This window comes from Vitis riparia, chromosome 15 (genome assembly GCF_004353265.1).
Source record: "Vitis riparia cultivar Riparia Gloire de Montpellier isolate 1030 chromosome 15, EGFV_Vit.rip_1.0, whole genome shotgun sequence".
In the NCBI taxonomy this organism is placed as follows: domain Eukaryota; kingdom Viridiplantae; phylum Streptophyta; class Magnoliopsida; order Vitales; family Vitaceae; genus Vitis; species Vitis riparia.
This window is the reverse complement of record NC_048445.1, coordinates 14,104,233-14,680,948: the sequence shown is the minus strand read 5'-3', so window position 1 is coordinate 14,680,948 and position 576,716 is coordinate 14,104,233. Positions and strand designations below refer to the sequence as shown.

The 576,716-nt window shown below is 35.9% G+C and overlaps 13 protein-coding genes, 3 long non-coding RNA genes and 1 pseudogene across 24 annotated transcripts; 12 read left to right on the top strand and 5 right to left on the bottom strand.

The window, feature by feature from the left end:
• Nucleotides 1–69,284: 69,284 nt before the first annotated feature.
• LOC117931994 (heat shock protein 90-5, chloroplastic-like) lies at nt 69,285–70,300 on the bottom strand. Its single transcript, XM_034853052.1, has 2 exons — nt 69,930–70,300; nt 69,285–69,423 (listed from the first exon to the last, which is right to left on the bottom strand). Exons 1-2 carry the CDS (start codon nt 70,298–70,300, stop codon nt 69,285–69,287), a joined length of 510 nt encoding a protein of 169 aa, XP_034708943.1.
• A 13,072-nt stretch (nt 70,301–83,372) lies between these two features.
• LOC117932450 (cell division control protein 2 homolog) lies at nt 83,373–88,969 on the bottom strand. 4 transcript variants are annotated; one of them, XM_034853704.1, is made up of 10 exons: nt 88,852–88,969; nt 88,525–88,738; nt 87,426–87,475; nt 87,155–87,339; nt 86,788–86,908; nt 86,194–86,367; nt 85,332–85,495; nt 84,542–84,629; nt 84,406–84,459; nt 83,373–83,813 (listed from the first exon to the last, which is right to left on the bottom strand). In XM_034853704.1, exons 3-10 carry the CDS (start codon nt 87,432–87,434, stop codon nt 83,724–83,726), a joined length of 885 nt encoding a protein of 294 aa, XP_034709595.1. In that variant the 5' UTR covers nt 87,435–87,475; nt 88,525–88,738; nt 88,852–88,969; the 3' UTR covers nt 83,373–83,723. The 4 variants fall into 4 exon arrangements, with proteins under 4 accessions (XP_034709595.1, XP_034709596.1, XP_034709594.1 ...); XM_034853705.1 differs by lacking the exon at nt 88,525–88,738 and adding an exon at nt 88,315–88,503; XM_034853703.1 differs by lacking the exon at nt 88,525–88,738.
• Nucleotides 88,970–153,425: 64,456 nt separating this feature from the next.
• Nucleotides 153,426–154,813, top strand: LOC117931753 (RING-H2 finger protein ATL51). The gene has a single exon (XM_034852805.1). It carries the CDS (start codon nt 153,613–153,615, stop codon nt 154,630–154,632), a length of 1,020 nt encoding a protein of 339 aa, XP_034708696.1. The 5' UTR covers nt 153,426–153,612; the 3' UTR covers nt 154,633–154,813.
• A 10,752-nt stretch (nt 154,814–165,565) lies between these two features.
• Nucleotides 165,566–165,874, top strand: LOC117931840. The gene is made up of 3 exons (XR_004654105.1): nt 165,566–165,654; nt 165,746–165,770; nt 165,863–165,874. It is a non-coding gene; the product is annotated as an uncharacterized LOC117931840 (long non-coding RNA).
• Nucleotides 165,875–181,808: 15,934 nt separating this feature from the next.
• LOC117931993 (copper transporter 3-like) lies at nt 181,809–182,168 on the bottom strand. The gene has a single exon (XM_034853051.1). It carries the CDS (start codon nt 182,166–182,168, stop codon nt 181,809–181,811), a length of 360 nt encoding a protein of 119 aa, XP_034708942.1.
• Nucleotides 182,169–231,965: 49,797 nt separating this feature from the next.
• On the top strand, nt 231,966–238,938 carry LOC117932337 (non-specific phospholipase C4-like). Of its 2 annotated transcripts, none has more exons than XM_034853552.1 (4): nt 231,966–232,653; nt 237,636–238,045; nt 238,137–238,307; nt 238,394–238,938. In XM_034853552.1, exons 1-4 carry the CDS (start codon nt 232,046–232,048, stop codon nt 238,732–238,734), a joined length of 1,530 nt encoding a protein of 509 aa, XP_034709443.1. In that variant the 5' UTR covers nt 231,966–232,045; the 3' UTR covers nt 238,735–238,938. The 2 variants fall into 2 exon arrangements, with proteins under 2 accessions (XP_034709443.1, XP_034709442.1); XM_034853551.1 differs by lacking the exon at nt 231,966–232,653 and adding an exon at nt 234,696–236,000.
• Nucleotides 238,939–256,468: 17,530 nt separating this feature from the next.
• Nucleotides 256,469–259,962, top strand: LOC117932681. Its single transcript, XM_034853956.1, has 11 exons — nt 256,469–257,310; nt 257,425–257,535; nt 257,689–257,721; nt 258,027–258,216; nt 258,323–258,501; nt 258,587–258,723; nt 258,797–258,892; nt 259,058–259,127; nt 259,220–259,300; nt 259,398–259,539; nt 259,647–259,962. The coding sequence occupies exons 1-11, from the start codon at nt 256,534–256,536 to the stop codon at nt 259,706–259,708; spliced, it is 1,878 nt and encodes a 625-aa protein (XP_034709847.1). The 5' UTR covers nt 256,469–256,533; the 3' UTR covers nt 259,709–259,962.
• Nucleotides 259,963–261,261: 1,299 nt separating this feature from the next.
• LOC117932799 (protein transport protein SEC23) lies at nt 261,262–308,857 on the bottom strand. Its single transcript, XM_034854131.1, has 12 exons — nt 308,046–308,857; nt 307,256–307,429; nt 296,026–296,187; nt 289,896–290,038; nt 276,587–276,662; nt 276,331–276,506; nt 276,151–276,232; nt 272,816–272,893; nt 264,529–264,690; nt 264,137–264,400; nt 262,667–262,771; nt 261,262–261,603 (listed from the first exon to the last, which is right to left on the bottom strand). The coding sequence occupies exons 1-12, from the start codon at nt 308,766–308,768 to the stop codon at nt 261,463–261,465; spliced, it is 2,286 nt and encodes a 761-aa protein (XP_034710022.1). The 5' UTR covers nt 308,769–308,857; the 3' UTR covers nt 261,262–261,462.
• LOC117932800 lies at nt 308,809–309,377 on the top strand. The gene is made up of 2 exons (XR_004654229.1): nt 308,809–308,891; nt 309,078–309,377. It is a non-coding gene; the product is annotated as an uncharacterized LOC117932800 (long non-coding RNA).
• Nucleotides 309,378–326,232: 16,855 nt separating this feature from the next.
• On the top strand, nt 326,233–459,739 carry LOC117931640. Of its 4 annotated transcripts, none has more exons than XM_034852636.1 (21): nt 326,239–326,449; nt 337,709–337,964; nt 338,066–338,147; nt 338,240–338,317; nt 338,401–338,460; nt 338,577–338,681; nt 351,217–351,327; nt 362,904–362,945; nt 377,795–377,868; nt 396,187–396,319; nt 396,447–396,520; nt 421,757–421,890; nt 421,968–422,077; nt 422,173–422,215; nt 422,342–422,433; nt 438,840–438,888; nt 440,535–440,605; nt 455,711–455,830; nt 456,675–456,763; nt 458,702–458,747; nt 459,369–459,739. In XM_034852636.1, the coding sequence occupies exons 2-21, from the start codon at nt 337,855–337,857 to the stop codon at nt 459,399–459,401; spliced, it is 1,656 nt and encodes a 551-aa protein (XP_034708527.1). In that variant the 5' UTR covers nt 326,239–326,449; nt 337,709–337,854; the 3' UTR covers nt 459,402–459,739. The 4 variants fall into 4 exon arrangements, with proteins under 4 accessions (XP_034708528.1, XP_034708527.1, XP_034708526.1 ...); XM_034852635.1 differs by having other exon boundaries at nt 338,063–338,147; nt 421,971–422,077; XM_034852634.1 differs by having other exon boundaries at nt 338,063–338,147.
• Nucleotides 411,594–414,360, top strand: LOC117931642. The gene is made up of 2 exons (XR_004654075.1): nt 411,594–413,303; nt 413,402–414,360. It is a non-coding gene; the product is annotated as an uncharacterized LOC117931642 (long non-coding RNA).
• Nucleotides 459,740–464,722: 4,983 nt separating the features above from the next.
• On the top strand, nt 464,723–474,637 carry LOC117932102 (uncharacterized protein DDB_G0271670-like). Its single transcript, XM_034853144.1, has 5 exons — nt 464,723–465,731; nt 466,458–466,540; nt 467,535–467,646; nt 469,033–469,085; nt 474,325–474,637. The coding sequence occupies exons 1-5, from the start codon at nt 464,783–464,785 to the stop codon at nt 474,466–474,468; spliced, it is 1,341 nt and encodes a 446-aa protein (XP_034709035.1). The 5' UTR covers nt 464,723–464,782; the 3' UTR covers nt 474,469–474,637.
• A 6,194-nt stretch (nt 474,638–480,831) lies between these two features.
• On the top strand, nt 480,832–483,836 carry LOC117932101 (disease resistance protein RPP8-like). 2 transcript variants are annotated; one of them, XM_034853142.1, is made up of 2 exons: nt 480,832–482,505; nt 482,609–482,735. In XM_034853142.1, exons 1-2 carry the CDS (start codon nt 480,942–480,944, stop codon nt 482,638–482,640), a joined length of 1,596 nt encoding a protein of 531 aa, XP_034709033.1. In that variant the 5' UTR covers nt 480,832–480,941; the 3' UTR covers nt 482,641–482,735. The 2 variants fall into 2 exon arrangements, with proteins under 2 accessions (XP_034709033.1, XP_034709032.1); XM_034853141.1 differs by lacking the exon at nt 482,609–482,735 and adding an exon at nt 483,100–483,836 and having other exon boundaries at nt 480,834–482,505.
• Nucleotides 483,837–511,258: 27,422 nt separating this feature from the next.
• Nucleotides 511,259–513,053, bottom strand: LOC117931992. The gene is made up of 2 exons (XM_034853050.1): nt 512,199–513,053; nt 511,259–511,903 (listed from the first exon to the last, which is right to left on the bottom strand). The coding sequence occupies exons 1-2, from the start codon at nt 513,051–513,053 to the stop codon at nt 511,259–511,261; spliced, it is 1,500 nt and encodes a 499-aa protein (XP_034708941.1).
• Nucleotides 513,054–534,530: 21,477 nt separating this feature from the next.
• Nucleotides 534,531–537,157, top strand: LOC117932747 (annotated as a pseudogene).
• A 20,347-nt stretch (nt 537,158–557,504) lies between these two features.
• LOC117932191 (phenylalanine ammonia-lyase-like) lies at nt 557,505–560,170 on the top strand. Its single transcript, XM_034853302.1, has 2 exons — nt 557,505–557,903; nt 558,270–560,170. Exons 1-2 carry the CDS (start codon nt 557,521–557,523, stop codon nt 560,017–560,019), a joined length of 2,133 nt encoding a protein of 710 aa, XP_034709193.1. The 5' UTR covers nt 557,505–557,520; the 3' UTR covers nt 560,020–560,170.
• An 8,212-nt stretch (nt 560,171–568,382) lies between these two features.
• Nucleotides 568,383–570,912, top strand: LOC117932192 (phenylalanine ammonia-lyase-like). Its single transcript, XM_034853303.1, has 2 exons — nt 568,383–568,835; nt 568,997–570,912. Exons 1-2 carry the CDS (start codon nt 568,453–568,455, stop codon nt 570,744–570,746), a joined length of 2,133 nt encoding a protein of 710 aa, XP_034709194.1. The 5' UTR covers nt 568,383–568,452; the 3' UTR covers nt 570,747–570,912.
• Nucleotides 570,913–576,716: the final 5,804 nt, after the last annotated feature.

Here is a 576,716-nt window from a genome sequence, read left to right as displayed (position 1 = left end):
CAAACATGCAAGAGAAAATCGAAGAACAGCGAGAAATTTCAAAGAATAGGCAATACGAAGGAAACTTACCAAAGACCAATTTCCAAATAAACTTCTCTTGTCCCCGGGAAACCTGAAAAATTCCACCCTTACGCTTATTAACAGTAGGGAAAGGAGTAGAGATCAAATGTAAAAAGGAGAAGAAGAAAATTACCTCTTAAGCCACAATGTCGTTGATTGGAAATCAACTTATTTTCACAGGAAACGAAATAAATGTGTAATACACAACGGAATATCAACATCAGAAGAAAACAAAGAAATCAATAGATTGAAAATTAATTTTGCTTGTACACACATACATTCGACATATAACACCTAAATATGCAAGAGAAAATTGAAGAACAGTGAGAAATTTCAAAGAATAGGGAATACGAAGGAAACTTACCCAAGACCACCTACAAAATAAACTTCTCTTGTCCCCGGGAAACCTGAAAAATTCAACCCTTAAGCTTATCAACAGTAGGGAAAGGAGTAAATCAAAGCATTGAAAATTATGTCTCTAATACATAAGTGCATTCTACAAACAACACCCAGAGATAAAATAGAAGAATGAACAAAAGTGCGAAATGGAGGATAATAGGGAATATGAAATAAACATACTACAGAAGTATCTCCGACGAATCTTCTCTTGTCCCCGGGAAACCTGAAAAATTCCACCTTTACGCTTATCAACAGTAGGGAAAGGAGAAGAAGAAAATTACCTCTTAAAGACACAATGTCGTTGATTGGAAATCAACTTATTTTCACACGAAACCAAAGAAATGTGTAATAGACAACGGAATATCAACATCAGAAGAAAACAAAGAAATAACCAGATTGAAAATTAATTTTGGCAGTACACACATACATTCGACATATAACACCCAAACATGCAAGAGAAAATTGAAGAACAGCGAGAAATTTCAAAGAATAGGCAGTACGAAGGAAACTTACCCAAGACTAATTTCCAAATAAACTTCTCTTGTCCCTGGGAAACCTGAAAAATTCCACCCTAGGCTTATCAACAGTAGGGAAAGGAGTAGAGATCAAATGTAAAAAGGAGAAGAAGAAAATGACCTCTTAAGACACAATGTCGTTGATTGGAAATCAACTTATTTTCACAGGAAACTAAAGAAATGTGTAATAGACAACGGAATATCAACATCAGAAGAAAACAAAGAAATCAATAGATTGAAAATTAATTTTGGTAGTACATACATACATTCGACATATAACACCCAAACATGCAAGAGAAAATTGAAGAACAGCGAGAAATTTCAAAGAATAGGCAATACGAAGGAAACTTACTCAAGACAAATTTCCAAATAAACTTCCCTTGTCCCCGAGAAACCTAAAAAAATCCACCATTACGCTTATCAACAGTAGGGAAAGGAGTACAGATCAAATGTAAAAAGGAGAAGAAGAAAATTACCTCTTAAGCCACAATGTCGTTGATTGGAAATCAACTTATATTCACAGGAAATTAAAGAAATGTGTAATAGAGAACGGAATATCAACATCAAAAGAAAACAAAGAAATCAACAGATTGAAAATTAATTTTGCTCGTACACACATACATTCGACATATAACACCGAAATATGCAAGAGAAAATTGAAGAACAGCGAGAAATTTCAAAGAATAGGGATTACGAAGGAAACTTACCCAAGACCAATTACCAAATAAACTTCTCTTGTCCCCGAGAAACCTGAAAAATTCAACCCTTAAGCTTATCAACAATAGAGAAAGGAGTAGAGATCAAATATAAAAACGAGAAGAAGAAAATTACCTCTTAAGCCACAATGTCGTTGATTGGAAATCAACTTATCTTCACACGAAACTAAAGAAATGTGTAACAGACAACGGAATATCAACATCAGAACAAAACAAAAAAATCAACAGATTGAAAATTAATTTTGCTCGTACACACATACATTCGACATATAACACCCAAAAATGTAAAAGAAAATTGAAGAACAGCTAGAAATTCGAAAGAATAGGGAATACGAAGGAAACTTACCCAAGACCAATTTCAAATCAAACTTCTCTTGTCCCCGGTAAACCTAAAAATTCCACTCTTACGCTCATAGATGGTAGGGAAAAACGCAGAGATCAAATGTAACAACGAGAATAAGAAAATTACCACTAAAGGCACAATGTCATTAAAACCAAATCAAATTATTCTTGTACGAAATGAAAGAAACGAGCATTAGAAAACGCAACATGAAGCTTCGAAACAAAAAAATAAATCAAAGGATTGAAAATTATGTCTCTAATACATATGCATTCTACAAACAACACCCAGAGATAAAATAGAAGAATGAACAACAGTGCGAAATGGAGGATAATAGGGAATACGAAATAAACATACTACAGAAGTATCTCCGACGAATCTTCTCTTGTCCTTGGGAAACCTTAAAAATTCCACCCTTACACTTATCAACAGTAGGGAAAGGAGTAGAGATCAAATGTAAAAAGGAGAAGAAGAAAATTACCTCTTAAGCCACAATGTCGTTGATTGGAAATCAACTTATTTTGTAAGGAAACTAAAGAAATGTGTAATAGACAACGGAATATCAACATCAGAAGAAAACAAAGAAATCAACGCATTGAAAAATAATTTTGCTCCTACACATATACATTCGACATATAATACCCAAACATGCAAGCGAAAATCAAAGAACAGAGAGAAATTTGAAAGAATACGAAATACGAAGGAAACTTACACAAGACCAATTTCCAAATAAGCTTTTCTAGTCCCCGGTAAACCTGAAAATTCCACTCTTACGCTCATAGAAGGTAGGGAAAAGCGCAGAGATCAAATGTAAAAAGGAAAATAAGAAAATTAACACTAAAGGCACAATGTCATTAAAACAAAATGAAATTATTCTTGTGAGAAACGAAAGAAACGAGCATTAGAAAACACAACATGAAGCTCCGAAACAAAAAAAAAAAAAAATCAAAGGATTGAAAATTATGTCTCCAATACATAAGTGCATTCTACAAACAACACCCAGAGATAAAATAGAAGAATTAAAAAAATGCGAAATGGATGATAATACAGAATACAAAAATAAACATAGTACAAAAGTATCTCCGACGAATCTTCTCTTGTCCCCGGGAAACCTGAAAAGTTCCACCCTTACGCTTATCAACAGTAGGGAAAGGAGTAGATATCAAATGTAAAAAGGAGAAGAAGAAAATTACCTCTCAAGCCAGAATGTCGTTGATTGGAAATAAACTTATTTTGTAAGGAAACTAAAGAAATGTGTAAGAGACAACGGAATATCAACATCAGAAGAAAACAAAGAAATCAACACATTGAAAATTAATTTTGCTCGTACACACATACATTCGACATATAATACCCAAACATGCAAGAAAAAATCGAAGAACAGAGAGAAATCTGAAAGAATAGGGAATACGAAGGTAACTTACCCAAGACCAATTTCCAAATAAGCTTCTCTAGTCCCCGGTAAACCTGAAAATTCCACTCTTACGCTCATAGAAGGTAGGGAAAAGCGCAGAGATCAAATGTAAAAGGAGAATAAGAAAATTACCACTAAAGGCACAATGTCATTAAAACAAAATCAAATTATTCTTGTAAGAAACGAAAGAAACGAGCATTAAAAAACGCAACATGAAGCTCCGAAACAAAAAAAAAAAATCAAAGGATTGAAAATTATGTCTCTAATACATAAGTGCATTCTACAAACAACACCCAGAGATAAAATAGAAGAATTAAAAAAATGCGAAATGGATGATAATACAAAATACGAAATAAACATACTACAGAAGTATCTCCGATGAATCTTCTCTTGTCCCCGGGAAACCTGAAAAGTTCCACCCTTACGCTTATCAACAGTAGGGAAAGGAGTAGAGATCAAATGTAAAAAGGAGAAGAAGAAAATTACCTCTTAAGCCACAATGTCGTTGATTGGAAATCAACTTATTTTGTAAGGAAACTAAAGAAATGTGTAATAGACAACGGAATATCAACATCAGAAGAAAACAAAGAAATCAACGCATTGAAAAATAATTTTGCTCCTACACATATACATTCGACATATAATACCCAAACATGCAAGCGAAAATCAAAGAACAGAGAGAAATTTGAAAGAATACGGAATACGAAGGAAACTTACACAAGACCAATTTCCAAATAAGCTTTTCTAGTCCCCGGTAAACCTGAAAATTCCACTCTTACGCTCATAGAAGGTAGGGAAAAGCGCAGAGATCAAATGTAAAAAGGAAAATAAGAAAATTAACACTAAAGACACAATGTCATTAAAACAAAATGAAATTATTCTTGTAAGAAACGAAAGAAACGAGCATTAGAAAACGCAACATGAAGCTCCGAAACAAAAAAAAAAAAATCAAAGGATTGAAAATTATGTCTCCAATACATAAGTGCATTCTACAAACAACACCCAGAGATAAAATAGAAGAATTAAAAAAATGCGAAATGGATGATAATACAGAATACAAAAATAAACATAGTACAAAAGTATCTCCGACGAATCTTCTCTTGTCCCCGGGAAACCTGAAAAGTTCCACCCTTACGCTTATCAACAGTAGGGAAAGGAGTAGATATCAAATGTAAAAAGGAGAAGAAGAAAATTACCTCTCAAGCCAGAATGTTGTTGATTGGAAATAAACTTATTTTGTCAGGAAACTAAAGAAATGTGTAAGAGACAACGGAATATCAACATCAGAAGAAAACAAAGAAAGCAACACATTGAAAATTAATTTTGCTCGTACACACATACATTCGACATATAATACCCAAACATGCAAGCGAAAATCAAAGAACAGAGAGAAATCTGAAAGAATACGGAATACGAAGGAAACTTACACAAGACCAATTTCCAAATAAGCTTTTCTAGTCCCTGTAAACCTGAAAATTCCACTCTTACGCTCATAGAAGGTAGGGAAAAGCGCAGAGATCAAATGTAAAAAGGAAAATAAGAAAATTAACACTAAAGACACAATGTCATTAAAACAAAATGAAATTATTCTTGTAAGAAACGAAAGAAACGAGCATTAAAAAACGCAACATGAAGCTCCGAAACAAAAAAAAAAAATCAAAGGATTGAAAATTATGTCTCTAATACATAAGTGCATTCTACAAACAACACCCAGAGATAAAATAGAAGAATTAAAAAAATGCGAAATGGATGATAATACAGAATACGAAATAAACATACTACAGAAGTATCTCCGATGAATCTTCTCTTGTCCCCGGGAAACCTGAAAAGTTCCACCCTTACGCTTATCAACAGTAGGGAAAGGATTAGATATCAAATGTAAAAAGGAGAAGAAGAAAATTACCTCTCAAGCCAGAATGTTGTTGATTGGAAATAAACTTATTTTGTCAGGAAACTAAAGAAATGTGTAAGAGACAACGGAATATCAACATCAGAAGAAAACAAAGAAATCAACACATTGAAAATTAATTTTGCTCGTACACACATACATTCGACATATAATACCCAAACATGCAAGAGAAAATCGAAGAACAGAGAGAAATCTGAAAGAATAGAGAATACGAAGGAAACTTACCCAAGACCAATTTCCAAATAAGCTTCTCTAGTCCCCGGTAAACCTGAAAATTCCAGTCTTACGCTCATAGAAGGTAGGGAAAAGGGCAAAGATCAAATGTAAAAAGGAGAATAAGAAAATTACCACTAAAGGCACAATGTCATTAAAACAAAATCAAATTATTCTTGTAAGAAACGAAAGAAACTAGCATTAAAAAACGCAACATGAAGCTCCGAAACAAAAAAAAAAATCAAAGGATTGAAAATTATGTCTCTAATACATAAGTGCATTCTACAAACAACACCCAGAGATAAAATAGAAGAATTAAAAAAATGCGAAATGGATGATAATACAGAATACGAAATAAACATACTACAGAAGTATCTCCGATGAATCTTCTCTTGTCCCCGGGAAACCTGAAAAGTTCCACCCTTACGCTTATCAACAGTAGGGAAAGGATTAGATATCAAATGTAAAAAGGAGAAGAAGAAAATTACCTCTCAAGCCAGAATGTTGTTGATTGGAAATAAACTTATTTTGTCAGGAAACTAAAGAAATGTGTAAGAGACAACGGAATATCAACATCAGAAGAAAACAAAGAAAGCAACACATTGAAAATTAATTTTGCTCGTACACACATACATTTGACATATAATACCCAAACATGCAAGAGAAAATCGAAGAACAGAGAGAAATCTGAAAGAATAGGGAATACGAAGGAAACTTACCCAAGACCAATTTCCAAATAAGCTTCTCTAGTCCCCGGTAAACCTGAAAATTCCAGTCTTACGCTCATAGAAGGTAGGGAAAAGGGCAAAGATCAAATGTAAAAAGGAGAATAAGAAAATTACCACTAAAGGCACAATGTCATTAAAACAAAATCAAATTATTCTTGTAAGAAACGAAAGAAACGAGCATTAAAAAACGCAACATGAAGCTCCGAAACAAAAAAAAAAAATCAAAGGATTGAAAATTATGTCTCTAATACATAAGTGCATTCTACAAACAACACTCAGAGATAAAATAGAAGAATTAAAAAAATGCGAAATGGATGATAATACAGAATACGAAATAAACATACTACAGAAGTATCTCCGATGAATCTTCTCTTGTCCCCGGAAAACCTGAAAAGTTCCACCCTTACGCTTATCAACAGTAGGGAAAGGATTAGATATCAAATGTAAAAAGGAGAAGAAGAAAATTACCTCTCAAGCCAGAATGTTGTTGATTGGAAATAAACTTATTTTGTCAGGAAACTAAAGAAATGTGTAAGAGACAACGGAATATCAACATCAGAAGAAAACAAAGAAAGCAACACATTGAAAATTAATTTTGCTCGTACACACATACATTCGACATATAATACCCAAACATGCAAGAGAAAATCGAAGAACAGAGAGAAATCTGAAAGAATAGGGAATACGAAGGAAACTTACCCAAGACCAATTTCCAAATAAGCTTCTCTAGTCCCCGGTAAACCTGAAAATTCCAGTCTTACGCTCATAGAAGGTAGGGAAAAGGGCAAAGATCAAATGTAAAAAGGAGAATAAGAAAATTACCACTAAAGGCACAATGCCATTAAAACTGTGGAAATATGGGATTATGATTTGTAATTAAGTGCCAAGATTAGAAGGATTGTGTTAGGATACTTTCTATTTTATGGATGAGAGAATCTCTCCTAATTAGTTATTGTTTCCTTAGAGATAGTGATTGTGCATATTATATGGCTTAGATTAGGAATCCCACTTGTATATATATAGGTCGTTTGTATTCAGTTTTGACACAGAAAAAAAGAAGAATATTTTCTTCATGGTATCAGAGCATTCAGATCTGAACCACGTATAAAAAAAAAAAAAATCATCTTTTTCCATGGAGAGCAGAACGGAAGGATCAAACTCGGAGGTGACGTCCAGACCTGAAGCAGTTCACTCCGGCAGTGCCAGCACCACAGACGGCATCATTCTTCCCATAACAGTCATAAACTCAATGGGCAGAATTTTATTCAATGGGCTCAATCTGTTCGAATCTTCATCTGCGGGAAAGGTAAGGAAGAATACCTTACGGAAGCCATTGTTCAGCCGAAGGAAGATGATCCAGGATACCGAACCTGGAAGTTGGAAAATAGTATGGTGATGTCTTGGTTAATTAACTCTATGACCAATGACATAGGAGAAAACTTCATGTATTATGGCACAGCAAAGGAGATATGGGATGCAGCTAGAGAGACCTACTCCAACATCGATAATACCTCGGCGATTTTCGAAATCAAGAGTATTCTCCAGGATCTTCGACAAGGAGATTCAACTGTTACCGAATATTTTAATATCCTTACACGGTATTGGCAACAACTCGATATTTATGAAGAATTGGTTTGGAAGTGTCCCGAAGATGGACTCCTATACAAGAAGGTCATTGAAAAGGAACGCATCTACAAATTTTTACTTGGCCTTAATAAGAATTTAGATGAGGTACGTGGAAGAGTTCTAAGTATTAAGCCATTACCTAGTGTTAGGGAAGTTTTTTCTGAAATTCGCAGAGAGGAAAGCAGACAAAAAGTGATGTTGGGAACCCAAAATTCCTCCAAAAATCTTGAGAACTCAGCCCTAGTTGCACGAGGAACCCAATCCAACAACAACAACCACCAAACGAAGAAGAATCGTCCATGGTGCGACCATTGTAGAAAACCTGGACACACGAAAGAGACTTGCTGGCATCTACACGGTAAACCTGCTGATTGGAAACCTTCTCGGCCACAGCAAAACAGAGAAGGCCGGGGTTACACCGCTACAGCCGAAGAAGACACATCTGGCACTAGCTCAAATCCTGGACCGTTTAGCAAAGAGCAATTGGAGGCACTACAGAAAATGTTCCAACAGACTCTTCAATCAACTGGAACAACTATTGGTACCGCATCTGTAGCCCAGAAAGGTATTTTTTCCCATGCCCTAAATGTTAGACAGGAAAATCACACTACATGGATAGTGGACTCAGGAGCTTCAGATCACATGACTGGGAATCTCATGGTTTTTCATGAATATACTCCTTGCCATATCAATTCCTCTGTTCGAATTGCCGATGGAACCCTTTCTAGGGTATTCGGCACAGGTTCAGTTATTATTTCCAAGGATATTACTCTTCACTCCGTGCTCTATGTTCCGAAATTGGATTGCAACCTATTGTCTATAAGTAGACTAACACAGGATCTTAATTGTGTTACTAAATTCCTTCCTCACATGTGTGAATTTCAGGCCTTGAACTCTGGGAAGAGGATTGGCAATGCTGAGGTGCGTGCTGGACTTTACCTTCTGAGAGCTGAGGAAATTCGAAGGCTACCAATGAAGACTGCTTGTGTAGTTTCCAACCCTAGTACCAAGACGGATAGTATTGTTATGTTATGGCACTACCGATTAGGTCACCCAAATTTTTCCTATCTTGAAAAACTATATCCATCATTATTCAATAAAAATTCCAAAAATTTTCAATGCGAAATATGTCAATTGTCCAAACATACTCGCAACTCCTATTCCATTCAACCATACAAACCATCTCATCCTTTTTCCTTGATTCACAGTGATGTTTGGGGGGCCTCTAGAATCAACAACATTACAGGTTCTAGATGGTTTGTCACCTTTGTTGATGACCACACTCGAGTGACTTGGGTATTCCTTATGAAGAAGAAATCAGAAGTGAGGGAAATATTTGAAAACTTCAACAACATGGTTCAAACGCAGTTTCAGGCAAAAATTCAAGTCCTTCGGACAGATAATGCTCGAGAATACTATCACAACACTCTTGGGTCATATCTTCTGGAGAATGGCATCGTACATCAAAGCTCGTGCATTGATACTCCACAGCAAAATGGAGTTGCAGAAAGGAAAAATAGACATTTGATGGAGGTTGCACGATCCCTCATGATAGCTTCAAACGTGCCTAAACAATTATGGGGTGAAGCTGTACTCACAGCAACCTACTTGATCAACCGAATGCCTTCTAGGATTCTTCAATTTAAAACCCCGTGTCAAATCCTCCTCGCTGCATATCCATCCGCTCGAATAATCTCGTCTATCCCAATCAAAGTCTTTGGTTGTACTGCTTTCGTTCACATCCATAAGTCCCTACGTAGTAAACTTGATCCGACAGCCACTAAATGCATCTTTCTCGGGTACTCACCAAACCAAAAAGGATACAAGTGCTACTCTCCAACAACCAAGAAATTCTACATTTCCATGGATGTCACTTTCTTCGAAAATCAACCCTTCTACCCCAAAATTGCAATTCAGGGGGAGAACTGGTCCACAGATGAATTCCAATTCTGGGAAACCGAAATCAGCACTACTTCTCCTTTGAGTTCATCACTGCCTCCTCAAACAGATACTACTCTTTCTGTCCCCGAAAACAATTCCTTGGATGTCCCTTCTGTCATACCTGAGTCAACTACACAAGGCAGTAAAGAGGTAATAGTTTATTCTAGAAAAAATTTAAAGGAAAAGCCTGAGAAACCTCCTCAAAAGGAGCCCGAGGACAGCACTTCACCTGAGCAGAACCAAGAATTGGACCAGGATCCAAGCAACCCAAACTCACAACCAGGTAACACAATTTATGATCTAAATTCCAATAATGACCTTGATGATCTTGATCAACCCATTGCTTTAAGGAAAGGTGTAAGATCCTGCACTCAGCATCCAATCAGTAATCATGTGTCCTATGGAAAGCTTTCACAGAATTTCCAAGCGTTCATCACTTCTCTTGAAGATGATCGTATCCCATCCAACATCCAAGAAGCACTTCAACAACCTGAATGGAAGACTGCTGTTCAGGAAGAAATACAAGCATTAGAGAAAAATGGGACATGGGAAATCTCAGAATTACCAGAGGGTAAGAGGCCTGTTGGATGCAAGTGGATATTTACCGTGAAGCACAATCCAGATGGAAGTATAAACAGGTTCAAGGCTCGACTAGTAGCTAAAGGATTTACTCAATCCTATGACATTGATTATGAAGAGACATTTGCACCAGTAGCAAAGCTCAACTCCATCAGAGTGTTATTGTCAGTTGCAGTAAATTTGGACTGGAATCTGCACCAACTTGATGTCAAAAATGCATTTCTCAACGGAGAACTAGAAGAGGAAGTCTACATGAAGATTCCACCTAGTATGGAAACTCCAAAAAATTCAGGAAAAGTGTGTAAACTGAGAAAGTCCCTATACGGTCTAAAACAGTCACCTAGGGCCTGGTTTGATCGACTGACTAGAGTTGTGGAAAAACATGGGTTCATCCAATGTCAAGCAGATCACACACTGTTTATGAAGCACTCTAAGGAAGGTGAAATGACTTTGTTCATTGTCTATGTTGATGATATTATAATTACCGGAGACGATGAAGAAGGGATAGGGAATCTCAAGAAGCTGCTAGCAAGAGAATTTGAAATCAAAGATCTTGGACAACTCAGATACTTTCTTGGCATGGAAATTGGCAGAACTAAGGAGGGAATTGTGGTCACGCAAAGGAAGTATGTCCTTGATCTACTTCAGGAGACTGGAATGCTAGGTTGTAAGCCAGTGGACACGCCTATGGATCCTATTGGTAAGATTGATAAAGATAATGACAGTCATCCAACTGACAAAGACAGGTACCAGAGGTTAGTAGGAAAGTTGATCTACTTAACTCACACAAGGCCTGATATTGGTTTCGCTGTGAGCATGGTAAGCCGCTACATGAACAATCCCACTGAAAGACACATGAAAGCCGTATACAGAATTTTACAGTACCTTAAAAGGAGCCTGGGTAGAGGACTCTACTTCAAGAAAACCTCAAGTAGGGAAGTTGAGGTATTCACAGATGCTGATTGGGCAGGATCCTTGACAGATCGGAGGTCAACTACTGGGTATTGTTCCTATGTGTGGGGAAACTTGGTGACTTGGAGAAGCAAGAAGCAGTCCGTAGTGGCGAGAAGCAGTGCAGAGGCAGAATTCAGGGCAATGGCTCATGGGATATGTGAAGGAATGTGGCTCCAAAGAATACTCAAGGAACTTGGAATTATATCAAACTCCACTATGACAGTTTGTGTGATAACAAGGCTACCATAAGTATTGCAAAGAATCCAGTTCAACACGACAGAACCAAGCACGTGGAGATAGACCGTCACTTCATCAAGGAGAAACTTGAAGGGGGAACAATCAGACTTATGTATATTCCTTCAAGTCGTCAAACAGCAGACATTCTGACAAAAGCACTTCCAAAGGCCACCTACGAAAACATGAAAAGCAAGTTGGGAATGCTAGACATCTACCACCCAACTTGAGGGGGAGTGTGGAAATATGGGATTATGATTTGTAATTAAGTGCCAAGATTAGAAGGATTGTGTTAGGATACTTTCTATTTTATGGATGAGAGAATCTCTCCTAATTAGTTATTGTTTCCTTAGAGATAGTGATTGTGCATATTATATGGCTTAGATTAGGAATCCCACTTGTATATATATAGGTCCTTTGTATTCAGTTTTGACACAGAAAAAAAGAAGAATATTTTCTTTAAAAACAAAATCAAATTATTCTTGTAAGACACGAAAGAAACGAGCATTAAAAAACGCAACAAGAAGCTCCGAAAAAAAAAAAAAATCAAAGGATTGAAAATTATGTCTCTAATACATAAGTGCATTCTACAAATAACACCCAGAGATAAAATAGAAGAATTAAAAAAATGCGAAATGGATGATAATACAGAATACGAAATAAACATACTACAGAAGTATCTCCGACGAATCTTCTCTTGTCCCCGGGAAACCTGAAAAGTTCCACCCTTACGCTTATCAATAGTAGGGAAACCAGTAGATATCAAATGTAAAAAGGAGAAGAAGAAAATTACCTTTCAAGCCAGAATGTTGTTGATTGGAAATAAACTTATTTTGTCAGGAAACTAAAGAAATGTGTAAGAGACAACTGAATATCAACATCAGAAGAAAACAAAGAAATCAACACATTGAAAATTAATTTTGCTCGTACACACATACATTCGACATATATTACCCAAACATGCAAGAGAAAATCGAAGAACAGAGAGAAATCTGAAAGAATAGGGAATAGGAAGGAAACTTACCCAAAACCAATTTCCAAATAAGCTTCTCTAGAACCCGGTAAACCTGAAAATTCTACTCTTACGCTCATAGAAGGTAGGGAAAAGCGCATAGATCAAATGTAAAAAGGAGAATAAGAAAATTACCACTAAAGGCACAATGTCATTAAAACAAAATCAAATTATTCTAGTAAGAAACGAAAGAAACGAGCATTAGAAAACGCAACATGAAGCTCCGAAACAAAAAATAAATCAAAGGATTCAAAATTATGCCTCTAATACATAAGTGCATTCTACAAAAAACACCCAGAGATAAAATAGAAGAATGAAAAAAATGCAAAATGGAGGAAAATAGGGAATACGAAATAAACATACTACAGAAGTATCTCCGACGAATCTTCTCTTGTCCCCGGGAAACCTGAAAATTCCACCCTTACACTAATCAACAGTAGGGAAAGGAGTAGAGATCAAACGTAAAAAGGAGAAGAAGAAAATTACCTCTCAAGCCACAGTGTCGTTGATTGGAAATAAACTTATTTTGTCAGGAAACTAAAGAAATGTGTAATAGACAACGGAATACCCACATCAGAAGAAAACAAAGAAATCAACACATTGAAAATTAATATTGCTTGTACACACATACATTCGACATATCATACCTAAACATGCAAGAGAAAATCGAAGGACAGAGAGAAATTTGAAAGAATACAGAATACGAAGGAAACTTACCCAAGACCAATTTCCAAATAAGCTTCTCTAGTCCCCGGTAAACCTGAAAATTCCACTCTTACGCTAATAGAAGGTAGGGAAAAGCGCAGAGATCAAATGTAAAAAGGAGAATAAGAAAATTACTATTAAAGGCACAATGTCATTAAAACAAAATGAAATTATTCTTGTAAGAAACGAAAGAAACGAGCATTAGAAAACGCAACATGAAGCTCCGAAAAAAAAAAATAAGTCAAAGGATTGAAAATTATGTCTCTAATACAAAAGTGCATTCTACAAACAACACCCAGAGATAAAATAGAAGAATTAAAAAAATGCGAAATGGATGATAATACAGAATACAAAAATAAACATACTACAGAAGTATCTCCGACGAATCTTCTCTTGTCCCCGGGAAACCTGAAAAGTTCCACCCTTACGCTTATCAACAGTAGGGAAAGGAGTAGATATCAAACGTAAAAAGGAGAAGAAGAAAATTACCTCTCAAGCCATAGTGTCGTTGATTGGAAATAAACTTATTTTGTAAGGAAACTAAAGAAATCTGTAATACACAACGGAATATCAACATCAGAAGAAAACATAGAAATAAACACATTGAAAATTAATTTTGCTCGTACACACATACATTCGACATATAATACCCAAACATGCAAGCGAAAATCAAAGAACAGAGATAAAATTGAAAGAATACAGAATACGAAGGAAACTTACCCAAGACCAATTTCCAAAGAAGCTTCTCTTGTCCCCGGTAAACCTGAAAATTCCACTCTTACGCTAATAGAAGGTAGGGAAAAGCGCAGAGATCAAATGTAAAAAGGAGAATAAGAAAATTACCACTAAAGGCACAATGTCATTAAAACAAAATGAAATTATTCTTGTAAGAAACGAAAGAAACGAGCATTAGAAAACGCAACATGAAACTCCAAACCAAAAAAATAAATCAAAGGATTGAAAATTATGCCTCTAATACATAAGTGCATTCTACTAAAAACACCCAGAGATAAAATAGAAGAATGAAAAAAAAGCAAAATGGAGGAAAATAGGGAATACGAAATAAACATACTACAGAAGTATCTCCGACGAATCTTCTCTTGTCCCCGGGAAACCTGAAAATTACACCCTTATGCTTATCCACAGTAGGGAAAGGAGTAGAGATCAAATGTAAAAAGGAGAAGAAGAAAATTACCTCTCAAGCCATAGTGTCGTTGATTGGAAATAAACTTATTTTGTCAGGAAACTAAAGAAATGTGTAATAGACAACGGAATATCAACATCAGAAGAAAACAAAGAAATCAACACATTGAAAATTAATTTTGCTCGTACACACATACATTCGACATATAATACCCAAACATGCAAGAGAAAATCGAAGAACAGAGAGATATTTGAAAGAATACGGAATACGAAGGAAACTTACCCAAGTGCAATTTCCAAATAAGCTTCTCTAGTCCTCGGTAAACCTGAAAATTCCACTCTTATGCTCATAGAAGGTAAGGAAAAGCGCAGAGATCAAATGTAAAAAGGAGAATAAGAAAATTACCACTAAAGGCACAATGTCATTAAAACAAAATCAAATTATTCTTGTAAGAAACGAAAGAAACGAGCATTAGAAAACGCAACATGAAGCTCCGAAACAAAAATATAAATCAAAGGATTGAAAATTATGCCTCTAATACATAAGTGCATTCTACAAAATACACCCAGAGATAAAATAGAAGAATGAAATAAATGCAAAATGGAGGAAAATAGGGAATACGAAATAAACATACTACAGAAGTATCCCCGACAATCTTCTCTTGTCCCCGGGAAACCTGAAAATTCCACCCTTACACTTATCAACAGTAGGGAAAGGAGTAGAGATCAAATGTAAAAAGGAGAAGAAGAAAATTACCTCTCAAGCCACAGTGTCGTTGATTGGAAATAAACTTATTTTGTCAGGAAACTAAAGAAATGTGTAATAGACAACAGAATACCCACATCAGAAGAAAACAAAGAAATCAACACATTGAAAATTAATATTGCTTGTACACACATACATTCGACATATCATACCTAAACATGCAAGAGAAAATCGACGGACAGAGAGAAATTTGAAAGAATACAGAATACGAAGGAAACTTACCCAAGACCAATTTCCAAATAAGCTTCTCTAGTCCCCGGTAAACCTGAAAATTCCACTCTTACGCTAATAGAAGGTAGGGAAAAGCGCAGAGATCAAATGTAAAAAGGAGAATAAGAAAATTACTATTAAAGGCACAATGTCATTAAAACAAAATGAAATTATTCTTGTAAGAAACGAAAGAAACGAGCATTAGAAAACGCAACATGAAGCTCCGAAAAAAAAAATAAATCAAAGGATTGAAAATTATGTCTCTAATACATAAGTGCATTCTACAAACAACACCCAGAGATAAAATAGAAGAATAAAAAAATGCGAAATGGATGATAATACAGAATACAAAAATAAACATACTACAGAAGTATCTCCGACGAATCTTCTCTTGTCCCCGGGAAACCTGAAAAGTTCCACCCTTACGCTTATCAACAGTAGGGAAAGGAGTAGATATCAAACGTAAAAAGGAGAAGAAGAAAATTACCTCTCAAGCCATAGTGTCGTTGATTGGAAATAAACTTATTTTGTAAGGAAACTAAAGAAATGTGTAATACACAACGGAATATCAACATCAGAAGAAAACAAAGAAATAAACACATTGAAAATTAATTTTGCTCGTACACACATACATTCGACATATAATACCCAAACATGTAAGCGAAAATCAAAGAACAGAGATAAATTTGAAAGAATACGGAATACGAAGGAAACTTACCCAAGACCAATTTCCAAAGAAGCTTCTCTTGTCCCCGGTAAACCTGAAAATTCCACTCTTACGCTAATAGAAGGTAGGGAAAAGCGCAGAGATCAAATGTAAAAAGGAGAATAAGAAAATTACCACTAAAGGCACAATGTCATTAAAACAAAATGAAATTATTCTTGTAAGAAACGAAAGAAACGAGCATTAGAAAACGCAACATGAAGCTCCGAAACAAAAAAATAAATCAAAGGATTGAAAATTATGCCTCTAATACATAAGTGCATTCTACAAAAACACCCAGAGATAAAATAGAAAATGAAAAAAAAGCAAAATGGAGGAAAATAGGAATACGAAATAAACATACTACAGAAGTATCTCCGACGAATCTTCTCTTGTCCCCGGGAAACCTGAAAATTACACCCTTATGCTTATCCACAGTAGGGAAAGGAGTAGAGATCAAATGTAAAAAGGAGAAGAAGAAAATTACCTCTCAAGCCATAGTGTCGTTGATTGGAAATAAACTTATTTTGTCAGGAAACTAAAGAAATGTGTAATAGACAACGGAATATCAACATCAGAAGAAAACAAAGAAATCAACACATTGAAAATTAATTTTGCTCGTACACAGATACATTCGACATATAATACCCAAACATGCAAGAGAAAATCGAAGAACAGAGAGATATTTGAAAGAATACGGAATACGAAGGAAACTTACCCAAGTCCAATTTCCAAATAAGCTTCTCTAGTCCCGGTAAACCTGAAAATTCCACTCTTATGCTCATAGAAGGTAGGGAAAAGCGCAGAGATCAAATGTAAAAAGGAGAATAAGAAAATTACCACTAAAGGCACAATGTCATTAAAACAAAATCAAATTATTCTTGTAAGAAACGAAAGAAATGAGCATTAGAAAACGCAACATGAAGCTCCGAAACAAAAATATAGATCAAAGGATTGAAAATTATGCCTCTAATACATATGTGCATTCTACAAAATACACCCAGAGATAAAATAGAAGAATGAAAAAAATGCAAAATGGAGGAAAGTAGGAATACGAAATAAACATACTACAGAAGTATCCCGACAATGTCTCTTGTCCCCGAGAAACCTGAAAATTACACCCTTGCGCTTATCAACAGTAGGGAAAGGCGAAGAGATCAAATGTAAAAAGGAAAAGAAGAAAATTACCTCTCAAGCCATAGTGTCGTTGATTGGAAATAAACTTATTTTGTCAGCAAACTAAGAAATGTGTAATAGACAACGGAATATCAAAATATTCTTGTAAGAATCGAAAGAAACGAGCATTAAAAAACACAACATGAAGCTCCGAAACAAAAAAAAAAAAAAATCAAAGGATTGAAAATTATGTCTCTAATACATAAGTGCATTCTACAAACAACACCCAGAGATAAAATAGAAGAATTAAAAAAATGCGAAATGGATGATAATACAGAATACGAAATAAACATACTACAGAAGTATCTCCGACGAATATTCTCTTGTCCCCGGGAACCTGAAAAGTTCCACCCTTACGCTTATCAACAGTAGCGAAAGGAGTAGATATCAAATGTAAAAAGGAGAAGAAGAAAATTACATCTCAAGCCACAGTGTCGTTGATTGGAAATAAACTTATTTTGTCAAGAAACTAAAAAATGTGTCAAGACAACGAATACCACATCAGAAGAAACAAAGAAATCAACACATTGAAAATTAATATTGCTCGTACACACATACATTCGCATATAATACCCAAACAGCAAGAAAAATCGAAGAACAGAGAGAAATTTGAAAGAATAGGGAATACGAAGGAAACTTACCCAAGACCAATTTCCAAATAAGCTCTCTAGTCCCCGGTAAACCTGAAAATTCCACTCTTACGCTAATAGAAGGTAGGGAAAAGCGCAGAGATCAAATGTAAAAAGGAGAATAAGAAAATTACCACTAAAGGCACAATGTCATTAAAACAAAATGAAATTATTCTTGTAAGAAACGAAAGAAACGAGCATTAGAAAACGCAACATAAGCTCCAAACAAAAAAATAAATCAAAGGATTGAAAATTATGTCTCTAATACATAAGTGCATTCTACAAAAAACACCCAGAGATAAAATACAAGAATGAAAAAAATGCAAAATGGAGGAAAATAAGGAATACGAAATAAACATACTACAGAAGTATCTCCGACGAATCTTCTCTTGTCCCCGGGAAACCTGAAAATTCCACCCTTACGCTTATCAACAGTAGGGAAAGGAGTAGAGATCAAATGTAAAAAGGAGAAGAAGAAAATTACCTCTCAAGCCACAGTGTCGTTGATTGGAAATAAACTTATTTTGTCAGGAAACTAAAGAAATGTGTAATAGACAACAGAATATCAACATCAGAAGAATACAAAGAAATCAACACATTGAAAATTAATATTGCTCGTACACACATACGTTCGACATATAATACCCAAACATGCAAGAAAAATCGAAGAACAGAGAGAAATTTGAAAGAATAGGGAATACGAAGGAAACTTACCCAAGACCAATTTCCAAATAAGCTTCTCTAGTCCCCGGTAAACCTGAAAATTCCACTCTTACGCTAATAGAAGGTAGGGAAAAGCGCCGAGATCAAATGTAAAAAGGAGAATAAGAAAATTACCACTAAAGGCACAATGTCATTAAAACAAAATGAAATTATTCTTGTAAGAAACGAAAGAAACGAGCATTAGAAAACGCAACATGAAGCTCCGAAAAAAAAAATAGATCAAAGGATTGAAAATTATGTCTCTAATACATAAGTGCATTCTACAAAAAACACCCAGAGATAAAATAGAAGAATGAAAAAAATGCAAAATGGAGGAAAATAAGGAATACGAAATAAACATACTACAGAAGTATCTCCGACGAATCTTCTCTTGTCCCCGGGAAACCTGAAAATTCCACCCTTACGCTTATCAACAGTAGGGAAAGGAGTAGAGATCAAATGTAAAAAGGAGAAGAAGAAAATTACCTCTCAAGCCACAGTGTCGTTGATTGGTAATAAACTTATTTTGTCAGGAAACTAAACAAATGTGGAATAGACAACAGAATATCAACATCAGAAGAATACAAAGAAATCAACACATTGAAAATTAATATTGGTCGTACACACATACGTTCGACATATAATACCCAAACATGCAAGAAAAAATCGAAGAACAGAGAGAAATTTGAAAGAATAGGGAATACGAAGGAAACTTACCCAAGACCAATTTCCAAATAAGCTACTCTAGTCCCCGGTAAACCTGAAAATTCCACTCTTACGCTAATAGAAGGTAGGGAAAAGCGCCGAGATCAACTGTAAAAAGGAGAATAAGAAAATTACCACTAAAGGCACAATGTCATTAAAACAAAATGAAATTATTCTTGTAAGAAACGAAAGAAACGAGCATTAGAAAACGCAACATGAAGCTCTCAAACAAAAAAATAAATCAAAGGATTGAAAATTATGTCTCTAATACATAAGTGCATTCTACAAAAAACACCCAGAGATAAAATACAAGAATGAAAAAAATGCAAAATGGATGAAAATAAGGAATACGAAATAAACATACTACAGAAGTATCTCCGACGAATCTTCTCTTGTCCCCGGGAAACCTGAAAATTCCACCCTTACGCTTATCAACAGTAGGGAAAGGAGTAGAGATCAAATGTAAAAAGGAGAAGAAGAAAATTACCTCTCAAGCCACAGTGTCGTTGATTGGAAATAAACTTATTTTGTCAGGAAACTAAAGAAATGTGTAATAGACAACAGAATATCAACATCAGAAGAATACAAAGAAATCAACACATTGAAAATTAATATTGCTCGTACACACATACGTTCGACATATAATACCCAAACATGCAAGAAAAAATCGAAGAACAGAGAGAAATTTGAAAGAATAGGGAATACGAAGGAAACTTACCCAAGACCAATTTCCAAATAAGCTTCTCTAGTCCCCGGTAAACCTGAAAATTCCACTCTTACGCTAATAGAAGGTAGGGAAAAGCGCCGAGATCAAATGTAAAAAGGAGAATAAGAAAATTACCACTAAAGGCACAATGTCATTAAAACAAAATGAAATTATTCTTGTAAGAAACGAAAGAAACGAGCATTAGAAAACGCAACATGAAGCTCCGAAAAAAAAAAATAGATCAAAGGATTGAAAATTATGTCTCTAATACATAAGTGCATTCTACAAAAACACCCAGAGATAAAATAGAAGAATGAAAAAAATGCAAAATGGAGGAAAATAAGGAATACGAAATAAACATACTACAGAAGTATCTCCGACGAATCTTCTCTTGTCCCCGGGAAACCTGAAAATTCCACCCTTACGCTTATCAACAGTAGGGAAAGGAGTAGAGATCAAATGTAAAAAGGAGAAGAAGAAAATTACCTCTCAAGCCACAGTGTCGTTGATTGGTAATAAACTTATTTTGTCAGGAAACTAAACAAATGTGAATAGACAACAGAATATCAACATCAGAAGAATACAAAAAATCAACACATTGAAAATTAATATTGTCGTACACACATACGTTCGACATATAATACCCAAACATGCAAGAAAAAATCGAAGAACAGAGAGAAATTTGAAAGAATAGGGAATACGAAGGAAACTTACCCAAGACCAATTTCCAAATAAGCTCTCTAGTCCCCGGTAAACCTGAAAATTCCACTCTTACGCTAATAGAAGGTAGGGAAAAGCGCCGAGATCAACTGTAAAAAGGAGAATAAGAAAATTACCACTAAAGGCACAATGTCATTAAAACAAAATGAAATTATTCTTGTAAGAAACGAAAGAAACGAGCATTAGAAAACGCAACATGAAGCTCTCAAACAAAAAAATAAATCAAAGGATTGAAAATTATGTCTCTAATACATAAGTGCATTCTACAAAAAACACCCAGAGATAAAATACAAGAATGAAAAAAATGCAAAATGGAGAAAATAAGGAATACGAAATAAACATACTACAGAAGTATCTCCGACGAATCTTCTCTTGTCCCCGGGAAACCTGAAAATTCCACCCTTACGCTTATCAACAGTAGGGAAAGGAGTAGAGATCAAATGTAAAAAGGAGAAGAAGAAAATTACCTCTCAAGCCACAGTGTCGTTGATTGGAAATAAACTTATTTTGTCAGGAAACTAAAGAAATGTGTAATAGACAACAGAATATCAACATCAGAAGAATACAAAGAAATCAACACATTGAAAATTAATATTGCTCGTACACACATACGTTCGACATATAATACCCAAACATGCAAGAAAAAATCGAAGAACAGAGAGAAATTTGAAAGAATAGGGAATACGAAGGAAACTTACCCAAGACCAATTTCCAAATAAGCTTCTCTAGTCCCCGGTAAACCTGAAAATTCCACTCTTACGCTAATAGAAGGTAGGGAAAAGCGCCGAGATCAAATGTAAAAAGGAGAATAAGAAAATTACCACTAAAGGCACAATGTCATTAAAACAAAATGAAATTATTCTTGTAAGAAACGAAAGAAACGAGCATTAGAAAACGCAACATGAAGCTCCGAAAAAAAAAATAGATCAAAGGATTGAAAATTATGTCTCTAATACATAAGTGCATTCTACAAAAAACACCCAGAGATAAAATAGAAGAATGAAAAAAATGCAAAATGGAGGAAAATAAGGAATACGAAATAAACATACTACAGAAGTATCTCCGACGAATCTTCTCTTGTCCCCGGGAAACCTGAAAATTCCACCCTTACGCTTATCAACAGTAGGGAAAGGAGTAGAGATCAAATGTAAAAAGGAGAAGAAGAAAATTACCTCTCAAGCCACAGTGTCGTTGATTGGAAATAAACTTATTTTGTCAGGAAACTAAAGAAATGTGTAATAGACAACGGAATATAAACATCAAAAGAAAACAAACAAATCAACACATTGAAAATTAATATTGCTCGTACACACATACGTTCGACATATAATACCCAAACATGCAAGAGAAAATCGAAGAACAGAGAGAAATTTGAAAGAATAGGGAATACGAAGGAAACTTACCCAAGACCAATTTCCAAATAAGCTTCTCTAGTCCCCGGTAAACCTGAAAATTCCACTCTTACGCTAATAGAAGGTAGGGAAAAGCGCCGAGATCAAATGTAAAAAGGAGAATAAGAAAATTACCACTAAAGGCACAATGTCATTAAAACAAAATGAAATTATTCTTGTAAGAAACGAAAGAAACGAGCATTAGAAAACGCAACATGAAGCTCCGAAAAAAAAAAATAGATCAAAGGATTGAAAATTATGTCTCTAATACATAAGTGCATTCTACAAAAAACACCCAGAGATAAAATAGAAGAATGAAAAAAATGCAAAATGGAGGAAAATAAGGAATACGAAATAAACATACTACAGAAGTATCTCCGACGAATCTTCTCTTGTCCCCGGGAAACCTGAAAATTCCACCCTTACGCTTATCAACAGTAGGGAAAGGAGTAGAGATCAAATGTAAAAAGGAGAAGAAGAAAATTACCTCTCAAGCCACAGTGTCGTTGATTGTAAATAAACTTATTATGTCAGGAAACTAAAGAAATGTGTAATAGACAACAGAATATCAACATCAGAAGAAAACAAAGAAATCAACACATTGAAAATTAATATTGCTCGTACACACATACGTTCGACATATAATACCCAAACATGCAAGAGAAAATCGAAGAACATAGAGAAATTTGAATGAATAGGGAATACGAAGGAAACTTACCCAAGACCAATTTCCAAATAAGCTTCTCTAGTCCCCGGTAAACCTGAAAATTCCGCTCTTACGCTAATAGAAGGTAGGGAAAAGCGCAGAGATCAAATGTAAAAAGTAGAATAAGAAAATTACCACTAAAGGCACAATGTCATTAAAACCAAATCAAATTATTCTTGTGCGAAACGAAAGAAACGAGCATTAGAAAACGCAACATGAAACTTTGAAACAAACAAATAAATCAAAGGATTGAAAATTATGTCTCTAATACATAAGTGCATTCTAGAAACAACACCCAGAGATAAAATAGAAGAATTAAAAAAAATGCGAAATGGAGGATAATGGGGAATACGAAATAAACATACTACGGAAGTATCTCCGACGAATCTTCTCTTGTCCCCGGGAAACCTGAAAATTCCACCCTTACGCTTATCAATAGTAGGGAAAGGAGTAGAGATCAAATGTAAAAAGAAGAAGAAGAAAATTACCTCTCAAGCCACAGTGTCGTTGATTGGAAATAAACTTATTTTGTCAGGAAACTAATGAAATGTTTAATAGACAACGGAATATCAACATCAGAAGAAAACAAAGAAATCAACACATTGAAAATTAATATTGCTCGTACACACATACGTTCGACATATAATACCCAAACATGCTAGAGAAAATCGAAGAACAGAGAGAAATTTGAAAGAATAGGGAATACGAAGGAAACTTACCCAAGACCAATTTCCAAATAAGCTTCTCTAGTCCCCGGTAAACCTGAAAATTCCACTCTTACGCTAATAGAAGGTAGGGAAAAACGCAAAGATCAAATGTAAAAAGGAGAATAAGAAAATTACTATTAAAGGCACAATGTCATTAAAACAAAATGAAATTATTCTTGTAAGAAACGAAAGAAACGAGCATTAGAAAACGCAACATGAAGCTCGAAACAAAAAAATAAATCAAAGGATTGAAAATTATGTCTCTAATACATAAGTGCATTCTACAAAAAACACCCAGAGATAAAATACAAGAAAGAAAAAAATGCAAAATGGAGGAAAATAAGGAATACGAAATAAACATACTACCGAAGTATCTCCGACGAATCTTCTCTTGTCCCCGGGTAACCTGAAAATTCCACCCTTACGCTTATCAACAGTAGGGAAAGGAGTAGAGATCAAATGTAAAAAGGAGAAGAAGAAAATTACCTCTCAAGCCACAGTGTCGTTGATTGGAAATAAACTTATTTTGTCAGGAAACTAAAGAAATGTGTAATAGACAACGGAATATCAACATCAGAAGAAAACAAAGAAATCAACACATTGAAAATTAATATTGCTCGTACACACATATGTTCGACATATAATACCAAACATGCAAGAGAAAATCGAAGAACAGAGAGAAATTTGAATGAATAGGGAATACGAAGGAAACTTACCCAAGACCAATTTCCAAATAAGCTTCTCTAGTCCCCGGTAAACCTGAAAATTCCACTCTTACGCTAATAGAAGGTAGGGAAAAGCGCAGAGATCAAATGTAAAAAGAGAATAAGAAAATTACCACTAAAGGCCAATGTCATTAAAACCAAATCAAATTATTCTTGTACGAAACGAAAGAAACGAGCATTAGAAAACGCAACATGAAACTCTGAAACAAACAAATAAATCAAAGGATTGAAAATTATGTCTCTAATACATAAGTGCATTCTACAAACAACACCCAGAGATAAAATAGAAGAAAGAAAAAAGTGCGAAATGGAGAAAATAGGGAATACGAAATAAACATACTACAGAAGTATCTCCGACGAATCTTCTCTATCCCCGGGAAACCTGAAAATTCCACCTTAAGCTTATAGACATAGAGAAAGGAGTAGAGATCAAATGTAAGAAGGAGAAGAAAAAAATTACCTCTTAAGCACAATGTCGTTGATTGGAAATCAACTTATTTTCACAAGAAACTAAAGAAATGTGTAATAGACAACGAAAGATCAACATCAGAAGAAAACAAAGAAATCAACAGATTGAAAATTAAGTTTACTCCTACACACATACATTCGACATATAACACCCAAACATGCATGAGATAATTGAAGAACAACAAGAAATCTAAAAGAATGCGGAATACGAAGGAAACTTACCCAAGACCAATTTCCAAATAAACTTCTCTTGTCCCCAGTAAACCTGAAAATTCCACTCTTACGCTAATAGAAGGTAGGGAAAAGCGCCGAGATCAAATGTAAAAAGGAGAATAAGAAAATTACCACTAAAGGCACAATGTCATTAAAACAAAATCAAATTATTCTTGTAAGAAACGAAAGAAACGAGCATTAGAAAACGCAACATGAAGCTCCGAAACAAAAAAATAAATCAAAGGATTGAAAATTATGTCTCTAATACATAAGTGCATTCTACAAAAAACACCCAGAGATAAAATAGAAGAATGAAAAAAATGCAAAATGGAGGAAAATAAGGAATACGAAATAAACATACTACAGAAGTATCTCCGACGAATCTTCTCTTGTCCCCGGGAAACCTGAAAATTCCACCCTTACGCTTATCAACAGTAGGGAAAGGAGTAGAGATCAAATGTAAAAAGGAGAAGAAGGAAATTACCGCTCAAGCCACAGTGTCGTTGATTGGAAAAAAACTTATTTTGTCAGGAAACTAAAGAAATGTTTAATAGACAACGGAATATCAACATCAGAAGAAAACAAAGAAATCAACACATTGAAAATTAATATTGCTCGTACACACATATGTTCGACATATAATACCAAACATGCAAGAGAAAATCGAAGAACAGAGAGAAATTTGAATGAATAGGGAATACGAAGGAAACTTACCCAAGACCAATTTCCAAATAAGCTTCTCTAGTCCCCGGTAAACCTGAAAATTCCACTCTTACGCTAATAGAAGGTAGGGAAAAGCGCAGAGATCAAATGTAAAAAGTAGAATAAGAAAATTACCACTAAAGGCGCAATGTCATTAAAACCAAATCAAATTATTCTTGTACGAAACGAAAGAAACGAGCATTAGAAAACGCAACATGAAACTCTGAAACAAACAAATAAATCAAAGGATTGAAAATTATGTCTCTAATACATAAGTGCATTCTACAAACAACACCCAGAGATAAAATAGAAGAAAGAACAAAAGTGCGAAATGGAGAAAAATAGGGAATACGAAATAAACATACTACAGAAGTATCTCCGACGAATCTTCTCCTATCCCCGGGAAACCTGAAAAATTCCACCTTTAAGCTTATAGACAATAGAGAAAGGAGTAGAGATCAAATGTAAGAAGGAGAAGAAAAAAATTACCTCTTAAGGCACAATGTCGTTGATTGGAAATCAACTTATTTTCACATGAAACTAAAGAAATGTGTAATAGACAACGAAAGATCAACATCAGAAGAAAACAAAGAAATCAACAGATTGAAAATTAAGTTTACTCCTACACACATACATTCGACATATAACACCCAAACATGCATGAGATAATTGAAGAACAACAAGAAATCTAAAAGAATGCGGAATACGAAGGAAACTTACCCAAGACCAATTTCCAAATAAACTTCTCTTGTCCCCAGTAAACCTGAAAATTCCACTCTTACGCTTATAGAAGGTAGGGAAAAGCGCAGAGATCAAATGTAAGAACGAAAATAAGAAAATTACCACTAAAGGCACAATGTCATTAAACCCAAATCAAATTATTCTTATACGAAACGAAAGAAATGAGCATTAGAAAACGTAACATGAAGCTCTGAAACAAACAAATAAATCAAAGGATTGAAAATTATGTCTCTAATACATAAATGCATTCAACAAACAACACCCAAAGATAAAAGAGAAGAATGAAGAACAGTGCGAAATGGAGGATAATAGGGAATACGAAATAAACATAGTACAGAAGTATCTCCGACAAATCTTCTCTTGTCCCCGGGAAACCTAAAAAATTCCACCCTTACGCTTATCAACAGTAAGGAAAGCAGGAAAGATCAAATGTAAAAAGGAGAAGAAGAATTACCTCTTAAGGCACAATGTCGTTGATTGGAAATCAACTTATTTTCACATGAAACTAAAGGAATGTGTAATAGACAACGGCAGATCAACATCAGAAGAAAACAAAAAAATCAACAGATTGAAAATTAATATTGCTCGTACACACATACATTCGACATATAATACCCAAACATGCAAGAGAAAATCGAAGAACGGAGAGAAATTTGAAAGAATAGGGAATACGAAGGAAACTTACCCAAGACCAATTTCCAAATAAGCTTCTCTAGTCCCCGGTAAACCTGAAAATTCCACTCTTACGCTAATAGAAGGTAGGGAAAAGCGCAGAGATCAAATGTAAAAAGTAGAATAAGAAAATTACCACTAAAGGCACAATGTCATTAAAACCAAATCAAATTATTCTTGTACGAAACGAAAGAAACGAGCATTAGAAAACGCAACATGAAACTCTGAAACAAACAAATAAATCAAAGGATTGAAAATTATGTCTCTAATACATAAGTGCATTCTACAAACAACACCCAGGGATAAAATAGAAGAAAGAACAAAAGTGCGAAATGGAGAAAAATAGGGAATACGAAATAAACATACTACAGAAGTATCTCCGACGAATCTTCTCCTATCCCCGGGAAACCTGAAAAATTCCACCCTTAAGCTTATAGACAATAGAGAAAGGAGTAGAGATCAAATGTAAAAAGGAGAAGAAAAAAATTACCTCTTAAGGCACAATGTCGTTGATTGGAAATCAACTTATTTTCACATGAAACTAAAGAAATTTGTAATAGACAACGAAAGATCAACATCAGAAGAAAACAAAGAAATCAACAGAGTGAAAATTAATTTTGCTCGTACACACATACATTCGACATATAACACCCAAACATACAAGAGAAAATTGAAGAACAACGAGAAATTTGAAAGAATAGGGAATACGAAGGAAACTTACCCAATACCAATTTCCAAATAAACTTCTCTTATCCCCAGTAAACCTGAAAATTCCATTCTTACGCTTATAGAAGGTAGGGAAAAGCACAGAGATCAAATGTAAAAACGAGAATAAGAAAATTACCACTAAAGGCACAATGTCATTAAAACCAAATCAAATTATTCTTGTACGAAACGAAAGAAATGAGCATTAGAAAATTCAACATGAAGCTCTGAAACAAACAAATAAATCAAAGGATTGAAAATTATGTCTCTAATACATAAATGTTTTTAACTAACAACACCCAAAGATAAAAGAGAAGAATGAAGAACAGTGTGAAATGGAGGATAATAGGGAATACGAAATAAACATACTACAGAAGTGTCTCCGACGAATCTTCTCTTGTCCCCGGGAAACCTGAAAAATTTCACCCTTACGTTTATAGACAGTAGGGAAAGGAGTAGAGATCAAATGTAAAAACGAGAAGAAGAAAATTACCTGTTAAGGCACAATGTCGTTGAATGGAATTCAAATTATTTTGACACGAAACTAAAGAAATGATGTACAACATGCATTCTTACCAAAGATGATCAAACAATCAAACAAATATCAAGATTTTGAAGTATGGCACCGAACAAGGGCATTGACATGCATGTTCATGAGATTTTGAAAGTAGGATGGTGGAAAGCGTACCTGGTTAGCAAGCATCGACGCTTCTATGGAAAATGAGGTTAGCTCGATAAAAAATATAAGACAAACTTATATATATCGTAGAGAAGAATCAAAATCAATCAATTATCAAACAATCATCTTATTAGAATCAATTTCGAAGGAGATATAAAAAATGTTGGACCCCCCACCAAGGTCCAGATTACTTTTGCATGAATTGGTTCAATGAGCTCCATTATTTGGAATCGTGAAGTTTGTTCATGCTTGTTGAAAATTGAGAAAATTAAGAAAATAGTTGAAAATTGAAGAAGATAGTGAAAATGCATGCCAAGAGGAAGATGGCAGCAAAAGGTTATTGAAATCTGGATTTTATTGCTTAAAGAAGGTCTGAAGATGATTCTCTAAAATCAAGGTTATTTGGATGAAAATGATTTTGAAAACACAATTCAAAACACGTAAAATCACGAGGAAAACAAGAGGGGTGCAAAAGGAAGAGAGTAGTGTGCACCAGATTGGCCATGTCAGAGTGGGGCTTGGGGGTTTGGCTGTGACTGCGTTGCTGGTGGTTATGTGAAGAGACCTTTGTATATTGCTGGCATGACTGGAAAAGAACTAACCGTATTCATTTAAGAGCCCATGCTCACTGGGTTTGAGTGTATAATTTTATCAGCAAAGGCATTCCAACCCAACTCTGGCTTCTCAAAATCACAACTTGCATTTCTATTAGGAACTTGTGGTGAAGCAATTAAAGTCCAGTTCCAGATCTGATTCCCTTGCTGCCACTCATTCTAGAGTTTCAAGTCTTTGCTCAGAAGTTCATCTCATTCATCCATTTTCTCACAGTTCACTTCTAGATTTTTCTGTAACTTAGATTTTGTGTCTTCTTACTCATCTTGGGCTTCATCTCTTACCCCTTTGGTTATCTTCATCACTCATCTGTAGCCTGCATGAGAGAGCTTACTGATCGATCACATGGCCTACTTCCATCATTTGCAGATACAACTATGGCAATGGCGTCAGTTCTGATCCAGGATACTGCTCTGCTCAAAGAAGGCTCTCAGCTATGTCTAGTGTTGTTGGTGTCACCATTAAAACTGACTTGATAATAACAAAACTCTATTAAAGGTTACTCTCTTGACATCGCTAGCTCTACAAGATGTCTCAAGTTGTAGCTCAAGAGACCCATGTTCGAGGATCTTATTGCCAGTGACCGTTACTTGGCTTGCTTCATTTAACCGTTTGCATGGGCAAAACCAAAACCTAGTACAATTTTCCAGTCCACAGGTGGCTGTTTCATCTTCAATTTTTCACTTGCTGATGCCAATACAATAGCAGTATCGTGACTTCAACCATTTCAAGTTTTAGCAAGACTTTATTTTGAAACCTCCAATCTGAGATTCTGAAGTACTCACGCTCCAGAACCCATGGCGGACAAATACAGCTTCAACTTGCGTTGCCTCTCACCTGCTCTTTTTCCTCTGTTTTCTCAATACCTCCGTCTTTCTATTTTCTTCTCCACCTTATGAAACTGAAGGTGATACTTTTGCCTGTATCGTCTCGAAAGGAACATCAATCCTAATAAATGCGATCTTAAGAATCAACTCCTGTTTGGAGCTTTGCAATCTGCTGGTTGTCAAGAAAGTGTCCAGTGGACTGCTCTGCTTCATTCTCTAAATCCAGCTTAGACACCACCACCCGTTTCAATCTTTGAGGTCCAATTTCAGATCCGAAGGTAGAACTTACTATTCTTACAGCAATTGAGAATGTAAATTCTGCAAGTTCTTGGGAGTCATCTCAGTTTGAACAAATTGCAAGTGTTCATTCTGTGCTTGAGTCTGAAATTGCTCCAATCCCTCCTGCTTTTTGGCGAGCTTGATAGTGTTGAAGGAATTTTTGGACCCGCAATTTTCACGTGTGCCCCCACTCGATCGGCGAGACTCACTTTTTATTGGTGAAAAATTAATTTTGGAAAAAAAAAGTCGGAGTCGCCACTTATTTTATTTTTATTTTAAAGGGAAAATAAAACAGGAAAGAAAAACCCTAAAATGTGACTCCATAATTTTTTGGAAAAAGCATATCTTTGAAAAACCCGAGTCTAGGTCCGGGGATCAGGTTACCTATTGGGAAGGTACCTCTAAAAGGTAGCACCCCTCTAAGCCCTAAAGAGGTCTTTATCGACTAAATTGAGGGAAAATGTGGCAATTAATTGATTAATTGTAGATACCTAAGTAAGCTAGGTGATTTCAGAAAATAGCATGCTAAATAAGGAGATCAATCACAATAAAAGAGAGTTAGGGTGCATACCTGAACCACTTTTTAAGCGCTATCATAAAACATCAATGGTTAATTCAGAAATATGACACACGACATGCATTTTATCAAGGATGATCAAACAAGCATCAAGACAATCAAGTATGACATCAAACAAAGGCAATGACATGCATATTCATGAAATTTTGGAAAGTGTGGTGGCAGAGAGCATACCTAGACAGCAAGCTAAAGCGCCTCTACGGGAAACAAGGTTAGCCCAATAACAAATTCAAAATAATCTCATGCACCTCAAAGAGGAAGCACAATCAATCAGATATCGAACAAACAATATACAAGAGAATATCATGGATGTCGGGCCCCCACCAAAGCCCTGATTGATTTTGCATGAGCTGATTCTATGAATTCCATTGTTCGGAATCATGAAGTTTGTTCATGCTTGCTGAAAAAAGAAAATCAAGAAAATCATTTGAAAACAGTGAAAATGCATACCAGAGGGAAAATTGGTAGCAACGGGTTTGTTAAAATCTGGATCTTACTGCTTATGGAAGGACTGAGGACGATTCTTTAAAATAAGAATCATTTGGATGAAAACGATTTTGAGAATACAATTTAAAATACGTAAAAATACGAGGATAACAAGAGGGTGCAAGAGGAAGAGGGTAATGTGCACCAGAATGGCCGTGCCAGAGTGGGGCTTAGGGGTCCAGCTGTGACTCTGTTGCTGGTGGTTGTAGGTGTTGCCGTTATTCTCTCTAAATTTTCCCTTTCTACTCTCTTGCACGCATTCAAGTCTTACATTGCTGCATTCCCAAGCCTTTTCTGATTCCTTGAAATCCCCACATTCGGATTTACTTCCAAGAGCTTTGGCATTAATTCCCTGTATGAATCTCTAAAATTTTCTAAGAAATTTAGTCTTTCTGAACTACCATTTCTGATAACTGGAGTACTGAAGGTTGAAGAATCATACCCAATTGGTTTCAGCTTTGGAGGGTGACCATAAGTCGTGGTCGAAAATGAAGGCAATTTCCTTTTCCTCACACCTTTCTGTATGCCCATATTCATCTGTTGGCAGCCTGACTTCCTCCTCAAGTTTAAGGTGCAGGGAGTTGCCTAAGTCCTTTTCACGTCAATACGTTGATCTGCTTGAAGTTGCTCAATTTCTTTGACAAATCTCCATTTTCGGTGTCTCAAACTATAGTTCAGCTTCTTTACTTCTTCTACCTCAGAACAAAACTTGCAAATCAGAATTCTCCAACTGTAATTTTATATTAGAATTCTTTAATTTCCCCGCTTTATTTTCTGAATCGTGTTTGGACATCACCACCTGTTTCAATTTTGTAGACCAATTCCAGATCTAAAGGTAGAGCTTTCTATTCCTCTTGCAATTGAGAGTGCAAATTCTGTAGATTCTAGGGAGTCATTTCAACTTGGACAGATGGCAGGTGTTTATTCCCAACATGGATTTAAAATTGCACTCTCCTTACTTCTATCTCCAAGTATGAAAGCAACATTCTTGTAATCCCCTTCTGAGCACAAATTCTAGTTATTTTTTAGTTGAACTCTTTTAAGTCTTGAACTCAAACCTTTTTATTAAGAAAATAGCTCTTTTAAATGGGCATCTCGAATGAAGTCAAAATAACTTTTTTTCTTTCAAAAAAATGAATATTCTCCATCAATGATGTGGCTTCTAGATCCCAAATGAAAGGGTAGCCAATAAAGAGATCCAAGTTGATATTCTTTTGTTTTCAAAACCCTTTTAAATTAGGAATGAAAAGAAAAAACTTCATTTTGTGTCCTGTGTTATGGCTTTATCAAATCACATGGTTCCTTTTACTTTCCTAAAATCATTCTCAAAGGAATTTAAATCTTTTAACAAATTTTTTTAAATAATAATAAAAATCCATTCTAGGAATTTAGTTAAAAGATATATATATATATATGCAACTTAGTTTTATCCCAATTGTACTCATTTTTCTCAGTTTCCAAAACTTTATTTTCTTAACATAGGTTTGAGCTTGTGTTCCCAAGCTAATGGGTACACAGGTTAAACTTGTGAATATTAACTGGGGACTTGATGAGACCCCAACATAAAATAATTTTTCTAAAACTCATCTTTCTTGCCACTTTAGCTACTTTCTATAATCAAAATCATCAATTTTTTTAGGAATTGTATATAAGATGTGTGTGATAATTGATGTTTTTGTATACTTTGATCATTCTTTCTATGCTAATTAGATAACAAGCATGCTAGGATTTCTTTATTTTATTATTATCTATCCCCTCATGTCTTATGGAAGTGCATTATAAGTTATCTATGCTATCCAGGTACGCCCCCTAACGCCCACCTTCTAAATTTAGTGAATATACTTGTCATTGTGAACTATGTCTATGATCGATGGTGCTTCGATATCTTGATATATGTTTTATTGTTCAATTATTTCTGATAAAGTGCATGTTGGATGATATATTATTTGAACTAACTTTGGTGTCTTGTGATAGCGCATAAGAAGCAGTCCAGTTACACATTCTAAATTTTCTTTCTGATTTGTAATTGGTTTTCTTATTTAGCATGTTATTTTTTGGAAATCACCTTAGTCTACCTAGATACCCTCAATCAACCGATTAATTGTCATATTCCTCTCATCTTAGTTAGTATAGACCTTTATAGGTCTTAGAGGGGTGCTACCTCTTATAAGTACCTTCCTAATAGGTAACCTGATTCTCATACCCAAACTCGGGTTTTTTAAAGACATACTTTTCCAAAACTGTGGAGTCATTTTTTTAGGGTTTTCTTTCTTATTTTATTTTCCATTTAAAATAAAAATAAAATAAGTGGTGACTCCAATTTTTCCAAAATTAAAATTTTCACCAATAAAAAGTGAGTCTCGCCGGTCAAGTGGGGGTGCATGTGAGAAATGCGGGTCCACAGGAGACTTGCTGAAGGGTGAGCAATGGATCTGGTAGAAGCTTAGAGAGGAAGAAAAATAGAGCAAGGAGGTTTTTGAGTGAGGGGGAATGGAGAAAGAAAGAGGGGGAGTTTTCATTTTTTGTTGGAGACCACGCATGATTTTCTCAGGAAAACTTTATCTGGATGAGAGAAGGATCATCACCAATAGCATTTGTAGGATTCATTGAAAAACACCACCATCAAGCCCTCAAGGATCATCAGCGCACCGTTAGTTCCTCATCCAGAAGTAGCGCATGATCAAATTCTCCTTGATCATCGATAGCTTCTCCACTCCATCGATTTCCTCATCGTACGAGCTTCAACATCAGCATGAGGAGAGGGAAAACTAGGATTCTTTGTTGGTTTTTGGAAGGAGACACAACTCACTTGAAGCTAAGATAGCACGGATTGGGAGGAGGCTCTCCAGTTGAGGTTTCTTTAATCTCTGTATTTCATTTTTTACACTGTTTTACTCTCATTTTTAGCCAATTCTCTAAGCATTATTTGTTGTTTGGATGTGATTACAAGATATTATATGTTACCTCTGCTTCATACCTTTTCTTTTGCCCATCTCCTTATGTCATGAATTTGAAGTCACAACTTGGGTTGTCGGACCCATTTGTGTCACACTGCTTTTCGAAAACTTTTACTCCCATACAAGGGCTCCTATTACTGTTATGCTATGGAATAGTGCTCCTATTACTGTTATGTTATGGAATAGTTGTGGCTGACCTCCCCATTTTTCTCTCTCCTAGTGTTTCTCTCTCTCTCTTCCCAAAACCCTCGCTTGATTTTCGTCATGGCTATTGTTGCTCCTTCTGCGGATCAAGCTGTAGAGTTGCTTCAAAAATTGTCACTGGATTCTCAAACCAAAACTTTGGAAATCCCTGAGCCAACTAAAAAGCCTTCTGGTAATCAATTTGGGGCTGTTGATGGGGGTGATGCTACAAATGGTCAAAACCAATCATGTGAGAGGTCTGTGACCCCATTACTTCAGGAATTTATGGATCCATCTGTGTGCTATGTCCCTAATGGCTATTCACCATATTATTATGGAGGTTATGATGGAACCACAAATGAGTGGGAAGACTATTCCAGATATATGAATCCAGAGGGAGTTGAGATGCCTACCTGAGTTTATGGGGATAATGGCTCATTCATGTACCACCATGGATATCGATATGCACCTTATAGCCCATATCCACTAGTTGGTTCACCAGTTCCAACTGTTTGACGTGATGGTCATCTATATGGGCCTCAACACTACCAGTGTCCAGCCCCATGCTCTCTACCACCTACACCTGCCACCCCGGGCCCCCACTCATGCATGCCGCCTTTGGCATACAATTCTAACCACTATACCTCATCTTTATTATTTCTTTCTTCATATTTTGATATCAAAGTTTAATTTTCAAAATTCTAATTTTCAAAACTTCAACTTCTAGATTTAATTTTCAAAACTTCAATTTTCAAATAATTTTCAAAATTCCAATTTTTAAATTTAATTTTCAAAACCTCCATTTTTAAATAATTTTCCAAATTTCCAATTTTCAAATTTAATTTTTAAAAATTTCGTTCTCAAATAATTTTTCAAAATTTAATTTTCAAAACGTCAATTTTCAAATAATTTTCAAATAATTTTTAAAATACCAATTTTCAAATTTAATTTTTAAAAATTTCATTCTCAAATAATTCTTCAAAATTTCAGTTTTCAAAACTTCCATTTTCAAATAATTTTCCAAAATTCTAATTTTCAAATAATTTTTCAAAATTCTAATTTTCAAAACTTCCATTTTCAAATACTTTTCCAAAATTCCAATTTTCAAAACTCTCATTTTCAAATAATTTTCCAAAATTCCAATTTTGAGATTTAATTTTTAAAAATTCCATTCTCAAATAATTTTCCAAAATTCCAATTTTCAAAACTTTAATCTTCAAATAATTTCCCAAAATTCTAATTTCCAAATTTAATTTTTACAACTTTCATTTTTCAAATATTTTTTCAAAATTCCAATTCTCAAATTTAATTTTCAAAACTTCCATTTTCAAATAATTCTTCAAAATTCCAATTTTCAAATTTAATTTTCAAAACTTCCATTTTCAAATAATTTTTCAAATTCCAATTTTCAAATTTAATTTTTAAAACTTCCATTTTCAAATAATTTTTCAAAATTCCAATTTTTAAATTTAATTTTCAAAACTTCCATTTTCAAATAATTTTTCAAAATTCTAATTCTCAAATTTAATTTTGAAAACTCCTATTTTCAAATACTTTTCAAAACTTTAATTTTCAAATAATTTTCCAAAATTCCCACTTTCAAAGTTTAATTTTTCAAAATTCTAATTTTCAAATTTAATTTTTAAAAATTCCATTCTCAAATAATTTTTCAAAATTCTAGTTTTCAAATTTAATTTTTAAGAAATCCCATTCTCAAATAATTCTCCAAAATTCTAATTTTCAAAATTTCCATTTTCAAATAATTTTCCAAAATTCAAATTTCAAATTTAATTTTCTAAACTTCCATTTTCAAATAATTTTTCAAAATTCTAATTCTCCAAGATTCTAATTTTCAAAACTTTCATCTTCAAATAATTTTTCAAAATTCCAATTCTCTAAGATTCCAATTTTCAAAATTTCTATTTTCAAATAATTTTCCAAAATTTCAATTTTCAAATAATTTTCAAAACTCTAGTTTTCTTTCAAATAATTTTATTTCCACTCCAATTTTCAAATATTTTTTAATTCTACCACTTTTCATCATTCATTAGGGTTTTAAGTTACTAAAAATCCCGTTTTAAAATAAACTTACTACCTTTCCTTTTAGGTAAGCACTTTCACAATATATTTTTTCATTTTTCTCGATTTTTAGTAAGCATGAATATGATTTTCATAATTTCAAAACATTGGAATTTGTGGGATTAATTTATGCAAAATCAATTGGGCTTTGGTGGGGGCCCTACATATAAGTGATCCCTTCTAATTGTCAACTGCTATACTTAATGAATATTGTCTGATCTTTGTCTTACTCTTTGATATGTATGTAATATATTTTGTATTCATTATTGTGCACTAACTATGTTTTATGATAGCGCTTTATTACCTGCTACCAAGGTACGCTCTCACTCTCACTTTGTTTATTATTTTGTTATCATGACCTGCTTTTGATCTATGATCATTTTGGTATCCATTGATCTCTTAGTTAATTTTCATGCTTGCTTCACCTTATTTAGTATAGACTCATTTTTAGGGGCTTAGAGAGGTGCTACGATTTTTACTGTACCTTCCCAATAAGTAACCTGACCCCCAAACCCAGGTTCGATTTTCCATAGACTGTATTTTCCAAATAAGGAGTCACACTTATGATTTTTTTTCTTATTTTGTTTTCCCTTAAAAATAAAACAAAAATAAGTGGCGACTCCAAGTCTTTTCTAAAAATCATATTTTCACTAAATAAATAAAAAAGCGAGTTCGCCATCGAGTGGGAACGCATCGAGCGAAAATGTGAGGTCCACACATACGAGATGGATACACATGCCATCAGGGCACAAACCCAATATCTTTTAAGTACTCATGCTCAAGAGCACTCCTGGTAGTTATTCTTCTGTTGGGATCTAGGCACAACATTTTCTGGAAAATAACATAGAAATTTGTACAAGCGGATGGTATAAACAAAATACTTGTGCACATATCTAAGGATACAAATGTAGATTTTGAACAATTATACAAAACGATTGCACTAACAAAATAAAGTTGATTAACTAATTATACAAGGGATGTATAAGATAGTCCATTATAAAAGAATTTGAGTATTTCTGTACAACTTACTTCTTTTCCTCACAAAAATACTTGAAACATTTTAATAAATGACAATAAAAAGGGCAAGTGTTAAATTTTGTTTTCAAATTTCAAAAGATCCGATAAATATAAAAATAAATTGTTACTTTTTTAAGATAAAATTTAAAATGGAAGAACAAAATGATTCTTTGAATTAATTTTTTTTATATATTTGAATTGATTTGAAAATATGTTAGAAGTATATAGGAAAATTAAAATATTTTAATTGAATTTTAAGATAAATTTTGAAAATGGAAAATAACAATAACTTTCAAATAAGGCAATGGTTTTTAAAAATATTTTTAAAAATTTGAGATATTAAAATTTTTTAAAGTATGTTTTAAGGATATAAAACATGACTATATTTTTACATAAGTTTTTTTTTTAGGTTATAAAAATTATTTTTATTTTTTAGGTTGTAAAAATTCTTTTTACTTTCTATTTTTAAAAACAAAAAACAAGAAATGTATTTAAAAGAAACCTCAATATTCAAAAATTTTAAAATATATAATAATAAAAAAATATCATTTTAAAGTAATAATGGATATTTAGAGATTTTAGGGATTTTGAGTTTTAAAATCATAAACAGTATTTGGGAGTGTGACATATTTTGATCTTCTCATGCTTAATGTTTTCACCTCAACTATTCACTCATGGCACAAAATCTCCACATGTTAGTTTTTAAAAAACCATATTAAGGATATTTCGGGCATATTAAGGTAATAACTCAACCATAAATCCTTTTGAGCATTTTTGAAACTTGCTCTACCCTCCAAAGCAATTATGCAAAGCATGCTTGCAAAAGAATGAGGCATTTAGAATCATTATTACATTCATCTCCCCTTTTAACATAATCGTACCAAGAAAATAAAGTGAAAAAAAAATGAAACAAAATAAAATAAAATATAATTTATAATAAATAAATTACATTTAAATACTTGTTCAAACTTATTTCATTTATTTTTCTCTAATATAAATATTAAAAAATTTAAAAATGTATAAAATTTTAATTATATTTAATTTTTTATTTTTCATGATAAATTAAATATAATAAAATTATTTTCAATATCTTATACTATATTTGATTTTTTTTTTAAATAAATCAAATATAAAAAAATTATTTTCCCTTAATATTTTTTTCTCCTTATCCTAAGTTTAATTTTTGAAAAGTATTAAAGCAAAAAAATAAAAATAAAAAAGAGTAGTGTAGACCCCATTTTGGGGTGTCTTATCCTGCAAATCTTTCGGGCAAGTGTCACCATTTTGGGTAGCCACGTGTCAATTCCTTATTTGTCTTCAAAGAATCATGTTAGTGGTTCTAGGGATGCAATGGGGAAGAGACGGGTGGAGGGAATATTCAGCAGATGAGCGTTCTTTTGGTAGCGTGTCTGTTACGGAGAGAGGAGGTCGTTAAGAAGATGGGAGGTGATTTTGTGGCTGGGGGGAGAGCAAGCTGAAAAAAAAAAAAACCAAGAGAGAGATAACTAGAGACAAGGAGAGGGAGTTGAAAGAGGTTTTTTGGGCAAGAAGTCAAGGAAATCAGAGCAGCTGAAGAAGGAAAAGCAAGGGAAAGTTGTGTTGTGGATTACCAAGTAAGACCACTTCGAGCTTGATGTGTTTTCGTTTCTTAATGTTCTGCTTCATCCTTTGTTGATCTTTGAGCATTATTTGATGTTTGCTATGGACATCAAGGGCCACAGGTTTGTTTTGGTTGAACATGATTATTTTGCATAATATGCTATGTTTTGGTTCTCCTTGATACTCTAGATTCTCCTCTGTAAATAACTGTATTTTTTTTTTTTTTGGGTTTGGATTGGATGTTTGATAATTATATTGTGGACTCCTAGCTCGTCCCACTAGTCGGCAGCCTGTTCATCACTCATGAAACAAGGCATTGCCTAATGACCCCTCGGGGTTCCTCATTTTTGCTCTGTTTTTTTAGCAATATTATTCTCCGTATTCCTCTACTCATGTGGATTGCCAGTTGTGGAAATGCCTTGGTCTGTATATCGCCATTTGAGAGTTCCAGTTTAGAGAGATCCAAGTCTCATCATCACCCATCCTGACTCTGACTGTTCTCTCCACCGAGTTTGGGAGCTTGTTTGGCTTATAATAGCGAGAAGAGAGGTGGACTTCTGAGTGATGTTTTGTACATCCACCCAAGCGACCCTTGGACCAAAAGTGGTATTCAGATTCGACGTATGGACTCTTGACTAGAGTTGGTCAATGAAAGGGTGAACGATGGAGGAGATTTCTGGATCATTGAATTGGGTGGTGGGAGACCGACTCAAGGACGTTTAAATATCATACTACAAGTGGTGGAGTAATGGGGCAAATGTTTTGAGGAAAGCACCTTGCAATGGCAGATACTCATGAAACTGATAAAGCATTGAGATCTGGAAGATCAAGAAGTTGATTAAGGACATTAGGAAGCTTAAGGAGGGTTTCCAATTCCATTTTGAGGTGGTCCGACGTTCATAAGGGTACGGAGAGTTGAATCTGGGAAATGGGTCATTGATAATTTCAAGGATGCCTAGATTTTGAGACCAGAGCATGTGCTACAGACATCTCTCGAAAGGATTGACCCGGTAAAGGAAGACGTAGAGGTTATCATGGAGGGAATTTCTTCTTTGGAAATCATTCCTGATAGAATCTCCATACCTGATCCAGTTAGTGATTTAAAGCTAACCAGTACCTCTTTGTTAAATGCAGTTTATAGAGTTACAGGTCTTTGCAAGGTTCCGAGCAGTGTCGGTGTTTTTAAACCATTGGGTTAACCTCCAAGTAGTGCTACAACATATTGTTGATGATACTTCTCTGGAGTATTGCTCCCTTATCCAGGAACGCTGATGATGCTTGGTGAGATAAAAAAATATTTTGATGGACTCCGGAGCAGATGTTTCATTCTTCGATGGTGAAGGCCTTACCCCACTCATGCACGCTGCCAAGCTCGGACACGCTGATGCTATCAAGATTCTGCTCGAAGCTAGTGTTCCCTAGAACGCACTCTCTCCTTCCAATCTCTCTACCGACGATTTCGCCATGGATTCCGGCCACTAAGAAGCATTCGAAGTCCTCTTCAACGTCGGGATTCAAGTTGAATTGATCCAAGGAACAATCACAAGGAAAGCAAATAAAAATGGTGATTCTTACGAGGATTACTTAGGAGATAGAATTACTTTTGGTGAGGATAAACTGATGGATTCCAATAGCAAAGCTATCATGATGGCTTAGGAGAAACCATTGATGGAGGCTCATGCAAAAGTTGTTTGTTTAGGTGGTGGTCACATATTGAACATTGGATTTGAAATGGGTCATGAGAAATGGGGTAGCTGCAAAGGTGTGAAGTCGTCTGATCCAAGCAAAAACACTAATGACGGTGCTCGCACCAAGCAAGTGACCTTGAAGATTGTTCTTGGAGCGGCACTGGGTTATGGGCTTACACTTTCTGAGCATATTATTTTGGATGCTAGTTTGATTCCAAACACAAAAAGTTACTAAGGATAGTAAATTGGACATTGATGCAATTCATCAATTAGCCCAATATGTCGCTAAGTTTGAGAACTGGCTAAAAGATGTTATCTCGGGTGATCACATTCCTGAAGATCTATGATGAATTCTGCCCAGTTTTACTGAACTAGTTCAAATCAAAGGAGTTTGTAAAATTTGAGACTTTTGATGCTGCAGTGGGTGAGTTCTACAGTAAAATTGAGAGTCATCGATCAGAACAACAATAAAAGGCAAAAGAGGACTTCAAGCGAAGATAACTTGTAAAGCTACAAGTTCAGAAGTTGAATCAACTTTTCAAATTGGGCTCACTGCATTGAAAAGAGAGGCGACAGAAGGAATGCTCCTCCAGAATGGGTCCATCCCTGCTGCATGGTTTGCATGGCCACCTTTGGCATGCAGCTTTAGGCCACGTGTCTTTCTTCTTTTTCTTTTTCTTTATTATTATTTCTTCCTCTGAATTTTGAAATAATTCTCCACACTCCCATTTTCCATATAATTTCCCGGACTTTAGTTTTTTTTTTTTTAATTTTCCAAACTCCATTTTTATCAAATAATTTTATTTTATTTTTTTCAAATTTTCATCTTTAGAATTTTTATGATCACTCAAAATCTCATTTTCAATAAAATTTTGCCGCCACTTTTTCTTCTGGCAAGCAATTTTCATAACTTCCATGACTTTAAAAATGTTTTAAAATAAGTATGAATTCATTCCCGTAATTCCGAATAATGGAAATTCATGGGATTAATTCATACAAAAAATAAATCGGGTTTTGGTGGGGCCCAACTGTAGACCCCCCTCAGCAGCAGGGTTTTTTTTTTTTTTTAGTTTATCATTTTATGCCATTTTTTCTTTTGCTTTTGGGCTTTCTCTCTCTTGGCTTTAGAACCCGAGAATGAGCTGGGGGTGGCAGCCAAAAGAGGGCGGCCATAGGACGAGAGGGGCAGGTCTTTTTTACGGCTAGATTAGACAGAAAGACGGGGCAGAGAGAAGAGAGAAGAGAGAAGAGAGAAGAGAGAAGGAAAGGAGAGTTTTGGCTCCTCTTTTTTCGCTCTGAAAATCAAAAAGCGGGGGCAACACCAGCTGGGAGAGCCAGAGGAAAAGGAGAGAAGATTCTTTGAGCTTGAGGGAGAAAACAAGTGAGGTATGACTGCCATGGATCTTTCATTTTTTTTTTTATCAGTATATATTCCTTTTTCTTGCTATTTTCTATGACTTGTTTGGCTATACATTCTGTCTTATGATTCTTGTTTGGTTCCCGGATTTCTTGGCGGCTATCTTGCCTATTTTCCTTGTGATGATTCGAGAGCAAAACGGCTCTGTTTTAGCTTCATTATCATCATGTTTGTTTTTGCTTTCATTTCCATGGGATGCGCTTAGTTCATATCTACTTCTAAGCTAGGGAACCAAAAACACAAAATGTGGCATTCACTGGTTCATCTTGGTTTCATCCTCCATACTCTGTTTTTCTTGGTTGCTGTCCTCTGTTCTTTGTCGGTACTTTGGATGTGTGGCATTATATGCATCATTCGTTGATAATGTTGGAGATTGGTTCTTGGATGTTGACGGAACTTGGTACCTGAGCTTGTGAAAAGGGGAGAAGACTTGGTGGCTTCATGGGAATACCGACTCATGAGAATGGTGGCTCCATACAGAGAAGTTTTAAACGAGCAATGATAAATTTAGGGCAGCTGAGTTAGAAGCTTTTATTAGATCCATTAAGGATGCGAATATTGATCTTAAAAAAGGAATGGCAGCCTTGTCAAAGGAATTCTCGTCGGAAAAGATAGCATGTGACGACACGCCTGACTCCCCGCGTGCATGGCGTGCCGACTCCATCATCTCCGGGGTCGGTCTCCTCACCGCCGTCGGCAGCGGCGGCAGCAGCTGTGAGGACGATCCTCTCGCTGTGGAAGGTTGCGGCGTCCAGTCACAGTCCACACCAGCCACCCTTCAAGGCACATGCAGTGGCCATCATTGCCCCATTTCCTAATCCCCAGCACGGAGTTTTATCTTTCTTTGTTTATTTTATTTTAGTCTTTCACCTTTTCTCTGTTTCACGTTCTCAAATGACCCCTATAAAATCCCTTAAAATTTCAAAGTCCTAGATTTACTAATCCATCTATTTGTTCTAAAATAATAATAATATATATTTGTATTTATGTAGCATTTCCGAAATAACCTTCTCAAATTTAAATCTAAATTCAATTCGTATAACTCCAATTCTTGATATTCAATTTTCCCGAACTCTAATATTGTTTATTTATTTGCTTATTTATTTATCTATTCATTCGCTTATTATTATTTTTCGAGTTTTAGTCCTTTAAAATTCAATTTTCGTGATAATTTTCTAAGGTTTTTAATTTTAAATGTAATTTTCCAATATGCAAATTCTTAAATTCAATGTTTCAAAATTTCTAACTTCCAAAATTTCTATCTTCGTAATTATTCATCAAATCATTATTATTTTTATTATTTCATTTGTTTATTTATTTATTCACTCTTTCATTTATTTAAAATCCCACCTCTAAACAACTCTTCAAATTTTCAGTCTCAAAAATTCCATTATCCACTTTTATCTGTTTAAACATTATCTTATTATTATTATTAATTATTATTATTATTATTAGTATTATTATTATTATTATTAAATCAACTCCCAAAATCTATAGTTTAATATCCCTATTTTTATTATTATTATTATTATTATTATTATTATTATCATTAGTTTTATTATTATTATTAGCGGATATTATTAATTTTAATTATTATCATTACTATTATTATTATTAACGAATATTATTATTATTATTGTTAACAGATATTATTATTATTATTATTATTATTATTATTAACGGATGTCATCATTATTAATTATTATTATTGCTATTATTATTATTAATTATTATTATCCTTACTATTATTATTATTATAACTATTATTATTATTATTATTATCTTTGTCATTATTATTATTTGTTCAATTTTTCAAATCTTATCATTATTAATTATTATTATTGCTATTATTATTATTAATTATTATTATCCTTACTATTATTATTATTATAACTATTATTATTATTATTATTATCTTTGTCATTATTATTATTTGTTCAATTTTTCAAATCTTATCATTGTTATTATTATTATTATTACTATTATTATTATTATTATCATTGTCAATGTTATCATTTGTTCAACTTTTAAAATCTTATTATTATTATTATTATTATTTCAAAATCTTATTATTATTATGATTATTATTAATTCAACTTTTAAAATCCTAATATTATTATTATAATTATTATTATTGTTATTATTAAAAATTCACACTCTAGTTCAATTTCCTGAAGTTCATTTATTATTACTATTATTATTATTATTTCAATTTTCCAGTGTTTAACTTTCAAAATTCATATTCTCATAGTTGCAATTTTCCAGTTTAACTTTCAAAATCCATATTCTCATAGTTTAATTGTCCAAAGTTATCTTCTTAAATCTAATTTTTGAAGTTTCCATTTTAGAATAATTTTTTTTTTTTTTTATAAATTTCCACAGTTAATTGTCAAGATTCAAAATTTTAATCTAGTTGCCAAAGCTCCAATCTTTAAAACCTAGTTTTCAAAAACTTCAACTATCATTACTATCAATATTATCCCATTTAGTTATTTCAAAATATCCTTCCTTATACAATTCCAATTTTCCAACCTTTAAATTCAATTTCCGATTTGAAGAAATTCCAAAATTCTCGTTCATTCATTTAACCATTATATTCGTTATTATTATTGTATTTATTTATTTCAAGTTTTCCTTCTTTAAACAATCTTAATTTACTGACTTCCGAATCCGATCCCAACTTCCGAAATTTTAATTCTCACATCCATTTATTTAATCATCATTATTTATTCACTTGCTTATCTTTAAAATTCAATCTTTAAACTACTCCTCGAAATTCCGATTTCTAAATTTAAACTCCAATTTCCAAAATTTTAATTCTCAATATCAAAATTTAATTCTCCATTATTATTTTATTTATTTATTCATTTTTAAAGTTCAACCTTTTAAGAACCTTCAAATTATCCGATTCCTAAATTTAAATTCCAATTTCCGAAATTTTAATTCTCATATTAGTTTATTTAATTATCATTATTTTATTTATTTATTTAAAATTCAACCTTTTAATAATCTTCAAAATTCCGATTTCTTAATTTAAATTCTAATTTCTGAAATTTTAATTCTCACACCAATTGGTTTAATGATCATTATTTTATTTATTTATTTTAAAATTCAATCTCTGAATAAGCCATCAAAATTCTAGTGTTTAAATTTAATTACAATTTCTGAAATTTTGTTTTTCATATCAACTTATTTTATCAAAATTCCAATTCCCGAAAATTCCCATGCTCACTTCAATTTATTTAATCACTAATATTTCATTCGTTTATTTTAAAACTCCATTTTTTAATCAATTCTCTAAAAATTCCAATTTCAAAAAATTTCAAAATTCATGTTTTATTTATTTAATCATTATTTTCATCATTATTATTATTTTATTTATTTATTCTAAAATTCCATTTTAAACAATTCATTAAAATTTCCGACTTCCGAATTAAATTTCTATTTCTGAAAATTCCAATATTCACATTAATTTATTTAATTATTATTATTATTATTTTATTTATTTATTCTAAAATTCCATTTTAAACAATTTACTAAAATTTCCGACTTTCTGATTTTAATTTCTAATTCCAAAAGTTCCAATATTCACATTGATCTATTTAATTATTTTATTTATTTATTCTAAAATTTCATTTTAAACAATTTATTAAAATTTTCGACTTCCGAATTAGATTTCTATTTCTGAAAATTCCAATATTCTCATTAATCTATTTAATCATTATTATTTTAGTTATTTATTTTGAAATTCCATTTTAAACAATTCTTCAAAATTCCAATTTCTGAACCTAATTTCCGATTTCCAAAATTCTAATTTCTTTCAAATTTAATATCTGAAATTCCAATTCTTAAATTTAATTTTCAAGACTCCAATCTTCAAATAATTTTCGAGACTCTAATTTCCAAATAAATTTCAAAAATCTAATTTTCTCCCGAATAGTTTTAATTCCGCTCTAGCTTTCAAACAATCTTCTGCTCCTCTTGACTTTAACAAGCATGAATGAACTTTTCATAATTCTGGAATAATAGAATCGGTGATATTAATTCATGCAAAATAAACGGGTTTTGGTGGGGGCCCCACATATGTGATTGATCAATTGATTGACAGATAGATCGATTTGATTATGATACATGATTGATTTATTCTGCTCTATGACATGCTCGAAGTTATTCCTTAATTGTGCGCTAACCTCACTTCTTGATAGCGCTTTATGGATCACAGCCCAGGTACGCATCCACACCCGCTCGGGTCATTTTCTGTACGCATGTTTAGATTCTCACACGTGCATGATCATTCTGAGTATTCATTGATTCCCTCATCAATTGCCATGACTGTTTCGTTTTACTAGTAGAGACCCGACTTTAGGGACTTAGAAGGGTGCTACGGTCCTTATCGTACCTTCCCGATAAGTAACCTGACCCCCGAACCCGATCTGGTTTTTCGTAGATCGCCTTTTCCAAAACCAGGAGTCACACTTAGGGTTTTTCTTTCTTATTTTGTTTACCCTTTTAAAAATAAAACAAAAATAAGTGGCGACTCCAAGTCATTTTCTTAATCAATAAAAATCATTTTTCAAATTAAAATCGAGCTCACCATCGAGTGGGAAACGCATGAGCCGAAATACGGGGTCCACACCAACATATATGATTTTCCCATTGATTGATTGATTGGTTGATTGCTATCTTTGTTTGAATTATTCCACTCCGTGACATGCATGCGATTATTCTATGCTTGTTCATTAACCTTTGTTTCCCATGAAGTGAACCAACTCATCACTCAGGTACACTCTTTGCCTCCTTTGTTCATTCGGATGTTTTATTTCGATTTTCATTCGGTATCTGTTGATTTACTTATCAATCGCCATGCTTACTTTATCTCATTAGTAGAGACCCATTTTTAAGGATTTAGAGGGGTGCTACGGTCTTTACCGTACCTTCCCAATAAGTAACCTGACCCCCGAGCCCATATCCGGTTTTTCACAGACCACATTTTCCAAAATAAGGAGTCATACTTAGAGTTTTCTTTCTTATTTTGTTTACCTTTTAAAAATAAAACAAAAATGAGTGTGTGGACCCTGCATTTTGGCTCATGCGTTTCCCACTCGATGACGAGCTCGATTTTTATTTTGAAAAAATGATTTTATTGATTAAGAAAAATTGACTTGGAGTCGCCACTTATTTTTGTTTTATTTTTAAAGGGGTAAACAAAATGAGAAAGAAAAACCCTAAGTGTGACTCCTTGTTTTGGAAAAGGTGGTCTGTGAAAAACCAAATCGGGTTCGGGGGTCAGATTACTTATCGGGAAGGTACGGTAAAGACCGTAACACCCCTCTAAGTCCCTAAAGTCGGGTCTCTACTAATAAAATGAAGCTGACATGGCAACCAATGAGAAAGTCAATGAATACTCAAATCGATCATGCATGTATGAGAATTAAAACATGCATATAGCGGGACTAGAATAAGAACGAGTGCGTACCTGGGCAACGAGCCATCATGCGCTATCAAGAAAGGGGGTTAGTGCACAATTAAAGAATAATCTCAGGCATATCATAAAGCAGAACAAATCAATCATGTATGATAATCAAATCAAACAATCAGTGGAATTTTTTTTTTTTAAAAAATAAATAAATAAAATGATAATAATAATGATAATAATAAGTGAGTAACAGAATAAATGCGAGAATTAGAATATTAGGAATTGAGGATTAAGTTTGGAAATAGGAAAATTGGGATTTTAGATGACTAAATTTGAAAATCGAAAATTTGAAGAATTATTTAAAGACGGAATTTTAAATAAATGAATAAATGAATAAATGAACGGAGTAATAATAATGATGAAATAATAATGATCGGATAAATAATTGCGGAAGTTAGAATATCGGAAATTGGAAATTGAACTTAAGGCTTGGAGATTTAAATAATTATTAGAGATGGAATTTTAAGTGAAATGAAGAAGTGAGTAAATAAATGAATGGAACAATAATACTGACGAAATAATAACGATTAGGTAAATAAATGCGGAAAATAGAATTTTAGAGATTGGAGATTGAGTTTAGAAGATTGAAAATTTGAGAAATTATTTAGAGATGAGATTTTAAATATATGAGTAAGTGAATGAGTAAATAAATGGGATGATAATAATAATAACAAAAATAATCACTAAGCAACTGAATGTGAATAGTGGAATTTTTCTTGATATTGGAAATTAGATTTGGAAGTCAGATTTTTGAAGAATTGTTTAAAGACGGAATTTTAAAAAGAAATAAATACATAAATATGGAATAATAATAATAATAACAAAAATAATATTTAAATGAATGAACGTGTGTGGACCCCGCATTTCGGCTCAATGCGTTTCCCACTCGATAGCGAGCTCGATTTTGTATTTGAAAAAGGTTGATTTTATTGGTTAAGAAAAATGACTTGGAGTCGCCACTTATTTTTGTTTTATTTTTAAAGGGTAAACAAAATAAGAAAGAAAAACCCTAAGTGCGACTCTTTGTTTTGGAAAAAGGTTGGTCTACGAAAAACCGGAACGGGTTCGGGGGTCAGGTTACTTATCGGGAAGGTACGGTAAAGACCGTAGCACCCCTCTAAGTCCCTAAAGTCGGGTCTCTACTAATGAGATGAAGCTAACATGGCAATCAATGAGAAAATCAATGAATATTCGAATCAATCATGCACACATGAGTATCAGAATATGCAATAGAGGATAACCGAAGTGGAAGTGGATGCGTACCTGATCAGCGAACGACAACGCACTATCACAAAATGGGATTAGTGCATAGTAATGAACACAAGGTATATCACTCATATCACCCAATCAGATAAAGAAGCACCAATATCATGCATGGTTTTATTTCAAATTCACTTTTATTTTGATGAAAATTTATTGATGTTGGGCCCCCACCAAAGCCCGTTTATTTTTGCATGAATTAATTTCGGAAATTCTATCACCAAGAATTACGAAAAATAAATTCACGCTTATTTTAAAGCATTTTGAAAATCAAAGAAAATTCGAAAGTGGCTCGCCAAAAGGAAAATGGCGACCAAATTTTATTAAAAATGAGGTGTTGGTATTTGAAAACCCTAAGGATGGAAAATTTTGATGATTTGAAATCATTTAAAAAAAAAACCGAAACTTGGAAAACCATTTGAAAATTGGGTTAGGAAAACTTTATTTTGAAATCACAGGGAAGGGTTTGAGGAATGGCACGTGGCCTAGAAAGTGGCCATGCTAAAGGTGGCCATGCAGTGAGTGTCCTCTCCTATAGCTCCTCTTTGCATCTTTCTCCTATTTGGCTTGCATACCACTTAAGAATTTCTTGGATTTCAAGCATCGTTTCTTCAAACCTCTAGCGACTCAAACAGATGCAAAACCTCAGTCTGGTCCACTTCTAGAAGCGTGCCTGTCAACTCATCATGTGGGCATTAGTGGGACCAAATACAAGCCACTGTGCTGCAGGGTTCATGTAACAGAGGCTTTCCAGATTAAATAAATCAGCATTGCGACCCATAGCTGCCACTTGCTCTCCCAACTGTCGCCGTTTTCCACAGCCAAACCACCGTCGGGAATGTCGATCTTGGCGTCACCTTCAGGCTTGGATCTTCAGTGCGGTTGGAGTAGTGCACAATAGTCTAGTTCCACTGCTTAAAATCATGGAGAGTACACAGAGCAGTATGAATGTAAGCAGCCGTTGACAGAGATAGAGGGAACTTCAGCATTTCATCTCTTTCATGAGTGCAAGGACTTCTGAGGGCATTACACATGGAATAGTCAGACTTTGCGCCACAGGGACGATCACGAATCTGTAACTATGCATGCGGCTCAGATGGATCGCGGCTGATGGAAGTATTCGTCCAGTGTAGCTGTCGAGTTCAATTGGTCATGTAGATAGCCATACTGCACTCAAATTTAAAGCATTCCTTTCTCAACCTCTGACCCTTGCCGGAGTCATTAACTTTATAGGATTACAGTGTAGCGGACTTGGCCAGTTCCTGTAGCATCTCAAACGCACCCTTAGCGCAGCATCATATGCACATCGAGGGTAGAGATAGTAGCATTTGCCTGGTCGAACACGGCCAGCTATTCCTCTTCTCATTTAATGCCTACCTCTTGGGATTTTGGAGTAGCCTTGTCAAACAGGCTTTGGGGCTCTTCGTTGACACTATCACCTTCTCAGCAACCAGAAATGCAGAATAGAACCCAACACCAAATTGACCAATCAACCCGTTATCAGCCCCGAGATCCTGATTTTCCTTAAGAGCCTTCAAGAATTTTGAAGTACTACTCTGGGCTATAGTTCCAAGACAGTCAACGAACTCTTCCTTGGTCATTCCAATACCAATATCTGTTATAGTAATGGTTCCATTATCGGGATCAGGTTTTATGCTTGTTTCTAGCTCACCAGCATCTCCGAGTAGAGAGGGCTCTGTCACACTTAGGAATTTCAACTTATCAAGAGCATCACTTGCATTACTCACGAGCTCTCTTAGAAATACTTCCTTGTGGCTGTATAAACTATGGACTATCAAATCAAGTAGGCGACTGACCTCGGTCTGGTATTCGAACTTCTCTCTGGTCGTATCAGGAGCTTCTTTCTTATCACGGTCGACTGCAGCTTCAAAGCCCTGAAACTCAAAGCCAGACCGCCTCTTGGCCTAGTGGCCGCCAGAGGTGAGAAGGCCTTTAGAGGATTCAAGATGACGCTATCTGTAAATCTGTACTCCTCGGCTTCTCTTGAGGGATTGAGCAGTCAGCAAATGCTTTATCCATATTGCCCTTTTTGTCCATTGCTACAACTGAGAATATCACTGGAAGATGACAGGGCAACACCATTTGTTCTCTGCAAGTCATCCTTTTTCTGAATGAGTTAAATTTGTTCAAGCTCCATCCTCAATCTAAGTATTGAATCATTTCTTTCAGATGGAGAGATATTTGATAAGAGGAAGAACTGAAATGGGAACACTGAAACTGTCAGAGTCATTAGAATTCCAGTTAATGCGTTTTCTCATATGTGCAAAGGAATACGCTGAAGTGCTAATCTCCAGGTCAACTCGTCTCAAACTACCAGATCCCTTTGACTCCAGACCTTGGCCTTTTTGAAAGCCGATTTGGAGACTATCATCCCAACACTTCTATATCACTTTCAACGGGCCTTATAGTGCAACCGACTTCAGGGCTAGCGAGAACTAATTGTAGTCTTTCAGGTGACATATCGGCTGTAAGTTGATGCTCGATTTAGTTTATTCTAATCACAATACACGCCTGTGTCCTCTCCTCCCATGACATTTCAGGTGCCTTATAAATTAATGTCCTAACCAGGTTCTTGTCACGAGAGACACCAATTAGCTATTTAAATGGTTTCCAATGCCATGTGGAAAATTATTCAAGATCTGCTTTACAGTCAAAGCTCCATTCTTCTTACTCAAGCTATCATGTAATAAACTGCACAATCAATTGTTTTTGAGAGTTCTGATGGGCACCGAATTCATGCTCTAAGCTTGATGCTCATATGACATAGACCACTATTCTTTCACCGGTGTATATCCCACGATACGCATAGATGTGAGTAGTCCTTCATGAATGTATCTGATTCCCAGATTGCTCTATACTGATCTTGTCTGAAGACCCTCTCATCTCCATTTCCAACAGTGAGCATCAGACCTATGCATGCATGAGGATTAAGGTGCGAGAATGGATGATTGGCTTATGAGGGCCTGGTGAGTGGAGGTGTGAGTGATGGGTGAAGGAAATGGGTTCATAGGGTGATGGAAGAAATGGGTTTGGGGACTGAATAGAAAATAGAGATGTGGAGTGGGGTGACGAGCACGACGATGGGTTAAATAAAGGCAGGTTTGGTGAATGAAGATCAATCGGGAAGTATGAAGAGTGAGTATTGGGATAGGTTCAGCAGGTATGAATATAGTGGAGAGAGAAAATATGGTCAGATAATGAGCATGAGGATATAATGGGTATAAGGTTATGGGTATGATGAGGACCATTGAGGGTGATGGAAGATGGTGAGAGGAAGTGGATGATGGAAGCATAAAATGGAAATGAGAATGGGTTTGACGAAGCATGAATATGGGATTGGAAGGTGGTAAGGTGATGGGGAGAATGGGTTTGATGGTGGAAGCCAATAAGTGCATGCATGATAGAGACAAGTAATCTGGGAGGATATTTGAGCTCTGTACATATGGGTATCCTGCATTTCATCTCCTCAAAGTGGCGCAAAAATTCCGTACTCATCAACTCACTGATATAAGCGAAACAGAGTCCAATGAAAACACTGCTTCCTTAAGAAAAATGGTGCCTAGCGCCAGAACCTGAAAATAGAACTCTCAAAATGCGAGCAGCTTCATCCGCAGCATCTCAGAATATCGAACAGGGCCCAGATGGTTTGTATAACCTCTCACAAATCTCAAACCATATAAAACACAAATGAAATAGGCACCGTGGAACTCAAAAATCTCCTTAAACCCTCCCAAAAAGAACAAAGAGTGAGAGAAGAAAACAGAGAATGAAGAAAAATTATGAAAGAGTAGAAAACCCAATGAAGATACATCTCAAAAATCAATGCATGGGCTCCAAACAGGCGGGATGATATGGAGATACTCAATATAATTATCAAAACCAAAACCAAAGGAGGATTCAACAATTTACAGGAGATGAGATTAAAAATGTTAGAGTGAATAAATAAAAAAAAAACAGAGCAAAATATCTGCAGGTAATGATGCTCAACTCAAACCACCCTGTGGCCCCAATACGTCCACAACAAGACATAAAATGATATCCATGGACCAACCAGGAATGATGCAGGGCATTTAAGAGAGGAAATATACCAAACTTAAAATAGCCATACCTGGAAGTTCACCCAGCGACCTTCCTCATCTCCCTCTTCTACCAGACTTGCCCTCTCTTACTCAGAGAACCTCTCTTCTATTTTCCTCTCCCTTGCTGCCGCTGACCTCCAATCCTCCTCCTGGTGGAAAAGCTCCCTCAGACTCCAGGATCCCTCGCTCAAAAAATAATCACTATAAACCACCAAGCAAGAGGAATCTCTTCAGAGACTCAATCTCCTCCGCTCTTCCACAAAACTCCAGGAAGAAGACCATCCTCAATGAAAGCAGCCTCTCCTCTCTGTCAAACGGCAATGGATACCCCCCTCTAAACCTGTTGCCCAAGCTCTCCAAAAACCACCAAACAACAAGCACACCTTTCTCTAAATCTCAGCTCCCTTCCTTCCTCTCTCTCCCGTTTCCTTCTCCGGTTGCTTTCTCACCCAAAAATAACCAAACCAAAGCCTCTCTCCAGAAAATTTCTGCCACCTTTCTAAAACAACCTACCTGCCCATATCCTTTTCCTCTCCCGGATTTGCCCCTCTAACCATCTCTGCAGCCACAAAACACCACCTCCACTAACTCATCAGCTAGCTTTTTCTCCACCCACTCCCACATGCAGCTGGCAACCTCAACGACTTTCAGCTTTTTTTCTGCTGAAAGAAAACTCCATGTGCCCAGCTTTCATTGGCTAACAAAGCCACTAGCTTGATACCTCATCAACCAGTCCGGGAGTGACACGTGACCATCCCAGATGGTGACACTTGTCATAATCAGGCTGTAGAGATGTCTCCCCAAAATGGGAGTCTACAAATATGCCCCTCTTCGGTAGAGTTCACGAGTGTAAAGAACATGAACAATGGAGTGAAAAGAAAGTGTGAATAGTGAGTGGAATGAAGTGAACTCTACCGAAGAATTAAAGAGACCCCCATAGGGACACTGGTGAAACGCAAAGTCACCCAAGCTAGTAGACGAACACAAAGGCTCTAATCTTAAAAGAAAACATATCTCAAAGCGCCTCTGAAGCTACACTAAGGATCTAGGCTCCCTCTAAAACGTCTCCAAAAGCGACTCGAGGAAACAATGCTAAAGCTGAGTAACAGTCGAACCACCCTGGAGTACGAACAAGAATGCGTCTAAAGGAGACTGCCCTATGTGGACTATGAGATGAATAGGTGATAAGCACAAGGTAACGAGGTGAGGAGAGTGAGAATAAGTGCAAATCCATGAAGGTGAGACGTGCAATGCCAGAGAATATGAATGCTAGGAGCTGTGACTCTGGATGATGAGACTGACTCTAAACACCAAACTGAGAAAATAATAGCTATGGAAGCCAAACCGAAAAGCTAACTCTAAACGCTAAACTGAGAAAAACAACGGCTCTGGAAGCCAAACCAAAAAAGCTAACTCTAAAACTAGACTAGAAGATAACAACTCTGGAAGCCTAACCAAAAAGCAGACGACAATAGGGGGATGCCCTAAACAAAATGGCAATAATGGCTCTAGAAGCCGAATAAAAAAAAAGGCTAACTCTAAACACTGAGCTGGAAGAATAATGACTCTGGAAGCCAAACCAAAAAAACTAACTCTAAATGCTAAACTAGAAAACAACAACTCTGGAAGCCAAACCAAAAAGCTAACTCTAAACGTTAAATTGAGAAAATAATAGCTCTGGAAGCCTAAACAAGACGACAGAAATTGCTCTGGAAGCCTAAACAAAACGACAGAGGTGGCTCTGGAAGCCTAAACAAGACGACGGAAATGACTCTAGAAGCCTAAACAAGACGACGGTAATGACTCTGGAAACCTAAACAAAACGACAGAGATAGCTCAGGAAGCCTAAACAAGATGACGGTAACGGCTCTGGAAGCCTAAACAAGGTGATGGTAATGGCTCTGAAAGCCTAAACGAGACGACGGTAATGGCTTTAGAAGCCTAAACAAGGTGACAGTAATGGCTCTGGAAGCCTAAACAAGACGACGGTAATGGCTCTGGAAGCCTCAACAAGATGACAGAAATGGCTCTGAAAGCCTAAACAAGATGACGGAAATGGCTCTGTAGCCTAAACGAGATCGGTAAATGAGTATGACAATCATGAAATCAACACGAGACACGGTAAACCCAAAGAAAGGGGTGCATGACCCAGTAGAAAAGCGCTAAAGGGGGTATGCCCTAGTGTGACGACTCGCAAAGATCAAGAAATAGACTGAGCAGTGAGAAAGGCCGCAAAAGATCTAGTGGACTCAAGGATGGGGGTATGCCCCATGTGACGACTCATAAAGATCAAGAAATAGATCAAACGGTGAGAGAATCTGCAAAAGATCCGATGAACTCAAGGAATGGGGTATGCCCCAGTGCGGCATGCTGCTGCAAATCTCAATCTGTTGGGAATGGCTGAAAGGGACTCTACGAGTCTCGAACGACACTCCACTGAGAGCTCATATCGCTGAAGAGCCCAGGAATAATGGTCAGTGAGGCGAATACAATATATCTCGGCCAAGTGATGGAAGTTGTGATGGACATGTGAAAGAACGATCAACTCCATGGCTAAATGAGGGAAATATGCCCCAGTATGGCATCAGATGTATCTGATCTGCCCTGATGACCCGAGAATAACACCATGGGGGATGCGTAAAAGACCTGATGTGTACCGCACTGAAATGATGACATGGGAATCCAGGCACTCGACATAACCTCGTCCCAGAACCACGACTATATCGGAGGGTAAGAATCTGGCTGAACAACTCAAGAGAAACTCCTCAGAGTATCAGGACAAAATAAAATCAATCATCAACCTGGAGTGTATCCCATAACCGCGGATGATCATGTAAACCAGTAAGAATCTATAAACCTCGATCAAGACGGGGATATGCCTCAGTGTGGCATCTGACAGGCCAGAAAACCAGATGTGCTCGAATCATCTGTCATCAAATGCATGATCCAAATCAACCATGTCTACAACTAAATCAAACCCACAAATCAAAGGGGCGTCCCTCGGAAGGAAACATGACGGCATCCAAGCGTCTAAAAGTGCGGGCCTGGCAAAGACGGCTCTCGATAGGCCCCACTAAGGAATCATCGCGAGGATAGCGAATATATCTGGTCTCTACATACATCTCGCAAATAAGGATAAACACGTAACTCCCTCATGATCTGTAAATCTCATCCGAACGGAAATATGCCCCTGTATGGCATCGAAATGTATGATATGTCCGAGGTCGGGTGACATGGAATCATCTGATCATCGAACATGTGACCTCCGTGAATATCCATAAACATCATCCGAAACAGAATATGCCCTAGTATGGCATCTGACGTGCGACAAATCAGGAAATATAGGTGACATCGAATCATCCCTCATCAAACATGTGATCCTGGAAACCCAAACACGGTCGAAACAGATCTAAACATTCGAGAAGTGTCTCTCAACAGAAGATGCATGGCAAATATCTAAATGTCAATCGAATCTCAAACACCTGTCCACATAGAAGCTGTAGAAGACGATATCTGATCCCATGGCCTCAGGGTGGTCTTAAGACACGGGACGTAATGTAGGCTGGGGTGATAGGGTGATAGAAGCGAAAGGAAACTAAGCTCAAATACCCGATGATCAAAACCCATGCCCTCATGTATGAAATGCAACGAGTATAGTGAATCCCATGAGCCATGGACCCAATGGTGCCTAATGTGAACATCGTGTCGATGAGGAGACAAATGAAACAGAAAAAACTGATAATGAGATATATAATGGTGATGTGAAGAGAATATCAAACCCGAAAATGGGGCATTGTAAGAAAAAAACTAAAATGTGGAATGAAGATGATGAATCAGAAGTGAAAACGAGGATGATGATGAAGCACCGAACACGAGAATGAGTGTTAATCCGCTCAAATCAAATATGCAGGGAAGTCATGTCAATAATGAATGCAATGATGGAATGGACGATGACCCAGAGCTCCTAAGAGAAAGTCACTCATCTCACTCTCAAAACATATGACAAAAATGAATACAAAGAATGAAGGGTCCCGGGAAGCTCACATACGAACTCCCACCAACAAACATGATCAATCAGATGACCCTCGAACATCAACATACACAATGATAGAAAATAAATACACATAAGCGTTTTTTCTTTCTTTTTTCATTTTTTTTTAACATAAGTATACATGCTCTGAACGCAAACCAAGAAATCCCAAAGATGACATCAAAAAAGGATAACATACTCTCAAATGTCAATGTAACATAAACTCTCTCTGATGATGTGACTTTCTCAAACTAAGGATCCCTGGACCAACGTCCGTAGGATAGATAGTGGAAATGACATGACTACCCTCCATGTAGTGAACTGAGGAGGATCACCACTCGGGGAGGAAAAAAATGATGCAAGTGAGCAGTAGATAGGATAAACAAAATGAGATGAATAACACAACCAATGAGGTGGGATGAAAATGAAGTGATGAAATCATATAGAGAATATAATGAGGAGAATGCACCCCTAGGTCCAAGGCTCATGAAACTCCTAAACAATGTATGCATACACTAGAGGGCCCTAACCCAGTGAGAAAGTGTGAGCAAGGCAACAAGAAAGAAAGGCTATAACGCGTGTGCGAGGCTCAATGGGCTAGCAATGGTCTATATATATCAAAAAGGGGATAAAGGGATATAGCTAACCGAAATGATGGCCACCCATCCTGCGACCATGGACTCAAACATAATACCTCTTTAGCTGATCCACATTGGTCGGCTCTGAGAACTGGTTTCCATCTAAATCCATCAGCCATGCAGCGCCCTCTGGAGTCAATTCTCTGATGAAATAAGGCCCGCTCCAACTGGGTCTGAACTTCCCTCTCGGATCTCTGATCAATCCTCTGATGACTCTCAAGACTAAGTCACCTACATGTAGTGGTCTGGGCTTGACCCGCTTTTTGAAAGCGCGAGCCATCTTCCTCTGATATGCACGAGCATGGTCTGCTGCTCTCAATCTCCTCTCATCCAGGAGATTGAGCTGATCAAATCGAGCCTGAGCCCAATCCGTCTCGGGAATCTGCTGCTCTAGTGCTACTCTCAATGATCCCATCTCGATCTCAACGGGTAGCACTGCCTCCATGCCGTATACCAATGAGTAAGGTGTGGCTCCTGTAGAGGTGCGAAAAGAAGTTCGATATGCCCACAATGCGAAATGGAGCTTCTCTGACCAATCCCGAGAAGTCTCGACCATCTTCCGCAATATCCTCTTGATATTCTTATTCGCGGCCTCTACTGCCCCATTCGTCTGTGGCCTGTACGCAGACGATCTATGATGCCGAATGCCGTATCTCTGTACTAAGGTGTCAACCTCTCCTCTGAAATGTACCCCTCTATCTGAAATCAACTCATGAGGGACTCCATAGCGACAGATAATGTGTGATCTGATGAAACTAGCGACTCCAGCTGATGTCAATCTCGCATATGAGGCGGCCTCCACCCACTTGGTGAAGTAATCGATGGCGACCAGGATGAACTCATGACCACTGGAAGATTTCAGCGAAATCTTCCCGATGATGTCAATACCCCATACGGAAAATGGCCATGGCGAAGTAAGTGCATGCAACTCGGAGGGTGGCACATGAATGAGATCTCCATGTATCTGACACTCAGGACATCTCTGGACGAACTGGCAACAATCCGTCTCCATAGTCAACTAGAAATAGCCGGTCCTCATGATCTTACGAGCCAACATATGTCCTCCCATATGTGGTCCGCAGACTCCCGCATGAACCTCTCGCATCACTCTATCGGTAGAGGCCCGGTCCAAACATAATAGCAGCATCCCATCAGGTGATCATCTATATAGTGTCTCGCCACAAATCACAAATCGGGTGGCCAACTATCTCAATGCTCTTCTATCCTTGGCCGTGGCGGCTTCAGGATATACTCCGAGTCTCAAAAAATGATATATGTCATGGTACCAAGGCAAACCATCATCTATATCTGTATCATCAATCAAACAACAGTATGCAGGAGTAGATCTCGACTCGATCAACAATGGGCGAACAGTGGCATCAGTAGGTATGGCAATCATGGAAGCTAGAGTAGCTAAGGCGTCAGCGAACTGGTTCTGTGCTCTAGGCAGATGGGTATATCTCAAATCGTTGAATCTCCCGACCAGTAGCTCTAAATATGCGTGGTAAGGCCTAAGCTTCACATCTCTAGTCTTCCACTCGCCCTGAATCTGCCTCAATACCAGATTGGAGTCACCAAACACCTCCATCTGTCTAATCCCAAGCTCTAGAGCTGTCTCTAATCCCAAGATGCAAGTCTCATACTTAACAATGTTGTTCGTGGCCGGATGATGATCCGAGAATGCCAAACGAACAGATCTAGGAATGTGATCACCATGAGGGGATATCAACAAGACGCCTATCCCATATCCAGAATGGTTGGCCACGCCATCAAAGTACATGCGCCAACCTGATAGACTAGTCACAACAGCGACATCCTCATCTGGGAAGTCGTCATCAATGGCTTTGCCATCAGAAACTGGTAAAGAAGCTAGATGATCCGCGACAATGCTCCCTCTAATGGACTTCTGAGTGACATAATGGATGTCAAACTCAATCAGAAGTACCAACCATCTCATAAGGCGACCAACTAGGGCGGGTCTGTCAAACAAATATCTCAGAGGATCTAGACGGGATATCAAATGCACCGAATACTCGGTCATGTAATGTCTCAATCAGCGAGTGGCCCAAACCAATGCCAAGCAATAACGCTCAATCATGACATATCTCATCTCGTAGTCTAGCATCTTCTTACTCAGATAATAGATGGCTCGATCCTTGCCCGAATCATCGAGCTGAGCTAACATGCATCCCAAAGCCACGTCTGAGACGGATAAGTATAGGAGCAGAGGACGGCCTGGTGTAGGAGGTGCTAAGACTGGAGGTGACAACAAGTACTCTCTGATCCTCTCAAATGCACGCTGACACTGATCATCCCAAACAGTAGGTTGACTCTTCCTCAAGAGTCGGAAAATGGGCTCACAAATGTCTGTCAATCTGGCAATGAATCTGCTGATGTACTGAAGTCTACCTAGGAAGCCTCTGACCTCTCTCTCTGTCCTCGGTGCAGGCATGTCAAGGATGGCTCTAATCTTGTCTGGATCTACCTCTATGCTTCGCTCACTGACCATGTATCCCAAGAGTTTCCCAGAAGTCACTCCGAAAGTGCACTTCTTGGGATTCAGTCTCAATCTGAACTGTCTGATCCTCTCAAAGAACCTCTCCAAAGCTGCTAAGCGATCTGATCTACCTCGGGATTTCACTATCATGTCGTCTACATAAACCTCGACATCCCGATGCATCATGTCATGGAAGAGGGTGGTCGCTGCTCTCTGATAGGTGGCTCCTGCGTTCTTCAATCCGAATGGCATGACTCTATAGCAATAAGTGCCCCACTCGGTAATGAAGGACGTCTTCTCCATATCCTCTGGAGCCATCAAGATTTGACTGTACCCGGAAAATCCGTCCATAAAGGACAACATCGAATGACCTGCCGTACTGTCAACTAGCATGTCGATGTGTGGAAGAGGAAAATCATCCTTAGGACTAGCCTTGTTGAGATCTCAAAAATCAACACAGACTCTCACCTTGCCGTCCTTTTTGGGAACAGGGACGACATTGGCCAGCCACTCCGGGTACTCGACCACTGACAAAAATCCTACATTGAGCTGCTTCTGGATCTCCTCCTTCACCTGCAAGCTCCAACGAGGGTGCAATCGTCTCAACTTCTGCTTAACCGGTCTGGCATGGGGCAGAAGTGGCAAACGATGCTGGACGATAGATGGGTCAAGGCCCGGCATGTCCTCATAGGACCATGCAAAGACGTCCAAGTATGCTCTGAGTAGTTGGATGAGGCTGTCCCTCTCATCAACAGATAAATCAGATTCGATCCTCAACTCCCTAGGCTGATCTGCTGTGCCAAAGTCAACAATCTCTGTGTCCCCTACAGCAGGTGAAACTCTCTGATCAACGGGATCCGAATCGGAATCGGGAGATGAGTCATCATCTGAATCATGCTGTGCAATCTCATCATCAATATCAAAAATCTGTGATGTGGGTGAAGATGGTGCAGATAAAGCAATATCACGAGACGCAGGCAAATACTCAAAAATACTCAAATCCATAGATGAATCATGGAAAACAATGTCAGAACGGGAGACGAACCCCGACAGAACGTCAAATGAAAGAGGTGAGTCCACAAAGTCGGAAACTCCCTCAACAATGCCAACATGGCAATCAATCAAATCATCAAAAGCTACAACATCCGTAGCAATCTCTGGAGCAGGGAAAGTCAGGCTCTCCTCGGCAAGCTCGATGGCGAATAGCCCGAAGAGATTAAATGATGAAGCCATCTCAGGCTGAATAGTCTCCTCAATCTGGCTCAGGCTCAGGGCGAGCATCTCGTCGATATACTCGTCATGTGGCACGACTCCGTCCACTCTGTGGCTGATCTTGGCAAATGCCCCATGATCCTCGATCTCATCAGGGAAACAAAGTGTCATGAGGCTTGTGCGATCTGGAGAGGAAGGAGCAATCAACACAGAAGTCGAAGGACCAGGGGCTCCATCTCTCAATCGTAACTGCTGGACAAGGCGCTGAAGCTTGGCCTCCTGAGTGGTGCTAAGTCCTTCGATGATCCCATCAGACGGTGCATGCGGCTCCGATGCCCTCACAAAATAATCTGCTAGGCTCCTGGTGTACGGGCGCACAGGATAATAGAAAGTCGTATGAGTCAGTCGAGCCCTCACCCTCTCCTTACGCAATCGCGCCATATAGAGATAATCGGCCTCAGTGGGGATGAACCCGAGTCCGAACGGTACATTGTGATCAGGGATGGCTATGAACTCACGAGGCCCGTGCTGACGTCGACCCAATCCCATGCCAGGAAGATAGGACATGCCTCTCATCATATCAAACACTATAGTGCTGCCATGCTGGTCAAAGGACATAGCAACGAAGTCCCGGCAAAAGTCCTCTAGCTCAAGAGTCTGTACCTCATCAAAGGTGAATCCAGTCAGAAAAAGATCGTCATCGCTATGGCTGATCTGGAGCACGGGCTCAGCGGAAATGAACATGTCCCCTGCCGACTGTACGACGACTACCTGGCCCTCATGGATGAACTTCACTTTCTGATGAAGTGAAGAAGGAATGGCTCCAGCTCGGTGAATCCACTGTCGGCCCAAAAGCAGGTTAAAGGATGTAGGAATCCTCAGAACCTGAAAGACAGTGATAAATGTGGTCGGACCTATCAGGAGCTCAATCTCCAGTGTACCCATGACCTCTCTGCGGGTGCTGTCATAAGCTCGGACGGTCTGAGTGGATGGGCCGAAATCGGATGGTGCGTATCCAAGAGCGATGGTGGTGGCCAGAGGACATAGGTTCAGGGCCGAGCCATTGTCCAGAAGGACAAATGGAACTCGGCGACCTGAACAACCAACAGATAAATAGAGAGGACGCGTGTGGTCTGAACCCTCTGGTGGCAAGTCGTCATCAGAAAAGACGATACAAGTGGCTCTGCCAGCCGTCATCATATGAATGAGTCCCTTGGGAGTGGTCGTGGTATCAACTCTGATCTGGCTCAGAGCTCGGGTCAGTGCATCCCGATGAGTGCTCGAAGATGCCAACAAACTCCAGATGGAGATACGAGCCTGAGTGCTCTATAGCTGCCTCAAGATCTCATCGTCCTCGGCTCTGACCTCCTCGGGAGTGGACGTACCCTCAACTGGCCTAGCTGCCGCGGGAGGTGACTGTCGCATCACTCTACCTCCTCGGAGAACATACTGAATGTCCAGAGTCTGAGAATCATCAACGTACGAAGCCGGGAACCTCCTCAACATCCAGGATCAAGATGAAAGGCGTCCGGACACTGTAATGCGGCAAAATCAATGGCTCAACGGTGGCAGCCTGCACCGACGCCGCCTTGGGAACTAATCGGAATGGAGCAGGCATCTGAGAACCCAGAGTCATCCCACTCATCTCATAAATCACATCTGGCATGATGGGCTCTGGGTCTGAATCGTCATCACTCAGCATGTGGATGTGGTCATCGATTTCATCAAACCCTAAGAAATGAATGCCATCGGCTGGTGGAGGGACTGCATGTGTGGTGTGAGCAGGCAGCGGGTTCGTGGTCACACTCGGCTGACCCAAGTGTACCAAACCCTGGTCGATCAAATCCTGAATGGCATGCCTCGAAGCGGTGCATCGATCGGTCTCGTGTCCAGGCCCCTGATGGTATGCACAGTGTAGATCCATCCTGAACTGAGGCGGAATCGGCTGAGGCAGTGGTCTCGGAGTGAGAGCGGACAATACTCCGGCCTCTGTGAGCTTCCGAAGAGCCTGGCTCAACGGCATGCCTATCTGGGAGAACTGTCTCTGCGTCCTCAAAGCAAAGGGAGCAAAAGTCTGCTGAGCTCTGGGTCGGGGATAAGGAGCTGCAAGTCTCGCAGTGAACTGAGTAGCATAGCATGGCTGTCCTGTAGCCGTATAAGAAATAGGAGGCCTCTCGATGCTCTGAGTAGCATAATAAGGCAAAGCCAAAGGCTGAGGCTGATATATCTGATCATAAGTCGGGTAAGGTGCCCGTGGCCTGTACTACTGAGGCGTGTAGGATGGACGAGCCTCCAGAAGCTGTGGAATAGGCTGATTGATTCATGCCTAATTGGTGTCTCAGCTGGTTCATGTCCAGCTGGTGCTCCTTGATGGCGAGAGTAATCAACAATATTTATAACCTATAACACCATGAACTAGGGTAGCAAATACAAAGCTACTATAGCATAGTGGCTCTAGGATCGTTCCACTGGGAAGGGTACTCAAGTTGAAAATGATACCAATTCAAAGTGAATTGGTGCTGTTTCATTTCAAGATTAGCTTAAGAAATAAAACATAAACTTTGGTTGAGAAAGATTTGGGCTTAGATTAACAACACAACAAGTGATGAAAATTACTTAAGAAGAAAAGCATTCCTTAGAGATTCAGGTATACAGGGGAGGTTCCTCATGCAAAAGCATAGCTCCGGTCACTTGGTTCAATTCCTCATATTAGAGAATTAACTTAAAGTCAATTCTCTAACAGGTGCTGCCCAAATGCATCCCTTAATTGGATTTCAGCTTTAATTCTCTCACTGATGCAACTTGCAATGGTTTGAGCCTCTCACTAGCCTTTACCATTCAAGGTGATCTTTAACCTTGGATTACCCGTCAAAAGCTCGCAAGAGGTAACTAATGGATGTCTCCTAAGAGTCCAAAAGCTTACCAAGTGTTGGCTATTCTAGAAAATCCTACCTTCAAGTCACCTACCAGAGGCTCGCAAGGGGTAAACTAGTGCATCTCCACAGTTAGAGATCACTTGCCTTACCAAGTGTTGGCCCAGGTGACTCCAAGGTGTTTTAAGTTAACTAAAAACATTAGAAACCATTCACGGGACACACTTACTCTTCATTCATAGTTGAAACCACAAAGCTTCTGATTCTTGCACTTGGAACCTTTCCCGGCAACCTTAACTCCAAGGAACTAAAAAGCTTAGCTACTCATTCTCTGGAGAAAGCTCCTCAGAGAGTGCATAACTTGGTAAAAATATTAAAATACAAAGTGAGAAGGTAAGGTAGAAAAGAGCTAAAGCTCTCTGTATTTCTTTCTTTTGAAACTTACAAAAGGTTCAACAACCAGAACACCCTCAGAACAGGCTCCTCGGGCTCTCTTTAAACCAAAAATACAATTACAGCTATTACATGATATTTTGCCAAATTCCTAACTTAAAAGCTAAGGAAATCTATCATTGGTGACCTACAAGGAGAATTTAGGCATTTAGGCAACAAAATCTAATGAAAAATATCTCCAAGTGTCGGTTACAAATATCGGGAAGCACTTAGGACCACTTCGCAGGAGAAAAGTGAGGTCTGCGAAATTTCGCAGGTGCACAAGAAGGGTTGCGAAATTTCTTCATAGCAACCAGCTGCTTCAACACCTTCACAAAGTTGACTTCCATCTTGTGGTGCTTGGCTTCCATCGCGGCGTGAAGCTTCAGGGGAACTCCATAGCACTGTTCAAAAAGGCTGCGAAATCACTTTGCAACAAAAATGGTGATTTCGCAGCACTTTTCTGAAGCCTTCCTTCCTTCAGCTTGGAGCAGTTATCTTCCAAAGGCTGTAACTTTCTCATTTCAGCTCCAAATTGCACACGGTTTGAAGCATTGGATTATTGACTTCCTAAGCTTTCAAATGACATATTGTATGCATAATTTGGACTCCAGGAAGTGCTCCAAAAGTGGCTGCAGTGACTGTCATCAAGAGTGCTCCACGGCTGATTTCTCTTTGCTTCCCCTTTGCATTTCCACTTTGCTTATGGCAAAAGAGCTTCAAGGCTTTGATTCTTCATGCCTCTAAGCTTCCCATTGCTTGCCAAGGATTCCATATAACTCTCCTCAATCTCATAATGCTTTGGTGATCAAAATACTAACAAAAACACCAAAACTTATACAATTTGATTAGAATTGATTGAAAGGGGCCTTAACATGCTAATTGGGTTAAAAGGCACTAACTACTACTCAAAAGTGTTTAAAAGGATTAATTAGAAGCTAGCAAATAACACTTTTTGAGTAGTAATCACTGATGACGCCTGAGAGGCCTCTGACTAGAGGAACTGATGGCACTCACATCTGTCGATCTCTGTCCTCCGAAGGGTTTCTTCCCCTTTACATCCCTAGGGGAAGAATCTGCCCACAAACCTCTCGAGATGCCATCCTCGACATCGTACAAAGCCAGAGCCAGAGATTCAAAATCTGTAAAAGGTACCTCGACCACATGCCTGGCAATCCTCGGCTGTAGGCTCCTCAAAACCATCTGAATCTGATATCTCTCTGACGGTCTATCCACTATCTCGGCAATCTTCCCACGCCAGCGGGAGATGAATGAAGAAACTGACTCGTCTGATCTCTGCCTAAGAGCCTCGAGCTCCCTCCTCGATACGTCAACGACAGTATTAAATGCATACTGTCTCAAGAACTCTTGGGCCAGATCATCCCAAGTCCGACGACGTGATACATCCAAAGAAGCAAACCAACGCTGTGCAGCGCCACCTAAAGACATGGGGAAAAGCATGATCATCTGAGCCCCGTCCAATCCATGAGCCCTCATGATCGTACTGTAAAGCCTCAAATGGATGCGGGGGCACCCAATCCCCGTGTATCGCTCGATCTCTGGCATCCTGAACTTGGCCGGTAAACTGACCACTGGCATCCCATCGAAATCCTCCCAAGTAATGGCTCTGTCGGAAGTCTTCAACTGCCTCAACCCCTGCTCAAGCCTATCCATGCGAGCATGTGGGTCCTCTGAGGTCAGGGTAGGCACGGTGACGGGAGGCGGAGCAACCTCGGTCTGACTATGTAGGGTGAACGGCATGGCCTATGGTGCTGACTGACTGGGTGGAGGGGGTGGTGGCACTGTATGGTCAGACTGGGCACCATCCGGGGGTGGGACCTGCTGGGCTTGCTGCCCATCTATCCTCCGGCCAAGGCTAGCTATAGCCTCCTGAATCGAAGCCATGGCCTCAGCAAACTGATCGACGGTAACTATCTGTGAATCCATATCCCTCTGATCTGATCTCTGGTCTAACTGGTCCGATACTCTGATCAATCTACCCTCAACTCTGATCCATGAAGTCGAACCCAGACTAAACGTATCGGTACTCCTACAACAGTGGAAACACTAGATAAGGTGCGGGGTAAGGGAAACTTCACAAATAATGTCTATCAAACGTGTCAAAAGGTAGCCTGGAAGCAATCAAACTGATATCCAATCCTAAGCAGATATAAAAGAGACTATTACGAAGGTAACTAAACCTGTCACTACTGAACCGACTCTGAAGGCCCATAGATGCACCCACGTGTTCGGGAAGGAGAAACCTAATTGAAATGTCTAAGGCTCAACCTACAAGGTCAAGGCGGCTCTAAAAGGAGATAGGTGGACTTTAAAAGATCCCTAGCAGAAGCGATCGTACCCTCCGATGGTACGCAACCCTCTGCACGCCTCCAAAGAGACAGGGCGCTTCCATGCAAGGTGGTTATCACCTCCACACATGCACTACCTCGACATCCCAGGGGGTTTCCTATGGTGAAACCTCTCAAACTCTCAACGCTCAATGGTCAACTCAAGTGCATAGTGAATGGTGTGGGTGCATCCGAAAACCCTAAGAATCTAAAGCAGAAGAGAAAACACACTGGTTGCACAACTATCCATGAAACCTAGCTCGGGGCTATACAGGTCTTCAATGATCGGACTCCAATTACCGCCAAAGTGTCGCTCTCCTCCAGAATGCTCCCGTGCATCGATATAGCCCGTCACTAGACCCTACTCATAATCTCTGGCTCGGTCAGAGAGCAAGCACACAGAAGGTCTCACACTTGCAATAGTGAGAACCGAGATGAAAGGAATGACCGAAACCAAGAGAGTTGGAAGTAGGGGGATAGAAGTGAGACCCACATAGACAAACGGCATGCAATCATGCAGAGGGAGGGCAGTCATGCATCATACAGTCAGGCAGAGCAGGATACATCACTTATGTACACACAAGATAAGTGAGAATACGACAACGAATAGTGATATGAACATCATGCTCACGGACAATCAAGATAATATACAGGCAAATGAATCAGCATGTCCAACCAAAATGATATACAGTGGTGAGTGTATGCATGTGAGGTGACCAGAACAATCATGGCAAAATCAGAGTCAATGTGCTAAGCAATACAAGACGATCAATCAACAACAATCCAACACGTCTATGTCTCAAACGAATATATCAATGAAGCACATAAAATCATGGTATTGGAAATCTTAATCAAGACAAATCAGCCAACGTAGTCAACGTGTCAAAATCCCAAATAGATATAACATCTAAGCATGCACCAAAAAACTCTCAATGTGCAATCAAGAGACGGGCATCCACTAATCAACTAATCAAATGCCATATTTGCTTCACTTTAGGTTCAAGCTTGACCCTCTAAAAATCCCCAGTGGAGTCGCCATTTTGTGGACCTCGTATTTCGGCTCAATGCGTTTCCCACTCGATAGCGAGCTCGATTTTGTATTTGAAAAATGTTGATTTTATTGGTTAAGAAAAATGACTTGGAGTCGCCACTTATTTTTGTTTTATTTTTAAAGGGTAAACAAAATAAGAAAGAAAAACCCTAAGTGCGACTCCTTGTTTTGGAAAAAGGTTGGTCTACGAAAAACCGGAATGGGTTCGGGGGTCAGGTTACTTATTGGGAAGGTACGGTAAAGACCGTAGCACCCCTCTAAGTCCCTAAAGTCGGGTCTCTACTAATGAGATGAAACTAACATGGCAATCAATGAGAAAATCAATGAATATTCGAATCAATCATGCACACATGAGTATCAGAATATGCAATAGAGGATAACCGAAGTGGAAGTGGATGCGTACCTGATCAGCGAACGACAACGCACTATCACAAAATGGGATTAGTGCATAGTAATGAACACAAGGTATATCACTCATATCACCCAATCAGATAAAGAAGCACCAATATCATGCATGGTTTTATTTCAAATTCACTTTTATTTTGATGAAAATTTATTTGATGTTGGGCCCCCACCAAAGCCCGTTTATTTTTGCATGAATTAATTTCGTAAATTCTATCACCAAGAATTACGAAAAATAAATTCACGCTTATTTTAAAACATTTTGAAAATCAAAGAAAATTCGAAAGTGGCTCGCCAAAAGGAAAATGGCGACCAAATTTTATTAAAAATGAGGTGTTGGTATTTGAAAACCCTAAGGATGGAAAATTTTGATGATTTGAAATCATTTAAAAAAAAACCGAAACTTGGAAAACCATTTGAAAATTGGGTTAGGAAAACTTTATTTTGAAATCACAGGGAAGGGTTTGAGGGATGCCACGTGGCCTAGAAAGTGGCCATGCTAAAGGTGGCCATGCAGTGAGTGTCCTCTCCTATAGCTTCTCTTTGCATCTTTCTCCTATTTGGCTTGCATACCACTTAAGAATTTCTTGGATTTCAAGCATCGTTTCTTCAAACCTCTAGCGACTCAAACAGATGCAAAACCTCAGTCTGGTCCACCTCCAGAAGCGTGCCTGTCAACTCATCATGTGGGCATTAGTGGGACCAAATACAAGCCATTGTGCTGCAGGGTTCACGTAACAGAGGCTTTCCAGATTAAATAAATCAGCATTGCGACCCACAGCTGCCACTTGCTCTCCCAACTGTCGCCGTTTTCCACAGCCAAACCACCGTCGGGAATGTCGATCTTGGCGTCACCTTCAGGCTTGGATCTTCAGTGCGGTTGGAGTAGTGCACAATAGTCTAGTTCCACTGCTCAAAATCATGGAGAGTACACAGAGCAGTATGAATGTAAGCAGCCGTTGACAGAGACAGAGGGAACTTCAGCATTTCATCTCTTTCATGAGTGCAAGGACTTCTGAGGGCATTACACATGGAATAGTCAGACTTTGCGCCACAGGGACGATCACGAATCTGTAACTATGCATGCGGCTAAGATGGATCGCGGCTTATGGAAGTATTCGCCCAGTGTAGCTGTCGAGTTCAATTGGTCATGTAGATAGCCATACTACACTCAAATTTAAAGCATTCCTTTCTCAACCTCTAACCCTTGCCGGAGTCATTAACATTATAGGATTACAGTGTAGCGAACTTGGCCAGTTCCTGTAGCATCTCAAACGCACCCTTAGCGCAGCATCATATGCACATCGAGGGTAGAGATAGTAGCATTTGCCTGGTCGAACACGGCCAGCTATTCCTCTTCTCATTTAATGCCTACCTCTTGGGATTTTGGAGTAGCCTTGTCAAACAGGCTTTGGGGCTCTTCGTTGACACTATCACCTTCTCAGCAACCAGAAATGCAGAATAGAACCCAACACCAAATTGACCAATCAACCCGTTATCAGCCCCGAGATCCTGATTTTCCTTAAGAGCCTTCAAGAATTTTGAAGTACTACTCTGGGCTATAGTTCCAAGACAGTCAACGAACTCTTCCTTGGTCATTCCAATACCAGTATCTGTTATAGTAATGGTTCCATTATCGGGATCAGGTTTTATGCTTGTTTCTAGCTCACCAGCATCTCCGAGTAGAGAGGGCTCTGTCACACTTAGGAATTTCAACTTATCAAGAGCATCACTTGCATTACTCATGAGCTCTCTTAGAAATACTTCCTTGTGGCTGTATAAACTATGGACTATCAAATCAAGTAGGCAACTGACCTCGGTCTAGTATTCGAACTTCTCTTCGATCGTATCAGGAGCTTTTTTCTCATCACGGTCGACTGCAGCTTCAAAGCCCAGAAACTCAGAGCCAGACTGCCTCTTGGCCTGGTGGCCGCCAGAGGTGAGAAGGCCTTTAGAGGATTCAAGATGACGCTATCTGTAAATCTGTACTCCTCGGCTTCTCTTGAGGGATTGAGCAGTCAGCAAATGCTTTATCCATATTGCCCTTTTTGTCCATTGCTACAACTGAGAATATCACTGGAAGATGATAGGGCAACACCATTTGTTCTCTGCAAGTCATCCTTTTTCTGAATGAGTTAAATTTGTTCAAGTTCCATCCTCAATCTAAGTACTGAATCCTTTCTTTCAGATGGAGAGATATTTGATAAGAGGAAGAACTGAAATGGGAACACTGAAACTGTCAGAGTCATTAGAATTCTAGTTAATGCATTTTCTCATATGTGCAAAGGAATACGCTGAAGTGCTAATCTCCAGGTCAACTCGTCTCAAACTACCAGATCCCTTCGACTCCAGACCTTGGCCTTTTTGAAAGCTGATTTGGAGACTATCACCCCAACACTTCTATATCACTTTCAACGGGCCTTATAGTGCAACTAACTTCAGGGCTAGCGAGAACTAATTGCAGTCTTTCAGGTGACATATCGGCTGTAAGTTGATGCTCGATTTAGTTTATTCTGATCACAATGCACGCCTGTGTCCTCTCCTCCCATGACATTTCAGGTGCCTTATAAATTAATGTCCTAACCAGGTTCTTGTCACGAGAGACACCAATTAGCTATTTAAATGGTTTCCAATGCCATGTGGAAAATTATTCAAGATCTGCTTTACAGTCAAAGCTCCATTCTTCTTACTCAAGCTATCATGTAATAAACTGCACAATCAATTGTTTTTGAGAGTTCTGATGGGCATCGAATTCATGCTCTAAGCTTGATGCTCATATGACATAGACCACTATTCTTTCACCGGTGTATATCCCACGATACGCATAGATGTGAGTAGTCCTTCATGAATGTATGCGATTCCCAGATTGCTCTATACTGATCTTGTCTGAAGACCCTCTCATCTCCATTTCCAGCAGTGAGCATCAGACCCATGCATGCATGAGGATTAATGTGCAAGAATGGATGATTGGCTTATGAGGGCCTGGTGAGTGGAGGTGTGAGTGATGGGTGAAGGAAATGGGTTCATAGGGTGATGGAAGAAATGGGTTTGGGGACTGAATAGAAAATAGAGATGTGGAGTGGGGTGACGAGCACAACGATGGGTTAAATAAAGGCAGGTTTGGTGAATGAAGATCAATCGGAAAGTATGAAGAGTGAGTATTGGGATAGGTTCAGCAGGTATGAATATAGTGGAGAGAGAAAATATGGTCAGATAATGAGCATGTGCATGAGGATATAATGGGTATAAGGTTATGGGTATGATGAGGACCATTGAGGGTGATGGAAGATGGTGAGAGGAAGTGGATGATGCAAGCATAAAATGGAAATGAGAATGGGTTTGATGAAGCATGAATATGGGATTGGAAGGTGGTAAGGTGATGGGGAGAATGGGTTTGATGGTGGAAGCCAATAAGTGCATGCATGATAGAGACAAGTAATCTGGGAGGATATTTGAGCTCTGTACATATGGGTATCCTGCATTTCATCTCCTCAAAGTGGCGCAGAAATTCCCTACTCATCAACTCACTGATATAAGCGAAACAGAGTCCAATGAAAACACTGCTTCCTTAAGAAAAATGGTGCCTAGCGCCAGAACCTGAAAATAGAACTCTCAAAATGCGAGCAGCTTCATCCGCAGCATCTCAGAATATCGAACAGGGCCCAGATGGTTTGTATAACCTCTCACAAATCTCAAACCATATAAAACACAAATGAAATAGGCACCGTGGAACTCAAAAATCTCCTTAAACCCTCCCAAAAAGAACAAAGAGTGAGAGAAGAAAACAGAGAATGAAGAAAAATTATGAAAGAGTAGAAAACCCAATGAAGATACATCTCAAAAATCAATGCATGGGCTCCAAACAGGCGGGATGATCTGGAGATACTCAATATAATTATCAAAACCAAACCCAAAGGAGGATTCAACAATTTACAGGAGATGAGATTAAAAATGCTGGAGTGAATAAATAAAAAAAAACAGAGCAAAATATCTGCAGGTAATGATGCTCAACTCAAACCACCCTGTGGCCCCAATACGTCCACAACAAGACATAAAATGATATCCATGTGATTCATGCCTAATTGGTGTCTCAGCTGGTTCATGTCCAGCTGGTGCTCCTTGATGGCGAGAGTAATCAACAATATTTATAACCTATAACACCATGAACTAGGGTAGCAAATACAAAGCTACTATAGCATAGTGGCTCTAGGATCGTTCCACTGGGAAGGGTACTCAAGTTGAAAATGATACCAATGCAAAGTGAATTGGTGTTGTTTCATTTCAAGGTTAGCTTAAGAAATAAAACACAAGCTTTGGTTGAAAAAGGTTTGGACTTAGATTAACAACACAACAAGTGATGAAAATAACTTAAGAAGAAAAGCATTCCTTGGAGATTCAGGTATACAGGGGAGGTTTCTCATGCAAAATCATAGCTCCGGTCAGTTGGTTCACTTCCTCACATTAGAGAATTGACATTAAGTCAATTCTCTAACATGTGCTGCATAAATGCATCCCTCAATTGGATTTCAGCTCTAATTCTCTCACTGATGCAACTTGCAATGGTTTGAGCCTCTCACTTAGCTTTTACCATTCAAGGTGATCTTTAACCTTGGATTACCCGTCAAAAGCTCGCAAGAGGTAACTAATGGATGTCTCCTAAGAGTCCAAAAGCTTACCAAGTGTTGGCTATTCTAGAAAATCCTACCTTCAAGTCACCTACCAAAGGCTCGCAAGGGGTAAACTAGTGCATCTCTACGGTTAGAGATCACTTGCCTTACCAAGTGTTGGCCCAGGTGACTCCAAGGTGTTTTAAGTTAACTAAAAACATTAGAAACCATTCACGGGACACACTTACTCTTCATTCATAGCTGAAACCACAAAGCTTCTGATTGATGCACTTGGAACCTTTCCCGGCAACCTTAACTCCAAGGAACTAAAAAGCTTAGCTACTCATTCTCTGGGGAAAGCTCCTCAGAGAGTGCATAACTTGGTAAAAATATTAAAATACGAAGTGAGAAGGTAAGGTAGTGAAGAGCTAAAGCTCTCTGTATTTCTTTCTTGTTAACTTACAAAAGGTTCAATAATCAGCACCACCAGAACAGGCTCCTCGGGCTCTCTTTTAAACCAAAATTACAATGATAGCTATTCCATGATATTTTGCCAAATTCCTAGCTTAAAAACTAAGGAAACTTATCATTGGTGACTTACAAGGAGAATTTGGGCATTTGGGCAACAAAAATCTAATGAAAAATATCTCCAAGTGTCGGTTACAAATATCGGGAAGCACTCAGGACCACTTCGCAGGTGAAAGGTGAGGTCTGCGAAATTTCGCAGGTGCACAAGAAGAGCTGCGAAATTTCTTCATAGCAGCCAGCTGCTTCATCACCTTCACAAAGTTGACTTCCATCTTGTGGTGCTTGGCTTCCATCGCGGCGTGAAGCTTCAGGGGAGTTCCATAGCACTGTGCAAAAGTGCTGCGAGATATCTTGCAACATAAGGCTGATTCCGCAGCACTACTCTGAAGCCTTCCTTCCTTCAGCTTGGAGCAGTTATCATGCAAAGGCTGTAACTTCCTCATTTCAGCTCCAAATTGCACACGGCTTGAGGCATTGGATTGTTGACTTCCCAAGCTTTCAAATGACATATTGTATGCATAATTTGGACTCCAGAAAGTGTTCCAAAAATGGCTGCAGTGACTGTCATCAAGAGAGCTCCACGGCTGGATCCTCTTTGCTTCCCCTTTTGCATTCCCACTTTGCTTATGGCAAAAGAGCTTCAAAGCTTTGATTCTTCATGCCTCTGAGCTTCCTATTGCTTGCCAAGGATTCCAAATAACTCTCCTCAATCTCATAATGCTTTGGTGATCAAAATACTAACAAAAACACCAAAACTTACACAATTTGATTAGTATTGATTGAAAGGGGCCTTAACATGCTAATTGGGTTAAAAGGCACTAACTACTACTCAAAAGTGTTTAAAAGGATTAATTAGAAGCTAGCAAATAACACTTTTTGAGTAGTAATCACCATGGACCAACCAGGAATGATGCAGGGCATTTAAGAGAGGAAATATACCAAACTTAAAATAGCCATACCTGGAAGTTCACCCAGCGACCTTCCTCATCTCCCTCTTCTACCAGACTTGCCCTCTCTTACTCAGAGAACCTCTCTTCTATTTTCCTCTCCCTTGCTGCCGCTGACCTCCAATCCTCCTCCTGGTGGAAAAGCTCCCTCAGACTCCAGGATCCCTCGCTCAAAAAAATAATCACTATAAACCACCAAGCAAGAGGAATCTCTTCAGAGACTCAATCTCCTCCGCTCTTCCACAAAACTCCAGGAAGAAGACCATCCTCAATGAAAGCAGCCTCTCCTCTCTGTCAAACGGCAATGGATACCCCCCTCTAAACCTGCTGCCCAAGCTCTCCAAAAACCACCAAACAACAAGCACACCTTTCTCTAAATCTCAGCTCCCTTCCTTCCTCTCTCTCCCGTTTCCTTCTCCGGTTGCTTTCTCACCCAAAAATAACCAAACCAAAGCCTCTCTCCAGAAAATTTCTGCCACCTTTCTAAAACAACCTACCTGCCCATATCCTTTTCCTCTCCCGGATTTGCCCCTCTAACCATCTCTGCAGCCACAAAACACCACCTCCACTAACTCATCAGCTAGCTTTTTCTCCACCCACTCCCACATGCAGTTGGCAACCTCAACGACTTTCAGCTTTTTTTCTGCTGAAAGAAAACTCCATGTGCCCAGCTTTCATTGGCTAACAAAGCCACTAGCTTGATACCTCATCAACCAGTCCGGGAGTGACACGTGACCATCCCAGATGGTGACACTTGTCATAATCAGGCTGTAGAGATGTCTCCCCAAAATGGGGGTCTACAACGTGAATAACGGAATTTTTTTAGATTAAAAATTAAATTTGAAAGTCAGATTTTAGAAGAATTGAATTTTAATGATTAGAATTTTTAAAGGAAATAAACAAATAAATAAATGAAATAATGATAATAGCAACGAAAATGATATTTAAACGAATGAACGTGAACAGTGGAATTTTTGAGGTTGAAAGTTAAATTTGGAAATCAGATTTTTGAAGAATTGAATTTTAATGATTGAAAAAATTTTATTTTATTTTTTAAAAAGAAATAAATAAATAGATTTGAAATAATAATAATGACGAAAACAATAAAGATTAAATAAGTGGATGTAAAACTTGGAATTTTTTTTAATTAAAAATTAAATTTGGAAGTTCAATTTTTGAAAAAAACTATTTAAAGATTGAATTTTTAAAAAAATTATGTCCAAAGTCAGAGTTTTGAAGAACTAAAAAAACGGAATGAAAAAAAAAATTGAAAACTAAAACTTTAAGAGTCTTGATTATGACATGTAGGATAATAAAATAAAATAAAAGGAATGGGGCATGCAAAAAGTGGTCGTGTATGGGCTGCCTGACAACTTTCCTTGGAAAATCCCACTTAGAAAACCAATATATAAAAAAATAATGCATGATAGGTTGACCTAGAAATATAACCTATTGTATATAGATCAACGTGTGGCTGGTGGCATTCTTCTCACCCTTCTTATCAAAGCCATAGGCAATGGCAGTTGCAACGAGCCCATTGAAAATACACATTCCATCAATGCCCACGATGATGTCTTTCCGAAATGTGGAATTTTAGCAAACGAACACCATGGTGCTCCGTTTTGGGTGTAGCGCATGCAAAGGTTCTCAAGCTGGTGTAGGGATGTGCCTCCATTATCAGTAAGAAAATGAGTTTAGTGGGTGTTGGGAGAAGAAGACTTAGAGAGAGAAAGGGAATTGGTGGTGCAGTTAGGGAAGGTGGTGAGGTGAAGGTGCTGCAATGGGTATGATCATTGAAGGAAACGGGCATGATGAATGGAATGGGCAGCCAGCAATGGGTACCGTGGGCATGAAAGAGGGTAAGATGGGTATGGAGGTTGAAAATGGAGCTGGGTGGAGGTGACCTTGTGCATGGGGCTTCATGCATGCAAGTATGAAATGGATGTGGTGGTTAGGGAGAGAGAAAAGGTGGTGACAAGTTCATGGGGCTTGCTTCACAGGTGGGTTTTCTGGATGGACTTTCATCCAAGGATGCAACCAGCCAGTCAAAACAGCATTATTGAGGTGCTTTGATGCATTGGACTCTGCCCCTGGAACCTTCAGTCATGGCGCTTTCAAGCAAGAAACCCACAATTCTCTCCAAGCTCATTTGCCCTCCGGATGATTTGGGAGAGCTCCCCTCTAGCAGAAATGAACAAGAAGGCTTCTGAGTTTCTCCTCTCCTCTGTTTCTCTCCCTCCTCATGCTAACGAACAACTCCCTCTCTCACAGTCCGTATAATGAACAAGATCCAGGAACAGAGGTGGCCTCAACAATGAAAAATGCATAAAAACAGAGCATAGAAGAAAGCAAATAGAGAGGTTCTCAAAGGAGGCTTCACATCATGAATCATCAGTGAACCTTCTTATTAGGTGAGAAAAACAGCATCAAATGCAAATATTGGAGGGGTTCTCGGGCATTTCACAATCACAATAGAAACAGAGCATATTAAGATTGACGATGGCAAGCATGAATTCAAGGTTGTATCTCAACAAGCAACAATCCACCCCAAGAAAACAACAAATATCCAAAATATCAACAAGAAAATGCAGAGGGATAGCTAGGATCCGAAACAAACCATAACATGTTGCATTCATGGGATAGCAAGAATCCGAATCAAACCATAGCCTGTTGCATTCATACTTGAGGAAGTCTTTTTCAGCAAGACCAGCAGGACTCCAAGCTTTTCTCCCGAAAATCCCTCCGCTACCTTGCTTTTCTTTTTCTCCTTTTTTTCTCCTCCAACCAGTCTCTATCCCCCTTCCTCCTTACCCTGTTCCTATCTTCTTTGGCAAGCCACTACTTGCCCTATTGTTCCTCACATCAGCAGCATGGCCCTCTGACCACTAGCACGGTCGGCCTTGCTGCAGCGGGTGTCTCTTTTCTTTAAAAAGGGGGTCCCCCCTTTTACTAAAAAAAACTTCCTCTCCCCCGGGTCTTGAGGTGCCCTCCCTTTTTAAGTTTTGAAAACCAATGTTAATAGGATAGTATTAGCATGACTTGAAGAGAGGGGTCTAGAGAGTGGCGACTCCAAGTCATTTTCCAAAAAATAAATCATTTTCAAATAAAAAGCGAGTTTGCCATTGAGTAGAAGTACATGAGCCAAAATATGGGGTCCACAAATAGGTTTTGACTCACTAATTTGAAAAAAATATAGAAAAAAGAACTTTAATTTTTATAAATCAATTTTATCTTTATCCATTTAAAAAATACGTGCAATTTTTCATAAATCAAATAATTATTTCTTAAAATACCATTTTACTTGATAATATTAAATGAAATTATTCAAAATTAATTTATTGATAAAAGTGTTTTAAAAATAAATATATTATAATTTTTTATTATATAATATAAGATACAAGTCATTATGAAAAAAATTCTTTAGGATCCGATAAATAAAATCTTTTAAATCCCCTAATTAATAATGATTCTATATTTTATATTATTTAAATCCCTTTATCTTCTCTTTATATATATATATATATATATATATAATTAAAACTAAAATACATAGAAAAAAATACAATTAAAACCAAAAAAAAAAAACTTATAAATGAAAAAATAGAATGTTTACTCTTAGATGTATTTCTAACTCTTTCTCGATATCCATATTTTTTACTAGTGTTTTAACCAAGTGAAAGCTAATAATTTAGTTTTATATTTTTAGTTTTAAAGGTTTTTTTAAGCTTTAATTATATTTTGAATTTTTAAAATTTCTTATTTTATTAATCTCAAATCAGTTACCATGATTAAATAAATAAATAAAAAACTTATTGATTGATGTTATTAATTAACATTACAAGTAAAAAGGTCCTTTCAAGGAAATAATTATTTAAATTATAAAAAAATTAAAAAATATGAAAACATTTTTAATGGATGAAAATAATACTAATTTATAAAAATTAATTTATTTTTTTTAAGTTTTTTAAATTAATGAGTCAAAACCCACTTTTCCAAAAGAAAAAGAAAAAAAAAACTTTTTTTTACCTTATAAAATTTTTAAAAAATCAAACATAACTAAAACCTGTTAAAAACTTTATTATTTTCAATTATTTAATTTTTAAGCAAGAGTTAAACATATAAAAATAATTGATGGACTTTAATTTTTTTTAAATAGAAGAGTTACGCAAACCTTTTATATTTTTCTTTCTTTACTTCCTCAAAAAGAGTTATGTATCATATTCTTCACTTCCTCCCAGTTTTCCTTTTACTTAAATTTACGGATTTTTTATAAATGTACGGCTATTGGGGAAAGTAATTTTTAAAACGCTGTAGATTGGAAAATAATTCCAATTCTACAACACTTTTTAACACGTAGGATGAGAGTGGAAAAAAATAGTATTTTATATTTGAAAAGAAGTGCAAACCCATTTCTCCCTACAGCTCGTTTTCTTCTCTGCCTCAAAACTCATTTTGTCCTTTCTTCGAAAACCCATTTTCCCGCACACTGATCATGGAGTGGAGATCCTTGCATCAACACCAATAGGAAGGAAGTGAAGTGCAAATCCGAGACACCATTGCCCCCGGGTGTTTTCTATAAGTTTGGTGGTTATATTTGGTGGTGTGGTTGTGTTTGGTCACCGAAAAAAGTGTGGGAAAGTTGAAAAAAAAATAAATAAAGTTTTCGTTTTTTTTTTTTTTTTACAATGAAACTGAGTAGACTAAAAATTATGGATAAAGTTTTTATTTTTTTGTGGTTCGGCTTGTTGTGATTCTATTTGGTTGCCAAGAAAGTGTGGGAAAGTTAAAAATTTTGTTTCCATTTTTTTATCGGCTGGCTCCGACACAATATTCGTCACCAATTATCGGTCAAAGGAAATTTCGGTAATTTTCGGGAAATTTCCCGATATTTACTACTAGTGTAGCCCACGCACAGGATACAAAACCTGTCCAATTTTTTTATATATATAAAAAAACATAAGATGCTATTTGGTAATTTGATCATGATTTGCTGGGAAAGGTTGTGTTTTTCAGCTTGGCTCAAAAATCATGGATTTAGGGTTTGTGAAATTTAAATCCAATGGCACAAAAGCAAAGAGACCCCTAGAATAGATCCAGAAAGCACAGGGAGCAAAAAAAATAAAAAATAAAAAAAATAAAAATATATATATAACATTTTTTTTTTCCTTAAGGGTTTTGCATGGATTTTCTCGAAAATCAAATGAGGATAAATTTTCTTGGGAATCAAACGGAGGTTGCAAAAAAAATAAAAAATAATAACATGATTAGATTAGTACCTACGAGGATTGGGAGTGGTAGAGGAAAATAGGGCATTTTTCATGACGGTAAAATGGGATTCTTCACTAGGTGAAGCTTGTTGTCAATCAAGGATGAAAATATCGGTAATCACGGATATATCGGTACTTCGATTTTACGGATATATCGGAGATATATCGGCGGATATTCTGAAAAAAAATATCAGTAAGCTTAAAATTGTTAAAAACTCATGGAAATGTAAGGAAAACCTCATAATAATATAATTAGAAGTATAATGAACATTTTAAAGTTGTTTTATTGAAAATTTTGATATATATATATGATATAATTTGCGATATTAGATGTAATTATATCATGTCGATCTATAAGAAATGTTAATTTAGTAATTGTTCTCATTATAAAGTCACAAAATATTTCATTTCATTAAATATCAATAATTTGTACACATTAAATTCATTAAATAAACATATTTCATATTCAAAATATACTAGTTCATGTTAATTAAATTAATTAAATAATTTAGCTAAGTTAACTACTTTAATTTAATTCTAAATGTGAAAATAAATCACAAATAATCATCTAAAATAAACATATCAATTTATAATTAAATAATCAAATTAACCTAAGTTAATTCAATAAAAATATAAAAATTAATTACAATTGAATGTAAAAATAGCATTAAATCATCCATATTGCAAACATACTAATTAATTGAAAATACATGAATTCATTACAATTGCAAACAAAATTAATTACAATTTAAAACAAATATACCTTAAAATGATTAAATAATTGAGCAACCTTAATAAAAATTGGAGTAATGAGAGAGCAAATGAAGAATGAAAGAAAACATGGATGAAATAGATGAAATTTGGGCTATTTATAGAAGAAATTTGGGTCAAAATAGCTGTTGGAACATTAATTTACCGTTGAAAATCAATTTTGGTCGTTGGATAAAAAATTGGGAGCAATCTGGCCGTTGGATTGCCATATTACCATTGGAATCACATCTAGGCCGTCTGATCAACACGGGTGTGATCTGGGCCGTCAGATCACGTTACATGAAGGAGGGGAAATCTCGCCAAAAAATCAGCGATATATCTCCGATATATTGCCGATATATCACCGATATTTTACCACCAGAGGCGATTTTTTTCAAAAAATCTCCGATATATCTCCCCGAACAGATATATCGTCTATATTTTGGCGATATTTACGTAAATATCTCCTCTCCAATTTTTCTCCACGAAATATCGTGTCGACCCCTCCCGATACACGATATATCTCGACGTTTTCCTCCTTGTTGCCAATGTAGTAAAGGAAATGCTACCAGCAGTGGCAAATTCAATTTCATGGGGCAAAATGGGATTCTTCACTGGGTTGCAACTTGGAACCAAATCCAACGAGATTTTGGAGATTATGGATGGGGTAATTTGGGTTGGGCTTAGGAAAACAATGAAACTAACCCAATCAAATATGGGTTAGATTTGGCTTGGGACATAATGAAGTATTGGATCATTTTAATTAAACAATTATTATTATTATATTTAATTAGCGATATTTAAATTTAATTAATTTTTAATTTTTAATTAATATTCAAATCATTTATCATATATAAAAATGGATATACTATCTTTTTTTTTGTTAAAATTAAATAGTTTATCTTGTATTAATTTAATACATTAAATTGAATTTGATAAATTAAAATAAATTTAATTTGATTCAATCATATATATCTTTTATTTGTTCTTAGAGATGCATCATTTAGCTCGCCACTCCTATTACACCTATGGAGGTGCCATCCACCCCACCTGTAGTACCATTTGTTGCATCATCACCACAATCGATAGATGCTACATTGGTTGATGAGGAGTTAGCAAATGATGATCAATAAGGACAAAAGAATTATCGTGGTCGAGGACGTGGTAGGAGACGTGGTCTCGAGCTCATAGAGGGGTACATGTTAGCCCCATAGAGCCAATAGTGGAGCATGCATATCATGGACATCCACAACGAAAGAGGAAGGCTCTTTCATGCAATACACATTGAGGATGTTATTACATATGACTTGTATTTTGGATATTGTTAATATTTTGCATATCATTATTTTGGACAAATACTCAAGATGTGTATTTATACTTCTTATATTTTGGATTAACTAACTTTTTATTAACGTAAGTTCTATAGTATTCTATCTATTTTGGACTTATTTTACACAAAATAGTATTATTACTATTTTGGAAAGGTGTTGACTTAATTGATATTTGGTTTACTTGTTTTAATTGGTTTTGGATTGAATGTCAAAATATTGATTATAATTGATATTAGTATTGTTTTACTTGTTTAGAGGTGATGAACTTTAAACATTTGGTTGTATAAAAGGTACTAATTAAGAGAGAGATTTTTTCTTTCTTTCTTTTGTGGAAAGTCTCTTTAAGAGACACCTTCAGCATAAATTCAAAATTTTTCACTGTTGGTATAGAAAATTGTGGAAAATGTCTCTTGAAGAGACACTTTCAATATAAACCTAATTTTTTAAAAATTGTGGAACGAATTTTAAAGAGACACCTTCCACAATTCCCAAAAAATGGAATTATACTGAAGAGACACCTTCCATAATTTTTTTTTAAAAATGGGTTGATATTAAAAGTGTCTTTTCAAGAGACATTTTCCACAATTTCCATACACAATAGAAATTTCCAAATTTATGCTAAAGATATCTCTTCTAGAGACATCTTTGGCTTTAAAATCATTTCCACAATTTTTAATACAAATCGGATTTTGTGTAATTATGAAAAGTGTCTTTTCAAGAGACACCTTTAGTATAAATCCAAATGGCTGAAAATGTAGAAGGTGCCTCTTGAAGAGACACCTTTAGTCTATATTGAAATTTGTAGAATTGCAGAAAATGTCTCTTCAAGTAACACCTTTTGTATAAATTAAAATTTTTTGGATCTGTAGAAGTTGTCTCTTCAAGAGACATCTTTAATGCATATTAGGTTTTATGGAATTGTGGAAGGTGTCTTTTCAAGAGACACCTTTAGTATAAATCCAATTTTTTGGAATGGTAGAAGATGTCTCTTGAAGATACACCTTTAGCTTAAATTCTTTTTAATATGTATCATGATTTTGAAAATTGTGAAAGGTCTTTCTTCAAAAGACACCTTCCACATGGCCAAAACTGTCGTAGATTTATCAATATTTTTCTAATTACCATTTTTTAATAATTATTTTTTAAAATTGCTGCAAAAGTTATAAAAATAAACCCCCAAATTTACAGTGAGCCAAACAGTCTCAATGTTCAGCTAATGTATAACTTTCTTTTTCAGCTACACGTACAAAACATCAAACACACCACAACCTCTACATCACTACACAACCCTACCTCCAAGTAAAGAGTTTGATCCACTGCTCCCACCATTCATGACTCAACCCTCCATCCTTAAAAACCAGCAGAGAGGCAGAAGAAAGACAATAAAATTCATTACAACTTATCTCTCTACATATATAAAAGGCAAACCCAAGTTTCTTCATTTGGTATGTTTTTCAGGGAGCAGAATAGTTCAGTTACAAGCAAATTTAGAAGGGAAAAAAATGCCACTTATGTATAGCTCTTGAGACATGGAAAAGGATAATGAAACAATAACAACACCCTAGACAAATTCCCAGGCAGACTATGCCAAGAAACGGTTCAATGTAAATTTCAATTTAGTTCATGGGGAATAATAGAAAGAAAAAGAACGATTGTAGTGCAACACTTTTCTCACACAATCAAAACATAGAATGCTACACATCGATATAGACAGCCATACAAGATGGATACACATGCAATCAGGGCACAAACCCAATATCTTTGAAGTACTCATGCTCAAGAGCACTCCTGGCAGTTATTCTTCTGCTGGGATCCAGGCACAGCATTTTCTGGAAAATAACATACAAATTTGTATAAGCGGATGGTATAAACAAAACTGCTGCACTAGTTCTTAAAATTATATGCCTATTAAGATTCACATATTTGTGATATAAAGTGCTGAAAGGCTAATGACTGTAAGCTTGCTAGATGTTCAAAAGCCTAACTGGTTTTAACTTCATTTTTTAAAGAAAAGCTTTATGATGTTAGACCATCCACTTCAGAAATGTATTCAAGAGGCCTGGATTCATCTGATCACCATTGTAGTCAACTGGAAATGGAGCTAATTTTCTGTGGAGATGATTCTATGAACAAGCAGGGTGAAGTCATAATCGGGGTACTTTCTCAAAGGTTAGCAGAGAACCACAAGGATGCTCTTTACAGTAACACCCAATACTGTTTTCCATCAGACAAGGAAATTCAACATTTTTCCATCAATGTCACAAAAGGTAAGTTCAAAGGCACTTCAGGTCCAAAATAGGCATCTTAGATGTTTTGGACACACCATATTTTTTTTTTCTCCTACAGTGCATGAATCATTGCAGTTAGCAACTTCCAACCAACAGAGTTCAGGAGTCACAGATAATTTCTAACTGAACTTACAGAAAGGAGATCAATGCCAGCTGATTCGAGATTTGGGACAACAGTTGCAAGATCCTGCAAAGTAGAGGAAGCACAATATGAATCTTTCAACAATATGAAAAATCATGAGATAGATGCACATGCAAAACCCATTTACCTTAGGAGGCCACTTAGGAAAGGCAGACTTAAAATCAGGCAAAGAAGTCACTCCTGGCCATGTATCCTCATTTGGTGTGCCCAATACCCTTCATAGAAAAAACATAGGTGAATAGGAAATCATAGATCTTCATGCGAGTCTGAAACCAAATATGTGCAATAATTCCAAATTCTCAAACTTCCAAAATTACAACTGATACATTTTTCCACCAGAATATAAAATTTAAGCATACATATTTGACATCCCCAAGAACACAAGCAACATTTTGAACCATAATAACTAATCATCAAAATTAAATGGGTTCTACATCTAAGCTCTAGAACATGTCAAACATGGCAGAATAAGGTTGCAAAGGATATCTTCACGCTCAAAACTTCTTGCTTTTAAGCAATCAACTTTCTGGACATCATTGGACATGATACCCTCTTATTACTGATAAATGCATTAACCAAAACTTCTACATACAAAACAAAGTATTATTAAATCGTAACAAAATGAATTTTATATGCATAACAGAGCGCTAGATCAGAGAAAAACTGGAAGCATATTTACATGACATGGCACAGTTGGAATAATCATTCACATGCATGATTGAACCATTTTTACCACATTAATTATTTACTTCATCTTTTTCATATCATAGACAATGAGAGCGAGTTCAGTTAACTTTTAAAAGAATTGCTAGTATTCAAACTTCAAAGTCTACTGAAAATTTATAAAGAGCATGGCTTTTCAACTTCTAATCAAGAGGCTATAGAAAGAAAAAAAAAAAGTACAACATGGTTAACACCTGAAGATCTTGAACAATTCATCAATCTCTGAGTCCCCAGGAAACAATGGTCGCTGGTTCACCATCTCAGCAAATATACAGCCCACAGACCACACATCAACAGGAGTAGAATAGTGGCGTGATCCAAGCAGTATTTCGGGTGCTCTGTACCACAGGGTCACCACCTGGGGAGAACCACCAATGTTTATGAACCCAGACATAATAATGAGAGATGGTATCAAAAGGTTCACCAAACAAATTCCTCATATGTGATCTGTGGAGGTATAAGAAAGTACAACATATTGGTTATTGTTCTTGTCATTTTTAAACGTAAAAATAAAATAAAATCCTAAAAAAACTGTGAATTCCATCCTCATAAGAATTAACAAAAGCTTTTGCAAAGATTTTTATGTTCCTTTAGAACTATCCAATTACAATTTGACATAACCTGAAAGAGCAAGTTCCATCTTTTTACTTCTCAAATAACTGCATCTCCCACCTCAATGTCATTGCTTACAAAAATCAGTCTATGACAATTAACCCTTTTCCTATAAGAAAACCCAGCATGTTTTCATCCAGTTTGAGCTCTTTGTAGTTGGTTGTGAGAAAAGAAACAACCTGAATCTGTTCAATTACAGAAAAGTCACATAATAGCATCCTTTTCTTCATCAACTGTCTGGTTATTTGTAACTTTTTATTGCTTTTATTTTTTGTATGAGAGATATAGAAATGATAGTAATTTCAAAACTTCAACTTTAAACAAAGAAACCCTGGAACAAGATTGCAAAAAATTGATATGATAATCAAATATTATTAAAGATGCAAATACCAAGTAAAGAGGAAAAATCATGTGGAAGAGGTCACACGGATTGCACATTGATACCTCATGTGTAAATGTCCTAACAGGAATACCAAATGCTCTTGCCAATCCAAAGTCTGCCAGCTTTAATGCATTGGTACGACGATCTATGAGTAAGTTCTGGGGCTTCAAATCTCGATGAAGAACCCTATGAGAATGACAATAAGCAATACCACGGAGAATCTGATGCAGGAACATCTGCAAAGGACTCAAGTGTCAGAAGCCCCATCGCACCATTATCTCCAAGCATATGCCCAGAAATAAATATGAAAATAATTTAAAATATAGACATCAAAGATTGCACATCTTCTCAAAAAAGGAAAAGAAAAAAAAAATCACTAAAATAAATGATAGACATGCCTAGTGGTGCCAATTCTAGCCCAACTAGATACAAAACAACAATTATTTGTTGATAGAATAGCTCGAATTACTTAGAATTTGAGGATTACTATGAAATGCCCTACAAGATTCTGCCAGCAACAAAATCATGTACGAACACTAAATCAAGTCTACAAATAGAGGATAATTAAAGTCTTAATCATTCATATTAAAACAAGAAAAATAGTCCCAAAATATATAATGCAGGAACCTTCAAAAGTCAGAAGATTGCAGAGTCACCTTTATCCGACGTAAATCTTTGGCAAAATCCGGAGATGAATCCATGTGCTTCTTCAGATCCAAGTCCAGATACTCAAAAACTAGATATAACCGCTTCTCACTGTGCACTACATCCTGTAGCCTGTCAGACAACAGAAATCAAATATTTTATCATAAACAGATGATAAACTGAACAAGAAAACTTAAGGAGAAATAAAAAAAAAACATGGACACAAATTATTTAGATAAGTAAAATAAGCATCATAAATAAGCCCCAGAGAAAGAGATATCTAAGTACACCAGGAGATGAAGGGATCACCAAAAGGACAAAAAAGGAAACAAAAAAAAAAGGCATACATACACACACAATACTCCCACTGTGACCTACCTGACAATGTTACCATGTTGCATCTCTTTCAAGAGGGAAATCTCTCTGATAGCAGTGCTTGGTACTCCTTCATCTTCCTGCTCCAAGCGGATCTTCTTCAAGGCTATAGTCTCATTAGTCACACGATCACGAGCCTTATAAACCACACCATAGGTTCCTTCACCAATCTTCTCAACTTTTTCATACTGGTACATTCACAAGCATAAGTAACTTAAGGAGAACGTCAATGATATACCACAGGATTGTAAGTAATGTTGAGAAATCAATTTACCTGGTCCATTCGGGTCAAACAGCTCACTGCTCAATGAGCAGTTCTAAACCCTGGAAGAGAGATAATAAGGCAACAACCCATTTAGAATTGGTGCAAAAGATGCAGAAATCAAATCAGAAAATAATCAAACATAAAAAAAGCATTAAATGAGAAATGCCAAAATATCATACAACAATAACCAAACAAAATCCAAAAAACCAAGCACCCAATTAAACCTTAAAAGAAGAATGACCACAACAAAACAAGAACAAATTATGCATAAGAAATGATAAGTTCTATTTAATTCACGAAATTGACCAAGCTACTTCACAAAATCAGTCATAAAAAGGCATCCATGCAACTCATCATATATATAGAAAAAAAAAAAAAAGAGGAGAAAAAAATGCAGTCACTTTTCATTACACCATGATTTTTCAATTATCTGAATACACACTCTGAATGAAGAAAAAAAAATGGTAACAAGATTAGATTTATCATTTATCCACCCTACTATTCTAATTGACCCAAGAAACAGCCTGAATTATTAACCACACAACTACAATTTTTTCCCACTAAATCGCTCAGATTTGCTAATAAATCACTGAAACTACCCACTTCATCACTTGGGTTTACCCCCCATATCAATCCAATTTATGAAAAATCACTTAAATCTACCCAATAAATTCGGATAACCCACTACACCACACAAATTTAATAATATTCCACCCAAAATTATGTACTAAAACACTCAAATTTACCCAATACACCAATTCGAATCACCCAATGCAGAACTCAAATTTACCCAATAAAGCACTCTAATTACCCGCTAGAATACTCAGACTCTACTCACTAAACCACTGAAATTATCCAGTGATTCACACAAATTTACCCAATAAACCAATATAATCACCTACTAACTGCTCCAATTTTCAACAGTCAGTGGCACTCAATGTAATTTTTAGAAAAATGATGATCATTTTCAAATCAGATAGATAGAAATGATTCATTCGCCCAAGCCGATTCTCCTGTTCGATTTGCTCTCCGGCACATTGAATGGCATGCAGTGTACTTCTACAGAAAACTAAGGGCAATTTATTCCCTGAAAAGCAATTGAGCAAACCTAGCATCAGAGGCAATGTAAAACGGCGCCGTTTTGAATCCACGGAATCAGAAAGAGAGTCGGAAAACCGAGAACCAGTCAAAAGCTAATATAAGTCTGGCGAAAACGGCGCCGTTTTAGTAAAGGTACAGGATTCACCACCAGACCATTTTCGCCGATCGGCATTGCTGCATCTCGCAATGCACAGTGAAACTAAAATGACGATGTTTTGATTCTGAGAAATCATTTAATTAGGTTGCCAGGATAAAAGATTTTAGCCTAGAAAAAAAAAAAACACAGAACTGGAAATGTAGAAAAGAAGATAAGTAGAGAGAAGCGGAGGAGTACCTTTGTCCGTTGGATCTGACCTCCGGAGCTGCTGTGGCCGTCCGACGAAGTGGCGGAGTTCGAACGTGAACGAGAGAGAGAGAGAGAGGGGGGATTAGGGTTTCTAGTTGGCTATGAGAAATTGAGGATGACGAAAAGACTTTTGTTCAGTTCCCTTTCTACTAAATGACCAAAATGCCCCTGCATCTTTTCCCACCTATATTCTTGCCTTATTTCTTTCTCCTACAGCAAGGCTTTGTTTGCTGGTCACCCTCTTTTTCTTTTATTTTTTTCTTTTTTTTTTCCTTTATATCCCCCACTTCTTTTTTTTTTTTCCTCTTTTTAACTTTTTCTTTTTTGGACTGGATTGGTAAAATGTTTTTTTTTAAAAATTATTTAGCTTTTGTTTGAAAATTGATCCTGAATTTATAGAGAATGCTGATTTTATGAAATTTTCATCAAGTCTTAACCAATTTTTTTTGCATTAGTTTCCAATACCTAGAGAGTTGTTCTTACTTCTATGTCTGAATTGACTTCTTGATTTTTTTTATATAAATAAGAAAGACTTAGAAGGAAGTAATGATAACATTGTTTTTATGATTTTTTTTTTTAATTTCATATTTAAATAAATTATCACGATGTTATACCTAAGAATCTTGCTAAAACAATATTACTTTCAATTGAAATGGATTCAAATAGGGCTATGTTTGATTCCCGAAAATTTAAAAGAAAATATAAGGTAAAAAAATAGAAAAAAAGAAAAAGAATTAAAGTTAATAAATTCTTTTTATTCTTTACTTTAAACTCAATTTATTTATTTTAATTCATTAATATAAAAATTAAATAATTAAAAATAAATAAAATTTTAACTAATTTTAATTATATTTGATTTTTTTATATTTTTTTATAAAAAAATATTTTTTTATTTCTTTTTAATATTTTTCTAAACCAAACATAGCCATAGGGGTGGGTATAAAAAAAAAATCAATAAACCATTGAATGTGGAAAAACTCTAGAGTTAAATGGGATTGGCTTGGATGAATAAATAATGGTTTTATATACTTTTTGTATTCAAATAAAGGCACTTTATGTTTTCTACTTTAATTGAAATCAATTTATAATCTTTTAAAGAATAATATTCTAATATAAAAATTAAATAAAACAAGAAATAACAATCCAAGGTTAAAGTCATTCCACATCAAAAGAAGACAAAAAGAAAAGTTTTCTTATAGTATAAATGGAGGTCTCCATACCATATACCATTCATCTCAAAAAATGTTTTCATTTTCTTGTAAATTTTTATGTTCGTTTCTCTCAATCGAGAGAAATGTTATAATTTTGTTTTCATATAATGAGAAATTTTTTTGGATCTTTTCCTATGAAGATTTCTTTTTGCTCAAATATCGTTGTCAGTATGATTTCATAACAAGAACATCTATTACCAAAATAGAGTTTTCTATGACTACAATGAGAGTGTAGACCCCCATTTAGGCATGGGTCACTTTTTCTCTATTTGTTTTTGCAGATCACATTTTTAGCCAGGTGTCACTATCCCAACGGGCCACATGTCACATCCTTAGTGGCCATAAGGAATCAACCTCGCTTTTTGAAGCTGCAGTAGGACTTTGACACGTGGAGGAACTTTCTGGAAGGGGGTCCCACAGCCCGTCAGGAGGCGCGAATGAGAGAGAAGGAAAGGTGGCTGCATAAGGGGTGGTGTAGAAAAGGTGGCTGCGGCAGAGATCATTGGGAAGGCAAATCCGAAAAAGGGAGAGTGGTTGGGCAAGCCATGCTTACTGACCGGTGAATAGGAGGGCAGAAGAGTGGCTTGCAAGAAAAAGGAGGACACAAGGGAAAGACAGAAAGAAAAAAGAAAAAAACGAGAGGAGAGAGGAGTTTTTAGAAGGAGGAAAAAGCTAAGAATAGAGGAGCGGGAGTTGCTGAGGGGGAGGGGGGGGAGGGTCCAGGACTCAGAGCTGAGAAGGGAGATTTCCAGGTTTGACCATTTGTTTTTTTTTTTTGTATATTTTTCATTTTTTTTAGACTGTCCAGAGCTGATTCTCAGTGATTTTTCATTTCTGCTTGTCGGGTTGTTCTGTTTTGGTGATTACTGATTAAATGTTGGAAGAGTTTGCTGTGTTTTATGCCCTATTCTGACGAGTATTTTTTCCATCTTAACTCACTGGATGTTGGACCCATGGATGAAATGATGAAATGGGTCCGATATGTTGGTTAAAGTCTTCATGTTCTTCTTCTTGTTGCTATCCTGTTATCCCCTTGTTTTCTTTTCCTCCCTGAGTGCATACTCAAGGCTCCAAAGTCTCAGCTGCTTTCCGTGAAGCTTCAAGGCTCTTAACCTTGTGGCTAGAATCTGGGTTTTCAGTGATGATGAGAACAGGCCTTTTCAGTTTTCTCCAAGCTTTCACAGTCAGTAAACACCCGAGGTTGCATGCTACCAAGCATATTCGTCGGCTAAACGTGGAGGCACGTCTGCTGGTGGCCTGCCCATTGTGCTTATGTCCATGCACATGTCTTCACTCTGCATGACCCCTATCTCTATTCTCATGCAAGCGCGTCCCACCTTCTCCGGATGTCTCACATCCGGAAATCTTGTCCGGCCGAAGTCTCGCATTCTCTGGATGTATCACATTCGGAATCCTGTCCAGCCAAAGTCACACCTTCTCCGGATGCCTCACATCCGGGATTTTGTCCACTGACGTTCCACCTTCTCAGGATGTCTCACATCTGGAATCTTGTCCGGTCGAAGTCCCACCTTCTCCAGATGTCTCACATTCGGAATCCTGTCTGGCCTAAGTCCCACCTTCTCCAGATGTCTCGCATCCAGAATCCTATCCGGCCGAAGTCCCACTTTCTCTAGGAGGCCTCTCATCCGGAATTCTGTCCGCCGACATCCCGCCTTCTCCGGATGTCTCACATCCGGAATCCTGTCCGGCCGAAGTCCCACCTTCTCTGGATGCCTCGCATTTGGAATTCTGTCCGTCGACATCCCACCTTCCTTGGATGTCTCACATCCGATGCCTGACACCGGATGAGAGAGGGGGGTGATTCAACTTCCCCCGTCAGACATGTCCAGATCCTCGTTTTATAACTTCTTTTTTTAAACCATTTCAAAGCATCCTATCTTTCATCCTTAGAGTTTTTAAGATCACCCAAGAGTCTCATTTCCAATAAAATTTTGCTGTCATCTTTCTTTATGGCAAGCAATTTTCACAACTCTTCTGTTTTTTAAAATGTTTTGAAATAATCATAGATTCAATCCCGTAATTCCGAATAATGGAGTTTATGGAATTAATTCATGCAAAAATAAACGGGCTTTGGTGGGGGGCCCCACATAAGTGACTTTATAATTGATAGATTGATTAATTTAACTGCCATGCATGATTGATCTTATTCTGCTCTATGACACGCATGCTATTATTCCTTAATTGTGCACTAACCCTCTCTTTTGATAGCGCACGGTGGCTCGTTGCCCAGGTACGCACCTACTTTCACTCTGGTAATTGTCTAAGCATATTTTGATTCTCACGTGTGCATGATTTATTCTGGGTACTCATTGATTTACTCGTCCATTGCCATGATTGCTTCATTTTATTAGTAGAGACCCGACTTTAGGGACTTAAAGGGGTGCTATGGTCTTTACCGTACCTTCCCGATAAGTAACCTGACCCCCGAACCCGATCCAGTTTTTCACAGACAACCTCTTTCAAAACAAGGAGTCACACTTAGGGTTTTTTCTTTCTTATTTTGTTTACCCTTTAAAAATAAAACAAAAATAAGTGGCGACTCCAAGTCATTTTCAAATAATCAATAAAAATCAAAATTTTCAAATAAAAATCGAGCTCCCCATCGAGTGGGAAATGCATTGAACCGAAATGCAGGGTCCATAGAGAGCTATTTTTTCAACTTTCATATTTTAATTTTCTTTTTAGTCATAATTATTTATTTTTAAAAAAAAACTTTTAAATTCTAAAAAAAACTAATTAAAAAAATTCAAAATACTTTACAAAAACTACACTCAAGGCTTGTTTGGAACGATTTTATGCTTTTAGTTTTAGTTGGAAGTTGAATATGAGGTCAAAGTTATAATTTTCAATAAGCAACATTGATATTTTAAATATTATATTGAACAAAAAATAAATTTTAAATAAGTTAAAAATTAAACTTTCACAAGATACAATATTTTCGTATCTTCCTATTAAGCTCTTTTTTAATATATAAGTTACTTAAACAAAATAATCGAAGCTTTTATTGAATTTAAAATGAACTTTTAACTAGTACGAAGTTAATATGATGAAACAAATGCTACTCAACCCTTCAAAGTTTATTAAAAACTAAAATGTCAAGAAAAACAAAATATGGTGAAATATAGGTTATGTTTGGTTCCCATAAAAATTAAAGAAAAATGTGAGGAAAAGAAAATAGAAAGGAACGTATAAAAAAATTATTGACTTTGAATTTATGTTTATTTTTTTTCTTCTTGAATTAACAACTTAAGAACAATTTAACGTAAAGTCAACTCAAATATTTAAACAATAAGTATTAAATTTTACCAAACATCATCTAAGTCTAATTAGATTATAGCATGCCTACGCATCATTTGTATCGGCATCCACATGACAAAAGGCCATTAGAACCTTCCATTTAGGTATTTCCAAAAGGAAACATATGTTATGTTTGATTTCAAGAAAATTCTAAAAAAAGAAAAAAAAAGTGAAAAAAAAATATTTTCTTATGATTGATTTATTATAAAAAATTATGAAAGGAAATCAAATATACTTAAAATTATTAGGAACTTATATATTTTAAAATTATTTAATTTTATATAAAGAAAGAAAAATAAATAAAATGAATGTGAACATCATAAAAGACTAATTTATTAATTTTAAATATAATTTTTTATTTTCTTTTCTTCTCTTTTTTCCATTCTATTTTCTTTATTTAATATTTTCCCTCAAAATTTATAAGAACCAAAACCAAATACAACGTCAAAGAAAAAATGGAAAGGAAAATTATATATATATATATATATATATATATATATATATATATATATATATATATATATATATATATATATATATATATATATATTTACCTTTTTCCTTATTATCGAAAAATAACAAAATCACTTTCTTTAATTTAAAGTGATGGTCAATTGGTGTGAAGTGATTAGAAAAAGGTCTCAACCGTTAAGAAAAATAATTTTAAGGTTACAAATCATTTAGTGTAAAGTGATAAAAAATGTTAAGAATATAAAAGAAGCTAAATTTTCATTTATATTTTTCTTAAAAACAATTAATATGTGGAAAACCTAGACTCCTTAGGTGTTTTTTTTTTCTCTCACAACATTTTCACTAATAACTAATAAAGGAAAATTTTATTAGAATTTCTTCTTTTATCTCTTTCTTTGTTCTTTTTTCTTTCAATAACCAACCAAAAAAAAAAAAAAAATCATTCACTTTCCTAGAACCAATATAGGAATAAATGTTAATGCTATATTTGGTTCCCAAAAAGTAATAAGGAAAGAAAAAAAATATTAAGAAAAATATTTTTCTCATTCTTGGTTTTAATATAAAAAAATTATAAAAGAAAATCAAATATAATTAAAATTGGTTAAAAATTTATAAATTTTAAAATTATTTAATCTTTATATAGAAAATGAAAAATAAGTTAAATGAGTATGAAGTGACATATGAAATAATTTATTAATTTAAATCTATTTTTTCTTTCCTTTTGCTTTTTCTCCTTGTCTTCTTTTCCTCCCATCCTCCCATTTTCCGAGAACCAAATGTAGTTTAAATAAAAATTTATTTTTCAAAAGTTATAACATGATGCTTGATATTGTGGATGACAACTATTTTTTTTTTAATTTAAAAAAAGAAGAGTAAATCACAAAAATACTCCTCTCTAATAAACCCAACTTATGCTCAACTATCAAGTAACCATTTTTGTTAAAAATTTTGGTAAAAAGAAAAAAGAAAAAAGAAATGGAAAACCTCATGATTTAGGGAGAGTAAGATTATAGTATTAAATAAACTCGTGTCCATATTAGGTGTAATGGCCATGTGCTTTGCACATGAGTTTTTTTTCATCTACTTAATGAGAATTACCCAAATAAGAATGATGATTTCAAAAGGCATTTCCTCAAATAAACAATATTAGAACTTTTTAGTTAAAAGATATGGATTATATTCATTTTGGCTACCAAAAGTTATTATGTTTGTATATGCATAAATAGAAATAATGAGTTGATACAATAAATGTACAAAAAGAACATTAAATAATGTTTCAATTATTTCTAGGAAATTATAGCAGTACCACTTATGAGTAGATCCATTAAGAGAATTAATCATAGCTAATTAATAAACATTATCCATCCTGCCTCACTCATTTTTTAATCATCATGTCACCTCCACAAACTCTATTATTTGGAAATTAACAAAAAGTTCTATTCAATTTATACTACTTTTAAAAGTACAACATGTTTATCTACATTTTTCTTCCATTGAGTAAAGAAAGGGTTTGCTATAGTGATTCGGGCCGTTGGTGGCCCGTTTGAGAGTTGCGGGTCCTTATTGTTGCATGAGTGGTAGCTCACGCTCAAAACTCCTCTAACACGATTCCTAGTCATTGCACTGCTGTCCATTTCCAGGCTTCACTTGCGTGATTTGTACTTTTGATTGGTTCTATCCATCCTCGACTCTAATGAATTGAGTATGAAGGGGTCAGTCAATCAAGTGTTCGAGTTTTCAATCGGTTCTCGTTCGCCTACCCCCTTCATAGTCCATTAATAAGTAGGGTGGTAAAATACCCATTCTTGAATTAAACAATTCCTTTAATGTCCTTGCCCAATTGTCCAAAATATATCCAACCCATAAATTAAAGATTCCTGTACCAGCATATCCAAGAAACTTTATTAGGCTTTTGTAACATACACAACACATGTGGGTTGTGAACTACAAATTAAAAATAAAAAATCAAAATTAAAAACAAAATAATAAATAATAAACAAAAGAATAGAAACAAAAACAAGATAAATAAATAAAATAAAATAAGTGAAAAATGAAAAAATAAAATAAAATTTCTCTCCCCAAAATTAAAAAAGAAAATGAAATTGCTTCACCATAACAAAATCAGTCTCTTTACTAATCAATGTAGGAACCACCCCTAAGCGTACACGTGGCGGCCTCACAAATCACTCATCCTTTGGACACGTGGCACATCCAACCCTCCATCCGGACGACCATGGGACTAGCATGCGATACACACCTCCCCTGTCCAGATGTCTTGTTTAGACTTAGTGGCTAGCGTCTTAAACAAGAGTCTTGACCGCGTTTTGCGGGCAATCATTATTCATTTTACCAAAAGCATGCTCGACAGGACATTCCTGGGTCACTTCAGGCGACCTGCCATGACCTGCCCTGCACCGCTTGCAGAGCGAAAAGACAAGGATGATGACAAATCATCCCTTCAGTAATCTCTGACAACCGCCTGCAGGATAATGATGACTCTGCCACCCTCTAAGCACCATCATGATAGCCAAAAAGTCTTCCCATCATTCCAAGGGACAATGCTCCTGACACTATAAAAGGCCCCCACACAGTCAAAGAAGGTAAGCATTCCTAAGGAGAAGGGCCCTATAAAAAATGTCAAGATGTTAGAGAGGAAAACTAACATAGGCATCGGAGGGTGTGTCCAGACCCCCTATCCGGACATCATTTGCAAGTCAAAGGAAGGAAGTATCATCTTCAGTTGAGGAGTCGAGTACATCAGGCAACAGTAGTGGATCTGGTAACGTCATCCCTCAACATTGGCGCCGTCTGTGGGAACTAGCATTGGCAAAGGTGTCCACACCTTCCAGAATCCATTCGTCAACCATGGGAGATGATGGCTATTTTGCCTGGCGCGAAACCATGGAAAGACGACAGTTGGAAAGCGAACGACAAATGCAAGCCCTGATCTAAGAAACAAGGAGGCTTAGAGAAGAAAACAATGTGTTACGGATCTAGGTTTTGTCCTCGGGTCCTCCTCACGACTAGCGATTGAGAGGTCAAAGGGCAGACTCTAGGCATAACAAGGGGTAGCGTATCCTGGAGCCACTGGGGTTGCCCTTGATATGCGTAATGAGTGACTTAATGAACGACTCTTACCTACATATCATGCTCCACAGGATGAAAGCTCAAATTCCACTCGTGTCTCATCAAAGAGACAACGTGACAAAAGACCCTAATTGTCGGACGCAATACGTGTGAGGCTGGGACCACAGGCACCTGGTAAGGAGAGGCCACCTACGGCCGCGACCTGGGAGACGTATCCCAACCCCCCAGTCGCACCCACCACTTGGGGCAATCCCCCACATCAAGTAGTACGACAAACTGGAGGGAATTCGTCAAGTGAACCCCCCAGGCTCCATTAGTAGGCGATTGGACGACATGCTCTCCACGCCTTTTAGCTCGTGTATTATCAATTACGAGCCCCCAAGAGGGTTCCTCGTTCCAAAATTTTCTGCATATGACGGGTCTAGCAATCCGTTTGATCATATCATGCACTACCGACAACTCATGACTCTCGATATAGGGAATGATGCGCTGTTGTGCAAGGTATTCCCCACTAGCCTACAAGGCCAAGCTCTTTTGTGGTTTCATCGACTCCCTATGAATTTTGTTGATAACTTCCGGGATCTATCAGAAGCTTTTGTGGGACAATACCTGTGTTCTGCACGACATAAACAGAATATCAGCACCCTGCAAAACATAAAAATGCAGGAAAATGAGTCATTGAGGGAATTTGTGAAACGGTTTGGTCAGGCTGTATTGCAAGTAGAAGCCTATAACATGGATGCTATCCTCCAAATTTTCAAGTGAAGCATATGCCTAGGCACGCCGTTCTTCGAATCACTTGCTAAAAAGCCTCCCACGACTATGGACGACCTGTTCCGGCGCACGAACAAATACTCAATACTGGAAGATGATGTATGCGCAACCACCCAACAAATCCTGGTTATCGGATAGTCAACCAGAAATGACGCGGAAAGGAGTTCCAAACCTCTGAACCAGCAGAGGCCGCCCGGCCGCAAACAAGGCGAGCAAAGCCACCCGGAGCTGCCACCATTTACACCCCTTACCGTGTCATATGAGAAGCTTCTTCCAATGATCCGTGAGCTATCCGACTTCAGGTGGCCCGGACCCATCAAAGTGGACCCAACCAAGTAATATCACAACAAGAAGTGTGCTTATCATAAAGAGCATGGGCATACTACGGAGTCTCCATTACTTGGTAGAAAGGCTCATAAAAGCGGGGCACCTGAAGTAGTACATCCGCTCAGAAGCTAGGGGAGGAGAGACTTCCCAGAGTCAAACCTCCGGGACCTCTAGGGCTCCAATCGCCCCTAGGGCTGTAATCAACTACATCCATGAAGGACCCCTAGACGAGGAGTACAACTCTAAATGAAAGAGGCAAAGGCTATTGTGGGCAGTATCGGTATGTGAATGTATCAATTCCATTCGACCTGGATTAACAGGCGGGAGCACCCACCCAATAGACGAGACAATCATTTTTCCTTCAATAGACCCCACACGAATATTGCAACCACACCGCGACGCCCTTATCCTATCTCTTGGAATTGGAGACTTCGATGTGAGATGGATCCTAGTCGACCCAGGTAGCTTGATCGACCTCTTGTAGGCATCAGTAATAAAAAAAAAATGGGACTTGAGCCCTCCAGCCTAGAGAACTCGAGGCGGATTCTATCAGGATTCAATAGAGCGACAACCACCTCCCTTGGAGACATTGTGCTACCGGTTCAAGCAGGCCCAATCATCCTTAACGTACAATTTTCAGTAGTAGAAGATCTATCCCCCTTCAACGCCATTTTGGGACGCATTTGGTTGCATTACATGAAAGCCATCCCTTCCACATACCATGAGATGGTGAGCTTCCTCACCGAAGACGGATAGATCGATCTATATGGCAGTCGGTTAGTAGCCCGTCAGTGCTATCAGATAGCACAAGAGGCCGGGCCCAACAAGGATCGTGAGCCACTCCCCGAGCCTGTAAATGGGTCTGACCAATAACAATTATAGAACCCGACGGAAAAAGATCCCCTGGTGGCAGATCCCTTATGAACCGTCCAAATCCCGGAGAAGAACAATCATCTCACCTATATTAGTTCACTCTTGGCACCCGGGGAAGCTCAGAGCATCGAGGAAGTGCTCCGACAAAACCAAGACGTTTCGACCGACTTAACATCTTGCCCTCATCAAGACCTGTCCGGCAAAGTGTTAGGCTATTTCATCCGGATAGGTAAAAGATTATTCGGGACGAGGTGGACAAGTTATTGGAAGTTGGATTCATCAGGGAAGTTGAGTACCCGAATTGGTTGGCAAATGTGGTGGTGGTCCCCAAAAAGGAAGGGAAGTGGCGAGTGTGCATTGATTACACCAATCTCAACAATGCATGCCTAAAAGACAGCTTCCCTTCATCGCGGATAGATCAAATTATGGACTCTACTGTCGGCCAAGGGATGCTCTCCTTTCTAGATGCCTTCTCTAGATACCATCAGATCCCTATGCCCCCTACGAACGAGGAAAAAACTATTTTTATAACGCCATATGGACTTTATTGTTACAAAGTCATGCCATTTGGACTCAAAAACTCCGACACCACCTATCAAAGACTAATGACAAAGATCTTCAAACCCTTGGTTGGTTGCACAATGGAAGTATACATTGACGACATAGTGGTCAAAAGAAAATTTAGAGAAGATCATACGCACCACCTGCAAGAAGTTTTCCACCTACTAAGGAGATACGACATGAAACTGAACCCATCCAAATGCGCCTTTGGCGTAAGCGCAGGGAAATTCCTGGGATTCATGGTCACCCAAAGAGGAATAAAAGTCAGCCTAGATCAAATTAAGGTAGTCATGGAGGCACCCGCCCCTAGGAACAAAAAAGAGTTGCAGCACCTCATTGGCAAACTCGTCGCACTGGAATGGTTCATAGCCCGATTCATTGACAAATTACAACCCTTCTTCCTGGTGTTAAGGAAAGCCGACGCGACTGGGTGGATGGATGACTATCAAAGCACCTTCAAGAAAATCAAAACATTACCTCACACAACCACCCATCCTAAGCAGTCCCCAACCTAGAGAACGGTTGTACGTGTATTTAGCAGTATCGGATTGGGCGGTTAGCACTATTTTGTTTCGTTGCCCGACACACAAGGAACAAAAGTCTGTTTATTATGTCAGCAGAGCAATGGCTGATGCAGAGACGAGGTATTCAAAGATAGAGCAAACTGCCTTAGCCTTACGAAGTGCCGCCCAGAAGCTTCGCCCATACTTCCAAGCTCACCCAGTAGTCATACTTATCGACCAGCCCTTCCGTAGAATCCTGCACAAGCTAGATCTGTCCGGAAGAATGCTCCAATGGGCCATACAGTTGAGTGAGTATGGAATCGAATATCGACCAAAGCTGTCCATGAAATGGCAGGTAATGACTTACTTTGTGGTAGAATATTCCCAATAGTCTACTTGAGACGAGGAACCGACAAGGCGGAGTGGTAGACCTTACGAGTCGACGGAGCCTCTCGGTCGTCAGGATTCGAAGTAGGACGGCTGCTACAATCTCCAATTGGCGAACAACTGGAGCAAGCCATTCGACTGGGATTCCCTGCGTCGAACAATGAAGCCAAGTACGAAGCCATTATGTTTGGATTGGACCTCGTACTTGCACTATCTATCTCTAAGCTCATAATCTACAATGATTCTCAACTCATTGTGAGACACATATAGGAGGAATACGAAGTTAGGGACGAGCGCATGATGAGATACCTAACAAAAGTAAAAGACACCCTGTAGCGGTTGGGCGAGTAGACTATCGAAAAAGTCCTCTGGGTTGACAACGTACATGCTAATGCCTTGGCAGGAATAACTACCTCGCTTCCCATCAAAGAAGCCATATTATTGCCCATATATGTGCAGGCTAATCCCTCCATCACAGAAGTGCCTGCTTGCAATGCTATTGAAGAAAGCCAAGAGTGGACAGATGTTATAAAGGAATACCTCCGGACATGAGCTCTACTTGAAGAACCCAAGCAGACGCATAAGATCCGAGTTCAGGTTGCCCGTTTCGCCTTGATCAGAGAGTGTCTTTACAAACGATCTTTCACAGGTTCCTACCTCAGGTGTTTAGACCACTCAGAAGCCCAGTACGTGTTGGCGGAGCTACACGAGGGTGTATGCAGCAACCACCCTGGGGGACGATCTTTAGCGCATTGCGCCCACTCACAAGGGTACTATTGGCCCACTATGAAGAAAGACGCGGCAGCTTATGTAAAAAAATGTGACAAATGCCAAAGGCATGCGCCCATCCCGCATGTGCCATTTGAGACGCTAAACCCAATAACGAACCCGTCACCATTCGCTCAATGGGGAATGGACATAGTGGGGCCTCTGCCAGTTGCAGCTGCCTAGAAGAAATTCCTGCTCGTCGCCACGAATTACTTCAGTAAATGGGTAAAAGCAGAGGCATATGCTAACATCAAGGACAAAGATGTCACGAAATTCATTTGGAAAAACATCATTTGTCGGTTTGAAATCCCTCAAGCAATCATAGCTAACAACGGTCCGCAGTTTGACAACATCGCCTTTCGGAATTTCTGCTCAGAACTTAGAATCCAAAATTTGTACTCCACACCACGCTATCCCAAAAGCAATGGATAGGTAGAGGCAACGAACAAAACCCTATTTTCAGCCTTAAAAATGAGGTTGGACCAAGCCAAAAGAAAGTGGGTGGAGGAACTGCCCAGCGTCTTATGGGCCTACCGGACCACGCCCGGGCGACCAATGGGTAACACTCATTTCGCTCTTGCACATGGCATGGATGCAGTCATCCCCACATAAATAGGTTTGCCCACGACCCGGACTGCCATACGAGGTCAAAAGAATGAAAACCTAGTGCTTGAAAGGAACCTAGACTGGGCGGATGAAGTGAGAGAAAATGCATCCATCCTGATGGCCGTCTACCAGCAAAGAGTGGCTACTCATTACAACCGCAAAGCGCGGCCCCGAGTCTTCAAGGTCGGAACATTTGTCATCAGGAAAGTTTTCGAAAACATTGTTGAAAAGGGAGCCGGGAAGTTCCAAGCAATTTGGGAAAGCCCTTACATTGTCTTTAAAACAGCGAAAACGGGGCTTATCATTTACTAAAGCTAGACGGAACCCCGTTACTCCATCCATGGAATGTATCTAACCTGAAGTAGTATTATCAGTAAAGAGAAGCAAGAGGTGAGAAAAAAGCGAAGGAATGCAACATTTATAAATGGGTGTAAAAATTGTCTTTACAAAGTTGGTCGGACCATGTACGACAAAAGAGAAAACTATAAAGGAAAACTACACATAAAGGAAAAACATCTCATCGCGGAGGGCCTCCGGGTATCGCATTTTCATCATTAGAAGGAAGGGAAGGAATATCGTGTATAATACCATTCTTCTTCATACAACAACGGTAGCCGAAGAAGTACATCTTATCCACCTACCTCTGATATTCCGTCTCCAGCTTCTTCTTCTAAGTGGCAAATCCGGCCTCCATATCTTTTCTTTGGGCAAGCAAGCCCGCTTGTAGCTCCTCCGTCTCTTTCTTTTGGGCCGTGAGACTAGCTCGGAGTTCATCCATCTCCTTCTTCGGCTGAGAGTTCTCCTGCTCCGCTCCCTTATACTTAGCCTCTAGGGCTTCCCTTTCCTCCTTCAACTGATCCGCTTCAGCCCGGATAGCTCTCTTCTCCCCCTCAGCTAGCTTTAGCATCTTCGCCTCATCCGTAATAGCCTTCTAAGTGGCGGCCAAGTCAACTTCCACCATCTCTAACTTCGAGCACATTTCATTAATGTCGCCCGAGTGGTGGGAGATGAAGGCCCGCATAGCCTCTACCACCTCCAGTTGCTTGAAAAGTTGCGCACGAGTACCCATCATGTAGCGGATGCCAACTACAACCTAGAAAAGGCAACAACAACCAAAGATAGCACCAGACAATGAAGTATGCGTTGCTAAAAAGAAGAAGAAGAAGTCAAGATAAAATGGATTACCATTTTTGCAGTCTTTGGCACCGTCCATTCCTGCAAATGCTGGATACAAGACATGACAGACTCGAAGGTGCCAAAAGGGAGCCGGGCTGAAACAAAGGCAGGAGGAGCGCCACCCATATTTACGGATACTCGCTTGGTGAGGGGGAAGAAGTCGGACATCTTCGTGGAAGGAGCTTCGGCGTTTATGAAGCACGACACTCCCTTCAACATCTCCATCAATTTCTCCCAACTTGGAGGAGCTGCAGGGGCTGGACTACTCTTTTCCTCTGGGCCTCCCTCATCGACCACGACGTCTGGACCTGCCTCCGTCCCGCAAACCTCCTCTACATCCGGGGCATTGTTGGGTGCAGCTGCGTTTGGCTGGACCGCATCCGCTGCGCTAGGCCCCGTCACTCTGGTTGAGTCACTGCCGTTGCGCTAAGACCAGCTTCGTCTGATTAGGGCATGGTAGATGGAGTAGCCTTTCTCGCCGGATCCTCCTGGGCTTTCTCCGGACAAGCCCTCTTGGCTGGGGGAGGGACGATGTCAATAGTTTCGTGCAACCGTTTGCGATGCCTTTCCAGAAACCCGGTTCTTAAATCGTTTATGTCTTTTTCTTCCTTTGGCTCGTTTACAACTCTCAAGCTAATGAATTCCGCCTGGGGTTGGGAAGGAAGGGCCAATCCCCGGATTGACAGTATCAAGCTGCGGTGAGCTAGAATTATCCTCGGGCGCCTAGGCAGGGCGGCCTGATCAGTTGGACACTGAATACGAGGAAGAAGACGAAAGATCAGAAGCCGGGGACATGATCTTGAGTGCTTATACAATGGTCGTCTTTTTCTTTTTCGCAGCCTAGAGACGAATCGCTGGCAATGAACTGCGACCTTTCTCACCAGGAGCTTTCCTCAGCGTCCCTTCCTGCCTCTTCTTCTCCTGCTGATCAAGGCACTCTTGGCGTCCCTTTGCATACACCTCGCAAGCCTTTTCGTAAAAAGGGAAGTCCTTTAACACGAAGTGTTCCCCAGAAACCACAACCCTTGGTAGCCGTCTAGGGAGGATGTTGAGGATGTATGATTGAGGTTCCCGGAAAATTGCTAATAGATTTCGGGTAGAAAGGAGCATCTAGTGGTGTCTCTCGATGGCAATAATCTCGAACAGCTTGTTTAGGCGGTCAAATGAGGCCTTCTCCACCCACTCGACCAAGCGACCCCTCTTATATGAACCTGCATTAGCCAGAACAAAGGAGGTTAGTCATCTAATGAAATTAACTCAAGTCTCAAAATCCAACACGAAATGGACACTAAAAGCTACCCCTACTCGAAAGCTTTAGCGAATAATTGAGGCAAAAATCCCTTTCTGGGTGTTCCGACAAACCAGCCCATGGTCCCCTGACCAGTACATGCCCTTTGGTCCCTTTTGTTCGAATCAAGAAGGTTGGTCACCAGTTGAAAAGACGGAATATGGCCAAACATGCTGAAGATGTCATTTTTTCCCTTTTTGATGGTGTAAACAAAGAGAACCTCCAGCAGGGAGAGGTCTAAGTTGAACAACATATTCAGGATGCTGTACCCCATTAGAACCCGCATGATATTGGGATGGATATAGGCTGGAGGAATTTGAGTGTAATGGAGGAATTCTTTGAAAAGGGACGGAAGAGGAAAACGGAGCCCCGCATTGAATTGCTCCTTGGTGAAATAAATGGCGTTGTGCGCGGCTTTCTCTGTGGACATGGGGTTCCCATTCACTAACTGAATGGAGATGCCGTTTGGAAGGCAGAAGCGATCGCGAAACTCTCACTCATTCAGCACTTCAGTGGGCTTCCCCGAATAGGGGCAGCGGGATCCACCCTTCCCGCTTGGTCCAATCGTGCTAGACGAAGCTACATCTTTTTTCGCAGGCATGGTGGAGCGTGGGGCCAAGACATAACCTGCAGGGCGCAATGCCGACAATTAGAAGATAGTTAGCCGGCCCCACCGCCTTATGGACAACACCCTAAAAGGCCTAAGATAACTAACCTCCCCAAGTTCAACTCCTAATCCTACCCAAGAGGCGATTCAACCATTTACAGGGACGACAGGGGGGCAACAAAAGTTGCAGTAGGCTCAACAAAGCCTCAAAACAACAAAATAATCCAGACACCCCTACACAAACCTACGCATTCCCCTTCCGCGAAAACTAGTAAAGCAATTTCCCAATCCACCGAAAACCCCCAAACATCACCCCTACCCCTCAATCGCAAACAAACACCAAAGAAGCCAAGGAAAATTGAAGAAACGGGAAACAACAGATGAAGGGATAGAAACAAAGAGCATACCTGGCAAAAGCTTGCAACTAGAAGGAAAGCTGAGCCGCAATCGCCCAGATGCACCGGTTGTGAAATCGTGAGAGGAACACCGCTGACGAAAACCCTAGGAAGCAATGCTCAGTCATTGCCAGATGAGGGAGAAATAGAGACAAAATGCAATTGCGGGGGGTGGATTTCCTATTTATGAGGAGGAACCCCTTGGGACCCCAAATGACCAGGCACCTAATCGCACTGCGATTGAAATAACACGCCGCCTGGTAACCATCCCAAGGACGGTGGCTCGCCATAAATACCTCACTTCCTTGGGCGCCATGTGTCATGCGACCCCCAAAAAAGAAAAGACGGGGCTAAAAGCATCATTTTAACCCATTTTTTTCTACATGGGCAAAATAGCCGGGTCAAAAGGGGGGTATTGTAGGGACCACCCCTAAGCGTACACATGGCGGCCTCACAAAGCACTCCTCATTTGGACACATGGCACGTCCAACCCTCCATTAGGACGACCATGGGATTGGCATGCGATACACACCTCTCCTATCCGGATGTCTTGTTCGGACTCAGTGGCTAGTGTCTTAAACAACAGTCTTGATCGCATTTCGCGGGCAATCATTATTCATTTTACCAAAAGCATGCTTGACAGGACCTTCCTGGGTCACTTTAGGTGACTTGCCAAGACTTGCCCTACGTCGCCTGTAGAGCAAAAAGACAAGGATGACGACAAATCATCCCTCCAACAATCTCTGACAGCCACCTGCAAGATAATGATGGCTTTGTCACCCTCTAAGCACCATCATGACAGCCAAAAAGTCTTCCCACCATTCCAAGGGACAATGCTCCTGACACTATAAAAGGCCCCCACATAGTCAGAGAAGGTAATCATTCCTAAGGAGAAGGGCCCCATAAAAAATGTCAAGATGTTAGAGAGCAAAACTAACAAAGGCATCAGAGGGTGTGTTCGGACCCCCTGTCTGGACTTCTTTTGCAAGTCAAAGGAAGGAAGGAAGTATCATTTTCAGTTGAGGAGGCAAGTACATCAGGCAACAACAACGGATCTGGTAATGTCAGTCTTCAACAATCAATTCTAAGAGTTGGAGATTGCATCAAAGGATTTTTTTTCCAAATGGTCTTCCAATCCAATGGTTATGATTACAGATCATTCATACACCATTGACGGCTGCAACCCTCTATCCTCCACCGACATGGCTATAGTTTTGGAAAACAAGGCATTGATAATCAGAATGTTAATTTTAACCATTAATGTAAAGGGCCAAGATGGACTATTTTGTTGTTATTGTTGTTGGATGATAAGGAGTTTGGACATTGGAAACTAGAAACTAATATTAAGTAATTTATTTATATGTTCTCTCTTAAAAATCTCTTCTAATAAATTTATATTATCAATTTTGTGTGTTGAAATCACAATCTTTAATTTCAAATTCATAATCTCAGGTTTAATGGAATATATGAATTAACTACAAACCAATAATTATGGGTGTATGTGTGTCTGAGGAGGGGGAGAGAGAGCTAGTTTCAGTTTTAGCTAGTTTCTAGCATTGGGTAGAAGTTGCATGTAGATTGAAAATTTACACTGTAAAAATCATCTGGAGTCCACTAAGAGTTCATTTGATTGTAACTTTAGGAAGTGTTTCTAGTCTTTTTTATACTTGAAAGATAAATTTTTTAAAGTGTTAAAAAGACTAAAAATACTTCCTAAAATCACTACCAAATATACTCTAAGTTGTTCTAAAACACTGAATGTCTATAATCAGGTTTTTTTTTTACATTGACCTGATTCTTATGTCTTTGAACTACCCTTGAGTGTCTAATCTTTGGGTAGGAGACTTTTTTATCCATGTTCTTTCGGGACCTGCTAGGTTTAAAAACTAAAATCTGTATATGTGGGCACATATTGTTCATGTAATTTTGTTTATTTATAATCATGTTCATCATGGACAACATGTATCTGATTTATTTCTTTTGGTAAATTAGATGTTTTTATTATTCCTTTCAGTAAGTAGGAAAACTCTTCTTAAGTGTATATGCCTTTGTTATTAGAAGGATGGAAGTAGACAAGTATAAATTTAGTAGCTTAATTTATCTTCTTATATACATGGATGCATTCCAGCCCTATTATTTATGTTGCCCACAGTACTTTCTTCACAAAGATCCTAAATATCTTAGCTTTTATGCTTCCATTTTTTGGTGGAATCTTCGCTTTCATTTTCTTCTAGGGACTCTTATCTCTAGTTTCCATTGCTTTGAATTATGTAGAAAACTGGAAATTAAATTAGAATGATTTATGTTAAAGTTGTAGGGTGAGAAACAAAGGAGAGAAAGTGTTTGTTTCTCAACAAAGGAGAAGATAAAAAGAAGGAAAATTAGATAAAGTGAGAAAGAGACTCATGAAAGTAGAGGTCGCAAGAGATATGTCCTTGTTGTTGTGGATGATTTTTCGAGATACTCCTTTGTGAGTTTTCTTAGAGAGAAATGAGAGACCATAGAGCACTTGAAGTCTTTTTTCAATAGAATACAAGTGGAAATAGGTCATCAAATTGTAAGGATTAGGAGTGATAGGGGAGAGAGTTTGACAATATGGATGTTGACTTCTTTTATGAGTCTAATGGAATTAAACATGGGTTTTCAACCCCTAGAATGCTTTAACAGAATGGAGTGGCTGAAAGAAAAAACAATGTTACTAGAAATGGCTAGAGTGATGATTCATATGCATAATACCCCTATGCAATTTTAGGTAGAAGCTATTACTACAACATGTTATACTGCTAATAGGGTTTTTCTTAGGCTTGGAATAAAGAAAACATGTTATGAATTATGGATTAGGAGAAAACCTAACCTTAAGTATTTTAGACCTTTTTGGTAGTGAAGGCTATATACTTAGGGATGGGGAGAACCTGGGGAAGTTTGATGCTAAATTTGATGTAGGTATCTTCCTAGGCTATTCTACTACTAGTAAAGCCTATAGGGTTTATAATTAAATTTCACAAATTATTTAGGAGTCCTCTAATGTGGTTATAAATGATACTAGGTATGATCAGGATATAATTGAGAATCAAATTTTAACTCAAGAATCTATTGGGGATAACCTTAAAAATGTGGAGATTACAAAAGATAACCCTAATGATATCCTTGAAAGAGACATTGATCCTAATAAGGATGAAATTGTACCTTTAGATGACACTTACGAAGAAATGAGGAATGAATATAGATCCAAAGTACTCAAGAGCCACCCAATCTCCAATGTTATAGGCAATGTAAATGAAAGTGTGGTTACTAGGAGACAATCAACATTAAATGAGATGGGTCTTGTATGCTATACCTCCCAATTGGAGCCAAAGAATGTGGAGGAAGCTTTAGGTGATGAGTCTTGGACTACCACACTCCAAGAAGAGTTAAATCAATTCATTAGGAATGATGTGTGCTACTTAGTCCCTAGTAATGATAAACATGCCATAAGTACTAAATGAATTTTCAAGAATAAAAAGATGAAAATGGGCTCATTGTAAGGAACAAAGCAAAACTAGTTGCCCAAGGATACTTACAAATAAAGGGGATTGATTGTGAAGAGACATTCACACTTGTAGCTAAATTATAATCAATTAGGATACTTTTGGCAAGAGCATGGTCCCTGAGGATAAAGCTTTACCAAATGGATGTCAAGAGTGCTTTTTTGAATGGAATTTTGAGTGAAGAGGTTTATGTTGAGCAACCTAAGGGTTTTGAGGATCCAAAATTCCTCAATCATGTCTACAGGTTAAAGAAACCCTTTATGGATTAAAGCAAGCTCCTAGAGCTTGGTATAAAAGGTCACGACCTATATTTTGGAGAAAACGTTTGAGAGAGAGGAAGTTTGATAGAACCTTGTTTATTAATAGGTCTAAAGATGAGCTGTTAGTAGTAGAGATTTATGTAGATGATATTATTTTTAGAGCCACCTCTAGTGGTCTTGCCCTTAGTTTTGCCATGGAAATGAAGATTGAATTCAAAATGAGCAGGGTAGGTGAACTAACCTTCTTCCTAGGATTGCAGATTAGACAATTAAAAGATGAAATCTTTCTTTCTCAATCCAAGTATGCTAAGGAGTTAGTTAATAAATTCGGTCTTGAATCATCTAAACACTCTAGGACACTTATGAATGCTACCACTAAGCTTAGCAAGGATGCATTTAAAAAAGATATTGAGCAAAAGTTTTATAAAAGTATGATAAGAAGCTTACTATACCTCACAACGAGTCATCCTAACATATCTTTTAGTGTTGGAGCTTCTGTTAGGTACCAAGAAAATCCCAAACAGTCATATTAACAACCGTTAAAAGAATTATTCGTTATATAAAAGAGACTCTTGATTATGATTTGTGGTATCCCTTATTGGGATTGAGCCCCTAAAAACAAGACATGATGCAACAAAGATAGATTAAACTATTCATTTGCTATCTCTTTGGTGTATTGACATTGATTTGAGCATTTAACCCATGTCTCTTACATTGTACATGACTTGGGTGCATTATGACTTGCACAGAAGATACGAGTCATGGGTTCCTTATAAGTAGATAAGTTGTTTAAAGTCGGCTCATGGATTTGGGCAATCTAGTAGAGATTGTAGTGCACTACCTCCTTATTGGAGGGATGACTTATCTTGGCCGTCAAGATAGGTTTCCCATGGTGAGTGCACTAGTGTATGTGATGCACATTGGATAGGACCTATGGTGAATCATGATGCAAGGCTATCAATTGTCATGATTCACCAAGTTACTATACTGCATGGACTCTCAATCTTGAGAGGATATTAAGCCTATGTCAAAATCAATAGGAAGCTTTGACCTATGGGTGGGACCCTAAAGTGGTCATATATCCCTATGGATTGGGTCATTGTTGATGAAGATTGGTGGCAACAGGTATTCTTAATAGAGGCACTATGATATCTCATGGGATTGAGACAATTTGTCTCCTTGGGTGATCCAAAGAATATATGATCATGAAATCTATGGTCATAGTAATTCCTTTAGTGGAATTTGACATATGCTCTTAGGAGCTAGAGTATGTTAGTTGATCACATAATAAGTGAGATTTGTAACTCAAGGATTTGAGAGGTAATCTTGATAGGTGATAGCACCGCCTTGTAAGATTATGGACACCGGTTCATGGGAAGTCTACATGTAGTGGATAGTAGGTCATGTCCTTGAGCACTTAGTGTCTTGTTGTAATATACATAAGGTACTGGAGTGTAGTTGACTCTTTGTAGTGGGATGTTGAGTCAATTTCAAAATTTGATTTTAAGGGAGTTAGTACTCCTATGTGTTCCAATGGTCCCCGCTCTGAGCTCATATTCCTTGTTGACACAGTTTATAAGGGTTGGATGAGTTTTTAGTTCATTTTTGTGCATAAGGGTGTCTTGGGAATTATGCAAGGTTGCATAGGGATAAGTGAGTGGTATTTTTGGACTGGGCTAATTGATTAATTAGACCTTGTATAGTTAATTAATCAATTAACAATCTTTTTGGGCTAGATTAAGTGACTTAAACCCATAGTGGGCTTAAGTGACTTAAGCCCAGTAGGAAGCTTATAACCCTTTAAAGGGTAAGGTTTCTGATACGATCCACACCATGAAATTGAGAAACTTTGGATAAAGAATGGCTCTAAGATCGTCTAGAAACAAATTTGTATGAAACCATGACCTGTTGCTTATATGGAAGCAAAAACCTTAGTATAATGAAGAGGCCACAATCAATTATGGAAAGATTAATTGATAAGTTGAAGGAGAACACCATGAAAATATTTTTGATTAGTTCAAAGAGTTCTAAAATAACCAAAGAGAATTTTCTCTCACAAAATTATGAATGAAATATGTATTGTTTTTCAATAAGTTAATGACTATTTAAATATAAAGAGGTTCATGAATTTGGCAGTTAGAAAATTCCCAAATATTCTACCCAGGATTCCCAAATTGCCAGAAAAGGGAAACTAAAATATCCTAAGTTGGATTTTGAAATTGAATCCATTATTTCCTAAAATCATGCCTACCCCAAAGTAAAAGGAAACAAGAGAATTTCTAATTTATTACCTCCTCATAAAATTCAAAAATTTAAATATAATAATAAATAAGAAAGGTAATTTATCAATCTTAAAAGATTGCTTTACATTGCATTAGCAAATCTTCTTGATGAGTCAAAAATTGGGTAATCACTAATTTAGGAAACTTCATTCAATCTATGCAATTTGTGAGCTGTTCTCTTTGAGGGATTCTCCTAGATTATTCTAAATCTTGAATCATGGAAATCCAACTTTGTGGAATATGTAGAGTATCTTCCTTGGGCCTCCACAAATTCACCTCAACCCAAATATTGAGAATTAGTCCATTGAGAGTTTCCTTAAACTTTTTAGCTCGAGCCCTTGTAATAAGACCAACTAGAACTTGAATAGGATTTGCATTCCATTTGTTAGTTGTGCCCTCATCATTTCCCTCATCTTGAAAAGGATTTGTCCTCAAATCATCACCTGCACCAAAAAGGCTTAAATCAGTAACATTGAAAGTGGCACTAACATTGTACTCATTCGGCAAATCCAACTTACATGCATTGTCATTGATGCGCTCAAGGACTTAAAAAGGTCCATCTTCTCTCGAAAGCAACTTAGATCGCCTTTGTGTTGGAAATATTTATTTCACATGTGTAACCAAACCTAATCTCCGAGTTTACAAATAAGCTATCGGTGCCCTTTATTAGCTTGTTTTGTGTAGTGCTCCATCCTCCTCTCAATGTTGAGTCTTGCTTTCTCATGTATCTGCTTAACAAATTCAATATTTTTCTTTCCATCTAAGCTAACACGTTCAAACAACTGTAATGGTGTTAGATCCAATGAAGTTAAAGGATTAAAACCATAAATAATTTCAACTGGTGAAAACTTAGTGGTAGAATGAATAGTACAATTATAAGCAAACTCAACGTGTGGTAAACACTCTTCCCAAGTTTTTATGTTCTTTTTAATAATAATCTTCAACAAAGTAGACAAAGTCCTATTCATTACTTTGGTTTGAACATCAGTTTTGTGGGTGACAAGTAGTAGAAAATAAAAACTTGGTTCCTAACTTACACCACAAAGTCTTCCAAAAATAACTCAAGAACTTAACATCTCTATCTGAAACTATTGTCTTAGGCATGCCATGTAATCTTACAATTTCTCTAAAGAACAAATCAACAATATGTGAAACATCATTGGTTTTGTGACATGAGATGAAATGTGCCATCTTAGAAAATCTATCCACAACCACAAAAATTGAATCCCTACCACATTTAAACCTAGGCAAACCTAACATAAGGTCCATCGAAATATCAATCCAAGGCTCACTAGGAATAGGCAGTGGCGTGTATAAACCATAGGGTTGCACTCGGGATTTTGCTTGCCTACATGTAACACATCTACCATAAATTCTCTTAACATCTCTTTTCATGTGTGGCCAATAGAAGTGTTCTTGAAAAATGACTAAGGTCTTAGAAACTCCAAAGTGTCCCATTAACCCTCCACCATGGGATTCTCTTACTAACAATTCATGCAAAGAGCAATTTGGCACACATAATTTATTTTCCTAAAACAAGAAACCCTCGTGCCTAAAGAACTTACCCACTGTGTTTTTCTCATAGGCTCGAAGCTCCTCATAAAAATCATAGTCTAAAGGATACAATTCTTTAATGTGCTCAAAACCAAGTAATTTTGCATCAAGAGTAGAAATTAATATGTACTTTTGACAAAGTGAATTGGCAATGATGTTTTCCTTACCTTGCTTGTATCAAATGACATATGGAAATGTCTTAATGAATTTCACCCATAGTGCATGTCTCTTATTCAATTTGTGTTAGCCTTTTAAATGCTTCAAGGACTCATGATCGGTGTAAATCGCGAACTCCTTAGGCCAAAGATAGTGTTGTCATGTTTCCAATGCTTGAACCAACACATACAATTCTTTATCATAAGTAGGGTAGTTTAAGGATACCCCACTTAACTTCTCATTGAAATATGCAATTGGTCTTCCTCATTGCATAAGAACTATGCCTATACCCATACCTGAAGCATCACATTCAATTTCAAACGTTTTAGTAAAATTAGGTAAAACAAGTAAAGGAGCATGAGTTAATTTTTACTTGATCAATTGGAATGCCTTCTCTTGTTCGTCTCCTCATTTAAATCCAACATTCTTCTTGATAACTTCAGTAAGTGGTGCAATGATGCTACTAAAGTCTTTCATGAACCTCCTGTAAAAACTAGCGAGTCCATGAAAACTAAAAACATGACCTACACTCGTGGGGCTTGCCTAGTTTTGAATTGTGCAGATCTTCTCTTGATCAACCTATATTCCTTGTGCACTCACAACAAAACCAAGAAACACAAGCTTATCGGTACAAAAGGTGCACTTCTTCATGTTAGCAAATAACTTCTATTTTCTAAGTATATCTAGAACTGAATTTAAGTGCACAACATGATCATCTAAGTTTTTGCTATAAATGAGAATATCATCAAAATAAACAACAACAAATCTGCCTATGAAAGCACGCAAGACATGGTTCATTAATCGCATGAAAGTACTCGATGCATTAGTTAATCCAAATGGAATAACTAACCACTCGTATAAACCATATTTCGTTTTTAAAAGCAGTTTTCCATTCATCGCCCTCTTTCATTCTTATTTGATGATACCCACTCTTTAGATCAATCTTAGAAAATACATAAGCACCATGTAATTCATCTAACATATCATCTAAGCGAGAAATAGTTTGACGATACTTTACTGTTATGTTGTTCACTACTCGCCAATCAACGCAGATTCTCCATGTCCCATCCTTATTAGGAACCAAAATCACTGGCATGATGCAAAAACTCATACTTTCCCTTACATACCCCTTTTCCATCAATTCACTAACCTGCCTTTGTAGTTCATTTGTCTCATTGAGATTGCTTCGATAGGTCGGTCGATTTGGAATGGAAACACCAACCACAAAATCGATTTGGTGTTCAATTCCTCGAATAAGAGTAAACCATGTGGAGCCTCCTCGAGAAATACATCATCAAACTCTTGCAAAAGAGAAACAACAGAACTAGGTAAAGATGCGTTAAGTTTGTTTGCTTTTAAATACGTCTGTTTGTACAAAAGTACAATCATTGGCTGATTTAAAAACATTTCTATTTTTATTTCTTTGCATAGATATTTTGTTTTCTCTATGTTTTTCTCTCAATGGACAAATCTATCATCTTGTTTTCTTTCTCATTTTTCTCGATTTTTTTTTCTTCCTGATTTTTACTTGTTTTATTTTTCCCACTCTTTTTTTTAGATCACTATCTTTTTGTAACCTCACTTGATATTCATAGACCTCCTTTGGTGACAAAGGGACTAGAGTGATTGTCCTTTGATTAAGCATAAACAAGTATTTGTTGGTGAAACCATCGTGCTTAACATGCCGATCAAATTGCCATGGTCGACTTAGTAACAAGTGTCCAACTTGCATTGGAATTACATCACACAAAACTTGGTCTTCATATTTCATGATACGGAAGGATACTAACACCTGTTTAGTAACCCTCACTTCACTACTATCATTGAGCCATTGCAACTTGTAAGGCCAGGATGTTTAATTGTTGGTAGTCCTAATTTCTCCACCATTGTAGTGCTAGCAACTTTAGTACTACCTCCATCAATAATCACACTACATACCTTGTTTTGCATGTGACATCTAGTATAAAAGATGTTTTCTTGCTGCACTTTATCATTTTCTTTGGCCTGCATATTTAGAGCTCTCCTTACAACCAACAATTCACCTTGGATAGCATTTTCCTTATCATCCACGCCCTCCAATGGTGGTATAGATTCGGTGTCATCTTCATCATTGGACTCAATCTCACCATTATCTCGCAATATCATAACTCTTGTTTTTGGACATTGGCTCACTATGTGACCCATGCCTTAGCATTTGAAACACTTAATATCACGATTCTAAGTGGTGGAAGAATCAAATTTACCTTGATTTCCATGGCTGGTTGCTTCTTGTTTTTGCTCAATTTTGGGCTTGGTAGTGGCTCGGTTCTCCTATTTCTTCATAAAATTCTACCTCCATGATTATCCTGAGTTAGGGTTTTGTTGTGTATTGTTGCCCTTCCTCTTGAGTTGGTTCTCAATTTTGATAGCCATGTGCACCATAACTTCCAACTCCAGATAATGTTGCAATTCCACCAAATAGCAATTTCTCGGTTCAAACCAACTAAGAACCTAGCCATAGTAGCCTCTTGGTCCTCCCCTACATTCTCTCGGATCATAGCGATTTCCATCTTTATAATAATCCTCCACACTCCGATTACCTTGTGCAAGACTTTGCAATTTTTGGTACAATTCATGGTAGTAATGGCTCTAAATAAACCATTTCCTCATCACGATTTTCATCTCCTCCCATATTTCTATTGGATGTTCTCTATTTCTCTTGTTTATTACTAGTTGATCCCACCAAATAATTGCATAATAAAAAAATTCAATGGTTGCAAGTTTTACCTTTTTAACCTTAGAATAATTATGACAATCAAATACTAATTTTATTTTTTTCTCCTACTCAAGGTAAGCTTTGAGATCTTTTTTCCTTGAAACGATGGAATCTTGATCTTAATACCACCCAAGTTATTATCTTCTTGATTCCTAAACTCTCCAAACCACCCACCATATCTCCTATTGCCAACAATTGAATCCTAGTCATCTTCTTCATCAAAATTGCCCCCATAATACTCTTTATCTTCAACTCTCACTTCCCTAGGTTGAACTCTCTGTCTCCTATGCACATTAGAAGTGTTTTGTGGCTACTCCATATGTGCATTCTCTACCCGATCTATCTGTTCATGAACTTGCTCCATCTCCGCTCTCAACACTTTCTTCATCTCATCCATTAAAGCTTCCATGACAAACTTCAAATCAACCTCTTCTGATGCATTCTCGAAAGTATTTTTTGTCCTTGTTGTTTGACAAAACAAAGTTAGAAAAAAAAAACCTTGCACACTCCCTCACGTGTTTCACTTAAAGAATGATTCACTCAACTTTTACTCATGTTTTCACACAAAATCAGATTGCCTTTTACCCTCTTATGTGCTCACCACTCTTGTATTTTTCTACTCGTAGTAATCCTTTATAGGTTCTTATCAAACTAATCAAATAAATATCAAGATTTCCAGCAACAATTCACCAATGACTCACTAAGAGAAATTTGGATTTAAGGGCATAGCAAAGCAAGTCTATGTCATGGGGTTGAGGATTTCAAAATTTGCACAAAAGAATAAGTTTTTTTAAGCCTACATTTTTATGGTTTGTTTGGAGTAAGAAATTCAGATTTGTGGAATAAAAAAGGAACACAAAGATGTAAAATTGAAACAAGAATTACAAGAGTTGCATCGCAATATCACTTTCTTTCAATTTTGTTTTTTTTTTCAATTTTGTTTTTTTTTTCAAATTTTAAAAAATAGGAAAACCTAAAACTAGTGTCAAGCTCTGATACCAACTGATATGATCCACACCACAAAATTGAGAAACTTTAGATCAAGAATGGCTCCAAGATTGTCTAGAAACAAATTTGTATGAAACTACGACCTGTTGCTTATATGGAAGCAAGAACCTTGGTATAATGAAGATGCCACAATCAATTATGGAAGGAATGATTGATAAGTCGAAGTAGAATGCCACATAAACCTTCATGAGAAGTTTAAAGAGTTCTAAAAGAACCAAAGAGAATTTTCTCTCACAAAATTATGAATGAAATCTATATTATTTTTCAATAAGTTGAAGACTATTTAAATACAAAGAGGTCCATGAATTTGGAAGTTAGAAAATTCCCAAATATTCTGCTTAGGATTTGCAAATAGCCAAAAAAGAGAAACTAAAATATCTTGAGTTGGATTCTGAAAATTGAATCCATTATTTCAAATCATGCATATCCCAAAGTAAAAGGAAACAAGGGAATTTCTAATTTATTACTTCCCCATAAAATTCAAAAATTAAAATATAATAATAAATAAGAAATGTAATTTAGCAATCTTAAAAGATTGCTTTAGATTGTGCCAACCAATCTCCTTGATGAGTCAAAAATTGGGTAATCACCAATTTAGGAAACTCCATTCAATCCACATAATTTATGAGTTGTTCTCCTTGAAATTTTTAGCTCGAGCCCTTATAATCGGATGAACTGGAACTTGAATAGGATTTGCATTCCATTTGTTAGTCAGACCCTCAATAGTTTCCAAGTCTTATTATTCTTCATTTTCAGTCCAAAAGAAAAACCCTAGTCTCCATCCTTGAGATTTCCACCATCTTTGTGCTTACACACAAGGAAGAGTCATTGGACGGAAGATCTTGGGTGTACGAGAAGCACATCGGAATCACATAGATCGTACATATAAGAACCGCATAGGATGCACACAAGCCACATGCACGGGAATCATACGCGATGTGCATAGGCCATGTGCATGGGAATCGCATGGCACATGCACGTGGGTAGCTTCATGAGGAGAGATTCTTCAGCTTTTCTAGGCATGTTCTTCACTACAAGGAATTGATTTAGGAACATTCAGATCCAAGTATGAGCATTTTTTTTCTTTAGATCTTTATTTTATATTGGTTTTTGAAGCCATTATTTTTCGTTGCGTTAGATCTAAAGAGCCTTAAGGATAGATGCATGCACCCTATGAGAACTAGGGTATGGGAAAGGAGTAATTTAGGGTTCCCAACAATTGGTATCAGAGCCCTAAGGTAGGTTCTAGGATGTTTGATTTGTTCTAGTGTGTGCTAACTCTATTTTTCAAGGTTGTTTTATTCATCCCATGGCCCAAAGGGATGAATGAATGCCATTATAGTGGTTATAATTTTCTTTTTGATTATTATAATTAATTTTAGCTTATTATTATGTTTGGATCTATTGATGATCTTTGATTATTGTTCTTTAGAATGGGTTGTACACCTCATAAGGGGTATAAGGTTTTTTTTTTTGGTTGTAATTTTTTTTTTCTTTTCAATAGATGGGTTGTAAGCTCCATTATAGGAACATAGGAATTTTTATTGTTGTTAAAATTTTTGTTTTTTTTTTTTTTTTGGATTCTATGGTGGTTAAAGAAAAAAAAAAGCATTCTTGGAAATTCTTAGTTTGAGATCCATGACAACACAGTGACATTGAATTGAACTCAAAATCGGGATACTTCCTAGTAGTTTCTTGAAGCAAGGCACATATGGATTTGAAGCTTAGGAAGTCACTAATCCAATACCTTAAACAGATTATAATTCGGAGTTGAAATGAGGGAGATATGGTTGATTGAAGCAAGGTTGTGCAAAGTGAATGGTAGCACAATAACATCAACTTGAGCCAAAATCGTGGCTACTTAAAGTAATTTTCTTGGGAAAAATGACTGATGGTTTTGAAGCTTAGGAAGTCAAGAATTCAATGCTTCAAATGGATCTCAATTCAAAGTTAAAATGAGGGAGATATCGCCAATTGAAGCAATTTTATGCAAAAAGCATGCTATTATGGGGTTGCATACAGGTCGAATTTTTTAGTTGTTTGGACTGAATTTTGGGCCTCTTCTTGGGCTTAATTTTTCGTGGCAATTGGGCCTTTTAGGTTTTCTATTTTCACTAACCCTATTTTTTGTTGTAGGACTATTTTTGGTAACTTGGATTTTATCCAAAATTTAATTACCAAATATGCAACAGGATCCCAAAAGGCCATGAGAAAAATTTTCTATTTAATTATTCCCTTGTTATTTAATTATGTGCTTTTGATTAATTGCATAAGTGCCTCAAGATATTTTGATATTCTTAATTGAAAATAAAATTTCATATTTTTTTCAAAATTAGAAAACTTATTTAAAGTGGAATGTGCATGGTTAATAAATTTTATTTTAAAGAAAAGATAAGTAGGAAAAAGGATTAAGAGTTTTCTTACTTTTTTAAAATTAATTCTTAGAGATTTTAATTTTATTCAAAATCTTCTTAAATCTTTGAGATCTTTAAGAATAAAATCTTTCTTTTAAGAAAAAGCTCTTATTTTTATAAAGCTTTATAAAATAGTATTTTTCCTATTTTGCACAAGATTTCCGATTTAAAGAAAATAAGTTAATTCTAAAAATTCATGATAGATAATTAGTAATTAATAATGATTACCAAAATAAGTATTAGAACCCAAAGAATTTTTTTTTTGGTACTCTTAGTAAATTTTCATGAGAAAATATTTTTCAAGATTATTTATTTAAACTGGTTGTTGCAAAGAAAATTGTTATCTCTTTAGAATTATCTATTTATTAAACTTTATGAGATTTTCCTATTCTTTTTCAGTTCAATGATAAGGAATAAGAAAACAATTCTTTTAGCATTGGAGTCCTAACTTAAAAGATAAATAATGAATTTGGAAAATCTCATGATAGAGAATTTATGATAAGAAGGGTTACCAAAATAACTTTGGAAAAATTTAGTAATTTAATGGAGATATAATATTTTGAAAATATTTTCCAAAATGGATTGTTTAATTGCTTTTTGGAAATAAACATTTTTGGAAGTTTTTCATAGAAAATATTTTATCTATTAAGGAATTACTAAAATGTTCTATTTTTGGTTGTATTTAATGGAATAAATTATTATGAAATTTTCATAGAAGTATTTATTAAGTTGGAAAAGTGTAAGAAATAAGGAAAGTAAATCTTATAAGAATTTTTTAATATGAGAAGCAAAAGTTCATTTCTTGGATAAGGTGTTCTCAAGATTATTTAAAATCTCATAAATTGGTAATTTCTTTATTACACAAGAGTTTTCAATTTGGAAAATAAATGTTTTAAAATTTTCATTAGAGATAATTTATCATTAAAATATTATTATCAAAAGACTTAGTAATTTGATGGAAATAAATTTCTTTAAAAGATTTCCTAGATAAAATATTTATTAATTGGAATTGTGTATAGAAGGAGAATTTTATGAAAATAGATTTAAAAATTTTGAGAGTGGATGTTTTATCAAAATTCTTTTTGAAAATTAGTCTCATGGAAAATTTAAAATTTTCATGTTGGTTTTCTCCTATTACACTAGGTATCCAATTAGGAAATAAATATTTTTGGAAATTTTCAAAGTAGATAATTTATTCATCAGGAAAATTACTAATGGTTTTAAAATGCTCTTATTTATCTCAAAATATTAAGTGGGAGAGGGCCTTAGGCAAGCTCACGACCTCCATTGTCGAGCCCATCATGATTTGGGTTCATTACCACCCCCATGGTGGGTTAGCCCTAAGAATAAGGAGATATGGACTCTCCACATGGATGAGATGAGATATGTTTGTAGTGGGAGTGACCACCTTCACGGTGGGGTTCTTTACTTGGTGACATTGAAAGTTCAAGGATAATGGTTATACACTTGACATTGGATATGAAGTGGTAGAATCGCCCCATGCGGTCCCATTTGCATAGTCCATGGGCTAAATAAAAGGTATGTTGATCTTGCCTTTAGATGCCTTTATGGTTAAGGTAGGGAGATCAATCTGAGAGGGTCTCTAACTAGTAATAAGGTCATGACCTGCCCTATGTAGGCTTGATTCTTATGATACCGGGATACATTACAAAAGGACATGTAGTTTGAGAGCGCTACATTTTTGCTAAATTAATTACCAAATGGCATGAATGCTCAATTATGTTGTATGCTTGGTTATATTCTTTGTTACAGATATCATGTTGGTTCTATTATCACTCTCTTTCTCACAATAGGCCAAGCTCAACTAATCAATTGGACTAATTTTATTCTGGATATAGTAACTAATTGCATAGAAGTTAGTTTAAGTAGAGCTATCTATTCCTTATGAACTAACCTAGCAAAAGGAAAGAGTGGTATATCAAGGTGGTATTAGATGGATCAAAAGACCAAATTGTCTAATACTTGGATCTTTGGATAATGTGTTGCAATAGCAACACATATCTATTACTAGAAACTTTGATATTCTCTTTCTAGTTTGCAATGGTTATTTGGACAATGCCAAATAAGGAAAGTTCGAGAGAAGGAATAAGAGAGCAAGCTCAAGGGCAAGTGATTCCTTTGTGAACTTTTAGGACACTAGAAAAAGAACACCTAGTTTAACTAAAGGAAAGAGGAAAGTATACATCATTTTCTTGTTGTTGAATATTTAGTGGTGGATTTCACCATTTATGGTGGATAGATTCCAAGCCCAATATTAGTAAGTCTTTATAGGATATTCAATAAGTGAGAAGGTTAAATGATAGGATTATACTTACCTTAACTTCAAATGCAAGGTTAGTTATGCAGGTTAGTGGGAGGTAATATCCTTTTGTTTTATATGTATTCCATTATCACTTTGCCAAGTGATGAGAATAGTCAAATCTCAAGATTAAACCTAGCACTAATTAAACATTTGGTTTCCATACCTAGGTCATATTAATCTAAATAGGATCTAAAGACTAGAAAACTTTAGACTCTTTGATTCCAGAAGATCTTTTAGTCTACAAGTCCTATATAGATGGTAAAATGACCAAGAGGACTAGAGCCAAGGAATGTTTGCAGTTAATGCATACTGACATGTATGGAACTTTTAGTGTCCATGCATGGGGAGGGTATGGGTATTTCATCACTTTTAGTGATGATTACTCTAGGTTTGGATATGTACATAGGAAATCTGATGCCTTGGATACATTCATTGAATTTAAGGCGGGATCAGATAATCTATTGGGTATACATACCAAGTCACTTCAATTAGATCAAGGTGATATGTCTAGTAAGTTTGATTCTTTCTGTTGGAGCACGTGATTATTTCCCAATTATGTGCACCAAGGTCTCTATTGCAAAATAGAGAAGTGAAAAAAAGATATCAAACTTGGATGGACATAGTGAGATTGTGGGTAGGTTTCTCATCTTTTCCCAAATTCTTTTAGGGATATATCTTATGGATTGTATTATACCTCTCTTTCTTAAAAAGTATATCAATTTATAGGATATATAAAAATATTTTTGGGTTATTACCTTTATAGTCAAGATTATCAGAAGATATTCGTTCACACAAATGTCAGATTTTGGGTAAAGACTATATGATAAGAAATAAGGCAAAAAGTGATATAGATTGAAGGATATATTAGAAGATAGTCTCACATTGCATAAGATACTATGGATCCAAAGGGTTAAAGGCACACCATTCCTATGATTTTTAGTACACCAGTGCCTCATTGTAGTGGGGGGTTTATATCCCATAGATTATGATGAAGCAGTGAGTAGTGTTTGTGCTCACTTAAGGCAAGGAGCTTTGAAGAGATGGTTAGAATCTTTGTACTCTAACATAGTTTGGGTTCCTGTAGAAGCACCTAAAGGGATAAAACCCATAGGTGTAAGTTGGTTTACAAGAGGAACATAAAAGTATATGGAAAGCTTGAGATTAAAACTTGTTTCAACTATGGAAAACCTTTTCAATAGTGGTCATACTTAAATCCATTATATTACTCCTATCTATTACAGTGTGTTTAATTTATGAGATATAACAACCAAACATTTTCATAGCAAAGGGCCTTGTGTGTCCAAGAAGGCACAAGGAAGCATGGTGATGCTTTAAGATCTTGTAAGTATATGACAATCTATTCAATGGATATGATGTAGGGATATTATCACCAATCAAAATCTGGTAGCTTACTTAGTTCTAGATGAAAATATAGAGGAAGATAATATATTATTAGGGTTAAGGTCCTTTAGAACTACAAGAATAGGAAAATTGCACCATGTTACCTACATAGATGAGCATTTGTTCAAGTACATGATGTAAAACTCTAAGAAGGGTTTGCTACTCTTTAGATTTGGAGTTGTCTTTCTTAGAATCAATGTCCTTCGAAATTTGTGACACATTAAGGCGGTATCCAATCCGTCTACAATGGATAGCCTTAAGTATGTGATTTTTTTGTTCTAGACTAGATATTTGTTTTACTATAAGAATAATGAGTGGATATTAGTTCATTTCCTCATTAGAGCTTTGGGCAGATGTCAAACATATATTCAAGTATCTGAGGAGAATGAGGGATTATATTTTTGTGAGTCTTTGCGATGAGTTGGTACTCCTTTTGTATCGGGAAATTGGATTTCAGTATGATAAAGATTCTTATAGGTCTACCTCTGGGTATATGTACACTCTAAGTGGTTTTTTGTTATTTCTATAGCAACAAAGGAAGCCTTTTGGCATGTGGGTAGTTCCCGTGGTTATATCATCTAAGATATTGTTATGTGATAACAATGGGATAGTGGCATAGTCTAAAGAAATGAAGTACCACTAGAAGAGAAAACACATAAAGAGGAAGTCTTGTGAGATGGTATAGAGAGGTGATTAGACTATGGAGCATAATTTTTTCCATGGTGCCTAGTATGCTTTTAGGTTTAGTGGGAGTTTGTTGGGATTGAACCCCTAAAAGAAAGACTTGATGTAACAAAGATAGATTTAACTATCCCCTTACTATCGTTTTGGTGTATTGACATTGATTTGAGCATTCAACCTATGTCTTACATTGTATATGACTTGGATGCATTGAGAGTTGTATAAAAGATACAAGCCATGTATTCCTTATAAGTAGATAAGTTGTCCATAGTCAGTTCATGGATTTGGGTAATCTAGTAAAGACTGTAGTGCGCTATTTCCTAATTAGAAGGATGACTAGTCTTAGATGTTCGGATAGGTTCCCCATGATGAGTGCACTAGTATATGTGATGTACATAGGACAAGACCTATGGTGAATCATGATGCAAGGCTATCAATTGTGATTATTCACCAAGCTATGATATTGCATGGACTCTCAACCTTGAGAGGATATTGAGCCTATGCCAAAATCAACAAGACACTTTGACCTATGGGTGAGACCTTAAAGTAGTCATATATCCATATGGATGAAATCTGTGACCATAGTAATTCATTTACTGGATTTTAACACATGCTCCTTGGAGCTAGAGTATGTAAGTTGATCACATAATAAGTAGGATCTGTAACTCAAGGATTTAAGTGGTAATCTTGATAGGTGATAACACTACCTTGTTAGATTACGGACACCAATTCATAGAGAGTTTGCATGCAATGGATAGTAGGTCATAGACTAGAACACTTGGTGTCTCGTTGTAATGTACATAGGGTACTAAAGTGCAGTTGACTCTTTGTAGTGAAATATCGAGTCAATTTCAGAATTTGATTCTTAGGGAGCCAATACTTCTATGGGTCCCAATGGTTCCTGCTCTGAGCTCATATTCCTTGATGACACAGTTTATAAGGGTTGGATAAGTTTTTAGTTGACTTTTGTGCATAAGGGCTTTTTGGTAATTACATAAGATTGCATAGGGATAAGTGAGTGATATTTCTGGACTAGCTAATTGATTAATTAAGCCTTGTATGATTAATTAATAAATTAGCAACCTTTTTGGGCTAGATTAAGTGACTCATGCCCATGGTGGGCTTAAGTCACTTAAGCCCAATAGAAAGCTTATAAATACCCTTTAGGGGTTTGGGTTTCCAAGTCTTGTCATTCTCCATTTTCAATCTAGAGAGAAAACCCTAGCCTCCACCCTTGAGATCTCCACCATCTCAGTGCTTAAACATAAGGAAGAGTTATCGGGTAGAAGATCTTGGGTGTACGAGAAGTGCACTGGAATCACACTAGCCGCACACACAAGAATTTCATGGGATGCACATAGGCCACGTTCACAAGAATCGCATGTGATGTGCGCAAGCCATGTGCACAGGATGTGCACATGGGTAGCAACATGAGGAAATATTCTTCGGTTTTTAAAATAAAATTATCAAGATCATATCAATTTAAATAATTTATCTAACCATGCACATTCCAATTTAAATAAGTTTTCTAACCATGTACATTCCATTTTTCCGACTTATCTTTTCTTAAAGTAAAATTTCCTAACCATGCACATTTCAATTTAAATAAGTTTTCTAATTTTGAAAAATACATGAAAAATTATTTTTAATTAAGAATACCAAAATATCTTAGGATCACATATGCAATTAATCAAGCGCATATAATAAAAACAAGGGAATAATTAAATATAAAATTTTCCCATGGCTTTTAAAGATCTTATTGCATATTTGGTAATCAAAATTTGGATAAAATCCAAATTACCAAAAATAGTCTTGCAACAAAAAATAAGGTTAGTGAAAATAGAAAATCCAAAAGATGTAATTGCCACCCAAAATTAAGCCCAAGAAGAGGTCCAAAATTCGGAATTGTACCCATATGCAATCCTGTAATAGCATGTTTTTTGTGCAACATTGCTTTGATTGGCCATATCTCCCTCATTTCAACTCCAAATTATGATTTGTTTGAAGTATTGGATTTCTGACTTCCTAAGCTTCAAAAAAAATATATCATTTGCCCCAAGAAAATAAATGGAAATAGCCACGATTTTGGCTCAAATTTGACATCACTGTACTGCCTTGAACTTTGTGTAGCCTTGCTTTTATCAGCCATATGCCCTTCGTTTCAACTCTAAATTGCAATTTGTTTGAAGTGTTGGATTCTTGAATTCCAAGACATGAATAAAACATAAAAAAAGAAGGAAATCCTCAAATTAGACACATAGTAAGAAAAAACTCTCTCACCAATGATATACCATAAAAAAGAAAGAACCCTTAAGAAAAATAAGAGAAGAACTAAAAAAGACAAAGTAACAGTACCTCTTCTCTCTCTAGCTATCCTCCACTTCTTTTATTTTATTTTCTTTTTCTTTTTTGTATGGCTTATGTCATTTTAAATACTATTTTCAAGACTTCCTCTTCAAGAAACCTCATGGGCCCATACAAAATAAACAAAGCCTAAAATGAGTAATGGCAACCCCGACCCAAATAAAATAAAATAACCCAAGCCCACAACTTAATATCCAATTAAAATAAAATAACCCAAACCCACAACTTAAAATTTAAATACCCATAACCCGATTAAAATAAAATAACCCAAGCCCATGATTAAAATCTAAATACCCATAACCCATATATCCATAACCAAATCTCATAAATCAAATACCTAAGAAAAAGCCCACAAACACTATTCAAGAACCTAAATAATCATAGCAAGAATAAGAAAATGGGGGTTTTACCTATTCTTCAACCTTGGATCGAAAAGTGTGACAATGGAGGCCATAAATGCACAATGAAGAGATGGGTATCAAAGGAAGAAGATGAGATGGTGAGAAAGAGAAAGAAAATGAGAATGATGAGAGTAACCTCCAAGAAAGGGTTAGGTAGCCAATGACGGTTGAGGTGAAAAATGTGATTTTTAGGGCTTCAAAATGGATCAAGGGTGGAGATTAAAGAAGCCAAAATAGAGGGCTCAAAAAGGTGCCTAAGTGACTTAGGGAGTATCTAAGTGTCCTAAAAAGGGTACATGAATATGCCTAAGTATGATATCCTAATGGTATACCTAAATGAACTATCTTAAAAAGAAAAGAAAAGAAAAATCCTAAATCTAATTTGAGGCCAGGTCACAATGAGGGGTTAGATAAATCCCTCAACTAGAGTCTCTAAGGTGACTAAAAAATGTAGGTTATATAAGTAGCAATATGCCACCAGGGAACTACTGTGGAGTACTGAAAGAGAACTTAATAATGCTTGTGCTAAAAGGACAAAATAGAGCGTCTACACCAACAAAAGTTAAAAATCAAAACTCATGAAATTAGAAATTAAAATGTCAATCACATGCATATCTAATATATATATATATATATATATATATATATATATATATATATAAATCACATGTATCAAAGTCCAAATGTCAATCACATACAATCAAGTATTGAAATATCAATCCCATGTAATCAAAATTGAAAATCAATCCAATACTCATCTAATCTTAAAATCATGTAATGGGAAAACAAACCTAAACCTAAATGCACTAAAAGTCAATCAAAATCAAACAAACTCCTAAACTAAAAAAAATAAGAGGTCATTGAGCAATCATGACAAGGATGCTTAAAAATCCTCTAAGATGTCTCTAAAGGAAATCCAAAAACAATGATAAAATAAGTCACAGTGGACCACCAATGGAGACTCAACAACAACTTGGAAAAAGACTCTAAGTGTACAATGAGGGAACCTAAGATGAAGGAGGGCAAACTTTGGATAAAATGTGCCAAGAGGATAAAATGGAGAGTTTATAATAATCTTGATAGGTGATAACACTACCTTATTAGATTATGAATACTAGTTCATAGGGAGTCTACATGCAATGAATAGTAGGTCATGAACCTGAGCTTTGCTTGATGTAATTTCAAAGGGTATTGGAATGCAGTTGACTATTTATAGAGGAGTATTGAGCCAACTTCAAAATTGGATTATAAGGGAGCCAACATTTTCATATGGATCTCAATGGTCCCTGCTCGATCTCCTATTTCATGGTGGCATGCTTTGAGGTATTTTAGGTGTGCAATTCTTAAGTGTATATAAGGATATTTTGGTAAAAATGCAAGGTTGTACTAGATCTTATTAATTTTTTTTTGAGATTGACCTAATTAATTAATTGTAGCTCATTAGGGCTATTAATTAATTAAGACCCAAGTGGGTTGGATTAGGTGACCCAAGCCCAATTTGGGCCCAAGTCACTTAAGCTCACAGGGAAGCCTATATAAACCCCTTAGGGATTAGAGCTTTGGTCTTCCACTTTAGTTTTGTGAAATTCTTGAGAGAAGGACCCTAGACACCTTTTAAAGAGAGAGAGAGAGAGAGAGAGAGAGAAGTCCACCATTCTCTTGTGCTTTGACCCATGGAGTGAGAGATCAGGTGGAAGAGCACCGGGTAGACAAGTCTACAATGACCATGACATTATTTGACATCTTCATCGAATGTATTTTGCAACATTAAGTAGATGAATAATATATCTCTAAATCTATAGTTAATAATGGTTTTTATTTTCATTTTATTTCGCTGAAATAGATTTAAAGATGCCTAGGGATAGATAGCATGCACCCTATGAGATCCAAGGTTTGAGAATAGATTAATATGGTTTTCCCAACAAAGGGAATACCCAAATTACTTTGTTCCATTGCTCTAGATCTTATAGGATTCATGTTAACTATTCTTAGGATTCTGTAGATCTAATTACAGTGGAAAAACATAGCTATAAAAATGATAACAACATAGATCTAGAGATGATAAAGATCATACTTGTGATCTGAATGTTCCTAGATTAATTCCAATATGATAAATTAAACTATAAGCATCATAGATCTTGTATACCCAAAGATATTCTTCTTGATCACTCCTTTCATGGATCTCTAGCACAAGAAAATGGTTGTTTTCTTTAAAGGAAGGCTAAGGTTTTCTTTTCTAGAGTCTAGAAAGCAATGGCAAAAAATGAAGCCCTAAAACCCTAAGGTGGTTTATATAGGCTTCCTTATAGGATTAAGTGAATTAAGCCTAACTAGGGCTTGGTTCACTTATTTCACCTCACTTGGATCCTAATTAATTAATTAGTCTAATCTAGAAAGACCATTCATAAGATCCAATGAAATCTTACATCATTACCAAAATGCCTTTATACACACTTATGAATTATACATCTCTAATCCCTCAAACAAACATATTACCATGAGTCAAAAGTTCGAATGGAGACCACTAGGACTTATAGGAAAATATTGACTCCCTTAGAATGCAATTTTAAGGTTAACTAAACATCCTATTACAGAAAGTCAACTACACTTTAGTATCCTATGATATATTATAATGAAGCTTTGATTTGTGACCTACTATCCACTACATGTCGACTCCCCATGAACTAGTATGTGTAACTAACGAGGTATGTGACATCATTCTCTAAAGATTGCCTTTCTAATCCTTGAGTTAAAAATCCTATTATTGTGTGATCAATTGACATACTTCAGCTCCTAAAGTGCATATGTCAAATTCTACTTAAGGGATTATTAAGACCATAATGTTTTTGATCACATGTCCTTAAGATCACCTAAGGGGACACATTGTCTCAATCCTATGAGATATCACAATGCCTTTATCAAGAATACTTACTGCCACCAATGTTCATCAATAATGACCCAATCAATAGGGAATATATGACCACCTTAAGGTCTCACACACAGGTTAAAGCTTCGTGTTGATTTTAGTACAAACTTAATATCCTCTCAATATTGAGAGTCCATGTAGTATAGTAGCTTGGTGAATCATGACTATTTAATAGCTAATGTCATGATTCACTATAGGTCTAGTTGAATGTGTAACCATACACATTAGTGCACTTACCATGGGAAAACCATCCTAATGACCAAGATAGGTCATCCGTTTAGCTAGGAAGTAGCGTATTATAACCTTTGATGGTTACCCGAATCCATGAACTGATTGTGAACTCCTTATCATCTTGTAAGGAACCTATGACTTGGATCTTCCATGTAACTCTTAATGCATCCAAGTCATGTACAAAGCAAGTGATAAGGGTATAAATGATTAGATAACATATTAATTCAAATTAAAAAGGAAAGGGAAATAATAAAATTATTAATGAAACTAAAATATGTGACATCATGCCATGCTTTCTACCACTTTATCCTAACACTTCATTTTGTCATTGAATTCATTTGACATGGAGTTCTTCATTTTGATATCGAATTCTAGACTTGGACAATTTGATTGAAATGGTTGTAACTATAGACCAAAAGGTCTACTTAACCTTTTACAAAGTATCCTAGTATCATAAGAATCAAGCCTACTTTAGGTAAGTTATGATTCTTATTACTAGGTTAGAGACTCTCTCCAATTAATCAATTCACCTTACACTTTAAAAGTTATCTTGAGGCATTGGTCAACATACCTTGATGTTTAGCCCTTAACTTTTGCAAGTGGGACCATTTTAGGTGATTCTACCACTTCATGTCTAAGTTAACTGTGTAACTAAGATCCTTGACATCAATGTTACCAAGTGAAAAGTTCCATCTTTAGGGTTAGCCTCTCCTACTATAACCATATATATTCTTGTCTAACTAAGATAGTTCATATCCCTTGATTCCTTGGGCCACCCATATTTAGGATGGTGATTCATGCCTAATTGGTGTCTCAGCTGATTCGTGTCCAGCTGGTGCTCCTTGATTGAGGGATTAATCAACAAAATTTATAACCTATTACACCATATACTAGGGTAGCAAAGACAAAGCTACTATAGCATAGTGGCTCTAGGATCGTTCACTGGGATGGGTTTTCACTTCACAAATGATATTAATTCAAAGATGAATTGGTGTCTTTTCATTTCAAGGTTAGCTTTAAAAGAAAACATAAAGACGTTTGAATGAAAAAGGATTGGTTTTAAGCTAACCAAAAGTAGTAACTGATTTTACTTATAAAGAAAAGTGTTTCTTGGAGTTTCAGATCACTAGGCTCAGATTCCTCATACACAAAGGAGAGTTCTGGTCACTTGTTTCTTTTCCTCGCATTAGAGAATTAACATATAGTTCCTTCTCCAACCGGTGTTGTACAGATGCTTCCCATTAATGGGTTCAAAAACTAAATCCCTCTCACTGATGCATCTTGCAATGGCTCATACCTCTCACCTAGCACTTGCCATTCAAGGTGATCTTTAACCTTGGATTACCCGTCAAAAGCTCGCAAGAGATAACTAATGGATGTCTCCTTGGAGTCCAAAAGCTTACCAAGTGTTGGCTGGTCTAGAAAATCCTACCTTCAAACCACCTCCCAAAGGCTCACAAGGGGTAAACTAGTGAATCTCCATGGATGGAGATCACTTGCCTTACCAAGTGTTGGCCTAGGTGATTTAAAGGAGTTTTAAGTTAACTAAAAAGATAAAAACCATTAACGGGTCACACTTTCTCTTCATTAACAACTAAAACAACAAAACTTCCAATTTATGCATGAGGAAACTTACCCGGTTGCCTTAGCTCCAAGAAACAAAGAGTCTAGCCTCTCATCCTCTGAGAAAAAATCCTCAGAGAATGTTTGGCTAGCAAGAAAATGAAAATGAAAGAGAAGACAAGAATATATAGGAAAAACAGAGCAAGTGCTCTGTATTTTACTTCCTTCCCAAAACTGTACAAAGGATCCAATACCTCCAACACCAAAACTCTAACACCCCCAGAACAGGCTCCTCGGGCTCACTTTATACCATAATTACAATGATAGCTATTCCCCTGATATTTTGCCAAATTCCTAGCTTAAAAACTAAGGAAACCTATCATTGGTGACTTACAAGGAGAATTTGGGCATTTGGGCAACAAAAAATCTAATGAAAAATATCTCCAAGTGTCGGTTACAAATATCGGGAAGCACTCAGGACCACTTCGCAGGTGACAAGTGAGGTCTGCGAAATTTCGCAGGTGCACAAGAGGAGCTGCGAAATTTCTTCATAGCAACCAGCTGCTTCAACACCTTTGCAAAGTGGACTTCCATCATGTGGTGTTTGGCTTCTATCGCGGCGTGAAGCTTCAGGGGAATTCCATAGCACTGTGCAAAAAGGCTGCGAAACCATTCCGCAACAAGAGTGCTGATTCCGCAGCACTTTTTCTGAAGCCTTCCTTCAGCTTGGAGCAGTTATCTTCCAAAGGCTGTAACTTCCTCATTTCAGCTCCAAATTGCACACGGTTTGAAGCGTTGGATTCTTGACTTCCTGAGCTTTGAAATGACATATTGTATGCATAATTTGGACATCAGGAAGTGCTCCAAAAGTGGCTGCAGTGACTGTCATCAAGAGAGCTTCATGGCTGGATCCTCTTTGCTTTTCCTTGCATTCCGGATTTTGCTTATGGTAAAAGTGCTTCAAGGCTTTGATTCTTCATTCCTCTAAGCTTCCCATTGCTTGCCAAGGATTCCATAAAACTCTCCTCAATCTCCTAATGCTTTGGTGATCAAAATACTAACAAAAACACCAAAACTTACACATTTTGATTAGAATTGATTACAAGGGGCCTTAACATGCTAATTGGGTTAAAAGGCACTAACTACTACTCAAAAGTGTTTAAAAGGATCAATTACAAGCTATCAAATAGCACTTTTTGAGTAGTAATCACTCCCCCCAACCGACATATTGCTAGTCCCTTAGCAATGAAGGAGAGAAAAATAAAAATAAAAGTACCATAATTTACAACATCATGCTAATCACTTCAAAAAATGTTTAAGTGGCATGACTAATCAAACTCTCACATGGAATATTAAAGAAATAAAACTCAAACTTCAACAAGAGTTATCAAATAATTTGTCTAATCACAATTCTTAAAGAGAAGGCATTATGCAAATTTAAGCTTTAAAATCATTTCCACTTCCAAAGGATCAAACCTTACTCTTCCACAAAAATCTAAGTGTTATTTATTAGTTTCCGAATATAGTATGTTGAACTAATCTCTCCCCCCAACCTAGTTCTTTTTCAAAGCTTAGCAAACTAATCAACCTCCAATAGGCTAAGAACGCACCTCTTTTTTCACAATTTTTTTCTTGTAGGAGTGCAAAGCTTAAAGGCATTCTTTTCTAAATTGTCCATGTAACGGGGGTCCATCGATGACTCCCAACCAATCAAGGTTTAGGGCATCAAGCTTTAAGGATTTTTCAACCACTAACTCCTCGGATTTCACCCCAGACTTTTGAGAATGAATTTTAATACCCAAGCACCTACAGTATGTTAAACTCCACCTATCCACCCTTGTAACGAGCATTGAGGTCGGTGACTCCCAACCAATTAAGGCTTAGGGCACCAGGTTTCAAAGATTTTCACCATATACCCCTCAGACCTTGCTCGGGTTTCAAGGTAAACAAACATTTTTCTTTCTTTCTTTTTTTTCAAAGACTCATTGGCCTTTTATAAGGTGTCCCAACACTATTAAATGAGGTCAAAGGTACCTAGTCTAAAATTTTCCTAAGTCAAGAGGGAAATAGTTTTTCATCTTATAATCGGAACCTAGTGTGCACAGTGTGTGGATAGCTTAAAGTAGAAGAACTAAGGTTGAATTCAATAGATGTTTCAACAATTCATCAACTTTAGTAAGCATAATACAAACACTAAGTCAAGTAAAAAGACAAAAATTCAATTTCTCCCTTTTCATTTTGAAAATTTTTCCTTAATAACCATGGAGAGTAGAATAAAAACTTAAAAAATTTAAAAATTTAGCAAAAAACAACTAAATTACCAAAATAACTTAGCATTAATAGCAATACTTACTTCCTCAACTCTCCCCCCAACCAAGCTGAACATTGTCCTCAATGTGACAAAAGCGATTACAAAATAGGGAGGAAGTGGTACCTCTTGAGTGACATGGAGTCTGAGTCATATAGGAGAAACCACATATTTCAAAGAAAATATAAGAGTTAGTGAGTAGAGAAAATAGAAAAATGCCAAGTTTAAACAAAAATTGATGTCTATGTATGATGTATCATCAGTAATACATCCAGTATCAGAATATAAGATATCAAAACATGGAATTATCTATACTAATATAATAAGTAAATACAAAAAAATAAAAAAATAAAAAGAGATGATCAAGTAATGGTAGAGTCATGTGGAGCTGATGCATCTGTGGTGGCCTCTTGAGTGGGTTGGATCAGGACTTTGGCCTCTGTTCTGATAGTCTCCTTAGGTGGCATAGTCTCCTCAACTGGAGCTCTCAGTTGGCAGCTATGGGATTTGATGGTTTAAGGAGGTAAGAAATGGAATGAGAGGCTTCATGTGTGTGATCCCAAGGTGCGCGGGGCTTTCCTCTAGTCTTGGCCAAGGCTGAAATGGAGAGGTGGCTGTTCATGAGTTCCAGAGGGTACTCAGCTGGTGTGTGGGGCTCTCCTCTTTATATGCATGGTCGTGGGGCTTTGTTGGCATTTTAGCAACTTCCCTTAGCTTTGCAAGTTGTTTTTGCAAACTTCCCTCCATTTTGCAAGTCAATTTCACAATTTGAAGGCCATTTCTAAGCTTGGAGGTGATTTGGCAGCCATTTCGAAGCTTGGAGATCATTTCATAACCATTTCGAAGCTTGGAGGTGATTTTGCAGCCCAAAAGTGCCCTGCAAAACGGAGCTTTGGCTGCGAAATTGGAAGTTTTTACGTTCGCAGCCATTTTGCAGCTTTTAAAAATACCCTGCGAAATTGGGCTTTGGCTGCGAAATTTGGAGTTTTTATGCTTCCCAGCCGTTTCGCAGCTGCGAAATAAGGGTCAATTTGCTGCAAAAATGGCACTCGTGTGCCAAAAGTTGGCTTCGCAGCTTCGAAATCCTCTGCGAAATGGAGCTTTCCCTGCGGAAATGGGATCTTTCATGCTTTGGTGGTTCGCAGCCCACTTCGCAGCTGCGAAATTGGGGTTACTGTACCGCGGAATGGCACTCGTGTGCCAAAAGGTGACTGCGCAACTGCGAAACACCCCGCGAAATGGAGAAATCGCTGAGAAATCGCTGCGGAATTGCATTTTTTTATGCCTTAGTGGTTCGCAGAGCACTTCGCAGCTGCAAAATGGGGGCTCCTGTGCTGCGAAGTGGCACTCGTGTGCCAAACACCGGTTTTGCAGCTGCGAAACCGTTCGCAGAGGAGTCAATTGAGTTGCGAAACGGTTTTACAGCAAAAGGCCGATTTCGCAGAGGCTGCGAAATTTCGCAGACCCCTGTTTTTCCCCTGTTTTTGCTCTGTTTTTGCTCTGTTTTCGCTCCGATTTCTTCCCGATTTCTTCCTTTGCAATTCCTCTTGATTTTGATCATCCAAAAACCTATATTACATCAAAACAAAGTAAAATTAAATCATAAAAATCAAAATTAAAGCATTGAAATCAAAATTAAAACATTGAAATCAAAATTAAAACAAGTAATAAGTAAAACAAAAAGCTATGGACTAGTTAGTCTATAGAAAGACTAAGTCCATCAAAAAATTTGATCCTGATTTAGCTTGCCCGGATCCCATATGAAGTTTGCATCTCTCACTAGAGATTTGCTGAGTATGATGGCAACAAAACCAATTCCCTTTTTGCCATACAAAGCTTGGAGAAAAAGCGGATGCACGTATTTCATCATTTTTTCCTTGATGACTATCCTCTGTGGTTCTTCATCCAATTTAAGATCATAGTCATCTTTCTCTATCCTTTTCCCCTTTCTCTTTCCTTTGATTTCCTCCCTCTTTTCTTTCTCTGTTTCACTCTCTACCTCATGCTCTAGCTTGCATGTGGGCAGATCAACCTCTTTACCACTCCTCAGAGTGATCACTTCTTTGACTTCCCTCTTTTGTGAAGATTCTCCCTCCTTAGCCTCCATTTCATGGATACTCATGGAATTTTGATAAGGTTGAGAAGGAGAGTTTTCTTTTTCTTGCATTGTGTTGAGGTTGGCAAATCTTGAGATTGAATCTTGGAGATTATCTATCTTTTGAGATAGATCATTTTGCACTTCATCCATCTTTTTCTCTACACAGTCATTTCTTTGACTGAGTTGAGCATTGATGGATTTGTTAGCTTCAACAAAGTCTTCCATGACCTTGTTAAGATTCATCATAGCTTGTTCAAGGTTTGAGGCTTGTTGAGGTGCTTGAGCAGGTTGCTGATACTGAGGTGGCTGTGGTTTCCAAAAGAATGTTGGATGGTCCCTCCAATTGGAATTGTAGGTGTTGCAATCACCAAACATTTCCCTCTCTGTTGGAATGATAGGACACTCTTCCCCCAAGTGCTCATAAGATAGACAAATGGCACAAGGCATAGCTTGCAATGGTGTCTGAGAGGTGGCTTGCACTGGTTGCATATTCTTCATTTCTAGCTCATCCAATCTCCTTTCCATAGCTGCAATCTCTGCCTTCATGTCCATGCCATCATTCAAAATATACATCTCACCCCTAGCATTAGGTTGAGACATCATTCTTCCCATATCTCTAGCATTTGGTTCACCCCATTCTCTTGAAAGTTCAGCCACATAACTCATGAAGTTCATGGCTTCCTCTGCTATCTCGTATTCAATATGGCATGCACAACTAGCAATTTATGAATTAAAAACAGAGAACACAAAAGAAAACAAAAGAAAAACAATTCAAAGAAAGAAAATTAAGGTAAACTAAAAACTAAATAAAAGGTATACTAAAATATGAACAATAAATGAAATAAAAAGAGTTAGTAAAAGGAAAAGAAAAGTCACCAAACTTGTGATGAAGATCACAAGCACTCTTAAAAGATCATATCACTGCAAAGTGGCACCATCCCCGGCAGCGGCGCCATTTGATTCATGCCTAATTGGTGTCTCAGCTGATTCGTGTCCAGCTGGTGCTCCTTGATTGAGGGATTAATCAACAAAATTTATAACCTATTACACCATATACTAGGGTAGCAAAGACAAAGCTACTATAGCATAGTGGCTCTAGGATCGTTCACTGGGATGGGTTTTCACTTCACAAATGATATTAATTCAAAGATGAATTGGTGTCTTTTCATTTCAAGGTTAGCTTTAAAAGAAAACATAAAGACGTTTGAATGAAAAAGGATTGGTTTTAAGCTAACCAAAAGTAGTAACTGATTTTACTTATAAAGAAAAGTGTTTCTTGGAGTTTCAGATCACTAGGCTCAGATTCCTCATACAAAAAGGAGAGTTCTGGTCACTTGTTTCTTTTCCTCGCATTAGAGAATTAACATATAGTTCCTTCTCCAACCGGTGTTGTACAGATGCTTCCCATTAATGGGTTCAAAAACTAAATCCCTCTCACTGATGCATCTTGCAATGGCTCATACCTCTCACCTAGCACTTGCCATTCAAGGTGATCTTTAACCTTGGATTACCCGTCAAAAGCTCGCAAGAGATAACTAATGGATGTCTCCTTGGAGTCCAAAAGCTTACCAAGTGTTGGCTGGTCTAGAAAATCCTACCTTCAAACCACCTCCCAAAGGCTCACAAGGGGTAAACTAGTGAATCTCCATGGATGGAGATCACTTGCCTTACCAAGTGTTGGCCTAGGTGATTTAAAGGAGTTTTAAGTTAACTAAAAAGATAAAAACCATTAACGGGTCACACTTTCTCTTCATTAACAACTAAAACAACAAAACTTCCAATTTATGCATGAGGAAACTTACCCGGTTGCCTTAGCTCCAAGAAACAAAGAGTCTAGCCTCTCATCCTCTGAGAAAAAATCCTCAGAGAATGTTTGGCTAGCAAGAAAATGAAAATGAAAGAGAAGACAAGAATATATAGGAAAAACAGAGCAAGTGCTCTGTATTTTACTTCCTTCCCAAAACTGTACAAAGGATCCAATACCTCCAACACCAAAACTCTAACACCCCCAGAACAGGCTCCTCGGGCTCACTTTATACCATAATTACAATGATAGCTATTCCCCTGATATTTTGCCAAATTCCTAGCTTAAAAACTAAGGAAACCTATCATTGGTGACTTACAAGGAGAATTTGGGCATTTGGGCAACAAAAAATCTAATGAAAAATATCTCCAAGTGTCGGTTACAAATATCGGGAAGCACTCAGGACCACTTCGCAGGTGACAAGTGAGGTCTGCGAAATTTCGCAGGTGCACAAGAGGAGCTGCGAAATTTCTTCATAGCAACCAGCTGCTTCAACACCTTTGCAAAGTGGACTTCCATCATGTGGTGTTTGGCTTCTATCGCGGCGTGAAGCTTCAGGGGAATTCCATAGCACTGTGCAAAAAGGCTGCGAAACCATTCCGCAACAAGAGTGCTGATTCCGCAGCACTTTTTCTGAAGCCTTCCTTCAGCTTGGAGCAGTTATCTTCCAAAGGCTGTAACTTCCTCATTTCAGCTCCAAATTGCACACGGTTTGAAGCGTTGGATTCTTGACTTCCTGAGCTTTGAAATGACATATTGTATGCATAATTTGGACATCAGGAAGTGCTCCAAAAGTGGCTGCAGTGACTGTCATCAAGAGAGCTTCATGGCTGGATCCTCTTTGCTTTTCCTTGCATTCCGGATTTTGCTTATGGTAAAAGTGCTTCAAGGCTTTGATTCTTCATTCCTCTAAGCTTCCCATTGCTTGCCAAGGATTCCATAAAACTCTCCTCAATCTCCTAATGCTTTGGTGATCAAAATACTAACAAAAACACCAAAACTTACACATTTTGATTAGAATTGATTACAAGGGGCCTTAACATGCTAATTGGGTTAAAAGGCACTAACTACTACTCAAAAGTGTTTAAAAGGATCAATTACAAGCTATCAAATAGCACTTTTTGAGTAGTAATCAGATGGTGATGTGCCCAAAATCAAGATGGGCTTGATCTTAGAAGCTATGGGTTTGCCTATGACCCTCTCTCACTAACTATTTTGTAAATGAGACTTCTTTGAAGATTAGTAATTACCTGATGAATAAATTATCTACTTTGAGAATTTCTAAACATATTTATTTCCAAATTGGAAACCTATGTAATAGGAGAATATCAACATAAATAATTTAAAATTTCCATGAGAATATGTTATCCAAAAATAAATTTTGATAAAATATCTACTCTTAAATTTTAAAATCTATTTTAATAAAAAAAATTCTCTCTCTTTCTCTTTATGTACTTCCAATTAATAAATATTTTATTTAGGAATTATTTTCAAATAAATTTATTTCCATCAAATCACTACATATCTTTTGGTAATACCCTTTAATGATAAATTATCTCTAATAAAAATTTCTAGAATATTTTCGAATTGGAAAATCTAGTGTAAGAAGGAAATTACCATTTTATGATATTTTAAAAACCTTGAAATCACCATATCAAAGAAGGGAGCTTTATCTCTTATATTCAAAATCCCTCATAACATTTACTTTCCTTATTTCTACACCTTTCCAATTTAATAAAAATTCTTATGAAATCTAATTTTCATTATAATTTATTCCATCAAAATTACCAAAATCACAATCTTTTGTAATTCCTTAATGGATAAAATACTCTTTATGAAAAACTTCCAAATATGTTTATTTCCTAAAAAGGAATCAAACACTCCTTTTTGAAAAGTACCTTCAAAATATTTTATTCCCATTAAATTACTAAAACTTCTTATAATATTTTGGTAACCCTTAAAAGAAATTCTCTTTCATAAGATTTTCCTAAACCTTTATTAATTACCTAAATTAGAACACTTGTGCTAAATGGAAATTGCTCTCAATTTTCTTATCCTTAAACATTCTTTATCCAAGTATAGTCATTCTTCTCTTAGAAGGGGAGAGCTTGAAGGACTGGGTGCTATCCTCCTTCTTTTGATGGGGAAAGCTTGGAGAATAACCATAGGGTAGAAAGCTTGAGGAACCAACACAACCCAATGAGAAGAAGGTTGGAGAGCTTGAAGAACCACTACAACCTAATCTAGAGAATAAAAAATATTACCACATTCATCCATATTAATAAATAAATAATTAATAATCATTCATTCATCCCTTAGGGCCATGGGATGAATAAAATAAACTTGTAAAATAGAGTTAGCATATCCTAAAAGGAATCTATAATGATAGAACTTAACCTAGGGCTTTGATACTAGTTGTTGGGAACCCTCAATAACTACATTCCTTGGCCCTGGATCTCATAGGGCATATGCATTATATCCTAGGTTTCTTTAGATCTAATGGAGATGAAAACAATGGCTATAAAATCCAAAACAAATACTAGATCTAGAGATAGAAACTCAAAGTTGTAATATGAATGTTTCTAGATCAAATACCATATGATGAAGATGCTGAAACCATGGTAGTAGTTGTAGAACTTGTCTACCTAAAGGTTTTCTACTCGATCAGTCTCTTTATGGATCCTAACATTAGAGAAGGGTGGGCTTCTCTTCCTCTCTTGAGAGTGGAGATCTTGAAGAACCACTACAACCCAATCTAGAGAATAAAAAATGTAACCACATTCATCCATATTAATATATAAATAATTAATAATCATTCATTCATCCCTTAGGGCCATGGGATGAATAAAATAAACTTGTGAAATAGAGTTAGCAAGCCCTAAAAGGAATCTATAATGATAGAACTTAACCTAGGGCTTTGATACTAGTTGTTGGGAACCCTTAATAACTACATTCCTTGGCCCTGGATCTCATAGGGCATATGCATTCTATCCTAGGCTTCTTTAGATCTAATGGAGATGAAAACAATGGCTACAAAATCCAAAACAAATACTAGATCTAGAGATAGAAACTCAAAGTTGTAATTTGAATGTTTCTAAATCAAATACCATATGATGAAGATGTTGAAACCATGGTAGTAGTTGTAGAACTTGTCTACCTAAAGGTGTTCTACTCGATCACTCTCTTTATGGATCCTAACATAAGAGAATGGTGATCTTCTCTTCCTCTCTTGAGGGTGGAGAGCTTGAAGAACCACTACAACCCAATCTAAAGAATAAAAAATGTAACCACATTCATCCATATTAATATATAAATAATTAATAATCATTCATTCATCCCTTAGTGCCATGGGATGAATAAAATAAACTTGTAAAATAGAGTTAGCATACCCTAAAAGGAATCTACAATGATAAAACTTAACCTAAGGCTTTGATACTAGTTGTTGGGAACCCTCAATAACTACATTCCTTGGCCCTAGATCTCATAGGGCATAAGCATTCTATCCTAGGCTTCTTCATATCTAATGGAGATGAAAAAAATGGCTATAAAATCCAAAATAAATTCTAGATCTAGAGATAGAAACTCAAAGCTATAATCTGAATGTTTCTAGATCAAATCCCATATGATGAAGATGTTGAAACCGCGGTAGTAGTTGTAGAACTCGTCTACGTAAAGGTATTCTACCTGATCATTCTCCTTATGGATCCCGACATAACAGAAGCGTGGGATTCTCTTCCTCTTTTGAGGGTGGCTAGGTTTCTCTCTCACTCTTTGGAAGATGATGGTGAAAGTGGCAAAAACTTGAATCCTAAAGCCTTAAAAGGGTTTATACAGGGCTCCTTATGAGCTTAAGTGACTTGAGCCTAAATTGGGCTGAGGTCACCTAATCTAGCTCACTTTGGTCTACATCAATTTAATTATCCCCAATGGACTCCAATTAATTAATTAACCCAAACCATCAATCTTAAAAGACCATTTATAAGATCTAGTGCAACCTTGCATTTTTACCAAAACACTCTTATACACACTTATGAACTACAAGCCTAGATCCCTCAAGTAGAATGTGTCACCATGAACTAAGAGCTTGAGTGAGGACCATTAGGACCTATAGAAATTACTGGCACCTTCAAAATCTAATTCTAAAGTTAACTCAACACTCCATTAAAGAGAGTCAACTTCACTTTAATATCCTATGAAATTATAATGAGGCAAAGCTTGGGTTTGTAACCTACTACTCATTATATGCAAACTCCCATGAACTAGTGTCTATAATATAATATGTATCGGGAAACCTCAGATTGCTCCATTCTTAGGCCCTAGATCATTAGGGTGCATGTAATCCTATCATAGGCTCTATAGATCTAAGCACAACAGAAATAATGACATTAAAAAAACCATAATAATACCATAGATCCAAAGAAACGTGTGATACATGCGATCCAGAAATGGAAGCAATACATTTTTTTTAAAGTGATCTTTAGGGTTAAAGTACTGACATTTAGTTTTGGATATTCCCAAACCTTAAATTTTAAGTGTTGAAGAATTAAATCAATGTCATCGGAAGTCTTGTAGACCCACGATCTTCTATCAGATGACTCTTCCTTCATCTTGGCACACTTCTAGAGGGGGAAGGGAGGAGAATAGAAAAAGGGTGAAGACTATAACTCTTTTTCTCTCTAGAGGTGGAAGAAAACTCTATGGAAAAGTTATAGAAACCTTAAACCCTAAGGAGGTATTTATAAGGTTCCCTAATGGGCTTAAGTGACTTGAGCCCACTAAGGGCTTGAGTTACTTAATCTAGCCCAAAATGGGTCTTAATTGATTAAGTAACCTAACAGGGTCTACTAATTAATCAGTTAGCCCAATTCGAGACCTTGTTCACTTACCCCTATGCAAACTTGCGTAATTGCCAAAACACCCTTATGCACAAAAGTGAACCTAGAGCCAATCTAGCCTTTATAAACTGTGCCAACAAGGTATATGAGCTCAAGTGGGAACTACTAGGCCCCATAGGACAGTATTAGCTCCCTCAATTTTGAGGTTGATTCAATATCCCACTACAGAGAATCAACTACACCCCAATACCTTATGTAAATAACAACAAGACACTAAGTGCTCTGGTCTATGACCTACTATCCACTATGTTCAGTCTCCTCATGAACTAGTGTCCATAGTCCAACAAGGTGAAAGTTGTCAACATTTCAAGACTACCTCTATTATCCTTGAGTTATAGATATTCATATTGTGTGTTTAATTGACATGTTTTAGCTCTTAAAGAGCATATGTCAAGTTCCACCTAAGGAACTACTATGACTATAGTTTACATGAACACACTTCCTTAGGATCATTCAAGGGGACACTCTATCTCAATCCTATGAAACATCATGGTCCTTTGTTGAGAATACCTATTACTACCTACTTCCATTAATAGTGACTCAATCCATAGGAAATATAAGATGAATTTATGATCTCACTCATAAGTCAAAGTCTCTACTGGCTTTTGCATAAACTCAATATTCTCTTAAGGTTGAGAGAAAACACAATAAAATAGCTTGATGAAATCATAACTACTTGATAGCCTTATGTTATGACTCATCGTAAGTCATGGTCAATGTGTAACCATACACATTAGTGCACTCATCATGGGAAACCCATCTTGATGGCTAAGACCAACCATCCTTCCAATTAAGATGTAGTGCACTATAACCTCAAATGGATTACCTAAGTCCACAGAGTGGTTGTGAACAAATCATCTACTTGGAAGGAACCCATGACTTAGATCTTTCGTGTAACTTTTAAGGCACCTAAGTCATGTACAATGCAAAAGATGCTAGGCGAGAATACTTATAAAGTACAATGCATGGAATAAGGATAGATAGAAGTGAAATTGGAATATCATTAAATAAATAATGAATTCCAAATATGTTACATCATGTCATACTTTTAAGGGCTCTATCCTAACATCTAGATTGATTCTTATTAGTGCAAAAAGCTCCAAAGGGGTAGAAGATCTCATAAACTTAGTCGTTTTCCACTTGATGACTTCTCCTTGAGCTAGGCACTAAGATGGTGTAGATCTTAAGGTTAGAGGTTAAGGTTCTTTCTTTGAACTAAAAAGAGAGAGTGACAGGACTTAAGCCTTAACCGCTTAAAGGGGTAATTATAAGCTTCCTACTAGGTTTAAGTGACTTGAGCCCACCATGGGCTTAGGTTACTTAATTCAACCCAAAAAGGTTTCTAATTGATTAATCAACCCAAGAAGGCTCAAATTAATCAATTATCATAGTCCAAAGATGTTGCTCACTTATCCTTATGCAACCCTACATGATTACCAAAATTCCCTTATGCACACAAGTAAACTAAAAACCCATCCAACCTTATAAACCATGTCATAAAGGAATATGAGCTTAAGTGGGAACCACTAGGACTCATAAGACAATACCGACCACCTCAAAACCAAATTCTAAAATTGGCTCAACATCCCACTACATAGAGTCAACTATACTCTAGTACCCTATGTATATTATAATAATACACCAAGTGCTTAGGTTCGTGACCTACTATCCACAATATATAGTCTTCCTATGAATTGGTCATTCATAGTCTAACAAAGTAAAAAACTATTAGCTTTTTACAACTACCTCTACAATCGTCGAGTTACAGATCCTCTTATTATGTGATCAAATGATATATTCTAGTTCACTAAGAACATATGCCAAATTCCATTAAATGAATTAATGTGAGTCCACTTATTCGATGATCGCAATCCTTAGGATCACCTAAAAGGATATACTATCTTAATCCTATGAAATATCATGGTGTCTCTATTGAGAGTACATGTTGCCTCCAACCTTTATCAATAGTGACCCATTTCATAGGAAATATATGACTACTTTAAGGTATTACTTGCAAGTCAAAGCCTCCTAGTATTTTCAACATATGCTCAGTATTCTCTCAAGGTTCAGAGTTCATGCAATATAACAACTTTTTGAATTATGAAAACTTGATAGCCTTATGTTATAATTCACCATAGATCTTGTCCAATGTGTAGTGATACAGACTAGTGAACTTATCATAGGAACCCCATCCTGATGCTCAAGAAAAACTATCCCTTCAATTAGGAAGTAATACATTATAGTCCCTTTTGGATTGACCAAATTCATGAACCAAATGTGAATAACTTATCATCTTGCAAGGAACTTACTATTTGTATATTTTGTGTGACTCTTTATCCACCTAAGTCATGTACAATGTAAGTAATATGAGTTTGAATACTCAACTCAATATCAATGCAAAAATCGATAATAAGTGGAAGGTCAAGTGTAAATATGTTATATTGGGTCTCGCTTTTAAGGGCTCTATCCTCATATCCTACTACAATATCATATTTGCACTTCAAAAAATGGAACATGTTAAACTAAAAATCCAAAACTTATTAGATGACTTATATAAGTAGGATCCTCATGAAAATAATTACTTCAAGCAAGTTAAGAGACTATTTACCTTATTAATTGATCATATGTACTCTTCTTAGATTTTTTTTCTTATTAATTTCATAAATCATTTTTGGATGAAACCCCTTTAACTCAAATATCTATGATCATACATTGCCAAGTAAGAGCATATTTATGCATGGATTTCTTACTTGAATCGATAAACCGACAAGTCCAATACACTATACACCAAATTTTATTCCTATTGTAAATCTTGGGATCATATACATGAGCAAATCAAAATGTATAATGTAGAAACTTTGAATATATTAATTAGTCCTTTTAAAATTAGGAATACTTATTATCTAATAGACAAGTCAAGCTTAATTATAATAGTCATTTAATGAAGCTATTTAAGTTGGGATTTTTTTATACTATAGTAAATGCTAATGCATAACTTGTGAATTTAACCACTCCTATGATTGTGTCAAATCATACTATATAATATAATAGTCATTGTGGGGGCCCTATCCCATGTGTCCATCCACGAGTACCTCCACGTGTCTATCCATGTGGCATTGGCCCAGCTAGGCCACGTGTCACCTCTTTCATCACTGCTTGGACAACCTTCAAGGCATCTGGAGACATCTTGTCCAGACCATTTGTGCCACTAAGCAGACCGCATCCCCCTGGTTACCTCAAATCCTCTCTGATATGCGAGGCCCTGGCTAACTAACACTAGATTGACTAATGGGATTCTTCCCATCCTCCTGTTTACTTCAATAGACAGGCATGTCAAGTCTCAATCCATTGGCAAGATTGAAAGGACAATAAGTTGTGTCATGATGCGCCGTCTGACACAGCCCCAATCGCTCTACAGATGTGATGATTGCCCTATCACTACTGCATAATCATCACTGCAAGGGCCAACTTAGCACTATTAAGCCCTTCTCCACCTTTGAACACTATAAAAACCCTACTGAAATATAATAGAGGGGGGACACTGTGAGTTCCCTGACTCTCTCTCTTTCTCTTAAGGTTTCTATTCATTCCTAAAGTCTAACTTGGGCTTTGGAGGGTGTGTCCAGACAACCTGTTTGGGCATCTTTGTGCAAGAAAGTAAAAAGCCCAGATTTCGGCACCGGAATGGGATCTTTCATTGCCACATCTAAGGGAGGAATCCATCCTCAGTTGACCTAGTATCAAATTTGGCACCGTCTGTGAGAACCTAATAAAAATGTTAACACCTTCCAAAAGTCGATTGTCGGCCATAGGTAGCGAAGACTATTTCAATTGGTGCGAGAGTATGGAAAGATGCCAACGTGAGAGTGAGAGACAGATGCAAGCCCTGCTCCACGAGACAAAGAGACTCAGAGAGGAGAATGAAGTGTTGCGTATTCAGGTGTCCTCATCGGGCCCTCCTCGTAGCCGACGACCTAAAAGTCAGAGTACGAACTCCAGGTAAAACGAGGAGGCTATGTATCCTAGGAATGCAGAGTTCCTCTATAATGAGCAAAGAATGCAACCTGAGCAAAGATTCTCGCCAGCCTGCCACGCGCCGTAGAATGAAAGCTCTAATTCCACTCGTGTCTTAATAAAAAGGAGGAGCAATAGAAAGTCCCAGCTATTAGATGCAATACGCGCAAGGCTAGGGCCTTAGATGCCTAGCATGGGGGAAAAACCACACATAGTGATAGCCTAGGAGGCATGTCCTAACCCCTCAACTACACCGGCCATAACTGGTTGGCTCCCTCATCCACCAGTACAACAACCAGTGAGGGATTTGGTCAGTAAGGGTACCCCCCGACTCTGTCAGTAAGCGACTGGACGACATGTTCTCCATGCCTTTCAACCCTCACATCATTAACTACGATCCCCCAAGAGGGTTCATGGTTCCAAAATTCTCTAAGTACGATGGAACCAGTGATCCGTTTGACCATATCATGCACTACAGGCAACTCATGACCCTTGACATAGGGAATGACGCACTGTTGTGCAAGTTCTTTCTAGCTAGCCTCCATGACTAGGCTCTTTCATTGTTCCACCGCCTCCCGATGAATTCCATGAGCAAATTTTGAGATCTATCGAAAGCCTTTGTGGGATAATATCTATGCTCAGCACGCCATAAGAAAAATATCAGTACCTTATAGAACATAAAAATGTAGGAAAATGAATCACTGAGGAAATTCGTGAAGCGGTTCGGGCAGGCCATACTCCAAGTGGAATCTTACAACATGGATGTCGTCCTGCAAATTTTTAAAAGGAGTATCTGCCCAAGTACACCCTTATTTGAATCCCTCACCAAGAAGCCTCCGACAACAATGGATGTTTTGTTCAAACGAGCAAAAAAATATTCCATACTTAAGGACGATGTCCACGCAGCTACTCATCTGGTCCTGGTTACCGGTCAACTTTCCAAAAATGACTCAGTCGAGAATTCTAAGACCGCGAGCCAACGAAGGTAGACAGACAAGGGGCAAGGCCGACAACGACAGTTGAACCAAACCAACCTCATCCCCCTTAGCATTTCATATGACAAGCTCCTCCCCATGAGCTGAGATCTATTTGATTTTAAATGGCGAGAGCTAACAGAGACAGATCCGGCTAAGAGGGACCGGAGCAGAAAGTGTGCCTATCACAAGGACCATGGCCATACCACGGAGTAATGTAGAAGCCTCCACTAGTTAGTGGAAAAGTTAATAAGAGCAGGGCATCTAAAATAGTACATCCGCTCAGAAGAAAAACGTGGGGATGAAGCCCGAAATCCGACCACCATAACCCCCACAACTTCAACGGCTCCTAGAGTCGTAATAAACTACATTCATGGAGGGCCCATTGATGAAAAATACAACTTTAAATGGAAGAGGCAAAGGTTACTTCGAGCCACCTCCGTACAAGAGCTGGTTAACTCCTTTCAACCCGGATTAGATGATGGGGGCATACGTCCAATAGATGGGGTAATCACATTTCCCCCAATAAACCTCAGCCGGGTGTTATAGCCACATTAAGACGCCCTCATCTTGACACTAAGGATCAGTGATTTTGATGTAAGGCGGATTTTAGTTGATCCAGGCAGTTCAGTTGACCTATTACAGATGTCCGCATTCAAACAGATGGGGTTGCCACCATCCACTCTACAAAATCCCAGATGAATACAGTTCGGATTCAATGGAGCTTCAACCACTTCTCTGGGAGATGTTGTGTTGCCCGTCCAAACCGGGCCAATTATCCTGAATGTACAATTTTTTGTGGTAGAGGACTTGTCCCCTGTCAATGCCATCATGGGGCGCACATGGCATAAAGGCCATCCCTTCTACGTATCACTAAATGGTAAGTTACCTAATTGAGGACGGACAAGTCGACCTCTATGGAAGCTAGCAGGCAGCACGCTAATGTTATCAGGTAGCGTGTGATTCCAGAGTTGCCAACAATAACGAGTCGCCCATGGAACCAGCGGGCGCAATGGAACAATAATAATTACAAAGCCCAGCGGAAAGAGATCCTCAGACGGTTGACCCCCTATAGACCGTGCACCTTTCATAAGAAAGCAAACACTTTACCTATGCCAGCTCTCTCCTAACACTAGAAGAGGTGCAAGCCCTTGAAGGAATACTTCAGCAAAACAAAGAGGTCTTCACATAGACACATTCTGACATGCACGGGATCCACCCATCCGTAGCTTCACATCGACTTAAGATCATACCCTCTTCATGGCCTGTTCAACAAAAAGTCTGACGCTTCCATCCGGATAGACAAAAGATCATTCAGGCTGAAGTAGACAAGTTGCTGGCAGCTAGGTTTATAAGAGAAGTTGAGTATCCCGATTGGTTGATAAACATGGTTGTGATCCCAAAAAATAGAGAAAAATGGTGAGTCTATGTCAATTACACTAATTTGAATGGTGTCTGCCCAAAAGCTAGTTTTCCCTTGCCCTAGATAAATCAGATAGTGGATTCCACTACCAGGCACGAAATGCTCTCCTTCCTAGATGCTTTTTCTAGGTACCACCAAATTCCTATGCGCCAACCAAATGAAGAAAATATCATCTTCATAACACCACACGGGCTATATAGCTATAGAGTTATGCCATTTGGGCTCAAAAACGCTGGAGCCACTTATCAAAGGCTGATGACAAAGATCTTCAAATCACTAATCAGATGCATAGTAGAAGTGTATATTGACGACTTTGTAGTGAAGAGCAGAACCAGGAGTGAGCATGCCCAACATTTAGATGAGATCTTTCATTTAATGAGAGGATACAACACGAAGCTTAACCCAACCAAATGCGTCTTTGGGGTCAATGCAAGCAAATTCTTGGGTTCATAGTTACACAAAGGGGGATCGAAGTCAATCCAAACCAAATCAAAGTTGTCATGGAGACATCCGTCCCAAGTTGTAACAAGGAGCTGCAATGCCTCATAAGTTGTCTGGTTGCGCTAGGGCACTTCATAGCCCGATTTACAAACAAATTAAGACCTTTGTTCCTCACATTGGAAAGAGCTAATGCAACAGGGTGGACAAGTGACTGTGAGCTAGTATTCGAAGATATTAAACGCTACCTCACACAACCACCCATTTTGAGCAGTCCTCAACCTGATGAACAATTGTACATGTACCTAGCAGTATTTGATTATGTTGTCAGCGCCGTTCTGTTTCGCTGCATGAAAGACAAGGAGCAAAGATCCATCTACTACGTAAGCAAACTGATGGTTGACACGGAAACCCGGTACTCGAAGATGGAGCAAACAACCTTGGCCCTAAGAAATGCGACGCAAAAGCTCTGCCCCTATTTTCAAGCCCATCAGGTGACTGTACTCACAAATCAACCACTCAGAATCATTCTGCACAAACCTGACTTGTCAGGGAGAATGATGAGATAGGCCATTGAACTCAACGAGTATGGAATTAAATATCAGCCTAGATTGGCAATGAAGGGGCAGGTCATGGCTGATTTCATAGTTGAAACCCCTCCGAAATTTCAATAGTCTATAGGCTCTCTCAAGAAGGGGTGGTGGATACTACACATCGACGGGGCCTCCCAGGTCTTGGGATTTGGAATGGGTTTACTTTTACAATCACCAATCAAAGAGCAATTGGAACAGGCTATTCGGTTCGGGTTCCCAACCTCTAATAACAAAGCCGAGTATGAGGCAATCCTAGCTTGACTAAACCTTGCTCTCACTTTTTCAACTTCCAAGCTCGAAATATGTAGTGATTGCCAACTGGTTGTTGGGCAGATTCAAGGAGAATACGAAGCTAAGGACGAGCGCATGGCTCGACACCTTTCAAAAGTATAAGCTACCTTGGACAGATTAAGCAAGTGGGCAATCAAGAGAATCTCCTACACAAAAAATGTACAAGTTGACGCTTTAGTTGGAATAGCTACTACCCTTCCTCTAAATGAAGCAATATTGTTGCTTGTCTACTTGCAAGCCGCATCATCAATAGCCACAGCACCTATATCCAATACTAGTGAAACAGGTGTTGGGTGGATGCACGAGATCGAGATGTACCTCTGGACAGGAGACTTGCTTGAAGAAAACAAACAAGCCTACAAGGGACGACCTCTACAGGCGGTCGTTTGGGGGTCCATACCTCAGGTGCTTAAACGATACAGAAGCGTAGTACGTATTGGCCGAGCTCCATGAAGGTGTATGTGACAACCACATAGGCGGGTGCACTTTGGCACATCGTGCTCACTCACAGGGGTATTATTGGCCTACCATGAGACAAGATGCCGAGAATTATGTCAAAAGATGTGATTGGTGCCAAAGGTATGCTCCCATTCCTCGCATTCCCTCTAAAGCCCTCAATCTAGTCACAAGCATCTTGGATATTCATGCAATGGTAAATGGACATAGTTGGCCCCCTACTCGTCACTGTTGCTCAGAAAAAGTTCCTGCTTGTAGCCACCTTCTACTTCAGCAAATGGGTAGAGGCAGAAGCTTATGCTAACATCAAAGACAAAGACGTTTCCAAGTTTGTTTGGAAGAACATCATCTGTCGATTCAGAATCCCTCAAGCGATCGTAGCTGATAACGGACCACAATTTGACAACATTGCCTTTAAAACCTTTTGTTTGGAGATAAAGATAAAAAATTTGTACTCAACCTCCTGTTACCCTCAAAGCAATGGATAAGCAGAGGCAACTAACAAAACCCTGCTCTCTACGCTAAAGAAAAGACTCGAAAAAGCCAAAGAAAAGTGGGTGGATGAACTACCAGGAGTCCTATGGGCCTATCGAACGACACCCGTACAACCAACAGGGACTACTCCCTTTGCCCTCGCCTATGGGATGGATGTAGTTATCCCAACCTAGATAAGCATGCCCACAGCCTAGGCGGCCGTCCAGGGCTAGAGAGACAAAAAAAAAAAAAAAAAAAAAAAGAACTTAAAAGACATTTGGACTAAGTGGACGAGGTAAGAGGAAATATGGCCATCTGGATGGCATCCTACCAACAGAGAACGATTTCCCATTACAACAAAAAGGCTCAGCCACGCACGTTTAGAGTTGGGACCCTAGTCCTCCGAAGGGTCTTTGAAAACACAACGGAAAGAGGAGCTAGGAAACTCCAAGAAAACTGGGATGTCGTATCTAAGACTTGAGATTTAGGGGCTTACCACTTGCAAATGCTAAACAGAACACCCTTGCTTCGCCCATGGAATGCATCTAACTTGAAGCAATACTATCAATAAGTTGAACGAAAAGAAAGAAGCTTCAGTAAGAAGACACAAGTAAAATAAAAAGGAGTATATATTAATAAATGAAAGTTAGATGCTTAAAAATAGGAACTATGTGCTTGTACTAGATATTGTCTTACTTAACAATCTTATATGGATTCAAAGATTTATAACATACTTAACAATCTTATATGGATTAAAAGATTTTTAACAATCTTAACAATCTTAACAATATCTAAGTACAAATATAAGGAATAAGTCTATTATGTTTTATTATATTTTACAATATTCTCTATATTTATCTATATTCTCTCCCTATAAGTATGGATGTGTATGAATATATATATATATGAATATATATTTTGATAATCATTTTTATTTGTATACAATTTTTTATTATAAGATGGTGTTTATTTTTTGATTGAATAAAAAAAAAATCAAAATATTTAACTAAAAATAAGTTGTTGATATCAATTAATGTAATTAAAGTGAACTTGTTATCAATAAGTTTAGTTTAATGATGTTGGTTGATATCAACATGTTACTTTTAACTGAATAAAAAAAGTTAAATATTTTAACTTTTTTGATTTACCCATAAAACATACACCACTAATACTCCTTATTTTTGAACGACCTCAGTATTTATATCATTATTTGAGGTTTTAATACATGATTGTATTGTTGTTTGAGAGCTACTCTCTCTACCTCATCCTTCCATAGCATGAGTGAAATTTTACCATTTGCCAATTGAGGGATTGCATGTCATTCATGCAACGCTTCTATTTTGAAAAAAAAAATAGTGACAATCAGTTTTAGATTCAAAATGCTTTATAAAATTATCACAATACAGTAAAAACATTGCCTAATCATTTCATTAAATTGAATTTTCGATTTATAAAAGGTAAAACTTATTCAAGTTTCAGCCGCATAGTGACCCTCATTGGTATACTCACCTTTTTTTTTTCCCCTTGATTTTTCTTTTCAATGGCGGATGAGGGCATTTTCTTAAGAGAGATTTTAGAATATTAGTTCATATATATATATATATATATTGAAATTTAAATTTTAAGAGATTTATACCTAACTTTTTTATTATTAATTTAAATTGCTGAATTAACATAGGTAATGATGCAAAGATCAGAATATTACCATCGGTCCACATCTCTTTCAGCTTCTTGATGCTTCCAATTTGTATTTTATTAATTAATGATCAATATTTAAAGTTTGAAGCAACAGTAAGGTTCCCCCTAGACTGACCCAAATCATGAATTTTATAAATCAAATTAATACTTTTTTTCTTCTTGTGTTCCAACTCTTGGAGGATTTTTTATTTATTTAAATAGCATTGTTTCTAAACAAAATATTTTTTACAAAACAATATTTTATAAAGTATGATATTTCTAAAAAAATATTTTACATGCACAAATTTATTTTAACAAATATTTTGAAAAAAAAAACAATATATAATAAAATATGGTATTTCTAAAAAAAGAGTCATAACCATCTTTTTCGCATATATATTTTTAAAGACCCACATGGTTTTTGCGAAAAACCCAAGCCTTAGAAGGTGTACCAATTGAAGAGAAAGTTGTAATTTGGTTATGACTATTTGTCTACTATTTTATGATTCTTTTCTAAGCTATCTCAATTTTTTTATTTTTTATTTTTTATTTTTTAAAAACAATGATAATAATAATAAGAGATAGCTAGACAAACATTTCTTAATAGACACTCATGACTAAGGTACCGATGTGCAAGCTACCAAACCTCATTTCAGTCGACCAATAAGGTTTTTGTCCCGGCCTATTGATTTGTTAACATATTATTGATACACTTGGCATACAAAATGTGGTTGTGTTTCACAACCAACTTAGAATTAATTCACCTACACGCACCTACTCATTTCTTTGAGGGTTTTTGATTTATCACTTGGATTATAATGCAACCGACATTTATATATATAATTACTTAGTCAACACACCATTATTTAAAGGAAAGGGGGAGAATATGTGATAAGAGAGACACATCAACCTCCCCCACTTCCCTTGCTTTCCTTCGCTTTTCATCCAAGACCACCCTCTCCGCCCCCCTCCTTTTTTAAAAAAGCAAGTTACTTTCTCTCTTATTCCAAACATCACCGCCTTTCTTTCAAAGAAAAACTGAGCGTAGATTACAAGGAGATTTGAGCAGTCGTCGCTAAGTTTTGGTGATCACTGGAATTGGGCATATGGGGTCTGTGGGCAACTCAGATCCTTGGGCTCCATATGATGGATATAGGGACTGTTCGCAAGGAATTTGTAATGAATATTGCCCACAGTGGTGCTACGTCATCTTCTCTCCTCCTCCTCCTCCATCTGACGATGACTCTGGTACCGACTTCTCGCCTCTCATACTTGCTGTCATCGGGATCTTGGCCAGCGCTTTCCTTTTAGTAATCTACTTCACGGTCATCTCAAAGTATTGTAGAAGAAGAAGAGGTCGGCGCACAAGTGCAGAGGAGAATGGGAATCAGGATGAAATGGTTAATGATCAGCCATTGCAGGTTGCATCGACTGGGCTAGAGGAGGCTTTTATCAAGTCCATCAGAGTCTACAAGTACAAGAAAAGTGGTGGAGTGGTTGAAGGCACGGATTGCTCAGTTTGTCTCAGTGAGTTCGAAGATGGGGAGAACCTTAGACTTCTGCCCAAGTGCAACCATGCTTTTCACCTCCCCTGTATCGATCCTTGGTTGAAGTCTCACTCCAGCTGTCCGCTATGCCGCTTTGATATTAGATCAGCCAAAATTTTGCCGCCTGAATTATCAGAGGCAACACAGGGAGTACCCCCTAACATCAGGGTATCTGCGCTTGAAGTTCAGCCTGGAAACAGATCCCTTCTTATAATCCATGATTTAGAGAGTGGTACTATTAGACGAGAGGCGGTTGTCAGGGTTGAAGTCCTTGATGATACTCCCAAGGCGGCTTCTGAAGTTCATAGAGGTATGGAGAATTCAGCAGGAAGAGAAAGCATACTTGAAATTAGACAAGAAGGATTACTTCGAAGGTCTATCTCATTTGATTCTTCATGTGAAGCTCATGTTGCAATTCCAGACATACTGCATAGTAGTGAAGGTCACAGCCTATGCTTCCCAATGGAGAATATGAACGAAAGAGAAGCCATGCCTGTGACCATGAGGAGATCAATTTCGACAGGGAGATTCATGCCCCTAAGACATGGAAAGAGAAGCCCTTCTGTCTTCCCCAATTGAAACTGATAATTCCAACAGTATATAACAATTTTTTCTTTCTTACCTTTTTCTTCTTTTTTGTAACTGAGTGCAGGAAAAGTAAAACATGTATTGTATAAGTATTTATATGCCAAAGGAGATAGTGAACCAAAAAACATTGAGGTTCTCTAATTAATTGGATTGGTGTTGTTGATTATGGTCACTTCGGTGCAGTCTTTGTTGAACAATTGCAACCAAAAAACTAAATAAAATAAATTAAAGCATCATGAAAATGTCCATAATTTAAAATCAAATTAACCATTGTCACTAACATTCACTACAGGAAGTAACATGTTTAGTCACGTCGTCATAACGGCTAAAAGGGGTAAAATTGTACTTAAAACTAATAATCATGATTCTTTAAAACCGTGACTAAGCATCGCTAAATGTGGCGTGACTATAGCTTCTAGTCATAATTATTTGGAAGTTGTAACGCCAAATTTCTAGATATATTAATGTGACAAAATATTGGACTTTTGATCACAGTCATTGTATAAACATAAGTTACATTTTTGGTCAAGATTAAAGTAAAAACGATGACCATAGATAAATTTTGTCACGGTTATTTTCCCAATTGGTCATAGTCAATGTTCAAACTGTGACTAAAGCAACCAATTGGTCATAGTCAATATTGAAACCATGACTAAAAACAAAATTCATTTTCCCAATTTTTTGAAAAATATAAAATAAACAAAAAAACTTCTCAAAAACCTGTGCATTATTCCATCGACTTAAGTATCGTTCTCAAAAGAAAACAAATAGTTTCATTGTCGTTTAAAAAATATAACAATACCAAAGATGATAATCAAAGATCATATGGTAAAAAAAATGTTGCAATATCAAAGATGATATCTAAACATAATATAGTCCCCCAAAATATAAAGACATAACAATCTTAATGAGGATATCAAAACATTATAGAGTACCAAAAAATCTCATGGAAATGTAACAACCTCAAAGAGAAGATTGCATTATTTGGAAATGTTGCATCATTTACATCATTTGACTTTGCATTTCCTTCACTTGCTCTTATACTTGGATTTGAGCACCTTCCGTCGTTTCAATTCTTTCTTTTGTAATTGAAAGTTGTTATCTACTTATAACCTCGTTTTGTGTTTATAAGTTGTTCTTCAAGTACACTCACTTTTTGGCCTTATTTACGGATGGAACCAAAGAAGGAGGTAAGAGTGACACCAAATCCATAGCATCACACACGACCATGCTTTTCTAGGCTCATCAGTTTGGTGTAGGTCTCATTTATAGAGGTGAATGACAAAAATTCCTCATTAGATTGTGATGAAAATTATTGGAATTGGGCCTGTAATTATAGATAAATAGTTAATAGAGATTTATATCTTCTTTTAAAGAAAAAATAACCCAAATCTAATAAAGTATACAAGACTCAAATATTATCATACCATTATATCTTTTGATGCTTCATCAATAGACATCCCATCCTTTTTTTCTGAGTAAGAGAATATATTCTATTAGACTCATTTTTATCTTCCTTTATTTGTGTCTATCATTGTAAGAGAAATAAATTTTTTACTTCAAAAACATTAATAATGAATCAACAAAACCATTTGGTATTCTAAATTTTCAACCTGCTCATATGGTATTAGAGCATAACTCTTAAAACTAGATGTATGTCTAATAACCTATTTCGCCCTACTTACTTCATTTTTCCTAGACATCTAAATATGAAATACAAATAATATATCAGCTAAATAAATGCTAGCAAATGAAATACTAAAACATAATGATTTCGTAATGATCTTATCTCTACTTTTTCTGAGCTCTAGAAGTGAACAAGCCATCTCCAATCATCATTTGATATTCCTCAAGATTAATGTTGCAATCTCTTCTCAATAGTATCATATGACTTGTAGTGCATAGTTTTTAACTTGCTTTTATAACTTTTATACTTATCTATCTTCAAAGCACTGCCATATATATGACTTTTTTTCTCTTCTAGACAATATTTTTCCACTAATTCATTGAAATATTAGATATAAATTAATTTATATCTTTAAGATAAGAATATTAGAATATAAATTAATTGTAAACATACTATATTTTTTTATTATTATTAAAATAACTAATGAAAAAAATAAAAATGGATAATCAATGAATGAAATTTAATTATTTTTATTATTTTCATATAAAAAATAGTACTAAACAAGGTTTTCGATTTTTATTTTTAAAAATAGTTTTCATTTTTTAATAAAATGTTTTTTTTTTAAAAAAGAATATAAATCATATTACCATTTTTTTAGAAATTATTTTTTAAAATAGTTTTTGAACATAGTTTTTCTTTATTTATAATTTAAAATAGAAAATAATGTCGATTTTCAATTATTTATAATTTTTTTTTAAAACAATGAAAAATCCAAATTGTTAAAATAGAATTATTATGGTTGCATGAATAGTGGTACAATAAAGACAAAAAAAGCTTATGTGAAAGGTCATTGGGTATTTTAGTCCATCACTATTTTATATCCTTAAAAGGTAATAATAGAAATTTGAAGGATATATTGGTCTTTTAACATCTTATATCTTTTCCATCAATTATGGAAGTTATATGGACCAAATGTTAATTTTTGGGTATAACTGGACCCAAAACACAATTCTCCTTAGGAAATATTAAAGGATTATCTTCCTAAATTGGTTGAGAGCTAAAATTTCGTGCATGGAATTTTATTCAATTAGTGAAATATTGAAGGATCTCCTAAAATTTATTTATTTATTTATTTGAAATACTTATTCAGTTAGTTTCTTTGTGTTATATTTACTATTTCAAGAGCACTTAACTTTATTATTTTGGCTTTTGGTCTCTTTGTGCTATACTTACTATTTCGACAAGACTTTAACTTTATTTTTTTGGCACTTTATTTTCTTCTGGTTCGAAAAGGCGACGTAGGGGAGAAAAAAGTGAAAGCAGGGGTTTTTGAGGAAGAGAAGAGAAGAAGAGAAACTCAGAGAAGGGAGAGAAATTACTTTAAAGTGAGGGAAAATTAGCAAGGGTTTGTGCGTTCTGTGATGTTGTGGGGTATTAATCACAAGTCTTTTGGCTAGGGTTTCTGTGTATTGAACAAAGGAAAGTAAGTTCATGAAAATAATTATCTCAATTTTCGCATTTAATTTTTTCATTAGTTTGTTGCCATTTTAGGATTAGTGGCTTTAATATCTTTGCTGGCACATTTATTATTGTAATATTGATTGAATTCTTAAATCTATATATAGTGAGAGCACACCTTAGAAGGCTAAAGCTATTCTCGGGTTTATGACGTGTTTTTTTCATGTTTGGTCTTTAGGGTTTTTAATTCTAGGTTTGGTTTTCTTCATATATGGTATTCACCATTTCTTTGCCTTGTCTCATATTGTCATTATCTTTTATGAAAGCATAGCAACTTTAGATTGATTTTGATTGTTTCAAGGTGAAATTTTAGAAACTTTATCTGTTTTTGGGTTTTTTTTTTTTCCAGTTTTAGTCATGTTGTTCAATTACAATTTCCATTTAGGGTTTTGATTTTTGTTGTTTTGTTTTTGAAATATTTTCCTCCTGTTGTTTCAAGGCGGAGGTTCTTTTCATTTGGCATTGAGGATTGGAAAAATCTGGTCTTTTGCTATTATAACTTGATTAACAGTGCAGTGAAGTATCTGGTAATTTTTTATACTTTCTAATGGATTAAGGTTTTGGGGTCCTTTTTACTTGTTTTGATGCATTGTTATTAGTCAACTGCATCCATTGAAATATTTGATACAGTTGAGTGATCAGCATGGTTGAATGGTTGAATAATAATATACTATGATATTGATTTTCTGAATTGGAAATATAGATCATTTTCTAAATCCATGTATTGCAGCTGGTTAGAGAATTTTTAGTTATATTATATCATGGATAATTTTTTCTTGTCTTTTTTGGAGGAGGGGGTTCGGATTGGATACAGTTGAGAATTGAATATAGAATGTGGTTATTAATTATTATTATTATTATTATTATTATTCAAAAGAAGAAAAATAATTTCTCGTGTTTTGTTTTACTATGTAAAAAAAAAATCATATATAATTTAAATTAGCAAAAAGCAAATGCATTTTTAAATTATTTAATATTTAAAATAAGTAAAATAAGGTTTAAGTAATATATAAAAATAATTCAATCAGGCCTCTAGTTATAGCCCAGCCCATATACTGTAGCTATTCTAAACTCCCAACGAAAGCCATGGTAACCTAGAAACGTGGGCTAGACCGGACTTATGATATTGTTGAGAAACAATAGCTATGTTTGGTTCTTCAAAAGTATTTTTTAATAGGAAAGAGGGAAAAAAATAAAAAAATAATTAAAATTAATAATAAATTTATATATTTTAAAATGATTTAATCTTTACATATATATATATATATATGAAATAAATTTTAAATATGATATAAAATTATTTATTAATTTTAAATCTAATTTTTATTTTTATGAGATTATATTTATTTTTATGAATTTAAACTTATTTAATAGATAAGGAGATTATATCTCAATTTACACCTCCAAGAACACGTAAAGATATGGTACATTTGTTTGTTAGTAATTATTATTTTGATGAACTAATGAACCAAAAAATTTCATATATATAGGAACACTTTTTTTCTAGAAAAATATATATTGTATGTACATATATATATATGATGTACATATATATATATATATATATATATATAGTACCTTCATGAAAAATAAGTGGAGAAAATAATTTTTTTTATCTTTGAATTCTCAAATGTAATTTAAGAACTATTAATTAAACCATAGGTGATATAAGAACCCTTTTATCCTACCATGCTCAGACCCAAAGTAAAATCAACCATTAGGAAAGGCATGCAAAAGTAGTAGTTTCACCCATGGGCATGTATCTTAACTCAGAAGCAACCAAATATTATATACGTTTCAGTAAAAATGATTTGCTACCTTAATTTTTTAAAATTGTTTTTAAAAAATTATTAATTTTTTAAGATAAGCCTTTCAAAGTTTATATTTATGTTAAAATTATAATTTTTTTAAAAAAGAAGAAGCTTATTTAAATAATACCTTCAAGATTATTATTATTAATTAGCATATAATGGTTGACTTTAGTGAAATATTTACATTTTTAATTATTGTCAAAAGTAAAAAATAAAAAATAAAAAATTTAAAAGTGATACAAGTAAAATCTATTCTCAAATTTATATCTTTCTTTTTATGATTTAATTTATAAGTTGTGTCTTCTTTTTTTATTTAAATAATTAGTTTTTAAAGTTTAAAGATAGTAAAATTATATAATAATTTTAATTAAATATGCTCTCAAATAATATCCTACTTCCAAAACAACTTCTCAACAAAAACCATTTTTTATTAAAAATAATAATAATAATAATAATAAATAAAAATAAAAATAAAAACAATATCAAACCTATTCTAGAAAAAGAATAGGAATATTTAGAAAATTTTTGTTTTGTACCCAAATTAGAAAATTCTGAAATTTCCAAAAACTTACAAGTTGGTGTGCATATTGAAAATTTGAAAATACTTATAACTTTGTACACTTTCACAATTCGATTTTAAATCAAAATTATTGAAAAAAAAAAAGAATAATACCAAAATATAATCTTGATTCCTGAAACTACTTGGGGTGTAATAAAGAGTTAGGATTTTAAGTCCAAATTTTAATTTTGTTCACACTTAGGATTAGAATTTCTCATTTGGTATTTTATTTAGACTAATTTTTTAGAATGCATACTTGTTAGCCAATTCTAAATTTTTAAGCATGTTTATTGTATTTTGTTTCATCTTATTCATACCTTACCCTTTTGTTACTTCATGATCTAAGATATACATATGTTGCATCTATTGTGAGGCCTTATCTATGATTTTATATTTTATTATTGTTATCTGTGAACTAACCCTCGTTGATTTTATGCAATAGAAATATTAGTAATTCATTTTTATACATTATAGAATGTGTTAGTCTCATTGTGTGTTTTTATCTATTTCTTTTCTAATATTATTTGTCATTAATTTTATCATTTACTCATTTTCATGTTAGAAAACCCTAAAAATCCCGTTCAAGTATCCTTGCTTGACAATTCTCTCTTTTATCATATACTAAAAACATATAAGTTGTAGAATTGTGGATATGATTATTTATTGTGATCATATTCAAGTTTTCCACCTATATGTTTCGTATATGATTGGTAGAATTGTCTGCAAATGATGCCTGAATTATCCGTTTTGACAGTTTGGAAATACATAATATCTATGAAATCACACGCCTATGCTTTAGCATATTGATAAGTTTTGATAGTGATTACCCTTGTTCTCTGGGTGCATATTTGGAGAAGGTAACATATTGTTAACAGCTTAGTTAAGCTAACTAATAGTATGTTTATACTTTAGCCAATTGGTGTACTTGGAGAACTATGGCGAAATGTTGCCGAAATTTTATCAAAATGAAACTAAGCATGTTAGTGATTGATTTGTATGGATTATGTATTTCCAAATGGGATAGGAACCACTACCAAATATAGGAATTTGAGATGATAAAAAGCATATCACATTCATTATAAGTTGATATGAAGATTCATTGTTATGTGACTGAAGGGTTTAATTTGCGGAAGTACGAGAAAAATGGCAATAGATAAGAGTTGGATGCAGAAGTCAAGAGTAAGTAGTGAATATCATAAAGGAGTTTTGGAGTTCTTAGACTTTGCCTTTAGCAATGCACCTGGAAAAGAAATGCTCCCATGTCCTTGCATTCGTTGCAATAATTGTCTTATGTAGAATTGAGAAATCATGTATGACCATTTGTTGGACAATGGGATAGCTAGAAATTATGTGCGATGGTTGATGCATGGGGAATATGAGTTTTGCGAACCTACAAATACTAGCACTAATGAGTCTGATATGCATGATGAGATGCAAGAAGTGTTAAATGATGTATTTGGAATGCCAATGCCAAATGAAGAATCTGAAAGAAGTCCACATGTGCATTGAAAAACCAAATGAGGATGCAAACAAATTTTATAATTTGTTAAGAGAAGCAGAGTAGGAACTATATCCAAGGTGTAAAAAATTCACAAAGTTGTCTTTTATCATAAGATTATTTCATATGAAGTGTCTTAATGGATGGAGCAATAAGTCCTTTTACAATGTTGCTTGAATTGTTGAAAAAGGCATTTCCTAAGGGTGAGACATTGCCAAGCAACAATTATGAAGCAAAAAAAAAAATACTTTGTGACCTTGACCTTCATTATATCAAGATTGATGCATGCCCCTTAGATTGCATGTTGTATTCAAAAGAGCATGCAAATGCAAATGAGTGTGTTGTTTATGGTGTGTCTAGATGGAAATCAAGTGATGATCATTCTACAGATGAGTTCACTAATTTAGAAAAGAAAAAGAAAATTCCTACTAAGGTCTTGCGTTATTTTCCCTTAAAACCAAGGCTTCGAAAGTTATATATGTCATTTAAGACATCTTCTCACATGAAATGACATGTTGATGGTCGCATGGAAGGTGAGATGATGAGGCATCTAGTGGACTCTTTGGCTTGGAAAAACTTCAATAACGTATACCCTTCATTTGCACTAGAACCTCGAAATGTTATGCTCGGTTTAGCAAGTGATGGGTTCAATCTTTTTAAGAATATGTCAATTTCATATAGCATGTGGCCTTTGGTTCTTATTCCATATAACTTACCACCTTGGATGTGTATGAAACAAACATTCTTCATGTTGTCACTACTTATTCTTGGTCCAACTACACCTGGGAATGACATTGACATATACTTACAACCATTGATAGATGAGTTGAATGACTTATGGGACGTTGGAGTTGAAACATATGATGCTTCAACAAAACAAAATTTTTGTATGCGTGCAACTATATTATGGACCATCAATGATTTTCCTGTATATGCAAATCTTTTAGGTTGGAGTACTAAAGGGAAATTTGCTTGTCCTATTTGTAATAAGGATTGTTCTTCATTTCGATTACAAAACGAACGAAAATGATGTTCCATGGGTCATCGTCGATTTTTGCCGATTGATCATAGATTTCAACGTGATAAAAAGTCCTTTGATGGAAATGAAGACCATAGAGCAGCACCTAAACAATTGTCTGAGGAAGATGTTCTACATCAATTAGATGGAATGGAACATATTACTTTAGGGAAGACATAAAAAATATGATGTCAAAAAAAAAAAAAAAAAAAAAAGAACATGTTGAACTTGAGCACAATTGGAAAAAAAAAAAAAAAAAAAAAAAACATTTTTTTTCCAATTGCCATATTGGAAAACCCTCATTTTGCGTCACAATTTGGATGTAATGCATATTGAAAAGAATATATGTGACGGTATAGTTGGCACCTTGTTGAGTATCAATGGTAAATCGAAGGATAACTTCAATAGTCATCTTGACTTGCAAGCTATGGGCATCAGAGATCAACTTCACCCCATACAAAGAGGGAATTGGGTTATATTGCCTGCTGCATGCTATTCACTAACTTCAAATGAAAAAAAGGAATTCTGTAAATTTTTTAAAGAAGTAAAGGTTCTAGATGGTTATACTTCTAACATCTCTCGGTGTGTACAAGTGAATGAAAGAAAGATATTTAGGTTGAAGTCTCATGATTGTCATGTTCTCATGCAACAACTCTTTCCACTTGCAATTCGAGGAGTTCTACATAAGAATGTTTGTGATGTTATAGTTGAACTATGTAGTTTCTTCAAACAATTGTGTTCTAAAGTGTTAAAGACTAATCAATTAGAGCACCTTGAGAATGACATAATAGTCACACTTTGCAAATTAGAAAGAATATTTTCTCCATCATTCTTTGATGTTATGGTGCACTTACCTATTCATCTTGCAAGTGAGGCAAAGGTCGTTGGACCAGTGCAATATCGATGGATGTATCCTATCAAGCAGTATGTTCTCATTCAATTAATCTTATGTATATTAGGTTTCGTATAGTTTATGAAACAAATCTATCATGTTGTGGAATGACAGGTATTTACGTACATTAAGGTCTTATGTCCGTAATAAGAGTCGTTCAGAAGGTTCTATTGTAGAGGGGTACATAGCAGAAGATTGTACAACATTTTGTTTAAGATATTTGCATGATGTTGAAACGAAGCATGACCGTGAAGAAATAAATTATGTCATTGAAAATAACATAATAAATGGTGGAGGGTTAACCATTTTCAAATGCATGGAACGTACAATAGGAAAGTCAACATCTCGTGTTCTTAGCATAGAAGAATGGTCCCAAGCATATTTATATGTGTTGACTAATTGTGAGGAAGTGATATCATTTATTGAGTAAGACACTTATTTGAATAAAACTTTATACTAATTCTCATACAAATATTTAATTTTGGTCTTTGTGAGCATTATAATTAAATTTTTTCTTTTTTATCAGAGAGCATAAGCAATCTATTAGGATTAAGCCTCGTATTCGTGCACGAGATGTAGATTTGATTCACACAAGAGAATTCATTAGTTGGTTTGAAGATCATGTAAGTTCATTCACTACATAAATTGTTCTATTATCTAATACACATGTATGTATTAACATCTTATATTTGAATCTAAAGATTATACAAATGCGACATGAAGGTCCAATTTCTGAACATATACTATCATTGTCTCGTGGACCAAGTACATCAGTTACATGTTATAGAGGATACATCATTAATGGGTTCAGATTTCACACAAGAGAACGAGAAAATGACAAAAAACTCAAAATAGTGGAGTTGTTGTGACCGTAGAGGTATCAAGCTTTGCAAATGCAAGAGATAAGAACCCAATTCCTGGTCATTTTTCTTACTATGATGTGCTAACTGATGTAATTGAGTTACATTACCTTGGTGGAAATAGAGTTATTTTATTCAAGTGTGACTTGTGGGATGTAATCAATAGTGGAAAGGGAATAAAGAAGGATGAATATGGGTTCAGGTGTTTGAATTTTGAACGTACCATATGCACAGATGAACCATTTGTGCTTGCATCTCTAGCAAAACAAGTCTTCTATGTTCAAAATTCAAATGAGGAAAATTGGCACACCGTTGTAGAGACACAAACTCAAGGGGTTTATGATATGAATCAGAAAGTATCTACTAATGATCCAGAGCCATATTAACAGCTTATGACACTTCATAGTCAACATGATGTGCATGAGTTGGTCAAGAATGATTTAATTAAATGGGATAGAAATAATATTGCAGGAGAAACTATCCAAATGGATGTTACACTATCACGACAAGAAAACATTGTTGAAAGAGATAATGAATTCATTCATGATGATGATATAGATGATGTGTAGCTAATAATATTGGTAAGTACATAAATATATACTTACCAGATATACAAATTGTAATTTATTTCATATTATTTATGTAACTTATTTTGTATTACTTTTTCTAATTTACTTTATTATGTAGGAAATGTCACATCGAAGAAGAAGAGTACAAATAGTGTCTCCAAAAGATGAGTTGGACAATCTACAATAACTCTCAAACATACAACCTGCTGCAACTACTACTCCTAGTAGTTCTGATCCTTTTGATTCTTCAAATCCTTCTGTTGTTGGTATGATTAAAAAGATTATGTTTAACTTTACATAGGATAAATGTGTTTACATATGTTTAATTTCTCGAATGATAGGTTTTTAATGTTTAATTTTATATAAGATAAGTAAATTATGTTTCTTTTAATTTCATTATTACTCTTAATAGGTTCATCCTCTAGCAAAAAGAGGACACATGGCCCAACATGTAACTTAGATTTACTTAGTATGAAACCCAGGGAAAAAAAAAAACTACATGATTCAATACTAGAGGGCAAGTTATTTATGATAGAAAAAGGGAAAAATTGCCAAGCTATTGGGAACATTGGTGTGATCTCAACACAATGTACCCATCCAAGTTCAAGATTGGAATCATGTTAGTGAAGATGTGAAGGAAAATATTTGGGCCTTAGTATTGGTATATGCTAGTTACTATTCAATCTAAATTGTAATTTTACTGTTTAAAAATGATACCTCTTATTTATACATGACATTTTAATGCAATACAGGAAAAATATGAACTAGAAGAAACATGTAAGAGCTACATTGTCTTCAATGCTATGGAAATTTGTTTAGAAGCTATAGAAACAAAATGAAGGCCAAGTATTATAACCCTTCTAATAAAGATGAGGAGAGATTGTGCCATCGACCTCCACACTTATCAGATGATGATTGGAGGTGGCTCATCCACTTTTGGGTACACCTGAGGCCAAGGTAAAGAAAATGATCTTTTCTTGATAATGTGTCTTATGATACTCATATTCACATAAAATGATATTTATTAGTTATATCTAACCTAATACTTCATGTATCTAACTTTTATTATGTTACTATTACCTATATAGGTGACTTGCTATTTTTTAATTGATGTAGGATATCTCTGAAAAAAAAAAAAAAAAAAAAAAGGCAAATAGGGCAAAGCAAGTGATAAAGCATACATCATGATAAAAAAATTATGCTCAAATTCGATATGAACAGGTTGGAAATTTATTATTAATATGATTTGTTTGTACATAAATAATTCATCATAAATAACTCAATTGTTTTACTTGTAAGGATAGGCACAAAAGAAGGAGGATCAGAGTGAGTCCAATAGAATTGAGATGTTTGCCCTAACACACACAAGAAAAGATGGGACACTTGTTGATGATCATTCTAAGGAGATTATGGTAATGAAGTAAATAAATTTTATATACTTGTATTTCAATCATAACCACATACTAAATTATTTTAAAAGTCTAACAAATATTTTTTTTTTGTTTTTAAATAATTTCAGGATCAATTTCAGCAATTACTATCCTAACCTGAAGGGACATCTTCTTCTACTTCTGCATCATCTGGAGCATCTACATCTGTATCATCTACATTTGTAGCATCTACATATGTAGATGAGATATATACTCAAGTCATGGGTCCAGAGAGTCACGGTCGTGTTCGAGGGTATGGATTTGGTCCTACTCCTACCTCAGTCTTTGGTTCTACTAGTAGAAGGCAATCAGGAGCTATTCTTTCAATATAACTTGAAAACGCCCAAGAGATGCTAATAGCTACAGAACAAAAGTTTACAACTGCAACTGAAGAACTCTCAAATGTGAAAGAGAAACTCTCACATGTGGAAAGAAACATTTGAAGAGAGGTTGATAGAAGTTCAAAGGAAGACGTGAGAAGAAGTGAAAGAAGAGTTTGAAGATTTTGCTACATCTTTATATGATAGATTCTCTTAACTTTTTTTTAAGATTATGTTACTTATTTATATGATAGATTCTTCTAACTTTTTTTGCTTTCTATGACTATTATGTGATGTTTGGTTGGTTGATTTGTTATATTATGTTAGAATGTGAAACTAAATTTGAATCTCTTTGTTCTTTGTTTGTTTTTTTTTTTTTTGTTATATTATGTTTTTTTTATTTAATGACTTATATATATATATATATATATATATATATAAGTTTTTAACTAGCTTGGGATAATTGATTGTAATATATTGAAATTGTTTTAATTGCTTAATTGCATATATAGGTCTAAAATGGGTTTGTTTGGGTTTATAACAGGTTTGAGAAATTTGAATTTATAAAAAACCAATGTCCAAATATAACAAATTTTAGTCACGACCACTAAAAAATTGTGACCATAAGTGTACTTTTAGTCACGATTAGTAATGAACCATCACCAAAATTTAGGGATAGGGCAACCATCATATGATTAATTTCAATCATGGTCATTAATAGTCGTGACCATAAGTGTACATTTTGTCATAATAGAATTAATGATTAGTCATGGTCACTTAATTACTGTGACCATATACCTATATTTAGTCACGATAAATGAATTGACCGTGACCATACGATCCATTTAGTCACGGTTAGGGCATTAACCATGACCATAAGATTAAATTTAGTCACAATCATTTTATTAACCGTGACTATAGAGATACATTTAGTCACGATTAGGGCATTGACCGTAACCATAAGATTACATTTAGTCACGGTTTGGGCATTGACAGTGACCATAAGTTTACATATCCATAAGTTTACATTTAGTCATGGTAACTTACTTGACCATGACCATAAGCTTACATATAGTCACGGTCAATAACTTTACCCGTGACTATAAGTGTACATTTAGTCACGGTTTATTATTTGACCATGACATAGGTTAAACATATAGTCACGGTTTATTACCTGACCATGATTAAATCAACTTAATAAATAGCAAAGTATTCTTAACTTTTTTGTCACACTTTTTGTATGGCCCGTCACAAAAAAGAAATCATATAGTCATAATCACTTAGGAAACCGTGACCAATACCTTTAGCTACGCCTCATATTGTGACGCTCGATCACGGTTTCATAAAACCATGACAATAGGTTTTGGTCACGGATGTATAAGATTTGGTGACGGTTGGGGACCGTCATAAAAAATCCTATTTCTTGTAGTATGGATCTTCTAAGTGATTCAAACTTAAACACATCCAAAGGTTTAGTGAGAACATCAACAATTTGACCCTTTGTTGAAACATATTCCAAGGATACAACTTTATCTTCTACTAAGTCACGAATGAAGTGATATCTAATGTCAATGTGTTTTGTCCTAGAGTGAAGAATAGGGTTCTTGGAGATGTTGATTGTACTAGTGTTGTCATAAAACACATCCATGGTTCCTTGATCTATTTCATAGTCTCTCAACATTTACTTGATCCATAAAAGTTGATAACAACAACTATCGGCAACAATGTATTATGTTTCAACTATGGAGAGTGAAATGGAGTTTTGTTTCTTACTCATCCAAGCAACCAAGCAATTTCCAATATAAAAACAACCACCTGAAGTGTTTTGCCTATCATCCACATTTCTAGCCCAATCAGTATCAATGTAGCAAGCTACATCAAAATAAGTGCCAAAAGGATACCAAAAACATTAAAGTACCAGCAATGTACCTGATGATGCGCTTAAGAGTTATGAGATGGGATTCCTTAGGACATGCTTGACACCTGGCACAAGCTCCATCACTAAAAGTTATGTCCAATTTACTAGCTGTGAGGTACAAGAGGCTACCAAACTAAAAGCTATGTTCTTTACCCCTTTTTCGAATTCATCCTTACTTAGCTTTAAGTTGGTAGGCATTGGTATCCTAAAGTGTTTGGCTGACTCAAGCCTAAACTTCTTGACAAGTTCCCTTGCATACTTGGATTGGGATAAAAAAAAAAAAATCCCATTCTTGAGTTGTTTCACTTGGAAGCTAAGAAAGTAGGTCAATTCCCTTACCATGCTCATTTCAAACTCACTTTTCATCTTTTTAGCAAAATCCAAAGCACACTCACTAGAGGTAGATCCAAAAACTATGTCATCCACATAGATTTGTGCTACCAGGAACACATCATCATTTCTTCTAATGAACAATGATTGGTTTGCTCTCTCTCTCATGAATCCTTTCTTAAAAAGATAGGATGTGAGTCTTTCATGCCAAGCTCTTTGAGTTTTCTTTAAGCCATAAACAGTTTTTCTAAGTCTATAGACATTATTAGGGTACCTAGGATCTAGAAAACCTTTGGGTTGCTCCACATACACTTCTTCATTGAGGATCCCATTAAGAAAAGCACTCTTGACATCCATTTGAAACAATTTAAATTTCCATACATAAGTTATAACCAAAAGTATTCAAATGGATTCAAGTATTGCAACCGGAGCAAATATTTCATCAAAATCAATTCCCTCAATTTTCTTAAATCCTTGAGCAACCAACCTAGTTTTATTTCTCACAATCACTCCATTTTCATCCATCTTATCTTTGAAAATCCATTTTGTTCTAATGACATTCACATCTTTTTGTCTAGGTACTAAGACCCAAACTTCATTTCCAAAAAGTTGATTTAGCTCTTCATGAAGAGCCTCTACCCAAGCTTCATCATCAAGGCTTCTTCAATATTTTTAAGTTCAATTTGGGAGGTATAACAAACATAAGTTATCTCATTTAGCTTGGATTGTCTCCTTGTTACTATGGTATTCTCATAGTTCCCAATCACATTGCTCAATGGATGGTTCTTAAGTACCTTGGACTTATTTTTCTTTGATGGATCAATTCTTCTTGTTATAACAAACATATCTCATTTAGCTTGGATTGTCTCCTTGTTACTATGGTATTCTCATAGTTCCTGATTACTACCCAAAAAGTGTTATTTTGCGCCTTTAATTCATTATGTTTTAAGCACTTTTGTGTAGTAGTTCTCCATTCTTATTCCAATTGGCATGTTAAGGACCTAGCAATGACCTCTAATCATATTTGTGGCTAGTTTTAGTATTTTGACAGCTTTTTGGATCATTAAGACAACCCAAGCAAAGGAGAGAAGCAAAGAGAAGCAAAAAGAGAGTGAAGAAAATAGAGGACAGCAGCTTCAGTCTTCCTTCGCACTTTTGGAGCATTTCCCGAAGTTTATTTTCTATATGCTATATACCATTTCAAATCTCAGGAAGTCAGGAATCCAACGCTTCAAACCGTGTATGATTTGGAGCTGAAATGAGGAAGATATGGCATTCGAAAGACAACTACTCCAAGCATGTGCGAAATTTGCACAACAGCCCAAGCTTGTGTGAAATTCGCACAACACCTTCCCCTTGTGCGAAATTCGCACAACACCTTCTCCTTGTGCGATATTCGCACAGCAACCCATGCAAGTGCGAAATCTCCTCTGTTTTTTCCGACTCCACATGAGATCTTTTCTTATATATTTTTTTATGTAAATTCCTTTCTTATCCTTGTAACTAGCCAATCACAGGCTTTGCTTTTGTAAAGACTATAAGAGGGGTGGAAATCATCTCTCGACCATATGATATGTTATGTTTTACACTTAGTAAAATACAAGGCTCTTGTGTTTTCCTTTTCTCTCTACTATTTTCTTTTTCCTGGAAGCCAAACAACCTCTGAGGATGTTTTCCCAGAGGATGAGAGGCTCAACTTTTGGTTTCTTGGAGTGAAGGAAGCTAGGTGAAAAGTCCAGATGCTAAAGTGGAAAACTCTCGTGCATTAAATACAGGTAGTTGGAGTTCATAAATGGCTTTTAAATCTAAAGTTTTGCTTTAAACCCCTTAGAATCACTTTGAATGGCCAATACATGGTAAGCTTCAGGTCTCTGTGGATGCTTATTGCTAGATCCATATCAGTCCATTAATTATCATGTACGAGCCATTGGAAAGTGACTCAAGGTGAAGACCCACAGTGTCTAAAGCCATTAATGGAACTTGACTACCATTTCTATTGACTTTTTATGGATTAAATCTTCATTGTTAAACCTATACCGGGTCGGGAAACAACCATCCTTTATGTTGTTGTCCCCAATGCGAGAAGAAAAATCCAGAATTTCCACTTTGCATTCTGAACTTGATCCTAGCAACCCTTAGCTCCGGGAGACTTTCTTTCTTCCATTTTTATCTAGTTTTATATTAGTTTAGTTTCAAACACCACTTTCAAAGCAAATTTTATTTTCTTTTAAACTTTAAGTTTTTGACAAAGGAACTCATCAGACTCGGTTTCTAATCTTGAGTATATCATTGGTAGAATGAAAACCCATCCCAGAGTTCGACCCTAGAGCTGCTATACTATAGTAGTTTTGCTACGCTAGTATGAGGTCATAGGATTTATAAATGTTTTTTATTAAAATACCCGACTGAGTACGAATCAGTTCCCAATCATATTGCTTAATGGATGGTTCTTAAGTACATTGGACTTATTTTTCTTTGATGGCTCAATTCTCTCTCTATCACCTTTCTTTCCTTGCTCTTCTCTCTTTTCTTCCTCTTCACATGAATTTTCATATTTAGATTTTTCTTCAATCAATTGAATATCTTTAGACACATCAATTATATCCTCATCACACTCTCTTGACCTTGATCCCAGATCATCCACAATCACATTAATTGATTCCACCATACATTTTGAACTCAAAATGTACACTCTATATGCTCGACTTTTGAAGGAGTATCTTAGAAATATCCCTTCCTCACTCTTGGACTCAAACTTACCAATATTTTCATGATCTTTCAAGATACAAAATTCTATCAAATCAAAATTATCAAATTCTCCCCCCTATCACTCCTAATTCTTTCAATGGGATGCCTTTTTTCATTTTGAATTTTCAAATCAATGTCCTTGAAATTTATGAATGTCTTACTCTTATATCTTAGGAATGCAACCCATGCATACCTAGAATAATCATCAACCATCACCAAAATATATTTCTTGTCACCTAAACTCTCAATTCTCATTGGTCTCATGATGTCAATGTAAAAGAGTTTTAAAGGTTTAGAGGTTAAGATTTCATCAACTCTCCTATGGGTATTCCTATTTTGTTTTCCATTTTGACTAGTACTACAAATAAGATTGAAGGGTTTTCCCATCTTAGGAATCCCTTTGATGACTTCATTGTTAGCAACCTTCATCAAGTCACGGTAGTTTAAATGACCCAACCTACGATGCTTTAAATCAATTGATTCAATTTTTGAGTTTCCACTCACAAGGGAAGAAAAAAAAGGATTTTGACAAATAACATAGCAATTATCTGAAGTTCTCAATCCAATCATCACACAATTTCCATTCAAATCAAACACTTTACATAAATTTTGTGACAATTGAACATTGAACTTCTTGTCACATATTTGAATAATGTTAATCAAGTAAGCTTTCAATTTTTCCACATACAAGACCTATTCAAGGTTAGGGATGTCGAAAACACAAATTGTGCCTTTGTCTTTCATGCAAGCAACATTACCATCACTAAATGTCACATTTCCTCCATCAAATTCAGTGAAATTAGTGAAGAATAATCTATTACATTTCATATGACGAGAACAACTACTATCAAAGTACCATGAGTGTGACTCACTAACTCTAAGTGCAGTGTGAACAACAAGACAATCAATTTCATTCTTTTTCACCCATATTTGTTTGACACTTGTGACTTTAGTCATTCCATTGGAAGTGCTTCCTTGGAAACCACTATGATGAGGGACATTTGAATCCCTTTTCAGTACTCTCTTACCACCTTCTAGCAACCTATTTGTTAAGGTAAATGATTCATTCATTAGGTTGGTCAACTTTCTTTAGAAACTCTCAAACATCCTAGCATAACATCTATCAATCGTGTGTCCCATTTTAGTGAAATGAAATTTCAATTTAGAAAGAGTTTTATTAGGTAGACTCCTTCACAAGGGTTGACAAAGATTGTTTTACACTACTTGGAGTAGTAGTTTCATTAACAAAACCTAAGCCTCTTTTATTAAATGGTTTCCTCCCTATATTGATCAAATCACTAAGTCTTTTAGAGCTAGGATGTGACTCTTCTTTCCTAAGACTCAACTCATTCTTAAACACTTGATTTTCACTCTTCAATTCATCACTCATTTTCTTCATGTCAAAGTGTTCATTCTCAAGAAAGGCAATTTTATCAAGCAAAGACTTATTTTCTCCTTTTAAAGTCTTAACCTCATTTATTAAACTCTTTTTAGAAGTCTTCCAGTCAACTTGTTCCTGTTTGAGACTTAAGCACTCTTTGTACAAAGTCTCATATGTAGAGTCAAAACTCATCTCATCACCATTGGTGTTACTTGACTCATAAGACTCACTTAAAACCTCTTTCTTGAGTGGTTCCTCAATGATACTTGTCATAAAAATTGTAAATTTAGTGCATACCTCACTCGCGTTGAATTCTTTTTCACTAGATTGACATGATTCTATGTCACTCCAAGTGACTTGCATGGCCTTCTTTCCTTTTTCTCTTTGAGGGACATTCAGTGGCATAGCGCTCTCTTCCCCTACATTTAAAGCACTCAACTTCAAACTCTTTTTTAACATACTTGTCTTTCTTTTTGCCTTTTTCACTTGATTTTCCCATTGAATTGTTCCATTTTTTAGCATTTTCCTTGGACTTCTTATATTTCCTAAACTTCATATACTTCTTGAATTTTCTAGTAAATCTTGCAACTTCTCTATCCGACATTTTCTCATCACCCTCACCTTCATAACCTAAGGACTTCTCTTTAATGGCATTCAAGGCAATGTCCTTTGATTTCCTTGGTGATCTAAGAGTTATTTCAAAGGTTTGGAGCAAACCTAAAAGTTCATCTACTTTCAAGGAATCCACATCCTTGGACTTTTCAATGGTGGTGACCTTTGCTTTAAATCTTTCCGAAAGAGATCTTAGAATCTTTCTAACCACTTTTGAGTAGGGATGGGCTTACCTAGATTAAAGCTAGAATTCACAATGTCCATCAATTTTGCATGAAACTCTCCAAAGTTCTCATGATCTTCCATCATAATGGTCTCAAACCTAAAGGTTAATATTTGAAGTTTGGACACCTTCACAACATTTGTTCCTTCATGAGTCACTTGGAGGATATCCCAAGCCCTTCATAGCCAAAGTACATGTAGCAATCCTATGAAATTCATCTGTGCTAATGGCATTAAAGATGGAATACATGGCTCTCATATTGTTCTCACTTGCTTCATTTTCACCTCTGTCCCATTCCAACTTACACTTGACAACATTTGTTGGTCTACCTTCTCTATCTAACACCTTAGGTGGAGACCAACCAAATTCAATGGCATTCCAAACTTTGTCACTTTGCATTTTGAGAAACTATTGCATTCTCACTTTTCAATGAGAATAATTTTCACTAGTTAAGAATGGTGTTCTCCCAATGGAAGCTCCCTTTTGATAAGGTTCTGTGATTGAGATTCAAGGATCAAAAATGATTTTTGCTTTAAAAACCAGCTTTAATACCAATTGAAAGGTGGATCTCAAAGATAGAACACTCTTAGAGATGGGGTGAATAGGTGTTATTAACCAATTTAAAAGGTTTCCCAACACAAGTTATCTAACCTTAAGATTTTTACAAATTTTCATTTTCTTTACAAACACTTTAACACAAAGTAGCAATCACATGCAAATATGAATGCAACAACACTCCCCAGCAAGATTAAAATGCAAGTCTCATGCATATCTTCTAACACTCCCCAACATAATTCCTTAAATCAATTTCTGATTAAAAGCAAGAATGTAATATCTCAAATCTACCTATGAACAATATTCAGAAACAACATTCAAATTACCCAAAAACAACTCATGTCTATTTCACCTCAACATTCAACCAAGTATTACATGCCCAAATTATCAAAGAAAGCTATAAACTGAAAAAGAAATGAAGAGGAGAATGAGAGACAATGAGACAACACCAAAATTTACATGGAAAACCTCTTAGGAGATAAAAAAACCATGGGTCTATAACCAATAAAATTTTCCACTATGAAGAACAATCAAGGTGTACAAGGATTTACCTAGTTCAAGATCTCCAATCCCCCACAAACTACTTGATGAGCACCTTCACACCTTACCACCACTCCTTCATCTTCAAGAACATGCTTGGAGTCCTTCCCAAGCTTGATCTCATCCTTCTCCTTGAAACCTCATCAAGAAGAAAATAGGTTTTCATTGAAACCCAAATGATTGAGAGATGAATGTCAAAGAACTCAACCCTTTTTTTTTTTTTTCCAAAAAATCCATTAAAAGATTGACTTGAAGACTTGTATGAAATTTTCTTGGAAGGCAAACAACCTTAACAAGAACTGGTTGTTGCTCTCTATCATCTAAAAATGGAAAATTTTTGTATTAAAAGGAAATGAAACCCTTAATCCAATGGATAGAAAAAGATCAAGGAAAAGATAATTTGGATTGATTTAGAAACAAGGTAACATAAAACTTTTAACAAAAATATTTTTCCCATGCTTCCTTAACCCTTTTAAAATGATTCAAGATAATCAATGTCTTGAATCCAATGTCTTAATTCAAATTCATTCAACACAAACTCAACCACTTACCTTAGCCTCTTAGCAAATCCAATGTCTTGATCTTCATAAGTCAAGTAGTCCAACAACAAATTTAGAAAACCATAGCTAGTAGGCACTTAGGTATTTTGTTCAGAATTACCAACCTAACTAAAACACTCACAATAGTAATTTTTTTAAATAAGATTAATGAGATAAATATGAAGAAAAAAAAATAATATAAAATAAAAGGGCAATATAAATTTAAAATAAAAGATAAATTAGAAAAAAAATAATTATAAAAAAAAACACAAAAGACAATTTAAAAAAAACATGGATAAATATTAAAAAAAATGGATTAGCAATTTTTTTTTAAAAATGTCTATTTCTTGCCAATTTATTGAAAAATTAGCGATTTATCACCATTTTTTTTTTAAATAATCATGGATAAATCACCAATTTTTTCATGTTGTTTGCAACCCACTTTTCGTCACCAAAATATCGGCAATTTATCGGTTTTTAATCAACATTTCCTCGATATGTCAACAATATGCTCGATTTTTTGTCAATTTTTTGCCTAACAAACTTTTGGTAGCTAATATTGTGTCAATGCCTCTCAATATCCGATATTACGATGAAATTTTCAACCCTAGAAGTTAGCATATTCTAATTATAAGCAATTCATCGTGCAAATTTTGATTACACAACTTTATTGATAACTATGTGTAGACCCCAAAATTTGTCCCAATTTTATCTTTACATTAATTTTGAGCCCAGTTTTAAATTCCAATTACATATATTTTTTAACCCACTCACCATTTAATAGCTTTTATTATTTTGTATATCATTTTATTTTATTTTATTACTAATACTTTTATTTTATTATTATTATTATTACTATTATTATTATTATTATTATTATATCTATTTTATTTTTATTTTTTATTTTTTTCTTTTCTCTCTCGTCTCTCTTTCCTACTCCCCAATCATCTCTCCATAGTTTGGTATTTAGAGTCCATTGCTCACAGTTTGGCATTCGAAGCCGTCATTCACAGTTTGGCATTCAGAGTCGCCATGATTTATCCATAGTTCAAGTGTTCAAAGCCATCGTCCACATTCAGGCGTTCAGAGCCATCATTTCTCCATAGTTTGGTGTTCAGAGCCATTGTTCACAGTTTGGCATTCAGAGCCTTCATGATCTTTCTACAGTTTGGCGTTCAGAGCCATCGTTCATATTTAGGCTTTCAGAGCCATTATCTCTCTGCAGTTTGGTATTTAGAGTCATTGTTCATAGTTTGGCATTCAGATCCATTGTTCACAGTCAGGCATACACCATTTCCCAACAGTTTGGCTTTTAGAGCCATCGTATCCTTAGTTTGGCGTTCAGAGCCACCATTTCTCCATAGTTTAGCGTTCAAAGCCGTCGTTCATGGTCAAGCATTCAAAGTCATTGGTTAGCTTGGCATTTAGAGCCATCATATCTTTAGTTCGACATTTAGAGCAGTCAGCTTGGCATTTAGAGCCATCAGTCAGCTTAACATTCAAAGCCTTGAGCTCACGACTTCGAGTCATTCTTCTTATTCACGACCTAGAGTCATTCTTAGCATTCAGAGCCTTAAGCTCATGACCCAGAGCCATTTTTCACCCTTTAGGTGTTCAGAGCCACTACTTTTTTTCATGGGTGTTTAGAATTGTAGGCCTTCAGATCTTCCTTTGGCATTCAGAGCCACAATTTTCTTTCATAAGCGTTCAAAGCCATCTTTTCCAATTTTAGGCATTCAGAGCCATTGTCCAACTTGGCATTCAATGTCATATTCTTCATTTAGTTTTGGCGTTCAGAGCTGTTGTGCATACTCATTCAGGCACCTAGAGTCACCATCTTTCCTCCCTTTTGGTGTTCAAAGTCATTTTTCCCCAGCCTTATCATTCCAGAGAGCCCATGTCATACTAGGACAAATTTGGCGGTCTTTCTTGTTCTTCGGCAAAGTTCACTTCGTTTCGTTCGTGTATACACTCACTTTACTCGTGAACTCTACCGAAGAGGGGCATATTTGTAGACCCCAAAATTTGTCCCAATTTTATCTTTACATTAATTTTGAGCCCAATTTTAAATTCCAATTACATATATTTTTTGACCCACTCACCATTTAATAGCTTTTATTATTTTGTATATCATTTTATTTTATTTCATTACTAATACTTTTATTTTATTATTATTATTACTATTATTATTTTTATTATTATTACTATTATTATTATTATTATTATTATTATTATATCTATTTTTTTCTTTTCTCTTTCCTCTCTCCTCTCTCTTTCCTACTCCCCAACCACCTCACCCTCTTCTTCTCTCTCTTCCCATTCTTCCCACACAACCTACCCCCCTTCATTTTCCTTTCCCCGCATTTTTGTGTTTCTCCCCATTTTTTCCTCTTCTCTTCTCTCTCCTTTTTCCTCTTTTCCACCATTTCTCTGCCACCCCCCTCCATTCTTCTACTCTATTTTCTCCACCCGAAGACACACATGGCCTCATGGATTTTATTTATTTATTTTTTCTCTCCATTTTTTTCCTTCTCTCTCCCCACACTTCACTTCCCTTCTCGGCCAACCACACACCCACACTCTCATCTCTTCCCTCTTCTCTCTCTTCTCATTTCTCCCTTTGGATTTTGGTTTTTTCTTTTTTTTTTTTTCCATTTTTTTTTAGGTGGTCGAGCCTCCCATTTCCTCTTCTCCTTCCCTCATTTTTGTTTTCTCCATTTTTTCTCTCGCTCCACGATGGTGGTATGATGCCGGTCGGCAACCCCCTTCCCATTTCCATTATTATTATTATTATTGTCATTGTTATTGTTATTATTATTATTGTTATTGTTCTTGTTATTGTTATTGTTATTATTATTATTATTGTTATTGTTATTGTTGTTATTTTATTTTATTTCAATAGTAATTGTTGTTTGTGAAATTTGGATTGTTGAATTAATATGAAATTTGAGGTTAATTTGTTGTTGGTAGATCAATACGTAATTCGATTTAATTTATTGTTAGTGAATTAATTTGAAATTTGTTAATTTGGGTTTGTGGGCATATTGTATTTGGTGATTAATTTGAGGATATTTGGATTATATCAATTGCATATTGTTTATTTGGACTTGGGCCTATTGTTAAGTTGTTATTTGTTTGAGCCTATTGGATTGGGGTTGGAATATTATTTCTCTTGACTATGTATTTTTTTATGTGAGCTTGTTAATTGATATGAATTTTGGGGCCCATAATGTGGGTGCAATTTGTTGGATTATTTGAATATTTGATATGGGCTTGGCCAATTTGAATTGTTTAATTCGGACATGGGACAATTGTGGTGTATATTAAACTAGGCTTAGATTATGAAATATTAAATTTAGGTCTAGTAGAATTTATTTTAATTTATCCCATTTTAGGTTTGGTTGATTGTGTTTGTATTTTTGGTTATTAATTTGGATGTTCTAGGTTAAAAAACTATAGTAATTTGGGCTCATTTTAATTGACGAAATTTATGGGACTAATTTGAAATTGGAATTTGGGTTTGAATATTTGTTTGGAATTTTATACATCTCTGAATATTTACATCTGTGTTATTCTTGTTTTTGCATTGACCCATTCTGCAATCTTGTTGGCTGAGTACGAATTGGTGACACGTGGAACTTATTGTAAGTTTATTTGGGTACATATTTTATTTCTCACTTTTTATATGGTTTTATTTTTATTAGTTTGTAGAAATATTTGTTCACATGTATTTATTGAGTGTGTACAGAATTGAACATCGAATAAACTAGAAATTTTGTTTAAATGAGAGGAAGAAGTCAGTAAATGTGTTTTAATAAAATAACAATTTTAAAATATTATTTTTAATAAAAGAAAGTTTTTATCTTATTTTATTTTATTTTTTATTTATAAAAATTCAAAAAAATGCATTTAGAAAAATCCAAAAGAAATGTTTTTAATGGAATTTGAAATTTTGTTTTTAAATAATATTTGTCCAAAAATTTCTTTCTTTAACAAAAATTTTCTAAATATTGTTTTGTAAATAAAGTTGTCCCAAAAATTAATTTTTAAATGTTTTTTTTTAAAAAAAAATTCTTTTACTTAATTAAAATTGGATTAAAAGTCATTTTTAGAAATAGATGATTTATTTATTTATATTTTTATTTTTAATTTTATTTTTATTTTTTCCTTTTAATTAAAATTTCTTTTGCAAATAAAGTTATGTCATTTTAAATAATTTGTAAAAATCACTTTTTTAAATGAAAATGAACCAAAATACTTTTGTAAATAAAATTGCAAAAATTCATTATTTTCTAGTAAAAGCAAGTGAAAAATAATTTTTGTACCCAAATTGAAATTTTGTAATGAATTCTTTTGATACAATAAGTGTAAATAGTTTTTTTTTTTTTAAATTGAATACAATTAAAATTGAAAAAATAAATTGTTTCTTTTTATAAGTAAATAAATGGAAATCGTTAATTCAAAATCATTTTTAATAAAATCCTTTGAAATTTCTTTAAAACTTTTTTTAATATATTTTATTTATTTATTTCAATAAATCATTTTGCATAATTCTCTTATTATTTATTTTGTGCATTTTTGTAATTAGATTTCATTATTGTTTTTGTGCATATTAGTTCTCACCATGACTTGTATATTGATTATTTTTCTTGGTATCCATAATTAATTAATTAATTGCCACAATTTCCTCAATTCGTTTAGTAGAGGCCGTACGTATGTGGGCTTAGAGGGGTGCTACGGCTCACCACCGTACATTCCCAATAAGTAACCTGACCCCCAGACCTAAACTTGGTTTTTTACAGACCCGTTTTTTTCCTTCAAAAGTCACACTTAGGGTTTTCTTTCTTATTTGATTTTTCCCTTAAAAAAATAAAACAAAAATAAGTGGCAACTCCAAGTATTTTTTTCTAAAAATCAAATTTTCATTAAATAAAATAAAAAGCGAGTTTCGCCATCGAGTGGGAACGCATCGAGCAAAATGCGGGGTCCACACTATGTCAAGGTCCTTGTATCAACTATACACTTCCATTGTATAATTAATGACATTAGACATGGTGGTTATTTTTATGACATATTTTTCTACAATAAGCTCATGTAGTTACAATTGAGACATGTTTGAAATATCAATCCAGTTTTAATGGAATATGTGAATATTTTATTACTGAAAACTAGAAATAGTACTATCATCTCATAAAATTTCTCTATTTAATGAATTATTTTAAAAGTATTAAAAGAACTTGTGGTGATGGTCAAAATTTAACCACCACTAAATGTTCTCTATAGAATACTTTTTGTCTCAACAATTGACAGTGTGTAACTATAGGAATCTTATATCTGCCAGAAGAGGAAAAAATACAATTTTAGTGGGGAAGATACACAGCCATAGCTATATTTGATCATTTCAGTCACACTCTACTCATGGTCGTTGCCTTATCTTTGCAGCTATAGTGGGGGAAATTCGATTGGCCGTGACTAAAGCCTTTGGTTGCACCACCTATAGTCACTTTGTCACGGCCAGCTTTTACCGCAACAATAGGATATAGTTGTAGGCTTTTCATCTATAGCCCTTCTTTCCTTGTAGTGAATGCTATATTAGACTAGGAAAAAAAATGTTAAAACAATACTTGTTTGGTTTAGATATAAAAAATATTGAATGTTTTTTCCTTCACTTCCTCTTTTGTATTTAACTTCCTTAGGGGAAAATTAAAATTTTGAAATATAAGTTAAATTCAATTGAAAATCTTTAAATCATGATTTTATTGTTAAGACGTACGAAGTGCCGCTTGGGTTAGATATTGTAACGCATTGATTGATTTTGTTGCATGGTGTGGTGATCAAATTCAATGTAATTAGTGATGTAATAGCATAAATTAGAAACAATATATGATTAAGATAGACATGTGATGGAGCATGATTAAGATGGTATGAGCTAAAGCTGCACCATCTTATGTTAAATATGGTAATCCTAGTAATGACTAACTTGTAATAGACTCACAGAAGAAAGTGATCATCAACAAAGCTGCACTGAAATTAACCATATATGAAGTTCCTCATCCGGGCATTCACCTCTTCCGCCTCTATTAATTAGCTACAGCCTACATGTACGTACAAAATTTGTGATAAAAACCAGGAATATTGCTATATCACCCTTTACCCTTTACCCTTCACTATAAAACCAACAAATTTAAAAGTAAGATTTGTGGCAGTGAGGCTTCGGAATCAGCGGGGTTGATGATATTGGGCGTAGAATGTGAGAGCCAAGAAGCCGGTAAGCTGTCCAAGGAGTAGTGTGATTAAGACATCGAGGTTGAAGGTGATGACACAGAGGGGGACCAAGTAGATGATGAAAGTGCGGAAGGCATGAATGGCAGCATGTCGGAGCAGGCTCTTAGGATCCATCTTGGGGGTGCTCAAGGGAGTCATTGCATAAATATGAGCGAACAGAGATATGGTGAACACAAGAAATATAGCAAAGGAGAAAAGGAATTTGCTGTGACCTGCGGGCCAGTCATTGAACAGGATGTCCACATCCTCCCCAAACCACAACCCTGTGTGCTTCTGCTTCAGTTCTTCATTCATTATTTTTGAGTGATAAAGAGAGCAGAGGTGCTTCTCTCTTCCCGGAAATGATAGATTAATTAGACGATGCTCTTGTTGAAGCAGTGAGGCTTCATATCCAATCTACATATATAATACACCTTGGGAGACGAGGCCACCTTCGAGCAAGCTGACAGATCTTCAATGTCCGATTATTTCATAGTTGCGTTGGCGGGATACTAGCAGCTGGCCTGTTGGTTTAAGATTGTGGGCGTATTCTTGGAACTTGCCTAAAACCCTCGGGGCGTTTTCCTGGAAATTTCCTAAAATTGTAGAGTGTTTTAGTTACAATTCAGTTGACCAGCCAGAGTTTATTATCATCATTCTTATTGTTGGATTGCTGGAATTAATTTGAAGGAGAATTGATGTATAATTTGTCTGATCTAAGTTGGGTGAAGCATGCGACTGGTTCTGGATTTGTACACCGTGTGCCACGGTTAGGCGTATGTGAGAAATTTTTGTTTCTTCCACCTAGATATGGACACCTATGCCACCTTTTATTATTATTACTAATCCTTTTTTGGGTATTGTCTTTTACATCACATGTCTTTTTTGGCATGAGCATTTTTCAACCGTACGATTGTATAAAAGCATGCTTGGTAATGATTCTAAGAAGCGATATTAATCTTTTTAGCATTTAAATTTTTTTATTTTTCAAGCGTTAAAAGAGGTAGAAACACTTCCTAAAATTACTGTAAAACAGACTCTAAGTGATTTTTTAAACTTTTAAAAATATTTTCTAAATTTTATATTAATATCGTATATGAAAGGTGTTCCAATACTTTTCAAATATTAATTCTTCTCTATTATTTCAGAATAAATAAATAAATCTTTTTAATGGTAGGTAAACCACATTAATCTCGGCTTCCTTTTTTATTTTTTAATATAAAACTTACAATTTGTATTTTTAAAATTTTTAAGCTGTATTATTATTAATAGTACAATTTTTACTCTACATATTTATTGTAATATGATATTCTTAAGATAATAGATACCAAATTATTATTTAGCATTTGAGGTGATCTTATCTCAACATCTGGTTAATTTTAATCTCTCAAGGAAACCTATTTGGCAATGGTTTTTTAAAGTGTTAAAAAATTAAAATTAAAAATTAAGTATTAAAAGGTTTACAAACACTTTTTGGAATCACTGTTAAACGGACTCTTAGGTTATGTTTGGTTCTCAAAAAATATTAGGAAAAAAATAATAATAAGAAAAACGGTTTTTTCATGTTTGCTTTCACGGTAAGAAATAAAAAAGAAAATCAAATATAATTAAAATTAATTTAAAATTTATATATTTTTAAATTATTTAATCTGACATATCTTCGATATTTCCAATATATGTAGATCTTGATATGAAATTCGGGAAGATATATCTTAAAAATTAGTTTTATCTTCAATAATTTAAAAATATTTTAAAATAAGGAAAAGTAGGTTTTGATTCATATGAAAATATATGGAAAAAAAAAAAGGACCCTAAATTTTTTAAATCGATATTATATTCATTGTTTAAAAAATGATTTTAAATACATGCATTTTTTAAGGAATCATCTAATTATTTCCTTAAAAGTTCATTTTACTTGTGATGTCATCAATATCAATTAATAACTAGACTTCGTGTAATTATTTCCCTTCCTTTTAGATATTTATTATTATTATTATTATTATTTTATTATTTTGATTTTTTTTTTCTCCAGAAACGAACATCTTGTAGGAAGAGTTGAGACTCTTTTTTTGTTTTTATTTTTTTTCATAAACAAACATCCTATAACAAAAGTAAGGTAATTTCAAGAGTATGGACATTAGAAATAGGTGAAATCTTAGTGGATTGTAGGTGAGTTTGAGTTTATTGGGAATAAATTTATGGTTTTTACCTTGATCTCTTTAGGAATTTTTTTCATTAGGGTAAGTTGAGGTTAATTTCAAAGACTCTGATTGTTTAGGGTATTTTGTTTTGTTTTTAGTTTCATCAGATAGATATACTGGAAAAAAAAAAGTAATATATTTTTGTTTTTAATTTTTTTTATGTAAAATTCTTGATGTGATTATTGGTAGCCAAGAAAATCCCAAAAGAAAAAAAATGAAATATAAAATAAAATAATAATAATAAGAATAATAATAATAATAAAATATCTAAAGGAAGGAAAATATTTACTTAAAGTAATCTAGTTGTCAATTGATGTTGATAACATCATAAGTAAAAAAGGCATTTTAGGGAATAATTATATGACTCATTAAAAAATGCATGTATTTCAAATTATTTTTAAATAGATGAAAATAATATTGATTTAAAAATTTTGGTGTTCTTTTTTCTATATGAGTCAAAACTCACTTTTCCATATGTATTTTTTCATAAGTTAGATAATTATTTCATTAAATGACTTTTTAATTGCCAAGTTAATAATACTATTGACAATTTTTTTAATAGATTAAAATAAGAAATTTTAAAAATTAAAAATATAATTAAAATTAAAAAAACTTTGAAAATAAAAATATAAAAATTAAATATTAGGGAATTAGAAAATTTTTATTTATCACTTGAGGATCCTAGCAATATTAAATAGTAAAAAATTAACATATTTATTTATAAGATACTTTTATTAAATTAAAATGATAAATTAAGTTTTTGATCATTTTATTTAAAATTATTAACTAAAAGGGTATTTCAAGAAATAATTATCTAACTTTTGAAAAAGTGCATATATTTTAAAATATTTTTAAATTAATGAAGATAAAAATGATTTATAGAAGTTAGGGTTCCTTTTTCTATATTTTTAAAATTAGTGAGTCAAAACCCACTTTTCTCAAAATAATATTATAAAACAAGTAAAACAAAATAACTTGTTTAAAAATCATTTATTAAGATTGACTATTTTCTTTAATTAACTTGACATTACAAATATAAATAATTCTTAGATTTATATGTAATCAGAATAGAAACTATACCTATTTTCAAAATTACTTCCATCATATTTTAAATATATTTTTTTTCTTTTTAAGAAATAAAGATCATGTGGTGGATCACATAGACACCATCTTTCACAGTGGGGTTGTGTTAAGTAATTGGGTAGAGTCCCTTTTTAAGTAGATATTCTTCATTCAACCCTTCATTTTGAAGTTTGATTCAAGGAATGTAGTTTCATAATTAATAGTTTCATTCGACTTATTTTCATAAAGTTTTTCATCCCCATATATGTATCCCATATATTTCAAACCTCAATTCATTCATTCATTCATTCATTCATTCATCTCTCAAATCCCAATTTATTCATCTTAGTGGCTCTTTTTAAAATTTCACTTGACTGATTTTTGTAGGTTTATTGTCAAATCCATTTCCTTGATTCAAACTGTATCAATGATTGGAGTCAAAATATGTGAGCTAATAACACATACAATATAAAGATTCAAATTACTTAACTCAAATTAGTGCTAAGACTCTAGTTTTGGTGCTAATATTTACTTTGAACTTTTCAAGTAAAGAGATGAAAAAAAATATATTAAAGTGACAAATTCACCTTCAACAATGATAGAGGAAATGGGGTTCAATAGTTAAAAGAGGAGACTTGGGGTTTTTGAAAGAAGATGAGAGCCAAGCAAAGCTAAAAAAAAAAAGCAAAAGATGGGCATAAGAGATGAAAGACAAAACCTATAAAGATGGTTAGAGAGAATGAAAACATGTGAGAAATGAGTTGAAGTAAGAATCAAACCAAGAGGAAACATGAATGACACTAAAGAAAATCAATTTTGACTTTGTATTAAATTCTAAGCATAGTGTCACGGACTTAGTCTCTTTCTAAGCTCATGCAGAACTTAGACAAGTCAAGACACTTGATCTTGCTAAGTCGGCCCTACTCCCAATGCTTAGCTTGCTAGGCTAAGACACTCGCGACTCGGAAGTTTTAGAAGGCGTAGTAGGCGACTCTTAAAGAATGGAAGCTTTATTGCTTTTAAAGGAAGCTATACAATGCTTGGAAGCTCACTTGCTTGGTGCTTTGGCCCAATGAGGCCCTCACCTATTTATAAGCACCAATGGAACTCTCTAGAACCTTGGAGGGTTCCTTACAATTCAAGAATATTCTAAAATACCCTACACAGCTCTATGTACAAGGGATTTCTAGAATTCACTAGAAAGCCCTGGACTTCTTTCATGCCTTCCACCATAGTGTAGAGGTGTGTGGACTTTTCTACGCATCTCTAGAACTTTCCACACTCTTTCCACTAATAGCTAGGTGTAGGAGTCTCCAAAATCTTCCTAGGCTCTATATAAGCCCATGGAGAGGCTCATTTGAAGCATCCTGTGACACTCTCCCCCACCTAAGCCACAAACATCCTTGTCACGCCTTCTGGCCGAAACCGCTCAATCTGCTCTTGGAACTGCCATAGTGCATCTGCTGGCTCCCAACTAGCCTCGCTCTCTAGTAGTCCCTTCCATTTCACTAAGTACTCCGTAGCAGGAGGCACACCTCATCTCCTAATGACTCGGTCTGCAATGATGTGTTCTACCTCCTTGTCATAGAGGTCATGACTGTTGTAGGTGCCCTTTTAGAAAACCCTCAGCTTGGATCATCCTTGTCTTCGTGATATGGTTATAAGTAACTTACGTGGAAGACAAGATGAATCTTTAACTTTGGCGATAACTCAACTTTGTAAGACACCTTGTCGACCTCCCAAGTATGGGGAATGGTCCTTCATACCTCCTCAGAAGGCCCTTATGCACCAGCCTTAGGGATTTGAATTGTTGGGGAAGGAGCTTGACAAGCACCATGTCTCTGAACTTGTACTCTATGTGACGTCGTTTCTTGTCAGCCCACTTCTTCATCTTCTTAGTGGCTTTATCCAAGTAGGAGCGTGCTATGTCAGATTGCTCGTGCCATCCCTTAGCGATCTTGAAAGTCGCTGGACTTCTCCCTGTATAGCCTATCATTAGTGTGTGAGGAGTTAATGGTTGCTGCCCTATGGCTAGCTCGAATGGACTCTTGTTGGTTGCCTCACTCCTTTGCAAGTTGTATGAGAACTGGGTTATATCTAGCAACTTAGCCCAATCCTTCTGGTTGGCACTCACGAAGTGTCTCAAGTATAGCTTTAGCAACGCATTCACCCACTTAGTCTGCCCATCTGCCTGTAGGTGAAAGCTTGTAGAGAAGTGAAGCTCCGAACCCATAAGCTTGAATAGCTCCGTCCAAAACTTCCCAGTGAAATGTGGATCGCGATCACTAATAATGTACTTAGGCAACCCCCAATACTTGACCACATGCCTTAAGAATAGCTTTGTCGTCTCTTCCGTAGTGCAGTTAATAAAGGCTGCTATGAAAGTCGCATACTTAGAGAACTTGTCCACTATTACTATGATAGAGTCGTTGTCCTCCGACTTGGATAGCCTGATGATGAAGTCCATGGTGACGCTGTCCCATGGGCATTCTGCTATTGGTAGTGGTTCCAATAGGCCTCTAGGTTGTCGCTGCTCCACCTTGTCTTGTTGGCATATAAGACAAGTCCTTACATAGGCCTCAACTTCATCCCGTATTTGAGGCCAGTAGTAAGCTGACTCAAGTAGTGCCCTCGTGCACCGTTGCCCGGGGTGCCCAGTGCACTTGGTGTCATGGAACTCCTTAATCAGATTTCTCCTTATGTTCCCCTACTTAGGCACGTAGAGTCGTCTCCCCTTAGTGTAGAGTAGGTCGTCCTCTACCCAAAACCGCTTAGTCTTCCATTCATGAGCCAGGGCGATGAGGCTCTTTGCCAGTTGAACATGTTGCAGCCCCTCCCTTAGAAGATCCATTATGTCTCCTTAGGGCTGGCTCGTCATGGATGTTAGCTTTGCCTTACGGCTTAGGGCGTCGGCCACATGATTAGCACTTCCTGGCTTATACTCCAGCGTATAGTCGAACTCGATCAGGAAGTCTTGCCACCTAGCTTGCTTAGGATTCAGCTTTTTCTATGTTTAGAAGTAGCTAGTGGCAATATTGTTGGTCTTCACTATAAAGCGAGACCCTAGAAGATAGTGCCTCCAAGTGCGCAAGTAATGGACAATGGCGGTCATCTCATTTTCCTACACTGTGTAGCACATCTCCATGTCATTTAGTTTGCAGCTCTCGAAGGCCATCAGATGCATACGTGTGTACCTCAAAAACCTTGGTGTCGTCAAGTAGTGTCAACACCGGCTCCTCAGTCACAGCCTTCTTTAGATTCTCAAAGGCTTGTTGGCACCTTTCGTCCCATTCTCATGCCTTGTTCTTCTTAAGAAGATCAGTGAGTGGAGTTGCCCTTGTCAAATGACCTTTGATGAACCGCCGGTTGTAATTAACTAAACCAAGGAAAGATCTGAGTTGAGGTACCTTGGTTAGTGGATTCCATTCTTGGATGGCTTTCACCTTGCTACCATCCATCATCAGCTTGCTATCCTTGATGTAATGCCTTAGGAAGCTCACTTCTTCCTTAGCAAATGAGCATTTCTCCTTCTTTACATATAGCTCGTTCTGTCTTAGGATCTTAAAGACCTCCCTTGAATGCTTTACGTGCTCCTTCAGGGTGTTACTATAGATGACTATGTCATCCAAGTATACTACCACGAACTTGTCTAAGTATGGGTGGAAGATCTTATTCATGAGTGTGCAAAACGTTGTTAGGGCATTGGTGAGACTGAAGGGCATTATTAAATGAGTCGTACCTGGTCACACATGTAGTCTTCAGCTCATCCCCCTCCGTAATCCTTACTTGATAGTAGCCCAACCTTAAGTCTAGCTTCGTGAAGTATCTCGCCCTACCAAGCTGATCAAACAAGTCAGCAATGAGCATAATAGGGTACTTGTTCTTTACCGTCACCTTGTTGAGTGCCTGATAGTCAATACACATCCATAAGGACCCATCATGCTTCTTCTAAAATAAGACCGGCATGCCATAGGGAGCCTTGGATGGTTGGATGAACCTTGTGTCCAACAACTCCTTAAGTTGTCTTCTTAGCTCCTCCAACTCTGATGGTGTCATTCTGTATGGCCCCATAGCAGGAGGCTTAGCTCCCGGCTCCAACTCGATCTTATGATCTTCATTTCTCCTAGGAGGAAGTCTTTTAGGCAATTCAAGCAGCATCATGTCCTTGAACTCATCAAGGACTTTCTCAATTTCCTTAGGCATGGGTTCTTCTGACCCATCATCTCTTTCTTCCTTAAGGGTGGCGAGGTAGGTCACCTCTTTCCTCTTTAACCCCCTTTTTACTTACATAGCTGATAACATAGGGGTCTTGGACGAACCTTCGATGACCGTAGGGACCATGCATGGCTTCTCCTCTTCTAGAATAGCCATTGAGCGTAGGAAGGGTAATGGCAGGACCTTGACCTTTTGTAGGAAGTCCATCCCTAGTACCATCTTGAAGTCATCCATGGGTGCCATTGTGAAGTCGACCTTTCCTTCCCATGAGATGGTGTGCATAGTCACCCCGTGAGCTACTCCGTGTGATGGCTTGGCAGCGAAATTAACTGTCTTAAGCCAACCTCCTTCTTTGGATGCTTTGAGCTCTAGCCGTTTTGCCTCATCCTCCGAGACAAAGTTATGAGTGGCACCAGTGTCCACCAAGGCTTTGGTGGCCTTCCCATTTACAAAGGCCTCTATATACATTAGCCATTTGCTTTGAGGTGTCTTAGGCACCAACTTGACCTTGAGGGCGTTTAGGAGTTGCAATGATCCCACATGAGCATCGCCCTCTTTCTCATTTTCCTCAATCATAGCATTTAGAGCTTTCCTCTTGGGACAATCCTGTGCCCAGTGTGGACCATCACATAGGAAACAATTAGTCTTAGGCTTGAACTCCTTCCATTTATCCTTGCCTTTGTCATCCTTGCCGCTAGGGCCTTTACTTGATCCTTCCATAGAAGGGTAGCCTTGTGATCCCTTGTCTCCCCTACCTTTAGCATGATTACCCTTGGACTGTGGCTTAGGCTTGGAGTCTCTCCTTTTATATTCCACCAAGGATTCTGCTACTACCATGGTCGTGGCTAGGTCTTGGACACCATGTCTCCTCAACTCTTGCTCGGCCCAACTTTGCAAGTTGTCCATGAAATTGAACAGTAGCTCCTCCTCAGACATGTTATGTATCTCAAGCATAAGCATAGAGAACTCTTTGACATACTCACGGATCGAGCCCGTGTGCTTGAGACGCTTCATATTCTTCTTTGCTAAGTAAGCCACGTTCTCAGGGTAGAATTGCATTTTGATCTCTCGCTTAAAAGCATCCCATGTGTCTAAGGTGAACGTCATTTTTTCTATATCAGCAAACCTTTGACGCCACCATAGAGTGGCATTATCAGTGAGGGTCACGGTGCGTACCTTAGTGGCTTCATCCATTAGTGTGATAGCCTCAAAGTAGCGCTCCATGTGCCACAAGAAGTTATCCAACTCCTTGGCATCCCTCTTGCCACTGAACGTGTGTGGCTTGGATACCTCCACCCTTGGTACCTCATGAGTGGCCATGACTCATGTTGATATGGCAGTCTTATAGATGGTCAACTCTTGTCAAACCTCTTGGCCTCGGGGCCTCCATGCACACAGCCAAGGCCTCCACCCTTGACTCTACACTAGCAAACATGCTCATGACCTTGCCTTGGAAGGACATGAACTCCTTATGTGACACCGATTGAACTTGTGAGCCTAGCACCCCCTCACGAAGGTCTTGGATATACTTCTTTATATCCTCTAAGCCCTTCTCCAGGCCTTGCTTGATCAAGTCTACCCATTCCCGGGTTTCTGCCATGGCTATCTCCACCTTGGCTAGTCCTACCTCCATGTTGGCTATGGCATCACGAGACTTATCCTTCCTGTCCCTGCCCCGTGTAGTAGGCTCGATCTCCCTCCTACAGATTTGCTCGCTAGTCTCCTCTACGTTAGATCCCGACATGCTTCCTTTACTATGCCCGCTTCATAGTCGTGCTCTAATACCACTTGTCACGGACTTAGTCTCTTCCTAAGCTCGTGCGGCACTTAGACAAGTTAAGACACTTGATCTTGCTATCAGCCCTATTCCTAATGCTTAGCTTGCTAGGCTAAGACCCTTGCGACTCAGAAGTTTTAGAAGGCGTAGTAGGCGACTCTTAAAGAATGGAAGTTTTATTGCTTTTAAAGGAAGCTATACATTGCTTATAAGCTCACTTGCTTGGTGCCTTGGCCAAATGAGGCCCTCACCTATTTATAGGCACCAATGGAACTCTCTAGAACCTTGGAGGGTTCCTTACAATTCAAGAATATTCTAGAATACCCTACACAAGTACAAGCCTATGTACAAGAGATCTCTAGAATTCTCTAGAAAGCTCTAGACTTCTCTCATGCCTTCCACCATAGTGTAGAGGTGTGTGGACTTCTCTAGGCATCTCTAGAACTTTCCACACTCTTCCCACTAATAGCTAGGTATAGGAGTCTTCGGAAGCTTCCTGGGCTCTATATAAGCCCATGAGGAGGCTCATTTGAAGCATCCTGTGACAATAGTCTCACTTGAGATTTGTGAGGCAAGTCACATAAGGTTTCAAAACTTAAAAAGTAAAAAATCTAATAATTCAAACAGTTTTCAAATCTAAGTTGAAATAAAGGAAGATATGGTTGCAACCAAACATTTTCATAACAAAGAGCCTTGTGTGTACAAGAAGGCACAAGGAATCATGGTGATGCTCTAAGATCTTGTAGGTAGATGACAACCTACTCATTAGATATGATGTAAGGATATTGTCATCAATCAAGATCTAGTTGTTTACTTGGTTCTAGATAAAAATCTAGAAGAAGATGCAATATATTCTTGGGGTTAACGTCCTTTAGGACTGTAAGAATAGAAAAGTTATGTCATGTCACCTACATTGATGAGCATTTGGTCAAGTACATGATGCAAAACTCCAAGAAGGGTTTGTTACTCTTTAGGTTTGGAGTTATCTTTCTCAGGATCAATGTCCTTGGACATCTATGGAGAGGGATTGCATTAAGGCGGTATCCTATTCCTTTGCAATGGATAGCCTTAAGTATGTGATGCTATATGTATTGGGGTTGAGACCCTAAAATAAAAACATGATGTAACAAAGCTAGACTTAAGTGTCCCATTGCTATTTTTTTGGTGTATTGATATTGATTTGAGCATTCAGCTCATGTCTCTTACATTGTACATGACTTAGGTGCATTAGGAGCTGCACAGAAGATACAAGTTATGGGTTCCTTGTAAGTAGATAAACTGTCTATAGTTAGTTTACAGATTTGGGCAATCTAGTAGAAATTGTAGTGTAGCACCCCCTAATAAAGGGATGACTTGTCTTGGCCATTGGGATGGATTTCCATGGTGAGTGCACTAGTGTATGTGACATGTCATGATTCACCAAGTTACATACTATACTACGTGGACTCTTAAACTTTAGAGGATATTGAGCTTGCATCAAAATCAACAATAGGCTTTGACCTATGGATGAGACCCTAAAGTGGTCATATATCCCTATGGATTAAGTCATTGTTGATGGAGGCTAGCGACAACAAGTATTCTCAGTAGAGGCAACAGGTATTCTCATAGAGGCATCATGATATTTCATAGGATTGAGACAATGTGTCCTCTTGAGTGATCCAAATGACATGTGATCTGAAATTTGTGGTCATAGTAATTCCTTTAGTGGAATTTGACATATGCTCTTTAGAGGTAAAGTATGTCAGTTGGTCACATAGTAAGTGGAATCTATAACTCAAGAATTTGAGAGGTAATCTTAATAAGTGATAATACTACCTTGTTGGATTACAAACACTAGTTTATGGGATGTCTACATGTAGTGGATAGTAGGTTATGGACCTAAGCACTTGGTGCCTCATTGTAATATACATAGGCTACTAGAGTGCAGTTAACTTTTTGTAGTAAGATGTTGAATCAATTTCAGAATTTGATTATAAGGAAGTCAGTACTCATATAGGTCCTAATTGTCACAAGCTGATTCAAATGAGCCTCCCCATGGCCTTATATAGAGCAAGGAAGCTCCTGGAGACTCCTAGAGTGGGAAGAGTGTGGAAGGTTCTAGAGAAGCCTAGAGGAATCCACACAATTCTACACCATGGTGGAAGGCACGAGAGGAGTCCGGAGCTTTCTAGAGAAATCTAGAAGACTCTTGTATATACTTGTATATAGGCTTGTACCTAGAATGGTGTAGGACATTCTAGAATAGTCTTGAGTTGTAAGGAACCCTCCAAGGATCCAGAGAGTTCCATTGGTGCCTATAAATAGGTGAGGGCCTCATTTGGACAAGGCACCAAGCAAGTGAGCATCCAAGCACTTGTAAAGGCTTTCTTGAGTTAATAAGAGCTTCCATTCTTTAAGGAGTTGCCTACCAAGCTTCTTAAGCTTTTGAGTGGCGAGTGTCTTAGCCGAGCGAGCTAAGCATTAGGGAGCAAGGCTGACTTAGCAAGATCAAGCGTCTTGGCTTGTCTAAGTGCCGCACGAGCTTAGTAAACGACTAAGTCCGTGACAAGTGGTATCAGAGCGCCGTTACGAGGTGGGCATATCAAAGGAAGCATGTCGGGCTCTAACGTGGAGGAGACTAGCGAACAAACCCGTGGATGGGAGATGGAGCATACCACACGGGGCCGAGGCAAGAAGGATAAGTCTCGCAACGCCTTAGCCAACATGGAGGCAAGGCTAGCCAAGGTGGAGCTAGCCATGGCGGACACCCGGGAAAGGGTGGACTTGATCGAGCAAGGCATGGAGAAGGGGTTAGAGGATCTAAGGGAGCAGATCCAAGACCTTCGCGAGGGGGTGCTAGGCTCACAAGTTCAGCCGGTGTCACACGAGGAGTTCATGTCCTTCCAAGACAAGGTCATGACCATGTTCGCTAGTGTGGAGTCAAGGATGGAGGCCTTGGCTGCACGCATGGAGACCCGAGACCAAGAGATTCGTCAAGAGTTAGCCATCTACAAGATTGCAGTGTCAGCACGAGTCATGGCCACTCATGAGGCACCAAGGGTGGAGGTACCCAAGCCACACACGTTCAGTGGCAAGAGGGATGCTAAGGAGCTTGATAATTTCTTGTGGCACATGGAGCGTTACTTTGAGGCCATTGCACTAATGGATGAAGCCGCTAAAGTACGCACCGCGACCCTTTACCTCACTGATAATGCTACTCTATGGTGGCGTCGACGGTTTGCCGACATAGAGAGAGGGACGTGCACCATAGACACATGGGACGCCTTTAAGAGAGAGATCAAGAGGCAATTCTATCCCGAAGACGTGGCTTACCTAGCAAGGAAGAGTCTGAAGCGTCTCAAGCACACGAGCTCGATCCATGAGTATGTCAAAGAATTCTCTACTCTTATGCTTGAGATACCTAACATGGTCGAGGATGAGCTATTGTTTAACTTCATGGACAACTTACAAAGTTGGGCCAAGCAAGAGTTGAGGAGACGTGGTGTCCAAGACCTAGCCACGGCCATGGCGGTAGCCGAATCCTTGGTGGATTATAGAAGGGGAGACTCCTCCAAGCCCAAGCCACCACCAAAGGGTAACCAGGCCAAAGGTGGGGGAGACAAGAGGTCGCAAGGCCATACTTCTAAGGAAGGGTCAAGCAAGGGTCCTAGTGGCAAGGATGGCAAAGGCAAGGACAAGCGGAAGGAGTTCACGCCTAGGACCAATTGCTTCCTGTGCGATGGTCCGCATTAGGCACGGGACTGCCCTAAGAGGAAGGCTTTAAATGCTATGATTGAGGAAAATGAGCTGGAAGGCGATGCTAAAGTGGGATCGTTACAGCTCCTAAATGCCCTTAAGGCCAAGCCGATGCCTAAGACGCCTCAAAGCAAATGGCTGATGTATGTGGAGGTCGTTGTGAACGAGAAGGCCACCAAGGCCCTGGTGGACTCAGGTGCCACTCACAACTTTGTCTCGGAGGATGAGGCAAGAAAGCTGGAGCTCCAAGCATCCAAGGAAGAAGGATGGCTCAAGGCAGTCAATTCAGCCGCCAAGCCATCACATGGAGTAGCTCGTAGGGTGACTATGCACATCGGCTCGTGGGAAGGAAGGGTCGACTTCACAGTGGCACCCATGGACGACTTCAAGATGGTGCTAGGAATGGACTTCCTACAGAAAGTCAAGGTCGTGCCACTACCTTTCCTACGCTCAATGGCTATCCTAGAGGAGGAAAATCCATGCATGATCCCTACGGTCACTGAAGGTACGCTCAAGACCCCTATGTTATCCACTATGCAAGTAAAGAAGGGGTTAAAGAGGGAAGATGTGACCTACCTCGCAACCCTAAAAGAAGAAAATGATGATGGGTCGGGAGAACCCATGACTAAGGAAATCAAGGGGGTCCTTGATGAGTTCAAGGACATGATGCCGCCCGAGCTGCCTAAGAGACTTCCTCCTAGAAGAGAGGAAGATCACAAGATTGAGTTGGAGCCGGGAGCCAAGCCCCCTACTATGGGGCCATATAGGATGGCACCACCCGAGTTGGAAGAGCTAAGGAGACAACTCAAGGAGTTGCTAGATGCGGGGTTCATCCAACCATCCAAGGCTCCCTATGGCGCGCCAGTTTTATTTCAGAAGAAGCATGATGGGTCCCTACAAATGTGTATAGATTACCGGGCACTCAACAAGGTGACGGTGAAGAACAAGTATCCCATCCCGCTCATTGCTGACTTGTTCGATCAACTTGGAAGGGCAAGGTACTTCACAAAGCTGGACTTAAGGTCAGGCTACTACCAAGTCAGGATTGCGGAGGGAGATGAGCCGAAGACTACATGTGTGACCAGGTACGGCTCATATGAATTCTTAGTGATGCCCTTCGGACTCACCAATGCCCCAGCAACATTCTGCACCCTCATGAACAAGATCTTCCACCCATACTTAGACAAGTTTGTGGTGGTATACTTGGATGACATAGTCATCTATAGTAACACTCTAAAGGAGCATGAAGAACACTTGAGGAAGGTCTTTAAGATCCTGAGGCAGAACGAGTTGTACGTGAAGAAGGAGAAATGCTCATTTGCTAAGGAAGAGGTGAGCTTCCTAGGGCATCGCATCAAGGATGGCAAGCTAATGATGGATAATAGCAAGGTGAAAGCCATCCAGGAATGGGATCCACTAACCAAGGTACCTCAACTCCGATCTTTCCTTGGTTTAGTTAATTACTACCGGTGGTTCATAAAGGGTTATTCGGCAAGGGCTGCTCCACTCACTGACCTTCTTAAAAAGAATAAGGCATGGGAGTGGGATGAAAGGTGCCAACAAGCCTTTGAGGATCTGAAGAAGGTTGTGACTGAGGAGCCAGTGTTGGCACTACCCGACCACACCAAGGTCTTTGAGGTACACACAGATGCCTCGGACTTCGCTATTGGGGGAGTCCTTATGCAAGAAAGGCACCCAATCGTATTTGAGAGTTGCAAGCTGAACGACACGGAGAGGCATTACACGGTGTAGGAAAATGAGATGACCGTTATCGTCCACTGCTTGCGCACCTGGAGGCACTATCTGCTAGGGTCTCACTTCATAGTGAAGACCGACAACGTAGCCACTAGCTACTTCCAGACACAGAAGAAGCTGAGTCCTAAACAAGCTAGGTGGCAAGACTTCCTGGCCGAGTTCGACTATACGCTGGAGTATAAGCCAGGAAGTGCTAATCATGTGGCCGACGCCCTAAGCCGCAAAGCGGAGCTAGCATCTATGACGAGTCAGCCCCAATGAGACATAATAGATCTTCTAAGGGAAGGGCTGCAACATGATCCAGTGGCTAAGAGTCTCATCGCCCTGGCTCATGAAGGGAAGACTAAGCGGTTCTGGGTGGAGGACAGCCTACTCTACACTAAGGGGAGACGACTCTATGTGCCTAAGTGGGGGAACATAAGGCGGAACCTGATAAAGGAGTGTCATGACACCAAGTGGGCTGGGCACCCTGGGCAACGACGCACAAGGGCACTACTCGAGTCGGCTTACTATTGGCCTCAGATACGGGATGAGGTTGAGGCCTATGTGAGGACTTGTCTTGTGTGCTAACAAGACAAGGTGGAGCAACGACAACCTAGAGGCCTGTTGGAGCCACTACCCATAGCAGAGCGCCCATGGGACAGCGTCACCATGGACTTCATCATCGGGCTACCTAAGTCGGAGGACAGTGGGTCGATCATAGTGGTAGTGGACAGGTTCTCTAAGTACGCGACCTTCATAGCAGCCCCGACTAACTGCACTGCGAAAGAGACTGCGAGGCTATTCCTAAAACACGTAGTCAAGTATTGGGGATTGCCAAAGTTCATCATCAGTGATTACGATCCGCGTTTCATTGGGAAGTTTTGGACGGAGCTCTTCAAGCTTATGGGTTCGGAGCTTCACTTCTCCACAAGCTTTCACCCACAGACGGATGGGCAGGCTAAGAGGGTGAATGCCTTATTGGAGCTCTACCTAAGGCATTTCGTGAGTGCCAATCAGAAAGATTGGGCTTAGCTGCTAGACATAGCCCAATTCTCATACAACCTGCAAAGGAGTGAGGCAACCAATAAGAGCCAGTTCGAGTTAGCCACAGGACAACAACCTTTAACTCCTCACACTCTAACGATTGGCTACACAGGGAGGAGTCCAACGGCTTTCAAGTTCGCGAAAGGGTGGCACGAGCAAGCTGACATAGCACGCTCGTACTTGGACAAGGCCGCTAAGAAAATGAAGAAGTGGGCTGACAAGAAGCAACGATACACGGAGTACAAGGTCGAAGACATGGTGCTTCTCAAGCTCTTTCTTCAACAATTCAAGTCCCTAAGGCCGGTGCATAAGGGTCTTGTGAAGAGGTATGAAAAACCCTTCCCCATACTTGGGAAGGTCGGCAAGGTGTCCTATAGAGTCGAGCTGCCACCGAGGTTAAAGATTCATCTTGTCTTCCACGCAAGCTACTTGAAACCCTATCACGGAGACAAGGATGATCCAAGCCAAGGGTTGTCTAAGAGGGCACCTACAGCGGTCGTGACCTCCTATGATAAGGAGGTAGAACACGTCCTCGCAGATAGGGTCATCAGGAGACGAGGGGTACCTCTTGCTACGGAATACTTAGTGAAGTGGAAGGGACTACTAGAAAGCGAGGCTAGCTGAGAGCCAACAGAGGCACTATGGCAGTTCCAGGAGCAGATCGAGCGGTTCCGGGCAGAAGGCGTGACGAGGACGTCTGCGGCATAGGTGGGGGAGAGTGTCACAAGCTGATTCAAATGAGCCTCCCCATGGCCTTATATAGAACAAGGAAGCTTCTAGAGACTCCTAGAGTGGGAAGAGTGTGGAAGGTTCTAGAGAAGCCTGGAAGAATCCACACAATTCTACACCATGGTGGAAGGCACGAGAGGAGTCCGGAGCTTTCTAGAGAAATCTAGAAGACTCTTGTATATACTTGTATATAGGCTTGTACCTAGAATGGTGTAGGACATTCTAGAATAGTCTTGAGTTGTAAGGAACCCTCCAAGGTTCCAGAGAATTCCATTGATGCCTATAAATAGGTAAGGGCCTCCATTTGGCCAAGGCACCAAGCAAGTGAGCATCCAAGCACTTGTAAAGGCTTTCTTGAGTTAATAAGAGCTTCCATTCTTTAAGGAGTTGCCTACCAAGCTTCTTAAGCTTTTGAGTCGCGAGTGTCTTAGCCGAGCGAGCTAAGCATTGGGGAGCAAGGCTGACTTAGCAAGATCAAGCGTCTTGGCTTGTCTAAGTGCCGCACGAGCTTAGTAAACGACTAAGTCCGTGACATAATGGTCCCCTCTCTAAGCTTATATTCTTTGATGACACAATTTATGAGGGTTTGATGGGTTTTTAGTTCACTTTTGTGGATAAGGGTATTTTGATAATTACTCAAGGTTGCACAAGGATAAATGAGTGATATCTTTAGACTGGACTAATTGATTAATTAGGGCCCTATATGGTTTTATTAATCAATTAGCAATCTTTTTAGGCTAAATTAAGTGACCCAAGTCCATGGTGGGCTCGAGTCACTTAAGCCTAGTAGGAAGTCTATAAATACCCCTTTAAGGGTTAGGGTTTCTATGTCTTGTTAGTTTCTTCCTACAATCCAGAGAGAGAACCCTAGTCTCCACCATTCAAATCTCCATCATCTCAGTGTCTAGACACAAGAAAGAGTTATTAGGCGAAAGATCATGGTGTTTACGAAATCCATTACGACTTTGTAGTTATCTATGTCGATTGGAATCGATCCGAGAATATCTAAATCAAAGGTTTATGGCTTTGTTCTCTAGATCTATGTTTTCTATGGTATCAATATTGGTTTTTAAATACTTATTTATCCATTGCAATAGATTTAGGGAGCCTATGATAGATTTCCCAACAACTAGTATTAGAGCCCTAAGGTAGGTTTTAGCATGTTAGATTTGTTCTAGGGTATGCTAACTATGCTTTGTGAGGTTGTTTTATTCATCCCATGTCCCAAATGGATGAATGTATGTCAATACGATGATTATAATTGTGATTGGTTGTATATGTTCAATTGAATGAAATGCTTTTAATGATTCAACTGTCTTTTGATTCTCTAGATTGGGTTGTACACCCCATAAGGGGTATAAGATTTTTATTTGATTATAAAAATCATTTCTTTTCAATAGATGGGTTGTAAGCTCCTTTATAGAAGCATAGTAATTTTTATTATTATACAAATTTAAGTTTTTTATATTCATCTATGGTGACCCAAGAGAAAAGAAAGAATCTTGAAGGTTCTTTTCGAGATTTTATGGTGGTTAAAGAAAAAATAAGCATTCTTGGAAGTTCTTGGTTTGAGATCCATGACAACATAGTGACATCAACTTTAACTCAAAATTGGGACTATTTTTGTGTAGTTTCTTAAGGCAATCTACATATGAATTTGAAGCTTGGGAAGTCATGAATCTAATGCTTCAAGTGGATTGCAATTCGGAGTAGAAATGAGGGAGATATAGTTTAATGAAGCAAGGTTGCACAAAGTGCATGGTAGCACAGTGATGTCAAATTTGAGCCAAAATTGGGACCACTTCCACTAATTTTCTTGGAGCAAATCACCTATATTTTTTAACCTTAAGATTTCAAGAATTTAATGCCTTAAACATATCACAATTCAAAGTTGAAACGAGGGAGATATGGTCAATTAAAGCAATGTTCTTCAAAAAGCATGTTGTTATGGGCAGGCATATGCATCCAATTCCTTTTGGTTGTTTAGGCTAAATTTTGGACCTCTCCTTTTAGGCTCATTTTAGTGGCAATTGAGCCTTTTGAGTTTTCTATTTTCACTAACCCTATTTTTGGCAACTTGGATTTTGTCCAAATTTTAATTATTGAATTAGCAACAAGATTTGTAAAGGCCATGAGAAAATTTTCTATTTAATTATTTCCTTGTTTTTAATTATAAGCTCTTGTTTAATTGCATATGTGGCCTCAAGATATTTTGGTTCTTAATTGGAAATAAATTTTCATGTATTTTTCAAAATTATTAAACTTATCTAAATTGGAATGTGCATGGTTAGGAAATTTTATTTTAAAGAAAAGATAAGTTGGAAAATGATTAAGAGCTTTCTTTTTTAAAAAAAATAGATGTTTTAATTTTATTTAAAATCTTTGAGATCTCTAATAATAAAATCTTCTTTTAAGAAAAAACTATTTGTAGACCCCCAAATTTGTCTCATACTCATTGCCACTTTATTTATTTATTTTGTTTTGTTTTGTTTTTATTTACTATTATTTATTTATTTTTATAGCTCATTGGGTTATTGTTTTCAGGTCTATTTGTTTTGCTTTTTTTGGGCCAAAGTTTCAATCCCATTTATTATTTTTAGAGAACCAATCCTAGCCATCCATTCATCTTTCAATCTCCACCATTCATTACAAAAGGAAACCCTGAAAGACTTATCTTTTCTCTCTCATCCTCTCATTTCTTCCTCTCATTCTGCCAACCCACATCTTTCTTTTTTTTCCCTTTCCTTTCTTTTCACTTATTCTCTCTTTTCTACTCATCACCTCCACCACTCCCCCTTCTTCCTCTTTTCTCTTTCTTTTTTTTTCTTTTTTCTTTTCCTTTCTTCTTCCTCCACTTTCTTCACTGACTCCACTATTACCAAGCCGCCACTGGTAATGCTATCATTTGCATCGCCTTTGACCATTGCCCCTTCCCTCCGCCAACCACAACCCTTTTTCTCTCTCTCTTTCTATTGTTTTTATTTATTTATTATCTATCTTGTATTTTTTTTTTAAATTTCAGTTGTATCTTTATTTTTATTTTTATTATTATTATTATTATTATTATTATTATTATTATTATTATTATTATTATTATTATTTTCTTTTTTTTCTCCATGCATTGCCATAGACGAGCCTCTATCTTCTCCATGCGACATCGATTCGCACATGGGCTTTCCAAAGGGAGGTAGGTCTTCTCTCCGTTGATTCCTACATTGATGGTTTATGGGCCTTGGGTATGTGCATTGGATTTGGATTTTGGTTTAATTGATTTGGGCTTACTTATTTTTCGTGTAATTTACTAGATTGGTTGGATCATTGAATTTGGTTTGTTGGATTTCCTATTGAACCTTTGATTTATTTCTTTGGGTTTATTTTGGGATTATTTTTGTTTTATATTTATTGGTATTGGCCTTAGTCTGTTAGGTTACTGATTAGTTTGATTTGGGCCTAATTGAATTTGCTTTGCTTGTTTTTTGGGCTTGCTTGTATTTGGGTTCATGTTTTGTCATTACATCGAGGGCGACAAGAGGCAAATTTGGTGCACAATGTATTAGTTGGAGCAATTAGGGACAGGGTATGGGCATGGGCAGAAAGCTAGTAGGACTTGATTTGGGATAAAACAATTACTTGGAGTAAGAAGAATGGGAGGACAACTCTCTAGATTTTTCTCACCTTCTCTGTATTTTCTTTGCTTTTTTTCTTGAGAGGTTGAGAAGTTTTTTTTTTTTTGCATTTGGGAGCTTTGTTAGAAAGTTGTGGAGAACTACTAGAATTGGGATTGCATTATAAGGGTATAATTGCTTATCCATGTCCTCATTTTGCATGTATTTATTTTGTTACTCATTACCTTGTACATATGTTTTTTCATTTGTTTCGATATGTTGTCAATATACTATTGTATGTTAGTTTCTTGGTCTCTCCCATTTATTTATTTATTTATTTTGGATTTTATTCATTTATTTAATATTTTGTTTTGGTACTTGTCAAGTGAATCTCATAATGAAATCTTGCTTCAAAAATTATTGTTAATGATTTGAATAAAAAAATTCTTATCCAAAAAAAAAAAAAAAGGAAAAACCTTTTTTAAACAAAATGTAAAACGGTTTTTTTGTATGAAAGTAAAAAAAAAAAAAAAAAAAAAAAAAAAAAAAAAAAAAAAAAAAAACAATTTAGGAAAAAAAATATATTTCTAAATGAAATTGAAAGGTTTTTTTTTTTTTTTTTGTTCTATTTCATTTTATTTTTTACAGTTTTTTCTAATTCAAATAGAAATTTCTTTTTGAAAATTTTTTAAAAAAAAATTATTGATTAAAAGACTTTTGTAAATAATTGTAAGATTTTTTTCTTAAGTTAAAAAAAAAACATTTTGGGTTATGATTAATTTGTGAATAGAATTGCAAAAGTTTTGTTTTAATAAATAAGAGATAATAAAAAAAATCCTTTTAGATAAACTTGTTTTATTTATTTATTTAAAGAAAAGCCAAATTCCTTTTTTTTTTCTTATTTCCAACTAAATTTGTAAAAGATGCTCTTTTAATAAATGTTAAACAAAAATTTTTTTAGATAAACTTATAAAAAAATCTTCTTCTTTTTTAAGAAGGTAAATTTCTGTTCTAAATAAAAGTAAACAAGTTCCCTTATTTAAAATAAAATTTTGAAAAATCATTTTTTTAAATAAAAATTTATAAGAGACTCTCTCTCTCTTTTCTTTTTTTCCTTCATAAATGAAATTGTAAATAAACTTCTTTTTTTTAGTAAAATTGAATTGAGATCTTTTTGTAACATAAAATGTTAAATTATATATATATTTTTTTAATGGTACAAGTCAAGTAAAATTCCTTTTTTTTAAAAAAAAAAAATGTGAAAATGTAAAATTCTTTCTTAAAAAAATGTGTGTGTGTGTGTGTATATATATATATATATATATATATATATATAATTGAAGTTCCTTTTTTTCTTTTTCTTTTCTTTTTTTTACAAATTGGAAATCTTCTTTTGTAGAATCAAAGATTTTTTTTTTTTTGGTTTTTTTTTTTTTTGTGTCCTAATAAAATTGAATAAACCTTTTTTTTTTTTAATTATACAAATATAAAAATCTTTTTATAAATAAAAAAGGGATTAAGACACTTTTGTAAATAATTTTGTAAAAAATCACTTTCCTATTAATAATTTTTTATTATTAATAAAATTGGATCGAATTTTTAACATATTTGTAAACTATAAAAAAAATTTTAATTAAAAATTATTTTGCAAATAAAGTTTTATATATATATATATATATATATATATATATATATATATATATATATTAAATAATTTGTATAAATCACTTTTCTTAAATGAAAATAAATCCAATTACTTTATAAATAAAATAGTAACAATTCATTTCCTAACAAGGGTAAATAAAAAAAATAGTAAATTCTTTTGATAAAATAAGTGCAAATAATTTTCTTGAAAATAAAAATTAAATACAAATGAAATTCAATCAAATAATTTGTTATAAATAAATTGAAACTTTATTTTGTAAATAATTAAATTAAAATCATTCTTTCAAAATTGTTTTTTTTTAATAAAATCCTTTCAAATTTTTTGCAAAACTAATTATTGAATTTTTTTAATCAATTTAATAAATCATTTTGTATAATTTTCATGTTATTTATTTTTTCTATTCTTGTAATTTGATTTTTACCATGATTTGTACATATTCATTTGTGTGTTTAAAAAAAAAAAAAAAACCTAAAATAAGTAGTGACTCCAAGTCTTTAAAAAAAAAAAAAAATCAAATTTTTACAAATAAAAAATGAGTCTTGTTGTTCAAGTGGGGACGCATGTGAAAAATGCAGATCCTCACTCTTGTTTTTTCAAATCTTTATAAAATAATATTTTTCCTATTTTGCACAAATTTCTGATGTAAAGAATAAGTTAAATTTAGAAATTCATGATAAATAATTTATAATTAAGAACGGTTACCAAAATAAATACTAGAACCAAAAAAAAAAGTTTTTTGGTATTCTTCATAACTTTTCATGACAAGATATTTTCCAAAATTATTTATTTAAATTGATTGTTACTAAGAAGATTGTTATTTCTTTATAACTTTCGTTTATTAAACTTTATGCAATTTTCCTATTTTTTTCTCAATGAGAGAAGGAAAACTATGCCTATAGTTGGTCCTCCAAGCTCTCCTTCCTAGAGAGAAGAAGGAAATGATTCTGTTTAGATAGTTAAATGATAAGGAATAAGAAAGCGATTTTTTTAGCACAAGAGTCCCCATTTAAAAGATAAATAATGGATTTGGAAAACCTCATCATAGAGAATTTATGATAAGAAGGGTTACCAAAATAACTTTGAAAAATTTTAGTAATTTAATAAAGATATAAAATATTTTCTGAAATAGAATGTTTAATTCCTTTTTGGAGAAAACATTTTTAGGAGTTTTTCATAGAGAATCCTTTATCTATTAAGAAATTACTAAATGTTCTATTTTTTATAGTATTTAATGGAATAAATTATTATGAATTCCCGTGGAAATATTTATTAAGTTGCAAAAGTGTAAGGAATAAGGAAAGTAAATCTTTTGAGGATTTTTTAATATGAGAAGCAAAAGTTCCTTTCTTAGATAAGGTGCTCTCAAGATTATTCAAAATCTCATGAATTGGTAATTTCCTTATTGTACAAGAGTTTCCAATTTGGAAAATAAATATTTTGGAAATTTTCATTAGAGATAATTTATTGTTAAAAGATTATTACCAAAAGGCTTAGTAATTTGATGAAAATAAATTTCTTTGAAACATTTCCTAGATAAAATATTTATTAATTGGAATTGTGTATAAAAGGAGAATTTTATGAAAATAAATTTTAAAATTTTGAGAATGGATATTTTATCAAAATTCTTTTTGAAAATTACTCATGGAAATTTTAAAATTTTCATCTTCATATTCTTCTATTACACTAGGTACATATCCAATTAGGAAATAAATATTTTTGAAAATTTTCAAAGTAGATAATTTATTCATTAGGGAAATTACTAATGGTTTTAAAATTGATCTTATTTATCTCATAAGATTAAGTGGGAGAGGGCCTTAGCAAGCCCATAACCTCTATTATTAAGCCCATCTTGGTTTAGGTTCATCACCACCCCACTAGCAGTTTGAGCCTTAGGAATCAAGGGGTATGGACTCTCCATTAGAATGAGACTAGTATGTTTGTAGTAGGAGCAACCACCCCACTAGTGGGGTTCCTTACTTGGTGACATTGATGGTTCAAGGACAATGGTTATACACTTATCATTGGATATGAAGTGGTTGAATCACCCACCGCAATCCCACTTGCATAGTCCATGGGTCAAACAAAAGGTATGTTGATATTGCCTTTAGATACCTTTCATGGTTAAGGCAGGGAGATCAATCTAAGAGGGTCACTAACTAGTAATAAGGTCATGACCTACCCACCGTAGGCTTGATTCTTATGATACTAGGATTCCTTGTAAAAGGATATGTAGTTTGAGAGCACTACATTTTTACTAAATTAATTACCAAATGCCTTGAATGGTCAATTATGTCATATATTTGGTTATATTCTTTGTTACATATATCATGTTGATTTTATTATTACTCTCTTTCTCACAATAGATCAAGCCCAACTAACCAATTGGACTAATTTTATTTTGGATATAGTAACTAATTGCATAGAAGCTAGTTTAGGAAGAGCTAGCTATTCCTTATGAACTAACCTAGCAAAAGGAAAGTGTGGTATATCAAGGTGGTATTAGACAGATTAGAAGACCAAGCGTCTAATACTTGGATCTTTGGATAATGTGTTACAATAGCAACACATGTCTATTACTAGATATTTTGATATTCTCTTTCTAGTTTGCAATGGTTATTTGGTGATAAGGGTAGGTCAACTTTGACAAGCTACTCTTACAACTGTTATGAACACCAATATTCATATGATCTTAGAGACTTTTCCATTTTCCTTCGGGATGGCTAAGGGGATTCTCAAATATTATAGGGTGTTCATATGGAAGTCAAAGGTTCTTCAAGTTCTTCTACCAAGAAGAAGAACAACAACATCAAATAAGGAAAGTTCAAGAAAATGAATAAAAGAGCAAGCTCAGGGGCAAGTGATTCCTTTATGACTTTTTAGGACATTAGAAAAAAAAAACTCGATTTACCTAAAGCAAAAGGAAAAGTATATATCATTTTCTCATTGTTGAGTATTTAGTGGTAGATTTCACCTTTTATGGTGGATAGATTCTAGACCCATTGTTTGTTAGCCCTTATAGGACTTTCAACGAATGAGAAGGTTAAATGATGGGATTATACTTACCTTAACTTCAAATGTAAGGTTAGTTATGCAAGTTAGTAGGAAGTAATATCTTCTTCTTTTTATATGTATTCCATTATCACTTTTCTAAGAGATGAGAATGGTTAGATCTCAGGATTGAACCTAGCACTAATTAAGCATTTGGTATCCAGAACTAGGTCATATTAATCTAAATAGAATCTAAAGACTAGTAAAGTCTAGACTTTTTGATTCTAGATCTTCCTATCTACGAATCTTGTATAGATGGTAAAATGACCAAGATGACTAGACTCAAGGAATGTTTGGAGTTAGTGCATACTAACCTATATGGAACTTTTAGTACCCATGAATGGAGAGGGTATGTAATTACTACTCAAAAAGTGTTATTTCATAACTTGTAATAAACTCTTTTAAAACACTTTTGAGTAGTAGTTATCACCTTTTAACCCAATTAACATATTAAGGACCCTTGTAATCAATTCTAATCAAATTGTGTTAAGTTTTGCTGTTTTGATAGCTTTATGATCACCAAAGCAATCAGAGATTAAGGAGAGTTCTTTGGAATCCTTGGCAAAGCAATGGAAAGCTCAGAAACATGTAGAACCGAAGCTTTGAAGTCCTTTGCCATAAGCAAATCTGGAATGCAAGGAGTAAAAGATGTCCGGACAGGATATGTTGTCGTCCGGGTGTGATATTTCACGAGTGCTGTGTGCTTCAATCTGAGGGCATCCGGATAGCATTGCGCCACCTGTCCTCTGGGGGAATCCGGATGGAGTTGATCCGAATAGCCATGCGCACTCCGTGTCATTCGGGAGAGGGGTCCCTACACCTTGCACCCGCAAACGGTCCCCCTTGCGCAGCATAGCTCAATCCACCCGGGGAGGAATTCTGTGCACCGACATTTCATATCCGAAATTCCATGGGCCGACATTTTACATCCGGATATCTCATAGCCGGATAGGAGAGGAGGACGTTTCAACTTCTCTGGTCAGACATATCCGGATCCACTGGTAGCACCTACCCGATCAGATATGCACAGCTAAGGTGTTCTCCTGAAGCTTCCTGATATTTCCGACCGACATGTTGAGATATTTAGGATATTTTGCTTTAGATATTTGTTGTCTAAATTCCCAAAGTCTCCTTGTAATCCACCTATCATAGGATTCCTTAGTCTTTAAGCAAGGAAAATAGTGAATAACCTCATATATATAGTTTGTAATTTTCTTTACAAAGACATCATCTATGATATGATCTATTATGTAATCAGTGGAAGGAAAAATATTTTTTAGAGCACTTGCTCTGTTTTTCCTTCATATATTTGTTTTCTCGTTAGTTTTCTTTCTAGCCAAACAAGCTCTGAGGAAGTTTCCTCAAAGAATGAGTGGCTAGACTTTTAGTTCCTTGGAGTTAAGGTAGCCAGGAAAGGTTCCTAGTGCATGAATTTGTAGCTCTGTAGTTTCAGTCATTAATGAAGAGAAAGTGTGATCCTTTTATGATTTCTATGTTTTTAGTTAACTTAAAACACCTTCAAGTCACTTGAGCCAACACTTGGTAAGGCACGTGATCTCCGTCCATGGAGATGCACTTGTTTATCTCTTGCGAGCTTTTGGGAAGTGACTTGGAGGTAGGATTTTCTAGAATTGCCAACACTTGGTAAGCTTTTGGACTCCAAGGAGACATCCATTAGTTATCTCTTGCGAGCTTGAGAAGAGAAGTCCAAAGTTAAAGATCACCTTGAATGGAAAATGCTAGGTGAGAGGCACGAGTCATTGCAAATTGCATCAGTGAGAGGGAATTAGAGTTGAAATCCATTTAAAGGTTACATCTGTACAACACCGGTTAGAGAATCGACTATATGTTAATTTTCTAATGCGAGGAAATGAACCAAATGACCGGAGCTCAGTTTTTGCATAAGGAATCTCCCCTGTGAACCCGAACCTCCAAGGAATGTTTTTCTTCATAAGTTATTTCCATTATTTTCTTTTTGGTTAGTTTAAGACCAAACTCTTTTCACTCAAACATCTTTATGTTTTCTTTTAAAGCTAACCTTGAAATGAAAAAGCACCAATTTACTTTGAATTGGTATTAGTTGAGAGTTGAAAACCCTTCCCAGTGAACGATCCTAGAACCATATGCTATATTAGCTAAGCTATCCTAATAATGGTGATATAGGTTATAAATTTTGTTGATTACTCTCTCAATCAAAGAGCACTAGCTGGACATGAATCAGCTGAGACACCAATTGGGAACGAATCAGTATGGGTATTTCATCACTTCAAGTGATGATTACTTTAGTTTTGGATACATTCATTAAAGTTAAGGCGGGACCGAATAACCTATTGGGTATAAATACCAATTCACTTCAATTGGATCAAGGTGATGTCTAGTAAGTTTGATTCTTTCTATTAGAGCATGGGATTATTTCCCAGTAATGTGCACCGGGGTCTCTATATTGCAAAATAAAGAGGTGAAAAGAATATATCAAACTTGGATGGACATAATGAGATCATGGATAGGTTTCTTATCTTTTCCCAGATTCTTTTAGGGATATGTCTTATAAAATATGTAATACATCTTTTTCTTAAGAGGTATATCAGTTTATAGGATATATAAGAAGATTTTTGGGCTATTACCTTTATAGTCAGGATAATCATAAGATATTTGTTAACATAAATGTCTAATTTTTTATGAAGAATATATGATAAGGAATAAGGCAAAGAGTATAAAAATTGGAAGATATATTAAAAGATACTCCTACATTGCGTAGGATACTATAGATCCAAGGGGTTAAAGACATACTGTTTCTATGATTTCTAATACATTAGTGTCTCATCATAGTGGGAGTTTCATATCCCCCATATTATGATGAAGCGATAAGCAGTGTTTGTGCTCACTTAAGGCAAGGAGTTATGAAAAAGTAGTTAGAATCTTTGTATTCTAACATAGTTTGGGTTCCTATATAAACACCTAAAGAGATAAAACCCATAGTGTAAGTTGGTCTACAAAAGGAACATAAGAGTAAATAGAAAGTTTGAGTTTTATGTGGCTAAGACTGTAATTACAGGTTATAGTTTGAAACTTTGTTTCAACTATGAAAAACCTTTTCAACAATGGTCATAAATCCATTAGATTACTCCTATGTGTGTCTCATTTATAAGGTATAGCAACCAAACATTTTCATAGCAAAGGGCCTTGTGTGTATAAGAAGGCATAGAGAAACATGATGAGGTAAAAGATAATCTACTCATTGGATATGACGTAGGAATATTGTCATTAGTCAAGATTTGGTACTCTACTTAGTTCTAGATGAAAATCTAGAGGAAGGCGCAATATATTCTTACAATTAAGCTCTTTTAAGTTTGCAAGAATAGGAAAATTGTGCCATGTCACTTACATTGAAGAGCATTTGGTCAAGAACATGATGCAAAACTCCAAGAAGGGTTTGTTACTCTTTGGGTTTGGAGTTGCCTTTCTCAAGATCAATGTCCTTGGACATATGTGGAGAGAGATCACGTTAAGGCAGTATTCAATGCCTCTACAATTGATAGCTTTAAGTATATGATGCAATGTGTTAAACCAAATATTTGCTTTACTGTGAGAATAATGAGTAGATATTTTTCCATTTTTTTATTAGAGATTTGGGCGGATGTCAAATATATACTCAAGTATCTTTAGAAAACGATGGATTATAAGTTTATGAGTATTTGCGATGAGTTAGTACTCCTTTCGTACTAGGAAATTAGACTTTCAGACTTATGAGGACTCTTACAAGTCTATCTTTGAGTATGTATACACTTTAAGTGGTTTTTATTGCTTCTATAGTAACAAAGGAAACCTTTTGGATTATAGGTAGTTTCCTTGGCTATATCGTCTAAGATCCTGTTATATGATAACAATGAGATGGTGACATGGTTTAAAGAGTAGAAGTACCACTACAAGAGGAAACACATAAAGAGGAAATGTTACCTTATTGTGAGATAGTACATGGAGGTGATATGACCGTGGAGCAGAATTTTTCTACAATGCCCAATCTGCTTTTGGAGTAATGGGAGTTTATTGAGATTGAACCCCTAAAAGCAAGACATGATGTAACAAAGTTAAACTTAATTGTACATTTTCTATCTTTTTAATGTATTGACATTGATTAAGTATTTATCTCATGTCTCTTAAATTGTATATGACTTTGGTGAATTAGGAGTTGCACAAAATATACTAATCATGGGTTCCTTGTAAGTAGATAAGTTGTCCACGGTTGATTCATGGATTTAGGTAATCCAGCAAAGACTATAGTGCACCACCTCCTAATTGGAGGGATGGCTTATATTGGCCGTCGGGATGGGTTTCCCATGGTGAGTGCACTAATGTATCTGATGCACACAATACAAGACCTATGATGAATCATGATGCAAGGCTATCAATTATCATGATTCACCAAGATGGACTCTCAACCTTGAGAGGATATTGAGTATATGCCAAAATCAACAAGAGGCTTTTGACCTATGGGTGAGACCCTAAAGTGGTCATATATCCCTATGGATTGGATCACTACTGATGAAAGCTAGTGGTAATGAGTATTCTCGATAGAGGTACCATGATATCTCATAGAATTGAGACAATGTGTCCCCTTAGGTGATCCAAAGGACATGTAATCATGAAATATGTGGCCATAGTAATTCCTTTAGTGGAATTTGACATATGCTCATTGGAGGTAGAGGATGTCAATTGATTACATAATAAGTGGAATCTGTAACGCAAGGATTTTAGAGGTAATCTTAATGGGTGATAGCACAACCTTGTTAGATTACAAACTTTCAATGGAAGTGTGTATGTAGTGGATAGTAGGTCATGGACTCGAGCACTTGGTGTCTCGTTGTAATACACATAGGGTACTAGAGTGCAGTTAACTCTCTATAGTTGGATGTTGAGTCAATTTTAAAATTTGATTATGAGGGAGCCAATATTCCTATGGGTCCTAATGGTCCCCACTCTTAGCTCACATTCCTTAATGACATAGTTTATGAAGGTTTGATGAGTTTTTAGTTCACTTTTGTGTATAAGGGTATTTTGGCAATTACATATGGTTGCACAAGGATAAGTGAGTGATATCTTTGAACTGGGCTAATTGATTAATTAAATCTTTATATGGTTTATTAATCAATTAGCAATCTTTTTGGGCTAAATTAAGTGATCCAAGCCCATGGTAGGCTCAAGTCACTTAAGCCTAGTATGAAGCCTATAAATACCCCTTTAGGGGTTAGGGTTTTTATGTCTTGCCATTTTCTCCCTATAGTCCAGAGAGAGAACTCTAACCTCCACCCTTAAGATCTCCACCATCTCAATGCCTAGACACAAGGAAGAGTCATCAGGTGGAAGATCCTAATGTTTACGAGATCCATTACGACTTTGGAGTTATCTACATCGATTGGAATCGATCCGGGAACATCCAAATCAAAGGTATGTGACTTTGTTCTCTAGATTTATGTTTTCTATGGTATCGATATTGATTTTTGAACATCTGTTTATCTGTTGCGATAGATTTAGAGGGCTTATGATAGATTTGCATGCATCCTATGAGATATAGAACATGAGAATGCAATAATCTAATGTTCCCAACAATATGCTAGATCATATATTTGCTTTACTGTAGAAATGATGAGTGGATATTAGTCCATTTTTTTATTAGAGCTTTGGGCAGATGCCAAACATATAGTCAAGTAACTTTGGAGAATGAGGGATTATATGTTTATAAGTCTTTGTGATGAGTTAGTACTTTTTTCGTATCAGGAAATTGAACTTTCAATCTGATGAGGATGTTCAATTCTAATTCCTCATTCTTATAAACATATGTGAATTGATTCTTGAAATGTAAAGTTGAAGAGAGTAAAAGAAATGTTGGACATGTACTATGTGAATTGAAGCTAGAATTCAATGTTTAAAGTGTCATTCATGATTCATCTTTTGATTTAACTAATGTGATCATCTATTAGTTGGTGTAGCTAAGGATGGAATTGAAGAGATACTGGGAAAATTTAAATATGAATAGGGAAAATGAAAGAGGCAATACTTTGTTAAGAAGTATAATAAAAATAGGCAGGCATTTGAAAAATAGGTTCAAATTATAAACAATATCTTTATGTCATTCAATTTAGTAGGAGCTTAAGGTTGTTAAGATCATGATGATGGTTGTTCAATAATTACTAATTTAAATAAATTGGCACTCAATTTGAGCAAGTGTTTATCGCATTGTTGTGGATAATTTTTTGTATCCCATTTATGCATTTCCTTCACATTTTACTCAATCTATCAATTGCCCTCATATCAAATACCACTTGTAAGATGGGAAGATAAGCAAGGTATGTTGACAAAGGCCTTTATATCTTAAAAATTCAATTTCACCTAAATATTTTTCCTTTGAAATTATATTTTAATCATTGACATAGTTGAGGATTCTATGCAGTAAATTCCAGTTCTTGATGATGATTGCCAAGAATATTTTATTTGCTTTTTTTATATATAAATAAGTGATTTAGGGTGTGATAATGAACAAAATGTCCTTCTATATTAATAATTTTAATTAATTCTATTCTCTTATGGGGGTGGGAGAAACCTAGGCAATTGTTTTAGATTTTTAGTTCTATTAGAAGAACCAAATATGTAGCTTCTAGTTTGTTTCATATGTTATTATCAAATCAAAGTCAAAAAAAAATTATTAGTGATAGAACATAATGAGCCCTTTTCATGTTTCACTACTTCACCATTAATGTGTGATGCAGATTGACAGAGGCAAAGATATTCATCCCAACACTAACCTAGGAGAATAGCATTTATATGGGAAGAAAGGTTTCTCAACAAAAGTGTCATTCCCAAGCTCTTTGGCAAGAAGTTTGTAACAGTGGCACCAACCCAAGAAATTCGATGTCTAGCAATGTATCCTACAAAAAGAGAAATCATGATAGTTTTATCTTCTTAGGAGCTTCAACGGCAAAACTTTTGACAGATCGCTTGGTCTTGCCTAGTCATCCTGGATTACATGCCCAATCCTTTATTGCATCAATGGATTTCAATATTCTAAGATATGATTTTTTTTTTTTTTAATTCTCATTCAATTAATTTGATTGTTCAACTCCACCCTACATGTATGTGATAATTTAATCATTTGTGTCTGTCATGTTCTTTTGTGATTCCTTAAATTCTAATAGGATTTAAATTACAAAGTAGACATTGAATTTTTACAATTTCTACTCTCTTGGAATCTTACTTAAGATTTCAATTGTATCAATCCTATTATATTAAGTTTTCTATTTTGTCTCATTTTTTCTGCCTCTCCCCCTATTGGCTCTATAAGGTCGTTATATGATATTTTTGAATGAAAAAACAACTTGTAGATTTTACATCTATGAATGCCAAGATGATAGTGGCAAGAAATATTATTTTTATTAATCAAAATGTTGTGGACAATAGATGTTAGTTGTGATAGGGATGAATGTACCAAATCTACCCTCAAAAAAGAGAAAATAAAAAATATTAAATTATTTTATCAAACTAAGTAGTTTAAGACATAATTATATTATAATTATTTACAAAAAAATATTTATAACTTAACATAAACTTTTAAACAAAATAGAGAATGTAAAAAAATTATTTTAGTTAGCAATATTTTACACTGAACTTGTTTGTTGAAAATATGAGTATATGTTTTTACATTGAACTCATCTTTTGAAAAGACAAGTTTTAAATTTTACACTGAACTCGTCTATTAAAAAAAAGAGTTCTGGATTTTACACTAAATTCATCTGTTGAAAAGATGAGCTCTAATTTTACACTAAATTCATCTATTGAAAAAATGAGTTTTGGATTTTACATGGAACTCATCTATTCAAAAGAAGAGTTCTAATTTTATACTAAACCCATCTATTGAAAAAATGAGTTTTGATTTTACACTAAACTCGTATGTTCAAAAGATGAGTTCTAATTTTATACTAAACTTGTATGTTCAAAACATGAGGTCTGATTTTACATTGAACTCGTCTATTCAAAAGACAAGTTTTTAAATTGAACTCATCTACACAAAAGATGAGGTCCACTTGGAATCCCACTCATAGAAAACTGTCATAGTTTTAGAAATTGTTTAGGAAAATGACATTTTAAAAAATATTTTTAATAAATGTTATACTTTTGTAGAAACCCCGATATTATAAGGGTTCCCCACTAGACTTAAGATCAAGGCTGGGGTCACTTAATCTAGCCCAAACCGAGTTCTAATTGATTAATTAACCATAGAGTCATCTAATTAATCAATAAGACCAATTCACAGACCTTGTTCACTATCCCATGTGCAACCTTGCATAATTACCAAAACACCCTTATGCACAAGATTAAACCTAAAGTTAATCCAACCCTCATAAATCATGTCATCATGGTATATAAGTTCAAAATGGGGACCACTACGACTCATAAGAGTACTACCTCCCTTATAATCCAATTTTGAAATTGATTTAAGGCATTCTCAATATAGGCACCATGATATCACATGGGATTGAAACAATGTGTCCCCTCAGGTAATCCAAAGGATATGTGATCATGAAATCTTTGTCACCGTAGTAATTCCTTAAGTGAAATTTGATATATGCTCTTTATGAGCTAGACTATATCATTTGATCACATAATAAGTGAGATTTGTAACTCAAGGATTGAAAAGGTAATCTTGATAGGTGATAGCACTACCTTAATAGATTACGAACACCAATTCATGGGGGAGTTTGCATGTAGTGGATAATAGGTCATGGACCAAGTTTTATCTCGTTGTTATTTACATAAGGTACTGGATTGCAATTGATTCTCTTTAATGGAATGTTGAATCAACTTCAAAATTGGATACTGAGAGAGCAATACTCCTATGAGTCCTAGTGGTCCCCGCTCTAAGCTCATATACCATGGTGACACGATTTATGAGGGTTAGATTGGCTCTAAGTTCACTATTGTGTAGAAGGATGTTTTGGTAATTACGCAAAGTTATGTGGGAGATAATGAACAAGGTCTATGGATTGTGCTAGTTGATTAATTAGATGGTCCAGTGTGATTAATCAATTAGAACCTATTTTGGGCAAAATTAAGTGACCTAAGCCTTGTTGGTCTTAAGTCACTTAAGCTTAGTAGGGAAACCCTATAACTACCCCCTTAGATGTTAGGGTCTCCATCAATTTAGGTGAGAGTCATCTTACACCTCGAGAGAGAGAGGTAGAGGAATAACTTCCTTCCTTCCAAAGCCTAAACTTTGGAGTGCCAAGATCATGGTTTAAGTCATCAAGCGAAAAATCTTGAGTGTATGAGGCCTCGACACATCTTCTTCACTACCAAGAATTGATCTAGGAACATCTTGATCCAAGTATGAGTACTATATCTCTAGATCTTTATTCTAATATGGTTTATATAGTCATAGGTTTCCGCTATAATAGATTTAGAAAAGCCTAGGAGAGTTTGCATACACCCTACGAGATCCAATGATAGGGAATGGAAAAATCCAAATATTCCCAATAGTTGGGAACCCCATATTACTCCATTCCCATGTCTTGGACCTCGTAAGATGATGCATCTATCCCTAGGGATCTCTAGATCTAACAAAGCAAAAATAAATAACTTCAAAAACCATAGAATAATACAGATCTAGAGATTAAAACTCATACTTACGATCTCGATGTTCCCAAATTGAAATCCATCCAATGAAGAACGTGCATGAATAATTTAGAGGTCTCGTTCACCCAAGATCTTTCGTTCTTAGCACTCCAAAGTGTGGGCTTTGAAAGGGAGGCAACTTTAACTCTCTTTCTCTCTCTCTCTAGATCTGGAAGACAAAAATCAACATACCAATAGGAAACCTTAACCCCACAAAGGGGTATTTATAAGGTTCCCCTACTAGATTTAAGTGACTTAAGCCCAGGTAGACTTGGGTCACTTAAAATACCTCAAAACAAGTCCTAATTGATTAATTAATTAACCACACAAGGTCGTCTAATTAATCAATTAGTATAATCCAAAAACCTTATTCGATATCCCCTATGTAACCTTGCATTATTACCAAAACGCTCTTACACAAAAAAGTGAACCAAGAGTCAATCCAACCCTCATAAATTATGTCAACATGGTTTATGAGCTTAGAATGGGGACCATTGGGACCCATAGGAGTACTAGATCCTTCAAAATCCAATTTTGAAGTTGATTCGACATTCCACTATAGACAATCAACTACACTCCAATACCTTATGTAAATAATGAGACAACGTTCGGGTTCGTGACCTATTATTTACTACATGCAGACTCCCCATGAACTAGTGTTTATAATCTAACAAGGTTGTGTTATCACCTATCAAGATTACCTCTCCAATCCTTTAGATACAAATCCCACTTATTATGTGATCAATTAATATACTCTAGCTCCAAGGAGTAGTAGATGGTAGGGTACAAACCTAAACTTTGTCTCATTATTATTTACATAGGGTATTGGAGTGTAGTTGATTCTCTATAGTGGAATGTTGAATTAGCTTCAAAATTGGTTTCTAAGAGAGACAATACTCCTATGGGTCCCAATGGTCCCCGCTCTAAGCTCATATACCATGATAACATGCTTTATGAGGGTTGGATTAGCTCTTGGTTCACTCTTGTGCATAAGGGTGTTGCAAGGTTGCACAAGGGATAGTGAACAAGGTCTCTGGATTGGGCTAATCGATTAATCAAATTGTGAATCTGCATTTTTCACATGCATCCCCACTCGTCGACGAGACTCGCTTTTAAAGGTGAAAAACTGTATTATATATATATAATTAAAATAAAAATAAAAACTGGAGTCGTCACTTATTTTTATTATTTTTTAAAGAGAAAATAAAATAAGAAACAAAAACCCTAAGAAAAATGACTCCTTAAACTTTTGGAAAAGCGTGTCTTTGAAAAACTTTAATCTAAGTCCAAGGATCAGGTTACCTATTAGAAAGATACCATAAAAAGGTAGCACTGTTCTAAGCCCTAAAAGTCTCTACTAACTAGGTTGAGGGAAGCATGACAATTAATCAATAAATCAAGAATATCAAAGAAATCAAAGGTGATCAATCCAATTAGGAGGTAATGCACTACAATCTCTACCAGATTTCCCAAATCCATGACTAAATATTGACAACTTATCTACTTACAATGAACCTATGACTTGTATCTTCTGTGCACTCCAAATGCATCCAAGTCATATACAATGTAAGAGCTATGGACTGAATGCTCAAATCAATGTCAATATATAAAAATGATAGAAAGGGAACAAAAGTCTTACTTTGTTATATCATATCTTGCTTCTAAGGGCTCAATCCCAACACAAGTAAATTGTGACCATAGTAGTTCCTTAAGTGGAAGTTTACATAAGCTCTTTGTGAGCTAGGGCATCTCAATTGATCACACAATAAGAGGTAATCTTGAGGTCACATACCCAAGCATCTTGTATCTCGTTGTAATATAAATAGGTTATTAAAATGCAATTGACTCTTTGTAGTGAGATATTGAGTCAACTTTAGAATTGGATTCTGAGGAAGCCAATACTATCCTATTGGTCCTAATAATCTATGTTTAAGCTCATATTACTTTCATGGCATGATTTATGAGGGTTGGATTGACTCTTGGTTCACTTATTTGTATATAGATATTTTGGTAATTACTTATGGTTGCACAAGAATTAGTGAATGATATCTCTAGATTGGGTTAATTGATTAATTGGATCCCTATTAGGTTAATTAGTCAATTAGGATCTTTTTTAGGTTAGAATAAGCGACTTAAGCCCAAGGTGGGCTCAAGTCACTTAAGCAAAATAGGAACCCTATCAATACCCCCTACATTCTAAAGAAAAAGCCCTAGCCTCTAGCCTCTAGCCTCTAGATTTCTACTATTTGAATGCCTAACTTTAAGGAGTCATGAGGTGAAAGATTGGAAGTTTACTAGATCACCAATAACTACTTGGCATACAAGAATCCTCTACACCTAAGGATTTGATCTAGAAACATCTAGATATGAGGCTAACACTATAAACATGTAATCTAGTCCTATAAAATCTTTTAAATGCTTTGTTTCTATCTAGTTCCCATCACTTCCATCCAATGACTCTTCCTTAAACCTAAGCATAAAGATGATAGAGACCTCAGAGAGTTAGAAGTTATCGTCTCCTTTCTCTAGAATGTATGAGAGAAAAGTGAATGAAAAAAATTTAAAGCCTTAACCACCTATAAGAGTGTTTATATCTTCCCATGGACTTAAGTGACTTGAGCCCACCTTAGGCTTGGGTCACTTAATCTAGCTTAAAAGGGTCCTAATTGATTAATTAACCCAATTAGGCTTAAATTAATTGATTTGCCCAGTTCAAAGAGACTGCTCACTAACCCCTATGCAACCTTGCATATTTAGCAAAATTCTTTTATGCACATAAGTGAATTGAGAACCAATCTAACCCTCATAAACCGTATCATCAAGGAATATAAACTCCAGTATGGACCATTGGAACTCATAGGACAATAATGACCCCCTTAAAATCTAATTTTGAAGCTGACTCAATATCTCACTATAGAAAGTTAACTACACTCCAGTACCCTACATAAATAACAACATCACACAAGGTGCTTAGGTTCGTGACCTATTACTATCCACTATATGCAATCTCCCCATGAACTGACATTAATAATCTAATAATGTGAATGTTATCAACCTCTTAATATTTTTTCTACCATCCTTAAGTTACAAACCCACCTATTGTGTGTCAACTAGCATGTCCCACCTCACAAAGAGCTTATGTCAAGTTCCACTTAAGAAACGACTATCATCATAGTTTACTTGAACACACTTCCTTAAGATCACCTAACAGAACACATTATCTCAAACTCCATGACATATCATGGTACTTCTATTGAAAGTAACTATTGTCACATACCTCCATCAATAGTGATTCAATTGATAGGGAATATATGATCACTTTAGGATCTCACTCATAGATTAGAACCACTAGAAACTTTAGTCTAATTTCAGTATTCTCTTAAGGTTAAGAAAACATATAGTATAGTAGCTTGGTGAAATCATGACTATCAATGGCCTACATCATGATAACTCACGGTAAGTCCTATCTAATGTGTAACCATATATACTACTATACTCACCATGGGAAGCTCATCCCGATGACCAAGAATACTCATACCTCTAATTAGGGGATATTACACTACAGTCTTATATAGATTGTCTAAGTCCACAAACCGATTGTGAACAAATCATTTATTTGCAAGGAACCCATGAAATGGATCTTCCATGTAACTCTTAATGCACCTAAATCATGCATAGTGCAAAAGATGTCATACCAAAATTCTCATAAGGTTTAATGCACAGAATATGATAGATAAAAGTGAAACTAAAATCATATTAAATAAATAATAAATCCAAATTTATTACATTATGTCATGATTTTAAGGGTTCTACAAAAGAGATACTAATGATTCTTGTTATCCCTTACTCACTAGTTACATCAATTTATTCCATCATTACCTTCTTTAAAGCCAAATCTATAAGAGAAATAAGGACTCAGATGTTGTTGTCCAATCCTCAATAATTCCATTCACTTGATGGTAGTTAGGATATGAAATAAATGAAAATTAGGTTTTAAATGTAACTAATAATAAAAATTGATTGTACAAACAACCAAAGGCCCCTAAAATCCCTAAAGATCACCATGACTTGAAAACTCTTATTATTCTCTTTAAGTCTTAAGACCAAAATTGGATTGCGGAACCTAATAATAAATCATTATAATTTAAAATCAACCATTGAATCAAGTTTAATCTATTAATTCTTTAGGTTAGAATTTCACTTGTGAAATCATTTTAGGCTATTATTGATAGTTTTCATAGGTTGATCCATGACAATGGTATCGAGAGTATTACAAACTTATGATTACTTTATCTCTTCATTTTATTAACTAAATTGATCACGTATTAGGTCAAGAACTTAAAGAATAACATATTTCTTTGTTTTAATCCAAAGGTTCTCCAAAGTTAAGAAACATTAGAAAATTAGAAAAATGAAAAAATTGAAATTTTATTTAAAAATGAGATCTAATCATGACAAGTAGCTAGGGGTGCAACTCCAGCGGGTTGTATTGAGTTGATAATTAAACTCATACTCAAATCAAGAATAAATCACATATGCTCAAAGTCAAATCCAACTTGATTTGTAACCCCAAGTTGCTCAATTTGAGCTCACCTAAATCCATTCTCTGAAGTTCAATTAAGTTGACATAAAGTCAAGCTCACGTTAGAGAAAAAATATATATATTAGTCAGGCTTGAATCAACCGAATTAGTCGAGTTGGATGGGCTACAAGGGATAGGTCAAAACTGAAGTTAAGTTAGGTAGATTGCACCAAGAAAAAAATATCACTAGTTGAATCATATAATATAAAATTTAATTATTTATAATATATATATATATAGAATAAAATAAAATTATCTAATTAAAATTATTAAATACCCCATTGAGATTCGAGTTGAGTTTAAATGAGTTGGATGAGCTTTCTTATAAGCAAGCCTAACCTAGACTATATAAAATGAGCTGTTCAAAGTCCTACCCAGATCAGGTTTCATTTGAACCCACTTGCAATTAGCCCCCAAACACTTCCACAACGTTAATGATATATGCTTATGGCTTATTTATTATCATTTCAGACCACAATTAAAAAAGAATCCGATACTAGAAACAATAATTAAACTGTCACTTCCTCGAAAGAAGATAAGGATGGAAAGAAGATAGAATCCTGTCAAGGGTGGCCCCTCTTGTTAGCTAAGAACTCTAAAAGATGCCTAATTTTTTCCTTTTCCCTGAGTTTTTTTTTTTCATTTTTCTAGTATATTTGCTTGTTGGACGGTTCCAAACTTCCAACAACTGTATTCAATTTTCACACGACACTACATCAATCATGGCTATGGCCCCTTCAACTAATAATATCACCAAATTTCAAAGGCTTGTCGTTATCAACTCGAACCATGGGCCACGCACATGGTTTTTGAAAGAAAAAGACTAATTTCCATGATTAGGATTAGTTGCCTTAAATTTCAAATGGTCTGAATGGTTGGATCAGATCATTCTGTTAATTTTTTTTTACATCTTAAAGTGGGTTTGGTAAAAGAGAAGAATGAGAATAAAAGTGGATTATAATATTAATTTAAAAAGATGAATCAAATCTTAATATAAAAATATGTTTTCATTTTTATGAAAATAAATTTTTATTTTTAATTTATAATTTAAATCCAATATCCAAATATAAATGAAATATATTTTCCAATATTTAAAACATATTTTTATACAAAAACAACTAATAAAATCATTAATAAAAAAAACATCTCATTGGAGTCGAGCCCCAAGGCTCTTAAAGATGGTAAAAACTTAAATACGTAATTATTTTTAAAATGAACAAATTTATGATATACCAAGTTGTGTAGATATTATCCATTTCAAACCCAAAAAGGTTCTCATAGCTTTAAAACATGTATACAATATTAAGAAAAGTCCATACATGTATAGTTTCAATAACTTTCTCTCATATTTGATGTGGGATAGTGAGTATCATATGCTTTTTGAACGGTATAATATTAAAAGGGAAACTACTATTATTATAATTATTATTATTATTATTATTATAAATACATCATTTGAGAATATTTATAGTAATAGTAAATTCTTTCAAAAATGTTTTTAAAGAAATCACTTCAATTAAAAGCACTTCAAATACAGATATTCTTTCATTGCATTTTAAAAGTATTGCTAATGCTTGAGAGTGCTTGCTTTAAAAAATTAGGGTTTTAGCAATTTTTTGAAAAAAAAAAATTTAATATTTAAAATTAGTTGAAGTAATTTTTGAACAATCACTTTATTGGTGTTTTTCTTTTTCAAAAAATTATTTTTTATAACATAATGTATTACCAAAACCACTATTAAATTTTTTAGAAAAGTTATAAACAAACACGAGCTATATTTGGTTACTGGAAAATTTAAAGAAAAATATGAGGGAAAGAAAATATAAAGGAAAAGTGGAAAAGAAAAATACCAAAGAAAATACAAAATAGATTTATTAAAGTTAATAAATTATTTTTATATGTTTCTTCAAATTTATTTAAGTTATTTTCCTTTATTATTGGCTATGTTTGGTTCCCGGAAAATTTGAGGGAAAATGTGAAGGAAAGAAAATACAAAGGAAAAGTAGAAGGAAAGAAAAAGTGAAGGAAAATAAAAAAAATAGATTAAAAGTTGATAAATTATTTTTTTTGTTACTTCAAACTCATTTTATTTATTTTAACTCATCAATATAAAGATTAAATAATTTAAAAATACATAAGTTTTTAATTAGTTTTAATTATATTTGATTTTCTTTGATATTTTTCATAGGACAACCAAACATGAGAAAATCATTTTCCTTAGTATTTTTTTTCTTTCCTTTGTATTTTCCGGGAACCAAACATAGCCAAAAATTAAATAATTTTAAAATAAATAAATTTATAATTAATGGTAATTATATTTTATTTTCTTTATTATATTTTATAATCAAATCAAATCTGAAAAAACCTATCTCTTTTAACATTTTTTTATTCTTAGTAATTTCCAACAACTAAACATAACCCAAGTGATTTTATTTAGGCACTTTAGCGTTATTATAATAATAGCAATAGCTATACAAAAATATGAATATTTTAATTAACATCACTCTCAAATATGCTTAACATTTGTTTAATTTAAAATTTACTTTTTTATTATATATATATATATATATATATATTATTTTCAAAAACGCTTTTTACATTTATGTTCAAGCATTAAATGATCATATAGAAGTGCTATGGATGGAAGTACCAAATATTGAAAGTTCTTCTGAAAAAATTAATCTAGTGGGCCCAAAGTAGTAATTAAATAATAGTTTGATTAAATGTTTTTTTAATAAAAATATTGTTTTTATTTATATCAATTATAATCAAAATTATTGTTTTAATTAATATTAAAAAGTCATGAGCTCAATATCAATAGAAAGTCATAAATTAAAATTTATTTTAAATGTCTAGATTAGATTTTTCTTTACACACGTGTGTGTGTATATATATATATATACATATATTAATTTTTAAAAATAATATAAAACTTAAATAATAAACTAATTAATACTAGACTTTTACATAAAATCATTTTTTTCTTTTTTTTTTTTACTAGGCAAATGAATTCCAAATTAACTAAAACTTATTGCGTCAGATTCATTAACAAGTCAGTAATTTTTAAAATAATTTAAAACTCAAATAGTAAACCAATTAATACAAAAAAAAATATATATATGGATAAAAATTGGTTTAAAATGACTTTATTGATTCTCTTTTATATAGAATCTTTATTTTTATTTTTTTATTTTTCACTAGGCAAATGAATTCCAAACTAAACAAGATCTAATGCGTTGAATTCATTAATGAATCTAATAAGTTTTAAAAATAATTTCAAACTCAAATAATAAACCAATTAATATAAAAAAATTTATGGACAAAAATTGGTCTAAAACAACTTTATTATTTATTTTTTATATAGAATCCTTATTTTTCGATTTTTTTTTTCACTAGGTAAATGAATTCCAAATTAAATAATACTTAATGCATTGGATTTATCAATAAGTTTTGTAATTTTTAAAAATAACTTATAATTCAAATAATGAACCTATCAATAATGGAAATTTATGGACAAAAATTAATTTAAAAGGGATCTATTGTTGTTCTTCAACATAAAATCATTATTTCTATTTTTTTTAACTAGACAAATAAGCTCTAAATTAGATGGACTTAATGTGTTAAATCTATTAACGAGTCTAAATTTTTTAGAAATAATAAACTCATCAATACCATAAATTTATGGATAAAATTTAGTTTATAATGACTATTTTTTTTTCTGCATATAATTATATTTTTATAAACTTTCTTACTATAAAAATGAACTTCAAATCAAGTGGTACTTTGCATTGAATTTATTAATGGGTTTAACAATTTTTAAAAATAATTTAGAACTCAAAAAATAAATCTAATCATTAAAAAACTAATATATTGTGAATCATGATTTTACTATTTTTCTCATACACACGAATATATTTTTAAATTTTAGGTATATAAATTATAAATTAAGTTAGATATAATTAATAATTTAAATTCTTTAATGAAATTTAAAATTTTTAAGAACAATTTTGAATTCAAAAAATTAATCTAATTAATTGAAAATCAAATCAAAATATTTTAGAATATTATGTATATAAAATAAAAACTTGACACATATTTACATGTTAAAAAAGTTAAACTTTATTCATTATTTATTTTAAATAAAATATTGCTAAACATTATTATTTTTCATTTTTAATCAAAAAAAAATATATGAAGATGTTAATATCCTTATGTTTTTAATACATATATTAAAATAGTATTTTTTTTTAAAATAATTATGATTTTATTATAATATTATTATTCATGTTTTGCTAAAAATTATTATTTTTAATTCATTTTTAATTTAAAATATTTTTGAAATAATCATCTATGAAGAATCTATTTGGTAGTAATTCTAAAAAACACTTTTAATATTTATAATACTTGAAAATTTTTATCATTCAAGTATTAGAAATGTTGGAAATGCTTTCTATAATCACTCTCTACCGCATTCTAAAGTATATTTGATAGTGATTTTAAGAAATATTTCTAACATTTGTAACACTTAAAAAATTTTATCTTTTAATACTAGAAAAAATTAGAAACACTTTCTAAAATTACTGTCAAATACAAAACTTTTCATATAATTGATTTTCAATTTTTTAAAAGTTGTTATTTTTCTTCAAAAACAACTTTTAATATTAGAAGTGTTTTTTAAAAGTATTGTCATAATCTTTATAACAAAATGATTTCTAAATTTTTTTTTAAATTTCAAACACCTAAATTTTTTTCTTTTTAGTTTAATTCTAAAAGGAGATAATCAATAGAAAATTAATAATCAAAATCAAATAATAATATTTTTATCTTGATAATTATTTTATTTCTATGTAAATTTTATTTTCTATAGTTATTTTTTTTCAATGATCTAAGATTCAAATTAAAATATTATTAAGGAATCCATGCAATAAAATTTGGTGCACACAATTATTTTTAAGAATATTTTAGAGCATGTGTGGACCTCGCATATTGGCTCGATGAGTTCCCACTCGATGGTGAAACTCTCTTTTTATTTATTTATGAAAAAATTGATTTATTGTTTAGAAAATGACTTGAAGTCGCCACTAATTTTTGTTTTATTGTTTTCAAAAGGGTAAACAAAATAAGAAAAAAAAAACCCTAAATGTGACTCCTTATTCGGAAAATGTGGTCTATGAAAAACCAAATCGGGGTTCGGGGGTCAGGTTACTTATTGGGAAGGTACGATAAAGACCGTAGCACCCCTCTAAGTCCCTAAAAACGGGTCTCTACTAATAAAACGAAGCACGTGTTACAATTGATTGATTAAACGTGGATACCAAAAAGTGATCATACAGTGGGAGCCAAAACAAAGCATGGAGAATGGTCAGAGTGAAAGTAGGTGAGTACCTTGGCAGTAAGTGAGTAATGCGCCATTATGAAATTGGGGTTAGTGCACAAGAATGAGCATAAAATATATCACATGCATCACCAAACAGAATATGAAATCACCAATGACACACATGATATTTCACTCAAGTTCATTTTTATTTTAAGTAAAACTTCTTTGATGTTAGGCTTCCCACTAAAGCCTAATTTATCTTGCATGGATTGATCTCACAAATTTCATTATTTCGGAATTATGAAAAATTCATTTACTTATGTAAAATCAAGATAAACGGAAGGTTATTTGGAAACCAGAGTGGAATTAAAATTGATCGAGAGAAAAATGGATTTTTGAAATTTATTTGAAAATTGGAGTCTTGGGAATTAAGAATTGGAATTTTGGAAATTAAATTTGAAAGAAATTGGAATTTTTTAAATTATTTGAGAAGTAGAAACTATGAAAATTAAATTATAAGAATTGGAATTTTGAAAATTATTCGAATGTGGAATTTTTAAAAATAAATAAATAAATGTGAGAATTGTGGAAATTGGAAATTAAGTTCGGAAATTGGAAAATTGGAATTTTGAAGAATTATCTAAAGATATAATTTTAAAAAAATAAATAAATAAAATAATAATAACGAAAACAATAATGATTAATTAAATAAATGTGAAAATTGGAAATTTGAAAATCAAAAATTAAATTTGGAAATTGGAATTTTGAAAAATTGTTTAAAAATGGAATTTTTAAAAATAAATAAATAAACAAATAAATAGAATAATAATAATAACGAAAATGTTAATTGAATAAATGAACGTGAATATTGGAATTTTTGAAATTGGAAATTAAATCTGAAAATCGAAGTTTTTGAAGAATTGAACTTTAAAGATGGAATTTTAAAAAATAAATAAATAAATAGAATAATAATAATAACGAAAATAATAATTAAATAAATGGGCGTGAATATTGAAATTTTTGAAATTGGAAATTAAATCTAAGAGTCGAAATTTTGAAGAATTGAACTTTAAAGATGGAATTTTAAAAATAAATAAATAAAATAATGAGTGGTGGTGAGAGATTGCATGCCAAAATGGCCATGCAACGTGTGGCCCAGGTGCAAAAGTGATAAGTTTAGTTGGAAAGTGAGTCAAAACTCTGTTGAGATATTAGGAATGTTTAGATATTAGGAAAGTTGAGATATTAGAAATGTTGAGATATTAGGAATGTTGAGATATTATGAAATTAGTTGTTCTTTCCTTATATCATTCTTTCCTTGTATCATTCTTTTCCATTCTTAGAATGGTGATTACCCTCTATATATACTCTGTACATGAACGAATGAAATAATTAATGAAAAATTACCATTCATCAATTTGAAGTTGGTATCAGAGCCATGCAACTGAAATCCTAGATATTTTGTCGGTAAGGCCAGCCATCGCCCCTCCTTGGCGATAAAAATAAAAAATAAAAATAAAAAAAGTGAAAAAATACTATTGTTTTTCAATCTGAAGGTACTTTTAATCCATGAATTATTTTGATTGAATCAAACTATGACGTTTGGTCACAACTCGTGGAGATGTATATTGCCGAATGGGAAAAACTTTCCTACATTCGAGGTAAGACAAATCCACCAAAAGAGTCAGAAGATGGATATGAAAAATGGTATGCTGAGAATCAAAAGGTGAAGAGATGGTTGTTAATGTCCATGAGTCCAGAAATTATGAAGCATTACTTACGCTTACCCACCGCTCAAGAAATTTAGAGTGCATTATCAAAGGCCTTCTATGATGGAAGTGATGAATTACAAGTTTTCACTTTGAATCAAAAAGCCTTCACTGCCAAACAAAGTGGCAGGTCTCTTTTTGAATATTATGGAGAGTTAACTAAAATTTTTTGTGAATTAGATCATCGGGATAAGGTAGAAAGACCCTGAGGACATTACAGCATACCTGAAATCCATTGAATGACAACGGGTGCACATCTTTCTTGCTGGATTGGATGGTGACTTTGAGCAAGTTCGAGGAAAGATTCTATGCAAAGATCATCTTCCCAATTTGGAAGAATGTTATGCACTGATTCGACGAGAGGCAGTACATCATGCTAGTATGAAAGAAAAATCTGACAACCTTGACACCTCAGCTATGGTAGTCCGACAATGATCAACCCAAAATTGGCAAGACCAATCCAAGACCAATCATCCTAAGACAGACCCTAATATTGATAAGTCAACCTTCAAATGCACTCACTACAATAAGACTGGTCATACCAAGAGTCGTTGCTTTGAAATTGTGGGATATCCAGACTGGTGGGATCATAATCATGATCAACGGAAGAAGGATTCCAAGAAAACCTCGACTACAGCTATTGTCGAAATAAAAACAGAGGCTAATGTCGTTGAGAAAACCTCTGCATTGGTAACCACTACAGATTATGGTGATAAGTTTTTAAATACTTCTACACTTGTTATTAATAGTGCATGGATAATTGATTCTGGTGCTACAGATCATATGACTTTTGATTCTAGATAGGTCTCACCCCTTAGACCTTCCTCATAAAAAATTGTTTCCACAACCAATGGTAACACAACCCCAGTCATTGGGAAAGGATCCTTAACTCTTACTGATCCATTCATGAAACGGTTACCACACCGTCATAATAGAGGTATTCCTAAACCCACATATGAACCTGAATTGTCTACCAAAGTCAAATATCTCATGAGCAACTATGTGTCTAACCATCGTTTGTCTGAATCAAATAAGTCATTTGTAAATCAATTATCTATTGTAGCTATTCCTAACAGTGTGCAGGAAGCCTTAGCTAATCCAAAGTGGAAAGCAGCCATGAATGAAGAGATGAAATCATTGCAGAAGAATGAAACATGGGAACTCGTAGAATGTCCACCAGGAAAGAAGCCAGTTGGGTGTCGTTGGATCTATACTGTGAAGTACAAGGTAGATGGTAATATTGAACGATTTAAAGCAAGATTGGTAGCAAAATGGTACACTCAATCTTATGGAATTGACTACACAGAGACATTTGCACTTGTAGCTAAGATCAACACAGTTCAAGTATTATTGTCTTTAGCTGCAAACCTGGATTGGCCATTACAACAGTTCGATGTAAAAAATGCCTTTTTGCATGGCGAGTTATCTGAAGAAGTATATATGGATCTTCCACCAAGATTACAGCACTCATCGTATATGTGGATGACATGGTAGTTATAGGAAATGATCTTGAAGAAAGAAAAGCTCTGCAAAATTATCTATCTAGAGAATTCAAAATGAAAGATCTAGGTTCTCTGAAATACTTTCTTAGGATTAAAGTTTCTCGATCAAGTGAAGGAATTTTTCTGTCTCAAAGAAAATATGCCTTAGATCTTTTACAGGAGACTAGAATGTCGGGATGTCAACCTGTTGATGCACCAATAGAAAGAAGGTCTGAAATTATTTGTTGAGCCTAATCAAGTATCAACCGATAGAAGATACCAAAGACTTGTGGGGAGATTAATGTACTTAGCTCATACAAGACCAGATCTTGCTTACGCATTGAGTGTAGTAAGTCAATACATGCATAATCCTGGAGAGCAACATATGAATGCAGTCATGTGTATTTTAAGGTATTTGAAGAATGCTCCTGGGAAGGGAATTTTGTTCACTAAAAATGTTGATCATCAGAGTATAGAAGTATATACTGATGTTGATTGGGTCGGTGTAGTGGATGATAGACGATCTACATCTGGTTACTTTACCTTTGTAGGTGGTAATCTTGTGACATGGAAAAGTAAGAAGCAGAATGTCGTCGCTCGTTCAAGTGCAGAAGTAGAATTTAAGGGTATGGCTCTAGGATTTTGTGAGGCATTATGGCTAAGACTCCTCTTACAGGATTTAGGTTACCTATCTAGGCAACCAATGCGATTATTTTGTGACAATAAAGCTGCATGTGATATTGCTCATAATCCAGTACAACATGATCGCACAAAGCATGTCGAGGTGGACAAATTCTTCATTAAGGAGAAGTTGGATGATAAGATTGTGGAATTGTCTAAGATTTGATCAGAAGATCAATTAGCCGATATCCTTACCAAAGCTGTAGTCTCAAGTCGAGTGTTCTAAAAAAATTTAGACAAGTTGGGCATGTGTGACATCTATGCTCCAACTTGAGGAGGAGTGTTGAAATATTACGAATGTTTAGATATTAGGAAAGTTGAGATATTAGGAATGTTGAGATATTAGGATATTAGTTATTCTTTCCTTATATCATTCCTTCCTTGTATCATTCTTTCCCATTCTTAGAATGGTGATTACCCTCTATATATACTCTGTACATGAACGAATGAAATAATCAATGAAAAACTACCATTCATCAATTTGAAGTAACTCTAGCTGCCAAACCAATTGTATCATGAGAGAATTAAACTGGTGGGGCCTTATTTTCATTGCACCTCTGAGTTGATATCTTTAGTGGGATATTCTCATTCCCATCACATAAATTAATATTATTTGAATTTAGTGGATTTACAGGATACCATTCTTTATTCCTATGGAGCCTTGATCCATCACGTTTGCTACTGTCCTTGTGCAGACGTCAACATGATGTTCCATGGTAGCCCCTGCCTTGAATGAAGTCTTAGTAGATCGGCATCTGACCCTCGTCAAAACAATCTTACCGGGTAATGCTTCTTTCAAGCCAGAGTCTTCTTGGCTCCAAACCAACTTCCCTTTTCTTTTCCAAGCTCCCACCCCTGCTGGCTAAAAAAAATCCACACCAGTAAGCTTCACTCTCCCTCCAAAAGTGTCTCACTCTCAAACAACCGCCCCAAAAAGGAAAAAATCCCTCTCGCTTCCTTCCTTTGTTCCTTTTTTTTTTTTTTTTGTCACCCCTCACCCAAAAAGATATCTCCCCCTAGCTTGCTCCCCAAGACAACAAAAAATATCCCCCCATCACCTCTGTAACCCGCCACCTTTTGTTTAGTTGTCCCCCTTTTTCAAACAACTCACCCATCAACTCTATTCTTCTCTTGCTTTCCATCCCATCTAGCCACCCAAAAAACAACTCATTGCCGGGGTGGTAAGAAGAAGTAAGGAAGAAGAAAGAAGAAAAATAAGAAAGCAAAAAAGTTCCCCATCTAAGGGGGTCTACAGCACATTTGATAATTGTTTTTAAAAGTAATTCTGAAAAATAGTTTTTGATAATCGTTCTTTAAAATTGTTATTTGATTTTTGTTTAGGAAACGTAAAATATTTTTTAACTTATTTTTAAAATTTTTAAATCTTTTTTTATTTTTTAAAATAATTTTTATATTTAATTTTTTTTATTCTATATATTTATATAATTTTAAAAAAAAAACATATAAAAACAACATAAAATAATTAAAAGATATTTTATTCAAAAAAATAGAAAATAATTATTTAGTTGTTAAAAGTATTTTTTTTATTATGAAAAACAAAAATACTAATACCAAAAACAGTTTTCAAACATGCAATTAGTTTCTTCCACCTTCCAATTTTATCTTCTTTGCCCTTCACGAAACGAATCTGGACTTTTCCTATAAATAATTCAGACATTTATATAACATAATAAATACAGCTGGAGACGATTTTAGAAGATGTTATAAAAGTCAAACACCAGCAATCATTTTTAGAAAATGTTTTAATATTAGATTGGAATTCATCCTCTTGTCTCTATATCTTCACCAGCCGACTCTCTCTATACCTTACTTCAACAGATAACTTTTCCGATCAATACTTTCCACAAGAACCACCAATCATGGCTTCCCCTTATCCCATCAAAAACGTCGTCGTTTTAGTGCAAGAGAACCGGTCATTCGACCACATGCTGGGGTGGATGAAGTCCCTGAACCCAGAAATCAACGGCGTCACCGGAGCAGAGTCGAACCCTATCTCCACCTCCGACCAGAATTCCGTCCGGGTTCAATTTGGGGATGGGGCGGTCTACGTGGAGCCGGACCCGGGTCACTCCTTCCAAGCCATCTACGAGCAGATATTCGGGCAGCCGTGGAGCGCCGACAACGGAGTTCTTGCTCCCACGATGGAGGGGTTCGTTCAGGAGGCGGAGAGACAAAAGAAGGGGCTGTCAGAGACGGTGATGAATGGGTATAAGCCGGAAGCCTTGGCAGTGTACAGAGAGCTGGTAGGAGAGTTTGGTGTATGCGACCGGTGGTTCGCATCGCTTCCGGCTTCGACGCAGCCGAACCGGTTGTATGTGCACTCAGCGACGTCGCATGGAGCGACAGGTAATGATACTGAGAAGCTGATCATGGGGTATCCTCAGAAGACAATATTTGAATCTTTGGAGGAGAGTGGCTTCTCTTTTGGAATTTACTATCAGGATCCTCCCGCCACTCTTTTTTACAGGTAAACCTTCTCTTGTTTTTTCTGTTTTGTTTTTGTAAATGCTTGCTATTGGTAATTTTTTGAAAAATAGTTTTTTGGAATAAATTTTCAAAACTATTATCTGATTTTTATCAAATAAAAATTTATTTAAAAATATAAATGTTTTTAATGTGTTTGTATAATTATTTCTCAAAATAATCTTTAAAAAAAATAAGTGAAAATAATATAAAACAACTACTAAAATGTTATCAGAAAACAAAAAATCGATTTTTTAATTTTTAAATCGATTTTTTATGTTTTTTTATTTTAAAAAACAAAAATTTATTTTAAAAAACAGTATTCAAACATACACTTCATTCATTTTTGCTCAAATACCTTTCCATAGTCTGTCAAATCGAAAATTAATTTTTTTATCAAGAAATGTGCTAAGAATTTATATAAATCAAAAGGTTTTATTACCAACATTTGCAATTATTGTTTGAAATATTATATTAAAAATACTTCAAATTTAAAATTATTGTATTGGTTCAAAGTCCCAAAACATAGATAGGAATCCAATTTTAGTTCTAATGATTTGAATTGTTAGCAATGATGAGACTGCTAGCTTCCAGACCTTTGATGCATATTCAACTTCTAATAGTTTCTTTCTTTAAAAATCATTAATCTTGACTAGATTTGTTGGGATTTAAATAATAAACACATTAATTTTAAATAGATTGGTTCCAATTTAAATGGTGAATTTTTTATTTTATAAGATGGTAACATTTGCCCTAGGTATGGAAATGGAAAGAAAAAAAAGTTGTAACATTTGCCATATGTATGGAAATAGAAAGAAAAAATAAAAGAAAACAAGTGAATGAAAATGGAAAATAGATATAAACTTAGGTATTGTTTGTTTTTTTAACTTAATTCTAAATAGAATTTAAAATTAAATATGTTTAATAATGTTAAATATTAAGTTGTTTGTTTTATAATATTTTATTTTTATTAAGTATTAAAAAAACAAAAAAAATTTATATGTTATTTTTTTATTTTAAAAAAAAAGTTAAAATTTTATAATAAGTCGTGAAAAGGTAGAAAAATAAATAATTTAAAGTCTGAAAGTGAATTATTTTTAACAATTTTTTTTAAAAAAAAAACATTTTCATAATAATTAACATTTAAATGTTTTTCTAAACTCATGAAATGAATTTGAAGATTTATGTAAAACTAATTTACTAATTTTAAATCTTTTTTTTTTTTTTTGAGCTTCATTTTTTTCTCTTTGTTTTCTTTCTTCCACATTTTCTTAAAAAATTTCAAGAACCAAAAATAACATTAAATATTTTGAAATTTTTTTATTAAATTTTATTTTTTTATAATTTTTTTAATCAAAGGTTAATATATTGCAATTTTTATGGGAGGTTTTTATTTATTTATTTATTTATTCATAATGTGTTTAGTTGAACGAAAAAAATATGATTGAACATGCATATCTTATATTAAGATATCGTTTCAAATGGAATATATATTCTTCAATATTATATTAAATGAGATATTTATCATATTCATATTTTATTTGTAAAAAAAAAGGAAACAGAATAAAAAAATATATTGTATTTTGATGTTTATATTTGTTTAAAATAAAAATAATATTGCATTACAATATTTTTTATTAAAATAATATGAAATCTATAATATTATTTAGAAATCATTCTATAATTAATAATTTAATTAGTCATTTTTTATTTCTCCTTTAATAGAACATGATATCTTTAAATATTATGCATGAAAATGATATTCAAAATATATCATATTTAATGAGATATATTATGTTGTATATACATTTAATATATTAAAAAGAATAAAACTATTATATTTCAATTATTGATATTTATTTAAAATAAAAATTATATTACATCATGATATTTATTATTAAGGAAAAAAAATCAAATCTCTCAAAATGTTTGAAAAACGTTCATTCTAACCTTCACCATTTAGTTAGTACTTTTTTATTATTAATAATATTTTAAAATAAAAAATATTATATTATGTCATTAAATATGGATGAAAATTATAATAAAATATCAGAAAAGAAAAAAATAAAGGGTCCTAAAGTATATAATTAATTAAAATTCATGTCCCCACTATATTATGCCAATAGAAAAGCCGTTGAATAATGTGTGCTGTGCGTGCACATGCATTTTTCATAGGATTGACACGTGGAATCCAAGGCTAAAGAGCTAGGCTGTCAAAGGGTCAACAACTAAATCATGGTTGAGTCTTTTAATTGAAGTATAAATTATTGCCTGCACAGGGCCCCTCCCTCCTCTACAGCCGCCTCATGTCCTCATTTTTGCGATTCTCGTCTCTCCTTTAGTCCTCTACAGCCGCCTCTTTTTTGGTCGCACATTTATTATATGCCTCAAAAATTCAAAATAGTTTAGTTGTAACAACTCCATTTTAATTTTCCAACTATGCTATACGTTTTGTCGGCATCGTGGTCTTGACAATCATACTTGTGCATTAAGATTTAAGATCCCTTCTTCTTCTTCTTCTTGGGTGAGAATTAATTTCCACGATTAATTGCATGTTCCAGAGGCGCCGACGTTCTATTGGCATTAAACAATTCTCTCACCAATTTGAAATGTTTGAATTATTGACTTTTGGATTCTCTGACCTTTTATACCATGTCTGCTGCTCTCCACCCCACAAAACTTTTTTTTCTTTCTTCTGTACTCTCTCATCTCTTCCCCAACCTGAGAATCAATGGCTTCCCCTTTCCCCATCAAAACCGTCGTCGTTTTGGTCCAAGAGAACCGCTCATTCGACCACATGCTTGGGTGGATGAAGTCCCTCAACCCTGAAATCGACGGCGTCACCGGGGCCGAGTCCAACCCCATCTCCACCTCCGATCCAAATTCCCCAGTCGTCCACTTCACAGACGACGCTGGCTACGTGGACCCAGACCCAGGCCACTCCTTTGAGGCCATCTACGAGCAAGTCTTCGGCCGCCCATGGACCGCGGACTCCGCAGCCTCGTCGGAGCCTCTCCGTCCGACGATGGATGGCTTTGCTCAGCAAGCGGAGGCCAAGGAGAAGGGGCTGTCGAAGACGGTGATGAAGGGGCTCAAACCGGAGGCGCTGCCGGTGTTCAATGAGTTGGTGGCAGAGTTTGGGGTTTGTGACCGGTGGTTCGCGTCGTTGCCGGCGGAGACGCAGCCGAATAGGTTGTACGTGCACTCAGCGACGTCGTATGGAGCAACCGGCAATAATACGGAAATGCTGGCTAAGGGGTACCCTCAGAAGACCATATTCGAATCCTTGGAGGAGAGCGGCTTCTCTTTTGGTATTTACTATCAATACCCTCCCTCCACACTCTTCTACAGGTAATCCTAATACCACGCTTTCAGTTCTCCGACAATTTTACGAATACCCCTTCGCCTTTTCACATTTCTATTGTGATTTTAATTTCTATAAATATTAAATATCTTCCTTATTTTGATTTTATCTAAAAACATGTTTCATAACTTTTTAGCAAGTGGAATTAACAAATTTTCAATGATAATTTTTAATATTCACGGGTGAAACACCAATAGTATTTGATAAAGCATAATTATATATGGTGGGCTCCATAGTTTTAAAATTTTATTTTATTTTATTTTAAAAAAATATTTAAATATCAAAGATATTTTTATTTTTTTATATTAAATTTTAAAAATAAGAAATAAAAAAATATTTTTATTAATTTTAAAATTTTCAGTTATAAAAATAAAAATTTTAAAATACCACTACAATACAAAAGTTGGATTATTTATTTATTTATTTATTTATTTTAGTTTTTTTAAAAGAGTAATTATTTTATCAAGGTTTAAGTTAAGTGTAGAAAACTAAAACAAAAAATAATGTTAAGAATTTTTTTTTTGTGCTTCTACTCTAAGAGTTTGTTTGATAATGTTTTTAGATAAAAAGTAATTTTGTTAAGAACTTGTTCAAAAAAGTGATTTTACTATGATTAAAGTTAAAGTTAGAGTGCATTTGATAGTGATTTTAGAAAGTATTTTTAATCTTTTTAATACTTGAAAATTTTTAGTTTTTAATAATTAATGATGTTATAAACACTTTTAAAAATCACTATGTTTGACTGTGATTTTAAGAAGTGTTTTTATCATTTCTAATACTTAAAAATTTTTATTTTTTAAGTATTAGAAAAATTAAAAATTACTTTCTAAAATCACTTGTCAAACTTGTTTGGTAGTGATTTTATAAAGTGTTTTTAATATTTCTAATACTTGAAAAATAAAAATATTCAAGTATTAAACATGATAGAAACACTTTTTAAAATCACTGTCAAATATATTATATTCTTTGAAAGTATTTTTAGATTAATTACTTATCAAAGGGGTTCTCTATAAAACTTTTTTAAAAAAAATTATAAATAATTTTTAAAATTTTATAAAATATTTCCAAAATTTAACCAAATACTTGCTTTTTTAAATTAAAAACGTTTTTTATAAAATACTTTTTGGATTAAGGTTAAAAATGTTCTTTTTAAAAAACATCGTCGAACTCTAAAAATGTGGAAAGAATTTTGTTTATCGGGGTCGGTGGGAAGCGATATCAGATAAAGCAAAGACTCCGACATGTGGAACCACCGTTTGCATTATCCATATCCCATGGTGAAATCCTGTACAAAGAAGGTTTACAAGTCATGTAGATGGAAAGTATAATATGCCTCGGATAAAGCCACAAGTGCCGTCCTTCGAATCAATCCATCTTTTATTTTTCAATTGTCTCGGTGCTGAGGAGCTGTAAAGTGAGGAGCATGGGGGGCAAATGCATTGGGATGCCCTAACTTTACTTTTATTCTAATTATTTAATATAATATTAGGTGTTTTTATTTTTATTTTTTATTATTTAATTATATAAAACATATTTTAAAAAGTTGAAAATGGTAGCTAATTAGTCAGCATTCGTAGTGGATGAAATAGCTTGGCTCTCAAATACCATCTATGTGTTTCCAGGAACCTCAGGAAGTTGAAATACATTGATAACTTCCACCAGTTTGATTTAGATTTCAAGAGGCACTGCGAGGAGGGGAAGCTTCCGAACTATGTCGTGATCGAACAACGCTATTTCGACACCAAGCTCTTGCCTGCGAACGATGATCACCCCTCCCATGATGTTTCCCAGGGACAAAAGTTTGTCAAGCATGTTTATGAGGCACTGAGAGCGAGTCCCCAGTGGAACGACATTTTGTTCGTGATTATATATGATGAACATGGTGGCTTTTACGATCACGTGCCCACCCCCGTCACCGGTGTCCCCAGCCCAGATGATATTGTTGGTCCAGAGCCGTATAACTTCAGGTTTGACAGGCTCGGGGTCAGAGTTCCGGCCATCCTCATCTCTCCATGGATCGAGCGTGGAACAGGTAATTATAAGCCTATTTAAAGGAAGAAGAGATCTTACATGATGAATGCATGCTGATGTTGTGTGGTGTTGATGAAAATTGAAAAATGCAGTGTTGCATGGACCTTCAGGGCCATATCCAACCTCGGAGTTCGAGCACTCGTCCATTCCGGCAACTGTTAAAAAGCTTTTCAACCTGAAAGAATTCCTAACCAAGCGCGACGCTTGGGCAGGCACTTTTGAGTGTGTCTTGACTAGAGAAACCCCCAGAACAGATTGTCCAGGTAATTTAATAAATTAGATAATTAGTCATATAACAACACTAGTGTTTGGATTCCGATCTTTATTTTGAACATTTTCTCTGTCAAAGTTACTTTGCCGGAGCCAGTGAAACTACGGGAGACGGAAGCAAAAGATGAGGCGGAGCTGAGTGAGTTTCAACAAGAATTGGTGCAGATGGCAGCGGCATTGAAGGGGGACCATAGAAAGGACATTTATCCACACAAACTGGTCCAGGACATGAATGTTTCAGACGCCACCAAGTATGTGAACAACGCATTCAACCAGTTCTTGGATGAATGCCAAAAGGCCAAGACAAGTGGAACCCATGACAGCTCCGACATTGTACTCTGTCCACAAACACCACCAAAACGGGCGTCCTCCAAGTCCTTTGCTCACAAGCTATTTTCTTGTTTGATTTGCGATCATTGAGAAAAATTCTAAGTTGCGTGCCCCCCCTGATTCTCTCTTTGAAATCTGCCTTCACCTTCCATTAGAGGCTTTGAAACTCGTTTCTGTTCTTTTTATGCATATGGTGCCCATCTCCAAGACAATACTATAATTTATTGCATTGATTTTAAGCCATCCCTGCAAAGTAATTTGTTGGGTTAATTTGAATTCCTCAATTTACTTCCATGTCTTTGCTGTCACTTTCTCCCATTTTCTTTGCTTCCAGACACACCTTTTAATGCTCTTGCCCATTCTCCCTTGGCTAGTAAAGTACATGAACTTCACCTCAAAAGCAAGTAAAAGCAATTTCAAGTTTTCCAGTATGGGCATATGATGTAAAAATTGTTTTTTATTTTTTTAAAATGAAAATATATATTTTAAATTTGGTTTGGGTTTTGGTTTTCAATTTTTAAAAATAAGATGAAGTAAGGAACAACTTTTGGAGAATAAATACATTATTTTCACTATTATTTTAGAAACAAAAGGACAATATAAATAAATTACAAAAAGTAAATGAAATTAAGTATGATATCTTTTTTAATTTCTTTTGTTTTCACAATACAATATTAATACCGAAAATCTTTAAATATAAAATATCTTTGAATTATGTATGTATGTATGTTTTTTTTTTCTTTAATTCTTTTTTAAAAAAATTTCATTAACCAAATAAATCTCAAATCAAACTATACTTAATACATAAAATTTACTATTTTTAAAAATAATATAAACCTCAAATAGCGACCTAATTAATATTAGAAATTTATGAATAAAAGTTGATCCATAATAACTTTGTTATTTATTTCTACATATACATTTTTTTCATTAGAGAAAACTTTAAATTATGAGACTATTTGTATTAATTTTTTAATAAGTTTAAATTTTTTAAAAATAATTTGAAACTCAAAAAATTGATTTAATTAATTTTAAATTAAATCAAAGCATTTTAGGATATTCTGTTTATATTTGTGTGCATGTAATAAAAAATTTAACTTATTTACATGTTAAAAAAAATTAAATTTTAGTTGTTTTTAAATTCATTAAATAAGCTATTATTACAATTATGATTATTCATTTTTAACAAAAAAAAAAAATCCAATTACGCTTTTATGAAAATCTTAATATCCATATTTTTATAACATATAAAAAATAGTATATGTTTTTATAGAAAAATAATTTATTTATTTAATTATAATATTAAAATACATATTTTACTAAAAAAACTATTTATTTTTTAATTTATTTGTATTTATAAAATTATTTTCATTTTTAATAAGACTTGAATTAAATTTAATTAATATGTTATAAATCAAATTTATAATGTTTTTAAAAAATCAAAATCAAACTTAAAAAATTGTTTTAAAATTAACTTATCCAAACAAGTTTTATTTATTTATTATTATTGTTTTTATTTATTTATCAAATACCCTTGTTTTTATAACAACTAAAAAACTGTTTTTTGTTAAAACATGGCTAAACGGGCCCTAATAATTAAGAACACTTTTTAAAAAACAATTTTAAGTTGGTTTTAGAAATAAATTTTTAATTGAGAATTCAAATATAAAAACCAATTTTTTGATTAATTTTTTTTTATACAATGCAAAAGTTCTTAGTCTATTATCTGAACTTCCAATTGTTTCTTATTAAGTCATTATGCTTTACAAAAAAAATCCCATACTTATTTATCAAACACGTTTTTTTAAGAAAATAATTATTTTTAATAAAATATTTATCAAACATGATTTTTAAATTAGAAAACTATTTTTATTCTAAAAAATACAAAAGTGTTTTGAAAAACTATTTCCAATAGGTCCTTAAGCTTTCAAAATAGCTCCTAATACTGATTGAACCATTCAAACATTGTTTTGAAGACTCCTAATTAACCTTCTAAACTCCTGCATTGTATCATAGATTATGAGGGTGAATCTCAATGATGAGTACCTAGAGGAGGGTGATGCAATGTTTTTAAACAAATTCCCCTCCTAGCACATATTATCTTTCCTTATAATCTCTTGATTTATATTTTTCTCTTTCAAAAAACTTTTAACAAAGAATTAAAATCATATGCAAGTATAAATGTAACAATACTCTCCTAATAATTTATAAATACAATTCACTTGCAAATGAATCAACATTTTCCAGCCTAAATTCACAAGAACGGTTAACTCCTCAACCCATTTCTCATTACTAGATATCATAATCAAATTGAGCATAAAATTGTCGATCAAGTTAGGAGACTTGAAAATTTTCGTTTGAAATTGTTGACTTAGCTAAACACTCACAATCTACCCATTGGCAATTCTGGATCAAAACCCTTTACAACATGAATAGCTAAAAGCAAGCAAGCCCTACCCACTCTCATATAAGGCCACTCACTTAACCACACTCAACCTCACAACATAGGTACTACAAATCCTACAAATAAAACTAAAAAACAATTAGTAGCACTTGTATGAAGCAACTAAATATACACAATATATTCAAGTATTTCATATAACATGTATAGCCAAGTTCAAAATCAAGAAATATCTCATATCAACATGTATTGAAGTATTCCAAAAGAAATCTCACATGTATATCCAAATCCAAAATCGATAAGTATCTCATATCAACATGTATATCAATGAAAAATCAACAATCAATAAGTCTTTAGATATTAGCAAAATATCTAATATCAACAAACAATACTTCTCCTCTTTTTGGTTCTAGAAAATACAAAGGGAAAACCATTCTAAACAATTAACAAGTTGCCCACAAGAATCTCCAATATCAAAAAATCAAGTATCCACATACCATTATGGATAACATCAAAACATTTAACAGGATACAAGAATCTTCCCATGAATCCCCTCATAGGGTCTCATCCAAAACCCTTAGAAGATTCTCTACCACCATGGAAATAGAATTCAAGCCACTAAGATCTATCACCTTGAACTTTTGAGAGATAAAAATGTTGGGATTGGGCCCTAGAAAGCATGACATGGTGTAACACATTGAGATTCATTTATAAATTTATTTATTTATGTTTCTTGATTTCTTTTTTATTATCGTATATTCATTAATTTTTTATCGAGCATATACGCTCACATTACTTGCATTGTACATGACTTGGATGCATTAAAAGTTGTACAAGATATCTAAGTCATAGGTTCCTTGTAGAATGATGAGTAGTCCACAATTGGTTTATGGATTTGGGCAATCCATCTAAGACTATAGTGCATTACCTCCTAATTGGATGGATGAATTGTCTTGGTCATTGAGATGTGTTAGGACATTGAGTCTTATTTATATGTTGGCAATTTTGTTCCTTTTAATGTTTAGCCATAGAAATTCTTTTAGATAGTGACTTACTCTCCGTTGAAAATCAAGCGTTGTTGTTTGTCCAATCGAAAAGTCACAGGTACATATAAAAAGATTTGACTTGTGGCAACTTAGACTCCTAAGAAGTATAAAAAGGAACAATACCTTTTTAATTAAAAAAGTTGACCTTTTTGTAAAAGTTAAATGAAACAAGGGACGCTCGAGCGGGCAGTAGTGCTCAAGCATTGGGACCAATTAAGTGCTCGAGGTGCTCAAGCAGTGGTTAAGTGTGCTAGAGCACTCATGAATTGTGTACTAAGAATTAGAGTAAATTTTTTAGAATTTCATGCAAATTAGATTTGGAAACCTATTGATACCAAACCTCTTTAGGGTATTTGTCTCTAAATACCTATCTATAACTCCTCAAGGGTTAGAGATCTTAATATTTTTAGAGAGGGTTTCATTGAGAAGAAAGCCTAACGATCCACACCAATTCTAATATCTTAATCAAAGGATTCAAGCATTGAATCTTGGGTTGAAAACCTTCATCCCTTCACCGAGGCTGAAGTGTATGCATTGGAGCAATTGGAGGTTGCTGCGTTAGAGACATGAATCAAGTTGTAGGTATGGGAGAGTAAGTCTTTAGGGTAAAATGACCAAGTAAATTTGTGTAACTTAATCTCATATAGTGAATTTAGATTAGCGGTCTTAGACCTTGTGGTTTTTTATTTCCACAATTAGTATGGGGATTTTCCACGTAAAAATCTTATGCCTCATTGCATATCTTTATTACCTTGTTTACATTGCCTATAATTGAGAGAAATGATAATCTCTAACTACTCGTAGGGAAAAGTTAATTGAAATATATAAATATTTATTTAAAATTTTTAAATACACCCATTTACCCCCCATTTGGGTATTACCCTATTGGACTTTAGATTTTTCAAGATGGTTTTCCTATGGTGAGTGCACTAGTGTATGTGATGCATATTGGACATGACCTACAATGAATCATGATGTAAGACTATAAGCTATAATGATTTACCAAACTACTATATTGAATTGACTCTTAACCTTGAGAGTGGATTAAGCCTATGCCAAAATCAATATGAGACTTTGACCTATGGGTGAGACCTTAAAGTGACCACATATTCCAATGGATTAAGTCAATACTGATGGAGGTTGGTGGCAACAAATATTCTTAATAGAGGTAGCATGATATTTCATGGTATTAAGATAGTGTGCCCCTTTGAGTGATCCAAAGGACATATGATCTAGAAGATAATGGCCATAACATTTCAATAAGTGAAATTTGACATATACTCCTTAGAGCTAGAATATGTTAATTGATCACATAATAAGGAGGATTTGTAACTCAGGGATTGGAAAGGTAATCTTGATAAGTGATAGCTTTATTTTATTAGATTACGGACACTAGTTTATGCAAAGTTTGCATGTAGTGGATGGTAGGCAAAAAAACCAAACTTTGTCTCATTATTATTTATATAAGATATTAGAATGCAATTGATTCTTTGTAATGGGATGTTGAATCTATTAGGATAGAGCCATTCAAAGCATGACATGATGTAATATATTTTTGGATTTTATTATTTATTAATAAAGTAGAAGTTCACTTTTATCTCTCTTATTTCCATACATTAATATACATTGTAAGCATTTTAATATGCATATTTTACATTGTACGTGACTTGGGTGTATTAGGAGTTACACAAAAGATCCAAGGGGACCAAAATGCCTACTATAGAGATGATTATCAAAATGTCTGTGAAGCCTTGTGTAATTACCAAAATGTCCTTATGCACAAAATTGAACCTAAAACTAATTCAATCCTCATAGGTCATGCCAACAAAGTACATGAGCTAGAGTGAGGACCACTAGGACCCATAAAACAATACTGGCTCCCTCAAAATCCAATTCTTAAGTTGATTCAACATCCCACTATAGAGAATTAACTACACTTCAGTACCTTATATAAATAATAATAAGACAAAGTGTTTGGGTCTAGACCTACTATCCATTGCATTCAATCTCCCCATGAATTGGTGTTTGTAGTCTAATAAGGTGAAAGCTACCAACCTTTCAGAACTACCTCTACTATCCTCAAGTTACAAATCTTTTATTGTGTGTTTAACTAACATATCTTAACTCTCCAAGTGTCTATGTCAAGTTCCACTTAAGGGACTAAAATGCTCATAATTTGCATCAACATAAATCCTTAGGATCACCCAATGGGACACTCTATCTCAATCCTATGAGATATCATAGTGGTTCTATTGAGAATAACTACTACTACTACATGCTTTCATCAATAGTGACCTAATTCATAGGGAATATATTATTAGTTTACGATGTCACACATAAGTAAAAATCATTTTTAACTTTAACACAAATTCAATATTCGTCGAGAAACAACATAATGAAGCAGCTTAGTGAAGTCATGACTACTTGTTAGTCTTATGTCATGACTTATTATAGGTCTTGTCCAATGTGTAACCATACAGGCTAGTGTGCTCACCATGGGAAACCTATCACAATGGCCAATACCATTCATCCTGCCAATTAAGAGGTAGTACACTACAACATCTAATGGGTTGCAAAGGCCTATGAATCAACTGTGAACAAGTCATCTACTTACAAGGAAGTCATGATTTGGATTTTCTGTACAACTCCTAATGCACCTAAATAATGTACAAAGTAAGATATGCGAACTAGAATCCTTATAAGGTATAATGCATAAAATTAGGATAGATAAATGTAAACTAAAAAAATTATTAATAAATAATAAAAATCAAAAGTTTATTATATCATGTCATGTTTTTATGGGCTCTATCCCAACATAGGGACCTAATCCATAGAGAATATATGACCACCTTAGGGTTTCCACTATAACTCAATATTCTCTCGAGGTTGAGAATCCATGGAGAATTGTAGCTTAGTGAATCATGACCACTTGATATCTAATGTCACGATTCACTATAGGTCATGTTCAATGTGTAACCAAACACACTAATGCGCTTACCATAGAAAAACTATTCTAATGACCAAGACAAGCTCTCCAATTAGGAGGTGGTGCACTAAAGTCTATAATGAACCAACCGTGAACTATTTATCATCTTGTAAGGAACTCATGACTTAAATCTTCTATGCAACTCTTAATGCACATAAGTCATATACAATGCAAGTCAAATAAAAATTAGTGCAAATAAATATAGAAAAAAAGAACTAGAATCACAATAATGAAACTTTATTATGCTACATCATTCATGCTTTCAAGCGTTCTATCTATTAGGATAGAACCCTTAAAAGCATAACATGATGTAATAAATTTGGAATTTGTTATTTATTTAATGATGTTCCAGTTTCACTTTTATCTATCCTTATTCCATGTATTATACATTATGAGCATTCTTGTTTGCATCTTTTGCATTGTACGTGACTTAGGTGCATTAAGAGTTGTACAAAAGATCTAAGTCATGGGTTCTTTACAAATAGATGACATGTTCACAATCGGTTCATGGGTCTAAGCAACCCATTAAAGGTTGTAGTGCACCACCTCCTAATTGGAGGGAGGGTTGGTATTGGCTATTGGGATGGTTTTCCCATGGTGAGTGCACTAGTGTGTATGGTTACACATTGGACAAGACCTATGGTGAGTCATGACTGAAAGCTGTCAAGTAGTCATGACCTCATCAAGTTGCTTCATTGTGTTGTCTCTCAACCTTGAGAGAATATTGAGCTCGTGCTAAAGTTAGCAGTGACTTTGACCTATAGGTGAGATCGTAAGTTGATCATATATTCCCTATGGATTAGGTCACTATTGATGGAAGTCAGTAGCAATAGGTATTCTCAATAAAGGCACCACAATATCTTATGGGATTGAGACAATGTGTCATCTTGGGTGATCCTAAAGAGGTGTATTCATGGAAACTATGACCATAGTAGTTCCTTAAGTGGAACTTGACATAGGCTTTTTGAGAGGTAAGATATGTCAGTTGAATACACAATAGGAGGATTTGTAACTCAAAGCTAGTAGAGGTAGTCTTGAAAGGCTGATAGCTTTCACTTTGTTAGACTATGGACACCAGTTCATGGGGAGACTGAACACAATAGATAGCAGGTCATAGGCCCGAGCACGTAGTGTATTGTTATTTACATAGGATACAAGAGTTCAGTTGATTCTCTATAGTGGAATGTTGACTCAACTTCAGAATTCGATTCTAAGGGGGCTAGTACTCTTATGGGTCCTAGCGGTTCCCACTTTGAGCTCATATACCTTATTGTCATGTGTTATGAGGATTGGATTAACTCTAAGCTAGTTCACTTTTGTGCATAAGGGTGTTTTGATAATTACACAAGGTTACATAAGGATAGGTGAACAAGGTCTCTTGATTGGGCTAATTGATTAATTAGTAGGCCCTATTGGGTTAATTAATCAATTATGACCCATTTTGTGCTAGATTAAGTGACCTAAGCCCATGTGGGCTCAAGTCATTTAAGCCCAATTAGGAACCCTATAAATATGCCATAGGGGTTAGGGTTTCCATAACTTTTGTCTTCCACCATCCAGAGAGAAAGAGAGTCATAGCCTTCACTCTCTTTTCCTTCCCACCAGAAGTGTGCCAAGAATAAGGTTGAATCATCGGGTGGAAGATCGTGGGTTTATGAGACTTCCAACAACTTCAACACCGTCTTTAACACTTGGATTTTAAGGTTTGGGAACATTCAAACCTAAATGTTAGTTCTTTAACCCTAAAAGATCAATTTTTAAAAAATTTCTATTGCTTCTGTTACTTAGATCTAAGATGCCAACACTATCCTAGCATGAATAACTTATCAACTTATAAGGAACTCATGATTTGGATCTTTCATGCAACTTTTATGCTCTTAAGTCATGTATAATACAAATGATCCAAGCCTGGATTCTTAGATAATTTTTAATACAAATATGGATAGAAAAGTTGAAACTAAAATCATAATATGAAAATATATTAATGAAATCTTATTTCGTTACATCATGTCATGTTTTTTAAGGGCTCTATCCCAACATTAGAAAGTTTGAATAATTTCATAAGTAAATTAAAAAGCTTATAGTTGAGTCTAAGGCATTAACAAATAAAATCCTTTTTAATAGGAAAAGAAAAAAAATACTCATTGGGTTTCAAAAGCTCTCACCCAGGCTAAGCCTAAGATGAAGATTCATGATTCCCATGTTGGTACTTTAAATTCAACTTTTAGAATTCCAAAGACTAGACAAATTTAGATGAGGAAATATGCTTTTGTTGAACTTCAAAGTAAAGATCTAGTTTGCTCTTGTTCCACTCCTTTATATTCTACTAGGATTTCATCTCCATCTTTTGAAACTTCTCCTTCTCAATAAGCATATTATGTTTTGTTGCCTAGGGTCTTGCATTGGTTTTTCATCCTTACCCCTATAGTTATGTCGATTCTAGGAATCTTTAGGAATTTTCAATTTGTGTTTATTCTTAGGACTTCATTATTTGCATCCTATCATATTGGTCAACGATTTAAGGAGAGAGTATCACAGTTAGGAGGAGTATGTTTTTTTTTTTCTTGAAACTAGTATTTAGGACCATTCTTTTAGAGGAATTCATATTTCTTAGAATTCTACGTCCATCCTATTTCATGGTTATGGTTTGATAAAAAATTTTGGTTTCTTAATTTATTATTATTATTACCAAATAGTTTAAATGATCTTTCAATTTTGTTACTCTTTGAAGTATTTATTCTTCGATTTATTATTTTTAGGATCACTTTAATTTTCATTTATAATTCGATAACACATTAATTTCTATTGTTTCTAATTGAAAGGAAATCTTCTCAAGTTTAATTATTCTGTAAAGATTCAAATTCAGGGAATTCATGAACATTGTGTATTTTAAATTAATTTGAAATTTCATGTTTAATATAATTAAAAATTTAAATCTCCCAAAGTGAAGAAGATTATGTTTGGTTAAATCAATATTTCACATCTTTAAACCAAGAGTGAAAGCCATCATCTACGAAATTGGAAAAATCCCCTTATGGAAAGGCTACCAATGCATGAAAAGCAATTTTTTGTAGTACTGGTAAATGTCTCCATTATGAAGAAAAAAAAAGAAGAAGAAAAAAAAGAGGAATCATCAATTCAAGGGGAATAAATAAAGTTGTGCTTTAAAGATAAACATTTTGTCGTGTAAAAAAAAAAAATTGATGAACTATTTTCAAATTGAATGAGTTTTGAATTGATTAAAAGTCAAGCATGATCTAATGAACTAACTAGATTTATAAATTGAATAACTTTTAATCGAACAGTAAATTGATGGCCTTGAGATTAAGTTATTTAAGTGATTTTATTATTATTCACTTTTGAAAAAGTTCAAAGTCTAATTGTGATCAATTTGATTCTTTTGATAACTTTTATGAAGAATTTGTATGATTTGAGTTCCTTTTTTTAGATTACTCGGATGATTTATTATCATTTTAATATATTGAGCTCCAATGTCATTTTGAAAGCTATAAGCATGTGAATTAATATCCTTCATATTTGAATTTTTTGTCTCCAAATTTGAGGTGATTTGGTGAGTATTTTGCATGAAAAAGTAAATTTTGAGTGCTCAAATGAGTGCTAGAGCTTTTAGGATGCTTGAGACAAGCTTGAGAGGTGAAAATAAAAACTATCCACCATTGTATAAGTTATATCAAGCCCTTTATTAAGTGCCCATCAAGCGTTGAGAGAGTTTGAGCACTCTAAAGTTGCTTCAAGTGCTATATCAAGTGCTTGTGCTTGTTTCTCGATATAAATGCATATTTTTGCCTTTTTTTGGATATATTATTTTTAGTCTTTTTTATTTGTCTTTGTAATTTTTGTGACAAAAAAAAAAATCATTTGATTGTTTAAGAATGCGATTGATAATTTGGGATTGGTATTTGTGATAATATCTAAATGTTTTACTAGATTAATTAGATTTATCTATTTTTTCCAATCAAGATGGACAATGATCATATTATTATTTTTTTCTCACTTACTACTTTCATAGGATTTAACGTCCTACCATATGCAAGACAAGTTCCAAACTTGAAGAATTTTCTAGACATGTTGTGCATATTAATTCTTCATTATTACTTTTCATGAGATTTATTGTTTAAGTGTGTACAAGACGAGTTCCAAACTTTAAGAATTTTTTAGATGTGTTGTGGATATTAATTCTTCATTAGGATGTTTGGTCAAGACAAGTGATATTCAGTGATTAGTAAACTTTTTATGAGACTATTGAGGGGTTACATTATCATTATTTTGTCATAAAATTATCAAAGAGGGAGATTGTTAGTGTATTAAGTTATTTAAATTAAGTTACTAATTTTGTTTCATCCATCTTAATTTAGAACTCTACATAGTTTTATGTAATTTACACTTTTTTTAAAGATTCAAGGTTGTTGCATAATAAATCAAGGACTAAATAGGAAAGTATGGTTGAGTTAATTGAGGATAATGATATAAAACAATAAAAGTCCATAGAATGGACTTATATGGAAATTAGAAATAAAATTAAGTCGGAAAGAATTTTAAATTGAAAATTTTAAAAGGAAAATCTTTTCAAATTAATAAAAGCAATTTGAAAAAAAAAATTGGAAATTTAAAAAGGAAAATTTTTCCAAACCTTTCAATGAATTTGGAAAGTAATTTAAAATAAAGATTTAAAAAGGAAAATCTTTCTAAATTTTTTAGGATTGATCTCTAAGTTACTTTCTTCTTTTTTTTTTTTTTTTTTTTTTTTTTATAAATTATGATTTCTAAATTAATTCCAAGTTTATTACATTTTCTTTAATATAAAATATGTCTCTTGGGAGAGTCCATAGAACTTATGCATTTAAGCTTTAAGTCATTATTTTTTGTACTTAACTTGAAACTATCAAGGGTGTTCATGTTCCATTATTGGGATCATCAAAGATATTCACATCCCATGAAGTGTTGAGAAGTCCACTAAGAAGCATGTGTGATGTTGCGTCATGGACGTGAGATGAGGTGTAAGTTATAGCTCTATGGTCTCTTATCTCATAGTTTTTACACCTACAGTTTTTATATCTGCAAAGTCTCTAGAAGGCTTTGTGGGTGGCTTTCCATGTATAATGCTTGTCCTTGTGTTTTCTGTTTTAATTGATAAATTTCTTATGAAATATAAAAATTAAAATTAAGTTAAATTATAGAGTGCTATCTATTCTTTCCCCTCTAGGTAGTTCCATAATTAGATTATAAGCTTTTAGATGATATAATTTAAAAATAATAAATAAATAAATAATGTGTGGCCTTGTGTTTCAATGGATTGCTCAAACCTTCAACTTGTGTCAACCTTAATTTTTCAAGTTGATATTTTCCTAACATAAGTTTGATCCTAATTCATTCAAACCTTGTCCACATCAATTCGAACCTTAGGTTGAGCATGAGTTGGGAAATTAGACCCAAGAATGAAAATATCGATTTTTGTCAATATATCGATTGATAACCCAATTTTACATATACATCCCAATGTATTAGGAAATATCAATAGATATTTTGATGAAAAATTGAAATATTTGACATAAAATATCAATGAATATCTTGATACAAAATATCGATAAGATGAAAATTGATCAAAACTCATGAAAATATTGAAAAACTTTATAGAAAAATGACATAAAAAGTAATAATAGACATTTTTTAGGTTGTTTTGTTAAAAAGAAAAAAGAAAAAAAAAGATATATGTATGACATAATTTATGACATTCAACAAGAATGTTCAAAATTTTAATCTACATTTCATATAGATTTATCTAATTTGAATGTATTTAATGGCATAAAACAAATGGTGACATATACAAGTATTTCTTTATTTTAAAACATTAATAATTTTTTTTATAAATTTAAATTTAATTATTATACAAAATAGATGATATTTAAATTAATTTATTTACAATAATTTCATATATATAATCTATGCATGTATGATTTGAAACAAACAACACAAATAGCTTGGTGGCATCATCCTTCATTTTTTGCAATTTGCAATCCCACATCAGTCAGAAACAACATTTAAAACGAGTATTTAAGCAAAGGGCTAGAATAAGTTAACTAGCAGGCTGAGTTGGGCATGGTCTCAAAGGATTCGGTAGTATGGGAGATATAACTCTTAAGGCTGAGTCATAAAATCCCATGTCAAAAATTTTGAAATCTAACTAAAAAAATCGGTGACATGGCATAAAAATCTTGGAAAATTCAATGAAAATCTATTAAATATCAATATATTTAATATCAATATATTTACCAATGTTTTAAAAATCAGACTGGATCGCTCGACTAGTCCAACTACCGCCGATCATCATTCTGATCCAATCCGACCCTTTGAGTTGGCCAACTTTTGAATTGGTCTCAAACCATTGGAACTGGTGGTCTAATCGTTGAATCAGCTGACCCGGCCGATTTTTTATGAACTAAATGGTTCAAAATCCAATCTCCTCTCTTTCTTCTTTCATTTCCCTCCCAGATCCTGCCCCTGCGCACTTCCCCCTTCCTAGCTGTTGTTGTTGTCCCTCCCTTCCCAACTCTTCTGCAAACCTAACACCGAGGATTACATGTCGACAACTCACCCCCTTCAATATCCATCCCCTACCACCCTCCCCTTTCTCTCCTCATCTCCTCCCCCCACACACCCCCCACCCTTTGTCATTGTCGTTGTCGCTTCAACTTGCATTAGACTTTCACTCCCATCTTGATATTTTCTTTACATTTTTATGTTTATTTATTTTATTAGTTTATTTCCGTTAACTTTATGATTTTAAATGAATTTTTTAAAATATTATGTCATTGAGATTTTAAATAAATTTCTAATTTTAAAATAAGTTTATGATTTAAAAATAAATTTTAAAATTTCTAATTTTAAATTAAAATTTTGATTTTAATTTAAATTTATTTTTTGAAACTAATTTATGATTTTCAAATAAAATTATGATTTTTAAATAATATATAAATTATTGTTTTTATTTTTTATAATTATTTTTAATTTAATAGTATATAAATTACATATTTATGGCATCACCGGTTCAATCACGGTTCAACCACCGACCTAATAAGTGAACCGTGAATTGGTAATTCGGTTATGCAAACATTGATAATTACACATTAATAAGAACAAACAATTTAACTCTTAACAACATTTATGTATTAATAAAATACACATAATCTAAACACTTGATGACATTGAGCTTTATTCAAATCTAAATATTTAAACAAAAAAATAAATACCACCTAACTCATTTTGATTATATTTTTTCTTGGGTTTTTGGGTTTATGAATGAATGTCTAAAATATTTTTATAATTGAATAATATTTTGATTTCAATTATCATATTTGTAGGTTATATCATGTCATTTATATTTAGTCATTTAGTATAAAGGCAAAGAGTTTGAGCCATCCTTCTTTGTAGAAAATATATCAGTACAATTTTTACCTAAATCGAATAAACCAAATTGAAGCAAACTAAATTGCACTAAATTTGGTTAATTTGGTTTAGTAACTAAATCAGTTAGAATCAATTCTACTTAATCAAAATTAATCAACATTGGCTAATCATTAGCCTAAATCAAACCATGCCTACTACATTTTTTTTTTGGAACATATACCCATGAAAAAAAAAACATATTATTTTATTACAATATTTTGTTCATCAAAATGAATTAATAATAAAATTATTTTTCCGTTAAAAATTGACATATTATAGACCCCAAAATTTATTCCAATTTTATTTTTACATTAATTTTGAGCCCAATTTTAAATCTCGATTACATGTACTATTTTAGGCCCACTCACCCTTCAATTTTTCGTTTTCATTATTTTGTAAATTATTTTTTATTTTTTTTATTTTTTTTATTTTTTTATTTTTATTTATTCATTGTATTTGTTATTATTATATTATATTATATTATATATATATATATATATATATATATATATATATATATATATATATATTATTTCTTTCTTTCTTCTCTCTCCTCTCTCCTCTCTTTTCTCTTCCTCCACCTACCATCACCTATCCCCAATGCTCTCCCACGTCCAAAAGCTCTCCCTCTCTCTCTCCAATCTTCATCATTCTTTTATCCTTTTTTTATTGTTTTTCTCTCTCCATTTCCCAAGATTGGCCGGCCCTCCCCCCATTTTTTTCCCTTCCATTCTCGTCATTCCCAAGAAAAAGTGGTCAGCTTTCCCCTCTCTCTGATCTTCCCTCTTCTTTCTTTTTTTTGGCTTCTGGGGGGGGGGGGGATTTTTTTTCCCCCTACTCTCACGGGGCCCCCCATTTTTTTTCTTTTTTTCTTTTCCCCCTCCGTTCACTCCATCTCGGCAGCTCCCTACTTCGGACTCCTATTCACAACCAGCCCATCTCCCCATTTCCTCTCTCTGATTTTTTTTTCTTTTCTCTTCTCTCCCCCATCGGCATACTCAACTGCCCATCCCCAGCTCCTTTCTTCCATTTTATTTTTATTTATTTATTTACTATTATTATTATTTTATCTTTCCCTCCTTAAACTCTCACACTGTCGACAGCGTGACGCCAATGCCTTTTTTGGCGCCCCCCATCCCTATTTTCTTCCATTTTATTTATTTATTTATTTTTATTTATCCTTATTTTATTTTATTTTTGTTTCCAAAAAGCCATCCATTGCAAGGTCACCAGTCGATCGCCGCTAGCGAGTTCCCGTCAACCGACGATCTCCTCTCTTTTTCTCTCATCCTCTCACTTTCCCGTATCACTCATTTTCCATTTTTATTGTTGTTATTATTATTATTATTATTATTATTATTATTATTATTATTATTATTATTATTACTATTTTTTTTTCTTTCCTTTATCTTTCTTGATTTGATTTTAATAACAATTGTAGTTTATAAAATTTGAATTATTAGATTAATATGTACTTTGGGTTAATTTATTATTGGTGGATTAATTTGAAATTTGTTAATTTGGGTTTGTGGGTATATTGTATTTGGCGATTAATTTGGGATATTTGGATTATATCAATAGCATATTGTTTATTTTATTTGAACTTGGGCTTATTGCTTATAGGTTATTTGTTTAGGCTTATTGGATTTGGCTTGAAATGTTATTTCCTTTGACCATGTGTATTATTCATGTGGGCCTATTGGTAATTGGTTATTTGTTTGGGCTTATTGGATTGAACTTGAAATATTATTTTCTTTGGTCATGTGTATTATTAATGTGGGCTTGTTAATTGATGTGAATTTTGGGCCCACAATGTGGGTGAGATTTGTTGGATGATATGAATATTTGATATGAGCTTGCTCGATTTGAATTATTTAATTTGGATATGGGATAATTATAATGTATATTAAATTAGGCTTGGATTATGAGATATTAAGTTTAGGCCTAATTGAATTTATTTTGATTTATTGTATTTGGGCTTGATTAATTATGCTTGTATTTTGGTAATTAATTGGGAAATCCTGCACTATGATTATGGGCATGTGAGATATTTTTGTTGGGATATATTTGCTAATTTGGGTATATTTTTTGGTGAAATTTATTGGGCTAATTTGAAGTTTGAATTTGGGCTTGAATATCCATTGTGAATTTTATACATTTTTAGATATTTACATTTATGCTATTTTTATTTTTGCATGGGCCCACTCTGCAATCTTGTTGGATGAGTACGAATTGATGACGCGTGGAACTTGTTGTAAGTTTATTTGGGTACATATTTTATTTCCCACTTTTATTTGGTTTTATTTTTATTAGTTCTTGTAAATTTTTGTTTGTATATATTTATTGAGTGTGTACATAATTGAACATCGAACAAACTAGAAATTTTATTTAAATGAGATGAAGAATTCAGTAAATGTATTTTGATAAAACAATAATTTTAAAATATTATTTTTAATAAAAGAAAGTTTTTTTTTATCATTTATAAAAATTTAGAAAAATATATTTAGAAAAATCCAAAATAGAATTCGAAAAATTGTTTTTAATAACATTGTCCAAAAATTTATTTGTTTAACAAAAATCGTCCAAAAATTGTTTTGTAAATAAAGTTGTCTCAAAAATTAATTTTTAATAAAATTGTCTAAAAATATTTTTTCAAATGAATTATTTTTCTTTAATTAAAATGGGATTAAAAGTGTTTTTCAAAAATAGAGGATTTAAATCTTTATTTTTCTTTTTTTAATTAAAATTTCTTTTGCAAATAAAGTTATGTCATTTTAAATAATTTGTAAAAATCACTTTTTTAAATGAAAATGAATCTAAATACTTTTGTAAATAAAATTGTAAAAAATCATTATTTTCTAGTAAAAGCAAGTAAAAATAATTTTTGTGCCCAAATTAAAATTTTGTAATAAGATCTTTTGATACAATAAGTGTAAATAGCTTTTTTGAAAATTGAATACAATAAGTCTTAGAAGTTTGTTATGACAGTGAAAGGGAGGAATTTTGGTTCAAATTGATCTTTTAATCAAATAAAACATATGTTTTAATCTTTTTTTTTTTCTAACTATTGTTCAAATTAACCTTCTCCATTTTTTGTTTTGAAATTATTTAGAAATCACATTTTAAAAGTATGATTTCAAACAAATTTTTATAAAAGGAATATTTAAAGATAAAATATGAGAAAAAAAAATATTTTAAACAAAAGTTTCAAAACAGGCATCTTTAGTGTGACTGAAGGCCATATTGAGCCCAACTTGGAAAAGTTATTGTATCTTTAATTTTTTTAACATAGTGAAGGATGTAATCTGAGTTAGAGAAAAAATTAATTAAGGTGTGAATAATATAGTAAAGTTTTGCTAACTAAATGTTTTTAAATATTTCTTTCATGTACAAGTATTATAGTGGAAATATAATACTCTATCTAAATCAATAATTTCATTAAAAATAATAATTTTTCCAATTCCAAGAATTGTAAAGGGAAAGAGGATAAATAAATGAGAAAAACAAATATACCATGAACTCATGTCAAACTAAGTTTGGATACGATGTTAATTATCGATTTTCGTAAAAACTTAAATTTACAGGATTTTGGCTCAATATAATTATCATACCTTTAACACCCTCCTTTACGTGTCACCCGTATAATTGCAAATTGGGGAGCTCAATATGCATATCATGTTCCGTAACACTAATAATATTATTTTACAAGGGTTTTAATTGATGGTAAATTTTGTATAGGACAAATAATTTTTTTTCTTAATAATTAATAATGAAAAAGATTAAGAAGGTGGATAAAGATATGTGAGCAAGGCTGGATCCCCAGCCGCCTACTGCTGCTTACAACATTGATATAAACGTAAAAGACCATTTCTTTCATAGATTTCATCATCAAACAAATGGACTTTCCAACAATCTCTTCATCCTCATCATCATCTCCTTTTGTACCTGCTCAATAGTCAATCCTTTGTTTGCAGTCGCAGTTCTGCACTGCAATGCCGAAGCCACCCATCCCTAGCTCCGCCTCCGACTCCCTCGTCTCCAAATCGCACCTCCCTTCATCTTCCCGGTCCTTCAGTTCATCCCTCCCCTCCCCCAGGCCTTCCTCTTCCTGGAGGAAGAGAGTATTCAAACAAGCGTTGTCCAGCCCCGGGAAGAACAATTTATCAAGGCATTCGGACTTGACAGAAGAGAGCCTCGAGGCATATAACAGGAGGAACGAATTCAGTCCCAGTCCTTACTACAGAGGCCTCACCGATTCCTCCCTTTATATAAGCCGGCAGCGCGCACCCAGCAGTCCTGGAAGGGAGAGCCATGCAACCACTGTTGCCACTTCAAGCTCTATCTCCACCTTAATTATTAAGGTCCAAAAGTGGACTTCCACTTGCTTCACCTCCAAAAGTGGTAGAGGAGAAGAAGATGACGTTGAAGAACCAAGAGTGGAGGCAAAGCCTGCTGCTTCATCATCATCATCATCATCCAAGAGTAGAGGGACAGTATTGACAGTAATGAAGGAAGAGAGTTGCAGCTTGGGGATCAGCAATGATGTTGTATCGGTTAACCCGGAGAAGCCATTGAGGGAGAGAGTATCAGAGGTAGAGGTTCCCGCACCGATAATATCACAAAAAAGGGTAGTTTTTGTGGAGAACGGTGAGACCGTGAGTGGTGATAATGGAAAGAACAAGGATTTCACATGGGCTGACAAGTATCGGCCCAAGGCTTTGCCAGACTTCATTTGCAATCGAGACAAGGCAGTTCAGCTCCAGGATTTGGTGAGATATTAATCCACTATTCTTATTCCTTTTTTTGACACCCAATTAGCTTAAAACCTTACCCATCTGAACCCGAGTTTCCCAGAGGCGATTTAAGGATGAACAATTTTACAGGTGAAAGTGGAACAGCATCCTCACTTCATATTTGAAGGACTTGCAGGGGTGGGAAAAAAGACCATGATCTCGGCTTTTCTTCGAGAAGTGTTCGGACACGATAGAGTACAGGTATATATAATACTGCCAACTCAACACCCGGAATTTACAATTTGAATCAACTGCATCAACACCTAGAAATCAACTGTCTTTAGTTCTCAAATGCTACCTTTTCCGGAGTTATTGACGTTGGTTAATTAATTGTTTTGGTTTGGTGCTCCACAGACAAGGGAGGAGTGTAAGGAATTTTACTTGAAGGTAATTCTGAGAGCTTAATTTTCTGTTGTCTCTCCATTTTCATTTGTTCATTGACTACACTTGAAGTAATATCTGACCCAGCATGTATGTCTTGATTTTTCATAGCATTTTCAATGTGTAGCAAGTTCTTCTCATCCCAACTGATATTCGGCTGTTCATCTCATCTCCAGAACTAACCAAACTTATTGTTTATGTTCTCTTTTGGTGTCCATGCGAAAATCAAAAAGCATCACAAGTAACCAGAAAATACCAGCCATTTTTTTTTTTTTTTTTGATGAGTAAATGACTAGAGAAACATATGGCAGGGTGAATCAATACGTAGCATCCGAGTAAATGTGAAGGTATCTTGTCATCACATAGAGGTCAATCTCTCTGACCTAAAAGGGTACGAGAAGCAAGTCATTGTTCAACTTATCCACGAAACAGGCAACAACAGAGCCAACAAGGCTGTGCGTGTCAACCAGGAAGTCCAGTGCAACCAGGACAATCGCTATGGTAAGTTTTCCCATGTCTTTAAAGCAAGAAATATATTTAAGCTGCTTAAGTTATTAAATATATAGATATATATAATGTTCTTATAGTTTGTTGAACATCTTTACAGCAATTGTTCTGTACGAAGCAGAGAAGTTATCAACAGAGGCGGTACTATATTTCAAGTGGCTACTAGACAAGTATGAAGGGCATAACATGGTCTTCTTTAGCTGCTCCGATACCTCAAAGCTTCAGCCAATTAAGTCACTCTGCACGATGATTCAGCTTCTCCCACCATCTGATGAGGAGGTGAGATCAATCAAACCCCATGAATTAACAAGTTTAAATGACTTTGGTCTTCCCTCTACTTCCAACTTCAAATCTTCTTTATCAGATTGTTGAAGTCTTGGAGTTTATAGCTAAACAAGAAAGCATCAATTTGCCACGAGAATTGGCTGAAAAGATTGTGGGAAACTCTAAGAACAACCTCCGTCAAGCTATTCGTTCCTTTGAGGCTACCTGGAAGTTCAAGTGAGCGCATCATCTTTGATGAGATGCATTTACTTTGCACAAGTAATGACATTTTTGTTGGGTGGTTTTTCAGGTATCCCTTCGAGGAAGATCAAGAAATTAGGACCGGGTGGGAAGATGATATTGCCAGGATTGCAAAGAATATCATTGAGGAACAAACCCCCAAGCAGTAAAGTGTTCCTCTTCCCCTTCCGCTTCCTTTCATAATCCTTAAAAGGCTATTCCAATATGGCCTAAATAAAAAGTAATATCAGGAATTTGAGAAAATCTCAAAATCTAATTTGCTTCTTTCTTTACCAATCACAGCTTTGGAGTCTCACAGTTTGTTTCACAGGTTGTATAACATCAGAGGAAAGCTCCAAAAACTTACAGAGCACAATGTAGCTTCTGAGTTCATCTACAAAGTAAGAGTTTCCCTGCCCCCAACCCCTAACCCCTTGTTACGTGTTCATCATGTATTTTAAAATTTTCCTAATCGACTGGTCTTCAAATGCAGACTCTGGTTGCACAACTTAAGATGCAGTTAAACTGCAGCTACTTACAAATCCGATTCGACAGCATATTTGATGATTACTATGTATGAATTGAACGCAAACGTAAACCCATACTTGTTTCAAGATGTTTAATGGCATATGATGATAATCACAAAATTCCCATCTCTCGTATGCATGCAGAGGGAAGAAGGAAGCATGCAGAGGGAAGATGGAAGCATGCTTGAAACTGATCGTTCATTTGCGCGTAATCGGCATGAGGAAATGGGCAAACGCCTTAATGACCCCACGAGAAAAAATGCTCATGATGTGTTGAAGATCGAAGGTAAATTACCAATCACACAACAACTATCCCAAAAATTGTTTGGTTTTCCGTTTCCCTTCCTTGATCACATAGTGTGGAGAAAGTCATAACTGTCTCTCTCTTTTCAGAGTCTATTGCTAAATTCATGAGCTGCTACAAGTCTTTGTTGAGCAACCAAGTCGTACCATAAGGCTATATGTCGCCAAAGGATCTTACACTCTGGAAGAGAAGAGTCAAGAACCCAGGCATTGGAAGCTTGTGGGTTTGTCAGTCTTGTTCCTGTAAACTGATGGTTTGTCTGTCAAGCTTGAGGCAATGGCTTGAACAATTAATTTAGGAACCACAAGTGCAGAATAAGCCCAAGTGCAAAGTGGTATATGTGTTGTATGAATCATACATAAACATTACGTGTAGACATAGCATAATTTAGCTTTACATCAGAGCTTCATACAGAATTTCATTCAAATATATGTATACATAGAAGTAATAATTTGACAATCAAAAAATTAATTGTTCTTTCATAGCTCTTTTCCAGATGGTTTCGGTTATTGTGGAACTTATATAAACTAGTGACCTAGTTTTTCATGATTTTAATATAGATTGAAACAATGTTTCAGTTGTGTTGCCTTGATATGCTTCATAATGATCTAAGATGCTAGAACATAACATAAAGGGGACCAGATCCATGATGTTTGAGATTTCAAAATAGTGTTGTTAATATCAACGAATGTCCTGCAAAAAGGATCGGAGTCGGCTGAATGTATTTATTAAAATAACCTAATCCCTTTTTGGTAAGACCCGCATGTAAATAGGCCGCGGATGTGAGGAAAGTTAAAGTAACAGTAATATTTATATCATTCATGGGTGCGATTAACTCCCCATGAGGTGACTATGATTTTTCAAGGTAAAAAAGTTGCTGACCAATTCGAAATAAAAATAAATAGAATCATAGTTTCAATAAAAGGAGCCCAAGAACTATATTCTTCTCCAATCTCAGTTTTGCTCACATCTCAAATAAATTCAGACTTATTTAAGGAAATTCTGACCGTCAAAAGGATGTTTTGTGGATTCCGAACAGCTAGAATAATTGAACCTAATAAGATAATGATTAAGGATTACAACCCACGAAGTAATAAGTACTTGGATATGGATTTGAAAACCCCTTATTTACCAATAGAAATATTCACCGACTTCCACACCAGATATTTCGCATTACCCTTTTAGTGTGTTGATGACCCTCTAATAGGAACAAAACTTTAAAAGGAATTATTTTGATTTAACCATCTCTTTCTCCACTTACCTACTTGAATTGTCTATTTTGAATACCAACTAATCTCATAATATCCCAAAGTTTTTTTTTTTCTCTTTTAGTTGCATTTGAAGCTTCTAACACACCATACACCAGTTCAACCGGAAACTACTTAAAAGAAATTACCAATACCCAACAACAACGATGGAATAAGATGAACTTATGAGCAGCTTAGCAGGTGAATTGGCATTTTCCATAATGGCCTCATTCAAAAGGATGAATTTCTAATACAACTAAGCAGCTTCACTCAGAGCACATTGAGCTAGAGCTCACCTATATGAACCGAACTACCCAAACTACAAAACAAAACTGAAAATAAAATTAGATGCCTACGGACGAGATCTTGTTTCAGCATGGGGCATGAGAAATGGATGGGCTTTACGAAACAAAACTTTCGTAAAAGGTTCGATCTATCAGGATTGAAGATTGCAACATTTGCATCAAATACAATTAAGATGCATGGAAGAGAAGACTTCGCTTCAAGATATGTATTATTAAGATCACAATACAAGCATTACATGCTTCGGCAGATTATGAAGCCCAACACAAAGCTTAATCTAAAATGAACTGTGCATTACTACTGTACAAGCAACTCAGACCAAATGTTACAAAATTGGAGAAATTCATGTTCTACTCTATTGAACAGCTAATCTCTGGAGATGATCCAAGAATACTTCAAAGCTAACATCATCTGTAAAGAGTATATCCCCTCCTGGAAGAGAAGAAGCAGAGTTGTATGTTGCAGAAGGATTCAACTTCGCTAGCAGAAAACGGGCCTGCATAAATTCATAAATTTGAAATATCATAACTACTAGCCCCAACCTCAAAAAATACAATGGGGTCAGGGAAAACAGGGAAAAGTCGCATATTTTACAATTTTCATATTATAACTACTAGCCCCAACCTCAAAAAATACAATGGGGTCAGGGAAAACAGGGAAAAGTCGCATATTTTACAATTTTCATATTATAACTGCAAGCCCCAACCTCAAAAAATACAACGGAATCAGGGAAAACAAGGACAAGTTACTTATTTTACAATTTTCATATCATAACTACTAGCCCCAACCTCATATCAAGTCTAGCTCATTACATACTTAATTTGCCATATTTGACACCACAGCAACCAAGCACCTAGACTGAAATTTAAACTTTAGAAGAGCACCAATCGAAGCATTACATTCAAACAGTGCACATGGCTATTTTTCAGGCATGTGGATCTTACAGATGACATCAGATTATTCAACTCAAGGATCGGCCAGCTGGAGTTCCAGAAGCAAATTCATAGGTCCATTCAATGGCCTTTAGTGGTCTCTAGCAGAGAGCAAGGAGATGATGTAGATTATTCAGCCTAGGTTTTAGATACTGATGGGCTGTGCTCTCTAATATTTTTGCCCCTTTATTTTCATTAGTTGAAAAGCATCTGTCTTTATATCACCATATGTACCTCTTTTAATTAATAGATTCCTTGTTTCCTGGCCCTCCAATAGGCCACTCAACTGGCAGGAACTTATCCTCAAGAAGGGAAAATCCCAGGTTCTAGTCCTAGCCATAACACACAATTAATACATGACTCTTGGGGGCAGGAGTTTCCATATCGTATTTATGAAAAGAAAAACGTTCAGCACTAACTTCCATTTATGCCCAGAGTCAAAGGTCATTCTTTTGTTTTTAACAAAAAACAACAATTTCATTGAATTAGAAAAGAAATAAAGGATATAAAAAGGACAATGTACTGCTCTTTGTTAAAGAGACCATCCAGATTAAGAACAAACCAATATTATTTATAATTGCATTTTTGTAGTTTAACAATTGTGCAGAAAGGCGAAGAATTATCAACCTGGGATCCATGCTGATCACAAATGACTAAGCGAGGTACAGGAAACCTTTCTTTAATTATTGCATCAGCATCATCTCGTGGAGCCCGCAGCAACTGGGCAAACACCTGCAAGGACAAAAGCATTGTGGCAAGTCTATTAAATGATATTTTTGGAATTTGAATATGGTAAAAGATTGAACCTAGCCAACCATCCATTACTTAATATACTTGTGAGACATTTCAGGAGTGATGAGCTTTCCTTAAACACCTCATAAATGCAGATCTCTCACTTTAGATTTGAGAGGGCAAAGAACTATATTAAAGAATAGCATAGTCTCCCTTTTATCTCATGAATGTATGGTCAATGACATGAGAATGCTTGTGAGTCAAAAGAACCTGAGAAATGGAATGGAAATAAGGACAAATATAAAACTATTGATCTCAAGAGAACCCTACGACACTTGACACAGTTCATATTGGGTTTAAAAGCCACCACAGGCAACAGAAATCAAGTGTGGGTCAGATCACATGCATCCTTTCCTGAGTAGGACAACTCTCATATGTTCTCCAAGTAGTGGTGGTTGCTTCCACACCCAAAACATATTTTACATAGAAAATATATCAAATTGTTCCCATGGCACAACACCAAAGGGCAGTCAAGGTATCAACATTGCCCATGGATAAAGAAAAACCGTTTCAACATCAAAAACGACAAAAACTAGAGCAAACATATAATAACGGATTCGAAATTGTAACCAAGCATCGCCCATTGGTTCTATACCCGATTCATAACTAGAAAGTTTCTCTGGTCCTTTACTAATCGGAGCTAAAACTCCGGAAATAAAAAATGCCAAAATGGGAATAACACTTGATATTATTAGAAAAGCCCAGAAAATATCATATTCGTAAAGCAGAAACATAGAAGCACTCCTATGAATGTGGAAAATATACTGGATTAGCCGACTCAAATTGGAATTGTCAAGTCATCCATAACTGTTTAGTCAAAACAAGAATTCATTTTATTTTGATCGAACCGACTAGTTTCGTTTGTTTGCTGTGGTACGTATCTCCTTTGAAGATTCATTGACTGGAATCCTATTTCCATTATACTTTTGTCAACAACAAAAGTATGACAGAAGAAAAAACCAAGACCAATAAAAATCTTGACAGACCAAAAAATAATTTAGCTCCTGAAGATAGAGTGGGCATGATCATACCTGATTTTGTGATACTAATAGAATAAACTCAATCAACTGAGCAGAGTAGAATTGAGTCAATTGACTTTTCTGGACTTTTGCAATGACTTTAATGAGTCACAGTTGGGGATTCTCTATCCAACACTATCATTTTTCATCATTAAATCACAGTATATTATGGCTTTTTAGTTAACATTTTCCAATCGAAGGGACTAAACTAACTGCATACCTGAAGTAATGATGGCTACACTATTACTATCGGTCTAGTTTAGACTACATGTCCATACAAAATTACCTCATGTTCAGGCTGATTCTGATATCCAGCATTTCGCCACTGAGCAATAGTTGCACCATGAAATACAACAACAGTAAAATAAGAGTCCAAAAGTAGGATCCTGTCAGCTGCAATGGCAGCCACATCAAGAAGAGCTGGTTCTGGGCCTGAATGAAATGAGTAAGAAATCAATGAAGGCTGAATCATCACAACTGAATTGGCCACATTTTCCCGGTTCAGGATCATTCTAAAGTATGCAGTCTCATCTGGGCTGTTATTAAAAACCTGTGACAAAAAGAATTGCCAGAGATAAATCTAGAGAAGATAAGAGGGGGCGAGAGTAATTAATCATCATCATCAAACTACGATTATAAGATGCAAAGATAGAATTATAAACCAATAGTCAGTTATACCTGAACAAACTGAGAACGTCGCAAATGAAATATAAACTGGGGAAATATTGAAAATCTTGGAGATAAGCTGAAAGAAGATGGGTTGTCCTTTTGGTAATCTCCAAACCGAGAACATAGTTGAATCAATGATCTATCCAACCATCTAATGGGGTCAAACTCAGCCTGTGTATCAAACATATCTTAAGGTCACAAAGAGACAAAAATATCACCATAATACAAGTCAACAGACAATCACAACAGATATTACAAATTCCAAATGAACCAACAAGAAGACCAAAAAACCAGTTATTGGGCGAACCAACTTAAATATACTACACAGGCCTAATAAATTGAGTGAACCCAATGCAACAAGGGCACCACTATTTTAGCATTTTGATTTTAGCAGTCTTCATCATGTTGGATCTATTGACGCAGATATGTGCTGGTACACTCTAATGATGATGAAATAATATCTTGATCAACCACCATATAGAGGCTTGCTAAACATGAAGATATGTAAGGGCCCAAAAATTGGAGATAATAGACGATGGTAGATGAGTAATGCATATTTTGTGAAGTGTGAAATTTGATTAAATGAACTACAAGAACTGTTTATAAAAGTATATTATATGTGGAGAAACATGTTTTATAGGAAGATAATGTAATCCCTGATTTATAGGGATTTAGTTTATTGATCGTATTCCGTGATTCATAAGGATTTAGTTTACTGATTTATAGGGATTTGGTTTAGGGTAGTTTCCATTTTTAACATGCCTATGGCTTATCCTTTTGTACATAACTGGATGTGGATTCTATTTTAAAAGAAAGAGATTTTCTTCTCAATTTTTTCCACATGGTATTAGAGCTTTGCCAAGAGAGCTTCATCAGTAATTGCTACCCGTGAGACCACCAAAGATGCTGAGACAGGGCTAGGACATTTTATCAAATCATCCTCGCTACTCCTCTCTCTCCTTTCTGTCATCACGAGCATAGGATCCACAATTGCAACCCCAAAAGGCCTCTGAACTGTCCCACTATCCCCTTTCTCCCCTCTTTCAGCCGTCACGACTTCGCCACTCCCTTGAACCAACTTGAAAATCGCAACTTGAGAAGATAATGAATCCTCAAGAAAAGGCTCGCTGCCCTTTTCACACAGGAAAAGGACATCAGGACCAAGGAGCAGCTCGACTCTGGTCTCCTCAACCAGGGTCGTACCCTATTCTCTTCTCTTGACTGAACCACCAACATTGTCCCCTCCTCTGCTCTCTCACACAGAAAGAACACACCCCTCGTGCACCTCAGATGAAACGAGCCCTAGCAAGCTCGCTCCGCCTTTTAAAGCTCCACTTAAAGGCCCATCCTTTGCAGAGGCCTTTCCCACCTAAGCTTCAGCACAAGCTAGGGTCAGGCCCAAAAAAGGTGGACTCACCCCTCTTGAATCCAAAGACGAAGAGGTATCCCCAAAAACACCACCATGGGCCTCTTCCAGCCCCTGTCCGCCCAAACAAGGAGGCCCAAGAACCTCCCCACCATCCTTCACAAAGGCAACAGGCCCAACTGCCCCACTTTCTCCCATTACAGCTGCAACCCTCTTGTCACATCCTAGGAAATCCCCCCCTCATCAGAACTTGATGCAGAGTCCGCTGTAGCCTCTCCTACCAACCTTGGCCTGCAACAAGTCAAACCTACTGCTACAGCTTTTGCGTCAAAGCCTACAGCACCCTCTCCCGCCGCTTTAGACCTACAGCAAAGTGACTCGATGGCTACTACAATACTCAAAGGATGTATCCCCATCCCACTCGTTTCGTCAGCGCGTGGAGAGACCTCCACTCCTCCCCCAACATTTTGCTCACTGGGCACCAAGGATGAAAATATCAGTAATCACGAATATATCGGTATTTCGATTTTACGGATATATCGGATATATCGGAGATATATTGGATATATCGGAGATATATCGGTGGATATTTTGGAAAAAAATATTGGTAAGCTTAAAATTATTAAAAACTCATGAAAATGTAAGGAAAACCTCATAATAATATAATTAGAAGTATAATAGACATTTTAAAGTTATTTTATTGAAAATTTTGATATATGTATAACATGATTTATCATATTTGATAATAATATCGTATGCATCGATAAAAATATGAATTTTATAAGTGTACATTTATTATTAAATTACACCTAATATTATGATATTTCATTATAATATGTCTAATTTTAAAATATATATTAGTATTAAAATATGATCCATTTAATTCAATTGTATTAAACAATATAAAATAAATAATGATATATATATAATTTTTTAATATTTAATTAATTATTAATGATATTAAAAACATTATGAAGAAAATTATATAATTTTTATATTTTTGGTAATTAATTAAAAGACTTTGCATTTAATTATAAAATAATTATAATTAATTTGCTCTTTAAAATATTCTTATATTTTCTTTATATAATGAATTTAAGTAGATATATAGTTATTGCATATTATGTATCAAAGGGCAACTTAACCCAGGTGGTAAGCGGGTGAACCGCAAACCTTTTGGTTTGGGGTTCAAATCCTCTCAGCAGCAAGGAAATGGAGGTACTGTAGCAGCACTGTAGTGCATTGACGGGCACTGTAGCGGGTCTGACTTTCGTTGACCAGCGTTGACCACGCGATATATCAAAGAAAAATCGCCGATTTATCGCCAAATCACCGAAATCCCGAAATATCGCCGGACTGATACTTCTCCATGAAATATCGTGTCGAAACCCTTCGATACACGATATTTCGACGATATATCGCCGAAATATCGCGACATTTTCTTCCTTGCTAGGCACACAGTTTGTTCTTCTTGGCTCCACAAACAAAAAACCTGGCGGAGCTTCCCACCACAAATGTAAAGAGAAGCTAGAATTGCCCACTACCACTTGCAACGAACTAGGTAAAGAACTCCCAACACGATGCACCAAAATCCTGGCCCAATGTAGATTAGTCATAAGAGTTGTGTCTTCATCCACAACGACAAATCCTCCACATTCATCCCCAATTTTCTTAAACACCACCCGACTCCAAAGGTGTAACGGGAAACCCAACACCCTCACCCACATTTCCTTGGCATGACCCCCCTTGCCCAAACAACCAGCCTCGGGAGTCCACCTCACCAAGTGCAGCACCCTCTCCTTAACCCTTCAAGAACCTCTGACAAGCACCTTTTCTACCTCAGCAAGAATCTCAAAATCAGAAAAGAGCAAGGTACCTCCAAAAACTGAAATCTTCAACCCCCCCTCTAGAGACCAAGTAGTAGTCACAAAAGATTTCAAAAAAGAAAAGTCAGATGGCTACTCTACCCCTCGTCAAACCACCCGACCAAACAACTGCACAGAGATTCCTCCCTGCCTTGCACCTCGCTTTCTCCAATTTGAACCCAGACCACTTCCCCTGCTACTCCACAAGGCTTCCTTACAACATCAGCAAAAGACCCATGGGTTGTCTCCTCCCTACAGGTGCTCCTTGCTTTAGCAGGGGGGCTCACTCTCCTAGTCTCAATTGAGGGGAGTACACCTAAATAACGCAGCTTCTCCGCTAGAATCAACCATTCCCTGTCGTTCCAACTTGAACCTTCTGCCCCCCTCCACCCAACCTTTGCTCCATCTTTCCAAACCCTCATCCTTGCAACAATCTTCTACCCCTTCCAACAACAGTCGCAAACTCAAATCCCCAAACCTAATCCAGTCAGAAAAACCTCTGCCCTTTTCCACAATAACCCCTCTCAGTTTTCCCCTAAACTCCTATAAAAAGGTCGAAAGTTTTTTACTCCATTGCAAACCAGCACCATCCACCTCTCACGGCCATCTTCAAGAGCTTCCCTCTCCTTTCATTTCAAACCTCTACCATAGTTGACTTTTGTTAACCAACTTGCTGCTGGTTCTCCCATCCCTTCTCGGAATTTTTTTGTTTATACCGATGCAACCATTGTTGAAAGAGAGGATTATTCTACTCATCCTTATTTTCAGGGGGAGACATCATGCATGAAGATAAGGACAAGGATTCATTCTTACTTGACTTACCCTCCATTTCACAATCTCCCTCGTCCAAGCCCACAATCAATCCTAGTCTCACTCCATTTTTTCCTATTATGAAATCACCCTCTTCTAGTCCCATGTCATTAACTAAAGTCAAGTTCACAATCCTACTCAACCACTCCAGGTATACCATAGGAGAAAAGAGTTTGTTGTTGAACTAGTGCAAATCCAAGAGTTGGAACCAATCTTTAGAAATGAGGTCGGTGTTTTACCTTGATCTTCTTTTGATTATTTTTGTGCTATCATTGATAATAATGATCTTAATCTGCCCAGTGCTCTCAGGAAAGCTACAAGAGAGTGTACCAAACACCCTTTATACCCACTAGCTCAGTTCATATCCTATAATAGATTGTCACCTTCCTATTAAGCCTTCCTTACCTAACTAATAATTTGAGGCATTAAATAGTGAAAAGTGGAGATAAGCCATGAGTGGTGTGATGGAAGCACTAGAAAAAAAAAAAATAGAACATGGGAGATAGTGGAGTTGCCAAAAGGAAAGAGCCTTGTGGATTGTAAGTAGGTTTTTAATGTAAAATACAAGGCGGATGGATTAATTAAGATGTATAAAGCAAGACTTGTTGTCAAGGAATATACCTAAATTTATGGAGTAGATTATTTAGGGACCTTCAAACCCATAGCCAAGATGAATACAATTCGGGTGTTGTTATCGTTGGCCACCACCTTTGAATGGAATTTACAACAATTTCATGTGAAGAATGCTTTCTTACATGAGGATCTTGAAGAAGAAATCTAAATGGAAGTTCCTCTTGGATTTGGCAAGGATCTAGAAAGTAAAAGAGTGTGTAAGCTTAAGAAGGCCTTGTATGGTTTAAAACAATCTCTTCATACTTGGTTTAAGAGATTTGCCAAGGTGATGACTACAAATAGATACAAACAAAGTCAAGGTGATCACACTTTATTCATCAAGCACTCAGCTTCAAGGGGAGTTATGGCCTTCTTAGTTTATGTGGACGACATAATAGTGACTGGAAATGATGAGAAGGGATAGTTTGAGGAATTGTTTAATGAAAGAGTTCGAGATTAAAGAATTGTATCCCAACAAAAGTATGTGCTAGAATTGTTGAAGGAAACTGGGCAGTTAGCTTGTAAACTAGCAAACACACCTATTAAGCCCAATCACAAGCTTGGTGATAATAATAGTGATGCTACTTGTGGATCGAGGAAACTATTAAAGATCGGTGAGCCAATTGATCTACTTGTCACACATGAGACCTAATATTACATATGTTGTCAATGTGGTGAGTCAATTTATGCACAATCCTAAGGAAGCACATCTCCAATCAATTCACTAAATACTACACTATCTTAAAGGAACACTGCGAAAAGGGATTCTATTCAAGAAAAGAACAAGTTTGACACTTAGGGCCTATACAAATATTGATTATGCAAGGTCGGTGGTAGATAAATGCTCAACATCAAGCTATTGTACACTCCTTGGTGGAAACCTAGTAATATGGAGTAAAAAGCATAATGTAGTAGCGAGATCGAGCATCAAGGCCAAACTCAAAGCAATGGCACTTGGGATTTGTGAATTACAATGGTTGAAAATAATCCTAGAAGATTTTAAGATTAACTGGGAAGTGCCTATGAGACTATTCGACGACAACAAATCAGCGAAATATTGCACATAATCCTATGCAACATGACCAAACCAAACATCTAGAGATAGACAGGCATTTTATCAAAGAAAAATTAGATTGTGGCCTCATTTGCACACCATACGTCTCCTCAGGCAATCAACTCATGGATGTGCTTACCTAGGGTTTGAACAATACTATGTTTCAAGCAATAATTGGCAAGTTGGCAATGCATGATATTCACTCGCTATCTTGAGGCGAAGTAGAGGAACGTTTTATAGGGAGATAATGTAATCCTAATTTATAGGGATTTATTTTATTGATTGTAATCCGTGATTTATAGGGATCTAGTTTACTGATTGTACTCCTTAATTTATGGGGTTTTAGTTTACTAATTTATAAGGATTTCGTTTAAGGTAGTTGATTACTACTCAAAAAGTGCTCTTTTATAGCTTGTTATAAACTCTTTTAAACACTTTTGAGTAAGATTTATTACCTTTTAACTCAATTGGCACATTAAGAACCCTTGCAAAGATTACTAATCAGTTTTTGGCAAGTTTTGGTGTTTTTGATAGCTTTTTTATCATTAAAACAAGACAAGAATGAGGGAGAACTTTGTGTAGTCCATGGCAAAGCAAGTTGAAGCTAAATTACATGAAGAATCCAAGTTTTGGAGAGCTTCGAAGCCTTTGTCAAATCAATCAAGTATGCAAGGAAGAGAATCAGAGAAGGAATCTAGCATTCAACAATTTCGCAACCCCTTGCAAAATTTTCGCAAGCTTGCGAATTGCTCAAGAGGAGTACAAGCCTTGCGAAGCTGAGAATAAGGAATTTCGCAAGCCTTGCGAAACTATGAATGAATTTTGCAACCCCTTGCTAAATTTTTGCAAGCCTTGCAAAACTGAGGAAAATGAATTTCGCAACCCCTTGCGAAATCTTCCTGTAATCTTCAGATATTTTTGCACCGACTCCGTTAGATTTTTATCTCAAGATATTTTGTGTAATTACCTATTCTCTCCTTGTAATCAACTAAAGATCTTTTTAGATATTTAGGATATCTAATTGAGGGGTTAAAAATATCTCTCTATATATGTCTTAAGATATCTCTTTTTGTAATATCTCGGCATCTCAAAAGAAATTCTTAGGGATCACTTGTAATCTCTCAAAAGAAATTCCAGAGAAGACTTGTACATACTTTTTAGTAAGAAATATACAGAGCGTTGCTCTGCCTTACCTACTCATTTTGATTTTATTTTCTTTCTAGCCAAACAACCTCTAAGGTTGTTTTCTCAGAGGATGAGTGGCTAGACTTTTCGTTTCTTGGACTAAAGGAAGCTAGGTAAGGGATCCGGATACAAAAGTGAGAGTTTTCCTTGTTTCAGTTTTAAATGAAGAGAAGTTGTGACCTATTAATGGTTTTTATCTTTTTAGTTAACTTAAAATCCCTTAAAATCACCTGGGCCAACACTTGGTAAGCTTTTTGAACTCTGTCCATTGAGATCCATTAGTTATCTCTTGCGAGCCTCTGGGAGGTGGTTTAAAGGTAGGATTACCTAAAATAGCCAGCACTTGGTAAGGTTTTCGGACTCACTGGAGACATCCATTAGTTATCTCTTGCGAGCTTTTGAAGGGCAATCCAAGGTTAAGGATCACCTTGAATGGCCAATACTAGGTGAGAGGTATAAACCATTACAAAATGATTTAGTGAGAGAGTTTTAGTGTTTGAAACCATTAAGGGGAAGCAACTATAACACACCGGTTCGGGAAATAACTATAGATTAAATCCCCAATGCGAGATTCGGAATCTCCCCTTTTTGTATAAGGAACCTGAACCTAGTGACCTAAAACTCCAAGAAACCTTTTTCTTTGTAATTAATCTCAATTACTATTTTTGGTTAGCTTAAAACCAACCCTTTTCAACCAACTTTATGTTTTCTTTTAAAGCTAACTCATAAAAGAAAAACCACTATTTCAATGTTGTAACTAATATCACGTGTGAAATGAAAACTCATCCCTATGGACGATCCTAGAACCACTATGCTATGCTAGCTATGCTACCCTAGTATATGGTGAATTAGGTTTATAAATTTTGTTGATAACTCCCGTCTAAGAACTAAATCAAAGGTACACCAATTGGGGACGAATCGGTAGTTTCCATTTTCTATAACATGCCTATGGCTTATCCTTTTGTACATACCTAGATGAGTACACTATTCTAAAAGAATGAGATTTTCTTCTCAATTTTTTCCACATTATATATTGTTGTACTAATATTTTATTGATTTAGTTTATAATTTACCTTGTAACGGTTGCTTGTACAAATATAACACAATATAAGTGGGTAAAATATATTCTTTGAAAAGAAGTTTTAATAACTCTTCAAAACTGGAGGGGCTTCCAGCAATATAAGTGTGGGATGAAAGAGCCTCTCTATACAAGCTTCTTAAATCACTGGCATAATAAATATTTTAATTTTGGAATCCCATAGTGGTTGTTAATGATTGAGTTATCAGAAGGTATTATTTCTCTTAAACACGGAATGGTGTAAATTAAGTATTATTTCACAATATTTATTATAAAAAACAATTCCAATATTAAAAAAAAATGTCCTTATAATTTCTTGTAATTACCTCAGTTTCCATTTTGAAAGAAACGACACGAGCCATTACTACAGCTGCTGTTTCTTGGTCAAATCCAGCAATTAGATCCTACAATGAATTTAAGCAGATCCATCACGTCCATGGTAGTTTGGAGAGAAACAACCAAGATTTAAAGAAATAAAGTTCTGAAGAACACAAAAACAGCATGCAACCTGAGAAGTAAATCATCCATTAGAAGTATATGACGGGAACAGAAAATTTTAACAATCAATGTAACTAGAAAAAACAATTTTTTCTAGTATATGTTCTGGCCTGTGATAAACAACATATCCAACTAAATAGGATTTGATAAAAATAAATAAAAACCTCCATATTTTCCAAGGCAATCAATACAAAATCAAGATTTTCGGCAACGTAAAAAAAAAAAAAAAAAAAGTACACTGCATCCAATGAAACAATCAGCATTGCTAACCCTCAAAAAATAGATCAACTCACCTAAGAGAGGGAACCATTATTCACAAAAAGAAACTACAAAAGAAAATCCAGAAAATTCCTTCCATATTGAGGAAAAGCATATCAGAAGTTCATATCAACTCCACCACCTAAAGTATCAACTTTCCCATTTAAAATGTGCAACTGTTTACTCCTTTCCATGAGAGCCACACCACAACCAAGAAGACAATCTTGACAAATCTGACCCCGTCTCCACATGATTACACTCCAAAACTGCAGCTAAATCATACAAGCATTTTGCTAAACAGATCTAACTTTTTACCACCAGCTACTGTTTACTCCTTTCCATACCACACCACAACCAAGAAGACAATCTTGACAAAAACAGATCCATGAGCTTCTTTCCTTATTTAAGTCCTCAAGAAATAACAATGACAAAAACTTTCTTATACTTGAAGATCAGAAAGACCCAAAGCTTTGGACTGTACAAAGCCCACCTGAAGAGGTGAAATCTCAGCCTCAATAGCAAAACCCTCTTTCATTAGCACAAAAATTGATCATTTTATCTCAGTTAAATCATATAAATTCACACCAGTCCATGCACAAGGACACTCCATTTATCACATTTTATCAATTTAAGATGCCTTGATATGTCTGTGAGTTTTGCAAGAAAATTAAAGCAGGAAAAACGAAGCATTTTGAAAGAACTTACAACCTTGGAGAAAGACCCCTCACAACCCCCTCGCTACACATCAAAGAGGCCACAAATGCCATTTCAAAACCCTGTCCCCTAACCCCAAGGGTAGCAAAACCTGGTAGCTAACCTTGTTACCCCCCGACAAAGAAAACTAAATTCACTACCATTATGAGTAGTGAACTTGTGCTACTAGCATTTTCAAGGCCATTTTTCATAGTTTTCTCATTGCTTCCTCTCCAAACCTGTCTCCAACCCTCCACACATCCCTTCTCTCTACTTCTCTTTCTCTCCCTCTAACAGAGAATCCAAGATACACAACCCTAAGTTTCACTAGCCATCTCCATCTCTCTCTTAGAGCTTCAGAAACTTTGTTGTCAATACCTTGGAAAGGAGCAAAATCAAGCCAACAATTACCACTTTTTGTGGAATGCTTTAGCCAATCATCTTGTTTTCATGGCTATACAGTGTTAAGAATGAGGGGACATTCCAAATCTCTCCAACAATAACCTTTGCAGCACTTCTCAAGTTCCCTCTATAAATAGCTTCCATTGGATGATAGGAGAGGCATCCGGAGGGCAATCACGGAGAAGGGTAATAGGAAATTTTCTTCTTTTTTTTTTTAGTTTTTAGGGAGGAAAAAAGAGGAAGAATATAGTCTTCCTCTAGTTGTAATGTTGTATTACTACTTGCGTGTTTAGTTTCAATCTTCAATTTTCAGTTTTAATCTGCTTATCCTGGTACCATGAGTGTTTGATTTTCTCATCTAAGGTGAGGGTGAGCTTAGGATATCCCATTCAATCCACCAAAGCCAAGTTTGACCAAGTTGGGTCAAGGACCAGCACCTTCATTGTTGTCACCACATGCCTCTACTGCCTGAAGATGTCCTCAGCAGAAGGCCGATGGTGGTGTGATGACCATTGTAGAGCCCCCACAAGATTTGATCGATCTTAGTGTGGTAGGATTAACCGAAGGAGTAGAAACTCTTATAGTGGCATTTGATCATAGATATGGGTCACAAATTTTATGTTCATGAAGCTTGACTCAAATTGGTTTGGGTGTCATGAGAGGCAAGTGGGCAAAAAGAGTGGAAACTCTATGTTGTGGCGCCTATCCAAAATTTGAGTCACAAAGGAAAACCCTTAAGCTAACCCGAACCTTAGTAATTTTTTGTTTGTTTAATTTCCCGATTTTCAACTCCACCCCCTCAAATCCAATATTGAAAATACCAAAAATTTATTTTCCAGCATTTTTTTGAACCAGTTTTTAGTCGCTTCCCTTGGGTTTGACTACCTAAACACCCTTCAGGTATTACAAATTTAAAGCTCTTGCCCTTGGGGACTTGACATTATAGAAGATCCAATTCTAAGTCACAAGCACTCTCCTAATGGGTAGAGTATGCATTTATTATTGTACACATCCATCAAAATTTAACTTAACCCTTCAAAGGCAGTAACCATGCTAGAAAGATCTTCTCAACCAATCCCCTAGACCTGCATACAAGGTTCCAATCTAATAACAAGAGGTTCAAAAGAATGACTGTGAAGGCTTCACTAGCAAAAGCTCAAATGGAGGAGAAAGAGTAAAACAAGTCTCAAACTACATCTAGCATCCTCTATACACCCTCAAAGATCCTTACATTTTCTTTCCCATCATAGCTTAGGGGAGGGCTGGTCTCCTACAAACTCAATAAGGGATGACCTCTCTCAGCCAGTCTATCAATTTCCCAGCTTACCAACAGTGTCATAATTACTCAAGACAGTTTTGCTCCAGAAATGCTGGCTTAACTATTTGTTAGAGAATGATTATGGTCCAACTACAATCCAATGGAAAAGATGTAACTAGTAAACTATTCTTGAACAGCTTGAAACCAGACCTTCTTTTCACACTATTAAGGATATGAAAATAATGATCCAACAATGTGGTGGTGTGTGATCCTGGAGAGTTTTATGATTCGAGAAGAAGATGATAAAGGAGATGCAAAAAGAAAGGAATTCTAGCATTGAGGAAAAATTTTGTTCAATTTGAGTGCATATGCAACAATTTAGAAGGGACAATAGGGAATCTCTGACCTCGGGAAAACTCATAAGAAATTTTTCCAGTTGGATAATTTACTCAGCTTTATCTTCCTAAATTTCTATGGGCATGACAAATAATTAGAAGCAATACAGAAAACAAAATTAGCATTCAAATGATGCAATGTAACAGCGGAACTTGCCTGTATGCTTCCAGGCCCAGCAATCCATCTTCTGGACAGGGTTGTTACACGAAGTCTCATCTGACCATTGCCATGCTGGTAACTAAAGCAAAATATCTGTAATAAGTCAGAAATATCTCCATCTATGGGAATCTCTACATAGATTTATTGCTCCAGAAAGCACATGAGTAGAGTCCATACTATGTTAAGAATTGGAAGTAAAACTGATTGCTTGTGGATTGGCCAATAGCATCTGGGATGTCCTTTTTCACAACATCAAATATTAAACATAAAGATGTATCGTTATCAAGGCCACACAACTTCCATGCACTGGTATTCCCCTGACCAACAACAGTATCAGAGCACAAAGGACCTTTCTGCACAAAAGCACCAATGACTAAACATGTGAAATGCAACCAGCAGAAAAGAGAGACCACTAGAACACTTTAAATTATACCTTTTCAAGAGATGCACAGGGACCAATAATGCCCTGAACTTTGATATCCTTTGAGCAGTTTATCTCAAATATACCACTGCATATCAGTTCAAAGGCAAAATAAGATTAAGAAGGCTCTCCAGCTCAAATGATCAAATATTCAAAGAGATGCAAAAACCGAACCTCAGCTCAGCTAAAGGCATGCATGCAAGTGGGTGGATATATAAACAAATCAAGACATCAGATCAATTTACATGACGATTCCTTTTTCCTTTGATGAGAAATAATTTTTTTTTAAAAGAATGAAAGAAGAAATACCACCAAGATGAGGATAACTGAGAGAGAGAGAGAGAGAGAACAAGAACAAAACAGAGCACTGAACAGTATCATATGCTAAATGACATATAAAAACACTGAACCACAACCACTTGCTTTCTCCATGTTGATAAAGCATGTAATATGCAAGGAGTAGACCCAACTCTGCCTCATAGAACTAATCCTGGGAAATTACATTATCTTAAAAGGTCTCCAACCACTCTCTTAGACATGGCAAACAATGTTGTGGAGTTAGATCAGTGTGAGACACGATTGATGTGATATGGCTGGTGAAGTGATGAAGAAACTGAATCAAGTACTACCAGATTTTTCCAGAAAAAATTGATCCTCCAACTTTTTTAGATTGGTTGGTTCCCTTAGAAAGAGAGATTTTAATTGATACAACATGTTGAGAAAAATGGGTTCATTTTACTAATATGAAACATGTTGAGCAAGCTCAAATTTGGTGGACAGGTGAGAAAATTGTCTCAGAGTTGTTGGATAGCCATCAATTTACTATTATAAAACTGGTTGAACAAGCTCACATTTGATGAACAGCAATAGGGAATGATCTCAGAATTGGTAGGCTGATGGTTAATTAGGAAAAGATGAAACAAGAAATGAAACGAAAACTTCTGCCTTGTGGTTATAAAGATGACATGTATGATCAATTGACTAATCTTAGACAAAGACATGATCATAATTGGATATGCAAACAAGATTTAAGAGCTAAAATTCAGTGCAAGGGAGTTGAAGTTCCTTTTCAAGCTCTTTCTCAATCTAAACCGAGATTAAAGGCTGAAATTCATAACCAAATGGTGCCACATCATCTCTTTGATGTTGATAAGGCATTTCAATTGGTCTTGAAGATGAAAAAGAATCTGAAACAACCCCTAACTAGAAGGATTTCTTCCCCAACCAAGAAGATAGCTTCAAGAAAGAATGAAGAGAATGAAAGAACTAAAACCTTCACAATGCAAGGTGACTTTAATGCTTTTTTTTTTTTTGATAGATAAAGGAAATTCATTAAAAGCCAAAAAGGCTAAAGAGAGTATACACGAAGTATACCAAGATACAAAGGATCAAGAAACAAAAGGTTCTGACCCTTACTTGGTGGCTAACCAGTTTACAAAATCAAACAACGATAAAGTATGATCCTCAATATACACCCTAGCCCAATTCACAAAAGTGTACAAAAAAATGAATTTGATATCTTGGTCGTTTCTTTCCACATCATCGAAGGCTCTTCTATTCCTTTCTTTCCAAATAGTCCACATTAGGCAAAGGGGGGCAGTTTTCCAAGCTTTCTCCCTTTTCTTGCCCACAAAAGATCCATACCATCCCAGGAGATTCCTTTTCACAGAGGAGTGCATCACCCATTGCACCCCAAAAAGGGAGAAGGTAAGATACCATAACATTCTGGCCTTCTCACAAAACAGGAGAAGGTGATCAATAGATTCCTCCTCATTTTTACACAAGAAACACCTGTTGGGGATGTTCCAACCAAATCTCTTCAGGCGATCAATGGTGAGTAGTCTGTTCCAAGCCGCCTCCCAACCAAAGAAACTAGCCCTGGTTGGAGCCCAAGACTTCCAGATAGTACTAGCTGGGAAGGGATGGTTGATGCCCATTGAGAGTGAGCTATAAAAACACTTAACAGAGAAGGTCCCATTCTTATTTGCTTTCCACCTGAGCAGGTCATCCACACCTCTTCTAATAGTCAAAGGATGAAGCTTGCTTAATAAGTTTTCCACTTCCCCTACCTCCCAATCATTGAGGTGTCTGTTAAAACGAGGTCCCCAGCTACCCCCAGCTCCATCTTCCTCCCAGGCCTCAGCAACCAAGCCTTCTTTGTTGACTGAGAGATTAAATAAGATGGGAAAAGCTTCTTCCAGAGATTGATTTTCACACCACAAGTCCTTCCAAAACTTCACTCTGGTGCCATCCCCTACAAGGAAGCGGGAGTGAGATTGAAAATTTTCCCACCCGTTTCTGATGGCCTTCCAAACACCCACCCCATAACGATCTCTAACACCTTTGGAGCACCATCCCCCGTCCTGGAGGTCGTATTTACTAGAGATAATTTGCTTCCAAAGGGACTCGTTCTCATTGGCAAATCTCCACAACCACTTACCAAGAAGGGCCTTATTAAAGATAGCTAGGTTACATATGCCCAAGCCTCCATCCTTTTTAGCGGCACAAATAACCTTCCAACACACCAAGTGAGGTTTGTTTTCTAAAGCTCCTCCACCCCATAAGAAATCCCTTTGGATTTTTTCAAGTCTTGCACAAACTCTCTTGGGGATCACAAAGAGAGAAAGAAAGTAGGTTGGGAGGCTAGAGAGGGTGCTTTTTAATAAGGTTAGACGGCCACCTTTGGAAAGGAATTGTCTTTTCCAGAGAGACAATCTTTTCCTGAATCTTTCTTCCACTGCATCCCACGCACTAGTGGATTTGTAGGGGGCTCCAAGGGGAAGACCCAGATAGGAAGTAGGTAAACATCCAATCTTACATCCCAAAATTGAGACGAGGGATTCCATGGGGGGACATTCCCCCACTGGGATGGCCTCAGACTTGCTCAGATTGACTTTTAGTCCTGAAATCGCCTCAAACCACATGAAGGTCCAGCTAAGGTATTGCAACTGGACTGCATCGGCATCACAGAAGATTAAGGTATCATCGGCGAACAGGAGATGGGAAACGATCAGCCCCTCACTATCTCTTCCTCCCACTTTGAAGCCAGAAATAAAGCCCTCATTTCTTGCACGTGACAGCAGTTGGCTAAGAGCTTCCATGGCAAAAAGAAAGAGGTAGGGGGAGAGAGGGTCGCCTTGCCTTAATCCCCTAGAACTACGGAAGAAGCCCGTGGGGCACCCATTGATGAGGATCGAGAATGTGGCCGTGGACCAGCACCATTTCATCCAATTTATCCATTTGTGCCCAAATCCCATTCTAGACATCACATCCATGAGAAAGTTCCAATTGACGTGGTCAAAAGCCTTCTCAATGTCCAATTTAAGGAGGAGGCCCGGCGCGTTGTCTTTTAATCTAGAATCAAGGGCTTCGTTGGCAATAAGGACAGCGTCTAGAATCTGTCTCCCATGGACGAAGGCTTGCTGAGAATCAGAAATCACCTCTCCCATCACTGATTTCAGCCTATTAGCAAGGACTTTGGCTAGTAATTTGTATACACTCCCTACCAGGCTGATTGGTCTGAAGTCTCTTAGGTCTTCAGCCCCTTCCTTTTTGGGAATGAGCAAAAGAAACGTGGAGTTCAAACTTCTCTGGAAGGTCCCATGGAGGTGAAACTCTCTGAAGAGCTCCAAAATTTCTGATTTAACAACATCCCAGCAAAACAACCAAAAGGCCATTGTAAAGCCGTCCGGGCCTGGAGCTTTGTCGCCACAGCAGCTGCTTAGGGCTGCAAAGATTTCCTCCTCAGAAAACTCAACTTCTAGGCTGCTGGCCGAGCCTTCTCCCAACTCCTTGAAGTTAAGGCCATTGATTTTAGGCCTCCAATCCCCTGGTTCTGAGAGGAGAGATTTATAGGCCCTACAAACGCCCTCTTTTAAGTCATCACTAGAAGAGAGAGTGACCCCATTTATTCTAATTTTAGACAAGAAGTTCTTCCTTGCCCTAGCATTGGCCATTTTGTGGAAGTATTTGGTGTTCTTGTCGCCTTCTTTTAGCCAAATTTCTCTTGACTTCTGTCTCCAAGAAGTTTCTTCCAAAAGAGCCCATTTCTTATAGTCCTCAAGAGCCAGATTTTTAGCCTCTACTTCACCAGCAGTGAGGGGGCTGTCATTCTCCCTGGTCTCCCATCGTTGCAGGCGAGAGAAGGCTTCTGCTCTATTAAGAGAGACATTGCCTATCACCTCCTTGTTCCAGTTCTTCAAGTCCTTCTTGAGCGCTTTGAGCTTCTCGGCAATGCGGTGGCTACTATAACCTTCAGCAGAATACCCATTCCACCAGCTTCGAACTAGGTCTTGGAAACCATCAATTTTTAGCCACATATTTTCAAAACGGAAAGGGCTTTTGCCTGAGGAGAATCCTCCTGCTTGAAGGACTATAGGGCTATGGTCAGAAATCAAACGAGGGAGAGCAGCTTGGGTGATGGCGGAGAAATGGTCTTCCCACTGGTCCGAAAACAGAAAACGGTCCAGTCTAGAGGCAGCTTGAGAGTTCAAACCCCCTATCCAAGTGAAAGGGCCTCCAGCCAGAGGGAGGTCCTTTAGCCCCAGTTCCCCTATAACCTCTGAGAATCTTCTCATTTCAGATGTGAGCCTAGGGGAGTTCCTTCTTTCCTCTGGGAATCTAACAGCATTGAAGTCCCCTCCTAAGCACCATGGGTCCTCCCAGAGGCCACGGATGGCACTAAGCTCTTCCCAAAAATCCTCCTTTTCACTGCTAATCACTGGCCCATAAACCCCAGAAAAAATCCAAGTGAAACCATCGACACAGTTTCTGAAACGGATAGAGATAGAGTACCCCCCGCTTTCTACCTCCAAGCTCTCCAAGACTCTGTTGTCCCAGAGGAGCAGAAGACCTCCTGCCGCACCCCTAGCATCCACAGAAGCCCAATTAAGAAATCTTCCTATACCCACACTGTTGACCATTTGCTGAGACATTTCTTTCACCTTCGTCTCCAAAAGGCAAACCAAATCTGGTTTTTGGTTCCTTACCACGCCCTTGATCAACTTTCTTTTCTCAGAGTCATTAAGGCCACGAACATTCCAACAGAGAATTTTAATTCTCATTAGTCAACTGGAACCAAATCCCAGGAATTCTGGCCGGACTTTTTAGCTATCCCTGAGGTCTCCCCGTAGCTAACAGAACATTCCAACCTTTTTAACTCTCTTTCGAAACGGGTGGTGCAAGATTTTTTCTTCTTTCGTCGCTTGCAAAGGGTACTATTTCCCGTCCTCAGCTTCAATTTCTTAAGTAAATTCAGAATTTCAACCTCGTGTCCTTCAACAGGCATTCCCAAGACTTTGCTAAAATGAAAGAGATTGGAAATCTCCTCCTCTGACCATACTTCTTCGCACGGGGAGAAAGCTGTCTGGTCCTTCTGCTTCACCGCGAAGTTTGGGGGGTCGGGCCTCAGGACCACTGTCGACCCATCTCTAAGCATCAAGGACAGAGGAATCGGCGTCTCTTCAGTCTCTTTTGACTTCAGATCTGTCTGTCCAGAGCATCCCCTTTCCCTCTCGGGTCCCGAAACCAAGAATGGAGTAGAAGAAGGAGAAGAAAGCATCCCACTCAAGGGGGTGGAGGGGGCGAGAGCATACCTTGAGGATTGCGGCCTTCGACAGAGGGGGGGAGGTCATTTGCCGACGTTACTTCCAAATGGGACGGCGCTTCCAGCTGGGGGCTCTCAGCGGGGGTTCCTCTCCTCCGGCGCGGGGAGCAGCTAGGGGTTCCCAGCCCTAAGTCACTGGGAGAAGCTGGGCCAAAGGGTATATGAGAGATTCCCAGAGAGGCTAAGGCTGAGGAATGGGCCTTCCCCAGCCCAGGCCCAAAGGGACGGGCCAGGTCCGGGTGGGCCGAGGCGTCCAGACCAAGGCCCAAATCCAAATCGCAGGCGGGGGCCTGGTGGGCAGAAGCCTTCGACTTGTCTGAGGCGTCGCCACTCCCCAAAACCGGCGGAGACAGCTTTTCAAGCTGTGGAGGCTGCTTATCAGGCTGTGGAGGCAGCTTTTCAGGCTGCGGAGGCAGCTTTTCAGGCTGCGAAGGGACTGAGGAAGAGGGCGGAAAGCCCACGCTCCCCTCGGCGCGTGAGTGGGACACTTCGTCATCCTTACGCTTCCAGGCGCCGGGCCCATGGGAAGGGAGCACAGAGGAGATGCGGGGTTCTTCTTCCCACCAGAGCTGCAGAGCGAAACAAGAGGAACCAACGACCACCTGCAGAGAGCTTGGGTGATGCCAGTCTCTGGTTTCGACGAGGATTCTGGCCCACTTGAGATTCCGACGCTCGGCTGTGTTTTCATCCACAGCCACAAATCTTCCACAAGAGTCCCCAAACCTCTTGAAGAGACTTCTTCCCCAAAGGTGCAGAGGGAGACCTAAAATTTTGACCCATACAAGGCGCGTATCCCCGTTGCCTTCCTCAAGGCAGCCCACTGAAGGCTTCCATCTTTCAAGGTGGAAGCTTCTTCCTCTAAAGCATTTCTCCCCTGAATTAAGCACCCTCTCAGCTTCGTCCGCAAACTCAAATTCCAGAAACAAGAGGTTTTCTCTCATGTTAGACAGCCAGAGATTCCCTTCAAGGAGCCAGGAATTTTTCGCCCACGACCCGAAGGTAACGAGTTCAGGGAGGCGGTCCGAGTCTCCCTTCCAAAGGCCTATCAGACACCTACCCAGCATTTCCTCATTTCTAACTAGGGATTCTTTATCAACTTCTAACCAGACGGCATCGCGGGGCGCTGGACAAACCCGAAGGGGGATGGAGACTCTGTCCGCAACTCTGTTAGGCAGAGCTTGAGGCAGAGCACCTTTCCGCTGAAAGGGAGAGATACCCAAGCTTTTCAGTTTACTAACGAGCAGATTCCAGCCTCCAACGAGCCCACCTCCTTCTGGAAAAGCCAAGGAGAATCTTTTGTTCTCCACATCTCTTGCAACGCAAAACAAGAATCTCCCTGCTTTGTTGCTTCGCAGTTCCAGAGTATAGTCTCTATCTCCTTCCGACCAAAACTTCCTGAAAGGAGATCTTTCCTGTAGCTCACAGCATGACTCAACCCCTTCTAACAACAAAGATAGACTTTTCCCTCCAAATCTTATCCATGAAGAAGACTTAGGGCCTCTTTCACAGATTTTCCCACGCACTTTCCCTTTGTGCTCTTCTATGTTAATCTCAAAAGTTTTCTTCTCAACACCAAACCAGCATCTACCTCCAGGCTTCATGGTTGGAGGCAGTTTCTAGAAACCATTCAATCCCTTCGCATCACAAACCAAGAAATCTCTCAGTGCTTTAAGTGTTCATTTTGAAAATTTTACACCATGACTTTAATGCTAATAATGCTGCTGATTCAAATAATAGGATTCATGTAGATGATGATTGAAGGAGGGAAAGCAAGGACTACCATGTTAAGTGCAAAGAAAGAGGACATACAATATGGCAATGACTAAGAGAAATGTGAACATCAATATCAGGACAGAAGAGATGAGAGCACAAGATAATGATTAAGGTAATGATTCCTCCTGTGAAATTGGACCCCTAAATGTTGATGATCTTTAAGACATGGATAAAGATTCTCCGTCTTCATCACTCATGAGATGCATTCTCTCTACACCAAAGCAAGAAAGTGAATATTGCAAGCATATGTCTATATTTCAAACGATAGTACGTTGTGGGAATGAAGCTCACAAGTCAATTCTAGGGGGCAGAAACATGAAGTTAGTTTCTGAAGCAAGTGTTAGAAGGTTGAAGTTGCAAACAAAAGCCACATGGGCAACCATAAAACGTAGCATGAATCAGTAATACTTCTGTTCTGGGAACAAAATGATGTTTGCTTTCTATTTCCATTATTCTTATAATGATTCCATATGGTGTGAAGTCATCGCTATGACTATTACCTTTGTTCCACCTAAGAAAATTTGATTGAATTATCAAAAATTGTCACATTTTTTACTTGATCGACCTTGGTTTATGATCCAGATGTGTACCACCATAAAGGATGTACACGTTCTTTCTTAATCAACAAATAAACCATTGTTTTGAAGCTTATGAGTAGAAGCAAATAAAGAAACATCAAGAAGAAAAGTCAAAAGTACATTTCTTAAACTGAAAAGAAGCCTTCTTTCATTCTTAAAACATACCTCAAAAACCATCTAAATTGCCATCAAATTTTTCTGATTTTGCCCCAGATGATTTGCCTAATGAACTGCCATTAAAGAAAAGAGTTCAACATGACATTGATTTGCTATCAAGTCGTCAATTGCCCTACCTTCTAGCATATAGTATGAATCCATTAGAGCATATCGAGCTTAGAAGATAAGTTGAGGAATTCCTCTCTAAAGGTTTTATTCATGAAACAGTATACAGCTTTTTGTGGAAGAACTTGGTATTCTTATCTCCCTCCCTTAACCAAGTTTCTCTAGATTTTTGTCTCCAAGAAGTTTCTACCATTAAAGCCCACTTTTTGTACTCATCCAAAGCCACCTTTCTAGCCTCTACCTCCTTAACCAACAGAGGAGGAACTCTCTTTTTAGAATCCTAAAAGCTAACATGAGAAAAAGCCTCTGCCTAGTTAAAAGAAACATTTCCAGATACTTCTTTATTCCACACCTTAAGAGCCTTTAGCTTCACTGCCAGGCAGTGCCTGCTAGATCCATAGACAACATGACCCGTGCACCAATTTCTAATGAGATCTTTGAATCCATCAGTCTTAAGCCACATATTCTCAAATCTGAACGATATTTTGCCCTTTTTGATCCCTCCACCCCCAAGAACAATGGGACAATGGTCTGAAACAGGCTTGGATGGAACAACTTTAATGCATAAGGATCCATATTGTTTTTGCTCTTCCATGCAATCCAAGAGGGATCTAAGCGAGGTCTCCATCAAGTTCTTTCTAATATGGAAAGATTTAAAGATATTAACCTAGAGTGACCAGGCCCAAAAATACTCACTTCCTTAGAGCATCCCAGGCCCAACTCCACAAAAGTCCCATAGGCCTTCACCAAACTCAGTCTACTAGCCTCCACTTCCTCTACTAGGCCCAACTTGGATTGTAATCCTTTGGCAACCAAAAAACAGCCATAGGGGCCAGCAACCTTATCTTCAACCTCACACCCCTACTAGTAGAAATTGATGGATTAGTTTCCAACTCACCTGAAAACCTACCATGCCCCAACTACACCCAACAAGTAACATAGTCATTACCTTCCACACCTTTTCCAGAATTCAATGAGCCTTCATTTGACACTTGTCCAACCACTTTTCCAGAAGCCCTATCTCCCATTCTCACTTCCAAGCATGACAAATCCCCACTTTCTTCTTCAACTTGCCTCTTTATAAAATCCAGAAAAGACATCACCTCACTTCTCCATGGTGAAATCTCTCACCAAAGCTAAACCGCATTGCAAGAGGCTCCCACCACCACATGCGGAGAACTTGGCACCTTCCACCCCCTATTCTCAACTAGGATTATGGCCCGTTGCAAAATCCAACACCTTGATGTGTCTCATCAATGGCCACAAACCCCCTACAAGCATCCCCTAACCTTTTAAACAAATATTTTCTCCAAAGATGAAAAGGGAGGCCCATAACCCATGCCCACGCTTCTTGAGTGCAAGACTCCTCCTTGAAGCACTCCATAAAGGGGTTTTACTAATCCAAAAAAAGAATTTTTTTCCATCAAAAAGGTTCATACCCCGAGTGAAGCACTCTCTCAACTTAACTACCAAATTCCAACTCAAAGAGGATGAGGGGTTCCCCCCAACAAGGCCAATTGAAGGTTCCCTTTAAGGTGCCTATTGAGCAAAGCCCATTCCCTTAAAGCAGCAAGATCTGAACCCCCAATTTTCTCACAAGACTACAATTCAAAGCTTCTAAATTCTTGTCAACCTCCTCCTCAATTTGAATCCAAATAGCAGAACTCGGCTCTGCTCTAACTTTGGACACCCTCTACATAGGAACCCTTCCTAACTCAATGATCACAAGAGACGTTTACCTAGTTAGAAATTGCAAAAGGCTCATCCATGCTCTTAAGAGCAGGAGAAACACCAAGACTCCTCGACTTACTAGACAAAATCTTTCAAATCCCCACAAAACATTTTCCTTCAGGGAATGCTAAAGAGAACCTCTTCTCCTCCAGTAAAGTTGCAATACAATGCTCTATTACTGCACAGCACCACCTTATAATTTCTACCACCCTCCACCCAATCCTTTCTAAAGGGTTTCCCACCCTCATCAGCACAGCAAACCTCAACCCCTTCCACCAGCAAAGTCAAGCCCTTACCTCCAAACCTAATCCAAGTAGAAAAGCTTGAACCCCTCTGACAAGTCTTTCCAATCACCTTCCCTTTGACCTCCTCTATCAAAATCTTTTGAGATTTCAATTCAACACCGAACTAGCATCTCCCTCTGGGGGACTCCATCACCATTTACTCCACGATACTGCCTTATAGATTGTGGAAAATTTTAAGGAAATGCAGAATAAAGCATGTGTAGAATTCTGATCCTTGCAACCATCTTCCTTTGTGTTAAGGTAAATAACTTCTAAGTGTATGCGTTGCACCTTTGCTTACACCTAAAAAGGATGGTAGTTGGTGTACAAGTGTTGATAAGCCGTGCAATAAATAAGACAATAATCAAATACAGGTTCTGATTCCTTGACTCGAAGATATGTAGACATTATGACAGATTTTATTTAATGAGTGGTTACCACCAAATTAAAATGAGATTTGATGATAAATAGAAATCAACTGTCAAGACAAAAAATAATCTTTATGAGTGCCTAGCCATGCTATTAGGTCTTTCTAATGTACTTTTTTTTTTTTTTTGATAAGTAAACAAGAAATGCATTAAAAAGAGGCTAAAAGCCACAAAGCATACAGGGAATATACAAGGCGGCTAAGGCCTCAAAAAAGAGCAACAAGACCAGAAAAGATTCACCTCCCCTTAAGTGGATGCTACCCACTCCAAAAAGCCTATAAGGGGGAGAGACTCCTCGCCTACATACAATTTGGCCCAGCTCCATAAGTTACAAACAAAAAAATTCTTTAATTTCTGGATATTCAACACCCCCCCATTTCTGGATATTCAACCCCCCCCCCCCCCCCCCCCCCCCCACCTAAAAAGCTAGCCTATTACTCTCCTTCCAAACCGTCCAAAAAATACACAACAGTATGGATTTCCAAACCTTTTTCCTTTTCTTCCCCACAAAGAGGCCCCTCCAGGTAGTTAAGACCTCCTTTACAGTTTCTAGAAAGACCCATTTAACATCTACTAACCCAAGAATAATATCCCACAAAACTCTAGCCACTATACAGTGTATAAGAATATGATTTACATTTTCTTCTTCACAACCACACAAAAAACAACAATTAGGAAATTGCACCCCTCTTATTTGGAGCCTGTCCAGAATGAGCACCTTCCCCCACATCGCCTCCCAAGCGAAAAAAGCAACTTTAGTTGGCACCCTATCCACCCAGATGCACCTTGAAGGAAATACTATGTCATTAGGATTGGCCAACAACCTATAAGCTTCCTTGACCCTGAACTGACCATTTCTTCCTCGCCTCCACATAACTGAATCTTCCTCCAAAGAAGGCCTATGACCCCTCAAGATATAAAGCAAATCCCCAACCATATCCAACTCCCAATCATTAAAGTCTCTCAACGAATTTCAGAGTTTAAATTACGACTTTCAGAGTTGAGTTTTTCCAACAGTGTTCCTCACCATTTCAGATGTACTTGGATTACCTCCAACGAATTTCAATGTTTAAATTACGACTTTCATAAGAGCTATCATTCATTTTACCTATCAGAGTTGAGTTTTTCCAAGCCAAGGAAAGATGATGAGGAACACTGCTGGAAATATCCTTTGAAGACTTCAAAAAGTAGAGGAAAAGTTGGTTCCAATACAACAGCCTTATTGGGACAACAACAATGATTTAAGTTTCTGTTGAGACTTAACATAGCTTAGGTTAGGTTGAATCTTTTGATAAGTTTCTATTGTAAGCAGTGGTTTACCTTTTGTTAAGTTTCTATTTTTTTTTTTTACTCTTCTTATCATATTAGGAAAGTTTTTATTTCTTTTAATTTCTAAATAATATTCCTTTCCTATATTTATTCCTACTTCTTTAAGGAAAAATAAGAAATTAGAAAATTTATTAAGGAAAAGATTCATGAGGGTCCGTATATACCTATACAATCTTTCAAAGTGGACCAAAATTTTAATATAAATTTTCACCATCTATTATGCTTCCTCTAGGATGTGATTATCTTCTTCCAAAGTGTGATTGCATAGCAAACCTCAGGTGTGATTACTGAGGAACCTTGGTGTGAATTTTAAGGATTTGTTGTCTTCTTTTCAGTGATCTTTAACCTTGTCATCTGATTGAATAATTCAAAAACAATTCTACAGCACAGGAAATCTAAAGATCTTATGTTAAGGTCTCTATCATATCCTTCCCTACATACTCAAATTACGATATTTTTCACTTGGACTGGTTTTCTCCCTCTAATCAACCTGTTCTCATGATGCCACCGTTGAATCTTATGATGGCTAATGTAATCGTCTATCTTTCATTTACATAACAAAACCATCTTAGCCAACATTCTATCATCTTGTCCAAAAATTAAGCCACTTCAAATCTCACAAAGCATTTATTATCTTATTTTTTAATCTTGCAACAAATTCATATCAATTTCCTTTTCTATAGAGTTCCATTGCCCAAAATTACGTACCATAAAGAATGGTCAATCTAATACACATCTAAAAAGCAACTATTATCATTAGTCATGTTTTACTTCAAAGACGCACTATTTAATTTCAAACAATTTGATTATTTTCGACATGGACAAGATTTGTATCATTCCTATAAAATATTAAGTACTATCTTAGTGCCACTTCAATAAGGCATATTTGGATGCTTTTAACAACTAGGAACCTGCAATTCCTCTAAATCATCAACCCAGCTCAAACAACTCACATTTAAGAATCTTTTCCTTCTCCTAAATTCAACAAGTTAATCCACGTGAGACCGACCCATTTTGATGTATTAGCAACATATTTTGAGTACAAAATCATTTCATTTTTTTATCAGAAAGGTAAAGTAATTTCTAAACTGTCATATAACATCTTGTTAAACAATAACATATGTTATTTTTAAAGGCTAAGCTACAAGATCCATTTAGTGACAAAAGTTGGACCAGAAGGTCCAGAACAAGGGAAATTTTACATTTTGAGATTAAATCATGACATAAATTTCAAGATTCTAGACAAATATTACTAATATGTCATTTAACCAACACAACTTGAATGCAGACATGAGTACAAGAAAGACTAACTTGGATGATAGACCAAGATCATAATCAGTTGACTGAAAAACACGTTTAAGAGAGTCCCTAAAAACTGCATGGCCAAAACTTTCAGCAAGCACAACAATTCCTCCAGTTCTCTCAACTGCAATTTTAAGTTCAGCAACCCCCACCTGGAAATAAAGAAAAAAGCATGCAAAACATCCAAAACATCTTTCAAAACCAGTGTCCATCAACAAGCGTAAGCCATAGATCTTAATATTAAATCCAGCTCCGCATGCCCTTTACTCAAGCGCAAATCCACTCAACATAGGATGCTAGTGGCATGGGCAACTTTTGTTCAAATTAACAACAAATTTCTACAGAAAATTGTAATACAACCTGAAATTGTGCACATTAAATCTATAGCAAGATGTGAATCATGTTTCTCACTTTAATACTAGTCATTGTTGTCCAGCCAAGTTCAAAAAATGTCCTAGTAATGATGAATGACATTCAGCAAAAATAATTTAGAAATTTCAGCAATTCATAGCTTCAGTTGGCGAATGCTTTCATTTTTATGAGAACTGGGTTTAGCAGTTTATAGTTTAGCCAATTTCTATTTGTTTTAGTTTCTACTTCGATTAGACAAAAAGTCATGCTCCTACTAGAAAATAAAATCACGGTCTTATTAAGAAAGGAGTTCCATGAGAATTTAATAGCTATCTAGCTTATTCTAGGTCTGATTATCTTCCCTGAGATTGCTTACGGAACTTTAGGTGTGATTGCTTAGGAACTTTGGTGTGATTGCCAAGGATCTTTCTTTTCTTTTCTTTTCCTTTTATCCTCTTGATCTCTCATTCCATCATACAAGTTACAACAATGGAAAATCTTCTATAGTGTTGGAATTTTTACAATTCTACGTCACCTTGATACATCAGTCCAATTAGTTTTTGTTAAAAAATCAGTTTTCCCTAAATGCACTTGCATGCATTCTGACATATATAAATACGAAAACCACCTATTGACAAGTAGATATAAATTATATCCAGAATGTACTAAATTTATAAGGAAACTGTCCTCAAATTTGGTTTGATTAGCCTAGTCCTAAAAAGTAACTATCAAGCTGCCAATTAGCAACTATTTCCGAACCTAACCATACTTTGACGATAGGTTGTACAGGTTAGCCACATGGTTGGAAAGAAATGCAAGGATCATCTAGGGTAAGCATGGCAATGCAGTGACTTAGTTCCTCCAATGATGAGGTTGAATCTCCAAGATCTACTCAAGAAAGGAATGAAAGAATAAAAAAATCTTGAATTATTTTATCAAGGTTACTTAGGTAACTTTAGGGATTTTTATTTAAAATTAGGAAGTTTTAAATTCTCCTTAAAAGAAATTCCTGAACTTTCTATTTTTTACATTAATCTTTCTTTTTAAAAGTTTCTATTTTGAGTCCTTAGATCTAAAAGTCTTATTTATTAGAAACTTTATTACAAGAAGTTTCTATGAAGTAACCTTACTTATCAAAAAAATAAATAAATAAAGTAACCTTCTGATTCTAAAAAGAAAGTTTCTGTTTTCTTATTATGTTTTTAGAAGATTTATTGGTTTTAAGAAAGGAATAGGAGTCCAAATAACGTACTACATAGTTTTATTCAAATTTTAGGGTTTTTTTAAAGCCTAAAAATAAGGTTAATTGATATGAAACGAGACTAATGAAGGATTAATGATCAATAATAATAAGTTTTTCTTTGCATACCTTACAATTCTAGTAAGACTTCATTCTAGAAGGTCTTATTGAATTGTACAGTTGTTATAACCTAATTGACAAATCAGTGTGTATATATTTAGTTAGGAAAATAATCCCTTCAATCATGGGATTTATAGGTTTGACTTTTCTAAATTAGTTTTTTTCCTGGAACGGTATATATATTGTTGTGTACCAATTATTTTGTTCAATGAGAAATCATCATTCTTTTATTTCTCTAGTCATGGTATCAGAGCCCTAGGCCTTTTTTGGGTTCTCACACTATGTAGCCTTCATTGTTGCATTGTGTCAACCTTCATAGCTGCGTGATGACAATTTGATCACAGGCTTCATTGCTGCGTTGTCTTCTTCAAACCCATTTCCAGGGTTATTTTTTTCTCTAGCCTTTCTCTTCGTTGTGTTTCTGCCCTCTATAACTATGTCCACATCTGAAATCACACCTTCAAAAATTTCTGTTCACTCAAACGAGGTTAACTCAAATCAAATGATAGGAGATCTGCAGAATGTTAGAGCCAATTACAGACTAAATGAGAAAAATTATCTCAAGTGGTCTCAACTTATTAAAACATATCTAAAGGGCAAAGGGAGACTCAGCCATATTCTCCGACAGGACCAAAAAAAGGAGACCCAACGTTTGTAGAGTGGGACAAAGATGATTCCATGATCATGTCATGGTTGTGGGACTTAATGGATCCTGCAATTAGTGATACCTGTATGTTTCTGATTACAGCAAAGGAGATTTGGGACTCCATTCATCAAACCTACTCAAAAGCTCGTGATGCAGCCCAAGTATATGAAATTAAGGTGAAGACAAGTGCCACCAAACAGAGGAGCAGAACAGTGACAGAGTATGCCAATTCGCTGAAGAATTTGTGGCAGGAACTAGATCACTATTGGGTATTTGAGATGAAGTGCTCAGAAGACACTGTTATCTTGAAGAACTTCATTGAGAAGGACCAAGTTTATGATTTCTTGGCTGGACTCAACCCTAAATTTGATCAAGTTAGGGTTTAGATACTTGGCAGGGAGGAGACACCTTCACTGGAGGAGACAATCTCTCTAATTAGGGCAGAAGAATGTCGAAGGGGTATAATGCTTGAGCCTTAAACTTTAGAAGCTTCGGCCATAGTGACTAAAAATGAACAAACCCAGGCACAAGAAAGAGGGAAAACAAACCTGTTAAGAGTCTTGGGGAGAGACAACAAGGATAATTTGTGGTGCACCTACTGTAAAAAACCGAGGCATACCAAGGGGCATTGCTGGAAATTGAATGGTAAACCATCAACATCAAGCAGAGAATGGGGAAATCGAGGAGGCCAGCAGAAATCTCAAGCTCATCTAACATAACAAACCAATCAAACCGAGGGACAAGAGAAAGGAGGCTTTAATAGTGAAGAGATTGAAAGGCTTAGAGGCTTGTTAGGATCTCTTGAGAAGCCTTCTGGTGCATGCAGATGAACATGCACCAGAAGGCTTTTCAAGAGATCCTAACAAGCCTCCTTTCAATGAACATGCACCAGAAGGAAATGGTTTGAGTGACACATAATGGGATATTGGATAAATAGGTCGCTTTGTGCATTATCCCATTATGTGTCACTCAAACCTTTGTCTCCACAACATAGAAATTTTAGTACGAGTCTAAACACTAATTTTGTTCCAAACACTTTATCTGAGGCATTATCATAAAGAGAGTGGAGGAATGCTATGAGAAAGGAAATGGATGCATTGGAAAAGAATAAACATGGGAGATTGTGGATAAGCCAAAAGGGAAGAACTTAGTGGGTTGCAAATGGGTTTTCACTTTGAAATACTAGGTTGATGGTTCTCTTGAAAGATATAAACCAAGATTGGTTGCTAAAGGATACACTCAAACATATGGAGTTGATTATCATAAGACATTTGCTCTTGTAGCAAAAATGAACACTATAAGAATCTTGTTATCTCTGGCAACTCATTTTAATTGGCAACTTCAACAATATGATGTGAAGAATGCTTTTTTGCATGGCGACCTAGAAGAAGAAATTTATACGAGCATTCCACCAGGATTTGAACGAAAGGAAACAATTAATAAGGTGTGTAGATTGAGAAAGGCCCTATACAAGCTGAAACAATCGCCCAGAGCTTGGTTTGGGAGATTTGCTAGTGTGATGAAAGTAACAGGGTATAGACAGAGCCAAGGAGATCATACTCTTTTCATCAAACATTCAGCCACAAGGAGAGTGACAACCCTCCTAGTATATATTGAAGATATTCTTGTTACGGGAAATGACGAAAAGTAGAAACAAGATCTGAAACAGTGTTTGATCAAAGAATTTGAAATTAAGGAACTTGGAAGACTGAAATATTTCCTTGGAATTGAAGTTTCATACTCAAGATAGGGAATTTTTATCTCACAACAAAAGTATATGACATATCTCTTGAAAGAAACCGGAAAACTTGATTGTAAACTGGCAACTATACCAATTGAGCCAAACCAGAAATTAGGGGAAGTAAAATAAGAACCAGTTGTTGATAAAGAAATGTATCAGAGATTGGTAGGAAACTCATATATCTTGCTCATACACGGCCGGATATAGCATACTCAATAAGCATGATTAGTCAATTCAAGCATGATCCGAGGGAGACACATCTTCAAGCTGCCTATCGTGTGTTACACTACCTAAAAGGTAGTCCAGGAAAGGGTGTTCTATTCAAAGGGAATAATGAACTCACAATAGAAGCCTACACAGATGCAGATTATGTCGGTTCATCAATGGATAGGAGATCAACGTCTGGTTGTTGCACATTTCTTGGTGGAAATTTGGTAACATGGAGAAGTAAAAAGTGGAATGTGGTGGCAAGGTCTAGTGTTGAATCAGAGTTTAGGGCAATGGCCCAAATCCAATACTATGATAATAAATCAACAATAAACATTGCTCATAATCCAGTACAACACGAAAGGACGAAGCATATCGAGATTGAAAAACACTTTATCAAGGAAAAGCTTGAAGGAGGTTTGATCTGTATGCCTTATGTGCACTCAGGGAGTCAACTAGCAGATGTTCTAACCAAAGGACTCAACGGTGCTACTTTTCATGGAATTATTTCCAAGTTGGGAATGGAAGACATCTATTCTCTAGTTTGAGGGGGAGTGTTCAACAGCAGAACAGGGAGAGAATCCAATTTTAGGCAGATTTATGGTGGGAAAATCAACCTTTGCGTTCACAATTTTCAAGGCTCTATAGAGTTATCTCGATGAAAAACCTCACCATCTCATTTGTCCTTGGTAATTCTTATTCGACTTCTTGGAATTTTAACTTCCATTGCAATCTTATTGATAGTGAAATTGCTTTTCTTGAAAGACTCATGTCTTCACTTACCACAATGCACTTGTCTCCCTCTACCTCAAATTCAAGGGTTTGTGCTTAATCATTCTAAGGTTTATTCACAATAAAATCTTTCTTCTTAGTCTTGCCCAACTTCTCAAATCCAATCCCATTCTTTCCAACTAATTTTGTTTGGAAATCAAAAGCCCCTTCAAAGGTCAAGGCCTTTGCTCGGTTAGTGGTGCACAAAAAGGTAAATGTCATTGACTTGCTATCGATGAAAAGGCCCTACAAATCTCTTATTCCTCATTGATGCATTTTATGCAAAAGAAGTGGAGACTCAAATGACCATCTCTTTCTACATTGCCCAATAACATTGGGGCTTTGGCATAAGCTCTTTAGTTTAGCCAATTTGGTTTGGGTGTCGCTCAAGAGTGTTAAAGATATGAGGATTATCTCATTTAAAAGATTGAGGAACTCAATCAGAGGCAAGACCATTTGGGAAATTGTTTTTCTCACTTTACTTTGGATTGTGTGGCAAGAGAGAAATGCTAGGAGTTTTTAGGAAAAGTTGAGAACAGAAAAAGGGACATTGTGGGATCTACTTCACTTTTATTCCTCCCTAACTTTAAGGAGTTGATTTCGGTTACTGAGTCATTTTGTGCATGCCTTTGTATATAGTTCTCCTTGTACAGTGGAGGAGTCTAGTGTTACTTTGATTCAGGTTTTGTATTTTGTGGGAAGGATCTCTCATCCTTCTCTTCAACTTTTATTAATATAAAATCTTCTGTTTCTGATTAAAAAAAAAATACAGCATTGTTTGAACTCGTGTTACTTGGAAAAGGGTCCATTGTAGATTCTTCCCTTTGCTAATAACATTCTATTTCTTATTTAAAGAAAAAGAAACTCTTGTGTATGGATTCCTCACAATGTGTGATCAATCATAGAAGAAAATCTGAAAGCTAAATATTTACACAGTAGGGCACATTCTGCATAACATTATCAGAGGAAAATCTGAAATCTAGTAAATATCACCATCCCATAATCAATATTTACACAGGATGTGGAAATTAGTAGTCCGGATAACAAGAAAGCTAAATATTACCTGGTCAAGGGCACAAGCAAACAGATCAAGTACATGTCCTTGATGTACAAGCTGCTTTGCAAGTCCCTCATAAAACTTCACAGCCTTATGATAATGAGGAGCAGAATCTTTATCCAGGTCCTTGTGTGAACGAATTGGTTCAGACAAAATTTTTGACACAATCTGCAAAATTTAGCATACATACAGATAACGTATAAGAACATAAACTATTTGAATTCCTAAAACAATAAATTAACTGAAAATATTAAATCACGTTCAGAAAGAACAAGGCTATATTCTATTAAGAAAAAGGAGCAAAGTTCTAGCTCTTGGACAGCATGGTCATTTTTATTAATTCGTGTCTCATATTTATAAGTTTGTAACTGCAGAAAATTAAAGGCACTCCTTATGGACTTCTTGTACTCCTGCATTTAAAGGCTCCTCTCAATGTTATTCAACTTAACTGGCATTTGGTTTGTAATTCAAAAGGGGGTTGACAACAATTAGATGAGCTTTGTTCTGTCTTGATTTATAGCCATAATTGGACTAATTTTTGTAGAGGTTTCCACATATAGTGGTGGAGTTCAAGTCATATTCTGATCAGATATTGTACTTTGTGGGGAGGATCTCGCATCCTCCTTTTGATCTATTTACTAATATACAATCTATCTTTGTTTCTGATTGAAAACAAAAGAAAGCTTGTCTCCAGGTATACTTCACTATTTTTACCATTTTAAATGAAACCCTAAACTTTTTCCAGCCTCCTCTCTTTTTCCCATCCCCCCATTCCTTCTTCTTGTACCAATAATTGAGGAGAAACACAACTTTGAACCAAACCAAACCACAGAATATCTGACAGGCAAACCTGTCCATACTGGTCTTGATTTCAGATATGGATACTGCATCAGCAAGATACTGATGCATAAAAAACGATAAAGAAAACATTAAATAAAAAACTTCTCTCTTGCTTTCACCAACAAACTCTGCATTCTCAAGGGAAATTTGATCATCCAAACTCACAGCTATCATTCACCTTGGGTTAGTTTCTATCCTTTTCTAGTATTATTCTCAAGAGCTGTTTGGCCAAGACCTGATATTCCCACTATATTTGCTTGATTGGATCTTTTTTCCCCTTTTCAGCCACTATCTTAGTCAGTTTGGATGTCAGTAGGAGTCTAAGGCCCTTTGGAGTTAGAAGATTTCATTTTTCTCCATCTTTTAAGCTTGTTAATGTTAAGCACATACTGGGTTTTGGCTTGAGCTTTTTCATTTCCTGTATTCTGCCCTTATTTCCTATGATTTGCTTTGTGTGAGACTTCTTTGATGAGTTGTTTACTGTTTTCATCTCTTTGGGGGTTGCCTAGTTGTTGCTTGGTTAATCTACTCTCTTTTAGTGTAAGACTCAGATTGTTTGTTAAGTTGTCAGTCAATCTAACTTATTTAGGATGATGCTTGAGACTAGCCAAGTTGCAGCAATAGTTTTAAAAGGCGCAAAAGTATTCTATAGTTTAGGTGCAAGGCACACGCTTGAGTGAAGTGAAACCTGATCTAGTATACATATCAATTTTATAAAATATGATTCAAAATCCAATCTAATCAATAAAAAAGTTACAATTTTAAACATTTAAAAGAAACATTCAACAAAAAAAATAATGAAATTATATAAATTTCAATATATAATTAGAAATTTTAAGAATAAAAATATTTAAAAATGAAAAGTAAACTAGACGAGGCGTGCCTCTTCAACAAGGCGCATGTCTTGGTAATTAAGGCGCTATAGCTGGGGAGTGGTTGTGCCTTGAGCCCAGGCGCACTTTAAGCGCGCCTTGAACCCAAGCGCATTTTAAGCACACCTTTTAAACCATTTTTCCCACATTGTATCAAAGCACCAAGTTCTTCTCCTTGCCTTTTCCTTTCTCTGCCACTTCATTTTGGCCTTAATCGCCAAAAAAACCAAAGGATTGCACAGCCTTTGTTGCCAGCAGAAACTTTTTCTTTTTGCAGATTGCTCTTCGCCTTATTGCCAAAGTTTCCCTTCAATTGAGCTTTTGTTGATTAATCTAGCTACCCATCCTATTCTAAAATGTCCAGAACCTCCAGAAATTCCTCTGCAACCAGAACCACCAACATTGTTGCCCATCCTAATCCTAACGTCACTGCCACATAACAACCATCTGGAGAATACCAGATCTTGCAACTTTTGTTTAGACTCAATGGTTGCAATTATCTAGACTGGTCATAGCATGTGAAGATGTTCTTGAAAGGAAAAGGGAAGTTGAGTCACAAGATTGCTCTTGTGCCCAATGAAGATGAAGATGATCCTAAGTTCAATGTCTGGGATGAGTAAGATTCAATGATTAGGTCTTGGCTTTGGAATTCAATGCAACCAAAAATCAGTGGGACATGCATGCTTCTCACAACAGCAAAGGAGATATCAGAGGCTCCTAAACAAACTTATTCTAGAATTCAAGATGCTACTCAAATCTATGAAATAATAACTAGAATTACAGCCACTAAGCAAGGTAATTCATCTGTTATTGAGTAATTACAATACAATGAAAGGCTTATAGCTTTACTTAGATCCTTACCAAAATTTTTAAGATGAAGTGCAGTGAAGATACTGTAATAATACACAAAGTTTGTGGAAAGAGAGGATTTTTCAGTTTCTTGCTGGTTTGGACATAGAATATGATCAAGTGAGGGTCCAGGTTCTTCTAGGGAATTGCTACCTTCATTGAACAAAGTCTTTTCAATTATAAGGGCTGAGCAAGGAAGGAGAATCATGATGCTTAATGTTCCTACTTTTCTGCTCTAGTCACTACAAAACCAAGCATTGATTTGAGAAGTGGAGCCTCAGCTGAACCTGGAAATATTGGTCAACCAAGACCAATAAGCAAAAAGGATAATCTCTAGTGTGTCTACTGCAAGGAACCGAGGAATACTAAGAAGGCGATGCTGGAAACTCCATGGAAAACCAGTCTATTGATAAAAATAATGGGAACCAAAACGTTGGACACCAAAGCAGACAGGCCAACCTTGCTTCTTCCAAGGATAGCTCTCATCAGGAGAATGCATGTGGAAGATACAGCTGTGACATATACAGCTGTGTGTGTACATAATTCCTGATTTGTAGGGATCTTTAATATTTCTTTCTTTATTTTTTCTTTTCTGCTACTGTATATATTTCAAGGGTTGTATAAATTTAACATATGAACGTGAAATACAATTTTTCTCCACATGATATCAAAGCCGAATTAGGCTCCTTGGGATGTGCAAAAACCACATCTAATAAGGTGGAAAACGGTTTGTTTTGAGAAAAAGAAAAGAGGATTAGGTGTGAGGAATCTCTTTGTGATGCATAAAGCCCTCATGTGCAAGTGGAGTTAGCGGTATGCCAATGAAAGAGAAGCCCTTTAGAAGCAAATCATTAGTAAAAGATACGGTAAAGATGATTGGGGGTGGCATTCTTACAAGGTGAGTGAGAGGTATAGTGTGGGGCTGTGGGAAGCTATAAGGAATGGGATTTTTTGAATGGTACATAGGACATCCAGGTGGGTAATGGGTGGGTAATGGTCAGCGAGTGAGATTCTGGAGGGACAAGTGGTGTGAAGATGAGTCACTTTGTGAGTCCTCTTCCTTATTTACCCTTTCTTTGGGGGTGTTTAGTAAAACATAATACTTATTACTTAATGACTTCAGTTAACTTTAAGTTAAATATACTTAAGTTGTTAACTTAAAACTTACTGCTTAATTCTTACTTTAAGTATTAAGGTTGTTTAATAAAATTAACTTTAAATTTATTCTAAATCATTAAATTGACATATTTATCCTCATAAATTATAGTTAGGGCAAAGTAGGTGAAGTAACAATGTAAGTCGTGGAGTAGCAAAAGAAATCGTAGAGGTAAATGGGGCAAATGTAAAAAGGTAAAATCAAAACGTAAACTTAAGAATAAGGTGGCATTTGTTTTTTGGGCTTAATTCTAAATAGAACTTATATTTAACTTAATACTAAATAATGCTTAATAGTATTAAGTATTAAGTTGTTTGTTTTTTTAATATTTTAATGTATTAAAAATAATATAATTTAACGTATTTTTAAAAAGTTCAAAATAATAAAATTGTTATAATAAATAATTTATCATTATCATCCTTCCAAAAAATAATTAATACTACCATTTATCTGCTTAATGACTAAAGCCCAGTAAATTTTCCTTCTCTCTCCCAACGCTAACCCAAAAAAACTCAAAGAGTAAAAATTTTCTGCCATTTTTTCCATCCAACCAAACAAAAAGGACCCGTCAAATGGTGAAAGTGAGAAAAAAGAATATAAAAAATAAAAAAATAAAAACCCTAGCATAAAATAGCAAATTCGCCAAAACCCAAAACCCTCCAGATGTCTCTGGTAGGGTCACCAGAAGCAACAAACACAAACCCATGCGCAGTGACGCCCATCTGTTTAGCAAAGGCAGAGATCTCAGTGACGCGTGGTGGGCACCATCTTAAAGAGAGCATGAAGCACCATTTTTGTCCACAGTCGGATCGCTACAGTTCTGTTTCCGATCGTGAAGTGTAGTTAAAGTTGTGAAGAGCTTCAATGGAGTCTCAGATGGTGAAAAAGAAGAGAGGAAGGAAGCCTAAGGTCAGGGACTACTACGAAGGCGCCACAGGAGGAAAGTGTAGTGGCGAAGCCGGAGAAGGAGACAGAGGCAGAATGAGAGAGAGGGCGAAGTCCAACCACCACCAGCCTGTCGACGACAGCTACAACGGTGGAAGAACGTTGTTCCGGTCATCTACGACTAGCTTGCTAATCACACCTCGTTTGGCTTTCACTGTTTTGTCGGGTTGCAATCGTGATTTGGGGAGGTTTAAAAATCTTGTTTTTTCTATTTAGAAAAAGTTAAATATTTTAGCTTTTTCTATTTAGCCAAAAATTTTAAAAATTCAGTAATAAGTCACCAAAAACTAGAAAAACAAACAACCTAAATTCTAAAAACAAATTGTTTTCAGCAAAAAGCCAAAAAAACAAACGCCACCTAAGTTAATTGTTTTTACTTATTACTTAAAGTTGTTTTTACTTGAAGTTATACCATTAAATTATTTTACCAAACATACTTAAGTTACTTAATGACTTAAATTAAGTTATTAAGTTACTTTAAGTTATTAAATTGGTTTATCAAACACCCACTTAGTCTAAGGAAGCTTGGGTGGCCAATGTTTGGAATAGCGAAGGTGAAAGGGGTGGTTGGGCCCCTCATTTCTCTATAGCCTTTAATGATTAGGAGTTGGATTCTATGGAGCAATTTTTGCTGAAGATTCAAACAACTAGGGTGCAAAGGGATGTGGATGACAGGGTGATTTGGATAGCTTCGAGGTGTGGGAACTTTTCAGTCAAATCTCTTTATTCTATTTTGGAGCCCGAAGAATCTCTTTTGTTCCCTAGTAGCAACATCCAAAGATCGTGTGCACCACCTAAGGTGGCTTTCTTCACTTGGGAGGCAACTTAGGGAAAAGTCTTAACTCTGGATCAGATCCAAAGGAGAGGGTTCTATTTGGCAAATAGATGTTTTTTTTGCCTCTCTAAAGTAGAAACAGTCGATCACATTCTTCTTTACTATGCAAAGTCACAGGTTCTCTGGCATCTACTTTTTTCTCTCTCTGGGGTGTCTTGGATTCTCTCCTATTGAATGAAGGAAACTCTTCTTGAGTGGCATGGGTCCTCCATGGGTAAAGTTCGTAAAAAGGCTTGGTAAGCGGCCCCTTTATGTATATTTTGGACAATGTGGAAGGAAAGGAACTTGTTAGCGTTTGACAATGAGGAGTTATCGATCCAAAGATTGAAAAATTCTTTTGTATGTAATTTGTGTTCTTGGTCTAAGGTGCTTGTAGATATGAGCCTTACTTGTTACCTTCATTGATTGGTTAGGCTCAAAGTAAGGGTAGGTGATGTTTTTTCCTTCTTTCCCTTTCCCTCTGGGATGAGCCTTTAGGCTTTTACTGTATACTTTGAGGTCGTTGTTTCTTGTGTCTCCTCTTTTCTATATATACCACTTCTCTTTACCAACCAAAAATAAAATAAAATCTTGTCCAACATGGGATAGAGAAGTGGCAAGAAATAAAAAATCAATGGTCGTGGGAGGACTCAAACCTCTTTTTTTTTTTTTATCAGAAATGAAGAGAAATGTATTAATATAAGAAAAGATACAAGAGAAGGAAAAGATGGCCACTAGGATGAGATACTCAAACCTTGGTTAAGAGGGAATTTGATCCAAAGGATGGCCACTAGATCATTTAGCCATTTGCTAAATTGTAGTGCAAAAAATAAAAATAAATAACTAAATAATAATAATAAGTTAATGTTGGTTTTTTTTTCTTTTCAAATTTCTATTAGTTACCACCAATAAACATATATACTTAACTACGCGTTTAGTTTTATAATGATAATTACAAAAATAATATAAATTAAACAATATAATAATTTTTTTTTTAAATGATAGGTAAATAAAAATGGTATTAAAAAAACACCAGAAAGGGGCACACCAAAGTACACACGTTGTATACAACGACCGCCAAAAGGCGCCAAGAGAAGGAAAGGGAAAACAAAAAACTACACTCCCCCTCAAAGTGATCCCAACCAATCAATGAAGTCAACTAAGGACATCAGACCTTCGTATATATGCAACTTGGTCCAAGATTACAAGTTACAAAGAAACAAGATTTTCAATCTTTGATCAAAGACTTTTTCATTCTCAAACAATCTTCTATTTCTCTCCCTCCAAATTTTCCAAAAAAGGCATCAAGGGGTCGCTCCCCAATCTTTTTTTTGTTTCCTTCCAACAAAGGAATCATACCAACCTACCAAAGTCTCTCTTACAGCAGAAGGTACCACCCAAGAAACACAAAAAAGAGAGAACAAAAGCTATCACAACTCTCTCACATTGCCACAATGTAGCAAGATGTGGTCAATTGACTCCTAAATGTGACATGGGAAACATCTATTAGTTAGCAACCAACCTCTCCTTTGTAGTTGATCAAGAGTTAAAGAGTTTTTCCCCAAGTCGCCTCCCAAGAAAGAAAACTCACCTTAGGTAGAACTCACGCATTCCCACAAAACCTACTAGGAATGGCACTGATCTCCTTGACTTAAGGCTAGAGTAAAGGCACTTAACAAAGAAAGTTTCACTCTGTCTCCAACCAAATCACCTTATCCTCTCCTCCCCTAACTACCACCATATCTTGTAACCTCGCCAAGAAACACTCCATGATCTCAATCTCCTAATCATTTAAACACCTAGAGAAGCTAGGAGAAGCCACAAATCCACCACCCACGCCTCTTTTGAACTAGCTATGGCAAATAAGGAGAGAAAGGAAACACTTAAAAGGCTCATTTAGATAAAATTAACTATTAAAATTTTCTTTTCATCTTGAATATATCTCCACGCTCAAATATTATACATGTTTTATTTAATCAAATTAAAAATATTAATCTATTTATACTTATCAGATTTAATTTGATAATACCAAAGATAAAAATGAAATATTTTTTAGTTTTTAAATTATAATATATATCCTTAATTTCTTATAATTATGTTTAATTTTAATTATATATAAAGTATATATTTATGAAGTCATGCTAAGATCTTGGATCGACCACAGTCGAACCATCAATTCAACCAGTGAATTGTGACCCAATAACTTTTTTAGTTTAATAACTTATTTGATTCTAAAAACATTGAAAAGGTTTATTTTTCCCACATTAACCAAGTAACATTATAAATAACTTACAATGCTTATATTCAATGTCTTTTTTTTTTTTTTTTGAAAGGTAAATAAGGATTATATTAATAAGAAACAAGGTATACACAACGTATACAAAATAAACAAAAGACCAAAAAAAGGCGGGAAGACACAAAAACCAAAAACTGCGCCCTACAGAGAACCCAGCATATTTAGTGTCAATTTATTTTTCATTAATGTTGTATCCAAGTTCCACACCCATTATTGAAATTCTTTTCAATTGAATCCTTATGTCCTAAGATTTTAGGATAAAAAGAATTTGACACCTAGACACGTACCCACACCTGACACCCATACTCAAACCCATGTAACATAGGACAGTGCACTTAGTTGTGGTATGGCCTGATGGGTCAAGTTAGTGCCCAAAAATAACTCCACACTCCAAATCACAACTGTTAATCTTAATGGTAGCAATTATCCATTTTGGTCTCCTTTGGCCTTGGTCTATGAAGAGTAAAGGAAACCAAGTAACTTGAATGGCAAAATTTTATTCTAAAAAAATAATGAAACATAGTTTTATACATTTATCCTATGCTTAATGGGAACCAAAGAATTACACAATCATATCTTGACTACCTCACATTTTGCATCCTACCACAAGCATTGGGAATATTTGTTTGTTCTTTCTTCCTTTCCTTTTTTTTTTTTCTTTTTTTTTTCTTTTTTTTTTTTCTTTTTGTGATAGGTAAGGTATATGTGTTTAAACAATGAAGAAGAGATTTGGGATATGAGCATCAAGCAGCAAAATACATGAAACAACACAAAACTTAAGTTTGGCTTCCATCTATACAACCTTCAGGATTCTTTTCAAAGAGCTAAATAATTTTTTTGTTTCTAATAAATAAATAAAAATTGAATTAAAAAACAATAAAAATACAAAACTCAAGTAAACAAGATGTATACATGAAACACTCAAAAGGCAAAAATAAAAGAGAAAAAAACTCTTCTCATCTCAAAGACAACCAAAGCTACAAACTTAGCCTTCCAATCCTATCCCTAAATGCCCAAACAAAGGATTCATCCATATTTCATACTACCAATATGTTGAAAAGTTGAAAAGTTGAAAAGTTGAAAAGTTGAAAAGTTGAAAAGTTGAAAAGTTGAAAAGTTGAAAACAAAAGGCAACCTAACTTTAAGCCACCACACAGTAGCCAAAGCGCATGTTTGGTTGATTCCTTATCCACCTTACACAAAAATAAGTAAACAAATACCAATTTGCTATCTTCCTAAACCTTTGCTCAAGTTCATCCAAAGTGAGAATTTTCGCTCAAACACTGAAATGGAGAAACCAACTGTAGATGAAGCAAGTGATTCTCAAACCCTTTTATATGGGAAACTAATAGCATGATTTGAAGACAAAACCTTACATAGTAGATTCACTAAAAGAATCAATCGATAGATAACTTCTGCAGTATCTTATCCTCCTTTTCTACAAACAGAACCATTTCCTGAATACAAAGATAAGAACAATTCTACCAATTCAAACTCCCAAAGGTGGAACTTCTAAAGAACCTTAGATTCCAATGACCCTAACCACATTCCCATTCCAATTTCTGCCACCATGACTACAACAAAGAGAAGATCTGGAAATCAATCCTTGAAAGTGGTTTCCCCACACTAAATGACAAACAAAAAATTAGTTCTAATACTCTTAAAGACAGAAATCACCTCAAGGCCTCAAAAGGGCTCTTTTTATAAACTAGAACTTACAGACCCTCTTACAAACACCAACCACACTCTTCCTCATTGAACTTCACCACAATGAACATCTTCCACTGCTTATATTTTACTTATAACAAACCTCTAAAGCCAATTACCTAGCAAAGCCTTGTCAAGATCCAACATATCCAATTTGCTAGGTGCAATTCCTTCTCTAAATTTCCTTCCCTAAAAAAATCTCTTTGAATCTTCTCTAATTTTTTTGGACAGAATACTTTTAATAAGCATAAGCCAAGCCCCCAGGTCATTGAGGCAGGTTGCACAAAGGAAGCTCATAAGTTCAAGATGATTGAAGAAAAATGACCTTTTGACATTCTTGCCAACTTGAACAAGGAATATCAATTGATTTCTATCCAGATTCTGGAGAGATACTCTGCACACTTGTGGTTGAAGGAGGAAAATATATGAAATGCTACATTGAAACTTTTCTTCTATGTGAGATAGGACCACCCTTTGGTAAACAACAAGATGCAAAAGTGTCTGAACCATTTCATGAGACTGCAAAAATCAGTGAAATTTCAGATGAGAAGGATAAGTTGTTACAATTACAGCAAAAGATTCAGCACACACAAGAATCTTGTTCTAACATTGGGGAAAGAGGACAATTAGGGAGTTCTTCTAGATCCCATGCTCATCACACTTCATCAGCAGATACTCTGTCAACCTCCATCTGGTTTTTCAATGCTCCATCACTTCACAGCCTAGATGGCATGGTCTCCATCAGCTAGACACTGTTTCTTCTACACTAGTCCACATGTGTAATCCAGTCTGTGCTATGAATGCCTCTAGTTTACTATCTAAATCCTCTTGGATTCTTTTGTACTATACATTGGCATCCCAGGGTGCAAAAGTCGAATAGCCTTCACCAGCCACTGTTTCCTTTACATTGATCCACAAGCATAACCCGAGGTTTGCTAGGAATGACCCTAGTTTACTATCTAAATCCTCTTGGATTGTTGTTTCTGGAGCAACAGATCATATCACCAGCATATCTTCCCTTTTCACAACATATAACACATGTTCTTAAAGAGATAAGATCAGGGTTGATACAGGACCTTTATCCTCTATATCTGGAAAGTGTCCACCATTGTGTCACCTTCCTTGTCTCTCTCATTTGAACTGCACGACCCCAGTTTTACTACTAACCTTTTATCTTTTAGTAGTATCCCAAATCCCTGAACAGTGCAACTCTTTATTCCTCTCATATTGTAATTCAGGATCTGGAATTGAAGAAAATAATTGGCTGATAGTACCAGAGAGTGATGTGATCTCCATCTCTTGGACTGTCCACAACCTTCACCTATCGCTGTTCAGTGTGGAACAGCTTTTTGGATTGCAAAGGTATTGTAAAAATGCCCCTTCTTTGGTTAATAAACATCGTGTTCTTCAATTCCATTGGGCAGAATGTGAATTTACCAACAAACTTGCTCCTGTTATCCACCTGGACGTGTTTTTCCTCCTCTTTTTTTCTTTTGGGGAAGACCAACTATTCACTTTGATATATGAAATCCTCCTTGCACAACTTCTTTTCTTAATGAACATTTCCATCATGAAAGAAATGTTAAACAGCCACTGTTAAACAGCCACTGTTAAACAGCCACTGACAGGGATTGCACAGAAATGCAAATTCAGTAAGGACAATTTGACAGGACCCAAAGGTTCTGAAATTTTAACACCAAATAAAGCAAAATGAAACTTAATTTTCATGAGATTACTAGGAAACTAGCAAAACTTACAGCTCCCGCCCCTTCTGTTGATGGACCACCAATAAATGCCATGATCCTAGCTCCAGAACCAGGAACACATGCTCCCAACAAACTAGCAGCCACACTCAACGCAGTGCTTGTGCACCGCACAGCCCTCTGGTCTGCTGGCACAGGCCAAGGATCCTTCTGAAGCTCCTCAAGAACCTTGCAACATAAAATTCAATCAATCAAACACCCAAGCTACCAAGTCTGACAAATCAAGGAATAACGGTGGTTATTCCAAAAGCAACTTTTTTTCCAAAGAAATAATGAGTATTATTGTTTTTGGGTTATTTTTTATCATTGAAGTGCTTGAATTTTTCAAAACGTAATCCTTCAAAAATGTCTCAAACAAAACATGTTTTTGGTATTGATTCATTCTTTCTATTTTTGGAAACAGAAAACGGTTTTATTTCTGCTGCCAAAACATGACAGACCGGCCAAAAAAACAAATAAAGAATTCAGCAAAAAAAATTGGATATTTATCAGTGAAAGAAAACGTTTAATCTATCAAACAGCACACCTGCACACCCCTCCAACAAATCAAGGAACTGCCTTAAAGCGGAATCAGGGATATTTAGTAGTGAAAAGAAAATAGATTTCTCAGCACCAATTCTATCCTCAAAAATGAAGAACAATAAGCATTTCCGTAGTACTTGACAAAAGTTTCCAAAATGCCATCTTCAAAAAATGAATCAAACGTGGCCCTAAGCGTCTAATTCTTTCTCTAATTCTCGGAAATAAAAAACAATTGCAGTATATTCATTGACGTTATTGATACCGAATTAAGCGCAAACTCGCACTCAGCCACAGGCAGCAAAAACCGCGCAATGCTCTCGGCGGACAGCCCGTCCCTAGAGCCAGCAACAACGCCAGTAGTCGGTCTGGGCTTCCTGGCAAAAAAATTCATCTGCTCAAGAAGCTGATCCTTGGAAACATCCTTAGTCCCCTTAAACACGTAGCTCTTGGAAACGTGCCCGAACCCTAGCTCATGAACTTGCACATATGTCCCGAAGGTGATCATCCCCACAAGAGAATTATCTGGCACCAGATCCATAGCCTGCGCGAGCGCGGACTTGAGAAACCCCATCTCCTCCTCGATCAAGCAGGTGTCAACAACCAACATAAAAACCATGGGAACAGGGGTGGCGTCAGAAGGAGACTCGTACTCGAGAGTTGTGTAGTTGGGGAAGAGCTCAGCGGGGAGGTTAAGGTCGGAGATGGAGGAGTAGTGGGCGGGGAAGTGGTTGCGCTGGAAGCAGAAGGGGCAGATCCAGAGCTTGGCGGAAAAGTCGACGATAGCGAAGGGGTTGAGGACGGATCGGCATGTGCGGCATCGGAGAGGAGTGTATGGAAGGACTGGCATGGATGGGAAAGGTTTGAGCGGAGTGTAGATGGCGGCCACAGGGATTATGCTCTGAGCTGATTCTTGCTTCGTCCCGGGTATCACGTTCCATGGCATCCGCACACCGTCCTGAGCTTCCAGCTCCAAGAATTCCACCATGTTTTCGTGATTTGGATTCTTCCGACTGATGTTCTGCAAGGGAGAGGTCAGAGGAGGGGGGAGAGTGAGATTTGAGTCACCGCGGAGAATTCCACGGATCTACCGCGAGAAGAGGATAATAAGGTAATTTTCTTATATTATTACATCCTTGATCCTTTATCAAAAATTGTAAATCAAGTTTTCAAATGTTTCTATGTCTACAAGTTTGTTTATTAAATTGGTTTTATAAAGTTGTTCTATTATTTGCTCATCAATATAGTTTTTACATATTATATCAACAAAGTTTTCTTGATCTACCTGTTCTTTTAGTAACCTCACGGTTGGTGGTAAAAAGTGGAAAAAGGTTATGAGGGGGTTCCTGTTTGCTACCAGTGGCTGCTGTTTTGTTGGGTGCTCTCTCCACGTTTTCTACAGTGGCTTGGTTATGGGGCGGGTTGTTTTCTCCTCTTTTCTGCGCTGTCTTGGTTGGATGCTTTGAGAGTGTTTGGTGGTGGATAGGAGTGAGGCAAACCGTGTTGCTCTTGTTCTTGATGTGGCTCTTTCGGGAGTTGCGGAAGATAGTAGATATGCTCCTCCTCTTTCTTCGGCAGTTGTTGATGCGCTTTACTTCTTTCTTAGTATCCCGGTGCAGCTGTCTTGTTCAAGCTATGGATCTTATATAGATAAGGAGTGTGAAAGCTAGCTCTTGAAAGCAGTGCGAGTTAGGCGCGAATCGAATCCCTGAGATTGGAATGAGATATCGAGAAATTCAATCAACTTCAAATCAAGATTTTGAATTTTTCTAACATTATATTAACTAGCTCTGAGTTTTTGTACAGGTTTTTAACTATTTCAATATTTAATAAAATCTTTGATTGTATAATATTTGCAGTTTCTATCTCATTATCTAACTCTACCTTTACATTTACAGTTTTGTAATTTCTAAAAGTTATACTTGCACTTCCATCTTGGTTTTCATATAAACTACTAGACGTTAGATATTTTATTACTGGTTTATTTATTTGGGGTAATTCCCACTCTTGTCCTAACAAATAATCTATATTTATGGTTTTGCTAAAAAAAAAAATACTAAACTCAAAGTTATGCAAAAAAATAAAATATATAATTTTTTTTTTATCTTATATGCTATAGACTAATATTAAATTAAGAAAATAAAATAGAGAAATAGAGTATAAATGCATGGTTTCAACTAGATAGTGCAAATAAAAATTGAGTGCATGCTATTTTGATATAAATACTATAAATATATAAAATTACCTTATTAGTAGCATTTGATTTCATTAATGTATTCCAACCAATACCACAACTTGCTTAAATAAAAACATAATTGTTAGCCCAAGGGTTCTTCTAATCGGGTTTTGATGATAACAAATCATGGTTAAGTGACTAATTTGTTTAATGGTTAAGAATATCAGGCATAAACTTGAATATTCATCAAATGACCAAATGGATACAAGATCGAGATGCTTGGCAGGTTTGTGATCATAGGAAACTAATGTAAAATGAATGCATGAGTGCACTTAGGATTTTCACACATTTCATGCAACTTAGAAAACTCGGTTTATTCTTTAAAACTTCGATTTCATTAAAACCCGAGTTTTTAACTAATGTACTTTAAGCAAAATGTTTATAATTAGCTTAATAATTCACCTAAAGACCTTGCCTAAGTGTTAGAAAAGAAAGGAATTAAAAAAATAGGTTTTCGGGGCCAAAAAGGCTCAACTGGTCGAGGTTATGACCAATCGACTCAACCAGTTGAGGAACCGATCGACCGATTGTGCTTGTTCGGTCGAGGGAGGCCAAAAAGTTTCTCTCTCTCCTAGTTGCCTTCTTTTCCCGGTCAAGGGGATTCTCTTCCCGATCAAGGTCCGGTTGAGGCAACGGTAACCTGTCATGCATTAAATGCTCAAACGGCTAGTGAACCGGTCGACCCCTAGCTCGACCGGACGAGGTTACCTTTTGTTGTTTTTGACTCTCGAGCTTAGAAACCTATAAATTGAGAGCTCCACTTCATTTATTGACAAGAGAACACTTGCATTCAATAGTCTACTTACCTGTTCTTGATAAAAAAAAACTCTCATTTCTTTCATAGTGCATTAAATCACCACTTGCATATCCTTTAGTACACTCTTGTGTGTCATCCTAGCTTTGTCTTGTATTTGAGCTATCCTTAAGTTAGGTTGAGGGATTGTTTCTTGTAAAAATCTGAGTGTTAAAGCCTTCAAGATGTTTGAATCTTGAAGAGATTGTGTAAGAGCCCATTGGAGTCAGAATCCACATGTAAGAAGATTGGAAGCTTGATTGAAGTTTCAAGTTAGTGGAACCCTCACTCGGTAAGGAGATTGAGGAGAGTGGACGTAGGCAAGGAAGTGTCGAACCACTATAAACCCGAGTTTGAATTCTCTAACTCTATCTTTTTATTTTGCTTATATTCTGTTTGAATTTGTTGTGATTGAAAAGATTTTTAAAAACCCAATTCAACCCCTCCCCCCTATCCTTTTGGGTGTTTTTCTTAATTAAGCATAACTTTTGTTTTCTCAATTGGTATTGCTTTTAGGAGAGTTGGTAGCGCCTGAGGTCCTACAAGTGGTATCAGAACCGAGGTCACAGGTTCGAACCCTTAGGGTGTTGCTAGGGGGAGATTGTTGGCAGATCGGAGGGTTGGTTGCGTCCATCAACTCCCCTTGTGTTCGTCGTGGGCGCTTGGGTGAATGCACTATAAGGTTAGGGTATACACCTTTCTTAATAGCAATTGCTTTTAGGAGAGTTGGTAGTGCTTGAGGTCCTACAATAATGTATTAATAAAAAAATATTATAATAAATTTACCTACAACTAGAAATTTTATGCATCTTAAGAACAAAAAATACTACTGCCAATCTATCTTAAAATTTTAATTGACATCATTCAAAATAAAAGGTTTCTCAAATTTCATAATTACTATATGCTTTCATATATATCAATTGGATCAAATTACCTTGACAATTAAAACTCATTTCTCTAATTCACCATTGATCTTACCTCTTGATCCTCTTTCCTCCGAGAAAAATGAGAATTAGCCAGTCATGCTTGGATATTTCATCTCACAAGGTGTGTTCAACTAGTGAGAAACAGAGGAAAAATAAAATAAAATAGAAAATTCTATTAAGAGTGAAAATTTATAGAAAATTTTACAATTAAGAGTATCCAAAAGGCCCTTACATCAGAAATCCAAGTTTTTATTTATAAGTTGAGGTCAAGTGGACACTTGGCAACCTCTCATTGGTATTTTAGAAACTTCCAAATTCACAAATTTGGAGCTTAGCATCAAAATCATAATTTTGCATGATCTTCGACCATTTTTGCACAAAGACTATTAATTTTACATGATCGTTTCACCGCATAGTGGTGCAAAATCCACTTTTTCATTGCAGCAAATTCTTTTTTCTGGTCTGATTTGCATAGTCATTTGAAAATTTTGCATGATCATGCAAAATTGCAATATAAAGTTTTTTAGCTCTCCTTTGTCAATTTTTCAATCTTCTTCTTTTGACTCCAAGTTAGCTACCTTTAATTAGCCTAAATCTCGGTCCAAACCAATTGTATTACTTCTATCATTATGCATTTGGATCATCATCAATATTATATGCTTTTTTCAACGACTCATCTCTTTCGTCACCAATTTATCAAAATCATACCTTGAAATGACTCCAAAACTTCATAAAACTTGTTACTAACTCTTGCAAGGGCAACAATGTATCTTGATTTTAGGTGCATCTCCATTCTAAAAATGGGGTGGCCTAAGCAATCAAAGGATATGGATTATCCTTTATGGACAAGACTATATATGTTTGTAGTGGGAGTGACCAATCCTAAAGATGAAACTTTTTACTTGGTAACATTAATGTCAAGTATCATTATGCAAATTATTGGGAGGTATATTACCTATTTTATGTGAGACTCCATTATCAGTTTGCCTAGTAATGAGAGTAGTCATATCTCACTAAAAGAAATAACCTAGCACCAATCAAACATTTGACTTTTAATGCCTAGGTCAAATTAATTTAAAAATGATCTAAAGACTAGTCAAGTCTGGATACTTTTATTCTAAAGGATCTTTCAGTTTGCGAATCTTGTATAGATGGTAAGATGACTAGAAGGCTCCTATATTTCTAAAGGACATGGAACCAAGGAATGTTTGGAGTTAGTGCATACTAAAGTGTGTGAACCTTTTTGTGTTTATACATGGAAAGTATGGGTATTTGATTATTTTACTGATAAATACTCTAGGTTTGGATATGTAGATAAGAACTTTGATGCCTTTGATAAATTCATTGAATTTAATGTGGAATTAGATAACCTATTGGGTAAACATATCAAGGCACTTCGATTAGATCGAGGTGGTGTGTTTAATAGGTTCAATCATTTCCATATGGAGCATGAGATGATATCCCAGTTGTGTGCACCAAGGACTCAATTGTAAAATGGATTAATAGAAAGAAGATATCGAACTTTGATAGACATAGTGAAATCGGTGATTGGTTTCTCATTACTTTCCATATTCTTTAGGGATACATCTTAAAGATTGTATAATTCCTCTTTTTTCTAAAGAGGTGTATCAGTTTATAAGATATCCAAGAGGATTTTGGGATTATTACTTTATAGACAGGATTATCAAAAGTGTTTGTTGTTACAAATACTAGAATTATGCTGAAGACTGTATGATATGTAATAAGGCAAACAATGATATATATTGGAGAATACTAGAAAATAGTCTCACTATACACAAGATACTATGGATCCAGTACCAACCATTCCCATTTCTAGTACATTGATGCCTCATCGTAGTAGGAGGGTTGTTAAACAACTAGCCTGATTCATGTATTTGGGAGAGTCTTCCAAGGTCATTTTAGAGGAACATGAGATTGATCTCATTTCGATGAATCAATGAGCGATATGGATGCATATCTTTGGAAAAAGGTTATGGAAGCAGTGTTAGAATTCTTGTGATTCTAATGTAGTTATGGTTCTTGCAGAAGCATGTGAAAGGATAAAACCATATATGTAAGTTGGTATGTAAGAGAAACAAAGGAGTAGATGGAGAAGTTGAGATTTATATGGCTAGGTTGTACTTAATGGTTATAATTCAAAACATTGTTTTGAATATACAAAACTTTTTCCCTAGTAGTCGTATTCAGATTCATCAGAGTACTCTTACTCATTGCGGTGTATATCATTGATGAGATACTGCAATAAGATGTTCAGATAGTGTTATTAAATGATTATTTTGATATTAGTATCTATATGATGTAATAAGAAAATGCAAGGAAGCATGGTGGTGTTCTAGGATCTTGTAGGTAGATGACAATCTACTCATTGAGAATGATGGAGAGATATTGTCATAAGTCAAGATCTAGCTGTCTACTCGATTCTAGATCAAAATTTATAAGGGGCGCAATATATTCTTGGGTTTAAAGTCCTTAAGGATTACAAGAATAGGAAAATTGCGCTATGTGAAACATATACTTGAATATCTTTTGAAACTGAGGGGTTATATGCTTGTGCTCAAAAGTGTTGAGATAGCTTAGAGGATGACATGATGGTTGAGAAGATAACTTATGTGGAAAACCTTGTAGATCCCTTCACCAAGACATTGATAAGGAGAGTCTTTGCTGGTCACAAGGAGAGCATAGGTTTCAGATGAGTATCTAACATACTTTATAGGTATGATGCTTTGAGGGGTAGTGGGATAATGTTAAGATAGAGCCCTTAAAAGCATGACATGATGTAATAAATTTGGAATTCATTATTTATTTAATAATATTCTAATTTCACTTTTATCTATCCTTATTTCATGTATTATATTTTATGAGCATTATTGTCTGCATCTTTTGCATTATACATGACTTAAGTATATTAGGAGTTACACAAAATATTTAACTTATGAGTTTTTTTGCAAATAGATGACTTGTTCACAACCGGTTCATGGGTCTAGGCAACCCATTAGAAGTTGTAGTGTACCACCTCCTAATTGGAGGGATGACTGGTTTTGGCTATCAGGATGGGTTTCCCATGGTGAGTACACTAGTGTGTATAGTTACACATTGGATAGGACCTACGATGATTCATGACTTAAGGCTATCAAGTAGTCACCACCTCCTAATTGGAGGGATGGCTAGTTTTGGCTATCAGGATGGGTTTCCCATGGTGAGTGCACTAGTGCATATAGTTACACATTGGATAGGGCCTACGGTGAGTCATAACTTAAGGCTATCAAGTAGTCATGACCTCACCAAGCTACTTTATTGTGCTCTTTCAAGCTTGAGATAATATTGAGTTTGTGCTAAAGTTAGTAATGACTTTGACCTATGGGTGAGATCATAAGTTGATTATATTTTCCGTATGGATTGGGTCACTGTTGATGGAAGTCAGTAACAATAGGTATTCTCAATCGAGGCACCATGATATTTATTGGGATTAAGATAGTATGTCACTTTGGGTGATCCTAAGGAGGTGTGTTCGTGGAAACTATAGTCATAGTAGTTCCTTAAGTGGAACTTGACGTAGGTTCTTTGAGAGCTAAGATATATCAATTGAACACATAATACGAGGATCTGTAACTCAAGGATGGTAGATGTAGTCTTGAAAGGCTGATAACTTTCATCTTGTTAGACTACGGACATCGGTTCATGGAGAGACTGAACATAATGGATACTAGGTCACGGACCTAAGCACTTGGTGTCTCATTGTTATTTACATAGGATACTAGAGTTCAGTTGATTATTTGTAGTGGGATGTTGAATCAACTTTAGAATTTTATTATAAGGGAGCCAGTATTCCTATGGGTCCTAGTGGTCCCCGCTTTGAGCTCATATACCTTGTTGGCATGGGTTATGAGGGTCGGATTGACTCTAAGTTCATTTTTGTGCATAAAGGCATTTTGATAATTATGCAAGGTTGTATAGGGGGAAGTGAACAAGGTCTCTGGATTGGGCTAATTGATTAATTAGTAGGTCATGTTGGGTTAATTACTCAATTAAGACTCATTTTGGGCTAAATTACGTGATCTAAGCCCTTAGTGGGCTTAAATCACTTATTCCTAATGGGAAACCCTATGAATACCCCCTTAGGGGTTCAGGTTCTCATGGCTTTTTCTAGAAAGTCATCTTCCATCTCTAAAGAGAGAGAGAGAGAGAGAGAGAGTCATAGCCTCTACTCTTCCTTCCATCCCCATTGGAAGGGTGTTAAGGTCGAGGTTCGAGTCATCGGGTGGAAGACTACGGGTTTACAAAACTTCTGCGATTTCGTTCTTCATCTTCACCACGTAGATTTGATTTGAGAATATCTGAATTTGAGGTATGGTTTTCGTTAGAATCCCTTTAAAGTTTAAAAATGCTATTTTTCCAATGTGCATAGGATTTAGAAAAAGCCTTGGATAGTTATGCATGTTCCTAACCTGATCCAAACTTGGAAAACGGAGAGATCGAAGTTTTTATTTTTCAAATTCATCATAGATACTTAATTAAACTTTGCTCCAAGAATACGTGTTTACCACCCTTGGATTAAAATCAAGTCTAAACTCGAAACATTCTTCAACAAGCCTATGGAAGAATATCAAACACAATATAAAAGTATCATTCATCTATCTTCAAGGCTAAAAATCAAGACAAATTCAATGGATCTACTTTCATTCTCCAAAATACTTAAGAAAGATCTTCACAAATTTGGTTGAGAATAAGTTATCCCTGAACCTTAATTGAACTCTGCTCCAAGCACATGCATTTATCGCCATTGGATCAAACTCAAGACAAGTGACATTCCTAGCCTGCATGAGCTTAAAATGCATACAACGCATTAAAAAAAAAAATCTGCTAAGTTGAAATTCTAAAAAAATGACTTAGATAAAAGTTAGGATATATGTTCGCAATATTAAATCTTTTTAGTTTTGACAAAAGTTAGAGCGCAAAAAATAAAAATAAAAAAGATCCACTAAGTTGAAAACATTAAAAGGCAACTTAGGCATAAGTTAGAACATATGCTCTTAAAATTAAATATCTTTTTAGTCTTGGCAAAAGTTAAAGCGCAAAAAAAAAAAAAAAAAAAAAACCTACGTTTGACTTGATCCCTTCTCTTTGAAGGGTACATAGGCAACTTGGGGAAACTACCTCAGTTTAGTCACTACAAACAAAAATTAAAAAAAAATTAAAAAATCTCCTTTTATAAATAAGTTTGGCTAGAAAAAGCTAGACTTATTACATTTCAATAAAAATGAAAGAAGAAAATGGATGGTTAACCTAAAAGCACAACAATCACACTCACATCAAGCATGCAAGCTTGTCATATTGAGCTCTTAAGGCTTTTTGAAGTGTCTTTATGGTTTTGACATCGACATCAGTAAGCACAAGGGTTTGGGCGATAGCAACGTGTTCTTTCCTTAGACGAGAAATATCATTCTATAAATTAACTACATTTTCATCGATCTCCAAGATTGAATTATGAAGACACTCTCTCTGTATTGCTAGTTGTTCCAACTTCTTCTTAAGTGCATCTTCCTTAGCGTCAAAACTAACTAAGTCAATCTTTAATGATTAACAACGACTTGTATCCGCGCTCTCAAAGTTTAAAGCATTAGCAATCTGAAATGCAACAGTAGTTAAACATTTGCTTTGTACTTTAGAAGATATATTTGTAGAGTTGGCACATTGCACTGTGTCAAGGTGATCCATGTACTTCTCAATCTAAGACTTTAATGGTAAAGGGTCTACTTCGGTCTTCATAATAGTGCTAAAAAGCTCATCAATTTTTTCCTTTAAGTAATGGGAGATGATCAATGGAAGTTTTAAGAATCATTTCCTTAATGCTCTCTTCTATCATATGTGTTGCTTGACGTTGCACATCAAGGACAATTTGTTCCACATCAAATGTGTAAATAAAATCAGAAGGGGCCATAAAAAGGGTATTAAGGTATAGGGATTGCATTATAACAATTAAACCTGCAACGGTTAAAAGTGTCAATTCATCGTATGTGATATTTTCAATAGTGGCATTTTGACCTCGAAATTCAATCAAAACATCACTTGAGCTATTAATAATACCTTCATCACCCAAATGGAAATGAGGTAAAAGTAATAGAATGATAGAGTGATCTTCTTGTTGGATAGCCAAGTTGAAGGACGTTGACCCCTTAGTGTTATCAACATTTTCAAATTGGTCGTTAAGAGAAGTATCATCACTCTTGTCGATAAGCTAATGGTCACCTTCAACCTAAGGCAAAATGTTTTTGTTAGTACCAATGTATATAAAAAAAAAAAGAAAAAAAAAACTTTTCACCGCCAAGTTCCATTAATTGAGTAGATAATGGAACATCAACAAAGGAGACACTGCATAAAGCATATCAGAGTTAGTCTCATCATAGTACACATGGGGAGGTCTAGTTTTTTTATGTTTGAAGTGACATTCACTTGTATTTTTTGAGTCATTATCTAATACATGAAGAACTTGTGCATTGTTGTTTTGCTTAAAAGTTAGGTGATAGTGACCATTACCACAATAAAAAATAGTTCCTTTATACTCCAAGTGTGCGGAGACATTAGTTTGATGACAACCCATTGAGCGCTTAGAAGAAACTCTTGAATCATTGGGTAAATCAAAGTTTCTCTCAATGTTGTCCCCAACATTCCTCTTAGTATAGACACTTGGGTCGATTTTGTGTGTTTTATTCGCCAAAGACTCTGAGGATACTTGTTGAGAAGAATCACGAGGGGGCTCTATACATTTTATAGTAGTAGTCAAGTAAGAAGAATTCAACAATAGAACGTCATAAACAAGGTTTACTTTATTGTATCTTGAATTACTGATATTTGTAAGCTTGCAAGATGCTACTCAAGACTAATAAGAAATGTGTAATGGATCCTTTGTCATTAACACTAACAAGGATTGAACATCAGTAAGTGACTTATGCACTAATAGGGTAGCTCCCTTCTCAAAATCTTCACTATCATCCTTAGAAATGGTCATGGTCTTCTCCTTGAAACACTTGAAGAACGACATCCTGTAAAATAATAATAATAATAATAATAATAATAATAATAATAATAATAATAAAATATGGGTCTATATTTTTTAAAAGAAGTTAGATACCATTATACATTCAAGTCATGTCAATTCGCATGAGTGAGGACCTTAGCACTTATGTCGCATCAAGTATCGAAAGTACAACACCGCATAACATCAAAGCTATAACTTGTTTGCATAAGTGTCAAATATTATTATGATTTTAATTAAATGTTAACACTTGAATAACACTATCCATTCAAGTCAAGCCAATTTGCATGGGTGAAGACTTTAGAACACAAGTGGCGAAAGTACAACACCACATAGCATCAAGGCTATAACTTGTTTGCATAGGTGTCAAATATTATTCTGGTTTTAATTAAATGTTAAAACTTGAATACCACTATGCATTCAAGTCAAGCCAATTTGCATGGGTGAAGACTTTAGCACACAAGTGGCAAAAGTACAACATCACGTAACGTCAAGGTCATAACTTGTTTGTATAAGTGTCAAATATTATTCTAGTTTTAATTAAATATTAAAACTTGAACACCGCTATGCATTCAAGTCAAACCAATTTGCATGGGTGAAGACTTTAACACATAAGTCAAAAATACAACATCGCTTTGCGTTAGGGTTACAACTTGATTACATGAGGATAAAATTTCAAAGATTCATAAATTTTTATGGATATTTAAGTTTACCAAATAAATTATTCCCCTTGTTAAGGTAATTTTTGAAAGAAAAAAAAATACCTGAAAGTGAATTCGTCTCTGCAAGTCTTTAGATCAAAAATAAAAAATGACTCTACAAAAAAAAATGAAGCTTCACAAAGAATAAAAGGCTTCACAAAATTTCCCTACAAGTCCAAGAAATCGTAGAAGAACTAAACACATGTTCTTCACCTTTCAATAGAGTCATTTGGGAATAAGCCATTGGGCCCTTGATTGACTTTGGAAACAAAGAAAACATCTACATCGTCTACACACGCAATCTTCGTCGTTCAACGAGTTCATTCGAGAATAAGTCATTTGTGACCCTCGATTGATCTTCCAAAATAAATAAATGTCATCATCATCTTCCAAATTGTGATCAAGACGAAAAAAAATCAAAGGGATATATTTTTTTTGCAAGAGAATATTGTCACAAAGATTGTACCCCACAATTTATCAATTTTAATAAAATATTTTTGTTTGCATATTTTCTTATTAGTTTGCTTACATCGTAGGACATTCACGAAATTTGTGTGTACACTGCATAAACCATACTTGTGTAGTTTTTTTTTGTTTTTTATGATTGGAAAACCTAAAGTATATTGTTTTATTTCAGTTCTTTGTAATAACTAAGGACAATAATCTACATAGAAGAGTTTCAAAGGAGAAACCAACATAAGGTAGGAAATTTTATATCATTCTATTATGTATCTTTTTTTTTTTTTCCTGAAACATTTGTTGTAAGTCCATATGTTTAATATAATTTTATGAAGTATTTCAATGTGTCATAGTGTTTTTAGTGTATTTGCACCATAGTTTTAAAATGTTGTGATGTTGTTTAGATATGTATTGGATTAAGGAATCACTACCTCAGTATTGTGGAGATGGTTCATGTATGGTTATATTGTAAAAATGGCATGAAACAATAACAAATAATATCTAGATGATAGATTGATATGTGAGAACTATTTATGAGAAGTTGCAACATTATATTTGGATATATTGTTTATGTGGTACTATAGTTTCTTAGGTGAAAATGTCTAAAGCCCTTGAGGAGGACACTCTGATGTGGGTGTATGAGGTCGATCTCACCCCTAGGTTTTTATCCTAAATGATAAGGGATATGACTTATCATTGGGTGGTAATCCCAAAATAATCATTATTTATGATACAACGTCTTCTAGAGCATGGACAAATGATATGTACATTGGTGGTAATTATTAACTTATTTTATGTAAGAGAATGGATGAGGCAAAACAGTTATGAAATCATTTGCAACATTTATTCATATTTATCATCAATGCATATTTGCTAATGATTAAAATAAATTTTATAGTGCATGTTTTTGTATGTTTGTTTGATTTTGATTCAAGTTTTTATAGATATACATAAAATGATCATGAACTCTCCTACAGAGTTGTGAACTCAACTTATCCTTTTCCCTTTTAGATGTAGGTCAGGAGACATTTGCTAGGATTGATGCTTAAGCTTTACATGTGATATTGATTGAATCTTGTTTTACTCATGTTGAGAGTCTTTTTGAGGCTCTTGTCTTTGTATCATAAGATGATTAAATCATTTTGAAGAAATGATGTAAAACTATGTTTATTTTTGTACACTTGTAATATATGTTACCCTTAATGAACAATGGGGTTTTGGTATGTACAAAGTGCTATTATATAAGTTTGTTTTATGTGAAATGGATAATCAAATAATCATATCCAATGACATTGCAAGTTTACAAGTATTGTTTTTATACATTTTCTATCACGTTTTTTGGGTTGGAAGAAAGAGGAGCCATGGATATCATTTGGAGTTCAAGGGACGAACATTTTATAGTTGTTCAACCTTGTATCTTTAGACATTCTTAAGGGTGTCGGGTTGTATACTTTTGGACACTCTTAAGGGTCTTCAGTTGTATACCTTCGAACATCTTAAGAATGTCTGGTTGTATAGTGCTATACATTTATTATAATGCTTGACTTTGTACAATCAGACAACATCTTTTATTGAAAAAATTAATTAAATTAAAATTTTAATATAAGGTGATACATCTATACCAAAAGCTTTGATAATGATAGACTACACAACTATGTTTGCAACAAATATCATTAATTATAGTAGGGAAGACATTAAACGAATGACTACAAGAAATTGGTAAAATGAATTGAATGGTTATTATAATTGGTATAGGAGATATGGGGGGACCTCATGGACAAAAACCTACAATTATATTTACTTGTGAGAGAAGTGTAGTATACAGAGGTTCATTAAATATTAACATCGAAAATGAGAGTAACAAGCAAGGGAAAGGAAGATTGATAACGGTAAATAAATGTGAGTATGAATTTACTCTTAAGAGTGTGAAACTAGCAATTGATGATGATTGGATGCTAGTTGTTAAATGTGAAATACATAATCATAGTGGCACACAATATCTCGAATAACATTTTTTTTGTTGGTTGTTGAAGTGAAAAAGATATAAGTATGTTAGTTAAAATGTCAAAAAGCAACTTTAAGCCGAAAAAGATATTAAATAGTTTGAAGCATAGAGATGAGCTGAATTATAGCACGGTGAGGACAATATACAATGCAAAGTATAAACATAAAGTAAAGGAATATGGTGGTTGATCACAAATGCAATAATTGATGCATAAATTGATGGAGTTGAACTACATCGAATGACATAGAATGGATGAACACAATGACTATATTTCAGACTTGATGTACACATACCTAACATCTATTGATTTATTGCTAGCATTTCTAATGGTTTTTATCATAGATTATACTTACAAGACGAATAGATATTAAATGTCTCCTGCTTGAGATAGTTGGTATAACGTCAACATATAAGATATTTGTTATTGCATTTGCATATCTTAGGGGTGAAAAAAAAGATAACTACACACGAGCCTTACAAAAATTGAGAAGTTTGATGCATGAAGACTTTTTTCCAATAGTGGTTGTCATTGATAACTTGCTGTTATGAATGTATTACATAATGTGCTCCCAACCTCCTCACATCTTTTATATAGATGTATTATATCGAAAAATATTCTTGCAAATTGTAAGAAGCATTTTAAGTTAAAGGGGTAAGATGAAAGACATTTTTTGCCATGTGGAATGTTTTGGTGCTTATTGAAACTTAAGAGTCGTGTGAGTACCATCTTAGTGCCTTTAAGGAATAAAACCAAAAGGTACAAAAAAGTAACAAAATATTGCAAAGTTCAATGGTTACTTCCATATAAAGTCATGCATTTTGGTAATACCATAATGAATAGGTATAATCATTTATAAGTATTTTGTTTTTTTTTTTGTTTTGCTTGTTTTTTTTTCTGCATAATGTTTTCTAACATGTTGTATATTAAATCCAAATGTTCTTCATTACTAAACATGGCTAAAAGCTCACATGCCAAGTTGAAGAGACATTTGGGTACATTCCAAGGTGATTTTGATGGTTCTTAGGTCAAAATTCACATGTTAGAGTTTCAACACACTGAAATAAAAGCATCATTTGAGATTAGTCTAATAAATGTTTTACACAACAAGAAAAGTCATTTGTTTAACGAATTAACAGGAAATATTTCCAAAGCTACACTAAGTATTCTAGTTGATGAAGGAAAAAAATATGTTAATGTTGGAGAGGATATATCCATTTTGCAGATACGTGTATAGACAAACTCGTGGGCTTCCTTGTGCACATGAGATATCTTTTTAATAAGATTGAAAGTAGGTCATTCCCTTTAGCATTAGTAGACACGCATTGGAGGAAATTTGATTTAGTTCCCACTAAACACTAAGAGATAAGGGAGATGGGTTATGAAACTGTTACGGAACACTTCTATAAGTGATTTTTAGGCATGAATCTAATCAGTAGGCAATAAATGCTAAGGAAGGTGATGGAAATATCTATTCCATAAACACATTTGTGATACCCCCCTAAGAAAAGGTAAAGTTGAAAGGAAAAACCGACATCTTCAATGAAAAATGATTCATTTACTCGTAGGAATCCATTTTTATTTGAGTTTGTAAAGCCAACATATGATAAGGAAGCAAGTAGTGGCACTAAATAATCAAAATAGAAAATAAGGCTGAAGAAGGTAACGAGATGATCAAGTAGCACTAAAGAGTACAAATCTGCATTTTTAGAATGTTTGCAACCTTATATTGTGCATGTAAAAGATATGATAGGATATGGTAATTGTGGATAGTGAGCTATAGCTTCTACTTTAGGCATGGGTGAGGATGGTTAGCCATATGTTAGGCAAGACATGTTTTAGTAGTTATCTACATATCATGTAGAGTATGACAAGTTAATTTAAGGTAACTTGCAAGTTAATGAGCTTCTTTATTCCTTGAATTATTATTTTTTTATAATTTTGTTTTGATTGATAGATGGAGGACTATGCTCGATATGAACCATATTGTAGCTTCTAAATACGATGTTGTGCTTGTCCATATATCAATGCAGTAGTTCCTCATGTTTTTGCCTCTTCAATCAACACCATTGTCTATGTCAATGCGAAAGATTATATCAATTGGTTTTGTTAATAACAATCATTTTGTGGGGGTAATGTTATGAATGCTAATATACTTCATTTCCAATTCCTTAATCTTACTTAACAAAGTTATTTACCGTATTATAAAATTGATTTGTAGGTTTTAATGTAACCTAGAGCCCCAATGCTACTTATTGTGCACAATTGGCATAGGAGTCAATATCATTATGTTGAGGGTTGGGCGACTCCATATGTACCTACCATTAAGATGTTATGTAGCTTAATTTCTAACAATGTTATCACAAGAGATACTATTGATTTGGGTGCTAATGTATGATGTATTGTATTGTTAATGTTGTATGACAATGTAATCAAGGAAGAAACTATGTATTTTGATGATGATATATGATCTATTGCGTTATTATTGTCATTTGATTATTTAGATATCACTTTCATTTTGAATATTGATGGTAGTTTTTAGGTTAACCGTTAAAAAGGTCGCAAGCATAGGGGGTTACAATAATAAGATCATATAACATGAAAAATATTTGCAAAAAGATCATAACGCATAAAATGACAAATCCATATAGTTCTTGTAATATAGGTTGGAAAACTCCTAAGTAATGAAGTGTCATCTGGTCCACCATAGTTGTAAGTGTAATAAATTTAGTCAAATTAAACTAAATTAAAGAAAAAAACTTAATTTGCATCATGTCCAACACTAAAAGGTTGAACATAGTTGAGATGTCCAAAACTAGAGGGTTGGACATTGTTGAGATGTCCAACACTATAGAATTGGGCATCGTAGCTATGTCCACACTTCTAGGACCGAACACCAAGGGTTCTAAACTTTTTCTTCCTCCATTGAAATTATAGTTTTTCACAATTTTTCATTTTTAAATCACATCTATATTTTTCCTAATTATTTTATTACTTTTAAACTTCAAACAAGATGATTTGTAGTTAGGGTTTGTGATTAAGAAGAAAGAGGTTGAGAGAAAAAGGAAGAAGAAGAAGAAGAAGAAGAATTTTGGGAAAGGATAATGAGAAGAATGTTTTGAGTATTTTTTAAATTATAAGGTGGATATAATAATAAGTTTTCAAAGTCTAGGTTTCCTTGCATCAGGATTGAGAATATTTTCACCTACCGTACTACCAACTTCATACTTGGATGGGGACCTTCTCTTGTCATCCCAGTCAATGAAGTTCTAATCATACTCCATAAAATTAAAATATTATAGCTGCCACTTCACCTGATTTCTTCTCTTGCCATCCTTTGTCTCTATTCACAGATACAAAGGTATTATTATCATTCTTCAACTCAACATACAACAAAAACACCACCTTCAAAACTTATCTTGTAGAAAATTTTGTTTATTCTTCTAAATATGCAGAAATTTTTTTGTTAAATAATATTTAAATAGATTATTTTGTAGGATGGAAAATGTGAGGTAGAATAAGAGAGATTAAAAATAGTTTTTTTTCTAATATTATTTTCCTATTATATAGAATAAAAGATTACAAATTCTAAAAAATAATTTTTGAGAACGATTTTTTAAAACTGGTTTCCAATGTTTTGTAAAATAAAAGTTTGTTTGGAAATTTAAAATATTTTTAATCTATTTTTAATATTTTTAAGTATGTTTTACAAAATAATTTTTATATCTAGTATTTAATTTAAAATATTTTTAATCTATTTTTAATATTTTTAAATATGTTTTACAAAATAATTTTTATATCTAGTTTTTTATTTTTAATTATTTTATATGTTTGCATAATTATTTTTTTTAAACAACCCTTAGAAACACAAATAAAACATACGAAACAATTAAAAGATGTTAAAACAACCTGTTTTTTTATTATTAAGAACAAAAAATAGAAAACAAAATTTGGTTGCCCAAATGTGTTTTTTTTTTTGTTATAGAGAATAGAAAATTGTTATAAAATTTTTCGAAATTTCAATTTTTTTTTGCTACTATGTTTGGTTCTTAAAAAATATTAAAAAAAAAATTAAGAAAAATAAATTTTTTATATTTGATTTCATTATAGAAAATATGAAATAAAATATAATATAATTAAAATTAAATAAAAATTTATGATGTAAAGATATTTTAGGAATTTTCCCTTTTCAAAGAAAAATGTAAGGGGAGGAAAAGGAGAAAAAAGAATGAAAAGGGCACGTGGGAACAGAGTGAGCCCACCATCTGCGGAGCTGTGTGGAAGTTGAACGACTGGCGGAATCCCACTTCAAAACGCCTCCGCTTTTGCCCTTTTTCGATTTTTTTTCTTGCTTTTCTTTCTTAATTATTTCTCCATGTTCACATCTCTGGCCTGCCTCCACTTTCCACCGAAATGACCCACCTTGACTTTATAATCAGCTCGCTCTTTTTCTCCCTATAGCTGTCCCTAGAGAGATCTCTGTTTCTCCAAATACAGGTAAATATGTAGGTTTCTTTTCAGTTTATTTCCGTAATTAAAGGGATTTGCCCATTTCCATTTCGATCTTTATGGACGTCTCTATTGGATTCCGTAATTTCTTCGTTTTTTCATCTGAAAATCTTTCTGGGTGTCCATGATTTGGTTCTAATTTTTCATCTCTGAATTTATTCTCTGCCCCTGTGTTTAAGTCTTAAACATTTGTCTCTCTATGTTTTCTGGGTTTTTCTTTTTCCTTTCTTTTTTGGATTATCGACTGTTGTTTATAATCCATGGTTCAGCTTTGGTTTGTGACAAACTTAGAACTAGGTTTCCTCAGTTTAAAAGCCTCCCAATTCTGGGTATTTATTGGAAATCGAGCTTAGTTGTGGCGATGCTAGGAACCTAGTTTAATTATTATTTTTTCTATTTTATAATTAGAATAGTGATGATAATAATAATAAAAATTATTATTATTATTATTGTTAAATTGTTAACTATTGCTATATCTATTGTTGTTGTTGTTACTACAACTATTATTTACTGGTATTGTAATGACTATTATTTACACATCTAAGTTATAATGTAACCTGCCAGCAGAAAAAGTGTCCTTTAACTGCCTTATACCTCATACTTTCTAATCCTATAATGGATAAGCAAAAATGATGGGTGAATTCCTCATCATTTTTTCACCAAAACAGCACAATTCAGCATAATTTTACCCTTTCTCTTAAGCTGGTATAAAGTAAGAATTTGTTCCCAAGCAGCTTCCCAAACAAAGAAGCTAGCTTTGGAAAAATATGGTAACTGCCAGGCCTTTCTATGAAGAATGGAAGGTCTGAGATTTGGTCCTAAAGCCTTGCACAGTAGGACTTCTCAGAGAAGCAACCATCTTTAGAAAACTTCTCATTAGTCATCTTCCTCTACCTACAACCATGATACATTCCTGTAGCTTCAACTCCTGATGGTTTACAAATGCATTATTGTGCATATGGCATTTTCATATCCTGTCAATTTCAGAACAAAATAAGAGCCATTAACATGTTGTTTTCAATAATTCTCTTCTAAGGTTTTCTATAAAAATCAGTCCAGATGATGGACATTCTGCTCATCAATTTAAGGAAGAATACCAATTCATCTTGAGGTACACTACCCATGCACATTAGTAGGATAGGTAACCAGTACATGGGTTGTTAGGTAGTGTTGCATGCTTTTCGTGTTATAGTGTATTTGGGTAGAGAACTAGTTCAATTTAGAAGTTTGTTTTTCTCATAGGGTGTTTTTCCTGGTATTTAGATTGGTTGTGTCTGCATTGTCTTAAAAGTTTTCTTTAACACCAGGGAATATGTAGTCAAGTTATGTTGGACTAGGTTGGTGGCCAACCTTAAGGGACGAAGGGGTTGTGTCTGTGCCTCAACCTTAAGGGATATTCCAAAAGCTTGGCAAAGTCTTTGAAACTATTTTGGTTACTAAGATTTTCCCACGGCTTGACATCGTTTAGATTTTGTTTAGCTGCTCGGGATTTTTGGAGGTTAGACATGATTTGGAAATTGTTTTAGGTTTTCAAGATATCCCTAACACTCCAAATGGTCAATTTTTCTAGCTTTAGAGGGTTTGAATGCTCTTGCTTTCCTCAAAAATAGAAAGCCTTGGATTGAGATATATAACCCTGAGAATTAAAGAGAGTACCGGATGTGGAGACTTTTCCATGAGGAAAGTTCTTCAAGGGTGTTTTGAAGGTAGAGCGTGTGTATGTTAGGCAAGCGTGTGTATGTTAGGCTTGCATGTTCTTTGAATTAGACCTATGTATTACTGTATTTTGTAAAATGGATATCTTCATTACATGGAAAGCCTTAATGATTTTCTTATTTAATGATAAATATGGCCCTAAAAGGCGAAGCTTTGTTTGAGATATAGTTCCCCAATTAAGAGAGACTTGGCAAAGAGAGTGCTATAGAAAAAAACTCCAACATAAAAAGGGAATCATGCAACAAGAGATAGTCATAGGAGTTTTGAAATGGAAATTCTACCCAAAATATGTAGTCTTGAATGGTACACAACCTTGAAAAATAGAGAATATAAACAAAACCAATGAGATGATGGAGTCCAAGTACAAAAGTGCATCCAAGTACAAAAGTTGTATAGAGAGGACATTGAAAAGCAAAACGCAAAAGAAAGGGCACCATAAACAAAGCCCCTTTGTGAGGACTCTAACCGATACATAAAATTTGACATGGTTAAGGACCCACCCCCCCATCTACGTATGATCTAACCCATGACAAAAGGTTACAAAGAAATGTGAGTTTTAGTGATTGATAAAACATTTCTTTACTTTTAAAAGATCTTTGGTTCCTTTCCTTCCATAATGTCCAAAAACACACAACCAGACAACCATCTAAACCTTCTTTCATTTTATCAACAAAAGAATGATGCCACGCTAAAACGGTCTCTCTTAGTGAACTTGTCATCACCTAGACAAATCCTAAATAGGAAAACATGAAATTCCATAACACCCTAGTTTTTACTATGCAAAAGGATGTCATCTATTAACTATTTGTCTTCTTTACATAAAAGACATTGGTTCACCAAAGACCACTCTATCCTTTGTAATTGATCCAAAGTCAAAACCTATACTTAAGAAGCTTCCCATGTAAAAAAAGCCTACTTTTGTTGGAACCACTGAATTCCAAATAATCCTCATGGGGAAAGCTTTTGCCTTGGAAGAAAAGTGTAGAAGGATTTGGCTGAAAATCTACCATTCGTTGCTTCCATCCATTCTTACTTACCTTGAAGCCTTAATAGGAGGATCTCAAACCGTTTTTTTTTTTTTTTTGTTTTGATAAGTAAAGAGAAGTATATTAAAATGAAAGAGGAGACACCAAACTAGTGCCCTCTAGGTATACAGGGAGTATACAAAAGCAGCCCACAGACTCTAAACCAAGGAAGCGGGAAGAAACCCCTACCTTTAACTAGAGCCCAGCCACTCAAAAAAGCTAACAAGAGACCGAGGGCTCGAAACTATAAACACCCTAACTCAAGACCATAGATTACATACAAAAGAATGTTTCAGCCTTTGGAGTGACAATACCTCATTCCCAAAAGCCAACAAATTTCTTTCCTTCCAAACTGACCAAAAAATACATAAGGGGGCCATTTGCCACGCCTTTTTACGGATTTTCCCCACAAACGCTCCATGCCACCCAAGGAGAGTTTCCTTAACTGTACCAGAGAGAACCCACGCCACACCAAAGAGAGAAAAAAGAAGATTCCACAACCTCGTCTTAACACAATGAAGTAAAAGGTGATCCACCGTTTCTTCTTCAGAAAGACAAAGAAAATACCTATTTGTCAAAGAGTAACCCCTCCTCTGGAGTTGGTCCAAAGTTAAGATTTTGCCCCAAGAAGCTTCCCAAGCGAAGAAAGCTACCTTAGGAGGCACATACGCTCTCCAAATACCAACATAAGGGAACAGAGCAGAACCCTTTTTATCTTCTAATCATTCAAATTCATTAAAAAGTGAGGTGCCAATGCCCTCCCTTGCCATGCTGATCCCATACATCTGCTACCCAAGCATTCTTTGTTGAAGCTATGGAATACAAAGAGTGAAAAGACTCTTTTATAGTAGAATCACCACACCGTCTATCTTTCCAAAATGTCACCTTCTATGGTTGACCACATTGAATGAGATTTTTCTATCAAACTTTTGCCAACTTCTCTTGATGGCCTTTCGCAACCCTAACAAAACAGTCTATATTTTCTTAGGAGCACCAACCATCCTCCTCCTTCCTATATTTCTTGGCGATACCCACCTCTAAATGGATTTGTTCTTTGAGGCGTACCTACAAATCCACTTGCCTAGTAGCTCCTTATTGAGGATGAATAGCTTTCTAATACTAAAACCTTGATTTGGTAGAGTGGGTTGGGTCTTCATGAGTGTCTTGGGGGTTTTTTATGCACTTTGATGTACCTTTTTTTATTATTAATTTATACATATCTTTTTTTACCTATAAAAAAAATACTAAAACCTTTATTACATTTCTCTCTACAAGCGATCTCTCATTTCACCAAGTATGGGTTTTTCTCCAATGATCCCTCTCCTTACAAAAAGTCCCTTTGGATCCTGTCAATCCTCAAACTTACATTCTTAGGCAAGACAAACAAAGACATGGTAAATGTGGCAAGCTTGACAAAGTGCTCTTGATTAGGGTAAGCCTCGACTCTTAGAAAGATATTGTCTTTTTCACATAGGTAGCCTCTTGTGAACTATTTCACTGTATGCCAACCAACCCACAATTTAAAGTGGGGTCCTAGACGTACACCCAAATACATAGCAGGGAGTTCCCTCTTCCTACACCCTATCTCAAGCACCAATTCTTCCACAATAGGAACATTGCCCACTAGAATTAACTCACTTTTCTCCAAATTGATCTTCAAACCTAAAATGACTTCAAACCACATGAAAATCTAAAAATCTAACTTGGATAAAGAATTTGCTCTCGGCTAGAATCACAAAAGATAAGAGTGTCATCAACAAACAAAAAATAGGCTAACTCCTCCTCCACTTACGTTAAACCTCAACATATATCCTCCTTCCCATGTTTTCTTCAACAAACAACTGAGTGCCTCTATAGCTAAGACAAACAAATGTGGGGAGATGGGATCCTGTTGCCTTAATCCCTTGAAGCTTTGAAATAAGTCAACAAGGGCACCATTTACTAACACCGAAAATCTACTTGTGAAGATGCACCATTTGATTAAATCGATCCATTTTTTATCAAACCCCATCTTTTTAAGGATTTCTAGGAAATAAGTTTAACTAAATTAATCATAAGTGTTTTTTTTTTTTAATGTTTAGTTTGCCTATCATATCGTTCACCTATTCTTCAACCTTGAGTGAATTGCTTCATTAGCAATTGGAACTGCATCTAATATTTGTCTTCCCTCAACAAAAGCATTCTAAGAATTAGAAACAATTGACTCCACCACCGTCTTCAACTTATTTGCTAAAACAGGTAAGCAATTTATATAAACCACTCACTAAATTTATTGGCTTGAAATCTTTTAATTCCTTCACATCTCCCTTCTTAGGGATCAGCACCAAGAAAGTAACATTTAAGCTTCTTTAAAAAGATTTGACCTCACAAAACTTCGTGAAGAAATCCATCATCTCAAACTTCACAGATTCCTAACAGTGTTGCAAAAACACAATTGTGAAATCTTTCGGCCTTGTAGCTTTATTACATTCATTGAATTCAATGTTGACATAACCTCCTTGTTTGAGAAAGGAACCTTTGACGCTTCAACATCATCCCTACCTAAAGTCTCCAATGCCATCCTATTGGGAATGGCACCAGGGAAGGGCACCACTATACCCCACTAGTTTGCTAAGATAGGCTAGTCCCAAGGGAGGCCCACTTAGACCCCTTATCTTTTCCTACTTATTGCTTTTAACTACCAATGGACTTAAGGGAGACTTCAACATTGAAAACTGACTTGAGGAACAACTAAAGCTCCATACAATTAGGTATTAGTGTTTACCCCCCACCCCCCCGACAACCCCTTGGAGGTGAGGTAGAGTTGGGAACTTTGCTCTCAGGATGCCATGGGGTGAGGGAGGACCTAGATTGCTTAGTAAGGGGGGAGGGTGAAGAGCATCTAGTAAAGGTAAAAGAGGATGGTTAGAAGCAACATAGGTTGCAGTCTTCTCTAGAGAGTAAAAGAGGCATACCAATGCATACATACATTGGACTACTAATGCTAATAAGAAGATAGTAAAAGGTGATACTTAGTCTCCAATCACTTGAATTGAATAAAAGGCTATGAAAGAACCAAGTCCTTTTATCTCCTGCTCTTTAGAAAACCAACCACTAGTTACCTTAATCCTATACAAGAAATTCCTTTTTCTATGAATGTTTGCCATTTTATGAAAGAATCTAGTGTTTTTGTCCCATTCCTTTGACTAAATGTTAAATTTCTGCCTCCATGATGCCTCTTTTATAAGGCTCATTGATGGTACTCCTCCCTAGTTGCCTTACTAGCCTCAATTTCTTTTGCATTAAGCACAAGTTTATTTTCTTTAGCATCCTAAAACCCTACCTTTTTTTAAAGCTACCTTCTTTCTAAACAACACATTGCCGAACACTTCACAATTCCATGTTGCCTCTGGGAGGGAATCCTAAGGCGTGTGGCTTTTGGGATCCTGTGATTGAGAGGATATCAAGGAGATTAGATGGGTGGCAGAAGGCATATTTATCTTTTGGAGGCAGAATAACCCTCATTCAATCTTGCCTCACCCATATGCCATGTTACTTTCTTTCCTTGTTTAAGATTCCCGCCTCTGTGGCAGCAAAAATTGAGAGAATGCAAAGAAATTTTTTATGGTCAGGCGTAGGGGAAGGCAAAAGGGACCATTTGGTTAATTGGGACGTAGTGTGTAAGCCGAAATCGAGAGGGGGATTGGGTTTTGGAAAGATATCTATAAGGAATGTCGCTCTTTTAGGGAAGTGGTTGTGGAGATATCCTAGGGAGGATTCAGCTCTGTGGCATCAGGTTATTTTAAGCATTTATGGATCACACTCCAATGGCTGGGATGTTAACAACATAGTTAGATGGTCTCATCGTTGTCCTTGGAAGGCCATAGCACTAGTCTACCAAGAGTTTTCCAAGTTTACTCGGTTTGTGGTAGGTAATGGGGATAGAATTCGGTTTTGGGATGACTTGTGGTGGGGGGAACAACCTTTGGGAGTCCAATATCCAAGATTACTTAGCGTAGTCACGGATAAAAATGCTCTTATTTCATCAATTCTTGGATATACCCGCCCATTCTCTTGGAACTTCAATTTTCGCCGAAATCTTTCTGATTCTGAGATAGATGATTTAGAGGGCCTTATGCGATCTTTTGATCATCTTCACATATCACCTTCCGTTCCAGATAAGAGATCCTGGTCCTTATCTCCTTCAAGTCTCTTCACAGTCAAATCTTTCTTTCTGGCCTTATCCCAATATTTTGAGTCGCCTCCAGTTTTCCCTACCAAGATTGTCTGGAATGCTCAAGTCCCTTTTAAAGTCAAGTCCTTTGTCTGGTTGGTGGCTCACAAGAAGGTTAATACTAATGACTTGCTACAATTGAGAAGACCCTACAAAGCACTTAGCCCTGACATATGTAAGTTGTGTATGAAGAATGGAGAAACAGTAGATCACCTTTTCCTTCATTGCTCTTTGACGAAGGGGTTGTGGCACAGATTATTCCAATCAGCAAAGATGGATTGGGTTTCCCCAAGGAGCATCTCTGACATGTTATCTAGTAATTTTAATGGTTTTGGATCTTCCAAGAGAGGGATTGTCTTATGGCAAAACGCGTGCATCGCGTTAATGTGGGTGGTGTGGCGGGAAAGAAATGCAAGGATTTTTGAAGACAAAGCAAGGAATGCCGAGTATCTTTGGGATTCTATTTGTTTTCTTACTTCTTTTTGGGCTTTTTGTTCTAAGGTTTTTAAGGGGATTCCTCTTAACATATTACAACTTGATTGGTTAGCGGCGTGTAACTAGAGTGTCTTCTTTTCCCTTTTTGTACTTTCTTATATTTGTTTACTTGTAGTCTTGTTTTTCTTTGTTGGGAGGATTCCTCATCCTTCTATTTGTACCTTCTTTTTATCAATATATTCCTTTGTCGTTTCCTATCAAAAAAAAAAAAAAAAAACAATTCCATGTCGTCAAATTTGCCTTCAAGGCCTTTAACTAGGAGGCCAAAATAAAGCTATAAGACCCACTAAACGTTTAGCTCACCCATCGACTCCTTAGTAAGTCTTTAAATCCATCCTCTTTTAACCACATATTTTCAAAATTGAATCGAGTTTTGCCTCACCTTCATTAGGTAAAATAGGTGAGGGATCTAACATTAGCTCCAATAAAACACTTTCCCAATCTTCCGACACTAAATATCGGTCTAGTTTCATATGGGATTGATTATTCTTATCTCCACTCCAAACAAATGGGATTGATTGTCATAGGAATTCCAACCACAATTTTTTTCCCCATGTGCAATAAGACTTGACTTAGCCCTCCCATACCAATGCTTTTACACTCAAACTGCACAATCTTTGAAAATGAGACAAGGAGTATACAAATAATTCTTCCCAACTTGTATTATTCCACGCACACAATACAAGAAACTGAGACTTACAACAAATCCCTAGGCCTATGCTGAGACTCTTTGCCTTTTACATGTTAGAATATGGTATTTATAGGTAGCCAAAGGCCTTTGATAACTGTACGCATTTTAGAGACCCAACTCATGCTCTACCTACCTTATTAGTTTTTCTAGGCCTTCAACAACTCCTTGGGTGTTTCTAAGTGTTGCACACACTTTGGTGTTGCTTCAGGTGAAACTACCACCCTCCTCCTTAAAGAACATTCTGAGTCGTTTCCAATAATCTTTGAAAAACGTCTCATGACAGTTGTTATTGTATTGTTATTTCTTCGCTCCCCAAAAATCTAACCATATTAAATCCTTGGCAATAGACCAAGGGTCATACCACAAGCCTTAATACCCCCTAATTCAATCCAAAACTTATCCCTTTCCTTGCTCTAGGAAGGTTTATAAACCCCGGTGCATACCTAAACAAGGGCATCCTTACAACATCTCAAATGACACAAAATTGAGAATATCCTCGCTTCTAATTCAACCAATTCCAACACTCTATTATCTTAGAAAACTAAGATTCCACCAACAACCCCTTGAGCCCCCACTACACCCTAATCTAAATATCTTCTTCCCCCTAAACTCCTCAGTAACTCCGTAGGCATCTCATTAATTTTTGTTTTCTACAAGCACATCAAATTTGCCCTTTTGAGATCTAATCAAGGACTTAATAACCTTCATTTGTTCTTGCCATTCACCCCTCTTACATTCTAAGAGAGAATTCTCAATTTCATAGCTCCCCTACAACTAAGTCTTAGCCACCCTCATCATCCCCAACTTCCTTCCTTCTAACTCCCCTATAGTTTACTAAACATTCTAATTTCCGAACCTCTCTCTTTGTTTGTGAAAATTTGACCTTTTCTTTGCCATGCCTATAGCCTTTTTCCTTTTCCTCGCTTTTAGTTTTCATAAGAGAGCTAATATTTCCTCCTCCAAACCCTTAACAGGCATGCCCAAAATTATGCTAAACTTAACTAGCTTAGCGAAAGACCATTGTTTAGATGAACAAGCCTCACTTGACCCCCTCCTTGGAGTCAAAGCCTTCTCCCTCATCTCTTTTCTTGAACTTCCTTTGGGATCTTTTTTGAAATCATCAGTGAATTCCACAAAGCTACAATCTTGTCGGGTCATCTTCTAAAGGCCTCCCCTAATCCTATGATGCTCACTGCAAAACCCCCCACCCTTTGAGAAGGAAGAAGAAGAGCAAGGCCTAGGTCCTAAAGGAGAATCTCACCTTGGCCATAAACAATCTCGATTGTGCACAACATCAAAACTGTCAAAGGGGACGTCGATGAATGTTGTGTAACCATCAACACTTTGTGAGAGACATCATTATTTCTTTGGACCTGTTTGTCCTTCTCCCCCTTGTCAACATTCTTAGAGGCATCACACCTTCCTATTGTGGAGGATTTCCCACTATATGGGTTGTCTTCTTGTGTTATAAAGCCCAATTCCTATTTGAACCGGAGGCCACAACTAGATCTAAAATCTATGCCTCCAACCAGCTCATCAGAACTTGGCTCATAACATCTTCCGTATCCCCACGGCCCACACCAAACAACTCATGCCTAGTTTAGGTATCGGCCTTAAAAGCCCATAATTGGAGCCCAAGCCCACCTTCCCATAGGTTGGCCTTTTTGCAATTGAACTTCTTCTTTTATAACAAATGGGTCATATCTAGCTTAGCGTAAATCCATCACCTTTCCTCTACTACTTTGGGTTCCAACTTCAATAGCACCAACATACCCCACGAGCTCATATGAGGGCTTCCTTTGACCCCTACCTTCCCTTGCCAATGTGACATTACAAGTGATAGGCCTATGTTTCTCTAACAACACAACCTTTGCCACTCCTTTATGAAAAAAATCAGGCACCTTATGCAAAGAGGGTGACATGTTCTTTGCCTTTCTTTTCACTACACATTTCCACTCCCTTATTCTCACACTGGCATGTGATCTGACCTCTACATCATCCTCTACCCCTTGTCCTTGCTTCTTAATATTGGAATGACCATCGAAAACCATCGTAAGATTTCCCACCACAATTAAATGGCATAATAGAGCCTACCACTATGGCACCAAAACAGGGACCTTCCCACCATTGATCTTTGCCAAAATCCTACCCCACTGCAATTTTTGTCTCAATGCAGTGTCTTTCATCTGCTGCAACAAAAGCCCCACAAGAATCTCCAATTCTCTTGAGTAGCTCTTTGCTCCACAAATGCAATGGTGGGCTAGCTGTATCTAAGCTTTTTTAGCATGGACTTCAGACTGATAACACCCTATCATTGGAGGCCTCTAATGGTTTTACCTCCATTTCACCAAGATAGATCCATAGTTCGTCACCCACCTTGAGCTTTCAGCACTAGATGCAGCTGAAATACTCTCTATCATGTTAGTTAATCCCCTTACAACGAAGCTTCTTGGCCAGAGTAACCCATCCTCTTGGAAAGCCTAGACATTATGAAAAAACTAATAAAATTTCTTTGCCCCATCAGTACAAACAAAACATTTGACTATAATGCTTGCACCACTGTTCTGTAGCTCAAGAAAATAAGCTCTCTCCTTTTCCTTCCACACCTTGGGAAAGGGGGCGCAACTTTTCTGTTGCAGCATGATTCCACTTCTTCAAGTAACCAAGATAGGCTCTTCTCCCCAAACTTGATCCAGCTGGAAAATCCTCGACCTCTCTTCGACACTCTGCCTTCTACCTTCCCTCTAATCTCTTTGATAGAGATTTCAAAGGACTTTGATTCCACCCCAAACCATACCTTACCACCCATCCTTCCCTCTAAACTCTACCTTTTTGAACTCTCAATCTCTCAACCTTTGTTATATTTATTTAATCTATAATAACAAAATGTTTGTTTCTGTTAAAAAAATGTTTATTCTAAAAGCAACAGAAATTAAAAAGGGTGTGCCTTAATTTTGATAAGGTAGTGGACAATAGTACCTCTTTTGTGCAAATATTGGTTAATTGCTTATTTGTGTTTATATGGCTTTGGTTTCTGAAGTGAGCATAAGATCTTTATCATTTTTATTTTTCACTCCTGTAATTTGGTTTATGATTGGTTGTTGTAGCTAGTTAGAACATCTGGAAGGGGGAATTGGACCATATGGAGTTTTGATACTGTCTAGAAAATGAATTATGGATCAAAGAACTAGAACAAGTTAGGATGCAAGACTCATTAGGTGATCATGGGGGGAGTTAACTGCCATACAATCAGATGTCTTCAAGAGGACTTAGAACTGCTAATGCCATGTTTACCAGTAAGAGCTCTATCTATGGGCCTAAGGATGATGGGTTTGAGACTCGAAGCTCCGAATCTTCAGTCAGGTAATTCATAACTCTGAGATACCTTAACTGAGTCATGTCATGCAGATTATCTTTCACTTGAGTGTTATTGGCTTCAAATCTGTACCTGTCTTTCCCAGTAGGCCTAACTTCGAGACACATTTTGCTTCAAGAAAATTGAAAGCGGACAACAATGCTGACTATTTTCAAGACCGAGAGACTATGGTACTGATACATATGGTTTTGTGTTGGAATTTTGATTCTAGATTATAAAAAGGCTTCATTTGGTTCCTTTCTCTAATTAACTTTATGAATAGGAACTTTATTCAAAGGCCAATGCTCAAAAAGGGGAGATCCTTCTTCTTCGTGAACAAATTGCAGTTGCCTGTGTTAAGGTATGACATTTCTTGGAAGGTCACACCACTACAATCAATGTGCTTTTATGTTTCTTACCTACAAAGGAATCATATGATGACAGGAATTGCAGCTTTTGAACGAGAAGTATGCCTTGGAGAGAAAAATTTCTGACTTACGGATGGTTTGTATACCATGCAAATAAAGTCCTTATTGTTGAAGTGAATTGTCAATCTTAGATTTATGAATAGCCTTTCTGTGCATGTCTAGAATCTTGAATAATGTTGTTTTGAGTCCCAGGCAATTGATGAGAAGCAAAATGAAGCTATCTCTTCTTCTTCAAAGGAATTAGCTCAAAGAAAAGGCAATCTCGAAGACAATTTAACATTAGCTAAGGACTTGAAGGTTTGTAGAGGCTTACGCTTCCACCTTATGCCTTTTCATACCTCTTCAATGACTACCAAATGTTGGTGATACTTTTTGAATTTCAAACCCATATAACTATGATTAAAAGAAAAAAAAAGTCAATATGGCTATGATTGGGTTCAATGGAACTGACTTGATTAAGGTTCCTTGGTTGGCACTTGCTTTACTTTTCTACTACTGCATAATATTGCTTTATATTGATAACATAACTTATGCCTTTAATTTTTGAAATAGATTTGATCTTTCAATGGATTAAACCGCTAAAACCGTTAATGGAAGATAAAAAAGGAAGATGTTATGTATGCTTATTTAAAAAAAATAGAAAAATGAATGCTGCTGGGGAAGTTGAAAAACGGTGTTGTGTTTCTACCTACAGTGCTTTTAAATTTAATATTGGATATCTTTGTTATTTTCTTAATAGGAGATACCCTTAAAGTTATTAAGCCAGAATATAAGGATGGACAAAAATGACTAAGTAAATTTCTTGTTTTGAAAAGGTTTCTTAATTTTCTGTATTTAGGAGGGTTTTTTTAGTTGTGATATTTTTTTGTTGACCATTTTGGAGAAATCTCTTTTGGTTTTGGTGCCATGGAGGTCAAAATGGAGACTTCTTATATATGGGTTGTGATCACTATGTGAAGTGTCATTAATGATTAAGGTTTTAAAGTTTAAAATTTGCTTAAATATTGTACAAGTTTAAGTTGGAAGAGTAAAAATTTTTGCTAGGAATTTTATCCCAGTATTGGACAATTTGGGTTTGAAATTCTTGAAATCACTAGAAATTGATGGCCAATGGAATGGATTAATATATATATATATATATATATATATATATATATATATATATATATTTTTTTTTATTTTTATTTACAAAGAACTAGTCTATACATTAACAAATTTTACTAAAAACTTATCACATATCATTTGTAGATCTATGCCCTTACCTTTTGATGTTGACAATTTGGATTGTGTTCTGGTATTATTATTTTTTTGATGAGAAACAAAATATATGTATTAATAGAGAAAAGAGACATGAGAAGGATGAGAAATCCTCCCTATGAAGTACAAGCTTTATCAAAAGAACTAAGTAAACCTCCACTAACCAAGGAAGACTATACAAGAGATATGCATGATTGAAAGAACTAAGTAAAGCTCCACTAACTCAAGGAGGGCTATACAAAAGGAACAAAAGGCCTATACAAGTAAAAGGATCCTGCCCCTATAAACCCAACCCTAGGGTGTACATAACTGAAGCCAACTAAGCTGGATTACACTTAAAAGGATAAAATTTAAAAATGTCTGTATAGTAAGCTGAAAAAAAAACATAAAAATGAAGCTGACCCCACATCATTTCTAGCGTCTTCCAAATGTCCTCGAAAATCCTAACATTTCTCTCTCTCCACACAATCCATAAGAGAGAGAGATACGCGATCCTCCAAAGAGTCTTGCCTTTAATAGAATTCCTAAAACACTTGAAGGAGATCACCAACATATCGCAAATACTGCTAGGTTGAACCCACTCCATCCCAACATGTGAAAAGATTCTATGGCACAATCCCAAAATAATCGGACAATGCAAGAAGAGATGATTAATTGTTTCTTTACTCCTCCTATAAAGGATGCACCAATCAGGGCTAAGGGCTTTGAAAGGTCTTCTCAATTGCAACATGCTATTGGTATTTACCTTCTTATGAACCGCTAACCAAGCAAAGACTCTAACCTTAGAGGGGACGTTTGAGTTCCACAAAAAATTAGCTGGGTGGAAAGGAATAGAATTTGAGACACTGGCTAAGGCTGAAAAAAAGGATTTAACTGAGAAAATTCCGGAAGAGGATGAAATCTAAGCTTTCGCATTTAGAACTGAAGAGTCAAATGAACAAGGGAAAGTAAGGATTTTAGTCTTTCTAGATCCACAATCTCCTCATCGGTTAGGTTGCGTCTGAAGAATAGATTCCAAGACAAAGAAATGTTATTCCCCAAAATAGCTGAAATAGGACAAGTTTTAGTGCTGATGATTCTGAGCAGTCTGGGAAATTCTAAACAAAGAGATTGGTCCCCCACCAAAAATCTTCCCAAAAACAAATTCTGGTCCCATCATCTACCACAAAACGAATGTGTGTAGAAAAAATTTGAAGAAAATGGCCAATGGTCATCCAAGGGCAACGATGTGACCATCTAATGATATTGTTGGCATCCCATTCATTTGGATGTGTCCCATAGATACTCAAGATAACCTGATGCCAAAGGGTAGAACCTTCCTTAGGATACCTCCAAAGCCACTTCCTTAATAAAGCTTGGTTCCTCAAATAGATTTTCCCAAACCCTAACCCACTAGACTCCTTAAGCTTACAGACAATGTCCCAATTGACCAAATGATCCCTTTTACCTTCCCTAGAACCTGACCACAAAAAATCTCTTTATAATTTTTCAATCCTCAAAGCTATTGAAACTGGAACCTTGAAGAGAGAAAGAAAATAACTTGGGATGTGTGACAAACAAGACTAAATAAGGGTGATTCTTCATCCTAAGGACAAAAAGGCTTTTTTCCATCCATCCAACCTCCTAGAGACTCTATCCAGCATTGGATCCCAAAAGGACAGCGGATTTGGATCCCCTCCCCAAAGGGAGACCCAAATATGATAAAAATCAATCAGAGACTGCACACTGAAGCAAAGAAGCAAACCTTGCAGTTTGGTCTTGACTAATGTTGATTCCCGAGAGAGTGCTCTTATTTAGATTGATCCTTAGCCCTGATAACCACCCAAACACCAACATAATTAACTTGAGAGAATGCAACTATTCAAAAGGTGCTCTAATCTCGTTGGTGATGGGGATGGTTGGACCCCTCTTTTCGCAAGGGCGTTTAATGATTGGGAGATCAAGGTGGTGGAGCATTTTTTGCATAAGATCCAAGCCTTCCGGGTGCAGAGGGAGGAGAAAGATAGAGTGTTCTGGACAACATCAAAGTGTGGTGCTTTCTCAGTCAAGTCTCTTTATTCTATTTTGGAGCTCGGAGGTTCTTCTTTGTTCCTTAGTGATAGTATTTGGAGGGTGAGAGTGCCTCCTAAGGTAGCATTCTTCGCTTGGGAGGCTTCCTGGGGTAAAATCTTAACTTTGGAGCAACTTCAAAGGAGGGGGTTCTCTTTGGAAAACAGGTCTTTCTATGCCTTTCTGAAGTAGAAATAGTGGATCACCTTTTACTTCATTGTGTTAAGATGTGGGTCTTGTGGAATCTTCTTTTCTCCCTTTTTGGTGTGACTTGGACTCTATCGTGTATAGTGAAGGAAACCCTTCTTGGGTGGCATGGAGCGTTTGTGGGGAAAGTTCGTAAGAAGGCTTGGCAAATGGTCCCCTTATGTATTTTTTGGTCAGTCTGAAAGGAAATTTTTTTTTTAGCTTTTGGGAATGAGGAGCTTTCGCTTCAAAGACTGAAATATTCTTTTGTATGTAATCTTTGGTCTTGGGTCAGGGTTTCTTTAGTTTTGAGCCCTTCTTCTCTTGTAAGTTTTTTAGATTGGTTAGGCTCTAAGGAAAGGAAGGTGGTGTGTTGCTTTCCTTTCCTCTTAGGAGTATGTCTTTGGGCTTGTTTGTATACTCTCTATATACTTTGAGGGCACCGTTTTTGGTGCTTCCTCTTTTTGTTGAATATACATCCTTTTATCTATCAAAAAAAAAAAAAAAAAAAAAACTATTCAAAAGATGCTTTAGAAAAAAAGATGGTGTAATCCGCAAATTATAAATGAGACACCCGGATTCTATTTCTGCCCACTAGAAACCCCTCAAATAAACCTCTCTCCACCGCTCTCACAATCAATCTGCTTAAAACATCAGCCACCAAGGAGAAAACAAAAGGGGAAAGGGGATCTCCTTGGCTTAGGCCTTTGTATGCCTTAACCCACCCCTTAGCATTTCCATTTACTAAGATTGCAAACATCGCTGAAGATAAGCATCTCCTCATCCAGGACCTCCATCTTGAACTAAATCCTTTTCTTTCAAGTACATGGTCCAAAAAATCTCAATCAACATGATCATAGGCCTTTTCAAAATCAATTTTGAAGACTACCCCTTCTTCTCTTGATCTCCTTTTCTCATCCACCAACTCATTAGCAATCACGACAACATCCAGAATCTGCCTCCTCTCAACAAAGGCACCTTGAGTTGAAATGATGGTGTCTTGGAGGACTTTACGCAACCGCCTTGATAGAACTTTGGCTATGATTTTGTACAAGCTAGTAACCAAACTGATGGGTCTATAATATGAAATCCTGCTTGTTTGACTTTTTTTTGGCACTAAAGCAATGAAGGTAGCGTTTGTGCTTTGATTAATAACTCCATTATTGTGAAATTCTAAGAACACTCTTAAAAGATCATCCTTAATCGTCTCCCAACACTCTTGATAAAAAGCAATTGTGAAACCATTTGGACCAGGGGCCTTTTCCTTATTTAAATGTAAATTTCCTCATTCGAAAAAAGGCGATCCAACCACTCGGCACTTTGCTGAAATAGGAGACCAATCCAAACCTTCAATCCTCTAAGAACCACCTAAAGGCTTGGAAAATAACTTCGCAAAATGGCGCTTAATCTCCTTTGAAATGCTCTTGATATTATTTAAGATTACCCCATCTTCCGTCACCAAGGATTTAATGTATTTCCTATTCCTCCTACGATTGGGCACCCTATGAAAAAATTTTGAATTACAATCCCCTTCATTTATCCATATGGCTCTAGATTTCTGCCTCCAAAACACCTCTTCCTTTAGTGACACATTTTCCAACTCCCCCTTTCTTAACGTCTTCCTTGCTGCTAGATGAGACAAAAAATTCCCTTCTTGTTCCTTTTCATCCAAAACCACTATGTCCAAAAGAATAATTTTCTTTTTTTCTTTTAATTCTCCAAAAGACACCTTATTCCACTCTTTCAATTTTGACTTGACAAATTGTAGCTTTTTCATGAATTTGTGATCTTCCCACCCTTCAACTCGACACTCATTCTGCCAACCACCTAAAATATCCTTGAAATCTAAGTGAATCAACCACATGTTTTCAAATCTAAATGGTGTTGGCCCTCACTTAAAAGGATTGATATCTAACACAATTGGACAATGCTCCGGCGTTAATCTGGGGAGAGCTTCTTGGATGCATTGCAGGAAGTCTTGCTCCCAATCTCTAGAAAATAAGAATCTGTCCAATCTTTTGCAAACATGGTTTTCTTGCAAATTAGACCAAGCGAAGGACGCATTCCTTAAAGGCGGATCAATTAATTCACATTCACATTCTCTTATAAGATCATCAAAATCCCTCATGTTTGAGGTTAACCTGGATCCTCCTAACTTTTTTGAAATTCTTCTTATGACATTAAAATTCCCACCAACACACCATTTTGGAAAAGTTAAGCCTGAAAGATCTTGAAGCTCCAACCAAAAATTCTTTCTAAAGTGTGACGAACCAAGACCATAGACCGAAGAAAGCCAAAACGACCCTTCTTCCTCTGACTCTAGCTTGACTGTTACAGAGAAAGATCCTAAAACAACCTCCAAGCACTTAAACTTCAAAGCGTCCCAAAAAATTTCCACTCCTCCTAAAGCCCCGCTAGCTAGAAGAACTGCCCACTGTTTGTTTCTTACCTTCCACACACTACCCACAAACCTCTTATGACAAAACTCCCTCTTTGTTTCCTGTAATAGGACGACATCTGGATTTTCAAGACAGAGACAATCCTTCACTACCCATCTTTTCTTAATGGAATCGATACCTCTAGTATTCCAACTAATAATTATCATAAAAACTGAAAAAACCCCGAAGACACCAGAGGACTCAAGAAACTAAAGAAAGCTAGGTGCGTCAGAAGAATTTTTGTTCTTCGTTTTGGAATACACCTTCTCCATTGAGCAGCCATTGCTTTTGGCTGACTGAACTCCAATCTTATTGTATTTGACAATATTGACATTCAATGTACCCAGAACCGACTTAATGGAAGCCATTTTCGAAGGAGAGATGCCTTCAATAAGGAAATCCTCCATCTGAGCAGGACCTGACACCTGAGACAAACACCTTATTTGGGAAGAAGCTCTAAAATGCCCTCGAACTCTTGGTTGGGCTTGACTACTAGGGACACCACGGCTTTGGGATCGGAAGGAGGGGGGGTCAAAGAAGGCACAAAATGACTTTGAGATTGAAGAGAAACAACAGGGGAGAAAGGAGAAGAAGACACCTCGAAAGCCCCCTCTAAAAACCTGCCTTTAGCCAAGGAAAGTGGAGTAGAAGACTGTACCTGAATGAGACACCTGCGGTGTTGAGACCCATCTCTGACCTTAGCCCCATCTGGACCATCCCTCGAGCTTAACACGAAAGGCCTCAAAGCTTCCTCAGCCTCCTTGATCGGCCCTTGGAGATTTGATAGCCTTGCTACCTCCTTTTGAGGAACACTCTCTCTTCCCAGAAAAACTCAGCCTTCGAGGAAAGCTTCCACTCTTGAGACCGAGATTCTCTGTTCGCCTCACCACTCCAAGGCACAGGACTTTGCAAATTCTCACAAACAAATGACGAAGGCAAGCTTCTCACCCGATTGCTACTTAACTTCCTACTTGGACTATGGTGGGATCTCGGTGCATAGAGACTGATGTTCTTTGGTGGAGCTTCCTTAGACCCATCTTCTTCCATAACCTTCAGCACTTTGGAAGCAAAACAACTTTGTCTTCTAACTTTAGGCCATTCAAACTGGCTTGGTCTTCAGAGATGAGAGAAAACAACCCACTGTCTTTGCTGCAACGTGGGCCTTCTCCGGAGCGGGCCTTGCCTTCATTAGGCTGGCCTGCAAAAGGCTTTGGTCCAATACCCAGGAAACCTTTGGATAGGCCTGGGCTTTCCTTCTCAATTGGGCCTGATTCTCTCCCTGTGCATGCCTTTTTTTTCCTTTATTACAATCCCCTGCTTCACAAGCCCATTTGAATTTGAAATGATATTTGAGACCAACGAAAGTGGGTGGCAACTGTTCCCCATAGCTATCCTAGCCTTGCCACGTGTCCTCCAAGCTGGTGAAGTACCTTACACCACGCCATCTCCCATTGAAGCCGACTCACTTATGCAGCGAGTTAACTTGAGCTTTCTCGAAACTTCTCCTTCTTCACCTTCGATGATTGTGATTGCAACTGTAAAAACCCATGCAACATCTATCACCTCCAATAGCGCCAACAACACCACATTTGGATTCATTTCCACCTTCACTTTAACCTTTGATAAATCAATAAGTTTTAAACTATCACAATCCACTTCTGTCACCTTCCCCCAATTCTTCATTATGAACCACAACCGATTTTCATTCTATAGATGGAATGGGAGACCCCGTAACTCTATCCAAGCCCTCCTGAATTTTCCAAGAACTACTGTATTTTCTCTTGGCGACCATTTCCTCAACCTAAAAACCATTCCTCTCGAAACCTGCCTTCCTTGCACCTGAAGCCAGTCCGCTCTTTCAACTGAATTCACGAAGAAGACACCTTTAAAAGCTTAAAAAGGGTTTATGGAAATCATTCCCCTGATCCCCATCATTCTTGCAAGAGTCTTACCTACAACACCCCAATCTTGAACCACAGCTTGACCTTCACAAATCACAGCTCCAACCCACTTTCCAACTGGTAAGAGAGCTCATTTCCTTGGACCCTATTCTTCCACCACTCTTGCATAAGACCTGTCTCTAGACCACCCTACCAACCCTTCTTTATTTTTCACCTTTGCTTCCACCTCCTCTATTCTCATAACTAAACGAAAAGGGCTCTTAGGCACAAAGAATATTGACTTCCATTGGGCTTCCCATCCTTTACCTTTGACACATTCAAGAATAATCAGAGAGGAAGATTTTCTGTTTGTGACGAATTACGAAATTCAAATGTATCTTCCTTTGTTTTTGAAATAGATTTCCACCAAATGTGTTCTTGATGTACCCCTGAACTTTCGAATGAAACCTGGAGATTTTGGAAACTCCACAACCTTCTTCAACCGTTCGAAAATCCATACTTAGATCAATAGAGAACTCAGACACACTTCACCAACACTTAGATTAATGAAAACTTGTAACAAGAGAGGGTGAATTTTGGTGGTAGTGAACATATTGAACTTAACAAGGAAGAGATTGAGAAATTGAAGGATCTCCTAGGAACCCTTGAGAGTCCTAGTGGAGCTTGCTGTCTTGCTCAGTCAAGTAAGTATTCCTCTTCTCTTGCTTTTAGTGTGTTGGATATGTCTTTCCTAGGCTCTTGGGTCATCGATTCAGGACAGTTCATATGACTCATTCCTCACAAAAGTTTAGTACCTATAGCCCATGTCCTAATAGTAAGAACATAGCCATTGCTGAAGGCTCTCTAGCCACTGTGGCTAGTCAAGGGGGAGTTAACTTGAATAAATTCATAGTTTTGAAAAATGTGCTACATGTACTTAAGCTTTCCACCAATCTTGTTTCCATTCATCTTTTTACCAAAGAACTTAATTGTCATGTGATTTTTTTATTCTTCTCACGGTGTATTTAGGAATAGGGTACAAGGAAGATGATTGTACATGCTACAGAAAAGGATGGACTTTATTATCTTGAGTTGTCATTTGGTCAAAATAAGATTGAGAATCAGGCACCCTTATTATTCCTTTCTGAAATGCCATCCACATTAAAAAATAAGATTTGGCTTCATCATTGTCGTCTTGGACATTCGTTGTTTGACGTTCTTAAAATTATGTTTCCTTTATTGTTCAAAGGAATTGATGTAGAAAAATTATATTGTGATGTTTGTGAATTTGCAAAGAACCATTGTGCTTCTTTTCAAATAAGTAATAAAAGAGCCTCAATTCCTTTTGCTTAGTTCATAGTGATATTTGGGGTCCTTCCACAATTCTTAATATTTCAGGCTCTAGATGGTTTGTCTCATTTATAGATGATTGCACTTGAATATCTTGGATCTTTCTTCTCAAAACAAAAATCGGATGTAAGTGCTATATTTTCTAATTTTCACCATATGGTCAAGACTCAATTTGGAGTGGATATCAAGAATTTTAAGTCTGATAATGCAAAAGATTATTTCAATCAAGTCTTATCTCCTTATTTTAAAAAAGGAGTTATTATCTATGAATTCTTTTGCATTAGTGCTCCCCAACAAAATGGAGTTGTTGAAAGAAAAAATGGTCATCTCTTTGCTGTTACAAAAGCTTTTTTGTTCTAGCAAAATGTTCCTAAATCATATTGGAGGAAAGCGGTACTAACTATTGCTCATCTTATAAACCGGTTGCCATCTAGAGTAAAGACACTAGAAAGTGGTTCTTAAATCTACCCATTGCAATGAGAAAAGACACAAGGACATGTACTTAACACCCTTTATAGCCACTTTCCCATTTTGTTTCCTATGAATGATTGTTATCATCTCATAGAAATTGTCTCATTAGCCTAAATGCCATAGCTATATTGAAGACCTTATCCAAGGCACTAAATAGTGAGTGGAAACAAGCCATGAGGGCCAAGAGGGCAACATGGAAGCACTTGAAAAGAATGAGATTTGGGATGTGGTTGAGTTATCAAGGAAAAGAGTCCAATAGGGTGTAAGTGGGTGTTCATAGTAAAGTATATGGCAGATGGTTCTCTTAAGAGATACAAGGCCAAACATGTTGCTAAAGGCTATACTTAGACATATGGAGTAGATTACCAAGAGACTTTTGGACCAGTAGTCAAGATGAACACTGTTAGAGTTTTACTCTCTTTAGCTACCCAATTTGTTTGTGACTTACAATAGTTTGATGTGAAAAATGCGTTTCTACATGGAGAGCTTAAAGAAGAAATTTATATGGATCTTCCACCTGGCTTTTATATGCACTTGAAAAGAAAAAAGGTATGTAAATTGAAGAAAGCTTTGTACAAGCTAAAACAAACTCCACGGGTTTGGTTTGGAAGATTTGCCAAAGTCATGATAGCTGTTGGCTACAAAGCCATGATGAACATACTTCATTTGTTAAACACTCGATCTTGGGGGGAGTAACTGCCCAACTGGTTTATGTGGATGATATAATAGTGACTGGAAATGATCTTGAAGAAAGAGAAGCATTGAAGTGTTGCTTGGCAAAAGAGTTTGAAATGAAGTAGTTTGGAAAACTAAAGTATTTTTTGGGAATGGTAGTGATTCACTCAAAAAGGGGAATTTTTGTCTCTTAACAGAAGTATGTTCTTGACTTATTGCAAGAGATTAGAAAACTGGACATAAACTAGCTGACACATCTATTGATCCGAATAAGAAGTTTGGAGAAGCAAGTAAGGATGCAATCGTGGACAAGGGTATGTACTAGGGATTGGTTGGTAGACTGACTTACCTCTCACATACGTGACTTGACATAGCCTATGCAGTCAGCCTAGTAAATCAATTTATGCATAACTTGAAGGAAGTTCATCTAAAGGCTATATACAGAATCCTACACTATCTAAAAGTTTGAGAGTGTTGGGTTTTTTATGTGTTTTTAGTTTTCTTTAGTTGGGTGTTTTCTCTTTTGTTCAGTTTTTGTTTTGTGGGAAGGACCTTTCATCCTTCTTTTGGTTTCTTCTCTTTCTCTTGTTTCTCTTCTTTCTGCTGTATCTTCTTTCTCTTGTTTCTTTTCCTCTATTAATATACTTTTCTTGGTTTCTGATAAATAATAAAAAAAAAAAGCAACTCTAGGGAAAGGAATTTTGTTTAAGAAAAGCACTGAACTATTATTGGAGGCCTATACTGATGTAGATTAGGCAGGATCGGTTGTTGATGAAAGGCCTACTACATGATATTGCATTTTTCTTGAAAGGAATTTTGTAACTTGAAGGAGTAAGAAACAGAACATTGTTGCAAAATCTAGTATAGAAGCAAAGTTTTGTGCAATGACCTAAGGAATCTATGAGTTGCTTTGGCTTAAGATCATCTTGGAGGACTTGAAGATTAAATAGGAGATGCCAATGAGACTTATTGACAATAAGTCAACCATCAACATTGCACATAACTAGGTACAATGCGATAAAACCAAGCATATGGAAGTAGGCAAACATTTCATTAAGTTGAAGTTGGACAGTGGCTTAATTTGCACACCATACATGTCCACTAGAGGTCAATTAGCTGATGTCTTAACGAAACGATTAGCCAGTACTCGATTTCAAGAAATCATTATCAAGCTAGAAATGGATAATATCTATTCACTAGCTTAAAGGGGGTTGTGGAAGATACATTTGTGACATATCAACAGTGTGTGTATAGCTGTGTGTGCACACAACTGTTTATATCTATGCACAACTGTGTGCATACACAACCGTGTGGATTTGTGTGTATAATCCCTGATTTGTAGGGATCTTTAATATTTCTTTCTTTATTCTTTCTCTTCTGCCGCTGTAGATATTTCAAGGTTGTATACATTTAACATATGAGAAATACAATTTTTCTCCACCATTAGTGGCCAACTTAATCTAAGGGTAGCTCCCTGTATTTTCAGCAAACCTTAGGGAGGTGATTCAACTGTCCCATCATATTTTTTGTTGGCAATGTTAGTATTTGTAATTAATTGTCATCAAATCTATTACATGGTACTTTATTACTTTTACAGTTTTACCAATTCCAGTGAAAACATAAGCGATTAGTATAAATATAATGTAATAGACAGAAACCCTAAGTTCTCTAGTTTCTTTTACTCCATTTTTCTTTTCTCATTTGCTCTCTCTCTCTCTCTTCTGTTATTTCCTTTGCTAGATTGATGTATGTACTTCACTATATTGATTTGCTTGCTTCTTGTGATCTCATTTAAATTACATTTTACTAGTTGTTCATGTTTCATGCAAGAAGGTTCATGTTTAGTTTTGGAGCCTCTACAACATTAAAATAGCTTTTCCCTGAATAAGGCTTCATCCATCATGTATTTACAGCCCTTGCTTTATTCACAAAGTTTGTGAAGAGAAATGATTTGTATGTATTAAGTTGTTACACTTTTTCATACAAGCTCTTTCTTCCAGAACTTATCTATTTCTCTTGGTAATATACATTGTGGACATTTCTTTGTTTCCTCAAATTGTTTACATCATTCTTTAGTGCAAATACTAAATAACTCAAGTTATACATAAGTTTCAAATTTTCAATTCCTTCTGAATCATCCTTTAAATACCAAGTTTGCCCTATATATTTCCTTATAAAGGTATAACATTGTTTCCAATTAATTTGGAGTTTAGCCCCTGGTAGCTTAGACGTTCTCATACTCACTGATTCAATGTCTAATGGTAAATAGTTTCATTTCTGCAACCATATCAAGTAGTGGTTGTTATCATATTTGTCAGCATATTCCTTGGTCAAGATTACTAATACATACTGGTTCTTGAATTTCTTTATAACACTCTAGCCGAGTGACTCGCGAACTATATTTAGTTATTTATATCTTTTTCATTTTCTCACATTTTTCTCTCTGCATTATCTTTTTCCTGTTCTTTTGGTTTCTAAGTCTGCATTAATGTCTTTATGTTTGCTAAAGGCATAGTTGTTCTCCAGGTTGTAGAGGATGAGAGATATGTCTTTACGTCGTCCCTGCTTGGATTGTTGGCTGAATATAGTATTTGGCCCCATGTCATAAATGCTTCTGCTATTTCCAACTGTGTAAAGGTATTAACTAAACAACTCATGGAAATATGTGCATGACCAATAGGCGATTTGTCTGTGGATCACCCCTTCCAAGTTCTGAAGTATGTGTTTGAGACTGCCACTCATTCATGAGATGACCTGCCATTTGACCTTTCCTTGCTCCCAAAAGCCAACAACAAAGAGCACATCAATGCTCCGTGTTGATTGTTGGTTCCCAGAAGCTATCTGTATTGCTCAGTGCAAATGATATTCCATACTTTGGTGATTGTGATCTGGGCATGACATCAACCACATGAATGGCTTTGATGCCTTTAGGTCTGACATTTATATGATGGCTGGTCAGAGATGGTCTACCATGTGTGAGTTGCAGTCTACAAAGGTTCTCCATGTCCTGAAGCAGCATGTTACAAATAGTCACTTGTTTGTTGCTCTTGCATGGTCATATATAGTATCCTTTTTGATATTCTTCGTATTATTCTATTGCATTTTTATTACTTTGTTTTCTGGATGTGCTTCTATGTTTTATGCATATCGGTGTCCTCAGATATTGATTTTGGTACATTTAGTATTTATACATGTTGGTAAGGAAACCTATTTTTCTACTGACTTTTTTCCCCTAAAAGTGGTATATGTATTCGCATATTGTGATGCAATAAAATTTTTTTATGCATCAACGTAGGAAGAATGTCTAGATGCTTTTGTTACAGTGCCGCAGTTTCATATTCTGCTCCTTGGCATCTGATTACTCAAAATATGATTAGCTTTTAAAAGTTTTATTTTGCTAATTGTTTTCATACTGTCAAGAAATAGAATCTCAGAAATAATTTCTGAGAAATGAGCTGCTATTGCAGCACAAGAACGTTGTATTCTGTTCATCAGAACTTATACAATTCACTTAATACCCTCTTTCTAGGAAAGTGGTGTGCTGTTTGTCTCATGCATCTCATTTTCTTGATAAGAAACACTTGAAACAAATACTTCTATCATATGAACACTTTGATTCTTCTCTTGATTTGTAAACAGTTTCATGAAAAAGCATAAAAACATTAAAATCCTAATGAAGAATAAGTGTTATTGAGAACGAAAATAACTACAAAATAAAAATCCATTCCTATATGTAGTTATATTTTGGGGCAATTATGTCAATTTCCTAATGAGTGTGATTCCTTATGGCATAGTCTTATGAAAAGCATTTATGGTCTGTAGTCTTAGTGGATGTGATGCAAGTTTCGTGGCTAGGTGATTAGACTGCTTTGCCTTGGAAAACCATCTTTCAGAGCTACCACGATTTTGTTTGTTTTAGTTAATTCATTGTGAGAAGTTGTCAGCTGAGAGGTGAAAGGGGTATTGTGCAAAGAAGATGAAAGGGGTATTTTGCCGAGAAATGGGAGAGAGGATTTTGATTGGGTATTTGGGATTATATGAATTAATTATAAATATTTAAGTTTATATAAAATAAATAGGATATAAATATTAATATAAAAATTTAAAATTAATGGATAGAAGTACTAAAAAAATATATATATATATATATATATATATATAGTCCAAGTTTCAAAATGCATTTGTAGAGGGGAAATGGAGGAGAGGGAGAGAGAGAGGGCTGGAGAGAGTGAGAGCGAGTGGTTCTGTATGCGAGCGATGGTGCAAAAATATTGGCAGCTTGGAGCCTTGGAACAGCCGGTGGAAGAGCAGCTTCGAGGTGGAGTCGAAGACCTTCGAGATCGAGGCAGAAGAGAAGAAGGGCAAAATGCAAGTCATTATTGTGGAAAGGAAAAGAGGGGTGTCTTCGTGGATTAAGATGGGTCCGGATAGTCTAGGCCTTTTTGTGGAAGGTTTGGCTCTGTGCATTAAGGATACACGAACAGGCAAATGGGTAAGAAATTGGAGGGAAAGAGGGAGGATCTACTCACTGTTGTGTGATGAAAAATAAGGGGGGATGCTTCATCCGTCTGGGTGTCGAGGATCTGGAGAAGAAAAGGTTTAACATCTTTATCCCCAAAGAAAGAGGAGGGAAAGGGAGCCGGGTTGCTATGGTGGAGACGCTTAGGGCTTTGGGTGTTGCTACGGAGTGGAAGGAGAGTCAGGAGGACGAGGCGATGCCGTTGGTGCCCAGTTTGGGGAAAAGTTTTGCGGAAGTGGTTAAGTTGCAAAATCGCAATGGCAGGTCAGTGGCTAGGGTGGAAATAAGCCACAAGGACCTTAGCCGAAACTTAAAGAGGTTGGATCATTGCCTTGTTAGCTCGTGGGATCCAAAGTCAGTGAAGGGGGATGACTTGAGAAGTTGGGGGAACCAAATGGCACGATCTTGGGGGTTGAAGGGCAACTTAGGTTTGGCTAAGTTGGAAAGGGGAAAGGTGCTGCTGGAGTTTGAGATGGTAGTTGAAGCCGAAAAAGCTCTAAATCTGGGAGGAATTTTGATAGGGAAGACATTTCTGCGACTACAGAAATGGAGCCTAAGACGGGATGTCTATTGGAAGGAGAGAAAAAGAATGAGGCATGGGTGAGAATCGTGGGGTTACCCATCTCTTTATGGGATCGGGACACCCTTAGAAAGGTAGGGGAGAAGTGTGGGGGATTTTTAGCGATTGATTCTCAGACGGAGAGGCTGGAGGAGCTGCCGTGGGCAAGGATCCTGGTGAAGCTAACCGGCGAGGAGATCCCTAGCATGATAGAAATTGGGGTTGAAGGGGTGTGTTATTCGCTAACCCTGTGGTGGGAGGTAAGGCCAGTAATGAGAGTGCTGCCGGCAGAGAGGAGGGGGAAGAACAGCGGAGTAGAAGGGGAGGTTGAGGGTGACGTTTGTGCACGCACGGGCAAGCGCGTGCTGGAAGAGGTGGACGACGCAAGGATCGAGACCCACCTGCAGTTTGTTGATGGGACGAGGGGGCAGACAGGTGGGCCGGGGCTCCTTTGGGCTCGGTCTCGAGGCCCAGTTGGGTCATCAGTGGGGGACCAGGAAGGCCTGCAAGGGGAGCCCATTATGCTTGGCCCTAATAGGGCTTTTCGAAGCTTCGATTTGGGCTCTGGGCCCGTTGGGCTTGATCCAGTCTCATCTCCTAAGGCTGGGTCGTATTTGTTTGGGCCTTCGCCTTTAGAGGGCTCTAGGAGGCTAAAGGCCTTGGAAACCATTGGGGCGCCTGGGCCGGCTGGGATGGACGATTGCCGAGGCCCACCCTAATCTTTGGTGGGCTGCTCTGGGATGGCCCTGCCTCTAGTGTGGGCTGGTCCAAGTCATCTGAGGGATCCAGACACTGAAAGCTTTCCGTTTTGGGAAAAAGATGGCCGGCGGAAGCAAATTGAGGAAGAGCTCTATTCCGTGGAGAGGTCAAGGACCGACAACGCCCTAATTGAGGAAGCGTCGAGGTACGGGTGTGCTCCTAACCCTAGTGGTTTGTTGGAGTCTGGGTCATCACCTTCTCCTTCTTTCTTTTTTTGTCGGACTCCATTGGGGGAGTATTGTGACCTTTCTGGGGATGATAGGGTGAATCACCAGAGGGAAATCCCCTTACACATGCTTCTCACCCCAGGACCCCTAGAAGAGGAGAATCTAAGCCGCGGGGAATTGACAGAGGTTATTAATGGCTACAAGGACAACTATGGAAAGGAGTTGTGTTTAGTTCAATCTTTGCCATGAGAAGGAAAGGGATGGGAGGAGAGTGAGTTGGCCAAATTCAGTAAGTTTTTGGGGTTTTCGACAGAAGGTCTGGAGAAAGAAATTTTGGATTTTTTGGTTAAAATTCGAAAGAGAAGGGAAAGAGTCCACAACAAAAACCTTCTAGAAAAATCTAAGTTTGAAAGGGAATTGAAAAGACTAGAATGCTCAATTAACTACGAGGGGGGGGGGGGGGGGGAAGAAACAGAAGTGTGGAATGCAAGTAAGAGGGTGTCAGATCATGTTGGTTAAATGAAGCTAAGACTCTTAAGTTGGAATGTTTGGGGAGCTAACGACAGTTCAAAAAGAAAGGTGATGAAGGCCATGATCAGGAGTCAAAGGGTGGATTTGTTCTGTCTCCAGGAGGCCAAAATTCAGGCAATGACAGAGGGGCTGGTGAGAAGCTTGGGCATTGGTAGATTTCTTGATTGGGGTACCCTGGATGCCCATGGTTCTGCAGGAGGTTTATTGATCTGCTGGGATAAGAGGACCTTGGAAGTGATTGAAATGGAAGTGGGAAATTTCTCAATCTCTTGTAGGTTGAGGAACGTGGAAGATGGGCTAGTTTGGATGTTTAGTGGTGTGTATGGGCCTTTCTCTAGAGAAGAAAGGGAGTGGATGTGGGAGGAGATAGGAGCAATTAGAGGCATTTGGGATGATCCTTGGTGTCTAGGGGGTGACTTCAATGTCATCCTTTCCCTGAGGGAAAGAAGTAATCAGGGAAGGCTAACGATTGCAATGAGAAGGTTTGCTCAGGTTGTTGATGTGTTAAAGCTCATTGACCTTCCATTGCAAGGGGGTGTGCTTACATGGAGTGGGGGGAGGAATAATCAGGCTTGGGCCAGATTGGATAGGTTCCTAGTGACCCAGAGTTTGCTTGATCATTTCAATGAGGTCGTGCAAAGTAGGTTGCCCAGACCTACCTCAGATCATTTTCCTATCTTGTTGATGGGGGTTGGGTTAAGGAGGGGTCCTTCCCCGTTTAGGTTTGAAAATATGTGGCTTAAAGCTGATGGTTTTACTGACCTTCTTCGGGGCTGGTGGTAGGGGGTTGAGGTGAGAGGGAGGGCCAATGTCAGGTTAGCCACTAAAATGAAGGAGCTGAAGCAAAAAATTAAAGTGGAACAGGGAGGTGTTTGGTAGGCTGGAAGCCAATAAGAACTCAACCCTTCAACAAGTGGAGTTCTGGGACGGGGTGGAAAGTGAGAGGAGTCTGTTTGAAGGAGAAACTGAGCTGAAAAAAGAAGCCAAGGACTCGTTTAAAAAATGGGTCTTAATGGAAGAGACCCATTGGAGACAATTGTCAAGGAAGTTGTGGCTTAAGGAAGGGGATAGGAACATTGACTTTTTCCATAGGATGACAAATGCTCACCGAAGGAATAATTCTCTGGATAGAATTAAAATTAATGGAGTATGGATGACTGAGGACCAGGAGGTGAGGGAGGGGATAGTGAATGCTTTTCAGCATTTGCTATTAGAAGAGCCAGGTTGGAGAGCGGATATTGAGGGGTTGCACCTTAATCGCCTCAATTCCCGTGAAGCTGAAGTCTTGGAGATGCCATTTATTGAAAAGGAAATTTACGTTGCCCTAATGGATATGAATGGTGATAAAGCTCTAGGCTCAGATGGCTTCATAGTTGCCTTTTGGCAATCAAGCTGGGAGCTTGTGAAAGAGGAGATTATGGACCTGTTTAGAGAATTCTATGACCAAAGATCTTTTGCCAAAAGCCTCAATTCCACTTTCTTAGTCCTTATCGCTAAGAAAGGAGGGGCTGAAGACCTGGGAGATTTCCGGCCAATCACTTTATTAGGGAGTTTGTACAAGCTTTTGGCTAAGGTGTTGGCGAATAGGCTGAAGAAGGTGTTAGACAAGGTGGTTTTTGGGGATCAAAGTGCCTTTGTGAGGGGTAAAAAGATTTTGGATGCGTCACTTATTGCCAATGAGGTGATTGATTTCTGGCACAAAAGGAATGAGAAAGGGTTGATCTGCAAATTGGACATTGAAAAAGCCTATGACAACATTAATTGGGATTTTCTCATGAAAGTTCTGTTTAAAATGGGCTTTGGGTTGCGGTGGATGGAGTGGATTTGGTGGTGCATCTCAACCGCCAAATTTTCAGTCATGATCAATGGGGTGCCGACTGGCGTCTTCTCGAATTCCAAGGGGCTAAGGCAACGAGATCCTCTCTCCCCGTATCTCTTTGTGCTGGGCATGGAAGTGCTAAGCAATCTGATAAGAAGGGCGGTTGATGGGGGCTTCTTGTTAGGATGCAAAATTCAGGGGAGAGGGGGAGAGGAGATGATAGTTTCACATCTTCTTTTTTCTGATGATACAATCATCTTTTGTGAAGCTAGGAAAGAGCAACTATCCGCTCTAAGCTGGATTTTGGCTTGGTTTGAGGCGTCTTCTGGTCTCAGAATTAATCTAGATAAAAGCGTCTTAATTCCGGTTGGTGAGGCGGAAGAAATTGAGGAAATGGGTATGGAGCTTGGGTGCAAAGTGGGGTTGCTGCCCACTGTTTACTTGGGGTTGCCCCTTGGAGCCCACCACAAAGCTATCTCTATATGGGATGGGTGGAAGAGAGAATGAGGAGAAGATTAGCTCAGTGGAAAAGACAATATATATCAAAGGGCGGGCGTATCACCTTAATCAAGAGCACTCTGGCCAGCTTGCCTATTTACAATATGTCCCTTTTTCGAATGCCTAAGAGTGTTGCAAATAGACTCAAAAAATTACAAAGAGACTTTCTTTGGGGAGGGGGAAGTTTGGAGAGGAAAGTCCACTTAATTAATTGGGAGGTGGTGTGCACTCAAAAGGAGAAGGGTGGCCTTGGCATTCGGAAGATTGATCCCTTGAACAAAGCGTTGTTGGGTAAATGGTTATGGAGATTTGCCATTGAAAAGGATAATCTCTGCAAGATGGTGATTGGGGTGAAATATGGTCAGGAAGATTTTGGGTGGAGAACTAAAGAAGCTCGTGGAACTTATGGAGTGGGGGTTTGGAAGGAGATTTTGAAGGAAGCAAAATGGTGCTGGGATAACATAAAGTTTAAGGTGGGGAAGGGGACTAGAGTTAAATTCTGGACTGACTAGTGGTGTGGTAACGCGGCGTTGTTCCAATCTTTCCCCCAGCTTTTTGAGTTGGCGGTTCACAGGAATGCAACGGTTAATGAGATGTGGGACCCAAGCATTGGTCAAGGAGGTTGGAATCTTAGATTTCATAGAGATTTTAATGATTGGGAGCTGGACTTGATTAGAGGATTGCTTAATATGCTCAGGGACTTCAGGATATCTTCAAAGGAGGACCTGTGCTATGGAAAGGTGGGGGTCATGGCAAATATGGGGTTAAGGTTGCCTACAATGTGCTGGCTGTTACCAATGCATGCGCCTTTCCGACTAAATGCGTTTGGGTGGACAAGGTCCCAACCAAAGTGGCCTTTTTTGCTTGGAAAGCCGCGTGGGGGAAGATTCTCACCTTGGATAGACTTCAAGAAAGGGGATGGCAGCTCCTTAACTGTTGTTTTTTGTGTGGTTGTGAAGAGGAAAATGTAAATCACATTCTTTTACATTGTATAGTGGTAAGGGCCCTATGGGAGATCGTTCTTGCCCTTGTTGGGGTTCAGTGGGTGTTCTCAGAGTTAGTTAAAGAGGCGTTATTAAGTTTGAGGGGCTCTTTTGTGGGGAAAAAAAGGAAAAAAATTTGGAATTCCATCCCGTTGTGTATTTTTTGGACGGTATGGAAGGAGAGGAATAGATTAGCTTTTAGGAGAGGTGTGTTAGATATATAGAAACTCAAAAATTCTTTTGAATGTACCTTGTGGAGTTGGGCTAGGGTGTATATTGGAGAGGAGTCCTTTTCGTTCTTAGGCTTTTTGGAGTGGCTAGCGGCCACTTAAGGGTGGGTAAGGGTGCTTGTTTTTTGTGTTCTTATTTTAGGTTGATTTGTATACTCCCTGTATCCTTTGTGGCCTTTGCCCTTTAATATATTTGTGATTATCTATAAAAAAAAAAGTACTAAAAAATATATTTATTTATTCAAATGAAAATGAAATTAATAAAAAATCTTGTTGTTCTTTTATAACGGTTTTTTTAGAATATATTTGATAGGAAAAATGATATTTATATTTTAAAAGGTGATTCATGGTTATTTTTTAATGGTTGATTTTTTTTTTAAATTTTCAAAATATTTAATTTAAACAAATTTATCATAAAAATAATTTCTTTTACTAGTTTTATTTAATATTTAGTATGAGGTGATAAATAAAAAAGTTTTAAATTTATTTCAGCATGCTTCTATCACTATGTGGGTAATGTTCACTCTATTTATTAATTTTTTTAGTCTATATGATTGCATTTATTTTTGTGATAATTTTAACAATTCCCTTAAAAAGTTTGGAATTCTTAAGTTAACCTATTTTGCATAGCATTCGATACTAATCTTATAAATCGAGACCAATGTGCCTTAGGAACCTTTGAGTCAATGATCGATATTGTGACTTTGAACCATGGTTATCAACACTGCATGTAATATTTGTCTCGCTTGAACAAAAGCTCCTTGCGTAAAAACACCTCGTAAATGCCTTGATAAGACTTTGACTATGATCTTATATAAATAAGTGGTTAATCTAAAGTTGGAAATCTTTTTGGTCTGACTCTTTATGGGCTCTAAAGCAATGATGGTGGCATTTGTGCTATGATTTATTACCCCACATATGTGGAATTCTGAGAACACCCTCACTAAATCCTCCTTAATATCCCAACATTCTTGAAACACAACAATGGTGAAACCATTAAGCCAAAGAGCTTTATCCTTATATGAAAAACTGGGGAATCTTGGATGGAACAACCACACGTTCTCAAATCTAAAAGGAGTTGGTCCCCACTTAAATGGATTGGTGTCTAAAACAATCGAACAATGATTAGAGGTCAATCGAGGAAGAACTTCTTGGAGACTTTGAGGAAAACTTTGCTCCCACTTATTTGAATATAAAATTTTATCTAATCTCTTACAAACTGGGGAATCTTGTATATTTGACCAAGTAAAAGAAACATTCCTTAGAAGGGGATCAATTAACTCACACTCTCTTATAAAACCATCAAAATCCCTCATACTGGATGTTAATCTAGAACTACCCAATTTGTTTGAAATTCTCTTTATGACATTAAAATCTTCCCCCACACACCAATTTGGGAAGGTTAAACCAAAAAGATCCAAGAGCTCTAACCAAAAATCCTTCCTAGGATTAGTGTTGTTAGGACCATAAATAGAGGTAAGCCAAAGGAGCCTAACTCCATCTGTCAATAACTTGACTGAGACTGAAAAGGAATCTATTATCCCCTCTTTACTACTAAATTTGTTTGAATCCCATATAATCAAAACCTCACCCAAAGGCCCACAAGTTGGAAGAGAAGCACAATCCTTATTCTTATCTATCCTTAAACTACCCGCAAACCTTTTGTCACATATCTCCCCCTTTGTTTCCTGGAGCATCACAATATCTAGGGTCTCATGATGCAAAAAATCTTTAACCACCCTTCTTTTTTTCCTAGGTCCTAATCCTTGAACATTCCAGCTAATGATCTTTATAACAAAACTTCTCTTTCCCCTAACCTTCAAACCAACTCCCAAAAAACTCAAAAAACTATGGAAGGTCTGTACTTTCACATAAAATATGCCTTATCCATCACTTTTACTTTGTTACTTCGTAAGGCTAAGATATTTTGGTAATAGTTTGACTAACTTGACATTCATAAAGGTAAAAACTCATTGAACTCTAGTCATTTTACTAGGAGAAAGACCCTCTATATGAAAACCATCTAATGGGGATGAATCTGGTTCAAAAGGGCAGTCTGTAATAAGGTTAAGAGACTCACTAGGGACGCTAGGCAGTGTCCTAAGGAAAGCAGTACCCTTAGAAACTTGGTTCGGACAATCTAAATGAGACTCCACATCATCAAGATTAGGACTGCCAACAATATACTCATGTAATGCACCAACTTCATTTTTTGTGGAATTCACATTAGGGGTAACTGGGAGTTTAGAAGGAGACAAAGACAGTTGCATTGAGTTGCATAAAGTCGTGGTAGAAGATAACAGAGAATGAGGTACCAAGATAGGGGAAAGGGGACAACTGAAAACAAGGGTCGAGAGAAAGGAGCCAAGGTTGCCTCTCTGATGTCGTCTACCTGCAAACCTTAAGCCCTATCCCATATTTGCCCTTTTGCTCTGGTTACTGGACTAGAAGGTAAAACCAGGACTGAATAACCACAATGAGTGGATCCTCTAGCTCCCTCAACCTCTCCTCTTTCCGTGCTATCAGAATTTGGGCTATTCCTGTTTTGCCCCAAGCTGTTTAACTTCCTTTGCTGAAGATTTCCATTGATTAGGGCTTTTGCTCAAATCCATGAAGCTATTTGGTTAGAGAGAAATGCAATGATTTTTGAGGATGGATGGAGATCACTAGATGCCATTTAGGGCTCGATTTTCTTTTTCTCTTCCTTATGGGTCTCAATCATCAAGCCTAATGAGAATATTCCATTGTGTCTTTTAGTGCTAGATTGGAAAAGTGCTTGCTGCTCAATTAGGTTAAGGAAGAAGGTACTGATTGACTAGCCTCCCCTCCAATAGGTTTGGTAAAGTTTAACTTTGATGGATGTGTATTAGGTAACCATGGAGAAATAGGTATTGAAGGTGTATTAGAGACCATTTCAGTACAATATTGAGAGCTTTCTCTAAGCATGCAAAATATGGTTAGCCATCGAGGCAAAGATATTGACATAATTAGATATTTTGATGCAGGGAAAACCTTTATCCTTATCCAATCTAATTGTAGAGATATTCTACCATTGTAATATCTTAGGTGACTAATAAGAAAAAAGGTTCATGGAAGTTTGACAACTGGATGTGTAAAATCATAGATATTGCACATAAGTTGGGTCATTCCTTCTCTTTGATTCCTTGTTTAGCTAATGAAGTCGTAGATCAATTAGACAAACAATGAGCAAAGCATATGACCTCTGTTGTTGGAGATTTCCTTCCCCCTTGAGTCTCCATTGTTTTTTTTTCCCTTCTATATATATGTCGGTTTGTCTGAGGATGGGCTAGTTTTTTGTGGTTCTAGTTCTTGGAATTTTGTACCTACGTTTGTATATCTTAGAAGGATTGCTTGTCCTTCTTATATTTATCAATTGATTGATAAATGAAAATGTATTGTTTCTGATTTAAAAAAGCCTTCTTGGAAATTAGAAACCCTCAAGTAGAGCAAGTATTTCTACTTTACTAGCTAGTTTAAAAGCGACTCCCTTCAAGAGTGCTGGAACAATCCCAAATGAGTTTGTCCAATCCCCATTTGATCGAAATGTTGAGCTGTTGAAGCTGTTGATCTTGAGGAAATTCTATCTTTTGCCTTTTAGGAGACTCTAGGCATTGTTTTTTCATTCTTTTATTTATTTATTTTATTTATTTATTAATCAGAAACAAATATAAAATTTATTAATATAATAAAACGAGACATTGTTTTGTCATTCTTCTTGTTTAGATTTTCTTATATGTTGTTTTTCTTTCTGGTATGTACACCTTATATGCACACAAATCATATCTGTAGTTTATTTGCTAAGAAAGAAAATCTTTCCCTTGTCATACCTGAACAGAAATTACTCTTCGGTTTTGGAGTAGATGGAAACATTCACTCATTTGGTTAGACTTTTGGTTAGATGTGTAGTACGAGAAATATTTGTAGTATAATTAGGTAATTTGATTTTTTTTTCTGTAGCTTTTAGCATGGACAATTGATATTTCCAAATCCTATTGTTACTGCATTACAACCTCCTCTTTAGGGCTAATTGGATTAGTCCAAACTCAAGTGATGTATTATTTATCTTTTATGTGAGTAGGTTTTTCAAATCAGGCTTAAACGTTTTCTTTTTTTAAATTTTTTTGCAGCTTCTATATGATCAACTGCAATGGAAGATTAGAACTTCACATGTAAGCTTCCTATGAAAAGTTGTCTTCTCCCTTATTCTTTATCAATCTTAATATAGTTACTTCAGACAATGTGATTTTCCTCTTTTCTAGTTATAAGAATAAATGTGATATATTTGAAAATTATACCATGTGTTATGTGAAAGTAGATCTCATGTTTACTTGTGCCACTAATAGTTTTGTTCACATGGATACTTCATGTTTACAAGGCCTTTGGTGGATAGACTAGATTAAACTCAAGAAACCTAATTCTAATTGAATTCATATTTTTAAAATTTTGGTCATTAGTTTATTTTTTTGTGTGCAATCATCTTCCTCACTCTCCCTCCCCTCTCTCTCTCTCCCCAAACTTTATCTAGGATTAAGGATCCTTGGCTCATGGTTTGATTTGATCAATTTTTAAATGCTTTAGAATTAACTCACTAAAGCTGATAGAAACAAGCGGTAAACCTTTAAAAGTTTACTAGAGGTGCCAAGCAATGGGGCTCTAAGGCCCAAGCTTTAATTTGACATTCTTTGGATAATAGTGGACTTACCTAGGGTCTTATATAACATGGGTTCAGCCTAGAATGTACTTTCTAGAAATCAAATTATGGGCCTAGTCAATGGTTATTGAGGTTGACACATAATAGATAGAAAGACCCATCTGACACATAATACCACACCTCACAAATGGGTGGTTCTATCTATTATTTCTCTATTTATTTATATCATGTCTAAGATGAGGCTGCATGTGAGGTAGTTTGTTTACTTTTTCCATTTTGTTGTATTGTTTAGAAAGGGCTATGGACCTTGCAATAATTTTAGGATATTTGTCCTCTTAGAAACCTAAATTGGTAAATTAAGGAGCTGACTAATTGTTCAAAAGAGGAATTGTTTCTTTTGTTGGAAATATCATGCTGGACTTTGGTGGACAAATCTGTTGGTTTGGGAAGCCTAGGTGGGATTTTATGGGAAGCTCTCTGCCTTCTTGTTAGTCCACTTGTGTCTTTGTACATTTGTTTTGAGAAAGACCTTTTATCCTTCTTTTTGGATCTTTCTTCTAAATTTAGCTACTAGTTTTTATTATTAATTACTGTTGTTATTATTATTATTATTGTTTTATTATTAATTGAAGAAATTTGAGGGAGAAAAAAATACTTCTTTTATTTTTCTCTTATTTTCAAACCAATTGTTGTATCGATATTTATATATGAATGGCTGGGGCCATCTGCCTTGGAAAAGAAATCTAATCCTTGATTTTAGGAGAGAAAGTCTTTTATAAAATTAAGAAATAAAATTAGAATAGGAAATGCAACTATATCAGGTGAAATACAACTATATCACAATTGTGACATAGCTGTGATACAATTATGACACAGTTGTGATACAATGATAACACAGTTACAACACAAGTGTTGTTGTAACACAGTTGTGCACATAGCTGTACATTCTGGATTTCCTCCAAATTTCCATACTCCCTCTCAAGTTGGGTTGTAAATGTTGATCATATCTCAAGTCTTCAAAGTTGGTTTTAGAAAGTGGCTTGGTAAGGATGTCTACTATCTGGAGTGCTGTTGGAGTGTAAACCAATGAAATTGTCCCTTCTTCTATCTTCTCCTTGATAAAATGACAATCTATTACCACATGATTTGTCCGATCATGATGAATCAAATTCTTAGCAATACTTATGGCAGGTTAATTGTCACAGAACATTTTCATAGAATCTTTTAGTGTAATTTTCAGCTCGTTTAAGAGTTTCTTCAACCACATTCCTTCATAGATTCCATGTGTCATGGATCTAAATTCTGCTTTGGCATTGCTTCAAGGTACAATAGATTGTTTCTTGCTTCACCAATTAACTAGATTCCCTCATACATAGGTGCAATATCTTGAGGTTGATCTTTGGTCAGTTATGGAGCTAGCCCAATTTGCATCTGAAAAAATTTCAATGTTTCTTTTCTGTGTTCTTTTGAAATAGAGTCGCTTTCCTTGAGTCATTTTGAGATATTTTAGAATACAACACAACTTTCTGCTGAAAAGATAGGTTTTTTAGTTTAGATTTTTGTTAATAAAATCAGAATATGTTGATTAGATATTTACTAGGTTGTTATCTCTGTTCCTATTTTCATGTTCTAGTTTGTTAGGGTGTTGAGATTCTCTTGGAAGAGATTTCTATTTGACTTGTAATCTGCAGCTTATTCAATAAGATGAATGATTATTTTTTCCCCTAAAAATCTTTATGGTATTAGAGCTACGACTCTCAGCTAGGGTTTCTTAATGGTCAAGACGGCCATGACTGATACATCCAGATCAAGCGACTCAACCAAGGAAACGACAAAGGAAGCGTAAAGTGGTCCTGCTGTCTCATTCAACAGTTCTGAAAATTCCAATACTCTTTAGATAATCGTTCACAAATTCAATGGCAAGAATTATGTAGAGTGGGTGCAATTGATGAAGCTAGTGATAGATGGAAAAGGAAAAATTAGCTATCTCACTGGTGAAGTGACAAAACCAGCAGAAAAAGACACCAAATTCAAGACATGGAGGTCTGAAAATTCTATGATCATAACCTGGTTAATCAACTTAATGGAACCTGCTCTTGGAAAACCATTTATGTTTCTCCTAACAACCAAAGATGTATGGGACACAATTCGAGAAACATACTTGGATTTGGAAAACTTGTCTCAGATATTTGAATTGAAAACTAAGTTGTGGCAATCAAAGCAAGGGAATTGAGATGTGACGGAGTATTACAATGGGATGTTGACTCTTTGGCAAGAATTGGATTTGTGCTATGATTACGATTGGGACTGTACCAGTGATAGTGCAAGACACATGAAGAGAGAGGAGAATGATAGAGTGTATGTTTTTCTTGCGAGGAAACCCCTGCCAAATATTCGTGAAGTGTTCTGTGAAGTTAGGCGAGAAGAAGCTTGACGAAGAGTGATGCTCAAGGATGCTAATCAAAAGCCCACAACTGAATCTGAAAGTTCTGCTCTTGCTTCTAGAGGAATCAAACATGAAGGTGACAAGCAGAATAACAAGCGGTCGGAAAAACCATGGTGTGACTACTATAAGCAGCCTTGGCACACAAGAGAGACTTACTGGGAGATGCATGGCAAGCCACAAAATCTGAAGAAAAAAATCCAGCAATGAAGGACGTGCATTTTAGGTTAACAGTGGTGATCAAGGGAGACAAACTTCCTCAGAAACTCTTCCTCTCACTAAGGAACAACTAGTGCAACTCTGCAAATTCCTTCAATCCCAAAATAAGTTTCCTTCATGTTCATTGGCCTAGAAAGGTAACTCTTATTCCACTACACTTACTAGTGCCAATCCTAGTTTCCCATGGATCATAGATTTGGGTGCAACGAATCATATGACAAGTTTGTCGAAATTGTTTTCGTCTTATATACTCCTTGTGTAGGAAATAGAAAAATAAAAATAGTTGATGGTTCCTTATCTACCATAGCAGGAAAAGGGTCAATAACTATTTCTTCCTCATTAACTCTTCACAGCGTCCTTCATGTCCCAAATCTTTCATGCAACCTTTTGTCTGTTAGTCAATTAACACAAGACCAAAATTGTCGTGCTTACTTCCTTCCATCTCATTGTGAATTCCAGGATTTGAAATTGGGGAGGACGATTGGTAGTGCTAAGCAAAGCGGAGGACTCTATTTCCATGAAGATGGGTCTGATTTGAGAAAACAATCACAACGTACTTGTTTTGAGTCAATATCTATTTCTCTTGACGATGAAATCATGTTATGACATTTTAGATTAGGCCATCCCAACTTTCAGTCTTTGAAATATTTGATTCCATGTTTGTTTAAGACTCAAGACTCATCTTTGTTTCAATGTGACATTTGTGAATTATCAAAACATCATCGTGCATCATTCCCATTACAACCTTATAAATCCACCAAACCATTTTTTGTTATTCATAACGATGTTTGGGGGCCATCTAGCGATAATACTATTATGGGTAAGAGATGGTTTGTTACATTCATTGATGATCACATAAGAATTTTGTTGGGTACATCTGTTAAAGACAAATCGGAAGTAGAACAAGTTTTCGAGTTTGAGGATGCCGGTATCTTCCCCTGGAGGTAGGTGCTGGTTCGGTGTCGAGTTGAAGACATTTGAGATTAGCATAGAAGAGCACAAAGGAAAAGTGCATGGGAAAAATCTGTGAAAGAGGCCCTAAGTTTTCTTCATGGATCAGATTTGGAGGGAAAGGTCTGTCCTTACTGTTAGAAGGGGTTGAGTCATGTTGTGGGCTAAAGGAAAGAACTCCTTTCAAGAAGTTTTGGTCGGAAGGAAATAGAGACTACAGTTTGGAGCTCCATAGGAATAATGCAGGGAAATTCTTGTTTTGCGTTTTAAGAGATGCAGAGAACAAGAGATTCTCCTTGGCTTTTCGTGAAGGATGAGGGCTTGTAGGAGGCTGGAAAGTTCTTGCTAGTAAGCTGAGAAGCTTGAGAGTCTCTCCCCTGCAGTGGAAAGGAGCTCTGATGGAAAACCACACTCCTGCTCAAGCTTCCCCTAGCAGTAGTATAAACAGAGACTTTTCTTCTCTGTGGGATTGTCCCACGCCTCGTGATGCCGTCTGGATAGAAGCTGAGAAAGAAGCACTCGATAGACGAGGAGTTGCTGGGTAGGTGTCTTGTGGGCTTTTGGGAGAGAGACTCTGACTACCTCCTTGACCTTGCTTCCTTTGGGTCGTGGGCAAAAAGCTCCTGGTTCTTGGAAGGGAACCTCTGACTGTCAAATGTGAGAAAATCTTCTGCTTCTGAAATTCGAATTTGCAGACGAAGCAGAGAGGGTGTTTCATTCAGGAGCAAGACGCTTCTGCCTAGAAAAATGGAAGCCTTTTGTGGGATGCTTTAAGGGAGACAGAGGGGACACACGCCTTGTTTGGGTCAGAATTCTAGGCCTCCCTCTGCATCTTTGGGGAAGAAGCCTCTTCAAAAAGTTTGGAGACTCTTGCGGGAGGTTCGTGGCTGTGGATGAAAACACACCCGAACGTCGGAACCTTAAGTGGGCTAGAATCCTCGTCGAAACTAGAGGGTGGAAGCACCCAAGTTCGCTGCAGGTAGTAGCTGGTCCCTTTTGCTTCGCTTTGCAGCTCTAGTGGGAAGACGAGGTCTACATCTCCACTGTGCTCCCCTCCCACGGGGCCGATGCTTGGAAGCTCGAGAAAGACAAGGCGGCCCCGTCACGCGCCAAGGAGAGCGTAGTGTCACGGACTTAGTTGTTCACTAAGCTCGTGCGACACTTAGGCAAGTCAAGACGCTTGATCTTGCTAAGTCAGCCTTGCTCCCCAATGCTTAGCTTGCTAGGCTAAGACACTCGCGACTCAAAAGCTTAAGAAACTTTGTAGGCAACTCTTTAAAGAATGGAAGCTCTTATTAACTCAAGAAAGCCTTTACAAGTGCTTGGAAGCTCGCTTGCTTGGTTAGGAAGTGATTTGGGTGGTGCCTTGGCCAAATGAGGGTCTCACCTATTTATAAGCACCAGTGGAACTCTCTAGAACCTTGGAGGGTTCCTTGCAAATCAAGAATATTTTAGAACTCCCTACACTAATCTATGTGCAACCCTATGTACAAGAATATACAAGAGATCTCTAGAATTCTCTAGAAAGCCTTGGACTCCTCTCATGCCTTCCACCATAGTGTAGAGATGTGTGGACATCTCTAGGCATCTCTAGAACCGTCCACACTCTTCCCACCAATGTCTTAGTGTAGATGGCTCCGGGAGTTTCCAGAAGCTTCCCTCCTCCTATATAAGCCCATGGGGAGGGTCATTTGAAGCATCTTGTGACAGTAGGATCCCAGCCCTCCCTTTCATTTTCTCCGCAGCCTGAAAAGCTGCCCCCGCTGGTCTTGGGAAGTCGTGCCCCTCCCTCAGACATGATTGGTGCAGCAGCCCCCCCTTCTCGTGCCTGCGACGTGGTTACAGGCCAGCGTAAGGATGCCATGGCCCATTCAGGCTTGGCCTGTGCTTCCTCTTTTGGGCCTGGGCTTGGGAAGGGCCCTAGTCTTAGCCTCTTTGGGAGTTTTAATCCCCTCGGCCTAGCCCCTTCAATAGACTTAGGGCATGGAAGCCCCATCTGCTCACCGCGCTGGAGGAGAGGAGCCCTCGCTCCTTCTCCTGCCCCTACTCCATCTTCCGTCACCGTCAGGACCCCCCAGAGGGAAGTGTCGCCCTTGCAAATGGGCCTTCCCCCCGTCGAAGCTCGCAATCCTCAAGGTACGCTCTCTCTACCTCTGATCTCCCTGAGAGGAGAGTCCTCTTCTTCTACTCCTTTCTGGGATTCGGGGCTTGAGAGGGAAAGGGGATCTTGCCCTGGTCTGCTGGAACCGACCCTTAGAGAGGCGGAAGCGACGCCAATGAAGGATGGGTCGACAGTGGTCCTATACCCTGATATGGAAAAAGACGTGGCGAAACAGAGAGACCTATCAGCTGCTCCTCCGTGTGTAGAAGGATGGTCAGAAGAGGAGCTTTCCAAACTTTTCCACTTCAGTAAAGTCTTGGGAATGCCTGTCGAAGGGCATGGAGTTGAAATCCTGGCCCTGCTTAAGAAATTGAAGTTGAGAACTGGAAGTAACACCCTTAGCAAGAGAAGGAAAAAGAAAAAATCTTGCACCACCCGCTTCGAAAGAGAGTTAAAAAAATTGGAATGCTCTGTTAGCTAGGGGGGGGGGACATCAGGGATAACTAAAAAATCAGGCCAGAGCTCCAGGGTTTTGATTCTAGTTGATTAATGAGAATCAAAATTCTCTTCTGGAATGTCTGTGGGCTTAATGATTTTTAGAAAAGAAAGCTAATCAAGGAGTGGTGAGGAATCAAAAACCAGATTTGGTTTGCCTCTTAGAGACGAAGGTGAAAGAAATGTCTCTGCAAATGGTAAAAAGTGTCGGTGTAGGAAGATTTCTTAATTGGGCGTCAGTGGATGCTAGGGGTGCGGCAGAAGGCCTTCTTCTCTTGTGGGATAACAAAATCTTGGAGAATTTGGAGGTTGAAAGCGGGGGGTACTCTATCTTTGTTCAATTTAGAAATTGCGCTGATGGCTTCTCTTGGATTTTCTCTGGAGTGTACGGGCCAGTGATTGGCAGCGAAAAGGAAGATTTTTGGGAGGAGCTTGGAGCCATCAGTGGCCTCTGGGATGACCCTTGGTGCGTAGGAGGGGACTTTAACTCTGTAAGATTCCCAAAGGAAAGAAGGAATGCCCCTACCCTCATAGCTGAAATGAGGAGATTTTCAGAGGTGATAGGGGAGCTGGGGCTGAGGGATTCTCCACTGACTGGAGGTCCTTTCACTTGGATAGGGGCTTTGAACTCTCAAGCTGCCTCTAGGTTAGACCATTTCCTGATTTCGGATCAATGGGAGGACCACTTTTCAGCCATCACACAATCTGCTCTACCTCGTATGGTCTCCGATCACAACCCCATAGTCCTAAAAGCTAGAGGTTTCTCTTCAGGAAAAAGCCCCTTCTGTTTTGAAAATATGTGGCTGAAAATAGATGGATTCAAAGACCTAGTAAGAAGCTGGTGGAATGGGTATTCTGTCGAAGGCTATAGCAGCCACTACATTGCTGAGAAACTCAAAGCGCTTAAGAAGGACCTGAAAATCTGGAACAAGGAGGTGGTAGGCAACGTCTCTTCCAATAGAGCAGAGGCCTTCACCCGCCTGTAGTGTTGGGAAGCCAAGGAGAAGGAGAACCCTCTTAATCCTAGAGATATGGAGGCTAAAAATCTGGTTCTTGAGGACTATAAGAAATGGGACCTTTTGGAAGAAACTTCTTGGAGGCAGAAGTCAAGAGAAATCTGGTTAAGAGAAGGCGACAAAAATACCAAATATTTCCACAAAATGGCCAATTCTAGGGCAAGGAGGAACTTCCTATCTAAAATTAGAGTGAATGGAGTGACTCTATCTTCCATTGAAGATATAAAAGATAGTGTTTACAGAACCTACCAGTCCCTCCTCTCAGAATCTGGGGATTGGAGGCTTAGTATCAATGGCCTTAATTTCAAGGGGCTGGGAGAAGGAGTGGCCAGCAGCCTGGAAGTTATGTTCTTAAAGGAAGAAATCTTTGCAGCCCTTAGCAGCTGCTGTGGGGACAAAGCCCCAGGCCCGGACGACTTCACAATGGCATTCTGGTTGTTTTGTTAGGACGTTGTTAAACCAGAAATTTTGGGTCTCTTCAGGGAGTTTTACCTCAATGGAACCTTCCACAGAAGCTTAAACTCCATGTCCTCTTGCTCATTCCCAAAAAGGAGGGGGCCGAAGACCTAAGAGATTTCAGACCAATCAGCCTAGTAGGGAGTGTGTACAAACTGCTGGCCAAAGTCCCAGCAAATAGGCTGAAATCAGTGATGGGGGAGGTGATTTCTGATTCTCAGCAAGCTTTCGTCCAAGGGAGACAGATTCTGGACGCCATTCTTATTGCTGACGAAACCCTTGATTCTAGATTGAAAGACAACAAGCCGGGTCTCCTTCTTAAGATGGACATTGAAAAAGCTTTTGACCATGTAAGTTTAGAGAATATGTGGCTGCTCCACCTTGCTTTCAAGGAAAGTTTTAGTTATTAGTGGTAGAAGTGTTAGGCAGTTGGTTGGGAAGATCATAAATTCATAAAGAAGTTAAAGTTTGTTAAATCTAAATCGAAAGATTAGAACAAAGTGTTTTTTGGGGATTTAAAAGAGAGAAAAATGAATATTCTATTAGACATTGTTAGGATTTGTTTTAGTGAGCAAGAAGGGAATTTGATTCTTGAACTCTCAACATTGAGAGCCTTAAGGAAGTAGCATCTAAAGGAATTATTGTCAAAGGAAGAGGTTCATTGAAGGCAAAAATCTACAGTTAAATGGATAAAAGGAGATTGCAATTTTAAGTTTTTTCATAGAGTGGCAAATGGGAGTGTGGACCTTGCATTTTGCATGATGCGTTCCCACTCAATGGCAAACTCGCTTTTATTTATTTATTTATTTATTTGAAAAAGATTTATTTTTTGGAAAAGGACTTGAAGTCGCCACTTATTTTTGTTTTATTTTTAAGGGGAAAAACAAATAAGAAAGAAGACCTTAAGTGTGACTCCTTATTTGGAAAAGACAGTGTATGGAAAACCAAATCTGGGTTCAATGGTCAGGTTACTTATTAGGAAGGTACGGTAAAAACCGTAGCACCCCTCTAAGCTCCAAAAAATGGGTTTCCATTAAATAAGTTAAATCAAGTATGACAATTGATAGATTAAACATGGATACCAAACGAATATCAATCTAGAAATAATCAAACAAACAAGAAAGGCAAGATGTGTACCTGAGTAGCAAGCTAATTGCTTCATGGAAAACAAAGGTTAGTAAACGAATACAAAATAATCGCATGTGTCACAAAGCCAATCAAAGTCAATCAATGTTCAATCACACATGTTGGGCCCCACCAATGCCCAAATTATTTTTGCACAAATTCATTCCATGAATTCCATTATTTGAAATTATGAAATTTATTTGTGCTTATTAAAAAAATGTGAAGATCGAAAAATTATTAAAAATCAAGGAAGTTTGTAAAAAATGTTTGCCAAAGAGAAAAATGGCAGCAAAATTTATTAAAATTTGGCTTTTGTTAAAATTGTATTTTTCGTGACCTAAAACTCTAAGGAAGAATGAGAAGTTGTGGAATTAAAATTATTTGAGAACTGGATTTTTTATAATCTGTTTTTAAGGACATGTATGAAAATGAGTAAAGAAAAGAAGCACACGGGCTTTGAAAATGAGCATAGGAGGGCGGCCATGCAAACCATGCAACGGAGAGAGAGAATGGGTCCCTAAAGTAGAAGGATGCTAGCAGGAACGGGGGGTTGTTTTTTGAGTTTGATCTTTCATTCTATCTTCTCTGCTTGTTCCATAATTGCTGTCATTTCTGTAGCAGATTTACTCAAATGATTTCACCAAACCATGTACCCTTTGACCAAAAGATGACCCCACTGTTGGTAGAGATTTTGGATAACAACTTGTTGGGTCCCCAAAGAAATAGTTTTCTGTGTGTCTCTCTTGATACATATGGCTAGTAACGCTAATTAAGAGACTTTGGTTGCATCAATAGAAGCAAAGCTTTCACTTGTATCATGACTTTGCTCTTCTTCAGAATTTCAAGGTTCATTTCGGTAGGATCAGTTGCCTTTGTCTCAATTTCAGAGTTTTCCAGAGAGTTGCCTTTCGAATCCCTTCTTGAATGTCGAAGTGGCTGCTCCAATTTACTTGTATGTCCGATATTGTTCACAAAATGCACTTTCAGGTTTGTTGGATCAGTAGGAACAATTTGCAATCATCTTTACACGTCTCGTATGTGCCTTATGTGAACTAAAGGAATTAAATCATCCACCATTGCCTCTTGCCATGCATGCGCCATTCCTGTCCATCTTGGTGGGGTCCTTCCCAGAGCAGACACCACCATCATGGCCTCCCCAACCTTTGTAAGTGTCAATGATGATCTTGCGGCCAGTGAGCCCAACGTCACCACGAGGCCCATCAATCACAAAACGGCCAGATGGGTTAAGATGGAAGATGGTTTTGTCGTCTAGGTACTTCTTTGGAATAATAGGCTTGATGGCACGCTCTTTGAGATCAACTGCAATTTTGTCATTGGTGACAGTCTCGTTGTGCTGGGTGGAGATGAAGACAGTGTGCACAAAGGATCATGCACACCCGGGAAGAATTCATTCACAGGCCCTCCAATATTTTGAGATTGATGAGGTTGCATGCCAACAACGTGGCGACCTTCTGTTGGGATTTGTTTTTTTCCTTTCAATTAAGGAATCGATCCCACATCTTCTAGCTGCTCTCAATCCATGCACACGTCGAGATTCATGGAAATATGTCTTCCGAGGAACAGTGCTTCGGAGTAAAAGGATCTAGCAGATTGATACGGTTACTAAATTTCATGCAAATCACGAGAGGATGGTGACTTCCAGCTGCTAATTCTTTTGGGAGAAAGATCATATCTCCACGAGGTCTACTGTTCCTTTTATGTTTCTGAAGACGGGCTATTGAAAGCCTTGAATGCACCTTCTGCAATTGCCGCGGGGCTCATTGCTTATCCTTGGTTCAGATTCAGATTGTCTCTCCTAGGTTTGAGGTCGCATGAATCATACCAGCATTGGAGAGATTTCCACATCCTTGGAAATTTGGATCATCACAGACAAATGCTTCAAGTTCTTCCACTAAGCTCAATCAGGCGCCCAATTGAAGCCACTTTGAGGATGTGCCCGTTTTCAACTCCTTTTGTTATTCTCGGACCGAAATGAAATTGGGCATTAGACTTATTTCGTCTAGAGCATCTGCATGATACAGTTCAGTGAATGGGACTTGCTCTTCTCAAATTCTCATTCAAGAAGCTTGCCAATTTTGGCCATCCCATACCCAGTCTTACCCACTCCCATATGCAAATGATTCGAACTGTGCAAGTCATGACCCTCCACACGCCAAACAAACCTGCTGAACATCTCCTAACTGATAGCTGCCACACGCGGGAATGAAGCCACGTTGCATTTTCTTTCACATGGGCTGGTGCTAGTGGCAGTGGAGAGGTGGTTTGGATTAGTTGGAGTTATGGGCCAAATGGGTAGTGCTCGAGGACCCGTGCTGGATAGGAGAGACGGAGCTAGGTTGGGTATGAAATGAGAAGTGGTGGAGGTGAGAGAAGCGGGTTTTTGGTGAGCACCCCATTCAGTTTCTTGAACTACAACCCATTTTGGTGAGCACCCCATTCATCTTCAGTAGCATGGATTCATGAACCAGTAGCAGTCAAAAGGCAACACTAATACCCCAGTATGGTAGTCACCAATTCTGAGCAGAGTAACCAAGCGACTCCAGGAGCAGTGAAACAACATCTACCCAAATTCAGAAACTGTGCCCATATGAAAACAATTGGCAATGCTAACAAAACCCTTCTCCTTGGGGGTACAAATAGTCACTAGGAGCAGAGAGTAATAACAAGGGAGCAAGCATAAAAACAGAGCATCAAATAAGCCAAAGAAGACATTTAAACCAAGCCCCTTTTCATATTGAAGTCGATGGGCTTATGTATGGGTGGGAAAAACCAGGTAGAAATAAGATCAAAGATATGACTTAGACACCCAAAGGAAAGCTAAAAAGGAACTAGATCACTCTTAAACAAATTTCACATAAAGGACAAGGCACAAATTTAATATAACACAGTCACACCAACCCAAAGAAAATCAACTGCAATCAATACATGGTCTAGCAAACGTACCTGAAAATGCTCTCTTCCAGCGGAACTAACTGGGCTTCAAGCTGCTCTGCTTCTTCTCCTAAGCATGCATCAAAACCACAGAAAACCAACTCCCTTTCTCTCCTCTGCCCCTCTCACTGTTCAGCTCATTTTCACAGCCTCAAACCCTCTCAAAATCCAACTCACTCCCCTGCTCAGCTCAAAATCACCTCCTTATAGCTCCTCTTGATCCAGATGTCTTCCCCAGCTCACTCTCTCCTCCTTTCTCCCACTTCATTTTCTTCCTCTGTTTCAACTCTCTCTAGAAAACCTTTCCTCTCCGTCCATTCCACAGTCTCGTTCACCCCTCTCTCTTACAGCTCCCCCAGGGTTTTCCAGGATCCCTCACACCATTTTCCCTCGCCCAGAAAAACGATCGGTTCTTCCTCAAAAAGATACTCAGCTCACCCTCACCCCTTTCTCCTCTTCCCAGCTGGTTTTTCCTCAAGCTCTCTTCCCTTTCTCAACGGCTTGCTCCTTCTCACTAAAACTTCCTCCAGCGGTTTTTAGAATCTCCTCACCACGTGTCACTTACCCATTGCTTCTTTAGAAAACCACTACCCCCACTAACAGGCAAGCTGCCACTTTCTGATAACCTCTCCAAAGATGACACGTGGCCCTCTAAAACCCTACCATTTGGCAAAAACAAATGGGTGCAAAAAATAGTCCCAAAATGGGGGTCTACAGGGAGGCAAAATAGGAAGTTCATAAAGTCCTTGGTGTTTGAAGAAGGGGTAAATATAAGCAATATTGAAAATATTTTAGAGGACATTAGTGCATTTTTTTGGTAAGCTATGCTTCAAACCCTCAAGTGATTCTTGGGGGATTAAAGGTTTAGATTGGTCTCCCATCTCGAAAGGCTCATGTCTTCACTTACTTCAATGCACTTTGTCTCCTTCTGTCACAGGTTCAAGAGCTTGGTTTTTATTTTCCTTAGGTTTATTCTCAATTTTTTTTTTCTAGTTCATTCTTATACCTTTTGGCCAAATTTGTTTGAAAATCAAAAGCCCCTTTAAAGGTCCTAGCCTTCGCTTGGTTAGTGGTGCACAAGAAGGTGAACACCAATGACATGCTACAGTTGAGAAGACCGTACAAGTCTCGTAGTCCTTATTGATGCATTTTATGCATGAGAAGTGGAGAATTGATTGATCATCTTTTTCTTCATTGCTTTTTAACATTGAGGATTTGGCATAAGTTCTTCAGTTTAGCCAAGATAAATTGGGTTTCACCTAGGAGCATTGGTGATATGATGACTATATCATTTGGAGGGTTAGGGACTTCTGTCAAAGGCAAGACTCCTTGGCAAATTGCTTACCTCACTATACTTTGGATTGTGTGGCAAGACATAAATGCTAGGATTTTTTAGGAAAAGTGGAGAACAAAAGAGATGTGGGATCTACTTTACTTCTATTCCTCCTCTTTGTGGGCCTCTTGTGCTGTTGCTTTTAGGAGAGTTCCACTTAATGTTATTCAACTTAGTTGGCTTTCAGTTTGTAATTCAAAGGGGGTGGATTAGATTAAGAGGAGTTGAGTCTGATTTTGAGGAGATTTGTGTATGCCTGTGTATAGTTCTACTTGTATAGTGGAGGTGTTTAGTCTTACTTTGATTAGGTTTTGTATTTTGTGGGAAGGACCTCTCATCCTCTTCTTGTACTGTTATAATTGTTTTATTGGAATATTGCCATTTTATACATTTATTCTCCAGCATTTGCTCATGCTTTACAAATCACCAGTTTTTATCACAAACTACCATAAAAATGATGATTTTTAAGGGATATAACGTTGATGATCAATGAGAAACTAATCGATCACTGCATTTCATTTTTTCATGGTCACTGTTAGTGTTTTTTTTAATTTTTATTTTTTTTTATCTCTATCCTGAAGAGTGTTATTTCTAGAAAGGTTAATATGTCTTTCTAGTGTAGTCAGGGGTACATCTTAGTCCCTGATGTGTCTGTGGGAGTGCTTGCTGAAGCACTCTCATGGACTTCTACATTTTACTACACATAGCTACATCTTGCTAAAAGAATGAGACGCAAACAATAGGACAAGTAAAATTTTCTCAATTTTGAACATCTCTATGATGGAAAGTACTAATGTATTTATCTGCATAAACTGTTTAATTGGAGGTTTGTGAAACAGAAGCTCTCTTGATCAATCTCCAGAGACTATTTTCTATTATTCTTTTACTTTCTTTTTCTTTACTTTGCTTGGAATCCTGTTGTCCATCTGGTTAAATTTTCAGCTGCTTCTGTTCTTATTTGATTACTATTATTAGTCATCCATGACATAACATTATAATTTGAGGCTTGGATTTAATTTTATCAGTGTACAATTTGGAATTTAATTTCTCTGGTTAAAAATTATCCTGGGATTGTATTCCATTTAAAAGGTATCTCGGTTCTATTGTCTTAAACACCCAACTTCGCCATTTATACTACTGGCATGCCTGCCAATTTTTTACTATCTAATTGTTGTGATTTAATTTGTTTAGCTTGATTTTATCATATTTGTCATTTTTTCTTGATAGTTTTTGCAATTTATTTCGTTTTTGTTTACTTTTTCAAATTTTAATGCAGGGTCAGCATGGTTTTTCTCCTTATAATCACCATATAGATGAACAGCGCCCGGGACCATTTGATAATATGTCAAGGTATATTTATGGATATGGTCTTATGGTCTTATGGATATGAAAAATCTTAAGGTTTATTGCTGCGCACATTGGCTATTCAGTAATGACAACTGTAGAAGTTCTCATCAAATGCTGAGTGATTGGCTTTAGCTATTTTAGTTTTGTTTTAATGGATTTGATTCGTTGTCACTCCATCAATAGGTTTTAAAATGCATCGGGATATAAATATTAATCAGAAAAAACCAATTCGGTTCTATGGACTAGAAAGCAAAATGATGGATGAGTTATTCTGCAGAATACAGAGTCTGACCAAAAGCCAGAGGAGGAAGCTTCAAACCAAAGAGAACAACTGGTGCAGTGGAAGGTTTTGAAATGAATTGGAAAACACTCAAGAACAAACATAAAGATCACAATAGGATCTGAAAATTAGGAAATCATTCTGATAAATTATATTGAACTGATTCTAACAATTACAATAAGCCTTAAAATAATATTTGTAATGCAAAAGTAAAGGAAATAACTGAAATAGGAAACAAGATAATTAGAACTAAAACTAGCAATAGGAAACTAATGATGAACTTAAAATAAAAACTAATGATGACCTTAAAATAGAAACTAATAATGATCGTGTGCTATATCAATCCCTTCCACTTGAAGAAAACTCGTCCTCGAGTTTTGTGGCTGCAAAGAAAACTCATTCGGAGGAATATTCGAAGATATCAGTAACGTTGAAAGTACTGGAAATGCTCATATCAGTTGGAAGATCAATCTTGTAAGCATCACCACCAATCTTCCAATAATCCACCACAAATAAACCACCAATTTTGAGATGTGATAAGTGTTCCTCTTCATTCTTACTGTAGAGGAGACTAACATCAAAATAAACCACTGCAAAGAACCTGGTTCATCAACCGCATGAATGTGCTTAGCGCACTTTATTGCCCAAATTGCATCACTAGCAATTCATAAAGGCCATCTTTAGTCTTGAAAGTCATCTTCCACTCATCTCCTAGTCGGATGCAAATCTAGTGATAGCCACTTCGTAAATTAAGTTTGGTAAACACCACAACATCTTCTAACCTGTTAAGCATGTCATTAAGACATGGGATGGGAAAGCGATACTTCACTGTTATTTTGTTGATAATGCGGTTGTCCACACACATGTGCCAGCTACCATCTTTCTTTGGGGTAAGTAAAGCTGGGATTGCACAAGGATTCATGCTCTCTCGAATCAAGCCTTTATCAAGCAACTCATTAAGTTGTTGCCGCAACTCTTCATGCTTAGTTGGGCTCATATGATAATGTGGCAAGTTAGGCAATCTAGCTCTAGGTACTAAATCAATATGGTGTTGAATATTTTGCATAAGAGGTAACTCGTTAGGTGATTCATTAGGAGATATATCAGGAAAATCAACAAGTACCTCTTAAACGTTGGTGGGAATATCAATAGTTGATTTAGATTGGCCCTTAACCATCAATGCTATAATAGAATTTGGATTCAAGCATTGCTATAATTTTACCGATCAAAAAAAAAAATGCTATAATAGAATTTGGCTCCTTGACTTGCTTAAAGAAATCTGGGCACGTTATGTTAGTGAATAGTGGCTTACCTTAGTAACCAAATTGTTTTCTAACGATTGAGATTGTGATATCAAAACGATGTTCTTGTCAAACCACCAAAAGACAAAAGTATTATCTTAACCCTTATAAGTGGCATCAACATCATAGTGCCATGACCCCCCCAATAAAATATGACAAACATCCATACCCACCACGTCACATACGATCTCATCTTTGTAATACTTCTTGATTAACGAAGCAACTTTTCAAACCTTTAGCGCTTGAACTTTCGGGCCTTTTTTAATATGCATCTTGTATGGAGAAGGGTGCTTCTCAGTCTTCAAATTTAGTGCTTTCACCAAAGCCTTGGAAACAACATTCTTGCTATTGCCACCGTCAATGATCACGTTGCACACTTTATTACAAATAGTGCATCGAGTTTGGAATATTTTATGTTGTTGAGAGTCATCTGGCTTCTTTGGGGTAAGCAATAGTCGTTGGACAATGCACACCACTTATTCTCCCACATCTCCTTCTGCAAACAACGCTCCCTCGTAGATATCTTCTTCAAGAACTTGTTCCTCTTCATCGCCACCTTCTTCTGCAAAGTTAATAGATCGTCTGTTCGGGCAATTATTTGAAAGATGGCCTAATTGGTTGCGCCGGAAACATTTCCCAAGATTTGGACATGCATAAGGGTCATTATTGATTCGTTGTTGCTATTGGTTTCAACCTCGAGTATTAGGTCAATTAGGGCTGACATTCCACTTCGATTTTGCACCGAATTTTGAGTTGAAGGGACATCTTTATTGCTATTATCGTTGTTGCTTGAAGTTGTTGATCCCTTTGGAGTAGAAAAAGTTTCTTGGGTTGGTTGCTGAAAATTACACTAGGTGCGCGCCATGGACCTATTGATCTAATATTCCACTTTCATTGCCAAATCAATTGTATCTGTCATGGTCTAAACCCCTTGAAGAGCCAATTGATCTTGAATAACCAGCTTTAGGCCTCCAATATAACGAGCAATTAATCGATCCTCTGTCTCAGACAAATTAACACGGGCATTTAATCGATAAAATTCCTCCTTGTGTTCGTTCACAGTGCGGTTGGCTTGCTGACAATTTTGATATTGTTGGTATAAGAATTGTTCATAATCTGGAGAGAGAAATCACCTTTGTAACAACTGTTTCATCTTGGGCCAAGTACAAACACGTTTTCCTTGCCGTTAACGATTCTATTGAAATTGTTCCCACCAAGCAAAAGCTTTGCCTTTCAACTTATACACCACAAGCTTGACTTGATTTTCTTTGACATATTCAAATAGTAAAAAAAATTTCAACGGTATGGACCCAATTGAGAGAAAATCTTCAATATGTAATTGGCTGTCTAAACTCGGTAAATCCATCTTCATCTTAAACTCTTGGTTATTTTGACCCTGATTGTTAGCTCGATAACTGAAATGGAAATCATCTTCTCCTCCAGATGAATAATCCAACCTCCGTTGCTACCTTTGTTGAATATTTCTCTGTTGTGGAAGTCAAGAATCATCACCATCTCGAAAAGGTGGAAAAAACTCATCTTGTTCATAAAAAACCTTCGCAGCCACTCGTGGAAAGCTACCACCAGCCTCGTAGTCGTTGTCGTCGTCACGCCACCTAAGAGCTCCCTGATTTTGACGCTCATACACCCGTAATGGAAATGGCTTGCTAAAATCGTGATTCCCGGTTGGACTTGTGCGAAAGGCGTCTCCATTGTTGATTTTTAGCCCGATCTGTGGCTGGTGTCAGTCATCATATCCGCCTTTTGCCAGTCGCCACGTTGGTCTGGTCGTCGCTCCATTTGGTTTGCGTTTCCCTTCAACAGTTAATGTAGCCAGCATTTGGGTGAGGTTTTGAAGAGTTTCGTCGATCTCGTTGAGTTGTTGCTTGATTTTTTCATACCTCTCTTTGTCGTCGATGGTTTGTTTACCACTAGAACCATTGTCAACCATCAGATTGAGGTAAAAATCCTTGCCCCAATACCAATTTTGGTGCAACGGAAGGTTTGTTTTGAAACGAAACGGAAAACACTTACGAACAAACATAAAGATCACAATAAGATCTGAAAATTAGGGAATAATTCTGATAAATTTTATTGAACTGATTCTAACAACTATAATAAGGCTTTAAATAATGTTTTTAATGGAAAAATAAAGGTAATAATTGAAGAAATAGGAAACAAAGATAATTAGAAACTAAAACTAGAAATAGGAAACTAATGATGAACTTAAAATGAATAATAATGATGATCATGTGCTACATCAATAACAAGGACAATCGTGATGAGATGGAAAAAGCAAGAGGAGGAAGCTTCAAACCAAAGAGAATAACAAGGACAATCGTGATGAGATGGCAAAAGCAAGAGGAGGAAGCTTCAAACCAAAGAGAATAACAAGGACAATCATGATGAGATGAAATCGAATAATAATAGAAAAGGTAGAACATCCTATCATAAAGATGAGAGAAACCCTTAGGGGGGTGTGAGATCTCTCAGAAAACCTTTCAAGTTAAAACTTGGCGTCCAAAAGGGAGAATGGCTGGGGAGGGAGTCTTCTGGGCCCAGCAGAAGGAAACATTAATGGGCCTAATATGCTTGAGACCCTGTTTAATGCCCAGCCTGTTAGGGCCTAGATAGGGACGAAAAATCGTGGGCTTCCTGCTGGTCCAGTGGTTATTCAAGCCCACGAGACTGTAGCACTGTCGTCTTCAACGTCCCAGTGCGCAGGATCTTCTGCAAAGGTGGTCCCACTGTTTGCAAGCTCTTAAGGTCCAGTTGAAGTTAGGGCCGGCGGGGACGAGGCTTTCTTTGAAGAGGATAGTCGGGCCTTTGAGAGAAAGGCCCAGTCTCTTCCCAACCCTGGCCCACCTTCAACCGCAATCGTGGGCTGTAATTTAAAAGGCCCGTCGAGGTTGGCCCAAAGAATAGGAGAAATGAAGACCTCTGTTAAGAAGGGTTTGTTTTGAAGGGAAGAAGATGCTGCAGTGAGAAAGGGAAAAGCTCTTGAGGTTCAGACGAGAGGCTCTGAACAGAAGGAAGAGAAGGTCGTTTCAAAGAAGATGTGGACTTCCCTTTTTCCTCCAAGTTTCGATCGTCGACAAGGACTTCGGAGTCACAACAAGTCTCTTTTCCTCAGGAAGACATCGTCAGTTAGCGAAGTTTGTGTATTGGAAGAGGATTTCGGGACGGGATCTCAGTTGGAACGAGGATTCAGAACGAGTCCTCTCTTTTACTGTCAATTGGCAAGGAATCGAAAGCGGTGTTCGGGGGAAGGGACCTTGTCGTCAAGAGGCAAAGCGGTTGAACGCAATTCCCATTTCGAAGAAGACAAAGAAGGTTTTTTGGGCCGAGTGGGGTCCGATCTTCGTGGTTTATCAGTCACGGATTCACCTTCTAGTCCAGGAATCAAAGGTAAAGGGCTCAACTTTGAGGGGATTTGTGAAACGTTGGGAGTGGAAAACTTGGAGGTATGCCTGTATTCACCTTTTCAGCCACCTGAGTATTCTTCTATCCCTTCTTGTGGTTTGGCACTTCCTTTGCCGAGTCATTTGGTCCAGATCTTCCTAGTTCAGTTTCTCTTCCTTAGTCTCCTATGGAAAATCGAGTAATTTCTGAAATTTTTTCTAAAAAAGACGTTGTTGGCACTTTTTATCAAAAATATGTTGGCATTCCTGTCCGTGATGAGGAGGAGACCGAATTGGCTTTATCAAACCAGATGTCTGAGAGTTTTAACCCCAGTAAGTCTAAACCCAGCTTGCCTAAGGAGGTATCCAACCTGGTTACAGGTAGCCAGGGAGATACCGTGGTCTCTCCATTGGGCGAGCTCCAAATAGATGGCCTGTCCCCCAAGAAAATGGCTAAAGTGCGTGAGGTTTTAAGTTCGCTGGAAATTAAGGTTTATTCCAAGAGGAAGAACAGATGGTCCACAGGTATTTGAGACCTATTGGAATTGGTTTGGTGGTTAAGGGTCTGTGAGTTTCTTCATGAAAATTATCAGTTGGAATACCAAGGGCTTGGGTTCAAGGAATAAGAGAAGGGTGGTTAAAGATTTTCTGAGGTCAAAGAATCCGGATGTTGTGATGATTCAGGAAACAAAAAAGGTGAAGTGCGACATAAGGTTTGTGGGTAGTGTCTGGACGGTTAGAAATAAGGATTGGGCTACTCTTCCGGCGTGAGGGGCTTCAGGTGGGATCTTGATTATTTGGGACTCAAAAAAACTGCGTAGTGAGGAGGTGGTAATAGGATCCTTCTCGGTCTTAGTCAAGTTTGATTTGGATGGATGCGGACCTCTTTGGATATCTGCAGTTTATGGCCCAAACAATCCATCACTTAGGAAGAATTTTTGAGTGGAGCTTTTAGACATTTTTGGCCTATCTTTTCCCTTATGGTGTGTGGGCGGTGTTTTTAATGTCATAAGGAGAAGTTCAGAAAAAATGGGTGGTTCTAGGCTAACTTCAAGCATGAAGGACTTTGATTGTTTTATAAGAGAATGTGAATTGCTTGATCGACCTTTACGGAACGCATCATTCACTTGGTTAAACATGCAAGAGTCTCCGTGTGTAAGAGATTGGATCGTTTCCTTTACTCAAATGAGTGGGGGCATCTCTTTCCCCAAGGCCTTCAAAAAGCTCTTCCTAGAAGGACATTGAATCATTGGCCGATTGTTTTGGATAGCAACCCGTTCAAGTGGGGCCCAACACCTTTTAGGTTTGAGAATAATGCTGAGAGTATCACAGAGGAGATTTTACTTTACTTTGAAAAGCTCTACGTGAGTCCTACTGGAGGGTCTTGGAGTGTTGAAGGTTTAGATTGGTCCCCTATATCGGAAGAGAGTGCGTCTAGGTTGGACTCCCCTTTCACCGAAGAAGAGATTTCTAGGGCCATTTTTCAGTTAGATAGGGATAAGGAGTCGGGGCCTGATGGCTTTACCATTGCAGTATTTCAAGATTGTTTGGATGTGATCAAGGAGGATTTAGTGAGAGTGTTTGCAGAGTTTCACAGAAGTAGGATTATCAATCAAAGCACTAATGCCTCCTTCATAGTTCTGTTACCCAAAAAATGTTTGACAAAGAATATCTCAGACTTTAGACCCATTAGCTTGATCACTAGCCTCTACAAGATAATAGCCAAAGTGCTTTCAGGGCGTCTAAGAGGGGTACTACATGAAACCATCCATTCTACTCAAGGCGCTTTTGTTCAGGGGAGACAAATATTGGATGCGGTTCTCATAGCCAATGAGGTAGTGGATGAGAAAAGACGATCAGGGGAGGAAGGAGTCGTCTTCAAAATTGACTTTGAAATGGCTTACGATCATGTGTGTTGAGATTTTTTGGATCACATGGTTGAGAAGAACGGGTTCAGTCCTAGTTGGAGGAAATGGATGAGCGGTTGTTTGTCCTCAGAATCTTATGCAGTCTTGGTGAATGGAAATGCTAAAGGGTGGGTTAAGGCTTCTAAAGGCTTAAGATAAGGTGACCCTTTGTCCCCTTTTTTGTTTACTTTAGTCGCAGATGTACTGAGCAAGATGCTATTAAGAGCAGAGGAAAGAAATTTGTTGGAGGGTTTCAAGGTGGGTAGAAACAGAACTAGGGTGTCCCATTTGCAATTCGCAGATGATACCATTTTCTTTTCTAACACTAGGGAGGAAGATCTACAGACTCTCAAGAGTCTTTTGCTAGTGTTTGGGCATATTTCTGGGTTCAAGGTCAACCTGGACAAGAGTAATAATTATGGCATCAATCTTGATCAGAATCATCTTTCTAGGTTGGCTGAGTTGCTTGATTGCAAGGCTTCTGGTTGGCCTATACTCTATCTGGGTCTTCCTTTGGGAGGGAATCCCAAGGCTTTTGGCTTTTGGGATCCAATGATTGAGAGAATCTCAAGAAGATTAGATGGGTGGCAAAAGGCTTATTTATCTTTTGGAGGAAGGATAACTCTTATCCAATCTTGCCTCACCCACATGCCATGTTACTTCCTCTCTTTGTTTAACATACCTGCTTCAGTGGCTGCAAAAATTGAGAGGTTGCAAAGGGATTTTTTATGGTCAGGGATTGGGGAAGGTAAAAGAGATCATTTAGTTAGTTAGGATGTGGTGTGTAATCCGAAGGCAAAAGGGGGATTGGGATTTGGGAAGATTTCTCTAAGGAATCTCGCTCTCTTAGGGAAATGGTTGTGGAGGTACCCTAGAGAGGGTTCAACTCTTAGGCATCACGTCATCTTAAGCATTTATGGTTCGCACTCTAATGGTTAGGATGCTAAAATTTTAGTCAGATGGTCACATCGTTGTCTTTGGAAGGCTATTCCACAAGTCTTTCCGGAGTTTTCCATGTTTACTCGGTTTGTGGTAGGAAATGGGGAAGGAATTCGATTCTGGGAGGATTTGTGATGAGGGGACCAATCTTTGGGATCCTAATATCCAAGACTATTTAGAGTAGTCTTGGATAAAAATATTCCTATTTCTTCAATTCTCGGTTCTACTCGTCCTTTCTCTTGGAACTTTAATTTTCACTATAACCTTTCAGATTCTGAGATAGAAGATTTAGAAGGTCTCATGCGGTCACTTGATGATTTGCATCTATCACCTTCGGTTTCAGATGCCAGATCCTGACTTTTATCTTCTTCAGGGCTTTTTTCAGTCAAATATTTCTTTCTAGCCTTATCCCAATTTTCTTGATCTCCTCCGGTTTTTCCTTCTAAGTTCGTTTGGAATTCTCAAGTCCCTTTCAATGTGAAGTCCTTTGTCTGGTTAGTGGCTCACAAGAAGGTAAATACTAATGACATGCTACAATTGAGAAGATCCTACAAAGCTCTTAGTCCTGATATTTGTATTCTGTGCATGAAACATGGGGAATCAGTAGATCATCTTTTCCTACATTGCTATTTGACGATGGGGTTGTGGCACAGATTATTTCAATTAGTCAAGATGGATTGGGTCTCCCCGAGGAGCATCTTTGACATGATGTCGATCAAATTTAATGGTTTTGGTTCATCTAAGAGGGGTATTGTTGTTGATCCCTTTGGAGTAGAAAAAGCTTCTTGGGTTGTGTGGCGGGAAAGAAACGCGAGGATTTTTGAGGCTAAAGTAAGGAACTTAGAGTATCTTTGGGATTCTATTTTTTTACTTGCTTCTCTTTGGGCTTTTTGTTCCAAGGTTTTTAAGGGGACTCCCCTTAATGTGTTACAACTTGACTGGTTAGCGGTGTGTAATTCCCAAGGATTGGTCTAATCTAGAGTGCTAGCTTGTTTTACTGTGTGCATTCTTGTTTTTGTATTCTTGTAGTTTAGTTTTCTTTGGTGGGAGGATTTCTCATCTAGTTCATCTAATTCTTTTTTCTTTCAATATATCTCTTTGTCGTTTCCCATCAAAAAAAAAAAAAAAAAAAACCTTTTAGTCTAGAAGTACATGGCTTTGTCAAAGTATTTGCTCTTTGCTCTCTGGTTTCTGCTCAAGGAGTCCACAAAGAGGTTCATATATCAGATTTTTGGTCAACAAGAATTTAATTTAAATGACCCTCTTTTTTTTTTGAATGGCCTAGGAAATAATTGCAACTGATTCACTCTCTATCTAGAAATTATTGAAGCCCGAAGACCTAGCTAGGATCAAGCCTTCCAACAATGCTGGCACCTTCTCTGAAGTTAGTCCCACCTCACAGGCTTTGAAGAAGCTCTAACCACAACCCCCTTGTGATCTAGAAACAATCCACCGAAACCTAACTGTCCTAGATTAACTGACAAGAAGCCATCAAAATTAAGTTTCAGGTGACTGAGGGGGAGGGAACCTAATCAACATGCACCTTCATTATCCTCCTCATTGCACAATGAGGAGATTCTAATCTAAGATTATCTCCTTCAATGAGGAGACTGCAAACTCTGAAGGGACTGAAGCCCATTATAAAAAAACCGAATAAACTGCATCTTGTAATGACTCCACCAGCCTTCATTTGTCCTTTTATGTCCTGAAATTCCCTTCTGCTGAAGCACATGATTAAATGCTTGAGGCTGAGAGCTCTAGAGGTCTCATAGCCACTACATATCATTTCCAATTGAAAGCCTTAACAAACCTTTTGTCCTTGGCTTTGTTAACCAATCTACTCAATACATTGGCCACAACTATAATGAAAAAGGGAGAGTAGTTCTCCCTTTTTAATCCCTCTTGGCATCTTCACCCAATCTTAGCACACCCATTGACCAGTACTGCAGAGTTAATTGTGGAGAAGCAACCCTAATCCATAATCTGCATCAAGATTGAAAGCTTTCCATGTCCAAAACATGATCTAGAAAGCCTGAATCAACACTACTATGAACCTTTTTAGGTTAATTTTAAGCACAATCCTGTTCTCTCCCAATAAAAAATTTTCATCCTCTAACTAGCTGCACTAAGAACTGCATTTAGAATCTGTTTCACAAAAGCTCCTTGCAAGGGTGAAATGGTCTCTTGGAGAACTGCTTGAAATCATAAAGCAATACCTTAGCAATTATCCTAGAGGCTGGTTGCCAAGTTGATGGGTGTGAAGTTGGCCATTCTATCAATTGAGTCTTCTAGAACAATGATGGCGGTGTTGTTTCTTTTATTGACAAGGTATTGTAACATTTGGGAATACCTTTGGTAAGCCCTCTCTCATTGTGGGCCAAGATTTTGGAAAACCTTTAAAGAGAAGCTACCAGGACTGCGTGATTTGTCTTGATCCACATGAAAAACATCTTTGATTTCCTTTTCAAACTCTCTAACCCAATAACACTTTCCTCATAGATAGGGGACCAATGCATCCCCTAAATCATCCACAACTCTTTATTTAGCCTTGAATGGAGATGACAGAAATATCTTAAGACTTTCTCTAGAATGCTGTCGTAGTGATGTCCAAAACTCTATCTCCAATGGATTTAAGCAATCTCTTCTTCCGTCAACTATTGATGACTTTGTGGAATATTTACAATAGCTTCCTTAATCCATTTTACTCTTAACCATTAGTCTTGAAAGACATCCTCCTTCAACAGGTTTTTCTCTCGCTTCAATTTTCTAGGAGTTATAACAATTTGAAATTATTCTGTCTGACTGTCTAAACCTTGAACATTCCCTTTTTGTAAGATCTTAAATAGGTTTTTATATTCTTTGGATTGGGATGTTAGTTTCCCTTACTCTTCAAGAAACCTTATCTTGTCTTACCTCTGAGCATTCCAATAATTTTAAATACGATTCTTTGACTTGGGGATTAACTCCATTTAGTTTTGAAAAGATGTGGTTGTTTCCCCCAAATCTTAAGGACTGTATTGGTACCCACTGATGGTGAGGGCCCCAAATTAGGGGTTTGGAAAGTCATAATTTTATGGAGAATTTATTACAAGGCATCAAAGCAAAAGTGACTTGTGGAAGAAGTTCACTTTTGGGGATATTAAGGAAAAGAAGGAAACCATTATTAGGGACATTGCCATGGTATATTCTTGTGAAGGGAAGGTTACATCATCTAATGAATTTATAACTTTGAGGGCTACCAAACAAGTGAGGTTCAAAGCACGACTGTTAAAGGGAAGAGGTATATTGGATTGTAGAACATTTATATTACCATATTCAATGTCTATGATGGAGTTCTTTCATATTTATAAAAAATTTAGCTGTACTTTCATGCATATATTTTTTTTTTTTGATTGGAAACGCCACAAAGATATATTAATATAAAAAGAAGTACAAGAAGAAGGATAAGAAATCCTCCCACCAAAGACAACTAAAAAACAGGAAAATACACAAAAACAAACGAACTCCCACTAAGGACCAATCCCTATGGAGAACACACCGCTATCCAATCCAACTGAATCACATTAAGGGGAGTCCCCTTAAATGCCTTGGAACAGAAAGCCCAAAGGGAAGCAAGGAAAACAATAGAGTCCCAAAGGACCTCTGAATTCCTTGCTTTATCCTCGAAAATCCTTGCGTTTCTTTCCCACCACACAACCCGAATTAGAGCTATGCTCGCAGCTTGCCACAAAACTACCCCTCTCTTAGAATTACCGAAACCTTGAAATTTGATGGACATCATGTCATATATGCTCCTTGGGGAAACCCAATCCATCTTAGCTAACTGAAATAGCCTGTGCCACAACCCAATCGTCAAGGAACAATGAAGAAAAAGGTGATCTGCTGATTCCCCGTGCCTCATGCACAGGATACAAATATCAGGACTAAGGGCTTTGTAGGGTCTTCTCACTTGCAACATGTCATTAGTATTCACCTTCTTGCGTGCCACTAACCAGACAAAGGACTTCACTTTGAAAGGAACTTGAGACTTCCACACGAACTTTGAAGGAAAGTTCTGAGGGGATCCAGAAGATGAGATAATGCTAGAAAAAAGGATTTGACTGAAAAAAGCCCTGAAGAGGATAATGGCCATAATCTAGCATCTGGGACCGAAGGAGAGAGATACAAATCATCAAGAGAGCGCATGAGGCCTTCTAAGTCCTCAATCTCAGAATCTGACAGGTTACGGCGAAAATTCAAATTCCACAAGAAAGGTCGAGATGGACCGAGAACTGAAGAAATAGAAATGTTTTTATCCACGACTACTCTAAATAGTCTTGGATATTGGGTTCCCAAAGGTTGGTCCCCCGCCACAAATCTTCCCAGAACCGAATTCTATCCCCGTTTCCTACCACATACCGAGTAATCAAAGAAAACCCCTGAAAGACTTGAGCAATAGCCTTCCAAGGACAGCGATGTGACAATCTGACTAGAGTGTTAGCATCCTAACCATTAGAGTGTGAACCATAAATGCTTAAAATGACCTGATGCCAAAGAGCTGAACCCTCTCTAGGATACCTCCATAACCATTTTCCTAGAAGAGCGAGATTCCTCCAAGAAATATTCCCCAAACCCAAACCCCCTATTGTCTTCGGTTTGCACACCACATCCCACCTCACTAAATGATCCCTTTTGCCTTCCCCAACCCCTGACCATAAAAAATCCCTTTGCAACCTCTCGATTTTTGCACCCACTGAAGCGGGAATTTTGAATAAGGAAAGGAAGTAGCTTGGCAAATGGGTAAGACAAGATTGGATAAGAGTTATCCTCCCCCCGAAGGATAAGTAGGCCTTTTGCCACCCATCTAATCTACTTGAGATTCTCTCAATCACTGGATCCCAAAAGCCACACGCCTTAGGGTTCCCGCCCAAAGGGAGACCCAGATATAGAATAGGCCATCCAGACGCCTTACAATCAAGCATCTCAGCCAATCTTGAAAGATGAACCTGATCAAGATTGATGCCATAAATACTACTCTTGTTAAGATTGACCTTGAGCCCAGAAATGTGCCCAAACACTAACAAAAGACTCTTCAAGGTCTGCAGCTCTTCCTCTCTTGAGTTAGAAAAGAATATGGTGTCATCAGCAAATTGCAAATGGGACACCCTAGTTCTATTCCTACCCACCCTGAAACCCTCCATCAAATTTCTTTCCTCAACTCTCATAAGCATCCTACTCAGTACATCTGCGACTAAAGTAAACAAAAAAGGGGATAAAGGGTCGCCTTGTCTCAATCCTCTTGAAGCCTTAATCCACCCTTTAGCACTACCATTCACCAAGATTGCATAAGATACCGAAGATAAACATCCACTCATCCATTTCCTCCATCTAGGACTGAACCCCTTCTTTTCTAACACGTGATCCAAAAAATCCCACTTCACGTGATCGTATGCCTTTTCGAAGTCTATTTTGAATACGACACCTTCCTCCCTTGACCTTCTTCTCTCATCCACTATCTCATTCGCTATAAGAACCGCGTCCAATATTTGTCTCCCTTGAACAAAAGCACCTTGAGTATAGTGGATGGTCTCATGTAAAACCCCTCTTAGCCGCCCTGAGAGCACTTTGGCTATTATCTTGTAGAGACTAGTGATCAAACTAATGGGTCTAAAGTCTGATATTCTCTTTGACAAACTCTTTTTGGGTATTAGAACAATGAAAGAGGCGTTAGTGCTTTGATTGATAATTCCGCTCCTATGAAATTCAGCGAACACTCTCACCAAATCCTCCTTAATCACATCCCAACACTCTTGGAATACGGCAATAGTAAAGCCATCTGGCCCCGGAGCCTTGTCCCTATCCAACTGAAAAATGGCCTTATAAATCTCTTCTTCAGTGAAAGGGGAGTCTAACCTTAGCGCACTCTCTTCCGAAATAGGGGACCAATCTAATCCTTCAACACCCCAAAACTCTCCTGTAGGATTTGTGTAAAGCTTTTCAAAGTAATGTAAGATCTCCTCTGTGATACTCTCGGCATTCTTCAGCACTAAGCCCCTCTCATCCTCCAACTCCTTGATGTATTTCCTATTCCGTCTGCCATTAGCCACTTTATGATAAAACTTAGAATTGCAATCCCCTTCCTTGACCCATTTCACTTTGGCTTTTTGTCTCCAATGAATTTCCTCCCTCAATATTAATTTCTCTAGCTCCCCTTTTCTTGAGGCTCTTTGGCTTAACAAATCAGGATTGAGACCCCCTTCCTGTTCAATGGCATCAAAGTTAGCTAAATCATTGAGAATACTTTTTTTCTTTTCTTTAAGCTCTCCAAAAGAAAACTTATTCCACTCCTTCAATTTAGCTTTAACATATTGAAGTCTCCTCATGAACTTATGACCTTCCCATCCGTTTCCTTGAAACCCACTCCACCAATCTTTAAAGTTCTCCTTGAATTTAGTGTGTTGTAACCACATATTCTCAAACCTAAAAGGTGTTGGCCCCCACATAAACGGGTTGGTATCCATAACAATTGGCTAGTGATCCGATGTCCTTCTGATTAAGGCTTCTTGAAGGCCTTGGGGAAAGAGCAGCCCCCACTCATTTGAGTAGAGAAAACGGTCCAATCTCTTACACACGGGAGACTCTTGCATATTCGACCAAGTGAATGAAGCATTCCGAAGAGGCGGGTCAAACAACTCACATTCTCTAATAAAACTATCAAAGTCCCTCATGCTTGGAGTTAGGCTAGAACCCCCCATTTTTTCTGAGCTTCTCCTAATGACATTAAAATCACCGCCCACACACCAAAGCGGGTAAGTTAATCCATATATGTCAAAAAGTTCCACCCAAAAATCCTTTCTAAGTGAGGGACAATTTGGACCATAAACAGCAGAAATCCAAAGAGGACCACATTCGTCCAAAGCGAACTTGACTGAGACCGAGAAAGATCCTATTACCACTTCCTCTCTACACGCTTTTTTGAATCCCAGATGATCAAAATCCCACCTGAAGCCCCAGACGCCGGAAGAACAACCCAATCCTTATTTCTGATCGTCCAGACACTACCCACAAACCTTCTATCACACTTCTCCTTCTTTGTTTCCTGAATCATCACAACATCCGGATTCTCTGACCTGAGAAAATCTTTAACCATCCTACGCTTATTCCTTGAACCCAAACCCCTCACGTTCCAACTAATGATTTTCATGGGAAAACACGAAGACCCTAACCTTCCGAGCCAAAACCAACAAGTCTCAATAACCTGTGGGGCCTCTATTCTTCCTCCTAGAATACACCTTAATGTCAAGAGAGCATAATACCTCTCGCACTTTGGCCATTTTCCCGGGGGACAGACCATCAATAAGGAAATCACCCGAATCCTCCTTATGCGACCTGACAATAGATTCCTTAGGGGTACAACACTCGGTCATCTGGTTAGATAAAGCACACTGGTTTTCCTTCTCAACATGGTCAGGGATGTCACCAGGTTTTAAACAGTCAACACCACCTTTTTCATAAAAATTTTTTGAGATGCCTTGATTTTCCGTAGGAGACTGAGGAAGAGGGACTGAATTGGGAAGAAGTGGACCAGAGGGATTCATCAAAGGAGAATCCGGACTACAGAAAGGAAGAGAAGGAGACTCGGGTGGCTGAGAAGAAGAGGGCTGACATACCTCCAAGATTTTGGCTCCCGGAATTTCGCAAATCCCCTCAAAGATTGGTCCTTTACCTCTAGTTATTGATTTAGAAGGTGAAACCATGTCTGAATAGCCACGAGGATCAAACCCCACTCGTCCCGTTAGCCCTCGATTGACTTCCACGCAGCTCGCCGAGGTGTCCTCGTTCAAAATATTACCAGTCAGAGGACATCTGGAGAGAGGATTCACTCTGATTCCTCGCTCCATCTGAAAGCCCATCCCAAACTCCTCTTCCATGTTGCGGTCTTCACTTGACGACGACGATCCCCGTGTGAAAATAGGCTCACTGCGACACCAATCTCCCTGTCGTCGATCGGCGCTTGGAGGGAAGAGGTTAGACCATGTCTTCTTTGAGATTGTCGTCTCTTCCTCCTGCGTTGCATCTCTCGTGTGAACCGCGGGGGCTTTCCCCTCCTCGCTTCAATTTCTTCCCTTCGCGACGAGACTTCCATACCAGAGGGCTTCATTCCTCCTAAGTTTTGGCCCAACCCCGACGGGCCTTTACACTTACAGCCCACAGTGTTGTCTGACGATGGCCTAGGGTTGGGAAGGGACTGGGCCTTTAGCTCAACGGCCCGACCTTCTTCTCCAAAGAAAGCCTTGGCGCCGGCCCTTGCATCATCTGGACTGAACTTCGCGATCGCCTTTGTAGAAGAAGCATCTCGCTGGGGAGAAAGGGACGACGTCGATGCAGACTGGTGGGCTTGAGGAGCTTCTGGGCCATCTTGAAGCCCACTAAGCCTCATCCCTCTTTGGGCCCTAACCTTGTGGGCTTTAGAGGAGGACTCTTTCTCAGGCCCAATATAATCAACTGGGCCCGATCTGCTCCATCCTCCTCCTATCTCCCCTTTATCTGCCAAACGCATCCTTGATTGTCGATGACGTGCCCGGGGAAGACCCCTATTTCTGTAGCACTCGATGTCCCTAACATTGCCTCGTAGCCCTTCTGCAACTTTTGGCAACTGAGAGACGCAACCACCCACTCTCACCCACTCGTTCCTGCTACGGTTTATTTCAGACGTGACAGCGTCGGCGTCGGCGTCTTCTCCGATGACCGAAACTGCTACTGTATAGGACCATTCTCCATCTTCCACCTCAAGCAATGCTGGTAACACGACGTTTGGAAGCATCTCCACCCACAGCTTCACCCTCGTCAAGTCCACCAGCTTCAAAGTTTCCTTTGCCACCTTCGTTACCCTCCCCCATTTCTTCAAAATGAAATTCAACTGGACTTCATCCCACAAATGGAAAGGGAGACCTTTCAGTACTAGCCAGCCCCTCCTGAACTTTCCTTGAACCACCATATTTTCCTTAGGCAACCATTTCCTTAGCAGAATCGTCCTTCCTTTCACTAAAAGTCTTCCCTGATCGTGAACCCTTTCCGCTCTCCTTGTTGAACTCACAAAGAAGCATCCTTTAAAAACGGAAATGGGATTAATGGACACCATTCCTTTCATCCCCATCATCCTCGCAATGGCTCTTCCTTCGTGAGTTCAGTCTTGGACTTTTTCTTGGCTTTCACATATTACAGCTCTGGCCCATTTTCCAGCTGACCACGTACCTCCAGTCCTCAAACCAGCCTCTGCCACCACTTCTGCATATGACCGTCCTCCTCTGAAAGTGTCCCCATTCATCCGAATATCACCATTCTTCTCCTTCAAAGCTCCTCTGTCTCGTTCAGAATACTCTTGCACTGATAGGATTGCCTTCCTAAGATCTTCCCATCCCTTCCCTTTGACGCCCTCGGGGACGACAAGAAAAAGAGGTTTCCTTTTTGTAACAAATTCTGTAATTTTCATGAACCCCCCTCTGTTATTGTAGCATATCTCCATCAAGAGGGTCTTAGTCTTGCCCCTGATCTTTCGTACAAAACCCCTGGAAGCCTCCACCTCCACAACTTTCTTCAAATGCTCCATCAGCCAATCCAACTCCTCCATGTCAAATCCTATTGAAACTACGAATCCTTGGCTCCTCTCTGTTACCGATACCCAAGTTCCACCATTCAAACCTTCAAACTCTACCTGAAAAGACTTTTTCTCCACAATAATCCTTTCAACTTTGCACTTCATTCTCCTTTAAGAAGAAGAAGATTCAACTTGATGATTAACGACCCCGTATATCAGAATTCTTTCATGCATATTTTAATGGGCCCATATTTTTTAGCACCTTTCCTTTTGCTGGCAAATTCAGCTGCTTTCTGATCTATGTGTTCTACTATTCTCATCTTTACATCTCTTCGTTGTGGGCCTTTCTTCCTCCTTGACATTGGGTGTTTGGTTAGTTTTCATTTTGGGGTTGCTCTTTTGGTTGTAAATTAGGTGGTTATTGCCATATAGATCTTTTTGTTGTTTTGGCGGTGATGTTTTATTTGCAGTCTTTTTTTCTTTCCTTTGATTGTGGCTGAAATATTCTTCATCCTTCCTTGTACCTAAGTTTTTTATTTAATACAATCTCTTTCTGTTTCCTGCAAAACTACTACTCCTATATGAGGTTCCTGAAATGTACTTCGATAATTTAAGATATGAGAATGGCAGTGTATGATTTCTTACTTAACATGCTTAGTTGTTCCTATACATTTCCCCCAATATTACTGGGATACTAGCACTAGCATCTTCATATTTTATGTTGTTCTTGGTGATGAATAATCCTGAATCCTGATTCTTTATATTTTGTCTCTGATAGTGAAGGAAGTTAGTGCAAGTTCTTTTATATCCATTATTGTAACCATTTTTTTTTTATTGTTCTTCAGATATAATTAACAGGTAGGACTTCTTGTTTATTTGAATTTTTTCTTCATACTTATGAGTTATATTCTTGCAGGGCGGTTGCTGGCCCTATTAGCTCATTTGACAATGAGCCTGTAAGGACTGAAGAGAAAACCAATGGCACCTTGTTTCATCCTCCCAGCACTCAAGGCCAGATGGTTTCAGATGGTCCACTTCATAAGTTCAAGGTACTATTGTCCTGTTTTCTACTTGTGTACAGTCTCAATAATTCAACTTATCAGATTATTGTTATTTTTTCTTTGTTTTTTTGTTCTTACTTAGTTCTTTTGTTTTTGTTTCTAAATTTTAATGCAGGGCCAACATGACTTTTCCTCATATAATCACTATATAGATGAACAGAATTCAGGTCCAACTGATAATATGTCAAGGTATTGGCATGAATATGATTTTGTGGATATGAAAATCCTTAGTACTCAATGGTGAGGGGTACCAACTGTTCACCATTGACAGTGTGCACAAGTTCTTATCAACCATTGATAGGTCAACATTAGTATTTTGGTTTTCTAAAGGTTTAAATCTTGTTTATTATATCATTTATAGGCAGTTGGTTAGATTTTGCTTCTTCAAATATGTGCAAAAATGTTTTTAGCTATATACTAAATCATACCAAATGTTTGCTTTTTCAGAAAGTTAATGAATTGCAAAATATTTGGGTGGTCATACTGGACCAGCATTGGTGTCCCTCTTCATGATTACAAATTTTTTTAGCTACTCTTTAATGTTTACTTCAATGGTTCCACATTTTTTATAGACCACTTTTTGCTGGTCTGTTTGAAGTCTTTCTGATCTGTGTTATATTACTTTCATCTTGTTCCATTTTTATTGTATGTGGTTTTCTTCCCCCTTTAGGCTGGGGTGTTTGATAGTGTTTGATTTGGAATTTGCTTTGATTGTATATTGGTTGATTATTTGTATAAAGGAATCTTTTTGTTGTTTTGGCTGGGATTTTGTAGTCTTGTTTTCCTTCTTTGTTTTTATTGCAGCTGAAGGATCCTTCATCCTTCCTTGTATTTGAGTTTTCCTTTCGAATTAGAACAACATTTCATTGATTCAAAGATTAAAAGTACAAGAAGACCAAGTAGTCCTTTGAGAGAAATGACAAAGTACTACCAAAATCAACCACAAATCAGAAACAAGAAAGAGCAAAGCCCTAAAAGACAATTTGGTTTGGCGTCGCCTAGGAGTATTGGAGATATAATGATTATCTCATTTAGAGGGTTAGGGAACTCAATTAGAGGCAAGACTCGTTGGCAAATCGCTTGCCTCACTTTACTTTGGATTATGTCGCAAGAAATAAATGCTAGGATTTTTGAGGAAAAGTGGAGAACAGAAGGGACGTTGTGGGATCTACTTCACTTCTATTCCTTCCTTTGGGCCTCTTGTACCGTTGCTTTTAGAGGAGTTCCACTTAATGTTATTCAACTCAGTTGCCTTTTGGTTTGTAATTTAAAAGGGGTGAATAACTTTGCGAGGAGTTGATTTCGGTTTCTAAGTTATTTTGTGTATTGCATGTGTATAGTTCTTGTATGGTGAAGTCTTGTCTTTGATCAGGTTTTGTATTTTGTGGGAAGGACTTCTCATCCTTTTCTTCAACTTTTATAATATAAATATTTCTTATATTTCTGATAAAAAAAAAATGCCTTAAAAGACAAAATGGTAACCTAACTTCAAATTCTAAAGTATAAGACTTGGGGAGGTAAAACTCACTACAAAAACCTCTAGCAAAGAAGCACCTCACTTTACTAACCTATCCATTGTTTGTTTGGTCAGGTAAGGGACCCATCTGTAGCTTCTCTACACTATGGGAAGAAAGAAAATTTTAGGTAACTATTTTTTACCCTTATAAAGTCCTAGATTTTTTAAGAGATTTAGGAAATTGTTATAACCGATTCACCTGCCTCTTAAGGTATTATTAAATCACAATAACATAGCCAAAATCAAGCTCAAGCAACATTAACACCTTAGCTTTGGTGGCTAACACCTCCTTCACAGGCCAGGAAAAGACCCCTAATCACCCTATCCCCTTGATCTTCTACAAAAACCAATCTGCCTATGTTTCCTAAAGTATAATCATCAAAATTTAGAGTTAAGATGACCTGTTGGCAGATGTTTCTCACAACATGCACCTTTGACATGCTTCTAGTTGTCCTTAAAGATCTTTAAATTCCTTTCTGAACATGTTACCCAAAGTAGAGTGACTATAGTCACTCTCTAAAGAACCTTACTTTTGATGGAATTTTCAAAGCCTTGAAAGCCTCTGATTTTTTGTAAGTGTATTATTCCCTAGTGAGAGAAGAATTACATTTCCCATGAATAGTTTTCAGTGGTATATAGGAGAAATCCTATTAATTTGTTCTTTTGATCAGAATATGTCACTCTAGGAAGGATTTCTCATCATTCACATATACCTTATATCCTATTTAATGAATTTTCTGTTTCTGATATTAAAAAAAAATATCAATCACAAATCTATGATGTACTCAAATGATCTCAACAAAGTTAAGAAGTTTGTGCCACAAGTCTAATGGTACAAAGCCATGAAGGAAAAGATGTTTAAATGTCTCACATCCTCAAAAAAATAATACATCACTTAAGACAAAGCTTTGTAAGGCTTTTTCCCTGATTGCAACATGTTACTTGTCTTGATCCTTTTGTTTGCCACAGGTTGAGCTAAAGCCTCCAATTTTGGTGGGGATTTGGTTTTCCAAATCAGTGACTAGGGTAATGAAATAGGAACTACAAATCTAAAACAAGCTAGAACGAAAGGAGATTGGAAAAAGATGCCCCATAAGGCTGGTGACAGGTGGACATGTAATTAAACAATTGAGCTACCAACTTCTTGGAAGCTGAAATTGTTAGAATTTAGGCTTACAATATATATCATTCTCTAACACCCTCTCATGTTTGGCCCCATACTTGCACGTGAAGTGGCAAACAACAAGTAGAGGAGTTGTTCTATTCCTCACTTTGGGCCTCTTGTACCGTCGCTTTTAGGGGAGTCCTACTTAATGTTATTCAACTCAATGATGCCTGAAATTAGTGACACTTGTATGTTCTTGACAACTGCTAAAGACATCTGGGATGCAGTTCTCCAGTCATACTCGAAGGCATTAGATGCAACACAAGTATATGAAATTAAAGTCAAAACTGGAGCAACAAAATGAGGAAACAAGACAGTCACGAAGTATGCCAATATGTTGAAAAACCTATGGCAAGAACTTGATCACCATTGATGCATTGAGACATGCTAGAAATCTTGGGAGATCCTAGGTTCTAGCTCTAAATATTTGTACAATTGTAAAGATAAGTGCTACAATTGTAGAGATATTTTCAAGCTGTAGAGATTTTTTTCTATCTATTCTTTCCTTATCTATTCTTTTGTAATCTGCCAATATAATGTATTCTTGTACATGTATTAGAAATATATCACCATAATATTTTCTTAATTAGCTCAAACGGGATTCTTTAAGACAATGTCTTGAGGATGCCACAATCGTGAAGAATTATATTGAAAAAGATCGAGTCTATGATTTCTTAGTTGGTCTCAATGAATAGTTTGACCAAGTTAGAGTTCAAATTCTAAGTAAAGAGTTTCCAACTTCGAATGAGACTATCTTTATTATTCGAGCAGAAGAAAGTAGGAGAAGCGTCATGCTCGAACCCCAAAATATGGAAGGCTCAACTATGGTTGCTAACAAAGGGAGTGATCAGAAGGCTAGTACTGCTGATAACAAAAAGACTAATCGATCAAGATCTTCAAATCGTGATAACAAGGATAACTTATGGTGCACTTACTGCTAGAAGCCTAGACATACACGGGAGAAATGCTGGAAACTTCATGGTAAGGCAACCACATCTAGCAAAGGGTGGGGCTACAATGGAGGGCAGCAAAGGGATAATTTTTTTTTTTTGATAGGAAACGACAAAGGGATATATTGATAGAAAAAAGGAGTACAAGAGAAGGATGAGGAATCCTCCCATCAAAGAAAACTAAACTACAAGAATACAAAAACAAAAAAATACACAGTAAAAACAAACAAACTCTTTAGATTAGACCAACCCTTTGGAATTGCACACCGCTAACTAGTTAAGTTGTAACACATTAAGGGGAGTCCCCTTAAAAACCTTGGAACAGAAAGCCCAAAGAGAAGCAAGGAAATGAATAGAATTCCAAAGATACTTTGAATTCCTTGCTTTATCCTAAAAAATCCTCGCATTTCTTTCTCGCCACACAACCCAAATTAAAGCGATGCTTGCAGCTTGCCACAAAACTATCCCTCTCTTAGATAAACCAAAGCCATTATAATTGATGGACAGCATATCGAAGATGCTCCTCGGGGGAACCCAATCCATCTTGGCTAACTGAAATAATTTGTGCCATAACCCCATCGTCAAAGAGCAATGTAGGGAAAGATGATCTGTTGATTCTCCATGCTTCATGCACATATTACAAATATCAGGACTAAGAGCTTTGTAGGGTCTTCTCAATTGTAGCAAGTCATTGGTATTTACCTTCTTGTGTACCATTAGCCAGACAAAGGACTTGACTTTGAAAGGGACTTGAGAATTCCAAACGAACTTAGTAGGAACAGCTGGAGGAGAACCAGAAAATTGGGATAAGGCTAGAAAGAAAGATTTGACTGAAAAAAGCCCTAAAGAAGATAAAGGTCAGGATCTCGCATCTGAAACTGAAGGTGATAGATGCAAACCATCAAGTAACCGCATGAAGCCTTCTAAATCTTCTATCTCAGAATCGGAAAAGTTACGGCGGAAATTAAAGTTGCAAGAGAAAGGACAAGTAGAACCGAGAATTGAAGAAATAGAAATATTTTTATCCAAGACTACTCTAAATAGTCTTGGATATTGGGATCCCAAAGGTTGGTTCCCCCACCACAGATCTTTCCAAAACCGAATTCTTTCCCCATCTCCTACCACGAACTAAGTAAACTTGGAAAACTCCTGAAATACTTGTGCAATAGCCTTCCAAGGACAACGATGTGACCATCTGACTAAAGTTTTAGCATCCCAACCATTAGAGTGGGATCCATAAATGCTTAAAATGACCTGATGCCATAGAATTGAACCCTTTCTAAGGTACCTCCACAACCATTTCCCTAAGAGAGCGAGATTCCTTAGAGAAATCTTCCCAAATCCTAATCCCCCTTTTGCCTTCGGATTACACACTACATCCCAATTAACTAGATGATCTCTTTTACCTTCCCCAATCCTTGACCATAAAAAATCCCTTTGCAATCTCTCAATTTTTGCAGCCATTGAAGCGGGTATTTTAAACAAGGAAAAAAAGTAACATGGCATGTGGGTGAGGCAAGATTGGATAAGAGTTATCCTTCCTCCAAAATATAAATAAGCCTTTTGCCACCCATCTAATCTTCTCGAGATCCTCTCAATCACTGGATCCCAAAAGCCACAAGCCTTTGGATTCCCTACCAAAGGAAGACCCAGATAGAGTATAGGCCAACCAGAAGCCTTGCAATCAAGCAACTTAGCTAACCTAGAAAGATGATTCTGATCAAGATTGATGCCATAAATATTACTCTTGTCAAGGTTAACCTTGAGCCCATAAATATGACCAAACACTAGCAATAGACTCTTGAGAGTCTGCAATTTTTCCTCCCTAGTGTTAGAAAAGAAAATGGTATCATCTGCAAATTCCAAATGGAACACCCTATTTCTGTTCCTACCCACCCTGAAACCCTCCAACGAATTTCTTTCCTCTGCTCTCAATAACATCCTGCTCAGTACATCTGTAACTAAAGTAAACAAAAAAGGGGATAAAGGGTCGCCTTGTCTTAAGCTTCTAGATGCCTTGACCCACCCTTTAGCGTTTCCATTCACTAAGACTGCATAAGATACCGTGGACAAATAACCACTCATCCATTTCCTCCATTTAGGACTAAACCCGTTCTTCTCCAACACATGATCCAAAAAATCCCAACTCACATGGTCGTAAGCCTTTTCAAAGTCTATTTTGAAGACGACTCATTCCTCCCCTGATCGTCTTTTCTCATCCACTATCTCATTGGCTAGTACCCCTCTTAGACGCCCTGATAGCACTTTGGCTATTATCTTGTAGAGACTAGTGATCAAGCTAATAGGTCTAAAGTCTGAGATTTTCTTTGTCAAGCTTTTTTTAGGTAACAGAACTATGAAGGAGGCATTAGTGCTTTGATTGATAATCCCGCTTTTGTGAAATTTTGCAAACACTCTCACTAAATCCTCCTTGATCACATCCAAACAATCTTGAAATACTGCAAATTTAAAGCCATCAGGCCCCAATGCCTTATCCCTATCCAACTGAAAAATAGCCTTAGAAATCTCTTCTTCAGTGAAAGGGGAGTCCAATCTAGACGCACTCTCTTCCGATATAAGGGACCAATCTAAACCTTCAACACTCCAAGGCTCTCCAGTAGGACTCGCGTAGAGCTTTTCAAAGTAAAGTAAAATCTCCTTTGTGATGCTCTCGGAATTATTCAACACTAGGCCACTTTCATTCTCCAACACCTTGATAAATTTCCTATTTCGCCTGCCATTAGCCACTTTATGAAAAAACTTTGACTTACTATCCCCTTCCTTAACCCATTTCATAGCTTTTTGTCTCCAATAAATTTCTTTCCTCAAAATTAGTTCCTCTAGCTCCCCTTTTCTTAAGGTTCTTTGAACTAAAAGTTCAGAAGTGAGACCCCCTACTTGCTGAGTGGCATCAAAGTTAGCTTTATCATTGAGGATGCTTTTTTTCCTTGCATTTAGCTCTCCAAAAGAAACCTTATTCCACTCTTTCAATTTGGCTTTAACAAATTGTAATCTCCTCATGAACTTGTGACCTTCCCATCCAATTCCCATAAAACCTCTCCACCAACTTCTAAAGCTCTTCTTGAAGCTAGGATGTTGCAACCACATGTTCTCAAACCTAAAAGGTGTTGGGCCCCACTTGAATGGGTTGGTATCCAATACTATCGGCCAATGATCCGATGTCCTTCTAGGAAGAGCTTCTTGAAGGCTTTGAGTAAAGAAATGCCCCCACTCATTTGAGTAAAGAAAACGATCCAATCTCTTACACACGGGAGACTCTTGCATGTTTGACCAAGTGAATGATGGGTTCCGTAAAGGTGGATCAAACAATTTACATTCTCTTATAAAACCATCAAAGTCCTTCATGCTTGAAGTTAAACTAGAACCACCCAATTTTTCTGAACTTCTCCTTATGACATTAAAATCACCGCCCACACACCATAATGGAAAAGATAGACCAAAAATGTCTAAAAGCTCCACCCAAAAATCCTTCCTAAGTGAGGGGTTGTTTGGGCCATAAACTGTGGACAACCAAAGAGGTCCGCATCCATCCAAAGCAAATTTGATTGACACCAAGAAGGATCCTATTACCACCTCCTCACTGCGCAGTTTTTAAGAGTCCCAAATAATCAAAATCCCACCTGAAGCCCTGCACGCCAGAAGAGCAGCCCATTCCTTATTTCTGACGGTCCAAACACTACCCACAAACCTTCTGTCACACTCCACATTTTTTGGTTCCTGAATCATCACAACATCCGGATTCTCTGACCTCAGAAAATCTTTAACCACCCTTCGCTTTTTCCTTGATCCCAAACCCCTGGTATTCCAACTGATTATTTTCATGGAGAAACCTCACAGACCATAAACTACCAAACCGGTTCCAACAGGTCTCACATACCTGTGGAGCATCTGCTCTTCCTCCTGGAATAAACCTTAATATCCAGAGAACTTAAAACCTCACGCACTTTAGCCATTTTCCTCGGGGACAAGCCTTCTATTTGGAACTTGCCCGATGGGGAGACCATAGTATCACCTTGGCTTACTGTAACTAGGTTGGAAACCTCCTTAGGCAAATTGGGTTTAGACTTAATGGGGTTAAAATTCTCGGACATCAGGTTTGAATAAGCAAATTGGGCCTCCACCACATCAAGGATAGGATTGCCAACAGATTTTTGATAAAAAGTGCCAACGCCTTTTTTAGAAAAAGTTTCAGAAATTACTCAATTTTCCATAGGAGACTGAAAATGAAAGACTGAACAATGAAGATCTGGACTAGAGGGAGGCGGCGAAGGAAGTGCCAAACCACAAGAAGAGAGAAAAGAAGACCCAGGTGACTGAGAAGGTGAAGACAAAGGGATAACGAGCAAGCCAACTTGCCCTCTATTAAATCAGTTGAAGAAAAATCCCTAGAACAAGGTGGATTCAATTAGGAGGAGATTTAAAAATTACGAGTTTTGTTGGGAACTCTTAAGAAACCTTCAAGTAGGAAATCTTCAGGTATCTACTCATTGACACTTTCATGTAAGTTTCCTATTTCCATTAGATTAAAAGTCTCGGATGAAATCTTTGCCAATTCTTGGGTTTTAGATTTAGGTGCCACAAATCACATGACTCATTCATGACACACCAATTTAACAACTATAACCCTTGTCCAAGTAGTAGGAAAATAGCCACAATAGATGGTTTATTAACCACTATCGTGGGTTTAGGAGATGTCCAAATTAGTCCTACCCTCACACTTAGAAATGTGTTTCATGTTCCCAAGTTCACTAATCTTGTCTCTATATAAAAGCTTACACAAGATTTAGGTTGCAATTTGACTTTTTACCCTACTCACTGTGTATTTCAAGACCAATACTCTAGGAAGATGATTGGACTTGCTAAGGGACGGAATGAGCTATACTACCTTGACACATCAAGCGAGTCATCTGTATTCTTTCTTTCTGAACACCACCTTGTTAATAAAGAAAAAAAATGTGCCTTCATCATCATAGACTTGGACATCATCATTTAGAACTCTTAAGATTGTGTTTCCTTCTTTATTTAGGAAATTAGATGTTGAGAGTTTCTGGTGCAACGGAAGGTTTGTTTCAAAATGAAACAAAAAAACACTCAAGAATAAATACAAAGATCACATTAAGATCTGAAAATTAGGGAATAATTCTGAAAAATATATTGAATTCCTCTCTAACAATTACAATAAGCCTTTAAATAATGTTTGTAATGCAAAAATAAAGGAAATAACTAAAATAGGGCACTAGGAAAACTAGGAAAGAAATAAGAAACTAATGGTGAACCTAAAATAGAAACTAATAATGTAGAAAATAGAAACTAACCTAAAATAGAAACTAATGATGTAGGAAATAGAAACTAATCTAAAATGGAAACTAATGATGTTGGAAACTAAAAATAGAAACTAATGATGATTGTGTGCTGCATCAGTTTCCATTGTGATGTATGTGAACTTGCCAAACACAAGCGTTCAAGTGTTCAACCTTCCCCACCAATAATAATAAAAGAAGTTTAGAGCCCTTTCATCCAATTCATAGTTATGTTTGGGGCCCTTCCCCTGTTCCTAACATATCTGAGGCATGTTAGTTTGTGTCTTTTATTGATGATTGTATTAGGGTCTCTTTGATTTTCTTACTCAAACACAAATCTGATGTGGGTTTTGTTCTTCCAAACTTTCATAACATGATAAAAAACCAGTTTGGTGTCATTATCAAGAGGTTTCGATCTAATGCAAATATTATTTCAGTCAAGTCCTAAGTCCATACTTTTAACATGAGGGAATAATTCATGAGTCAACATGTGTTAACACCCCATAACAAAATGGAGTTGCTGAGAGGAAAAATGACCACCTTCTTGATACAACATGAACTTTTTTGTTTAAAAAACATATGCCTAAATCTTACTGGAGGGAAGCTATCCTAACCGCCACGCATCTCATAAACCGATTACCTTCTAGAGTCTTAGGTTTCAAAAGTCCCATGGACATACTTTCATCATTTTATCCTAATATGAGGACCACAAACCATCTGTAGAAAAGGAAAAAAAATGTTGTATATTAATTGAATAAGGAAGGGAAACACGCTTCCTTTTATAGAAAAGCTACAACAAATCAAACTAAATCTACAATTGTACACCCAAATTTCTAGGAACAAAATCAATTTAAAATATACAACTTATGTCTAAAAAACAACAACAAATTATCCCTAAAAAATAGGTAGCAATCAGATTATTCCTAAAAAATAGGTAACAACCAAATCTGAAAAATTCTGATTGGATTGAGATTCTCAACACTCCCCCTCAAGTTCGCTTGAAGATGTCATTCATGGCCAGCTTGCTTACTAAATCATCAAACTGCTTATTTGGAAATCCCTTAGTTCTGCAACTTGTTCAATCGTAGGTATATAGGGCATAACAATCAGCCCATTTTCCAGTTTCTTCTTGATAAAACGTTTATCAACGTCGACTTGTTTGGTTTTATCATGGAGCACTGGATTATGTGCAATGGCAATGACGGTTTTATTATCACAGAAGACCTTCATAGGTAAAGGGCTTGCAGCCTTAAGTTCTTCAAGTAATTGTTTAATCCACAAAACTTCACAAATGCCATGGGCTACGACTCTAAACTTAGCTTCAGCACTACTTCTAGCCATAACACTCTACTTTTTTACTTTGCCAAGTCACAAGATTGCCTCCAACAAAAGTATAATACCTCGAAGTTGATCTCCTATCAATTACACTTCCTACCCAATCTGCATCAATAAACACATCCAGTTGGAGATGTCCTCGGTTCTCATATAGAAGTCCTTTTCTTAGAGTACCCTTTAAGTACCTTAAATTCTGTACACTACATCCAAGTGTCCTTGATTTGGCGAGTGCATGAATTGAATCACCATGCTTACTGCAAAAGCAATATTGGGACGAGTATGAGAGAGATAAATAAGTCTCCTAACTATGCATTGATATTTCTCTTTGTCAATCACCTCTACTGGACTTGTTGGTTGGAGTTTCAAATTCGGTTCTATAGGAGTTTCTGTAGCCTTACATCCAAGTAAACCCGTTTCACTTAATAAGTCAAGTTTATTTTTTCTTTGAGAAATGAAACTACCTTTCTTGGATCTAGCAAACTCCATACCAAAAAAGTATCTCAGGGGACCCAAGTCTTTTATCTCAAATTCACGAGTTAAAGTTTTCTTCAATCTCTCAAGTTCTAGACTATCATCACCAGTTAGAATAATGTCATCCACATAAACTATCAACACAACAATCTTTCCTTCTCTTGAGTGTTTATAAAACATTGTATGGTCAGCTTGACTTTGAATATATCCTTGAAGCTTGGTTACTTTTCCAAATCTCTCAAACCAAGCCCTGGGAGACTACTTAAGACCATACAAGGACTTCTTTAATCTATAAACCCTTTTTTTTTCTAGCTTTTCTTCGAAACCCGGTGGTAAATTCATAAACACTTTTTCCTCCAAATTGTCATTTAAGAAAGCGTTTTTCAGATCTAATTGGTGTAAAGGCCAATTAAAATGTACTGTAAGAGTGAAAAATTTCTGAATTCCTTTTATTGATTTTTTAGGTACACACCATACACATATATATACACAAATGACTGAATAAGAAAATATCAATATAGCTTGATTCTCTCCTAAAATTAGGAAACTGAATCATCCTAAATGATCTCTCCTTTTTATTCCTAAAATACTTTCCTAAATTAAAACCCTAACTTTGAATGCCAAATTTCAACACTCCCCCTCAAGCTGGAGAATATATATCATATAATCCCAGCTTGCAAGTTATGTCTCCGAAGTTAGGCCTAGGTAAAGCTTTGGTGAGGATGTCTGCGGTTTGGTGCTTGGTAGGAACATAGTTCAATTTAACCGTCTCACTAGTCACCTTCTCTGTGATGAAGTGTCTGTCAATCTCAACGTGCTTGTCCTGTCATGATGCATGGGGTTCTTTGCTATGCTTATAGCTGCCTGATTATCACACATCATCAGAATTGGAGATGAACTCGTTTGTCCCAGTTCACTAAGAACCCTTTTATCCAAATCCCTTCACAGATTCCCTGTGCAAGAGCTCTGTACTCAGCTTCTGCACTACTTCTGGCTACAACTGATTGCTTCTTACTCCTCCAAGTAACAAGATTTCCTCAGACAAAATAACAATATCTAGAAGTGGACCACCTGTCAATGATGTTTCCTGCCCAATCCGCATTTGAGTATACTTCAGTGTCACGGTTCTCTGTCTTTCTGAATAATAGACCTTTCCCTGGTGTCATTTTAAATATCTAAGAATCCTGTAGACTGCTTCCATGTGTTCCTCAGTGGGCTGTGCATGAATTGACTTACAGCACTCACTGCAAAGCCAATATCTGGCCGAGTGTGTGAGAGATAAATCAAGCGCCCGACGAGCCGCTGATATCTCCCCTGTCTACCGATGTACTTCTTTCTCGATACCAAGTTTCTTCTGACTATCCATAGGAGTATCAATTGGTTTGCATCCAAGCATACCGGTCTCCTTAAGAAGATCGAGTATGTATTTTCTTTGAGTAAGTTTCTTTGGCTGCATCCCATATGTCCTTTGCAGTCCCAAACAGCAAGAAATTTTCACCTATGTCATTGTTCATGGAATTGATAAGCCATACATGATCATGCTGTTTTCAATCTTCCACTTCCTGAAACCCGGTTCGTAGTTTCTGGCATGGCTGCTTCTCCAGTGAGGTATTCATCCTTTCCTTTACCGTAAATGAACAGCAACACAGATTGTACCACTGTAAATAGTTATGGCCATTTAATTTGTCCTGTGATGAGAATAGGAGAGGAATCACTGCCACCAAGGTTTGGAATTTCAGATCTGCCCCCTGATTCTGGTGTCGTGACGCTGGATACTTGTGATGATGCCATTCCGTATTTTGTCATGGACCGGAAAGGTAGAAGAACACTTCCCAAGGCACGTGCAGGGATTGGAGTTGAGAAAAAAATAGCCGGAGGACGCCGGAAAAACTAATCGGAGGGCCCGCGGAGGCAAAAGAACCCCAAAAGAGGCACGTGCAGGGCTCGGATGGCAGAAACAGGTAAGAAGGGTGGCTGGTCGGCGTCAGGCGAGGCTGGAGGAGGAAGCGTGTCGCCTGAAAGTGGCTCACGCGCCCTCACGCACTGGCGGGTGAGATGCAGTTGCTGGCCGGAAAAACGTGCGTGGCCGACGCGTGGATGGTTTTCTAGCTTCAGTGCTTTGGGAAAAATTGGAGATCTCCTCCAGGCGCTCATTGCGGTGCGGAAAAAAACCGTCGCCGGCGATGAATGTTTTCTGATGACGATTCGACCTACCGGAAAGCGTTTTCTCCCTTGGCTCTGAGAACAGGGACTGATGACCGGAATGAGAGATGGCTAGAGAGAGAGATGGTCGGATTGAGAGATGGCCAGAGAGATTTGGCCGGAATGAATGATGGCCTGAATAAGAGGTGGCCAGAAGGGATTAGGGTTTCAGAAAACTGGCTCTGATACCATGAAGAATTTCTGAATTCCTTTTATTGATTTTTTAGGTACACACCATACACATATATATACACAAATGATTGAATAAGAAAATATCAATCTAGCTTGATTCTCTCCTAAAATTAGGAAACTGAATCATCCTAAATGATCTCTCCTTTTTTATTCCTAAAATACTTTCCTAAATTAAAACCCTAACTTTGAATGCCAAATTTCAACAAAGAGAAAGTAAAATCTGAATGGAATTGATCTTTGCAATAGGTGCAAGGTCTCTTGGTAGTGAATTCCATAGGTTTGTGTGAAACCTTTGGCCACTTAACTTGCTTTGTATCTTTCAATGCTACCATCGGGCTTACACTTGATTGTGAAAACCCACTTGCATCCCGCTATCTTCTTCTCCTTAGGAAAATCAACAATTTCCCATGTTCTATTATTCAAAAGAGCATTTATTTCTTCTTGAACTGCTGATCTCCACTCCGAGTTTCCTAGTGCTTCCTGTATAGTTCTAGCAATGAATAAGTGAGAGATATTTGAAATGAAAGCTTTATATTGTCCTAAGAGTCTTTGAGAAGACAAATATATTGTCCGAAGTACAATTCCTAACTCCTTTTCGGATTGCAATAAGGATATCAAGATCAGAAATAGGTAAAGGAGTGGAGTCCATAGGAAGATTATCTGAATTTTGAGAACTAGGAGATGATGATTGACCATGCTCAAGATTGACTTGATTATTCTCAGTATTAGAATTAAACCTGTGCCTAGTATAAACACAGAGCTCAGTGGACATAGGTTGTAGAGTTTCTCCCGCTATTTGTGATGCAATTTTATTTGGCATAGATAAATTAGTATTTCCCCCTTTTCACTAATTAAAACATCTATTTTTTGATTTATTTTAGGAAAAAAAATACTAGGTTTTGGTTGTTCTTGTTGCCAAAACATATCTTCATTAGAGCTCTCCCTCTGAAGAGTGGTTTTGTTATAAAAGGGAATATGTTCAATAAAGTTGACATCCATATTAACATAAATTTTCCTAGTGGTAGGATTAAAACACTCATACCCTTTTTTATTAGGAGCATAACCTAGAAAAATACATTTTTTTCGGTTCTTGGATCAAATTTGGATCGAAGATGAGTTGGCACATGGACGAATACTGTACAACCAAAATTTTTTGAAGGTAAATCTAAGGTGAGGCGTATGTTTGGAAAAGTATTCTTAAGAGTTTGTAAAGGTGTTGCATACTTTAGAACCCTTATAGGCATTCTATTAATCAAATAACTTGTTAAAATTGCATCCCCCCAAAGGTGTGTAGGAACATTCATATGAAACATAAGAGCTTTACTTACTTCAAGTAAATGTTCGTTTTTACGTTCTACAATTCCATTTTGTTGAGTGTCCCTACAAGTTGATTGATGTAAAATACCTTTCTCTAGCAAAAAATCACCTAAACAATCATTATAAAATTTTGTTCCATTGTCACTCCGAAGAATACTTATTTTGGTTTGAAATTGGTTTTCAACCATAGAATAAAAATCCTGAAAGAGTTTTGCAACCTTATCATCAATAAATGTTACAAACCATTTTTTCCCGGTTAAAGTAGTAATCCTAGAAGGACCCCAAACATCATTATGTATCAAATAAAAAAGCTCTGAGGCACAATACGGTTTTATTTTATAAGAACTGCAATGGCTTTTAGCCAAAAAACAAGTTTCACAATCAAAAGAAGTACAATCCAATCCTTTAAATAAACCTGGAAACAAATGTTTTAAATAGAAAAAATTAGAATGTCCTAATGAAGAAAATATTCTTCTTTTTTTTCTGTGTCAAAACTGAATACAAAGGACCTATATATATACAAGTGGGATTCCTAATCTAAGCCATATAATATGCACAATCACTATCTCTAAGGAAACAATAACTAATTAGGAGAGATTCTCTCATCCATAAAATAGAAAGTATCCTAACACAAGGAGAGATTCTCTCATCCATAAAATAGAAAGTATCCTAACACAATCCTTCTAATCTTGGCACTTAATTACAAATCATAATCCCATATTTCCACACTCCCCCTCAAGTTGGGTGGTAGATGTCTAGCATTCCCAACTTGCTTTTCATGTTTCGTAGGTGGCCTTTGGAAGTGCTTTTGTCAGAATGTCTGCTGTTTGACGACTTGAAGGAATATACATAAGTCTGATTGTTCCCCCTTCAAGTTTCTCCTTGATGAAGTGACGGTCTATCTCCACGTGCTTGGTTCTGTCGTGTTGAACTGGATTCTTTGCAATACTTATGGTAGCCTTGTTATCACACAAAACTGTCATAGTGGAGTTTGATATAATTCCAAGTTCCTTGAGTATTCTTTGGAGCCACATTCCTTCACATATCCCATGAGCCATTGCCCTGAATTCTGCCTCTGCACTGCTTCTCGCCACTACAGACTGCTTCTTGCTTCTCCAAGTCACCAAGTTTCCCCACACATAGGAACAATACCCAGTAGTTGACCTCCGATCTGTCAAGGATCCTGCCCAATCAGCATCTGTGAATACCTCAACTTCCCTACTTGAGGTTTTCTTGAAGTAGAGTCCTCTACCCGGGCTCTTTTTAAGGTACTGTAAAATTCTGTATACGGCTTTCATGTGTCTTTCAGTGGGATTGTTCATGTAGCGGCTTACCATGCTCACAGCGAAACCAATATCAGGCCTTGTGTGAGTTAAGTAGATCAACTTTCCTACTAACCTCTGGTACCTGTCTTTGTCAGTTGGATGACTGTCATTATCTTTATCAATCTTACCAATAGGATCCATAGGTGTGTCCACTGGCTTACAACCTAGCATTCCAGTCTCCTGAAGTAGATCAAGGACATACTTCCTTTGCGTAACCACAATTCCCTCCTTAGTTCTGCCAATTTCCATGCCAAGAAAGTATCTGAGTTGTCCAAGATCTTTGATTTCAAATTCTCTTGCTAGCAGCTTCTTGAGATTCCCTATCCCTTCTTCATCGTCTCCGGTAATTATAATATCATCAACATAGACAATGAACAAAGTCATTTCACCTTCCTTAGAGTGCTTCATAAACAGTGTGTGATCTGCTTGACATTGGATGAACCCATGTTTTTTCACAACTCTAGTCAGTCGATCAAACCAGGCCCTAGGTGACTGTTTTAGACCGTATAGGGACTTTCTCAGTTTACACACTTTTCCTGAATTTTCTGGAGTTTCCATACTAGGTGGAATCTTCATGTAGACTTCCTCTTCTAGTTCTCCGTTGAGAAATGCATTTTTGACATCAAGTTGGTGCAGATTCCAATCCAAATTTACTGCAACTGACAATAACACTCTGATGGAGTTGAGCTTTGCTACTGGTGCAAATGTCTCTTCATAATCAATGCCATAGGATTGAGTAAATCCTTTAGCTACTAGTCGAGCCTTGAACCTGTTTATACTTCCATCTGGATTGTGCTTCACGGTAAATATCCACTTGCATCCAACAGGCCTCTTACCCTCTGGTAATTCTGAGATTTCCCATGTCCCATTTTTCTCTAATGCTTGTATTTCTTCCTGAACAGCAGTCTTCCATTCAGGTTGTTGAAGTGCTTCTTGGATGTTGGATGGGATACGATCATCTTCAAGAGAAGTGATGAACGCTTGGAAATTCTGTGAAAGCTTTCCATAGGACACATGATTACTGATTGGATGCTGAGTGCAGGATCTTACACCTTTCCTTAAAGCAATGGGTTGATCAAGATCATCAAGGTCATTATTGGAATTTAGATCATAAATTGTGTTACCTGGTTGTGAGTTTGGGTTGCTTGGATCCTGGTCCAATTCTTGGTTCTGCTCAGGTGAAGTGTGTCCTCGGGCTCCTTTTGAGGAGGTTTCTCAGGCTTTTCCTTTAAATTTTTTCTAGAATAAACTATTACCTCTTTACTGCCTTGTGTAGTTGACTCAGGTATGACAGAAGGGACATCCAAGGAATTGTTTTCGGGGACAGAAAGAGTAGTATCTGTTTGAGGAGGCAGTGATGAACTCAAAGGAGAAGTAGTGCTGATTTCGGTTTCCCAGAATTGGAATTCATCTGTGGACCAATTCTCCCCCTGAATTGCAATTTTGGGGTAGAAGGGTTGATTTTCGAAGAAAGTGACATCCATGGAAATGTAGAATTTCTTGGTTGTTGGAGAGTAGCACTTGTATCCTTTTTGGTTTGGTGAGTACCCGAGAAAGATGCATTTAGTGGCTGTCGGATCAAGTTTACTACGTAGGGACTTATGGATGTGAACGAAAGCAGTACAACCAAAGACTTTGATTGGGATAGACGAGATTATTCGAGCGGATGGATATGCAGCGAGGAGGATTTGACACGGGGTTTTAAATTGAAGAATCCTAGAAGGCATTCGGTTGATCAAGTAGGTTGCTGTGAGTACAGCTTCACCCCATAATTGTTTAGGCACGTTTGAAGCTATCATGAGGGATCGTGCAACCTCCATCAAATGTCTATTTTTCCTTTCTGCAACTCCATTTTGCTGTGGAGTATCAATGCACGAGCTTTGATGTACGATGCCATTCTCCAGAAGATATGACCCAAGAGTGTTGTGATAGTATTCTCGAGCATTATCTGTCCGAAGGACTTGAATTTTTGCCTGAAACTGTGTTTGAACCATGTTGTTGAAGTTTTCAAATATTTCCCTCACTTCTGATTTCTTCTTCATAAGGAATACCCAAGTCACTCGAGTGTGGTCATCAACAAAGGTGACAAACCATCTAGAACCTGTAATGTTGTTGATTCTAGAGGCCCCCCAAACATCACTGTGAATCAAGGAAAAAGGATGAGATGGTTTGTATGGTTGAATGGAATAGGAGTTGCGAGTATGTTTGGACAATTGACATATTTCGCATTGAAAATTTTTGGAATTTTTATTGAATAATGATGGATATAGTTTTTCAAGATAGGAAAAATTTGGGTGACCTAATCGGTAGTGCCATAACATAACAACACTATCCGTCTTGGTATAGGTTGGAAACTACACAAGCAGTCTTCATTGGTAGCCTTCGAATTTCTCAGCTCTCAGAAGGTAAAGTCCAGCACGCACCTCAGCATTGCCAATCCTCTTCCCAGAGTTCAAGGCCTGAAATTCACACATGTGAGGAAGGAATTTAGTAACACAATTAAGATCCTGTGTTAGTCTACTTATAGACAATAGGTTGCAATCCAATTTCGGAACATAGAGCACGGAGTGAAGAGTAATATCCTTGGAAATAATAACTGAACCTGTGCCGAATACCCTAAAAGGGTTCCATCGGCAATTCGAACAGAGGAATTGTTATGGCAAGGAGTATATTCATGAAAAACCATGAGATTCCCAGTCATGTGATCTGAAGCTCCTGAGTCCACTATCCATGTAGTGTGATTTTCCTGTCTAACATTTAGGGCATGGGAAAAAATACCTTTCTGGGCTACAGATGCGGTACCAATAGTTGTTCCAGTTGATTGAAGAGTCTGTTGGAACATTTTCTGTAGTGCCTCCAATTGCTCTTTGCTAAACGGTCCAGGATTTGAGTTAGTGCCAGATGTGTCTTCTTCGGCTGTAGCGGTGTAACCTCGGCCTTCTCTGTTTTGCTGTGGCCGAGAAGGTTTCCAATCAGCAGGTTTACCGTGTAGATGCCAGCAAGTCTCTTTCGTGTGTCCAGGTTTTCTACAATGGTCGCACCATGGACGATTCTTCTTCGTTTGGTGGTTGTTGTTGTTGGATTGGGTTCCTCGTGCAACTAGGGCTGAGTTCTCAAGATTTTTGGAGGAATTTTGGGTTCCCAACATCACTTTTTGTCTGCTTTCCTCTCTGCGAATTTCAGAAAAAACTTCCCTAACACTAGGTAATGGCTTAATACTTAGAACTCTTCCACGTACCTCATCTAAATTCTTATTAAGGCCAAGTAAAAATTTGTAGATGCGTTCCTTTTCAATGACCTTCTTGTATAGGAGTCCATCTTCGGGACACTTCCAAACCAATTCTTCATAAATATCGAGTTGTTGCCAATACCGTGTAAGGATATTAAAATATTCGGTAACAGTTGAATCTCCTTGTCGAAGATCCTGGAGAATACTCTTGATTTCGAAAATCGCCGAGGTATTATCGATGTTGGAGTAGGTCTCTCTAGCTGCATCCCATATCTCCTTTGCTGTGCCATAATACATGAAGTTTTCTCCTATGTCATTGGTCATAGAGTTAATTAACCAAGACATCACCATACTATTTTCCAACTTCCAGGTTCGGTATCCTGGATCATCTTCCTTCGGCTGAACAATGGCTTCCGTAAGGTATTCTTCCTTACCTTTCCCGCAGATGAAGATCCGAACAGATTGAGCCCATTGAATAAAATTCTGCCCATTGAGTTTATGACCTGTTATGGGAAGAATGATGCCGTCTGTGGTGCTGGCACTGCCGGAGTGAACTGCTTCAGGTCTGGACGTCACCTCCGAGTTTGATCCTTCCGTTCTGCTCTCCATGGAAAAAGATGATTTTTTTTTTTTTATACGTGGTTCAGATCTGAATGCTCTGATACCATGAAGAAAATATTCTTCTTTTTTTTCTGTGTCAAAACTGAATACAAAGGACCTATATATATACAAGTGGGATTCCTAATCTAAGCCATATAATATGCACAATCACTATCTCTAAGGAAACAATAACTAATTAGGAGAGATTCTCTCATCCATAAAATAGAAAGTATCCTAACACAAGGAGAGATTCTCTCATCCATAAAATAGAAAGTATCCTAACACAATCCTTCTAATCTTGGCACTTAATTACAAATCATAATCCCATATTTCCACACCTAATGTATTATGCCATAGCATTATTTGATCATGCATAGGGATTGAACGAACACCACCAATAAGACCCTGAGCTTGTTTATTCTCATACCGGTTGTCATCAAAATTGTAGAGATTGTCGATCAATCTAGCATTGCTAAACATCATCCTCGAGTTCAAATCCTGGAATTCACAAAGAGAGGCACAAACAACAACATGACAATTAGAATCCTTAGATAAACGACTTACGGATAAAATATTACAATAGAGTTTTTGGACATGTAAAACGGATTGTAAAACAATCTTATCAGACAAATGAATAGAGCCTTATCGAGCAATATAAGATAAGCTTCCATCTGCAATACATACTTTTTTTATTTCCAGAACAAGGTGTATAAGAAATAAAGAAATGAGATAAATTAGTCATGTGGTTAGAGGCACTTGAATCTATGATCCAAGGTGCAGATAATGAAAGAGAATATGCACACAAAAGACTACCTGACTGAGCTTGAGATGCTATAGGAGTACTAGAAGTCGGCGGAGCAGGTTTTAGTAGTTGTAGCAGTTGGTCTAATTGTTCTTTGCTTAATGAGGGTGTCTCAGGAACATGTGCTTTAGCAGGGAAACGATTAGAGTCGCCTTGCTTATTAGTCTTCCATTCAACGGGCTTTCAATCAGCTGGCTTCCCATGTAATTTCCAGCAAGTTTCACGAGTGTGGCATGATTTATTACAATGATCACACCAAACTCTTGGCTTGTCATCCAAACGACGTTGGTTATTAGGATTGCGAGAAGTCGTTGCTATAGTGCCCAATAAGGCTGAGTTTTCCACAGGTTCAGAGAGTTTCTTCTCTAGCATAACATTCCTCCGGCTTTCCTCACGATGCACTTTAGAGAACACTTCACCTACAGAAGGGAGAGGTTGTCGACCAATGATTCTACCCCAAACTCAACATTAAGCCCAACTAATAATTTGAATATCCGTGAACTTTCTACCATCTTCTTAAAATAGTTACAATCATCTGTATTTTTCCACCGATAGTCATTGAATTAGTCAAGATCCTATCATAAACCCTTAAGCACATTAAAATATTTGGTAACCGAATTCTCACCTTGACAAATATCGCCCAGTTTGAGTTGTAACTCATAGATTTGGGACTGATTTCCAAGGTCTGAATACATCTGAATAATGTTGTCCCAAAGAACTTTGGGACTAGGATAACACATATAATTTGAGCTAATCTCCTCCTCCATAGATTTACCAGCCATGCCATGATCATGGAGTTTTCTACATCCCAAGTGGCATAGCTATGGTCCGTCTTCGCTGGTTCTTTGGTGTTACCAGTCAAATAACCAATTTTGCCTCGGCCCTTAATGTACATCTGAACAGATTGTGACCATCTGAGAAAATTGTTCTCATTAAGGTGGATTGTGGTGATCCTAGACTGAGTGGGAATTAGAATTGGATGTGGATAATTTTGAGGAATTAGAACCAACAGTAATGGAAGGAGTAGATTCGGAAATTTCTGACATGGTAAAGAGATAGCAATAGAAACAAAAAAGAAAGAAGAATAGAATTGGAAAGAATGAGAGGAAAAAGAAAGGGAATAGCCAATTAACTTGACTCTAATACCATGTAGAAGAGGAAAAAAAAATGTCGTATATTAATTGAATAAGGAAGGGAAACACACTTCCTTTTATATAAAAGCTACAACAAATCAAACTAAATCTACAGTTGTACACCCAAATTTCTAGGAACAAAATAAATTTAAAATATACAATTTATAACTAAAAAATAGGTAACAACCAAATAAAAAAAATTCCGATATGATTGAGATTCTCAACACCATCTCATTCCTAGGATATTTGGGCGTGTGTCCTTTGTGCATGTTCATGGTCCAAACAAGGGAAAATTGGACCCAAGAGTAATCAAATGTATTTTTGTAGGATATTCCACAACTCAAAAGGGGTATAAATGTTATTATCCATTATCCAAAAAGTTTTTTGTCTCAACAGTTGTTGCTTTCAACAAGAGAGAGTCCTATTTTCCTGCTCATCTTTAGGGGGAGAATTCCATCAAGGAAGACAAGGATCAAGATTCCTATCTCATTGATCCCTTTCTCATTGACCCTCTTATAGTCTTTGGTCCAGTGCCTGATCCTGTATTCATACTCGTACCCTAGTTCTTTGTACCCTAATTCTTTGAACTTGAGTCGTAGTTGCTTCAACTTGCTCCTGAGAATCGTATTATTGGCAAAGTGTACTCAACAAAGAAAGTTGCAATTCCTAAACTTATACAAGTCTAAGAATCTGAACAGGCTTCTAGAAATGAGGTAACAGTTTCTCATCCTTCCTCATAAACTGAGTCAGAACTTTAGTCTAAAAAATCTGTTGATCAAAATCTCCCTATTGCCATCAAGAAGGGAACGAGGGAATACACTAAATGCCATTTGTATCCACTTCCCCATGTTGTATCATTCTAAAAGTTGTCTCCATCCCATAAGAGTTTTCTCACAAGTTTGAACAATATTCATATTTCTACCACTCTATCCATGGCTTTATCGAATAAAAATTGGAGACAAGCCATGAATGCAGAAATGTAGGCCCTATAGAAGAATAAAACTTAGGAGATAGTAGATTTGCATGTAGGAAAAAACCAATGGGATGAAAGTGGGTTTATGCTGTTAAGTATAAAGCAGATGGGACATTAGAGAGGTACAAGGTAAGACTGGTGGCTAAAGGATGCACTCAGATATATGGTGTGGACTATCTAGAGACATTTACTACAGTTGCCAAAATGAACACAGTCAAAATTTTGTTACCCTTGACAACAAATTATAATTGGGATTATAATAGTTCGATGTAAAAAATGCATTTCTGAACGAAGATCTAGAAGAAGAGATTTAGATGGAAGTCTCTCCTGGATTTGGCAATGACCCAACCACAAAGAAGGTGCATAAACTAAAGAAAGCTTTATATAGGTTGAAACAGTCTCCAAGGGCGTGATTTAGAAGGTTTGCAAAAGCGATGAAAAACATGGGATACAAACAAAGTCAGAGAGATCATATGTTGTTCATTAAGCATTTAGATTCAAGGGGAGTTACAACTCTTTTGGTATATGTAGACAACATCATCATGACGGGAAATGATGAGCTAAAGAGGCAAACTTTGAGACAATACTTGACCAAAGAATTTTAGATTAAAGAGCTAGGAAAGTTGAAATACTTCCTAAGAATTGAGGTTGCACATTCTAAGTAGGGAATTTTTATTTCTCTGCAAAAATATGTATCAGACCTTCTCAAGGAAACAGGGAAGTTGGCATGTAAACCAACAAACACACCAAAAGGTTGTAATCATAAGCTTGGAGAGGTTGAGGAAGATATTGTGGTAGATAGGGAGATGTATCAACATTTGGTAGAAAGACTCATTTATTTCTCTCACACAAGACTGAATATAGCATATGTTGTGAGTGTGATTAGTTAGTTCATGCACAGTCCAAAAGAGGTTCATCTACAAGCTGCTAACCTAGTACTACAGTATCTTAAGGGGTCTTCAAGAAAGGGCATCCTATTTAAATGAAGCTTGGGATTAGTACTTGAAGCATGCACAGATGCAGATTATGTTGGATCTGTGGTTGATAGAAGATCAATTACTGGGTATTGCACCTTTCTTGGTGGGAATCTGGTGACATGAGAAGTATGAAACAAAGTTTGGTGGCTAGGTCCAGTGTAGAAGTAGAATTTTAAGGAATGACCCAAGGAGTTTATGAACTACTATGGTTGAAGATTATTTTAGAGGATTTAAAGATTAAATGGGATGGACAAATGAGACTTTACTGTGACAATAAATCTGCAATCAGTATTGCACATAATCCAGTGCAACACGATCGAACAAAACACAGAAATTAATAGACATTTTATCAAGGAGAAACTAGATAGTGGATTGATCTGTATTCTTTATGTATCTACTGACCGTCAATTGGTAGATGTACTCATAAAAGGTTTAAGCCGTACAAAATTACAAGCAGGTGTATCCAAGCTGGGAATGGAAAACATCTATTCCTCGGCTTGAGGGAGAGTGTGGAAGAATGGAATTGGGGAAGTTGTGATTTTGTAGAAGAGAATTAGGCAATCCCATGATCAAAGGGATTTGTCCTAATTGAGTTAGGAAAGTTTCTAATTTAGGTGCTAGGATTTTTTGTATTTATATGCGAGTCTCTGTAGAAAATTTTAATTCAAGAAAAAGAATTTTTCACCTTTTATTCTTCCATCCCTCTTCTACAAAACTAGTTAGAAATTTAAAGATCTTTAACATTCTTTTATTAAATTATTAATCAAGAATAGAGAAATGTTAAACTCTTTGGTCAACGATGAAGGCTGAAACCAAACTCAGACCTATGTCTGCAATGAAGGCCATCCAATATGTTAACAAAGGAGTCAAAAAATAAAAATAACACAGAGAATATTTGTGAGAATATTTCTGTTATTTGAGGCCAAGATCAAGGTTGAGGGGGGAGGTAGAGGTAAGACGTAAGTTGACAGGCAATGCACACATTGTGGCAGAAGTAATCATATCTCTGATAAATTTAAGGATAAATTCAGCCATCCTGTGTAATTTAATCTGGTTGTCCCCTTTTCTAATGATGGAATTTATGTTCCTATGGGTGGTAAATAGGAAATATATTACCTTCCCTTTAGATGACTACAACAAACTAGTGTAACTATATTGAGAGATTTCCTCTCAATCCAGCATCAGTGCTCTTGTTGCCGCCTTGGCACATCTAGATATGTATGCTCTTCTTACCTAACTTATTTTCTCTTGAAATTCCTTGATCTACATCTAGCAAAGTTCCTCCATAGTTGTCCATAATCCATTCAACCTTACTTTCTTAAAACCTAGTGAAATGGAACTCCAAGTTTATGCCCATGATGGAAAACTAAATTCCACCCTCGCTTACTTCTCCTAGAGTTCATAGTGCTCCCTAGCACAAAAAATGCCTCTCTCTCTCTCTTTCTTTTCCCTCTTATAATTTTTCTTTGACATTTGGAACAATACGATCTCTATCTTTTCCTATGAAAGAAAATTCTCTCTCTCTCTTTCTCCCTCCTCCCCTCTCCTTTCTCTTTTACTCATTCATTATTTTTCCTTGATATTTTAGAATGATACAATCACTTTTTGATGCCTATAAAAGAAAAAGGTCTTGTGGAATCCATGCAAAACTTTCAATAATTTAAGATATTATAATGGAATCATATGCTTCCTTTTCTAACATATTTTGTTTTTTCTCTTACCTTTTTTTTCTCAAGTATTCCTGGAAAACCAGCAATAGTATTACCAAATTTTGTATTTCTCTTGGTGGTGAATTATTCTGAATCCTGAATATATGTCTATGATTAGTTTGTCTTTTGTAGTGAAGGAAATTGGACATAAATAAATATGGAAGCACTTCTTGTTCTTCCCATGTACACATTATTTATATTTTTTCAGGAACGTTGCTGGTCCTATTCCGTATGGTTCATTTGACAAAGGTTTCACAGACATGAGAGCAGAAGAGAATAGTAATGGCATCTTGTTTCATCATCCCACCACATCTGAGCAGATTGCTTCCAGTGATTCAGAAGGTAATGCACATGTTTTATTTTTATTTGTATAACAAGTGCATGTTTTGGTAGAATCTAATATGCTGCATTATCATTAGAAGAGCACCCTGGAATAGACGGTTTTCAAATCATTGGAGATGCTAAACCAGGATGCGGACTTCTAGCATGTGGTTTTCCTGTACGAGGGACTTCTCTTTGTATATTTCAGGTGAAATTATTTTAAGATCATCTATACAAACCTCTCTCAAGCTGTTTTTCATATATTATGGATATTTATGTCAATGATGTTTGGTTGCATTTCAGTGGATTCGGCATCTTCAAGATGGCACATTACAGTATATTGAAGGTAAATAAGAATTGATTTCAACATGCTGAATAGTAGCCTTTGTGAGTGCTTTTTTTTTTCGTATAGTCTAGTCTGTGTCTAGAAATTTACCTTATATTATTTTATTTATTTTTGTTTGTTATTCAGGTGCCACAAATCCAGAATATGTAGTCACTGCTGATGATGTCGATAAACTGATTTCTGTTGAGTGTGTTCCAATGGATGACAATGGCCGTCAGGTTTTTTTTATGCTTTTTATCTGTATCTTTGAATAGCTAAGTTTTATTCTTTTATGTTCTACTGTGCAATCTGTTCAAGCATAATTTAGCATAGAGATCCATTCATAATGTTGCCAATTGATACAGGAAATTGTCCATTCAAACTGCATAAAATACTATTAATTCTTGAAAAAAATTTAATTTGCTTTGGCAGGTGTGATGGAATGAGTTTTCAACTATTGTCCATTTTACTAACATTTCTTAAATTTCTAACTAGTAATGGTGGCTTCCCTATTGTTATGCTTTTTAATTATACAACATGCAAACATTGAGCCAACGTCATTCCAACCTCATTGTGAACATTATTTCCTAACTCGTATTGACCATGACCTTGAATCATTCCTTATGTGGAACCAATCCCTTTCTGTTTATGCACATGTTTCTCTGTGGCCAGCTTCAACTTCCCAAAACAAGTATATATAATATTACAAGCCTTATGTTAGACCCTTTGACACAAACCATGAGACACTAAGGGGCCTCATGGGTGGGTCCCTTGCGCCCATGAGGGAAGCCCCAAGAGAAGGAACAAGGTGACTAAATGTTTGTGGCATCAGATTGGATGAAAGCTTGCAGCACTTAGGCGGGTGCATGGAGCCGCTCATGGAACATGCACAACATGCAGGCCAAGGGTAGGGCTTGGCACACAAGGGCTGCCTGCACAAGTGCATGCGGAAACAACACAAGGGCATGTTGCCTCGGCTTAGATGGGTGAACCCAAAAGAGAGCTTGGATGACACACAAGCTATATATGTAGATGCATGGGCAGCAGCTTGAAGAGAGAGACTCTTGATGTGCGAGACTAGTCAAAGTAGGAGATTGAGTCCTAATGCACAAGGGAAGAGACTCCTGATGCACGAGGAGATAAAATCCTGAAGCACAAGAACTCGAGATTGAGTAGGAGTCCTTATTTCTAATTGTAGCCTAAGTAGGACTCAAAGTCTTAGTAGGAATGGTCGGTGCCATGGCCTATGAGGAAGAGTCCTAGTTGAACTAGGATGAGGAGTCCTAGTCTAACAAGGAGTGGGTAGCAGCCACTTTATAAAAGGGGGATGGGAGAGCCTCCTTGAGAACATGTACATTCACACATTCATATGGAGGGATCTAGAGAAGGAGATCAAGAGAGAGCTTACCAACACCATTGTGGGAGCCTTGTTAATTTATTTCTTGTATTCTTATTTAGAGTAGCAATAAAATACAAGTTGGGGTTGATGCCCTGTAATTTGGTGTGTGCTTGTGTGGGTTCTTTTAATCTAATCTCGTGTGGGTTTTGGAAGGCTGGCCTAGAGGGGTGTCTAGGTGCTGCATGGACGTGAAAAATTATAAGGGAGTTTTGGCGCCTGTGACACCTTACTACTACAAGTAATAATTTGGTGCTCTCTGAGTATTTATAACTGCCACACTCTCATCCATTGGTAGATAATGGATCGACTTCCTCTTCTTAATCATCATAATACTTGGTGTCTATGTTGATGGCGTGGAAAATGGGGCTCAATAGCCTCCATATCAGTTTCCTTTTCTAGAGAAATTTGCTCTTGAGTTTACGAAATCATCATCAAAAGAATATCCTCGACGAGGCGTGAGATGACGGATGTTGGAGATATTAATAGTGTGAAGAGCTAGGCAGCTTCAAATGATAAGCGTTATTAGTGATCTTTTGGAGAATCTTGTGTGATCCAATTTTCAATGGCTCAATTTGCTACCTTAAATTGCTAATTTTCTATTTTTTGTCATCGTAGCAAAGTTCTATTTCTAGTGATCTTTTGGAGAATCTTGTGTGATCCAATTTTCAATGGCTCAATTTGCTACCTTAAACTGCTAATTTTCTATTTTTTGTCATTGTGGCAAAGTTCTATTTCTTGTTATCATGGTCAAAGAAAGTTTCCAACATCAAGCACTGATCAGCATTATATTTCTTGTAGAAGCTTTATACTTCCCCATCAATACGTTTCTTGACATCCTCATAAACATGGTCAACCGTGTAGTTGGCAGTCATCCAAGGGTCCCTTTTTTCTTCTTATCTTAGAAAGATAAGGACAAGAAGGATGGGCAATCCCTCGAGGAGATATAAAAAGGTCAATCAAACCCCACTGAGGGAAAGAAATACAGAGAGAAATATAGAACACTTAAGGGGGAAGAAAGTCTTTGAACAAGGAGACTAAATGCATGGCTCCTTTTTTGGCTAACCATGCTGCAACTTGGTCGGCTTAATGGGGAACCCAAGAGAGGGAGCAACCTAGCTCACTAACAACATCTAAGATTTTGTGTATCCAATTGTCAAACTTTCATGAACCTCTTTCCTTATTAATGATCCAAGATATAATAGTAGTAGAATCTCCCTCTATTGTTAGGGTGGAGAGGCTTAAAGTTTTCACTTGTAGCAACCCCTCTAACAATGCCAAAAGCTCTACCTCAATAACCAACCCCACACTCGCATGCTTAGAGAAATCTCTCAACGTTGTACCAAAAGTGATCCCTAATCACACCTCCAATACCCATTTGACTAAGGTTACCTAAAAAACATCCATCAAAGTTTAACTTTACTAAACCTATTGGACAGGGGGACCAACTAATCACAACTTTCTTCCTTGATTTGTTTGAGAATAAAACATTTTTCCAATCCAACATTTAAAGAAACAAAGGAACATCTGCAAAAGGCTTGGTGATCGAGACCTAAAGGGGAAAGAGAAAGTAAATCAATTCCCAAATGGCATCCACTTATCTCCACCTATCTTAAAAAATCCTTGCATTCATTTCCAACCATATAAACCAAATCAAAGATAGTATGACCACTTGCAATAGGATATTCCCTGTTGGAATGCTTCTAAAGCCCTTAAAGGAGATAACCCATCATTTCTGCTATGTCTCTAGGAAGAGCCTAATCAAGATTGGCTTGGTGAAACAATCTTTGCCAAAGTTCTAGTGTTGTGGGAGAAAATAGAAAGAGATGATTAGTTGATTCATTACTGTTCAAACATATAACACAATGATCCAATGTGAAAGCTTTGTAAGGTTTCCTCAACTAAAGCATGTTGTTGGTATTAACATCATTATTAGCCATAAGCCAAGCAAAAACCTTAACCTTTGGTGGAGCTTTTGAGTTCCAGATTAAGTTAGCGGGAGCAAAGGCGGTGAAAACAAGAGAGAGAGAAAGGGGTGGGGGACTGAAAGAGCTTTGTAAAATGAGTTTACAAGGAAAGGCCCTAAGGATGTCAATGATCGAACTCTTTCATCTATAAAGGAAGGTGATAAGTACACAAGTTGAAAAATAGGGTTTCATGGGAATAATAATCTTTCATTGAGATTATTCTTTTATAGAGTTTATAGCATATACAAATCCTTCAAATCAGGAAACTAAATCACTGATTAAAGGGAAAGAATTACTCCTAACAATTACTTTCCTAAAAATACAAAGATTGACAACTAATAGCTAATTTACAGCTTTACAAAATTATTTCTTTCCATATCAGTTTCGGTTTTCCAACACTCCCCCTCAAGCTGGCTTAAAGATATCTTCCATAGCCAGCTTGCCAACTAGAAAATCGAATTGCCTCTTGTGTAGTCCTTTGGTGAAGACATCAGCCACTTGTTCCTCAGTAGGGATATAGGTCATACAAACCAATCCGTTGTCTATCTTCTCTTTAATGAAATGTTTGTCCACTTCCACATGGTTAGTGTGGTCATGGAGAACCGGATTGTGAGCTACTGAAATTGCTGCCTTGTTGTCACAATACAACTTCATAGGAGATGAACCTGTCATCTTTAACTCTTCCAGTAATCTTCTTATCCACATAATCTCACAAATACCATGAGCTACAGCTCTAAACTCAGCCTCAGCACTGCTTCTAGCAACCACGTTCTGTTTTTTACTTCGCCACGTAACCAAGTTGCCATCTACAAATGAACAGTACTTAGAGGTGGACCTTCGATCCACTATGCTTCTAGCGCAGTCTGCATCGTTGTAGGCTTCAATTTGTAGGTGTCCTCGTGACTTAAACAGAAGGCCTCTACCCGGTGTCCCCTTTAGATACCTTAGGATCCTGTAAACAACTTCAAAATGCTCTGGTCCAGGCGCATGCATAAACTAACTAACCATACTCACTGAGAATGCTATGTCAGGGCATGTATGGGATAGGTGAATCAATCTCCCAACAAGTCTCTGATAACGATCCCGGTCCTTCACATTCTTGGCTTTTGTAGGCTGCAGTTTTACATTCGGCTCTATAGGTGTTTCAGCAGGCTTAGATCCTAACATACCTGTCTCATCAAGAAGATCAAGAACATACTTCCACTGATTTACAAAGATACCTTCTTTGGACCTAGCAAATTCCATCCCAAGAAAGTATTTTAATGCCCCCAGGTCCTTAATCTCAAATTCCTTAGCAAGTTTCCCCTTCAACTTCTTTAGTTCATTGCAATCATCCCCAGTTAACACAATATCATCAACATACACAATTAAGATGACTACTTTACCTTCATTTGAATGGTTGAAGAACATCGTGTGGTCAACTTGACTTTGAGTATATCCATAATGTTTTATTACTTTGCCAAAACGCTCAAACCAAGCTCAAGGCGACTGCTTAAGTCCGTATAAGGACTTCTTCAATTTGCACACTTTCCCAACTCCAAAACTTTCTTCAAAACCTGGTGGAGGACTCATGAACACTTCCTCCTCTAGGTCTCCATTAAGAAAGACATTTTTAACATCTAATTGGTGTAAGGGCCAATTGGAATTTACTACAAGGGACAACAAAACTCTAATAGAGTTTATTTTAGCTACGGGGGCGAAAGTCTCTTGGTAGTCTATCCCATAGGTTTGAGTAAAACCCTTTGCCACAAGTCTGGCTTTGTATCTTTCAACACTTCCATCTGTTTTACTCTATATTGTAAAAACCCATTTGCACCCTACAACCTTTTTTTCCTTTGGTAAATCTACAACCTCCCAAGTGCCATTCTTTTTTAAGGCATTCATTTCCTCAAACACTGCCAATTTTCAACTCGGTTCATCTAGTGCTTCCTGAATATTTCTAGGTACCACAAGTTTTGAAGTATTTGTAGTGCTCTATAGTTGTCAGAAAGGTTACTGTAGGAGATATATTTGGCAATGGGATGTTTAGTGTAGACTCGGGTTCCCTTTCTAAGAGCAGTAGGGAGATGAAGGTCAAGGTCCTGTGTAGGAACAACTGGGGCTAATCCTAAACCAGGTTCGGGTGCAGATATTTCTGGACTTGGATCAAAGTGTGATGGTAAACTTAGATCAGTAATAGGAGAAGAAGAAGTATGTATAGGAGCAGGAACATAATAAGGGTTACCTGAGGCATTTAGAGAGTCATTGCCCAGGGCTTTCGGTTGACCATGTGCTGGGATGATCGGTTGGTCTTTACTTCTTCCAGGGACATTTTTCCTTGAATAAACTACGGGCTCAAGATTGTTTATATTTTTTTTTTATTCGTAGTATTTCTTCTTTTGACAGACCAATTTCAGATTCGGATTCAGTAGGCTTAGTTTCCTTATTTTCTTTTTCAAGAGAGATATCAAGAATTATACTAGGCAAAGGTTCAACAATTTCCTAAAAATTTGGTCCCACTAATTTCTCCCCCTGAAGTAAATTTTTGGTAAAATATGGGACATTTTCCATAAAGGAAACATCTATAGTTATGTAAAAACGTTTTGTAAGGGGATTATAACATTTGTAACCCTTTTTATTAGGAGTATATCCTACAAAAACACATTTTTCTGCTCTTAGGTCTAACTTAGATCTTGACCTTTTTGGAATGTGTACATATGCAGTGCAACCAAATATTTTCAAGGGTAATTTAGAATTAATTCGAGATTCTAGAAATACCTTTTTCAAGCACTCCAAAGGAGTGGTATACTGCAAAATTTTTGTAGGCATCCTATTGATTAGATATGAAGCAGTTAGTATGGCATCCCCCCATAAGTATTTTGGAATATTCATGTAAAACATCATAGCCCGTGCTACTTCTAACAAGTGTCTATTTTTACGTTCAGTTATTCCATTATGTTCAGGGGTATCAGAACACGAGGATTGATGTAAAATTCCTTTCTCATTTGAAAAGGTTTCCAAAACTTTATTAAAGTACTCAGTCCAATTATCATATCTTAAAATACTGATTTTTGTTTGAAATTAGTTTTCAATCATTCTGTAAAATTCTTTAAAAATCATTTCTACTTCAAATTTTTCCCTCATTAAATATACCCAACAAAGACGTGTATGGTCGTCTATAAAGGCCACAAACCATTTTTTTCCTGAAATTGTGGTTACTTTTGAAGGTCCCCAAACATCACTATGAAAAAGATAAAATGGTTTTGATGCATAGTAGGGTTTTGGAATGTAAGTTTTACGTTGGCTCTTTGCCAATAAACAACTCTTACATTGAAATGATAAAGGATCAACCTTTTGAAATAACATTGGAAATAAATGTTTTAAATAAGAGAAACTAGAATGACCTAATCTACAATGCCAAACCATTATTTGATCACAAACAAAAAGAGAACTAATACTACTTAGTCCTTGAGCAATTCTATTACTAGGTAAATTATCCTCGAAATAATAGAGACCATTGATCATCCTAGCACTGCCAATCGTCTTCCCTGAGCTCCAGTCCTGAAAAATACAATGGGATTCATAGAAGATAACACAACAATTAGAATCTCTAGATAATTTGCTAACAGACAAGAGGTTACAAGTAAGTTTAGGAACATGGAGAACAGATTTAAGATCTATTCCCTCAGAGATTTTTATTAGACCTTTTCCTGGAATAGGTGAGAAATTACCATCAACTATTCTAACCTTTTTATTTCCAGGACACGGTGAATAGGATTCAAACATGTTTGAGGAATTGGTCATGTGATTGGATGCTCCAGAATTGATTATCCATAGAGTAGATTTAAAACGACGAGATAGAGCATATAATTCATTACCTGTGTGTGCCACAGAAACACTAGGAGTACCAGATGTCGAGTTGGATTTCAGTAGTGCAAGAAGATGCTCCTTTTGCTTAGTGGTGAAGGGGCTAGTCTCAACCTCATTAGCAGTAGGAATAATAGCTCGGCCTAGTTTGTCACCTGTTTTTCCTTTCCAATTCACAGATTTCCCATGGATTTTCCAACAGTTCTCATAGGTATGGCAAGGCTTGTTGCAAAAATCACACCAAACCCGTGGTCTTTCATCTGATTTGCGCTAAAACATAGCGGCTTTATTATAGCCTCCACCCGTGGTAACCAAGGTTGAACTTTCGATAGCAACTCCAGGTCCCTTCTTGCCCAGCATCACATTTCTCCGACTCTCTTCTCTTCTAAGTTCTGAAAAAACTTCACCAATTGAAGGCAGGGGTTGTCTTCCAATGATTCTCCCCCTTACCTCATCAAACTCGACAAGGCCAGCCAAGAACTTGAAGATCCAATTGTCTTCCATGGTCTTCTTATGATGACGTCCATCCTCGGCAGATTTCCACTCATAGGTGTTGAAGAGGTCAAGGTCTTGCCAGATCCACTTCAAGGAGTTGAAGTACTTTGTTACGTTGTCCTCCCCTTGTCGTATCTCACCGAGTTTGAGGGTTAATTCAAAGATCTGTGATTGATTCCCTAGATCAAAATATATCTGATTTAAATTCTCCCAAAGCTCTTGTGCTGTTGGATAGCACATGTAATTAGAGCTAATTTCTTCTTCCATAGAATTCACAAGCCATGTCATCACCATGGAATTCTCAGCATCCCATATAGCATAGTTCGGATCATCCACTGCAGGAGCCTTCTTTTCACCCGTCAAGTAGCCCATCTTTCCACGTCCTCTGATGTACATCCGAACTGATTGAAACTATCTCAGAAAGTTGTCACCATTCAAGTGAATCGTGGTGATTTGGACAGAGTGAGATTCCAAGGTGGTAGGTCTGATTTTTGAAGAATCAATGATGATGGGATTGTTCAAAGAAGGTTGAGGAACAGTAGTGGACTCGTTTGAAATATCCGACATGGTTTCAAAGAGAACGGGGATTGAAAGAGAGGAAGGAGGAGGGTTTCGGCAAGCAAATTGCTAGCTCTGATACCAAGTTGAAAAATAGGGTTTCACGGGAATAATAATCTTTCATTGAGATTTTTTTTTTTATAGAGTTTACAGCATATACAAATCTTTCAAATTAGGAAACTAAATCACTGATCAAAGGGAAAGAATTACTCCTAACAATTACTTTCCTAAAAATACAAAGATTGATAACTAATAGCTAATTTACAACTTTACAAAGTTATTTCTTTCCATATCAGTTTCGGTTTTCCAACAACACATGACCTAAGGTAGAGAGGTATCTAGTCAATTTCTTTATCTCTAGTCAATTCCTTATCCCTATCTCCTTTTCTTTCTCCAAACCTTGCCTTGTCCTTTCCAGCCAAAAAGCCTTCTAAAATCTCTCTATCTTTAGCATTTACCACCATCCTACTCAAAACATCCATAGCAATAGTGCAGAGAAAAGGGGAAAAAGGGACGCCATGTCTTAAGCCTTTGGATGCTTTAGTCCAACATTTTGCACCCCTATTCACTAGAATGACAAAACTCGCAAAAGATAAACATCCTTGAATCCACTAACTCCACTTTGGATTCAAGCCTTTCCTCTCTAAAGCATGATCGAAAAAGTCCCACTTCACATGATCATAAGCTTTTTCAAAATCTATCTTAAAGACAACTCTTAATTTTTTAGAATAGCTTATTTTGTCTACCACTTTATTTTCCACTAGAACAACATATAGGATTTGCCTACCTTGAACAAAAGCACCTTGTGACGAATGGATAGTCTCATGCAAAATCTTACAAAGGCTAAAAAGAAATCACTTTGGCTATGACCTTCTAGAGACCAATAGTCAAAAACTTAAGTGACTAAAATCAGCCACTATGGAAATCTGATTTCTCTCGAGGACTATAGCAATGAAAGTAGCATTGGTTTTCTTATTAATAACCTCACTATTGTGGAATTCCAAGAGAACCTTCATCAAATCCTCTGTGATGGTGCCCCGTCAGTCTTGGTAGGACGCTAAGGTAAAACCGTTAGAGCTGGAGTTTTTTTCTATCCATTTGGAAAATTGCTTCCCAAGTTTCTTCTTTGGAAAAAAGAGCACTCCAACTATTTGACACTCTTCTTAGATATTGGAGACCAATCCAACCCATCTATTCTCCTGGAATCCTCATCAAATTTGTTATAAAGATTGCTAAAGAACCTTGAAATCTCCTCAAAAGTCCTCTGTCCATTTTACAACCTTAACCTTTCCATAGACTCAAGGGATTTAATAAATTTCTTCTTCCTCCCACCAGTAGCCTCCTTTTGGAAATACTTGGAATTGTAATCCTCTTCCTTGATCCACTTTGCCTGAGCTCTCTGTCTTCAATGTACCTTTTCTCTTAGCAATAATTCCTCTAGTTTAATAATTTTAGAACTACTTAATGTTGCTAATTCATCTGTCAATGCACCTTCCCCTTCACAAGAATCTACCAAGGCAATATCTTTCAAGATAACATCCTTCTTTTCTTTTATATCCCCAAAGATTTCCTTACTCCAAATCACCCCCCACCAATCTTTAACCTTTTCCTTAAAATCAATGTGGGATAACCACATATTTTCAAATCTAAATGGACTTGTGCCCCATTTGGAAGGATTGGAGTCAAGAACAATTGGGCAATGACCAAAAATTGATCTTGGTAGAAACTCTTGAAGGTAGTGGGGAAAGTTAAAATCCCAATCATTTAAGAAAATGAATCTATCTAACCTCATACAAATAGGGGCATCTTGTAAGAGGGGGATCTATTAACACACAATCCCTATTAAAGCTATCGATTTTTTTAGATATCTTGCTAATGATGTTCAGCTTGTTGGGAACCCCATACTACTCCATCCCTAAGCCCTGGATAAAGTAGGATGCATGCAATCTAGTCCTAAGCTTCTCTGAGTCTAACACAACGAAAAACTTGCCATCAAAACTCATTTTTAAATATAGATGTAAAAACAACAAGTTTATACCCATGATTTGAATGTTCTTAGATAGAATCCAATTCGATGATGATGTCGTGGGCATTGTAGATCTCATCTACCTAAGGATCTTCCACCTGATCCTCCTTTCATAGATCTTGGCATAAGAGAAGGGTGGACTTTTCTTTATCTCTTGAGGGTGGTTAGGTTTTCTTTCTTTCTCTTTGGAAGACGATGACAAAAATTAAAGCCTTAAACCCCCAAGGGGGTTTATATAGGTTTCCCTATGGGCTTAAGCGACTTGAGTCCAACTTGGGCTTAGGTCACCTAATCCAACCTATTCAAGTCTTAATTAATTAATTAGCCCTATTGGGTTTCAATTAGGTAATTAGCCAAATTCAGAAAGACCATTTATAAGATTTAGTGCAATTTTGCATTTTTATTAACATGCCCTTATGCACACTTATGAACTACAAACTCAAAATCCGTTAAATAAACTTGCAACATGAATTAGAAGTTCAAACAAGGATCATTGAGACCTATAGGAAAATATTGGCTCTCTTATAATCTAATTCTAAAGTTAACTCAACATTCTACTAAAGAGAATTAATTTCACTCTAATAGCCTATGGTACAATGAGGCAAAGCTTGGATCTGTAACCTACTATTCATTGCATGCAGACTTCTCATGAACTGATGTCCATAATCTAATGAGGTAAGTGCTATCATCCTCTTAAGATTACCTCTCAAATCCTTGAGTTATACATCTTATTATGCGATCAATTGACATACTCTAGCTCACAAAGAGCTTATGTTAAATTCCACTCATGGGATTACTATAACCATAGTTTTCCTGATTAGATATCTTTAGGATCACCCAAGAGGATACCTTGTCTCAATCCTATCATGGTGCCTCTATTGAGAATACTTGTTACCACCAACTTTTATCAACAGTAACCCAATCTATAGGGAATATATGATCACTTTAGGGTCAAAACCTCCTATTGACTTTAGTACAACTTTAATGTCTTCTCAAGGTTAAGAGCTTATTGTCACAAGATGCTTCAAATGACCCTCTCCATGGGCTTATATAGGAGGAGGGAAGCTTCTGGAGACTCCTGGAGCCATCTACACTAAGACATTGATGGGAAGAGTGTGGAAGGTTCTAGAGATGCCTAGAGATGTCCACACATCTCTACACTATGGTGGAAGGCATGAGAGGAGTCCAAGGCTTTCTAGAGAATTGTAGAGATCTCTTGTATATTCTTGTACATAGGGTTGTACATAGATTAGTGTAGGGAGTTTTAGAATATTCTTGATTTGTAAGGAACCCTCCAAGGTTCCAGAGAGTTCCATTGGTGCCTATAAATAGGTGAGGCCCTCATTTGGCCAAGGCACCACCCAAATCACTTCTTAACCAAGCAAGTGAGCTTCCAAGCACTTGTAAAGGCTTTCTTGAGTTAATAAGAGCATTCATTCTTTAAAGAGTTGCCTACTAAGCTTCTTAAGCTTTTGAGTCGCGAGTGTCTTAGCCTAGCAAGCCAAGCATTGGGGAGCAAGGCTGACTTAGCAAGATCAAGCGTCTTGACTTGCCTAAGTGCCGCACGAGCTTAGTGAACGACTAAGTCCGTGACATTATGCAGTACAATAACTTGGTGAATCATAACTACCTTATAGCTAATGTCATCATTCACCATTGATCTTGTTTAATATGTAACCATACACTTTAGTGTATTCACCATAGGAAAGTCATCTCGATGACCAAGACAAGTCATCACTCCAATTAGGAGGTAGTGCATTACAGTCTTTGCTAGATTGCCCAAATCCATGAATCGACTGTGAATTGCTTATCATTTTGCAAGGATCTCATGACTTATATCTTCTGTGCAACTTCTAATGCCCCAAAGTCATGTACAATGCAAGTGAATGGATGTGAATGCTAAAACAAACAATTAATGCAAAATCCAAAACACTTCAAGAGTCCCCTCTATAGGGAAACCTGGATATTTCCATTCACATGCCCTGGATCATATTGGGTGCATGCAATCTATTCCTAGGGCTCTATAGATCTATCGACAACGGAAATCATAGCATTCAAAACTAGATCTAGAGGTTAAGGTGATTATACCTGTGATCTGAATGTTCCCCAGATCAATTCTAATCCAATGAAGAAACTCTATCGGCATTATAGATCTTGTAGACCTAGCATTCTTCTATCCAATTACTCTTTTCACAACTCTTAGCACAAGAGAAGAGTGGTCTTCTCTCTAGAGAGGGAGACTAAGGTTTATATAGGCTTTCTTATGAGCTTAAGTGACTTGAGCCCAACTTGGGCTTGAGTCACTTAATTAAGGTCATTTAGATGCTAATTAATTAATTAGCCTAACATAAAAAAACAATTCATAAGATCTAATGCAACTTTGTGTTTTTGCAAAAATGCTCTTATGCATAGATATGAATTACAAACTCATAATTCCCATAAAAACTATGCCACGATGAATCAGGAGCTCAAATAGGGTCCATTGGGACCCATAGGAAAATACTAGCTTCCTCATATCCAAATTCTAAAGTTGATTCAACATCCCATTACAAAGAGTGAATTGTATTTTAGTATCCTATGATATTAGAACGAAACAAAACTCGAGTCCGTGATCTACTATCCACTATATGTAGACTTCCTGTGAACTAGTGTTTGTAATCTAATGAGGTATGTGCTATCATTCTTTTAAGATTACCTCTTTAACCCTCGAGTTACAAATAGTCCTATTATGTGATCAACTGACATACTTTAGCTCACAAAGAGTATATGTCAAATTCTACTAGGGAATTATTAAGGTCATAGTTTTCCTTATCATATATCCTTAGGATCATTCAAGGGGACACACTGTCTCAAACCTATGAAATATTATGGTGCTTCTATCAATAATAATTGTTGTCACTAGCCTCTATCAACGGTGATCCAATCCATAGGGAATATGTGATTATCTTAGAATCTCACCCATAAATCAAAGTCATTGATGACTTTAGCACAAACTTAATATCTTCTCAAGGTTTAGAATCCATGCAATATAGTAGTTTGGTGAATCATAACTACCTAATAGCTAACTCTTTGCAATGAATGAGGCTTATACCCATAAAGGCTAAGAGGGAGTTAACCTTGTCTATTTTGGTAGGAGTAAGTCCCATGATGTGAAAACCACCTAAACAAGGGCAAATGGGGTTCATGGTCTGATCTTCTAGATGGAATAAGGACTACTTAGAAGAAGTTGGTGAGGGATTAGAGACCACAACATTTTCTGGCATAGGGACAAACTTATCTCTAATAGATGCACCACTCACAAACGTGAAACAACCAATTGGGAAAGGAGGGTGAACACCAATGCCCTTTGAGAGCAAAATTTGGAGATAGACATCATGTAGGGTGGGGGCATAGGGAGAAGAAAGAAAGGTGGGAGATGGGAAAGAAAATGGAGATGAAGAAGAGAGGGAAAAGGAAAGAGGATCAGACCTATGCTACGTCAGATCAACCTCACCCATTCCACCAAGGTTCATACTACTTGTTGAGACATTAAGAAAGGAAGGTTGCACTTGGACAACTACTTGAATAGGCTCTCCCAAGTCCTCATCAAAAGGATCAAACACCAGGGATTCATCTACACTACTAAAACTTTATGGGTTTTGTCAAAGTCAAGGAGACCACAAGTTGTTTTACAAACTATCATCAGTAATGAAATTTACTGTTTTGATTGTTTATGTGGATGGCATAATTGTCACAGGTGATGATCAAGAAGAAATATATAGGTTGAAATCACTTCTTGCTAAGGAGTTTGAAATCAAAGATCTTGGTAATCTTCAGTATTTCCTTAGAATGGAGGTGGTAAGGTCTAAAGAGTGCATCTCAGTTACTTAAAGGAAGTCTACACTCGATCTCTTGAAGGAAACTGACATGACAGGTTGCAAACCAACCGAAACACCTGTGGATTCAAGCCATAGGCTAGGAGCCGAGCTTGGACGTGTTCTAGTTGACAAAGGAAGATATCAACGATTGGTTGAAAGATTGATATGGCTCTCTCACATTTAACCAGATATTGCTTATGTTGTTAGCATTGTAAATCAATTCATGCATTCATCCTTAGAATGTCGCATGGAAGCAGTACTATGAATATTGAGACACTTGAAGGCTACCCCAAGAAATGCCTAATCCTCAAAAAGAATGGTGAGCTACTTGTAAAGGCCTATACAGATGTGGACTAGGTTGGGTCAATCAAGGATCGAAGATCAACCATAGGTTACTACATGTTTATTGGGGGGCAATTTTGTCACTTGGAGAAGCAAGAAGCAAAATGTTGTGGCTAGATCAAGTGTGGAGGCAGAACATAAAGCTATGACACTAGGCATTTGTGAAGTTTAATGGACTCAAGGTCTACTCAAAGAACTTGGATTAGAACTCGATGAACCAACAAAGATTTGTTGTGACAACAAGGATGCCATTAGCATTGTCCACAATCTAGTTCAACATGAGAGAACAAAACACATTGAAATGGATCGAGACTTCATCAAAGAGAAAATTGAATCCGGGCAAATCACAACACCCTTTGTACCTATAGGGTAATAACTTGCAGATGTTTTCAGAAAGGGGTTGTCAAGTACCACACTTGATTTCATGGTGAGCAAGCTGGGAATACAGAACGTGTATGCACTAGTTTGAGTGGGGCTGTTAGAAAATGTGGACTTTTAGGAATAGGAAATCAGGGAATTTGTTCCCTTCCATTTGAGAACAGGAAATCAGGGAATTTATTCCCTTCCAGCTCATATATATCAACTCTACAATGTAGAATATTATAGTTGGTGTTTTTCTTAGCGTAGAACTATAGGACTTAGTTTCCTTTTTTCTAATTATATTCTCTAGTTTCCTGTTTTTAGTCTAGAAGGTAGTTTATTAATTGTAGTCAATTTTCTTATCAAATAATAAGAAATTCTGATTTCCAACTTTCAAGCTACCACACCTTTCAGAGGCTAAGGGCAAGGGATTGAGGTTCATGGGTTTAAGCCTTTAATTCACCTTCTTAAACATAATTGTTGGGTTAGGGCTTAGGGAAGCAACTTGGGCTTGAGTCTCTTGTGTCCTATGAACTGGGCTGCAAGGTCTGGTGATGAAAGAAAGTGGATGGGCTGCATCATTAGAGGCCTTATTACCAGCCAAGCCTTTGGGCTTAATAATCAAGACTTGGACCAACTGATAAAGTAGAAGCCCACGAGAAAGGCCAATGTCTGAAATGACCTGGTTAAAAGGCCTCATTTGGCTGGATTCAAATTTTGAATTGGGTGCTTTCCAACTGTCTACCACACAGAACCATTGCACACCATATGTCCTTCTTGGGGCTCGAATCCTGACCCTTCTTTCTCTATGGACCTCCTGATTCTCACCATGTGTTTGTCTACTCATAAAACTAACTCGGTGAGATGACTCAGCCACAAACCTGTCTTCATCTTCTCCATCCCCGGCAATTGAGAGAAGTACTGAGAATCTGAATCCTCCATCAGAAAATTCCATAAATGCATTCATCCAAGACTTCGTTACATGCAACTTTGTTATTTGCATAAACGCAGCTGTTGAAGTGCTTTGTAGTGTATTTAATTTCATATTAGGTGCTTAAACATAGAAGATGTTTGAGAAGTAAATCTATGGTTGGGATGCTTTTGTATAAGAGCTTTCAGGAGGATGTTTCATATTTGTGTATTAAATAGAATCCTCTTCTTTACGATATCTTTTCAAAAAGAACCACTTTACTAAAAGTTACAATTTTGACAAATGGGCCTGTGATTCCTAAAGGAAGGCCTAATAAAACTGGGGTCAAATGTTTATCTTATCAGCAGCTAGCTAATTCTGGTTGACATGATGTTTAGCATGCATGAAATCAGGTGTTTTTTATGTTTATAGATACCTCCACATGTTTTTTTTTTTCATTTTTATATTTATTTTCCTGACCAGTCTTCTTTGGAGGAAGACAAGAGGATGAGGAGGGAACTAATAACCAAGATGTAGGCACTGGAGTTATTGTGACAACTGAAAGTCTGATGTCCATCTTCTTTTGTTATTATTACCTCTTGAAACCACTATAGTTTATACATCATGATGTATGAAAAACAACAAAAGGCTTAAATGTAGTACAAACAGTAAAGTTGTCATCTTCCTATGTGCATATGTCTCTGACATGTAGCCTGACAGTGCTTTGGCATGGTTTAATTTGGTTCCTCTTGCTGCATCTATATGTCTTGTTTGATACTGCTCTTGTTTTCTGGATTTCAGCTCTTTCTTTTTTCTTTTTTATTTTCTATATTTGCTGTACGAAAATGTTGTCTTCCTACTTATTTCTGCACTGTGTTCTGTTTTCAGGGGGAATTAGTAAAACGTTTCGCCAATGATCAAAACAAAATAACATGTGGTAAGCTTATTTTCATTACATTTTTTTATTATTATTACATTGTTTTCTACACCAGAAGATTCTTCGAAATTCTGGAACTAAAAATTTTAAAACTCGTGTGTGTGTGTGCTTGTGCAAAACATTTATATCTATTTGTTTTTAGGTAAACAGCTAAAATTGGTCGCAAGGGGTTAGCTTGGGGTTGTGGGGGTTTCTAGGTTCATGTCTCAATACGGACCAAAAAGAGGGGAAAAAAGCAATGTTACCTGTTCAAGAGAAAAAAAAAAAAAAGAACTGTATGTTTTTTTTAATTTATAAAGAAGATATTTGAAAATCGAAAGGAAGTTATGCTAAAAAAGTTTGAAATTTGAAGGTTATCCAAATGAAGTAAACCTTTTTGAATTTAGTTGCACAGGTGCATGGGAACATAGATTCATAATGGTTGTAAATTGGTTGGATTAGATGAAGGTTTCATCGGTAATAGATCAAAAAGTATTAGTCGCCTGGAGTTTGGCAAAAATCCTGATCTATTTTAGTTGTGTTATGGCTACTGCAAAGAAAATAAAAAATAAATCCTGTGATTTGCTCAAAGTCGTGGTTTCTAAGGAGAATGACCTATTTCTTTATGAAAAATTCTAAGATTTTTCTTCTTGTCAATTCCTTTTTTCTTTCTTTCCTTTTCCTTTTTTGTTTTTTTTTTTTTTTTTGAAAAATAAAACTAGTATGAATTGGTGTCTGGATGAGAACTGTCAGTAAGGAAAGCAAGAGGAAGGGATTTTTAGTAAATCCTAAATTTTATTTCCACCTGAATATTTAAATTGCCACTGAAGTGGGAGGTTTTTGTTAAATTAGTTAGGGAAATTGTTATCTTACCCACGAAGGTGGGGAGATTATATCTTTTCTCTTACATAGACAAATTATATTTATAAATCTTGTTTTTTCTTTTTCTTTTTTTTGATGAGAAACAACAGTATAGTATATTAAGGTAAGTAAAATAAGTACAAAAAATGATGAGAGATCCTCCAAACAGTACACAAAAAGAAAGCAAAAACCTGCAACTTCAAGAATCTATACAACTATGATGTTCCACAAATTATGTCCCATGTGGGAATGTATAAAAATAATCTATCCTTACTAGCCCTTACACTTGGAACTGCACACCAACATCCAATCAATTTGGTTCAAATTAAAGGGAAACACCCTTAAAAGTTGTGGTGCAAGAGGCCCACAAGGAGACTAAGAAATGAATTGTGTCCCAAAGATCCTCTGAAGTTGAAGTTCTCGCCCTGTCCTAAAAAATCCTTACATTTCTTTCCTGCCACACAACCCTCATCAGAGCAAGATAAGCAAACTGCCACAATTATATTTATAAATTCATGTGTAGTAGATGTATCTATTAAAATCCTTCTTTCAGAAGAAAGTCACTTTTATTTGGTATCTGAGCTATAATCTTGTCTTTACATGCTGAAAGTTTGAAAATATTGAGTTAATTTTTTCTTCAATACTATGTCTTTAATCTTTTCAATGGTCTAATGTCCTGATTCTTTTTTATTGATTCTTTCGGCCATTCTTAAAATCAGGCACAATATGGTGTTCTGACTTTTGTTGCTCAATTACCTTTTTTTCTATTTTCCCAACATTCTGATGGGTGATTCTGTTTATTGTAGACCCAGAAATGCAACTGATGATTGACTCACATATATCTAAAGGTCATGCTATGTTTAGTGTTTTGCTGCTGGTAGGTTTGGTTTATCTCTTGCACTTGTTGAAGGATATTACAAACTTGATACTTTTATCCTCTTTCTGATATGTAGTATGTTCAGTCACTTTCTAACTAGTTTAAAATGTTAGTTTATAGGAAAATGGTGCTTCCTGAAATTTAATATGCTTATTGGAAGATATTTTCTTGACATCATTTAGGGGGAAACTCCAATATAGGTACATTCCTAATAGTTTTACCAACTGTACCACTTCAGTTTAGACTCATAATTGAAGTTTTGTTTGCTATTCTATCCTCCCACTAGTATGAACATGGCTGAATGTTCTCTCTAGGTTGAGTTTTGGTTGGCGAACAAACTGACATATATTGAAGTTTCAAAAAAATTAATATAAAATAATAAACTGCCTCATTGAGTGTGTTTGCCTATGTTAAGCTGCCCCTGTATGCTTTGTATGAGATTCCAATTAGCTAATTTAGCTGAAATTTTCATTTTAATTTATTTGATCACTTGATTTTGGCCACTTAGCCCCTTTGTACCCTCTGTCTAGCCAACTATTTTGATAATTAACTTGTTATTTGCCCATGCTTAATTCCAAAGAGGGGTAGATCTTTTCTCTAATTGTGTCTTTTGGTTTTTATCTTTATATTTGATTGGTTGCAAGTGGTAGACAACTTGGTAACAGTTGAAGATTATTACAACTGTAATATACAACTGTGGAAGATATACAACCATGTATACTGTGAAAAGAGAGAAAAGGGAGAATCCCTAATTTTTGTTATTGAAAAACTGTTAATAATACACGTTGGACTTGGGTATATATATACATGTTAGTGGGACCCACAATACAATAAGGAAAGAAAAGGAAAAGAAAAAGTAAATAACCTAAATAACTGTACACTATTTAACACTCCCCCTCAAGCTGGAGTATATATGTTATATGCACCAAGTTTGTTACAAATGTATTTAATTCTAGGACCTCTAAGAGATTTAGTAAAAATATCTGCTAGTTGATCATTTGAATTGACAAAACTAGTCGCCACACATCCTGATGCGATCTTCTCTCTAATGAAGTGACAGTTAACTTCAATGTGTTTGGTCCTTTCATGGAAGATTGGATTTGATGCAATATGCAAAGTGGTTTGGTTGTCACAGATGAGCTTCATCTGTTCATCCTTTCCAAATCTCAACTCCCGAAGAAGATGCGTCAGTCATATGAGTTCACATGTTGCCAGAGTCATAACTCGATACTCGGCTTCAGCACTAGATCTGGTCACTACATCTTGTTTCTTACTCTTTCAGGATATTAGGTTACCTCCAATAAAAACACAATACCCGGAAGTGGAATGCCTATTTGTGGGTGAGCCAGCCCAATCTGCATCTGTGTAACCAACAATCTAGGTATGACCTTTGTTCTCATACAACACACCTTGGCCTGGTGTGCTTTTGATATATCGAAGAATGCGGATTACAGCATCCAAATGGCTATCACATGGTGATTGTAGGAATTGACTAACAACACTTACAGGAAAAGAATGTCTGGACGAGTAATGGTGAGGTAGTTCAGTTTACCTACAAGTCGTCGATATCTCCTACGATCTCCTAAAAGCTCCCCCTGTCCTGGTATAAGTTTGACATTTGGATCTATAGGAGTGTTTACCGGTTTACAGTCTAACATACCTGTTTCTTCCAAGATGTCTAAAGCATACTTCCTTGGGGAAAGAACCACACCGGAACTGGATTGAGCTATCTCAATCCCTAAGAAATACTTGAGTTTCCCCAAGTCTTTAGTCTGAAAGTGGGTGAAAAGGTGTTGCTTTAGTTTCTAAATACCATTCTGATCATTGCCTATAATAACGATGTCGTCCACATAAACTACCAGATAAATACACTGTCCCGAAGAGTTATGATGATAGAAAACGGAATGGTTTGCTGTACTGCGGAACATGCCAAACCCCTGAACAACAGAACTAAAACGGCTAAACCATGCTCGAGGAGATTGTTTCAAGCCATATAGAGAATGGCGTAACCTGCACACTAAACCAGACTCCCCCTGAGCAACAAAACCAGGTGGTTGCTCCATATAAACTTCCTTAGCAAGATCCCCATGAAGGAAAGCATTTTTAATATCTAACTGATAAAGAGGCCAAGAACGCATAGCAGCTATGGAGAGCAATAGACAAACAGAAGCTATCTTGGCAACAGGAGAGAAAGTGTCACCATAATCAGAACCATAAACCTGAGTATAGCCTTTAGCAACTAAGCAGGCCTTAAGGCAATCAATTTGACCATCAGGGCCAACCTTAACTGTGTAGACCCAATGACAACCAACTGTAGATTTACTAGAGGGTAAAACAACAAGGTCCCAAGTGTCATTGGAGTGTAAAGCAGTCATTTCATCTACCATTGCCTGTCGCCAGCCTTGATGGGAAAGAGCCTCAGGGGTGCTCTTGGGAAGAGAAACAGAAGATATAGCAAAAACAAATGCAGAATAGGGTGAAGATAATCGATGGTAAATCAAAAAATTGTAAATGGGATGAGGATTACGAGTAGATCGATTACCTTTCCGAAGAGTAATGGGTAAGTCAGCAGAAAGAGGCAGAGCCGGGGCAAGAGAAGCCAAAGGGATAGGAAGTGAGTCAACAGGTACCTCGGCCAAAGGAGGAACAGCGACACGATGACGGCGATGATAAACCTGAAGTGGGCGAGAAGGCACTGCATCAGGTGGGGAGATAATGGGAAGGGGTAAGACTTCACAAACAGGAAGAGACTCAGAGGTGGAGAAGAACGGTGAGTCCTCAAAGAAAGTGACATCAGCGGAGAGAAAGTAGCAATGAGTCTCAAATGAATAACAACGATAACCCTTTTGAAGTCTGGAATATTCCAAGAAGATGCATTTTGTGGCTTTGGCAGAAAGTTTGTCCTGTCCAGAAGTGAGAATATGAACAAAGCAAGTACAACCAAAAACACAAGGAGGAAGGAAATAAAGTGGTTGGTCAGGGAAAAGAAGGGAATGAGGAATCTGATCGTGTAATATAGATGAGGGCATACGATTAATCAAATAACATGTTGTAAGAACAACGTCCCCCCAAAAACAAAAAGGAACATTACTATGGAGAAGGAGAGTACGAGCTGTCTCAACAAGATGTCGATTCTTACGTTCAACTACCCCATTTTGTTGAGTATGAGTACAAGAAGACTGATGAAGGATCCCATGTTAGGACATAAATGAAGTAAATGGTGCAGAAAAATATTCCCTAGCATTGTCACTGTGTAACACACGAATAGAAATATTGAACTGGGTTTGGATTTCAGCATAAAATTTCTAGAAAATAGAGAATAACTCAGCTCGATTTTTTATTAAAAATAACCAAATACATCGAGAATAGTCATCAATGAAAGTGACAAAATACTAAAATCCTAAAGTAGACGCGGTCCGACAAGGACCCCAAACATTAGTGTGGACAAGTTCAAAAGGAGACTTTGCCCGATTATTCAAACGCTTTGGGAACGAGACACGAGTATGTTTCCCAAAGCTGACAGGACTCACACGCAAGCGACGACAAAGATGAAAAACGAGGGACCATTTTCTGGAACTTGGATAGACTAGGGTGGCCCAGGCGACTGTGGATGAGGAGGGGAGCATCAGTGGAAATGCAAACTACAGGAGTTGAAGGCGAGATGAGGTGATAGAGGCCTTGAGACTCACGTCCTATGCCAATCGTCTTCCCCGTACTCCGGTCCTGCAAGGTCACAAATTTATCAAAGAAAGTGATAGAACAGTTAAGAGTGCGAGTTATTTTGCTGATGGAAATAAGATTAAAAGGACACTCAAGGGCATAAAGGACAGAATGGAGAGGTAGGGAAGGGAGAGGATGAGCTAAACCAAAACCTTTAGCCATAGTTTGGGAACCATTAGCTAAAGTAACAGTAGGTAAGGCAGAGGTAGTAGTAATAGAAGAGAAAAGATCCTTATTACCAGATATGTGATCAAAAGTGCCAGAATCTAGAATCCAAGGTCCAAGAGAAGATGTGTGGGTAAGACAAGCAGAAATATTACCAGTCTGGGCAACAGAAGCAACAGAAGCTGACTTGGTGGCCTAATAGCGGAGATAGTCATCATACTCACTGTCAGTGAGGGAAATACCCTGAGATGTGAAGGAACTGGGAGGCTGAGGCAGCTGAGGATCAGATGACTGGGCCACGTGGACAGTACGAGGAGGCTGCCCATGTAACTGATAACACCGATCACAAGTGCAACCAAGCTTATTACAATAGGTGCAATGAGGACGTTGGCCTCTACCTCGGTTACCACTGCGTCCTCCTCGAGAGTTAGTTTGAGAAACTAACACAAAAGAATATGAAGTGTTATCAAATGGCAAAGTCTGAGTGGAGGAGATACGGAGGAGGCGAACAAACACATCATCCAAGGATGGAACAGAGGAACTGCCAAGAATCTGATCGCGGACGGTCTCAAGATCTGGACGGAGGCCAATAAGCGTAAGAACCATGAAGAACTTGTCAGTCTGTGTTCGTTGATCCCCAACATCAGTAGTAAGAGGCATCACGGTCAAGAATTCCTCCTTAAGAGAGACAATCTGGCCAATATAAGTAGATAGATCCATGTCTTCTTGTCTGATATTGACAATAGAAGAAGCCACCTTATAAAAACGTTGGATATCATTCGTGTATAGCCCTTTTGCCTGATTCCAAAATTTAAAGCATGTTTTGTAAGCCCGAAGATGAAGCAGAATCTTAGGATCAACTGATTGCCATAACACACTACATAACTGAGCATCTATCTTCCTCCATTGTACTCTGTCAACCTCATGGATATCCGCCTCCTGCATAACCAGGTGATTCTCATAACCTTGACCCATAACCAAAGCTCCACAGAGGTAGACCAAGACAAATAATTTTCACTGCCAACCAATTTCTCCGAAGTAATCATAGGAGATGCAAATATGACAGAGGAAAAAATGGAACTTTAAATACCCATATCTACTTATCTGGAGAACAAAATATGTTTGGATCAAAGAGAGCCCTAATACGGTTTCAGATCGCGGCTGAAAGAAGAAAAACCGAGGATCCGCGGACGTGAGAGACCAAATAGTAAAGAAAAAACAAATGTGGCACTGTTGGAAGGGTAGAAGAACACTTCCTAAGACACGTGCAAGGGTCGGGGTGGAGAGGAAGTCACCGGAGGTCGCCGGAAAGGCTGTTTAGAGGGCCGACGGAGACAAAAAAAAAAAAAAAAAAAAAAAAAAAAAAAACCCCAAAAAATGCACTTTCAGGGCTCGGATGGCACAAGCACAGATGGAGGGTGGCTAGACGGCATCGGGCGAGGCAAGAGGTGGAAGCACGTGGCCGGAAAGTGCTCCACGCGCCGGCGTGTGAGGTTCAGGCCGTCGGAGAAGAAACGCGCGTGGCTGAGAATCTCCCTTCGGTGCTTTGACAAAATTTGAAGATCTCCTTGCGCACCTAATGGTATGGTCGGTGTCGGAAAAGGACTTCGCCGGAAAAAGTCGCCGGTGGTGAGGGTTTTCTAACGGTGATATGGTTGATCAGAAAGCTTTAGGAGATGGGAAAGGTGACCGGAATGAAACACGGTCACTAAAAGGTTTCCCAGAATTGATTCACGGATAAACCGGAAATAATTAGGTTTTTTTTTTTTCTCCCTAGGCTCTGATACCATGTGAAAAGAGAGAAAATGGAGAATCCCTAATTTTTGTTATTGAAAAACTGTTAATAATACACGTTGGACTTGGATATATATATACATGTTAGTGGAACTCACAATACAATAAGGAAAGAAAAGGAAAAGGAAAAGTAAATAACCTAAATAACTGTACAATATCTAACATATACAGTCGTAATATATGGTTGTGTGTTTTTGTACCGCTATATGCATATCTATGTATGTAGATTTATGTATATTTGTGTATATAATCCTTGATTTGTAGGGATCTTTAATAGGGTAGTTTCCAATTCTTTCCTTATTCTTTCTTTTCTTTGTTGTATATATTTTTAAGGTTGTAAACTTTTAAATATGAATGAGAAATGCAATTTTTATCCACATGTTATCAGACCCGAATTAGGCTGCTTGGGATTTTTTCTTTTCAGCCTTCATTGTTGAGTTGTAGTACCTGTTTTCCTTTGTTTTTTGAATCCTAGTTTGACGGCCTTCATTGCCATTTCAAAGGCACTCTACTATATTTTTCTCTAAAATTATTTATGAATTCTACCCACCATATTTGAGATTGTTGACAACACCAACATTGCCCAAACTCAAGTAACTGACGGCATGAATCCTTCATCAATGGCTGATTTGTCCAAAACAATGAACTAGGACACTATTTGGTGTACCTACTACAAGAAGCTGAGATGTGGAAATCCAGAAGGTACATCTATACCGCCAGTTGTACTGCATACAATTGTTTCTTATTCTAATTTTATTTCCTGATTTTATGAAAGACTCTCTCCTAAAATTAAGGATTAGATTTTTTTTTTTTCTAAGGCAAAGGACCTTAGTCATTCATGTATAAATATCGATGCAAGAATCACTTTGGAAGTAGAGTGAAAAATAAGGGAAGTTTTTTTTCTCTCTAATTTCTTCATGGTATTAGAGCTAATTCTGAACTATTCAATCTGTCTATGACCAAATACGGAATGGCCACCAAGAAGGACTCTTTAACCTTAGAAGTCACCTCCACTCAAGAAACCTTTACCCAACATTTGAGAAGTTGTCTCAGAAGTGCGTCAAGAAGAAAGTAGAATGAAAGTCATGTTGAGGTCACAAACCAACCAACCTGTGACCAAGGGTTCAGCCTTAGCGGCTTGGGGTCCTCCCAATCTAATGACAATTGACCAAGAAAAGGGAGACCTGGGTGTGATCATTGCCGAAAACCAGGTCACACCAAGGACACATGCTAGAAAATCCATGGGAAACCAGGGGCTTGGAAGTCATTACGTCCTCAAAATCATAAAGAAAGTTGAGGACACCATGTTACCATTGAAAACAACCCAAAACCACACAATTCCAATCCGTTCAATAAAGAGCAATTGGAATTGTTACAATAAATATTTAGCCAATGCCCACAAGGGGTAAATTCCTCTAGTTCTATCATCAAGTTCGGATCCTTAGCTTAAAAAGGTAATTTTCTTGTTGCCCTGAAAGAAAAAAAGGAAAATTTGAGTCCTTGGATTGTTGACTTGGGAGCTTCTATTCACATGACTGGAGGTGCTATAATTTTTCAAAACTATACACCTTGTTCTAGGGATTATATGGTTTGTATAGCTGATGGTTCTCTCTGAAAGGTGGTTGGTACAGGTTATGTTGCCATCTCTAAGGACGTAACTCTTGACTCTGTTCTTTTGGTTCCAATCTTGGATTGCAATCTTTTGTTCATTAGTAAACTCACTTAAGAAAAGAACTATGTTACTAAATTTTTCCAAAACCATTATGTCTTTCAGGATTGGAATTCGGGGAAGACAATTGATAACGCTAAGGTGTGTTCAGGACTCTATATCTTCAAGGTGACTAATTATATTGAAAGACAACCTCAACCGACAATTAGTGAAAAACTCTCTTTTTGTCTTTAGTTCTAATAAAGATAGTGATGTTATGTTATGTTATGACACTATCATCTAGGACATCCTAGTTTCTTATATCTCAAAAAACTCTTTCCATCATTATTCACTAAAAGTTCGGATGGTTTTTAGTGTGAAATATGTCAATTATCCAAGCATGTTTGCAAACCCTATCCAATTCAACCATACGAACCATCTCATCCTTTTTCCATGGTACATAGTGATGTTTCGGGGCCATCTAAGATAAAGAACATAACAGAGAATAGATGGTTTGTCTTCTTTGTAGATGATCATACTAGAATTTCTTGGATATTCCTAATGAAAGAAAAATCATAAGTGGGTCAAATTTTCAAAAAAATTTATAACATGATCTAGACGCAATTCCATGCCAAAATACAAGTGTTGAAAACTGATAATGCAAGAGATTGTTTCAATTCTATCATGGGAGAATTCTTATTAAAAAAAAAGTATATTTCATCTAAGTTCTTACATTGATACTCCTCAACTAAATGGGACAGTCGAGAGAAAGAATTGACACTTATTAGAAGTTGCAAGGGCCCTTATGCTCTCTTCCCATGTCCTAAGGAATTTTTGGGGAGAAGTTGTACTTACAGCAGCCTATCTCATAAATAGAATGTCTTCTTGTGTCTTGAGTTTCCAAACTCCATGCAAAGTCTTTCTCAAATCATACCCTAGGACTCGACTCATTTCCTCCATTCCACTGAAGGTATTTGGTTACTAAGCCTTTGTTTACATTCCCCAACAACATCGAAGTAAGCTTGATCCAAGGCCACTAATTGTTACTCTCCCATCACAAAAAAGTTCTACACCTCCATGGATGTGACATTCTTTGAAAATCAGTCCTATTACTCCAAAACCAATATTCAGGGAAAGAACAGAATTCAGGAATACCGGTTTTGGGAAACAGAAACCATGTTCAAACCTCAAACACTTGAGTCTATTATTGCTCACAACTCTAATCCTATCTCTCCTACTCTAAGTCTCCTGCTCCAAACTATTGAATCCGTAGATGCTAAGCCAAGTACTCTTCTTCGCCCAAACCAATCTTAGATTGTCGATAACAAGGAGTTCATTGTCTACTCAAGGAAAAAGAAGAAGTCTTAAGAAGATATAAAGCAACGAACACATCCCGAGCTAGTACATGAAATTGAACTGAATTCAGTCCCAAAAGAGACAAACTCAGGTAACATTGATTCTAATCCTAATGAGCCAGAAGACGATGAGCTCAATTTTCCAATTGCCAAAATGAGAGTAAGATCTTGCACAAATCATTTGATTTATAACTTTATCTCCTATAAGAATTTGGCATCAAGTTATTGGGCTTCTGTTACTAGTCTTACGGATATTTGGATTCCCACCAATATCCAGAAAGCCCTATAAATACCTGAATGAAAGACAACCATTGAGGAAAAGATCCAAACTCTTGAAAAGAATGGGACATGGGAACATGCTAAACTTCCAAAAGGAAAGAATTTGATCGAGAGTAAGTGGATCTTCACAGTCAGGTACAAAGCAAATGGGAGTGTTGCTAGGTACAAGCTCAGCTAGCTGTTAAGGGATTTGTCCTATGGAATTGACTACCATGAAACCTTTGCTCCAATTGTCAAATTGAACACAATTCGTGTTCTGTCGTTGTTAGTTGTTAACCAAGATTAGCCTCTTCATCAACTAGACATCAAAAATGCTTTCCTCAATGGTGACTTAGAAGAAGTGTACATAGAAATTCCTTCAGGTCTTAAGACTGAGACAAACATTAACAAAGTCTGCAGGCTAAAAAAATCCCTTTATGGTCTCAAGCAATCTCCTTAAGCTTGGTTTGATTGTTTTAGTCTGACCCCACAATATTTGCAAAACACACCGCTGAGGGAAGAATTGTCATTATCATTGTTTATATGGATGACATAATTCTGGATATCATGATGAAGAAATAGGCAAGTTTGAGAGTCTTCTTGCCTATGAGTTCAAAATTAAAGACGTGGGGAATCTTAAATATTTTCTTGGGATGAAAATTGCTAGATCAAAAATGGGTATTGCAGTCTCCCAACGTAAGTATGTCCTAGACTTGCTAAAGGAGATTAGAATGCTTAATTGTAAGCTTGCAAACATACCCATGGACTATACTAAACTAGGAACAATAAAAGGAAGTGCTCCAATGAATAAAGAGAAATATCAAAGACTTGTGGAGAAACTCATCTATCTGTCTCACACAAGACCGGACATTACTTTTTCAATTAGCGTGGTTAGCCATATCATGAACAATCTAATTGAGGAACATACGAAAGTTGTGTATTGTATTCTAAGATATCTCAAAATGACTCCATGAAAGGGAGACTATTTCAAAAGAACATAGAACAGAAACATTGAAATTTTTTTAGATGCAGACTAGGTTGGCTCCATAATTGACTGAAGATCAACCTCAGGATATTGCACCTATGTATGGGGGAATCTGGTTACTTGGTGAAGCAAGAAACAATCTATTGTAGCTTAAAGCAGTGCAAAAGCAAAATTTAGAGCTATGACACATGGAATTTTTTAAGGAATGTGGTTAAAAGATTCTATGAAGATGTTCTATGACAATCAAACTGCCATAAGTATTGTTTAGAACCCGGTTCATCATGATTAGATAAAACACGTGGAAATATATTGTCATTTTATTAAGGAGAAGATAGAAGAAGGGGCGATTTTGTTGGTTTACACCCCAACAACTCTCCAAACAGTAGACATTCTTACCAAGGTGCTTTCTAGAGCCAACTCTGAAGACTTGAGATCCAAGTCAGGAATGATCAACATCTACAACCCAACTTGAGGGGGAGTGTGGAAATCCGAAAGGTATAGCTATATTGCCATTTGTATCACCAGTTGTACCGCTAGTTGTACCACATACAATTGTTTCCTATTTTAATTTTGTTTCCTGATTTTATGAGAGACTTTCTCCTAAAATCAAAGATTAGATTTTTGTTTTTATGAGGTAGAGGACCTTAGTCATTCATGTATAAATATCGATGCAAGAATTACTTTGGAAGTAGAGTGAAAAATAAGAGAAGTTTTTTTTCCCCTCAAATTTCTTCACGAGACGCATATGGGACTAGTGCTAGAAACTCTATGGAAAGCCTCTCTTGTAAAATTATTTCTGAATTCTACGAACCATGTCTAAGATTGTTGACAACACCAACATTGCCCAAACTCAAGTGACTAACAGCATGAATCCTCCATCAATGGTTGATTTGTCCAAAACAACGAACAAGGACACTATTTGATGTACCTCCTACAAGAAGTCGAGACACATATGGGACTAGTGCTGAAAACTCTATGGAAAGCCTCAAACTTCAAGTAAAGATTACGGTTTCAAGGGTGTATAACAGAGAACTCAAACACACTTCACCAACTCTCAGATTAATGAAAACCCTTTACAAGAGAGGGTGAATTCTCATGGCAGTGAACATGCTAAGCTTAACAAGGAAGAGATTGAGAAATTGAAGAATCTCTTAGGAACCCTTGAGAGTCCTAGTGGTGCTTGCTCTCTCACTTAGTTAAGTAAGCATTCCCTATCTCTTGCTTTTAGTGTCTTGAATATGCCTTTCCTAAGCTTTTAGGTCATTGACTTAGGAGCTACAGATTATATGACTCATTCCTCACAAAAGTTCAGCACCTATAGCCGATGTCCTAGTAATAACAAAATAGCCATTGTTGATAGCTCTCTAGCCACTGTGGTTGGTCAGGGGGAAATTCACTTGAATAAATCCTTAGTTTTGAAAAATGTGCTACATGTACCTAAGCTTTCCATCAATCTTGGTTTCATTCATTTGACTTACCGAAGAATTGAATTGTCATGTGATTTTGTATCCCTCTCATTGTGTATTTCAAGAATAGGTTATAGGAAAGGCGATTGAACATGCTAGGGAAAATGATAGACTTTACTATTTTGAGTTGTCGTTTGGTCAAAATAGGAAAGAATCAGGTACCCTTATAAGACTGAGTTTTGAGGTTTAAAAGTTCAAGGGAAATTTTTTCAAAATACTTCCTAAACTTTATAACGTTTATCGATCTTGTTCCAAAAGTTTTTGGTTGTGCTTCTTTTGTCCATGTCTATGCTCATAATAAAGATAAACTAGATCCAAGAGCAATTAAGTGCATTTTTGTGGGGTATTCTTAAACTGAAAAATGTTACAAATGTTATCATCCACCCACTTGACAATTTTATGTCTCTTCCAATGTATCCTTTGTTGAAACTACTTCAATCATCTTCATCTTCAAGGGGAGATATCATTCATGGAAGATACTAATATAGGAGATTTGTTTTCACTTGACTTGCCCCCATCTGTGTCTAAACCCTCATAATCACAATCATCCGTGTCTGAGTCTATGTCCAACCACTCACAAATTCCTAAACTTACAAGTCCTAACTCTAGAAGTCCACCTTTAGGGAAACAAGTTCCCAGTTCTTCAAGGCTAACTTTGGTTTATTCAAGGAAGAAAGCAACCATCATTGAACCTGTGCAGGTCCAAGGTTCAAAGCTAACTACTTCATGTGAGGTAAATGATCCTTCTTCTCCTGAAATTTCTCCTTATTTTGTTGATATTAGTGATCTAAATCTGTCCATTGCAATTACAGAAGGCACAAGAACTTGTACTTAGCACTCTTTATATCCACTTTTCCATTTTGTGTCCTATGACAAATTGTCATCATCTCATAGAAATTTTCTCACTAGCCTAAACACCATAGTCATACCTAAGACCTCATTTGAGGCACTAAATAGTAATGAGTGGAAACAAAGTATGAGGGCCGAGATGGAAGCACTTGAAAAGAATCGGACTTGGGATGTGGTTGAATTATCAAGAGAGAAGAGTCCAGTAGGGTGCAAATGGGTGTTCACAGCATAGTACAAGGTGGATGGTTCTTTTGAGAGATAAAAAGTTAGACTCATTGCCAAGAGTGTTGGGATGTGATTAAGGAGGATCTAGTGAGGGTGTTCTTAGAATTCCATAAAAGCGGGTAATTAATTAGAGCACCAATGTTTATAGTTCTAGTGCCCAAAAAGAGTCAAACCAAAAAGATTTCCTACTTTAGACCTATTAGCTTGATTACAGGTTTGTATAAAGTCATAGCCGAAGTCTTATCAGGGCAGTTATGAGATGTCCTTCGTGAAACCATCCATCTGACACAAGGAGCTTTTGTTTAGGGGAGGCTAATATTGGATGCAATGTTGATAGCCAATGAAATAGTAGATGAGAAAAGATGCTTCGGAGAGGAAGGGGTAGTTCAAAATTAATTTTGAAAAGGCTTATGATCATGTCAATTGGGGTTTTCTAAACCATGTATTGGAAAGGAAGGGGTTTAGTCCTAGATAGAGGACTTGGATGAGAGGTTGTTTGTCATCGATGACTTTTGCAATCCTAATGAATGAAAAGCCCAAAGGTTGGGTCAAAGCATCTAGAGGACCAAGACAAGGAGATCCAATGTCCCATTTTCTCTTTATCATTGTAGTTGATGTGTTATAGGATGATGTTGAGAGTTGAAGAGACTAGATTGTTGGTTGGCTTCATTATAGGAAGGGGTAGAGCTAGATTGTCCCATTTGCAATTTGTAAATGACACCATCTTTTCTAGAGCCTGTTTGGAAGAATTGCAAACTCTTAAGATTATTTTGTTAGTGTTTAGGCAGATATTTGGACTTAATTCTGACCTAGCTCCTTTGCTCCCTACTAATTTTGTTTGGAAATCTCAAGTCCCTCTTAAGGTTAAGTCCTTTGCTTAGTTAGTGGCACACAAGAAGGTAAACACCAATGACATGCTACAACTGAGAAGATCCTACAAAACCTTTAATCCTGATGTTTGTATATTGTGTATGGAGGGTGGAGAATCAGTAAATCATCCTTTTTTACGTTGCTCTTTGACTTGGGGGTTGTGGCATAGATTATTTAGATTGGCTAAGCGGGAATGGGTTCCTCTTAAGAGTAGTTATGACATGATGACCATTGCATATAAGGGATTGGGAAGTTCGAGTAGAGGCTTGGTATTGTGGCAAATTGCTTGTCTAGCTTTGATTTAGGTTGTGGTGGGAAAGAAATGTCAAGATTTTTAAGGAAAAGGCGAGGACTCAAAAGGTTTTTTGGGATACCATTCCTTTCCTCACTTCCTTTTTGGCCTTTTGCACCACAACTTTTAAGGGCATTCCCCATTCATCTTGCTTCATGGGCAAGCTCATTTGATCTTACCTCTAGGCTCAATAAATGTAGGAAATAAACAAGCGATGAGGTTCAAACTTATGATTCTCCTTAAAAAGGCTTTGATACCATATTAAACTACCAATTTAACCTAAAAGTTTAAGTTGTCACATAAGGGTAGGCCAATATCTTATATTAAGTTGATATATGGACTACCTTAATGCGAGTTTCCATGTTATTGAAATTTAAAAAAAAAAAAAAAAAAATTGAGATTTGTGTTAGGTAGTGTTCAGTGTGGGAGGTCCCATTTTATGATTCGAATGGTTAAGATTTTCACTTATAGTTAGTGTAATGATCACATGCAATTCATTAGGAGGGATTGGTGGAAGAGTCAAAGCATGTCGAAGATGTTGGGTTTGAAGACATTTACATTATAATATTCATTAGTTCCTTGTAGCGAGATCTTTCTACTAGACATGGTGCCATGGTTTTACCTTTATTTTGAAGGGTTTCCACATTAAAAATTGTGTTCCCATTAGTTACATGACTTGTTTGTTTGTTTTGTTGTGTCCTATATTTTCTTTTCCTTTTGTTCTGTTTTTTGTTGGCTTCTTCATCTTTCTCTCTCTCTTTTTTTTTTTTTTTTTTTTTTTGTTAAGACACAAAATAAGTATTTAAAGGTATATATGGAAGGATGAAAGATCTTTCCATCAAATGTGCAAACCAAATAGACAATGTAAGTATTAGAGATTATGATATACATTGTAGACTGAAATTCTAGTAACTTATACTTTTACGAAACTTGGTTGTTGTACTTGATATCAGAGCCTTGTTTTATGAGAGGTCATGAGTTTGGACTTCATTGCTATATTGATTTCCCACAATTTATTAAAGTCACATGCAAGCCCAAAGGAGGTTGCCTACAATTTGTTTGCAATCTTTCTGCCTCTCTAGATGCAGGTATGAGATTGCACATGAGGGATATTATGAGCTTAAATCCTAAGAAATATAAAAGAGCCCAAAGCTAGATGCCAGGAAAGGAATGTCATTCCTCTTGTACTTTATAGACCTATTTGTTATCTATTTTTATAATCTATATGGAGAGTTATATGCAGGACACAACATGTGGATTTTGGGTTGGCTTTAATAGGCTTAGTTCTTAAAATCAATTGTTACTTAAATTAACCCTAATTTTAAAGGCCTATTCCCAAGTCATTCCCACAACATCAACAATCTTTCTTTTCCTTCACTAGTTTCAATACAAGATTGTATTTAAGGCATGAAACTTCAGGTTTTGATTATTCTCTAGCATTAAATATGAAATTACAACTTTTCCTTGAAATTCAACAGATGGATTCTCTTGATAATTGGGAAGCTGCAACTCTCATTTTGAGACGGTCAAGCTACCAAGTGAAGGTCAATAGTACAGAAACTTCGCCGATTGCAGAGAACTTTTCAAAGCACTTATCAGTATGTTTCTGCTTTTCATGCATTGCTATAAAAAATAAAATAAAATAAAAAACAGATAACAAAAGGAAAAAAAAAAAACAAAAAATAAACACAGGAAGAAAAAAGAAAGAAAGAATAGAAAAAAAAAATAAAAAACCTTTTAAGGTTTAAGCTACTTTTTAGGAAGTCAAGGTTTTAACTGTAAATGGTATTGGACTATTTTTTACACATTTAACAGTACAAAAATATGTTAGAAGGAATATAGCAAATCCAAAAACCAAACAATTAGTTGTGGGCATATTTTGTTGTTTTTTTTAGTTTTCTCATTGAAAATTTTACTATTGCTTTATTGTTTTTCATGATTTAGTTTCACAACCAAGATTATGAAAATATAAAATTTCGTAACTTGAAGCAGATTTGAAATCCTTTTGCCTCTCCAACATCTGTAGAAGTGTCTTTAAATGATTTTTAATTTTAAGTTTTTTTAAGTAGTCATCGGTGCAACCCGCCAGGGTAGCCTAGTTGGTCAGGGTGAACACTGAGAAGTGTGGTCCCAGTAAGTGGCACATAGTCCCAAGTTCGAATCCTGCCACTGATGATACCCCCGGTGCTGGTTGTTGCGGGGCGGTCAGCACCCCGAGGTTTGGGTCCTTATGGAGAGTCCTAAGGGCTTGGCCATGGAAGGTTCCTCAATTATCAAAAAATGATAAAAGTAGTCATCAGTGCAGCAGCATTGAATGCTATATATCTGGGACTTAATTTTTCATGAACTTGAAAGATTATGTTAAAGCTTGATAAAATTGTTCTAGATAAAATCTGTCCTTCTATGGTAAGATATATTTTTTCTAATATGTTGATTGTGCAGATCAAAATTCCTTCTGGGCTCTCAGCGCAATTTGTTTTAACATGTTCTGATGGATCTTCCTATCCTTTTAATGCGTACAATGATGTAGGGTGAGAAACTACTTTCACTTATAAATGTGTTGCCAGATTAGTGTTGATCTTACAGTGTTTTCTTCTCAAGTTCATTGGATGTTATCATGGACCACACACCCAATTTTTGTTATCCATTTATTCTCTATATCTCTATGATCTTTTCTTCTTGAATGTATTGTAAAAAGAACCAAGGATTCTTCATCACTATATCATAAGCTAAATAAACAGGAAGAGATTCAGACAGAAAGTATATCAAGCAATTTTCTCATGGTATTGGTACTCGAATGTAGCTGCCATAGTTAGGACAAGGTTTTAGGTCTTACAAATAGGAAAGAGGAAGAGTAGGAAACAAACCAGAGAAAAAAAGCATGGAAGAAGAGGTTTGTAATCAATATGATTACTCAGCTTCAGCTGTCTTAATAGATAGCAATGAAGAAAAAGGTTGTACCCATGCTAAGGTTCTTACATAAAATTTATGTTGCATGGGTTTGGGTGCAGGTGTTGGGTATAGGAATGTAAGTGTCTGATCCTTCACATCTACAAACTTTAGAGCATGGGAACTCAGCTAAAAAGGATCTTGACAATGGCTATAGGCGCTTGGATGTGACAAAATAAAAGGAAAAGTGAAAAAGACAATCAAACAAAAGCGAAGATATTTTTTATTAGAATTCTCTTTTGTTTCTCTTTGGCCCTCATCATGCTGTTAAATTTCTCTTGTTTTTTCTTCTTTCAATTGTAATTACCCACCAAAGAAATTAAAGATAAAAATATAAAGCAACCAAAATCAAACATCCATATTCTGATAAATAAAAAATAAAAAAAAACTAAAGCAAACATCCATATTCGAAACAAAGTAGGAATATCCATTAAGGATCCCATTCCCACACTCATACCATGTCATGTCAATGCAAGTATGCTGAGTGAAGTTGGGGAGTCCGGGTATCATAAGCTTAATAAAATTAGAAATCAATATTTGGCAGACAAGTATCATGGGCATATGCTTGTTAATTGAAAATTTGGTTTTTGTTTTATTTCCTGGAACTATAGTCTGGCACATTTATAATATGTAAATGATCTGGACAGAACCCATTAGTGGACATTTTGGTTAACTACAATATCTTGTTATATGAGAAAACCTTCTGTTCCCTAGTTGAAACCTGAAGATGTCTCTCTGTGTACAAAAGATGTAGTGGGAAGACTAATTTTGATATTTTCCATGAGATTCTGACCCTTGGGTTGATAAACCCACGGATAATCCATCTCTTTATCAGGGACTTCAATATCTTTTCATTGAGTGCTTAAGCTCCAAGTACGATCATCCTTTATTGAGGAAGTGTCGATTAAGGAACCTCTTGGTAACAATAGTGAATCTTAACCATAAATGAAGGTTCTAAGGACCTGAAATTTTTCTGTTTTTGGAAGCGAAAACGATAAAGTAATTCCTGTAATTGGGTCATATATAAAAAATGTTAAAATGTTGTTTTTTTGTGTTTTCAAAAGTGCAAGCCCATTAGTAAGAGGAAAGGATTCAAAGAAAAACATTCTCATTGTTTTTATTTCCAAAAATGAAAAGATTTCTAAAAAAAAGAAAAACATTTCATTTTGACTACTGTTCACGTATTTTCATTTTTCACAATTGTTATCCTTGATTTTTCACCTGTTCTTTGATTGGACATATTTGATGCAAATATATCTTATCACTTTCAATCCATGGAATGTTTTTGCCATGGGTTAAAATACTGCCATCAATTTCATATTTTTTTGCTCCCTAGAAGTTTTAGGCTCAACCAATGCTAACAGCTTGGATGCATAGACTCTTTATATCTTCTCCTTTTCTTATCTTAAATGAATGGTTATCATCATTGTTAGGTTATCAGAAAGACATGTTAAAATGTTATCTTTGCTCCCTATTTATGCATTGAAGTCTAATATGATGCTATTCATTTTCTTTTGTAGAATGCGTGATACTATCGTGTTGACCATGAGAATGTTCCAAAGCAGGGTATTCTTTCTTATCACAATCTCTTAAATAGTCTCACTCCTGCATACTTGGCATCATGCCCTTGGCAAACCCTATATGTCATCCCATTCATTGACAACTACAATTATTGGAATAAAAATTCATACTGGGTACATGAAGTGTATTCAATCGATTATCTCTTACAACTTCATTACTACACCTATTTTTTTGTGTAGTACACAATTTCCATGAGTCTGGTATAAACTATCTTTGCTTGACACTTCGCAGCGAAAGAATAATATTAGTTGCAGCATACAATTTTCAATGTCCTAGTAGCCAATGAGAGCTCATTGCATCCTTACATATATGTTTTATGAACATCATAGTTGTTTCTTATGTTGGAGCGGATGGTGGGGATTCTTGAGAAATAGGAGAAGTGTAGGCCTGAGGTATTTAACCTAAAGTTTCTGGTGATTGGCTTATTGAATTTGAGGGCTTTTGTAGCTGCATAAACCATGCAAGGGTTCATTCAATTTCACCCTTAGGAGGATCACCCATAGATGTATTCTTTCTTTTACAGAACATTTGCATGCCTTATCGAATGGTCTAGTCCTGTTAAACGAGACCGCTGATCTGATTCAGTAATTTCTCATTCTGGTGCAGGCATTAGACGAGAAGAGGAAAGGAAGAGCATAGATCATCTTCGCCCTTTTGAGCACAATGGTCTTAGTATTTATTCTTGGAGGAAACAGAACAATAAAAGTCCTCATTAAGGTTTGTAATATATGTAACTAAACCTTGTGTAACAGTGCCAATAAAAGAAGAGCCCTCCTCCTGGCCGGGTGGGAGCTTAAAAAAAAGGTGGGATAGTCGTAGGGAGAAATTATTTGAAAGGAGAAGAATACTGTGACTGATAGATTCTACAAACAAATGAAGATACAGTGAAAAAGACAGTTTTGAGATGAGAGAGATGCTGATAATCTGAATTATGATCATTCCATTACCTTATTTCTATGGTTTTGGTTGTTTGAGAATGTGATGTTGCCTTTTCTAGCTGCTCTGGAATGTGGACTAGCAAAGTCCAAAAAAAAAACGTTGAGGAAAGGGTTGGGCTCTTTTCCAATTCTTTGAAGAAAAAAAGAAGTCTGCAAGCAAAGTATAGAAGAAAAGTAGCAAAAAAAAAAAAAAGGTTGGCTCCCTCCTCTCCCATTGTAGGAGAAATAGTCCCCCACTCCCTGGCATGTTGAATATGCCAACTAAGTAGTCTATACCACACGCTTTCACTCCATGAGTCAATGGATCTGGGTTTTACTTACCTATAAGAATTCATATAAGAATTCATTTGTTAGTGATTTTATACATCGTTATTAACTTAAAAAGTGTTTTTGAAAAAAAAAATTAGAGATTTGACAAAATTTAGAAAACACTTATACAAATTTGAAAAAATGACTTATAATGTTTTTAAGAAAAACATTTTGTATATGATTATTCTAAAAGCATTTACAAAAACAACGTTTCCATCAAAAACATTTTTGAGTAAAACCACTATCAATCGCGCTCTAAGAGTGCGTTTGATAGCGATTTAAGGAAATGATTTTAGTTTTTCTAACATTTAAGAAAATTTTGTTTTTTAAATATTTAAAATGTTAAAAAAACCTTTTTAAAATTTTGTCAAGCACAATCATTTAAAGTGTTTCTAATTTCCACATGCCACTAGAAAATAAGTATCTTATTTTTTCAAAGTGTAAAATTGTTATACTTGGATGTATTTATCTCATCATGTTTTGATTTTTTTATGGACAACCCATTATTATTATTATTATTATTATTATTATTATTATTATTATTTTAAGGTCTTGGGGTTTAAATAATAATAATTTTTTAAGTTCTTGGGCTTTTCTCTAATGATATGTCCAAATTTTGGTTTGTGGTAGAGATTTTTGAGAAAATATTTTATATATATTTTAAAAAAAAAAACCACGTATCGGAAAATATGGCACTTGTAAATATGCATTAGAGACAAAAATAATTGTATTAACTCACTAAAAAAATAAAAATATATTTCAATTTTTCATTTTTATTAAAAACAATAATGTATTAAATTAAGCATAAAGTATAAAAAGTACAAAATAAATAGGAATTCTTCCTAAAAATAAAGAATTAACCAGGTATCATGGAACTTTCAAAGTATTACAAAAATATATACAATATAAATTTCCACACGACATATACAAAAACTAATCATTGTTTTGAAAATGATTAATTTTCAAGCAATCACTCGTTGGTAGTCCCGACAGTAGGGACCACCCCTAAATGCACATGTGGCAGCCTCACAGAGCACTCATCCATTGGACATGTGGCACGTCCAACCATCTGTCCAGATTTTTCTCATGGGGCACATGGCACTCTCAACTCTTCATCCGAATGACCATGGGACCGGCATGCTATCCACACCCCCTTGTCTAGACGTCCTATCTGGACCCAATGCTAGCGTCTTAGACAAAAGTCTTGATCGCGTTTTGCGAGCCATCATTATTCGTACTACTAAAATCATGCTCGACGGAACCCTCCTAAGTCACTTCAGGCAACCTATCACAACTTGCACCGCGCCGCCTGTAGAGCGAAAAGACAAGGATGGTGGCAAGTCATCCCTCCCATAATCTCTGATAGCCGCCTGCAGGATAATGATGGTTCTGCCATCATCTTAGCACCATCATGACAAGCCAAAAAGTCTTCCTACCATTAAAGGGGACAAAGCTCCTGGCACTATAAAAGGCCCTCACACAGTAAAAGAAGGTAAGCATTCTTTCCCAAAAGAGTAGGGCCCAAGTGAGAATATCAAAATGTTAGAGATAAAAGCTAACAAAACCATCAGAAGGTGTGTTTGGACCCCATGCCCGGACATCTTTTGCAAGTCAAATGAAGGAAGTATCATCTTCAATTGAGAAGGCGTGTCCATCTGGCATTTACAGTGGTCCCGGTAACGCGAGCCCTCAACACCGACCTTTCAAAATATACATCAGAAACCAATCAAGTTGAATTACATTGAGCGAAATATCCTTATATATTGTGATATAAGGAAAATATATGTCGATTTGTAATTGAAAAATATTATTTATTTATTTATTTTATCATTATTTATTAATTCATTTTGATAAAACCAAATATCTTTAATTAAATAAAACAAATTTTCAATGGCTATGTTCCAAAAAAGAAAAAGGAAAAATAAAAGTTAGTAGGCATGGTTTGGTTTAGATTAATGGTTAGCCAATGTTGGTCAATTTTAATTAAATTGAAATTGATTATAACTTATTTGGTTGTGAAACTAAATTAACCCAATTTGGTGTCAATTTGGTTGATTTTATTTTATTTTATAGAAAAAGGATATCCCAAAACCTTGCTTCCATATAATCAAGTTTTGAGTGAAGGCATGAGTTCACTATAGATTATTCATAGAATCGAGGGGACAACTTTGAGAGGTTAGAATTGATTGGATTGAATTGGGGGGTATTTTTGAGTGATAACACATGAAATTATTAAATGCTATCATTTCTAAAAATTTCAATAAAACCCATAAATACAATAATACACTTAGGATTAAGGAAAATTATTATCTTAACAAGTTATTAATTTCCCAATAAATGAATAATTTATTAATTTATAAATAGAATTATATTTCTACTATAAAGTAATTATAAATTCAAAATCAAAGGGTGAGGTAAGAAATTAATACATGGAAACCTATACAAACTTTACTAAATAAGAGATGCTTATTAATTGTAAAAAATAAAAAAAATAAAAAAAATAAAAAAAACTTTTAAAAGAAAAAAATATATCAAAATTTAATACTTTAAAATTTTTTTAAAAATCACATATATGATGATTGAGAAAAAAAAAAGTAAATTGAGAAAAATAGACTCAATATTATATTATAAAATTCTATTTATTATGAATTTTTACGTACAATAATTATTAATTTATATTTTCTTGTTCATTAAAAGGATTTTTAGAAATATTATTATATTACATATTTGGTGAGGTTAGTAATTTTGTGAAAGTCAGGGAGTAAAAGATTTTATTATTCAAATGAGTTGTTAATTTGTGGGTTTTCTTTGGTAGTCACTTTTCATAAAATAAAATAAAATTGATTGAAGTTTGAAGGTACTTAGAAAGTTACAATATAAAGCTTAGAGCCCAATTAACAATAGTTTTTAAAAGTGTTTATATCCTTAAAAGCACTTTAAAAAACACTTTAAAGGTAAAAATATATGTGTTTGACGATATTTTGAAAAACTCTTTTAAAAATTTAGAAAAACAATTGAAGTGTTTTTTAAGGAAACACTTGGTAGGTGTTTTTTTTTTCTTTTTTATTTAAAAAAAAAAAACTTCAAAATTTTTAAATATTCCTAAAATATCCATAGTGTTTCCGCTACCCTTCTTTTCCTTTCAGTTTCTTCAAATTTTTATAAAAATTTCTCATTAAATGCTGGAGAACTAATATGGAGAAAATAATTTTGAAATTTTGTACAATATCATCAAAAATCACTACAAGCTTATTATATAGTACATTCAATGACATCAATTTTTAATTTTTTTGTGTACTCTACATTGTTTATATTTTCATAATCATAAAAAAGAAAATTTGGGCTTTTTTAACAATATAAATATTTATATAATTTTTTTATGATAAAAGTTTTTAGTTTATTATAATATTTTCTTTTTGTAATAAATGTCTTTTTTTTTTAAATAATTTATTAATATGAAAAGTTCTTTTACATTTATCCAATATATTTTCAAAAACACTATTGAAATTATTTTCGTAAAAACAATGTTGAACGTGACTCAAAGTAGTGATAATTATAACAAAAAGAGTAACATTTATAGTTATAGTGTTAATGGAAGATATTTAGAAGATAACTTAAGACTTTAATGTTTGTGTTTGTCGTCATATTTATAGATAAGCAAATAGAATAACAGATTGTTTAACTATAAAAGGTATCTATAATTTATAATTTAGAGTCTTTCACTTGGAGGTCATATTTTCCTAAAGATGTTATAAAGTTTGGCTTTAAAGATTATTACAATTCTTCTTTCAACTGAATGTGTAGATACTGTAATTTGTACTTTTTTTCATAGAAAAAACATAAAAAAAACTTAAATTAACCCGATTTGACGTCAATTAGGTTTATTTGATTTAAACAAAAATTGTAGTGATATATATATATATATATATATATATATATATATATATATATATATATATATATATATATATATATAGAAAAAGGGATAGCCCAAAACCTTGCTTCTTTATAATCAAGTTTTGAGTGAAGGTGACCAAATTCCAAATGGGTTCATTATAGATTATTTATAGAATTGAAGGGACAAATTGAGAGGTTAGAAGTGATTGGATTGAATTGGGGGTATTTTTGAGTGATAGCACATGAAATTATTAAATGCTATAATTTCTAAAAATTTCAATAAAACCCATAAATACAATAATTTCCCGATAAATGAATAATTTATTAATTTATAAATAGAATTATATTTATACTATAAAGTAATTATAAATGTATAACTTATAAATTCAAAATCAATGGGTAAGGTAAGAAATTAATACATGGAAGCCTATACAACTCCACAAAATAAGAGATGTTTATATATTCTAAAAGAAAAAAAATATCAAAATTTAATACCTTAAATTTTTTTAAAACAAATCATATACGTGATTAGGGGAAAAAGGAAAATTGAGAAAAAAAAGACTGAATATTATATTATAAAATTCTATTTGTTATATTATGAATTTTTATTTGCTATATATGTATATATTTTTTATATACTTAATCAATTATTAATTTATATTTTCTTGTTTTTTAAAAGGATTTTTCAAAAATATTATTATATTACATATTTGGTGAGGTTAGTAATTTTGTAATTTTGCGAAAGTCGGGGAGCAATTTCATAAAAAAAAAAGAGTTATTAATTTAAGGTTATAGTGTAGTTACAAAAATTTATCGAGGTTTTAAGGTACCACAGCCGGAAACTCGAGCCCTCACAGCCGGGAACCGATCGATCCAATGGCGTCGAGGGCTCTGCAAATAGCACCCAGAAACCGAAGCCGAAACCCTAGCTTCATCCACCGCGTCTTCTCGTCTTCCTCAACCCCCAATGATGCTGACAACAACACTCCTTCACCACCATCTTCATCTTCATCTTCATCTTCTTCATCTTCTTCTTCTTCTTCTCTATCCTCTTACTTCAACGACGTCAAAGCCAGCCTCAAACAACCACCTCAACCCCCTCGCAAATCTTCTTCATTCTTCTCCTCCTCCTCCCCATCCTCATCTCCCCCTCTTTCCTCCAAAATCGCTTCACTTGAAGAAATCCGAAAAAATCTCTCTGAGTTCCGCTCCCGATCCTCTGTCCCCAATCCTTCACCCTCGCAGCAATCCTCTTCATCATCCCCCATTTCATTTCAAGAACTCTACAAGCGCAATGTCATTCCCAAACCCGAAGATTCCCCCAAGGGGAAGCTCTCTTTCGACGCTATTCGGGAGAGCTTGAAGCAGCTGCGGCCGTCATCCTCGGCTGAGGGCGGCCAGACCAAGGGGAAAACAGACGTGCTGTCATTGTCGGCTTTTAAGGATAGTTTGAGGCTCACGCCGGTGGATTCGGGTGCTACTAAGTCCTCTGTTGTGATTGGAGGTTCGGATGATGCTTTGCCCATGTCGGTGTTTGGGAAGGATATAAGGGATAGGAAGGAGGCGGAGAGCACGGCAATGAAGACGTCGTTTGTGAAGTGGTATGGTCCCGAGGAGTTGGGGAAGAAGTTGAGGGAGCTTCGACCGGAGACGGGGGCAGAGAGTTGTTTTTCACTGAAGGAGTTGAATGAGAGATTGATGAAGTTGAGGGAAATGGAGGAGAAGGAGACAGAATCGAGCATTGGTGGAGTTTCATTTAAGGATTTGAGGGAGAGTTTGGTGCGGTTGAGAATATGTGATGATGAGAAGACCAAGAAGTCCTCCAGTGAGTCTTAGTTTAAGTGATTGCTTCTTACTTGTTCGTTTTTCCTATGTTTTCCTCACTTGAACTACTACTAGCTATCATATGAATTATTAAGTGGACAGGAGTCTGAATGGTCTTTATCTTAGTACTACAGTATGAATTCCTTTTAGAGCAGTATCTAAGTTATGAAAATATTAGTTTGTTGTGGTTTCTTTGATGTTTTGACTTTTTTTGATGCTACCATGTGTGAAATTTTTTTAGCAGTGTTGATTTCCAAATAGATGGCAGGAGTATCATAAGTGTAATTGGTGCTCTTTTCATTTTTGGAGATAACCTCTTGGTGGGGTTTTAAGCATCTTGTGCGTTTGAATGAATCCTTATTCTTAGCGGGTTTCACAATATTTATGGAAGTGTTGAGTTGAAGTGCTTTCTTGAGCTTGGGCTTGGATATATCACATTGATATTTTTAGGATTTAAAGCATATCAGCATTCAAGTTGAAGTTCTAGTTTAACTTATTTGTTGTAAACATTTTAAAACCTACTTTCATATATAGGTGCAAATTTATGAATAGGAACTAACAAGTTTGATCAAATTTACTTTGTATCCTTAAAGACTAAAGCTACCAATCCTTTGGATGAATGATTTTGTTTTATTTCTTTGTGCTCTGATGCATAATATGTTGCTTGTTGGTATATAAAAAATAATAATAATTTCATTTCACTTATTGGTCACGTCTATTGTTACAGTCCAGAGGCTTGATATCTTAGGTCGTTTAGGCGGGACTCCTAGCTTTATGCTGGCTCCTCCAAAGGAGCATTTAGTTGAGCAGGCAAGTATAGTTCCTTTTTCTTTTTCGTTTTTCCCTGATTCCTTCTCTTTGATTGTTTATTTTGTATATGGAATTTCAATGGTTTCCTGCAATTTAATTTCAGTGCACATTATATTCCTTACCCTAATCCTTAGCCATGACATGCACCTTAAAAATACAATGGTATGGTCCAGTTGAACAGTGACTCGCAGCTTTAGTCTGTCATTTTTTTTTTCTTGATAGGTGAAAATAAAAAGGAATTTGGTTGGTTATATTTCCTTTTGTAACTAGGATACTCTTCACTTGCCTTTTGATGCATAAATATAGTAGTAAAGTCTCCATATGCATGTAGTGCTCAACCGTGGCAGGGTTAATCAAATTCATTGAAAAGGAGACTGAAAATCTGATGAGAGTGAACCATATGGAAACGATACTGCATTTTCAAGTTTACTCTCTTAGAGATTATGGGCATTGGTGATATTTTTAATGCTTTGAATAATTTTATACATCTTCTAACCATATTTAGCTTAAAAGGTCTATGAAAAAAATATTTAGCTTAAAAGAAATTCTACATTTTTGGGTTTTTAGAGCATATAACAGTTTCTAATACAATTGATTCAGTTTAATTAGCCTATATAATTTGCTTTTAAGAATGATTTGTTAGCAGCCTTGGTTGACATACTTTATCACACAATATGAAGTTTTCTGAAGTTCATTCTGTTCTTTAGATGGGGAGAGAATGAAAATTAATATATATGGAAAAAAAAAAAAGATGAAGCTTCTGTTTTGTGCATAATTTTGATTGGGGTGTATTATGGTGATTTTGCACAGGCATGGGGTGGGGTGGGGGGAGGGGGAGGGGGGTTTGTTGATGCTTATTAAGTGCATATTGTCTGAAAAAACTAAGAATGTATTGATGTTTATTTGTTTTATTTATTACTTCAAGCTGAACTAACTCGATATTTACTAAATTTAATACCCAACACACTTTGTTATTCATCACATGTATATGCAGTATTTCCATCCAGATAATATGTCATCTGCTGAGAAGCTGAAAGTTGAGCTTAAAAAAGTTAGAGATGAATTTAAAATGTCAGAATCAGATTGTGGATCTGCACGTGTTCAAGGTAAAATTTCATCGGGGTCTGTTCCAGTGAAGATTCATTGTTTTTGTTGTTGTTTATTTGTTTATTTATTTATTTTTTTGTCAAAAAAAATTTGCTTTTCCCTTTTTTGTTGAATGATCCATGTGCCCTTTCCACATATCAATGCACAGATAATCCTATAAATCAGGTTTTATTTTCAAGTTTCACCTAAACTCCTGGCCGGCATCTAGGTTTCTTTGCAATCAATAATATAGGAGAAATTTGTTTTTAGGTTATGCACTTCTAGTACCTTATAAAAGGAGGAAGAAAAAAAAAAAAGGTGGTTAAAATAGGTGGGTTGGAATCATGTTTTAAAGTCATGGTATAACTCATTGACTCAAAGGGTCCTGATGCATATCGGTCTTGGTGTTAGACGATAAGCAAAATATGTTAATTTAAGAGTTCCAAATTTTTTAAGAGAATTGTTAAAATTATCACAAAAATAAATACAATCATATAGACAAAAAAAAATTAATAAATATATAAAGTGAGAACATTATCCATTTAGTGATAGAAGTATGCTGAAATAGATTTAAAACTTTTTTATTTATCACCTCATACTAAATATTGGATAAAACTAGTAAAAAAGTATTTTTATAATAAATTTGTTTAAATTAAAAATTTGAACAAATCTCTTTTGGGCATATCTATGCAGTTTAAGCAGAAATACCTTGAACCACCTTAAGCTCATTGAGAAGAGCTTTTTGGCCTCAAATCTCTTCTAATTTAAAGTGTTTTTAGCTCAATGACACTGAATCTCTTTTAATAGTTAGAAAGAGCTTTTAGATGATAAAAAGGCTGTGCCAGATAGGGTCTAAGTCAAGTCTTGGGGATGACAAGGATGCTAACTTAAACACAAGATTGATAGACAAAAGATAGTTTGAGGGTTTGATATTTGGTGACGGATTTTCTTCATTCTGCTTCTACTTTAACATGTTTAAAACACACTGTAAACTTCTTTTAACAGCTACAAAGAGCTTTTAGATAATTGAAAGACTGTGCCAAAATAGAGCTTAAAATTTTGGTGTGGCTAAGAATGCTAATTTTAATGTAAAATTAATGGATAAATAATTGTCTCTTCTTGTATTATAAAGCAAATGTGTTGTATAAAGGAAGTCGGAATATCGATAATTGTAGGTTAGCTTGTCAAGTTTCTAATCATCGGATTGTAGAAAGTATGTCAGAATTATGATGGTTAGAACTTTCAGATTGAAAAAATAAATAAACAAAAATGACGGTTACAACTTCTTTCAATTGCAAGGAACAACCAGAAGGGATATTAGGAGTTCAAAAATTTTTCTGGATTGTGTTGCCAGGGATTATTTATTTACTGAGGATTTCCATTCCTTGTGTCATATTGTTTTGCAGTGGCACAGCTGACGACAAAGATCAAGCACCTAAATTCAGCATTACATAAAAAGGTAAGAGTATGGTCCATGAATCTCTGTATGTTTCAGTGTATCGTAGGTGCTCATTTGACCTGCAAACCAATATCTTTGAGGAGTTGTTTCCTCTGCATTGTACACTCCCTGAGTTCTCTTTTATGGAGATGTGGGTGTCATGTTGGTCCTGGTATGGAATTTTCATAAAAACTGAAGGACAAAAATGAAAAATTAGAAACAAACCAACTCATAGAAAACTTAGCTACGATTAGCAGTGTTTTATAGATGGCGGAGGAAAAGATGGATGGGGAAATTGGGGGAAATGAGGTGAGGGAAATGTTGATTTGGAATGGATTTGAAGTTGTTCGAACTCTAAGGGGAAATGGGGGGAAATGAGGGGAGGGAAATGTTGATTTGAAATGGATTTGAAGTTGTTTGAACCAATGTTTTCAGAACCGGACCGGTCATCGAACCGGAAAAATTACCGGTTCACGGTTCACTGGTCGGACCGGCGGTCGAACCGGTTGAACCGGTGATGTAATAAATATATAATTTATATATTATATAAAATTAAAAATAATTATAAAAATTAAAAATATATAAAATTATAAGTTTTAATAATGTTTGGTATATTAAATTAAATGATAAAGTTTAATATTTTAAATTTTATTAAATAGAAATATGTAATATTTAAGAATGAAGATATATTTAAAATGAAAAAATTTATAATATTTAATTTTATCTTTCTTTTTTGTATTTTATTGTTTTAAAATTATTCTATTAATTAGTTTATATTATTTTTTTATAATTATTATTATAAAAATAAATAGGAATTTAAATATTTACATTTCTTTAAAGATTTTATATTATAAAAATTTGAAATAGGAATATATATATTTTAACAACATTGCAAAAGTCCAGCCCTCATGCTTCCAGCCCTCAAAGAGGCCATGTTAGTACTATTCCTAGTCCCACATTGGAAGCACATGAATTCCATGTGCTTCAAGTGCTCTATAAATAGAGACCTTGCAGCATGCTATTCAAGCCAAGCAAGCCAGCGAATTGGGCTTAGGGGCATGGCCCAAGAGAAAGATTTTAAGTTATAATTTTATTGGATTGGGCCTGGTGGCTTGAATCAAATATGGGTTATAATTAGTTAAGTTTTAAAAGTATTGGGCAAGGAATTGGGCTCGTTAATGGGCCTCTTAATAGTAACAAATATTTGTAGAATAGGAAAAAAAAATCTTGGCCGGTTCGTAAAAAACCGGACGGTTTGACCGGTTTGGCGGTTCAACCGGTGGTTTGACCTGTTCAATACCGGTCTGACCATAAAACGGTTCATTGGGCTAGACCGAACCAGAAAGGTCACCGGTCGACGGTTCGACCGGTCGGACTGGCCGGTCCGGTCCGGTTTTTAAAACATTGGTTTGAACTCTCAGTACATGAGGTCAAAGGCAAGTTGTTAGGAAAAATTTTGGAAAGTAGCAGATGCTACTCTAGCTGGATAAGATTTGGTGAGCTAGGTCTGTCCCCTCTTTTGGAAGAGGTGGAGCTGTGTTGTTGGGGTGTAGGAGGGAAGCCTTTCAGCAAGGAAAGGTTGGAAGGTGAGAGAATTTACATGTTGGAATGCCATTGTAATGAGGTAGGAAGGTTCATCCTTTGTTCAGTGTACTCTGGAGGTAAGGAGGTTTGTTTTGTTTTCCCAAAAGGGTTACGGTCTTCTCAGCCCCGGGGGGGGGGGGGGGGGGGTGTTGTTTATTTTAGCTGAAAAAGTTAGTAGTGTGGGAGTGGCCCCACAACTCATAGGTTGGAAGGGATGTTTTATTGGTTATCGGTCAATTAGAAGGGAGAAACAAATTAAGGGTTTCATCTAATGAGTCTTTTGCAGACAAGGTGAAGAAAGGTAAAGAAGCATTGGGAGATGATGTTTGGTTTTAGATGGGGAAAAGGATGTCTGTCTCAAGGAGTCCCTAAAGTGTTGTCTAGTGGGTCAGTTGGGGGAGTTTTCAGATATGGTGACACTGTTGCAAGCATTGAAGAAATGTGCATTTTTCTATTGGCATTTGTAAGGGGAAGTCAACTTATCTTTGCTAAGGGGAGCCCTCATCTTATTTGAATTGGATTCAATTGAAGATGCAAGTGAGGTGCTGCATAGAGGTCTGAGGAGGTTTGCCAACAAGTGCTTGTCCTTGGATAGATGGTTGTTGGAGGTTGGGTGCTTTCGAAGAGACATCCATGCAAAGGAGGTTTGGTTCAGGCTAACAGGGCTAGCACTGCACTTATGGGACAAGACATTATTTTTTATTTTTTATTTTTTGATAGGTAAATTTTTGTCCCCATGGGACTTGAACCTGGACGGCCCGCAAAGCCTCCTTATCCCTTTACCACTTGAGCCAGGCTTCAAGGGTATGGGACAAGACATTATTTAAATATCTAAGGGATTGTCATGGGGGCTTCGTTTTGGTGGATATAAGCATTGTAAAGCAGCGTAACCTCCAGTGGGCAAGGATTCTTGTGGGTTCAAATGACAAGAACATTCCTAGATTACTTCAGGTGGTGGTGGGGCTTTTTTGTTACTTGATTCAATTGTGGTGGGAGGTCCCACTTGGTTGTCACAGTTTGTAGCTAGGAGAGATGGAAAGTAGCAGGAGGCAAGGGCAGAAGATGATGGTGGTGGCCCTTAAGATGCTAGAGAGGGTGTGAGTAAGAAAGCACTGTTGGTTTGCAAGAGCTCAGGGGACATTTTGAGCTTAGGGGCCATAAGGTGCTATAAAGTTAGGAAAGTAGCTGGTGGCTTTTAAAAGCCACTACTTTTAGGTTATTATGATGGTGGTTGCGGACTTGCAGATTTAGGCCTTGTGTTATTGGAGGATGCCCATTGCAAGAAAGACAAGTCACATTGTTTTGGGACTTTAGTGGCCCAATGAAGATGGTTAAAGACTCCAACCCCTTGATCCATGACTTTTATGGATTGGGCCAGACTCATTTCACTAATCCAAGGGGTTTAAATTGCAGATTAAGGGATGTGGGTTGAGCCTTAACTGGTAGTGAGGGCTTTCATAGCCTTGTACCCTTGGAGAGAGATCAATCTGAAGGTTGTGAGAAGGGATTTTGGTTAAACATTCTGGCATCCCAAGAGAGGAGAGTCTGTCTCAACATTGCGTAGGCAGGAAACTCTAGATGCTATGGATCAAGAGCTAGCTGTCATTAGTTGATCTTGATGGCCTGAGGATGGTTTGTGACGAAGTAGCTCTCTCTTTGCTTGTTCGCTCCTCTTAGAACCTAGAGGAGGGAGCACCATTTGTAGATGCCACCCTCTTGTTTGGAGTAGAAGGTTTTGCAGGTAAGTTATCATCTCCAGTTTGTTGAATGGGGGATGGGTTTTCTTCTGCATCTTCTATTTCCAAAGATGAGGTCCAGCCAAAAGCTTGGTTTTGTGGAGGGAGCAGGACAAGGGGCTTGTAGTAGAATGCAAGGGTGATGGTTATGGGATGTTATGTATGACTTCCAGCAAGGGTTTGGTTGTGGACTTTCCAAAGAATCACCTTAGAGATGCCTAGAGTGTGGACCTAGATGTGGGGAGTGAGGAGGTGGTGGCTTTGGAGAATGGGAGCTCTAGGAGGGACTCGATGGGAGATGAGAGCCTCTACGATTTGTCTTTTGGGAAATTCGTCTCCTTTAGCATGTTTTTGGATTTGCTAGTGGAAGGTTATGAGAAGGAAATTGTGTCCTTATTGAGAAAGTCGGAAGCTAAAAAGGGTTATAGAGTAGTGGCTTTGAGTATAAAAAGGAGGCCTTCCTCTATGTCTGACTTTGGTGGGGAGCTTTGCAAATTGGAGTGCTTGGTCAATTTCAACAAATCAAGTGGAAAAGGGGGGAGCCAGAAGTGGGGGTGGGATATGGTTTGTGAGTGATCATGAAGTTTGAGATTTTTCTTAATTCCTAATTCAATATATTACATTGTTGTTTCTCAAAAAAAGAAAAAAAAAAAAAGAAAAAAAAAAAATAAAGAAGTTTTGAGATTTTTTGATCGTCATTAGTAGGTTTAGAGGCTGGGTGTTTGGCTCTCAGAAATTGGAAGGACATGAGAAAAGGAGAGGGGCCAGAATTGTATCACTCAATCTCAAGGTAAGGGATTTAGAAAAGTGGGCTGGAATTGTAATTTATAAGGGAGCAGAGGGTAGTCATTTCAGGCAGTGGCAAGGGAGAGTGGAATTATTAACAATGGGTAGATGAAGTTTGAATTTATCCAAGGATTCAGTAAGATTGCAGAAAGTGGATTTGGTTTGCAAGCATGAAAGGTCGTATAGGTCTTTATGTCTTTCTAGGCCTTTAGGGTGATGTTTTTGTATCAGGTTACGGTTTGTTGTTTCTATTTTCCTTTTGCTTGCCTTCTGGCACTGTTTGTATTCTCTGTGTAGTTTGTGCAACTTTACAAAGTGTTTTTAATATCTTATCAGTTTACCTAAAAAAGAAAAGAAAAAGAGAGAGAGAGAGAGAGATATGGATGGGAGGAAATAAAATATATCAATTAGGAAGGCCAAATTATACTACTATGCACCTCTTATGACTGATTGATGGGTTTGTGCAAATTATAGGAACAATACCAACAGTATTGTCCTTTTGACTTGAGCCTCCAAATTGCTTGGTTATCTGAAGATAGTTTTCATTGATGAATACCTCTTGACCTTATGATCCAGATTTTGGCATATGAAGTTAAGCAAGCTATAACTAAATAGACTTATACTGTGAATTTATTGGATTTTGATAAAAGAGTGAAACCTAAAACTGTTAATTCAGATCAGTTTTGAATGAACATAAAATGGTGCCTCTACTGTAATGCCTGAAATATTTGAAATCCATTCAATAGCTTCCCAATGCTCTTCTTTTCATAAAGCTATTGATGGCTCCCATTGCTTGAGCTTTTTACCCAATCTTGTATGCACCATGACATACATGAAATTAGAATTGCAATTTGAGCCAGTTGAACCCAATCCAACCTGAAAATGCAATTTCTGATTAAGAAATCTCTATCAGACTTGAACCCTATCCGTATTTAACTAATTCTAAGTTGAACATTTGTCTAATAAGGTGCCTGTGTCGAAACAATTTTGTAGGAGAAAATGGGTGATCGCTTACCACGAATGCTTGAGTGCATTGTTTGAGGACAATTATTGTTACTGAGTTGTGTGCAGGCTGCCATTATATTGTAGTCAGCAATTGTTATAAGATGAATGATCATGTTTTGTTTATGCATGTGATGGTCTTCAAAATGCAGGATAAGCATTCCCGGAAGGGTCTTCAAGCGATGGTCCAGAGGAGAAAGAAGTTATTGAAGTATCTCCGTAGAACTGACTGGGATTCCTACTGCCTTGTTCTTTCTAAGCTTGGTCTCCGAGACAATCCGAATTACAAAAACTAGATGAAATGTATTCATCTCTGTTTTGACATGCTAATGATGCTTTATTTAGTGATATACCAGGTTTTTTGTTATGTATCTGGTAATCTCAATTTTTCAACCAGATGTCACTTCTGATTCTCCTTTAATTTAAAGTCATAATAATAACAGCTCCTTGGTACTATTTGCTACATCTAGGTGTGCTCTATATCTTTTTTTTTTTAAATAAAGAAGGAAAGACAATCTGTCTGTTTCTTAGTTGAATGGGGCACAACACAGGACCTTTGTTACATAGTCCTGATAACTGATGGATCCGATTTAACTTTTTGTGGAATTACGACCCTGACAGCTCACGAGGAGGGATGGGACAGAGGGGAAGTGTGAACTGTGCTGTTGCAGCACCTTATTTGTGTTCCTGCTACTTCCAGGTGTTGTCATGAAATGGAATCAGAAGTTGGAATTCAAGAGGACTTGGTTAAATGGTAAAAAAAAACAGGCTGCTGTTGAGCATCGTGCTTGAAGCTTGGAGAATAGAGGAACCTTCTCTTGCTCTTCCATCTGCTACTTCACACATTTATTCCAAGAATATATCATCTGCTGCTTCCCAATCCTAACCAGGAAAAAAGAAAGATTTTTATCCTTATGTTTTGATATTGATGTCACTACTTTATTCTTCTTCATATCTTTCTTGAACAACTTTTGAAACCAATTGAGCATACCCTTGATCGGTTGAAACTTTTTTTGCTCAAAAGCCCTTCTTTTTTAAATTCAAACCTTTTTAATACTTAGGCAACATCGTTAAATACTTTTATAAAACAAGTTTGAGAGGTTTTTGCCTAAGTTTTGGATTAGAACTTGAATTAAGAAAATATAATCTTTAGAGTTCAAAATAAGTACGATTAAATGATGCATGAATAGATTTAAAGACCTAAGTGTACCCAAGTATTTACCTTAATGTTCCTAAGCTTAAAAGGTCTTCATGCTCACTTGATCTTTAACACCTTTGATCTTTTGATGAACAACTTGATTTTCCAATTGAATTTTGCAAATACTGCTTGAAAGTCATCTTAATTTTAAACTCAATAGTGAAAAACATGATTTGTTATGATCAAAACTCATTTAGGAGACCCCTTGGGCTAACAGAAGTTAATAGTGAAATAAATTTTTCTAGTAAGATGAGGAATGAATATAACTAATTCATACTTGAATAGAAAACAGTGAGTGAACTCATGTTAAGAATGAGTTAAAAGCGTAGAACAAAATTTCCAAGCGAGATAAGTATTCTCACCACCTACAAACATATGCCACCCTCTAATTTCCAAAAGGTAAAACAAAAAATATCCCTTTGCGTTAAACTATTAATTTTCCTAAAAGTTTAATCTTGGAGTATTATGGCTTAGTATGCATATCATGCTCTTTAACACTTTGATAATTTATAGTTGGGTTAAATATATTTTACCCATCAACCTTTATCATGTTTTACATTTTATGCCCAGACACCCCTGACACGGACAAATGCCACCCTCAAATTTAAAAAAAGGTTAAAAAAAAAAAAAATTTATTTGAGATTTATTAAATCAATTTCTTGATGTATGGTTTGTCTTTGATTTTAATTTTGAAAATTTTTAAATTTAATCAAAGAAAAACTAATTTAAAACTAAATTATGTAATTATATTAAATTATATGCTATTGAATTTTTGATGACATTATTTTTAGTTATTCACATTTAAAACATTTGTGTTTAATTTAATTAATAAATTTATCCTTATAAATTATAATTATGGTAAATTAGGCTGAGTAACAATGAATGTTATAAATTACTAAAAAAATCATGAAAGTAAATATAATAAAAATATAAAATGAAGATGTGAAATTAAAAATAAATAAATTATTTTTATTTATTACTTAAAATTATTTTTAATTTTACGTTATATTATTAAGTTATTTTATCATATATATTTAATTTAATTAATAACTTATTTTAAATTATTAAATTGATTTATCAGTACTTGATGACAAAAACATAATCATTTTTTTTTCTTTTTGTATTGTCATAATTTGGACGGTATGTAATTAAAGAAGAAAAAGCAAAATTATGGGACAAGCTACATGGAGCTAAGGTATGAAACATAGAGGAGTATCCACCAATTCAAGTGAATGACTCATCATGAGAGGTCTTGTCTAGTCAGCATCTACTCATTTTCTGGTTCATGCACTAACGGCCCACCAAGTTTGACTTCAAAGAAAGATGGTTCCGGGATCACGACATGAAAATGACGGCCACCACCTCACTAAGTATTAATCTTAGGTTAGGACACTTCATGGTTATCTACATACATTCACGGCGTCCACGTGGAGCGTGGCGTTCACCACCTTGTCTTACGTGATGCAAAGTTCGTAGGAGAAGATGATGGTGGGCATTATGGTCATTTAACACGTAAGTTAGTGGGTAAAGATCAAGACAATAATGATAATGATGGGAGAAACGTCAGAAATGTCGGGATAAAAATCCTCGTAGCAGCGAGATGAGCGCTAAAAAGTAACCCAACGTTTTTTTTGCATGAGTATGAATGCACCAAGGAAAGGGCATTGGGAAGAAAGTAATTTTTTTTTTGGGTTTTGTTTTCCTTACAATTTGGTGTAGTTCATGGGAATAAGTGGATGAATTTTTGAATAAAATTAAGTGTTTGTTTGACCCTATGATTTTAAAATAACTTTTTATTTTTAAAATTTTTTTAATACTGTTTTACCGTTTGTTCCCAAGAAATCAATTTTAAAAACAAAATGAAATAAAAACACAATTTTAAAAGAACAAATAAAAGTTATTTTTACAGATTTTTAAAAATAAAAGGAAATCATGAGTTCCGTTTGTCTATATTTTTTTTATTTTTTTAAAAAATTATTTTTAAGTTATAAAATAAAAAATAATTTTTAAAAACAAATGTAAAAAAATATGACCAAACGAGCCCCAAAATTTAGAAAATATGTTAATGGGGTTTGTTGTTGGAGGAGGACGATGTTCAATTTCAAAAATTAAAAGGAAAGAAAAAATAAGAAAAATAAAAATTATAGTCAAAATTGATGAATTATTTTATATCTTATTTTAAATTTATTTCATTTATTTTAATTTTTTTATATATAAAGATTAAATAATTTAATAATGTATGTAATTTTTTAATTACACTTGATTTTTCAAAATTTACATAAAAATAGTATAAATATTGAAGGACATTTATATAAAAAATTAAATATTTTTTAAATTCAAATATGAGAGGGATTATTTTTACAAATTTAAGGTTATTTCATCCCTTTTAATCAAATCATCCTTTAATAAATATGACTCCAAGACTAAAAAACAAAGGAACCTGCCAAACCCCAAATTATTGGAAAGACAATTGCACCCAATTGGGCATAAAAGGTAAATAATTTAACTCAAGAAAAAGTGAAAGTGAAAATGAGGGACATGAAGGCAAAAAAGAATCATTGATAAATAATATATTTTATTTAATTTTATAACCTTTTACAACTTGTTTTTATGATGTATAATTAATATTTTATAGCATGCTCTTGTTTGTATGTCTTAAACTCAACCTACTCAAATCTTAAGCCTTCACCCCAAACCAAAAACCACATTTCATCTTCCTTCTTGTTACATTTTTGTAAAAGTATATGGGCTGAAAATTTCATTTGAGGCATACCAAGCAGATATTTCAAGCATGATGCTTTGAACATCAATTCTATTTGTACCTCATTTAACTACTTTATACTTTCAACTGCTATGGGCTTAGATAAGTATGCAACCTTTCATTAATTTTATGACAGAACCAGGAACAATGGTTAGGAGGGGCAGTGGTTCAATATGCACTAAAAAATCAAATACTTTTTTTTTTTTTTTAAATTTTACTAACAAATTCCAAAGAATATTTCAAAAGAATTAAAAATTAGCATGAAATCTGAGTAATGAAAATTTCAATAATTTAGTAGTTTTTGCAGTTAAAAAATCACAAAAAGTAAAGACTTTAATAATTTCTCTAATAAATTTTGGATTAAAAAAAACTATAAAATTAATTAAAAATGATGAGATTTTTTACTTAAAAATTATCCATTATATAGTATTATGAGGATCACATGTTTACTAAAACTATAACTCTAAAGCTAGATCTAAACTCCCTTAATTTGACTAATTAAATAGTATAATATAACATAATTATATAGTTTAGTTATAAATAAGTTATTATTTAATTAAATCTCAAATTCAATGTGATTATAACACATATTAAAAAAAAATGTTTAATAAAATTTTAAATAAAAAATTGAAAATTGACAAAAATTTAATTTTATTAGAAAAATTATAATGAAATGAAAATTTTTACATACACAAAAAGAATGAAAAATAAATTAAGATGATATACGTATGAAGAAAAAAAATGATGAAGCTAAAATAAAAAAGGAAAAAAAATAAGTAGGAGTTTTAAGTAGGCTTTATAAAATATTATATATTTTTTTTAAATTTATTTAAAATTTTAAAACTGAAGAAAAGAAAGTACAATTTATTCAAAACTTTACTTTTAGGCCCACTCATAACATGGAAATTTTGACAAAATAGGTTAGACGGTCAGTGTCAGCCCCTTAGCCACTTGACTCGAATAGGGAGGAAAAGGCTCATGGGGGCCTTGCACCCATGAGAACCTAGACAGTGAAGCAAGGAGGGTCTAGAGGGTTGGTGGTTCAAACCCCTAGAAGATAAGTGAGAAGGCAGAAGTTAAGTCTGACAAGCACCGCGCGCGCACCACGGGCGAGCCAGACGCGCACCGCGGCCGAGCCAGACACGCACCGCGCGCGCACCAAGGGCGAGCCAGGCGCGCACCGCGGACGAGCCAGACGCGCACCGCGCGCGCACCAAGGGCGAGCCAGGCGCGCATCGCGGACGAGCCAAAAACGCACCGCGCGCGCACCAAGGGCGAGCCAAGCGCGCACCAGACACTTGTGGGCTACGAAGTGGGTGCAGATGAGGGTCGAGGGTTAATATTGGAAATTATTTTATTTATTAAATAATTCCATTATGTCTCCTCAGACATTTTGATGTCTCCTGGAGAAACTTTGAAAACGGCCCGTATTGCTCTTTAAGGGGGGGGTAGGTGACTCAAGGGGGCGCCGAGGGGGATCTTGAGCGCACCAAGGGGGCACCATGGCACGGCCTTGGGCGTGCCTAGGACACACGGAAGGCACTCGAGCGCACACCCACATGGGCTCAACGACATGTGAGGGTGCACCCTGTGGCCGCAACAGCACGGGGCCAGGTGCGGCCTACCTCCTCCCCGCGCAGGCACGAGGGCGCCTAATCCTTGTGCGGTGAGCCAGCTGAGCAAGCCATGGGCGCAACGTCATGGTCTAGTGGGGCAGCAGCTGACTCGCATCACGACATGCCTACTCACAGCACAGGGGCGCAATGCCCTGTGCACCAAGAAGGGATCAGCCATGGGCGCAATGCCATGGCTCGTTGCATTGAAGCACCAGACCTGGTCAAGCTGGTCCGCGCATGCTGCCTAGTTCAAAGAGCCTTGATCAAGGCACGTTGGTGAAGCACTCGGTCACAAGCAGCACCTTTGGGGGAAGGCAGCAGCTTGTTAGGAGGACTCACCAGCAGCTGAGGAGATGGGCTCAAGGCAAGGTAGCTGGTCAGCTAGTCAGTGGCAGCTAGCTGGAGCAACATGGGACCAGGTCAAACAGTTGGCTGAGGTGCTGAAGGCTTGATGCATGGAGGTGGTCCACGAGCAGGCCACGACCTGGAGGGTGGGTGGTTGTGCAAGGCGGTTCAGGGCGGTTCCAGCCAGTTGCATAACCACCCAAAATGGCTCCATGTTTGAATTTTTGAAATTCGAATTGTAACTGCAGCAGTGTCTCTTTTAAAAGGGCACCTGCATCCTTGAGACGGGCAGAGAGGAGGGAGAGAATTGTGAGTTGGGTTCTCTGAAAGCTTAGGGGTGTAAGCTTGCTCTCTGACTCAGGGAGAACAATTTTGTATTCTTGTAGTTGAGAATTAATACAAGTTGGGAAGGTTCCCGTATCTCTGTTGTCCCTGGTTTTGGTTTCTTTGCATGTTGCCTGGTTCCTTATTTGCTTGCTTGGTGTTGCTTTGGCTTTCGAAGTGTGCTGGGAAGGAAGGTTGGCTAAGGAAGGTCCTTAGCACCGCACATCCAAGGTGAAAAATTTAGGCCAAAATCGAGGGTGTGACAGTCAGCAAGCGGCTAAGTTGAGTCCGCCCACCATAATTGACAAAATGAAACCGTATGGAAAACGGAGGTAAGTCAGCAGGTCAAGTGGGTCCACCTAACCTACCACATTAAATTGTATGGTAAGTGGAAATTCAAACTGAAATTGCCCGGAAAGTGATTTCCCATTTGCCCGGAAATTGCCTTGAAACTGGGAACTTAGCTGGATTTAAAAGCAACAAACCTGGTTGTCAGTTGATCAGCAACAACTGTGAAAACAATTAATGGCTGAAAGTATTGTCACGTTTTTTCTAGAGAAGTTAACTGACCTGCTTTCCCAGGAAGCATTTCTACTCAGCAGAGTAGAAGAGCAGGTGAAGCTGTTGAGTAACGAGCTCGAATGGATGCGCCTTTTTCTCAAAGACGCGGATGCGAAGCGCAGATATGATCCAAGAATCAAGCTCTGGGTGAGTCAGATCAGGGACGTAACCTATGACGCCGAAGATGTCATCGACAGGTTCATGTTCGAGATGAATCACCAACAGCAAGGAAGTCTCAAATGCCTCAAGTTCCTTAAGTTACGATTTGTTCACAAGCTCGAGTCTCGAATCAGAGAGATCAATACCAAGATTGAGAAGATCATGGCTAACAAATCAAGGTACGGTGTCAAAACCTTACCAGCTGCAAGCTCGTCCAACGAAGTTGTGCCACATAAAGAGAGGAGGGCTCCGATTGTGGAAGAAGTCAACGTGGTGGGAATTCAAGAGGATGCACAAAGCGTTAAGCAAAATCTGCTTAATGGAGAGATGCGGAGAGCTGTGGTGTCCATCGTGGGCATGGGTGGCTTGGGAAAGACTACCCTGGCTAAGAAAGTCTATAATGATAATGATGTCCGGCAATGCTTTGATTGTCATGCTTGGATTTATGTCTCTCAAGAGTATACAATCAGGGAGCTTTTGCTAGGCGTTGCTGTTTGTGTTAGGATTCTCTCCGAAGAGGAAAGGAGTAAAATGGACGAGAGCGAGTTGGGGAATAGGCTTCGTGATTACCTGACTACCAAGAAGTACTTGATAGTTATGGACGATATGTGGAGAAATGAAGCTTGGGATAGGCTGGGCTTGTATTTTCCTGACTCGGTGAATGGCAGCAGGGTGTTGATCACCTCACGCAATAAAGAGATTGGTTTTTATGCTGATCCACAAGCCATTCCCCATGAACTTTCTTTTCTGACTGAAGAAGAGAGCTGGGAGCTCTTTCTCAAGAAAATTTTTCTGGCTGGGAGTGCAAATGCTGTTTGCCCCAGAGAATTGGAAGAGTTGGGAAAGAAAATTGTAGCAAATTGTGGGGGTTTGCCCCTTGCAATTGTGGTCTTGGGAGGCCTTCTATCAAGAAAAGAAAAGACACCGCTCTCCTGGCAAAAAGTACTGGACAGCCTAACTTGGCACCTAAATCAAGGTCCAGACTCATGTTTGGGGGTCCTTGCTTTAAGCTACAATGATATGCCGTGTTACTTGAAGTCCTGTTTCCTTTACTGTGGTCTTTTCCCAGAAGACTCAGAAATCAGGACAGATAAGTTGATCCACTTGTGGGTTGCAGAAGGGTTTATACAAAGAAGGGGAGAAGAAATAGTTGAAGACGTCGCGGAAGATCACTTACAGGAATTGGTACATAGAAGCATGATTCAAGTGGCTGACAAGAGTTTCGATGGAAGAGCGATGTCCTGTCGCATGCACGATCTACTTCGAGACCTTGCCATTTCTGAGGCCAAAGATACAAAATTTTTCGAGGGATATGAAAGCATTGATTCTACATCCCCTGTTAGTGTTCGTCGACTAACCATTCATCAGGGTAAGAAGACTAATTCTAAACACTTGCATACTTTACGTAGTCTCCGATCTTTCATTTGTTTTTCTGAATGCTTCCAAGAAAACATTTTGAGATCTTTATACAGGCGTGTCAAATTGCTCACTGTACTGGACCTAGAAGGCATGACTATCAATACCATCCCAGAAGGCATAGGAGAACTTATCCACCTTAAGTACCTGTGCTTAAGGAGAACCAGCATAAAAAGGCTTCCATCGTCCATAGGTCGTCTTACAAATCTACAAACCCTAGACTTTCGAAGCACTTTAATTGAAATAATTCCTTCTACCATTTGGAAATTGCACCATTTGAGACATCTATACTGTCGTGGAGTGGTTTCAAGCCAGTCAGTGATAGATAAGTGCAGGAATGGCCCTTTGAGTGTTGGCCACCTAACAAACCTCCAATCGTTATGTTTAAGAGCAGGCAGTTGGTGCTGTGGTGAAGGCTTGGGAAAATTAATTGAGCTTAGAGAACTGACAATTGTATGGACCGAAATCGCACAAACAAAGAACCAGGGATTTTCCGAGTCAGTAAAAAAGCTAACTGCTCTTCAATCCTTGTGTTTGTTTACTTCAGGAGAGGAAATGTTAACCATGCCGCACCTCATGCCTCTCTCAGACCACACCTACCTTTACCATCTAACTATAAGTGGAAGGCTCGAAAGGTTCCCCGATGAAATTGAATTCTACCCTCCAAACCTCATCTCCTTGGAATTGCGATATCGGAATGCAGAGCAAAACCCAATGGTGACCCTAGAGAAGCTGCCAAACTTGAGATTTCTCAGATTATCCCTTTGTTCCTCTATGGTAAAGAAGATGGTCTGTACTTCTGGAGGATTCCAGCAACTCGAAACCCTTATGCTCTGGGATTTGAAAGAATTAGAAGAATTGATTGTGGAGGAAGGAGCAATGCCTGATCTGAAGGATTTAGTAATTGATACTTGCCCTAAAATGAAGAGTCTTTCCCATGGATTGCTGCAACGAAAAAATTTGCAGCACCTAAAGTTGTATGATTTGTCTCCTGAGTTAAGGGATGAGCTTTCTCGGATTGAAGGAGGAGATCCGGAGAAGATCTGCCTCGCCACCTCAATACACGGGTGGAGGCGTACGGCATCATGAAGGCTCAGGAGAAGTTTCATAAAGCGCTACCAGGAAATGCTTGGACTGTATTGAAGAGCATTTCCAATGCAACAAATCTTCTCTACTGTCTAAGCTCGTCTTTTTCCTTGTTTTTTCTGCTTTTGTGAAACATACGTGTTTGTGTAAGATGCTTCCACGTTTTCAAATAAAGTGATCAGTCAGTTTATAATTGAACCTCACTGGAGTTCTAATAAGAGAAAACCAACAGAATACATGCAAGAGTAGAAGCCCGTACACTTCTAAAAGCTTGGGAAGTGTTTTTGAAATAGTTTTTAAGAATAATTTTTTGATGTTCTCGTAAACAAAATTATGTTTGAAAATTAAATTCTAAAAAATAATTTTTATTCAAAAAAACAAAGAAAAACATGTTTGATTGAGTTAATAAAAATAACTTTTAACAACAAATAAAATAAAAAAACTTGTTTGGAAGTTGTTATTGTTGCATTTTTTTTTTAAGTTGGGTATTTTCTTTAATTAACTTGATGTTATAAATCTATAAATAATTTTTACATTCGCATTTCATTAAATATAAAGAATGTTCCATTTTGAAATTTTTTTGCATTAGTTTTAATTTTTTTAAACAAAATATTACTTTATAATATGTTTGATTTCAATAATTAGTAAATTATCCTATTAAAATATCATAAATTGGTAAATATCAATGATTGGATTTTATGAAGATAAAATTTATGATATCAAACAATAATGCATTATACTTGGAAACTTATGATCTATTTTTTCTATTTTGAATATAATTAATAATATAAAAAATTAGCTAATAATGATATATTTATGATAATTTTTTAAATATTTATAATTTTATTTAAAATTAAATTTTATATTTTATATTTAATTATTATATAAAAGATAAAAAATTCTTAAAGTAAATCAAATTAATTTATTTATAAAAAAATTTTAATCTTTACTATATATATAACATATTGGGACGAAAACCAAGATCAATACCTTTTCATTTCTTTCCCTCCTCTGTATCTCCCTGTTCTCTTTTCAGTTCTTTGTCTCCTCTTGTTCCTCTTCCAAGATCCAAATTAACTTTTATGCAGGTGAACTATTTTTCTCTTCTAAAATCAAAACATTATTCATTAAGGCCAAAATTCAGATTTGTGGTTGTTGCAGAGATTCCTGGTAAAGTTTCGGTTTTTTTTTTTTTTTTTTTTAATTATTCTTTTTTATTTTTTACATTCTTAGTCTTTTTTGTGTTATTGTTTATATTTTGTTTGGTTTTTGGGAAATTCTAAAATTTATGGAGGTTTTGGATTTGAAATATGATAAAATCCTGAAATATATATATAAAAAAAAATATATTGAAATGGAAATGACCAAAAAAAAAGAAACCGGATAATGTTGAATTTTTGTAAGACCGATTTGCCCATTTTCATCCCCAATTTTTTTTTTTAATTTTCCCTCATAGTGCAAAGAATTTTGCCTTAGTGCAAAGAAGAGGCGAGAATGCACAAAGAACACACTAGAACACTCATTGAAAACATGAAAATCATTCTAATTTTTTTTTTTTGTTATCTAAAAACCAAGCTTTAGAAAACAGGAAGAATACTTGAGAACAAAAAACATTCTCTTATCAAACTTTTTTTTTTGTGATTTTTTTGTTCTCAAACACAAAAAACAAATTTTGAAAATACTAACTGCACATGCCCAAACATTAAAAGCATTGCAAGATAAATAGTTCAAACTCAAATCAACTCTGAAAATTTAAACAATGACAATTCGTAGCATGCAACTTAAAAATGAAGAACAAAAATTTATGTAAGTGAATGGATTCAATCTTGTAATTTAATTTAATTTTTTAATATTCAAACAATAGGAACAATTTAGAATAACTTAATGGTAACTTATAGATAAAAGATTGGAAGGTGAATGGTTAGATAAGATAATTAAACTTGGAAGCATAATGATTTTGATCTAATATTAATAATTATAATAAATAATAAGGGATGTTATGGTATGAAAGAGTTTACTTATAGGATAATTGTTGGATTTGTTAAAAAATGGAAATTTAATATTATTTTCGCAAGCAAACTGGTTAATGGATTTTTACTTATTTATAAATATAAAAATTGAAGACAGAATAATGACTGGTGGAAAACAAACAAATTAAAGAAATAAAAAAGACATGTAACTTATTTTATATAAAAGGTAATTCATTTTTTTATAAGGGTTTTCTAGGTAGAAGAGTTTTATTTATAGGGATAATTTGGGTAGAAAAAGTTTTTTAGATAGAAGGTTTCACGTTAAATGAATAACTCTTCATTTTAATAAATTAATTCATATTTATATACTTTTTATAATAAATTAATTAATAATAAAGTCATATTCATATATTATAGTTAATAATGTATTAAGGTAAATGTTTAAAAATTAATTTTTAATTAATAAGTAGTAATAATTTGGATATGCTTTTGAATTAACTTAATTTTCATACTTATATATATTTTTAATAAGTGGTAAGGATTTGGATTTGTTTTTAATTAATTAGTTCTCATCCTTATCATATATTTTAAATTTAATTTGAAAGTTTTCCATTATTTTTTTATTTTTACGATAAATTATCATCTTTAAATAATTTTAAATATTTTAACTTTTATCACAATTATTTTTCCAACTTCTCTTTTTGAGCTTAAGATTAAAGATATTCCATTTTCCCCAAATTTAGGAGTAAAATAATTAAATAAAAATATAAATAATTATTGATAAATATTTTAGAATAAATTTAAAATGTATTTATTCATGAAATATTGTGAATCATAAACAAATCTAATAAAATCCTTAAGAAAATACAATATAATTCTCCTTAGTAACTTAATTGGTAACTCAATGCTTTATGAGAGCGAGAAAAGAAAGACCAAACGATAAATACAATCTTCAAAAAAAATACAATACAATCCCCTATTCATCCACAAAATCAATCTATAAAAAATAATATTGATCACGAAAGAAATGATAAAAAATTTTGGAAAGTAGCAGATGCTACTCTAGCTGGATAAGATTTGGTGAGCTAGGTCTGTCCCCTCTTTTGGAAGAGGTGGAGCTGTGTTGTTGGGGTGTAGGAGGGAAGCCTTTCAGCATGGAAAGGTTGGAAGGTGATAGAATTTACATGTTGGAATGCCGTTGTAATGAGATAGGAAGCTTCATCCTTTGTTCAGCGTACTCTGGAGGTAAGGAGGTCTGTTTTGTTTTCCCAAAAGGGTTACGGTCTTCCTAAGGGGGGGGGGGGGGGGGGGGGGGGGTTGTGTTTATTTTGGCTGAAAAAGTTAGTAGTGTGGGAGTGACCCCCCAACTCATAGGTTGGAAGGTATGTTTTGTTGGTTATAGGTCAATTAGAAGGTAGAAACAAATTAAGGGTTTCATCTAATGAGTCTTTTGCAGACAAGGTGAAGAAAGGTAAAGAAGCATTGGGAGATGATGTTTGGTTTTAGATGGGGAAAAGGATGTCTGTCTTAAGGAAGTCCCTAAAGTGTTGTCTAGTGGGTCAGTTGGGGGAGTTTTCAGATATGGTGACAGAGTTGCAAGCATTGAGGAAATGTGCATTTTTCTATTGGCATTTGTAAGGGGAAGTCAACTTATCTTTGCTAAGGGGAGCCCTCATCTTATTTGAATTGGATTCAATTGAAGATGCAAGTGAGGTGCTGCATAGAGGTCTGACGAGGTTTGCCAACAAGTGCTTGTCCTTGGATAGATGGTTGTTGGAGGTCGGGTGCTTTTGAAGAGACATCCATGCAAAGGAGGTTTGGTTCAGGCTAACAGGGCTAGCACTGCACTTATGGGATAAGACATTATTTTTTATTTTTTGATAGGTAAATTTTTGTCCCCATGGGACTTGAACCTGGACGTCCCACAAAGCCTTCCTATCCCTTTACCACTTGAGCCAAGCTTCTAGGGTATGGGACAAGACATTATTTAAATATCTAAGGGATTGTCATGGGGGCTTCGTTTTGGTGGATATAAGCACTGTAAAGCAGCGTAACCTCCAGTGGGCAAGGATTCTTGTGGGTTCAAATGACAAGAACATTCCTAGATTACTTCAGGTGGTGGTGGGGCTTTTTTGTTACTTGATTCAATTGTGGTGGGAGGTCCCACTTGGTTGTCACAGTTTGTAGCTGGGAGAGATGGAAAGTAGCAGGAGGCAAGGGCAGAAGATGATGGTGGTGGCCCTTAAGATGCTAGAGAGGGTGTGAGTAAGAAAGCACTGTTGGTTTGCAAGAGCTCAGGGACATTTTGGGCTTAGGGCCATAAGGTGCCATAAAGTTAGGAAAGTAGCTGGTGGCTTTGAAAAGCCACTACTTTTAGGTTATTATGATGGTGGTTGCGGACTTGCAGATTTAGGCCTTGTGTTTTTGGAGGATGCCCATTGCAAGAAAGACAAGTCACATTGTTTTGGTACTTTAGTGGCCCAATGAAGATGGTTAAAGACTCCAACCCCTTGATCCATGACTTTTATGGATTGGGCCAGACTCATTTCACTAATCCAAGGGGTTTAAATTGCAGATTAAGGGATGTGGGTTGAGCCTTAACTGGTAGTGAGGGCTTTCATAGCCTTGTACCCTTGGAGAGAGATCAATCTGAAGGTTGTGAGAAGGGATTTTGGTTAAACATTCTGGCATCCCAAGAGAGGAGAGTCTGTCTCAACATTGCATAGGCAGGAACCTCTAGATGCTATGGATCAAGAGCTAGCTGTCTTTAGTTGATCTTGATGGCCTGAGGATGGTTTGTGACGAAGTAGCTCTCTCTTTGCTTGTTCGCTCCTCTTAGAGCCTAGAGGAGGGAGCACCATTTGTAGATGCCACCCTCTTGTTTGGAGTAGAAGGTTTTGCAGGTAAGTTATCATCTCCAGTTTGTTGGATGGGGGATGGGTCTTCTTCTGCATCTTCTATTTCCAAAGATGAGGGTCCAGCCAAAAGCTTGGTTTTGTGGAGGGAGCAGGACAAGGGGCTTGTAGTAGAATGCAAGGGTGATGTTATGGGATGTTATGTATGACTTCCAGCAAGGGTTTGGTTGTGGACTTTCCAAAGAATCACTTTAGAGATGCCTAGAGTGTGAACCTAGATGTGGGGAGTGAGGAGGTGGTGGCTTTGGAGAGTGGGAGCTCTAGGAGGGACTCGATGGGAGATGAGAGCCTCTACGATTTGTCTTTTGGGAAATTCGTCTCCTTTAGCAAGTTTTTGGATTTGCTAGTGGAAGGTTATTAGAAGGAAATTGTGTCCTTATTGAGAAAGTCGGAAGCTAAAAAGGGTTATAGAGTAGTGGCTTTGAGTATAAAAAGGAGGCCTTCCTCTATGTCCGACTTTGATAGGGAGCTTTGCAAATTGGAGTGCTTGGTCAATTGCAACAAATCAAGTGGAAAAGGGGGGAGCCAGAAGTGGGGGTGGGATATGGTTTGTGAGTGATCATGAAGTTCGAGATTTTTCTTAATTCCTAATTCAATATATTACATTGTTGTTTCTCAAAAAAAGAAAAAAAAAAGAAAGAAGTTTTGAGATTTTTTGATCGTCATTAGTAGGTTTAGAGGCTGGGTGTTTGGCTCTCCTTAGAAATTGGAAGGATATGAGAAAAGGAGAGGGGCCAGAATTGTATCACTCAATCTCAAGTAAGGCATTTAGAAAAGTGGGCTGGAATTGTAATTTCTAAGGGAGCAGAGGGTAGTCATTTCAGGCAGTGGCAAGGGAGAGTGGAATTATTAACAATGGGTTGATGAAGTTTGAATTTATCCAAGGATTCAGTAAGATTGCAGAAAGTGGATTTGGTTTGCAAGCATGAAAGGTCGTATAGGTCTTTATGTCTTTCTAGGCCTTTAGGGTGATGTTTTTGTATCAGGTTACAGTTTGTTGTTTCTATTTTCCTTTTGCTTGCCTTTTGGCACTGTGAATTTCTTGGATTTTGATAAAAGAGTGAAACCTAAAACTGTTAATTCAGATCAGTTTTGAATGAACATAAAATGGTGCCTCTACTGTAATGCCTGAAATATTTGATATCCATTCAATAGCTTCCCAATGCTCTTCTTTTCATAAAGCTATTGATGGCTCCCATTGCTTGAGCTTTTTACCCAATCTTGTATGCACCATGACATACGGGAAATTCTAAGTTGAACATTTGTCTAATAAGGTGCCTGTGTTGAAACAATTTTGTAGGAGAAAATGGGTGATCGCTTACCACGAATGCTCGAGTGCATTGTTTGAGGACAATTATTGTTACTGAGTTGTGTGCAGGCTGCCATTATATTGTAGTCAGCAATTGTTATAAGATGAATGATCATGTTTTGTTTATGCATGTGATGGTCTTCAAAAATGCAGGATAAACATTCCCGGAAGGGTCTTCAAGCGATGGTCCAGAGGAGAAAGAAGTTATTGAAGTATCTCCGTAGAACTGACTGGGATTCCTACTGCCTTGTTCTTTCTAAGCTTGGTCTCCGAGACAATCCGAATTACAAAAACTAGATGAAATGTATTCATCTCCGTTTTGACATGCTAATGATGCTTTATTTAGTGATATACCAGGTTTTTTTGTTTTGTATCTGGTAGTCACAATTTTTCAACTAGATGTCACTTCTGATTCTCCCTTAATTTAAAGTCATAACAATAACAGCTCCTTGGTACTATTTGCTACATCTAGGTGTGCTCTATATCTTCCTTTTTTTTTTAAAAATAAAATAAATAAATACATAAAGAAGGAAAGACAATCTGTCTGTTTCTTAGTTGAATGGGGAAGTGTGAACTGTGCTGTTGCACCTTATTTGTGTTGGTGAGAAGAATGCCACCAGCCACATGTTCCAACAGCTCCTTGGTACTATTTGCTACATCTAGGTGTGCTATATATATTTTTTTTAAATAAAGAAGGAAAGACAATCTGTCTGTTTCTTAGTTGAATGGGGCATAACACAGGACCTTTGTTACATAGTCCTGATAACTGATGGATCCGATTTAACTTTTTGTGGAATTACGACCCTGACAGCTCACGAGGAGGGAGGAGGGAGGAGGGATGGGACAGAGGGGAAGTGTGAACTGTGCTGTTGCACCTTATTTGTGTTCCTTCTACTTCCAGGTGTTGTCATGAAATGGAATCAGAAGTTGGAATTCAAGAGGACTTGGTTAAATGGTCAAAAAAACAGGCTGCTGTTGAGCATCGTGCTTGAAGCTTGGAGAATAGAGGAACCTTCTCTTGCTCTTCCATCTCCTACTTCACACATTTATTCCAAGAATATATCATCTGCTGCTTGCCAATCTTAACCAGGAAAAAACGAAAGATTTTTATCCTTATGTTTTGATATTGATGTCACTACATTATTCTTCTTCATATTTTTCTTGAACAACTTTTGAAACCAATTGAGCATACCCTTGATCGGTTGAAACTTTTTTGCTCAAATGCCCTTCTTTTTTAAATTCGAACCTTTTTAATACTTAGGCCAAATCGTTAAATACTTTTATAAATACTTTTATAAGAACTTGAATTAAGAAAATATAATCTTTAGAGTTCAAAATAAGTATGATTAAATGACGCATGAATAGATTTAAAGACCTAAGTGCACCCAAGTATTTACCTTACTTAATGTTCCTAAGCTTAATAGGTCTTCATGCTCACTTGATCTTACACACCTTTGATCCTTTGATGAACAACTTGATTTTCCTATTGAATTTTGTAAATAATACTTAAAACTCATCTTAATTTTGAACTCAACTGTGAAAAACATGATTTGTTATCATCAAAACTCATTTAGGAGACCCTTGGTCTAACAGTAATTCATAGTGAAATAAATTTATCTAGTGATAAAGATGAGGAATGAATATAATTAGTTCATACTTGAATAGAAAACCGTGAATGAACTCATGTTAAGAATGAGTCAAAATAAGTACGATAAAATATGAGAGGGATTATTTTTACAAATTTAAGGTTATTTCATCCCTTTTAATCAAATCATCCTTTAATAAATATGACTCCAAGACTAAAAAACAAAGGAACTTGCCAAACCCCAAATTATTGGAAAGACAATTGCACCCAATTGGGCATAAAAGGTGAATAATTTAACTCAAGAAAAAGTGAAAGTGAAAATGAGGGACATGAAGGCAAAAAAGAATCATTGATTAATAATATATTTTATTTAATTTTATAACCTTTTACAACTTGTTTTTATGATGTATAATTAATATTTTATAGCATGCTCTTGTTTGTATGTCTTAAACTCAACCTACTCAAATCTTAAGCCTTCACCCCAAACCAAAAACCACATTTCATCTTCCTTCTTGTTACATTTTTGTAAAAGTATATAGGCTGAAAATTTCATTTGAGGCATACCAAGCAGATATTTCAAGCATGATGCTTTGAACATTAATTCTATTTGTACCTCATTTAACTACTTTATACTTTCAACTGCTATGGGCTTAGAAGTATGCAACCTTTCATTAATTTTATGACAGAACTAGGAACAATGGTTAGGAGGGGCTATGGTTCAATATGCACTAAAAAATCAAATAATTTTTTTTTTTTTAATTTTACTAACAAATTCCAAAGAATATTTCAAAAGAATTAAAAATTAGCACGAAATCTGAGTAAGGAAATTTTCAATAATTTAGTAGTTTTTGCAATTAAAAAAATCACAAAAAGTGAAGACTTTAATAATTTTTCTAATAAATTTTGGATTTAAAAAAAAATAACTGTAAAATTAATTAAAAATGATGAGATTTTACTTAAAAATTATCCATTATATAGTAACATGAGGATCACATGATTACTAAAACTATAACTCTAAAGCTAGATATAAACTTCCTTAATTTGAATAATTAAATAGTATAATATAACATAATTATATAGTTTGGTTATAAATAAGTTATTATTTAATTAAATCTCAAATTCAATGTGATTAAAACACATATTTAAAAAATGTTTAATAAAATTTTAAATAAAAAATTGAAAATTGAAAAAAATTTAATTTGATTAGAAAAATTATAATGAAATGAAAATTTTTACATACACAAAAAGAATGAAAAATAAATTAATATAATATACGTATGCAGAAAAAAAAATGATGAAGCTAAAATAAAAAAGGAAAAAAAAAAGTAGGAGTTTCAAGTAGGCGTTATAAAATATTATATATATTTTAAATTTTATTTAAAATTTTTAAAAATTAAATCCTTGAGAGTTAGTATTAATTTTTTTTCCAATAACATTCAAATGAAATTATTTTTTATTTTTGAAATTAAAAATTAAATTCATATTTTTTTCACTACTACCTCCGGGTTATGTACGCCGCTTTAGTCAAGATCTTCATTGCAACCTCTTCAAATTGATAAATGGTAGTTTTTTCATTCATACTTTCATTCGTTCATGTATAGAGTATATATAGAGGGTAATCACCATTCTAAGAATGAGAAAGAACGATACAAGGAAATAATGATATAATGAAATAACAACTAATATCCTAACATCTCAACTTTCTTAATATCTCAACATTCCTAATATCTCAACTTTCCTAAATCTCAACACTAAATGATATAAGGAAAGAATGATATAAGAAAAACATTCATAATATCTTAACACTCCCCCTCAAGTTGGTGCATAGATGTCACACATGCCCAACTTGTCTAAAAAATTTGAGAACACTTGACTTGAGACAGCTTTGGTGAGGATATCGGCCAATTGATTTTCTGATCGAATCTTAGGCAATTCCACAATCTTATCATCCAACTTTTCCTTAACGAAGAATCTATCCACCTCGACATGCTTTGTACGATTATGTTGTACTGGATTATGAGCAATGTCACATGCGACTTTATTGTCACAAAACAATTAGATTGGTTGCTTAGATAGGTAACCTAAATCCTATAAGAGGAGTCTTAGCCATAATGTCTCACAAAGTCCTAGAGCCATACCTCTAAATTCCATTTCTGCACTTGAATGAGCAACGACATTCTGCTTCTTACTTTTCCATGTCACAGATTACCACCTACAAAGGTAAAGTAACTAGATGTAGATCGCCTATCATCCACTGCACCGGCCTAATCAGTATCAGTATATACTTCTATACTCTGATAATCAACATTTTTAGTGAACAAAATTCCCTTCCCAGGAGCATTCTTCAAATACCTCCAAATACGCATGACTGCATTCATATGTTGCTCTCTAGGATTATGCATGTATTGACTCACTACACTCAATGCATAAGCAAGATCTGGTCCTGTATGAGCTAAGTACATTAATCTCCCCACAAGTCTTTGGTATCTTCCTTTAGACCCCCTCTTTTCAAACCAAATGTAATGGTTTGTCATCATTATTTTATCATTACTATTGCTATAATTTGAAATAAATGGCAATTCATAACCACCAGGGAGAGTGGAGTTTATCCATTTTTTTTTAAGTGGGGGGGGGGGGGGGGGGGGGGGGGGGGGGGGGGAGAGGACCTCCCTATGCATGAAAGTAGCCGCATGGGACGTGCGGCAAAAAAGTATGGCCGGCCATGGTAGTAGTTGAGGAGGACATGCTGGCTGATCGGGGAATAGGAAAACTGGTAATGGCTTGCAGTGCAAGATAGAAACAAGGGGTTGGATATAGAGTGACAGAGCAAGGCTTGAACGAGGGGGAAGCTAGATATCTAGGGGGAGGCTTGCTGGTGAGGACAGGAAGTAGAGGGTGGGAGCAAGTAGAAAGGAATCAGAAGATCCGTTCAACCTGATTCTCTTGGTCCAGGTATGGTCTTAGTCTGTTTTGTTTCCCCCGTTTTGAACTGCTCTCCCCTATTTCTAGTCATGTATGGATTCCTTTGACATTTGAAGACCACTTGTGCATTTAGTTTTCTGTTTTGGAATGCTCTGAGTTTGGATTCATCATAGCACCTGATTTTTGGAGATCATGCCCGTGTTTTCTTTTGGTTCCACCTAAACCCCTCCCATTGACATATGTGGAACGGGGTAAGACTTAGCAGTTTTCTTTATATATATATATATATATATATATATATATATATATATGCACATGCTCTGTTTTCTTCTCATATTTGTCTGTCAAGTTTTTTCGAAATGCTGGGTGCCACACTTCATACTAGACATCTGGGTCAAGGCGCTCAATGAAATTGTCCCATCTCTTTTCTCTGAGGAAAGTCCCAATGAGGTCTTGAAGTCCTTTGATTCTTTATAGCCTTTGTTAATGGAAAATGTATTTTCAGAGAGTTTCAGCGCCTCTCCGTGCTCAAAGAGTATCTCATTCTCTTGGCAAATAGTATAACATGAGCAAGAAATTTAATCGATTTCAATTCAAGTGGTTATAAAGCACTGCCTCATGCATTGAATCTTTGAGTACCATTCACGGAAGCTCCCCTTTTTGCACCAAGAAGATGTCTTGAGAAAGCTTCTGAAAAGTGCCATACCCATTCCACCAACTGGTCCCTACACCCACTTCTCTCTCTGACTCTCCACATCTTCAACTCATGCTTTCATACTCACCACGTACCCACTTCCCACCTTCATACCCACCTTCAATAAGGTCCCATGCACGTGCCCATCCCCCACCTTACTCATGAACTCGTTTTCATCATTTCCGTGTGCATGAATTCCTAAACCCTTCCACCTCGCATGTGCATGAAATCCATCAATTTATCACCCATCGCCGCCATGCCCATGCAAAACCATGATTCCTACCTCCATAAGGTCCCATGCACACGTACCCTCTATCACCTGTGTCACCACCATGCCTCTTATCTTCACATCCATTCCTTTCACACCCATCAAAACTTTTCTCACCCATTTCTTACACTCCCGTAATCCTATCCAAACCTACTAGTGTCTATCATCTTTCATACCTGCCGCACCTCAGTTTCGCTACCAAACCACTCACCCCTCACTCTCCATCTAACTACACACCTATGCCCACTTCTCTCTCTAAACCTCTCTCTCATCCATACCCATTTTCTTAATCCATGCATGCTACCACCTTTACTGGACCTTACACATCACTTCTCTTCCCCAGCTATCTCTGTCTTCGCCGCGGTCCCAAGAACGAGAATGCCCAGCGGGTCTTTCTAAGCTGCTCCGGCGTTGGCAAGGGTACCTATTCCTCTTACCCCCACCTCTATTCCTATTGAATTCTCTCTCAGGAGGTTCTCTTCAATTGTTTCTTGGAGGCGCTTTCTTTCTTTCGAAATTTATGAGAACATCTTTGGAAATGATGTCGCGTTGGTGTGTGTTCTTGACTCATGCTTGTGAAATCAGTTGAGAATAAGGATGTGGGTGTCGATGGTAAGAGCAACAATATCATTAATCAAATGGTTGGATGTCCAAAGATCACTGCTAGTGGCTTGAAAAGCAAAGAGGTCTTCACAAGTTGTCTAAGGGCTAAGCTTGGGTTCTTCCGTCGTGTTAAAGACTTCATGTTTGGAAGGCATGGTTGTGGCAACATAAAGTTCATGGCGGAGATGACGATGCAAGCGGCGGCGGCGGCTATGATGATAAAAACAACAAGAAGTCGACGGTGTTCCGGGGGCTGCTGCAGTTTGATGGTTTCGGAGAGCGGCTGTTGGTTGATGACCTGTTCTTGGTCAAAGTCACCATAGAAGCGGTGCCGTCAAGAAGTCCATCCACGCCTATGTATGCCGCGTCGGTGGCCAAGTCGTCAAAGTTCCATTGCCGTTTCTGACGAATTTGAATGAAGAGATCGTGGGTGAGTTTAGGTGGGCTATGAGGGTGATAGAGCCTTGGGCTTGCCCATGGTGACGGGTATGGGTTTAAGTTGGAGCCCAGGCCCAAAGTTGCTGATGAAGGGCCTCATTGCTCCTCAAGCCAATCATTCTCATGGCCCATGTCCATTTCAAGATAGCCCATTTGGCTACTTCATTTCTAAATAAGTTTTTAAACCTCTAATCTTAGTAATTTATTAATTTATTCATTCATTTTTATTTTTATCTTATTTTATTTTTACCAATTTAGTTAACTCAACTTAAAGACAATTAAAAGACAAATTATTAAGGTTGAATATCCTTTTCAAAACTTAAAATAATTCGTATCTTATCTTCTCTTCCTTAGTTGAGCCTAATCATCCTATGTGAAAATTCTTATATAATTAGATTATGTTGGGCTCAATGAATCTTCTACATTCTGAACTAAATCCTCTTTTCAAAACTTAGGTCCTTAAGCAATTTTTCAAAAACCCGACTTTCAAATTTAATTTTCAATCCCAAAAATTCCACTATTCATTCTTGTTCTTTTAAATATTATTTTCGCTAATTAGTATTATTATCCCGTATTTATTTAATTATTTAAAGCTCAATTCTTCAAAAATCCAATGTCCCAAATTTAATTTTTAATCTCGAAATTTATACTATTCAATTTCACTCGTTTAAATATTATGATTGTTAATTATTATTATTATTTCGTATGTATCTATTTATCATCTTCTAAAAATCTCATTCATTAAAGTCTAATTCTAATTCTTCAAAGATCCAACGTCCTAATTTAATTTTCAATCTCAAAAATTCCTCTACTTATTTTTTATTCGTTTAAATATTATTTTTGTTAATTAGCATTATTATTCCATATTTATTTATTTATTCCAATCATTAAAGTTTAATTCTTCAGAACCCAACTTCCAAATTTAATTTCCAATCTAAAAAACTCCACCGTTCATATACCGCTGTTTAATGATTATTTTTGTTATTAATGTTATCCCATCCATTTATTTATTCAGTTATTCATATACCAAAGATCTCATCTCTAAATAATTTCTTAAATTTTCAATCTCTAAGTTTAATCTCCAATCTCTAAAAATTCCATCTTTCGCAATTATTTACCTGATCTTTATTATCTTGCCATCATTATTATTCCATTCATTTACTTATTCACTCATCCACTTATTTAAAATCCCCTCTCTAAATAATTCTTCAAATTTCCAAATCTCTAAATTCAACTTCCAATTTCCAAAATTCCCGTCTTGGTGATTATTTATCTTATCATTATTATTTTCGTTATTTTACTCATTTATTTGTTCGGTTGTTCGTTCATTTAAAATTCCATCCCTAAGTGATTCATCAAATTTCCAATCCCTAAGTCCAATTTCCAATCTCCAAAATCCCTAACTTCGTCATCATTATTCCATCCATTTATTCACTTATTCATTTATTCAAAATTCCATCTTTAAGTAGTTCCTCAAAATTCCGATTTCCAAATTTAGTTCTCTGAAATTCCAATTCTCTAATTTTCGAACTTAATTTTCAATTTCCCATGCTCCAATTCTCGTATATATCCCGTTACTTATTATTATCATTATCACTATTATTTTATTCATTATTTCTTAAAATCCTACATTCGAATGATTTCCAAGATTTTCAATTTTTATAATTCAATTTCCATAGTTTTTGTTTCTCAAATAACTTTCAATCCTGATTTCTTTCAAAATTTAACTTCCAAGGTCCCAATTTTCGCAATTTATTTATTTTTTTTTAAAAAATCCCTAACTCTCGAATCATTTTCAAAATTCCAATCTATTTCAAATTTAATTTCTAAAATTCTCATTCTCACATTTAATTTCTAAAAGTCTGATATTCAAATAAACTCTGAAACTCCAATTTTTAAGTAATCTCCGAGACTCCAATTTTTCAAATAAATTTCAAGAATCCAATTTTCTCTCAAATAGATTTAATTTCACTCTGGTTTTCAAACAATCTTCTGCTCCTTTTGATTTTAATAAGTTTGAATGAATTTTTCATAATTCCAGAATAATGGAATCTATGATATTAATTCATGCAAAATAAACGGGCTTTGGTGGGGCCCCTACAGAAGTGATTTTATGATTGATTGATTGATTGATTTGATTATCACACATAATTGATTCATTTTTCTTTATGACATGCATGAGATTATTCTTTCAATTGTGTACTAACCCTCTTTCTTGATAGTGCATTGATCGATTGATGCCTAAGTATGCCCCGTTCTCACTTCGGTCGTTCTTTATTGTGTGTTTTGATTCCCCCATGTGCATGATCACCCTAAGTATTCATTGATTTCCACATCAATTGTCACATCAACTTCATTTTATTACTAGAGACCTGACTTTAAGGACTTAGAGGGGTGCTACGGTCTTTACCGTACCTTCCCGATAAGTAACCTGACCCCCAAGCCCGATCCCCTTTTTTTCACAGACTATCTTTTCCAAAATAAGGAGTCATACTTAGGGTTTTCTTTCTTATTTTTTTTACCCTTTTAAAAATAAAACAAAAATAAGTGGCGACTCCAAGTCATTTTTTTTAATAAATAAAATCATTTTCAAATAAAAATCGAGCTCACCATCGAGTGGAAAACGCATTAGCAGAAATACGGGGTCCACACTTCCCTTATCCGTTGATACTTGATTAGGCTCAACACACAATTTCAGACCTTCTTCTATTGGTGTATTAACAAGTTGACATCCCGACATTCCAATCTCCTGTAAAAGATCTAAGACATACTTTCTTTGAGACAGAAAAATTCCTTCACTTGATCGAGAAACTTCAATCCCAAGAAAGTATTTCAGAGGACCTAGATCTTTCATTTCTAATTCTCTAGATAGATAATTTTGCAGAGCTTTTCTTTCTTCAGGATCATTTTCTGTAACTACCATGTCATCCGCATATACGATGAGTGTCGTAATCTTACTATGTTGCTTTTTCAGGAACAAAGTGTGATCTGAATTACTTTGATGATAGCCAAAAGCTCTCATTGATTTTGTGAACCTTCAAAACCATGCTCTCGGGGATTGCTTCAACCCATATAATGACTTCTTCAATTTGCACACCTTCTGACATTGCTTTTCTGACACCATGCATCCTGGTGGAAGATTCATATATACTTCTTCAGATAACTCGCCATGCAGAAAGGCATTTTTCACATTGAACTGTTGTAATGGTCAATCTAGGTTTGCAGCTAAAGACAGTAATACTCGAACTGTGTTGATCTTAGCTACAGGTGCAAATGTCTCTATGTAGTCAATTCCATAAGTTTGAGTGTACCCTTTTGCTACCAGTCTTGCTTTAAGTTGTTCAATACTACCATTTGTCTTGTACTTCACAGTATAGATCCAACGACACCCAACTGGCTTCTTTCCTGGTGGACATTCTATGAGTTCCCATGTTTCATTATTCTACAATGATTTCATCTCTTCATTCATGGTTGCTTTCCACCTTGGATCAGCTAAGGCTCCCTGCACGCTGTTAGGAATAATTATAGTAGATAATTGATTTACAAATGATTTATTTGATTCAGACAAACGATGGTTAGACATATAGTTGCTCATAAGATATTTGACTTTGGTAGACAATTCAGGTTCATATGTGGGTTTAGGAATACCTCTATTATGACGGTGTGGTAATCCTTTCATGAATGGATCAGGTTCCAAATTAAGAACACCCTCAACAGACAATGATTGGTTTGGTATTTTAGTGAAGACATCTTCGGACCCAAATTGTTGACCACTCATATCCAACTCACCCGTTTCCTGGTTCACTAGTTCAGATTGTCCAAATTCATCCTTCTCAAAGATATGATAATCATAATCAAGAGTCTGAATTTCCTTATGGTACTCCCCCTGAAGTTTAGACTCAGATGAAAAATACATCGAATCTTCATGAAACACCACATCTATTGTAATAAACATTCGTCGAGTTGGAGGATGGTAACATCGATATCCCTTTTTGTGCAATGCATATCCAACAAACACACATTGCAATGCATGAGAAGTTAACTTGGTGCGTTGGTGTTTGTGGAGATGCACAAATGCCACGCAACCAAAAACATAAGGAGGTATATTTGTGACGATTGAGGCAACTATAGTATTAGTAAGAGCTTGGAGAGGTGTTTGGAAGTTAATTGAGCTAGAAAGTACCCGATTGATCAAGTATGCGGCAGATGTGATTGCTTCTCCCCAATAAGATATTGGTATTTTTATTGCTATCAAGGAAGCATGAACAACCTCTAACAAGTGTGGATTTTTCCGTTTAGCACTCCATTTTGCTGGGGTGTATTGGAACAAGTAGTCTGATGAATGATGTCATGTTCTTCCAAATACTTTTGAAGATCAGAACTCTGATATTCTCCACCATTATCACTACGTAGAACCTGAACCTTTGCATTGTACTGAGTTTCAATCATTTTATGAAAATTTTGAAACAACAAGTCCACTTCATCTTTGGTCTTCATCAAGCATAACCATGTCATTCTGGTACAATCATCAATAAAAGTTACAAACCAACGTGAGCCACTCAAAGTTGGGACTTTGGATAGGCCCCAAACATCATAATGTATAACCATAAAAGGAAGCGGACTTTTATTCAAAATTAACGGAAACGAAGCACGATGGCTTTTAGCCAATTCACAAATATCACAACGGAAACCAGAAATATCACTCTTTACAAACAAATTAGGAAACAATTTTTTAAAATAACCAAAGGAAGCATGTCCCAAACATCGATGCCACAACCAAATTTCAGACTTTTTCTTCTCCTCCTCAGATCCATCTGTCATCAAGGCTTGTTGCAACTTATTTGAATCCTTTGACTGCAAGTCCAAGTAATAGAGTTTTCCCCGCTTAATACCACAGCCTATCGTCTTTCTTGTTTGGATGTCCTTAATCACACAAAATTCAGTCCAAAAAATGACAATACAAGATAAGGTTGCAGTGATTTGAGAAACTGACAAAAGATTGTAATCTAAAAATGGAACAACTAAAATAGAATCCAAATTCAAAGTATCAGGAAGAGTTAAAGATCCTTCCCCAATGATTGGGGTTGTGTTACCATTGGCTGTGGAAACAATTTTTTGTGAGGAAGGTATAAGGGGTGAAACCTATCTAGAATCAAAAGTTATATGATCTGTAGCACCAAAATCAATTATCCATGCAATATTAATAACAGGTGTAAAAGTATTTAAAAACTTACCACCATGATCTGTAGTGGCTACCAATGCAGAGGCTTTCTCAGCAACATTAGCCTTTGTTTTTATTTCGGCAACAGTTGCAATCGAGGTTTTCTTGGAATCCTTTTTCTGTTGATCACGATTATTATCATTAATAACAAAGTGGTGATAGCCTAAACATGATCTAAAGGTCCATGGTTCAAACCCTCGGTTCCTCATTGTTTTCCTGGTCATACCAAAAGTCGTTACTTTGAAATAATGGGATATCCAGACTGGTGGGATCAGTCTTATTGCAGTGAGTGCATTTGAAGGTTGACTTATCAATATTAGGGCTTGTCTTAGGATGGTTGATCACTGTCGGACTACCATAGCGACAAAATATCCAAGATTTCAGTTCCATGGCTCTGATACCATCTTCAAATTGATAAATGGTAGTTTTTTCATTCATACTTTCATTCGTTCATGTACAGAGTATATATAGAGGGTAATCACCATTCTAAGAATGGGAAATAATGATACAAGGAAATAACAACTAATATCCTAATACCTTAACATTCCTAATATCTAAACATTCCTAATATCTCAACACTGAATTATATAAGGAAAGAATGATATAAGAAAAGCATTCCTAATATCTCAACACAACCTATAACAAGCTAAGCTCTGAGTCAAGTCAATTGGGTCCCCCATCGTAATCACTTTCATCTTGAGTGAAAGAAGGAGCCTTCCTTGACCAATTCACTCATTTAGCAAATGAATTGCATGGAAACGAGATAAATGTCTTTCATGCAAAGGAAGGGAAAAAAAAATAGAGCTAGACTTAGAATTTTAGGTGTTTGCTCAGAAAAAAACAATGAAATCCTAATTTTAGCGAAGAAGAAGAAATGTGAATCCCAGGTTTTGAACTTCAAAACTGAAGAAAAGAATGTACAATTTATTCAAAACTTTTAGGCCCCACTTATGACATGGAAAATTTGACAAAAAGAAATAGGATAGAGGATCAGCAAACAACTAAGTTAAAATGAAAAAAGAGAGACAATTGTCACATAATGGTCTCTCTTTGTCACACAATGGAGAGACCTTGTCAATTGGGGATGAAGTAACACTTTTAAAAATTACTAATAGAAAGCATGAGCGAGGCACATGAAGATGTACGTAGGTATATGATTGTGAATGTGCGGATAAATGGAATGAAAGATATGATGTTTGAAAAGGTAATTAGTAAGTGAATGATCTTTTAATATAGATATAATAATTTAAATTTCTTTACTTTTAATAATCTATAAATAATTTTAAATTGATTAACATAATATATAAACACTACAAGAAAAAAGGTCTTCATTGACAGTTTTTCAACGTCAAGATAAGGTATATCTGTTAAGGTAGATCAGTATTCACATATGTCGTCTATGCCAGTGTCAAGAAATGATAAAAGCTAGCTTGACATATGCATATGTTAAGTAGACCTTATTTCTATCAATGTAAGAATCTTATTAATATGACATATGTTAAAACGTTTCTTCCACTTTAGTCAAGGTTAGGTTAAACATATGTGAAGGTTAACTCATTTTTTTGTCAAGATTATATTCAATATATGTTAAGCTTAAGTATGATATATGTCAATGTTGTTTTATATGCTTTTAAATTTAATTTACACATATGTCAAGGATGTTTTTTTTTATTATTATTATTATTTCAAAGTTGAAATTTTAATATGTTAAGGTTCTTTTATTCTTATGTCAAGGAATACAATTTCTTTTATGTCAAGATTTCTTTATTCATATAAAGGAAATTGTTTTATTTCTTATCAAGATTGCATATGGAACATGTCAACAACCTAACCTGTTGCCCAAATAATCTGCATCAAAATTGAACCTGTTGTGTGTGTGTCTATATATATATATATATATATATATATATATATATATATATATATATATATATATATATATAAAGTACATGAATGTATAAAATATACTTTTAAAAAAATATGAACATATAGGCAAATATATTGACAAAAAAAAAAAAAAAACCTTAATATCCTTGCATAATCTTATATTATCTCACATACATCCAAAAAAAGGCAAATATGTACCCAAAAATCCAATAGTTATACATGATAAATATAATGTAGCCATGATCTTGTGCCTTCAAAAGTGCTGTAATTGTTGCAAATGCCACCAAATCTTCTGCAAGTAAGAAAAAAAAATCAGTATATGTTTATATTTGAAAGATTAATAAAAGGATATAAACATGTATCCAAATATATTCCCAAACAACCTAACAACTATATAAAATCTTGTTATCTTGTCAAATATATATGAAAAAAGAATAGATATTTACCCAAAAATAACCAAATATCAAGTAGCTGTACATGATAACAAAAATTTATGCGTGATCTTCTCCTCTAAAAACTGCAGCACTGCAAATGTCACCTAACCTTTGGCAAGAAAGAAAAAAGTAACATTATTTTATATTTATTTTTTAAAGTTTATTAAAAATTCAATGAAAAAAAATCTACATCCAATGTATATTAAACATGTCACCTAATCTTTTGCAAGTATGAAAAAAAACAACATTATTTTATATTTGTGTTTGAAAGTTCATTAAAAAGATATAAATATGTATCCTAAATATATCAAAATATATCCACAAACAACCCAGCAAGTATACATGATCTTATACTATTATCAAATAGTCCAAAACATGTTGGACTAAGACATTCAACTCCTAAACCAAATTCAGGTTGATACGATCTTTGAAAATTTTGAAATCTCAAATTTAATCACTAGCAAGGAGCTAACCTTAACTTGTTATGGCATTGGCAAACCAAAAACTAATTGATGAGAGGAGCTTTCCTTCCATGGTGAACACCATTTCAATGGAGAGGAAGAGTGGCACTTTCCTTTATGTTGGATAACATTTCTATGAACCTGCAAGATTAACAAAAGGCAAGGTTAAACTCATTTTGTAGCATTACTAAGACAGCCAAGTAAAATCTGCTTTAGATAGATTATGTATCATTTTTGATTCATAAAATCTACATCCAATGTATATTAAACATGTCACCTAATCTTTTGCAAGTATGAAAAAAAACAACATTATTTTATATTTGTGTTTGAAAGTTCATTAAAAAGATATAAATATGTATCCTAAATATATCAAAATGTATCCACAAACAACCTAACAAGTATACATGATCTTATACTATTATCAAATATATATATATATAAGATATTTACTAAAAAAGAACCAAAAATTAAATAATTATGCATGATAACAAGAATTTATACATGATTTTATACTCTAAAAATTGCAAGTGCTACAAATGCCACCCAACCTCTTGCAAGTAAAAAAAAAACAACATTACTTTAAGTCTATATTTGAAATTTTACTAAAATGATATTAACGTGTACCAAAATTTATGCGAAAAGAATCCAACAAACATACATAATAAAAAAAAACATGAATTAGTACTTTCATCAAATGTATCTTTTAAAAGATATAGGTATGTACCCAAAAGTGTCCAAAACTTCAGCATCTATGCATGACAATAAGATCTTACATATGATCTTGTCATCTCAAAATTGCAACAACTGCAAATGTCACCCAAAACCTTGCAAAGAGAAAAGATGCAACATTAATTGAAATTTATGTCTGAAATTTTATTAAAAAATTATAAATTAACATACCCACTATACTTGGTCTAAGATAAGAGTGCTAAAAAATGAGACCCATTCAGATCTCACTTCATCTAACTCAGCTCGTGAATAGGTTTTTTTTCCTTCAAACTAAAATATATGACAAGAGAAAATATGTTATTGTGAAACATTAAATATATGTATAAGTTCTCATGTACTTATGAAAATACATAGGTAGATAAACCTGAGATGTTAAGAGACTTCTATTTGCAATTATGTCTCGCATGTATCGCATGACAAAATATCCGCACATGACACCATCCAACTGTTTGGGCCCCTATGAGCAAAATTATAGCAACAAAATTTCACAATCAAATATGACATCATATAAATTTGGTCAATTTTTTCATCATTCACATTTTAAATTTAAAAAAAGAATGAATGACATAATGTTAGTTTCAAGTAAAAGTTGCACCTAAATTATACTCAATACATGTCTAGCATAATACCTTAAGCTCCCATGTTTACAACTTGGAGGGTTAAATTAGGTAAAATATAAGAATGTACAATAACATGTATATGTGAAATATGGAGAGAAAAAAAATGAATAGATAAAGGTAATGATTAATTATATTTATTAAGAATAGTGATTAACTTTAAAAAAATATAATAGTTAACTTTTGTCTATGTGAGAATATCCCTTAGAAAAGATCATGACTTTGAAGACTTCATTAAGGTAAATCAATCAAGCTTCAAGAGCAATTATCGATAATATATTTGGAATATGTAGTATTAACCTCATTTTACATCTCATAGATTGACATTATAGAAGAGAAATGCAATTAGTAATTATAAGGAATAAATGTTTTACATATGAACAATTTGATTGAAGATGGATAAAAGAGTAAAGAGTTTTGATTAAAGAGAGAAAGAGAGAGAGAGAGGTTGTGCCTTACAAGAAACATTTAAACTAAATATAGGATGTATATAAGACATACTAAGGTGAAAAGAAAGATATAAAGAACAACTCACACCTAAGTAACATGATCAAAGCTATCTAAAGGATCCCCATTGCTTCCTTACCCACACACACATCTAAATTGTTCTAAAGGATTGTAAATGCTATGGATATAGTGATCAAAATTTAATAATTGTTCTTCCTATGACCAACATTTCAAATTGACTAATTATGTATATATTAATTTTTTTATGCTTGAATTTTCTAAGGTTTGATCTTCCACATCATAATACAATTGAAAAAAGTCTTCTAGCCATGCATTTTTAACAAAAATTTTACTATTTTTCTTCTAGTTTCTATTACTATTTCTTGAAATATTAATTGTAGAAGGTAAAAATGGATCATAAATCTTTCAATCACATGAAAAAATGGGTTTGTTCTTTTTTAGTACTACTTCATTAATTAATAGTGGAATAATGGACATATGAGTACATTGTATTCATAGCATTTTAGATTATATTTTCGTAAGGTAGTGAAACAAACATATATGGTATCCTTCTCAACTCAAGTTAGAAATAGGAAATAATAACAAAAACAATTATAAACTAAGAAAATTCATATATATATATATATATAGGTATATATTCATGTGAGAGAAAGCCATATAGAATCTTTACATTTCAAAAATCAAGTAAATTTTCATTCAAGAAAGCAACTAAAATGTAGGTAAGTCTTCAAAAAGTTTAGGAGAAAAAAAAAATGTAACCTCAACAACCATCCACTTGAGCTCTTTTTTAGATCCTTTCTTCTTTTGAGATACAAAAATTCGAAACCCCCTACAAAAAATAAGATTACATTAGTGTTCATTTTGAGATATGAAAACTAAAATTATGGTAGGCTTACATGTTCACAATATCTTTTATATCTTGGTATGGTTGTTGCAATTGCGAGTCTAAATAGTAGACTATTTGTGATTTGAGGTCAATTACAGCCAAAACCCAATGAAACCTACAATATATTAACATATAATTTAGATAAATAGCATTTATAAGGCTAAGAAATTAAAAACAATTATGATTAACAACTTACCTTGGGTTATATGGAAGAAAAACCAAGTCTGCCAATTTGGAGTCAATTAGGCGATCAGCAATGAACCTTGCTCTTCTTTCAATTTGTGGGGCTATTGTTCCAGCCTTGGACACCATTCCTGGATGAATAAATATAATTTTCTCCTGTAGTGTCTCATCCAGATGTTCATGCAACCACCTAATGAAATATCACCCAATTTAGAATTACTTAACAAAAAAAAAAAAAAAAAAAACAGCTTCTACTTATTTATATCATGAATGTAACATAAAGATTTACAACAAAATCTCACCAAATATAGAAACATATGCAATTCATAGTCAACTCTTTTGCAGAAATTACATCATTCATTTCACTTGTCAAGAGGAAAGTTTGAAATTTCATCCCAAAAACATTGATTGGAAAGTCAACTTTGGGTGCCGGTTTACCCTCCAACATTGCTGAAACTGTTTTAGAAAACAGTTGTACATCTCTAGGATTCTCATATTTGATTTTCTTTGGGGATGCTTGTATCTTCTTCATTTTATTCTTCCTCTTGCCAACATCCTAAACACATAAATAGATGCATGACATTAAAATAAAAAATAAAGAAACCAAGAATGTAGGAAAATATAACTCAACTTTGAAAGTTTGGGTATAATGTTATTCACCTCATCATCATCATTTATCACAAATGCAATAGGCCACAAAACCTCATATCCAACACCCTCCCTTATTGTCCTAATGTTTTCAGAAAGTGGGAATGGAAGAAGTGCATTAGGTTGAAGAGGGTAAAGGATGACCACTAATATATCAGCACCATCAATGGAAATCTGTGAATCTCGTAAATAAGTTCCATATGCAACAATGTTATCTTCAGTTTCAAGAGCTAATTTGCATTTATAAACCTGTAAAAACATATTTTGTAATCCTTAGTCTTTCATTATAGTTATTTTATATATTGTTTTTATAAATTTAACATAGAAAAAGGCATATATACCTGAGTTAGTGGAGAAGCTTTTCGAGTCCCTTGTGCTGATAGGTTCTCCACATGAGCACTATCATGAGTCTTTCCTCCTATTTCTTCATGTTGCAACAATTGTTTCCTTATGTTTGTGCTGCTCACTTCAGAGCGGGGTGTGAGGGGTTCTTTTTTTCCAGCTTTCAAAGCAATGATCTCCTCTTCCAAGCTCTTGACTTTCTCCATTAACATCCTTTGACATTCCTCCTCTTCAAGAGTTTTTGTGGGTTTTGGTGTGTTGAAGAATTGTTTGGGCTTTTTTTTTCCACCTTTTCCTCTAACCCGTCCAGGATGCTCTAATGTACCCAATGCTAAAGTGAGGATATCCTTTTGGCCAACACATGTGATCTTCCCTTCCTCAACAGCCTTTGTCAACTCATCCTCCAAAAAAATATAAGATACTTCAAAAGTCATATTAAATAAAAAAAAAACAAATGAAATTGACTAAAACTAAGTATAGGTTTGACAACTTACAATCTTTTCCACTACAGGCCTCGTAACTTCATCATATTCACCTTTTTTCAATCTTGCTAGCTTCCACAAGACCCATCTATCAATAGGTTTCCTCGAACCTGTCTTTTGCATCTATCAAAAAACAAAAAAGTGAAGTAATTAAACTTTACAAAAGTAAATGTCCAACAAAATAAAATATGCTAATTCAACTTACCAATTCTTCTTGAAGTCCTGCATATCCTTTCCTACTCACTCGATGAATATAAACGTATTTTGCCCTTCTTTCTTTTCCTTTTTTTGATTTAACTTGAAACTCTTTTGACAACCTATTAGCCACTAACTTTCTCCAGTCTTCAATTGGAATGTAATTATATTCAGTTGGTGGCTGCAAAAGATACTCGGGCTTATCCTTATAAGGCAGGATATACTCTTTTGTCAATCTGTGCCTGAATGACTTAAAGCTAGTCCCAATGGATGATATGACGTTGTTTTTGCTATTCTCATCAACCAAGAATGCACCCTAAAATATAAGATCTTGATTATTTACACAAAATAAAGGAAAATAATTTCATTAGATTACTACATACTTTATAAGAAGATATTGATTATTTAATAATCATGTCAGTCTACACAAAATATAGAAAAATAATTTCAATAGATTTCTATATACCTTAACGCAATCCCATAATTTCTCCTTCAATTCCACAGGCACTACTCTCCAATCAGTATGATAAACTGGCACCATGGTTCGTGCTAACACACCCATGTATGATACAAGCTGTACATATCCCTCACCCACTCCCTCACCATCATCATTATATTGAATGTCAATTTTCAGTCCTTCACTTCTCTTTTTAGCAATTTCAGGTTTTAAAGTTGGGCCTCTTAACCTTTTTGGTGAAGTAATCTTCTGTTTTCCTTCCTTTTCATCCATCTACATGACAATCAAAAGAATATGATTAATCTCATAATAATACATACATACATATATATATATATATATATATATATATATATATATATATATATATATCTTACATTCAAAAGTAAAACATGATATTTTAATAGTTACCTGCTTTTTATCTCTTCTTGGTGGAGCCATTCGTAAAAATGTAGCACTTTTCTCCCAAGTTCCCAAATAATTCAGAATTAGGCAATAATAAACAACACTTGAAAATGTATCTCAACTAAATCTAAAGAAATTAGTTACGAAATGATTTCATAAGTATGAATAAATCATTGTTGTACAAACTTTGCAATACATGAAAATTAATCTTAAATGTTGATTATGAAATATGCATAAAATTAATAGGCTAATCTATTGCTAAACCTCAACAACAACATATCATCGAGTTTAAAGAAAATTACCATGACTTATCTTATAAACACACACACACACACACACACACATTCTACCATTATAGCTTAGTTAAATTACATCTATTTTAGTCACTACTGTTATAAGGTCCTAATTGGAATGCATGTTTCTAGTTAGGATGCAATACTCATAAAATGAAGTTTAAGAGTGTGGGTTGAGGATGCATTGCAAGGTGTTTGATTTTCCTACTATTAAGCATATAAGTATTAATCATATGTAATGAGATGTGGTTGCCTTAACTTCAATGATTCTAGGATACATGGCTTCACTTACACAATATTGAGGATGGAGTAATGTCACTAATAGTTAACAATAACAAACCAAAGACTACATTCGTTGAAGTAAAATAAATTGAAGAAGATTTTCTCTAAATTCACATAAAGTCAAAAATCCACCAAATTCACATTAATGAAACTTTATTTGAATTTTTTAAAACTAATGTTATTCAATTACACAAAAATTGCAACTTGATCAATTATCTCTCAAAAGTTTTGTTCTCTAGCATAAACAAGTGACCTAAAACAAAGGAAGGAGCAAGAAAATAAAAATTATGGTATTCATACACCGTTTCAGTTGGAAATAAGAATATTCAACTATCAATTAAAACATATTTTTCCATTGTTAGATGACTCCTAACGAATATCAACTTCATATAAGGTAGGTTGTTATTATGTTTACAGTTAATTCATATATGTTATTTATTAATGTTTCAAACCGGTTCATTATGGGTTGGTGGATTCAATCTATCTTCCCATAAAACCTTTTGCTTTGTTTTGCATAGTACGTAGTTTAACACTTTGATTTAAAGTTTTTAATTCAAATCTATGGAAACCTTCAATGCAATTACCCCTTAAATTATTTAAAAGTTGAATCAATATGAAATAAGTGAGTAATGGCTTTATCTTGTCTAATCTTAAATTAAACATACAATATCAACATATAAGCAACATTTATTTAACTACATATCAATTAAGCTCAAATGAAAGTTCAAACTATTCAAAATATATAAATATGATGCTAACTACATTTATTTAGAATAGCTTAGCAAGTATATAATAATAAAAATATATTTGACAAGAATAAAATAAAAACATAACATTGTTGAGCATCATATTGTATATTAACAATAACTCAAAAATCACATAATACACTTAGTAATCACAATCACAACCAAAAAAAAGTATTAAGCTTAATTTTCAATCCAAATCCCCTCACAATCAGTACGCATACAAATTTCATCATAATCTTCAACTTCATCAAAAGACTTAATATTAGGCATCCCATTCGCAAATGGGTGATGCTCCATACAATTGTCGGCTATGTTGTCATCACCTTCTATGTCAAACAACTCCATTTTTGGCCTTGATAATACAATAGACCATCTTGGATCAACTTGATCTTCTACATAAAAAACTTGTTGGGCTTGCGTTGCCAAAATGAAAGGATCTGATTTATGTCCTATCTTGCTCAAATCAACTAATGTAAAACCAAGCTCATCAACTTTGACACCATTCTTGCTATCAACCCAATCACACTTAAAAACACAAATGTTAAACATGTTATAATCAAGGTCCCATATCTCTGTGATAATCCCATAAAAACACATGTCACCAAGCACAGGATTCTTATCTTTGGAACTTGCAATTTGCATGGTCGATGCCACAATACTAACACCACTATTTTGGTTGACTCGTGCCTCATCACGGTTCTTGATGTGGTAACGACAACCATGAATGATATATCCAGGGTACGTAAGAACTTGTTGTCTTGGTCCTTGTGCAAGCCACTTAAGTTCCTTTTCAATAGGTTCTTTCTTACTTATGTCATCTGAAACCTATAAGGTTCATTAATGATATGTAAGTTAATGTAATTTAAATTTTGTAAGCATTAAATTTTAAGGGGAGTATGAATAGTTTCATACCTTTTTTCTAAGCCAATAACTAAATGTGCGCACATGTTCATCCTCTAGCCACTTCACTCTCTTTGATTGACGAGGATATTTTGTCTTCAAATATTTCATATGTTCACTATCAAGCAAAAATAGGCAAGTCATGGTTTGTATAAACATTAGTTAGAGTTTCAAAATCAAATATTCACATATATGACACTTACTCAATAAACGGTTGTACAATGGTTGTATTTTGTAGAACATAATGATGTGCTTGCTCCACCAATTTGTAATCATGAATAGTTATTGCACGACCACCAAGTAATGGTTTCCCACATTTCCATTCATCTTTCATACTAGAAGGAATCCCAATTGCATCCATGCCCGATAAATACTCTGTACAAAACTCTAAGGCTTCCTCTGCGATATAGCACTCAGCAATGCACCCTTCTGGACGATTATGATTTCGAACATAACCCTTGAGGACTTTCATGTACCTTTCAAATGGGTACATCCATCTCATATACACTGGTCCACATAATCTAACCTCTCTTACCAAATGCACTGTTAAATGAAGCATGATGTCAAAGATGGAAGGTGGAAAATACTTCTCTAGCAAGCACAAAGTCACCACTATGTCCTGTTGTATATCATTCAATCTTGACACGTCCACCACCTTTGCACAAAGTGCATTAAAGAAAAAACACAATCTTGTAATGGCATATCTGACATGCTTAGGCAACACGGATCTTATTGCTACTGGTAGTAGTTGTTGCATAAGTGCATGATAATCATGGGACTTAAGACCATTAAGCTTTAGCTCTTCCATGGACACAAGGTTTCTAAAGTTTGAACAATAACCTTCTGGAACCTTCAAATCAGCTAAAGTCTGCAATACTATTTTCTTCTCCTTTCTACTAAGAGTATAGCATGCAGGAGGAAGATAAGTTCGCTTCAACCCAAACCTTGGTGCTAAGTCAGGCCTTAAGCCCATTTCGAGAAGATCAAGTCGAGACTTTACTCCATCCTTTGTTTTACCTGGAATGTTAAGCAAAGTTCCAATGATGCTCTCGCAAACATTCTTCTCTATATGCATGACATCCAAGTTGTGTCGGATATAAAAATATCTCCAATATTCAAGTTCAAAAAATATAGACTTCTTTTTCCAGCAACTTGTCGGATTAGCAAAGGATTCACATTGTTTAGCCTTTTTTTTTCCCCCATGAGTTATGAATCATATCAACCTTTGTAAATATTTCATCTCCAGTAAGTTCTTTTGGAGGTAACCTAAACTCTTGTTCACCATTAAATGCCTTCTTTTGCTTTCTAAATGGATGGTTGCATGGAAGAAATCTTCTATGCCCGGTGTATGAGTTCTTATTCCCATGTTTTAGCCAATGTGAATTTGTTTCTTCACCACATATTGGACAAGCATAATATCCCTTAACGGTGCAACCAGACAAGTTTCCATATGCAGGGAAATCATTAATCGTCCATAACAAAATAGCCTTTAATGTGAAGAACTCTTGTTGATGTGCATCATAGGCTTTCACCCCTACCTCCCACAATGTTTTCAAATCATCGACTAATGGTGCCAAATAAACATCGATATCCTTACCAGGTTGTCGTGGTCCTGATATTAGTAAAGATAACATCATAAATTTCCTCTTCATGCATAACCAAGGGGAAGGTTGTAAGTTATTGTGAGAACAGGCCAACAACTATGCCTACTGGTCATGGAGCTATGAGGATTGATACCATCTGCTGAAATGGCAAGTCTAAGGTTCCTACAATCGAAGCAAATTCAGGCCACATTTGGTTCACTAGTTGCCATGTTGGGGAATCCACTGGGTGTCGAAGTTTACCATTATTTTCTCTTCCTTGTGCATGCCATTTTAGGTCTTTCGCTATTTTGGGAGATTGAAACATCCTCTTAAACCTAGGGATGGGTGGGAAATACCACAACACTTTTGCAGGAATCCTCTTAGTGTTTCTTGCCCCTGCCTTGTTACCTTCCACCTTGACGTTCCACAAGTAGGACATGAAGATGCTTCATTTAACTCATTCCTGTATAGTATGCAATCATTTGGGCATGCATGTATCTTTTTGTATTCCATCCCTAATGCATTCAATGTTTTCTTTGCCTCATACATGGATAAGGGCATCTCATTGTTGACCGGGAGCATATCCCCTAATATTTGGAGTAAATCTGAAAAGCTTTTATCTGACCACCCATACCGTGCCTTCACATTGTACAATTTAACTAGTGCAGAAAGTTTTGTGAACTTTATACAACTAGGATACAAAGGTTTTTCAGCATCTTCAAGCAATTTTTTAAATGACATTGGGTCTGTCATAAACTCATCTTCTATAGCATGAACCATTTCTACTGTACTAGCAACGTCACCACAATCCATCGTGTCATAACGTTGTGCCATTTCAGTTGGTTGGCTACTAGTAGGACCTGCTTCTCCATGCCAATACCATGTACAATAACTCTGGTCAATTCCATTGAAAAACATATGTTCCCGAATCTTGTTAGGTGTATGATGTATTAAGTTTCCACATCGCATACAAGGACAACGAATTCCACGTTGATTGGGACAATGTTCTAATGCAAAATTAATGAAGTATTCAACTCCTTCCTCGTACTCCCTTGACATTCTATCTTTAGACATCCAACTTCGATCCATTCTATGATTCAAATACACAATGAATTAATCATGAGGAATTTTAACATTAGAATCAACTTGTTAAGAGTAAGGGCTCTTGCTCCATGCATTAGACATTTTTTTTTTTTTTTGTCTACAAAAGCAATTGTTTTAACACTTTTGAAATGTTAATGTTGTATCATATATCAAAAGGTTTCATCATGTAATATATCCATGTTGTCTACAAGTATATGAAAGTGGGGTGGTTAATTATAAAAATTGTCTTATTCAATTCATGTCATTGTAGTTAATGCCACAAATTATCAATTTAAAATTTCTATTACTTCATGATATTTCATCTTATTAAATACATTTAATTTCATTATGTATTGAACCAAAGTAATAAATGTGGTTCTCTTATAGAATTATGATCCTATCTAGTTGATGTGCTACCATGCAAATGAGAAATAAATATATCTTACATTTGTTTAAGTCTTTATTCACTCTCGAATCATCAAAGATAATTTATTATGCATATTTCTGTAAAATTAAAATAAAATTATATATCAAAATATTAACCAAGAAACATAATTAACTCTCATGATTCTATCTTGTTAAACTAATATCAACTTATACTACATGTCTTATGCATTCTAACATCTCCAACTTCCTAGTTTAGGTGGTGGTTCCTATCCCATATAGGAATACATAATCCCTACATGTCAACAACTATTATGTTTCGTTTCATTTTAGAAAAATTTCGGCAGCATTTCCCTATAGTTCTCCAAGTACACAAAATGGAGAAGGCATATTATTTAGCCTTGTCCAAATATGCACCCAGAGAACAAAAGGAACGACTGTCGAAATTTCTAAAAAATGAACCAAGCATAAGAGCGTAACTTCAAAGATATTATGTTTTCCTTATATTGTCCAATTGGACAATTCAAGCATCATTTGTAGAAAAAAATAGTCTCATTCACATGCTAGACAAATTTAGAAGTTGTCAACTTCAAAGTTGTTCATCAATGAACCATTTCATTCTTTGACAACTTAAATGTCCTTAGCATGTAATAAGAGAAATTTTTTTCATACAAGGATGCTAGAACGGGAAGTCTAATGTTTCATGCATGAACTTATTTAAATCCTATCTAAGTATCCTAAACACATTAAAATGAAATACATTTAATTCCTTTAACATATTTGTTATTTGCCTAGTAGAGGAAAAAAGAAATATATTTACTTGAAAACTTATGAGTAGAGAAATCTAATTACACTTGGCAACAAACAAACAAAAGTTAATACTCAAAATATAAAGTCATCAACGTCACATTCAATGGAATCAAATTAAATCAAAAGTAAACCCACCCACTAGACCAAATCTACTAACCATCAAATAACTCAATTGCAAGTTTGATTATTTATGTTCAATTTCCTTTATAAAAAAATGAAGTATTGACAAGTTAGAGTTTCATTGGAAAGTATAGAGAGAGAGAAACCGGGGAGAGTAAAGAATTACCTTACCAAGACTTGTCCCTTGAAATTGTCCTCTAGTGATTGAGAAATTAAACAGCTAACCTAGGAGGACCTGCATTTTTGGTACAATGAGATGAACTTTTAAACAATAGATAGAACATCAATCTCCATTAAAACTCTTAGTTCTTTTTCCCCTTGTTTGTTTGCTTTTTTCTCATCCAGGTTTCATGTTTCTTGTTCTACTTTTTGGCTAAAAAAATAGGATCATCATTACGTACCAATGCAATTTGAGAAAGCTTTGCTTTATTTCTACAATGGGTTGGAAATTGTGGACCATTATTACATAGCAATAAAATATTTTATAATGAATTTTGTAATAAATAAATTAGAATTATAAAATATCCATTTTAATTTATATATGATATTTATTTTATAATCTTTTTCTTTCAATAATTTTAGAATTTTCATATTTCATGTTTATCTTTTTCATAGAAACAATTTTTGATTAATAAATAATTTTACCATAAAATTTGTCATATTTTTTTAATAAATTTTTTATCATTGCTTTCATAATAATTATTAATAAAATATTATTTCGGTGGGAAATATCCTTGAAAATTTATATAAGAGTTCCAAAAGGATGCCTAATTAATCCTAGTACACTAGGTGGAGAAAATAAAATAAAAAACTAAAGGGCCAACCACCAACCTATATGGCCATATGGAGTTCCATTCCATCTAAGTCAATAAAATCAAAAAGTGACGACCATTTCAATAATTATAATAATTAACAATTAATAATTATAATAATAAATAAAGGAATAGTTTCCTCCCATCTTCCTGCTTTGTCTCCACTTCACTGACTTTAGTTAAGCTCCTTGTCCCAAAAATGGAACAATTCCATACCCATGTGGATGATGAAAGATACCGACTCCAACACAAAATTCGTAACCAATTATTGGTCCACAAAATTTCGGTAATTTTTCAAACATTTATCCGATATTTCGGTATTAATCGGTATTTTTACCGATTTTTCGGAAAATTGACCGATATTTCCTACCAGTCCAACCCACGTACAGGATACAAAATCTATCCGTTTTTTTTTTTAAAAAAAAAACATATGATGCTATTCGATAATATGACCATGATTTGCAGGCAAAGGTTGAGTTTTTCAACCTGCCCAAAAATCGTGGAGTTAGGGTTCATAAAATTTAAATCCAATGGTACAAAAGCTAAGACACCTTTACAACACATCCAGAAACCACACGGAACAAAGAAAAAAACATTTTTTTTATGGTTTTCCATGGGGGTTTTGCATGGATTGTCTCCGAAATCAACCGGGGAAGAATCTTCCCAAAAATGGAATGGGGAAAGAGTTTTGTGGGAATCAAATGGGGATTGCAATAATAATAATAGTAATAGTAACTATATCAGATTAGTACCTGCGTTGAATGAGAGTGGCAGAGGAAAAAATGGCCTTTTTAGGGATTCTCTCTTGTGGAAGGCAACTTGAGAAATGGCTTCTTCATGGCCGAGTCAAAGGAAGTGAGGCCTTTTGATTTTTAGATTTAGTACAAATAGAAAAACAAGGAAACAAATTATGAGAACAATTTTCCTCCCTCTATAAAAATATATATTAATTATCCATCTTGATGAAATCAGAAATTTGGCTTTCTATAGGCCATATTTTAGAAATTAAAATTAATTTCATAAGATAAATTATTAATAATTTTAATTATTTAAATAAATTAATGTTAATAGAAAAAATTGTTATAACATATTTTTAATAAAATTGTAGAAATTAAATCTCAAATAAAATATTTTATATAAATTAATTTCATTTTTCATTTAAAATGTAATAAAACATGTTATAATAAAAGTATTTTAAAATTTTGAAAATAAATATTGTCTTCAACAAGATAGGCTCCCTTCATCTAATAATGTGATAGAACCATATCGATCTTCATTTTGATACTAAGTCCTATTGCAATATTATATGTATAAATTATTTTATTCAATAAAAACAAATATTTTTTTAACTCAATTCTAACTTTATTCATTTCCAAAATGCATATTTATTATTCTTAAAATTGAAATATCGAATCTACCAATATATGTTTGTTTATCTATGTTTTTTTCTTTTTATCATATCTATGTCAATTATACTTACAAAATAATTTTAAAATGTGTATTCTTGCTTATTTTATCATTTTTACAGTTTTTCCAATCATTCCTATGAATGTTAAATAATTTTCGCTCGACCGATATTTATGAAAAAATATTCATTGATATTTCTCTGATATTTCTGATATATCCCTAAAATCGCAATAGCGATATATCCATAATTATTGGTATTTTTATCCTTGATTCTAATTATATATATTAGAAACATTTAAATATATAGCAACAAGTTTTTATGGATTCTTTTCCCCCTCAACACATTTTTTATGGATTTTTTTTCCCGCTTTTTATTTTTTTTTCTCCACCGACTGGGTGGTAATGTTCAGTATTTTGATATGCTATAAGTAGCTAACAATTTAGGGATAATGATTGGGGATATGACATTTTCTCCACTTCTCCACTATCCTATAGCCTATAAGTAGTCCAAAGCTAACCCATCTAACCTGCAACATTTAACCATTTCATAGTTTAGGATGCTGACGTGACTCCACTACACAAAATATTAAAACTTTTTTTTTTTTTAAACTATTTTCAGAACTAATTGCCAAATACAGTCCAAAGTAATAATTCATTTTATGAAATTGTCTTTAGAAAAATGGGTAAATAATAAAATTTATAATTTAAATATAATATATATATATTATATAAAATATATATATATATATATATATATATATACATTTTTGTTTTTAGAATTATGATATATCACACATGTTTGTTAGCCATTTTCTTTTTAAAATTTGATGGTACAAAATAAAAAACATAAAGCTATCAAGCATTTAAAAATTATTCTATCATATTTATAAAATAAAAATCTATTTCAAACTTAAAATGTTTTTAATATTTTAAATATATTTTTCAAATAAATTTATATTAATTTTTATATTTAATATTTTCAAAATAAATTGTCACTCTCAATAGGAAAAAAAAGTCAACATAAATTGGGTATTAGATAAAAATTGTTATCTAATGTTTTATGTGAAAAAAATATATATGTTTTAAAACCTAAAATGTTTTTAATATTTTTAAAAATAATTTTTATGTTTAATATTTTATTTTTAATATTTTATATGTTTGTATCATTATTTTTAAAAATAATCATAAAAAACAAGTGAAAATAATAGAAAATAACTAAAAGATGTTATCTAAAAATATCATATTTTTATTATCAAAGGTATTTTTATTTTTTTTGTTATAGAGAACAAAAAACTATTCTAAAAAATAGTTATCAAATAGACCATTTATATCCTAAAACCAAAAAAAAAAAAAAAAATTTTAAAAATGCTTAAAGTAATATTATTTGGGCGTCTCCTTGAAATTATAAAATTGAAAAATACTAGTGAAAGCAAATGAACCCTAAGTATTAAAATATAAAGATATAACATAAATGAACTGGGATAGAGTTGAAGTATGAAAAGACTTAAACCTAGCTTAATAAAGTGGCTGACAATCAAACAACTTTAGTTTGATACTACCATATTAAAGTCTAAACTAAGAAAGATGATTATGTATATGGTAACGTGTTTTTTTTTTTAGAATATTATAAACCCTCTATTTTGTTCTCTTGACACATTCCATATAGGATTGTCCTCCTACATGCTTTGATGCTTTAGTGTGCAATTGTGGTTATTTTTTGAGTTGTTTTTAGCTTTTATTAATTGATGGTCTAGTAAGATTATATCGATGACTAGTTTTGGATTTTTAATTAGATATTTTGGAGAGACTAAGTGGATCCCTATTTCGTGTGTAGTGATCCTTAATTATTAATTTAGGACTTTGTTTTTTTATTGAGTTATAGCATATTTAGGTTTGTTTAGAATTCTAAAGCCTTAATTCTTACAAATAAATTTATGTTTTAAAATAATATAATAATTGATATCATATTCTTTAAAAATATAAAATACAATAAGGTTTTGATAATGAATTGGAATGAGGTTGTTTTTTTTTTTTAAGAATGATTTAATAATATTCAAGCTTTTTTTGTTAACTTTATCTTATAAATTATAGAAATTGAGGTATTAATCAATATATTGAATGATTAAATTGAGAAATAATATGTTAAGGTTATTAAATATATATTCAAAGCTTTATTTTATGACAAAATAATTTTATTTTTTAACATCAAAGGAATCCTAAATCAAAATAAAGATTTGAGTTTATTAATATATCAAAGCAATTCTTTTTTTAATACTTTATGAACCAAAAACAAAATTAAAATTTGAGTTTATTATGGTTATCTAATTCATGTCTTATAAAATATAAAACAAAATGTGTTATTTTTTTTTATATAATAAACATGCCAAAATAATTATTATTTTTAGATATCATGAATCATAAGTAAAGTGTATATAATATTAAAAATCACACATCAAAACATAAAATAATTTAATTTTGTAAATAAAAAACAAATATGCAACTTGTATGATTTTATGAAATATTTATACTTAGCTTTCATATAATTTAAAACATTCCAAACACACCTTAAACGAACCCATGCATCAACCGTCCATTCTCCATAGGTCATTAGCCTAGCTTCTCATTTATCTCACCCATCAATTATGCTTTGTTGCTACTTGCTACTGCTCATATTTCAGATGGCTTAAACCGTATCTCATACCTCTCTCTTTAAAGCTTATTTTTAGTTGCTCAAGACAACTACTTCAGACCATGCCATACCCTGCAACATCCTATTCTTTAGGCCATCAAAAAAAACCTATCCCTACCACCTTCATCAGACATCAAACGTCTTTCTTCTGACACAGCCCATGCTTTGGGTTGCCCAAAATCCATCTGTGATAATGAATAGCTATCCATACTTCCCATCCACTAATTCTCCCTCCTTATTCCTCCGCACATGCACATTTTGATCAGCAGCACTCAGCCTCACTGTCATGTCGTCTTCTTCTTCCTTCAAACTGAACACCATAGCAGTTTCAATATGCAGCAAATCATCCGTGAAGAGGTGGCGAGGATGGCTCGACCCAAACGTTTTTTGGCTCATCATGTAGAACTCAGTTGTCAACTCCATCGGAACTCACCGCAGGGAATCCGACATGCAACAACAAGAGAATCCGACGAGCACTGGACGAATGGGGTGTGTACCAGTAGAACGTGCCATGAGGAGCAGAAGCGACGAGTGCGCAGCTGAATTACAGCAAGCTTCAGCCCTATTCAACCCACAACTCGTTCAGATGCTACAAGGACTTCGATTCAACATATTCAATTCACTTTGAACCAATTTTCAGCTAATGTGTATGTTGGGCCGCCTTGTGGGAACGATTGGTTTGAGAAGCAGACTAGTGGGACAATTTATATTTCATGCTCAACTTGGATGGACTGGTTTCATGGTGATTGAAGTTTCAGCTTGAGCACCATTTGTTTCCTCGGTTGCCAAGGTGCCATTTGAGGAGCATTTCCCCTTTGGTGAAGGACCTATGCAAGAAGCATAATTTGCCTTATAGGAGTTTATCGTTTTGGGAGGCCAACATGTCGACAATTAGGACGCTAAGAACTGCTGCTCTGCAGGCTCGTGACCTTACCAACCCTGATCTGCCAATTTGGTTGGGAAGCTGCTAATATTCATGGATGAGGTCTCTTGAAGCTTGCCAAGATTTTGTTGTTGTAGTTCTTTAACCCCGACAGGTTTTCCCTTTCATGGATGACTTTTTTGATTTTCTTGTCTTGGGCCCTTCAGATTTAAGATTGTTTTCTTATTGTTAGAGTTAGTGAAAACTTATTGTTATTGTTACAGCCTTAATTATGTTCTTTACAACTTATGTTTTCCAAACCCTCTATTGGATTTAGATGCCGCCACCACTACAATTTTTTTTTTTTTGGATATATAAATATGAAAATGTCTTAAAGAAAACTGTCATTCAGAGTCCAGTAAGGATGCAACAGCTCTTAATCTCTAATCAACTTGATGTTTGGCATGAATAATGGATAGAAAGATTGACATATACGATCCACCAGAGGACTTGTACTTTTGCATGGTGAATATTAGTAATCTGCTATATTTAGGTGTGAATGGTATATTTATTTCAGAGTTGTTGGAATTTGCAGAAGAGCCTTCCTGCTAGCACCAGCTCAGGATCAACCAAGACCACTGCATCAGGATGGGCAGCATTTTGATTGTGTGGAGTATCTGTCGGATATGATTGAGATTTTTATTTGTTGTCTTATTTGAGAAAAAGAAGGGGAGAGAGAAAAAGGAAATATGAAATGAAGAGTGAAGAAAGCAAGAAAGTTCAAGGTACTGAATGTTCATTTCTGGAAAATAATGTTTTCTTGAATATATTAATATACTTCTTTGGCCTACTTGAACTTATAAATTTATTCCTATAATTATATAATAGTGAATATATATATATATATATATATATAAACTTGTTGGATTTGATGGCTGTTTAGAGACCCACATCATGGATGCAAAGACTCCTAGCCCACAGTAATATCTATGGCACGTCTTTTGGGCCGAGAGGGCCCATTCCTTGTTACTCACAAAAAGCAATTAGATTACCGGATTTTGAAAAAAATACAGCAATTTTAAAAATAGTTATTAAAATTTGATATTTTTTAAACTATTTTTAAATTTACGTATTTTAAAAAATTTAATTGAAAATTATCTTCGAAGAGATAATTTGAAAGTTTTCTCATATTTAAACTGAAATTAAATCTTTAGAAGACAACTTTTATTCGATGTGATGTCCATATGTTTGAAAATAATTACAAAAGTGACATATCTCAAATGCCCTTTCTCATACAAATGACATCCAAGGATGTGCTTACTTAATTTGTGGGAGTAATGTTACTTATAATCGAATATTTATATTTTATTACAAGATTTCCACCTCTTACCATCCACTATTCTTTTCTATATATTTGTTATAAAGGAAGTCTTATTCATATATTAGTTTCTTACAAACCAGAACTGGCCTTTATAGGCTATTTAGGAAGTATTTTTTTTTTTCATTTTCAGCAAAAAGATTTTGTTTCACCTTTGAAAGGTAATTGCAAAGGATGAATAATGTGAAATTCTCTACAATTTCAAATATCTAGTGATCTGACAAGCATACTTAATTTAACAATTAAGTTGTAATTTGGATACATTTCTATTTTTTAAAATAAAAACTTTTATATAAATATAGGAATTATTATACTAAAAACACAAATTTACTATATTCTTAAAAACACTTTTCAAAATTTTAAAATTTGAAGAATATAAATTTTTTTACTTCCTCAAATTAAAAAAAATGAAAAGGATTTTTTATATAAGTCTCTACTTTTTGTACATATAAGATGTATTATATTTCATTAAAGAGTTTTTTTTTTTAAAAAAAAAAAAAAAAAGGAAGGAAGTGTATTACCTAAACTATCATTTGTTAGTTTAACAAAAACAGATGCTTAATTTCTTTTATATTATCTCTAAGGAAAAGCATTCTTCTCATGGATGTACTGTAGTTGAAAGTGGCAATAGAAATTTATTGGTATAATTAAGAGCACTCATGGATGTGTTTAGTGCTGAGTATTAATCATTACAATAGTGCCGAAGCTGCTAAACTAAATTGGTTTTTTTAATCTCCATATGAATTATTTGCAAGCCAATTAGTCGCAATCAAATATAAATAGTTAATTAGTTTTCTACTAGTCTTTTCTATAGTTAGCTCTATGAAATATGTTTTATTCCCCAATTGCTAATAATTAATAATGGCAACAATCAAATAAAATCAAAAGCAATTACTTCAAGTCATCAAGTATTTCATTAGAATATTTTATTTTTCTTTCTAGTGAACGAACTCTAGAAATTAAGTGTCATCATTGGAATATTTTATTACAATAAAAGGAATTAAGTGTTATCATCATTATCATTATCATTATTATTTTTTCATAATTTTTTGAACTACCTTTTTTATGTCACTTCACTCCGAATACATTTGATACACAAAATTATGATTTTGGGGAATTAAAAATGTTAAAAATATAAATTTATGTCATATTCTTAAAAACACTATTCAAAATTTTTAAAGTTGGGCGAAGAGATATTTTTTTGCTCCCTCAAATTTTAAAAATTTTGAAAAGGATTTTTTGTGTAAGTCTTTACTTTTTGTACATATAAGATTTCTTATATTTCGTCGAAGAGTTTTCTTTTTTTTTTTTTTTTAAAGGAAAATTAGAAGAAAGGATGTATATTCAAACACTAGTTTAACAAATACTTAATTTATTTTACATTATCACTAAGGAGAAGTTTTCTTCTCATGGACGTGCTATAGTTTAAAGTGGTAACAAAAATTTAGTTGTTCAATTAGGAAGCAATCGTGGACACTTAATTGGTTTTCAGATGAGATGACTAACTCTTTGCAAATATTATTTCATAATGTTTCCAACATGGCTAAAAGACAATGATGCTCTTTCCTCACGCTAATAGCATCAACCGCAACATCTTATGTCATTGGCTTGGGTTAAAAAAAATGAACCAAAGAAAGAAACAAAGAAAAGGAACTTAACCATAAACCAGTCTTCTAATATTGCTAATCATATAAAGACTAGCCCAGGCATTCATAGTAGTAAATTGATGTTTCACCAAATATTCATCAGATAGTCACAAACAGGTAACTGAATCCAATTGAATGTTTGCCAAGGCAATCTCTTAGAAAAAGTAGCAATAACTACAAACTCTCATTATGCCAAACCTACCAACATATATAAGTCTATTTTATTTGGAAAAGAATGGTACTGCCATCTGGTTCCGGTACTCTAGCAACTGCAAAATGGACTCTCTTCAAACGTTTAGTTTCAAATTAAGCAGTGGCTTGCTTCAAATATGCATCAAGTCGGCCTGTTCCTGAGGCTTCTTTAGTCCAGGGAACACCATCTTTGTTCCAGGAATGTACTGCATAAACAAATTTTACAAAGTTATTAGTTACAGAAAACAATGAAAAGGAAGTAACCTGAAAAAGACAATTTCTAGCTTTGTAAAAAGATTTCTTATCTTTCGTTTGTGTTGTATCCACTATAGTTTGTAGTTACCATATTCAATGCAGAATTATCTTATTTTTGATCATTATACAAATGCCTTCTGGGATAATTGGATGATTGAACAGGAAGTCATGTTACATCATTTAATAAATGTCATAAAATATATTTATATCAGATTTCCACAAATTCTAGATGTGAACAGGAAGTCATGTTACATCATTTAATAAATGTCATAAAAAATGCAAAAAATAAAATAAAATAAAATAAAAATTAAACCCTATAAAGGATATACATTTGCATGGAGAATAAATATCTAATCCAATAAATTTTCATAAAAACTATTTTTACTTTTCACAAAATTTTTAATGGTGGCCTCTTAGGATTTTCTTTGAAGCTGCTTCTGGATGGGAATGGCCGATCTAGATAGAATTGAAAGAAAACAAAAGAATTAAAAGAAAAAAAAATAAGAAGTGAGATTTTCAATATTTACTAATATAACCATGATAGATTTATAAATGAAATTACATTGACTTGTAAATCATTTGTCAAGATAGCTTTTACCAACCTTGACATAAGAATATTTTAACTATACATATTGACTTATAATTTTTCTATCAAGATTGTATTACTATAAATTAAAGAAAATTTTAGCAAATTCCATATATGTCATTATTGCCTTATTTAGCTACCTTGACATACAAATATATTAATTTTATATTGACTTATAAATTCTCTGTCAAGGTTGCATCGTCATAAGTCATGGAATAATCACTGGAATTCATATAAGTCATTATTCCTTTTAACTAAGTTTTATATGTCATAGTTGCCCATTTAAATAAAAAATATTGACATATACTACTTTAAGTAAAGATAATATATGTCAACAATGACCATTTTTCTTGTAGTGTATATATATATATATATATATTATTTTGTTAAATACATCCAAAGACATCGCAATTTCAAAAGAGAGGATGCGAGCATATCAAGTTTTTAGGACTTACATTTAATAAATATATTAATATTGGAGTGCGTCACCATGCATCCACTTAAGAACCAACTGACACTGATGATGAGATAGAATTGAAGAATCAACAAGTCATCATTGAAAACAAACTGCAACAAGTGTAGAGCATAGAAAAACAAAAAAGAGAATAAATCACAATATGTTGGTTATGTGTAGACCCTCCATTTTGTCCTATTAGCACATGTCCTATTACATGTTTGCTTGGTACTTTACAATAATTCCCTTATGGCCCATTACTACTCATGTAGCTTATCTTTTCTAAGTCACCTTGGAGACTTTGGTTGAGGGACTCATCTAACCCCATTGTGATTCTAGGAAGCTTTAATTGAGACTTAGGTTTTTTTCCTTCCTTGTTAGGCCCATTTAGATACTCTTGGCCCATTAGGCACCACCTTAGGCCCACTTAAGCACTTTTCTAGGTTTAGTTTCACTCAGATTTTTTTATTTTTATTTTTATTGTTTTTCTTTATTTATTTATTTTATTGATTGATTTTAGGGTTAAATGAGTTTTGATTTATTTTATCTTATTTCATTATTATTATTATTATTTGTATTTTGTTTATTTATTTTATTTTGTAGTTGCATGAAATGAATTTTTTATTTTTGGTGGTTTGAGTTTGACACTTTGCTTTCTTTATTACTTTTTTATTTTTATTTTGCATGAGAAAATTTGGGGAATGGGGAGCTGGAAAGCAACGTCCTTGACACATTTCTCAAAAAGGAGCCAAACTTTTGTTAATTTATGCATTGAGCGCAAGGCTCGGTGATGTATCATGTTGGCGAACCTAATGCCATTTATCTTTTCCCCGAAGATTTGGCGGTTGTCGGAATAGCGTATTGCACACACCAACAGACTTTAGATTACGATCTTACTCTATCGTTGAACCTTCTTCATCGAAGCATGCTTGAAATAACACATAGCCATGATTAGTATGCAGCAAAGCAGATCAGGGTCTTCGAAAAGCCTTAGATCTCCAAGTACACAACCATTTTTATCGGTCTCAATCATAGATCCTATCAAATTGGGCAATAGCGTCTAGGCTTACATCTCTTATCATGTCATCACCAAGACAAATTTACCTGAGTACCAAGGACAAGAGAAGATTGTTATTCGATGTTACAATGATTTTGTTTGTTTACGTGACCGTTTCTTTGAGAAGTACAAAGTCATTTTTGTTTCTCCTTGATCTTCCAAAGAAGAGTGCTGGAGAGAAGTTCATTTCAGTGCTAAATTTATTAAGATGAGGTGTCAAGCATTTGATATATTTGTTAACAAGATAGCATTGCATCATGAGCTTTAGCAAAGTGAGGACCTAAGAACCCTTTTGCAGGTAGATGAAGAGACGATGGAGAGAGCAAGGCTCCTCGAGGAGATCATGAATATATTGACTTTCATAGCCATTTTGAAATAGCTAGAGCTCTTGAATCGTATGATCGGATATTGAGTTCTATCCCGATCATCTATGTGGGCTCTTTGACTAAGTTAAAGTAGTTTCTTTAAGTTATGGTTGAACCTGCTAGATCTTCTCTCAAGCAGAACTCAATGCGACTTCCCCTATGGAGATCTCTCAATTATTTAGAAGCAAAATGTCAATCCTCCTATCAGAGACAGTTCAATCCCGATGGAAAGAGTATTAAAAACGACACTTGTCCTGACCATAGTGCAGTGGACATCTGAAGAGGTTGCAACATGCACACACATGGAAGACGATCTCTCCAAAAAAGGAACACGATACGCATGATATGGCATGGAGAATATTTTTGGGAAGGTGACTCAGCATCACATAGATGATTGTTGGCTCTCTCCGGGCTAGTGAGTGGTCTTTCCATGTAGGTGGAGTCAATGGGAAGGAGTGTAGAGGACGCTCATGAGAAGGGATCACACTGGTTTTGGAAGGGTGGATTTGGGGCATGAAAGGAGAAAATAAATGATAGATGAATGAAGATGATTTTTGGGGAAGATACAGAGAAGGAAAAGGTTTTTTTGGAAAAGGAGTTTTCAACACGTTGAAGAAAAAAAAATGCTGAGCGTAGGGAAGAGAATGAGAATGTTTTGGGAAGATAATAGAAGGTGATTGGATGTGGAGGGGTGCAGCATAATAGAGATTGATTGAGAGCGTGATAGAGATGGAATTGAGAGAGAAGAGAAAGGTACAGCCACACCAGTGAGAGAGAAGAGAAATGTGCAGCCGCACCATTGAGAGGGAAGAGAGAGGTGTAGCCGCACCATTGAGAAGGGAAAGAGAGGTGCAACCGCACCATTGAGAAGGGAAAGAGAGGTGCAGCCGCACCATTGGAGAGAAAAGAAAGGTGCAACCGCACCATTGGAAAGAAAAGGAAAGGTAGCCGACTAGTGGTGAACAAGACGCTGGTTTTGGAGGAGATGAGGGTTCTAACTCAGCCACACCATTGGAGTTTTGGGGAAAGCACGATTGCCTCTAATACCATGCACCATTCGGATTGCTTTGGAGTACGCATCGTCGGTTGATTTTTGATTCATCCTATCATCCACACGGTTGCCACTATGAGAAGCATACAACATACAATCTACGCACCTATCCGACTGGGTAAGCTGATTCTTCTCTCATATTTTTTTAAATTAGTCAATATAATTTGAGAAAACAAAGGCTATGCTTAGTTAAGAAAAACACCCAAAAAAGGGGGAGGGGGGGGGGGGTGAATTGGGTTTTTAAAATCTTTTCAATCATAACAAATTTAAACAAAATATAAGCAAAGTAAAGAGATAGAGTTTAGAGAATTCAAACTTGGGTTTATAGTGGTTCGACACTTCCTTGCCTACGCCCACTCTTCTCAACCTCCTAACCGAGTGAAGGTTCCACTAACTTGAAGCTTCAACCAAGCTTCCAATCTTCTTACACTTGGATTCTAGCTGCAATGGGCTCTTACATAACCTCTTCAAGATTCAACCCTCTTGAAGGCTTTAACACTCAGATTGTTACAAGATATAATCACTCAACCTAGCTTAAGGATGGCTCAAATACAAGACAAAGCTAGGATGACACACAAGAGTGCACTAAAGGATATGCAAGTGGTGATTTTAATGCACTATGAAAGAAATGAGAGCTTTTTGATCAAGAACAGGTAGGTAGACTTTGAATGCAAGTGTTCTCTTGTCAATAAATGAAGTGGAGCTCTCAATTTATAGGTTTCTAAGCTCGGGAGTCAAAAACAACAAAAGGTAACCTCGTCTGGTCGAGCTAGGGGTAGACCAGTTCACTAGCTGTTGGAGCATTTAATGCATGACAGGTTACCGTTGCCTCAATCGGACCTCGACCGGTAAGAGAAACACCTCGATCGGGAAGAGAAGGCTACTGGGAAAGAGAGAAGATTTTTGACCTCCCTCGATCGGTCCTTGATCGGACGACCCTAACCGGTCGACCGGTTCCTCAACCGGTTGAGCCGGTTGGCCATAGCCTCGACCGGTTGAGCCTTTTTGGCCCCGAAAACCTATTTTTTTGATTCCTTTCTTTTCTAACACTTAGGCAAGGTCTTTAGGTAAATTATTAAGCCAATTATAAAACATTTTGCCTAAGGTACATTAGTTAAAAACTCGGGTTTTAATGAAATCGACGTTTTAAAGAATAAACCGAGTTTTCAAAGATGCATGAAACTTGTGAAAATCCTAAGTGCACTCATGCATTCATCTTACATTAGTTTCCTATGATCACAAGTCTTCCAAGCGTCTCGATTTTTTATCCATTTGGTCCTTTGATGAATTTTCGAGTTTATACCTGAGATTCTTAAACATTTAAACCAATTAGTCACTTAACCATGGTTTGTTATCATCAAAACCCGATTAGGAGAACCCCTGGGCTAACATAATTAATACAATGTGTTAAAGATCCTATTTGAATTTACTATAGTACATTTGTAATTCATCATTAGATTTGAGTTATATTTATTTATTTATGTGTTATCTATTTATCCATTTGTTAATAAGATTGATTCTATAGGTTAAAGATTTAGTTTTAAAATCTGTTTTGGTTAGTTTTTAATTCAACTTTAGGTTTAAGTGCTCTTATAAAATTTTAGTTTGTTAAAATAATTGATAATATGTGTTAAGGATTTGATTTTAGATTTGCCTTAATTAGTGTTTAATTCATTTTAAGCTTAGATTTCATTTTAGTAATGTAAGTTTATTTAGAAAATTGATTTCATGAATTCATATTTTGTTTTATTTAGTTTGCTTTCATTTAATTTGATTAATTTTAATTATTTTAGGTACTTTTATAATTTTAGGTCATTAATAAAATCAATTCTATATTTGAAAGTTCATGCCTTTAGTTTACTCTGATTTAGTTTTACTCATCTATTCAGTTTAGGTACTATTTTCTATAATATTAGTTCATTAATAAAATTGATTCTATATTTGAAAATTCATGTTTGCCTTGATTTAATTTGGTCCATTTTAATTAGTCTAGATGTGTTTGTGTTTAATTGATCACGTGCTAGTTCTTGATTGTTATTCTCAATTGATATGTTTCTTGAATACTAGTCATTAATTCTTGGTGGATATCTCATTAGCTTATTTGATCTAAGTTTGAATAGTTTATTGCTTTGGTAGTCTCTTGTAAAATTTACTTTTCAGAGGCCATAAGAAAATAGTGAAGATTGGTCTCTGTTCTCACCACTCTAGTTAGCTCGGTTGTCAAAAATTTTACTTTATGATTTTGTTTTGTTTTGTTTTCTTCAAATTAATTTCTTTCACTTCAAGACAAAACACTTTTCTCAAAATATCCCTTTGAAAATCTATTTTTTTTTAAAAAAAAAAATCATTTAGAGTCCTTAGAATCAAAATCTCATTTTCTTAAATAATATGCAACCATGTTTTGATTGGTTTGCATCTTTCTCAGTTTTCAATAAAAACTACGATTTTGAATGGAATACGAATCCAAGCTTGTGGTCCCAAACAAATGGGATAATTCTAGGCTAGATTTGTGTATATCAATTGGAGAATTGGTGGAACCCCTACATAAGAAAAATTTTCGAAACTCATCTTTATTGTCACCTTTGCTACTTGTTGAAATCATATCTATCTATTTTTTAGGAATTATATACAAGATGTATGTGATAATTGATGATTTCGTATACTTTGATAATTTTTTCTATGCTAATTAGATAAGAAGCGTGTTAGGATTTCTGTATTTTATTATTTATTATCTAACCCCTCATGTCTTGTGGAAGCACGTCACAAGTTATCTATGCTTTCTAGGTACACCCCCTATCACATACCTTCTAAATTATGTGAATATGCTTGTCACTGTGAACCACGCCTATGTTTGATAGTGCTTGGGTGTCTTGATATATTGTTTCATTGTTCGATTATTTATGATAAAGCACATGCTGGATAATATCCTATTTGAACTAACTTTGATGTATTGTGATAACGTTTAAGAAGCAATCCAGGTACGCACCCTAAATCTTCTTTATGATTTGTGATTGATTATCTTGTTTAGTATGTTATTTTTTTTAAATTTCCTAGTCTACCTAGGTACCCTTAATCAACCAATTAATTGCCCCAGTTCCCTCAACTTAGTCGATAGAGACCTTTGTAGGGCTTAGAGGGGTGCTACCTTTTAGAGGTACCTTCTCAATAGGTAATCTGATCCCCGGACCAAGACTTGGGGTTTTCAAAGACACGCTTTTCCAAAAACTATGGAGTCACTTCTTTGGGGTTTTCTTTCTTGTTTTATTTTCCTTTTTAAAATAAAATCAAATAAGTGGCGACTCCAACTTTTCCAAAACTAATTTTTCACTAATAAAAGCGAGTCTCGTCGATTGAATGAGAACGCATGTGAAAAATGCGGGTTCACATTATGTCCTTCAAGCATGAGCTAAGGCAACAAAGGTAAAACTAGAAGCCTCTTTAAACAACCAAAAACTTATAAAAAAGCATTCAATTATAGAGATTCATTAGTTAGAAACATAATTAAACATTATTTTTATGTGTTGAAAATACTTTGTAAATGTTTTAAAGTGTTTTTTTATCAAAACAAAATAAAAGATATTTGGCAAAGTTTTGAGATTCGCTTCTAAAAATTTATCTAAAAATTTAGAATGTCTTTTGAAGTTAGTTTAGAACAATTACTTATTAAATAGGGAATTTTAAATTTTTAAAAATTATATTCTCAAAGTATTTTCTTTTATTTACATCAAAACATAATTAAAAAAAGTTTATAATTTCTAATCATCTCAAAGTCATTTTCAAATGGATTTTAAAAACTTTCATATTCATATTATATGTACATATTAATTTTATTCGTTTATAATAATTTTATTTATTTATGTCTTGATTTTACTCTTATCAAAGGCTATAATTCACACAAATTAAAAGGCACAGTGGTTTGATAAGCCTGTTTGCAGAATATATTTTCCAAACACGTTTCTGTTTGCAGAATATATTTTCATATTTGAATGGAGAGAAGGTGGAAGTACAAGGAATTTAGTCAAATCCAATGGCTTTTGAAGACTAAATGAAATCCCCATTTTGTCTCAAATTGAACCAAATACTATTTTTATGAGGGAGGTCGGGAAATCAGAAAGTGGCACGTGGTAGCCACGTGTTACAAAATGTGATCTCCAACGATTTCGTAACCCATTTTAATTCAAGTGATTGAATCTTGAATCTACCCACAAATTCCATCTAAATTACGAGAGTAATTTTAGAAAATATTTTTTATTTATTTATGTTTTTAATATTTAAAAGATAAAAAATTTATAGTATTAAAAAATTAAAAACGTTTTTAATAATCATTACTAAATTGACTTTAAGTCTACTTAAAATTATTTTAATTTTTTTTTAATTATAAATTATTATAACTCTTCTAGTCTCCTTATGAAACATGCATGCATGCATGGAGACACTTGTTTAGTTTCTGACACTGATGAAGCTCACACAACAAAGTGGCGAGCCATGCTGTTGAAGGGCCGGCGGCTCTATTGACAAACACTTGGAGGGCAACACCCCACGTCGAAGCCGCCGGCAGGCTGTTGGCTATTTGGCGTGATTTTCGGCTTCTAGGTTCAAATCAAGATATGGACAAAAAGGCAGAAGAGCAGCAGCATACGCCAATAACAAGAAACGCGGTCTGCTTAGCCTGCAAATATATATGAGATGGATTAAGACCGGTTCCCATCTCTTCTTCCCAAACTATTTTTGCAACAGATCTTGCCACCCTGCACCAAATACTCACTTATTAATATGATATTGCTCTTTCATCCAAATTCAATTAGTCAAATTTGTGGGAGGAAGGCATGCTTGTTTGATTAGTTACAAAAACCAATCTTTTATTTATATTTAGGTGGTGTTTATTTTTTTGGTTTTTTGCTGAAAGCAATTTAGTTTTAGAATTTAGGTTGTTTGTTTTTCTACTTTTTTATGAGTTATTATAAACTTTTTACTAAATAGAAAAAGCCAAAATATGTAGCTTTTTCTAAATAGAAAAAATAACATATTGGTTTTTTTAACTTTTTAATACTTAATAGAAATAAAATACAACAAAAATAAACAACTTAATATTTAACACTATTAAGCATTAAGGTTCTATTTAGAATTAAGTAAAAAAACAAACATCACCTTAGTCAAATAATTTTTCATTAAAAATTAAAGAAAAAAATCATATGATTTAATAAATAAAATCATATGAAAAAGTCTAGCCTATATTTTATAAATGGTAGTAAAACTCATATCACTCATATTTACTTTCCATATATCATCCACATATTAATCTTTGAAACTAGATTTTCTTCTATTTTTAAAATTTGATGAAAATAATTTTACTTATTCTTTAAAAATATTACTCATTTTTCTTTGTTTTTAAAAATTAGAAATAAAAAACAACTACCAAATAAAATACTAAAATTTTGAAAACAAATTCTATTTCTATAAAGACTGAAAACCGATTTTTAACTTCTTTTAGGCAGTGCACGTGGTCAAATGATTTTACTTTCGTTATTTTTTAATCAAGGAATTGAAATTACATTAAGCAGGCCAACAACTCCCACAACCCACCAACCCTTTGACCGCACACCACATTTGTCTTGGGTTTTGACCAGGAAGAAACATCCGGGCTCCATCCCTATATCCACGTGGATTCCACGTCACGTTGCAGCATCTCAGCCTTGGGCGTGGACAGATTAAGGGTCTGGATTTCAAAGACTGCAGGGCTGAAAAGTTCTATATAAGTAGAAGCTTCATTCACCATACACCTTAGTAAGTTCAGAGCACTGCTGTCTAGTTCCTCTCTCTCTCCTTCTCGGTTGAAGTTGTTTCTTTGTGGGGATTCTAAGATATGGATGCAACGAACTGCCATGGAAGCAACAAGGTGGAGAGTTTCTGCGTGAGTGATCCGCTGAACTGGGGAATGGCTGCGGAGACGTTGAAGGGAAGCCATTTGGATGAAGTGAAGCGCATGGTGGCGGAGTACCGGAAGCCGGTTGTTCGGCTCGGTGGTGAGACGCTTACCATATCGCAGGTGGCGGCTATCGCCGGGCGGGAGGGGGATGTGGGTGTGGAGTTGTCGGAGACGGCGAGAGCGGGCGTGAACGCGAGCAGTGAGTGGGTGATGGAGAGCATGAGCAAAGGCACCGACAGCTATGGTGTCACCACTGGGTTTGGTGCCACTTCACATAGGAGAACCAAACAAGGTGGTGCCCTGCAGAAGGAGCTCATCAGGTAAAATTACTTTACAGTGGTTTTAGAAAATACTTCATAAAAGCACTTTGGACAATATTAGTAGTTTGAATCACTTTTGAAAAGTGAAAAAATTACTTTTAATATTTCGCAAAGGAATACTTGATAGCCGATGTTTTAAAAGTCGGTGTTAGGATACGTGAGTTAATGGACCTGTTAACTTATTCATATCTCTTAATGAATCCAGTCCTTTTTGGTTACTTTCTATTATCTAAAACAGTTGTTTTGATTTGAAAACTTGAATTGGTTGGTGATGTGCTGGGTTGTTGATGCTTGATACAGGTTCTTGAATGCTGGGATATTTGGGAACGGAAGAGAGTCATGCCACACACTGCCTCACTCAGCAACAAGAGCCGCCATGCTCGTGAGGATCAACACCCTCCTCCAAGGCTACTCCGGCATCAGATTTGAGATTCTGGAAGCAATCACCAAGCTCCTCAATCACAACATCACTCCATGCTTGCCTCTGCGTGGCACCGTCACTGCCTCCGGAGACCTGGTTCCTCTCTCCTACATCGCTGGTCTTCTCACCGGCAGGCCTAATTCCAAAGCTGTTGGACCTTCCGGTGAAGTTGTCAATGCCGAAGAGGCCTTTAAAATGGCTGGGATCGAGTCGGGATTTTTTGAGTTGCAGCCTAAGGAAGGCCTGGCTCTTGTTAATGGCACTGCAGTTGGCTCTGGCTTGGCCTCTATGGTGCTTTTTGAGACCAATGTGCTGGCAGTTTTGTCTGAAGTTTTATCGGCTGTTTTTGCTGAAGTGATGCAGGGGAAGCCCGAATTCACTGACCACTTGACTCACAAATTGAAGCACCACCCTGGCCAAATCGAGGCTGCAGCCATTATGGAGCACATTCTAGATGGAAGCTCTTATGTGAAAGAAGCTAAGAAGCTACATGAGATGGATCCTCTGCAGAAGCCGAAGCAAGATCGATATGCTCTCAGGACTTCACCTCAATGGCTTGGCCCACAGATTGAAGTCATCCGAGCATCAACTAAATCCATCGAACGGGAGATCAACTCTGTGAATGATAATCCCTTGATCGATGTTTCCAGGAACAAGGCTCTACATGGTGGCAACTTCCAGGGGACCCCAATTGGAGTCTCCATGGACAACACCCGCTTGGCCATTGCAGCCATTGGGAAGCTTATGTTTGCCCAGTTCTCAGAGCTTGTCAATGACTTCTACAACAATGGACTGCCATCAAATCTCTCTGGAAGCCGAAACCCGAGTCTGGACTATGGTTTCAAGGGAGCAGAAATTGCCATGGCCTCCTACTGTTCAGAGCTCCAGTTCTTGGCCAATCCTGTCACCAACCATGTCGAAAGTGCTGAGCAACACAACCAAGATGTGAACTCCTTGGGCTTAATCTCCTCCCGGAAAACAGCCGAAGCGGTGGATATCTTGAAGCTCATGTCTACCACATACCTAGTGGCACTCTGCCAGGCCATTGATTTGAGGCATTTGGAGGAGAATTTGAAGAGCACGGTGAAGAAGACTGTAAGCCACGTAGCTAAGAAAACTCTAACCACTGGAGCCAATGGAGAACTCCACCCATCGAGATTCTGCGAGAAGGACTTGCTAAAAGTGGTGGATGGGAACATGTATTTGCCTACATCGATGACCCCTGCAGCGCCACATATCCACTGATGCAGAAGGCAAGGCAAGTTCTTGTGGAACATGCGCTGAACAATGGCGAAAATGAGAAGAATGGCAGCACCTCAATCTTCCAAAAAATAGTGGCATTCGAGGAGGAGTTGAGGCCGTTTTGCCCAAAGAGGTTGAGAGCGCAAGAGGTGGGGTGGAGAGTGGAAACCCATCAATTCCGAACCGAATCAAGGAGTGCAGGTCATACCCATTGTACAAGTTTGTGAGGGAGGAGCTGGAACAGGGCTGCTGACTGGTGAAAAGGTGAGGTCACCAGGGGAGGATTTTGACAAGGTGTTTACTGCAATGTGTGAGGGGAAGATCATTGACCCTCTTCTGGATTGTCTTAGTGCTTGGAACGGTGCTCCTCTCCCAATCTGCTAGGGGATTTCACCCTTGCACATACTCTTTTACTTTACACTTCCAACTTTCTTTCATCTCTGTTTGTAAAACTTGAGATTGTCTGCACGCTTTCAATTTTGTGATACAAAATTTTTTTGTATTAATTATTGGCTATGCAAAATATTTGATACCAATTTGTTGGAGTAATAGGATTGTGGTAAAAATAACTACAATTTGAGCTCTAATACCAATTGTTGAAATGATAGGATTGTAGTAAAAATATCAACAATTCAATCTTGAGATTTTACAAATTATATATATATATATATATATATATATATATAATGCGCTCTCTAATAAAATGATATCTTGTATCAATGTGCTTGTAATGATAATGAAAAACTGAATTTTTTTTAATGTAATTGATAATGGTTTGCCCATGCATTAACCTTCCTAGGTGAGGTTCCGGGATGTGTCTCTCTTAGAGTCAATCTCTTTGCTAGCTAGACTCTCCAACCTATTGGTTTTGATTAATAGGTTGTCATTATCGACTAGCCTAAGATTCTCTATATGTTATTTGAATGATTTTATCATGAGGTGGACTCATTCCATAGTCTGTCTTCTCTTGTAATAGTTTCTACATCGTAAATCAACAGTCAAGTTCAATTGTTTAGTTCACATGCAATCATTGGAGTTTGTAATGTTTCCAAGGTGGATGGTAGAAAAGATTTAGGTTGAGCTCTCTACATACTAGAATGGTTAGAAATCACCATTATGGTTTTAAAAACAGTTCTACTTTTTTAGTGGAATGCACATCTAAGGACCTTTTGGTTAAGGCAGGGATGAAAATGTCGAGATATATCGACAAAATATCACCGATATATCGGTGTATTGATGGTTACCGACACGATACATGTAGGAGAAATATCGACCATTTAATTCTCTCCCTAAATCTCTTAAAATGACCCAAAATTCCTATACGAGAAGGTAGAGTGGCCTAGCCCAAACCACTCCAGCCCAGCCCACGCCCCCAACCAGCATAGCTCGATAGCCCAAAGTGAGTTGCATGCCTGCCCACCACTCACCACTCCAATACTTAAAAAAAGTTTTTTGGTGTAATCAATTGTCAATGTGGGATTGCAATTGCACCCCTGATCACCCGCTCATATTTCCTCACCAACACTAGTCAACCAACCATGCTTCATTTGACAAAATGTTCACATTTTATGTATATATGTAGATATGTACATTATTAGCATTAAATATATTAACCATCACTATAAGAAAAAGGTCTTTATTGACAGTTTTTCATCATCAAGATAAGGTATATCTATTAAGGTAGATCAATATTCACAAATGTTATCTATGCCAGTGTCAAGAAGTGATAAAAGCTACCTTAACATATGCATGAAATAAGGTAGGCCTTATTTCTATCAATGTAGGAATCTTATTAATATGACATATGTTAATGTTTCTTCCACGTCAGTCAAGGTGAGGTTAAACATATGTGAAGGTAGACTCATTGTTTTGTCAAGATTATATTCAATATTTGTTAACCTTAAGTATGATATATGTCAATGTTGTTGTATATGCTTTTAAATTTAATTTACACATATGTCAAGAATTTTTATTTTATTTTTTAATTTTTTTTTTAAAGTTGAAATTTTAATATGATAAGGTCCCTTTATTCTTAAGTCAAGGACTACAATGTCTTTTATGTCAAGATTTCTTTATTCATATAAAGGAAATTGTTTTATTTCATATCAAGGTTGTATATGGAACATGACAACAACCTAACCTGTTGCCCAAACGATCTACATAAAAATTGAACATGTTGTGTATATATATACACGGATAAACTACATGAATGTATAAAATATATTTTTTTAAAAAATATGAACATGTAGGCAAATATATTGACAAAAAAAAAAAAAAAAACTTAATATCCTTGCATAATCTTGTATTATCATCACATACATCCAAATAAAGGCAAATATGTACCCAAAAATCCAATAGTTATACATGATAAATATAATTGTATGCATGATCTTGTGCCTTCAAAAGTGTTGTAATTGCTGCAAATGCCACCTAACCTTCTACAAGTAGGAAAAAAAACATCAGTATATGTTTATATTTGAAAGATTAATAAAATGATATAAATATGTATCCAAATGTATTCCCAAACAACCTAACAACTATATATAATCTTGTTATCTTGTCAAATATATATGAAAAAAGGATAGATATTTACCCAAAAATATCCAAATATTAAGTATCTGTACATGATAACAAAAATTTATGCATGATCTTCTCCTCTAAAAACTGCAACTACTGCAAATGTCACCTAACTGCAGACAAGAAAGAAAAAATTAACATTATTTTATGTTTGTGTTTGAAAGTTCATTAAAAATATATAAATATGCATCCTAAATATATCGAAATGTATCCACAAACAACCTAACAAGTATACATGATCTTATACTATTATCATATATATATATATATATATGAGATATTTAACCAAAAATTAAATAATTATGCATGATAACAAGAACTTATACATGATCGTGTACTCTAAAAATTGCAAGTGCTACAAATGTCTCCCAACCTCTTGCAAGTAAAAAAAAACATTACTTTTTGTTTATGTTTCAAATTAAAAAAAAAAAAAAAGATATAAGCATGTACCCAAATATATCCAAATGTATTCACAAGCAACCACGCAGCTATACATGATCTTGTACTCTTATCAAATATATATATATAAAATGATAGATATTTACCAAAAAATCTAATAGCTATACACGATGACAAAAACTTATGCATGATCTTGTACTCTAAAAATTGTAAATGTTGCTAATATCACCCAACCTCTTGCAAATAAGAAAAAAAACAACATTAGTTTATGTTATATTTAAAAGTACTAATTAAAAAGATATAAACATGTACCAAAATATATATTTTTTTTTAAATCTAGCAATGAACTTTTAGGGAAAAAATATAGATAAGATATGTACCTAAAAATATCCAATAAAAGAAAAAACTAATTGCAACTTTTCATACATGATAGCAAGAACCTATGCTGATGTTGTATTCTTAAAATTCCAACTACTACAAATGTTATACAACTTCTTGCAAGTAGATAAAAAAACTACATTACTTTAAGTCTATATTTAAAATTTTACTAAAATGATATTAACATGTACGAAATTTTATGCAAAAAGAATCCAACAAACATACATAATAAACAAAACATTAATTGGTACTTTCATCAAATGTATCTTTTAAAAGATATAGGTATGTACCCAAAAGTATCCAAAACTTGAGCATCTATGCATGACAATAAGATCTTACGTTTGATCTTGAAATCTCAAAATTGCAACAATTGCAAATGTCACCCTATACCTTGCAAAGAGAAAAAACGCAACATTAATTAAAATTTATGTTTGAGATTTTATTAAAAAATTATAAAATTCACATACCCACTATACTTGGTCTAAGATAAGAGTGCTAAAAAATGAGACCCATTCAGATCTCACTTCATCTAACTCAGTTCATGAATAGGTTTTTTTCCCTTCAAACTAAAATATATGAGAAGAGAAAATATGCTAAAGTGAAACATTAAATATATGTATAAGTTCTCATGTACTTATGAAAATACATAGGTAAATAAACTTGAGATGTTAGGAGACTTCTATTTGCAATTATGTCTCGCATGTATCGCATGACAAAATATCCGCACATGACACCATCCAACTGTTTGGGCCCCTATGAGCAAAATTATATCAACAAAATTTCATGATCAAATATGACATCATATAAATTTGGTCAATTTTTTCATCCTTCACAATTAAAATTTTAAAAAACAATGAATGACATAATGTTAGTTTCAAATAAAATTTGCACCTAAATTAAGTCAATACATGTCTAGCATAATACCCTAAGCTCCCATTTTTACAACTTTGAGGGTTAAATTGGGTAAAATATAAGAATGTCAAATAACATGTATATGTGAAATATGGAAAAAAAAAAAAGGAATAGATAAAGGTAATGATTAATCATATTTATTAAGAATAGTGATTAACTTAAAAAAAGAAGAGAATAGTTAACTTTTGTCTGTGTGAAAATATCCCTTAGAAAAGATCATGACTTTTAAGACTTCATTAAGGTAAATCAATCAAGCTTCAAGAGCAATTATTGATAATATATTTGGAAATATGTAGTATTAGCATCCTTTACATCTCATAGATTGACATTATAGAAGAGAAATGCAATTAGTAATTATAAGGAATAAATGTTTTACATATGAACAATTTGATTGAAGATGGATAAAAGAGTAAAGAGTTTAGATTAAAGAGAGAAAGAGAGAGAGAGAGGTTGTGCCTTACAAGAAATGTCCAAACTAAATATAGGATGTATATAAGACATACTAAGGCCAAAAGAAAGATATAAAGAACAACTCACACCTAAGTAACATGATCAAAGCTATCTAAATGAATCCCATTGCTTTCTTACCCACACATACATCTAAATTGTTGTAAAGGATTGTCAATACTATGGGTTTGTTCTTTTTTAGCACTACTTCATTACTAGTGGAATAATGGACAAATGAGTACATTGTATTCATAGCAATATAGATTATATTTTCATAAGGTGGTGAAACAAACATATATGGTATCCTTCTCAACTCAACTTAGGAATAGGAAATAATAACAAAAACAATTATAAGCTAAGAAAATTCATATGTATAGGTATATATTCATGTGAGAGGAAGCCATATAGAATCTCTACATTTCAAAAATCAAGTAAACTTTAAATCAAGAAAGTAACTTAAATGTAGGTAAGTCTTCAAAAAGTTTAGAAGAAGGAAAAAATGTAACCTCAATAACTATCCACTTGAGCTATTTTTTAGATCCTTTCTTCTTTTAAGATACAAAAATTCGAAACCCCCTACAAAAAATAAGATTACATTAGTGTTTATTTTGAGACATGAAAATTAAAATTATGGTAGACTTACATGTTCACAATATCTTTTATATCTTGGTATGGCTATTGTAATATAACAAGTCTAAATAGTAGACTGTTTGTGATTTGAGGTCAATTACAGCCAAAACCCAATGAAACCTACAATATATTAACACATAATTTAGATAAATAGCATTTATAAGGCTAAGAAATTAAAAACAATTATAATTAACAACTTACCTTGAGTTATACGGAAGAAAAATCAAATCTGCCAATTTAGAGTCAATTAGGCGAGCAACAATGATCCTTGCTCTTTTTTCAATTTGTGGGACTATTGTTCCAGCCTTGGACACCAGTCCTGGATGAACAAATATAATTTTCTCATGTAGTGTATCATCTAGATGTTCATGCAGCCACCTAATGAAATATCACCCAGTTTAGAATTACTTAAAAAAAAAAAACGGCTTCTACTTATTTATATCATGAATGTAACATAAAGATTTACAACAAAATCTCACCAAATATAGAAACATATACAATTCATAGTCAACTCTTTTTGCAGAAATTACATCATTCATTTCAGTTGTCAAGAGGAAAGTTTGAAATTTCATCCCAAAAACATTGATTGGAAAGTCAACTTTGGGTGTCAGTTGACCCTCCAACATTGCTAAAACTGTTTTAGAAAACAATTGTATATCTCTTGGATTCTCATATTTGATTTTCTTTGGGGATGCTTGTATCTTCTTCATTTTATTCTTCCTCATGCCAAGATCCTAAACACATAAATAGATGCATGACATTAAAATGAAAAATAAATAAACCAAGAGTGTAAGAAAATATAACTCAACTTTGAAAGTTTGGGTATAACGTTATTCACCTCATCATTTTCATCATTTTCATCATTTATCACAAATGTAACAGGTCACAAAACCTCATATCCAACACTCTCCCTTATTGTACTAATGTTTTCAGAAAGTGAGAATGGAAGAAGTGCATTAGGTTGAAGAAGGTAAAGGATGACCACTAATATGTCAGTTCCATCAATGGAAATCTTTTAATCTCACAAATAAGTTCCATATGTAACAATGTTCTCTTCAGTTTCAAGAGCTAATTTGCATTTATAAACCTGTAAAAACATATTTTCTAATCCTTAATATTTCATTATAGTTATTTTATATATTGTTTTTATAAATTTAACTTAGGTAAAGCCATATATACCTAAGTTAGTGGAGAAGCTTTTCAAGTCCCTTCTGCTGATAGGTTCTCCTCATGAGCACTATAATGAGTCTTCCCTTGTATTTCTTCATGTTCCAACAATTGTTTCCTTATGTTTGTGTTGCTCACTTCAGAGTGGGGTGTTAGGGTTTTTTTTTTTTTTTTTTTTTTTTTTTTTTTTTTTTTTTTTTTTTTTTTTTTTCAGCTTTCAAAGAAATGATCTCCTCTTCCAAGCTCTTTACTTTCTCCCTTAACATCCTTTGACATTCCTCTTCTTCAAGAGTTTTTGTGGGTTTTGGTGTGTTGAAGAATTGTTTCGGCTTTTTTTCCCCACTTTTTCCTCTAACCCGTCTAGGATGCTCAGATGTACCCAATGCTAAAGTGAGGATATCCTTTTGGCCAACACATGTGATATTCTCTTCCTCAACAGCCTTTGCCAACTCATCCTCCAAAAAAATATTAGATGCTTCAAGAGTCATATTAAATAAAAAAAAAAAAAAACAAATGAAATTGACTAAAACTAAGTATAGGTTTGACAACTTACAATCTTTTCCGCTACAGGCCTTGTAACATCATCATATTCACATTTTTTCAATCTTGCTAGCTTCCACAAGACCCATCTATCAATAGGTTTCCATGAACCCGTCTTTTGCATCTATCAAAAAACAAAAAAGTGAAGTAATTAAACTTTACAAAAGTAAATGTCCAACAAAATAAAATACACTAATTCAACTTACCAATTCTTCTTGAAGTCCTGCATATCATTTCCTACTCACTTGATGAATATAAACATATTTTGCCCTCATTTCTTTTCTTTTTTTTTATTTAACTTGAAACTCTGTTGACAACCTATTAGCCACTAACTTTCTCCAGTCTTCAATTGGAATGTAATTATATTCAATTGGTGGCTGCAAAAGGTACTCGGGCTTATCCTTATAAGGCAGAATATACTCTTTTGTCAATGTGTGCCTGAATGACCTAAAACTTGTCCCAGTTGATGATATGACGTTTTATTTACTATTCTCATCAATCAAGAATGCACCCTAAAATATAAGATCTTGATTATTTAATAAGCATGTAAGGTCTACACAAAATATAGGAAAATAATTTCAGTACATTACTATATACCTTATAAGAAGATCTTGATTATTTAATAATCATGTAAGGTCTACACAAAATATAGGAAAATAATTTCAATTAATTACTATATACCTTAATGCAATCCCATAATTTCTCCTTTAATTCCACAAGGCACTACTCTCCAATCAATATGATATACTGGCACCATGGTTCGTGCTAGCACCCCCAAGTATGATACAAGCTGTACATATCCCTCACCCACTCCTCACCATCATCATTATATTGAATGCCAATTTTCACTCCTTCACTTCACTTTTTAGCAATTTAGGTTTTACAATTGGGCCTCTGAACCTTTTTGGTGAAGTAATCTTTTGTTTTCCTTCCTTTCCATCCATCTACATGACAATCAAAAGAATATGATCAATCTCATAAACACAACACACACAACACACACACACATATTATATATATTACATTCAAAAGTAAAGCATGATATTTTAATAGTTACCTGCTCTTTATCTCTTCTTGGTTGAGACATCCGTAAAGATGTTGCACTTTTCGCCCAAGTTCCCAAATAATTAAGAATTATGCACTAATGAACAACACTTGAAAATATATCTCAACTAAATCTAAAGAAATTAGTTACAAATGATTTCATAAGTAGTAATAAATCATTGTTGTACAAACTTTGCAATACATGAAAATTAATCTTAAATCTCAATATATATAAATATGATACTAACTGCATTTATTTAGAATAACTTAGCAAGTATATAATAGTAAAAAATATATTTGAAAAGAATAAAATAAAAAATAAATGTTGAGCATCCCATTGTATATTAACAATAACTCAAAAATCACATAATACACTTAGTAGTCACAAAGCATAACCACAAAAAAAAAAAAAAAAAAAAAAAAAAAAAAAAAAAAAAAATATTAAGCTTATTGTTCAATCCAAATCCCTCTCAATTAGTACGCATACAAATTTCATCATAATCTTCAACTTCATCAAAAGACTTAATATTAGGCATCCCATTCACAAATGGGTCATGCTCCATGTCATTATCGACTATGTTGCCATCACCTTCTATGTCAAACAATTCCATTTTTGGCCTTGATAATACAATAGACTATCTTGGATCAACTTGATCTTCTACATAAAATACTTGTTGGGCTTGTGTTGCCAAAATGAAAGGATCTGATTTATGTCCTATCTTGCTCAAATCAACTAATGTAAAACCAAACTCATCAACTTTGACACCATTCTTACTATCAACCCAATCACACTTAAAAACACAAATGTTAAACATGTTATAATCAAGGTCCCATATCTCTCTGACAATCCCATAAAAATACATGTCACCAAGCACAGGATTCTTATCTTTGGAACTTGCAATTTCATGTGCACAATACTGCACCTCTATTTTGGTTGACTCGTGCCTCATCACGCTCCTTGATATGGTAACGACAACCATGAATGATATATTCAGGGTCAGTAAGAACTTATTGTCTTGGTCCTTGCGCAAGCCACTTAAGTTCATTTTCAATAAGTTCTTTCTTACTTATGTCATTTGAAACCTATAAGGTTCATTAATGATATGTAAGTTAATGTAATTTAAAATTTTGAAAGCATTAAATTTTAAGGGGAGTATGAATATTGAGTTTCATACATTTTTTCTAAGCCAATAACTAAATATGTGCACATGTTCATCCTCTAGCCACTTTACTCTCTTTGATGACGAGGATATTTTGTTCTTCAAATATTTCATATGTTCACTATCAAGGAAAAATAGGCATGTCATGGTTTGTATAAACATTAGCTACAGTTTCAAAACTCATATATTCACATATATGACACTTACTCAATAAAAGTTGTACAATGGTTGTATTTTGTAGAACATAATGATGTGCTTGCTCCACCAATTTATAATCATGAATAGTTATTGCACGACGACCACCAAGTAATGGTTTCCCACATTTCCATTCATCTTTCATACTAGAAGGAATCCCAATTGCATCCATGCCCGATAAATACTTTGTACAAAACTCTAAGGCTTCCTAGCGATATAGCACTCAGCAAGGCACCCTTCTGGACGATTATGATTTCGAACATAACCCTTGAGGACTTTCATGTACCTTTCAAATGGGTACATCCATATCATATACACTGGTCCACATAATCTAACCTCTCTTACCAAATACACTGTTAAATGAAGCATGATGTCAAAGATGGAAGGTGGAAAATACTTCTCTAGCAAGCACAAAGTCATCACTATGTCCTGTTGTAGATTATTCAATCTTGACACGTCCACCACCTTTGCACAAAGTGCATTAAAGAAAAAACACAATCTTGTAATGGTATATATGACATGCTTAGGCAACACAGATCTTAATGCTGCTGGTAGTAGTTGTTGCATAAGTGCATGATAATCATGGGACTTAAGACCATTAAGCTTTAGCTCTTCCAAGGACACAAGGTTTCTAAAGTTTTGAACAATAACCTTCAGGAACCTTCAAATCAGCTAAAGTTTGCAATACTATTTTTTTTTCTTTCTACTAGAGTATAGCATGTAGGGGAAGATAAGTTCACTTCAACCCAAACGTTGGTGCTAAGCCAGGCCTTAAGCCCATTTCGAGAAGATCAAGTCGAGACTTTACTCCATCCTTTGTTTTACTTGAAATGTTAAGCACAGTTCCGATGATGCTCTCGCAAACATTCTTCTCTATATGCATGACATCCAAGTTGTGTCGGATATAAAATATTTCTAGTATTCAAGTTCAAAAAATATAGACTTCTTTTTCAATAACTTGTAGGATTAGCAAAGGATTCACATTGTTTAACTTTCTTTTCTTTCCCCATGAGTTATGAATCATATCAACCTTTGTAAATATTTCATCTCCAGTAAGTTCTTTTGGAGGTAACCTAAACTCTTGTTCACCATTAAATGCCTTCTTTTGCTTTCTAAATGGATGGTTACATGGAAGAAACCTTCTATGGTCAGTATATGAGTTCTTATTCCCATGTTTTAGCCAATGTGAATTTGTTTCTTCACCACATATTGGACAAGCATGATATCCTTTAACAGTGCAACCAAACAAGTTCCCATATCCAGGGAAATCATTAATCGTCTATAACAAAATAGCCTTTAATGTGAAGAACTCTCGTTGATGTGTATCACAGGCTTTCACCCTTACCTCCCACAATGCTTTCAAATCAATCACTAATGGTGCCAAATAAACATTGATATCCTTACCAAGCTGTCATGGTCCTGATATTAGCAGAGATAACATCATAAATTTCCTCTTCATGCATAACCAAGGGGGAAGTTCTAAGTTATTGTTAGAACAGGCTAACAACTATGCCTATTGGTCATGGAGTTATGAGGATTGATACCATCTGCTGAAATAGCAAGTCTAAGGTTCCTACAATCTGAAGCAAATTCAGGCCACATTTGGTTCACAAGTTGCCATGTTGGGGAATCCACTAGGTGTCGAAGTTTACCATTATTTTCTCTACCTTTTGCATGCCATTTTAGGTCTTTCTCTATTCTGGGAGATTGAAACATCCTCTTAAACCTAGGGATGGGTGGGAAATACCACAAAACTTTTGCAGGAATCCTCTTAGTGTTTCTTGCCCCAACCTTGTTTACTTTCCACCTTGACGTTCCACAAGTAGGGCATGAAGATGCATCATTTAACTCATTCCTGTATAGTGTGCAATCATTTGGGCATGCATGTATCTTTTTGTATTCCATCCCTAATGCATTTAATGTTTTCTTTGCCTCATACATGGATGAGGGCATCTCATTGTTGACCGGTAGCATATCCCCTAATATTTGGAGTAAATTTGAAAAACTTTTATCTGACCACCCATATCGTGCCTTCAAATTGTACAATTTAACTAATGCAGAAAGCTTGGTGAACTTGATACAACTAGGATACAAAGGTTTTTCAGCATCTTCAAGCAATTTTTTAAATAAGATTGGGTCTGTCATGAACTCATCATCTATAACATGAACCATTTCTACTGTACTAGCAACATCACCACAATCCATCGTGTCATAACATTGTGCCATTTCAGTTGGTTGTTTACTAGTAGGACCTGCTTTTCCATGCCAATACCATGTATGATAACTTTGGTCAATACCATTGAAAAACATATGTTCCTGAATCTTGTTAGGTGTATGATGTATTAAGTTTCCACATCGCATACAAGGACAACGAATTCCACTTTTATTCGGACAATGTTCTAATGCAAAATTAATGAAGTATTCAACTTCTTCCTCGTACTCTTGTGACATTCTATTTTTAGACATCCAACTTCGATCCATTCTATGATTGAAATACACAATGAATTAATTATGAGGAATTTTAACATTAATGTTGTATCATATCTCAAAAGGATTCATCATGTAATATATTCATGTTGTCTACAAGTATATCATAGTGGGATGGTTAATTATAAAAATTGTCTTATTCAATTCATGTCATTCTAGGTAATGCCACAAATTATCCATTTAAAATTCCTATTAGTTCATGATATTTCATCTTATTAAATACATTTAATTTCATTAGGTATTGAACCAAAGGAAAAAATGGGGTTTTCTTATAGAATTACAATCCTATCTAGTTTATGCACTACCATACAAATGAGAAATAAATACATGTTACATTTTTTAAGTCTTTATTCAATCTCGAATCATCAAAGATCATTTATTATGCATATATCTGTAAAATTAAAATAAATTTATATATCAAAATATTAAACCAAGAAACATAATTAACTCTCATGATTCTATCTTGTTAAACTAAAATCAATTTAAACCACATGTCTTATGCATTCTAACATCTCCAACTTCCTAGTTTAGGTGGTGGTTCCTATCCCATATAGGAAAACATAATCCCTACATGTCAACTACTATTATGTTTTGTTTCATTTTAGAAAAATTTCGGCAATATTTCCCTATAGTTCTCCAAGTGCACAAAATGGAGAAGGTATATTATTCAGCCTTGTCCAAATATGCACCCAGAGAACAAAAAGAACGACTGTCGAAATTTCTAAAAAATGATCAAGCAGAAGAGCGTAACTTCAAAGATATTATGTTTTCCTTATACTGTCCAATTGGACAATTCAAGCATCATTTGTAGAAAAAAATAGTCTCATTCACATGCTAGACAAAGTTAGAAGTTGTCAACTTCAAACTAGTTCATCAATGAACCATTTTCATTCTTTGACAACTTAAATGTCCTTAGCATGTAATAAAAGAAATTTTTGTCATACAAGGATGCTAGAACAGGAAGTCTAATGTTTCATGCATGAACTTATTTAAATCCTATCTAAGTATCCTAAACACATTAAAAGGAAATACATTTAATTCCTTTAACATATTTGTTATTTGCCTAGTAGAGGAAAAAAGAAATATATTTACTTCAAAACTCATGAGTAGAGAAATTTAATTACACTTGGCAACAAACAAACAAAAGTTAATACTCAAAATATAAAGTCATCAACGTCACATTCAATGGAATCAAATTAAATCAAAAGTAAACCCGCCCACTAGACCAAATCTACTAACCATCAAATAACTCAACTGCAAGTTTGATTATTTATGTTCAATTTCCTTTTAAAAAAAATGAAGTATTGACAAATTAGAGTTTCATTGCAAAGTATAGAGAGAGAGAAACCGGAGAGAGTAAAGAATTACCTTAACAAGACTTGTCCCTTAAGATTGTCCTCTAGTGATTGAGAAATTGAAAAGCTAACCCATGATCAGGAGGACTTGTATTTTTGGTACAAGGATATGAACTTTTAAACAATAAATAGAACACCAATCTCCATTAAAACTCTTAGTTCTTTTTCCTCTTGTTTGTTTGCTTTTTTCTCATCCATGTTTCATGTTTCTTGTTGTACTTTTTGGCTAAAAAAATAGGATCATCATTACATACCAATGCTATTTGAGAAAGCTTTGCTTTATTTCTACAATGGGTTGGAAATTGTGGACCATTATTACATAGCAATAAAATATTTTATAATGAATTTGGTAATAAATAAATTAGAATTATAAAATATCCATTTTAATTTATTTATGATATCCATTTTATAATCTTTTTATTTCAATAATTTTAGAATTGTCATATTTTATGTTTATCTTTTTTATAGAAACAAATTTTGATTAATAAATAATTTTACCATAAAATTTGTCATATTTTTTTAATAAATTTTTTTCTTATCATTGCTTTCATAATAATTCTAAATAAAATACTATTTTAATTCATTTATAAGGATTATATTGAATCCATTTGAATATTTTATATGGATTTATATTAAAATTAAATCTCTTTTAAATTGAAGTTATTTAGTTATGTATTTTACTTTCTGTCATTATCAGGATGTAAGATACAAAAATTTACTTTATTCTATCAAATTGAGACTCAAGCTTGCTTAAGTCATATTTATAAAGAGTAAAAGATGGTATGGAAACACAAGGTTAAAAATCACATGTTTTTAATTTTTACACATTGGTTATTAATTGATGCAAATGTATGTAATGACCATAACATAATTAAGTGAATATATAGTTCTAACCAAGGATTGAAATGTCTAACAATTTCAGAGAGAAATATCGCTGATCAGCCGGCTCCAACACAAAATTCGTAACCGATTATCGGTCAACGGAAATTTCTGTAATATTTCCAAATTTTCTCCCATATATTGGTATTTATTGGTATTTTTACTGATTTTTCGGGAAAGTTACCGATATTTCCTACCAGTGCAACCCACGCACAGGATACAAAAACTATCCGTTTTTTTATTATAAAAAAAAGACATAAGATGCTATTCGGTAATCTGACCATGATTTGCAGGCAAAGGTTGTGTTTTTCAGCCTGGCTCAAAAATCGTGGATTTAGGGTTCATGAAATTTAAATCCAATGCCACAAAAGCCAAGAGACCCTTACAACAGATCCAAAAACCATAGGGAGGGAAAAAAAAAAAGAATTTTTATGGTTTTCCATGGGGGGTTTTCATGGATTGTCTCCGAAATCAAACGAGGAAGAATTTTCCCAAAAATGGAATGGGGGATGGATTTTATTGGGAATCAAATGGGGATTGCAATAATAATAATAATAATAATAATAATAATAATAACCTCATTAGATTGATATCTGGGACGAATGAGAGTGGCGGAGGGAAAAGTGGCCTTTTTTGGGATTCTCTCTTGTGAAAGGCAACTTTAGAAATGGCTTCTTGATGGCCGAGTCAGAGAAGTGAGTGGGCTTTTGATTGTTAGATTTAGTATAGATAAAAAAACAAGGAAACAAATTATGAGAACAATTTGCCTCCCTCTATAAAAAATATTTATTAATTATCCATCTGGATGAAATCACTACTATGGATTGAAATTTCGCTTTCTATAGGCCATATTTTAGAAATTAAAATTAATTTTATAAGATAAATTATTAATAATTTTAATTATTTAAATAAATTAATGTTAATAGAAAAAATTGTTACCACATATTTTTAATAAAATTTTAGAAATTAAATCTCAAATAAAATATTTTATACAAATTAAATTCATTTTTCATTTAAAATGTAATAAAACATGTTATAATAAAATTATTTTAAAAATTTTAAAATAAATATTGTCTTCAACAAGATATGCTCCCTTCATCTAACAATATGATAGAACCACATCGATCTTCATTTTGATACTAAGTACTATTGTAATGTCATATGTATTATATTTATGTATAAACTGTTTTTATTCAATAAAAACAATTTTTTTTTAACTAAATTCTAACTTTATACATTTCCAAAATCATATTTATTATTCTTAAAATTGAGATATCGAATCTACCGATATATCTATGTTTACCTATGTTTTTTTTCTTTTTATCATATCTATGTCAATTATACTCACAAAATAATTTAAAAATGTGTATTCTTGCTTATTTTATCATTTTTACAGTTTTTCCAAGCATTCCTATGAATGTTAAATAATTTTCGCTCCACCGATATTTGTGAAAAAATATTCATTGATATTTATCTTATATTTCCGATATATCCCTAAAATCGAAATGCCGATATATCCGTAATTATTGATATTTTTGTCTTTGGTTTTAATTATATAAATAAAAAACGTTTAAATATATAGCAACAAAGGTTTTATGGATTTTTGTTTCCCACTCAGCACATTTTTATGGAATTTTTTTCCCGCTTTTTAATTTATTTCTCCACCGATCGGGTGGTAATGTTCAATACTTTGACATGCTATAAGTAGCTAACAATTTAGGGATGATGATTGGGGATATGACCTTTCTCCACTTCTCCACTATCCTATAGCCTATAAGTAGTCCTCCACTTCCCATCTAACCTACAACATTTAAGCACTTGATAGTTAGGATGTTGATGACGTGACTCCACTAAATGAATTAAAATAGTCCTCCACTTCCCATCTAACCTCTAACATTGCCTTTACACTTGCAGGATGCCGGATAACATGTCCAATATTTTTCAATGGCCTCTTTGTCATGCTTCTTGGAGTTTTGGAATTGAGTAAACGTATACTCATTTAGTATCTCATTACCAAGACCACCAGTTGGAATAATGGGATATTTTAAAAAAATAACATTTTTTAATATAACATATATTATAATCTAGATTACATAACATAGTAGAAAAGGACTGATGAAGTTTTAATATAACATTTTTTTTTCAAATTTCATATTCGTCCATTTTCGTTCCCCTAATTTTCTTAATACATTATCTCTAATTTTCTTAATAAAATCTTTTATTCAAGAAATTCAAGATGGAAATGAAATTTTAAAGCTTATTGTATTAATCCTTTTTTTTTTATTTAAATGGCCAATGAGAAAGATCACTATACTTTGCAGAATTGAAATAATATATATATATATATATAATGGTATTACAATTTGACCAGTAAACATCCAAAATTAAAATTGAAATAGGGAGGTGCATTCATCCATCTCTTATAATTATTATAATAAATATAAAGACAAACACATATTATGCTTATAGAATCATAAAACAAAAAGAAAGCTTAGAAGAAGAGAAAATAAGAAAAATAAAATAAAATAAAGTAATCTCAAAATAGACATTTTGTAGTTGGGGAGAGAATCTTTTGTTTTATGAGGTAAGACAACTTAGTCAATCATAACAATATTTTGTAATAGTACCACCATTCAAACTATAGTTTCATTTTTAAAAACTAAATATTATTTTTAGAAATTAACAACATTATCAAATAATTGTTTTCTCATTAACAATATAGGGAGCTTCTTAAGAGCAAATTTTTTTGCCATTTTTTTAAATGAAAAGATTAAATAAATTAAAAAGTATAAAATACAAGCAAAGGAAAACACAATACTTTAAAATTATATTTTGCTCCATCTAGTTTTCATTTGATAGTTAGTTAAACATGAGTTATATTTGTTTTCTAATGAATTCTTATTTATAATTTAATATGACATCCAAATACAATAATATATAAGAAACATAATGAATTTCTACATCTTAGTTAATTTCTATATTAACATTTCAATTATAATCCTAATGAAAACATTTTTTACAAAGTGATTATGTATATGGTATCGTGTTTTTTTTCTTAGAATATTATAAACCCTCTATTTTGTTATCTTGACACATTTCATATAGAATTGTCCTCCTACATCCTTTGATGCTTTAGTGTGCAATTGTGGTCATTTTTTCAGTTGTTTTTAGCTCTTATTAATTGATGTCCACTAAGACTATATCGATCACTAGTTTTGGATTTTCAATTAGATATTTTGGAGAGACTAAGTGGATCCCTATTTCGTGTGTAGCGACCCTTAATTATTAGTTCAGGACTTTGTTTTTATTTATTTATTGATTTACAACATATTTAGGTTTGTTTAGAATTCTAAAACCTTAATTCTTACAAATAAATTCATGTTTTAAAATAATATAATAATTGATATCATATTCTTTAAAAATATAAAATACAATAAGGTTTTGATAATGAATTGGAATGAGTTTTTTTTTTTTTTTTTTTTAAAGAATGATTTAATAAGATTCAAGTTTTTTTTGTTAACTTTATCTTATAAATTATAGAAATTGAGGTATTAATCAATATATTGGATGATTAAATTGAGAAATAATATGTTAAGGTTATTAAATATATAGTCAAAGCTTTATTTTGTGACAAAATAATTTTATTTTTTAACATCACAGGAATCCTAAATCAAAATAAAGATTTGAGTTTATTAATATATCAAAGCAATTCTCTTTTTAATACTTTATGAACCAAAAACAAAATTAAAATGAGTTTATTTTGGTTATCTAATTCATGTCTTAAAATATAAAACAAAATGTGTTATTTTTTTTATAATAAACATGCCAAAATAATTATTATTTTTAGATATCATGAATCATAAATAAAGTATATATGATATTAAAATTCACACATCAAAACATAAAATAAATTAATTTTCTAAATCAAAAACAAATATGCAATTTGTATGATTTTATGAAATATTTATACTTAGCTTTCATATAATTTAAAACATATCAAACACACCTTAAACTAACCCAACCGTTCATCAATAGTCTCCATAGGTCGTTAGCCTAGCTTCCCATTTCTCTCACCCATCAAGTGCTTTGTTGCTACTGCTCATATTTTAGATGGTTTAAAACGTATTTTAACCCATGAGCCATACCACTCTCTCTTTAAAGCTAAATTTTAGTTGCTTAAGACAAGTACTTCAAACCATGCCATACCCTACAACAACCTATTTTTTAGGCAATCAAAAAAACCTATCACTACCACCTTCATTAGACATAAAACGTCTTTCTTCTGCCACAGCCCATGCTTTGGGCTACCCAAAACCCATATGTCATAATGAATAGCTATCCATGCTTCCCATCCACTAATTCTCCCTCCTTATCCCTCCGCACATGCACATTTTGATTAGCACCACCCAGCCTCACTGTGATGTCGTCTTCTTCTTTCCTTCAAACTGAACACCATCGCAGTTTCAATATGCAACAAATGATTTGTGAAGAGGTGGCGGGGATGGCCCCACCCAAACCTTTTTTGGCTCATCATGTAGAACTCGTTGTCAACTCCATCAGAACTCACCGTGGGGAATCCGACATGCAACAAGTGTTCAACTCTTGTTTTAGATATTAATTGTTGTGGACTTTAGGGTAAATCAATTGAATTAAAAGAGTTTTTGTTTCAAGCTTGGTGGTTATGGGTGCTTTTTGGTGGGTTTTCTGGAAAAGGAAATTTTTTTTTATATAATTGGTGAAGTTTGTTCACTGTTCTTGCCTATCAATACAACCTTAAGTTTATAATTTCTAATCATCTCAAAGTCATTTTCAAATGGATTTTAAAAACTTTCATATTCATACTATATGTACATCTTTGTGTTTTATAGTTTTCTACCCAAGTTTTTATAATAATTTTATTTATTTATATCTTGATTTTACTCTTATCAAAGGCTATAATTCACACAAATTAAAAGGCACAGTGGTTTGATAAGCCTGTTTGCAGAATATATTTTCCAAACACGTTTCTGTTTGCAGAATTATATTTTCATATTTGAATGGATTGATACAAAAGTTGAGTTGGAGAGAAGGTGGAAGTACAAGGAATTTAGTCAAATCCAATGGCTTTTGACGACTAAATGAAATCCCCATTTTGTCTCAAATTGAACCAAATTCTATTTTTATGAGGGAGGTCGGGAAATCAGAAAGTGGCACGTGGTAGCCACGTGTTACAAAATGTGATCTCCAACGATTTCGTAACCCATTTTAATTCAAGTGATTGAATCTTGAATCTACCCACAAATTCCATCTAAATTAGGAGAGTGTTTGAGAGTAATTTTGGAATTTTTTTTTTTAATGTTTTTAATATTTAAAAGATAAAAATTTTATAGTATTAAAAAAATTAAAAACGTTATTAATAATCATTACTAAATTGACTTTAAGCCTACTTAAAATTATTTTAATTTTTTTTAATTATAAATTATTATAACTCTTCCTAGTCTCCTTATGAAACATGCATGCATGCATGGAGACACTTGTTTAGTTTCTGACACTGATGAAGCTCACACAACAAAGTGGCGAGCCATGCTGTTGAAGGGCCGGCGGCTCTATTGACAAACACTTGGAGGGCAACACCCCACGTCGAAGCCGCCGGCAGGCTGTTGGCTATTTGGCGTGATTTTCGGCTTCTAGGTTCAAATCAAGATATGGACAAAAAGGCAGAAGAGCAGCAGCATACGCAAATAACAAGAAACGCGGTCTGCTTAGCCTGCAAATATATATGAGATGGATTAAGACCGGTTCCCATCTATTCTTCCCAAACTATTTTTGCAACAGATGTTGCCACCCTGCACCAAATACTCACTTATTAATATGATATTGCTCTTTCATCCAAATTCAATTAGTCAAATTTGTGGGAGGAAGGCATGCTTGTTTGATTAGTTACAAAAACCAATCTTTTATTTATACTTAGTCAAATAATTTTTCATTAAAAATTAAAGAAACAAATCATATGATTTAATAAATAAAAATCATATGAAAAAGTCTAGCCTATATTTTATGAATGGTAGTAAAACTCATATGACTCATATTTACTTTCCATATATCATCCACATATCAATTTTTGAAACTAGATTTTCGTCTATTTTTAGTTTATTTTTAAATTTTGATGAAAATAATTTTTATTTATTCTTTAAAAAGTATTCCTCATTTTTCTTTGTTTTTAAAAATTAGAAATAAAAAACAACTATCAAATAAAATACTAAAATTTTGAAAACAAATTTCTATTTCTATAAAGACTGAAAACCGATTTTTAACTTCTTTTAGGCAGTGCACATGGTCAAATGATTTTACTTTCGTTATTTTTTAATCAAGGAATTGAAATTACATTAAGCAGGCTAACAACTCCCACACCCCACCAACCCTTTGACCGCACACCACATTTGTCTTAGGTTTTGACCAGTAAGAAACACCCGGGCTCCATCCCTATATCCACACGTGGATTCCACGTCACGTTGCAGCATCTGAGCCTTTGGCGTAGACAGATTAAGGGTCTGGATTGGTTTTCAACAAGCCCACCTACCAGTTACCCTGTGGGATTTCAAAGACTGCAGGGCTGAAAAGTTCTATATAAGTAGAAGCTTCATTCACCATACACCTTAGTAAGTTCAGAGCACTACTGTCTAGTTCCTCTCTCTCTCTCTCTCTCTCTCCTTCTCGGTTGAAGTTGTTTCTTTGTGGGGATTCTAAGATATGGATGCAACGAACGGCCATGGAAGCAATAAGGTGGAGAGTTTCTGCGTGAGTGATCCGCTGAACTGGGGAATGGCTGCGGAGACGTTGAAGGGAAGCCATTTGGATGAAGTGAAGCGCATGGTGGCGGAGTACCGGAAGCCGGTTGTTCGGCTCGGTGGTGAGACGCTTACGATATCGCAGGTGGCGGCAATCGCTGGGCGGGAGGGGGATGTGGGTGTGGAGTTGTCGGAGACGGCGAGAGCGGGCGTGAACGCGAGCAGTGAGTGGGTGATGGAGAGCATGAGCAAAGGCACCGACAGCTATGGTGTCACCACTGGGTTTGGTGCCACTTCACATAGGAGAACCAAACAAGGTGGTGCCCTTCAGAAGGAGCTCATCAGGTAAAATTACTTTACAATGGTTTTAGAAAATACTTCCTAAAAGCACTTTTGGAAAAATATTAGTAGTTTGAATCACTTTTCAAAAGTGAAAAAATTACATTTAATATTTCGCAAAGGAATACTTGATAGCCGATGTTTTAGGAGTTTTTTTTTTTTTAATTTCAAAAAAATACTTAAAAGCGCTTTTAAAACTCGGTGTTAAGATACGTGAGTTAAATGCCACCAGTCAACTTTGACGTGTTAACTTATTCATCTCTCTTAATGAATCCAGTCCTTTTTGGTTACTTTCTATTATCTAAAACAGTTGTTTTGATTTGAAAACTTGAATTGGTTGGTGATGTGCTGGGTTGTTGATGCTTGATACAGGTTCTTGAATGCTGGGATATTTGGGAACGGAACAGAGTCATGCCACACACTGCCTCACTCAGCAACAAGAGCCGCCATGCTCGTGAGGATCAACACCCTCCTCCAAGGCTACTCCGGCATCAGATTTGAGATTCTGGAAGCAATCACCAAGCTCCTCAATCACAACATCACTCCATGCTTGCCTCTGCGTGGCACCGTCACTGCCTCCGGAGACCTGGTTCCTCTCTCCTACATCGCTGGTCTTCTCACCGGCAGGCCTAATTCCAAAGCTGTCGGACCTTCCGGTGAAGTTGTCAATGCCGAAGAGGCCTTTAAAATGGCTGGGATCGAGTCGGGATTTTTTGAGTTGCAGCCTAAGGAAGGCCTGGCTCTTGTTAATGGCACTGCAGTTGGCTCTGGCTTGGCCTCTATGGTGCTTTTTGAGACCAATGTGCTGGCAGTTTTGTCTGAAGTTTTATCGGCTATTTTTGCTGAAGTGATGCAGGGGAAGCCCGAATTCACTGACCACTTGACTCACAAATTGAAGCACCACCCTGGCCAAATCGAGGCTGCAGCCATTATGGAGCACATTCTCGACGGAAGCTCTTATGTGAAAGAAGCTAAGAAGCTACATGAGATGGATCCTCTGCAGAAGCCGAAGCAAGATCGATATGCTCTCAGGACTTCACCTCAATGGCTTGGCCCACAGATTGAAGTCATCCGAGCATCAACTAAATCCATCGAACGGGAGATCAACTCTGTGAATGATAACCCCTTGATCGATGTTTCCAGGAACAAGGCTCTACATGGTGGCAACTTCCAGGGGACCCCAATTGGAGTCTCCATGGACAACACCCGCTTGGCCATTGGAGCCATTGGGAAGCTTATGTTTGCCCAGTTCTCAGAGCTTGTCAATGACTTCTACAACAATGGACTGCCATCAAATCTCTCTGGAAGCCGAAACCCGAGTCTGGACTATGGTTTCAAGGGAGCAGAAATTGCCATGGCCTCCTACTGTTCAGAGCTCCAGTTCTTGGCCAATCCTGTCACCAACCATGTCGAAAGTGCTGAGCAACACAACCAAGATGTGAACTCCTTGGGCTTAATCTCCTCCCGGAAAACAGCTGAAGCGGTGGATATCTTGAAGCTCATGTCTACCACATACCTAGTGGCACTCTGCCAGGCCATTGATTTGAGGCATTTGGAGGAGAATTTGAAGAGCACGGTGAAGAAGACTGTAAGCCACGTAGCTAAGAAAACTCTAACCACTGGAGCCAATGGAGAACTCCACCCATCGAGATTCTGCGAGAAGGACTTGCTAAAAGTGGTGGATGGGGAACATGTATTTGCCTACATCGATGACCCCTGCAGCGCCACATATCCACTGATGCAGAAGGTAAGGCAAGTTCTGGTGGAACATGCGCTGAATAATGGCGAAAATGAGAAGAATGGCAGCACCTCAATCTTCCAAAAAATAGTGGCATTCGAGGAGGAGTTGAAGGCCGTTTTGCCCAAAGAGGTTGAGAGCGCAAGAGGTGGGGTGGAGAGTGGAAACCCATCAATTCCGAACCGAATCAAGGAGTGCAGGTCATACCCATTGTACAAGTTTGTGAGGGAGGAGCTGGGAACAGGGCTGCTGACTGGTGAAAAGGTGAGGTCACCAGGGGAGGATTTTGACAAGGTGTTTACTGCAATGTGTGAGGGGAAGATCATTGACCCTCTTCTGGATTGTCTCAGTGCTTGGAACGGTGCTCCTCTCCCAATCTGCTAGGAGATTTCACCCTTGCACATACTCTTTTACTTTTCACTTCCAACTTTCTTTCATCTCTGTTTGTAAAACTTGAGATTGTCTGCACGCTTTCAATTTTGTGATACAATTTTTTTTGTATTAATTCTTGGCTATGCGAATTATTTGATACCAATTTGTTGGAGTTATAGGATTGTGGTAAATATAACTACAATTTGAGCTCTGATACCAATTGTTGAAATGATAGGATTGTAGTACAAATATCAACAATTCAATCTTGATATTTTACAAATTTTAATTATACTTCTTTCCTTATAACACACTCTTTAATAGAATGATATCTTGTATCAATGTGCTTGCTTCAATCATGAAAAATTAATTTTTTTAATTAATGTAATTGATAAAGGTCTGCCCTTGCATTAACCTTCACAAGTGTGGTTCTTGGATGTGTCTCTCTTAGAGTCAATATCTTTGCTAGCTAGACTCTCCAACCTATTGGTTTTGATTAATAAGTTGTCATTATCGACTAGCCTAAGATTCTCTATATGTTATTTTAATGATTTTATCATGAGGTGGACTCATTCCATAGTCTATCTTCTTGTGTAATAGTTTCTATATTGTAAATCAACAGACAAGTTCAATTGTTTGGTTCACATGCAATCATTGGAATTTGTAATGTTTCCAAGGTGGATGGTAGAAAAGATTCAAGTAGAGCTCTCTACATACTAGAGTGGTTAGAAATCCCCATTATGGTTTTAAAAACAGTTCTACTTGTTTATTGGAATGCACATCTAAGGACCTTTTGGTTAAAGGCAGGGATGAAAACATCGAGATATATCGACAAAATATCATCGATATATCGATGGTTACCGACACGATACATGTAGGAGAAATATCGGCCATTTAATTCTCTCCCCAAATCTCTTAAAATGACCAAAAATTCCTATACGAGAAGGTAGAGTGGCCCAGCCCAAACCACTCCAGCCCAGCCCACGCCCCCAACCAGCATAGCTTGACAGCCCAACGTGCGTTGCACGCCTACCCACCACTCACCACTCCAATACTTAAATAAAGTTTTTTGGTGTAATCAATTGTCAATGTGGGATTGCAATTGCACCCCTGACCACCCGCTCATATTTCCTCACCAACACCAGCCGACCAACCATGCTTTATTTGACAAAATGTTCACATTTTATGTATATATGTAGATATGTACATTATTGGCATTAAATATATTAACCATATATACAAACAAATATTATAAATTATATGAATATATTATAAATTAAACATAATAAAATTGTTTTTTTGTGATTGTGACTTTTATATAATAATTATATATAAAATAAATATAATTTTTTTAAATAAAATTATCAAAATTTTAAAATAAAAAATACTTATACAAATTATTATTATTTATTTTTATGTCATTAAATACATCCAAATTAAATGATAATGCATAAAGTATGTTTTCAAATTATAAACATTATTGTTAAATATCACAACTATGCATATATCATAATTTATTTTATATTATTTAATATAATTGAATTAAATATATCATAATTTTAATATTAAATATATTTTAAATTAGACATGTTATAATTAAATATCATAATATTATTATGAAATAGTATTTAATGTAACTTAATAAGAAATATACACTTATAAAATTCATATTTTTTTATTAATGTATATGATATTATCATCAAATATGATAAATCATAATATACATATATCAAATTTTTTAACAAAACAATTTTAAAATGTCTATTATACTTTTAATTACATTTTTACAAGGTTTTTCTAATATTTTCATGAATTTTCACGAATTTTAATCCCATTGATATTTTTTTTCTTCAAAATATCCACCGATATATCTCCAATAGATTTGATATATCCATAAAATCGAAATACTGATATATCTGTGATTACCGATATTTTCATCATTGGTAAAAGGTTTTTCCATAGGGATGATCCATGCTCATATATAGAAGTTATTCTAGTGCAAAGTTGACCCATACTTGAAGGTAAAATTTGACTTGATATGTATAAATGCAACCTGTACCCAATGATGCAAGGGTAGCCTTAGCACAAAGATGATTCGTTTCCAAAAGAGTGAGGAACCAATTTTGCACCAAGATAACTTTCACATACAACCATATAGGGTATTTTAACAAAGGGATGTCTTGAATTATAAGGATTAATGCTAGTTTTCTTTAGGGTTCTTAGTAGAGATACCTTCAGATTTTTTTTTGTTGTTCACCTTGACCATTTACTCCTTACTAGACTATCAGTAAGGCCTTTTTCCTTGAGACTAACTAAGCTTTAGGTTTTCAATTGGAAGGTTTTCTTAACTCGTGAAATGTAAGTTTTATTGTTTTCCTTTTCAAAAGAGAATAAATGAGCTAGAGATAATAAAATATGTGTATTAGAGAAGACTTATTTGAACTTCAACTGATCACTTACTTGGGTGATAAGATGTCCTTCAATTTAGCTGATATATATGTGAGTTAACATTGAGATCATTCTTGTGTTTTCTGATATTTTTCATAGAGGTTGAGTAAGTTAGATGACTGATTACGACTTAAAAACAACACATTTTAAATAATAATTCTCATGAATTCCATACCTTTTGAGTAGTAATTATGCATAATATGCCCAAGTAATACATTGTTGCCCTTGCAAGAGATACTAATGGTTTTTATGAAGTTTTGGAGATATTTCAAGGTGATTTTTGAAGCATTGAGTGACCAAAGAGAAATGGAATTGAGGAGGGCAAATAATGTGGATGATGAGGAAGACTCAATGCACTTGGACCAATGTTTGGAGCTGATTTGGATGTGGATTCAAACTAAAGAAATGAAAGAAATGACAACAAAGAGTTTAAAAATTAAATATTTCCATTTCGCATGATTATGCAAAAATTTCGCATGACTATGCAAAATGGACCAGAAGGTGGATTTGTGTTGCAAGCCAAGGGGAATTTCAAAGCTGATTTCGCATGATTATGAGAAAATTTCACATAGTCATGCGAAATGTTTCAAGAAGATGTAAATTGTTGTTGTTACATTTTTTATTTTGCATAATCATGCGAAATTGCTTGATTTCTTGCGAAATGGCCATTTTATTATTAAACTCCAGATTGCTTGATGAAGAAGCTTCCAAAAGACCTCTTAGATGATGCCAAGTGTCCACTTGACCTTGACCTATAAATAAAAACTTGATTTTCTCATAAAAGAACTTTTTTTTTTAGATTTCTAATTGTAGAATTTTTCAGATTTTCTTTCTCAATAGAATTCTCTATTTTCCTTCATTTTCTCGCTAGCCAAACATGCCTTGTGAAACTAAATCTCCTAGCATGAGTGGTTAAATCTCATTTTTCTAAGATGAATGAGGATTTAGAGGCAATATCTATGGTGAATTAGAGAAATGAGCTTGAATTACATAGGTAATTTGATCCAATTGATTGATTAATTGAATTTTAGGGATTTTTCTCTTCAAATTGTCTTGAATGATTGCTACAATGCAAACTAGGTAGATTCATTAAATTCTTAAAGCTAGATTTGATGAGATTGAATAGTTGCATTGTGTGAATCATTGGAATATAATTTAAGATGAATTGGATATATGATTTGAATTGATCACTTGGATTAAATAACTTAATTTGAAGAGAAATTAGATCTAGACTTAAAACTACATTCAAAATCGGTTTAGATGAGAATTTAGGTTTTCAATCTAACTTGATGAAAATTAGATCTCAACATCTATTCACCATGGAAATTGTTTTCTAGAAAATCCTAACTCTAAGAGTTTCATTTCCTATTAATTTTCTTCCATTTTACATTTCATTTCTCCTCTCAATTTGAGACCATTGTTAAATTGATTTTTCACCATAAATTTTCAAATCAATTTCACTTGATCACAATCATTTCTTCTCATCTCATTCAAGCCTTAGTTACGAAGAATAATCCATCATAGTGGAGGACACCTACAAACCACTATACTATAGTAGTTTGTACTAAAACCACTTTTTGATCGGGTACAAGCTACTCTAGAATAGTGAATTAGGTTATAAATTTTGTTTTGATCCAATAAACGACGAAAAAGCAACCGATCAGTAGCCTTTTAAGGTGCATCTTATTTATGAACACCTAAGGTGCTTGGAAGCATGTTTGTCCACCATATGTTGTTAGTGACTTTTATAGCCTCTTAATTTCGTATGATTGCCTTTGACTGAGCGTAAAACCATAAGCAAGTTTCACCTGATAAAAAAACTCTTATACTCTTGAATAGGTTGAGTAAAATGCAACATATCTTAAGTGATCATTTTGATAGAGGTTTAGTTGTCAACTATGATTAGGAAGGATGTCCTAGTGGTAGGTGTAGGTTGACTTGATTTTCTCATCTTTGAGAATGAGGTACCTATGGTTACCTGAGATAAAAATTGTTTGGTTACCCTAGATGGAGATTGTCTTGTTTTTTATACCATGGGCTTGTAACTAGGTCACTGACCATTTTCCAATGTGTAGTAGTTGTTGAATCGATAGGCTCCAATTTTCAAACTTGCTTCTCTTACTTTACAAATATTATTAGGTATGTCTGGGAACAATGAGGTCTAAGTCATAGCATGTAGGGCTTAGGTCATGGATCCTAAGGCTATAGGTTTTAGGTAGACATATCTTCTCATAAGTATTATCGTATTCAAGAATTACTCTCTTGGCGTGAAACAAAGAAGAGTACTATTCCGATCCATATTTGCTTTTCTTCAATCCCATATTTCTAAAATTTCAAAGCTAATATTCTTTTGAATATCACACAAGATAAAAATGATTGAAGAAAAGATTACAAAAAGAAAGGAAATAAAAGAAAACTCCCTTGGAATGATTTAACTTTATTTTTTATCCTTCACGATGAATTGTTGTTCTAACTAAGTAGCGAAGGCTTAGACTTTCCCATAGATGGCACCAATGAACATGCTCAAAATCTTCATGAAATAATTTTTATTCATCAAATTGGCAAACACAAAGAAGGATTTTTGTCATTTGGTAAATGTAGAGAGTGATTTTTTGTGGAGGAGGAAGACCTCCATTTGCCATACATTTTGGGGTTTATATAGTTAGGGTGTTCTATCATGAGTCAAACTTTTTCAGGGGTTAGCACATGGGTTGACTACCTTTTTCACTACCTTTTTTTTTAAGGGTCAAGTCTATTAGTTTATCAGACCTTGAGGTAGGTCGTTGCCATGGTACCTATTTTTGGGTGAGCTGATTTTAGGTAGCTTCACTCCCTATTATTTATGGTGTTATGTATATTTATATGGTGGGTAGATAGTCAAACTAGATTTAGTTGATGTCACGAGTAAAGACAATATTTAACTCATTAGAATAAATTAAAGAAATAAATATTATGAGATGAATGTAAAATACAAAACTATTTTAACTTGTATTACTCATTGATTTACTCTTTTAATCCCTCAAAAAATTATATTTTTGTGCTCTTGAGTTACATACCTTCGAATGTTATTTTAAGGGTATATGCATGGCTCTTTATCATGGGTATGGATGAATATGGCTATTCAATTGAGGTTATATAGTTCTAGGGACCTATGGTCTTATCCCAATTTTTTTTTTTTTTTTTGTCTAAAAGGCATTTTATATCTTTAGATTTCAAAAAAGAGAAATATTGTAGTAAAGCAGTGGTGGGGTGGGAATGGGTGTGGGTGTGGGGATGGGTTAGCTAGAATGCAAGACAATGGTAGTAATTAGAATATTGGAGGGCTGAATTTCTATTTATAGTCATTGGTTAATGCCAAAATCATGAAGTTCCTTTCTCTTCTCCAAAATTAGTTATCATACATAGTTAAGATTTAATTATTTTATATAAAGGGTGTGTCACGCATCTTCAAAGGCCAAATGGGTTAAAATTTTAAGAGGGAAATGGAAATAAAGAAATAGGAGTTTTCCATGGTGGTATAAGTAATAGGGTATGGAACAAGGAACCATTAATTTGGGCAACAAGCATGGCTAAAGAATATAGGCAAAGTCTAGACAAGTTTGAGTTGATGACAAAATCTCCTATTGTGCTTTTATAATGGTTGAATTTGGTTTGTTCAATGTACTTTTCAAATGCTTTGAAGATTCAGTTAGAGTTTTTTTACGGTTTGTGCATGAATTGTATTTATATGCATCATTAATTTTCTTTCTTACACGAGAACATCTAATGGTTCAATTTACACGAGCAACATCTAATGAATTAATGGATGTGGATGATACAACTTTATGGAGTTCTATTATGCAAAAATTTTCATACATAGCATGGTAGAGGAAATAAATGAGGGAAATATGAGAGGTGGAATATTTATAAAAAAAAAAAAGGGACTAAAATCCATGAAGATGTGACAAAAAAAAAAAAAAAAAAATTGAAACTACTCCATGGGACAAGTTAAGCAGAAATTTAATAGATTTGACATTTAACATTGTAAGTTTAGTGAGTTATTAAAATAAACAAGATTTAGTTGGGATGTTGAAAGAAACACAATGAATGTTACAAAGGAAATGTGATAAAATTATTTATAGGTAAATATTAACATTGATGATGAAATAAAATTGGAGAATCAACTTATTCACTCAAACACTCCTGTGGATTTTGATGTCAATAGTACTTTTTTTTTTTTTTTCTCTTTTTAGTACAAAAAAAAAAATATTTCTCATAAACATAAATTATAAAACTATAACATTTATTTATAAATTATCCTTATTTTTAGTATAAATTAAAAAAAAAAAAGGAAATTAACAAGATGGGAAGGGGGAAATTTCCCTACCTACCTTGTCTTTGTCTAGTCTTGTTTTAAGTATTCTCAAACGCGGGGACAAGAACTGACTCATATAATTGGGGTGGGGTCGAGATGTGATGACACACCTCCAACCCATCTCTATTTGCAATACATATCTTTGATGGATCAACAAGTCACCATTGGAAACAAACTACAAGAAGTGTGGAGCGTAGAAAGAAAAAAAAAAAAAAATCATAATAGGTAGGTGATAACTTTAAGCATGAGCTGAGGTGGCAAACGTAAAAATAGAAGCCCTTTCAGCCAACCAAAAAGTTATAAAAAATTGTTCAATTTTTATATGTTGAAAGTAATTTCTAAATGTTTGAAAGTGTTTTTCCTATTTAGACAAAATAAAGATATTTTGCAAAGTTTTGAGATCCACTACTAAAAATTTAAAAGGCCCTTTGAAGTCTGTTTAGAACAATCACTTGTTAAATAGGGAATTTCAAATTCAATTTTTAAAAATTGTATTCTCAAAGCATTTGATTTTATTTACATCAAAATATTAGTTAAAAAAATGTTGTACTTTCTAATCATCTCAAAGTCATTTTCAAATGGATTTTAAAAACTTTCATATTCATATTATATGTACTTCTTTGTGTGTTATAGTTTTATTTCGTTTATAATAATTTTATTTATTTATATCTTGATTTTACTTTTATCAAAGGCTTAGAATTCACACACATTCAAAGGCATACCGGTTTCATATTTGAATGGATTGATACAAAATTTGAGTCAGAGAGAAAGTGAAAGTACAAGGAATTTAGTCAAATCCAATTGGCTTTGGACGACTAATTGAACAAGAGATGGATTAAGTACTCACCTATTAATATAATATTGTGGGAGGAAGGCATGCTTGTTTGATCAGTTACAAAACCAATTTAATAAATAAAACTCATATATATCATATGAAAAAGTCTCACCTATATTTTATGAATGGTAGTAAAACTCATATCCACATATTAATTTTTGAAATTAGGTTTTCGTCTATTTTTAATTTATTTTTAAAATGTGATGAAAATAATTTTTACTTATTCTTTAAAAATTATTCTTCATTTTTCTTTGTTTTTAAAAATTAGAAATGAAAAACAACTACCACATAATAAACTAAAATTTTGAAAACAAATTTCTATTTCTATAAAGACTTAAAACCGATTTTTAACTTCTTTTAGGCAGTGCACATGGTCAAATGATTTTACTTTCGTTATTTTTTAATCAAGGAATTGAAATTACATTAAGCAGGCTAACAACTCCCACACCCCACCAACCCTTTGACCGCACACCACATTTGTCTTGGGTTTTGACCAGTAAGAAACACCCGGGCTGCATCCCTATATCCACACGTGGATTCCACGTCACGTTGCAGCATCTGAGCCTTTGGCGTAGACAGATCAAGGGTCTGGATTGGTTTTCAACAAGCCACATGAAGCCAGTTCGCCATCCAGCCCACCTACCAGTGACCCTGTGGGATTTCAAAGACTGCAGGGCTGAAAAATTCTATATAAGTAGAAGCTTCATTCACCATACACCTTAGTAAGTTCAGAGCACTACTGTCTAGTTCCTCTCTCTCTCTCTCTCTCTCCTTCTCGGTTGAAGTTGTTTCTTTGTGGGGATTCTAAGATATGGATGCAACGAACTGCCATGGAAGCAACAAGGTGGAGAGTTTCTGCGTGAGTGATCCGCTGAACTGGGGAATGGCTGCGGAGACGTTGAAGGGAAGCCATTTGGATGAAGTGAAGCGCATGGTGGCGGAGTACCGGAAGCCGGTTGTTCGGCTCGGTGGTGAGACGCTTACCATATCGCAGGTGGCGGCTATCGCCGGGCGGGAGGGGGATGTGGGTGTGGAGTTGTCGGAGACGGCGAGAGCGGGCGTGAACGCGAGCAGTGAATGGGTGATGGAGAGCATGAGCAAAGGCACCGACAGCTATGGTGTCACCACTGGGTTTGGTGCCACTTCACATAGGAGAACCAAACAAGGTGGTGCCCTGCAGAAGGAGCTCATCAGGTAAAATTACTTTACAGTGGTTTTAGAAAATACTTCATAAAAGCACTTTTGGAAAAATATTAGTAGTTTGAATCACTTTTGAAAAGTGAAAAAATCACTTTTGAAATCTTGAATTGGTTGGTGATGTGCTGGGTTGTTGATGATTGATATTTCCTATACAGGTTCTTGAATGCTGGGATATTTGGGAACGGAAGAGAGTCATGCCACACACTGCCTCACTCAGCAACAAGAGCCGCCATGCTCGTGAGGATCAACACCCTCCTCCAAGGCTACTCCGGCATCAGATTTGAGATTCTGGAAGCAATCACCAAGCTCCTCAATCACAACATCACTCCATGCTTGCCTCTGCGTGGCACCGTCACTGCCTCCGGAGACCTGGTTCCTCTCTCCTACATCGCTGGTCTTCTCACCGGCAGGCCTAATTCCAAAGCTGTCGGACCTTCCGGTGAAGTTGTCAATGCCGAAGCGGCCTTTAAAATGGCTGGGATCGAGTCGGGATTTTTTGAGTTGCAGCCTAAGGAAGGCCTGGCTCTTGTTAATGGCACTGCAGTTGGCTCTGGCTTGGCCTCTATGGTGCTTTTTGAGACCAATGTGCTGGCAGTTTTGTCTGAAGTTTTATCGGCTGTTTTTGCTGAAGTGATGCAGGGGAAGCCCGAATTCACTGACCACTTGACTCACAAATTGAAGCACCACCCTGGCCAAATCGAGGCTGCAGCCATTATGGAGCACATTCTAGATGGAAGCTCTTATGTGAAAGAAGCTAAGAAGCTACATGAGATGGATCCTCTGCAGAAGCCGAAGCAAGATCGATATGCTCTCAGGACTTCACCTCAATGGCTTGGCCCACAGATTGAAGTCATCCGAGCATCAACTAAATCCATCGAACGGGAGATCAACTCTGTGAATGATAACCCCTTGATCGATGTTTCCAGGAACAAGGCTCTACATGGTGGCAACTTCCAGGGGACCCCAATTGGAGTCTCCATGGACAACACCCGCTTGGCCATTGCAGCCATTGGGAAGCTTATGTTTGCCCAGTTCTCAGAGCTTGTCAATGACTTCTACAACAATGGACTGCCATCAAATCTCTCTGGAAGCCGAAACCCGAGTCTGGACTACGGTTTCAAGGGAGCAGAAATTGCCATGGCTTCCTACTGTTCAGAGCTCCAGTTCTTGGCCAATCCTGTCACCAACCATGTCGAAAGTGCTGAGCAACACAACCAAGATGTGAACTCCTTGGGCTTAATCTCCTCCCGGAAAACAGCTGAAGCGGTGGATATCTTGAAGCTCATGTCTACCACATACCTAGTGGCACTCTGCCAGGCCATTGATTTGAGGCATTTGGAGGAGAATTTGAAGAGCACGGTGAAGAAGACTGTAAGCCACGTAGCTAAGAAAACTCTAACCACTGGAGCCAATGGAGAACTCCACCCATCGAGATTCTGCGAGAAGGACTTGCTAAAAGTGGTGGATGGGGAACATGTATTTGCCTACATCGATGACCCCTGCAGCGCCACATATCCACTGATGCAGAAGGTAAGGCAAGTTCTAGTGGAACATGCACTGAACAATGGCGAAAATGAGAAGAATGGCAGCACCTCAATCTTCCAAAAAATAGTGGCATTCGAGGAGGAGTTGAAGGCCGTTTTGCCCAAAGAGGTTGAGAGCGCAAGAGGTGGGGTGGATAGTGGAAACCCATCAATTCCGAACCGAATCAAGGAGTGCAGGTCATACCCATTGTACAAGTTTGTGAGGGAGGAGCTGGGAACAGGGCTGCTGACTGGTGAAAAGGTGAGGTCACCAGGGGAGGATTTTGACAAGGTGTTTACTGCAATGTGTGAGGGGAAGATCATCGACCCTCTTTTGGATTGTCTCAGTGCTTGGAACGGTGCTCCTCTCCCAATCAGCTAGGGGATTTCACCCTTGCACATACTCTTTTACTTTTCACTTCCAACTTTCTTTCATCTCTGTTTGTAAAACTTGAGATTGTCTGCACGCTCTCAATTCTGTGATACAAAATTTTTTTTGTATTAATTTTTGGCTTTGCGAAATATATGGTACCAATTTGTTGGAGTAATAGGATTGTGGTAAAAATAACTACAATTTGAGCTCTGATACCAATTGTTGAAATGATAGGATTGTAGTACAAATATCAACAATTCGATCTTGAGATTTTACAAATTTTAATTGTACTTTATATATATATATATAATGCACTGTCTAATAAAATGATATCTTGGATCAATGTGCTTGCAATGATAATGAAAAACTGATTTTTTTTTTTTTTTTAATGTAATTGATAATGGTTTGCCCATGCATTAACCTTCCTGGTGAGGTTCTTGGATGTGTCTCTCTTAGAGTCAATCTCTTTGCTAGTTAGACTCTCCAAGCTATTGCTTTTGATTAATAGGTTGTCATTATCGACTAGCCTAAGATTCTCTATATGTTATTTGAATGATTTTATCATGAGGTGGACTCATTCCATAGCCTATATTCTCTTGTAATAGTTCCTACATCATAAATCAACAGAGAAGTTCAATTGTTTAGTTCACATGCAATCATTGGAATTTGTAATGTTTCCAAGGTGGATGGTAGAAAAGATTTAGGTTGAGCTCTCTACACATTAGAATGGTTAGAAATCACCATTATGGTTTTAAAAACAATTCTACTTTTTTAGTGGAATGCACATCTAAGGTCCTTTTGGTTAAAGGCAGAGATGAAAATGTCAAGATATATCAACAAAATATCACCGATATCTCGGTGTATCGATGGTTACCGACACGATACATGCAGGAGAAATATCGGCCATTTAATTATCTCCCTAAATCTCTTAAAATGGCCCAAAATTCCTATATGAGAAGGTAGAGTGGCCCAGCCCAAACCACTCTAGCCCAGCCCACGCCCCCAGCCAGCACAGCTCGGTAGCCCAACGTGCGCTGCACGCCTGCCCACCACTCACCACTCCAATACTTAAATAAAGTTTTTTGGTGTAATCAATTGTCAATGTGGGATTGCAATTGCACCCCTGACCACCCACTCATATTTCCTCACCAACATCAATTGACCAACCACGCTTCATTTGACAAAATTTTCACATTTTATGTATATATGTAGACATATACATTATTAGCATTAAATATATTAACCATCATTACAAGAAAAAAGGTCTTCATTGACAGTTTTTCATTATCAAGATAAGGTATATCTGTTAAGGTAGATCAGTATTCACAAATGTTATCTATGCCAGTGTCAAGAAATGATAAAAGCTACCTTAACATGCATGAAATAAGGTAGGCCTTATTTCTATCAATGTAGGAATCTTATTAATATGACATATGTTAATGTTTTTTCCAGGTCAGTCAAGGTTAAGTTAAACATATGTGAAGGTTAACTCATTGTTTTGTCAAGATTATATTCAATATATGTTAACCTTAAGTATGATATATGTCAATGTTGTTGTATATGCTTTCAAATTTAATTTACACATATGTCAAGGATTTTTTTTTTTTGAAAGTTGAAATTTTAATATGTTAACGTTCCTTTATTCTTATGTCAAGGACTACAATGTCTTTTATGTCAAGATTTCTTTATTCATATAAAGGAAATTGTTTTATTTCATATCAAGGTTGCATATGGAACATGTCAACAACCTAACCTGTTGCCCAAATGATCTACATAAAAATTGGACCTATTGTGTATATATCTATATGGATAAACTACATGAATATATAAAATATATATATTTTTAAAAATATGAACATGTAGGCAAATATATTGAAAAAAAAAAAAAAACTTAATATCCTTGCATAATCTTGTATTATCATCACATACATCCAAAAAAAAGGCAAATCTGTACCCAAAAATCCAATAGTTATACATGATAAATATAATGTATGCATGATCTTGTGCCTTCAAAAGTGCTGTAATTGCTGCAAATGCCACCTAACCTTCTACAAGTAGGAAAAAAACATTAGTATATGTTTATATTTGAAAGATTAATAAAATGATATAAATATGTATCCAAATGTATTCCCAAACAACCTAACAACTATATATAATCTTGTTATCTTGTCAAATATATATGAAAAAAAGATAGATATTTACCCAAAAATAACCAAATATTAAGTAGCTGTACATGATGACAAAAATTTATGCGTGATCTTCTCCTCTAAAAATTGCAGCTTCTGCAAATGTCACCTAACCGCAGACAAGAAAGAAAAAAGTAACATTATTTTATGTTTGTGTTTGAAAGTTCATTAAAAAGATATGAACATGTATCCTAAATATATCGAAATGCATCCACAAACAACCCAACAAGTATACATGATCTTATACTATTATCATATATATAAGATATTTACTAAAAAAGAACCAAAAATTAAATAATTATGCATGATAACAAGAACTTATACATGATCGTGTACTCTAAAAATTGCAAGTGCTACAAATGTCACCCAACCTCTTGCAAGTAAAAAAAAAAAAAAAAAAAAAAACAACATTACTTTATCTTTATGTTTATGTTTCAAAAAAAAAAAAAAAGATATAAGCATGTACCCAAATATATCCAAATGTATTCACAAACAACCAAGCAACTACACATGATCTTGTACTCTTATCAAATATATATATATATATATATATATATAATGACAGATATTTACCAAAAAATCTAATAGCTATACATGATAAAAACTCATGCATGATCTTGTACTCTAAAAATTGTAAATGTTGCAAATATCACCCAACCTCTTGCAAATAAGAAAAAAAAAACATTAGTTTATGTTATATTTAAAAGTACTAATTAAAAAGATATAAACATGTACCAAAATACATTTTAAAAAAAATCTAGCAATGAACTTTTAGGGAAAAAGTATAGATAAGATATGTACCTAAAAATATCCAATAAAAGAAAAAACTAATTGCAACTTTACATACATGATAGCAAGAACCTATGTTGATGTTGTATTCTCAAAATTCCAACTACTACAAATGTTATTCAACTTCTTGCAAGTAGATGAAAAAACTACATTACTTTAAGTCTATATTTAAAATTTTATTAAAATGATATTAACATGTACGAAATTTTATGCAAAAAGAATCCAACAAACATACATAATAAAAAAAACCATTAATTGGTACTTTCATCTAAAAGATATAGGTATGTACCCAAAAGTATCCAAAACTTGAGCATCTATGCATGACAATAAGATCTTACGTCTGATCTTGAAATCTCAAATTTGCAACAACTGCAAATGTCACCCTATACCTTGCAAAGAGAAAATATGCAACATTAATTAAAATTTATGTTTGAGATTTTATTAAAAAATTATAAAATTCACATACCCACTATACTTGGTCTAAGATAAGAGTGCTAAAAAAATGAGACCCATTAAGATCTCACTTCATCTAACTCAGCTCATGAATATGTTTTTTTCCCTTCAAACTAAAATATATGAGAAGAGAAAATATGTTAACATGAAACATTAAATATATGTATAAGTTCTCTTGCACTTATGAAAATACATAGGTAAATAAACTTGAGATGTTAGGAGACTTCTATTTGCAATTATGTCTCGCATGACAAAAAATTTGCACATGGCACCATCCAACTATTTGGGCCCCTATGAGCAAAATTATATCAACAAAATTTCACGATCAAATATGACATCATATAAATTGGTCAATTTTTTCATCCATCACATTTAAAATTTTAAAAAACAATGAATGACATAATGTTAGTTTCAAGTAAAATTTGCACCTAAATTAAGTCAATACATGTCTAGCATAATACCCTAAGCTCCCATTTTTACAACTTGGAGGGTTAAATTGGGTAAAATATAAGAATGTCAAATAATATGTATATGTGAAATATGGACAAAAAAAGGAATAGATAAAGGTAATGATTAATTATATTTATTAAGAATAGTGATTAACTTCAAAAAAAAAAAAGAATAGTTAACTTTTGTCTGTGTGAAAATAACCCGTAAAAAAGATCATGACTTTTAAGACTTCATTAAGGTAAATCAATCAAGCTTCAAGAGCAATTATCGATAATATATTTGGAAATATGTAGTATTAGCATCCTTTTACATCCCATAGATTGACATTATAGAAGAGAAATGCAATTAGTAATTATAAGGAATAAATGTTTTACATATGAACAATTTGATTGAAGATGGATAAAAGAGTAAAGAGTTTAGATTAAAGAGATCTAGAGAAAGAGAGAGAGAGAGGTTGTGCCTTACAAGAAATGTCCAAACTAAATATAGGATGTATATAAGACATACTAAGGCCAAAAGAAAGATATAAAGAACAACTCACACCTAAGTAACATGATCAAAACTATCTAAATGAATCCCCATTGCTTTCTTACCCACACATACATCTAAATTGTTGTAAAGGATTGTCAATACTATGGGTTTGTTCTTTTTTAGCACTACTTCATTACTAGTGGAATAATGGACAAATGAGTATGTTGTATTCATAGCAATTTAGATTATATTTTCATAAGGTGGTGAAACAAACATATATGGTATCCTTCTCAACTCAACTTAGGAATAGGAAATAATAACAAAAACAATTATAAGCTAAGAAAATTCATATGTATAGGTATATATTCATGTGAGAGGAAGCCATATAGAATCTCTACATTTCAAAAATCAAGTAAACTTTAATTCAAGAAAGTAACTTAAATGTAGGTAAGTCTTCAAAAAGTTTAGAAGAAGGAAAAAATGTAACCTCAATAACTATCCACTTGAGCTATTTTTTAGATCCTTTCTTCTTTTGAGATACAAAAATTTGAAACCCCCTACAAAAAATAAGATTACATTAGTGTTTATTTTGAGACATGAAAACTAAAATTATGGTAGACTTACATGTTCACAATATCTTTTATATCTCAGTATGACTGTTGTAATAGCAAGTCTAAATAGTAGACTGTTTGTGATTTGAAGTTAATTACAGCCAAAACCTAATGAAACCTACAATATATTAACATATAATTTAGATAAATAGCATTTATAAGGCTAAGAAATTAAAAACAATTATAATTAACAACTTACCTTGGGTTATACGGAAGAAAAATCAGATATGCCAATTTGGAGTCAATTAGGCGATCAACAATGATCATTACTCTTTTTTCAATTTGTGGGGCTATTGTTCCAGTCTTGGACACCAGTCCTAGATGAACAAATATATTTTTCTCATGTAGTATATCATCTAGATGTTCATGTAGCCACCTAATGAAATATCACCCAGTTTAGAATTACTTAAAAAAAAAAATGGCTTTTACTTATTTATATCATGAATGTAACATAAAGATTTACAACAAAATCTCACCAAATATAGAAACATGTACAATTCATGTCAACTCTTTTGCAGAAATTACATCCTTCATTTCAGTTGTCAAGAGGAAGGTTTGAAATTTCATCCCAAAAACATTGATTGGAAAGTCAACTTTGGGTGCCGGTTGACCCTCCAACATTGCTGAAACTGTTTTAGAAAAAAATTGTATATCTCTTGGATTCTCATATTTGATTTTCTTTGGGGATTCTTGTATCTTCTTCATTTTATTGTTCCTCTTGCCAAAATCCTACACATAAATAGATGCATGACATTAAAATGAAAAATAAATAAACCAAGAGTGTAGAAAAATATAACTCAACTTTGAAAGTTTGGGTATAACGTTACTCACCTCATCATTTTCATCATTTATCACAAATGCAACAGGCCACAAAACCTCATATCCAACACTCTCCCTTATTGTACTAATGTTTTCAGAAAGTGGGAATGGAAGAAGTGCATTAGGTTGAAGAGGGTAAAGGATGACCACTAATATATCAGTACCATCAATGGAAATCTTTGAATCTCGCAAATAAGTTT

Coding starts and splice junctions, on each gene's coding strand:
- LOC117932681 (XM_034853956.1), top strand. CDS start 256,534: ATGCCGAAGCCACCCATCCCTAGCTCCGCCTCCGACTCCCTCGTCTCC. Junction 258,502..258,586: donor TCCCACCATCTGATGAGGAG/GTGAGATCAATC, acceptor CTTCTTTATCAG/ATTGTTGAAGTCTTGGAGTT. Junction 259,301..259,397: donor GCATATTTGATGATTACTAT/GTATGAATTGAA, acceptor GTATGCATGCAG/AGGGAAGAAGGAAGCATGCA.
- LOC117931640 (XM_034852634.1), top strand. CDS start 337,855: ATGTCTTCAAGAGGACTTAGAACTGCTAATGCCATGTTTACCAGTAAG. Junction 362,946..377,794: donor GGAAGATTAGAACTTCACAT/GTAAGCTTCCTA, acceptor ATTTTAATGCAG/GGTCAGCATGGTTTTTCTCC. Junction 396,521..421,756: donor CCAACTGATAATATGTCAAG/GTATTGGCATGA, acceptor ATATTTTTTCAG/GAACGTTGCTGGTCCTATTC.
- LOC117932101 (XM_034853141.1), top strand. CDS start 480,942: ATGGCTGAAAGTATTGTCACGTTTTTTCTAGAGAAGTTAACTGACCTG. Junction 482,506..483,099: donor TCGACTAACCATTCATCAGG/GTAAGAAGACTA, acceptor TGTTTACTTCAG/GAGAGGAAATGTTAACCATG.
- LOC117932450 (XM_034853704.1), bottom strand. Junction 86,909..87,154: donor CAACATGGTAACATTGTCAG/GTAGGTCACAGT, acceptor GTTGTCTGACAG/GCTACAGGATGTAGTGCACA. Junction 86,368..86,787: donor AAGATTTACGTCGGATAAAG/GTGACTCTGCAA, acceptor AGTCCTTTGCAG/ATGTTCCTGCATCAGATTCT.
- LOC117931992 (XM_034853050.1), bottom strand. CDS start 513,053: ATGCATATAGAGAAGAATGTTTGCGAGAGCATCATTGGAACTTTGCTT. Junction 511,904..512,198: donor TTCTACAAAATACAACCATT/GTACAACCGTTT, acceptor TGAACCTTATAG/GTTTCAGATGACATAAGTAA.
- LOC117932337 (XM_034853551.1), top strand. CDS start 235,381: ATGGCTTCCCCTTTCCCCATCAAAACCGTCGTCGTTTTGGTCCAAGAG. Junction 236,001..237,635: donor CCCTCCACACTCTTCTACAG/GTAATCCTAATA, acceptor ATGTGTTTCCAG/GAACCTCAGGAAGTTGAAAT. Junction 238,046..238,136: donor ATGGATCGAGCGTGGAACAG/GTAATTATAAGC, acceptor TGAAAAATGCAG/TGTTGCATGGACCTTCAGGG.
- LOC117932102 (XM_034853144.1), top strand. CDS start 464,783: ATGGCGTCGAGGGCTCTGCAAATAGCACCCAGAAACCGAAGCCGAAAC. Junction 467,647..469,032: donor TGGATCTGCACGTGTTCAAG/GTAAAATTTCAT, acceptor ATTGTTTTGCAG/TGGCACAGCTGACGACAAAG. Junction 469,086..474,324: donor ATTCAGCATTACATAAAAAG/GTAAGAGTATGG, acceptor TTCAAAATGCAG/GATAAGCATTCCCGGAAGGG.
- LOC117932191 (XM_034853302.1), top strand. CDS start 557,521: ATGGATGCAACGAACGGCCATGGAAGCAATAAGGTGGAGAGTTTCTGC. Junction 557,904..558,269: donor CTTCAGAAGGAGCTCATCAG/GTAAAATTACTT, acceptor TGCTTGATACAG/GTTCTTGAATGCTGGGATAT.
- LOC117931993 (XM_034853051.1), bottom strand. CDS start 182,168: ATGAATGAAGAACTGAAGCAGAAGCACACAGGGTTGTGGTTTGGGGAG.
- LOC117932799 (XM_034854131.1), bottom strand. CDS start 308,768: ATGGTGGAATTCTTGGAGCTGGAAGCTCAGGACGGTGTGCGGATGCCA. Junction 290,039..296,025: donor TTGCTTGTGCCCTTGACCAG/GTAATATTTAGC, acceptor CTTTATTTCCAG/GTGGGGGTTGCTGAACTTAA. Junction 272,894..276,150: donor CTGGGCCTGGAAGCATACAG/GCAAGTTCCGCT, acceptor AATTCATTGTAG/GATCTAATTGCTGGATTTGA.
- LOC117931994 (XM_034853052.1), bottom strand. CDS start 70,300: ATGAGTAATGCAAGTGATGCTCTTGATAAGTTGAAATTCCTAAGTGTG. Junction 69,424..69,929: donor CTACTCCAAAATCCCAAGAG/GTAGGCATTAAA, acceptor ACCGCACTGAAG/ATCCAAGCCTGAAGGTGACG.
- LOC117931753 (XM_034852805.1), top strand. CDS start 153,613: ATGGGGTCTGTGGGCAACTCAGATCCTTGGGCTCCATATGATGGATAT.
- LOC117932192 (XM_034853303.1), top strand. CDS start 568,453: ATGGATGCAACGAACTGCCATGGAAGCAACAAGGTGGAGAGTTTCTGC. Junction 568,836..568,996: donor CTGCAGAAGGAGCTCATCAG/GTAAAATTACTT, acceptor TTTCCTATACAG/GTTCTTGAATGCTGGGATAT.